The sequence below is a fragment of the Schistocerca gregaria genome, chromosome 3, assembly GCF_023897955.1.
Source record: "Schistocerca gregaria isolate iqSchGreg1 chromosome 3, iqSchGreg1.2, whole genome shotgun sequence".
NCBI classification, from domain to species: Eukaryota; Metazoa; Arthropoda; class Insecta; order Orthoptera; family Acrididae; genus Schistocerca; species Schistocerca gregaria.
The window spans coordinates 378,349,006-378,841,588 of record NC_064922.1 but is presented as its reverse complement, the minus strand read 5'-3'; the positions used below and the strand labels follow the sequence as shown (position 1 = coordinate 378,841,588).

Genomic DNA, 492,583 nt, shown 5'->3' with positions numbered 1-492,583 from the left:
CCAAGTCGTCGCTGGAACAAAGTATGGTCACTAGGATTAACTGTGGCTCGCTGACTGTCAAAGAGTGATCATTTACAGCCTCAATATGTTCCTGGAATTAGTTATCTGCTGCTACCTGAACTGTAATTTAAAAATATAGGAAAATTGAGTCATGACTGAACTGACTTTAAGTGTTAAACTCCAAATTAAATGTCAGTACAACACAAAACAAAATTCCAAAGCTGGTACTGGTGATTTCTTATCTGTGTTTACAGTGACTAATAATTACAAGCACTACTGCATTTCTGAAGGAACACTGCATCAAACTTCTTCTCAACAGAGGCACTGCAATTTCGTATTTATCTGCTAATATCAGGCCTGTAACTTACAAATAAAATATCTCCCCTAGATGGAAATAACGTTAATGGGATGTATGGGTACAGGTATGACACACAGAAGACGAAATATGGAATTTTGGGTCTGGCCATGAGTTGTGCTTGGATAGCCAAAGTGAGCAGTCAGTCTGTCTTTGGCGGCGAAGTGGTGCCGACAGAGTTGTTTACACCCTCACCATGGCATGTGCCTGCTGTTGTTTACATCCACAGTGGTATTCTCGAGCGTAATGATCAAAGATAGAATGACCACCTCCTGCCACAAAATCACATTGAATTTCCCTTTCTCCAACGGCTATGTGCGACCAAAAGCACTGACCGACTAACAATTCCTACGTGACAAAGTAAAGATTTTCTTTAAGGACGCGATCAGACTACACCTGAGCATTGTTAGTAGTGTGGCTTACGTCAAACTGAAAAATGGCGCAGCTTGCGACAAGATCTTAGCACAGATAAAAACGGCCTCAAATTCTAGCATTTTGACGGCCACATCAGCCCAGTAAATGTTGAAAATGCCAGCCTGGAATTATGCATGGCCTGTATCTTCGAACTTCCGTCAGAAACGCCAGTGGAAGATGTGATGGCCGCACTATGCCCTTGCGGAATAGTACACAAGCAAGTAGCAGAGAAATGGACACGCTTCACTACATGCCCACTTTTGAATGGTGTACAGCAAGTCCACATTGAGCTAAAGAGATGTGTCCCATCCTCCCTCTTCTTTGGTGATTGCAGAGCCATAGTTACATGAGATGGTCAGCCAAAGACCAATTGTGGATGCAGTAAAGAAAGAGATGTGCAAAACAAACGGCTCCGACAGAGAATTTCACATCTCGGGAATAACGACACTTCTCCCCTTCTGGCTATGGCATCTCTGCCACACTTACGCAGCAGCTCTGAAATCCAATGCCCTATAGATGCGTGCACAGCAACTTCCACAACATCTTTTACAACATGAAGGACTGGATGAGTAAGTCTGACTATTGCGACTATTACAACAGTAACTAGCCCCTTGCCCAGCGATCCCAGTGCCAGATGAAGACGTTGAAAGATATGAATATGATCTGAATCTCGATGCCATGCTTATACATACACACGCCTTTATTTCTGAGTGTCACGACTCCATCCCGTTGTCTAACTCAGAACCACATCTGAACAAACAAAAGTCACGAAAACGATGCAAGAAGAGGAGAATGACATTGATGGCAGAGTTGGAGTAATGTTTCCAGGATGTACCCGCCACACGCACACCAGATGATTCCCAGGAAGAGATCTCACATTCTTTTGCCAGGACACACCCCATCATCGACAGGACAATTTACTGAATGACTCTGAACTCAGCAACAGCCTGAAGACACCGCGAGCATCGAAAACTTGATGACAATGTATCTTCATGGATCAGCTCTGATCGGATATGACTGCCCCGTTTTGTGGGCAGGTGAGATAGTAACTGGCTGGTTCAAATGGCTCTGAGCACTATGGGACTCAACTGCTGTGGTCATTAGTCCCATAACCTAAGGACATCACACACATCCATGCCCGAGGCAGGATTCGAACCTGCGACCGTAGCAGTCGCACGGCTCCGGACTGCGCGCCTAGAACCGCGAGACCACCGCTGCCGGCAGATAGTAACTGAAACCACACCAGACGAAGAAATATCGCTGGTCGCACTGATGAACTGAGCATGATCAGGACACAGACAATACTTAAGGCCCTACAGCATTCGGTTTTACGAATATGAGTGCATACGACAATGTGCTACAGATGCAGACATACAGAATTTCGACAGTCAATGTAAATGTGATCGGCTCCTGTGTTAAACTTCAATTGTTTCAAGACACATTACCAGCAGTGGACTTTGACTTTGCCCTGTCTCAAGAGCTACGGACAGAGACTTGGCCCGATTTTATGGTTATAATGCACACTTTAGCCCAGCCGCCAATGGTGGAGTAGCGATTACTGTATTCCGTGACATTTCCGTAGAAGATGCCACTTGCGAAATAATCGCCCCACTTTTTCTGGGACGATATGAGCACGTCATTGTCGGTAGAGATATCAACTGTGTTCATGCAAGAAAGGACCAATATCCAAATTTTACCACTTGTTGCAAACTCTGTTACTCAGTATTTCGATTCAGTCTCGTACATGGGAAATGGTGCATGTTGATCGCCTGGGGTGTATATACATCACAAGCCACTCAGCCAGTCAATTAGCTCTTGTCTACATAGCTTTCCAATCGCTTCAGATGTCCTGCATGCGGAAAGGTGGCATTTGACCTTCTCAGACCCTAGCGTTTTTTGTGTGCACAATCAGCCGCCAATGTCAAACAATAGGGTGTAGTTGGGATCAGTGGAAACTCAATGTTGCCTGTTTACAGCAATCATGTGAAAGATGCATCATACAGTATTCGGCCACACTTCTCTGGTAGGTACAATGTATACAGCCAGTCCCACGCCTCACGCTGGTCCAGTATGGCAGCAACCTATGCAGATGCGCAAAACTATAGACCTATACCTCAGACATCGATCTGTTGTAGAATTTTAGAACATGTTTTTTGCTCGCGTATCATGTCGTTTCTGGAAACCCAGAATGTACTCTGTAGGAATCAACATGGATTCCGGAAACAGCGATCGTGTGAGACCCAACTCGCTTTATTTGTTCATGAGACCCAGAAAATATTAGATACAGGCTCCCAGGTAGACACCATTTTCCTTGACTTCCGGAAGGCGTTTGATACAGTTTGGCACTGTCGCCTGATAAACAAAGTAAGATCCTACGGAATATCAGACCAGATATGGCTGGATTGAAGAGTTTTTAGCACACAGAACACAGCATGTTGTTCTCAGTAGAGAGACGTCTACAACGTTAAAGTAACCTCTGGCGTGCCACAGGGGAGTGTTATGGGACCATTGCTTTTCACAATATATATAAATGACCTAGTAGATAGTGTCGGAAGTTCCATGCGGCTTTTCGCGGATGATGCTGTAGTATACAGAGAAGTTGCAGCATTAGAAAATTGCAGCGAAATGCAGGAAGATCTGCAGCGGATAGGCACTTGGTGCAGGGAGTAGCAACTGACCCTTAACATAGACAAATGTAATGTATTGCGAATACATAGAAAGAAGGATCCTTTATTGTATGATTATATGATAGCGGAACAAACACTGGTAGCAGTTACTTCTGTAAAATATCTGGGAGTATGCGTACGGAACGATCTGAAGTGGAATGATCATATTAAATTAATTGTTGGTAAGGCGGGCACCAGGATGAGATTCATTGAGAGAGTCCTTAGAAAATGTAGTCCATCAACAAAGGAGGTGACATACAAAACACTCGTTAGACCTGTACTTGAGTATTGCTCATCAGTGTGGGATCCGTACCAGGTCGGGTTGACGGAGGAGATAGAGAAGATCCAAAGAAGAGCGGCGCGTTTGTCACAGGGTTATTTGGTAAGCGTGACAGCGTTACGGAGATGTTTAGCAAACTCAAGTGGCAGACTGTGCAAGAGAGACGCTCTGCATCGCGGTGTAGCTTGCTGTCCAGGTTTCGAGAGGGTGCGTTTCTGGATGAAGTATCGAATATATTGCTTCCCCTTACTTATACCTCCCGAGGAGATCACGAATGTAAATTTAGAGAGATTCGAGCACTCACGGAGGCTTTCCGGCAGTCGTTCTTCCCGCGAACCACACGCGACTGGAACAGGAAGGGGAGGTAATGACAGTGGCACGTAAAGTGCCTTCCGCCATACACCGTTGTGTGGCTTGCGGAGTATAAATGTAGATGTAGATTTAGAATTATACTAACACACGATAAAATGTTACTATGTGATACTCCAGGATCTTATGGAGCACTCCCCATCCGTGGAACAACAGGTAGATGTTCAATGGATCAAGGATAATATTTTGGCCCTTTCTCGGCGCCGATTGGAAGGTGTATTTGTCTGAGCACGATGCCAAGTCAACATCAATGGAGAAATGCTCTCAAAACATCATGTTATTGCAGGTCTCAGATAACACTTACAAGTGCTGATCCAATCTTTAGATTTACCTGATGAGCAATGGCCGTTGTCACAATCGGACATAATAACAGCCTTCAAAGCTATCGGCACTTTTATTGTGAAGAAGACCCTAATGTCGTGTCGCTTGCTGACATACCACAGACGGTCCATGGTATCCTCGATGGCCAGGCATTGGACTCTCCGATAGCAAACACCTCCACTGAAGATATCACTGATGCGCTCGCCAAGGGGACTCTCAACATATCGCCACGACCATACGGATAGCTATTAGAATTTTATAGAACCTTTAAGGACTTGATGCTACCGTGATGGACGGAAATGTACCAGGAGCTACAACCCTTTATGATGGCGCCACCACCGGAATTTGTGGAAGGTCTAATTATTTCGATAACCAAATCCTCTGGAGGCACGTGATCGGACAGCTGTCAGCTGATAACTTCACCCGTCTCAAATTTTAAGATTTTTACGCCCTCTTCGTAATTGTTGCGTACATAGTTCCGCGTAGTCAGCGCGTACACAACTTTCCCACTAGAGCGCGCTCCGCTACGCACAACAGCGCAGGCGCAGCGCTCGTCCGTCTCCGCACTACGAGATGGCGCTATCTTAGAGACGGACCAAATTCTGATTCCGCCGATCCGCGTATTAATATGTAACGCAGCCAATGAGATTGCTGCTAACGTAGAACCTTTTCTCCTTGTGGATCACACTCGCACAGTGATACCTGAACGCGCGAGGTATTATAACGAGTGTACAGACCTCCGATTAGTCAGTCTGCATTTGTCTGCACCAGTCTGTACCAGTCTGCATTAGTCTGTGCCTAATAAGATTACCATATACCTGTACATAGCCATGAAGATAAATGTATAGATACTTTGTCAAGTATCAGAGATATGTGAGAATAAGATTAACGTACCAAGACCAAAGGAACTTCAGATTGTCAATTGTGAACAGCATCCATAATCAAGTTACGGAATGTCTATGATTTTTATTATTTTAGTAAATGTGCGTGAAAATTAATCAAGTTCTGTTTAAAGTTGGTCACCGTCAATCTGCTACTCTAAGCGTGCAAGTGGCATTTCTATCGTCTGACCTAATGGCACAAGATAAACACGCCACGATAAGACCACGAGACATACTGCTGACACTCGCCTACTTCGTTAGAGCGACGAGTGAAATAATCTGATGGTGTATGTACCGAAGGTCTTACAGTACGCACACCACAGTAATACAGCTCAGATGAGTATTGTATTAGGTTCTTTCGCCCTCGCAGACGTCCTTGGGCGGAGATACTAAAGTACAATTAATGCTATGTGATTACAGAGACGACATCACCACGCAACAGTTGTCGACTGCAGGTATCGCGTGAACCACATCTTCCACGTGAAGGTGATGGAACGTATGGCTTTTCCACTTGCCTCTCCTCGTAATCACGAACCTACTTCGTGATGCTTTATCAAGGGTAATAGTCAACACCAGTATCGATCACTTAGTCAGTCCGACAGGGTTGTCCTCTTTCAGTGATCATTTACACCATCCACTAGGACCACTTGTCCGCGGCATGCAACGTCGTTTATCAGGGATCACTTTGAGGGGACACACATTCAAATGCGTCTATACAAACGAACTCGTCTTCATCGTACGTGCAAAAAAGTAGGTTCAAGAGGTAACACAATGGATCGAGTAGTATGGTAGTGGAGTGGCGGCCATATGAACGTCAGCATATCCTGTACGATGACCACTGGAAGCGGACTTCTAGATGAAAGTATGGCTCCATTCAGGATGGTTGAGATTCTGTGCTGTCTAGGAGCAGTTTTCACTCGAGACATCCATTGCACCAGATCGATCAATTTTTGGAGACTTCTTCAGAACATCTGGACAGTCATCCGAAGTTAGTTGTTGCAAGCAATGCGGATGTTACAAACGGTTTGTTAAGATTTACATGGCATCCCACATAACATAAATCACATAAATTTTACCTCTCTGTACAGAGTTGGTGTGTGGGACCCAAGCGACCTTCGGTTATCTTTTCAAAACTGGTCACGTATTGGAGGGCAAGTATGACACCTTCATACTCCCTAAGACAAGAGGGGTCTACCCCTAGTCAATGTCCATGCACACACTACACATGAAAACTTGAAGTTATGGAACAACACCTTCAGTAGTATCACTGGGATTGCACCTAGCCCTGGCCCACAATGCACCAGTGCTACCGCAGATGAAACTTATTCTTTTTGAATACAGTTGTGTTCATGAAGACTTTCGTCGCACTAAGGATCCCACTACGTGAGACATTTGTCGCCTCTTACTGCGGGCTCACCCCCAGAATGCTGTCGAAGAACGTTACCCAGATGTTAGGTGGCTGGCGATCAACCAACTTCACCACGGAAAAAAGCACTATCTGGTAAATCTTCGTTACCAGTAAATACCTGACGCGACGTAAACTCCGTGCCATCACCCTTGTAGACACCCCCACACCCTGCCTGCGGTGTAATATGGATGACACGGACGAACAGCGTTTCTTCTGCGGCGCGGCAACGGAGATATGGTTTCTTTTCCAGTAGATATTGGCTCTTTATCTTCAAATGCCAATGCATATGACTGTTACCAATATGTTCCTCTATCTAGACGTCATAATTCCCACCATCAAAGACGCATGCGTTCCCCTGCATAAATGGTATGGCTGTCCTTTACCTTTTCAGAGATGGATACAAGAACGTGATCGATACTTGAAAGTTGTTCCTAACACGACACAACATAATGAGACAACACGTCAAATACTAGTCCACTTTTGCTAACTACTTAGGGAGCATTTTTTTAAAATCCGCCTCACAGTTGGAACCTTCCCAGTGAGCGGGGTTGCAATGTGCATCTCTGTTCTCACGACCATCGAAAGCTCAGGGTTGCATCGAGATGGCAAGTCCCCAACCGTCGTCTGGCGTCTTCAAAACGAGTGGTTACAGATTTGTTTTCGCACATAAGGAGCATATTGGAGTTATTTTTCCTGTTTTCTATGTTAATGAAGGCAGTTCTCTGTTATACTTTTACACTGTATAGTTTAAAAAAAGAACACAAAATTCAGTAGCTCATTTGGTAGAGCAATTGCCCGCGAAAGGCAAAGGTCCCGAGTTCGAGTCTCGGTCGGGCACACAGTTTTAATCTGCCAGGAAGTTTCGAGCACAAAATAGTTTTCTTAGTTACTAGTATTCTGTACTTTCCAGTAAAAAAAAAAAGAAGAAAAAAAAGCGGAAAGCGGTTAAGGCATGTTAGAGTCTCGGTGCGCCACAAATGTTCATTATAGTCATTGCATTATAGAGGTTTTTGCAAACTACGAATACATTTCATGTCGATAGTTAAAAATGTTGTTGTGTGGAATGATATCAGCGATATTCCCAATCATGGGTTAATATTTCAAGAGAAGTTAATGTTCAGTAAGACGAAGTTTTCTAATATGTTCAGCAGCACAACCGAGTTACTGAAATATTCTCAGTCTGTAGCTCCATACGATACAAAGTTTGGAACACTACGGCAAATGTTAAAGTCACACAGAAACCACGAGAAAAAATCAAAATTTATACACGTTAACCAACACAGCAGCAAATTTAAAGTTCACAAACTGTTAATAGCGATATATTCTGTCAGTCTTGAGGTTCCACAGTGAAATTTTCTAAGTATTGTTAAACAAAACAGTACCAATAATCGTTCTTATCATAATAAATATTACAATAAATTGTTGGCTATTTGTCATTTAGTAAAATTATTGTCAATTAAAAGAAACCTGTTAATATACAGGCTGTCCGAAAAGTCTTTCCCTGATTACATAAATTGATAACTCAGGCTAGAAGTAAGATACAAATATGAAACTGGTGTCAAATTGTTTACAAACTATCAAAGTTTTTTCACACATCAGTAAACTTCCACATGAGCACCCTTGGTAGCACGTAGCACATATAGGCGATATTCAGTTTCCGTCCACACATTAGCCAACATCACTGGAGGGATCGATTCAACGACTGTGGTTATCCGTCGCCGCAGGGTTTCAGATCTGGTACACGTGTTCGGTAGACCTAGTCCTTGACACAACCCCATGAAAAGAAGTCTAATGGGGTTGTGTCAGGAGAGCGCGGAGGCCAAACCGTTGGCCCATCACGACCAATCCATCGCACAGGAAAAGTCATATGGAGATAGGCACGAATGTCCAAACCCCAATGAGGGGGTGCACCGTCTTGCTGAAACAAGACACCGGGGTGATACTGAAGCAGCTGAGGAACAGCATACAGTTGCAACATGTCCAGATACACTGCAGATGTGATGGTTGCCACAACGAAGAAGAATGGCCCGATAATTCGATCGTGAAATAGCGCGCACCAAACATTCACCTTTGGACTGCCTCTGGTGCACTCCATGACCTCGCCAGGGGGTTGTGAACACCAAATGCGCACATTATGGCAATTCACTACTTCACTGACAAAAAAGGTCGCTTCGTCGGAAAAGGCAATTCGTCTGAGATAACCATCATCGTCTTCAATACGTGATAGCATTTCGACCGCAAAGTCATATCGACGTGTAGTCATTGGGCAGCAAGGCCTGAGCGATTTGCACTTTGTATGCATGAAACAATAAACGTTTGTGTAAAATGTCATGGAGAGAGCTTTTTGGCATATGTAATTCACGTGAGGCCCTGCGCACCGATTTCTTCGGACTTCGCAGAAAAGACTGCCTTACAGCTTCCACCCTTTCTGCTGAGGTTCTTGGTCGACCAGACCTCGGACGGTCAGCAATCGATCCTGTGTTCTTGAACTTCTCATACCAAGCTTTAATGCTCTTGACATCAGGTGGATTCCTTCCAAATGTTGTCTGGAAGTGTCTCTGCACTGTGGTTGGTGATCATGTCTCATGGTACCACAGGACACACTGTGCCTTCTCCTAATTGGTTAACGTGGCTTCTTGGGCACTGCACCTCATCCACTACTTACGTACTGCGAAGCTAAAACAGAAAAAAACTTTGATAATTGTAAACAATTCGACTCAAGTTTCATATTTGTATCTTACTTCTAGCCTGAGTTATCAATTTATGTAACCAGGGAAAGACTTTTTGGACACTTTGTACTATCTGTAGAATGGAATATGCTATGAGATTTTGAAAGGTTGTGAATTACTTTTTTCGAATTGTGCTCAGAAGTCTCCTAATTGGCAGTTTTTGCCCTCTACATTAATAACTGTCATAAAGCATCCAGAGTCACTAATTATGCTAAAAACATGCAAATTTATAAATCCAATGCTATGTTAATTTAAATACATACGAATCATATGGCATATGGTTGCGTGCTTGCGTTTCAATTCTTAGTTGCTTCGGAATTAGTGGCTAAAATTCATTAGAGGTGTTGTATCTGACTGCTAATTAAGATAGCTCTCTGCACACCATTAGACGGCGCTTGAGGAGCATTATCCATTGATATCTTGCTGGTCCGTGAATGAGTCTGGCGGATATTAATTTTTCCTGTTTTTTTTTTTTTTTCGTAGCCCAACTGGTATTGGTAAATATTATTGTTACAACTTCCTTATAGCGACAATTTTTCTCCAGTATTACTATTCAACACTAAACGCCGCTACTATGTCAGGCTATGAAATCCTCGTTCTCAACCACGCGACCACCTCTCTTTCCTGTTCAACCCTGCCGATCTCCTTGTCCCGGTAGATGACACCGTCCCCCATCTACCCTGCCATGCTCGACATTGTTTTGTCACGTCGTGAGCAGAATCAACTGATTACCCACACTATACCACTAATGAACTACACTTAATTCCAACTATCCTGCGTTGCAGACTACTGCGTCATTTGTCGCTTACACTGCAAGCATACTTCTTCTTCCATTGGTGTCTGTTTATATCTGCGTGAATAGTTTCTAGGGTCCTTTGTTTACGTTATAGTCACTACTTAAATCAGTTTATAAGATTTCTGTTTTTACCATGAGTGAGAAGTATGTGACATGCCATAGGATCGTTAGTTCCGGGGTGTGGTGTGATGGGTGCTGTAGTTTCTTTCATTGGGGCGAATGTAGTGGCGTGGGAAGTGGGGACCTAAATGAGGCTCACCAGTGGTATTGTAGGATCTGCAGTAGAGATAGGAAAATACTGGAACAGTTCATACATACAATACCAGGAACAAAAATGATCTGCACAAGGACTTAAAAGCACTTACTTTAGTTCAAAGAGGGGCACACTACTCAGGAACACTAATCTTCAATAATTTGCCAGCAAACATAGAAAATTTAGTTACAAATAAAGATCAGTTTAAAAGGAGCCTGAAAGACTTAATAGTGGCCAACTCCTTCTGCTCCACTGACGACTTTTTTAACAGAAACAAATGATGTGTTGTATATACTCATACTATTGGTATTGTTATATCAGCTTTAAAAAAAAGATGTATTGTATATACTCATACTATTAGTATTGTTATTTCAGCTTAAAAAAATTGACATGTTCCACATACTCGAGGAGCTCCTCAGCACGGATCTATGGAACGAAAAATTAATCTAATCTAATCTATTTTAATAATTTTTTTTATCACTTCTGCTATTACATTAGCAATAAAAGTTGCTTCTTGTCGTCTTTCATTGCTTCCTCTTCACGGCAAGAACCGAGAGATGTTGAGAAAGTAGAAGAACTTTTAGGCATTAAGTGCTCATTGGAATGTACGTATTTATCATACTGATAACATAATATAGGATGTACGAGAGGAAGGAAAATTAGGATGTAAACTTCCTGTTGACAAGGTCGTTGGGGACGGAGCACAAGCTTGAATCAGGCGAAGGATGGAGAAGGGAATTGATCGTGGACTTTTCGAAGGAACTATTCCGGCATTTGCCTTAAAATATTTAAGGAAACGGCGAAAACCTAAATATTGTTGGTCGGACTAGGATTTGGACTGGCGTCGTGTCGAATGTGAGCCCAGTGCCTTACCACTGTGGCACCACGCTCAGCCAGCAAACATAAAAAAATGTAGAGGATCCTCTTCCACATCAGAATCTTTATTTTATTGTCTTTTTTAAATTTTGTTTGGTGTATTCAGTGTTCTGATAGGTGTGATGAGGCTCGCCAAAATATCCAGTCCTGCACCAACCTGTTCATCTAAGAGCAGCACTTATACCGAACGTACTCAGTTATCTGTTGGACATATTCCTGTCTCTGCCTTCCCCTGCAGTTTTTCCCCTCTACAACTCTCTATGTGTTCCATCCAGATTTCCAGTTCTTTTTCTGTCACTTCATCAGACATTTCCTCCCCGTCGTAGAGTCCTTGAATGCACTCTTTCCACCTATCTACTTTTGTGTTTAGCAATGGAATTCCTCTTGCGCTCTTTACGCTGACACCTTTTAATTTCACCATTTTCACTTTTCCTTAGGCTAAGTTTGTCCTTCAGACGACGTTTCTTTGTCGATTTTTTCACATTTTTGCCGTAGCCTTTTCGTTTTAGCTCCCCTGCACTTCCTATCTATTTTACTGCTGAGTTATATTGCTGTATTCCTGTCTTACCCGAAACTTTCAGCACTGTCTACAACCCAACAAAAGGCATCAACGATGCTGAACACACCATCTAGGTTCTTCCATTATAAAGGCTGTTACTACCATGAAAGACATTAGCAGATGGTATCAGGGCACATGATAATACTTGCACGTTTCATGGTTCAACGACTGCTCTCTAGAATATCTCGGGCCTTACGCAATAGCAGATCAGATGCTGACACTCAAGTTTTGTGGCGCAATTATTCAGACCTTTCCACTACATACATTGAAGGTATGAAGAAGGTGTTGTACCTCTAGGAACTGCATTTACGAACGGCTGGTAACCCAGAAAGCTTATTTCATAAAGGATGTTTTGGATGACTTTCTGTCGAAAACATCCCACCTCGGAACACTCGCTCAATTTTTGACTTTACAGCAATACAATAGTTGCAAGGGCAACAGTCTGGATGATGGACTGATCTGGCCTTGTAACAATAACCAAAACGGCCTTGATGTGCTGGTACTGCGAACGGCTGAAAGCAAGGGGAAACTACAGCCGTAATTTTTCCCGAGGACATGCAGCTTTACTGTATGATTAAATGATGATGGCATCCTCTTGGGTAAAATATTCCGGAGGTAAAATAGTCCCCCATTCGGATCTCCGGGCGGGGACTACTCAGGAGGATGTCGTTATCAGGAGAAAGGAAACTGGCGCTCTACGGATCGGAGCGTGGAATGTCAGATCCCTTAATTGATATTGAAGAAACGTATGATGAAATAAAAGAAATTATCAGATAGTGAAGGGTGACGAAAATTTAATAGTCATGGGTGACTGGACTTCGGTAGTAGGAAAAGGGAGGGAAGGAAACGTAGTAGGTGAATATGGATTGGGGCTAAGAAATGAAAGAGGAAGCCGCCTGGTAGAATTTTGCACAGAGCACAACCTAATCATAGCTAACACTTGGTTCAAACATCATAAAAGAAAGTTGTATACATGGAAGAATCCTGGAGATACTACAAGGTATCAGATACAGGATGTTTCAAAAATGACCGGTATATTTGAAACGGCAATAAAAACTAAACGAGCACCGATATAAATACACCGTTTGTTGCAATATGCTTGGGACAACAGTACATTTTCAGGCGGACAAACTTTCGAAATTACAGTAGTTACAATTTTCAACAACAGATGGCGCTGCAAGTGATGTGAAAGATATAGAAGACAACGCAGTCTGTGGGTGCGCCATTTTGTACGTCGTCTTTCTGCTGTAAGCGTGTGCTGTTCACAACGTGCAAGTGTGCTGTGGACAACATGGTTTATTCCTTAGAACAGAGGATTTTTCTGGTGTTGGAATTCCACCGCCTAGAACACAGTGTTGTTGCAACAAGACGAAGTTTTCAACGGAAGTTTAATGTAACCAAAGGACCGAAAAGCGATACAATAAAGGATCTGTTTGAAAAATTTCAACGGACTGGGAACGTGACGGATGAACGTGCTGGAAAGGTAGGGCGACCGCGTACAGCAACCATAGAGGGCAACGCGCAGCTAGAGCAGCAGGTGATCCAACAGCGGCCTCGGGTTTCCATTCGCCGTGTTGCAGCTGCGGCCCAAATGACGCCAACGTCCACGTATCGTCTCATGCGCCAGAGTTTACACCTCTATCCAAACGAAATTCAAACGCGGCAACCCCTCAGCGCCGCTACCATTGCTGCACGAGAGACATTCGCTAACGATATAGTGCACAGGATTTATGACGGCGATATGCATGTGGGCAGCATTTTGTTTACTGACGAAGCTTATTTTTACCTGGACGGCTTCGTCAATAAACAGAACTGGCGCATATGGGGAACCGAAAAGCCCCATGTTGCAGTCCCATCGTCCCTGCATCCTCAAAAAGTACTGGTCTGGGCCGCCATTTCTTCCAAAGGAATCATTGGCCCATTTTTCAGATCCGAAACGATTACTGCATCACGCTATCTGGACATTCTTCGTGAATTTGTGGCGGTACAAACTGCCTTAGACGACACTGCGAACACCTCGTGGTTTATGCAAGATGGTGCCCGGCCACATCGCACGGCCGACGTCTTTAATTTCCTGAATGAATATTTCGATGATCGTGTGATTGCTTTGGGCTATCCGAAACATACAGGAGGCGGCGTGGATTGGCCTCCCTATTCGCCAGACATGAACCCCTGTGACTTCTTTCTGTGGGGACACTTGAAAGACCAGGTGTACCTCCAGAATCCAGAAACAATTGAACAGCTGAAGCAATACATCTCATCTGCATGTGAAGCCATTCCGCCAGACACGTTGTCAAAGGTTTCGGGTAATTTCATTCAGAGACTACGCCATATTATTGCTATGCATGGTGGATATGTGAAAAATATCGTACTATAGAGTTTCCCAGACCGCAGCGCCATCTGTTGTTGACAATTGTAACTACTGTAATTTCGAAAGTTTGTCTGCCTGAAAATGTACTGTTGTCCCAAGCATATTGCAAACAAACGGTGTATTTCTATCGCTGCTCGTTTAGTTTGTATTGCCATTTCAAATATACCGGTCATTTTTGAAGCACCCTGTAGATTATATAATGGTATGACAGAGATTTAGGAACCAGGTTTTACATTGTAAGACATTTCCAGGGGCAGATGTGGACTCTGACCACAATCTATTGGTTATGAACTGTAATTTAAAACTGAAGAAATTGCAAAAAAGGTGGGAATTTAAGGAGATGGGACCTGGATAAACTGAAAGAACTAGAGGTTGTACAGAGTTTCAGGGTTAGCATAAGGGAACAATTGACAGGAATGGAGGAAAGAAATACAGTAGAAGAAGAATGGGTAGCTCTGAGGGATGAAGTAGTGAAGGCAGCAGAGGATCAAGTAGGTACAAAGTCGAGGGCTAGTAGAAATCCTTGGGTAACAGAAGAAATATTGAATTTCATTGATGAAAGGAGAAAATATAAAAATGCAGTAAATGAAGCAGGCAAAAAGGAATACAAACGTCTCAAAAATGAGATTGACAGGAAGTGAAAAATGGCTAAGCAGGGATGGCTAGAGGACAAATGTAAGGATGTAGAGGCTTATCTCACTAGGGGTAAGATAGATACTGCCTACAGGAAAATTAAAGAGACCTTTGGAGGTAAGAGAACCACTTGTATGAACATCAAGAGCTCAGATGGAAACCTAGTTCTTAGCAAAGAAGGGAAAGCAGAAAGGTGGAAGGAGTATATAGAGGGTCTATACAAGGGCGATGTACTTGAGGACAATATTATGGAAATGGAAGAGGATGTATATGAAGATGAAATGGGAGATACGATACTGCTTGATGAGTTTGACAGAGCACTGAAAGACCTGAGTCGAAACAAGGCCCCCGGAGTACACAACATTCCATTGGAACTACTGACGGCCTTGGGAGAGCCAGTCCTGACAAAACTATACGATCTGGTGAGCGAGATGTATGAAACAGGCGAAATACCCTCAGACTTCAAGAAGAATATAATAATTCCAATTAAAAAAACAGGTGTTGACAGATGTGAAAATTATCGAACTATCAGTTTAATAAGTCACAGCTGCAAAATACTAACGCGAATTCTTTACAGACGAATGGAAAAACTAGTAGAAGTCGACCTCGGGGAAGATTAGTTTTGATGCCGTAGAAAAGTTGGAACACGTGAGTCAATACTGACCCTACGACTTATCTTAGAATCTAGAATAAGGAAGGGCAAACCTACGTTTCTAGCATTTGTAGACTTGGAGAAAGCTTTTGACAATGTTGACTGGAATACTCTCTTTCAAATTCTGAAGGTGGCAGGGGTAAAATACAGGGAGAGAAAGGCTATTTACAGTTTGTACAGAAGGCAGATGGTAGTTATAAGAGTCGAGGGACATGAAAGGGAAGCAGTGGTTGGGAAGGGAATGAGACAGGGTTGTAGTCTCTCCCCGATGTTATTCAATCTGTATATTGAGCAAGCAGTGAAGGAAACAAAAGAAAAATTCGGAGTAGGTATTAAAATCCATGGAGAAGAAATAAAAAGTTTGAGGCTCATCGATGACATCGTAATTCTGTCAGAGACAGCAAAGGACTTGGAAGGGAAATTTAACGGAATGGTTAGTGTCTTGAAAGGCGGATATAAGATGAACACCAACAAAAGCAAAACGAGGATAATGGAATGTAGTCGAATTAAGTCAGGTGATGCTGAGGGAATTAAGTTAGGAAATGAGACACTTAAAGTAGTAAAGGAGTTTGGCTATTTGGGGACCAAAATAACTGATGATGGTCGAAGTAGAGAGGATATAAAATGTAGATTGGCAATGGCAAGGAAAGCGTTTCTGAAGAAGAGAAATTTGTTAACATTGAGTATAGATTTAAGTGTCAGGAAGTCATTTCTGAAAGTATTTGTATGGAGTGTAGCCATGTATGGAAGTGAAACATGGACGATAAATAGTTTGAACAAGAAGAGAATAGAAGCTTTCGAAATGTGATGCTACAGAAGAAAGCTGAAGATTAGATGGGTAGATCACATAATTAATGAGGAGGTATTGAATAGGATTGGGGAGAAGAGAAGTTTGTGGCACAACTTGACCAGACGTAGGGATCCGTTGGTAGGACATGTTCTGATGCATCAAGGGATCACCAATTTAGTATTGGAGGGCAGCGTGGAGGTTAAAAATCGTGGAGGGAGACCAAGAGATGAATACACTAAGCAGATTCAGAAGGATGTAGGATGCAGTATGTACTGGGAGATGAAGAAGCTTGCACAGGATAGAGTAGCATAGGGAGCTGCATCAAACCAGTTTCAGGACTTAAGACCACAACAACAGCAACACAATACAAATACAACGTAGAGTAGATAAGAACTTTGTAGATGGATAATAATACTGAGAGTTTGGTCTTAATTGTAGCTAATCTTCCATAGTTTTTTTGCTCAAAAGGCTTTAGTTGAAGATGGTACTTCTTTTCCTAGATGTATATATTGAACTGGAGAAATCACACTTTTCTGAGATGAGACAAACTATGTTTCTCATCTGTTGAAAAGTGTTGTGTCCATCAAGTGTCCAAGTATTAACATCGTATTACCACAAAGCAACTGCCCATGAACTTTCAAAGACTGTCTCATGATGCCTGATGCTTCAACACGGATAGCCCTAATACAAATTGGGAGACATCCCAATCTGTGACGTAATGCTTACCGGGGCCATATTATTTGTAAATCTGGCTAGTTGTATACTTGAAAAAGAACTGGCCACAAAATCGTATCGGATTCCTGGCACAGGCAGAAATATTCTTCAGAGTAGGAGGTACGTCTTCGAACAGTTCAGACAGCAGGTGTAGTGACTGTCAAAGACAACTTCTGAAAGCCATACTATCTTTAAATAGGTAATGGGAAACCTACCTACAGTGGTGACAGAAATGAAATTGGCCTCATTTCACTCTTATTACTATGGGTACCAGCGGTGTGCTTTTTTCCGTTTGTAAAAATCATCACGTTATGCCTTCAGCACAACTGCAATGAAAGCACAATGAGTGCCAGGAACTGAAAACAGTCTGATGGTGAGTAATGTGTATGAATTAAACATCTGAAATCTTATGTGTCTGAAAATAATTTCAACTGCCTCTGAGCTGTTGAATGACGTCCCTCCTTCTATGAAGAATATTTCTCCTCGTACAAAGACTCAGACATGAATTTGTGACCCATTTTTAGCACATAAGTGTCCATTTTGTGTGGTTATATGGTTATCAGAGTGACGCTTCCAAACATTCTATGAAGTCTGAACTTTTTTCAGAACAAAAGACGCCTTCTGTCCAGCAATTCATCCCGCGAAAATTCACAATACTCATCGTTATTCCCAAAAGAAGAAAAATTGGCTGCAGACATTTTGAATTTAAAGCACATTTATCAAACACATATCGGAACTGATATGTCCTTCAATGAATTTGTAAAGATTTGTGGATATTCCTCGAATCACACACAGTACAGTTTTCTTGTTAATGAAATAACAAGAAAATTAAATGATGGTAGATATAGGCGCAACTTCCAGGAATTTCTACATATATAGCTATGAAAGATGTGGGCAGTTAGTGTACATCACACCATGGACAAGTTCACAAACATACCGGGCACTCCATCTAAGTGGCTAGATATACATAGACACAGAATACGTCTATACATAGATGAAGAATTTCAGCCTCTTGAACGTAATGTTAAGGACCTAGCGACATATATCCAGATCCTTCTGAGACTGATCAGCGAGTTAGATGCTAGGGTTACTCCACTTTAAAAGAATGTAAGCTACTTAACTGTAAGGTTTATGGGATTGAAAAGAAAGTACATGACTTTACTGTAAAGGCTGACGGAATCTGGTCAAATGTATATAAAGTGTAGCTTCTGAAGCAGCCCTATTAGTATATAGTAAGATGTCGACAAAGCATGAGGTGATCGCTGGACAGTAGGCAGTCCTAGATTAAGTTACAGCTGCTAAGGCCGGGCCATCTGGATCGAGAGCAGACACTGAGAGAATTCTGTACACGAATTACTGAATCTTTCGATGAACTCTCGGCGAAATTACACAACGACAACAGAGTTGTTGATTTCATTAACCGCCACAGCGACAGCAGGATAGACAAAATATTTGGTGTCAGTGGCGAAAAATCATACATTTGAGGCATGCAGCCTATACGTTTAAAAGAAAAACCAATTCTGATAGGCGATAGGGAATTTCAAAGAACAGCTAGTCTAATGAACAACATTTTTCTAAACCCCGCAACATTTGCAAATTAGCCTCCCAGTGATCTTGAGATGTATGGTGAAATACTGCAAAAGGCGGCTGTACATAGGAAAGCAGGAAACCGACTAAGTGCGAAATACAAAGCTACACTCCTGGAAATTGAAATAAGAACACCGTGAATTCTTTGTCCCAGGAAGGGGAAACTTTATTGACACATTCCTGGGGTCAGATACATCACATGATCACACTGACAGAACCACAGGCACATAGACACAGGCAACAGAGCATGCACAATGTCGGCACTAGTACAGTGTATATCCACATTTCGCAGCAATGCAGGCTGCTATTCTCCCATGGAGACGATCATAGAGATGCTGGATGTAGTCCTGTGGAACGGCTTGCCATGCCATTTCCACCTGGCGCCTCAGTTGGACCAGCGTTCGTGCTGGACGTGCAGACTGCGTGAGACGACGCTTCATCCAGTCCCAAACATGCTCAATGGGGGACAGATCCGGAGATCTTGCTGGCCAGGGTAGTTGACTTACACCTTCTAGAGCACGTTGGGTGGCACGGGATACAGGCGGACGTGCATTGTCCTGTTGAAACAGCAAGTTCCCTTGCCGGTCTAGGAATGGTAGAACGATGGGTTCGATGACGGTTTGGATGTACCGTGCACTATTCAGTGTCCCCTCGACGATCACCAGAGGTGTACGGCCAGTGTAGGAGATCGCTCCCCACACCATGATGCCGGGTGTTGGCCTTGTGTGCCTCGGTCGTATGCAGTCCTGATTGTGGCGCTCACCTGCACGGCGCCAAACACGCATACGACCATCATTGGCACCAAGGCAGAAACGACTCTCATCGCTGAAGACGACACGTCTCCATTCGTCCCTCCATTCACGCCTGTCGCGACACCACAGGAGGCGGGCTGCACGATGTTGGGGCGTGAGCGAAAGACGGCCTAATGGTGTGCGGGACCGTAGCCCAGCTTCATGGAGACGGTTGCGAATGGTCCTCGCCGATACCCCAGGAGCAACAGTGTCCCTAATTTGCTGGGAAGTGGCGGTGCGGTCCCCTACGGCACTGCGTAGGATCCTACGGTCTTGGCGTGCATCCATGCGTCGCTGCGGTCCGGTCCCAGGTCGACGGGCACGTGCACCTTCCGCCGACCACTGGCGACAACATCGATGTACTGTGGAGACCTCACGCCCCACGTGTTGAGCATTTCTGCGGTTCGTCCACCCGGCCTCCCACATGCCCACTATACGCCCTCGCTCAAAGTCCGTCAACTGCACAAACGGTTCACGTCCACGCTGTCGCGGCATGCTACCAGTGTTAAAGACTGCGATGGAGCTCTGTATGCCACGGCAAACTGGCTGACACTGACGGCGGTGGTGCACAAATGCTGCGCAGCTAGCGCCATTCGACGGCCAACACCGCGGTTCCTGGTGTGTCCGCTGTGCCGTGCGTGTGATCATTGCTTGTACAGCCCTCTCGCAGTGTCCGGAACAAGTATGGTGGGTCTGACACACCGGTGTCAATGTGTTCTTTTTTCCATTTCCAGGAGTGTATTATAAGACCAGTATTAGATGATTGATGTTCCACTGGTGATGGTATTGACACCCAGCGTAAGAGAGTCAACAAATGACCTCTGCAATATATTTTTTACGACGATCCCAGTGAGCTAATATATCGACTACGACTGCTCATGGCATCAGCTACTGGAGGCAATAGTACTCATTCGAACTCGGTTGTTTCAATAATTTCCGAGCTTACAGACAGAGGTATTATGGTATAAGAGTGGAGAACTTCACAGATCAGCACGTAAAACATGCCCTGACAGGCTGATTTGTAGATATGAGAGAAGATTCAGATGTAAATGATGGATTCAAATATATCTTAATGGTTATTGACTGGTAATATAAATTCACATGGGCGTTACGCGTTAAAACAAAAACAAGGAGGGATATTGCACAGGTGTTTGAGCGATTGTTGCAGACAGGAACGAATCGGCGGCTGGACAGCCTTCAAACTGATCATGGTGGACAGTTTCACAACAGGTATTTGAAGACCATGAGGCAGTAGTATGGAAACATCACTTCTCAACATTCACCCATCTGAAGGCGAGTATTGCAGAACATTTAAACAGAACAATAAATGGTCAAATGAGGGAGCATTTTAATCTTTGTGGTTCATACAAATGGACTAACATCCTCCTGGAAATAATTGCACAGTATAATCGAACCAAACATATCACAATAAAAATGAGACCGATAGATTCAAATGGTTCAAATAGTTCTGAGCACTATGGGACTTAACTGCTGTGCTCATCAGTCCCCTAGAACTTAGAACTACTTAAACCTACCTAACCTAAGGACATCACACACGTCCATACCCGAGGCAGGATTCGAACCTGCGACCGTAGCGGTCGTGTGGTTCCAGACTGGAGCGCCTAGAACCGCTCGGCCACCCCCGCCAGGAGAGGCCGATAGATATTTGTGATAATGGAAACATGGATCCTGTACAATATTGTATTAATTGTTGGATCCACTTAAACAGAAGTTTAATGTAGGTGATTTGGTACATATCTCAAAACACGAAACAGCATTTGAGAAGCCATACTTCCCAAACTGGTCGAGTGAGATATTCGCCGTTTTCAAAGTGCAAAGAACAAATCCCAGAACTCACATAACAGAGGCTAGCTGTGGCACTGAAATTTCAGGATGCTTCTACACCGAGGAATTGCAGAAGATCTCAGAACCACATGTGTTTCTCATAGAGCATGTCATAAGACGTCGACGGAATAGAGCACAAGTTAAATGGCTTGGTTTTCCTGCAACACAAAACAGCTGGATTGACACTGACGATTGGCTGTGTAATGGCGTGCACAAAGTACAATCAGCACACTAGCATAACATGCACAATATGAGACACATTGTAGGAGTTGGTGGTATTCTTAACAGAAGTTCCACTTGAATTGTACATTTCGGTGTATAGCTATCGTGGACCTGGCACAAAGCTTTAGAAACGTTTGACTCGTGCTTGACGAGGCTTCGCAACATGACATTGCATACACGGTGCGTACAGATCTCCCTTGACGTCACTCTTCAGATTGAATTTTAGCTACTGAAGCCAAGGCAATACGTGTGATTAAGGGTATTGATATAGGGCAGCGGGTTGCAGCATTTGTAGCTGATAGAACCATGCATGGTAAAATTAAGCTGGACTTGTGAGTGAATGGTTCAAATGGTTCAAATGGCTCTGAGCACTATGGGACTACACTGCTATGGTCATCAGTCCCCTAGAACTTAGAACTACTTAAACCTAACTAACCTAAGGACATCACACACATCCATTCCCGAGGCAGGATTCGGACCTGCGACCGTAGCAGTCGCGCGGTTCCGGACTGCGCGCCTAGAACCGCGAGACCACAGCGGCCGGCTTTGTGTGAATGTCAAGCGAATTATGAACACGCACGGCGGCCACTGAAGAAGAAGACAACGATGAAGAAGAAGTCAGGGCAGGGGTGTTTAAAAAAATGTATACTGACAACGATGTATGAAACTGAAAACGCTCAAAGGACCGCTTTGCCAATACGCAAGGCTTCAGCTGGTATTACCTCTCGTTCCTGCCCTCGCAGGTCTCTCGGCAATGGTTTCCCTGGCTGGTGGTGCTGCGGCAATTTGCCAGGACAGTCAAGAATGCACCGAAATCCTGGGAGCAGCTTGAGGAAGCAAGGATTGTCATGCAATACCAAGATACTTTAACCCTCCCATGTAAGAGTTCCATATATCTCGGTGGATCATGTACGAAAAGGGGTTGTAGTGCTACAGCGGCATCGACCCTTACATGCAATGCTTTAGCGTTCCTTTTCCGTGAGATACAATATGAACTTCACCGGTTCGTGATTGACTGTACACACGGCGTAGACACAACATCAATCTTAAAACATATGTCTCTACTTCTCCTTCGGATCTGAACGACTTAGAAAATAATAGACGAGCCACTGGGTAGGACAGTGAAAGAGAACAAGAATTTTACTTTTTATATAGTTCTACACTTGTTTAAGGAATAGTTTGAAGATATTCGACGACTTGTTTTGGATGCTTAACAGGAAGTTATTGTGGTAGAGAGTGCAACAGATAACAAATCATACATTCAAGGAGTACAAGAGGAGGACGAGATCACCATCAATAAAATAATATGGAAAATGCCACACATTACTGTACCGGATAAGCAGCGTTTGAACCTTTTAAAAGTACTGAATAGATCCACAACTGAATGCACTGTGTGATTCCAGAAATCTCCAGATACCTTTACAAATTCACTGAATGGGTAAATGTGCTTTAAATTCAAAATGTCTTGTTGGAGGGCTAAAATGAGGTTGGGATTATCCCTCATCAAGTGTTTTGGGATTCTGAATTTGCGATAATAATTTTATTGAACATCAGCAATGATATAAATCAATAAAAAATCACTGGTTCATTCTTCACAACAGCATAGTATTATGCAAACGAAGGTATCTTGTATGCAAATCATTCGACAGATATTTCTCGCAAACTGATGGGTGTTCCTTTAACTTCTTCTTTCACTCCATACTGTTGCAATGTTCCAAATTATCTGCATGCACACTTTACGTACAGAAATATTTCATAATGACTTTACACATAGTTTGTACATAAGTCAACCAATAGTTCAGTCTTTTCAATACAAGTGGTAGTACCACCCGTAAGTCGAACAAGTTTGTAATGTGGAGTGTTGCAGATTTATCACCCCTTTAAGCACATCATTTAAATCAGTCTTGGCTGGCAGAGCTTGCCGGTGAAGAAAGCAGTGTGTCCACCAAAAACTTCGCATTATTGATTTTAATTTCGCGAAGAGCCCACTTTTACTGCCAGTCATAGCTTTAGCAACATCACATTTTGTCCAGTCAACCTCCTAGTTGCGAGTGCTTTCTAAAACATCTCATACAAACACTGGCCAGTAGTGCTCGCAGGCAGTGCTTTTAAAAATAAAATGTCTTCCATGATACTTTCATCTGCTTCAAAGCGCACAAATACTATAAATTGAGTACAATCTGAAACCTCAGTAGATTCATCTAACTGCGAAGCAAAATGTGGGCTCTTCTTTAATTTTTCGGCCAACTGTTCTCGATTGTCACCAGGCGTATCGTTTATTCTGCGTTTGGTGGTATTATCAGAAAGTGGTATGCTTCTTAGATTGTTTGCCTCTTGCTTACCTAACGTAATATCAACCATATCCAGCGCCGCTGGCAAAATAAGATCCTCTGCGTCTGTATGCGGCTTCCCTGCTTTAGCGACTCGGAATGCGACTCGCTTATTCGTTGACACTGGATACCTAAAATCAGATATAAAAATTGTTAAATGAGAAAAACGAATAAAAAGTCAGAAACATTAATACTCTTTTAAATCAACAAATAGCATTACTTTTTTATTGCCTGCATTACTGCAGTTTGCTGCTGGTTAAGTGTTTTCAGTTTCCTTTAGAAGAAATTCAACGGTTTATCAGATTCCTTGGAACGTTTAGTTGAGGGATGATGCAGAAGCTTTGATTGTTTCATACTCTCACATGACAATACTTCGACGCAAATTACACATTGAGGTTTATTGTTCATGACAGTACAACCATACTGGTAACTGTCGTCACAAAGTCTATTTTTTTCGATTTTGAATCGCTTCCGCCACTGCCACTTGTACCAGACTTGGGAGGGCTGCACATGTCTTTTAAGAAACTTGTCCACTTTATGCTCACTCAGAGCGAAGCGCGAATACAATAATCACGTCCGTACTTGCTGGCGTACTCTGACAACTGATTGTTGTGATCGAAAACGCGCGACCATGCCCCTGCTGACCCCTTCTCACCCCCACGCCTCTACCGCGGCAAAGAATATAATTATAATACAGGGTGCGTCAAAAAAGTGTATACACACTTTGAACTGTCATAGACAATTTATTTCATGATCTACAAGGTTAAACATATGTGAGAAAGTAATGTTATGTTTCTTCAACAGGTGGCAGCAGTGGCAAGGAAGTAACTGCAACATAGGGGACGTGAGTCTGAGCTTTTAAGCGCGGAAGCAGATAATTAAGTGGTACTGGTAGTTTGGGAATGTAGCTGCGGTTCGCAGACAGTGGAGAAGTGAGTATGGTACAGAACCACCTTCAAGGGTAACAATTACACGGCTACGAGACAAATTCGAAATTCATGGAACAGTGTGTGATGTGCATAAAGGTCGATCAGGGCGACCTCGTACAGCTACAAGTGATGATTCCACAACTGCGGTCTTGGAACTGTTTCAGCGTTCGCCTCAAAAATCTTCAAGGCAAGCGGCACGTGAGAGTAATGTAAGTGCTAGCAGTGTGCTACGCATTCTGAAGAAAGGCAAGTTTCGTGTGTACACTCCAAGGCTCGTGCAGCAGCTGGGCACAATTGCGTGTACTGGGTTAGATAATCCTCACATTACAGTTGAAAAGGCTGTGAATTTGCCTGGTGTAAATGTGTGGTGTGGTTTGTCTGCAAGGGGACTCATTGGGCCTTTCCGCTTTCAAGGTACTGTTAGTGGAAAAACGTACCTAACAATGCTTGCTGACACCACATTCCCTGCCATGTGTGCGTTATACGGTAATGATGAGTTTTGTTTCCAACAAGATGGCGCCCCGCCGCACTATCATAGGGACGTACGAGCATACCTGGATCACAATGTGCCAGGCCAGTGGATAGGACGCAGGGACCAATCGAGTTTCCTGCACGCTCTCCAGACCTCACGCCGCTGGATTTCTTCTTATGGGGCACAGTAAAAGATGAAGTGTACAAACGTAAACCACGTAACCTGGACACTCTTTGGAATGAAATTCAGGTGGCGTGCGCAGAAATCTCATTGGACACTTTGCTATGGTGTATGGAATCAGTGGTGACTCGTACTCAGGAATGTATTGATGTTGAAGGCCACCAGTTTGATCATAATCACATTTGCAAAGTACATTTATTTTTCCAGTTTGACTTTAAGCTTTCCATTTCCAGAAATTTAACATTGTAGAACGGGAAATAAATTTTCTCCGACGCTTCAAAGTGTGTATACATTTTTTTGACGCGCCCTGTATATCTGTGCCCGCAGAGCACTGCGACCTCTTTTCACATTACACTTGATTTCTCGATCATTATATTATCAACAGAAAGAAAAGTAAATATGTTGCTTATAAGTCGCTGACATGCTTTTATTACAGTTCTGGGGGTCGCCTGAAAATTTTTACTTGGAAAGGGGTCGCGTATTCACTGGTGTAGAACATAGTTGGCCATCACCTTCAACTCATTTCGACGGACTCCGCTATATACACTCCTGGAAATGGAGAAAAGAACACATTGACACCGGTGTGTCAGACCCACCATACTTGTTCCGGACACTGCGAGAGGGCTGTACAAGCAATGATCACACGTTCGGCACAGCGGACACACCAGGAACCGCGGTGTTGGCCGTAGAATGGCGCTAGCTGCGCAGCATTTGTGCACCGCCGCCGTCAGTGTCAGCCAGTTTGCCGTGGCATACAGAGCTCCATCGCAGTCTTTAACACTGGTAGCATGCCGCGACAGCGTGGACGTGAACCGTATGTGCAGTTGACGGACTTTGAGCGAGGGCGTATAGACGGCATGCGGGAGGCCGGGTGGACGTACCGCCGAATTGCTCAACACGTGGGGCGTGAGGTCTCCACAGTACATCGATGTTGTCGCCAGTGGTCGGCGGAAGGTGCACGTGCCCGTCGACCTGGGACCGGACCGCAGCGACGCATGGATGCACGCCAAGACCGTAGGATCCTACGCAGTGCCGTAGGGGACCGCACCGCCACTTCCCAGCAAATTAGGGACACTGTTGTTCCTGGGGTATCGGCGAGGACCATTCGCAACCGTCTCCATGAAGCTGGGCTACGGTCCCACACACCGTTAGGCCGTCTTCCGCTCACGCCCCAACATCGTGCAGCCCGCCTCCAGTGGTGTCGCGACAGGCGTGAATGGAGGGACGAATGGGGACGTGTCGTCTTCAGCGATGAGAGTCGCTTCTGCCTTGGTGCCAATGATGGTCGTATGCGTGTTTGGCGCCGTGCAGGTGAGCGCCACAATCAGGACTGCATACGACCGAGGCACACAGGGCCAACACCCGGGATCATGGTGTGGGGAGCGATCTCCTACACTGGCCGTACACCTCTGGTGATCGTCGAGGGGACACTGAATAGTGCACGGTATATCCAAACCGTCATCGAACCCATCGTTCTACCATTCCTAGACCGGCAAGGGAACTTGCTGTTCCAACAGGACAATGCACGTCCGCATGTATCCCGTGCCACCCAACATGCTCTAGAAGGTGTAAGTCAACTACCCTGGCCAGCAAGATCTCCGGATCTGTCCCCCATTGAGCATGTTTGGGACTGGATGAAGCATCGTCTCACGCGGTCTGCATGTCCAGCACGAACGCTGTTCCAACTGAGGCGCCAGGTGGAAATGGCATGGCAAGCCGTTCCACAGGACTACATCCAGCATCTCTACGATCGTCTCCATGGGAGAATAGCAGCCTGCATTGCTGCGAAAGGTGGATATACACTGTACTAGTGCCGACATTGTGCATGCTCTGTTGCCTGTGTCTGTGTGCCTGTGGTTCTGTCAGTGTGATCATGTGATGTATCTGACCCCAGGAATGTGTCAATAACGTTTCCCCTTCCTGGGACAATGAATTCACGGCGTTCTTATTTCAATTTCCAGGAGTGTATTTCAGAATATCAGCAACCACGTCTTTCTTCTAACGAACTTCGACAAATGGCTCAATACAAGTGTGCTCTCCTAAATATAGACTCCACTGTTCTAACACATCACAGAAGTACAGATGAGGAGGTGGAGTAGTGACATACAAACACTTTGACATTTTACCGACCATGCTACTCACACTCAGTACTAATGAACACAAACAAGACAAATATATGTTCGTTAATATCAAATCCCTTAAAAAAAAGTTTCCTAATGGGCGTCTTCTACAAACCTCTGAAAGTAGGCGGAATAGCCTTTTTCAAAACTGACCTTTAAAATTCGATTCGACTTAGGATCATAAAACAATGATAGGAACACTAACATAAATATTCTGTCCTTCACTGTGAAATTCAAGTGTGTAGTTTCTTCTTCAAATGCAACATTTTTTTCAGCTTGCACCTACCCATAATTCAGCCTGTAGTCGGGGTCCCATACATACACTCCTGGAAATTGAAATAAGAACACCGTGAATTCATTGTCCTAGGAAGGGGAAACTTTATTGACACATTCCTGGGGTCAGATACATCACATGATCACACTGACAGAACCACAGGCACATAGACACAGGCAACAGAGCATGCACAATGTGGGCACTAGTACAGTGTATATCCACCTTTCGCAGCAATACAGGCAGCTATTCTCCCATGGAGACGATCGTAGAGATGCTGGATGTAGTCCTGTGGAACGGCTTGCCATGCCATTTCCACCTGGCGCCTCAGTTGGAACAGCGTTCGTGCTTGACATGCAGACCGCGTGAGACGACGCTTCATCCAGTCCCAAACATGCTCAATGGGGGACAGATCCGGAGATCTTGCTGGCCAGGGTAGTTGACTTACACCTTCTAGAGCACGTTGGGTGGCACGGGATACATGCGGACGTGCATTGTCCTGTTGGAACAGCAAGTTCCCTTGCCGGTCTAGGAATGGTAGAACGATGGGTTCGATGACGGTTTGGATGTACCGTGCACTATTCAGTGTCCCCTCGACGATCACCAGAGGTGTACGGCCAGTGTAGGAGATCGCTCCCCACACCATGATGCCGGGTGTTGGCCCTGTGTGCCTCAGTCGTATGCAGTCCTGATTGTGGCGCTCACCTGCACGGAGCCAAACACGCATACGACCATCATTGGCACCAAGGCAGAAGCGACTCTCATCGCTGAAGACGACACGTCTCCATTCGTCCCTCCATTCACGCCTGTCGCGACACCACTGGAGGCGGGCTGCACGATGTTGGGGCGAGAGCGGAAGACGGCCTAACGGTGTGTGGGACCGTAGCCCAGCTTCATGGAGACGGTTGCGAATGGTCCTCGCCGATACCCCAGGAGCAACAGTGTCCCTAATTTGCTGGGAAGTGGCGGTGCGGTCCCCTACGGCACTGCGTAGGATCCTACGGTCTTGGCGTGCATCCATGCGTCGCTGCAGTCCGGTCCCAGGTCGACGGGCACGTGCACCTTCCGCCGACCACTGGCGACAACATCGATGTACTGCGGAGACCTCACGCCCCACGTGTTGAGCAATTCGGCGGTACGTCCACCCGGCCTCCCGCATGCCCACTATACGCCCTCGCTCAAAGTCCGTCAACTGCACATACGGTTCACGTCCACGCTGTCGCGGCATGCTACCAGTGTTAAAGACTGCGATGGAGCTCCGTATGCCACGGCAAACTGGCTGACACTGACGGCGGGGGTGCACAAATGCTGCGCAGCTAGCGCCATTCGACGGCCAACACCGCGGTTCCTGGTGTGTCCGCTGTGCCGTGCGTGTGATCATTGCTTGTACAGCCCTCTCGCAGTGTCCGGAGCAAGTATGGTGGGTCTGACACACCGGTGTCAATGTGTTCTTTTTTCCATTTCCAGGAGTATATATATCCCACAAGCAAAGAATTTCGTACCTGGAATATCAGCTCACAAAATCATTACCAAGCTAACTCAGTTACAAAATAAATGTGCTCCCCCAAAGACTGGAAACATGAAGGAAAAACCTGCACCCTGGCTAACGGAAGAGCTAAAACAGTCCATGAATGCCGGACACACTGCACATTGGATTCACAAACGACCTCCTACCCTTGAAAATAAAACTGATTACATGCAGAAAGCGAACACAATCAGTCAAACTGAGAGAAACGATGTTAAGACATGCCAAAATATTAATCTCAAACATGAAGACCAAATGATCTATGGAAAAGCTTGTGTGGTCTAGGGAAGAGTAGGCAAAGTAGAAGCTGCAGCTGATCCCATTGTTCCAGCTAAGGAACTAAACCAGTACATGACTTTAGCGATAACCTTCATTGAGCCACAACAAAACATAGACTACTGAGTATTTCTCAGATATAAATGTTGCGAAAAATTCTTTCTTGAGCTGATAACGCAGTCGAAAAATCCTTCAGCTCAGCATTTACTGTACAGGACGGTGTTGCAATCCAAACACTAGAGCTTATTGTTGATCCACTACTGCTCATAATAACTATTGCTCCCTAGACCTTGAAGCTCTTTCCTGGACAACACAGTAGAAACACTCGTCCCATCAGAATACAAACACTAGCGATCCGATTGCTAAGAAGAGTAGCTGGGTAAGGTTTGTCTGTGGGGAGAGTGAATGTAGACATCAGAAAAGAGCGGAGAGTGCAAAATTTAAATGAGCAGATTAAAGAATGCAGAAACAACTGGAAGAATTATATCAAAAGAATGGAAGACAACAGATTAAAAAATTCGTGATAATTATTGCCTAGGGGCAGAAGATATTTAGGAAGCCAGAGGAAAATCAACGTTTCAGCCAAGAGGACGTAACAGGCAAATGCCTATTACATGCAGAGAGTAGAGGAAGAGATATCATATTAAAAATATTATGATTTTTTAAGTAACTGTGATTTTAATAAGTTTTGTAATTACATGTAAAATTGCACACAAAACTTTGGTCTGAAGTAAGAGGACTCCTGAGAACATTACCCTGTTCAGGTTAAATGAATAAATAAGAAATTAAGCATAATATACAGGTTGTCGGAGGATGAATGGTCAGTATTCATGTGTATGACAGTAACGCCAATTTGAAGCAAAAAGCTTCTTGTGGACATATGCACTCTCCTAAATGGTTTCTGAGATAAAACATATTTAATGTACACTGTTACTTATTTTCTTTATTATGCAGTACGTTTTCATTGCTTACAATGTACCATAGTAGTGTAGACGAATTTGAGATGAGTAATTTGGTATAGGACACGTGATCTATCAAGTCGAGAAACTACCTCAAACTGGCTTACCTACATCTCAATGCAAGTGCATTGCGCAAGAATTTCTGTATTCTCTTGCTCTCTTCACGCAACCTAAAAGTCCTTGAGAAAAAATGAATAAGTCCCTTTTAAAGAAAATTTAGTGTAGTCTAATTTTGCACTGCTACAAGTTTTCGCTAGAGACTGCGGATTTCGTGACATTCAAGAAAAACATACAAAAGTAACTGTAAATATGTTTCATCACAGAAACCATTTGGAATAGGTCGTATGTACATACTTAGTTTTTTGCTTCAAATGATGGTTCCTGTCATATCTCTGAATATTGACCATTCCTCCTGAGACAACCTGTATACACGGACTGTCATGTATGTTAAAATAGTGATGTGTTAAACATGCTGTTACATTTAGTACCCAATCCACTCAAAGTAATTAAAAGATGCATAAAGGCAACCGACATATTGAGCAAAAGCAACTATAAATGCAACAGATATAGTAGAAGACATATTGGTACACCTAACAAGACCACTCACACAACAAAAAAACTTAAGAGCAACAACTCAAGAAGATGACAAGTAGAACAGGTAAGACAAGGATGCAAAGAGTTAAGAGCTGAACTAAGATGGAGAGATGTTCAGTCAAGAAAGCGAGTCGCAAGCTGTTTCACTGTGCCAAGCACATAGAGAACAGTGTGATGCCTCAAGTCACCGAGTGGTCTGCTCCATGCAATTTCGTTCACGAGAACTAGTTGCCTTGGTGGGGAGCAGTAAGCTAGTTGTAATCCAAAAAATTGTTCAAATGGTTCTGAGCACTATGGGACATCTGAGGTCATCAGTCCCCTAGAACTTAGAAGTACTTAAACCTAACTAATCTAAGGACATCACACACATCCAGGCAAAAGGCAGGATTAGAGCCTGCGACCGTAGCGGTCTCGCGCGGTTCCAGACTGAAGCGCCTAGAGCTACTCGGCCACACCGGCCGACTTTGTAATCCAATCCTTAAGAATGGTGGAGAGCAGTGAGCTAGTGAGCTACCTTGCAATAAGATCCCTGAGAGTGCTGGGGAGCAGTGAGCAAGTCAGACAGCCTACGGTCCAATCGGTGAGAGTGGTGGGGAGCGCTAAGCTATTGGGAGGGGAGTGCTGCTTGGATCACTTTATGACATGCTCCGAGTGCTAGGTGACCGAAGACCACAGCTTCTATGATTCTTGACAACACATTACGAGCACACTGCTCAGTCAAAGGATAAGAAGTAACAACTCACTCAAAAGCATGTAAACGTTTATTGACCTTCTGAAATTTGAGATACTCTTTTGAAATCAAAGACCGAAACATGCTGGAAGTGTTTTCTGCATTAATGAATCGCTCTGAAAACCGTGATTTATGTCTGCCTCGGTAGCAGGATGGTCAGTGTAGTGTATTGCCAAGTGTAGAGACCCCAGTTCGGTTCCCAGTAAAATCGATTTTTTTTCAACTCACAGACCAGGTGTTGTGTTGTGCTTACTTTCATATCATCATAATTAGCATTGCTGTTGAAATGGCTGAATTTATGCTGCCCAACAGCCAACAAATTAAAAAAATGGAGCTTTCTTTATTTCTTGTTTTCATGGATGATAAAAGTTTTATGTACTAATAGGTTTTCAAATCCAAACGTGCACATGGTTTATAACACGTTATTTGCATCTTGGGAAACGTTTTCTTAAGGATGTGATATTGGGAGCCATTGCAGCAACCTAGAACAGAATTTTCTTCCTGCTCATTACAGCCACCAGAAATACAGTTTGAAATCAGATGAGCTACCATTCATTTATTTTTCATCCATTATCCACTCTGTAGAAAGATCTGGCTCTTTGAATCAATTCAGGAGCAGAGTGCCCATCTCTAGTCACGTGCACTATAGGACCCAATGGTGCTGCTGGTGATGACATGTTGAAGGTCGCTGCCAACCTGAACACACTCGAGGCTGTTGAACAAAGAAGAAAAATAATAAGAATCCCCAGACAAAGACGTGGAACTAAACAAAGGCATGGGACTAAATCACAGGTATTTATTTTTATGTTTAGTCTGTGGAGAGTAGGCCAATGAAGATCTTGGTTGTTGTTTTTGCTTCATATTATTCCATTGACTGATTGTGGTCGAGGCTGGTGGTCAGTCATGCTCGCTTTATATACCCAAAGGCATGATCTTGGCACTGGATGCTTTTTATCTATCAGCCCCCACCAATTTCAGGTGGGTGAGAGCAGAATGCTGCATTTATATTGCTTCCTGAGGGACGTGACGTGGAAAAAACCTTATTTCAAATGCTCTGTATGGCAGTCTTATGAACTAGATCATTTGAGAACTGTGTACAAAGATGATCACATCTGGTTCATTCTGTCTGGGATTGTGGAATAGGACAATGTTGTCTCCTGTGCTGCAAATTGACTGGGCATTTCAAAAAACACAAACAGTTCTAACACATGCAGTTATCTCTATGCGTTGCAAAATGCATCTTCAACCCATCCTGCTGCATCTCCATTATTTGCTGAAATGTATTCAACCCAAACTCGTCCATTATTATGTCCTTCCATTCCTAATGTAGGAGGCTATGGATTCGGTCCTCAATTGCATTGTTTACTGTTAATACACATCAAATTCCTCTCTGTCCAACACCAACATATCCTCAACTGAACACATTATGTCAGTACCTTCTCAGGAGGAAACTACATGCTGAGACACTGCAGTAACATAGTTCTGAAATGAGCTAAACTATCCAGCAAAATGCTTACTATACCACAACATCTCTCTTTTTTTCTTTGTCATCATAACACATTCACTTCATAGTGAGATCCTACCTGTCCAACAGCACAACATGGATGTGAGCAATTTAGGAGTGGGAGCCATTTGGAATGCTGCTGTTGCCTGACTGTGGTGTGTGTAACTAGAGCCTCAGTAGTGGTCTGACGTCCACAACATGTAGATGCATGCCCAGTGCCTGGCGGCACCTGCCTGGCAGATGCCATCCAACCCCTGCAGCATGCAGGTGCACGTGCTCTGTACTTCATGACCTGCCTGGCTGACATACACATGGGTGTCCCAAAATGGCGGTTAGTAAGCTATACTTCGTTCCATTCCTCTGTGCTTACAGCTATTATGTCATGGGAAGGAGGGGCATAAGGGTGCAGGCATGAGCCCCGTCCAAGTGAGGGACCCCTGTCCCCCATAAGAATAATCAAACTGAGTTTAGTGATGTATTATCGACATTGATTTGAACTTCTTGTCATGAGATCCTTCCTCTCCAGCACAGACTTAGTTTTTTTCTCTGCAATTCGCAAGTAAGGGAGGGAAGGGGATGTAGAGGGGACTTGGGGGGACTTGGGGGGGGGGGGGGGGGAGAGCTGGGGGATTTCGCAGGAGGGGGAAAAGTGGCTCAGAACCAAACTGGGGAGGGACTGACAAGAAAAAATACCGTTTCCCAGAGAGTTGGGGCCCAGAAGGGAGTGGGGGAGTGGTGGGAGGAGGTCACCACTTAGCAGAACAATATATTAAGGAAGTAAATAGATCATCTGTCACAGTTTAATTAATTCGGATATTAATTTGATGTCAAAAGTGGGCCCGAACCCCCTTTATTCTACTACTGTAGCTCAGTGCCCGATTCTGATGTCTTGCGACGTTTCTTGCAGTGTTCGGGCGACTTTTGCTTCCAGCAATGTGTGTCAGTGTCTGGGGTAGGAAGAGACTCACGTCATGCTGGTACAAAATCCATGAATGATATAATTTACTCATCGATCTCCATAACACTCTCGCAGGCATCCTTGTGAACTTCGAGCATAGGTGTGTCCAGGTGGAAACCACGTTTGGCGGTGGCACTACTGGCGGAAAGGTGCTGTGATAAGTCCAGTTGTGTCAGTTCTGGGATAGGGTTGTGAATGGCATATTGTTAGGGAAAGGCGATGGTGTCTATTGTTGTTTGTGTGTGATGCTGCATTGCACGCATTTACTAAAGACAAGGCCTTCTCTGCCACAAACGGTACATGTTGAAGGTTATCTGACATAAATCACGACTGCTCGGTATCTGCTAATAAAAATGTATGATGGGACATGGCGTCTGAGCTCTATTCGGTCCTCTCTCACATCACTGTAAATTATACTCATGCCTTGGCTACGTACCTGTGGCCTTTTCCATACAGGCTTAACACCGTAGTGACTTTGTCTTCCTATACCTCGAAAGGCAGATCAAAAACACAGATCGTTCGAAGGTCAAGTCCAATGTTACCCACGTCCACTGGCCTGATGTTGGCATTGGAGGGTCGCAATTTGAGTGTTTCTCGTTGCAGGTAGCAGCGGAAGCCACTTTAACGTACAGCGTGGAGGACAAAATGTATTACCATTTTGTTTTTGAATATAAACTTTATTGTCAATACAATCTGAAAGGAACATACACTGCAATGAAGAGCCGTCCATGGAGATTTGTTCTAACTCAACACATGCTCAATATGTCCACCATTTCGTTTCGTAACTTCCCTCAAACGACCACTGAAGTTAGTGATTGACCTACAGCACATGTCTTCCGTAATTTCACTGCAAGCTTGAAGAATAAGTCTTCTGAGCTCCATTAAATCACGTGGACGTTTCGGGAATTTTTTTACTTTAGGTACCCCCAAAGAAAAAAGTCACTTAGATTGAGCTCTGGACTATTGGGAGCCAATTTGGTCCATCACTGAAGCGACCTGGAAACCTGAGTGAAATGATCCGCATCTCGAAATGCTCGTATAAAAACTCCAACACAGTGTTTGCAGTATGTGGCCTTGCTCCATCTTGCATGAACCACTGTGTGTTGAAGGGCAAGGCAGTAACAAGAAGCTGTGGAATGAAGCTATTGCGATGCATGCTCAAATAACGCTCGCTGTTCACAGTTTCTTCAAAGAAAAAGGGTCCAATAAGTCCATGACTGGAAATTGCTGCCCACGATGTAATCCTCGGAGCATAATGTTGTCGTTCATGAAGCACTTGGGGGTTTTCAGTGGCCCAAAAACGTACATTTTGTTTGTTAACCACACTGTCTAAGTGAAAATGCGCCTCGTCTGAAAACCAAACGTTGTTGAGAGTTTCTTCCCTATCCTCCGCCCACTGAGCAAACAGTAGTCTCTGCTGCTTGTGTTCTTCAGTGAGCTTCTGTGCACAGGTCATCTTGTATGGGTACATATGGAGGTCACTATTAAGAATGCGTTGAACGGAGCGTTTGGATATTCCCAGTTGCACTGCTGCCTCTCCACACGATTTCCCGGGCCTTCTCTGTACAGCAACTCGTACCGCTTCAATATTCTCCGGCGAACAAACAGGCTTAGGCTGAGGTCGCTTCCCTTCCAGTACTGTTCCTTCCTGTACAAATTTATCGTACAACCTGTGGATGATCTTCTTGCAAGGAACCCATCCTGTGTTAAACTGTTGTCGAAAACGCCTCTGGGTCACAACAAGGCTTTTCGTTTCATGAAAAAGTAACACAATTGCCGATCGTTGCTGTGTCGTCACTCTTCCATTGTCAGCCATTGCTGCTTACTAGTCTCCTAGCGGTAGTATCATGAATTACGTGTCATTTCGTAACTCGTTTGTTTTTCCAAGCTCTGCTGGTACTGCTGTAGAGATCCCAGCGGGATATCTAATGTGCGTCGTAAATTGTGGAAGAAACAATTGGTAACACATTTCGTGCTCCACCCTGTAAACAATCAATAGGTGAATGCCAATGTCGTTGACATCATGACTTAAGAAATCCACGATAGCCAGTGCTTTGGGTCACACATATGCATTCAAAAGCTGAACTTAAGAGTGCTCTTCCCGTAAGAGTAGCCCATGATAGATTGTTCAGATTAGAAGTGGAGTGATGTGGAAATAAATAAACAATATGCATGCACAGCAGCGAGGATGGCTGAGCAAGTCTTACACCACTGAACTGCCAAAGGCAGACTGCAGCCTTGGCAAACTGATCACCCTTGTGGTCAGACCAAAATTCCCAAATTTCGACTCGCTGCACCGCAGCTTCTTCCGCCAATTAATTCCCTCACTCGCAGATATCTGATTCCCGTACAAGTTCGGACGCTGGTTGTGGATCCGTAATGAAACTTTTTCGTCGAACATCTGTAGCGCTCATAGAGTTATAGATGTGACTGGTGTCTGTCCTAGCAGACATGTCCGACAAAACAGTCATCACTTGCGATGAAGCAGATGGACTTTAATATGAAAAATTGGTGTGAATGGAATGGAAAGGAAACGGAATGGGAAAGAGATAGGAAGAAAATAATGACTACGAGCCACAGCGGGCTTGCGTCAATGCAACAGAGAGAGTTGAAAAATAATGGTAGACAAGAACTCGTATGCAGGTGCTCTGTTTCTCTAGCAAGGTTGCCTTAACAGCCTTGGACAACCAGAAAACCTTGCCATCAGACCCAAATTCCCAAATCCTTGCTTGCTGCACCATAACAACCCCCACCCATTAACTCCCTACTCACGGATTTCTGATTCCCATAGGAGTTTGGACATTGGTTGTGCATCACCTCTGAAACTTTTTCACCAAACTTCCATCACGCCCATAACATTATAGATATGAGAGATGTCTGCTCTATCGGAATGTGTAACAGAACAGATATGACGGGTAGAATGGAGACCACTCATATCTATAATTCTATGAGCATGATGGCTACCTGATTAAAAAGTTTCGATGTAGATGCACAATCAACGTTTTAGTGTGGTTAGGGGAAAGTTCGGAATTTGAGTCTGATGGAAAGTGTGTATGGATAGCGAAGATGGTTAAGGCAGCCATTCTATAGAGGTGGTACATCCAAGTTCGAGTCATGGTAGTGCATAAATAGAGGCGGAGAATCCTGGTTCAAGTTCTGGTCCGGTACAAGTTTTCAAATTTCGGCCCTGTGTCGCTGGAAGTCATTATTTCCTTCACAACTCTTGCCCATCCCGCGTCCATTCCATTCCTTTCATCTGAGCTATTCACATACATGTTCCAGCTGCTGCAGCTCAAGTGATGTCAGTTCCATTCGACATGTCCAGCAGAGCAGGCACCACCCGTATCTACATCTACAGCAACCCACAGTCAGTATGTAGGAAAGTAGCGTCTAACATACGTCGACATAAAGGTAATTAAAAACAATGCATTGACTGAATATGATGACAAGTTGGCAGGGAATCGCTTGTAGCCTTGATAGAGGATCCATCTGCTCTTTTCAGCTAGGAGCCAAGTGCCTTAATTGTTAGGCCTGCGCCACAAATATATTAGTGCTAGGAACCAATTTCAACAGAACTTTAAATAATGAGTAGTGACAAGTAACAAGAAACGATGTGAAGACGCGATGTAGCAGGAAACCTTATTTTTGCGTATTGGTTCTTGTAACTAAATTCGCATTTATGAAGGGGAGTGAATTGTGTCGGTTATACAGGGTGCGGCAGAACCGCCTAAGCAGTTTTAAGGAGCAATAAAATGTAAATCTGGGTGTATAGAGAAAAAACGTTTTTATATTCTAAGCTAGTACAATTCATTTAGTTATGAAAATAATGTCCGCAAGATGGCGGCCGTTAGGATCAATACTTTGTTGTAGACGATCCCTGAAGTTTCGAGCAGCTCTTGCACACACATCGCGGGGTATGACATTCACTTCGTCAATAATCCGCTCTTTTAACTCTGGTAGGATGTGAGGGCGGCTTTTGAAAACATTCTCCTTAAGATATCCCCAAAGAAACTAGTCACAAATGCTCAAATCTGGTAACCGCGCACGCCACCTGACATCACCGTTCAAAAAGAAGAGGCATCCCGGGAACATTTCTCTCAAAACATCAAGTGGAATTAAAGATATATGAGTAGTAGTGTTGGAACCACAAGTACCCCAGTCCATGTTCTTCAAAAATCTCGTTCATTCTGGGTTGCAGAAAATTTTGCAACATTGAAACATAACGTGTGGAATTCAGTGTCACGGTCACTCCTTCCTTTTCAAAAAAGTAATCGCCTACCACGCCAAACTGTGATATGACACACCACACTATCACTTTAGGAGAACGTTGCGGTCTTTTATAAATAATTCGGGGGTTATTTTCAGCTCAGTAGCGAAAGTTTTGCTTATTAAGGCACCCACTAAGACGAAAATGTGTCTCGTCACTACTGAAGAAAGCTGCATTCGGACGGATCTGAGCAAGCATTTGCTCAGACAGGTTTTTACAGTTGGCTGGGCGTAATTCTTGAGCAATCAATATTTTGAAAGGATGGAACTTGAAATCGCATTGCAGAATCCTTCTCAAACTGCGGTCTGAAATCCCCAATGCAACAGCATGTCGTCGAGCAGAACGTTGCGGCAATTGTTGAACTGTTCTCACCTGCTGCACATTTTCTGGCGTTCTGATGGATCTGCGTCGCCCATGTGTATTTGATCTTAGTGTGCTGCCAGTTTCCTCCAACTGCCGAACCCAGGACCGAATTTGTTTGCATTAGGAACGGCATTGTTGGGTGGAATGTTGAACTGTCGCCGAAAAGCTCGTTGTGTAGCCATCACAGATCTGTTGTTTTCATAACAAGCGCGAACGGCAAAACCACGATGTGCTCCAGTCCATACCATCTTGGCTTCTGAAATGGGGTCAATGACTGCACAAAGGCAGACCACATGCAATTGCTTACCCCCACCACAGCCCAGACACAGAATAATAAACCAGTTATCTAGATTTTAGCAACACCAGAATTTATATCATTATCTCAGGAGACAATCACTTAAACACATTCACTGTCATTATGAATTGCAGTGGGTACTGAATCTGATGCAATCGCGATCTCTAACTCCAAACACGAAAAGATCTTCCACTTTCAATCGTTGTACAAACAACTGTCTCAGACTGTCCTGGAAACTGAACTGCGGATGTTACGTTTGCGAAAAGTTGCAGAACATATTTGGAACTCTGGAATATTGAAGAGAGACTGATTTGTCTGTATTTAGCATGAGAACCTAGAGATGAAAACGAGACATACGGTAACGTATCGCCAAACGAGGTGATTCAGTGAAAATGACGCAGGATCACATTCGCATTGTTGCTGCTGCGTCACGTGTAAATGACATACTTTGTTAAATATCTCGATGGGCACCAAAACTGAGTCTTAAACTTAACCTTAAGAAACTAAACGTCATCCTCATATCAATCCGAATGTTGATCAGGGAATGAAATGAAACAATTAGTCCTATGTTCCTTTTACCCTGTCAAAAAACCGTGAAAGATTTCGAGATAATCTTGAATGATAATTCAAACTTGGAACAACAAACTATTATAGCGTATTGGATCTCCATCTTACGTACATACATTCTAAAAGCTTAAAAAAAAATATTTTCACTCAAAATAAATCAGTCCTTCGTACTTCCTAAATCTTTACAATTATTACGTGTTTCAACACGGCACAAACAATGAAAGCTTGATAAGGACGTGATTTTCACACACCGCGCCTCCCTAGATTTCGTAGTCACTGGTGTTCTCAGTACCCAGCGGTGTAACACTGGTTCCCATCAGATCGACGAAGTTAAGCGCTGGCGGGCTTGGCTGGATCGGCATGGGTGAGCGACCGTTCGCTGTTGGCAAGGAGGGGTCCACTCAGCCTGTGTGAGGCCAGCTATTGGTTGAGAAGAAGCGGCTCAGGTCACGAAAGCTGACAAAGGCCGGAAGAGCGGTGTACTGACCACATACCCTTCCATATCTGCATGCAGGAACGCCTGTCGGCTGTCAGTTACGAATGTCACTGAGGTCGGTCAGAACCGTAGGACTTTCCGAGACTTATTCAGAGGGAGTTTAGTAGTAGTAGTAGTAGTGTATCTCAGTAAGGAACTCTGAACATTTAGTTCAGGAGAGGAGAATGTAGAAGAGCTGTAGCTCAGGTTTAGCACAATAGTTGACGTACACTTAATGAATATGTACCTGGTAGCACAGTTCGTGTTGGAAAGGAGCTCCTACGGAATACAGTTGCGGCTGCGCGGTTTTTTCCGTCCCTTTTGCGACGAACCTGCACTTACCTGTGAATATTGTCTCAGCATATCATCAGTAGGGAAGCCGAGCGAAACCTACTGTACTTCGACGTGAACCAGGCTGCAATTAAAGTCACTAATCTACGTTTCGGGAGAAAGTTTTCACACGAAATAGAAGGTTGGAAATTTTGTCCTCAATTAATATATTCTGAAACTTAGGCGAAGAAGTATCACTGCCAAGCCCGTGCTAGTCTTAATTCAGTCACTCACTAACCCTTTCACTCACCTTAGCAAGTTTATGGTGTTGCATTTCCCGAAAACGTAATAGCTACAAAAATACGTATTGTTTTTGATTGAGAATGTTCGCCAAATATTAAGCCTGTCGGCACCTAATGCAGTCACAGATTTTAGCCACCGACCTGCTCAATATGCCACTCGGAATATATGTCTTTTATCGTCACAAAATTCACTTAAAAATTCCGAAATTTCTACACACCAATCGGAATAATTATGCAGTCACTTTACCACACTTTTGATGTATGAAACACTGCTAGATCCGGCAACTTATCATTTCCATCGGCACTATTACTACTACACACGTCTGAACTGTTTCATGGATAGGTTCCGACTCTTCTCTAGATTACTCTTAAGCCTTCTCTGCCAGCAGAGAAGGGCGCGCAAAGCATATTGCTTTACCATTGATCAGCCAATAGCAAAGTAACATTCTCCCGCGTCAGTCCGCGCTTTTCATCAATAACCAATCACAAAATAGTAAACCTAACGACTGCACTTTTTACCGACGTAATTATCTAATATGCTGAAGTTTTGTTTATGCACAAAGTTATTTACTATTGTTATTTATACCTGAATTAACTTTCCCTTTACCATAAACTTACTTTACAAATCTATTCTACTAAAATCCCCTTGTCCACATACATACTTCTTCGAAATGTTCCCACACTAAATCCCCCTACATAACTCGTTAAACAATTATCTTCATATTAACCTTAAACCACACTCACACATCATTCATACTGCTAAAACACATTTATAACATTTTACTTACACAAAAAGACATAATAACACTTTATGAAAATACTAGAAGAGTTTATGAAAAACATTCTATTACTTTAGTGCACTCTAGTGGGCACAATCGAAACTCAATTAGTCCCCTATCTACAGGGTGTTTCAAAGATGACCGGTATATTTGAGACGGCAATAAAAACTAAACGAGCAGCGATAGAAATACACCGTTTGTTGCAATATGCTTGGGACAACAGTACATTTCCAGGCGGACAAACTTTCGAAATTACAGTAGATACAATTTTCAACAACAGGTGGCGCTGCAAGTGATGTGGAAGATATAGAAGACAACGCAGTCTGTGGGTGCGCCATTCTGTACGTCATCTTTCTGCTGTAAGCGTGTGCTGTTCACAACGTGCAAGTGTGCTGTGGACAACATGGTTTATTCCTTAGAACAGAGGATTTTTCTGGTGTTGGAATTCCACCACCTAGAACACAGTGTTGTTGCAACAAGACGAAGTTTTCAACGGAGGTTTAATGTAACCAAAGGACCGAAAAGCGATACAATAAAGGATCTGTTTGAAAAATTTCAACGGACTGGGAACGTGACGGATGAACGTGCTGGAAAGGTAGGGCGACCGGGTACGGCAACCACAGAGGGCAACGCGCAGCTAGTGCAGCAGGTGATCCAACAGCGGCCTCGGGTTTCCATTCGCCGTGTTGCAGCTGCGGCCCAAATGACGCCAACGTCCACGTATCGTCTCATGCGCCAGAGTTTACACCTCTATCCATACGAAATTCAAACGCGGCAACCCCTCAGCGCCGCTACCATTGCTGCACGAGAGACATTCGCTAACGATATAGTGCACAGGATTGATGACGGCGATATGCATGTGGGCAGCATTTGGTTTACTGACGAAGCTTATTTTTACCTGGACGGCTTCGTCAATAAACAGAACTGGCGCATATGGGGAACCAAAAAGCCCCATGTTGCAGTCCCATCGTCCCTGCATCCTCAAAAAGTACTGGTCTGGGCCGCCATTTCTTCCAAAGGAATCATTGGCCCATTTTTCAGATCCGAAACGATTACTGCATCACGCCATCTGGACATTCTTCGTGAATTTGTGGCGGTACAAACTGCCTTAGACGACACTGCGAACACCTCGTGGTTTATGCAAGATGGTGCCCGGCCACATCGCACGGCCGACGTCTTTAATTTCCTGAATGAATATTTCGATGATCGTGTGATTGCTTTGGGCTATCCGAAACATACAGGAGGCGGCGTGGATTGGCCTCCCTATTCGCCAGACATGAACCCCTGTGACTTCTTTCTGTGGGGACACTTGAAAGACCAGGTGTACCGCCAGAATCCAGAAATAATTGAACAGCTGAAGCAGTACATCTCATGTGCATGTGAAGCCATTCCGCCAGACACGTTGTCAAAGGTTTCTGGTAATTTCATTCAGAGGCTACGCCATATTATTGCTACGCATGGTGGATATGTGGAAAATATCGTACTATAGAGTTTCCCACACCGTAGCGCCATCTGTTGTTGACAATTGTAACTACTGTAATTTCGAAAGTTTGTCTGTCTGAAAATGTACTGTTGTCCCAAGCATATTGCAAAAAACGGTGTATTTCTATCGCTGCTCGTTTAGTTTGTTTTGCCATTTCAAATATACCGGTCATTTTTGAAACACCCTGTAATATTGTCCTCTATCGGCTGATACATAAACTACGTGAGCGTCCAGTCTCGCGTCAGCATCTGTCACTATCCAGCTCTGAGACACATCTCCCACTTAACCGCCTCCAAGGCAGGATCAGTATACGGCGCTACGCCTCACAGTCATTATAAAGAAACTTCTAAAGAAACATACGCTGCTGTGTGGTAGGTGTAAAACAAAGCACAGTGCCAGAGACAGGGAGATACTGAATGAAACGCATTTGGCTGTCAATAGGGCAATATGTGAAGCTTTCAACGACTATTTTAGCAGATTATTGTCGAAAGATCTTTCACATAAACAAAATAAATTCTCGTAATTTCTAAAGATTGTTAGCAGTACAAAAGTTCGTGTCCTGACACTTATACACGAGGCAGAGGTTGAAACTGAAAGTAGCGAAGCAAAGGCGGAAATTTTAAATAGCATTTTCAAATATTCTTTTACAAATGAAAGTCGTCGCGTATTGCCCCAGTTTAATTCTTGCACCACTGTACAGACGAGTGATATAGGTATTAGTGCCACTGGCGTTGAGAATCATCTGAAATCGCTAAAATTGAATAAAACTCCAAGGCCAGATTATATAACAAATTTGCAGCTGAGTTAGCTCCTCTTTTGGTCATATTATACTGAACGATCCTAGAACAAAAAACTGTGGGCAATTGTTCGAAGAGAGCACAAGTCACACCCATCTACAAGAAGAGCAGCAAAAGTGATCACAAAATTACTATTTAGTATCCTTGATATCCATTTGTTTTAGAATCTTAGAACATATCGTGAACTCAAATATAGTGAGGTATATCGAACGGAATAATCTCCACCACACAACCAGCATGAATACCGAAAACATCGATCGCGTGAAACCCGACAAGCACTTTCCGCATATGACAGTCTGGAAGCCTTGGATCCAGGAAGTCAAGAACCAGTATATCAAGCGAAACTTCTGACTGGATTGAGGATTTATTCGTGGGGCCTCAGGGAAGTGTATTGGGACCAATGACCACACAGACAGTATTAATTGTAACTTAAAGACTTCTCATAGGTGATCTAGTTACCTACGAGGTGCATCCAGAAAGTAAAGCCTAGTTTACACGACGACATTGGGTTGCGCCACTCGTTGCGTGGAATGAGTTGCACGCAAGTGGTTTCATATGTGACTGTAGACACGCGACACCAGTATACACTTCAGTTTCGCTGTGTGGGTCCCTGAGTCGTGTCTGAAATGGAAGTTTTGGGAGCTGCACGTTGCACGAGTTGTGTTGGAGTTAAAGCTTGTTGCGTGGAATAGCTGCATAAGAAAAAAATCAGAAACTTATTTCGATTCGTGATTGGATGATGAAAAGACGTCAGCTCGGTTGCTCAACATCCTTGCTGAAATAATTTATAACGGAAGAGCCAAGAAGTTCTTTTACTTATCTTAGAATGTCACCAGAACTGTTCACAGTGCTTCTAAATAGAGTTAATTATGCGATAAGGAATAAAGGTAATGTAATGCATGAAGCACTGTCGCCAGAGCTGAAATTACATATCATACTACGTGCATTACAATCGAGAACACTCGCCATGCTATAAGTTTTAGTTGATGATGACACTATTCTATTAACACTAATAATTATTAACAGTAACAGTAATAATTATTAACATTAGGAACAATAATTATTCGAAGCAGGTCGGATTAAGAAGAGAATGGTTTGCAAACTACTCTCTTGAAGATAGATCTGAACAGTGGCAATATCTCGAAATTCTAACATATGTGAATGGGAAACACTTCAGTGACGTTTTAATTAGATGAATACTGAATAAAGAATGCAACTTCTTGAATTTGTATAGCCTTCCCTCCCATCAACAATATTCCTATATGGTTGGCTAACTCGAACGATGGGATTTCAGTCTTGTAGGCGAGAGCATTGCCACAGTTAGAATTAAACTTGCTTGTATTTTTCTTAATTCAGTTGTATATGTGTTCCTAACACAATAAATTTTGCCCTGCAGCTCAGATATAGTCAAACCATCTATGTTATGATCGCAAATGACGGTCTCAGCGGCAGCAATATGTTGCTTATTTTTGTAATCACGATCACTGAAATCCCACAAATACCTATGCAAAGAATAGACATCCAAAAAGTGAACATTATTCTCTGTCCCCCATTCATATTTCAGTTTGCCTACACTCTACGAACACACTTAACATCAAAACTCATGCAACTAGTGTCGTCAAAGATGGAACAAGCCGAAAGTGTTTAGTTTCACCAACGAAATGTGCAAACGCGCGGCGCGCATGCGCAGTGGCCGGTAGCGCAGTTGCCTGCTACCTAGTGCCTTCGTGTAGACTAGGCTTAACTGTGAAACCATGGGAAACTGCAACATGCCAATCAGAACAAGGAGCGTGGAATGCTTACTGCAGGTGTTGTGCTGCTCCATGACGATCCTCACCGCCATCCGGCTTGGCGCACAGCAGCTGTTCTGCAGAAGTTCGGCTGGGATCTGTTTGATCATACAACATACAGTTCTGATCTTGCTCCCAGTGATTTCCATTTCTTACTTGCACCTCAAGAAATTCCTGTCATCCAGCCAGTGTTGTGACAGTGTCCAAGAGCTGAAGACGACTGTCACACACTGGTTTCATTCTCAGGCAGCAGACTTCTGTGACCCAGGAATACAAAGCTTGATCACACTATGTAACAGGTGTCTCAATTCTGTTGGTGACTATGCCGAAAAATAGCTCAAACACTGCTGTACCTATTGTCAACAAAGTTTTTCATGTAACTGTGTTGTTATTTTAATAAAAAGAATAAGAAAACTTACTTTCTGGATGCACCTCGTGTAATGAAGTACTGTCTGAAAAAAAAAAAAAACCTGCACAAATATTCAGTCACACCGTCATAAGATTTCCGAAGAGTTACAACTTGCTTAAAATGTTAAAAAACGTAAAATAGTGTATTTTCAAAAACAGAAAAACGTAGTATCAAGCGACTACAACATCAACGAGCATTTGGAATCAGCTAACTCGTAGAAATACTTGGGTGTAACACTTTGTTAGGATACGAAATGGAACGATCACATAGGCTCAGTCGTTGGTAAAGCAAGTGGCAGACTGTGGTCTGTTGCCAAAATACTAAGGAAACGTAGCCTTAGAAGACTGCTTACAGATCTCTTATGCGACGCATCCTTGACTATTGCTCAAGTGTGTGGGACTAATAGTAGATGTTGAATGAATACAGAGATGGGCACTCGAATGGTAACTGCTTTGTTTGGCCGAGGAAACTGAACTGACAAGTGCCTGATGACAAATGCAAACTAATCCTTAGAGACAGTTAGGATTCAGATCCGGATCTAGGGGGGAGGGGGCCAAACTTGGGTATTTGCCCTGAGTGGCAATTTCAAGGAGTACCAAATTCATATTCTTGAAGTACAAAACCACATTTCACAAAGTGCCTAGCATCCAGCACACGTTGGTCTATCGATTATTCATACGATTTTGAAATGCATCCCTGTTGGTTTTTAAACATATTCTAAGTTGATTTCTCAACGAATGGTAAGTTGATTTTTGAATGCATGCATAGTGTACGTGAAGTCTGTGCCAGGGAAATCCTCGTCACATCAACAAACAAAAAACTTTCCCGCAGACAAAAAGGAACGGGGCTATACGAGATGAGCTGAATAAACCCAGGCAGGTGAACGCAAGTCGCTGTTCATGTGGATGATTAGGTGTGCAAATGATCAGCGTTGTTTTAAGTATTAGCGAAATCCATAGATTCACACTTCCAGAGTGGAAATAAACGACTAACGGGAATAACAGGTAAGAAAGATTACATGTTGTCTTCCTGGTGTATCCAAGAAAATGAAATTTTGACAGAAAATTTTTGCCAGATCGCCACACTACCAAGGGTCAGTTGTACAGTCCTGGTTTGCAGCCGTTTAAGTTCTATTCTCGGCACACAGTGCAGAAATCGCGTTGTATGAACACGTAATAAGGCCTAACAGGATAATAAAAGCGGGATAACTAAACCGGTGATTCAGGGAGGGTTAGTGAAGTTAACTGGAGAATAAGTTTTAACAAAGCCATGAATATTACAGAATTAGTGATGACAAGACTGTTTGTCAGAACAAGGAAGGAGAAGAAACAGGGACATCACGCAAATTATATAGACAAATATGACGATTCCAAATTTCTATTAAAATTTCGTATTACCACTTTCGATCTTATGCTTGAGAAACTTTTTGCTTGTAGTAGGTCTAAACAGGCATCTGTCATTGGTACTTAATGAATTATATTATGTCGTGCTATGTGTCTAAATGAGGTAGATAAAAATGACCATTTGTGCCAAAATAGACTCGCTTATTTGGGGTGTATTACAATTGCTGCAATATTAGAAAGGCCTATCTCGTTTTATCTAGTAGACAGTGACAAAATAGATGTAATCAAATTGAGAAACCACGCTAATCATGGCTGCTATTATCATTAACAGCTTTTTCAGTATTAGAGAAAGACATTTTGATTTTTCATGTAGCAAAACATTTGACGAACTTTGATGAGGTAATAGATTCTTATGCAGAAAGGAAAGAATGCCGTGTAAAGGTGCAGCAAGATGACAGAGAAAAAATTCTGGGATTAACGATTGAAGAAATCTGTACTGTCTTGCTTGTTCTTGTCTTTACTTATTTTATGTTTCCTATGCTTAACCTTACGACGCACAAAAGAGAAGATTATTAGTTAATAGGCAATAAAGAGCGCAAATTTTCTGAAAAGTTCTTATTCTCCTGGTTACAAATAATGTCAGACAGTATTAATTGTGATTTTTTAAGGGGGGGGGGGGGGTAGGATGTCATATCGGCCGACCAGGAGCAGGAGAGGCACCAGAGGACATTTTAATTCCCACTGTCATGGATGTATGTTTGATGACCTCCATTATAAAATATTCCACACAGCGAAATACAGAGCTTTGCGATACAAGAATGGTGTGTGAAGAGGAGTGGCATTGCACTTTGGCACACTTACGACCAAATAACAAGTCTTACATTTCTTCGAACATATATGTTTTGTGTATCAAACTCTTCAGAAAGATGTGCGACACAAAATGAATATATTGTTGAAAAATCGATTGTTTTAAATTTATGATGTCCTGTCTCAAACGCTCGATTGGTGGGCGGCGAGGAGGGAGGGTGCCACTATCAATTTTTGCACCGCTTCGGGAATTTTATAGATCCGGAGCTGGATTGATTACCACGTTCACAAAAGCATTTAAAGTTTAAATAGACATTGCTCCAGCAGTCCATAATTGTATGGAGTGAGAAGAAGCCCTAATAATTGTTATAATGAGAAATACCCTCTGCCATAAACTTCATGGGGGTTTGCAGTGAACTGTGTAAATTTACTAGCAATTTCGAACTCCAAAGTGAAACGTTAATATTGAGTGATGTCGGCAGCCGTCAATGTGCAGAGACATTTGCGCAGACGTCGGATGTGGACTGGCGTAGGCCTTTCAGAACATCGTCTGTGAATCTGCAAATTGATTTTTTTTTATCAGTCTATTTCACAACGTGTGTGAATTATAAGCTTGATAATTCCCAAGAAATCTTCGTCATCGAAGTCGTATCCTCAATGCGAGCTATATTTATCGAACATCCGACTGTGAGGCACACTGATTCAGTGAATCACTGCTTTTCTTTTAAATTAATTCATGGGAGAAGGTAGGTGGTTCATTTATAATAGAGTCGCACGTTCGATATATTAATCAATATGGGTCTACCTACGTTCTCCCATGATGTAATTGAAAAATAAGGACATTGATCCACATGCCTCACCCCTGATGTAATTAAAAACCGTGACTGTTAAGAATTTTATGCCATATTTTTCTCTGCCAATGCGATATATATCACGATATATATCACGATATATGTCACCCGCGGTGAGGGTGCGATTTCGATACCCAGGACTTCTTGGAAACTGCCATAAGCTCTGTATATACCTGAACGCTTTTATTCAATACTGTCAAACAAGCTTTTTTTGCCTGCGCCATTATAGAAGGTATAGGAAAGATTGTAATAGTCTCATCACTTTACAGCATTGCCAGTTGCAGAGCGTGCCACATGCGGCGCAACTATCGCCAATGTATGTAGCTTGTCTACAAATGATACCTCTGCTTTGTTTGTAAATATTGGAGGATGAAGAAAGCACATGTCAAGCGCGCGAAGCATGGAGATGTGGGGAAAGGTAAACATAATCGCAAGGTTAAATCGAGAGAACTTGCCAATACAGACGATTCAAGTGACGTCATCGTCTCGAAACTGAAATTAGAAGATACTTCTTCTGACAAAGGTATTATATGCTTGTTGCGAATTTTAAGTTATGCTGTCGCAAATTACTTTAGTTCCCGTCGCACCGTGTAAGTTTAAACATATGAGTAATCATTAGCGTTGCAGTAAACTCTTTTGAAGTGCAGGATCTTTAAAAAGAAGTCCACCTAGAAAACTATTAAAATAACGGAGATAGGTGTAGGGTAGTACCATACTTGTCATCCACAGACACGAGTGCATCTTCGGTAGAAATGCCTAAAATGAAACTTACGTTATCACAATAATGTTTCAGGTAGTAACACCTCAGAAGATGAATGTTCCGAAACTTACTTGTCAGAAGCACCCTTTCCGGTTGGTATGTGGGATATGGAACATTGTGATCCCAGAAAATGCAGTGGAAGAAAACTGTCTCGCCATGGATTGATCCAGACTCTACGCCTGGGACAGAGATTTAATGGCATTGTTCTCACTCCTGTAGCAGAAAAGGTGCATACTTACATCTACACATTAATTTTTGTTTGAATCATATGGCCGAGCGGTTCTAGGCGCTTCAGTCTGGAACCGCTACGGTCGCAGGTTCGAATCCTGCCTCGGGCATGGATATGTGTGATATCCTGAGGTTAGTTAGGTTTAAGTAGTTCTGAGTTCTAGGGGACTGATAACCTCAGATGTTAAGTCCCATTGTGCTCAGAGCCATTTGAATTATTTGTGATTGTTTGACATTACAGTCTGTTGCTCCTGATGATCGACATATTGTTGCTGAAAATGGTGTGGCTGTCGTTGACTGTTCCTGGGCAAGACTGGAAGAGACCCCTTTTTCTCGGATGAGAAGTGCCAATCCTAGGCTCCTGCCCTTTTTAGTTGCAGCAAACCCAATTAACTATGGCAGACCATGGCAGCTCTCCTGTGTGGAAGCCCTGGCAGCAACATTTTTTATCACAGGTGAGAAATGTACAAAAGCAAAAAGGTAAGAGAGAGAAATAGAAAGAAAAATACCAGAAATATTAATGGGAAAAGACTTTGCATGATAATTCATATTTTCTGTGTGTTAGAGATGTATGAAGGAAGGAACTGTTAGGTCTGAAAGCTAGGCTTACATTAGCAGTAGGTTTATCTGATTTGTTCGATTGTGTCAGTGGGTAGTACTAGAATTTTGCATGCTGAAGGTAACTAATGCTAATGGTCTCTCGTAAGTCTGTTATTCTCTAGAGTGTATTCTCTATTTGATGTGTATGATATGTTTAAACTAATGATATATGTTTAACAGTCAATATACCGTGATTAGCAACTTCAATGTACTGAGAATGTTGTCACTGCCTTATTGCCATTTCTTGATTGCATAGATAACATTATTGTGCATTGACCCATTGCAGTTATTAATATCTGTAATAATACAGCAACATACAGTAGGAAATGATGATCGCTATTCATGCTCACGTTATATTAAATTTGTAGTGATGGTTACTTTTTGTAGTATGTTATCAGCATTTAAAATTTAGAAAATTAAGGTTTTAATTTGTTTATTCATAGCCTGCTAATTGTATCATATTGCAGGGAAGCACATTGTCTCCTGTCATATTCTGGCAAAATGCCAGTGTTGCACACCTCTTATGGTAATTCAAGTGACTCATATGATCACATAGTATTGGACCAAATATTTCAACACTGAGTATGTCAGGAACTTGATCATGCTAAATACGGGTCATGATGATATATCCTGCTTGTGCCCTTTTTGAAACTATAAAATTTGCTGCATTTTTGTCTGCATAGGTCAAGTGTTTGATCGGAATGAAACATGGGACAAAATCCAGACTGATGCAGTGTTGAATGAAAGCCAGATGGCAGAGGAGTTTCGGCTTCATTTGTTGTAGTTTTTCAGTTTTACTTAGTACCAGTGCACTTGACACAAATATGGCTGATGTACATTGAGTGAAGTTGTGGACAGGATGCTGTTGCAATAAAATGTACTTTCTAGAATTATACATACATCCAGTTGACTGGCATGGACAGTTTTACAAAAAGATTTGACATTAGCACAACATGATTACCTTCTTATTGCCATGATGTAGAGTATCCATTCATTACAGTTCCTCAGAACTATCACATCCTTCTTGAGTAGTCACCAGTAGTTCACTTTATGCTTCTGCAGGTTTTGTTCTTTTACCCTGACACCATTGATATTCTATTTATCCTCTGGAGATAAATAAAAATACCTTTGTTGGAATTGAAATCACCCTTTAACAAGAGCATGTGAAATTAATTTTAGTGAAAGTGCTTTGTTATGGCTCATATCTGTATTTCAATGGAAGCAAATTGTCAAAATGGAAAAAAGCCCTCTCTCAGTGTCAATGTTTTTCAAGCCAAGTTGTGTAACTGTTCATGTAGGTACCGTCACTGTATGTTATTTGCCTTGACTGACATTTTAACATTTATTCTGGTCTGTTAGAAATTTCTCATCTCTTTTTTTGCATCTATTTCAGGTTATAAGGATGTAGCATTATTATACCTGAGTAAATTTAAGTGGGGTAAGCATTTCCTTGAATTAAACAGTGAATTGCTAGAAGCATATGCATCTTGCAAGTCCAGTGCAGAGGTAGTTGCAGTACAAAATAAACATCTTCAAGAAGTTGAGGAAGAAAGACAGCAAAGACAAAGTAATTATAAAATTCTCTCTCTCTCTCTCTCTCTCTCTCTCTCTCTCTCTCTCTCTCTCTCTCTCTCTCTCTCTCTCTCTCTCTCTAGAGGTCCGAATATGTGACTGTCATGTGTTAATCTCAAAATTCTTTCAGGGATATCTGATTATCCACCATCCACCAGCAGTGAAGATAGTGATGTGGAAAGCAAATGAACTGAGTTGTGATGGTATTGACACACATGCTTGTGGGTTTACAAAGTTTGTTGTAGTAAATAAATGTGCATATATAAATAATTTTCGATTAAAATATTTTATTTTATTATCTTTTCCTAAATTGCTTTGGTGATTCACATAAAATAAGTAAGTTACAATAACTGTTTTCATTTAACTAAGGGTCAATTGTATAGAGCATTTAACCATGGGTTAAGACTGAAAATGACCTTAGATCAAGCTTAACCTGGAAATCTATATCACATAAACATTAATCATAGATCATATTGCTGTGAAGTTGGAACTTATTTGACTGTCAAAAATTTTCGTTTCAAAGTCAGGTTCAGCTCTAATCGTCAGTTTGTAGTGTAATGGCACTATGGTTTGTTACTTTTGTTTTTGGCAGGTAGCAGTTGCAATAATAAAAAAGTTGTTATTAACAGAAAAAATGACAAGTAAATATATGACTACGTTATTCCCACACTGCTAGTGCTCGAAATACTTTTTTGGGATCTGGAAGGTTAGGTTAAGGAAATTACCAGCTACCATGTCTTTATGATCAATTTCATAACAGCTCTTGGGAGGTGACACATAATTCATGTGATTAGTTCAGAGGCATTTTATAGACACTTTACAGTGGAGTAAGGAAGAAAATTCAAAATATTTGCAGTGAACAATATGGGAATTGTGGCAGCAGCCAGTAACAATTCAACATCACTTATTTGTGTGCTCTTTCAGCCTGGGTGGCAGGAACAATGCAGTTTGTATTAAATTTTTAACTACTGAACATGTCCTTAAACTGCTGTGACAATTCCATGTGTTGTTGATAAACAGAACGTAAGTATGTATTTGGAAATACACTAGCCACATAATACTGTCATGTTCATTTTGGTGGCTCAGAGTTTGTGTTGTTAACTGCAGTGGAGATCATGATATGTTTGAAGCCACGTCAATTCTTGAATTTTTTTTTCCATTTGTGACTACTTTCTCAACTTTATTGGTTGTAAAGATAATCATAGCAACATTACCATGCCATTCCATACCATTGAAACCATACCATACTCTCAATTTTCTGAGTGTTCTGGACCACTGTTGGCAAACTTCTGTGTGCAATAACCATATGCGATGTGAATTACATTGTTTCCTTTCATTTACTTTACAAATATGGGAGCATTCATACATGTCCTCTGAGAACAAGGATGACAAGAGCCAATGAGCTCCTCGCACGTTCTGTGTAAGGGCGAACCCACTCTTGGAGTCAAATTAACAAGTCATTTAAGCTGAGGTTTCGTTTGGAGAACAGTACTGCAGAGAAGTTGGAACTAAGTAAGGCCCTGAGACTTTATGATGAAACCAACCAAAAGAAACTAACTGCTGGCTGCAATGTATGTGTTGCTGTTAACCTTAAGATTTTACGCCACAGAAACCTTTCAAATAGTGGTTGGGATCTTTTTAAAGAAGGCATAGCAATAGCTTGCAGAGCTGTCCATAAGGTGTCAGCCTTGCGAGAGAATTAAAGTAAACAACTACTTCTTTCCGTGCCTTTATCTTGTTGGCCACAATGATTTATCTCTTCCACATTCACAGGTTATTGCACTTACTAAAAAAAGCAACTGTATAAACAACACTGACTGGAGATCAAATTTGACATAAGATCAGAAAGTAAACTATCTTCAGGACTCAGCTCTATTGTATAATGCTAAACTGGGCTCCAGTGAAGCAGGTTCACATTTGATATTAGGTCGAATGTAACGTGCTTGGCAACACGGCTAAAAATGGTTATCAACACAATTATTGTGCTTCAGCCACTGATATTTATCGTACTTTGTAGATGTGCAGTATTTATTCTTGAATGTGTCCTACTACAAACATGAGAGCATGTTATATGTACGATAAATATCTGTGCATGTTATATGTAAGATAAATATCTGTGGTTGACTCACAATAATTGTGTTGATAGCCAATTTTAGCTGTGTTTACAGCACGCTACCTTAGTCAAAATCAAATGTGAACCTACTCCACTGGAGGCAAGTTTAGCATTATACAGTAGAAGTGAGTCCTGAATATAGTTCATTTTCTGATCTGATGTCGAATTTGATCTCCAGTGAGTGATGTTTATACAGTTAGCTGTAAGCCTTATTTTAGTAAGTGCAATAAGGTACGAATGTGCAGGAATTTGCATCTGATCGTCTCTCTAATATAATGTATGTATTTTGTGTTTGATATTAATGTGACTGAGAGAATAATTTCATATTTAAGTTTGAAAAATTGGTTGAATTGCAGTTGCTGTGTTCTCCCTTCCTCTGCATGCTGCTCTTGGTTGTTTGTTTCCATTGGTCATAGGCAGTCGGTTGATAGTGTACAGTAACCAGTGAAACTTGCTGAATATAAAGGCTTGTTGTGGTGGACGATACGAATTCATTCCTTTTGTTTTCAACTAATCTGGCTATTATGGATAATCAATTTGGCTACTGGTTTTTGTATTTATTTTTTGTTTTGCATGGTTTTTTTAATTATGACAGGATTTCTTCGGATATTGTCATATTCCAATGTTATGGTTTGTTTGTAAGTTGACAAAGTTAATGAATGTGAATGGAGGAAAACGGGCTGTGGTAACGGTCTTGTCTGTAAGGTAGATAGATGTCTAGGTTAGGGTGAAATGTTAGCTCTGTTGTGGGTTAGCAAAAGAGTGAAAGAGCAGTAAGAAAACTGGTTGTGGTATCAGGCTGCTCATTAGCATAGCTTGAGGTATAGGTTATGTTGAAATGTTGCAGTGTAGTTGTGAATTGGTTATGCCAATGAAAGTGGTTAGAGGAAAAGTGGGTGTGATGACGGTTTGATCCTTACCATAGCCCAGTGATCACTTCAAAAACTTTGCAGGGTATTTTCAAAATCTCCTGATTTCTGATGTTCTGGCTTTGCAGGAACCTAAGAGTCGAGGTTACATTTTATAGACTATTCTGTCTTATTTGACAGCATTCTGCACAGTGTATTCCATTATCCCACCATGTAACTTCACACGCTCCACATCATGATGATGATTATTGAACACCTTTTTCTCATTGGTTCTACTATCTTGTCCAGTCATCCAACTCATCATTTGTCACTGCTCAAACAGTTACCAACTGCAGTGTGAGCAGAAACGCCACTAAAACTGTATGTAGACTGTTACCAAGACAAATAATTGCTTTTTTTCCTACTAATTGTTTATTATGATCTTGTTTTGGTTTTTGGCTTATTATAAACTCCTGGAAATTGAAATAAGAACACCATGAATTCATTGTCCCAGGAAGGGGAAACTTTATTGACACATTCCTGGGGTCAGATACATCACATGATCACACTGACAGAACCACAGGCACACAGACACAGGCAACAGAGCATGCACAATGTCGGCACTAGTACAGTGTATATCCACCTTTTGCAGCAATGCAGGCTGCTATTCTCCCATGTAGACGATCGTAGAGATGCTGGATGTAGTCCTGTGGAACGGCTTGCCATGCCATTTCCACCTGGCGCCTCAGTTGGACCAGCGTTCGTGCTGGACGTGCAGACCGCGTGAGACGACGCTTCATCCAGTCCCAAACATGCTCATTGGGGGACAGATCTGGAGATCTTGCTGGCCAGAGTAGTTGACTTACACCTTCTAGAGCACGTTGGGTGGCACGGGATACATGAGGACGTGCATTGTCCTGTTGGAACAGCAAGTTCCCTTACCGGTCTAGGAATGGTAGAACGATGGGTTCGATGACGGTTTGGATGTACCGTGCACTATTCAGTGTCCCCTCGACGATCACCAGAGGTGTACGGCCAGTGTAGGAGATCGCTCCCCACACCATGATGCCAGGTGTTGGCCCTGTGTGCCTCGGTCGTATGCAGTCCTGATTGTGGCGCTCACCTGCACGGCGCCAAACACGCATACGACCATCATTGGCAGCAAGGCAGAAGCGACTCTCATCGCTGAAGACGACACGTCTCCATTCGTCCCTCCATTCACGCCTGTCGCGACACCACTGGAAGCGGGCTGCACGATGTTGGGGCGTGAGCGGAAGACGGCCTAACGGTGTGCGGGACCGTAGCCCAGCTTCATGGAGACGGTTGCGAATGGTCCTCGCCGATACCCCAGGAGCAACAGTGTCCCTAATTTGCTGGGAAGTGGCGGTGCGGTCCCCTACGGCACTGCGCAGGATCCTACGGTCTTGGCGTGCATCCGTGCGTCGCTGCGGTCCGGTCCCAGGTCGACGGGCACGTGCACCTTCCGCCGACCACTGGCGACAACATCGATGTACTGTGGAGACCTCACGCCCCACGTGTTGAGCAATTCGGCGGTGCGTCCACCCGGCCTCCTGCATGCCCACTATACGCCCTCGCTCAAAGTCCGTCAACTGCACATACGGTTCACGTCCACGCTGTCGCGGCATGCTACCAGTGTTAAAGACTGCGATGGAACTCCGTATGCCACGGCAAACTGGCTGACACTGACGGCGGCGGTGCACAAATGCTGCGCAGCTAGCGCCATTTGACGCCAACACCGCGGTTCCTGATGTGTCCGCTGTGCCGTGCGTGTGATCATTGCTTGTACAGCCATCTCGCAGTGTCCGGAGCAAGTATGGTGCGTCTGACACACCGGTGTCAATGTGTTCTTTTTTCCATTTCCAGGAGTGTATCATCAATAGGTGACATTCTGTCAAGTGTCTACTGAGAATACTAGGCAGTTGTCACATAATGATAGCCAAATAAACCAAAAACTAGTTTGTAATGAACAACTGTTAGTGGAACAAAATTCAGTTTGTTTGCTTTTCAGCCTGAAGTATTGTGTGTGTTGAGTTATTTGTAAGAATGATAAAGGTAAATTTTGTCAACAGTGCTAATAGGATTAGGCATATGTTCTGTATTTATCTATTAAACAATAGAACATCTAGGGTGATATATGAAAATGAAAAGACTGTTACACACTGAGCTTTCAGCCAAAGCCTTCTTCAGAATCTGTATTCTTACTAGTGGAGGTGCTACTTCCATGATTGGAAAGATTTCGTCAACTGGAGTTGGTCTTAGGCACCTTGTGACTATGCGGCCTGGTTCGTGAAGAGCCAAATCAACTTGATTAGCAAGTGCAGAGTTCCTCTAGACTGAAGCATTGTACTGTTAATTAAATGATGCACAAATATTATACGTAGATCAGAATCACATAGTCATTGACAGCTAGTTGTTTACAGGACAGCAACCATAGCAAAAACCAATACCAAGCAAGGTGATACAATGTTTAGCACACTGCACTTGCATTTGGGAGGATGACTGTTGAAATCTGCATCCAGCAATCCAGATTTAGGTTTTCCGTGACTTTTCTAAATTGTTCTAGGGAAATGCCAGGGTGGTGCCTTTCAAAGGCCACAGCAGGTTCCTTCCCCATCTGTGAAATATTCCAAATTTGTGCCCCATCTCTAAAGACCTCAGTGTTGGCAAGACATTAAACACTAATCTTCCTTCCATCCGATTTTTGCAACAGCCAATCAGAGAATTAGTTGGTTCATAACTTCTGTTACGTTCATCATTATTAGACTGCTCTGTTAACTCAGCTGCCAGTTGCCGCAGGCAGTTGCAGATGACAATTGTGGCTGGTAGTGTAACAGTTGTGATTCATTTGTATTGTTTTTGTTGTTCTTTGTATGGCATGTTTTGCTTATGCTGCAGAATGTCCTAAACTGAATATGAAAGTGAGCAGAAAAAATGATAATCCTTGCCACCCACGTAAGCAAAGGGGGCGCAGACAACTATAAATGACATCATAATTTGCTCAAAGTATGTTCAGGAGCTATATGGGAGACTAATCATTAGATTACCATACCTTTTTGCCCTCTTTAGGTAACAGATAAGACAACTTAATATTTGAATATGAAGAAAGTAACCTCAAGGTACTCTAATATTAGCGATGGTCTGTGGACCAAAATTCCAAACATAAGATTCTGCTAGATATTATAACTTATCAGACTAAGTTCTTTGTAAGATGTAGACAAAACACACACAAGAGCTCAGGTGCAGATGCAGTGAGACCTTAGTACCTGGACATGATAGTGGCCATGTGTGTGTGAATTTTGTATGTGTGAATGTGTGTGTGTTTTGTCTACATCTGACAGATTACTTAGTCCAATAGCCGATAATATGTAGCATCCTTTTTTTTTCAGTGTGCCTCTCTGCTACAGAACACCACCTTTATGCAGTGAGTCCCAACCTGTCCATTTCATGTTGTTGCAATTTCATCCCAGATTTCCCCTTGTTTGGGAAATAAAATTATCATTTCATAGCTTGGCAGCAGATGTCAAGAAAGTCAGCCACTTCTGAACACAGTATAAAAGACTGGAAGTGTTATGAGCCATATGGACCTTGATGTGTCAGAATGGGTAAATACCCTACACCCAGCTAACTCCACACATTAGTAGTATGATTAGCAGTAAATAAAATTGCTGGGTATTTTCTGCTAACTCTATTAGGAAATACAGGACCATCAGTAGCAATAACTTAACCTCATCACCAATTATTGGACAAATACTTCTATTTATTGTAGACTCAGCAACAGCTATAATTCAAGCTTAAGTTTCCTCAATCATAAGAACTTTATATTCTAGGAAAGTATACTAAACTTACATTAACAACTCACTCAAACTGCCCATTTCTCCTAGTAGTTTATAGATCTTGACCATTAACAGGAGCAATTGGAGCAATAGTATTAGTATCATGATTAGTAAAATGATTTCACCTATTTAATATTAATCTATTTATCATTGGTTCTGGAATCTAACAATAATGAGATGTAGTAAGTGGAGGAATATACCAAGGATTACACACAGAATTTGTCTCTGTTGGATTGTGATGAGGAATAATTTTATTTTTTCCATCAGAAGTCTTATTTTTAATGCCCTTCTTCTGAGGCTTTTTAGTAGAAGATTAGTCCCAACAATTGAACAAGGGATATTATGACCACCAATGGGAATTCAACCTTTCAATCCTGTACAAATTCTATTACTTAATACGGAAATTCTTCTTGGTTCAGGAGTAACAGTAACATGAGCACACCAGAGACCTATAGAATCTAACCAGACCCAAGCACTATAAGGATTATTCTTTATTTTACAGTTCTATTAGGATTATACTTCACTTTACTTCAAGATTATGGGTCCTGAGAAGCCCTTTTCATCATTGACAATGCAGTCTATGGATCAACATTCTTTGTTGCAAAGGGAGACCACGGGTTTCATGTAATTATTGGAACAATTTTCTTAACATGTTTACTTCAACATTCAATAAATCAGTTCTCATGAAGACATCACTTTGGTTTTGAAGCAGCAGCATGATACTGGCACTTTGTACATGTAATATGACTATCCTATATATCTCAATTTATTGATGAGGTAGATAACTGTTTTTCTAGTATAAGTAGTACATTTGACTTCCAGTCAAAAAGCTTGGTGTAAATCAAGAAAAACAATCATAGTATTATCTACAAGAATTTTCATTAGATTTATTATTACAATAATTGTTATTTCTATAAAAAAAAAAAAAAACCTAATTAATGGCCGAGGAAAAAGCTCACCACTTGAATACAGATTTGATCCAAAAAGATCAGTACAAATGCCTTCTCCTCTTCAATTATTCCTAATCACCATAATTTTTCTAGTCTTTGATATAGAAATCGCATTAATTCTCCCAATTGTAATTGTCATAAAAACATCAGACATAACCTGAACGGTATCAACAGTACTCTTCCTCCTAGTACTCTAACGCTGTCTTGGATGAGAAGAGACAGTGTGGTGTTGGGGGTGCATGACTTGCATGTCTCTTCCAGATGACTTACACATTGTGCGTACAGCCAATCCTTGTCTTTGGGTTATCAGCTACGTCGCTCTTGCTGTTTAATTCTTCTCCGAAAACTGTATCAGGTTAAGGGGAATATTATTAACCAGCTCTATATTCTTGCAATAAATTATGTACTTGTTGGCTCTTGTCAGTTAAACAACAATATATTTTCGACTCTTGTCCCAAAGTAACAATTATTATGTACAAACTCCAGCAAGCCAACTGGTTCCAAGATAAATGTTAGTATCTACTATACATTCATACAGTTACATATGTTCTGCCTCATGTTGAGCTAAGACATGAAGTAAGACTTTGTATATAATACACTCTTCATCTGTCTCTCTAACAATCCTCATGACACCACGCTCCATGGAACTTATCCAGATTCTCTTTGACTTTTTGATAAAACTTCTAGGGCACTGCTTGTAACCACTCATGTGACACTGCTCCTGGCTCCTCATGTCAGCTGCCCTTTCTGCACACACAGACATGTGTGCTGCAGTAAAAAGGCTCTTTCCACTTTTGTCATTAAAATATCGGATGTTCGAGATGGTGGAGAGCCAAGTGTTTCTAGAATTTACCCCGAAATTCTGAAAGCACTACAAGAGGAAGGGCTGAACCAAAAACTTCAAAAGCTCTGTGACAAGCTAGGCTGCATCTTCCTGGATTGAGAACTGTAGCGTCTTCCTAAAGGAGTCAGGTGTGCACTACACATAAAAGGCTGCTACCCAGGTAGCTGATAGTGTGTGGATTGCACATAAGAGCTTTTTCTTTTTTTAAATTGAGTGATTCCCCATCCATTACAGATAACAGCAGCTATAGGAAACCCAGAAGTTTCAGTGTAAGATGAAAGAAATGCACCCCACTAGTGAGAATATTAAAACCTTAGTGGTTAACTGCTGAAGCATTTATAACAAAGTGACAGAGTTCAAAGTGCTCCCAAAAATCAGTTAAGTTAACATAACACTAGATACAGAAAGCTGATTGAAACCTGGAGGTGATAGCAGTGAGATTTTTTTTTATTTTTTATTTATTTTTTTTTTTTGGGGGGGGGGGGGCGTCGTCTTTGAGTGTATATTGAAATGATAGGCTAATGGGAAATGGAAATGGTGTATTTGTTGCAGTAGACAAGAAACTTAAATCCAAATAGAAAGTGAAGTTGCATGTAAGATTGTCTAGGCAAGACTTAGTGTCAGAGGCAGGCATGAAATGGTAACTGGATCCTTCTATCACATGCCAGAGCACCCCCTGATGTAACTGAAAACTTTGAAGAAAACCTCAGTTCACTTGTATGTACATTTCCCAAGCATGCTGTAATCATTGGTGGAGACTTAAGTCATCCAAAAACCAGTTAGGAAAATTACAGTTTTGTTTGTGGTGGATGTGATATGACATCCTGTGAAACATTACTAAATGCCTTATCTGAAAACTAACCCCAGTGATCATTACATGGTTGTGGCAACAATGATTACCAATGTACAAAGGACAGCTAAAACAAGCAGAAAGGTATATAAGTTCAGTAAACCAGATAAAAAATCAGTAGTGTTATATCTAAATGAGGAATTTGAAACCTTCAGCACAGGGCAGGAGCATGTACGGGAGCTATGGTTCAAGTTTAAAAAAATAGTTGACAGTGCACTGCATAGATATGTACCCAGTAGAACAGCTCAAAACAGGAAGGACCCTTCTTGCTATATAGTCACTGTAAATAAACAGAGACTACTGCATAATGGGTGTAAAACAAAGATAGGTACATGCTTAATGAAATGCATTTGGCTGTCAAGAGAGCAATGAGTGAAGCCTTCAATGACTACCGTAGAAGAATATTATGAAATGATCTTCCACAAAACCCAATGAAATCCTAAAGGCTGTTAGTGGCACCAAATTTAGGCCTAGTCTCTAGGAAATGAGACAGGAACTGAAACTGAGGGGAGCCAAGCAAAAGCTGAACTGCTTAATTCTGTTTCCAGATGTTACTTTACAAAGGAAAACCCTGGAGCATTGCCCCAGTTTAAATCTAGGACCACTGCAAAGATGAATGAAATCGCTATTAGTGTATGTGTCGTTGAGAAACAGCTGAAATTATTAAAACTCAGTCAAGCTCAAGGGCCTAGTGGAATCCCTATCAGATTCTATTCTGAATTTGCAACTACGTAAGCCCCTCTTCTAAGTGTAATCTGTTGTAGATCTCTCAAAACGAAAAAATGTGCCAAGTAGTTGGAAGAAAGCACAAGTCACACCCATCTACAAAAAGGGTAGTAGAAGTGATCCAAAAACTACTGTCCAATATCCTCTACTTCTTGTTGTTGTGGAATCTTAGAACATATTATGAGCTCAAACATAATGAGGAACATTGAACAGAATGATCTCCTCCGTGCCATCTAGCATGGATTCCAAAAACATCAATCAAGTGAAAGCTAATTTGCTCTTTCCTCAAATGACATACTGAAAGCTTTGCATCAAGGCAATCTGAAAAGCATGTGACTCAGTACCACACCTATTCTTATTGTCAAAAGTTCAGTCATATGGTGCATCTAGTGACATTTGTGACTAGATTGAGGACTTTTTGATAGGAAGGACACAGCATGTTATCTTGGATGGAGAGTCATTAGAAGCAACTTCAGGTGTGCCCCAGGGCATCCATGGTGTGGATTAAGTGGCAGGTGCAGTTGCTGATAGCTGAGAGTCGCGAAGGGAGCCATCCGTGGTTTGGCGAGAGGGGGCAAGAGTGGTGGTGGTTACTGACCTTGGAGTGCCGGGATGGCATATACGAAGCGTCGTCAGTAGGAGATGGTTGGGCACGTGGTGCGGTAGATCCATTGTTTTCAAGACGGGGGATGAAAGCAAAAGTGAGGTAGAAATGAAAACTGCAGGAACCATCCAAGACATGTTTGAGTCAAGTGAAATCATAGGCAATAAAGAAACAGCAAAGACTGATATTTTGCAGTTAATTTTGGCAAAACTAGAGAAAATGGAGACAGATAACAATAGTAAATTTTGTGCAGTTAATGATCAGTTAACGGAAATAAGAACAGATAACAACAGCAAATTTGCTTCATTACAAGGACAACTAAATGACTTGAAAACTGAAAACAATAGTAAAATGGACGGGGTACAAGATCAGTTAGGTCAACTTAGTAATCAAGTTTCAGAGCTAAAAAATGGATTGTCAGGGGGTTAAAAAGTGTGAATGAAAAAGTTGATGTTTCAGGAAATAATAAATTCATTGTTTTATAAAATGAGTTTGTAGCCGAGTCAGCAAAGCAATCAAATAATGTTGATAACATCAGAGTTGAACAAAAGGCTGTAGTGGAAAAACTGTGCGAGTTAGGAGTTACCACCCTACAAAATGTCGCCAATTAAACCAAAGAATTTTAAATGTAGAAAACAATATGCAAACAGTTAAACTTGCTAAAACATTTCTTGAAGGTGAAGCTCTAACAAGTGTAAATTGAAATTTAAGTAAGTGGGAAACATATCAGAATTTCGAGAAAAGTTTTTAAATAAATTTTGGTCAGAATCAGAACAGGGGAGGATAAAAAGTGAATTTTTGAGTGGTCCTAATTATAGGAATAGGGACAGCATTTTGAAAGAGCTTTGTAAGAACCAACTTAAAAAATTGATGCATTTAAAAGGAGGTTACCGGAAAGTCTGAAGTGGGATTTGGTACATGAACCTGAGGATTCTCTTGAACGGTTTTTATATGTTGACAGGCTGGATAGTGCAGTAGAAAGAAGTATGTACCATAATAACAGGAATGACAGAATTCACTTGGCTCAAACATGTCATGACTGGAACCTGCAGCTTTCATTTCTACCTCACTTTTGCTTTCATCCCTATTCATTTTGTTAACAAGCACACAAGTCTACAAACAAATTAACTTCACAAATAATTGGAACTTAGCTTTCCTTTTTGATGTCCCTGGATTTAGTTGTAAAGTCCTCTTCACTTTCATTTGATCTGATCCATCATTATTGGTAGTACTTCATCACTGTAGGTATAAAGATCCTTTGTTGGACACCCTTCAGTTTTGCTCCATGTGATCAAAAATTTATTCATAGATAAATTTCAAAAATCAACTAAATAAAACAATTTCTGCAACAGATAAAACTTCATTATTGGTCAACTGATCACGCATGATGCCCAGCCTTATTATCTCCCCCCGATTTCCTACTTCAACGTATTGTCCACATTACAGTCTTTATGAAGATCTGAGAGGAGAGAAGATTACAACAAACTTTCATGTTTGTCTAGGAATCTGATTCGAAAGCTGAAAACCTCACATTTTAGTTCCTCACAGTTGCAATGAACTAAATAAATTTGGAGACTGTTGTTGCAGAATTTTTGTTTTTATGTAAATATGGAGGTAATCACTGAAACAAAGTGTCAGTAGAGAGAAATTAAGAACATCACCAGGATAGGAATAATGGGAATAACTATGCGCGTTTTAATGGAAAAAAGAATCACAGAAGTAACTATATGGGATATGGCAGTCTCCCTCAATGTGAAGGTCCGCAGTTTTGGGGCAAGGAAACATAACAAGCACAGAATGCCTAAGTTAAGCTTGCAATTAGAGTGTAATAACAGTGTTAATGATATGGCACATGTATCTGAAATTGGACAGATGGAATATCAGACTTCTCATTTATGTTTTGATCAAAAGTTCTGGGAAACCATGTTTAGTTATGGTGATGTAAGTGCTAACGACAAGCCGGAATGTGAAAGTAATGAGAATTTTGTTGTAGTATGCTCTAATGATTTCTTCTCTTGTCTGGAAAACTGTGTTGTTGATGTATGTAAATCAGGTGATGACTGTATTGGATCTGAACTAGGTGGTATTTTTGATGTAGATGTGAATGAGAGCTGTAAAGTAACTGAGGTTGGTAAGTCTGAGACTGGTGGCTTATTGCAAATGAATGTAGATGAGAAGTGACTTTGATGGAGATGATGATGATGATGAGTATCTGGTATTTGTGGGGTTTAAGAATAATGAAGTTTCAGAGTTATTTGTAAATTATGTTGGCAATACAGGTAAGGTAAGTGATGTAAGTGAGGGTCATGAAATACCAGTCCAGTGAAAACACTTTTTCATTAATGTTGTGCAGAGTAATGATCCAGCAGAAAGCCGAAAACTTTTTGAAGTCTGTTTGGGACCATATTTATGATAACTTAGATAAAGGTGCACTGTGGTATAAGTTACCTGTGGTTAGTCAGAATTTGTATCTCAATTGGTAGAATGAAGTGAAAGAGGATCCGAGCAGGAAGTGTAATTTTGACAGTAATGTGTTTTGTGTACCTTCTGTAACAAGTGTTGTTAGCTGTGCTACGGAATCTATTCACTGTGTTCAATCTTTACCTGTGTACATAAGTAATCAAAGTAATGTTATGACACATGTAAAGTTGATAAAACCTTGCGAGGACAGCGTGGGTATAGCATTTGATGAAACAAAGTCATCTTGAAGTGACAACAGTGAGGATGATTCAGATTTTAGATGTCCTTACATTAAAATTAAGATTGATCAGTGGGAAGGCAACTGTTTGATTGGTACAGATAATCCAATTTGTTGTATATCTGAACAATTTGGAGACAAGATCAAGTATAGTAAGAATTTTGTGTAAGTGCCCATCGGAGGTGTAAGGATAAGAGGAGCTACAGGTAAGCAGAGCAAATTGCTAAATTCTCGGATACTTTTAACTTTTAGTATAGAAAAGACCTCTGAACATGAATACTTAGTGATCCCTAGCCTGGAATATTCTCGGTATGGATTGGATAATGAAAGTCGACACTTATTTTGGATGGAGTGCTAAAGAGTTATTTATTTTGGAACCTAAGAGTAATACTTATGTGAAAACTAATTTCTGTACTTTAAACTATTTCTGTACTTTAAACTATGGGAAAAGTTGTAACTATTTGCAAACCATTATGAACTAAGGTGAGTACATTTATGAGAATTTAAATTTTGACAAGACTGAGGATCAGGATTTTGAAAGTGTTGTAGATTTTAAAGTGAGGAAAGCTAAAACTGTTAATGACCAACAACAGGAACAACTTAGGAATTTGTTATTGGAGTTTAGAAACGTGTTCAGTGAAAGACCAGGGAAAGTGAAAGACTGTCATGCGTGCTTTATCTTAGAGATCATCAACCTTTCTTTCTCAAGCCATATAGTATACCATTTTCAAAAAGGAAAGATGTAGGGAAAGAAATTCATAAAATGGAAACATGGGGAGTAACAGAGAATTAGGAGTGCTTACAATAATCCTTTAGTTGTGATCAGTTAGAGAAATGATGGAGGGAGAATTGTTTTGGACTCTAGACACTTTAATAAGTTTCTTCTAAAAGAGAATGACCATTCTGAGAACATGAACGAGCTGTTACATAAATTTGATTATGTAAAATTCAAGAGTAGTTTGGACTTGACCTCCGGACTTCACCAGATTCCACTTGAAATTAATTCTATAAAGTATACTGCATTTTTGTATGGAGATAAGTGTTTTCAATACTGTGTGGTGCCATTTGGGCTAAATGCATCAGTAGCTGAACTCATAACTGCTCTGGATTCTGTCTTGGGAAATGACATCAGTTCAAAATTAATTTGTATGTTGCTAAATTGAAAAGATTTGGGAACAACATTTGGATATGTTAAGAGATGTGTTTTCATAATTGTAATCAGGAGGTAGGACATTTAAAACAAGTAAGTGTAAATTTGGTATGGAAGAAGTAAAATGTTTAGGACCTATTATATCTGAGAAAGGAATTGCAACTGATAAAGAAAAACTTGATGCTATTGCTAATTTTCTTGCAGCTTAAATCATTTTTTGGTATAACTGGGTTCTATAGGAAATTTGTAGCAGAAAAGAAGAATACTCTTTGGGATTGGAATCAGAAATGTTGGGATTCTTTCAATGAGGCCAAAGGCCAGTTGTGTCAAAGTCAGGTATTGTTCAGACTGGATTTCTCTCTTCCTTTTTGTATTGTGACAGACAGTAGTGATGGTTTGGGTGCTCCTTTATTTCAGGACGTTGAAGTTGGAGGTGTTATTGAACACAGATCTCTTGCATGTAATTGAGAAAGAACGTTTGGCTGTACATTGGGCATTCAACAAGTTAAGAAATTATCTATTAGGCCACAAAGTCATCATCTATATTGACCACAAAGCATTTGTTATCTCCAGGAGTGTAAGTTGTACCATAACACAATTGCTTGTTGGGCCTTGTTTTCACAGTAGTTCAGTTATGAAAGCAGATACATTAAGGCACAGACAGTGTAGTTGCTGATGCTTTGTCTAGGCTACCTTTGGTGAGTGAATCATCTAACAGCTTTGAAGGAGGAGAGAAAGAGTTTAAAATTATGTACTTGAAAGGTGTGAAAGGGGGAAAAAGAGATCTTGAAAATTTGTGAAGACATCCATAGGTATCAAAATAATTATCGAAACTGGAAATTGGTTAAGAGCATGTTGGGTAAGAAAGGAGGAGAACAGACTGAACAATATTGTAAGATACACAAAGGTATTTTATTCAGGAGACATAAGACTGACTCAGATGTTGGCCGGAACAGTGTATTTATACTTAAATTACTTACACACATGAGAGTTTTGGTCATTTTGGATCAAACAGTGCACCCAAAAGATTCAGGACACCATCTATTTTTATATCATAAGAAGGAGAGTCAAGAAGAAGAATGCCAGTTGTGACAGATGTCAAAGAATGAAAGTAAGTAACCAAGCAAGTTTCTAACCGCTGCTTCCCTTTCATGTCCCTCGACTCTTATAACTGCTATCTGCTTTCTGTACAATAGCCTTACATTCCCTGTATTTTACCCCTGCCACCTTCAGAATTTGAAAGAGAGTATTCCAATCAACATTGTCAAATGCTTTCTCTAAGTCTACAAATGCTAAAAAGTAGAGGTCAAATGTAAACCACAGTGCCCAATAGTAACCTAGACCTCGTATCTCTGGATGTCTGTGGACCTTTACCTAAGTCTAAGAATGGATTTTGTTATGTTTTTGTGGTGGTTGATGTATTTTCGAAGCTAATAAGTGTTTCCTTTTAAGAAAGCTACCACTAAGCAAATTATTTCTAACAATATTAGAGAAGGAAATTTGCTACTCACCATATACTTGAGATGCTGAGTCACGATAGGCACAGCAAAATGATTCACACAATTACAGCTTTCGGCCATTAAGGCCATTGTCAGCAACACACACACACACACACACACACACACACACACACACACACACACACACACACACACACGTCTGCAGTCTCATATAACGGAAACAAGTATTAAAACACATATTTTCATCAGGTTGGTATTCCAAAAACAATTTTATCTTACAATGGTTCTCAGTTTACATCACAAGGTTGGAAAGATTTTGTTGATCATGATAAAATAAGGCACATTCTAAACTCTGTGTACCATTGTGACGAAGCAAGCTGAAATAGTTTCACTTCCCCTCTTGTTTTGCCATCTGCCTCCTTAGAATTCATTTGTTCACTTTTAACTAAGTACCATTAACGTACGTGAGCATAATCTGCATTTTCATAAAAGAGAAAGGTTGTCCCTCTGTTTTAAAGAACATAAAACGAGATCTGATTTTGTGCGTAATTTTATGTATGTAATTGATTTTTCTAATTTATTTCAACTATTCATAGTTAGTATCTTTCATTTTAGGGTGAAATCAGTACTTGTTTTGTAACTTAAATTCTATTGTTGATTTATAAACAAATATAAATTATATATGGAGGATGAAACCCTAGCATTCTTTAAGTATTTATTTGGCACTATTCGTAAACATGTTAGCGAAACCAGCCCTCATTAATTCCAAAGTAATTAACAGTTTTGTCAAAAGTATTGTTTACATAACTATATATGTTAATTTCATCATTTAAACAAATAATTTGGCTTAAAGCTTGTAGTAGAAGAAACTGTTAAAAGGAATTAATTTTTTATGTATTCAGTTAATTTAATGAGTTCAGTTGTAATTGTAATTTCTGTAAATTTAACTTTGGACAGTGTGTAGTTTCAGCACCTATTATTGTGCACTGGCCATATATTACTGTGTATTATTGGGGGGTTGTAAACAGTTAAAGTAAACTACTGTAAAAGGCAACTGTGCACCTGTCGGCTATATCGTTTACTGTAGACAGTAGACACCTCCTATTTTTTCAGCTAGTACGTCGACACCAAGGACAACAAACAAAGAGATAAACAAAGTAGGCGAGATTCATCACACCATCACCGAGTAATCCTACAGAAAGATATGAGATAAACTGGAACACTGTTTAGAACATATTGTAGAAAGAATCATACTAGTTGGTTAGATTATACCAGTGATTTTGAGGATATTATGAACAGCTTAAAACATTCTTCAAGAGGTTTTTCACCATATGGAACATGTTTAATTGCAGACGAGCTCTCTTTAGTTCTGAGAATGTTGAGTTTCCACCATGTAAAATTCTGTCACTGCAAGAGAGTGAAGAGTGTATCAGGGAGATGACGAAAAAGCAGGGCTTAGTAGGAAGCAGAGACATGGTGGTAAAGGCAGATTTTCTAACTTTGAGGTAGGAGATCTTGTTTTTGTGGAAGACAAAGAGAAATCTAAAGTGTTGACATCTGAGACAAGAAATTCTTCGATATTTATATAGGACATTCGAAATTCTTGAAAATCCGTATGCTAATGCATACAGACTTGTGTATCCTTAATCGAAGAAGGTGTCTGGATTACACAATATCACTGAACTGAAAGTTCTTATAGACATGATAACCTAATTTTTCTTTCTCCTTTGTCAGGAATGTAGTATGTAAGAGAATGTGATTCCTCAAGAGACTGTATTGCCTGTTGACTGAGTTTAACTCAATGCTGCATTATATTTGCAGATTCGTATAATTCTGTTACGCAATAGATTTGTGCTTTAGATTTTGATACATGTATGCCATGTGACTAAATGGGTAGATCCTTTTACAATTTTGAAATGTAACAATTCCATTAAATATATAATGATAGATTTCTAATTTTACAATGCTGTTAGTGTTAAATATCTTGTGTATTCTGCAGAAAGTGATTTAATTGTCATGTACTCTTTTGGGTAAAGTCATGGGTGTTGTGGTAAATTGGGTGTACTGTAAATATTAGGAATAAATAATTAATGGAAAATCTCATATAAAGATGTGAAACAAATACTAACAAAGAGATAGAGGGGCTGGCCAGTACTTACCTCAGCTCAGTACAGCCGATAGATACACAAAAAACAACCGAAAATTTACGTTCCTAGCTTTCGGAATAAATGTTTCTTCATCAGGGAGGAGAGAGGGGGAAAGAAGCTTCATAACCTGGGTTGTGAGTAACTAAATCCACTTTCCCTTCATCCCTTTCTTTCCCCTCTCTCCTCCCTGATGAAGGAACATTTATTCCGAAAGCTAGGAACGTAAATTTTCGGTTGTTTTTGTTTTTTGTGTATCTATCGGCTGTACTGAGCTGAGGCAAATATTAGGAATAGTAGCTTCAAATTTCACATGTGCAAACCAAATACATGTGTATGTTAAACATAGAATTCATACGTCAGTACATCATGGACTATGGTGCATACTTCATTTTGCAGGCATTTGTCAGATGCTGTGTCAGTGCTGTCCAACTTGTCTTGCTTGTGTACATAATTTCTCTTAATCTGCTAATTGCTAAGTAAATGTTACTTTGAGATATCTTTAGTGTATATTACCTTACTAGTTCACTTTTTTCATTGTATTTAGCTCTGTTTATTAATGTACTGTATCTGTGTACACTTTTTAATCCATTCTGACGCAAACACTATATATATATATATATATATATATATATATATATATATATATATATATATATATATATATATATATATATATATAGGCAAAAAATGTGCCATGTGATGTGAGGGAGCTATTGGACAGCATACTTAATACACACAACAATGTTTCAGGGTTTGATGTGGAAACTACACAGAAAGTTATTTCTCAGTTGGAGCATGTGATAAGAAACCTAGGGAGGAAACTGAAAGATGTGGGTAGATACACTCCCACACTCCTGTGTGGCTGCACCCTTGTTTGTACAGTCTACTTTCAATGTAATGTACTCGAGCATCTGTCAACTACATCAGTCTTGTGACTGAAACTTGTAAATTGTTAGCCAAGAAATTAACCTATACACAATATTCTTGTATTTACATAAGTTTCAAGGGACTAGTTGTTTAGAAAAAAATTCACTACTATGGACAGTGTTATTCCACATAAATGTATCTTTTTTCAAGTGGGAGGATTAACTTCCCAACACATTATGTAACTTTAAATCTTGTTTGTTTTGGTTTGATGTTCCATGACTGATGATTTGTTATGTGTAACAAAGAAATGTGAAACTTAAAGCCGGCCGCGGTGGTCTAGCAGTTCTAGGCGCGCAGTCCGGAACCGCGCAACTGCTACGATCACAGGTTCGAATCCTGCCTCGGGCATGGATGTGGGTGATGTCCTTAGGTTAGTTAGGTTTAAGTAGTTCTAAGTTCTAGGGGACTGATAACCACAGCCGTTGAGTCCCATAGTGCTCAGAGCCATTTGAACAATTTTTTTTTTGTTTTTTTTGTTTTTTTTTTTTTTTTTTAAACTTAAAAAGTTCAGGAGTATATTTTATGAACCATGTTGTACAAAATAATTATCAGAATCTGATAAAATTAAGGACTGTTAGGTTAGTAGTCATACATTTTGATGAATTTTGCAGGTTAGTTTGTATGAACAATTAGCAAATAGTGTGGAAGACATTTAATTTTGTAATCATAATTTGTGTATAGATTATACAACAAAAGTATACATTTCTGATTTCACTCACTGATTTTGCTCCTCGTGCTCCTAAATTGCCATCATTCCAGGCTATTAATGACTCTGATCTAGTATTTATCCTGAATAATGCATTATTGTATCTCATTGGAACTTGAGTTGTGTGCAAACTCATGCTTAACTCTGTTTTGGGTAACCCTGGTCATCATGACTGTAAGTGTGTACTCAAGGAGAGAGAGCAACTATTGATTGAGACTAGATACTTCCTCTAATCATTCTTTCCATATTATTGAACTTATTGATATATGGTTATGAACTTTATTCATTTTGCTGTGTCAAAACATTTCTGCTGGTTTGTACCCAGTGTGGTTGGGATTCATGGGTCAATCCCCACATCATAAGCGTAGGCCCTAATATTTTTTCATTATTGTTTCTTTTTGTGAGTCATCATATCCTTACAAGCTCTGGTTTATGTGACTGATTTTATGCTATATTCCTACTTTTAATCGAGTATATTCTTTTGGTCTCTACACTTCGGCTCTGAATTGTTTTTTTCTTCTCTTTTGATTTTGAAGGTGTGACTTTATAGCTGTAAACTTGCAATTTCTTATTCTAATATTGTACATTCCCTCTGCACTTATTTCTATAGTTTAGTGTTGTAATGTAGCTTTGACTTTTTATCATTTGGCTTGGGATGGAATGTTCAGCAGATCTGAACATTTGAATGCCATGCCATCAGATATGTATAGATTATGACTTCTATAGTAGACATTTTTCCTGTGTTTTCTATAGTATGCTACTTCTATAACGTTTGCAGTTTTTTTTTTGTAAGCTAACCCATACTTATATTCAAAGGGAAGTGATGATCATACAACCCAAAATTTTCATGCAATTTTGGAGTTTAACTTTGATAATCCATATTTTGTCTTTTGGTATCATTTTGTACACCATTTGGCAAACCTTATAGTAGGTCACAAAATACTGTAAACACATTGTTTCCATATTATGTGAGAGGGTGTTGTAATGGAACATACTCCTCTAGCATTACTTTTTCTCAACAGTAGTTGTCGATACCAGTATTATTTTTCGAATTTTGGACAGGTCAGTGTTATTTCAGTGCTTTTCTGGTAACTTTCAGAAAATTTTATGCTCAGTATGTTATATTTCAAAATTCATGGAAAGGATTCACTTTATAAAATATTTTAGTTTCTATGTTATAATCAGTAAGTACTAGTTCTGAATATGCAGATAAAATTATTTTTTTAGAGTCATTTGAAATTACAAATTATTGGCACTCTTAAAATTTCTATTATTAATTACGCAATCCTGTACTACTTACTATATTTATTTCTGGATTCATTTATGAAATAACAACCGAAATGAATAATGTAAAAGAGTCTAGAAGAAATTAATTTGTTAAGAAAAATTGTTAACCCTTTGGAATTTCGTTATTTCCCCAGAGTGAGAGATTCGTAAGCATGCCTCTGATGTGACTGGACATATTTTTGTGTGAACACTGTAATTTCGGCTTTGTTAATGTGAAAAATCAAAACACTGTACAATATATTAAAGTGTGAGAGAATATATTTAGGTGAAAACCTACATTCTGCAACAATCTTCAAATTTATTTATTTCATTCAAACCTTGAGGACCTAAAATGTGAGATTTTTGGCTTCAAAAACCAGACCCCTACACAAGAAGAACTGGAGCCATCTCTATGTGACAAGCTAAGTAAATGTGAAAGTTCATTGTGGTCTTTGCTCCTCTCAAATCTTCACTAAAGATTTTAATGTGAACAATAGATGGAAGCAGGAAGCAGGGGGGAGATTACAAGATTTTCATCTAGTTTTGACCAACACTAGCTCCTGTAGGAATACGTGACACTTTTTCAAACAACCTGCATGTGCATACGATTCACTTACCCACACTCCGTTTTTGCTGGATGACCACAATTCACAAAGACAGATTCACGACTACCTTATCATCTATAGGCCACATCAAGACAGGCCTGTTGTATTACAAGTTACAACATTACGAACTCCTGGATCACGAATCAGTTGAAGAACACCAAACAAAGAGTTTTCTGTTCTTCCAGTATATGTTTATCCACCTTGTTCAAATTAATATTATTAATTAATTAATTTTATTATTAATATTAATTCTTAAAGACAGCTCTTAATCCAACCTTTGGAAATGGGCCCCATTTCAACTCCAAAGCTGATAGTGTAAAATATGGCACAGGAAGAAGTTTTATTGTTTTTGTTTTTTAACTAGATTGTGAATATATTTTCAGGCTTTTATGTTGAAATTTTATTACTGAAATACTTGTAAATTTCAAAGGCTAATTATTCCTCCTCCAGTTCATGATCAACATTATTTCACGTAAATGATCAGTAACCAAACATAATGGAAATAAATCTATTTACATATTTTCTGTATTAAGCATAATCAACATAAATTGTTCAAACTGCAATTTTGCTCATGACTTAAGTAATTAGATTCACAGCAATTATAAAAGAATACATTGTACTGTATGATCTTCTCACAACATAAGTTTAGAACTACATTTAAAACAAAAATAGCAATTTTTAATTAAGTGAACTGTTAGAAGAAGCTCTATCATATAAATATCACTACATAATTTCACAGTATTTCTGTTACATTACAACAGTGAGTGACATAAGAACAGTAACAATAGTTTTTCTTACATTATCGAGTCAGTCCATTATAATGTCCTAAATGATAAACATGATATACCAATGGAGGAAAATATCTCAGAAGTGATACATGCATTATGCATGCCATTTGTATGTGCAAAGGAAAGGTTTTTCCTTGATGTACTTGCATGGTACTGTGTCACAGTAGATTCTCAGAATCATCCAGTAGCAGGGACTTGTGTTCTTGTAACCATTCATTTATATTACGGGCTATTGCTTTACATCTCTCTGGACCTTGCAAAAATGTTTTATGGTTGCCTTCCACATATTTTATATCAATAGGTCCAGCCGTTAGCTGTCATTAAAGAAAAACATATTAATTGTCTGACAATGGCTTAATATCTCTAAATTAAAATATTAGTTTTAAATATGAATATCAACTGAAACACAAATTACTGTAACCAGTCAAGATTTGTATTTTGAAGGATTTTATCTCAAACATCAGGTGGCTTTATTTCAATAATAAATGAAGATGAATTGTGTGATAGCAGAATACAAAACACTATATTAGTACAGACTTCACAGTTACGTTCATGTTTGATTGCATAGGTGAACAGCAATGCAAATGTAAATATCTACCACTACTAATTTCCCATTCGTGTTTGCATTATATCCACTCTTACAAACAGCTGCAGAAATAGCTGTCTACAAGAAACATGTCCAGTTTGATTTCAGACAGTGTACAGACACTACAAGAATGTTTTAAACTTCACTGGCCAACGAAGTATCTCCATAAATGATGTTTAGCTAAGAAGAGAAAAGGACAGCTTCATGGAACCATAAATGCTGACTCAGTAATGCTTTACTGGATGAACAATGGAAAGAAGTTTGCCAAGGACACATAGTATATGATAAACCAAGTTATTTCCAAAAAAATGTTCTTACAAAACTATGTTCCTCATTTATGGATACTAATATAGATAGCTGAAGCCCTGTTAAAAAGTTGTTTCTGTCTGTTTGGTAGTAAGGGCAGCTGGTTCATAGGGCATGAGTGGATATGACACATAAGATCTGTTTGCAGACTTGGTTTGGGGACAGTCTGTGTTTGAAGGCCTTAGTAAGACCTTCAGAATACTGAGCAAGAAAATGCTTGTCACTGTAGGTGTGACATCTACAAGGTTGTATGGAAGAAATTTTTTAACGTAGAAGAGAAGGCAGCTATCAGAATGGAGGTACTGTTGATGGTTAGTGGGATTCATATGGATGTAAGTTTTTAATGAGCCATTATCGAGGAGGAGGAGGAGGTCAACATTCACGAAGGTGGCACACTATATGTGGGAAGACCGTATTAAGCAGATAGGAGAGTAGGAATTGATGTAGTAGAGGATTCAGTTTACAGTGTCTTGACCCTGGATCCAGATGATAAAAATAGCATTAATGAACTGAACAAGACAAAGGATGTATGATCTCGGGTGGCTAGAAAAGGTTCATCTAGATGACTTATAGGCAAGTTTGCAGTATGCATCTATCAGCTGTAAAAATACACCATTATTGTCTAGTGGTTTCGATTACATCTAGTATGAATACAACAGTAACAGATGCACTTGTAGTAGCAAAATAGCACTACACAGTGTCACACAACATTAAAATCTTGTAAGCAACAATGGGTATATGAATAAAACAGAGAATTTACCTTATTTTTGGAATTTCAAGGAACAGTCTCATGTTTACATGAATGAAGAGGGTTGGAGAATATACTTCAACTTCTTAGCTTGAATAAAAAGGCAGAGGAAGTTGCTCAACACGAAGAACATTCTCCAGTCCAAGCTGTTGGAGAAGGTGGTCACACGTGTGTGAGGTGTGCTTCGTTGTGTGAGTGAATGTGTGTGTATTTACTTTTCTGATAAAGGCTTTGGCCAAAAGATAATGTGTAAGTGTCTCTTCATTGTGCTTGTCTGCAACTTAGTGTATCATCTTTATGGTAAGCTGCAATCTATCTTTTCTTTACATTGTTAATATTCTCCCATTTCATTTAAATAAAACTAGATTTGTTTCTCACAACCAGAGAATGTTTTCTGGACTTTGATGTGAGCTTTGTAGCATACTTCAAGCTGAATAAGTTCTGTTGATGTTAAGTTTTCCTGAGTTTGTTTTTGGTGAAAATGGCAGAATCTATGTTGCTCAGAAGGCAGAACATGATATACATATTCCAAAGAAACACTGAAGAGAGAAACTGTACTCATTTATACAGGTTTAACAATAAAAACATTTTTTGGCTGGGGAATTTCTTTCCTAAAAATCATGAAAGAAGAGGGAGTGACCTTTCAAATGAAGCAAAATTTAGAACATTTTTGTCCTATTTAGCACACTCATGTGTTCAGACAGGTGCAGGGAAGACCGAGGTATACACAAGGCAATTGTGTCACTGACATTTTCAGATGTTCCTTATCATGTTTTCTCGCAGCATAAATCTTATATTTTATTATGTTGGAAAAAGTAGACAATAATAATAACTGATTTATTACAAACCTAGCAATCTGTTTCTCACAATGAAATGACACGTAAGTGACACACCATATTCAACCAAAATTATTTTGTGTTAGAAAACCTTGACAGAGTTCTGGTTTGGAGTAGATAAAAATGTGATGTATTCTTAAGATTTCATTCACATGTGACCGCATAACTTAATAACAAAAAATATTTCCTAATGTCAAAAGTTCTCTAATGTCATCTACAATCATCTTAATAATTTGTTTCTGCACATAAAAGTAAAATAAAAACATAGTACAACTCTTCCAGAACACATTGGTGCCATTTCCATATTTGTACACTGAATAGTTTGCCTGTTTGAGTAAGCTCAATGAAATGTTAGATTATGCGTATGTTCTGTCCTGGGCGTGGAAAGATGACACACACACCATGAACATTCTCAAGAAGGATGGGCAAGTACAGAAAAGAACTCCCTCATTAGAGAATATGCTCTGAATTTTTCATTCATACGAAATTGAGAACTTTCCCACACAATGTTCTTTTGCTCTGATCATCTCCTCCAGAGAATATTCTCTTTTTTACGCATATGCATATGACCCAATGTCTCGTGGAGGAAAGTTTCCAAAGCAATAAATTCTGGCAGTGTTATTCTATCTACACACACAATGGCTACAGTAACCCAATTTTGGGCACTGTGAATATCATTATTCATCAACAAAGCACTTTTGCAATGTGCTGATTGTTTACCTTGTGCACTTGATTGGGATAGCTGTAGTTTGTGGTGGCTGAAATTATTCTAAGTACATTAGCAATGAAACACATAATTCAGATTGTTTGCTGTAATAAGTAACTACACAGTCACATAGTCAGTTATCCAGTCAGTGAGATGCCACCCTAAAATGTTCATTGTGTGTATAGGTGACATCCTACTAAATACAAACAGCTTTTTAATGTAGATACCAAGTATAAAATTGCCATCACTACCACTATGTATCAGAAACTGCCATGGTACTTCTGTAAGTCGTGGCGTAAAATTTTATTTTGTATTAATGAATACTGATGTTCATGGTGGCCAGAACTTGTTCACTGTAGCCTTTGTTTGTGCTGACAAGAATAACACTGCCAGAATTACTGCTTTGGAAAACAATATATTGCTTCCTCCTACATATATCCTGCAAAAAGACCATGAAGATAAAATTAGAGAGACTGAAGCCCACACAAAGGTTTACTGGAAATTGTTTTTCCCAAGGACTATTCGCAACTGGAACTGAGAAGGGGCAAGCAATGCTGGTACACAAAACTGTATTTGTAGTAGTAATACTTTAAACAAGCTCGTGTAAAGAATGAAACAACTTTATAATTGTCATGTGCCATATGTTACTAAGCCTACTTAACTAAAGTCCTGGTATTTAATAGTTTTAGTAAAATCAACCCAGGAGTTAAGCTAGCTTTTATTCTATCAATATGTAGATATATATTAAAAACAAAGATTCCAAGACTTACCAAGCGGGAAAGCGCCGGTAGATAGGCACAATGAATAAAACATACAAACACACACACAGAATTTCGAGCTTTCGCAACCGGCGGCTGCTTCGTCAGGATAGAGGGAAGGAAAAGGAAAGATGAAAGGATGTGGGTGCTTAAAACCCACATCCTTTCATCTTTCCTTTTCCTTCCCTCTATCCTGACGAAGCAGCCGCCGGTTGCGAAAGCTCGAAATTCTGTGTGTGTGTTTTATTCATTGTGCCTATCTACCAGCACTTTCCCGCTTGGTAAGTCTTGGAATCTTTGTTTTTAATATATTTTTCCCATGTGGTAGTTTCTTTCTATTTTATTTACATCATCAATATGTAGATATATAATTTTATAATATAATTAAGCAGAATAATGTTTTTGTTATAAAGATGTGTTGATACCAATGATAAAATTTTGTACATGCTGTAAATATGTAATTTTTTATACTGTTGTGCACTTTGATAAATCCAATATCATGAATGTGATAATACAGGTGCTAAATAAATAAATCTATGGTAAACAATGCAAGATAGTAATGAATGATCTCTGAGCAAGGTACTATATGTTTACATCAGTATAATCTTTGTTTGTTTTTGTTTTTTGTTCATGTTCTGTGAGAAAAATTAAGTTAAAAGGTATTTTTCTCATGAACTACAGGGTTCTGTGGACTGGAACAAATTGTATGTAACTCCATCACTGTTTAAAATTTTAACAAAGGAAAAAAACATTGGGTTATGGCATGGTAGTAAAGCCATTAGGCAAAATCAAACAATGGAAAATCCAAGATGGAATAATGACAATGTTATGAAAAGGATAGACTGCTACTCACCATATAAAGAAGATGTTGAGTTGCAAAAAGGCACAACAAAAATACTACTAAACACTTTTGGCCAGACGGCCTTCTTTGGAAAACAACACCACCAAACACACACATACACATGCGCAGAGGCCATTTGTTGTCTATTTCATGAGAAGGCCTTATTATGGCCAAAAACATATGTGTTTAGTAGTCTTTTTGTTGTGCCTGTCGGTGACTTAACTTCTCAATTGTTTAAACATTCTAAACTTAGTGCCATATTACACTGACAAATGCCTGTTATATGTTTATGTAGCAAAATGAAACTATAATAGGCAACTGGCTAGAGACAGCTAACAAATACGTAACACAATATCAATATTCCACTGAAGATGAGAGCATATACTCTTGAAATACATCATGAGATCAAATAAAAAGAATGATTGACACATATAATTGTTATACCTGAACTTTTATTGTCAGTCGAACTTCCTTACAACAGTCCAACATGGATGACACAAGGTTAGGTTTGGAGGGTTTGTAATGATATTTTGGTGATTACAAAATTGAGTCAAATTTACAAAGACCACTCTCTTGATGGTCAGTTCTTGATCATAAAATCTTGTATGCAGTTTCTAGAGTTGGGGATATTTAAATTTCTTGTCCAGTCCTTAAATGCACTAACTCAATGCTCCAGAAGCCTATTCTTATGGCTAAAACATGCATGCCATCTTATTATTAGCAAATGGATTTTTATGTAAAGAAATATAGTTTTTGATATGAATATAATAGAGGGAAACGTTCCATGTGGGGAAAATACATCTAAAAACAAAGATGATGTGACTTACCAAACAAAAGCGCTGGCAGGTCGATAGACACACAAACAAACACAAACATACACACAAAATTCAAGCTTTTGCAGCCAACGGTTGCTTTTTCAGGAAAGAGGGAAGGAGAGGGAAAGACGAAAGGATGTGGGTTTTAAGGGAGAGGGTAAGGAGTCATTCCAATCCCGGGAGCGGAAAGACTTACATTAGGGGGAAAAAAGGTAAGGTATACACTCGCGCACACACACACACATATCCATCCGCACATACACAGAGACGAGCAGGTCTGCTTGTGTCTGTGTATGTGCGCGAGTGTGTACCTGACCTTTTTTCCCCTAAGGTAAGTCTTTCCGCTCCCGGGATTGGAATGACTCCTAACTAAATCTGTCTATTAGGTAAGTGCTATCCGTACTTAGATTGACCTATTCATTAAATTTTCAGTATAAACAGATATGTGTTGATGCTTAGCAACTATTTCTTGTATTTTGTGTGGAAAATTAACCACAACCCAAACTTTCCTATTTGCAGTACGTAGAACTGATTAGGACAATATGATGTACTTTTTTTTTATCACAACAGTGCTACATTTGAGGTCAAATGAATTATGATACATTTTAAGACAATAGAGAAAACAGTTGTTAAAAACACACATTAAATTTTTAATAAACTCAAATCTTCGTTTTCTTCTTAATACTTTTAAAACAAATTGATTTATTTTTGTAGAATGTCATGAAAGTAAAAATAAATATGTATTAAGAATTTGTGTAACTGGTGTAAGCATTTCCATTTGGCACTACTACAGCAACTTGCAGAAAAACATAGAATATATGAGGTTTCACAGCAAGAGAAGCAATATAGGAATGTAGTCTCCAGTTTCAGTTCAAAATTAGTTACCAGCTGAGGACACTCTCATACAAGTTCATTTACTTAATTTTATTTAACAACCATTCTAATAAAAATTTGAGCCTACCTTTTGAAAATTATACCGTTTGTTTATTCTGTGCTTAATGATCCCATCAGTTGCTGCTATAAGCAGAAGAGGTGATCTCAGTACTTTGTCAGATGGAATACTGTATTCAATAATGGCTTTTAGAAGCCAGTGACAGTTCTCAAGAGCTGCTTGAAGGTCTTTGGGATGGTGTGGGCCAACAAGTTGAAGACAGTACTCAAGCCGTGCACACCAGTCAGGCAGAGCAAATAGTTTTGATTTGAGCTATAACAAAAAGTTAAGTCCTCATTAATTACAGGTGTTTTTATGACAAACAATAGAAAATCTGGGATGAAATAACAATCAGATGAAAAGGCTAGATCACTACTCACCACATACAGGCATTATTCATAGCTGGTCTTAGAGTCCAAAAAAGATGCGCTCATGTTTGTGTGTGTGTGTGTGTGTGTGTGTGTGTGTGTGTGTGTGTGTGTGTGTGTGTGTGCGTGTGTGTGTGAGAGAGAGAGAGAGCGCTATGCATATGTGACTATGCATATGTGACTATGTGTATGTTTTGTTTACATCTGATGAAGGCCTTAGTCAAACAGCCAATAACATCTGTTGTTGTTGTTGTTGTCTTCAGTCCTGAGACTGGTTTGATGCAGCTCTCCATGCTACTCTATCCTGTGCAAGCTGCTTCATCTCCCAGTACCTACTGCAACCTACATCCTTCTGAATCTGCTTAGTGTACTCATCTCTCGGTCTCCCTCTACGATTTTTACCCTCCACGCTGCCCTCCAATGCTAAATTTGTGATCCCTTGATGCCTCAAAACATGTCCTACCAACCGATCCCTTCTTCTAGTCAAGTTGTGCCACAAACTTCTCTTCTCCCCAATCCTATTCAATACCTCCTCATTAGTTACGTGATCTATCCACCTTATCTTCAGTATTCTTCTGTAGCACCACATTTCGAAAGCTTCTATTCTCTTCTTGTCCAAACTAGTAATTGTCCATGTTTCACTTCCATACATGGCTACACTCCAAACAAATACTTTCAGAAACGACTTCCTGATACATAAATCTATATTCGATGTTAACAAATTTCTCTTCTTCAGAAACGCTTTCCTTGCCATTGCCAGTCTACATTTTATATCCTCTCTACTTCGACCATCATCAGTTATTTTACTTCCTAAATAGCAAAACTCCTTTACTACTTTAAGTGTCTCATTTCCTAATCTAATTCCCTCAGCATCACCCGATTTAATTTGAGTACATTCCATTATCCTCGTTTTGCTTTTGTTAATGTTCATCTTATATCCTCCTTTCAAGACACTGTCCATTCCGTTCAACTGCTCTTCTAAGTCCTTTGCCGTCTCTGACAGAATTACAATGTCATCGGCGAACCTCAAAGTTTTTACTTCGTCTCCATGAATTTTAATACCTTCTCCAAATTTTTCTTTTGTTTCCTTTACTGCTTGCTCAATATACAGATTGAATAACATCGGGGAGAGGCTACAACCCTGTCTCACTCCTTTCCCAACCACTGCTTCCCTTTCATGCCCCTCGACTCTTATTACTGCCATCTGGTTTCTGTACAAATTATATATAGCCTTTCGCTCCCTGTATTTTACCCCTGTCACCTTTAGAATTTGAAAAAGAGTATTCCAGTCAACATTGTCAAAAGCTTTCTCTAAGTCTACAAATGCTAGAAACGTAGGTTTGCCTTTTCTTAATCTTTCTTCTAAGATAAGTCGTAAGGTCAGTATTGCCTCACGTGTTCCAACATTTTGACGGAATCCAAACTGATCCTCCCCGAGGTCTGCATCTACCAGTTTTTCCATTCGTCTGTAAAGAATTCGCGTTAGTATTTTGCAGCCGTGGCTTATTAAACTGATAGTTCGGTAATTTTCACATCTGTCAGCACCTGCTTTCTTTGGGATTGGAATTATTATATTCTTCTTGAAGTCTGAGGGTATTTCGCCTGTCTCATACATCTTGCTCACCAGCTGGTAGAGTTTTGTCAGGACTGGTTGTCCCAAGGCCGTCAGTAGTTCTAATGGAATGTTGTCTACTCCGGGGGCCTTGTTTCGACTTAGGTCTTTCAGTGCTCTGTCAAACTCTTCACGCAGTATCGTATCTCCCATTTCGTCTTCATCTACATCCTCTTCCATTTCCATAATATTGTCCTCAAGTACATCGCCCTTGTATAAACCTTCTATATACTCCTTCCACCTTTCTGCCTTCCCTTCTTTGCTTAGAACTGGGCTGCCATCTGAGCTCTTGATATTCATACACGTGGTTCTCTTCTCTCCAAAGGTCTCTTTAATTTTCCTGTAGGCAGTATCTATCTTACCCCTAGTGAGATAAGCTTCTACATCCTTACATTTGTCCTCTAGCCATCCCTGTTTAGCCATTTTGCACTTCCTGTCGATCTCATTTTTGAGACGTTTGTATTCCTTTTTGCCTGCTTCATTTACTGCATTTTTATATTTTCTCCTTTCATCAATTAAATTCAATATTTCTTCTGTTACCCAAGGATTTCTAGCAGCCCTCGTCTTTGTACCTACTTGATCCTCTGCTGCCTTCACTACTACATCCCTCTGAGCTACCCATTCTTCTTCTACTGTATTTCTTTCCCCTATTCCTGTCAATTGTTCCCTTATGCTCTCTCTGAAACTCTGTACAACCTCTGGTTCTTTCAGTTTATCCAGGTCCCATCTCCGTAATTTCTCACATTTTTGCAGTTTCTTCAGTTTTAATCTACAGGTCATAACCAATAGATTGTGGTCAGAGTCCACATCTGCCCCTGGAAATGTCTTACAACTTAAAACCTGGTTCCTAAATCTCTGTCTTACCATTATATAATCTATCTGATACCTTTTAGTATCTCCAGGGTTCTTCCACGTATACAACCTTCTTTCATGATTCTTAAACCAAGTGTTAGCTATGATTAAGTTGTGCTCTGTGCAAAATTCTACTAGGCGGCTTCCTCTTTCATTTCTTAGCCCCAATCCATATTCACCTACTATGTTTCCTTCTCTCCCTTTTCCTACACTCGAATTCCAGTCACCCATTACTATTAAATTTTCGTCTCCCTTCACTATCTGAATAATTTCTTTTATTTCATCGTACATTTCTTCAATTTCTTCATCATCTGCAGAGCTAGTTGGCATATAAACTTGTACTACTGTAGTAGGTGTGGGCTTCATATCTATCTTGGCCACAATAATGCGTTCACTATGCTGTTTGTAGTAGCTTACCCGCATTCCTATTTTCCTATTCATTATTAAACCTACTCCTGCATTACCCCTATTTGATTTTGTGTTTATAACCCTGTAGTCACCTGACCAGAAGTCTTGTTCCTCCTGCCACCGAACTTCACTAATTCCCACTATATCTAACTTTAACCTATCCATTTCCCTTTTTAAATTTTCTAACCTACCTGCCCGATTAAGGGATCTGACATTCCACGCTCCGATCCGTAGAACGCCAGTTTTCTTTCTCCTGATAACGACATCCTCCTGAGTAGTCCCCGCCCGGAGATCCGAATGGGGGACTATTTTACCTCCGGAATATTTTACCCAAGAGGATGCCATCATCATTTAATCATACAGTAAAGCTGCATGTCCTCGGGAAAAATTACGGCTGTAGTTTCCCGTTGCTTTCAGCCGTTCGCAGTACCAGCACAGCAAGGCCGTTTTGGTTAATGTTGCAAGGCCAGATCAGTCAATCATCCAGACTGTTGCCCCTGCAACTACTGAAAAGGCTGCTGCCCCTCTTCAGGAACCACATGTTTGTCTGGCCTCTCAACAGATACCCCTCCGTTGTGGTTGCACCTACGGTACGGCCATCTGTATCGCTGAGGCACGCAAGCCTCCCCACCAGCGGCAAGGTCCATGGTTCATGGGGGGAGGCAATAACATCTAACAGCCTTTATTCACTGTGCCTGTCTGTCACTCAACAGGTCCTCTATGTGGTGAGTAGCAATCTATCCTTTCCACAGAATTGTCATTAACAGTTATTCAAAATTTTGTCTTGTTGGTAGCTATAACAATTTCTTACTTATGAATGAAAACACAAATTGTGGATGTTTTACAAAGGAAATTTATTTAAAAATTAAGATTCATTTTCTCGTAAGAAGAAAAATACTGTAAATATCATTCAAATATATTTTTTCTATGTTCTACAGACTTATCTACATTTCTACATAATTCACTTTGTTATTCAAACATTTGTCATACTGCTCAACAAGGTTTTTAAATTCAATATCTGAGAAATCTGCCTTCTGTAAAGAAACACACTCCATGTCTGGAGTTTTCACTTTTTCATCATTTCTGAACCACTGACCACCAAGGAATTCCTTTAAGTACTGAAACAAGTTAAAATTACTAGGTTCAAAGGCCTGGATTGTAAGATGGATGATCCAATTTTTACTACCAAAAGACATGCTCAGGCCTTGTGTTTGTGCAGATGTGCAGAAAGGTGTGGCCTTGCTCTGTTATGCAGGAGCATCCTACCAGAAGACAGGAAGACATGTCACTTGGCTTGTTTTGTACGGCACAATGTAGTTTCTTGCACTCGATAATCAAATTGCAGAACATGTCTCACAATCAGCAGGCAACTCAGTTTCCTTCAACGTTATAAACTTCTACTGCTCAGCACATAGGCAGATGAAACAGCTAGCTGCATTTGGCATCTAAATGTTTGTAAAGCATGCTGGGTACAGACACATGCATACACTGTGGCGATCACATCATTCTCACTCTCAAATACAAATGGTTCTTACTTAACAAAATATCCCTCATACAATATTTATTTCCTGATGATGTTCTGAGGAGAGTTCACAGCTACAAAAGGTCACATATTTGACAAACAAAGAGCAAAGATCAATTTTTTGGAAGCACTTGAAAACAACAAACAGCTGGCACTTGGCCTTCAATTGCAAATGATTAAAATCAGCTTAGTGTAGCCCCCCCCTCCCCCCAATGAACCATGGACCTTGCCATTGGTGGGGATGCTTGCATGCCTCAGTGATACAGATAGCTGTACCGTAGGTGCAACCACAACGGAGGGGTATCTGTTGAGAGGCCAGACAAACGTGTGGTTCCTGAAGAGGGGTAGCAGCCTCTTCAGTAGTTGCAGGGGCAACAGTCTGGATGATTGACTGATCTGGTCTTGTAACACTAACAAAACCGCCTTGCTGTGCTGGTACTGCAAATGGCTGAAACCAAGGGGAAACTACAGCTGTAATTTTTCCCGAGGGCATGCAGCTTTACTGTATGGTTAAATGATGATTGCGTCCTCTTGGGTAAAATATTTCGGAGGTAAAATAATCCCCCATTTGGATCTCCGGACAGGGACTACTCAAGAGGACGTTGTTATCAGGAGAAAGAAAACTGGCGTTCTATGGATCGGAGCGTGGAATGACAGATCCCTTAATCAGGCAGGTAGGTTAGAAAATTTAAAAAGGGAAATGGACAGGTTAAAGTTAGATATAGTGGGAATTAGTGAAGTTCGGTGGCAGGAGGAACAAGACTTCTGGTGAGGTGACTGCAGGGCTATAAATACAAAACCAAATAGGGGTAATGCAGGAGTAGGTTTAATAATGAATAAAAAAATAGGAGTACGGGTAAGCTACTACAAACAGCACAGTGAACGTATTATAGTGGCCAAGATAGACACGAAGCCCACACCTACCACAGTAGTAAAAGTTTATATGCCAACTAGCTCACCAGATGATGAAGAGATTGATGAAATGTACGATGAGATAAAAGAAATTATTCAGAAAGTGAAGGTAGATGAAATTTTAATATTCATGGATGACTGGAACTTGATAGTAGGAAAAGGAAGAGAAGGAAACATATTAGGTGAATGAACCATGGACCTTGCCGTTGGTGGGGAGGCTTGCGTGCCTCAGCGATACAGATGGCCGTACCGTAGGTGCAACCACAACGGAGGGGTATCTGTTGAGAGGCCAGACAAACGTGTGGTTCCTGAAAAGGGGCAGCAGCCTTTTCAGTAGTTGCAGGGGCAACAGTCTGGATGATTGACTGATCTGGCCTTGCAGCATTAACCAAAACGGCCTTGCTGTGCTGGTACTGCGAACGGCTGAAAGCAAGGGGAAACTACAGCCGTAATTTTTCCCGAGGACATGCAGCTTTACTGTATGATTAAATGATGATGGCATCCTCTTGGGTAAAATATTCCGGAGGTAAAATAGTCCCCCATTCGGATCTCCGGGCGGGGACTACTCAGGAGGATGTCGTTATCAGGAGAAAGAAAACTGGCGTTCTACGGATCGGAGCGTGGAATGTCAGATCCCTTAATCGGGCAGGTAGGTTAGAAAATTTAAAAAGGGAAATGGATAGGTTAAAGTTGGATATAGTGGGAATTAATGAAGTTCGGTGGCAGGAGGAACAAGACTTCTGGTCAGGTGACTACAGGGTTATAAACACACAATCAAATATTGGTAATGCAGGAGTAGGTTTAATAATGAATAGGAAAATAGGAATGCGGGTAAGCTACTACAAACAGCATAGTGAACGCATTATTGTGGCCAAGATAGATACGAAGCCCACACCTACTACAGTAGTACAAGTTTATATGCCAACTAGCTCTGCAGATGATGAAGAAATTGAAGAAATGTACGATGAAATAAAAGAAATTATTCAGATAGTGAAGATAGACGAAAATTTAATAGTAATGGGTGACTGGAATTCGAGTGTAGGAAAAGGGAGAGAAGGAAACATAGTAGGTGACTATGGATTGGGGCTAAGAAATGAAAGAGGAAGCCGCCTAGTAGAATTTTGCACAGAGCACAGCTTAATCATAGCTAACACTTGGTTTAAGAATCATGAAAGAAGGTTGTATACGTGGAAGAACCCTGGAGATACTAAAAGGTATCAGATAGATTATATAATGGTAAGACAGAGATTTAGGAACCAGGTTTTAAGTTGTAAGACATTTCCAGGGGCAGATGTGGACTCTGACCACACTCTATTGGTTATGACCTGTAGATTAAAACTGAAGAAACTGCAAAAATGTGGGAAATTAAGGAGATGGGACCTGGATAAACTGAAAGAACCAGAGGTTGTACAGAGTTTCAGGGAGAGCATAAGGGAACAATTGACAGGAATAGGGGAAAGAAATACAGTAGAAGAAGAATGGGTAGCTCTGAGGGATGTAGTAGTGAAGGCAGCAGAGGATAAAGTAGGTACAAAGACGAGGGCTGCTAGAAATCCTTGGGTAACAGAAGAAATATTGAATTTAATTGATGAAAGGAGAAAATATAAAAATGCAGTAAATGAAGCAGGCAAAAAGGAATACAAACGTCTCAAAAATGAGATCGACAGGAAGTGCAAAAGGGCTAAACAGGGATGGCTAGAGGACAAATGTAAGGATGTAGAAGCTTATCTCACTAGGGGTAAGATAGATACTGCCTACAGGAAAATTAAAGAGACCTTTGGAGAGAAGAGAACCACGTGTATGAATATCAAGAGCTCAGATGGCAGCCCAGTTCTAAGCAAAGAAGGGAAGGCAGAAAGGTGGAAGGAGTATATAGAAGGTTTATACAAGGGCGATGTACTTGAGGACAATATTATGGAAATGGAAGAGGATGTAGATGAAGACGAAATGGGAGATACGATACTGCGTGAAGAGTTTGACAGAGCACTGAAAGACCTGAGTCGAAACAAGGTCCCCGGAGTAGACAACATTCCATTAGAACTACTGACGGCCTTGGGACAACCAGTCCTGAGAAAACTCTACCAGCTGGTGAGCAAGATGTATAAGACAGGTGAAATACCCTCAGACTTCAAGAAGAATATAATAATTCCAATCCCAAAGAAAGCAGGTGCTGACAGATGTGAAAATTACCGAACTATCAGTTTAATAAGCCACGACTGCAAAATACTAACGCGAATTCTTTACAGACGAATGGAAAAGCTGGTAGATGCAGACCTCGGGGAGGATCAGTTTGGATTCCGTCGAAATGTTGGAACACGTGAGGCAATACTGACCTTACGACTTATCTTAGAAGAAAGATTAAGAAAAGGCAAACCTACGTTTCTAGCATTTGTAGACTTAGAGAAAGCTTTTGACAATGTTGACTGGAATACTCTTTTTCAAATTCTAAAGGTGACAGGGGTAAAATACAGGGAGCGAAAGGCTATATATAATTTGTACAGAAACCAGATGGCAGTAATAAGAGTCGAGGGGCATGAAAGGGAAGCAGTGGTTGGGAAAGGAGTGAGACAGGGTTGTAGCCTCTCCCCGATGTTATTCAATCTGTATATTGAGCAAGCAGTAAAGGAAACAAAAGAAAAATTTGGAGAAGGTATTAAAATTCATGGAGACGAAGTAAAAACTTTGAGGTTCGCCGATGACATTGTAATTCTGTCAGAGACGGCAAAGGACTTAGAAGAGCAGTTGAACGGAATGGACAGTGTCTTGAAAGGAGGATATAAGATGAACATTAACAAAAGCAAAACGAGGATAATGGATTGTAGTCAAATTAAATCGGGTGATGCTGAGGGAATTAGATTAGGAAATGAGACACTTAAAGTAGTAAAGGAGTTTTGCTATTTAGGAAGTAAAATAACTGATGATGGCCGAAGTAGAGAGGATATAAAATGTAGACTGGCAATGGCAAGGAAAGCGTTTCTGAAGAAGAGAAATTTGTTAACATCGAATATAGATTTATGTATCAGGAAGTCGTTTCTGAAAGTATTTGTTTGGAGTGTAGCCATGTATGAAAGTGAAACATGGACGATAACTAGTTTGGACAAGAAGAGAATAGAATCTTTCGAAATGTGGTGCTACAGAAGAATACTGAAGATAAGGTGGATAGATCACGTAACTAATGAGGAGGTATTGAATAGGATTGGGGAGAAGAGAAGTTTGTGGCACAACTTGACTAGAAGAAGGGATCGGTTGGTAGGACATGTTTTGAGGCATCAAGGGATCACAAATTTAGCATTGGAGGGCAGCGTGGAGGGTAAAAATCGTAGAGGGAGACCGAGAGATGAGTACACTAAGCAGATTCAGAAGGATGTAGGTTGCAGTAGGTACTGGGAGATGAAGCAGCTTGCACAGGATAGAGTAGCATGGAGAGCTGCATCAAACCAGTCTCAGGACTGAAGACAACAACAACAACATGGAATGGGAGGAAGGAATGAAAGGGTAAGCCGCCTGGTAGAATTTTTGCACAGAGTGTAACTCAATCATAGCTAACACTTGGTTCAAGAATCAAGCCTGGGGATACTGGAAGGTCTCAAATAGATTACATAACAGTAAGACAGACATTCAGGAATCAGGTCTTATATTGTAAGACATTTCCAGAGGCTGATGTGGACTCTGGCCACAATCTATTGGTTATGAACTGTAGATTAAAGCTGAAGAAACTGCAAAAAGGTAGGAATCTGAGGAGATGGTACCTGGATAAACTGAAAGAACCAGAGGTTGTACAGAGTTTCAGGGAGAGCATTAGGGAACGATTTTCAAGAATGGGAGAAAGAAATACAGTAGAAGAAGAATGGGTAGCTTTGAGAGTTGAAATAGTGAAGGTAGTAGAGGATCAAGTAGGTAAAAAGATGAGGGCTAATAGAAATCCTTGGGTAACAGAAGAGATGTTGAATTTAATTGATGAAAGGAGAAAACACAAAAATTTAGTAAATGAAACAGGCAAAAAGGAATGCAAACGTCTCAAAAATGAGATTGACAGGAAGGGCAAAATGGCTAAGCAGGGATGGCTAGAGGACAAATGTAACGATGTAGAGGCACATATCACTAGGGGTAAAGTAGATACTGCCTACAGGAAAATTAAAGAGACGTTTGGAGAAAAAAGAACCACTTGCATGAATATCAAGAGCTCAGATGGCAACCCAGTTCTAAGCAAAGAAGGGAAAGCAGAGAGGTGGAAGGAGTATATAGAGGGTTTATACAAGGGCGATGTACTTGAGGACAATATTATTGAAAGGGAAGAGGATGTAGATGAAGATGAAATAGGAGATACGATACTGCGTGAAGAGTTTGACAGAGCACTGAAAGACTTAAGTCGAAATAAGGCCCAGGAGTAGACAACATTCCATTAGAACTACTGACAGCCTTGGGAGAGCCAAGCCTAACAAAACTCTACCATCTGGTGAGCAAGATGTATGAGACAGGAGAAATAAATATATTCAAGAAGAATATAATAATTCCAATCCCAAAGAAAGCAGGTGTTGACAGATGTGAAAATTACCGAACTATCAGTTTAATAAGCCACAGCTGCAAAATACTAACACAAATTCTTTACAGACGAATGGAAAACTGGTAGAAGCCAACCTTGAGGAAGATCAGTTTGGATTCCATAGAAATGGTGGAACATGTGAAGCAATACTGACCCTATGACTTATCTTAGAAAATAGATTAAGGCAAACCTCCATTTCTCACATTTGTAGACTTAGAGAAAGCTTTTGACAATGTTGACTGGAATACTCTCTTTCAAATTTTGAATGTGGCAGGGAGTAAAATACATGGGCTATTTACAATTTGTACAGAAACCAGATGGCAGTTATAAGAGTCGAGGGGCATGAAAGGGAAGCAGTGGTTGGGAAGGGAGTGAGACAGGGTTGTAGCCTATCCCTGATGTTATTCAATCTGTGTATTGAGCAAGCAGTAAAGGAAACAAAAGAAAAATTCAGAGTAGGAATTAAAATCCATGGAGAAGAAATAAAAACTTTGAGGTTTGCCGATGACATTGTAATTCTGTCAGACAGCAAAGGACCTGGAAGAGCAGCTGAACAGAATGGACAGTGTCTTGAAAGGATGATATGAGATGAACATCAACAAAAGCTAAACGAGTATAATGGAATGTAATCGAATTAAACCAGGTGATGCTGCAGGATTTAGATTAGGAAATGAGACGCTTAAAGTAGTAAATGATTTCTGCTATTTGGGGACCAAAATAACTGATGATGGTTGAAGTAGAGAGGATATAAAATGTAGACTGGCAATGGCAAGGAAAGTGTTTTTGAAGAAGAGAAATTTGTTAACATTGAGTATAGATTTAAGTGTCAGGAAATCATTTCTGAAAGTATTTGGATGGAGTGCAGGCATGTATGGAAGTGAAATGTGGATGATAAATAGTTTAGACAAGAAGAGAATAGAAGCTTTCAAAATGTGGTGCTACAGAAGAATGCTGAAGATTAGATGGGTAGATCACATAACTAATGAAGAGGTATTGAATAGAATTGGAGAGAAGAGAAATTTGTGGCGCATGTTGAATAGAAGAAGGTATCGGTTGCTAGGGCATATTCAGAGGCATCAAGGGATCACCAATTTAGTGTTGGAGGGCAGTTTGGAGTGTAAAAATTGTAGAGGGAGACCAAGAGATGAATACACTAATGCAGAAGGATGTAGGCTGCATTGAGTACTGGGAGATGAAGAAGCTTGCGCAAAATAGAGTAGCATGGAGAGCTGCATCAAACCAGTCTCTGGATTGAAGACCACAACAACATACTGTAGCCCATAACATTAATAAAGCATTCAATAGAACATAAATACATCTGAGCTTAGCAAAGTACACTTATAGTCAATAAAGAGCATCCAGAGATGTATGCTGACTTGCAGGTTCTAATAGAGTGAGTCCTTTATTGCTCTTCAGTACTTCCCCAGTCCACAACTTGAAGCTATCATATCAACCATTTATCAACAGGCCCCTTCCTGCCTTCTTGCGTTACTTTTCCACTTTTATTGCATTTGAAACTACTCCAAAAATAAATAAATAAATCATGAGATACCAATTTTGATTCAGATGTAACATTGTGTAACAAAATAAATGCCAGAGTGAACGTGAAATGGAAGGATATGGGAGTTCTGAAGATAATACATTGTGAAACCATCAATAGCAGTCACCACCTTCTAGTAATGACAGGTAGAGGGATTAAAGAGGAAAAGGCAGCATAAAGACAGGAAAGATTATAAATGTGGAATTTCAAAGAAAGGAAATGTAAGGAAGAATTTCAGAAGATAGTAAAGAGAAATGTAACAAGGGATGCAATACCATTAGTAGAGGAGGAATGGGGATAATGTAGTATAATGATGGTGAAAGAAACATGAAAAATATGCAGAAAAAACAGTGACAAAAAAGGCTAAATGTATGGGAGAAAAGTAGTGGGACAGTATTGTCTGAAATTCAGTGTAAAGAAGTGTGAAGTACTGGTAACAAAAAGGAGTAAGATGAGAGCAGCAATTGATATAAGCACCAGGGGGCAAGTACTAGAAGAAAGTGGAAAGTTTCAAGTACCTGGTGAGTTTAATAAAAGACAGTCCAAGGAATGATAAGAAAATTAATCAAAGGGGAAAGCAAGCACACGGATTCCTGTGGAGTGTAAGAAGCCTATTATGGAACAAAATGATATCACATAAAAACAATCAAATGCTCCAGTACACATGTGTGAATCAGAAACATGAGTAGTAAAGGTGATCCAGGTGAGGTGCAAATGGGATTGTGAAATGGATTTTAAAGAAAGCAGGGATAGTTCACTCCTTTGCTTCAGCTCGTTTTTCTGTTTCAAACTGTCTGTCTTCTCTCTTCCTCTTTTACACAGCTAAGTCTAACAAATGAGATTGTGAGAGAAATAGTGAAAGAGCAGCCCATGCCCCGCATAGAAAAGACAACATTAAGATGGTATGAGGATGTGAGAAGAATGGGAGTTGGCAGGATACTTGAGCAAGCTTATGAAATGACAATATGGGGCACGAGATCTAGAGGAAGACAGAGGGACAGATGGAGCACTGGACTGAAGGAAGGGAGAAGAGAAGATTGGGACAGAGTGGAGGGAGAAAAATGGTGGGAGAATAGGAAGAGGCAGAAAAGCTTGTGTTCTAAGCTATAGAAGCAGAAGAAGAAAAAGATGAAGATAATTGTGCATCTTTTTCTTCCTTTTTCTCTTTAGTCTAGTCTCTGCTTACATTGTGACAACAGCAAAATCAAAATGATGGTTTAGAGTCAAGCACTTTGTGATAAATGAGAAAAAAAGGTAAGGACAAGTTGCATAGATAACTGAACAAATATCTTACACAAAGTTTCTAGGTGTTCAGTTGGATAATCATTTAAGATGGGGAAAATATGATGAACTAATCAAAAACGATTCACTAAATACTGCCATACTTTAAGAATGATTAGGACAACAAAGAACTACTTGTTTACTATGCTTATGCATGGCCTGTCATGGTATAGTGTACTGTTATGGGGAAATGCAAATTTTGTAAAGCAATCAGTTAAAATTAAAATGCAAACAATAATGATAATGATAGAGGTTAACAGCAGCAAATCACACAGGAAAATTTTTAAAGAATTTAAAATTTTGAATCTTCGAAGCTTGAGAATTATGTGTAACTTAATCACACAGTGAATTCTCAACATTCAACATCCAAGTTCACAACATTGTGAACAGGAAACAATTTAGTTGAGAAGTACATTACAAGGAGCAGAGATCAGCAAAGTATGTTATATGAACCAAACATAACCTGCACTGCACTGCTTGCAGAAATAAAAAAATATAAAGGCATTACATGTATTTAATAAAGAGTTGGAAGTGTTGCTACATAAATAAATTATTGTCATTGATAGAGGTGTGCCATTTTCTTCACGAATGTGTGTGTTATGTTGTGCCATGCCTTTCAACAAAGAAAGTTTTTACTCCTGCTTCTTAGTTTTCACTGTTCCATGCAGCTGGATACCCAGAAAGCTGGGCTTCATGAAAATCAACAATAATTTTATAAATGAAATTACTTGCACACTTCGTGCATTTTCAATTTTAAGATTCAATTTTTTTTTCTATAGACCTATCACGGTCACACTAGCAATGCATTTTTATTACGTGTATTTTGTAGTAAATCTTTCACCTTTTCCAGAATTGTCTGCAGGATGATAATGTCTTTGATGATGAGGAGAGGCAGTTCTTGCCTGGTTATGTCCTTCTAAGTTATACAAAAGAAAAATTTGCTTGAAAAAACTATAAGATTATGAGATAATCAGCTGACCATAACTTATGATCAAGAAACAAATTTTTGAAACTACGACAGATGCACATGAAAGTACCTACAAATAAATGTAACTAATAGTTCCAACAGGTAAGGTAATTTTGTATATTTTCTTGTGTATACACTAACAGTACTAAAAATCTCACCTCATTAAGGTAAACAATGGACACTAATTGTGTCCCATAATGTTATAGTTTAAACTAATTAACAAGGTAGACAAAAATTGTAGAACATTCGCAGTTGGTTTCTGTTCTCATTCATAAACGTGTAGTCCTGTTTGTCATACATCTTTTCCTGTTGGCCAGCATAAAATTTCAGAGGTTACAAGTAAAAGAAACCCCTAGGATTGTATACTGCTAATTTTTTGATGTCTGTATGTTCCTAATACATAATAAAGAGAACTATTGAAAAAAGTTAAATTATGTTTTTTAGGCACAATAACATATTCAAAACAAACGTGATCCAAACAATTGAAAGTATTTTGATTAACCTGTAATGTCCTCAGAATAAAAGATTCCCTAGGCAAAAGTCAATCATGAAAGTAAGATACTAGGCTTTACATCATGTCTGAGGCAAGTTGGTATTAGGATCATCACATTAGAAGTCCATAGATATAACTCACATGGTGCACATGAGTCATTTCATCTAGACATCAATCTAATCACAACTAATGTAAGAGATAGCAAACTAAGGAGAACAATAAATCATGCACATGATATCATGAGAACATATGAAACATTATATACAGTGTTGTGCTCTGGTGTAGAAAGCAAGGCAAGGCAAGATTAATACAAAAGGAATTAGAGGCAGTTAAACCAGAGATTATTTTTATTTTATTTATGGAAATAAAATAGAAATAATCTCTGGTTTAACTGCCTCTAATTCACTTTAATGGCAACTGACAAAACATTTTCATAAGTGACTGTCATCCTTGACATTTCATTGCTAATATATTTGTCTTTGTTGTAATCTCATTTCCCAATATTCTAATTTTAAATGTGGTCTGTCAAGAGGCCCATGTATTTTCTAATCTTCTTGAAATCTCTTTTAATAATGATTGATTCATCAATGCTTAAGAATATAATTGTAGACTGTTTTGTTATTCAATCATATTATAATTTTATTTGTTCTCACATGCCTGAACTGCTGGACACACTCAGTAGTTATTAAATCCACATATCTGTACTTACTTTGTCTTCATCAAGATTGGAAACGAAGTGTGATACTGTTTGTGTTAGAAAACCAACTTCCAAAATCGAGAATGTTGTAAAACCATTTTCTAGTGGATTCAGTAAGAAATCTAGTGTAATCAGAAATACTGTTTCTTCAGATGCTTCCAACTGCCTGGTCATTTCAATACCAATGGCAACGCCCGCAGAGTAACCAAGAAGTATATAAGGACCAGTTGCTCGCACTGCACGCATTTGCTGCAAAAGGATAGACATTGGAACAGAGCTGTATTTATTCATATTTCATTTGTAAATATTATTTGTTTCAAGTAGAAAAGAAATAAACATTTGTCTGCAGAAGGCAAACTGCCATGTTCTTTAAGTCCAAAACTTTTGTCCTCTGTTTCAATCCTACATTCATGTTAGTGCTCTAAGACTGCAAGGCGCATCATAATTATACCATTTCTCTGACATCTTTCTTTTCAGCTTGTATAACTTGACTTACAAATTTAACCTAGAGTGAAGAGCCACATAGAATTAGTGATAAGCAATGTATTGGAAGGTAATTTAGCACCTGTGCACACATGGCACCATCCTAGCTTTTGAACTAACAGTTCCCTCCTCAGGGAGGAGAGAAGGATAGGTCGTAGAAGGTTAAAAATGAAGGGTCCAGGATGAGACGGACCCACCTATTGCAAGGATGAGGTAAAACTCAGATCTTTGTCTCCCTCATCCTCACAACAGATGTTAGTGCTGAGGACCCCTATCTTCTCCCTGGGAAAGGAACTACTAGTTTCAAATGCTAGGAAAAGTGTCATGTACTTATATACATAACTATTAGCAGCACTTGTATTGCACCTCCTGTAAGTAAGTGCTGGGCAACAATTATGTCATATACTTTTATAGATTTTTCAAATGATTTATTTTTTATTTTCAGTGCTATTAATGGCAACTACTCTGCTCCTTGTTCAGCTAAATACTTGTGTCTCACAAATGGTCTCACTGTTGTGAGGATGTAAAAGAAAGAGAGATGGGGAGTGGAAAGGGGGGGGGGGGGGGGAGAAGAGAGAAGGGGAGAGCGAGAGAGAAAGGGAAAGAAAAGGGGTGGGGGAGATTTTTGATTTGCCAGTCAAGTTGTATGGATCTTCTTCCCAGTACCAGCACATCAGAAACCAGCAAGTAATTGGTTCTCTCAGGCTCTTCTTCCCCCCAGCTTTTGCCTATTCTTGCTTTTCTTTTTTTTTCTGCCTCATTTCTTGTATTAACTCTTTGGATGCTGTGCTGTTCCCTCTTTCCAATCCAACATCAGACTTATGGCTCACTTTTATTAAATATGTGTTGTTTTAATATATTTGTTAAATTTGTCAGTCAAGTGGTTACATTATTTTGAAACTACACAGTAGGACAATCAGCAGCATTAAACATTTGAAATTCTGTACTTCTAGTTGCATAAAGCACTTAATCCTAATAAGATTTTTTACAAGTGTGCTATTTCTATCTTACTCACTCTGACATAAAATGTAGCAAGCTCTATAAGTGTTGTGCGTGGTGATCCATAAGAAAGCTGTAGTCCATAGACTGCTCTCTTCATGCTCTGTGCAGTTTCTTGTAAGAGCCTGCAAGTTCCATCTATTGGATGCACAAAGAACATGGGCACTGCCTGACAACAGGTTTCATTGGCAAGCGTCACCAGAGTCTCTTCCGGAACAAGCGGAGAAGCACTGAAGTCCAAAAGTACAAACTCCTTTTCAGCTGTATTCGAATGTTTCTCTTCTGTCTTTTCCATTTGGAAATGCTCAATTCTTTTTGGCGCATCAGCTTCACTAATGGGACTTGTTCTGCCACTGGGTTCTGATGGGTATGCTCTGTCAAAATCAAACAGATTCTGAACAGTGAGAGTACGAACTTCCTCTGCACTAAGGGATTTTCCATAATATTGCTCAATGCAGAGACGTATCTCTATTTGCATTAATGAGTCCATGCCAAGTGATTCTAACGTCATGTCTGGTGATAAGCTGCTACTGTCAGGTAGTCCTGGAATTGAAAACAGACTTATGAAAAGTTTTACCCAATCTTACATTTCACATTTATTTTCAGAACACTGAATGGAATAGGGTATTTGACCATTATCTGGAAATTGTCTTAAATGATTAACTATGTCATTTTATGCTCCTAATGTGCTCCCCCCCCCCCTTAAATTTCAGTATTATTTTATAAAAACATAAATGAAATTCAAATAATTTGAAAGCCCTTTAAAACACTCCATTCGAGTCATGTGATGCCTGTGACATCACTGACTAGCTCGCTGCTCCTACTGTCATAATTCTACCTTACAGTGATGCATTGTTTTGCAATCTACGTTTCAGAAAATGGGTTACAAATGGTGTGTAGTACCATACTGTACAAATACATCTATGAAAACTCCTGAAATGTATTTTTGAGTTTTGCAGAGAATGAGAAGATGTGTAAAATGTGGCTGCACTGTACCAGCAAATTGCTACCATGTTGATACACAAGTTCAGAAACTTAATTAAAAATTTGTAGTACTGTGAAGTTAATATTAACTTACCTCTGAGATATGTTCTCCCACTGTTACACCGAAAGATGGCATCATTCAACAAAACTATATGCCTAGTGAAAATTGTCATTTAACCCACCTGTACCTTAATTATTCGATAGGTTAGTTGTTAAGAGTGGTAAACCATCAAATTTTATGAGATGATGTCCATAAATCGCTGGTTTTAATCTAACCTAAAAGAACATTTTAACTTATTTGTAAAATGACTCAATAGTCCTCTCATATGAAAACCAAATCACTATTACAAAACTTCAAGTTACCGATCAGAAACAGAATATCATTGTGTTTCCCTTGCTTTTTCATGTGCTTACATTTGCAATCACTATCACAAACATCATGTCAAAAAAGATATTTCCCAGTTATTGCTTTTACCTTATTAGAAACAATGTTTTTATCTCCGTACTATACAGCTAGGATCCTTATTGTTTAAACTTTTGCGCTTTCATCATCTTACGTCTGCTTCAGACACTAACATTATTTTACACTCACAAACATCACAGGCCTTATGTTTGTGTCAACTGCATGTTGTACACACTTTATATCTCGCCATATAACCTCACCGTCCAACACCTCATGGTACTGTGAGCACATGGTGATGTCTTCACTATTGGCAATGCTTCCCAAAAATGTGAATTGCTTGTTCGCAAAGTAAATGTGCTTCTTCTCTGTTGTCTATTTCTCAGACTAAGACTAATGCGAAGCTATATGTAATATAAACCACAATCAAAACAACTGCTACAATCAGTTCTTGTTAATGCTATTTCAGTATTTTCTATAAAACTTTTAAAAACATATGACTCTTTCAGGACTTTCTTTACTTTTCTCATTTTTTAAATTTTTTTTAATGGAAAATGGATTAGGTCATGGGATGATGGAGGCAAGGTGGGCGGGGGTCGCAACCCAAGGCCTGGCCACAATATCCCCTCCCCTCACATTCCTGGGAATGTATTACAATGAATGCAACGGTTTTATCATTTTGGATGCTTATTTCCATTTATTTTTATTTTGTTAGCTGTTTTTTGTTATTTTATTTATTTAATTTTTTCTTTTTTTAAGCAGTAAGTAACTGAAACTATTAAGTACATTCATTGCGTTGAATTGGGGACACACGTAACTGAAAACATTATGAAGAGGAATCTTTCCCACTGGGGACAAAAAGACGAAAGGTGCCAAAGGCTACTACACAGTGTGAGGGGTCACGAGAAAACTCTCCATCTGCTTTGTCATCCAGGTTCACCATGGTGGATGTGAATATGTTCCCTGGTGTCCACCCTCTGCAGGTCTCGGATTAGTGTCTCGAGTTCTGGGAATGGCTTATGCCATGGGGGTTGGTCTTTGGTGCCCGTACACAATTGTAGTCTCTTCCAAACACCAGATGGTCGTGGCGGCCTTGGTATGGTGGGGCGATGTCTTCTGCAAAGTATTGTGAATGTTCGCGACATGTCTGTCCTGGAAGGTGTGTAGGTATTGATAAGGTGGACACCCAATACTGTGAGTGCCATTCTTCTCGCCCCAGGTAGAAAGTGGATATCGTCCGCCAAAGAAGTAAAGCGACGCTGCTGCCTGTGGGGGGAGGCTGGAGAGATGCAAGTGTCATAACCAGACATGCCTGGGACGTCGTCGATGTACATCTCCTGGAGAAGGGCTATATTGATGGAAGCAGAATTCAACATATCCTGAAGCAAGGATAACTTCGCGCATCCATATAGTGTTGATATTTATAGCAACAACATGATAAGTTTTAGGTATATCCGTAGCACCTGTGTTTGCCATCAACACTCTTGTAAGTGGTGTGTGCATGTGACGTCAAGCTGTCTCATAGATGACACTGCTGGTGGATAAGGATGATCTGTGGTGGGGCGAATTCCCTTGTGTGTTGACCAACATGATGGGCAAGGAGTTTTCCTCACCGTCATCCACCCAGTTGCCATGAGATATCATTGGCTGTTGGAGGCTGTTGGTGGGTGGTGGAGCACTCGGCACAGACTCCTTCAGTGCTACTAGCTGGTAATCGGCAGTGGTTGTCTGCATGTGGTCCTGCTGTTCTGTGGGGTGGGGGGGACTGACGCCATCACCATGGCGATCTGTTGGATGGGATGTTACTGTGGCCTCTGTACCACCGGTACCATCGTCGGATTGTACACAGTCCATGTCAGACGTTTGATGCAAGCATTCGTCTGTTGGAGCACGCCGCCGTCTCTTGTGTTTTTGCAGGGAACACTGTTTATGGATGTGTGTTTCAGTATCCGAATGTGGGTGGATCTCTTCAGCTGCTCCATTGCCTGGAAGAAAAGCCACTGTCAACACAACCCATGGGTCAATGTCCCTCCTGTCATCTGTGCTTTCTTGCAAGGTTGGTCAGTGATTGTCCTGAGGAGGGGGCGCCATTGTAGTGGCTGGATCCGGTATTGCAGAATCTATCATGGCCTTGTTATTGGGGGTGGCTATCAGATGAATGTGGTTGGTATGGGAAAGGGTGGCAGCCCGTGCAATCCTGGCATAATTGAGAGGATAGGTCTTCACTATAGAAGGAGTAATAGATTCACCTGTGGGGATCTGAGCAAGCCACCTTCAGAGACAATCCGGCCTGACGAGTCCTCCTTGGCCACCAACCAGAGCAAGTGCATGGCTGTCCATCATACATAATAATCGCCCTAAATCCGCTGATGACAAGATAGGATGGTACATGTTTTGACAGTTCAATTTTGATCTGTTGTACCCTGTTAAAAACCTGGCACATTGTATAGGTGGTCCATTTTTTGGCCATGTGGCTGACCACTCTGCCCTAAGTCTGGAAAGCTGTGGTGACTACATCTGGTGGAACTTCAAACGGGAGTTTGAAGACTTCTATCGTACAGAGGCCAAGCCCAGTGTGATCAATAGAGACTGCCTAATATGACCATCAGAATGTTTGAATTTAAGATCATTTGCATGTGTGCGCATGATTCTGTTGTACACCTTGTCACTTACTAACAAGACGTAGACAACACTGCTTGTGATACAGAGATGGATACCAATTATGCCCTGTCGTTCAATTTTAACATCATCACGTAGAAAACATTCCACTTCAAAAGCTCGTGGCTGTGAATGATCGGGTTGAAAACTGATCTTGATGGTGGTTTGTCTGTATGAATGTGCCATATTACATATTTAGTGATGGACTCTAAACTAATGACGACGAAGTAGTAAACAACTTCGGGCACTCACGACTGTGCGGATCGGATGTAAACAGGATGTCCTTGCTGCAGCACTGCGGAAAGCAGACTGGATTCGAACATGTGATCTCTGCATCTCCAGTCGGATGCACTATCCATTATGCCACCAAATACCTGTTCTGAGCAAAAGTGCATGTTCTGAGCAAAAGCTCTGCTGAGTGTCTTCTGCAGAGAAAAATCAGCACTAAATTTTACCAAGAATAATTTTATTATACTTTGGGTTGTAGATCATGACTGACAGTTGACAATCTAGTCATCATATATATTGACCCATTTGCAAAAGTTCTACAATTCCTTAGTTTTGAACAAGTTTAATGAAATTGCGGGGAGCAACGAAAAGAATGTCCGTCATGCTGCTCTAAATGGATGGAGCATAAACGTTTCAGCTTTTGTAGGGCTTCCACTATCAGTGACCACAAAATTCATTTCTATTGTTACTTAAAGGTTGTAATTGTGTCTTCCATAACTGTCTGCAGAAGAAGTATGTAATGCTCCTATAACACACATATAGCTTCAGCTTACTCCTACAGAGTGTATACGCAGACAAGGAAAAAAAAATGTCTGGATCGTCTGTACGCAAATAGAATTTTCTAATGTTAAGTGACTGTATACTTTCCCTTGGAACCATAAAACATATCAATCCTTTGAATGGTTAATCTTTTGCACACCGGTGTAGAATTCCCGGCACTTTAGAAAACAAAAAATGGCAAAAAATTAGTTTGGAAAGATCTCTGACGTGCAGCAACATGTACCCTGCATATTTTTGTATTATGATATGCTGCATATTTCATATTACGAAAGTATAAATTTAATTCCTCCAAAAACAGCACATCAGTTTTCGAAGCATTGAAATAAGCCAATCATAGCTCATGTTATATGATCTCAATAGGCGATGACAGTAGGTATTCATAGCATACAACACGTGATGTAGTCAGCCAGTAGCAACATCACTTTTAAGTAGTGTGAATGCACAAATAGGAAAAGTTAATGATTTAAATTAATATAAGTAGCACAGCTACAAGCAAAGCTAAACTTTCATATATAATATTCGCCTCAAAGATTAATAAGCTACAAGAGAAGCTAAGCTTTTGCATTTGATACTGGTCTTTCTTGCATGTGTTACAATTTAAGATACATCACACAAAATTTCCTAGGTAATATTTTGAATGACAACATAAATGTCTGGCCTTTTGGGCTCAAAATTCTTCTATGTGGCTGGTCTTCAAAGTATTAAATTTTAAATGAAAGGCAAACACTCTTTGATTTAAGAAATTCATCACACATGCTCACACATAACATAATTCATCTTGCATAAAAGTAAATCTTCTTTGAAAGAAAAGCTTTTCACAATATTTTCCCACAATGTGTTAGAAATAATTTTGTTTCAGTAGTTACTATTGCATGCCAGAAAACACATGTTCTGTGTGTGCACAGCTACATTGGCATCGGAAGCTTGTATGTTCAAGCATATGAAGCATTAATATCTTACATTACATCATAAAATAAACAGGGCATAAGAGGATACTGCAAGATCATCGAAAACCATACCTTAAATGCAAGAGCATCGAAAACCATACTTAAATGAATAATTTGGCTTAAAGTGTACATTCGTATGTCCAGATTCATGATCAAATAGGCCCCAACCTCATAGTAAGCTTTTCTGTGTGGTTTTCAGGAGGTAAATTTTCTTGGAGTACCAGTACTGCATTACCTCATGTTTGGTTCTTTAACATGGCATAATGCTATATGTGCCAGAGGATGAGAACGTGCAATTGAAATTCAGCAAACAGTTAAAACTAGCCAGTAGTGTGGAATTATACAATTCATTTCAAAGAAATTGACTGCCTCAGTGAAAAAGATTAACAAAAGCCAAATTTCTTTACCATCTCAGATCTTTAGGTCTGTGCCTCAGGACTGTAGTAGGGTTTCATACAGAGGACATGGTCATTGTCTTGTGTGTTTTGTATTTTTTACGAAGTGTCATAATCCTTGATTTAGTGTATGATGTCTGTCACAAAGGATATGAGTCAGGCCAGAGTAGTGTTTTATTAAATTTTCTGGTAATCTCTCTTTCTGCACAGATGTACAAATCCATAAACAAGCCTCCTGGGCTCTGTCTCACTAGCTTGTGCTTGGCATTATAGTGCTCTCAGTCCGTCTATGGACATCCCAAGAGTTAGCTGTTTTGCTTCCTTGTTCCTGATGATGAGCTGTTTCACACAGTCATCCTGAGTATGATCTGTTTAACATTTTGGCTTTGAGACTGTGAATCAGATAGAATAACATGAAGCCTACAGTGTCTTGCTTCTCAGTGTTATATGAAAAGGTCACAATGTGCAGTTTTGTGTCCCAATCTCTCTGTTTACCATCAGCATACATCAAGAGCACATCTGTCAAAATGCATTTAAAGCATTCTGTGACGCCGTTCATCTACAGGTAGTTGGCATTTGTCAGTCTGTGGATGATGTTGCAACATGAAATTCCCTCTGATACTAGTGTCACTTGTAAAACTTCTCCACTATCAGATGTCATCACACAAGCTGCTCCATGCTTCAAAATAATGTCTTTTACAAGAAACCTTTCAATTTCCAGAGCATCAGCTGTCAGGAAAGCTTTGGTAACAGAATAGCAAGTAAGATAGTCTGTGACAACTAAGATCTAATGATTTCCAGTTGTTGACTTAAGAAACCCCCCCCGAAAGTATGATTCCAATTTGGTGGAATGGTGCTGTTGCACACAGAATTGGTATTAAATGATTTAGAGATAATTGCAGCACATGCTACCATTACTGGTATTTCTTGCAGCAGCGCACATAACATTTAATGTATCAGCATAGACCTGTCCAGTGATCTGATCTGCATCTGATTCTGTCCAGAGTCTTCATGAATCCCAGGTGACCAGATATTGGAGCATCATGGAAATACTTCAAGATAGCTGACCATAGATGAGCTAGAAAGACTAGCAACCATTTCCGCCCTATCATATCATAGTTCCTCATATACACTGTTCCATTTATTAATTGAAATCCTCTTGTGGTTGTTTCTTCATTCTTCAAGGCTTCTGTGGTTTTTAGTAATGCTGGAACATTCCCCTGTTCAGCTGGAATGTCATATAATGCAGTAATGACTGAGATTTCATCCACGCTGTTGTGTTGTGCAAAAAGATTGCCTAAAAAGCAGTTGAATTCTTTGTGTTTGCATCTGCTTTTGTGTACCACTGTGACATCCTTCTGAACCCTCAGTGCCTATCTCACCAGATGACCTGACAGATCTTTCAGGGCAGTTCATCTTGAACGTGGAAGAGAACTTCAGAAGCATATGCAATCACTTTTACTGCACATGCCTGAATTTCCACTAGAACTGCACCTATTTAATAACCAGTAGTACTGATATGAAGTTCTGTCTCAGAATTCTCATTGTACAATGGTAGGACTGGGGAAGATGTTAGCCTCCACAAGGACAAAGAAAGGTCTTTCTGATATCTCTTTCCAGGAAAATTTCTCATCTGCCTGTAGTAGTTCTTGCAAGGAACATATCTTAGTACACAAGTCCTTCACACATTTGTGGTAGTACAAGCACATTCCAAGAAAAACTTTCACATCACAAATGTGCTGAGGAGATGGAAACACTACAACTGCTCTTATTTTCTCTGGATTGGGGTGGAGTCCATTGTCATTAACTAGGTGCCCAAAATTTTTATTTTTTGGTTGATGAAAAAGCACTTTTTCAAATTCAGGCCACTTGGTCTGTCCTTTCTCCACTCTGGTGTTGAAAGCATCCAAAATCTGGCACAGGAGGGTTAACACTCACTGATGTTTTACCTCAGTCAGGCTAGATCCTATTGAGAGTTTGAGAGTATCTTCTTCCATTACTTATGTCTGAGTGGTTATGGAGAATGATTCTTCATCAGTGGCACTAAGCTGGCCATCCTGGACTGGTTTTGCTGTTCCTGCACATATATCTCTACAGATGAGTGGTGACTCCTGGACCACCTGTATGCACAGATACCTAGATTTGTTTTGTGAGCCTGAGAAACTTTTTGCAATTGCCAAAACATTCATAGTTTAACTGAGCATCTAGGTTGATGATGGCAGAATAACAAGATCTTTAACAGCAAACTACTGCTCAGAGTGAACTTTGTTACGTACATATGTTGGAATATCTTTGTCAGTCTGGAGCTCTGATCTGAAACAGTCTAAGACTGCATGTGAGGACTGCAAGAAGTTCCATCTGAGGAAAACATTATGACTACATCTGTTAAAACCATGAATTTGAGGGTCAGTGTTCTGTAATTGATAGTTATTCTTCTAATACATGTTTGTGTCAGTTGGACATATTTCCCATTTGCAACATTCAGCATGATTGCTTTCATATTGCCGAACATAGTCTTCTTTAGCTAGTGATAACAAGTATTCAACATTACAGAACAAGATGCACCTGAGTCGACTCGTGCTTGGACTGGTTGGTTACCAGTGATGACTTCAATGAGGTTTCCTGACATCTTGTTAACTGTTGCCCATGGAGGATTTCAATCTGTGATGACCTCACCTCCATAGTTTTCCTGACATTAGCAGCTAGGCACGAGGCTGGTACCTCTGTACAGTGACTGGGAATGGCTACAGCTTGTTGAGGAGTGATCTTGTCCAGGGTATGGCAACAGGCTTTCATCCCATAGGTCAACCAGAATCATTTGCAGTTGACTGGCTTGCATAGGACTTTTGTGATGATTAACGTCTTGTGGTGTAATAGTGATTGAACACTCCATCTTTTTTCTCTGCAATAGCATACATCATGTCAAGGCTATTGACAGAGGAACATACCAGCATGTTATTCTCCATCCTCCAAATATCTGTTCTTTTGTGAAGTGTTATGCTTGATGGAGAAGGTGGATGTGCATGTTTGTTGGATTCTGGGTTGTCTGATGGCTGCCAGCATAAGTCTGAGTTCCAAATTCCATTCTCAATGGCTTGCATATCTTTTTACTCAGTCTGACATTTCTGGCTGCCATAAACTGCTGTATCTCTTATCTTAGTATGTGGCTTACAAGAGAGGCAAGGTCTTATTGTTCTTCCACAGCTGCTACAAGAAACACATTTGGGAGTTGCCCATACCTCTTTTTCCAGAAGAGACTGGTACATGTTGTTGTTGTTGTTGTGGTCTTCAGTCCTGAGACTGGTTTGATGCAGCTCTCCATGCTACTCTATTTTGCGAAAGCTTCTTCATCTCCCAGTACCTAGTGCAACCTACATCCTTCTGAATCTGCTTAGTGTATTCATCTCTTGGTCTCCCTCTACGATTTTTACCCTCCACGCTACCCTCCAATACTAAACTGGTGATCCCTTGATGCCTCAGAACATGTCCTACCAACTGATCCCTTCTTCTGGTCAAGTTGTGCCACAAACTTCTCTTCTCCCCAATCCTATTCAATACCTCCTCATTAGTTATGTGATCTACCCATCTAATCTTCAGCATTCTTCTGTAGCACCACATTTCGAAAGCTTCTATTCTCTTCTTGTCCAAACTATTTATCGTCCATGTTTCACTTCCATACATGGCTACACTCCATACAAATACTTTCAGAAATGACTTCCTGACCCTTAAATCTAGACTCGATGTTAACAAATTTCTCTTCTTCAGAAAAGCTTTCCTTGCCATTGCCAGTCTACATTTTATATCCTCTCTACTTCGACCATCATAAGTTATTTTGCTCCCCAAATAGCAAAACTCTTTTACTACTTTAAGTGTCTCATTTCCTAATCTAATTCCCTCAGCATCACCCGACTTCATTCGACTACATTCCATTATCCTCGTTTTGCTCTTGTTGATGTTCATCCTATATCCTACTTTCAAGACACTATCCATTCCGTTCAACTGCTCTTCCAAGTCCTTTGCTGTCTCTGACAGAATTACAATGTCATCGGCGAACCTCAAATTTTTATTTCTTCTCCATGGATTTTAATATCCACTCCAAACTTTTCTTTTGTTTCCTGTACTGCTTGCTCAATATACAGATTGAATAACATCGGGGAGAGGCTACAAGCCTGTCTTACTCCCTTCCCAACCACTGCTTCCCTTTCATTTCCCTCGATTCTTATAACTGCCATCTGGTTTCTGTACAAATTGTAAATAGCCATCCACTCCCTGTATTTTACCCCTGCCACCTTTAGAATTTGAAAGAGAGTATGCCAGTCAACATTGTCAAAAGCTTTCTCTAAGTCTACAAATGCTAGAAACGTAGGTTTGCCTTTCCTTAATCTTTCTTCTAAGATAAGTCGTAAGGTCAGTATTGCCTCACGTGTTCCAGTATTTCTACGGAATCCAAACTGATCTTCCCCGAGGTCGGCTTCTACTAGTTTTTTCATTCATCTGTAAAGAATTTGTGTTAGTATTTTGCAGCTGTGGCTTATTAAACTGATTGTTTGGTAATTTTCACATCTGTCAACACCTGCTTTCTTTGGGATTGGAATTATTATATTCTTCTCGAAGTCTGAGGGTATTTCGCCCGTTTCATACATCTTGCTCACCAGATGGTAGAATTTTGTCAGGACTGGCTCCCCCTAGGCCGTCAGTAGTTCCAATGGAATGTTGTCTACTCCGGGGGCCTTGTTTCGACTCAGGTCTTTCAGTGCTCTGTCAAACTCTTCATGCAATATCGTATCTCCATTTTCATCTTCATCTTCATCTACATCCTCTTCCATTTCCAAAATATTGTCCTCAAGTACATCGCCCTTGTATAGACCATCTATATACTCCTTCCACCTTTCCGCTTTCCCTTCTTTGCTTAGAACTGGGTTTCCATCTGAGCTCTTGATGTTCATACAAGTGGTTCTCTTATCTCCAAAGGTCTCTTTAATTTTCCTGTAGGCAGTATCTATCTTACCCCTAGTGAGATAAGCCTCTACAATCTTACATTTGTCCTCTAGCCATCCCTGCTTAGCCACTTTGCACTTCCTGTTGATCTCATTTTTGAGACGTTTGTATTCCTTTTTGCCTGCTTCATTTACTGCATTTTTATATTTTCTCCTTTCATCAATTAAATTCAATATTTCTTCTGTTACCCAAGTATTTCTACTAGCCCTCGTCTTTTTACCTATTTGATCCTCTGCTGCCTTCACTACTTCATCCCTCAAAGCTACCCATTCTTCTTCTACTGTATTTCTTTCCCCCATTCCTGTCAATTGTTCCCTTATGCTCTCCCTGAAACTCAGTACAACCTCTGGTTCTTTCAGTTTATCCAGGTCCCATCCCCTTAAATTCCCACATTTTTGCAGTTTCTTCAGTTTTAATCTACAGTTCATTACCAATAGATTGTAATCAGAGTCCACATCTCCTCCTGGAAATGTCTTACAATTTAAAACCTGGTTCCTAAATCTCTGGCTTACCATTATATAATCTATCTGATACCTTTTAGTATTTCCAGGGTTTTTCCATGTATACAACCTTCTTTCATGATTCTTAAACCAACTGTTAGCTATGATTATATTGTGCTTTGTGAAAAATTCTACTACGCGGCTTCCTCTTTCATTTCTTAGCCCCAATCCTAGTCACCTACTATGTTGCCTTGTCTCCCTTTTCCTACACTCGAATTCCAGTCACCCATGACTATTAAATTTTCGTCTCCCTTCACTGAATAATTTCTTTTATTTCATCATACATTTCTTCAATTTCTGCGGCATCTGCAGAGCTAGTTGGCATATAAACTTGTACTACTGTAGTATGTGTGGGCTTTGTATCTATCTTGGCCACAATAATGCGTTCACTATGCTGTTTGTAGTAGCTTACCTGCATTCCTATTTTCCTATTTATTATTGAACCTACTCCTGCATTATCCCTATTTGATTTTGTGTTTGGAACCCTGTAGTCACCTGACCAGAAGTCTTGTTCCTCCTGCCACCGAACTTCACTAATTCCCACTATATGTGACCTTAACCTATCCATTTCCCTTTTTAAATTTTCTAACCTACCTGCCTGATTAAGGGATCTGACATTCCACGCTCCGATCCTTAGAACGCCTGTTTTCTTTCTCCTGATAACGACATCCTCTTGAGTAGTCCCCACCCGGAGATCCAAATGGGGACTATTTTACCTCTGGAATATTTTACCCAAGAGGACGCCATCATAATTTAATCATACAGTAAAGCTGCATGCCCTCGGGAAAAATTACGGCCATAGTTTCCACTTGCTTTCAGCTGTTCGCAGTACCAACACAGCAAGGCCGTTTTGGATATTGTTACAAGGCCAGATCAGTCAATCATCCAGACTGTTGCCTTTGCAACTACTGAAAAGGCTGCTGCCCCTCTTCAGGAACCACACATTTGTCTGGCCTCTCTACAGATACCCCTCCATTGTGGTTGCACCTACGGTACGGCTATCTGTGTCGCTGAGGCACGCAAGCCTCCCCACCAACGACAAGGTGCAGTGTTCATGCGGGGGGAGACTGGTACATGTCTTCTGCAAATCCTTTCATCAAATCCTTTTGCCAGAAGAGACTGGTACATGTCTTCTGCACATCCTTTCATCAAATGTGAGATTTTGTTGGTTTCTGCCATATTTGGATTCACAATGTGGCATAGTGCCAAAACAAGAATTGTGTCATTTTCCCCATGATGAGCTCTAACATGGAAAGTAAGCGTTTCCGGACGAATGTCCACATAACATATTTTCTTTCTTTGTGTATGAGGAATGCTTGCTGAAAGTTTGGCTGTACCTTTTTGTAACACCCTGTATATATAAATGATTTAGGAGGCAAACTGAGTAGCAGTCTTACGTTGTTTGCAGATGATGCTGCCCTTTATTATCTCATGAAGTTATCTGAAGATCAAAACAAAGTGCAATTAGTAAAAGTGTGAGGTCATCTGTATGAGTGTTATAAGTAATCTGTTAAACTTTGGTTACACAAGAAATCAGTCAAATATAAAGGCTGTAATTTCAACTAAATACCTAGGAATTACTATTATGAACAACTTAAATTGGTGTGGGATCCTTCCTAGACATGATTAATGGGGTACATTGAAAAAGTTCAGAGAAGAGCAAAATGTTTTGTATTATTGAACAATTGGGGAGAGAGAGTCACTGACGTGATACGAGATTTGGGGTGGACATAATTAAAATCAAGGCATTTTTTCAATGCGGCAGAATCTTAAAATGAAATTTCGAACACCAACTTTCTTCTCTGAATTAAAAAATATTTTTTTGGCACCACCCTACATAGGGAGAATCTATTATCATAATAAAATAAGGGAAATCAGAGCTTGCATGGATTGATTAGATATTTGTTTCTTCTGCACACTGTCAAGATTGGAATAACAGAGAATTATTGTGAAGGTGGTTTGATGAACTCTCTGCCAGGCACTTAGGTGTGATTTGTAGAGTATCCATGTAGATCTAGATGTGGATGAACAAAAGCATTTTACTGTGTCAGTCACTAATGCCTTTAAACAAATCTCCATACTTAGGTATAAGTGGTGCATGAGGGAAGTAGCTTGATTTGTATCTTTCAAACAGAAAACAAAAGTTGTACTGATGAGTCAAGAAAGTGTCTCAACATCATCAGAATGGGGTACCATCAATTGCGGAGTGCCTTGAGGCTCAGTTATGGGTCTCTACTTTTTATTAATGATCTACCTCTTTGTACATAACATTGCAAATTCACCGTCTTTGCCAATGACACACTGCTACTTATTGATAATTCATTAGAAAAACTTGAGGTTTCAGCTAATAAGGTTTTCAGGGATATTGTGAACTGGTTTGACATAAATGGTCATTCCATTAATTACAGTAAAACAAACAATATTCAGTTTCATATAACCTCTAAAAATGAAGAACTTGGAGAAAACTTGCTGACCATCAGATGCCTAATAGTAGCAAAAAGAGTGCTAAGAGATCTACTGTGTCCAACAGAGGATCAAAAAGTTATTGTTGTAGGCATACCACACAGACATGACCTTATGAATCTTCTTGTAAGAACAGAGAAATCCAAAAAGCAAACAGGGTGTATAAAAAGAAAAGTGATCCTATTCCACTACCACTGGTAAAGGACACCTGCAAAGTATCTTCCCTGCCATGTACATCAGTTGCAGGTACCACTGATTACAAAAGAATATGTTGGGAGAGAAGAAGCTGTAACTACAGTTACAACAGGTAGAACACCCCATTGAGGAACTAAGATAATAGAAACAACAAAGCTGGCAGCATATTCAGCAACAAGTGTACCAACAGGTGATCCAGCTGTCCATTCTGCAGCAACATTTGAACTACCTACAGTGGGAACCCAGCCACTTAGATCATATCATGAACAAGAAGAAGAGAAGAGACCTCCAAGAGTAGAAGCAACATCAAGTGTAGCGGGCAAATGGAAAACAGTACCTCCTTTACGTCTAAATGATTTTTTAGTAGAAGGCAGCAAGGGGAAGAAGCCCATAAGATAAATAATGCTTGAGATTTAATAGCCTCTCCACAAAATAGTGCATCTGTAAAGAAAGACAGGTTTGATTTTATAATATGTTACCTTAATATTGAGGAGTATGGGATAAAGAATTTATTGTCAATGACTTTGGATTAGAAAATAAGTTCGATATCTTTTGTTTTAGTGAACACTGGGCTAGAGAGAGTGAACTTACATTTATTAAATTTGATAATTATAATCTAGCCAGTAGCTACTGCAGAAAATTGCATTTAAGAGGTGGTGTGGCAATCTATGTTAACAAGTATCTTAGTGGCACAGTCAATAGATTAGATCTATATTTTCTGTGTGATGAACACAACTTTGAAGCTGCTGGTATAGTAATAGACAGTTTTAAGTTAGTTGTAATTTCTCTGTACAGGTAACCTGAGGGTATAACCAATGTATTTTTAGAAAAACTGGACCTGCTGTTACATGTACTTACAGTTACTAGATGGATACATTATGATGTTGTGATAGGTGGAGATGTGAATGCTGATTTTGATGTTACAACACAAAAACATACCGTCACTGAACACCAAATCCTACTAAGACAGTGCAACTTACAGTGTTACAATAACAAGCCTACAAGAGAACATGCATGTCTTGACAATATTTTTGTAAATTTTAAAACAACAGAAGAATCATCTTGTGTGACAGTATTTCCATATTCTGATCATGATTCAGTATCTTTAAATTATACAAGCAGGTTCCCTCTTGATAAGAGTAACATAAATAAGCCTGTCCCAGAAGTTGTGGTCACTAGACCAGTCACAGATGAGAAAATTGACAGGTTTCATATGTCCCTTTCTAACAGAGATTGGTTTAGCCTGTGTTATGATGACATACATTATACTCTAAGCAATTATCTGCCAGCAAAGGTACTATTTGATAGGTTTCTTAAAGGATTTTTGGGACACTTTAATGACTGCATTCCAATAAAGAAATGCAAAGTAACTGACAGAGTCCTAAAAGCAAAAGTTCCAAATAGACAAAATACATGGTATACAAAACAGCTCTCTACTATGAAAAATCAAGTTATGTTGTTGTACAATATTTATAGAAATCTGAAAACCAACCATGCAAAATTAGCCTATGTTAGATCTAGGATTGAGTACAAAAAAGCAATTGTGGAAGCCAAACAAGCACACAATCTCAGAAGTATTGAAAAATCTACCAATACGTGCAAAGCAGCATGGACACTAATAAATACTGTTGCCAAAGATAAAAGAAGTGACAAAATTAGTATCTCTCCCCAGGAATTTAATGACTTTTTTATTAAATCAGTTGAGGAAGTAGGAAGTGTTATAATTAGACCTGAAATCTGCTCAACACCGTTACTGTCAAAACATGTTGCTAGGTCATCAACAAACACAAGTTCTTTCAATTTTTCTGAGGTCTCACTTGGTTTTGTGTTAAGAATAGTGAAGCAGTTAAAATCATCAGACAGTGTAGACATATATGACCCGTCTTGTAACATGCTGGAGAAAGTAACAGACTGTATAGTTTACCCCCTAACATATTGTAATAACAAGTGATACTGGAGGTTTTTTTTTCCCTGATGAGCTTAAACTGTCTAGGGTAGTTTCAGTACATAAAAAAGGAGATAAAAATTCTGTCTCAAGCTACAGGCCAATATCCATAGTCACAGTTTTTTCAAAAGTTCTAGAATGCATAATTTACCAACCATTATCCATTTACTTTGATAACATAGGATTAATAAGTGGATCACAGTACAGCTTTAGGAAAATCCTGTCAACCATTGTGCCATAGACAATGTTGTTAAATATATCCATCAAATATTTGAAGATAAATGCTTTGCTCAACTGACTTTTTGTGACCTAAGAAAAGCCTTTGACTGTGTAGAACATACACTACTACTAAAAAAATGGACTTTTATGGTGTTAAAGATTACAGCCTTAAGCTATTAAGATCATATTTACAAATCTGTAAGCAAGCCATCTGTGTTGGGAAAGAAATGTCCAGTATAGAACAAGTTAAGATAGGTGTTCCGCAGGGATCTGTGCTGGGTTCTTTCCTTTTCGTAATAATGATAGAATGACCTGCCATCATTTATTAAATCCATAACAGTACTCTATGCTGATGATACAACGTTTCTGAATAGCAGTAATGATCTTAATAGCCTTAAAACATGTGTTACAGAGGCAATTGAGCAAGCTTCACTCTGGTTTAAAGCAAATGGGTTCTTGCTTAATGAAAGCAAAACCCAGCAGTTGGTATTTAGTTTAAAAGACACGTTTCCATCAGATGATCCTAGTTGTGTTAAATTTTTTGGGGTATATTTGGATGATAAACTTTCTTTAAATTCACATATTAAGTATATTAGTGGTAAATTGTCTAGGGTAATATATTTGTTAAGGCGATTAATGCACTGTGTACCTAAAAATTATGTTAGAGTATCTTACTACACATTTTTCCAAAGCATCATATCCTATGGTATTATTTTATGGGGAAACTCCACTTGTGTGCATGATATACTATTGCTGCAAAAGAAAGCTATTAGGATAATTACAGGCTCACCATACAAGGCTCATTGTAAACCTTTGTTTACTCAACAAAAAATCATGACAGTAACCAACCTATATATTTACTATATTTTAATCTACACAAAAAATAACTTACCTAAAGTAAAACACAGGGCAAATATACATTGTTACAGCACTAGGACAAACAGCTGTATCTAGGTATACGTGCTGCCACAGACTGTCAAAATCAGTTAACAGTTATGAACTTATGGGCCACAAATTATTTAACAAACTTCCACAAGCTATACAAAATTTACCAGAGTAACAATACAAACAAACACTTCATGACTGGTTAGTTGTAAACCCATTCTACAATATAAAGGATTTCATGACCTGTGAAATTAAACTGTAACGTTAATAACAATTCTGTTCTTTTATAGCATGTACTGTATCGTATTATGTGTGTGACTTTGGCTATTGCTGTAATGGCTTAAAGGCAATAAAATTATTATTATTAGTATTACTTCAAAATAGCTGGTCTTACATAGAGGTAGCAAACTAAACTGATCAAGTCAAGTTCTGGATCTGTGCAAATGACTGAATTCTGCAACTCATGCTGAATGCATTATTATTAGAAATATAGAAACTATTCAATCTGCTTATTACAATTATTTTCTCCTCTCAAGAACACAAGACTGAGCATGGTACACAAGGGGGTCAATTTCAATGGGTGTAAGACTTTTAAAGCTTCCTTCACAAATTTAGTGTTTCTTACATTACATGTCTTCACAGCATAGATTACCAGAACACAAAATAAAATGTAACAATATTATTAAAAAGAATATTGCTACTCACCATATAGCAGACATGCTGAGTTGAAGATAGGCCTATCTGTGACTCAGCATCTCCGCTATATCGTGAGTAGCTACTTTTCTTTTCATAGTATTGTTATATTCCATCCTAGATTTTCCATTGTTTGAAATAAATAAAATGAACATTCTTCCAAATCTTCTTAGCTACAAGTTCCTCTACAGAGCTAAGTATTTCAAGTTTGTATTGAGGTATGACACCACTGCCTCTTTTTCTAATCCGTTAAACATACAAACTGTGCTGCTTGTTTTAGTTTCCCTTTGCATTTTGGAAATTGTTGTAGTTGCAATCACCTTGTGGTCACTCATACCAGTTTCAATGTAGACATCCTTGAAGAAGTGATGTCAATTTGTTGTTATATATCCAATAGATTTCCATCATGAGTGGGCTTCTGAACAATTTCCTTTTTTATTTAATGTTTTGATGTTAAGAGGTTTTTTACTACCACACCATTAATATCTAAGAAACTTGTATGTGACAAACACAGTAATAATATTGTGCTCTGAACCCACATGTTTGGTGGGATGACACAGAGAAAATACTATCCAATGTGTAACATGTGAAAGTAAATTTGTTAACTAACCAAGAACTTTAGTAATGTTGGTCAACAGGTCAGCACTTCTTTGATGTCCTCTGATGGAAGAACAAGTATTGATATCATTGCTGATCACCATGCATCTTGCTACACTCGCTTCAGGGTTCAGCATTAGCTTTTCAAGTTCCATCATGCAAGAGGCTATGGTTTGGTGTTTTACTCCATATAGAAATTCAATATCTGCTGCACGTCCAACATCAGCAACTGGTCCCCACTGAATAGATAAGCCAGGGAATCCACATTCTCTGCGGTATTCAACCTAAGTAATGAAACAGTTGTATGGAATAAAAAATTTGGTGATAACTGTTCACTGAGACATGAAATTGATACTGATTATATCTGATTAACATGTAAACGTAAATGCATTCAATTGGATGCCATAAACATGATCATAAGACACATGAGAGGAAAAGTTATTCAATAGTTTGTAGACTACCAGTCTGGCTCAATGTCAGTTGTATACAGAATAATTCACATCAGTTACACAAACCCCTTTTCAACACAGATGGCATTTTAACCCTTCAGGCAGGAACTCAACAGCATGTACAAGGTTCACACAGGTTCCAGATAACCTAAATACTCACTTTGCTTCATTTTCTCTTTCACTTCCACTTACAGTATTGAAGGGAAATTAATGGTTTCAAAATATTTTTTTTTTTTAATTTTCAGTTGCAAAGAGACTGCAAGAATGCATATCTAATGTTTTAAGAAATTTCACAAGGTGATTAAGAATGTAATATATTAAGCTTCAGCAGCAAAGAAGGTAGACAAATGTATGATTTTTTCCACATTACTTTTAAAAATTTGTGTAACACATATCATATATGGTTCAAACATTGCAAATATCAAATCAAGTATAATTTTAGAAAGAGTGTTTAATGAAATCATCTGGAACACTAATAAATGGTTCTGAGTCAATTCTTTTTATCTAAGCTCTGAAAAGATAAAAGGTGCATTCAAAAGGAAATGAGTCTGTATGTTAGAAATATTGACCCTGGCTGTTGAGACACTTGCCCAACTGTAACAGAAAGCAGTGAATGGCTGTCTCATAAAGTTCCTGGGGCTGTGATGTTAACCAGTTCCATACATGCAGCTGGACATCGTCATCCGAGTTGAATCATTTGCCCCTCAGAGCCTTTTTAAGGCGACATAAAATGGCATAATCACAGGGAGAGAGGTCCAGATCATATGGAGGGTGGCTGAGAACCTCCCATTTGTATTTCTGTAGGAGTGCTGCACTACTATACTGTATTGGCCATATGAGGCTTTGCATTGCCATGGAGTAAAATGGCTCCACAGGTGAGATTGCCTGGTCGTTTTGATTTGATCGGTTGGCAAAGGGGGTCAAGATTTGCACTGTTGTCCTGTGCTGCAGGAAGTGAATCAGAAGGGAGCCATCTTGGTCAAAGAAGAACATCAGCATAACCTTTCCTACACTCTTGTGGACGCCGACGTCCAGCTCTATGTGTGGAAATAGTTAACATTGCAGCCCCGGGAATTTTATGAGTCAGCCATTCGCTGCCTTGTGTCACAGTGGGACAAGTGTCTCAACAATACTTCTAACATACAGGTACTGGTTTCTGTAATTATGCTTCTGGCTCGTTTCTTTTTTAATCGCCTGTATACACCATATGCACTGAAAGTTTTAACTCTTTGTTATTATAATTAGACAATAAATTCAAATGAGAGGAGCATGATGCTCAAGCCCCTAAATAAATCAGATGTAATGCAGATGTCAAACATAGCTGACATAAAACTGAAAAAGCTAGCATTCTACACTTACTTTTGTTCTTTAATGACGTATGAGACCAACTCATCAAATCGAGCTAAAATTTGCCAAATCAAGCATTCTAAAATGGTCTTTTCAAGGAACTGAGGCTGCTAGTTATTGCTTGCCAATACATTTATACCTTAAAGAAGTTTGTCATACTTAGTACATCTAATTCTTCAAACAAATAGCTCAGTTTAGGGTACCAGCACTAGAATTAAGAATAATTTACATAAACATTTAAAGTCACTTTCATTGGTCCATAAAAGTATCCATTATTTAGAAGCACTTATTTTCAATAACTTTCCAGCAGCCATAAAAAGTTTAAACACCACTGAATATCCATTATCAACTACAATTCATTTGATAGATTTATTAGTAGAATTAATTGAAGTGTATATTACTAATAATAGCTAACAACTAACTACCACTATTATTAATAATATCAACTAAATAATATGAGTATTACATAAAATCTGACTTCTGCACATCTTGTTGCATTAATGTGATCAATGTAAATGAGTGTTGTAAACTGCTTTCTGTTTGATGCTGTATGACTTCTATAGCTTATGTATTATCTTATTTACTTCAGTGTTTATACATCTGTTAATTGCACATTTGGTGATATCTTTCAAATAAAAATATTTTTCAGATTTTTTACTTTTTCCACATCCATTAGGATCATGACACTTAGGATCTGTGGAAGGGACATTAGGATATATTAATGATAGGGAATGGAAACTCCATTTTGTTAAATTTTACAAGAGACACAAAAATCGTTTCTTAAACAATAAAGTGATACAGATAATGTTGCTACATCTGTAACTATACAGTAGAAGGCTACTTATTGAAAAATTAAAAAAAAAAATCATACACTTTCAACTGCAGATCTTATCACTATGGACCTATGAATTGAAAAGTATACCTGAACTAATCTCTATTTGATAATTGTTCCCATATTCAAATTTTCAATAAATTCCCCGCATTATATAGTGAGACAGAAATGAATGTCAGTAGTGTACCATATTATTGAAACCTTCAGCAGAAACTAACTAGAAAATGACTTAAGCTGTTGTTTTTCAGAGGTACATACAGCAGGTGGCTGCCAAATTGGTAGTACAGGCTCAATGATGACAAGAATACTTTTATTTTAGTCTCATGGTCTGCCTCATTTAATTCAGGGTTTTGAGTGACTAATAGTGATTTTGTCCTATTTGCTCCAACCTTTTGAGTTTTCATTGGATGGGGGCACTTTTGGCTTTTGTCTATATTGCTGCTGCCTGAGAGGTAAACCTTTTGTCTCTGAATTTGACTGTAGCTTAATTTCGGGCAGATTTATCACATAAGATTTTTGAAATTTTAGGCTTTTATGTGAATACAGTGTTTTATTCACTCATTCATTAATGCAATCATTCATGTTGTTCTATAGGTCCCATCATGAAAGAGAACTATCAAGAATGTAGATTAAATCAAAGTATGCATTAACAAACTGCAACAACAATGAAGAACTACTTGTTCTTCCTGAGGTAAAATTAACACCAAAGCTTCTGTTTCCTCAGTTACATTAAACAGATGCCGTTTATCTTCTATTGTTAATTTTTACATAAACATGCTGGTGCTTGTCACAAAACAACAGTGCCTCTGTGCCCTCAAGAATAGATGTCTGTGTGCAATGATCATTGTTATTTGACACACAGCTGAGGGAAAACTCCAGTTCTTTAACTTTGTTACTCGGATAATGTATGGAAGGAATGACATATATTGTCTGTTTTTAATTTTAATTTGCAGAGACTCTCAATTTATTTTTTGTACTGGGTGGAAGCATGTTGCAAATCTTTGCACCAGAAAACAACAGATTATTCTCAACCATAGAGTAAAAAGGTGAAGTCTGGATGAAGTATTTCTTCAGGCAGCTATTGTGACTAGGCAACCCATAATTAAATGAAACAGTATTAATGATTAGGAACAAATGTCATTCAGGAAATGTCCTGGAAAGTGGGTATAAGTATTTTGAAGAGGCCTCAACAAGATGTGTTATTATCCACTTTACACCGTATTCTTACAGCTCACTTTTTTTGAATGAACATCTGCTTTACTTTAGAGGTAGTCCAAGAAGATAATTCTGTATAACTTCGGGGGGTGAAAACATTATGAATAAATAAAACAATGGAAACTCCAGGTAGGAATAACAGCAATGTGGGAAAAGACTGATTTGCTACTTACCAATAAGTAGCAATCTATCCTTTCCTACATTATGAATAAATAAGCATCATATTATTACAGTTTGTGAGAGGTTCTTCTAACAGCAAAACTTCCTAAACTGTGCTTTTTGTTTAGAATATCTATCATTGGCATCACTAGAACAGTAACTCGGGATAAACTCTCTCTCTAGACTTTTCATAATAGTGCTCGTCAAATCTGTTCTTCCATGCTGCTCTTGCATATTTTATACTGTCATATAACTACCTTCCAGGTCATTGTCCCAGTATTTTCTTATACCTTGGACACCAAAAAGAACATTCTTGTTCTATCCTGGTACCCACATGTCCTGCTCGCCTCCACTTCATTTGCATATCGACATAATTTCGCCATCCGCTCTGCTTTGTTCCCTCATCCACTTCTTTGATTTCCTGTCTCTCCTATTACAGCATGCACCTCATCATTGGTCACCGAGCAATACTCATGTTTTGAGTGGTTTTGCATGAAAAATCCGTCTCACTGTAAGATGTGCAAGCTGGTAATACATATTGATTGCAGACTTATCTTTCCAGACTCATCAGAAGCTTGATGAAATAAGCAGTGCTATTGATATGCAAGCCAGAGACATAAAAAGCAATCCACCAGGCTGGTAGCCACATACCATTTACTTTTATGTAGTCTAGGTATGTATTTATACATTATATTAGTTGAGGTGTCAGTGGTGTGTGGAATGAAGTCAAGGTTGTGCATTTCATTCAAATTCAGTACAATGAACAGCTTAACATTATGACATATTGTTATATTACAATGGAAATTTATTATAATATAAACTAAAATATTATTTTTAAGAACTTTTGTGAAGTTACTCTTCAATGGAGGATGAGGAGTTGCCCAACTTAAATTTCTTCAACTCAGTCTTAAACTTCATCATGCTTCATTGTATATATATTCTGTCATGTTGTTGAATATCAGTGTACTCACACAGCTGACCCTTTTCTTTAATAATATGAGGCCTTTGAAGTCTTTGTAGAGTTTAGTTTTCATCCTAGGATTCTACATCTACATATATACTCTGCAAGCCACCATACAAAGCAAGGCGATGGTTACTTTAAACCACAACTAGTTATTCCCTCCTGTTCCACTCGCAGGTAGAGCAAGCAAAAACCAACTGTCTATATGTCTCCTTGACCAAATTTCTCATATCATATCAAAACTTCTAGGTCCCTACACCAAAAGAATGTTGGCAGCAGTGGCAGTTGGATCGTTCTGCAGTCATCTTCAAATGTCAGTTCTCCGAACTTTCTCAGTGTGTGCTTCAAAATGGGTGTTTTCTTCCTTCCAGGGATTCTCACTTGAGCTCCTGAATCATATCCATAACATCTGCAAGCTGACTGAACTTACTGGCAACAAATATAGCAGCTAATCTTTGTGAAATGCTTCAATGTCTTCTTTCAATCCCACCTGGTGCGGATCCCAAACATTTAAGCAGTACTCAAGAATAAGTTGCACCCGCACCCTACATGTGGTCTGCTTTATAGATGATCTACATTTTCCAAAAATTATCCCAATAATAAAATCATATTTCCCTGGGGCAAACACTTTTCATTATATTTTTTATGAAAGGAAATACTGGTCACAACTATGGCTCAAATGAGAAGATTTTAACATTAAAGAACCTACAAAGGACTAAATTACACTTAAAGGGCTAAATGGTACAAAAGAAGTAGGGACTAAAACTGACTTCTGCAGAAAAACATGGTTCTTAAATAGATTTTCCAAGGTAAATTGATAATGTGAATTTGCACACATTAAGGAAAAATATAGTAACCACATTTATACACTGTACTGAAATCAAGAATGTCTATAGCACAGTGTTGCTTGTCTTTATAACTCGATAATGAGACACTATTGGTGGCACTTGAGTTAACTTATTTTTGTAGTTCTGAAGGTATAAGAAATATAGCAAATGATCTCTGAGGTGCAGACGCATCTTGCGGAAATACCTTTTTCAGTGGGTACAACAAGCATTATTATTTTATAGAATAACAATATAAGGAAAAGGAAAATTGCCACTCACCATATGGCGGAGATGCTGAGTTGCAGGTAGGCATAACAAAAAGACTATCACAAATAAATAAAGCTTTTGACCAGTAAGGCCTTTGTGAAAAATAGACAGAAACCACACTACGAGCAGCAGCACCAGTGCGTGATGGGTGGCGACTGGGTTGGGATAAGGAGGAGGCTGGGGCGGGGAGGTCAGTCACTGTCCTCACCCATACAGCCCCTTCCTTGTTCCCATTCCAGCACTATACAGTTGTTGTTCCACCGTCACACCCAGTCTTTTTACTTCTCTCCTTTTCCGCTACTCCCTCGCCCCCCCTCTCCACACCTCTCCTGTGCCCACCAGCTAACCTGCAGCACTACAATGTCCGCCACCCCTGCCATACTATCCCTCCCCCTCTCCACCCCAGCCTGCTCCTTACCCCCAACCAGTCGCTACTCCCATCATGCACTGGTGCTGCTGTTCACAGTGTGGTTTCAGTTGCCTGAGTGTGTGTGTGTGTGTGTGTGTGTGTGTGTGTGTGTGTGTGTGTGTGTGTCCCTCTATGGTGAGTGGCAACTTCCTTTTTCATAATATTGTTACATTCCATCCTGGATTTTACATTGTTTTATTTTATAGAATATTCTTTTGAGGAATCCTAGATATGAAGATATGAAGAAAGTGTCGACTATTACCCTGGGGTGAGAAGTTCAAAGATGTATTGTACTGGGGAGAACTGACAAGTAACTGTGACAATGAAATATGCACCATTAACCACTTGTGCTGTAGAGAGATCATACTCAGGCTATAAAAATGTACTAACAGGCAATATAAAAAGTTTCACTACACAAAACCTATAATTGTGATTAATTATATACCAAACATAATATAAAACTTCTTGTTAGCTGTAGTTTTAGGCCACAAGTTCTGCCCATACATAGGTACACATCTTACTGTGTGTGTTTTCATGTGAGTGACACATGAAAAGACTTTTCACAGAAAAAGACTTCTCATTAAAATATTATAAAAAGAGAAAATAATTGTAGCATGAGTAAATATCTCAATTGTTTATGGTTTTTTTTTTGAGTGCTAATACAATGAAAAGTTAATTATTTATTTTCCATAAAGAACTAGAATCACTATGCCAAAATTATAATGAAATGTTCTATGTTAATATTAGTTTCTTCATATTTTATTTATTTTATTTTATACATGAAGTTCAGTAGGACCAAATTGGGAAGCAGATCTCCATGGCCATGGAATGTAGCGATATATATGAAATTACAACAGAAAAGTAGTAAGAGATAAAATAAAATGTTCATGAATCCTAAAAAGATGACAAGCTATACATTTATATAAATGCACTCAACAAAGTGACACAGGAATTAGCTTAATTTTTCAAGGTACTCCTTGACAGAATAGAAGGAGTGACCTATGAAGAAACTCTTCAGTTTGGATTTGAAAGTGTTTCAATTGCTGCTTAGTTTTTTGAATTCTTGTGGTAGCTTATTGAAAATGGATGCAGCAGAATACTGCATGCCTTTCTGTGCAACAGTTGAGATGCAATCCAAATGCAGATTGGATTTCTGCCTAGTATTAACTGAGTGAAAACTGCTAATTCTTGGGAATAAGCTGACACTGATAGCAGGAAATGACATTAAAGAATACATATATTGAGAAGCCAATGTCAGAATACCCAGCCTAATGAATAGCGGTCGACAAGAGGTTCTCAAACTTACACCACTTATTGCACGAACCAGCTGTTTTGGAGCCAAAAATACTTTTTGAGAATGGGAAGAGTTACCCTAAAATATAATACCAATATGTAAGTGAATGAAAATAAGAAAAATGGACTACTTTTCATACAAAGCTACCACTAACTTCTGAAAATGTTCCAACAGTAAACATGGCAGCATTAAGTCATTGAACAAGATCCTGAACATGGGATTTCCATGACAGTTTACTATATATCTGAACACATATAAATTTGAACTGTTGAGTCTCACTAATCATATGCCCCTTCTATGCAAGCAGAATATCAGGTTTTGTTGTGTTGTGTGTTAGAAACTGTAAAAACTGAGTCGTACTGTGATTCAGCTTCAACTTATTTTCTGCAAACCATGAACTTATGTCTTAAACTGCACTATTTGAAACAGTCCCAATGTTTCACACAACATCCTTTACTACCAAGCTAGTGTCATCAGCAAACAGAAATTTAGAAATATTTTAAAATCACCTGTAATACTAGAAGGCATATCATTTGTATAAATAAGGAAGGGGAGTAGTCCCAGGCATGATCCCTGGGCACTCCTCATTTGACCATGTCCCACTCAGACTTCACATCACAGCCATTCTCAATACTGTAGAGAACGACCAGCTGCTTGTTCTTAAAGTAAGAGGTGAACCAACTGTGAGCTACCATAATGGTACAACTTCTAGAACAATTTTAGTTATTAAATCAAAAAAGATGCCTAGTGTTTGAAACATTTTGTTTAATCCATCCAGTACCTCAAATAGAAAGGAAAATATAGCATTTTCTGTTGCCAAACCACTTCTAAAACCGACTCTACATTTGACAGCAACTTATGTGAAATGAAATGATCCATTATTCTTACCCACAGCCTTTTCAACAACCTTAGCAAGGACTGATGACATAGAAATAGGTCTAAAATAGTCTACATTATACCTTTTTATAAAGCAGCTTCACTAATAAGTACTGTAATCACTCAGGAAACTGATCATAAAATAAATAAATAAATAAAATAAAATACAAATATGGCTAAACACTGGTAATGTGTGCAACACAGTACTTCAGTATTCTCTTAGCTACTCCATCATTTTTTAGAGTCCTTAGTCTTCAGAGATTTAATTACTGACTCAGTTTCCCCCTTGTCAGTGTCACAGTGTCATGGAGGAGAATGTCAGATATGAATCTCAGGAAATCATTTTTGAATAGAGTTATATGACTCCCTTTAGTAACTAAGTTTTTATTTAATTCACCACTATGTTCAGAAAGTGATTGTTAACTTCTGTACCTATATCTGACTTATCATAACAGAAACATTTTTACTATGTACTGACGTTGTAGGGTAAGTGCCACTCTAAACTGAAGCCTATGTTTACATTTTTTGTAAATATTAAGTGGAGCCCCTTCACACTCCCAAGTGCATGGTGACCATTCAAAAAGATCTGTCATCTCTGCTTTGATTAGTATCTAACAAGAATTGTACTGAAAATGCAGTAATTTGTTTCCTCTTGGCTTGTTAACTATTTGTAACTTTCAGCAAAGCACCATGAGTGGCGAATTTTGAGTAAAACCTACACATTTTTCTTCTTTCCATATTAAAATCTGCTTCTTTTGTCAAAAAACAGCAGAGTTTACACAGTGTCATCTCTCTAACATGTTGTGCAGATGCAGTTGTGAGAGAATTCTGAAAGAGTGGTTTATTAAGTCATTAAGTGAGGAACTGAGGAAATGTAAGGTCACTAGCTCATTAAAAAAACACATCCTCATTACAAAACAAGCTTGTAATGTCTTCATTTGTATTGTTCCAAAACTCATACACTCCTGGAAATTGAAATAAGAACACCGTGAATTCATTGTCCGAGGAAGGGGAAACTTTATTGACACATTCCTGGGGTCAGAACATCACATGATCACACTGACAGAACCACAGGCACATAGACACAGGCAACAGAGCATGCACAATGTCGGCACTAGTACAGTGTATATCCACCTTTAGCAGCAATGCAGGCTGCTATTCTCCCATGGAGACGATCGGATGTAGTCCTGTGGAACGGCTTGCCATGCCATTTCCACCTGGCGCCTCAGTCGGACCAGCGTTCGTGCTGGACGTGCAGACCGCGTGAGACGATGCTTCATCCAGTCCCAAACATGCTCAGTGGGGGACAGATCCGGAGATCTTGCTGGCCAGGGTAGTTGACTTACACCTTCTAGAGCACGTTGGGTGGCACGGGATACATGCGGACGTGCATTGTCCTGTTGGAACAGCAAGTTCCCTTACCGGTCTAGGAATGGTAGAACGATGGGTTCGATGACGGTTTGGATGTACCGTGCACTATTCAGTGTCCCCTCGACGATCACCAGAGGTGTACAGCCAGTGTAGGAGATCGCTCCCCACACCATGATGCCGGGTGTTGGCCCTGTGTGCCTCGGTCGTATGCAGTCCTGATTGTGGCGCTCACCTGCACGGTGCCAAACACGCATACGACCATCATTGGCACCAAGGCAGAAGCGACTCTCATCGCTGAAGACGACACGTCTCCATTCGTCCCTCCATTCACGCCTGTCGCGACACCACTGGAGGCGGGCTGCACGATGTTGGGGCGTGAGCGAAGACGGCCTAACGGTGTGCGGGACCTTAGCCCAGCTTCATGGAGACGGTTGCGAATGGTTCTCCCCGATACCCCAGGAGCAACAGTGTCCCTAATTTGCTGGGAAGTGGCGGTGCGGTCCCCTACGGCACTGCGTAGGATCCTACGGTCTTGGCGTGCATCCGTGCGTCGCTGCAGTCCGGTCCCAGATTGACGGGCACGTGCACCTTCCGCCGACCACTGGCAACAACATCGATGTACTGTGGAGACCTCACACCCCACGTGTTGAGCAATTCGGCGGTACGTCCACCCGGCCTCCCGCATGCCCACTATACGCCCTCGCTCAAAGTCCGTCAACTGCACATACGGTTCACGTCCATGCTGTCGCGGCATGCTACCAGTGTTAAAGACTGCGATGGAGCTCCGTATGCCACGGCAAACTGGCTGACACTGACGGCGGCGGTGCACAAATGCTGCGCAGCTAGCGCCATTCGACGGCCAACACCGCGGTTCCTGGTGTGTCCGCTGTGCCGTGCGTGTGATCATTGCTTGTACAGCCCTCTCGCAGTGTCCGGAGCAAGTATGGTGCGTCTGACACACCGGTGTCAATGTGTTCTTTTTTCCATTTTCAGGAGTGTAGCATTTCTCATTTCACCAGCTACTGATGGTAGAAAATGAAGTTTTGCATAGCAACTGTATGGTAAAATACTCTCCTCTTTGTGTGCTATTATTTGGCAAAATATCATTTCAGTATCTCACACCATTTATTAAATATGTGGAATGTTATGGATATTTCACTCTGCTTTTATCACTGGTACTGCATGATACCAAATGAGTGTGCTACATCAGATCAAGATTGTGACCTCCACCCAAGTCTAAAGAAAAATTTGATATGTTATGTAAATTTCACATGCAGCAACAAATTATGTAATTTGCACCAAATGCAAAATCATAGTAATCACCATTTTCCATTGCAAACTTTTTCAAATTTCACACAGTGTGTTGCTTCCATGTAAATGTCACAATACTTATGACCATTAACGAAATGATGGGCACATCATCATGAACTTGAGATATTAAGCTATAAGTAAATTAGACAAAAATTTTCTTAAGATAGTTTCTGTAAAATCTTGAGACTGCAGGGCATGCACCTCAGTTCTATAATTGCCACCCAGCCAAAAGGTGGCAAACACTTATCGGCCTCCCCATCCAAACGAATGAATGAATTTGCTCAACACTTTTGATGAAAATTTGTCACTGCAAATCAGCCACCTTTTGCATAATACACTGTAGCTCAATTGCGACTACTTTTAACATTTTTTTTTTATAATTCCCACTTTGTTCTACATTATATTATTATCCACTAGTCAGCCACTCATGCTGTCTTTCACTGCTAGTACTCAGTTTTGAACATTCTAATGGAAAACAACTTTCAAAGAGCATGACAAATATGTTACTGAAAGCATTTCATTTATTATTTATTTTATTATAACTACAAACATCCTGCCACTCTAGTTTTTTAATTATGCTTAAAAACTCTCTGTTGCCAATGGATTAGCTTTTCCACATAGTTTGTAATTATATATAACATCTGTTTGAGTACAAAAACCTTTTCGTGATATAACTTGTGCATCATTGTCTGAAAGATCATTCACTCTTTTACTAATAGAATGTCCATGTGGCAAGGAAGTATGAATTAAAATGTTGTCTATCATTGTGCTACTGTTGCCTTGCACCCTGATTGGAAAAAATACAGTCCAAATCAGGTCATATGAACTAGGAGATCATGCAACATTCTTTTTCTTGCACTGTCACACACAAAATTAGTATTGAAGTCACCACATCCAACTAATTTTTGGCACTTCCTATAAAGTGAATCAAGAACCTTCTCTAGCTTGAACAAAAGTGCTCCAAAGTCAGAGGACCTATAAACAACTATAATTAAAAGTTTAATTTTACTAAATTCAACTGCCCCTGCACAGCATTCAAATCCCTGTTCAGTGCAGTGCTTTGATACATCTACAGACACAAAAGGATATGACCACTTCCCCACTTTGCAAAGAAATCCTTGAAGAACAGTCAGCTACTCTGTATTGTGGTAAAGGAAGCCTCTTAATTGTTTTATTATTTAAGTGGTGCTCTGGAAAATCCAGGATTCATGAGATTGCAGTCATGTCTATGAGTTGTGTTAGTGTGAGTGTGTATGTGCATGTCTGTTGTCTAATTTTGATGAAGGCCTTACTGGCCGAAAGTTTTATTTGTGACAGTCTTTTTGTTGTTCCTATCTGCAACTCAGCATCTTTGCTACGTAGTGAGTAGCAACTTTCCTTTTCACAATGTTGTTAAGTGTTGCTCTGACATAACAATAATGTCAGAGTCAACATCTATGAACAGTTCACTAACTTTATCTCCAATATCTCTTATATTTTGATGACATATGCTATTTTATGCACAACTTAGATACCTGACCTTCTTTGAAGGTGGCTCCTATGTTAAAGAGACTTCCTTTAAGTAGGAATACCTATCAGCTTACTTCAGTCTAAAAAAAGGTACAGATCTAACAGCAACTATTAAAGAAATGGGTGATTCCACCACTGCTCACTACACTGCCACCTATAAGCTTTGCCAACCTCCCCTTCCCATACTCATTGAGGTGCAAGCCATGGCTGGTGAAACCCAATCATTCATAGACTCAACTGGTACCACTGCAATGTGATCCATGCTCTCCATCATCAGTGCCTTCTGAGATCTGCTGTATGTTTCCTACACCCACAGCTACAAGAGGCTCCTCATCTCTAAACTCTCGCAGTTAGTAAAATCTACTGCTGCAAAATACAACTGACAGGATATCTTCTCCTCCTTGTAGCATTCTTACCAACTGCCATTTCCCATTCCCCATAACCCTTCTTCCTCCTCATCCTATCTAGTTACTCCATGTGGCTGTGTCTGTGTATGTGCGGATGGATATGTGTGTGTGTGCGAGTGTATACCTGTCCTTTTTTCCCCTTAAGGTAAATCTTTCCACTCCCGGGATGAGAATGACTCCTTACCCTCTCCCTTAAAACCCACATCCTTTCGTCTTTCCCTCTCCTTCCCTTTTTCCTGAAGAAGCAACCGTTGGTTGCGAAAGCTAGAATTTTGTGTGTATGTTTGTGTGTCTATCGACCTGCCAGCGCTTTTGTTTGGTAAGTCACATCATCTTCGTTGTTATATTAAAAACAAAGATTCCAAGACTTACCAAGCGGGAAAGCGCTGGCAGACAGGCACATGAACAAAACACACACACAGAATTACTAGCTTTCGCAACCGATGGTTGCTTCTTCAGGAAGGAGAGGGAAAGACGAAAGGATGTGAGTTTTAAGGGAGAGGGTAAGGAGTCATTCCAATCCCGGGAGCGGAAAGACTTCCCTTAGGGGAAAAAAAGGACAGGTGTACACTCGCACACACGCACACACACATATCCATCCGCACATACACAGACACAAGCAGACATATTTAAAGGCAAAGAGTAAGGGCAGAGATGTCAGTCGAGGCGGAAGTACAGAGGCAAAGAAGTTGTTGAAAGACAGGTGAGGTATGAGTGGTGGCAACTTGAAATTAGCGGAGGTTGAGGCCTGGCGGATATCGAGAAGAGAGGATATACTGAAGGGCGAGTTCCCATCTCCGGAGTTCGGATAGGTTGGTGTTGGTGGGAAGTATCCAGATAACTCGGACGGTGTAACACTGTGCCAAGATGTGCTGGCCGTGCATCAAGGCATGTTTAGCCACAGGGTGATCCTCATTACCAACAAACACTGTCTGCCTGTGTCCATTCATGCGAATGGACAGTTTGTTGCTGGTCATTCCCATATAGAAAGCGTCACAGTGCAGGCAGGTCAATTGGTAAATCACGTGGGTGCTTTCACACGTGGCTCTCCCTTTGATCGTGTACACCTTCCGGGTTACAGGACTGGAGTAGGTGGTGGTGGGAGGGTGCATAGGACAGGTTTTACACCGGGGGCGGTTGCAAGGGTAGGAGCCAGAGGGTAGGGGAGGTGGTTTGGGGATTTCATAGGGATGAACCAAGAGGTTACGAAGGTTAGGTGGACGGCGGAAAGACACTCTTGGTGGAGTGGGGAGGATTTCATGAAGGATGGATCTCATTTCGGGGCAGGATTTTAGGAAGTCGTATCCCTGCTGGAGAGCCACATTCAAGGTCTGATCCAGTCCCGGGAAGTATTCTGTCACAAGTGGGGCACTTTTGGGGTTCTTCTGTGAGAGGTTCTGGGTTTGAGGGGATGAGGAAGTGGCTCTGGTTATCTGCTTCTGTACCAGGTTGGGAGGGTAGTTGCGGGATGCGAAAGCTGTTTTCAGGTTGTTGGTGTAATGGTCGAGGGATTCAGGACTGGAGCAGATTCGTTTGCCACGAAGGCCTAGGCTGTAGGGAAGGGACCGTTTGAAATGGAATGGGTGGCAGCTGTCATAATGGAGGTACTGTTGCTTGTTGGTGGGTTTGATGTGGACGGATGTGTGCAGCTGGCCATTGGACAGATGGAGGTCAACGTCTACGAAAGTGGCATGGGATTTGGAGTAGGACCAGGTGAACCTGATGGAACCAAAGGAGTTGAGGTTGGAGAGGAAATTCTGGAGTTGTTCTTCACTGTGAGTCCAGATCATGAAGATGTCATCAATAAATCTGTACCAAACTTTGGGTTGGCAGGCTTGGGTAACCAAGAAGGCTTCCTCTAAGCGACCCATAAATAGGTTGGCATACGAGGGGGCCATCCTGGTACCCATGGCTGTTCCCTTTAATTGTTGGTATGTCTGGCCTTCAAAAGTGAAGAAGTTGTGGGTCAGGATGAAGCTGGCTAAGGTGACGAGGAAAGAGGTTTTAGGTAGGGTGGCAGGTGATCGGCGTGAAAGGAAGTGCTCCATTGCAGCGAGGCCCTGGACGTGCGGGATATTCGTGTATAGGGAAGTGGCATCAATGGTTACAAGGATGGTTTCCGGGGGTAACAGACTGGGTACGGATTCCAGGTGTTCGAGAAAGTGGTTGGTGTCTTTGATGAAGGATGGGAGACTGCATGTAATGGGTTGAAGGTGTTGATCTACGTAGGCAGAGATACGTTCTGTGGGGGCTTGGTAACCAGCTACAATGGGGCGGCCAGGATGTTTGGGGTTGTGAATGTTAGGAAGTAGGTAGAAGGTAGGAGTGCGAGGTGTCGGTGGGGTGAGGAGTTTGATGGAGTCAGGTGAAAGGTTTTGTAGGGGGCCTAAGGTTCTGAGGATTCCTTGAAGCTCCGCCTGGACATCAGGAATGGGATTACTTTGGCAAACTTTGTATGTAGAGTTGTCTGAAAGCTGACGCAGTCCCTCAGCCACATACTCCCGGCGATCAAGTACCACGGTTGTGGAACCCTTGTCAGCCGGAAGAATGATGATGGATCGGTCAGCTTTCAGATCACGGATAGCCTGGGCTTCGGCTGTGGTGATGTTGGGAGTAGGATTAAGGTTTTTCAAGAAAGATTGAGAGGCAAGGCTGGAAGTGAAGACACCAACCACTTTCTCGAACGCCTGGAATCCGTACCCAGTCTGTTACCCCCAGAAACCATCCTGGTAACCATTGATGCCACTTCCCTATACACAAATATCCCACACGTCCAGGGCCTCGCTGCAATGGAGCACTTCCTTTCACGCCGATCACCTGCCACCCTACCTAAAACCTCTTTCCTCGTCACCTTAGCCAGCTTCATCCTGACCCACAACTTCTTCACTTTTGAAGGCCAGACATACCAACAATTAAAGGGAACAGCCATGGGTACCAGGATGGCCCCCTCGTATGCCAACCTATTTATGGGTCGCTTAGAGGAAGCCTTCTTGGTTACCCAAGCCTGCCAACCCAAAGTTTGGTACAGATTTATTGATGACATCTTCATGATCTGGACTCACAGTGAAGAACAACTCCAGAATTTCCTCTCCAACCTCAACTCCTTTGGTTCCATCAGGTTCACCTGGTCCTACTCCAAATCCCATGCCACTTTCCTAGATGTTGACCTCCATCTGTCCAATGGCCAGCTGCACACATCCGTCCACATCAAACCCACCAACAAGCAACAGTACCTCCATTATGACAGCTGCCACCCATTCCATATCAAACGGTCCCTTCCCTACAGCCTAGGCCTTCGTGGCAAACGAATCTGCTCCAGTCCTGAATCCCTCGACCATTACACCAACAACCTGAAAACAGCTTTCGCATCCCGCAACTACCCTCCCAACCTGGTACAGAAGCAGATAACCAGAGCCACTTCCTCATCCCCTCAAACCCAGAACCTCTCACAGAAGAACCCCAAAAGTGCCCCACTTGTAACAGAATACTTCCCGGGACTGGATCAGACCTTGAATGTGGCTCTCCAGCAGGGATACGACTTCCTAAAATCCTGCCCCGAAATGAGATCCATCCTTCATGAAATCCTCCCCACTCCACCAAGAGTGTCTTTCCGCCATCCACCTAACCTTCGTAACCTCTTGGTTCATCCCTATGAAATCCCCAAACCACCTCCCCTACCCTCTGGCTCCTACCCTTGCAACCGCCCCCGGTGTAAAACCTGTCCTATGCACCCTCCCACCACCACCTACTCCAGTCCTGTAACCCGGAAGGTGTACACGATCAAAGGGAGAGCCACATGTGAAAGCACCCACGTGATTTACCAACTGACCTGCCTGCACTGTGATGCTTTCTATGTGGGAATGACCAGCAACAAACTGTCCATTCGCATGAATGGACACAGGCAGACAGTGTTTGTTGGTAATGAGGATCACCCTGTGGCTAAACATGCCTTGATGCACGGCCAGCACATCTTGGCACAGTGTTACACCGTCCGAGTTATCTGGATACTTCCCACCAACACCAACCTATCCGAACTCCGGAGATGGGAACTCGCCCTTCAGTATATCCTCTCTTCTCGATATCCGCCAGGCCTCAACCTCCGCTAATTTCAAGTTGCCGCCGCTCATACCTCACCTGTCTTTCAACAACTTCTTTGCCTCTGTACTTCCGCCTCGACTGACATCTCTGCCCTTAACTCTTTGCCTTTAAATATGTCTGCTTGTGTCTGTGTATGTGCGGATGGATATGTGTGTGTGTGTGCGAGTGTACACCTGTCCTTTTTTCCCCTAAGGGAAGTCTTTCCGCTCCCGGGATTGGAATGACTCCTTACCCTCTCCCTTAAAACCCACATCCTTTCATTTTTCCCTCTCCTTCCCTCTTTCCTGACGAAGCAACTGCCAGTTGCGAAAGCTCGTAATTCTGTGTGTGTGTTTGTGTGTTTTGTTCATGTGCCTGTCTGCCGGCGCTTTTCCGCTTGGTAAGTCTTGGAATCTTTGTTTTTAATATATTTTTCCCATGTGGAAGTTTCTTTATATCCACAATAGCAAATTTAAAAATAAAAAAATAGGAACATTTGTATGAAATATACTTACCAGATGCTCTACTGCGGAATTGGCAAATGCATAATTTGATTGCCCAGGAACACCACATGGTCCAGATCCACTTGAGAAAAATACAAAGTACTTAAGATCAGGGCATAGTGTTCTAGATTCCATATCTAACCAGTATGCTGCTGAATATTTGGGTTCCCATACTTCACGGAATGTTTCCGCTGATTGATTTTCTATGATGCCATCTCTTAGCACCTGTTAGCAAGCAATAGAGCAGATTTGTTAGCAACATGATCAATGTAAATTATATTCTGTGAATAGATATTGTGCAAATTAAGCCAATAAACATTGACCATCCTGGGAAGGTTTCGACGCCACACTTCACTTGCGAAATGATGGTCATGCAAGAAAAATTAATTTCAGAATACTTGAAATTGGAAACTCATCCTAAGTCAGTAAAGAAGTATGTTAATGCACTATTTTCTATGAATTAAATGAAGATGACACTTACTCTCATGCATGCCACAGTGTGTATTCATTTAGTCACTATGTTCAACAAATCCAATCCCATGAAAGAGGAGAATCTTCAGGGAAGTGGAGTGAGATAAGTTAAAACAAAGTGAAGAATTTCATTGATAATTAACAACTGTTAACTGACTATTGGCAGTTGTTACAAGGGAGGCATTGTGCATCATGGAGAGAATTACTATTGAAAGTTCAAGAGAGCACTTTCCAGGAAGAGTTGGACAACATATTACTTCCCCCTACATACATCTTGCATAATGATCACGAGGAGAAAATTTGAGAAATTAGAACCAATAGAGAGGATTACTGACAGTCATTCTTCCCACAAGCTATTCGTGAGTGGAACACAGTTGGAGGGCCCAGTTAGTAGTATGAAAAGTACCCTCCACCACACACCATTAAGGGTGGCTCTTGGAGAATGATGTAGCTGTAGATGTTGATAAACTGTGCTTATTCAAGCTATTTTTCATGCCTATTCAAGCTATGTTTCACATAGCAAAACTATCAGGAAAGGAGCAATTTTGAAGATTCTCATTGCTTAGAGGAGGGGCCTGTTTGCCTTGCATACTACCCTTTTCACATGCAGTAACCAAAGCAATATGCCATAAAATATCACTCCTAGGTACTAGAAATCAGTTTGCATTAAAGGAGATGATCTCTCCTCCTAGATGATACTCAGATATTCAAAAGTCATCTTAGTGTTTCTGGATCAGAAACTGACCAACTGCTTCTTGCTTACATTTATGCCTATTTCACTTATGTTTATCACTTCTCCATTGTTGCAAGATGACCTGAAGAATTGCACAATCTCATAACTGCTTAATTCTGCAAAATAGCTTTAGATTATATCCAACATTAGAATGAATTTCTGTCATATGTAATTTATATGTATTATAAACAACAGGGATCCCAGCACACTTCCGTTTGACACTTCTGACAATATGTCCATTTTCTCTGTGGTACCTTTTCTGACACTTACCCTCTGGTTCTGACCTGGAAAAATGTCCTTCCTTTAAGCTCATGCCAAATGGGAACCTATTGTAGACATTTCCAACAGATTTAAGAATGAGATTTTCACTCTGCAGCGGAGTGTGCGCTGATATGAAACTTCCTGGCAGATTAAAACTGTGTGCCCGACCAAGACTCGAACTCGGGACCTTTGCCTTTCGCGGGCAAGCACTTGCACGCGAAAGGCAAAGGTCCCGAGTTCGAGTCTCGGTCGGGCACACAGTTTTAATCTGCCAGGAAGTTTCAGATTTAAGAACCTTGCTCTGATCACTAGTCAGTATGGTAAAGTCTACATGGAAATTATTTTTTATCTTGTGCTGTGTTTGTCAAATACAATAAAACTAAACTGAATTTCTTATTTGCAACAAATACCATGTTTGGAGTAAATTTTTGGAATTTGGGTGTGGCAGTTCCAATATTTTTCAAGATATCTTACAAGATATTCAGTTATTTGCTTTACATTGCTCACTTTTGTTCAGATAACACAAAATGAGAGCTGCTCATAGAGCACATGTGATGCATACTAACTCATGAGACAGGAAGGTGGATTGAACCCATTTGATGGACTTGCAACAATTACCATTAAGCAGTAAATCTACTGGAAAGTAAGTGTGGCAGTTGCAATATTGTTGAAGAGATCTTACAAGCAGCTCAGTTATTTGATTTACATTTTATCTTTATTGCTCACTTTGTCGTGTTAACACAATACAAGCCTTGCTTGTATAGTTTACAGTGAACTAGGTTTTGAGACAGTAAGATGAGCTAGACCTGGATCGAATAAGCGTAGCGCATTAACAACCATGGCTGGATGCACTGGCCAGCCTGTGTGTGGTTTTTTGGCTGTTTCCAATGCTCCCTTAGTCAACTGACAGGTTGGACCCCAATTTCCAACTCATAAAAAATAATACACAAACAGCTAAAATATGAAAGAATGAGATTTTCACTCTGCAGCGGAGTGTGCGCTGATATGAAACTTCCTGGCAGATTAAAACTGTGTGCCCGACCGAGACTCGAACTCGGGACCTATGCCTTTCGCGGGCAAGTGCTCTACCATCTGACCTACCGAAGCACGACTCACGCCCGGTACTGACAGCTTTACTTCTGCCAGTATCCGTCTCCTACCTTCCAAACTTTACAGAAGCTCTCCTGCGAACCTTGCAGAACTAGCACTCCTGAAAGAAAGGATATTGCGGAGACATGGCTTAGCCACAGCCTGGGGGATGTTTCCAGAATGAGATTTTCACTCTGCAGCGGAGTATGCGCTGATATGAAACTTCCTGGCAGATTAAAACTGTGTGCCCGACCGAGACTCGAACTCGGGACCTTTGCCTTTCGCGGGCAAGTGCTCTACCATCTGAGCTACCGAAGCACGACTCACGCCCGGTACTGACAGCTTTACTTCTGCCAGTATCCGTCTCCTACCTTCCAAACTTTACAGAAGCTCTCCTGCGAACCTTGCAGAACTAGCACTCCTGAAAGAAAGGATATTGCGGAGACATGGCTTAGCCACAGCCTGGGGGATGTTTCCAGAATGAGATTTTCACTCTGCAGCGGAGTGTGCGCTGATATAAAACTTCCTGGCAGATTAAAACTGTGTGCCCGACCGAGACTTGAACTCGCCTTTCGCGGGCGAGCTTCTGTAAAGTTTGGAAGGTAGGAGACGGATACTGGCAGAAGTAAAGCTGTGAGTACCGGGCGTGAGTCGTGCTTCGGTAGCTCAGATGGTAGAGCACTTGCCCGCAAAAGGCAAAGGTCCCAAGTTCGAGTCTCGGTCGGGCACACAGTTTTAATCTGCCAGGAAGAAGCTAAAATATGATTACACACAGAACAAAGTTTACACAATTCACATACAACGGGCACAAATGATTTCCCTCCCTTAGTTAACTGTTGCCTGCAGCAACAGAAAGGGCATCCAGCTGCAAATTTAAATAAAATAAATTTGACAGACCTTGAGTACAGTGGACACTACACAATGCAAAATTAATGCTACGAAGAAGAAGAAGAAGAAGAAGAAGAAGAACAACAACAAAACAACAACAACAATGTTGCTTAAGCAAGATATGAGTACAGAATTTAGGTCTCCCCTTGTCTTCAAATTTGTTCCCTCACATCTTGGGGTCTGAATGACCTGCCATTCCTTTTTAACCTTCCCCAACCTATCCTCCTTTCCTTTATGGAGAAGGAACTAACAGTTCCAAAAGCAAGGGTGGTTTTGTGTTTTTCTGTCTTTTATCTTTGTCCACTAGCAGCACTAAAAAAGATTTCTGGTTAATTTTGCGTTAGAAGGATGAATGCTTTTGCTGGACCATTAGTTGTGGTTAAAAGTCTCTTCCCTCACCCCAATTTAATGTAGTGTTCACTCCACAGAATGTAGAGGACTACAGGCAACACATTTAACTATTTAAGTCTTGGACTGATAGCTGCTCAGGTTGAAGCTTGTTTCTTAAAAACATGTCTTGGATTAAAAATGTGTTTTTTTGTGTTGTGCCTCAGAAAGAAATGGTGTATAAAATGAATGTGCCAGGCTACAATAAATAGTTTTCAATGTATTTATGTCACATATCCTAAAAGATATTGTTCAGCTTCTATGGGAGTTTCTCTGTATGGAGAATAAAGGATTGCAATATTTATGACCGATGCTGCCATTTATCCAAAAATATTAAACTTTTTCATGTCTTGTATTCTGGAAACATCAGTATTCAATTCATGGTTATTTCAGAGATCTTTTAAAACTATTTTGACTCTTAGATTTTTCTAGTCATAAAAACATACAACTGTATATAAGCATTCTACTTTAAGAAAACCAGATGTGAATACAATAATTAAAATGACAACGGAAGTTTCCAGAATATTCTAAAGTGCACATTTAGATTACAGGTAGTAGTTGAAAACATGCCAGAATTTAGTTTTATGAAGATCATTTTAGAGTACAGTTCACAATTTGCATTCCCCAGAGACACATCATTTCTATGTTGATATTATCTTTGCAAACAATTCATGGTTCTTAAGTTCTCTGAAAATTCACATGAACTGAACTTATTTGTACAGGTGCTCTCACTTTGCATCACGTGTAGCATGTTGTGATTTCCTGATATGATTTGGTGGGAAAATGTGAAGTCACTGTTAATGTGATCTCCTGTTGTGACATTTTACTAATTTCTCATGTTATTAATGTGTAAAACACGAACTAATCTCTAAAAAGAAGTGATGGTAATAACTCCAATGTGCAAATCAACACACATCCTTTCTACAAATAAAACCTGTCATATTTCCTGGGCAATAAGCAACATTTCAATAGAGAACCACAAAAAACTGAGTATATTACATTTCAAATAACAACTCGTCAACTGCTAGAAGAATACACAGTAAGTAATACACAATTTCCAACTTTTACATCTCAGAAAAAGAATAAATTTGATATTTATGTGGACTAGGCAAGAGAATGGTTACACTATGCAGGCACAGATGCTTGGAACACATTCAGCAGAGGATGAAATTTTCATAATTCACTTCTATCTGTCTGGCACTACTGAAGCCGTTCAAGTTCAAGTTTGAAACTGTAAGAAATTGTATTAAACGGAAATTTCATGAGTTGTTTAACTGACATCGTTCTGTGATACTAGTGTATGAAAATTATCAATTTGACATTGATCTATCATTGAGCTATCACCATAGATGGTGCTCTGAGCAAGTAACAGATTTAGAGTGTAAGTGCATGCAAGCTGCACGTATGCAATGGACTATAACATGCCTGTGCTGTGGGGGGTGGGTCTTGTATAGAGGAACTCTGTTCACACCTGAAGTGGCCATAACACTCTGCATCAGAATATAGTGGCAGAAAGGTACCAACAAACAGCAGTTATCTTAAAATTTAATAGCAGCATCTATATGCCACCAAACTTACATGAGTCACATAAAAAAAAAAACATGAAAATGCATACATTGAAAGGCAACTGTCAAAACAGTTATTAGCTCAATTTTTGGAATAAAAGTGCACTATGGCTCACCACTAAAATGAAATAGAAAAGCAACTTCTGCTCTTCACTGTGCTAATCTCTTTCTTACAGTATTTAGTATAATATGCTCTGTTTTGAGTAAGTTATTTTTTCTGATTTATGTTAGACCAGCACAGCCTCTTCCCTTAAGGGAGTCTCCTTGAAAGAAACCAAAATAGTTCTTATTTAAGCTTCTGACTTTTCAGAGTTTCAATCCAATATGTTTCTGTATTGTCCTATGGAACCAGAATATCATTGTATACATAGTATAAAAATATGCTTATCATACCTGGTAACTATCTATCATGCTATTTCTGTAAGTAGTTTCACATAAAAGAAAAAGTGTGTTACTTACTACAGCGAGGTGAAATATTGCAATGACAGTGCCCATTTTATTTGCCTGGTTTATAATGCTTTTTGCTCCATCATTTGTGCACATATTATCCACAGCAACATGCACTGCCACACCCTTTTTCCTCAATCTTTCCAGACAAAGCTGCTGATATGCTGTGCATGCACCTCTTCTAGATGTAATGACCAACTGTCGTAGGCCACGCGAAACTAGCCAGTTTGATAGCTGGAGGCCAACTCCTCCAAGACCACCTGTGTATAGCAGTTTTGTAGATAATTTTGCTACAAATATGAAGTTACCACAAATGTGAATGTCTTTATTTTTGCTATATTTATATACCTGTAACAATACAGACTGCATTGTGAGTGAAGCTAATCCTAGGTTTTGCCTGTACCCTCAAGGGCTGGGATATCTTGGACTTATTGTGTTTTTCTTCTTCCCTGATGCAAAGCAGAACTTTTCCTATATGATGTCCACTAGCCATGTACCTGAAGAAAGATGGCAGTAAATGCATTAAGAATTATAACAAACAGCATTTATGAATACTGAGGTATTTGTTTGTTGTAGTGATTGGACTTGACACTGAACATTTTATCTGAGCATACAAAACTAGTCTACTATAACAAAGAAAGATAACAGGAAAGTATACAGGTTAAAATTATCAATTGAAGAAGGAGATGAACAAAATTAACATACTAATACAATGAATGCATTCAAACTAATCTTCCCTTCCTTAATTTCGTATAGGTTAAAACTGGTGTTAGTGGATGACAATGAATACAATTTTAATAAGTATCTACACGTCCCACAGTTTTTACCCTTCATTTGAGTTTCCTCCAAGCACTATTCCCATGTTCTTTCTGAATACCAATATTCCATGAAAATTGCACCACCAAGAAAGAATGGTTTGAATGAATCCAAACAACAGAGAGTGTGCAGAAAAGTGATGAAACTTGCATCAAATGGCATACATGAATGCCAATCAGCATCACCTCTTGTGTGACCAGAAACATCAGTGTTATGCCAAAGTCATTCATGAAGTAGCAGTACTGTTGATGTAATAATAGTATTGTACTAATTAATGGAAAATCTCATATAAAGATGTGAAACAATTACTAACAAAGAGATAGAGGGGCTGGCCAGTACTTACCTCAGCTCAGTACAGCCAATAGAAACACAAAAAACAACCGAAAATTTAAGTTCCTAGCTTTCAGAATAAATGTTCCTTCATCAGGGAGGAGAGAGGGGGAAGAAGGGAAAGTGGATTTAGTTACTCACAACCCAGGTTATGAAGCAACAGGGAAAGGAAAACAGGGAAGGTAGCAAGGATGGAGGCATGGTTGTCAGAGGGAAGCCAAAGATATTCTACTGCAGGTACAGTGCCAGCTTCAAACCAAAGAGGATGCATACAGAAGTAAAGAGGTGTATAGTATAAAGATGTAGGATGAAAAGATGCATGAATGGCTAAAGAGGAAAGAGAAAGAGGAGAAGACTGAAAAGTAAATGGGAGTGAGGTTGTTTAACGTAGGTTCAGTCCAGGGGGATGGTGGGATGAAAGGATGTGCTGGAGTGCAAGTTCCCATCTCCGCAGTTCAGAGGGACTGGTGTTGGGTGGGAGAAGCCAAATGGCACATACGTTGTAGCAGGTTCCTAGGTCCCTAGAATTATGCTGGAGGGCATGCTCCGCTACTGGGTATTGGACATCTCCTAGGCGGACAGTTCGTCTGTGTCCGTTCATGCACTCAGCCAGTTTAGTTGTTGTCATACCAATGTAAAAGGCTGTGCAGTGCAGGCATGTCAGCTGATAAATGACATGTGTAGTCTCACACGTGGCCCTGCCTTGAATTGTGTATGTTTCCCAGTAGCGGGGCTGGAGTAGGTGGTTGTGGGGGGATGCATGTGGCAGGTTTTGCAGCGGGGTCGGTTACAGGGGTAGGAACCGCTGGGTAGAGAAGGTAGTCTGGGAATATTGCAGGGTTTAACAAGGATGTTACGGAGGTTAGGGGGACGACGAAAGGCAACTCTGGGTGGTGTGGGGAGAATTTTGTCAAGGGATGATCTCATTTCAGGGGTTGACTTGAGAAAGTCATATCCCTGGTGGAGTAATTTATTGATGTATTCGAGGCCAGGATAATATTGGGTGACAAGGGGGATGCTTCTGTGTGGTCTGAGGGTAGGAATATTGTTGGACGGGGAGGAATGTATTGCTCGGGAGATCTGTTTGTGGACAAGGTCTGCAGGATAGTTGCGGAAGAGGAAGGCACTGGTCAGGTTATTGGTGTAATTGTTGAGGGATTCGTCACTGGAGCAGACACGTTTGCCATGAATACCTAGGCTGTAGGGAAGGGAGCGTTTGATGTGGAATGGATGGCAGCTATCAAAGTGAAGGTACTGTTGTTTGTTGGTGGGTTTGATATGGACAGAGGTGTGGATGTGAGCTTCAACAAGATGAAGGTCAACATCCAGGAAGGTGGCTTTGGTTTTGGAGAAGGACCAGGTGAAATTCAGATTCGAAAAGGAGTTGAGGTTATGGAGAAAATTAAGGAGTGTTTCTTCACCATGAGTCCAGACCACAAAGATGTCATCTATAAACCTATACCAGGCCAGGGGAAGCAGCTGTTGGGTCTTCAGGAAAGCTTCCTCCATGCGGCCCATGAAGAGGTTGGCATAGGATGGAGCCATCCTGGTTCCCATGGCAGTTCCCCTGATTAGTTTGTAGGTCTGGCCTTCAAAAGTGAAGTAATTATGGGTGAGGATGAAGTTGGTAAGTGTGATAAGGAACGAGGTTTTTGGAAGATCTTTGGGTGGGCGTTGGGAGAGGTAGTGCTCAAGGGCAGACAGACCATGGGTGTGTGGGATGTTTGTGTAAAGGGATGTAGCATCTATGGTGACAAGAAAGGTTTCAGGTGGGAGAGGAGTGGGAATGGATTTGAGGCGTTCTAGGAAGTGGTTTGTGTCCTTGATGTAGGATGGGAGTCTGCAGGTGATAGGTTGGAGGTGTTGGTCTACTAGAGCTGAGATACGGTCTGTTGGGGCTTTGAAGCCTGCTACAATGGGACGGCCAGGATGGTTCTCTTTGTGGATTTTGGGTAATAGGTAGAAGGTAGGAGTACGTGGCTCAGGTGGAGTGAGTAAGTCTATGGAAGCCATTGTGAGGCCTTGTGAGGGACCTTGGATTTTTAGGATTTTCTGCAGCTCAGTCTGAATGGAGGGAATGGGATCCTGGGTAACAGCTTTGTAGGTTGAGGTGTCGGAGAGTTGACGCAGTCCTTCTGCCACATACTCCACACGGTCAAGTACCACAGTTGTGGAGCCTTTATCTGCCGGAAGGATTACAATAGAGCGGTCTGTTTTCAGCTGCTTAATGGCACGGGATTCAGCTGGGGTGATGTTGGGGGTTGTCGGGATGTTCTTCAAGAAGGACTGGGAGACAACACTGGATGTGAGGAACTCCTGAGGAATTCCTGAATTCCTCCCCATCCCAGCACATACCCCACACAGACCAAATCTCAACTATAACCACAGTCAAATGCCACATATCACCAACCTCAATTCAGTTCTAAACCTCTCATACAGATCCCTCTCTCCTCAAGAGACATCTGTTCTATCAAAAGGCTTAACCTTTAGCCCCACACCTAAATTCAACCACACTGCCCTGGTTAAAGATCTCCTCTCTTTCACCCGGAACCTCAACTGGAAATATCACTTCACTACCCAAACACAGCCCCCAAATACTAGACCCAGTGTTGAACCTTGTTTAGAACAGTTCTGACCGCCTTCTCAAGGGGATCCTCCTCCCCTCCCCGAAAACCATCCCTTGCAGACATTTCAGGAATTCCTCACATCCAGTGTTGCCTCCCACTCCTTCTTGAAGAACATCCCGACAACCCCCAACATCACCCCAGCTGAATCCCATGCCATTAAGCAGCTGAAAACAGACCGCTCTATTGTAATCCTTCCGGCAGATAAAGGCTCCACAACTGTGGTACTTGACCGTGTGGAGTATGTGGCAGAAGGACTGCGTCAACTCTCCGACACCTCAACCTACAAAGCTGTTACCCAGGATCCCATTCCCTCCATTCAGACTGAGCTGCAGAAAATCCTAAAAATCCAAGGTCCCTCACAAGGCCTCACAATGGCTTCCATAGACTTACTCACTCCACCTGAGCCACGTACTCCTACCTTCTACCTATTACCCAAAATCCACAAAGAGAACCATCCTGGCTGTCCCATTGTAGCAGGCTTCAAAGCCCCAACAGAACGTATCTCAGCTCTAGTAGACCAACACCTCCAACCTATCACCTGCAGACTCCCATCCTACATCAAGGACACAAACCACTTCCTAGAACGCCTCAAATCCATTCCCACTCCTCTCCCACCTGAAACCTTTCTTGTCACCATAGATGCTACATCCCTTCACACAAACATCCCACACACCCATGGTCTGTCTGCCCTTGAGCACTACCTCTCCCAACGCCCACCCAAAGATCTTCCAAAAACCTCGTTCCTTATCACACTTACCAACTTCATCCTCACCCATAATTACTTCACTTTTGAAGGCCAGACCTACAAACAAATCAGGGGAACTGCCATGGGAACCAGGATGGCTCCATCCTATGCCAACCTCTTCATGGGCCGCAAGGAGGAGGCTTTCCTGAAGACCCAACAGCTGCTTCCCCTGGCCTGGTATAGGTTTATAGATGACATCTTTGTGGTCTGGACTCATGGTGAAGAAACACTCCTTAATTTCCTCCATAACCTCAACTCCTTTTCGAATCTGAATTTCACCTGGTCCTTCTCCAAAACCAAAGCCACCTTCCTGGATGTTGACCTTCATCTTGTTGAAGCTCACATCCACACCTCTGTCCATATCAAACCCACCAACAAACAACAGTACCTTCACTTTGATAGCTGCCATCCATTCCACATCAAACGCTCCCTTCCCTACAGCCTAGGTATTCGTGGCAAACGTATCTGCTCCAGTGACGAATCCCTCAACAATTACACCAATAACCTGACCAGTGCCTTCCTCTTCCGCAACTATCCTGCAGACCTTGTCCACAAACAGATCTCCTGAGCAATACATTCCTCCCCGTCCAACAACAATATTCCTACCCTCAGACCACACAGAAGCATCCCCCTTGTCACCCAATATTATCCTGGCCTCGAATACATCAATAAATTACTCCGCCAGGGATATGACTTTCTCAAGTCAACCCCTGAAATGAGATCATCCCTTGACAAAATTCTCCCCACACCACCCAGAGTTGCCTTTCGTCGTCCCCCTAACCTCCGTAACATCCTTGTTAAACCCTGCAATATTCCCAGACTACCTTCTCTACCCAGCGGTTCCTACCCCTGTAACCGACCCCGCTGCAAAACCTGCCCCATGCATCCCCCCACAACCACCTACTCCAGCCCCGCTACTGGGAAACATACACAATTCAAGGCAGGGCCACATGTGAGACTACACATGTCATTTATCAGCTGACATGCCTGCACTGCACAGCCTTTTACATTGGTATGACAACAACTAAACTGGCTGAGCGCATGAACAGACACAGACGAACTGTCCGCCTAGGAGATGTCCAATACCCAGTAGCGGAGCATGCCCTCCAGCATAATTCTAGGGACCTAGGAACCTGCTACACCGTATGTGCCATTTGGCTTCTCCCACCCAACACCAGTCCCTCAGAACTGCGGAGATGGGAACTTGCACTCCAGCACATCCTTTCATCCCGCCATCCCCCTGGACTGAACCTACGTTAAACAACCTCACTCCCATTTACTTTTCAGTCTTCTCCTCTTTCCCTTTCCTCTTTAGCCATTCATGCATCTTTTCATCCTACATCTTTATACTATACACCTCTTTACTTCTGTATGCATCCTCTTTGGTTTGAAGCTGGCACAGTACCTGCAGTAGAATATCTTTGGCTTCCCTCTGACAACCATGCCTCCATCCTTGCTACCTTCCCTGTTTTCCTTTCCCTGTTGCTTCATAACCTGGGTTGTGAGTAACTAAATCCACTTTCCCTTCTTCCCTTTCTTTCTCCTCTCTCCTCCCCGATGAAGGAACATTTATTCCGAAAGCTAGGAACTTAAATTTTCAGTTGTTTTTTGTGTTTCTATCGGCTGTACTGAGCTGAGGTAAGTACTGGCCAGCCCCTCTATCTCTTTGTTAGTAATAATAATAGTATTGAACCAAAATGCTGCTATAATTGATGCTGTTTTATTGCTGTAGATTATAAGTAGCAATAGGCCTATTTTAGCCCAATGACCATCTTTAGGCTACTGTATATCCATATTGCATTGTGACACAGTCACTGTCTTATAATCTTATTGCTGCAGAAAGAACTTCAGCTACAGATTCATTTTATTTGTTAGTCATTTAATGTAATTTTCACTTATGATTGTTGTAGATGGGAGATGTCAGCTTAAGTCTTCTGTTGGTGCTATATTGTAGTTTTGACAGCTAAGATTGACAGCTAATCTAGCATCACATTTTTACAATGTATAACCCAATCAGAATTTAGAGTTTCATTCTGTTAACATTTGGTTTCAGCCAGGTTCCTGTCCCTAGTATTATGTGGGTTTTATCACCATTTATAAGTAAGACTAGTTGTGGGTCCTTTCCATAAATGCACCTCCTGTTAATTAATACTATATTAACGTTTTCTTTCTCCACTCTGCCAAAACAAATGCTGATCTCTTTAATTAATGGGAATACTAATATTCCCTATATGACATCAGAATGTATCTTCACAAGGCCCAAAAAAACCCACATGTGCATGCCACACACACACCGCTACCCTAGTACTACTTCTTGCATGTAGTACATGCTTGAAGCCTGTCATCCGAGGCCAACAGAGCTTCCAGCAGTTTACAGGGAGTGGCCAATTCCTCGTGCATCCATAAAGAACAGGTGCACTCCCCAGCCATCTTTAATCAATATTTGTGTATGCCAAAAGGAATGTAACATTAATCCATGCAGTCACTGGATGCAATCTAAGTACTGCTGCTATGCTATTTCTGGTTTTTATACAACATTCCAAAGTCAGCTCACAGAACAAAAATTCGCTAAAATTGAAGCAAAAACTAAGAATAAGGTAGTACATGCTAGTCAACATAGTTAAAGATTCAAATACTATTCACTTCTTTGCAGAAGAATGGGGAGCAAAAATATAGCTAAATCATGTGTATAAATAGAAACTGCTGCTGCTCTTGGCACATATGTTCCACTCTGTGGCAACAACTGCACTGACAATGCAAGTACTGTACACAATGTTTGCAAGATTTGTAGAACTGGGACACAAAATAGTTTTTGATCAACATCATACACAAAAATTTAGACAGTGAGGAATATGCAAAAATTTTGCAGTGAATGAATGACTGGTTCTTTTTTGATCTACAAATTCACCAGATATATTGCTAGCTGAACATGTCTGCAATATGTTTGGCCAACAACTTGTTTGGCATGATCCTCTTGCAGTCCCTGTGTGTCATAAACTCTCACAGGTGAATTGTGTAGAGGGAGGTTCCTCAGGAACATATCTAAGTCCTCTTTGATTCTTTGTTACAATACTTGAAGATTCAGATTTCAACATGTGGAGACTTCACATAATACACAATTCTCAATACCTATTGTGATATATAGTTTGATCATATTAATTATGTTTGCACAGTAATGTATTTAATCTGTAGTATAAAGGTCATTTCAATCAATCCTTCTTGGTGTTGCAGTTTTGAGAAACATTAGTGTGCATGCAAGGAAACTGATGTCTGGCCATTAAGTGCGTAAGTAAACTAAAGCTGACATCAATCCAAAAGTTGGTTTGCATGCAGTTATTTCTTAGAAATGTTCCCATTGGATATGGTATAACTTTGCTTTCCTGGCTTTTCCATCCAGTTATTTGGAGACTTACAGTTAAAAGTGGACACTGAACCACAGTGTAGCTTGTCATAATTTGTCTTATTAACAAATTAGTGTTGGAAAAAAGATCTGAGACTGACTAAGGATCAAACTCTGAACTTTTGACTTGTAGCCTGGATCTTACCAACTGCGCCATGAAACTGTAATTCAGTGGGCACTCAAATGATGGAAATATGTTGGTGGCATGGTTATCCTTGTAATGCAAAAGATTAAGTATGAGGGTAGCCAAGACCTACATTTTAAATTTTTACAGTGTGTTCTTGTACATACTATGGCCTATTAAGCAACTGAATTGTTAGTTTAACTGAACATTTCAAGTTTAAATAAATGATCATTGTAGAATCATCATCATCATCTTCTAGAACAGTTTCCAGACTCAGGTGGGATCTGTTTGGAACATAAGCCTCAACATCTAGTCTTGTTTTACTACCATCTTTCTGTATTCACCCTGGTCCAGTCCTCACCTCTTTTCTCTACACTGTCTGTCCCTTGGCCCTCCTCTTAATTGTTTCCTCTGCATCTCTATTTCATGTATCTTCTAAGGAATATTCTCATTTTCCATTCTTTTTAAATGCCCCTACCAGCTTAGTCCTCATGTTTCTATTCTGCTCTGCAAGGGTTTCTATTGACTATTTCCCTTACCCTTTCAGTCCACATCCTATTTTTCATTGTTACTCCTAGCCTACTTCTGATGAACTTAATTTCACATCACTGTAGTCTGCTGACATTTCTTTCTTCATTACCCATGATTCTGATGCGTAGGGCAGTATTGGGTTGCAGTAACTTCTACATATTATTTCCTTGACTTTTTGTGGGATATCTTTGTTCCAAAATAGTCTCCTAACACTTCACAGGATTTCTTCTGCTGTCTGCCGAGTTCACTAATCTCTTCCTCACTTCTTCCATTTTCCTATGCATACTATGAGTACTTTGCAAGTACTAAACACATTCCACCCTCTTCAACTGGTCAGCTTCAATACTTATTCTGCTAGTTGGTCTATCTTTCTTTCTAGTTGCAACCAGAATCTCACATATGTTGACGCTAAAAGTCAAATCATACTGTCTCACATTTTCTTCTCAAGCATTCAGCAGTTCCAGAATCTCCTCCTCTTTGTTTCCCCAATCATCAAGCTATCAGAAAACACTGAAGCTTTCATCTTGTCTTTTCCAGTTTTCTCTGCCTCCTTAGTCAATATCTCATCCAGGACCACAGTGAAGAGGAGAGGTGGCAATGCACTGCCCTGTTTCATATCACTTGTCTGTTGGAACAGACCTGCCCTTTCGTTTCCCATTTTCACACAACTCAAACTTTCACAGCACATCTCCTCCACTCTGCTTGCTGTCTCCTTTTCCAAACCCTTGTTTTCTACTGCTTCCCAGACCTTTCTTCTACAGGCGCTATCAAGTGCCTCTTCTATAGCAAGAAAGGCTATCACAACATCTTGCCCAAATTTATAGTGATGCACCTGGAACTGTCTCACTGCAAATATGAGGTCAACAGTTGACCACCGAGATATGAAGCCATGCTGTTCCTCTCTGAATTTTGCCTTTACCTAGTGCCATTCCTCCTTTCATTTTATCCATTGCCATTTTCATTTCTTTCTGTCAAGTCTTCCCCCACCCCCCTCCCCAGGGTTTACTTCTACCTCCCATAGTCTATTATCTTCCTCTCCAAGTCCTTTTGGATTTAGAAAATGCTAAAAGTACTCCATCAACACTATCTTCAGTGTATCTCTGTTATTCACCTCTTTCTCATTTCTATCTAACATTGTTGCATCCTCTCTCAGACCTCTCCACTTAGTTTTGACCATTCCATATGGTACTTTCTTATTTGCTCTGCTATCTTCCTCATAAACTTTGTCCATTCTTTCATCCACTTTCTTCCCTCCCCACTCATTGTCTTATTTGCCACTTTCTTGTTTTTCTTACACTCTTCTCTTGCTAGCTAAAAAACATTCAACAGCCTAGATCACATAAAATATTTCTTTATTTAAGACAACTGGTTTCAACAGATTTTGCTGTTATCTTCAATTCTTAAAAATCTTTTTGTTGTGAAATGTGTTCATTTTACGTTGAATCTCATCCCAAGTCATCAAGTGAGTGCCTGTTACACATTATGACCCTCTTCAACTGTCAGGTTCAATATAAAATGAACACATTTTGCAACAAAAATATTTTTATGATTACAGCAAAATACACTATGTGCTCAAAAGTTGAAGGACACCTGGCTGTAAATGACTTACAAGTTCATGGCACCCTCCAGCTGATATTTAATATGGTGTTGGCCCACCCTTAGCCTTGATGACAGCTTCCAGTCTCACAGGGATATTTTCAATCTGGTGCTGGAAGGTTTCTATGGGGGTATTAGCCCATTCTTCACGGAGTACTGCACTGAGGAGAGGTGTTGTCGGTCGATGAGGCCTGGCACGAAGTTGGCATTCCAAAACATCCCAAACATGTTCTATAGGATTCAGGTCAGGAATCTATGCACACCAGTCCATTACAGGGATGTTATTGTCATGTAACCACTCCGCCTCAGGCCATGTATAATGAGCAGGTGCTCGTTCATGTTGAAAGATGCAATCATCATCCCCAAATTGCTCTTCAACAGTGGGAATCAAGAAGGTGCTTAAAACATCAGTGTAGGCCTGTGCTGTGATAGTTCCATGCAAAACAACAACAGGTGGAAGCCCCCTCCATGAAAAACATGACTACACCATAACACTACCATCTCCAAATTTTACTGTTGGCACTACACACTCTGGCAGATGATATTCACTGCGCATTCGCCATACCCACACCCTGCCATTGGATTGCCACATTGTGTGCTGTCATTTGTTTTCCACATAATGTTTTCACACTGTTGAATTGTCCAATGTTTATGCTCCTTACATCAGGCGAGGCATTGTTTGGCATTTACCAGCATGATGTGAGGCTTATGAGCGCCATGAAATCCAAGTTTTCTCACCTCCCACCTAACTGTCATAGCACTTGCAGTAGATCCTGATGCAGTTTGGAATTCCTGTATGACGATCTGGATAAATGTCTTCCTGTTACACATTATGACCCTCTTCAACTGTCAGCAGTCTTTGTCAGTCAACAGACGAGGTCGGCCTGTATGCTTTTGTGCAGTACCTGTCTCTTCACATTTCCACTTCACTATCACATCAGAGACAGTGAACCTAGGGATGTTTTAGGAGTGTGGAAATCTCTCATACAGACGGATGACACAGGTGACACCCAGTCACCTGACCACATTTGATGTCTGTGAGTTCCCCATTCGGATCTCTCATGATGTCTGCTTGTGTCTGTATATGTATGGAGTGTGTGTGTGTGTGTGTGTGTGTGTGTGTGTGTGTGTGTGTGTGTGTGTGTGTGCGTGCGCGTGCGAGTATATACCTATCCTTTTTTCCCCCTAAGATAAGTCTTTCCACTCCCGGGACTGGAATGACTCCTTACCCTCTCCCTTAAAACCCACATCCTTTCATCTTTCCTTTTCCTTTCCTCTTCCCTGACGAAGCAACTGCTGGTTGTGAAAGCTCGTAATTTTGTGTGTTATTTTATTGTGCCTGTCTACCGGCGCTTTCTTTTTGGTGGTGTCAGATACTTTTGATCACATAGCGTATGTCGAAACCAGTTGTCTTAAATGAAGAAATATTTTCTGAGGTCTACACTGTTGAATATTTTTCAGCTAGTAAAACAGATCACATCTCTCAAAATGAGAAAATTCACTCTTCCTCTTGCTAATTTGATCCTTTCTTGGAATAACAGTCTGAATGCCTTGTTCCTCCTTCTCACTATCTCCTTGACTGTTTCACCCCCACCACAGTGTCTCCTTCGGCCTTCCGAATACAGCTACTGCAGCTTCTGCCCCCATTCCTCTACTCCTGTTTTTGTTTCATCCCTAGGTAATATTTCCATTATAATCACCTGTTATTCTTCCTTGACATGCTTTCCCTGTAGTTTTTAGATTAGATTAGATCACATTTACTTTCATTCCAATTGATCCATAGTGAGGAGGTCCTCCAGGATGTAGAACATATAAGAAATTTTTTTATTTAACACTGTATGAAAGGATCCTTTTATAACACTCATTCAATAAGATCGCAGTAATGCACTGAATTTAAAATTTAAGAAAACTTTTTTTTTTAATTTGTAAGGTGATAAACATATAATAGATCTATTACAAAATTGGTTTACATAGAACACGTTACTGCACTGAAATGGTACAGGACTGTACTTTATAAACAAACAAACACACACACACACACACACACACACACACACACACACACACACACACACACACACAAATCAGTTGGTTCTACTGAGAAATTCATCAATAGAATGGAAGGAGTTGTCCACCAATAAATCCTCTAGGCTTCTATTAAACTGAATTTCATTGGTTGTTAAGCTTTATATGGCTGCTGACAAATTATTGAAAATGTGTGTTCCTGAATAATGCACACCTTTTTGTGCAAGAGTAAGTGACTTTAAATCCTTGGGAAGATTATTCTTATTTCCAGTACTGAATCCATGAACTGAGCCATTGGTTTGAAAATATGATATATTTTAAATGAAACATTTCATTAACGAATGAATATATTAGGAAGCAGTAGTTAGTATCCCTAGTTCCCTAAACAGGCCTCTGCAGGGTGTTCTCGAATTCACACCACATATAACTCATATTGCACGTTTTTGTGCCCAGGAAACATTAGCTTGGCTTGATGAATTACCCCAAAAAATAATTCCATATGACATTATGGAGTGAAAGTGAGCATAGTATGACAGTTTTTTTCATTTTTATATCCCCTATGTCTGACAGAATTCGCATTGTAAATAGAGATTTGTTTAGACACTTCAGGAGTTCTGTGGTGTGCTCCTCCCAGTTGAATTTATTATTAAGCTGTAATCTACAGAATTTAACACTGTCCACTTCCTCTATCTGCTTGTTATCATATGTTAGGCATATACTCGTGAAACACCGATTACAAGTTGTGACCTGCATGTAGTGTGTTTTTGCAAAGTTTAGTGACAAAGAATGACCAGGAACCAGCGATTAACGTCCGCAAAATATTTTATTAGCCAACCTTTCTAAGACTACACTTGGTTTGCTATTTATTGCAATGTTTGTATCATTGGCAAACAAAACAAACTTGGCATCTGGGTTGTTACTGATGAAATGTCATTGATATACACAAGAAAAAGTAAGGGTCTACCAGTTTCCTCCTCCTCTATATCCCATATTGTCTTTATTTTATTATCTGATATGAATATCTTTTCCTTGTAATACATTTGCTTTGATGTCTGTATTACAGCCTTTAATATTTTGCAGTATTTCTTGTAATGTGCTATAGCAGAGAAGTTGCAGCGTTAGAAAATTGCAGAAAATGCAGGAAGATCTGCAGCGGACAGGCACTTGGTGCAGGGAGTGGAAACTGACCCTTAACATAGACAAATGTAATGTATTGCGAATACATAGAAAGAAGGATCCTTTATTGTATGATTATATGATAGCGGAACAAACACTGGTAGCAGTTACTTCTGTAAAATATCTGGGAGTATGCATGCAGAGCGATTTGAAGTGGAATGATCATATAAAATTAATTGTTGGTAAGGTGGGTACCTGGTTGAGATTCATTGGGAGAGTCCTTAGAAAATGTAGTCCATCAACAAAGGAGGTGGCTTACAAAACACTCGTTCGACCTATACTTGAGTATTGCTCATCAGTGTGGGATCCATGCCAGATTGGGTTGATGGAGGAGATAGAGAAGATCCAAAGAAGAGTGGCGCGTTTCGTCACAGAGTTATTTGTAACCCTGATAGCATTATGGAGATGTCTAGGAAACTCAAGTGGCAGACTCTGCAAGAGAGGCGCTCTGCATCGCGGTGTAGCTTACTCGCCAGGTTTCGAGAGGGTGCGTTTCTGGATGAGGTATTGAATATATTGCTTCCCCCTACTTATACCTCCCGAGAAGATCACGAATGTAAAATTAGAGAGATTCGAGTGCGCACGGAGGCTTTCAGACAGTCGTTCTTCCCGTGAACCATACGTGACTGGAACAGAAAAGGGAGGTAATGACAGTGGTACATAAAGTGCCCTCTGCCACACACTGTTGGGTGGCTTGCAGAGTATAAATGTAGATGTAGATGTAGCATCAATGTCAGAACTGTTTCAGATTTACAGATACACTTTTCTTTTTGTTTTACAAGATGTCTCTATTCCTTGAGTAATCGAAGGCTTCTTTGTAGATTTTGCTCTAACCTTGGTTAATTTTGGGGGAAAACAGTGTTCAAATAAGGTAAGCACTTTATTAGCAAGAGTGTTATATTTTTCATTCATGTCATGAGCACAGTAAACATCACTTCAGTGAATGTCTCTGAGGAGTGTCCTAAAATAATCAATTTTTGGCTTATAGATTACCCACTTGAGTTCAGATTTAACAGATCTTATATCCTGTTCAGTATAAACAATTAACAGAAGGAACTGATGTCATGGTCTGAGAGGCCATTGACAATTGGTTTTGTAATATAATTTTGTTCATTGGACTTTTCTATAAAGATATTATCAATGTCTGTTTGGGAGTAATTTGCTAGCCTAGTTTGTAACTTTACAGTGGGAATTAAGTTGAATGATAGCATTACTAAGTCAAATGCATTCTTATTGGGAGAGTCTTTAAAACAATCTACATTGAAGTCACCAGTAACCACTATTTCTTTGTTTTTGGTTACGGGCCGCTACAGCTTCAATTTGATTTATGAACAGATTAAAGTTACCTGCAGGTGCTTGATATACACCTAATATTAGGAAGGATTATTTATGAAATTCTACTTCTGTTGCACATGCTTCCATATGCTGTTCTAGGCAAAATTTATGAATGTCTATGTTCTTAAATTTATGACAGTTCCTAATGAATATGCAACTCCTCCTTTCTTCATTTCTGCTCTAAAAATATGAGATGTTATCCTAAATCCTGTAACACTTAAAAGTTCTATACCAGTCGTCACACGATGTTCAGAGAAGCAGATTGTCAGCTGGGTTTGAGGACTCTTAATTCACCTATGCAGATAATTAATTCATTAATTTTATTTCTCAGTCCTCGAATATTCTGATGCAATAAAGGTAGGTGGTATTTCACAATGACCGAGTTAAAATTGGGTAGAGTTGAAATTTCTGCTGAAGTTGAAACTTCTTAACCAACAGCTGTGTTTGCTGATGTAATAATAAAGAATTATGTATTTTAGTTTATTTCTCAAACTGAAGGTTTATCTCAATCCTAACCTCTCTTAAAACTTGGTTTCTTTCTGTCCTCCGTACCCTAAAAAAAGAGCCTTTTCTGAACCCTATAACCACCGGTATTTTATCACCCATGACAGTGCCTCCCCCCTTTAACTTTCCTGCTATTTTCCCAGCCAGTTTGCCCTTCCCTTTCCTGTTGAGGTGGAGGCCATGCCTAGTATTCCCACTTATTGAGAGAATCAATAGGAACCACAACAAAATGTGACCCTGCACCCAATATAATGCAGCAGTTTTAGCTCAGAATTGTCCGCCCCCGGTAGCTGAGTAGTCAGCGCGACAGACTGTCAATCCAAAGGGCCCGGGTTCGATTCCCGGCTGGGTCAGGGATTTTCTCCGCTCAGGGACTGGGTGTTGTGTAGTCCTAATCATCATCATTTCATACCCATCGACGCGCAAGTCGCCGAAGTGGCGTCAACTCGAAAGACTTGCACCAGGCGAATGGTCTACCCGACGGGAGGCCCTCGTCACACGACATTTCATTTCAGCTCAGAATTAACTATCCTGATAAAAGAGTTCAAATGAGGTCAGTAATGGCACCCGAGAACAGGTACAAACTCAACACTAGTATGCTTCAATGCTGATGTAATCTTTGCCAGGTCACACTCTATACTGTACCCAGAACCTCTGTCAACACTATTACCTGGCCCACTCACTATAACCATGGTGTCTTCCTTCGTGAAATCTTTGCAAAGTGATCCTAAATCCTCTGTCACCAGCTCCAGACCAGCATTAGATTTTAAAAAAATTGGTGACCTGGTATTCTGATCCTAGTTCATCCTGCAAACGTTGGCTAACACCTCTTCCATGGCAACTACCTAACAACAACACTTTCTTTCTCTTTACTGATTTCCTTACATTCTTACTTTTCAATTTGCTGCTGAAAGTTTGTTGTGCCCTGTCTACACCTGCAACTGCTTGAGGCTCACCAGCTTCTAACTGGTCAAATCTATTTCCCATATTTCACCACGAAGCTGTCAGACAAAGTTCTAGGCCTGTTCCTCCTGTTGCCTGTTGCCACTTCCCACCTCTCATTGCCCTTCTACCTCCTTAACCTGTCAAGATCTCCCCTGGCCTTGTCTTCCGCAGCCTAAACGGCAGCAATTTTCCCTCCTGTTCTAGTATCTTCCTGTCTCTACTACATATTCAACAAAACCACTGATGAGTCTCATTTACTGCCCCTACTTCCATGCCACTACAGTCACCCACATGGAAAAAACTACAGCACCTGTCACACCAAAGCCCCATCCTAACAGTTCTATGGCAAGTCAAGTACTTTTCACTCATTATAAACGTAATAGTTTATTAAGAATAAGTGAGTTGAATTACAGATAAACACGAAAATATGATTCCACAAATTTGGTCTATATGCAACTGTATGTAAACAAAAACAACAGTGCAAAGTTTCTGTAACAACAACTTAAACTTTATGCTACTTTCCAGAAATGTGAGTTAAATAATGAAGAGGTATGCTACAGTTAAATTGATGGAGAGAGCAAAAAACAATTAAATGAAATTGTGTAGATTTGCTGTGACAAAATGTAAATGGAAAATATGACTATAACCCAACTGTACAATCTTTTCACGTTTTATGCTATTTTACGTAAAGAAAAATGAAACTCTAATTCTCCTTTCCTGGTTCTCTGTCTTCTTTCATTCCTTCATGATTCCTATACTCATCCCTAGTAGATGGCGGTTGCCATCTACTGCCCCAAGAGGTAGTATTGTTACATCCTTTACAGCCTATTTCTTTCATAATTATAGAGAATGTAATCCATCAAAGATTTGAACAATAGATTCCAGCTGTACCATGTTACTTTGTGGCTCTCTTTCTTCCAAAATCAGGAGTTATATTTCACTACACCATTTCTCTTACAGAATTCCAGCACTCTCTTTCCTTCTTCCTTTCTATCTCCATATCCTTGTTCCTTTCTACTTGCCGATCCTTCTGCTCCCAGGACATTTTCATACCCTGATCTTTCACTCCTTACATATGAATTCAAGTATCATTCGTCCATTCAACTGCTTTCATAGTTCTGCTTCAAAGCTTTCCTCCTCTTGGTAATTATAAAAGTTTTACTCAAATTGTAACTGAACTGTAGAATACAGTATGTAATTGTTACTGTATAATCAAAATGTCAAGGCCTGTATGTAATGATACAACATGTATGAATTAAAATATACCATATGTCTAAATAAATAAATTGCTTCAAACATTTATTAACTGCACTTAAGTGTTTTATCTGTTGGTGCTGTGGATAAATATCTACAGAAGAGAAATTGACAGTGCAAGTGAAGTGAGATTGTAGTAAGGAGGATGATCAAAAAGGTATATTTCTTGTCAGGAATATTTCAAGCAGTTTTTCATGTGACAACTGCTTCACTACTTTTAAAGACTTTCTAAATCTAACAAGTGACTATGAAATAAAATTACATTCTTCATCCTGAAACAGGGCTATGTATTCATCAGCAGAGAATTAAGGAAACTTTCTTTTTAATTAACTCTCATAGAAGCAACCACATGGATATGCCAGTGATTCAATGTGGCAAAAGACAAGTTTAAGATACAAGGGGAATGTTAAAAAAAGAATGGCAGTTGGCTGGGTACTGTGACATTCACACTAAATGACAATATGAGGCATGAGACCTAGAGGATGACTGACAGACAGGTGGATCATTGGAATAAAGGATAGTGTGAAGAAGAAAGAGGCTGCAGATGATGATGATGAGTGTGAGAAAATGACAGTTTAATTAAACACTTTCAGTACAAAACTGTGACAAAATTTAAGTAAGTAATCATAGGATTCACCTAAAAGCCTCTTCTGCTTGATTTCTTGAAAACACTTTCCTGGGCAAAGGCTTTACAACACCTTTTCTTAATCCTTCCTCCATTAACTCTTTCAGCTGATACAGTTCATCATCATGATGAGATCCAAAAAGTACATCCAGGCGGACTCCATGAAATGAAATATTTTTCAGAAACACACCAAGACCTACAAAAAGTCACTAACTTAAAAAATTAGCAAACAACTTAGAGTTTATTGTGAAAAAATATGCAATAAAACCACTTTTACATTGTAAACAGAATTCTCTGTGTCACTGAGATTAGCTGTTAGCACCTTTGACTTCTAATGTTTGATATTGTTATATTATCATCATAATAAATAAATACACATTGTGCTGGCTAATTGCATGTGATAAAAGTTAGAATGTGAAATATTCGAAGTGAGGGAGAATTTAAATGAAAAAGGGTTTGAATACTTATGTTCATATGATCGTAAGATAGTAGTCAATTAATTAGTGAATGCTGTAACAGATATTTGTATTATTACACACACAAAAGATGGTCACATATCAGGTTAATATAAACAGTGAAAAGTGATATAATTGTACCCATTTACACTGGAGAGAAATTGAAGTAGAGGTCACATGAAGAGAGAGCACTTTTGTAAAATCAGTGAATGCAAGGCAAATGGCTGTGATATTGTCAGTCAGGCTGGTCTCTGCAAGACATGTCACACATCAGATCTTCGACAATTTCATCACTGTCATATGATTGATGGCAGATGCAAGAACTGAGCTCTTCAAGAACTACTAGGCCAAGGATCTACCATTCCCCTATGACGTCACAATTTGAGTAAAACTTCTACTGTCAGGGTAAGTTGCTGCAGTCAACACAGTATGGTTGAAAGGGGGTATAATTCAATAGTTCAGTATGTAGCTGCATGCTGATAGGACTGCAGATCATTTACCAATTAAATGCTGCATGAGAAACTTATTGTTGTGTTATCACCATTTTTTGCCAATTCTGTGGAAATATGACAATCCAGCATTGCAGAAGCCGCAGGCAGCTGGTAAGTCAGTTACAGTAATGGGACTCTTTATACACTGCGAGGCACACAAGGGCCAGTGCTATGAACCTGCCAGCACAGCAATAAGACAGGGGTCTAACAGAAGCAGTTTCCCCAATGGTGGACAGAAATGTCTGAAATGCGACTGGAAGCAGCGCAGCAGCACAACAGATGAGCCACTGTCTCCTATAAATAGCTGTGACTTTTCAGCAGAGGTATCCACAGCCCAGCAGATTGACTATGCTGAGGGGGACCCACCAGGCATCTCCACACTAAGGGTTGGCAAGCAGCCCACGAGCCCAGCCAGCTGCCAGCTGCAGTACTAGAGCAAAGCTCACCTTCTGGAACTGTGTCCTTGTACACTGGTGGGCCACTCCAGGCTGCAGCTTGGGCATGTGATGATGTGATTGATGTGATGTCATGCAGAGAGGGAGAGACAGGTCTGGTGAGGCAGTATGCTGACAGAATTGTGGCATTGAGGCATAAGCCAATCTTTGCGATAAAACAAAGATTCCAAGACTTACCAAGCGGGAAAGTGCCAGCAGACAGGCACAATGAACAAAACACACAAACACACACACAGAATTACTAGATTTCGCAACCGGTGGGTGCTTCTTCAGGAAAGAGGGAAGGAGAGGGAAAGACGAAAGGATGTGGGTTTTAAGGGAGAGGGTAAGGAGTCATTCCAATCCCGGGAGCTGAAAGACTTCCCTTAGGGGGAAAAAAAAGACAGGTGTACACTCGACACACACACATATCCATCCGCACATACACAGACACAAGCAGACATATATTTTAATATAGTTTTCCCATGTGGAAGTTTCTTTCTATATTAAATAAATATATATATTAAAAACAAAGACAAAACAGACATATATGTCTGCTTGTGTCTGTGTATGTATGGAATGGATATGCGTGTATGTGTGTGTGCGCGAGTATATACCTATCCTTTTTTCCCCCTAAGATAAGTCTTTCCGCTCCCGGGATTGGAATGATTCCTTACCCTCTCCCTTAAAACCCACATCCTTTCATCTTTCCTTTTCCTTCCCTCTTTTCTCACGAAGCAGCCGCTGGTTGCGAAAGCTCGAAATTCTGTGTGTGTGTTTGTGTGTTTTATTCATTGTGCCTATCTACCGGCGCTTTCCCGCTTGGTAAGTCTTGAAATCTTTGTTTTTAATATATTTTTCCCATGTGGAAGTTTCTTTCTGGAAATTGAAATAAGAACACCGTGAATTCATTGTCCGAGGAAGGGAAACTTTATTGACACATTCCTGGGGTCAGATACATCACATGATCACACTGACAGAACCACAGGCACATAGACACAGGCAACAGAGCATGCACAATGTCGGCACTAGTACAGTGTATATCCACCTTTCACAGCAATGCAGGCTGCTATTCTCCCATGGAGACGGTCGTAGAGATGCTGGATGTAGTCCTGTGGAATGGCTTGCCATGCCATTTCCACCTGGCACCTCAGTTGGACCAGCGTTCGTGCTGGACGTGAGACGACGCTTCATCCAGTCCCAAATATGCTCAATGGGGGACAGATCCAGAGATCTTGCTGGCCAGGGTAGTTGACTTACACCTTCTAGAGCACGTTGGTTGGCACGGGATACATGCGGACGTGCATTGTCCTGTTGGAACAGCAAGTTCCCTTGCCGGTCCAGGAATGGTAGAACGATGGGTTAGATGACGGTTTGGATGTACCGTGCACTATTCAGTGTCCCCTCGACGATCACCAGAGGTGTACGGCCAGTGTAGGAGATCGCTCCCCACACCATGATGCCGGGTGTTGGCCCTGTGTGCCTCGGTTGTATGCAGTCCTGATTGTGGCGCTCACCTGCACGGCGCCAAACACGCATACGATCATCATTGGCACCAAGGCAGAAGCGGCTCTCATCGCTGAAGATGACACGTCTCCATTCGTCCCTCCATTCACGCCTGTTGCGACACCACTGGAGGCGGGCTGCACGATGTTGGGGCGTGAGCGGAAGACGGCCTAATGGTGTGCGTGACCGTAGCCCAGCTTCATGGAGACGGTTGCGAATGGTCCTCGCCGATACCCCAGGAGCAACAGTGTCCCTAATGTGCTGGGAAGTGGCGGTGCGGTCCCCTACGGCACTGCGTAGGATCCTACGGTCTTGGCGTGCATCCGTACGTCGCTGCGGTCCGGTCCCAGATTGACGGGCACGTGCACCTTCCACCGACCACTGGCGACAACTTCGATGTACTGTGGAGACCTCACGCCCCACGTGTTGAGCAATTCGGCGGTACGTCCACCCGGCCTCCCGCATGCCCACTATACGCCCTTGCTCAAAGTCCGTCAACTGCACATACGGTTCACGTCCATGCTGTCGCGGCATGCTACCAGTGTTAAAGACTGCGATGGAGCTCTGTATGCCACGGCAAACTGGCTGACACTGACGGTGGCGGTGCACAAATGCTGCGCAGCTAGCGCCATTCGACAGCCAACACCGCGGTTCCTGGTGTGTCCGCTGTGCCGTGCGTGTGATCATTGCTTGTACAGCCCTCTCGCAGTGTCTGGAGCAAGTATGGTGGGTCTGACACACCGGTGTCAATGTGTTCTTTTTTCCATTTGCAGAAGTGTATATATATTAAAAACAAAGATTCCAAGACTTACCAAGGGGGAAAGCGCCGGCAGACAGGCACAATGAACAAAACACACAAACACACACACAGAGTTACTAGCTTTTGCAACCAATGGTTGCTTCTTCAGGAAAGAGGGAAGGACAATCAACAGAGCCGTATTTGGAGGCAACCGGGTCAGGGTGAATGCCTTGTGCAGTGAGTGCAGCAAGGCGGAGTTTCCCTGATATTTTGGGGTGGCATTATGTGGGGCCGACGTATGCTGGTGGTCATGGAAGGCACTGTAATGGCTGTACAATATGTGAATGCCATCATCTGACCGACAGTGCAACCATATTGGCAGCATATTGGTGAGGCATTCATCTTTATGGATGACAATTCACACCCCCGTTGTGCATATCTTGTGAATGTCTTCTTCCAGGATAACGACACTGCTCAACTAGAGTGTCCAGCATGTTCTCCAGATATGAAACCTATCTAACATGCCTGGGATAGACGGAAAATGGCTGTTTATGGACAATGTGATCCACCAACCACTCTGAGGGATCTACACTGAATCACTGGGACAATCTGGAGCAAGAGTGCCTTGCTGAACTTGTGGATAGTGTGCCACAATGAATACATGCATGCATCAATGCAAGAGGACATGCTACTGGGTATCAGAGGTACCAGTGTGTACAGCAATCTGGACCACCACCTCTGAAGGTCTCGCTGTATGGAGGTAAACATACAATGTGTGGTTTCCATGAGCAATAAAAAGGACAGAAATGATGTTTATGTTGATCTCTATTCCAATTTTCTGTACAAGTTCCAGAGGTCTTGAAACTGAGGTGATGCATTTTTTTTTTAAATTGTGAGAATTTTTTTTGAAATCAGTACTGCAGTTTTTTAAGTCATTGACAGCTAGTGAAAAGAGTATTTGTAAGTATGAAAAACATAAAATTTCTTCTCTTATGTAACCACAAACCAACAAAATGAGGTTTTCCACAACCTATTGATCCCGCTGGTCATGAGTTGCTTGTTTAATAAGACAATCTGTTTCAGGATAATGTTGCAATAGCTACTGAAAGGTGATTTTGTGCAAATTGTACTGTGTTTTAACAAAATGGCAATATTAAACTTGTCAACAAGATAAATGTAACTTTTACTCATAACTCGTGATGCTTCTACAAATGAGAAAAGGCTAGTTTGAAGAAGTATCACCAGTTATGAGTAAAAGCTACATTTCTATTGTTGACAGCAGTGGCTATTGTGACAGAATCCTGAAACAGAATATCTTAGTAAACAAGCAATCAGTGACAAAAGAGGTCAACAGCTTATGAAAAACCTCATTGTGTTGGTTTGCAATATAACATAAGAGAAGAAATTTCATGATTTTCATACTAATAAATTCTCATTTCACTAGGTGTCGATCACTCAAAATATTACAGAATTGGTTTGAAAAAATAAAATAAAAACTATAGCATCTGCAATATCACCATAGATAAGAAACTTCTGTATTTTAAGTATATGGCAAAATACTGTCTTCTTTGTCTGCTATCATTTGCCACCATCTTCTTGTGGTATCTCGAACTGTTTGTGAGATATGAAGGATGCTATGAATATTACATTCTCATGCACATGCAATCAGAAGTGAATGTGCTACATAAACCCCTTTTATTGAGACAGTAGGCAGATCTTGATCCCCTCTCAAGTTTAAAGAAAAATTCAAAATAATAGCTACATTTCATACACAGCAATATCTGGTCTAATATGCACCAAATACAAATTCATAGCGAACCCTATTTTTCATTTCAACATTTTTTAATTTTTTTGCAGTATGTGACTTATATGTGAAATATCACAATAACTATGACCATTAATGAAATGAAGGGCAGTTCACCATGAAGTTGACATATAGAGATCCACATAACGTAAAAATTAATTTTTTTACTAATAGATTCTGTAAAATTGTTTGACACCTACAGGGTACGTGCCTCGATTCTGTCAGCGCAGTGCCTTTCCAGCCGATGACACTAACACAGTGTAGTATTACTAACTGGGATGCATGCCAGTAGCAGGCAAGATATCATCAATATTTTGGGGCACATACTTCTCGACCTGCCAGCTAGTTGCTGCATGCCCCTACCTCAGTGCATGACATAAGATGCATGGACATTACACAGAAGCATCTGAGAGTAGCTTCATGATTTGTAATAAAGTGACTGACTTGTTGGGACTGTTATAGTGAGCTACTACCGGTCTGCATCCTTGCCATAACCCCCAGCTGTTGCCTGTTGTTGCGTGGATGCAGCCGCCATTCCCTTGTTGACTTCGTAATGAACAGCCACACTAATTGTAACCAATCCATCACTAAAGGGTATAGAGGCTATTATTTCACACAAGTATGTTTGTTCACTACATGACACTAGCCACAGAATATGCACAGATGAAGGAACACTGCCATTGGAAGATTGACACATGACAACTGGATAATCTTGACTGGTTTATCACACTGGTAAACATGTAATATTATGTATGATAAATACCTGTTGTCAGAAAGGTACTTCATGTGGGAAATTTACAAGTAAAATGTATCTGTTATTGTCACTCACAGGTGAAACAATAGCTGGATCTGTTAGTAGTTTATATAAACTTGCTTCTTTGCCAAAAGCAGCCCACTGTATATCTGTCTCTTAAGCAAAACAGTACAACAGACTATTAACCCCAAATTTAATCAGGATGATGAAGAACAACCCACACACAGTAGTGCACTTGTTTGCAGCTCCACTGCCCACTCCTTCAAGATCATTTGCTCTCTCTTTTCTGCTGAGTGTATCTAGAATTCTGGTAAAGAGAGAATATGTCCTTCGGATCCCACGCATACAGTATCTCTGTTTCTTACTGTCCTTACATTGACAAGCCATCACTGTCAGAGTGGAGGGAATCCAATGCTCTAAGATCAGCCTAATTCAATACCATGTTCCAAAATATACTCTCAAAAGAAATTAGTAGTATTGAAATTGGGAGAACATGTGATCGAACAGAGGAATTAAAAGATGTGGCAGGGAGTAAAAATCTAATTATGGATTTAGTAACCACACATCTGGAAAAGGAAACAATTATTAGAGAATATATATAGACTGGGGTAGGGGAATGACAGATGCAAAAGATTTCTGAAATCTTCATTCAGTTTCACAATACAAAAATGAGGACAGGCAACAATTAATTTAAAGAGGAGTAGTCAGTAGCACACAGACACAATTAAGAATGAGGTAATCTTAGTGGTGTGTGAGACTTAGCCCTTCTTTCAGTTTTAGCACAAACTTATTTCAGTACATAAAAATGAGGACAGGCAACAACTGATTTAAAGAGGAGTAGCTGTTAGCACGCAGACAATTAAGAATGAGGTCATCTCACTGGTGTGTGACACTTAGCTCTTCCTTCAGTTTTATTTCAAACTTAACGGCATTCCCATTAAAAATACAGACACCCAAATTCTCATCTTAAATCCTGCAGCAACACTGATTGTAGGGATGTGGACAGCAAAATAGATTGGGTCCGGGGAGGAGTTAGGTACCATGGTTGGGGGAGGGGGGGAAATGGATTGTCAAAGACAATACCATAATTTAGAACAATAAACATGGAGTTGTACCATTAATACCAACAAAAAATTAAAATTAATAATGAAAACAAACTTCGAAATGATAATGACACTTTCCTTAGGAATAGTCCATTCTACTATTTTCATATGTGTAATTTTTATGTTAGTGTTGGTAGTATTTTGGTTTATAGGCACCTGCCTTTCAGAAAATTATAATATATGAAAGGTGATGAACCAGAAGAATCATTAGTTCAAAGCTTTCCACTGTGAAATTTGAAATCTGATGTTCTGTAAAGAATAATGTAACTTGATACCTCATCACATATTCTTACTTAGGAGATGTGCATGTACAAGTAAGGGATTCAAACAGGAAATTGCCACAATTAGAAGCTATGATAAGTCATCTGTTTTTATGAGGACTGCAACAAGTATCTGCTCTCCCAAATTATAATATTATGACATTTAACTATGTAAACAGAAATTACTTAAAAATCTGAACAAACTGATGAAGTTATAACTTAGGACTTGACACATGTTAAGAACATGGAAAGTGTTTAAAAAAGTAAGATTACTATTTTATCTTCTTCTGGCATTGAAATTACTACACCAAGCAGTAATTATCCACAGCGAAGAAGCATTATTTCATATATAAATCTGCCTCCTACAAAATCATTGGTTTATGAATAATTCTGTTGCTTTAATCATGAGATTGATAAAGTTCTGATCAACAGTTGCATCCTGCAGAACAGGTAAGTGTGAGCTCTTAGTGTGCATTTGTTTTAATGAACAGAAACAAATTTTACCTAGTTGTTTGTCTGTATACAGATCATATTGGCCAATTTCGATGAAGCGCCCATATTCAGCAACACATCGAACTGAGGCTTGTAGTTTATCTCCAGAAAGAGAATTGAGAACAAGATCCACCCCTCTTCCTTGAGTTTCCCTCAGAATATGTTGTTCAAAGCTTGTATCTCTTGAATTTGCAAAGTTGCATTCCCTCAGCTGCGATAAAAAAGAGAAAACAAAGTCAACAGAAGCACAAGCATCTCTTGAGAGTTACTTTTATATACTGCCAAACAATAATGCATTTATCATTACAATAATTTTATCACTCCAAGTCTTGTTTATCATGCATAAGCTGACTATAGCTCTTACCTGTGGGAATATTGAACAAAGTGTTTGTTTTTTATGATAGTTACTAACTGTAGTATACACAGTACAGTTCATGTGCAGTGCAATTGAGATAGCTGCCTGCCCCACACCACCACTACCTGCATGAATCAGAACAGTCTCTCCATGTTTCAGCCTTCCTCTTATGATGAGAGCATAATATGCCTGAAATAACAAAAGAAATGCTGGGCGAGTGTCCAAAAGCCATTCATACATTTATAAGCCAAGAGAAAATTACAAAGGAAGGTGCATATTGTACAGACAGTTTCATGAAAGTTATTGCCCTTTTATTTTTCTTGCTTTGCACATTGACCTTGCTGACTATCAGGAGAAAGGTAGATGTTCAATTAATTTATAAGCTATAAATGTAAATCTGGTAACTGAAAAATGAGTCCATACACATCTTACATTAAGCAAGAGTTGATAAATTAAAAGATATTTGCCAAATATGGACTGGCAGGATGTACACAGCATATCTGTACCATTGTCACAGGCTACTTTGAAAATTGTAGTACTAGAAAATATAACCCATGCTGGTAAATTAAATGCTTCTCAACTGTGGATTACTACATGTTCTTGAACCGCCACTTTATTTAATTGATTGCTAGGTTGTTCTTAATGATCATTCTTATGAACTCCTCATTATATTAATTCATTCAGTAAGTCATCACGTTTCATATAGTATATCCTAAAAGAGAGCTTTGAAATGGAACATAGTACCATGTACATAATTACTGTAATATCACAATCTAGTTTTAGTAGAACTTGGAATAATTTGTAAGGAGTCACAGTGTAACATTGCTTTAAGTTACCACTGGGAAGTAAGTATAGTGTGGCATCATATAGGTCATAGCAACATGTACACAAAGCATTTGCGAGATGGGCTAGCCATATTCAGCAGAAAACTGCACTGTGCCATGATAATGGCCAGAGTGGGCAGAATGGTATGACCACACCATGGTGAAACTCTTGTTATGAGCTACATGACTGAGTGCGGGGTTTTAATGTAACAAGTGTGCACCCAAGCCATATAAATAGCAATGAATTTCTAGGTAGATTAATTGGTAATCCAGCAGCACCACCATCACACCAGGGACATATCAGATGATGAGATGACTGGGTATCTGGGTAGTGCCAGCTCAAGCCATGGGTTCAAGACCAGGTTACACCAGGTGCCACCTGCAATGGGTATGCTTGTGGGACTTGCTCCCAAAATACGACTAATTGACCATCTGTGCCTATTGTGTCTGATTCCTGCCAGGGAACAGCAGGCTGTGTCCCACACGTGGCACTTATCCTATGCCTTCACAATGGGTGCAAGCTCAGCCTGAGTCATCTAAATGCGGGTGTCCACCACTGCAGAACACCATTGCAGCACAACACATAGTGCTGCTGACATCTAGACTGTGTCAAACTGTGGGGTCATCGGCAGTCATTCTATCTAACATCAGCATCATGAAGTGCTGATGCTCTTCCTACTTGCCAGGGTGGAAGCTGCTGCATGTGAGCCTCCACCAGCATGGGTCACTGCCAACCAGCCTGCAACAACACCATTCACACTGCAGAGTGCTGCAGGCACTTTTGATTATTTTGTCATCTGTCTGAAACTGAACTGATAATTAGTTAACATTACAGCTATAGTCTCTTTGTAATCATTCACACTATTTGAAAAAAAAAAAAAAAAATGAAATGACTACTGCTCCACCCCCTCCCCCCTTCCCCCATCACTTATCATTTCCTACACCTCTGGCAATAATTTTAAAATGTGAAAAATACCAAGTTACACCTTGGTTTGGAGGCAGTGTTAAACTGTAGTTCCCACAATAACTGGTAGAGTAAACTGGTTCAGAGGTTGGAGGAAGACAAGTATATACCACCTCCAACAAGACTAAATCAGTTAAGTATTGCTGTATGCATACCAACATTTATGCCAATGATACATTCACTTAATAATGTTTATACTTGGAAAGACCAACAGTTACCACCACACCATATTAATAGATGCTCATTACTAAGAAAAATTAAATGTGCTGTCCAGCTATCAGGCATCTCCATTACTGATTATACAGGATGTTCAGTTTAACTGAAGACATTGAAATATTTTGAAAACTACACATCAGATCAAAAAGAGTTATAATCTTATATTATTATTATCTTTCCTTTCTCAGACCTTAGGTCTGGTTAAAAATGGAAAGTGACGTGGACCTTGATCAAGCGTGACTTCCTTTTAACTGTATGGTATATGTTATATTGCATTTAGGAACTTTCGGGTAATTGAACATGTATCAATAATTACAGATTTCTGTAGTTGTATATATACGTTTGGATGTAGCTGTATTGCGTTGATGTACTGGTGTATATTGTGTGGTATGACTCCTGTAGTTGATATTATAATTGGTATAATGTCAACTTTATCCTGATGCCACATGTCCTTGACTTCCTCAGCCAGTTGGATGTGTTTTTCAATTTTTTCTCCTGCTTTCTCCTGTATATTTGTTGTATTGGGTATGGATATTTCAATTAGTTGTTTTAATTTCTTTTTTATTGGTGAGTATGATGTCAGGTTTGTTATGTGGTGTTGTTTTATCTGTTATAATGGTTCTGTTCCAGTATAATTTGTATTCATCATTCTCCAGTGCATTTTGTGGTGCGTACTTCTATGTGGGAACGTGTTGTTTTATTAGTTTATGTTGTATGGCAAGCTGTTGATGTATTATTTTTGCTACATTGTCATGTCTTCTGGGGTATTCTGTGTTTGCTAGTATTGTACTTCCACTTGTGATGTGATCCACTGTTTCTATTTGTTGTTTGCAAAGTCTGCATTTATCTGTTGTGGTATTGGGATCTGTAATTATATGCTTGCTGTAATATCTGGTTTGATCCTGTATTGCAATCATGAATCCTTCCGTCTCACTGTATATATTGCCTTTTCGTAGCCATGTGTTGGATGCGTCTTAATCGATGTGTGGCTGTGTTAGATGATACAGGTGCTTGCCATGTAGTGTTTTCTTTTTCCAATTTACTTTCTTTGTATGTGTAAGGGGTTGTAGAAGTGGTTATGAAATTGCAATGGTGTAGCCAATGTATTTATATGAGTGATTGCTTTGTGTATTTTGCTACTTTCTGCTCGTTCTAGAAAGAATTTTCTTAAATTGTCTACCTGTTCATAATGTAGGTTTTTTATGACGATAAATCCTCTTCCTCCTTCCTTTCTGCTTAATGTGAATCTTTCTGTTGCTGAATGTATGTGATTTATTCTATATTTGTGGCATTGTGATCGTGTAAGTGTATTGAGTGCTTGTAGATCTCTGTTACTCCATTTCACTACTCCAAATTATTATTATTATTATTATTATTATTATTATTATTATTATCTTGGAGAGAGGAGGGACATCCAATGATACCACACTCAACCTCCCACCCCACTCCATGGGTGGCGGGGGTCAACTTTGATATCTTTAATGGGAACCCCCATTTTTATTGCAGATTATGATTCTCCTGAAAAATCTATATATGTTTTGTCTGAAGCATTTTCTTTGTGGCCATGGCTAGAGGTAAACACTACTCTACTTTTCCATTTAGAGTAAGTGATCAAAAGTAGTACTGAAAAATTCAACACACTAAGTGATCTGCTTTTCAAATGAGCATACATAAGGCAGAAGCATACCTGTGGGAATGTCAGCACAAGCATTTCTGATGCAGTTGACCATGTCTTCATGGCCTGTTGGCACTTGTTGGTACACCTTAGCTTTTAAATATCCTCACAGAAAGAAATCTAGCAACATCAAATCTGGCTACCTAGCAGGCCAATCAACAGGACGTCCGATCTACCGACCAGTGTAAACACGGTCTAATACCTCCTGTGTTTCAAGAGCATAATGCGCTCAGTAACTGTCATGCTGAAACCAATTAAGTTGTCAAATGTCAAGGGAAACATCCTGCAGTAGTTCCAGTTGTTCTTGTTCCAAAAACCTATGATATTTGTGTCCATTCAATCTGCCATCAATAAAATATGGATCAATGAGTTTGTTCCCCATGATGTGACACTATACATTAACTCACTAAGGTAATTGATGATCAACTTGCCATAACCAATCAGGATTGTCTAGTCTCAAGTAATGCATATTATTTCAGTTAATGCTACCATGGTTTGTAAATGAACTCATTGGAAAATAGTACCTCGGCAGAGAATGTGGGACTCGGCTGCATTTGTTGCTGTGCCCACTCACAAAACACTACCCGCTTCCGGAAATCAGTGCCAAGAAATTCTCGATGCAGTGACACATCACTATTGTGACAATACTGCCTATGGACATACCAGATTTGTGGTGTAATTGCGAGTTGCTCATCCATGGGTTGTGGTGCACTGCTGTTTGTACAGCTATTTCATTAACTTCTCCTGTAACATGTTTCCTTCATTTCCTTTTGCCGGTCTGTATGCTGCCATCCAACATACAAGTGTTCACTACCTTGTAAAAGAAAGAATGAGAGTGAGCTTTCTCTGGAAAATTCTTAGCATATGAGACAACAGCATCCTCAACAATCCTCCTACATTTTCCGCAGATCACAAGCATTTCAATTTTTTCTTCTGCAGTTGCAACATTCATCATCCACTTGCACGTCTGTTCTCCAAATGATAAGAAGGTGTGCAGCCAACAAACAATGTGCAAGTACTGTAAAGTTTAGAACTGCTATCTGTTGTACATCTGAATGATACGTGAGCTCCATTCACAGTGTGCTGCCTCTTACGATGCCCTGTGCTTTGCTACATGGCCACAGTGGTGTGCTGAGTAGTCCCCTGTAAAGAAATATTGGAACACTACAACGTTGCGAATGGGGTTTCCAATTACAAGTTATGAAGTACTGACCTGTCCTACATTTGCATCATGGAGGTGGGGTTCCACGTGGCATTGGATATTCGGGACCATTGAGTAGCACGTCGTAAATTATGATTGTGTACCCATTCCTATTCCTCCAATTACAACACAGAATGAAGAAAATGGTTCAGACAAAACATATGTAGATTTTGCCATAGAATCATGATCTGCAATAAAGGAAGGGGGTTCCCATTGAAGATTTCCAAATTGTCCCCCACCAGCCATGCACTGGTTGGGATGGGGAGTCAAGTGCATTATCATTTGATGTCCCCGTCCAAGACAAACAAATTGGAATTATAACTTTTTTTGATCTGATGTGAAGTTTTTGTGATATTTCAAAGTCTTCAGTTAAAATGCAGGCCCTGTATACAAACAAACAATTTCTGAAAATGAGTGCCAATGGAAAACTTTTTGTGTAATTTTAGGTTTTCCTGTGTAGAAAAGCTTTGAACATTTCTCAATTATTTAGCCACGTTGTGTTGTCCAGAAGGCATGATATTTTGACAAGCTGACTTCTTGTCATTTTCAGGCAATCATGATGAATGATCGACTTCTGCTGGGTGCCGCCTTTATATTTTCTGCCCCCACCCCCTCCAACTGGCCACCTCTTGGTGTGGATCTGGTGCTGTGTTTGGGGAAGCAAGACCTCAGTAGTCGATCCAGGGTCCTCTGTAGCAACACAGCTGGTGTCAGACGTGGATTTCTGCTGGCGTGTCACCAGTGAATCCTCATCTCCTTCAGTTGTTATGATTGGAGTGGATTCCAGTGTAGATTGCAACTGTGCTCTGGTCCAGTTCAACGTTGGACACTAAGCCTTGCTTCATAAAAAGCCGTTGTCTTTATTTGTTAGTCCTTCATGTAGTCAGATGTCTACAGCCTCTTTTAGAATACAATCCCAGAATGTGTTGGACCGTTGCAACAACTTGGTACATCGTAATTCACAGCATGTCCATGGGAGATGGGTGACCTGCCACAGTAGACTTCATCAGCTGTTCATTTCCCGCATGATGTTTATGTTCAGTGCATCTCCCCTGTACCATCCAGATTGTCTGGCTACATACATTTTCCCACACTGGCAAGGGATGCAGTCGACTCCCAGTTTCCGGAGTCCTAAATCACTCTTGACTGTTCCCAATAAGGCTTTCATATTGGCTAGTGGGTGGAATATGAACTTTGAGCTGTGTTTCCGGGGCATTCTTAGGAATTTTGCTGATGTATCCCAGTGTACAGGATAAATGCCATCACGACAGGCATCTATTCATCCTCAGCAAGCTTCACCTCAAGTTCTTTGATCCTAAGGCTTGTTGTACCTTGTAGTGGCTGTAACTGTTCATATGGACTACAGACTTTAAGTGCAAGAAATCAGCTGTTAGACTGTCACTGTCTGAGAGTTCATGTGCTATGTGCCCTAATGTGCTAAGGACATGTTCTTGTTGTGAAGAAGCATGACAGATGGAGGCACACAAATATATGGTAGTATGTGCAAATTTATCATAAGACACTGTGTTCTAGTGTTCCATCTGGTCTTTGATCGTTGAGTACATCCTGAAGTGGAAGTTGTTTTTTTCTATCTCGACCATGAATTTTATGTTCTGTAGCAATGACATCAGGTGTTATAGGAAGTCTTATTGGTGATGTCATCCATGCAGCCACATTATGAATGTATCATCTACAAACCAGGAGAAACATGAGTGCTTGCAGACTGCTGACTTGAAGGCTTCATCTTCAGGTGCCTCCACAAACATTTTGGCCACTACTGGTCACAGTGGGCAGACCACTGGTACTCTATCTGTTTGTTCATAGTAATTTCCATCAAATAGAAAATAGGTTGACTTTAGGACTGGTTCAAACAGTTTCATTTGTGCTGGTCCACACTTTTCTCCTATGAAGCACAGGAAGTCTCCTATATGTGCCTTTACAAAGAGATCTATGTTGCCAAAGCTGACCATGAGGTCTTCTTGGCCCAGGTGTAAGTTCTGGAGATGCTTGATGAGCTATGGATTCCCAGTTTCTTACTTTATTCCTGATCAGAGCTGTTGAAGGTAGACTACTTCACAGTAGCTTACAAGACAATCCTTGTAACTGCAGAATGAGGCAAAATGTACATTTTTCTGTTGTGTATTGTGATTATATAAATCTCTGTTCAATTGAAACTGATTTTTTTAACAGCAACAAATAGCATTGAGGTGTAAACATTTTGAAAAGTGGGTGTAAGAAATCCCTGACATTTTAAGGAGCCTTTGTAGTCTTTATTTCACCGTATTATTACTACTGATTTTTCCTAAAGGAATACTTTCTTCACAGTAGGTGCTCATACCAGAAGATAATTCTGTAATACAACAGGGAGTACAAGTATTCCATGTAGGCTAGCTACAGAAAGTATATTTGTGTCATCATGTAGCATTACCGTTAAGATTATCCTCTTAATGACACTGAAAAGTAATTTATATAGATTAAGAAGAGGAATGTAGCTAGTTCCGTAACTTGTGGGATTCCACATGCTATGTTCTCCACTCAGTTCTTACCCATAAAAGACATTCTGAGTTTGGATTTATGCCTCTCACGCAACTTGTCAGTGTGACTCTCCACATCACATCATGAAGGTGATGTTTCATTCATGTAAGAGGACTGCATTGCACATCCTTACATTGTATTAGTTCACAAGAGATTTCCTTCTGGTGTGTGTATAAAATATGATGACATGGAAATAGGAGAAGTTGAGAGTGTAAAATTCTTGGGATTACAACTTGATAATAAATTCAGTTGGGAGCAACGTACTAACAAATTGCTAAAGCACCTAAACAAGTCTGTGTTTGCAATGCGAATGATGTCAGACATAGGAGATATAAATATAAAACAACTGGCATATTTTTATTATTTTCACTCCATTAGGCCACATGGTATCATATTTTGGGGTAACTCCACAAACAGAGAAAAAATGTTTAGAGTACAGAAGCGTATAATAAGAGTAATGAGTAGTGTAAATCCAAGAACATCATGTCGAAACCTATTCAAAGAACTGGGTGTATTAACCACAGCTTCTCAGTATATTTATTCCTTAATGAAGTTTGTTGAAAATAATACATCTCTTTTTCCAACTATCTGCTTAGTACACAGTATCAATACTAGGAATAAGAACAATATACATAAAGATTTAAAATCACTTACTCTTGCCCAGAAAGGAGTCCAGTATTCAGCAACGCATATTTTCAAGAAGTTACCAGCAACCATTAAGAGTTTAGTTTCAGGCAAGGCACAATTTAAACATAATTTAAAATAATTTTTGGTGCCCAACTCCTTCTATTCCATCCATGAGTTTCTCAACAAGTGCAGGAGACCATTTTAATGAAAATTTATTATACTTTAATTTTTGACAATACTTGGTTGTAACAGCCAAGTAATTACCTACTGCATGAATGATGGATATATGGAAAGCAGATGTGTAAGTCTTAAGTCTGTAAATAGTGATAGTTTAATTTTAAATCTTGTACATAATCTGACTGTTCTTAACTGAGGATCACTGAAATGAATAATTTACTATAATTTTTGACAATACTTGCTTGTAATAGCCAAGAAACTAGCAAATGTCTGTCTGAATGATGGATTTACTGAAAGCAGATGTAAGTATTACACCTGTAAATATTAGAAGTTTAAATTTAATTCATGTACGTAATTTTACTGTTTATTGACTGAGGATCATTAAAATTAATGAAACTCAAGTTTTTCTAATTACATTTTTGTAATGTGTTTATCTGACATGTTCCACACTCGGGAGGATTCCCTCTTTTATGGGTCTATGGAATGAATAATTAATCTAATCTGATCTAAACATATTTCTCATTATGGTCGGAGGAAGGCAATGGCAAACCACCTCCACTAGGACCTTGCCTAGTACAGCGGTGCGCGTCTCCCGCATCGTCCCCTACGCTCCTCGGTGTATGAGACCTCATCATCATCATCATGGTTAAAAGCTTTGTGAAGGCTCATAATATATCAAAATGGTAGATTTGTGCTGTTTGACATCCTCAGCAAATCTTATAAAAGAATTCTGCTTAGTATGATAAAAGCTACAGCATTTTTGTTGTTATTTAACTTTTACTTGAAGAATTTAGCTATCAGATTATAGTCATTTGAAATTTTTTTCTCCACTATTTATTTGTTGTTTGACAGGATAAATTACAGACCTTTCATAGGAAACATTCTCATGCATCAAAAAAATGTATTAACAATGAAAAGAAACTGATTATTTACCACCACAGTTTTCCTTTCCCATGGTGTAATTAAGTTATTCAATAACTAAGGCTCTGCAATACCTTTCCAATAAATCTTGCACTTTGCACTTAAAGTAACAATTTTTTATTACCACTATTTCTTGTTTAATATGCTACCACCACAGAGTCATTTGAGATGAAGCATTATTTCATTAGTTTGATAATGACAGAGGACAAAACTTGTGAAAGTAATGTTGGGTAAATGCACACATCTTTCATCCACAGAGTTTTATGAAAACTGTGGAAACTCTAGTCATGTTAATAGAACCTTTTCCTTGAATGTGATATAATTGCTTCTTAGTGTTATGATTTACATAGTGTTTCATGGAAATCTGCTGTTAAATTGCTGTTGGTGGAAATCTGAACTCTAACAAATGAGATATTGTGTGGATATGTACAATTAGTTTTTTTGTCATGAAATATTTCAGTACATACAAATAGTCATCTTCTTGCCTAAGTAGAACTCTTACTCTTGGAAGATACAGAGGACTCTTACCCTTGGAACATACAGAGGCATTTCAGCAGTATTTTTCCCATACTCAATATATGAATGAAAATGGAAAAAACCCTAGTATGTGGTACAATTGGAAGTACCCTCTGCCATGAACTTCATAGTGGTTTTCAGCTATAGACATACGTGAAGATGGAGTATGGATGTCAGATACATTTATGGTTAAGTCCCAAATTGTGAAAGAAACACTGAGAATGAATGAAATTTTGTAACTTTTCTTGAGTATTCAGTGGTATTTAAGCAAGCTGACTTGTTGCATGTTATGTATCTCTTCCCTCCTGCTGTCAAGCTTGATCTTGCAGTGCTTGGACAGAGCTCTACTAGGAATGTGGAAGGGAGGCACACCGCTAGGACACAAGCAATGAACTTCAACATTATGCCGCTACTGTTGGGCTAGGGAGTCTGCTAGACTCGAGAACATGCATGTACATGACATTTCAGTGACTGGTAGAGAAAGCTTAGAAGACCAGCCTTACCCATAGAGATTTCTGCCCTGAATACCTTGCTTGTGGTGTAGGCATCTGGCATTTGACTTTGTATTTCCAAAGTATTCTTCCAATGTTCACTGTTGTGTTACTGTTGCTGTCTATACACGTGAACTTAAATAAACTAATTAGTACACTTTGTAATGGCATTAGTTGACTAAATTAATGAAATCGATGTACCTGAAAGGAAATGACGAAGAAATATAGTAAAATATTAAATCTTTGTTTAATAAGTTGTTACCATTTATAACTCAAATACTCTTATGAAAAGTTATTTCATGTATTTGGTAATAATAACTGTAATATTTTGGCGTGATTATTATTGTGCAATGATTGCAATGAGTTATAAATGCAAATTCTGTACCACTCTGTTGAAATCTAATCAACTCTTAACTGTAAACTTCAAAATTACTGTTATAAACAATGAATGTATTCAAAGTCTGATTTTTTAAGGACCAGTGGCAGCACCCCTGTCATGGGTAGTGTTGTCTCTGATTTTGTAGAGTCAATGTTATGTCATCTTTGTAGTGCAAACAAACTTCGAATTCAATACATTTTCATTTCAACCACATTATTTAGTAGATTAAAAACAAAGATTCCAAGACTTACCAAGCGGGAAAGCGCCGGCAGACAGGCACATGAACAAAACACACAAACACACACACAGAATTACGAGCTTTCGCAACTGGCAGTTGCTTCGTGTGTGCGCGCGAGTGTACACCTGTCCTTTTTTTCCCCTAAGGGAAGTCTTTCCGCTCCCGGGATTGGAATGACTCCTTACCCTCTCCCTTAAAACCCACATCCTTTCATTTTTCCCTCTCCTTCCCTCTTTCCTGATGAAGCAACTGCCAGTTGCGAAAGCTCGTAATTCTGTGTGTGTGTTTGTGTGTTTTGTTCATGTGCCTGTCTGCCGGCGCTTTCCCGCTTGGTAAGTCTTGGAATCTTTGTTTTTAATATATTTTTCCCATGTGGAAGTTTCTTTCTGTTTTATTTACATTATTTAGTAGAACTGATTAATCAAGACAAGCAGGTCCTGACATTATGGAGACCCTAAGACTTTCTTGCAGGCAGATATAATTGCAGTAAAGACAAGTTACATACCCAGGCTTGACAGGAACATTTATTCTCCATAATTTTTGTTGAGTTCAGTGGGATAAACTGATACTACAGTCTTTGTCTTTGATACACTAGTGCAAAAGTCTAACAGATTCAGTTAAGTAAAACATCCATGCATTTTACACATTTATTTGAGTATATAAGCTGGTTTCCAATTTATCCTTTCTGTGCCAGATAGGTTCAAATTCAGATTAAAGATTCTAATATTTTACTATTCAAGTCATTTCCCACATTGATTGTGACAAGGCTTGTGTGTATCAAGATACATTGTGTATTCTGAAATGTCTGAGAGAGTGTGCAAAATGTACTATTTTATAGGTTGTAGACTTCATTAGAGATTTTCACAAATTTTGGCATAAGTATCCTCCTTCAATCACGTCCTAGTTTCAGTGTGTGTTTACTTGAGTAACTTATTTTATAGGAAATTGTGAGCTACAGTTGAGTAACTTATTTCATAGTAAATTGTGAGCTACAGTTGTTTAGTCTGCAAATTTTGGTAGCAATATCTTTTCAAGAATTTATTTCTCCATAAGCCGCTAAGCAATTAGAGCAAAATTTCCACTTTTCCCTGCTTATTGAGCTGTTTCTTCCAAGTCATGTTTGATATTTTGTGACTGCAATGTACACTTCTCTATTACAAAGCCATCTGCTATTGTGTAATAGTACGTTTTGTGCAGTTTATAAGTGCCTCATTGTGTTCCATTTAGTTTCTCCTTCAGCAATGCTCTGTATAGTCAACATCTGTTGCACATTTTATCCCTAGTCACAAACAATAATGGTTCATGCAGCTCGAGGTGCAAACTGGGGTTACAGTGTTCTCAGTGAAAAGCAACAGTTGAGGAATGAGTGTACATTTACTTTTGTGCTTCTCACAACAAAAGGGACAAAAATTCACTAAATAACTTGCTAAAATCATGTTTAAAGCTTGCATTGGCTACAAAATTCACAGCAGATTGCTCAGAATGCCACTGAACACTCACTGCCTGTCAGAGAATGTGTGACATAGGTGAGCAGAACCACCCTAAACTAGACCACTGTCATTCATGACTCCAACTGTAGCTCTGTTTTAGACATTGTTACATGGATCTGTTAGCAAGCATAACTTCAAAAAAAGGTTCAAGATATAATGTTATTTTAAGGAATCTGTAAATTTTATTCCAGGTTTTTCTCTTGTTATAATGCAAACCCCTTTCATTGAGCACTTCGAGTTTCGCATCTTAAAGGAAACTTGTATTCCTTGCAGCATAACACAGCCTTAAATCAAAACTGAATCAGCAGGGCTTATTCAGAGATACCTATTTAATGTTCATGTAAGCACTGCACCAGGTAGAATGCAACTCCACTGTGAACATTGTTAAAGGTATGAGATTAGTTGGTTGCTGTCTGCAGTCAGCTGGAAATCACTCTGACTGATGTCAAGTGAATGGAGGCTAGTTTGAACAGGTGTATCAGGTAAACTACTGAGAGTCATGTACCAGAGATATCAAAAGTATCTCAAGTTCTATCCTTTCCAATGAATATTGTCTCCTCTAGAGGAAGTATGGGATCTACTACCGCTTGTCCACTTGGTTGTGGGTGACATGGTAGTGATTGGTCTAGGGGGCATGTGCAAGGGAAGCTAACCAACAAGGTTGAGGTGTTGCCTTCCACTGAAATTGTAACTGATCCAATGGAAACACACTTCACCAGCTGGGAAGCCTGCAGTCTCCTGTGTCAGGGAAGCAAGTGCATAAGTTTGAGAGTCTGTTTATCATGTAATAACTACTGACAGTATCCATTATGAGGCAGGAAAAATGGAAAGGATTGTTTTGTGCACTCTCATTCAACATGCTGAAGAGAGTATTCCAGCAACCTTTCATAGAAGAGGGCGCAACAAGCTACAATTTGTGTTACACACTGGAATGAACGCTGCATGTTGTCTGGGGTCCAAACTCATAATTTCTTCATTTCAGGGAGTGGTAGAGAAAGCTTAGAAGACCAGCCTTACCCATAGAGATTTAATGAGCTCACTTTGCAGTACTGTTTCCCAAAGTGATCAGATCCTCTTATTTTAAAATGAGGAGAAGACTTGAAGGTTCTGTGACAAACTAGGTTGTCATGTTGGACCACATGTCATATGGTTGGAAACTGTAAGGTCTTCGTAAATTGATCAGAGATGGTTGACAGTGCATAGAGTGCAGACAAGGTTTGTTTCAGCTTAGGTGACTCTCCATGCATCACATCTCTGAAACTGAATCCATGGTTCTCCAGCACATGAAGGAGCATTCCAGGCATCACCTCCATAAATTATCCCATCTGCTGATATTCTACTGCTGCCTCAGGGCACCACTATCCAATCCCTATTAAATCCACAATGTTCCTCCTCATCCACCCCTCATTACAGCTAAACCCTGTCTTGCTCACCTTTTCACCTTGCCACATCCCCTAAAACTCCCTACCAATCCTCTACCAACCCTCCAACAAATCCAGAGCCTCCAATCACTGTTGCTAAGCTTTACACCAAAAGCCTCAGGTCCACAGAAGTTTCAGTCCTATCCAAAGACCTCACATTTAGCCCTACAACCAAATTTAACCATACTGGACTTGTCAAAGACCTGTCCTCCTTCTCCTGATCCCTGCAATGGAGGCACTTCTTTGCTGCCAATCCCTTCAACCAAAACCACCCTAATTCCAACATTGAACATTGCCTCCTCCAGTTCTTACCATCATCCAACCATGATCCCCCCCTTCCCACTTAACCACCTACTGGTCACCTTCCAGGAATTCCTTACCTCCAACTTAGCCTCATCATCGTTCTCCAGGCCCCTTCCTCAGAACAACAACCTCTGAGTTGAAGAAAGAACAGCCATGCACAACCTCAAAACAAATCCTGACCTAATCATCCTACATGCAGACAAAGGTTCCATCACTGTTGTCGTGAATCACAGTGACTACCTGCAGACAAAGGTTTCACCACTGTTGACATGAATCACAGTGACTACCTGGCACAAGACCTCCACCAATTGTCTGACTCTTCTACCTATAAAACTTGGTGGAGTAAACCCATCCCAGAAGTCCAATGCAAACACCAATCCCTACTTAAAGCCTCAGATCCTTCCCAGAACACTTCCCCTGAATCAATTTCCCTCCTTACCACTATTATGACAACTACACACACAGCTTGTACATGTTCCCCAAAATCTACAAACCCAACAATCCTGGTCGCCCCATTCTGGATGGTTATTGTGATCCCACTGGAAGAATTTCAGCACTCACTGACCAACAACTCCAACCAATTGCCCATAATCTAGCCTCTCGTGTCACTTGCTTCACCGGCTCTCCACCATCCCCACCCCTTTGATCCCTGGATCCCTACTCATCACTGCTGACACCACCTTCCTATACACCAACATCCCTCATGCTCATGGTCCTCCAGACTCCAAACCCACTACCTCATTCCTCATACATCTTGCTAACTTTATCCTGACCCACAATTACTTCTCATTTGAAGGGAAGACATATAAACTAATTCATGGCACAGCCAGGGGTTCCTGCATGTCATCCTCCTATGCCAGCCGTCTTATGGGCCACCTAGCGAAGACCTTCCTAGCCTCCCAAAACACAGAACCCTTGTTCTGGTTCAGGTTCATTGATGATATCTTCATGATTTCAAAACACTCTACCTACATTCCTTCATGACCTAACACCATCTCTCCCATTCGCTTCACGTGGTCCTCCTCAAACCAGCATATCACCTTCCTAGATGTTGACCTTTTCCTCTCTGATGGCTCCATGTGCACCTATGTCCACATTAAACCCACCAACTACCAACACCACCTGCATTTTGAGAGTTGTCATTCCTTTCACACCAAAAAATCCCTGCTGTGTAGTCTGGCTACCCATAGGCATATCTGCAGTCACAAAAACTCTATTGCTCAGTAAGCTGAGGGTCTCACCAAGGCCTTCACAGATGGGCACTACCCCCAGACCTGGACCGCAAACAGACCTCCCCTCACAACTTCAATCCTCCCACCATCCCCAGAAACCAGCCATAAAGGAGTGTCCCCTTCATCACCCATTACCACCCCAGACTGGAACAACTGAACTACATCCTTCACCAGGGCTCTGATTACCTTCATCATTCCCCGAAGTGAGGGAAATCTGACCTGAGATACTTCCCACCCCTCCTAAAGTGCTGTTCTATTCCCAACGCAACCTCTGCATCATCCTGGTCCATCTATATGCCATTCCTAATCTGAAACTCTTGCCACAAGGACCATACTCCTGTGGAAGACCCAGGTACAAAAAACCAGCCTAATCCACCAACCCAGCACTTCCCATTCCAGTTCTGTCACAGGTTTATCCTACCCCATCAGGGACCAGGTCACCTGGGAAAATAGCCATTCATTTACCAGCTCTGCTGAAATCATTGTACAGCTTTTTATACTGTTATGACAATCAACCAGTTGTCCACAAGGATGAATGGCCACTGCCACCCTGTGGCCAAGAACAAAGTAGACCACACTGTGCTGCAACATGCAGCTGAATATAACACACTTGATTTCAATGGATGCTTCACTACCCAATCTATCTGGATCCTTCATTCCACCACCAACTTTTCTGAACTGCACAGATGGGAGTTCTCCTTAAAACACATTCTCCCCTCCCGTAACTATCCCAGCCTCAACCTATGGTAACATACTGTCCTCACACCCTCCATCCAGCACTTTCCACCCCCTTTTCATATCATCTCCTCACCATTCCAGTCTCCCATGCTATTTATTTACAGCCCTCTGCCAACGCATCCACCTGTCTCTCCCTCCTCCTCTCCTTTTTTTGTTCCTTTTTTTCCCACCACCCTGCCCCACAACCTCCTGATGCTGTGCCTGTTGGCAGTCTTGTCCCTGTACAGTCCACCAGACAACATTGATCTTTCTCCCCGACTGTACACTACTATCCCTTCTCCTGCCCCTTCCCCACCCCCTCCAGGTTCTTGCTTGCATCTCACGTGATGATGTATTCCAACATGAGATGCTGGAGTTGGCAGTCATTTGTGTGTGTGTGAGGTGGGCTTGTTTGTGTGTGTGTTTCAATGTTGAGTGTGTGAGTCTCTCTTTACTGATGAAGACTGTGGCCGAAACCTATATGTGAGTGTCTCTTAATTGGGCCTGTCTGCAACTTGACATGTCTTCTTTATGGTAAGTAGCAATCTATCTTTTCCTACATTGCTGGAAATCAAAGATCGATCAGTTACATTATTCTCAAAGAATTTTCATTCTCACAGATAGGAAATCTAAAAGGTTAATGTCTTAGTAAACTACAGGAGGATCCATGGTAGTCCTCGTACTTTGTATCATTTATAAAAGGTAATAATGCAGAGATATGATAAGGAACAGTTGGTTGACAATGGCACTGTATAGCAACAAAATCTAAATACACATTGGAATTTAAATTGTAATGATAGATTAGAGACCAGCACTGGTGGTATATTAATTGCCGTACAGAATTCAATAATATCTAATTAAATTATTACGGATTCCAAATGTGAAAGTTAAGCATCAAAGGTGGGTCAAACATAGTGATAGGATGCTTTTATAAACTGATTGCTTCAGGAGCTGTAGTGGCAGAGTACTTAGATAACTTGTAGAATTCCATGAATAAGATTCCTGCCATGAATAAGATTCCTGATGATGCTACTGAAATAGGGGGGAGGCTTCAGTTTGCCACCTACAGAACAGGAGAGTCATGAAGTCAGAACTGGCACCAGAGACATGGATTTGCATGACATTATTTTGATTGTCTTGTTCCAAAAAAAAAGCTTTGAGCAGATAGTTTGAGAGCCAACTCATGTAGGTAATGTGTTAATACCACCTAGCAATCTGAACTTTTTGAATAAGTTAATACAGATGAGGCTTCAGCGGTCATAAGGCTGTGATAGCATCAGTGACTATGGGTGTTGCTACAAACTGTTAAGGGGACCACAACCTGCCTATCTAACCCATGTTAATTTAGGCAAGTATATAACCCATTTCTGAAAAAAAAAAAAAAAAAAAAACTATCTGAAGCAGGACCTCAATATTTTTACTGTATGTTACATGATGCTCACAGAGTCAACTGTACTAAAATCTACTTTATCCATTTTATAGTTTTTAAGAAACACTTTTTTTAAGTTCATTAACAAAAAATAATAAGTTTTTTCTGTAGAAAATAATTTTTTGTGCGCTTCTTAATGGGGGAATATTAATGAATGTAGTACAAGAGGTGGCTTTTTATGTTATGCACAGTCTCTGAAAATTTCATTCATTTATCTATGATAGTTTCTGATATAATGGGGCACATGTACTGAAAATTATAGTTTGTGGGAAACTGACTTTAAAGAAAAACTTTTGAAATTTTTTACATACAGTTAATTAAAACTGTCCTGCTGCATATGATGGCCCTTCTTTGGCCTCTAGCAGGTCTTCCAGCTTCTTTTTCACCTACCTGAATGTTTGTCTGGCTTTCTTGGCCATATTAGATGCAGACCTGTCTGTATTGGCTATCCTCATTTTATCGCAATGTTGCAGCCCAGTGATCATATTTTCACCAGGACTAATTCTCAGCTTTTTCAGTGCCCAACATTTCCAACATTACCACAATTGAATGTAATAACAGCATCATAACTCCTAGTTTCATTGTATGCATGCCTACATATACAGTTTTAGGAAGGCAGTTCCAAATTATGCTGTTGAAACATTTATTTGGGTTCTGTGTCTGCCCATGCAGACATTTCCCCAGAAGATCAGGATGAGCCAAGTCTCTGAAAATAGGTTTAATTGCTGTAATAACAGCAACAGGAAGAGAATGCTGGTGATAATAAGATTCTCCAGTTGCCTGAGCCCTATTGTATTTGCACCACCTCTTGTACAGAAAGCTTTCTAAACTTGTTTCCTCTAAATTGTCGTTTCTTGAAAATACCTTTACGTTTTGTCGTCTTCAATAAACACAACAAAACACAGGTAAACAAGCAGTGCAAATGTAAGTATAACAACTACTCGCAATTACACTTGAACAGAGCTAACCACATGTTTGAAAGCGTATTGTTTACAAACAGCAGAAAAAAAAGAATACCGACCGTTGCATTCCAAGCATAGACAACACACTCAAGAATAAAAAAAAATACTTAACTTGCAATTTAGGGGATATAAAGATGTAAAATATATGGGGAAAAGTGGGTGACAGAAAAGTGGGCGTGGCACATAAACACACGCGGTAGGAAAATGCTTGAGAAAATTTTTTTTCAGCAAAATCCTTTTCAGAGTACTTAAATAAAACATTAATCTGTTGAAATAGGTTGAAAACCTAAGATTGATTTTTTTTTTCGACCTGAACAATGGTGTGGTCCCCTTATTAAAGGTAGGAAAATAATTTTACTTAGCAAGAGTGATGGAATACAAACTGCAGAGAATATCTGGGTAGTCAACCTCAAATATTCGGTGCTGTGTACAAATATTTGGAGCACAAATGCATAAAATTGAAAAGCATCATTCAGCACATATGAGACAAGTATTATCTGAGCAAGGTTTTAAGGGATGGGAAAGACTCGCCATACTTTAATAGCCATGTTGGAAATTTTTTATCTAAACAAAGAAACATTCATCACAGATTTACGAGAAGTCAAAACATACTTCACACACAAAAATCAAACAAAGCAAAAATGAGCAAACTGAGAACAATGGGGGAAGTGGTCAGTAATTTTGAGAGTAATATTTTGCTAACTAATCTTATAATTCAGTAAGCAGAAAGTGGCTGAAATCATCTGCTCAGTCACCTCACCCAGTGACCATACTGGCATTAAAGTGGAGGCTGATAGGGAGAAGGCCAAAATACTGAATGTGGCCACCCGAAACTGTTTCACTGCTGAGGATGGTCCCTCCTTTGAGTCTTCACACGGACATCAAAATGGCAGATCCTAGGCTAAAAATAGAAAAGAAACTACAGTCACTTAGCAATGGAAAGGCACCTGGACCAGAGAGATACCCGTAAGATTCTACAGAGTTCATGTGAATGAACTTGTTTCCTTTCTAGCAGCAGTTTGTTGTAGATCACAGGAGCTATGAAAGCCACCTAGTGACTAGAAAAAAGTGTAAGTCCATTCCACATTCAAGAAGCATGCAGATAACTATGGGCCTATACTGAGAAGTCAATCAGATGTAGAATTATGGAACAAATTTTATGCTCACGTGTTATAATTCTGAAGAACAAAAATCTCTTCTAGAAAAATCAACACAGATTACACAAAGAGCAAAATGGATTCTGCAGGCAGAGATCTTGCAAAACTCAGCTGAGAGCTTGTTCAACATAGACATCAGCAATCAGCTTAATGCCAAGCTCCTGATTTCAGAAAGGCATTTGATACGGTTCCATACTGTCATTTAGTGGTCAAAAAACTTGTTTTGGCAGCAGCTGTGGATATGGCTGAAATTGTGTTAGTTAATCAGGAGCTAAACAACAAGTGAGAAAGTATATCCCTTCTTTTAATACCACTGAACAAAGAATAAATGATATGGCCAGTGACATTCAAGAACACTTAGTCAAAAAATTAAAGAAGAGCTCACACACTGCTTTGCAGTTTGATGAATCTGCTGATGATTCAGATTTTGCACAGTTTATGGTATCTGTGTATTACCGTTCTTAATATGGAACCCCTAGTATTCAGACATGCACTGGGCTGGTTGTTTCATTTACTTTCATCCAGTTTCAAAAGTAGACAACATTTCTTTTTAATTAATTGCAAGAATGTTTGGTGTATTTTATTATAAATTATTGTTCTACTTTTTTTTAAAAAAAAGATACTTTTCAACTAATTTACAAATTACTAAATCATATTATTCTCTTCACAGCAATCAAATGTAACAATATAAAATAAATGAGAAATGAACCAGGCAACAAGCAACAACAATTTTATGAGAATCCTGATCAAGCCAAACAGCTATGAAAATAGAAACATGTGTTACTTACAATCTGAAGTGAGTTCAAGCATTTTGGATCCACTCAGTCTGAACTGCTGTATAAAGTGCCTTCTCTCATTGCTGCCAATCCTAGCAATCTACTGTTTGATTTGATACACGGTTACTGAAATGCATTGTAACCATGGTGTGAAGTCTTGCACATGAGCTGTGTATATGTTGCTGCAGCAACTTTGCATCACATTTCAACAAGAGCATCTTTTAAATGTGCTTCCATGAACTGTTGTAGTTCCATGTGATATTTTTACCAAAGCAGATAATCAACACAAAAACTAAGTTATCAATAACTCCACAAGACGGTAGCCTCACACCAATGTTCCCACTCAGAAGTTAATGTAGTACTTCCCCTCTACCTGCAAGCCTCTCAGAGGTCAACTCATGAATACGGTCAGTACAGGACTTATTGTTAGTGACCTTTGCTGTCGTAGTTACATTCCACAGATGTCTGAAGAGTTCAGCAGACATTATGCCACTTCTCATCGCCGCAAGTCTTTAGTGTATTTGAAGTGTCTGACAGGTCTAAATTAAATTCAGTACCAAATCTGGACATAAATAATTTTGCAATATGCTTTCACAAAATCTCATCACTTCCATGTGATATTTCTACCATAGTTGATGATCATTACAAAATACATTTTGTTGAATATGCTGCTAATTCTGGTTGCAACATTCAAAGTTATTACATTGGAGTCATACCTGTAACTGTGTCCCACAAGGAAGACTTTTCAACCCCCTGGGGGTCATGATCCACAGGTTGAAAGTCACTGATCTAGTGGATAATGTTGGAAACTCCATAAGGGTGTCTGGATATATTATGGTTGTTTGTAAGAAGGTAGAAATGTTAAAAGTCTATAGTGAACTGCAGGAAGTCCTAAAGAGGATTGAAGAATAGTCCAAGGACAGGTGGGTTACACTGAATAAATGAATGTAACACACTGCATACTCATAGGAGAAGAAATCTGCTACTGTACGATTACAATAAAATTGCTAGAAACAATAACTGCTGTAAAATATCTTTGAGGAACCATCTGAAGCGACCTGAAGTGAAAGGACCACATCAAATAAATAATAGGAAAAGCAGATGCTCAGCTGAGATTCATAGCAAGAACCTTAAGGAAATATAACTCATCCATTAAAGAAGTGGCTTACAAAACTCTTTATTTGACTGATTCTTGAGCAATGCTCATTAATATGGGACCCTCACTAGGTCTGGGAATCCTTAACAGGTCAGATTAATACAAGAAGTAGACAAGATCTACACAATAATGGCATCATGAGATTGTTTGTTCAGCACAAGAGCATTACGGAGATGCTCAACAAATGCCAGTGGCAGATGCTGAAAGAGAAGTGTCATGCAATACATAGAGATTTAACACTGAAATTCTGAATATGTACACTCTGCAAAGAGTTTGACAACATATTACTTCCTTCAACATGTGTCTCATGAAAGGACTATATAATGGTCTGGTCAATAGTCCTATCTCTGCTGTGTAATGTAGAATTTGATACTTGCATTGAATTCATGACACATTCTAATGAAATTAAAAATTAAAACTTTGTATTAATTGTGCATCTAATAACATAATACAATCTTATATCTTTTATAAACAGAAATGAAAAGTGGTGTTGCCATGGGATTTGATTTCTGGAAAACAATGATATTTTTTAGTTTTAAATTTAATTTGAAATAAATATTACATTAGAAATTATAATTATTGTTATATTTGTAAGTTAATTCTCAAAACCACTGCAAAAAGAAATGTCAAATAGTGGATACTAACTCCCTGACCAGAATATCAATTGTCTTTATACTACTGGTGTATTGCAAGTGTTTCTTTGTATCCTTTGCTCTTGTCCAAATACAGTGTGTATTATGTTTTGGTGCAAAGTAGTGATGGTAGTAGCAGTAGTAGCCAGTGGGAAGGACTGTGTTATGTTGGAAGTGCATTTTATCAATAAAAGTGTTTGAAAAAATATAATCCTGCAACAAGTTATTATTTATAATGTATGGAATTTAAAAACCTGAGAAACTTTATTGAAACCATTGCAGAAAGGAATTGTCAGCTTAGATACTATTCCACAAATGTTGATTAGAGGAATTTACAATAATTGTTGGAAATGAGCTAAGATGACCAAATGTTTATTAAAATTACAGAAGACAATTAACTGATCTTTTCTTTCTTGTGTTCATGCTTTACATAACTGATATATTTTTTTGTATTTCTGAGAAAATGCAGTTTATGCGTAATTCAGATAAATAGTCATCAAATATAAAATTTTGAAAATTTTTTTTATCAGTTTATTGAGAGAAGTCATAATTACAATGAAAAATTCAAGAAATTACAGCTAATATGGAGATTTACTGATGATCATTCTTCTCATGGACATTTATTAACGAAACAGGGAAGGGGGTATCAGACATTAGTAAAAGAAGTACCTCTACCACATACCATCGGATGGCATGCGGAGTATAGATGTAAAAGTAGATGTAGATGCAGATCACTGTTTGTTCAATTGCATAGATTTTTAATGAAGGAGGAATTAAGATAATTTTAAACAAATTCAAAACAATTTGATCAGCATGCACAAAATACCCAACAAATGGGTAGTGTACATTCTTCATCAACTAAACCAACTAAACAACACACAAACAGACAATAGCTATCAGGTTACATCACACAGTAAATAATATTCATTATATGGGTATGCAGACTAGTATTTGAATCATCTCAACACAAAAAGTAAGATCAGTTTGGCCTAGTAAGGTACCAATTTCATCACAAAATACAATGCCTTTTATGCCACACAAAATCCACACTGATACTTACTGTAGTGTAGACAACAGGTACTGTAGCTGCATCCTCTAAACTCCATGACTGTGGAACATCATAAACTTGTTCAGCAATAACATTAGTTGCAAAGCCTTGGCCAGGAAGAATGCCCATCACTCGTCTACCATTTCTGTTTTTCCCAGAGAATTCCAGACCAAGTATGCTGCTCTGAAAAAGTATTTGAATGATAATTTATTGAAAAAGAAAACATAGCTGTTACATATTATTATTATTATTATATTATTATTATTATTATTATTATTATTATTATTATTATTATTATTATTACAGAATTAATTAATACAGAGATCAGTTAATAACAATATATTTCTATGTTCCTGTTATCTTCTACCAAGTCTCACTTTCCACAGTTATCCTCTTTGTGTGTACTGAGATGCACAGTTATTTCACTGATGTGGTCACTCCAGGAATGTTGTGGTCTTCCACATACACATTTAGCCACTGTCTAAAATCAGTGTTTGGGACTGGTGGAATAAGAGAACACTGGTAGAGAGTCTAGTGGTGCTTGGTAGTTACTGAGGACCAGAGGAGCATCAGAATGTAGTGACACAGGGCCTAAACTGTATCACCAAGGAATTTTCTGCGTTCATATAGAAAGTGTTTGCATTGTTTCTTTTACGTATGAGGAGAGCAGACAGCTAAGCTTCATGCAGCTTGAGCATCATGCATCACTGGACACAAATCATACCTTTTTGACAGCCATCAATCACAAGAAGCTGAAGGACACCAAATGTCCTATAGTCAATTTGGTTTGTCAATGTGAAAAATGAATTACTGTTGAACTAAAATTGTATTCAGTCCCATTTTCAGTCTTGTATTGTACAGATATTTCTTATATGAACTCTGCTCTTGGCCATTTTAATAGTCCATGGTTCATTTATTATGTGGTTAAGTCCATGTAGAAAGTACAGTGAATAAATAATGGTCATGTGTTTTATTGAAAACTGATTACCTGGTTTATGAAAGTAATTCCATTCCCATACCTGAAAACAGACAAGCTGTGTTTGCTGTGATTACTAGATGAATGATATTTGCTTGAATATAATGATCAGAAGGTAATTTAACTGAAAGTTACTAAAAATGCAACATATATCCCTGGTCAAAAAACATTTGACAACTTAAATTAATTAAGAATAATGTGTGTTTATCACATGAATAGATATTACCACATAGTCTAAACTGATGAAAAATGTATATTACAGTTAGGCCAAAACTACCTTGACTAAATATTTGACAAGATAATTTTATTTCAAGTGAAGTTATGATAACAGAAATGAATGCATCATTGATACTCCTGAATGTCAGGCTCAAACGTTACTGATTCTTGTCAGGATAGTACTGATAAACACCTGGGATTATAATGATTGCTGGAAGTTATGTTCAAGAGTTTCTTCCTTTCTACAGTTTTATGTAAGCTTTAATTGACCAGATTGCTGCTCCCATCAGGTGCAGTTGCTGTCTGCAGTCCAGCCATAATGGCCAGAGACAGTGGTCATGTGTGTGTTAGTTGTGCCTGTATATGTGTTTTCTGCTTCAGAAGGAGGAATTTTGGCTGAAAGCTTAAATGTATAGCAGTCTTTTCATTGCACTCATCTGCAGCTCAATATCTTCTCTCCTATCCTTTTCAAAATACTATTGATATGAATGAAATTAGCATCAAAAGTAATGAGCAGAGCACCAGATGCTAAAGATATAGATGGGCTGGCCAGTACTTACCTCAGCTCAGTACAGCCGATAGAAACACAAAAAAACAACCGAAAATTTAAGTTCCTAGCTTTCGGAATAAATGTTCCTTCATCAGGGAGGAGAGAGGGGAAAGAAAGGGAAGAAGGGAAAGTGGATTTAGTTACTCACAACCCAGGTTATGAAGCAACAGGGAAAGGAAAACAGGGAGGGTAGCAAGGATGGAGGCATGGTTGTCAGAGGGAAGCCAAAGATATTCTACTGTAGGTACTGTGCCAGTTTCAAACCAAAGAGGATGCATACAGAAGTAAAGAGGTATATAGTATAAAGATGTAGGATAAAAAGATGCATGAATGGCTAAAGAGGAAAGGGAAAGAGGAGAAGACTGAAGAGTACTTGATACATAAACAGATTAGTGTCCTTGATATTATATTGTAGGTTGTAGGAAATAGTTTGGAGGTATTGCTTCACAAGAGCAAAGGTTCATTTAGTGAGGCTGCTGTAACAATAGGATGACCTCATGGATGGATGATAGTGTATGGGTTTAGGGAAGTACACAGAAATTGGCTGCTTGATATGGCAAAAGTGATGAGAGAAACACATTCTGGAGAGAGCTTTTTGAAGATCAAGAGATTGGAGGCCAGTTGGACTTCTGGGATGAGGTCACTGCAACCTGCCTGGCAGATGGGAGTACCAGACAAATTAGTAGTGTTATTTTCCATATAATAATCAAGGTTCATAATGAAAGTGGTGGAGTTTTTAATGCAGATAGGATGGTTAAGACAGTGAATAGCTGTTCTTTCAGATTTTGTGAGATTGGTCTTATTGTAGAAGCATCCACAGAAATAAAGTGAGTGAGACTGGAGGCCAAAAATCCATACAGGATTCTGATGGATGGTTAGGAGGAAGTATGAATGGATCACAGTCGAATGGAGGTAAAACTGAGATACCCAGTCTTCAAAGTCAACACTGGGCTGATTCTAGTCTCTCATACATGTGGAAAAGAAATGTTTCCATTGTAGTGAATGGGGAAAGGAAAGTGTATTTTTGATAAACCCACCATCATTACATTTGGAAATGGGGCTACTGCTAAAGGCTTTGTAAAGAAATCTTACTTCTTTATCACTAGCAGTTTGGAGGCCATTTTGAGATTTGTCTTTGAGGTCTGTTTGGGTTCTGGTTTACACTGGATAAAAAGAGGAACTCTTGGGATTTGGTTCTATGTGTAATAGATTAGCAAACAAGAGAGGATTAATTGGTTATAAGAGGGTAAATGGAATGTCTGATGGACACAGATGAGCAAAATGATAGTGCATAGTGTTATTCCAGGGTGTGAGAAGTGGTTAGTAGGGTAGATACTTTTTAATGTTGTTTTGTATTGGTTGATGTAATAGTTCAGAAGTAAGTATATTTAAGGGGGTCTAGTAATTAGGAATTGCAAAGCAGAAGAATCTTATGGAGAGACTAAAATTAGATCATGAATGTAAATTTCAAGGTGCTATGATTTTGAAGTAGTAAACTGGTGAGAGCTAAGGGTTCATGAAGTTTGAGCAGATGGAGACCATTGTGAAAGGAAGATTCACATCCAGACAGGGAAATTAAATGATCAGGCCACTGGACTATGGAGATGGGGTGGGGAGGTTTACATGATTTAATAACAATCCAGTAACATTACATGAGACCGATTTTTTGCTAGATACAGGGAAATTTTCCTGTGTTAAAGAAAGTAAATGGAAGGACAGTTAAGGTTTAATATTATATCAACAATGAGTCCATCAGAGATGGTGCACAACCTGGGATATGACAAAGATAAGCAAAAAAATCTGTCATATCCTTTTCAGAGGAACCCACCTTGTATTTAAGTAATGGAAGAAGGAAAATCATGGAAAACATAAATCTGCAGAGCCAGATTGGGGGACTGGAACCACATTTCTCCTGAATGTGACTCCACAACTTTAACCAGAACATCACCTCATTTTGTCCATAGGTAGGAGCAAGGATCCATGGTATGTGCCATACAAAAGAAAGTATAACTGCAAAGCTAATCAAATAAATGAATGCGATGTAAATATGAATAATATGTGAAAAATGTGTGTGTTTTCATACATAAAGGAAAAACGAAGAAAAAACAAACAAATCAGGCACAGTAACTTGGAAAGGATGCTGGCAGCTGACATTATACAACAAAGTGTTGAAAGACAGTGTGTGTGTGTGTGTGTGTGTGTGTGTGTGTGTGTGTGTGTGTGTGTGTGTGTGTGTGTGTGTGTGACTTGTCTGCTCTCTCTCTCTCTTATTTTAAAGTTTTGTTTTAGCTCCCTTGAGTTGCTTTGGGTACACTGACATCATTACACAGGAGGTAAAATGTTTTGTAGTTAATCTACTTCTTCAGGTTGCTGTATAGGTGATTTTATTATTTTTATATAAAACTAAATAAATTATTCTTAAAAATGCTATTTCATGAAAAGCTCACCTGTTCTGATAATTTTCCTGGGAGAACATTAATTGGGAGTTTTCCAGTTGCCACCATAAGGTCCTTGAAATTCAAAGCAGAAAAATACACAGAGAAAGAATTTTCTGGAGTGTCCCTGTTGAACAAAATACCTTTTGTAACTTCTCAATGGACAATATTTTCTGTATAATAACACACACACACACAAATACAAACACACACACACACATACTTCTTAAAGATACAAATTAATGATACATTAATTAAATGTGGATATGTTGCTGCTTTTGGAAATTTTTGTTTATGTAAGAATAAGTTGTGAGTCAACCTCTGTAGCTGAACAATAATGTGTCTGACTGCTATACGGAGAATTATTCAATTACTGAAGCTGCCAGGGAAATTTCCTTTGTAAGTGTTACTTGAATGAGATATAATGGGTCCAAGATATGGAAAGTTCACATCTTGTTCGAGAGTGGTGTGCTGATCACATGTGCCTCCAGATCTCATCTAAATGATGCCTTAAGACCCAATGACACAGTGGCAGGTCAGTATTTGGTTGCCCTTTTGGTCAAGTCACAGAGTTACATTAAGAGTAAGGGAAGGTCTTTGTTGATAAACAAGAATGTCACTGCTTTTATTATTAAATCATTTGGACTACTATGGTCTTCAAGGCTACATTAACAAGGAAGCTTACATTACCAGCAATACATAAGAAATGAGAGTGTCTGTGCTACCCACTATTTAATGGAGGCTGTCGACATGTTTCTGCTTGATAAAATTCCAAGATTTTAGACACCTTGTATGAGTAGTACTACTATCATACACAAAACCAAAGTTAATATGATTGGATAGACAAAAACAATCCATTCACCAATGGCACCAGGAGGACTAGTGACTCTTTCTCCTGGTAGAAGGGTTAAAGCGGAAGGAAGACAGATGAAGGAAAATGACTAGGGAGATTTAAGAAATGGGAAGAATGATTAAAAGTCACCCAGATGGGTAAGTTTATCCAATTATACAACATTTTAAAAAACTGATTACTTTCATTGACATAAAAAAATGAAAGTTGTTACAAACATATGTATTAAATGTTGTTCCTCATAACGATAACCAATATGCACTATTTTACGGCATATCACAATAGATGTGACTGTAGAGGTAGCTGCAAAGAAAGACAGTGAATCAGGAAACAGATGTATTTCTTTTTAACTCACACTTTATTGCTGCTGAGTGGTGGCTCTGCCTGCAACCAACACAGACTAGACAAATTTCCAGGGTTTTGTATGTCAATGTAAGCATACTCTGTCATTACTGATTTTGGTTCTGGTGGTTGCAAAGTGTATCTATAGCTTCCCCAGCATTGATCTTTATATACATTCATTGCCAATCCTAATGCAAGTTGGTCATTATAGAATGGAAGATTAGGATCAAACTTGGGAACATTAGGATCAAGCAGCACCAGACATCTGCAACAGACAAAATAATTCATTAAAATAAATAAATATGAAGCTTTGTAAATACTTCAGCAGAAAAGGAGATGACTCATCAGAAAGCAGAAACAATGAGTTGTTGAGAGGCGCAAAAAGTAAAGAAAACTTACTGGTTTTTCCTTGGGTTAGAGTGAGAAGGGATTATTTCAAAATCTAGCAACTTTTCTTTCCTTTTTGTGTCTCAGGGATTATTCCAAAATCTAACAACTTTTCTTTCCTTTTTGTGTCTGACTGCTTTTCAATGAGTGGTGTCCTTTACTCTTGAAGTATTTACATTCTAACAGGACAATCTACTATACTCAAGAGGCTTTCAAGTGTTAAGATATAATATGATGACAGAAATGACAACACTGAATTCCACATGTTCACTGGATTCAGTTATCTGATCCTTATTTTTCAGTTGAATTAGAGCTGTGTGTTGTTTACTTTAATTTGACGGTCACAGCGTGAACAACTTCAGTATAACACTTATTTTTACCTCAGACTGATTTGTGTAGATTAAATATGCACCCGCTTTGCGTAAGCATGATTAAACCCATTATATTTTCATGTTAGTGCTATGATCATTATAGGCAGTTATTGATAGACTCTGGAAGTACTGAAATAAGCCAAGCAAAATAAAAATAAACTTGATTAAATGCAGATGGCTGATCAAGTTATATCTGCTCATTTTCATAACTGTATTTACTTTATGATCAGCCATACTACCACCAGCTGTTCGGTTCTACTGGACCACATTATGAACTGTACCTTGACAATACAATCTCTGTCAAAAAATTATACACAGGTAAGAATTTCTTCACTTTCTTCTTTGCTGCATTTCCCTATCAAAACCTGATGTCTTTAGCATTCCTGAACTTGTTGACAAAAACATTTTTCTGCACAATTTCACTAAATGGCTGACAAAACTGTACAGGAGAAAAGGCCAATTAGTAGTTCTCTACCCCTCTCTCTCTCTTTTTGCTTTTCATAATTTCTCAGGAGAGCAGTGTACCAACCACATCCCTCTCCATATCCGCATCTCAGTGACGTCTATGGGCGGAGGCTGATAAGGTAGCCAGTCAGTACTGTTGGGCCTGCATGGCCCGTTTGGGCAGAGATTAGTTTAGTTCAGTGTCCAGTGGCTGGTAGTCTGAGAGGTCCTGATTGTTTCACTTGTCTTTGTGCGCAAAAGCTGCCATACAGTGATAATTGGTGTCCACTCAGTGCGGAATAATGCAGTGCTTTAAACTGTGAAAACAAACTTCTGCACAGCTGAAGCCCAATTTTGTAAACCATTACCTCTTTAACAGAACTGCTTGTAAGCACATTTAAATATATACACAAAAAAGCAACAATTAGTGTTTGTTTGAGTTAGTTTTAAGATCACCAATGTGAATTTGCTGGGTACCTTCAGTAACACTGAAAGCATATAAGAAAAGTAGTAGGGCGCATCTATTGTAATTGCAACCAAGTTGATTCACAGAATGCATTCAAGGGATTCTGATAGAGAAAACATAATTACACCAGGCTTCCAAAATACGAAGTGCCATCAAAAATATTAGAGAATTTCACTGTAAAAATCAGAATATTAATGTCCTCCATTACCTTCAAAGTAGTCATCTCAGGCATTCATGCAGTCATCAGAGTGTTGTTCCTATTTCTGGAAGCACCCCTGAAAGTCTGCAGGATGAAGGTTGTTCGGGCCCCATTGTGATTCCATTTGGATGTCTTCAATCGAGTCAAAATATCCTCCTTTCAACATGATTTTCATTTTCAGAAATATGCAGAAGTCACATGTGGGTACATCTGGTGAGTAGGGAGGATGGGAGACAATAACAGTGTTGTTTTGGACACACATTCTGTCAAAACAAGTGATACATGCATGGTTGTGTTGCCATGGTGCACCAATCAGTCTTTCTGTTTCCACAACTGTGACAGTTTGTGGGGAACATTTTTCCTCAGTCACCTCAAAACCTCACAGTAAAACTGCCCATTGATAGGATGACCAGGTGGAACAAACACCTTATGGTCTATTCCCTGAACATTGAAAAAAAAAAAAGATCAGTATTGACGTCACGTTGCTGCAAATTTGTTGAGCTTTTTATTGGCCTAGGAGAAGATGGTGTTGTTCATTCTGAAGACTGCTGCTTCATTTCAGTATCATAACCATAAAAACAAAATTCATCACCTGATATATTGGATAGCAAACTAAGAAGTTTAACCAACAAACAATCACTGTTGGTATTGCATAAACTAAATATTGCATTTTTGGTTTTATTTTTATTTACAGTTAATTTACTGTCTTTAAACTGGTATTAGAAATTGTTAGGTTGGCTTTGCTTTGTTCCATTGATCCTCTATGTAATTTCCAGTTGCAATGAAAGTGACATCATCAGCATACAGAAAAGCTTTAGAGGGCACGATGCTAGATACGTCACTAATATGGATTATAAACAATAAGCAGAACCCTGAGGCAAGCACCTTCTGCTTTCTACTGTTAAGATACTTTTCTATAAGGGCGAGTCCTGCATCTCGAATACCACAGCACCTCAGTTTATCTTTTAGAATTTAGTGACTCACAAAGTCAAATGCCTTCCTTAGGTCGATTAGCAGGGCATCAACATATGATTTTAATTCAAAGGCACTAAGTATTGTCAAAAAAAGATTTCAACAGCTTTCAATGTAGATGAACTTTGCCTGAATCCCAACTGACAAGGGGACCATAAGAAGTGTAAATAAAGGATTTTGATGAGCCTCGGATATGTTGTAGAGGGACATGCCCTGAGTATGAGGCTATCCGCTTTTTTAGCGATGGGCCTGGTTTTCAAGAAAATTGATTTTGAAGTTGGCTGCACACCATAATGCGCCTAACGTTAGCCATGTTTCAACCAAGTGACTGTGGCGCAGCGATTAAGGTCTACAGCTACTACACTAGAGTTACCGTGTATGGGTCCTTTCCATGTTTTGCAAATCGCAGTGGTGTGGAATGTTGAAAACTAGGACATTGGTATATGTCACCAGGCTCAAACATTTCTTCAATTCCCATATGACTACAGGTGTTTTGTTCTTATAAATATCATTTGAACCTTTGATGAGTACAACAAAATCACTGGAAGACAGATCGCCTATTTTTGAGTTTCTTAAGTTTATTAATTTCTGTAAATGATGCACCAAACTTAATGAACACCGCTGCACACATATTTTAAGTTTTAGTTATGAGGGAAGAAATGCTATGACCATGACTGTCACTAAGGATGATTACTTTCCTTTGTATGTCTGGATTTAGGTTAGACTGTGATTCAGTACATTAGCACATTTTTGCTGACCACATTCACATTTGTTTACTTATCTGTCTGTTATTTGGAACAAGTCGAACTATCACATGGAAATTTTAGTGTGTTCAGTTCTTTTTTTACTTCATAGCAGTTGCCCACTAAATTTTTACTAGTCTCACACTTTTTGTGGTTTTTCACTTTCTTGAAGTTTGCATTACTTACCATATTTTACAGACTATAAGATGCTATGGGCTATAAGAGGCAGCATTTTTTAAAAAAATAATATTTTTTACCATTTTTCTTAATATATTAAAAAGCCAGGTTCAAAAAAATCTTAGTTCATAAAACTGAACTGATCTTTAAAATTACTGTAAATCGTCATCTGAACTTATTTCTTTCTCTTCTTTTTCTTCCTCTTCCTCTTCATTGTCGTTGTGTCCTCTTCATATATAAGATGGTCTTCACTGCCATCAAGAGCATTACTTATGCCACACTTATTGAAAGATTTAACAAAAATGTATTCTCTCACTCTAGATCATGTCTGTTTTATCTTCTGACACACTTGTATGATTGTAGATCATTTTAAAGCTCCCTTTGGAGTAAATTCATGTCTGGTTTCATCCATCATCCATTTGTTCCTTTCGACTCTCACATACATTTTAAATGATTTATTTACCGGGGCATCAAGAGGTTGCAATTGTGAGGTAAGTACTGCCAGAATAACAGCAAGCCCTGCATTTCCCTGCCTCAATGTCTTTCACAGAATTTTTCAAATGACTACTAAACTGATCCATCACAAGAAGAGAACTCTTCTTCACTAAAGCACCTTTCCTTCTCTTCCACACTCTGTTAACCCATAATGTCATACCATCCTCATCCATCCAACCCTTGTCATGCATGTGAACAACACCACCTGGCAGTATTTCAGAATGTTTTGGCATTGTTTCACATTTGAAAGTGATCACTGGATTAAGTTAGCACAACATAAAAGGACAACAGTGTAGTGCATTTTTTCATGTCAACTTGTTTTTATAGTTAACAGTTTTAGCACCTTTCATGGCAACAGCTCTGTTGCTTAGCACATCAAATTTCAAGAGGAATTTCATCATATTCGCTCTTTGGCTTAGTTCCACACTGGTTTTCCTTAGATGTTGAATAATAAAGTGATAGATAATATTTTCTCTTTATACTCTTGTGATATTTTCTGAGATATTATGGTTTTGGTTTGCATGCCAAGTGCATGATGCATTTTTATTATTAGATTACAAAACCAGGCTTAAAAAATCTTAGTTCATAAAATTGAACTGATCTTTAAAATCCCTGTTTATGAAACCTGTAGCACAAACCAACTCCACCCTTGATTACCACAAGATACCCCAAGTGAAATTCCTTGACATTTCCCTGGTTTCCAGACAAGTTTTAGCATTTTTCCCTGACAAATTTTGAGATATCAAGGGTAAGTAAAGACATTAAATGACAAAAAATGTAAGGACTTCTGTTTTTCTAAAGATGTGAGCAAAAATCCTAAGTACTTATACCAACGTCTTTTATAATGAACTGTTTTTCGATGGAGAAAGCACTCCAAATCGTATATATGTTTCATTAATACCACTGATGTTTCACTTCAACAAAACAAAACACAGCTGGCTGTGGTGACCAAGCGGTTCTAGGCGCTCAGTCCGGCACCGCAGGACTGCTACGGTCGCAGGTTTGAATCCTGCCTCAGGCATGGATGTGTGTGATGTCCTTAGGTTAGTTAGGTTTAAGTAGTTCTAAGTTCTAGGGGACTGATGACCACAGATGTTAAGTCCCATAGTGCTCAGAGCCATTTGAACCACTTTTGAAAACAAAACACAAAACTTCCTGGCAAATTAAAACTGTGTGCTGGACCAAGACACGCACTTGGGACCTTTGCCTTTCGCGGGCAAGTGCTCTACCATCTGAGCTACCCAAGCATGACTCACATCCTGTGTAGCTCAGTTGGTAGAGCAAGATCCATACATTGGTATCTATTTGAAGCCCATAAACATGTCGAGTTTTGTGCCTATGAACTACGATTTGTGTACAGCATTGGTTTTCTGTTATCATTTGAAGAAAACTGCTGCATAATTTCATCAGATGCTTGTTGAAGCTTTTGGCAAACATTCTCTTGGAAAAACACAGGGTTTCAAGTGGTTCAAAAAATTTGAAAGTGGTAATTTCAATGTGAAAAGTGACAAGTGTGGGAAACCACCAAAAAAGTTCATAGACAACGAGTTGCAGGCCTTATTGGATGAAGATGTTGCTCAAACCCAACACAAACTCATGGAATAATTGAATGTGATGCAGAAAGCTGTTTCTCTTCAGTAGAAAGCTATGGGAAAGATGCAGAAATTGGGAGAATGGGTTCCACATGAACTGAATGAAAGACAGCAAACAAATTGAAAGACCACTTGTGAAACAATGCTTGCCAGATACAAAAGCAAGTTGTTTCTGCATTGAATACTGACAGGTGATGAAACATGGATATATTTTGAGAATCCTAAGTGTCGTAAATCATGGGTGAATCAACGCAAACCATCGACATCCACTGCTAAGCAAATCGGTTTGGAAAAAAGACAATGCTCTGTGTTTGGTGGGATCAGAAGGGTGTCATCTATTATGAGCTGCTAAAACCTGATGAAACCATTAACACTGAATGCTACCAACAGCAAATGATCAATTTAAATAGAGTATTATGTGAAAAATGACCGGAATATGGAAACAGGCAGGACAAAGTCATAATGCTACATGATAATGCCCCATTACACACAGCAAAATGGGTCAGGGAAACAATCAAGGCCTACAGTTTGGAAATGATAGGGCATGCAGCTTATTCTCCAGACTTGGCTCCATCCAGTTATTATCTATTTGCATCACCGGAAACAATGCTTGCCAGATACAAAAGCAAGTTGTTTCTGCATTGAATACTGACATGTGATGAAACATGGATATATTTTGAGAATCCTAAGTGTCGTAAATCATGGGTGAATCAACGCAAACCATCGACATCCACTGCTAAACAAATCGCTATGCTGAACAATGCAGCAATTCATATGAAAATGTGCAAAAATGGCGCACTGAATGGTTCACTTCAAAAGAAGAACATTTTTTTCCTCATAATATTATGAGAAGGGAGATTGCTACTTACCATATAGCTATATGGTAAGAAGCAACTTTCCTTCCCATGATATTATTAAATTCCATCCTAGATTTTCCATTGTTTTTTGTGGCACAGCATTCATAGCCTGCTGGAGGGATGGGAGAAATGTATAAGTAGCAAGTCATCGGCACATAGTGTGCATCACTAAAATGCATTTATATTTGTTATTACTGCTTACCTGATTTTCTCCCCTCCAGGTTCATTTCTAAGGCATTTAACTGAACCCACTAAACCATTTGATATCTTGTCTTCTGAAATCAGAAGTATATCATGTTCTTCACTTGCAATATACTGCTTTAGGGGATCCACCCACAAAAACTGGTCTTCACCTGCAATGGTTAGTGTCTTCAATTTTGGTCTTGTGGTTTCCTAAAAAAAGAAAAAAAAGACAAGCTGCTAGTATATCCATGTACTTTAATCATGTACTTGTTAGTCATTCAAACAAATAAAGCAAGTGCACATGAAATAAGAAAATACTGGAATAGTAACTGAACAACTGCATTGCCATATTATATATATTTATCTCCTGTACCAATGATATAAGTACATTGCTAATTTTAAGAAAACAATTCTAAACTAATTATTGGAAGATGAAATACTTTACACACATCTTATTATTGCACATTCATTTGGTGAACACTTATCTGAACCACTACCACAGAACTTAGTGTACTGAGTAAAAAGGTCTCAAAGCTTAGTGAACTACAAACAACTTTTACGGTCTGCTGAACTAGTGTAACTGATTTCCTGGTCGTTGCAAAGTGGAGTGATGGTGGGTGGTGGAGGGGGGTGGTGGTGGTGGGGGGGTGTCTTTATGAATAGGATAATGGTGAGGAATATCACATAGGTGTCTATGTGGCTCTGTACAAGCCCTAATTTCTATATTCTTATCTTCATGTACCTTATGCAAAGTGTACTCTGGCTGCAGCAGAATCATTCTGTAGGCAACTTCAAATGCCGGTGTGCTAAATTTTCTTAAAAGTGTTTCTCAAGAAGAACATCATTTCTCTTCCAGAGACGCTATCTGAGTTCATGAAGCATCTCCGCAACACTCACCTAATGATCAAACCTTTTGTTGTTGTTGTTGTTGTTGTGGTCTTCAGTCTTGAGACTGGTTTGATGCAACTCTCCATGCTACTCTATCCAGTGCAAGCTTCTTGTAAATAGCCTTTCGCTCCCTGTATTTTACCCCTGCCACCTTCAGAATTTGAAAGAGAGTATTCCAGTCAACATTGTCAAAAGCTTTCTCTAAGTCTACAAATGCTAGAAATGTAGGTTTGCCTTTCCTTAATCTTTCTTCTAAGATAAGCTGTAGGCTCAGTATTGCCTCACATGTTCCAACATTTCTATGGAATCCAGGGAATCCAAACTGATCTTCCCCGAGGTTGGCTTTTACCATTTTTCCCATTTGTCTGCAAAGAATTAGCTATAGTATTTTGCAGCGGTGACTTATTAAACTGCTTGTTCGGTAATTTTCACATCTGTCAACACCTGCTTTCTTTGGGATTGGAATTATTATATTTTCTTGAAGTCTGAGGGTATTTCACCTGTCTCATACATCTTGCTCACGAGATGGTAGGGTTTTGTCAGGACTGGCTCTTCCAAAGCCGTGAATAGTTCCAATGGAATGTTGTCTACTCACGGGGCCTTGTTTCAACTCAGGACTTTCAGTGCTCTGTCAAACTCTTCACACAGTATCATATCTCCCATTTCATCTTCATCTACATCCTCTTCCATTTCCATAATATTGTCCTCAAGTACATCACCCTTGTATAGACCCTCAATATACTCCTTCCACCTTTCTGCTTTCCCTTCTTTGCTCAGAACTGGGTTTCCATCTAAGCTCTTGATATTCATACAAGTGGCTCTCTTTTCTCCAAAGGTCTCTTTAATTTTCCTGAAGGCAGTATCTATCTTACCCCTAGTGAGATAAGCCTCTACGTCCTTACATTTGTCCTCTAGCCATCCCTGCTTAGCCACTTTGCACTTCCAGTCAATCTCATTTTTGAGACTTTGTTTTCCTTTTGACCTGCTTCATTTACTGCATTTTTATATTTTCTCCTTTCATCGACTAAATTCAATATTTCTTCTGTTACCCAAGAATTTCTACTAGCCCTCGTCTTTTTACCTACTTGATCCTCTGGTGCCTTCACTACTTCATGCCCTCAGAGCTACCCATTCGTCTTCTACTGTATTTCTTTCCCCCATTCCTGTCAATTGTTCCCTTATGCTGTCCCTGAAACTCTGTACAACCTCTAGTTTAGTCAGTTTATCCAGGTCCCATCTCCTTAAATTCCCACATTTTTGCAACTTCTTCAGTTTTAATCTACAGTACATAACCAATAGATTGTGGTCAGAGTCCACGTCTGCCCCTGGAAATGTCTTACAATTTAATACTTGGCTCCTAAATCTCTGTCTTACCATTGTATAATCTATCTGATACCTTCTAGTATCTTCAGGCTTCTTCCATGTATACAGCCTTCTTTTATGTTTTTTGAACCAAGTGTTGGTTATGATTAAGTTATGCTCTGTGGAAAATTCTACCAGACAGCTACCTCTTTCATTTCTTTCCCGCAATCCATATTCACCTACTATGTTTCCTTCTCTCCCTTTTCCTACTCTTGAATTCCAGTCACCCATGACTATTAAATTTTTGTCTCCCTTCACTACCTGAATAATTTCTTTTATCTCATCATACATTTCTTCAATTTCTTCGTCATGTGCAAAATTATAGCTGTAGTTTCCCCTTACTTTCAGCCATCTGCAGTACCGGCACAGTGAGGCCGTTTTGGTTAGTGTTGCAAGTCCAAATCAGTCAATCATCCAGACTGTTGCTCCTGCAACTAATGAAAAGGCTGCTGCCCCTCTCCAGCGCTGAGGCACGCAAGCCTCCCCACCAATGGCAAGGTCCATGGTTAAGGGGGTAAATGGTGACTACCTCTGAATTTCTCCACAATCTTTCTTTTTCCTTACAGTTTTCCCAATAAACCAAATCTACCACTTACCTACTTATTACCATCCTTTGTGCATGTTTCATTTCATATCACTTTGCAATGTCACACCTAGATTTTTAATTGATGTAACTGTATCAAACAACACACTACTAATGCTGTATTCAAACTTTATGGAATTTAAGCCATCTTGTATCCTCCTACAGTCACTCATCAATAACACCTTCCCACAGTGTCATCAGGAAACACCCTGTTCAACCTGCCCATTATAGCATTTATGTACATAGAGAATAAGAACAGTCCTATAACACTTCCATATGGCACCTCTGACAATACCCTTGTCTCTGATGAACAATCACCACTAAAGGCAACATACTGGATTCTACTATTTTAAAAGTCTTCAAGCCACCTGGAAACCTATTCCACATGCTTGGACCTCCATCAATAGTCTGAAGTGGGACAACACATCAAATTTTATAGAAACCTTGAAATATGGAATTTGCCCATTGCACTTTTCCATGGTTCATGTGAGAAAAGAGCAAGCTGAATGTCGCATGAGCAATGCTTTCTAACTCTGTGCTTGTTTGTCCACAAAAGCTTTTCCATCACAAAGAAGTTTATAACATTTGACCTGAGAATATCTTCAAGGATGTCACAGTAAACCAATTTTACAATATTAGTTTGCAATTTTGTGGGGCCATTCTTTTACGCTTCTCATACGAGGGCTATCCACAAAGTACATTGCATTTTGGAATTAAAAATAAATAAAGTATTGGAATTTTTTTTATTATATACAGATGAAAGCCACACTTAAATACTACTTTTCTACATAGTTGCCATTTAAATTAAGGCACTTATCGTAGCGATGGACGAGCTTGAAAATTCCTTCGTCGTAAAATTCGGCCGCCTGCGCCTTCAACCACGTGGTTACCTCTTCTTGAAGCTGTGCGTCGTCATCAGAATGATGTATAGCCAACCGCTTCTTCATTGTTGGGAATAAGTGGAAGTCGCTCAGTGCCAGGTCGGGACTGTATGGCGGATGAGGAAACAACTCCCACTTAAAAGATTCGAGAACTTCATGAGTGGCATTTGCGTTGCCGTGAATCAGCAAGATCTTTGAGCCCAACTTTCCCCTGTGCTTGTTTTTTATTGCTCTTCTGAGGTTGTGCAGAGTTTGGCAATACCTTTGAGAGTTTATTGTAGTGTCTCTTTCCAGGAAATCCACTAAAATCACACCTTTTCTGTCCCAAAAGACAGTCGCCATCACCTTCCTTGCTGACATTGTCTGCATGCATTTCTTGGGTTTTTGGGGGAATTTGTGTGCCCTCACTGCACTGACTGCAATTTTGTCTTGCAGTTCAGATGCTTAACCCATGTTTCATCACCAGTAATGATGCGATCGAGTAATGAGTCGCCATATTTCTCGTAAGCATCCAAAAACATTAAAGCTGCAGCCATTCGCTGATTTTTGTGACTCTCTGTCAAGATTTTTAGTATCCATCTTGCACAAAACTTGTGATAACCAAGCTTTTCGGTAATGATTCCGTGCAACAAACTTCATGAAATTTGTGGAAAACTCATAGAGAGTTCCGTTATTGTGAAATTACGGTTTTCACGGACCGCGGCATCAACTTTTTCGACAAGTTTGGCAGCCACTATGCTCGGTCTTCCACTTCGCTCTTCATTGTGAACGTTAGTTTGGCCATTTTTAAATTTTATGACCCATTGACGCACTCCACCTTCAGTGATTATGTTGTCCCCATACACTTCACAAAGCCGCTGATATATTTCTATCGGTGTACAGTTTTTTGCAGTCAAAAACCTTATTACAGCACGCACTTCACACTTCGCAGCATTTTCAATTAACACTGACATTTCAAACTGTCATTATGACTCAACAGAGTACAGCACAAACCTCTCACTAGCATGGCAGGATGCCGACTGAGCAGCGGAATACCATGACACCAAGATGGTTGCACTAGCCCCGCCCCTAAAGGACACAAACGAAAACGTAATGTACTTTGTGGATAGCCCTTGTATTCAGGAGTTCCCTGCACTTTTGCCAGCCGCTTGGGACTTTGCACTGGGTAAGACATTCGTGATAAATGCAAGCTAAGTAAGGGTCCAGCACCATAGAGTAGTCTCTGTAAAATCAAATTGGGATTCCATCCATCATATGGTCAGTGCACTGCTCTTTTTACAGATGTAGGATCTTCTAGTGACTTTTGGCCATCATCATTTGTGTTCAGTTTTGAGCCAAGAGTGCAATGATTTCTGCTTCCTCAGCTTTTTCAGAATTTTGTTACTAAACCACAGTGGGTCTTTTCGGTCACTAATCCACTTACTCAGCGCTTACTTGTCCAGAGTGCAATCTACAATCTGTTCATACTTTGCCGATAATTCCTCAAGGTTCATCATGTTTGAACTAAATGATGTCCATTCATTGGATGGGATGCAAACATTTGCTTATCTGCTCTTTCTAGCAAAAACATTCCCATAACTTCATGATGGACTTATCAACTTAAGTACCCTCTGCCACTATGATGACTTGATGATCACTAACCCCTCTCTCTAGACTGAAACCATCAATAAAGTCAGGCCTATCTGTAGCTATAAAATCTAAAATATTTCCATTGCATGTTGGCTGCTGAACTAGTTGCTCAAGACAATTTTCAGAGACCATGTTAAAAAGTTCTTCACAAAACTGCCTGTCTGAGCTACCTGCAATGAATCCACAGGCATCCCCATCTAAACTATGTAGGTTTAAGTCCCCTCCAACTAATACTTCATGATCTGATTTCCACATTAATGAGCATAGACATTCTTTGTATGATTCTAAAACCATCATAGCACAACTATGTGGCATCTGGTAATTAACTTGAATTCACCTTGACCTGTTACACATGTCCAGATAACTCCACAGTCAGACTCAATTTTGAGATCGACAGACTCAATATTTTTGTCAACTGCAGTGAAAAATCGCTGTCCTATGACATCTAATTTGTCTATTCTATATACATTCCATGCCTCACTAATATGTGAGAGCCTTCTACTTCAGCTGTTGAATCTGAGAATAATTTGAGAGTAACAACTTTCATGGAAGTCAGTAATTCAGGATATCTGTTACAAATACTTTGACAATTTACTGTTAAAATCAATTACTCTTCTGCCCAAGTAGCTGCTTCCTTTGTGTAGTGCACCCCTGACCTATCAATGGTGGTCCTACAATTCTCCACCCCATAATGAGGGTCCATAAAGCTGCAGCCAAGACTATCACAGAATCACAGGAGCCTTTGGTCGAGATCTTCCACTTGGCTCCAAACTGAAGGATCCCAATTAATTTTGCTAATGATACTGTGAACTGTTGCACTGTGAACTGTACACTGCTTGTACATCATGAGTGAGGCCAGCAGTCTTCACCACATCCAATGATGGGGATGGCCTCAGAACGTAATTGAAAGGTGTCATTGGTGCTGATGTTAACTGCACCCTGCACTCTCAACAGCCACAAACAGGGCCTCCTCCACATCTTGGATGAGGCTCCCTGACAGACATATCCTGTGCCTACTCAGATCCTGCTGAAGGAGTGAGCACCTGGTCACTCACAGAGTGAATGGGCGAGGCCAGCAGGCAAGCCTCCACATTGACTCTATGCCTAGAGTGAACACATCAGGTACACTGTAAGATGCCTTGGGATCAGAGCTCTTGTGCATAATAATGACACATGAGTTGTCCCAGATGATGCACTAGGTTCTCCGCACTGCTGCATCTCAAGGTAGCAGCCTAAAAATTGCTGCCCATGGCCAAAAGTATCTTCAGCTGTTCGCAAACTGTAAGAAGCTCCACCAGCAACATAGCTTGCACAAATCCTATCCATCTTAGTTATGCTAACTTGAGAATTAACTATACAAGCATACAGAGAAAGCTAAATACATAACTCATTACCCTCCTGATGTGTCATGATGGACACTGATGCCTCACTGAGCTGTGTAGCTGGCCATTCAAAAGAAATGACAACTGTGCTACACACTTTGAGAGTCTGCACTTCATAATTACTGAAACTCAAGATTACAGCTCTTAAACACAAAAGTTTTAAGAATTAAACTAAGAAAAAACACAGAAAAGATCAATAAGTAACTTGCTGCTCTGCTGGTATGTGAAAAAATTTGCTATGTAGATAAAATGTTGAAAAACTCTATCAGCAAACTTTGGATTAAACTGAACAGACCTGCTGTGGGAATTGGCTAGTAGTTATCACAGACAAATAAGCTGACTTCTTTTATGTATGTAACTATTCTCTGGAAAGGGGCCAGTAAATATTAGTAATAGAACATACAGTGACTCCTCAATGTGTAATCAGGTAAACATTTTTAGAGATAAAAATGATCCAAATTAATGGTAGCCTGATGCTATGGCTTAATAAGTTCCACAAGGATGGTAATGATATAATCAATATTATGTATCTTGAATGGCTTTACAAATTACTGATTGTTACATACTTCATTTCTCTGTGTCATACCATATATCAATTGAGTGGCTCTTCTTTTTAATCACATATTTATGTCCTTGTCCATTTAGATTAGCAGTATAACATAACCTCACAGGACAGTCAGAAAGAGCAAAAATTATCAATTTCAAATAATATATCAAAACTACTCATGGAAGTACACATTGGGATTATTCTCATGAGAAACGAAGTAAAATTGTTACTTATTATCAAGTTATAATTTATTCAGATATGTTTTGTAGACTAAATTAATTATAAATTGTTCCAAAAATTATCTCACAATGAATGTGAAAATAGAGATTTCTTTCCAAGTTTTGTTAGATTTTTCTTAAAGATTGATTCAACTGTTTTTAAATATGTTAGTAAAGGACTAAATACTGTGTTTTTAAAGCCATGCATCCTTATGTAAGAAACATGGCATTTTATACAATGTTCATTTCATATTCATACTTGTATATTCAACATATAAGACCACTTTACTTACTTCCTTTTGGAGCAAGAATATGTATGTTCCATCACTTGAAGAAATTTTTGATAGTACTTTCATATCTGTATGAAGACTATCAGTGTTTGAAAGTAGAATCATGAAACCACCATGTTTCATTGTCACACTTCGTTTCTGATCTAAACTATCAGTTAGCACTAGATCATAATCATTTATTGTTGGTTTACTGCAGACTGTTATTTCTGTACCAAGTTTTGTGGCTTCTTCTGTAGAATTTGTCTCACAAATCAGATATAGTTTCGCCTAAAACATATTGACATATGTTATTATTCATAAAACTTATAAACTTCCACACATACACACAGTTTATTTAGATAAGATGGTGTATTTAAATGACATGATAATTAAATAGTTCCACAGGCTTCTGCCTTCACATAAATATGTGCAAAATTAAGGGACACAATTACTGGCTAATATTTATGTTCAGGAACTGAAATATTTACTATTGCTGACACAAACATAACAGTACCATAGCTTTTGTAACTGTTAGTACTTTCTTCCTTGGGAAAGAGAGGGCAAGGTTGGAGAAGGTTGAAAAGGAGGGGCAGATATCTCAGATGCCAGGATGAGAGGGACACAAATGTTGTGGTGACAAGGGGAGGCAAAGATCTTCATCTCTCTTTGTCCTCAAAACAGGTGGTATGCTCTCATTCCAGGATCTGAGTCAATTGATCTTCCTGCTCAACCTTCCCCAATACATCCCTCCCTCCTCCCCAAGGAAATTGTGTTAGCAAAACTGTGAGTGGAGATGACGTAGGGATGGATCAGGATATCACATAGGCAGAATGGGGATGTTGTTGTTGTTGTTGTTGTGGTCTTCAGTACTGCGACTGGTTTGATGCAGCTCTCCATGCTACTCTATCCTGTGCAAGCTTCTTCATCTCACAGTACCTACTGCAACCTACATCTTCCTGAATCTTCTTAGCGTATTCATCTCTTGCTCTCTCTCTACGATTTTTACCCTCCATGCTGCCCTCCAATACTAAATTGGTGATCCCTTGATGCCTCAGAACATGTCCTACCAATCGATCCCTTCTTCTAGTCAAGTTGTGCCACAAAATTCTCTTCTCCCCAATCCTATTCAATACCTCCTCATTAGTTATGTGACCTATCCATCTAATCTTCAGCATTCTTCTGTAGCACCACATTTCGAAAGCCTCTATTCTCTTCTTATCCAAACTATTTATTGTCCATGTTTCACTTCCATACATGGCTACACTCCATACAAATACTTTCAGAAACGACTTCCTGACACTTAAATATTTACTTGATGATAACAAATTTCTCTTATTCAGAAATGCTTTCCTTGACATTGCCAGTCTACATTTTATATCCTCTCTATTTCAACCATCATCAGTTATTTTGCTCCCCAAACAGCAAAACTCCTTTACTACTTTAAGTGTCTCATTTCCTAATCTAATTCCCTCAGCATCATCCGACTTAATTTGACTATATTCCATTATCCCCATTTTGTTTTTGTTGAGGTTCATCTTATATCCTCCTTTCAAGACACTATCCATTCCGTTCAACTGCTCTTCCAGGTCCTTTGCTGTCTCTGACAGAATTACAAAGTCATCGGTAAACCTCAAAGCTTTTATTTCTTCTCCATGGATTTTCATACCTACTCCAAATTTTACTTTTGTTTCCTTTACTGCTTGCTCAATATACAGATTGAATAACATCGAGGATAGACTGCAACCCTGTCTCAATCCCTTCCCAACCACTGCTTCCCTTTCATGACCCTCGACTCTTATAACTGCCATCTGGTTTCTGTACAAATTGTAAATAGCCTTTTGCTCCCTGTATTTTACTCCTGCCACCTTCAGAATTTGAAAGCGAGTATTCCATTCAACATTGTCAAAAGCTTTCTCTAAGTCTACAAATGTTAGAAACGTAGGTTTGCCTTTTCTTAATCTACCTTCTAAGGTAAGTCATAAGGTCAGTATTGCCTCACATGTTCCAACATTTCTAGGGAATACAAACTGATCTTCCGTGAGTGTTGGCTTTTACCAGTTTTTCCATTCGTTTGTAAATAATTCGCATTAGTATTTTGCAGTGCGACCTATTAAACTTATAGTTCGGTAATTTTCACATCTGTCAACACCTGCTTTCTTTGGGATTGGAATTATTATATTCTTCTTGAAGTCTGAGGGTATTTCGCCTGTCTCATACATCTTGCTCACTAGATGATAGAGTTTTGTCAGGACTGGCTCTCCCAAGACTGGCAGTAGTTCTAATGGAATGTTGTCTACTCCCAGGGCCTTGTTTCATCTCACGTCTTTAAGTGGTTTGTCAAACTCTTCATGCAGTATTGTATCTCCCATTTCATCTTCATCTACATCCTCTTCCATTTCCATTATATTGTCCTCAAGTACATCACCCTTATATAGACCCTCTATATACTCCTTCCAACCTTTCTGCTTTCCCTTCTTTGCTTAGAACTTGGTTTCCATCTGAGCTCTTGATATTCATACAAGTGGCTCTCTTTTCTCTAAAGATCTCTTTAATTTTCCTGAGATAAGCCTCTACGTCCTTACATTTGTCCTCTACGTATTCCTACTTAGCCATTTTGCTCTTTGTGTTGATCTCATTTTTGAGAGATTTGTATTCCTGTTTGCCTGCTTCATTTACTGCATTTTTATATTTTCTCCTTTCATCAATTAAATTCAATATTTCTTCTGTTGCCCATGGAATTCTACTAGCCCTCATTTTTTTACCTACATGATCCTATGCTGCCTTCACTACTTCATCCCTCAAAACAAACCTTTCTTCTTCTACTGTATTTCTTTCCCCCATTCCTGTCAATTGTTCCCTTATGCTCTCCCTGAAACTCTGTACAACCTCTGGTTTAGTCAGATCATCCAGGTCCCATCTCCTTAAATTTCCACCTTTTTGCAGTTTCTTCAGTTTTAATCGACAGTTCATAACCAATAGATTGTGGTCAGAGTCCACATCTGCCCCTGGAAATGTCTTACAATTTAGAACCTGGTTCCTAAATCTCTGTCTTACCATTATATAATCTATCTGAAATCTGTCAGTACCTCCAGGATTCTTGCATGTATACAGCCTTCTTTCATGATTCTTGTACCAAGTGTTAGTTATGATTAAGATGAGTTCTATGCAAAATTCTAGCAAGCAGCTTCCTCTTTCATTTCTTAGCCCCAATCCATATTCACTACTATTTTTTACTTCTCTCCCCTTTCCTACTACCAAATTCCAGTCACCCATGACTATTAAATTTTCATCTCCCTTTAATATCTGAATAATTTCTTTGATTTCATCATACATTTCTTCAATTTCTTTGTCATCTGCAGAGCTAGTTGGCATATAAACTTGTACTACTGTAGTAGGCGTGGGCTTCGTGTCTATCTTGGCCACAATAATGTTTTCGCTATGGGGAATGGAATACTAATTCTGGTGATAAGTGTAATATTTTGAGTAGGAGACCCTTTGTCTCAGGGCCCAAAAGAAACACTCAAGCCTTCATGAAGAAAGTCGTTGACTGTTTCAGGGATAACACACTTTTGGGTAATTGCATTCCCCAGGTCAACTATTACATTATTCTGGTAAAATTACTTTCTTTTGAGTTAGTACTACATCATCTGCAAATTAACATGGGGTTTCTCAATATATACCCATATACATGTATGGGAAGACTATGATTTAATATGACAAAGTGATAATTACAACACAAACTAGCTGTTACCTGCAGCTTTGCCAACGTGCATGTAGGGCAAACATATTACACATATGTCCACCCTTTGTTCTCTCAGCCCATTTCCTCCACCTTTCTCACTTTCTTCCCCCCCCCCCCCCCCCCCCCCCCCCATCTCCATGTCCATTTTACCCTCTCCCCTTTCTCTTTTAATCTACTCCATCCCATTCTTACTGGCCATTGCTTTCTCCCTTTTAATAACCCCCCCCCCCTCCCTATCCATAAACAGACCTATCTCTCTGCTTATCTCCTCATCTGCCCTTTCTTTTCAATCTGTTCACTACCTCTCTCTATATTCCAGCTGCCTGCTATATCTCCCACTCCTCCCCTTCACTTCTCTCTGTTGATTCCTCCTTCCCCTCTCTCTAAACATCTCCTCCTCCCTCTTTCTCTGCCCATCTCCTGCTCCCCCCCACCCCCCCTCTCTGCCCATCTCCTGCTCCAACTCCCACTGTACATCTCCTCCTCCTTCCTCTTTGCCCTTCCCCTTCTCTTTCTCTATCTGACTGTCTCACCCTCCCCTCTCCTTGTACATTTCCTTCTCCATCACTGTCTCTCCATCCCCTCCTTCTCCCCTTTCTCTGGCTACTCCAGTTCCCCTTTATCCTCTGCCCCCTCTCAGTGCAAATCTCATTCTTCCCCTCCCTATATCTATCCCCTCTGACCCCTCTATCTGGTGTTCTCCTACTACTGCTACCTCTGCCCATGTCTTTCTCCTCACATATCTGTCCACCTCATCCTCCCCTTCTCTCTATACATCTCCTCCTTCCCCTCTCTCTAAGCCTCTCCTCCTCCCCTCTCTATCCATTTCCTCCTGCCCACCTGTTTTTCTGTCCATCCTCTGCCCTATCCATCTCAACTTTTCCCCAACCATACCCATCTGTCCATGTAGACCCTGCAAAATGAGCCAATACAGCAGACTGATATTAAACAAACACAACATGGTTATTGCACAGAGTAGCCTACAGGTCTTGAGAACTGTTTTTTTGCCCCTGATGTATAAGCTGCCATGCAAAACAGGTCAATGAAGTAGGCCAATACTACTCCAACACAACACGCCTGTTGTCCAGGCTAGCCTCAATGCAGCAGCTGGAAAACTGTTTCTTCCCACAGAGGTGTAGGCTGCTGTGGATATCAGGTCAATAGACAGGCTGATACTATTCTCACATTACTGTCAAGCAGGGTAACCTATGTGGCAGGGCGAGTAAAAACATTTTTACCCATATCTCTACTCTTGATGGAGCTAGGAGGCTGTAAACCACACAGAGATGATACTCATGAAGTTTGATGGAAGGAGATCCTGGACTATCATACACACACACACACACACACACACACACACACACACACACACACACACACACACACACACACAGTCTGTTTTATATACACGGAAGTGCCAAAGAAACTGGTATAGGCATGTATATTCAAATAAACAGATATGCAAACACTCAGAATATGGCACTGCAGTCAGCAATGCCTATATAAGACAACAAGTGTCTGGTACAGTTGTTTATAGTGAGAAAGTGAACAAAAGTTACAGTTGTGTGGTGAAAAACGGAACATACGTACATTATAACAGTGAAATAGTGAAGCTAAATGAATGTGTATCAGGCCTGCAATTAATTGTAGATGTACTAAGGTGGGACACTGCACATTTAGAAAATGAAAATGCCAAACTGAAAAAGGCGTGTAATATCCCGATCATCAAAACAAGTAAAACAAGGAACTGGGAGCACAGGACTAGCATGATCGTGGAAAAAAGAAACAAAAAGGTGATAAATACAACAAATGGAATGAACCACGGCAGTAAAAGCAGTTTCAGTATCCTACCTACCATAAACGAGTGCTCTGAAGTGGATATAGGCCTAAAGGCAGAAACAACAAGGCGACATATGCTTACTAGGCCAGAAAGGATTGGTCGTGTGAAACCCAGGGACTGTAGAATTCCTGTGGTAATAAAAAACTTTTCATGCACTAGATTCAGATATGAATATGGAATCCATGGAAAACTGTGACGACAACAACACGCTGAATCTATATAGTGACAAGCATATCAAGCACATGAGCAGAAAGTTCCACAATAAACGTGAAGACAAACTCAAAGTGAAAATATTCTCTGATATCCATGGACATGAAATTGCAAAAATACTACATTACAGTCATTGTATACAACCAACTAGTATTGTCGAACCAGATGCACCCTTCCAAGAACTCAATACAAACATAGAAACTGAAAATGATCGTCATATTTTCGTCATAGCTGGAGCCAATAATGTATATAAAAACGACCTCCACAGTGCAACATGAAACCTTAAGGCAATACCAAATTCAACAGAAGAGAAATCAGTTTTTGTAGTCGGAATTCCACATAGGCATGACCTTTCGGAATGGTCATGTGTGAACGTGGAAATCATAAAAGCAAACAGGCAATACTCAAAGATTTGCAGGGCTTACCAAAATGCATATTTTATAAGTATGGACTTCTTGCAAAGAGACTGTTACACGAAACATGGCATGCACTTTAATTACAGAAGCAAGAAGATTCTGTGCCAAAACATCAGCATGATACTGAAAGCATCTGACAACCAAGAAGTAATTGCTGCTCTACCAGTTCCTTGCTTGATGCAAGCAGAGCCTGAAGAAATGGTTGCTTCTATTGCAGCACTAGAGGTGGAAGCAGCAATTGTACCTACATGCATAACAAATTCTGCACCAGCAGTACCTACCAGACTTCATCTACAGCATTCAACAGCAGCAGAAGATGAAGCAACATCCAAATCTCCACTGCCACAACAATGCCTACAGCAACAGCAGCAGCAGCAGCAGCAGTACCTATCACACTTCATCAGCAAGATTCAACAGCAGCAGTAGTAGAAGCAACAACCTTATCTCCTCAGTCACCAGATGCCACAACAGTGCCTCCACACACCATAATAGCAGTTCCATCAATTCCTGTAGTAGCAGCCTCATATACAACATCATCACAAGGAGGGAAGAATAGGCATACAACAGTAGATGTGCTACCAATCCAAGTGAACAATTTTTTTTAGTACAAGGGAACAAGAGGCAGAAATCCAAAAGATAAGTCTTGTAAAAGGTTTGAAAACCAATCACCATAGTGTTCAGTGTGTAAGCAATAAGAGCATGGATCTTAAAATATGTTACCTTAACGTTCAAGGACTGAAAGATAAAGAACTTATCATAAATGAGTTTGGTCTTGATAACCAGTCTGATATTTTTTGTCTGAGTGAACACTGGGCTAATGAGAATGAACTTGCAGTTACCAAATTTGACAATTTTAGTATAGTAAATAGCTACTGTAGAAAGAGCACATTAGAGGTGGTGTGGAAATTTATTCCAACCAGTCACTCAATTGTACAATAACCAAACTAGACCTAAATTCCTTGTGTGATGAGCAGCACTTTGAAGTTACGGGTATAATCATTAATAGTCATAAGCTAATAGTAGTATCCATGAGCAGATCACCAAAGGGAAGCAATAACATATTTTTAGAAAAAATGGACATGCTATTGAGTAAATTAAGTAATATTAAATGGCTACACTATGATATTGCAATAGGAGGTGATTTGAATGCTGATTTTGATGTTACTAAATGTAAGGGTAGTGTTGCAGATCTGGAAAACTTTGGATAACATCTTTGTAAACTTCAAGACCACTGAAAACACATGCGAAATTGTAGTGTCCCCTTTCTCTGAGCATGACTCCATATCTCTAAATTATGCAAGTAAAATTCCTCTCAATAGGAGCAAAGCAAACAGACACAGACATGTCCCAACAGCTGTGATTACCAGACCTGTAACTGAGGATAAAATTAACACATTTCATAATTCCCTTGCTGACAAAGACTGGTTTGGCCATTGTAGTGTCAATGGACATTACACATTATTACACATCACACCTGCCATACAAAATAATATTTGATAGATTTTTAATGCATTCTTGACCTTATTTAACCATAATATTCCCATAAAGAAAATCAAAATAATGGACAGCAGCCACAAATCGAGATCTCAAAACAGACAAAATATATGGTACACTAAACAGCTGATAGATATAAAGAAACAAGTTTTGTTACTGTACAACATATACAATAGTATGAAGTCTGACTATGGCAAATCAGCCTATGTGGAATGCAGGACTGAATACAAAAAAGACATCCTGCAAGCCAAAAAAATTTTCTATGCCAACAGCATACATAATTCCACCAATAAAAGCAAAACCGCTCGGAAAGTAATTAACAGTGCTGCCACAGATACTAAAAAAGACAAGATTAATATCCCACCTCAAACATTCAATGAGTTTTTTATTAATTCATTGAAAGAAATAGGAGACGCAATTATCAAACCAGACATTAGTCCATCAGAGTTACTCTCCCAAAATTGGGGCAGACAGTCACTAAATACAAGCATGCTAACCTTCTCCCAAGTATCGCCTAGATTTGTACAAGGGGTCATAATACAACTGAAATCATCTGATAGCTTAGATATATATGGCATATCATGCAACCTGCCAAAAAAGTGTGTGATTGCATTCTGTGCCCTTTAACCCATTGCATAAACAAGTGCTTACTTGAAGGATATTTTCCTGATGAGTTAAAACTGTGTAGGATCATCCCTGTATACAAAAAGGGACATAAAGGCTCTCTATCTAGTTACAGGCCTGTTTCAATAGTACCCGCATTCTCCAAGGTAATACAATGCATCATGTACCAACAATTATCATCTCATTTTGAGAATCTAGGAATAATCGATGCTACACGATACAGGTTTAGGAAGAATTTGTCGACCATGGATGCAATCAACATGGTAGTCAGTTACATCCTCAAAGTTTTTGAGAACAAAGGCTTTGCTCAGGTCTCATTCTGTGACATAAGCAAGTCCTTCAACTGTATTGAGCACACACCACTACTGGAGAAACTAGAATTCTACGGCATCAAAGGAAACAGTCTCAGACTATTAAAAGCTTATATCAACAACCGTAAACACGTAGTTTGTGTTGGTAAGGAAATGTCAAACATAGAAAATGTTAAAGTAGGTGTGCCTCAGGGATCTGTACTGGCCCCCTTCCTGTTTCTGATAATGATCAATGACCTCACCTCATTTATTAGATACACCACTGTACTGTATGCAGATGATACGACTTTTCTTCATAGCAGTAACAATCTTAATGATCTTAAAACCTGTGCTGAAAATACACTCAATCACACAGCATATTGGTTCAGAGCAAATGGTTTCCTGCTAAATGAAAATAAAACTCAGCAGATAATCTTCACTCTAAGAGACAAGCCACTATCTGATGACCCCAGTTATGTTAAATTCCTGGGAGTTTATTTAGAAGAAAAGTTATCCTGGGGCCAACATGCAAACTATATTACTTGTAAGCTATCTAGTGTAATTTATTTATTAAGACAACTCAGAAATTGTGTACCTCAAACACACATCAGATCATCTTATTTTGCATTTTTCCAAAGTATAATATCCTTTGGCATTATCTTGTGGGGGTAACTGTAGTCATATACATGACATACTATTATTGCAGAAGAAAGCCATTAGGATAATTACAAATTCTTCACATAAGGGTCACTGAAAACCCTTATTTACTAAACAAAACATTATGACAGTAATAAACCTCTGTATATACAATATCTTAATCTTTACGAAGAAGAACCTACAAGATGTGAAACGTAGAGAAAATGTACATTCTTACAACACAAGAAGCATCAAACACATATACACACCTTACCACAGATTATCAAAATCAATAAACAGCTATGAAGTCACAAGGCACAAACTATTTAATAAGCTGCTACATGCTATACAGGATTTTCCTGAATATACATTCAAAGAAAGACTGCATGAATGGTTTATTGCCCACCCATTTTATGATATCAATGAATTCTTCAACTGTAAAATGCAGAGATCCAACAGATGACCCAATGTACATTTATTGTAATATAAGCTAAAATATTTCAGTAGTCAATACCTTATCACACTTTATTATAAATTGTAACTTCATTTGAGGTTGTCAATTGCTGTAATGGCCTAAAGACAATAAAATCTTTATTATTATTATTATTATTATGTTAGATTGGTTACTGATGATACAATGGCTGGTCATCAAGATTTAAGTGAGCTTGAATGTGGTGTTATAGTCAGCGCATGAGGGGTAGCGATGAAGTGAGGATTTTCCTGTATGACCATTTCATGAGTGTACCTAGAATATCATGAATCTGGTAAAACATCAAATCTCTGACATCACTGCAGCCAGAAAAAGATTCTGTGAGAATGGGACCAATGCCAACTGAAGAGAATCATTCAACATGACAGAACTGCACTCCTTCAGCAAACTGCGGCAAATTTCAGTGCTGGGCCATCAAGAAGTGTCAGCATGTGAACCATTCAGTGGAACTTCATTGATATGGGCTTTCAAAGCCAAATGTCCACTTGTGTACCCTTGATGACTGCATGAGACAAAGTTTTACACATCACCTGCGCCCCGCAACACCAACATTGGACTGCCGATGACAGGAAACATGTTACCTGGTTGGATGAGTCTCATTTCAAATTGTATCGAGCAGATGGACCTGTATCTGTATGGAGACAACCTCATGAATCCATGGACCCTGCGTGTCAGCAGGAGACTGTGCAGGCTTGTGGAGGCTCTGTAATGGTATGGGGCGTGTGGAGTTGGAGTGATATGGGGCCCCTGATGTGTCTAGATATGAGTCTGCCAGGTGACACATACGTAAGCATCCTATCTGATCACCTGCACTCATTCATGTCCATTGTGCATTCTGATGGACTTGGGCAATTCCAGCAGAACAATGCTCCACCCCACATTCCCAGAATTGTTACAAAGTGGCTTCAGGAACACTCTTCTGGGTTTAAACACTTCCGCTGGCCACCAAACTCCCCGGAAAATGAACATTATTCAGCATATCTGGGATGCCTTACAATGTGCTGTTCAGAAGAGATCTCCAGATCCCTCGTACTCTTAGGGATTTATGGAGAGGCCGGCAGGTTTCATGGTGTCATTTCCCTTCAGCACTACTTCAGTACCAATTTCTTTGGCCCTTCAGTGTGTGTGTATGTATCTGTGTGTGTGTGTGTGTGTGTGTGTGTGTGTGTGTGTGTGTGTGTGTGTGAGAGAGAGAGAGAGAGAGAGAGAGAGAGAGAGAGAGAGAGAGAGAGTGTGAGTGAGTATGTGAGTGAGTGTGTCTATACATCAGCATGTAAGATTTAACAGTGTAAACAATAACAGTCATGAAAGACATTGAACACAGAAATACTAAATCCATTCTGTTATGAAAAAGGTGACTGCTTACCCTAATCCATGTAGTTTCAGAAAACCATTTTGAAACTGCTGAACTATATTTAGCTTTATTGCTCTCTGAGAAAACAGCAATTTTAAAGTTAGCCTGTTTAACACAATTTTCAATAAAAATTTGCAGACAAATGCCAAGAGCTGTAACTGTATCTGTAAGAAAATTGTGATATGGTACGAAATTTTGGTAATTGCACAATGGCTCTTCATTTGGTGACTGGCGTGGTACTGCTGCTGTTTCTGCACCAGAGAACTGCATCCCCTCACAGCCAACAGTTTTTAATGTTTCATCAACAATGACATATAGGACTTCACCTGAAATAAAGGAATATTTCTGTACATTGCACTTGGTATCAAATGATTACAATTTATTGTACATAAATCATATAACATCATTGTTTAATTTCCCCTTAAACTGAAAGACGAAGTACACAGAAGAAATATTATCTTACTGTATTATTAACAAATTAGGTCGATGCAGAGTCAGTAAAGCTATAGAACAACCATAGAGAGGTGAAGATGCCACCCATGAGCCTGTTTGAGGACACAGTGGGGAGGGGGTCAATATTCCTGGGGCCCACCCACATGGGGTCCAAGTCCTCAAGGGTTTGGACCCTCAGGGTGCTCAGTTGGCAAATATCAGACTAACATTGTAACATAAATTTTGCATCATATTTTATTTTAATATGTTTCCCAAGATGGAAAACATGCATCAGTCAACAATTCATAATTGTCAAGTCAGCAAAATTTACGTACACCTCCACCTACATAAGGTTACATGTGGCAGTTCACTATTATGTCAGCTGTTTTATGAATGAATAAAAGAATACATGCACTGTGCACTTTCTAATAGAAGAGTGTAAGTACATGGATGTCACATGTTGAGAGCTACATTATTAGCAATAATGGTGCAGTGTTTCTAGTGTCGTGTGATTATTGGTTGGTACTGTTACTGGTGAGCACTGCATGCTTTAAGTTGCTTTTAACAAGCCAGTATTTGAAGTCAATAAAAATTTACCAATAAAAATATTTTATTTGTTGTTGTTGTTGTTGTGGTCTTCATCCTGAGACTGGTTTGATGCAGCTCTCCATGTTAATCTATCCTTCATCTCCCAATACCTACTGCAACCTACATCTTCCTGAATCTGCTTAGTGTATTCATCTCTTGGTATCCCTCTACGGTTTTTACCCTCTACGCTGCCCTCCAATGCTAAATTTGTGATCCCTTGATGCCTCAGGACATGTCCTACCAACCGATCCCTTCTTCTAGTCAAGTTGTGCCACAAACTTCTCTTCTCCCCAATCCTATTCAGTACCTCCTCATTAATTATGTGATCTAACCACCTAATCTTCAACATTCTTCTGTAGCACCACATTTCCAAAGCTTCTATTCTCTTCTTGTCCAAACTATTTATTGTCCATGTTTCATTTCCATACATGGGTACAATCCATACAAATACTTTCAGAAACGACTTCCTGACACTTAGATTTATACTAGATGTAAACAAATTTCTCTTCTTCAGAAACGCTTTCCTTGCCATTGTCAGTCTACATTTTATATCTTCTTTATTTCGACCATCATCAGTTATTTTGCTCCCCAAATAGCTAAACTCCTTTGCTACTTTAAGTGTCTCATTTCCTAATCTAATTCCCTCAGCATCACCCGACTTAATTCGACTACATTCCATTATCCTCGTTTTGCTTTTGTTAATGTTCATTTTATATCCTCCTTTCAAGGCACTGTCCATTCCGTTCAACTGCTCTTCCAAGTCCTTTGCTGTCTCTGACAGAATTACAATGTCATTGGTAAACCTCAAAGTTTTTATATCTTCTCCATGGATTTTAATACCTACTGCGAATTTTTCTTTTGTTTCCTTTACTGTTTGCTCAATATACAGATTGAATAACATCGGGGATAGACTACAACCCTGTCTCACTCCCTTCACAACCACTGCTTCCCTTTCATGCCCTTTGACTCTTATAACTGCCATCTGGTTTCTGTACAAATTGTAAATAGCCTTTCGCTCCCTGTATTTTACCCCTACCACCTTCAGAATTTGAAAGCGAGTATTCCATTCAACATTGTCAAAAGCTTTCTCTAAGTCTACAAATGTTAGAAATATAGGTTTGCCTTTCCTTAATCTTTCTTCTAAGATAAGTCGTAAGGTCAGTATTGCCTCACGTGTTCCAACATTTCTAGGGAATACAAACTGATCTTCCCCGAGGTTGGCATCTACCAGTTTTTCCATTCGTCTGTAAATAATTCGCGTTAGTATTTTGCAGCTGCGACCTATTAAACTTATAGTTCGGTAATTTTCACATCTGTCAACACCTGCTTTCTTTGGGATTGGAATTATTATATTCTTCTTGAAGTCTGAGGGTATTTTGCCTGTCTCATACATCTTGCTCACCAGATGGTAGAGTTTTGTCAGGACTGGCTCTCCCAAGACTGTCAGTAGTTCTAATGGAATGTTGACTACTCCCAGGACCTTGTTTCGACTCAGGTCTTTAAATGCTCTGTCAAATTCTTCACGCAGTATCCTATCTCCCATTTCATCTTCATCTACATCCTTTTCCATTTCCACAATATTGTCCTCAAGTACATCACCCTTGTATAGACCCTCTATATACTCCTTCCAACCTTTCTGCTTTCCCCTCCTTGCTTAGAACTGGGTTTCCATCGGAGCTCTTGATATTCATACAAGTGGCTCTCTTTTCTCCAAAGGTCTCTTTAATTTTCCTGTAGGCTGTATCTACCTTACCCCTAGTGAGATACATCCTTACATTTGTCCTCTAGCCATGCCTGCTTAGCCATTTTGCACTTCCGGTCGATCTAATTTATGAGACGTTTGTATTCCTTTTTGGCTGCTTCATTTACTGCATTTTTATATTTTCTCCTTTCATCGATTAAATTCAATATTTCTTCTGTTACCCAAGGATTTCTACTAGCCCTCGTCTTTTTACCTACTTGATCCTCTGCTGCCTTCACTACTTCATCCCTCAGAGCTACCCATTCGTCTTCTACTGTATTTCTTTCCCCCATTCCTGTCAATTGTTCCCTTATGCTCTCCCTGAAACTCTGTACAACCTCTGGTTTAGTCAGTTTATCCAGGTCCCATCTCCTTAAATTCCCACATTTTTGCAACTTCTTCAGTTTTAATCTACAGTTCATAACCAATAGATTGTGGTCAGAGTCCACATCTGCCCCTGGAAATGTCCTACAATTTAAAACCTGGTTCCTAAATATCTGTCTTACCATTATATAATCTATCTGATACCTTTTAGTACCTCCAGGATTCTTCCATTTATACAACCTTCTTTTATGTTTCTTGAACCAAGTGTTAGGTATGAGTAAGTTATGCTCTGTGCAAAATTCTACCAGACGGCTTCCTCTTTCATTTCTTACCCTCAATCCATATTCAGCCACTATGTTTCCTTCTCTCCCTTTTCATGCTCTTGAATTCCAGTCACCCATGACTATTAAATTTTTGTCTCCCTTCACTACCTGAATAATTTCATTTATCTCATCATACATTTCTTCAATTTCTTCGTCATCTGCAGAGCTATTTGGCATATAAACTTGTACTACTGTAGCAGGCATTGGCTTCGTGTCTATCTTGGCCACTATAATATGTTCACTGTGCTGTTTGTAGTAGCTTACCTGCACTCCTATTTTTTTTATTCATTATTAAACCTACTCCTGCATTACTCCTATTTGATTTTGTATTTATAACCCTGTATTAACCTGACCAGAAGTCTTGTTCCTCCTGCCACCGAACTTCAGTAATTCCCACTATATCTAACTTTAACCTATCCATTTCCCTTTTTAAATTTTCTAACCTACCTGCCCGATTAAGGGATCTGACATTCCACGCTCCGATCCATAAAAAGCTAGTTTTCTTTCTCCTGATGATGATGTCCTCTTGAGTAGTCCCCACCCGGAGATCTGAATGGGGGACTATTTTACCTCCAGAAGATTTTACCCAAGAGGACGCCATCATCATTTAACCATACAGTAAAGCTGCATGCCCTTGGGAAAAATTACGGCAGTAGTTTCCCGTTGCTTTCAGCCGTTCGCAGTACCACAACAGCAAGGCCGTTTTGGTTAATGTTACAAGGCCAAATCAGTCAATCATCCAGACTGTTGCCCCTGCAACTACTGAAAAGGCTGCTGCCCCTTTTCAGGAACCACACGTTTGTCTGGCCTCTCAACAGATACCCCTCCGATGTGGTTGCACCCATGGTACGGCTATCTGTATCGTTGAGGCACGCAAGCCTCCCCACCAATGGCAAGGTCCATAGTTCATGGTGGGAGGATATTTTACTTAGAAACTCCAAATTTTTGCACCCCTGACAAAGTAAGGTGATTTTTGCTGGGTTTCTTTTGCCAGTTACCAGTTCAGTTTTTAAAAAGTGATTGTAACTGAGACTACAAAAAACTGAAGAAAACTAGTTAATAGTACTGAAAAGCTGGTAGGTTTTTTCCATCCCTACTTTTGAGTTGTCTTCATGTCAGTGGCAGATAGGATCTGTCCAATACCAAAGTAAAGAATTACTGTAATTATGCTGACCCTGGAATTCCTCTTGTTATTCCTCAAAAATATCTTGTTATTCCTCAAAAATATCTTGCTGTTCCTCAAAAGATCACCATCCTTCCACACACCTGATATCTATCAGCTGCACGCAGACTGAGGGTACTACTGGAGAGTAGTAACATTGCAACAGCTATTGTTCTGAACATAGCCATACCAAGAGCTGACTGCAGTGTGCCTCCATCCCTTCTCAAGACCTTTGAATTTTTAACATGAACGGCAATTTGTTTCACAAACTTTTGACAGTTATGAGATTGGTGTGGAAGAGTCGAAGCTTGGTTTAAGCGGTATTAACATTATGGAATTGAAACAAAAGTCTGGGGAATGAAGAGCAGGAAAGGAGAAAGAGGAACAATAGAAAACAGTGAAACAAGTTTATTCAGCCTGGTATTTGTTTCTAACTCAATGTACAGTGCTAAAGAAAACAATAAAAACTAGTCACCTGATGTTCAACCTGAAGGAGTGGAAAATAGTTCAAGCTTCCTTTGAAAATTACACTGAAGTTCAACCGGTAAATCTGTCTTGCAGCAACAGTTTGGTCTCTGCCTGAGATCAGTATTTGTTGGTATGTTTCAAAAGTCATCATTACTGGAAATACTGCCAACATATATGAACTAACAGTGGATAGCACTCTGTTATTTCCTGTGTGTTGATTCATTATATTGGGATTGATGGTGAGTGACCAAGAGCTACAATGCACTTTCATGAAACCTTGTTACTTCCATGTGACTTTTCTACCACAGCAGATGATTGCCATGGGGCAGTTGTTGTTAAAACTGTACAAAATGACCAAAACTTCTTTCCCCAACACCACCCTTTCCTTGCACAAATGTATGTCCTTCTTTCCCTTTACTCACAAATCATTAAGAAGCTGAGCTCACTGAAACCTTATCAGATTAAATAACATGCCCCACTTTCCTTTATCTCCATGACATTCCTGCTCAGAACTAATCAATAGAATTCAAAAGTCTTTGTGTCATCTGTAACTGCTGCCACCCTAGGTGATCTACCACCATGTTGAACTAAACTAGCTATTATGAAGTGAATAGTTTATTGTGAATTATGTCTCTTTAAAAATATTTTGATGAAATCTTGCTACTTCTGTGTGTCTTCTCCACCACAGCAAATGATTAGTATGAAGTATAAACTGAGTGAGTTGCCAACACTGCAGGAAATGTTCCCATTGCACTGTTCCTCACACAGGGCATCCAACTTATTCCTTCCTCTACTCACTGTGCACACCTCATCTCAGGAATCAAAATAAATTGGAAAAGCTACTCACTGCTGGCCGGTGTGGCCAAGGGGTTCTAGGCGCTTCAGTCTGGAACCGTGTGACCACTACGGTCATAGATTCGAATCCTGCCTCGTGCATGGATGTGTGTGATTTCCTTAGGTTAGTTAGGTTTAAGTAGTTCTGAGTTCTGGGGGCTGATGACCACAGATGTTAAGTCCCACAGTGCTCAGAGCCATTTGAACCAATTTTTTAGCTACTCATTAGTGCAATCAGTTATTGAATAATTTCCATGAATGATGAAACATGATTTATATTTATAAGAGTGGCCTAAATGTTGATGATAAGTCATTTTTTTCTGAGTGGTGTTGTGCCACATAAACTCTGTCCAGGGCACCATATTTTCAAATATGTCCTTTGTAGTGATTGTCTTGCATTTTCATGTTTTTCATACTTTCAAATGCTTTTTCTAAAGAGCGATTCTTTCAGCCATTTTTAGTAAAATTTGAATTTTTAGGTCATTTTTGCCAGTTGATTCACATTATCATAAAATTTATTGTAATTAAGTCTCATTTCTAAAAGCTTGTTAATAATATTTATTTAAAACATACTGAAATAAAACACTGAACTACATTTATTGTGAAACTGCTACAGCTATTGCATCTAAACTGAAAAAGTGCTGGACAAAAATGCCAACATCTTCCGAGAAACCTCATACTCTGAGGTTCAAACTATTCCATAAATACAAATGAGTGGGATTTAACTGTCAAATCTTCCTCACTTCAAGTGTGCTCCTGTCACATTAACTGATCTTGAATGCAGAATTTCGATGTATAAAATCTTGTTGGCTAATAAAAGATCATTCTTCACATTTAACTGCTTGAGAATAACATAACAATTCAACTCAGACTAAGGTAAATTAAAAACATTACTTATAGTGCTGTAGGCCCTTATCTGCATTTAAGTTTATGCTTTACGCCAGACTGGATTCTGTGTGTGTGTGTGTGTGTGTGTGTGTGTGTGTGTGTGTGTGTGTGTGTGTGTGTGTGTGCATTGTCTTCTTTTGACAAACACATTGTTGGCCAAAAGCTTATTTTGCGACAATCTTTTTATTGTGCCTATGTGCAATTCAGTACCTCTGCTATACAGTGAGTAGCAACTATCCTTTTCATAGCAACTGGTCACAGTGATGTGAAATACAAAATGAGTAAAAACAACTTAACAAAGTTCCACCATATGTATAGGAAAGAGAGAATCTTATTACTGTTGATGCTGGAATGCTGTGGTAGCAGACATGCAAGAAGCTGAAGTGACAGGAAGGCATAGATTAGTAAACACAAATCAAATAGGAAAAAGACCTTTCAATTTCTGCATGGAAAATGAACTGATGATCACAAATACATTATTTCAGAACCACCCACAAATATGTTATACATGGATAAAACTGTTGGGCACAGGATGCTACCAAATTGATTACATAATGGTCAGAATCAAAGAAACCAAATCAAAGTGCATAAATCTGGTATATGTAGTGATTAGAACGTAGTTGCAATGAAATACAAAATACAAGTGAAAAGACAGTGCAAATTCAAACCCTCACTTAGTTCCAGTAAGGCAGACATAGAGGAACTAAGTGAAAAGTTTAAGCAGACAGTAAATCATTGTCTGGAGAGCTATGTGCCTAATAAGTAGATAAAAGATGGAAGAGACCAACCATGGTTTTAATAATGAAATTTGGAAAATGCTGAGGAAGCAGAGGCTGTTGCACTCTTGGTTCAATAGAGAATACACAAGTGATGACCAGCAAAGATTGGTAGAAATTCATGCTTCTGTGAAAAGATCTGTATGCAAAGCATACATCAAACACTGTCACTCCTTAGCAAAAGATCTGCCAGAGAATCATAGAAAATTCTAGTCCTATGTAAAATTGCTACAATGGTCTAAGGCTTCCATTTAGTCCCTTGTTGACCAGTTTGGTATGGCAGTTGGAGATAGCAAAAGTTTTAAATTTTAGGTTTAAAAACACACTGCTGTTCACGGTATGTTGTCTGACATAATAGTATTTGCCTATTGATATTACAATAACCTCATTGCAGAGTAGCTTGCTGCCATGTCTTTGGAATGGCATCTATACTTACTATGGCAACCAGTAGCTTCTAAATGGTTCTCCGACAGCCCAGAGAGGGCAATCTCTGTACTGTCGAAACAATTTTTATTTATATCACATGTTTAATATTTCTACATATTTTATCTGACAATAGCTGTTCAACCAGCTAAGTTCCATGTATTTTTATTTTTCATTCTTGTCACTGTTCTTTTAATTACAGAGTTTTTCATTGTTATTTAACTCTTAACCCATTGGTTAGCGCTGACATCATTCTGTAAAAGTGGGCGGAGCCTCCAGTACATAAGTAAGATGGGCACTGCACTATGTAGAAGTGATTTACCACCGGCTCCTGCTCATACAGCACTTTGGTAATTCATTGATTTTTAACTTTGTAATTTTATATAATTTTCTTTAATGTATGTAGCCCTGTGATCAGACTTTGTATTTGACTTGTAGGTCTGAAGATTACCACGGGTGTGGTCAATACTGGTTACCAGAATAAATAAATTTGTGGTCAAGACTGATTTTAATAGTAACTATTAATAATGAAATTGATCAGTGTCTGCTCCCACGATGTATTCAAAAGTGATTAACATTTTTTTCTGTTACTGTGGTAGGATTCAGTGAGGGAGACTTAAGGTGGCATAACACCACAGTTTTCCAGGAATATTTTTTGGTTTTTCTGAATCATATGTCTTACTCAGATCAATTAGAGTGGCTTCTTCAGATACGTTTGATTCAAAACAGGTTCACTCAAAAGAAATAATGTTTCCATCAGCTTTGATTGCTGACAGTTGGGACCTGAAATCGTACTGAGACTCGATTGAGATATTATCATCTGACATATGCAGACATGTTAGCTATTGTATGCAACATTCAATTATTTTAGAAAATACTGTAACCAAAGGAATTGTACAATAGTTATTAGTGAAAGACTTGTCCTCCTTTTTGTGTATTGGAATGACCATTGTCTTTCTAGACATTTTGGAAAATTAGAATAACTAAGGTACAACTGTACAATGTACTAAGAGAAAGTGTCCGCAGCTCGTGGTCTTGTTGTACCATCCTTGCTTCCTGAGCACGGGGGATTTTCACCTGCCCCGAGATAACTGGGTGGCGTTGTGTCGTCTTCATCATCATCATTCATCCCCATTGCAGTCGGAGGAAGGCAACAGCAAACCACCTCCATTAGGACCTTGCCTGGTACGGCAGTGCAGGTCTTCCGCATTGTTCCTCTACACTCTGTCAAGAAGCATGGAACTTCATTTCCATTCCCATTAAGAGGATGTGCTCTGACCTTCTTTATGTTTTTAATTACAAAGTTTGATTGACCAGAAATGTCTTCAGCCTTCAAACAGCTCAGTTTCGGCAATGATTTAATGAATAATGTACTCATACTGCTTTTTAGCTACAAATTTTTGTAGAAACAGATAAAAATAAGTAGAGTTAGCATCTGGTATTACCAGGAGGCAGTAAAATGGCCTTTGCATCATTAGCAGAAGACAGGTTAATAGTAGACGTAATATTAACTTCATTTGTAGCTTTTTCACACTTTCTTCTTCTACTTAATTTTTCATTAATGGTACTACAAGGAAATTTACATTTATTATAAGATTTTTAGATGTAGTCATCAATTGCCCTGCATTTTGCAAATCCAATTACTGTTTTGTTTTGTCTTTTGAGGAATGTAAGCTTCTTCACCTAACACTACCGCTCTTATGTGTGGTTTGGGCCTCGACCTCCTTACTTTAGTTTTGTTACATTAAGAAAAAAGCTGGTCAGTGTTCGTTATTCTATGAGAGAGAAGAAAAGTAGGCTTTTCAGAAATGAAATGTGTTCCTGTAACAAGCATATATATTTCAGAGGCTGCCTCATATCCTGTAGCCTGTCTTAGAATGTCTTAGACCAGTTACAAACAATGGATCACTAAACCACAGATAGCTTGTTATACAATTATATAGAAAGCACTTGATCTATATCTAACTGACTGCTTCAAACTGAAAGTTCTTTGCTTTTCGTAACCCAAATATTTGTGCAACAGAAGTTGTTCCTGATGTAACATAACATATACTTCACTCTTGCTTGAAATAATCTTTCCCTTTTACATCACTTGTTTTACTTATATGAGCATCATTCAATAAGCAATGCCCCACATTTAAAAAAAAGCCATTAATATACACTCCTGGAAATGGAAAAAAGAACACATTGACACCGGTGTGTCAGACCCACCATACTTGCTCTGGACACTGCGAGAGGGCTGTACAAGCAATGATCACACGCATGGCACAGCGGACACACCAGGAACCACGGTGTTGGCCGTCGAATGGTGCTAGCTGCGCAGCATTTGTGCACCGCCGCCGTCAGTGTCAGCCAGTTTGTGTGGCATACGGAGCTCCATCGCAGTCTTTAACACTGGTAGCATGCCGCGACAGCGTGGACGTGAACCATATGTGCAGTTGACGGACTTTGAGCGAGGGCGTATAGTGGGCATGCGGGAGGCCGGGTGGACGTACCGCCGAATTGCTCAACACGTGGGGCGTGAGGTCTCCACAGTACATCGATGTTGTCGCCAGTGGTCAGCGGAAGGTGCACGTGCCCGTCGACCTGGGACAGGACCGCAGCGACGCACGGATGCACGCCAAGACCGTAGGATCCTACGCAGTGCCGTAGGGGACCGCACCGCCACTTCCCAGCAAATTAGGGACACTGTTGCTCCTGGGGTATCGGCGAGGACCATTCGCAACCATCTCCATGAAGCTGGGCTACGGTCCCGCACACCGTTAGGCCGTCTTCCGCTCACGCCCCAACATCGTGCAGCCCGCCTCCAGTGGTGTCGCGACAAGCGTGAATGGAGGGACGAATGGAGACATGTCGTCTTCAGCGATGAGAGTCGCTTCTGCCTTGGTGCCAATGATGGTCGTACGCATGTTTGGCGCCGTGCAGGTGAGCGCCACAATCAGGACTGCACACGACCGAGGCACACAGGGCCAACACCCAGCATCATGGTGTGGGGAGCAATCTCCTACACTGGCCGTACACCTCTGGTGATCGTCGAGGGGACACTGAATAGTGCACGGTACATCCAAACCGTCATCGAACCCATCGTTCTACCATTCCTAGACCGGCAAGAGAACTTGCTGTTCCAACAGGACAATGCACGTCCGCATGTATCCCGTGCCACCCAACGTGCTCTAGAAGGTGTAAGTCAACTACCCTGGCCAGCAAGATCTCCGGATCTGTCCCCCATTGAGCATGTTTGGGACTGGATGAAGCGTCGTCTCACGCGGTCTGCACGTCCAGCACGAACGCTGGTCCAACTGAGGTGCCAGGTGGAAATGGCATGGCAAGCCGTTCCACAGGACTACATCCAGCATCTCTACGATCATCTCCATGGGAGAATGGCAGCCTGCATTGCTGCGAAAGGTGGATATACACTGTACTAGTGCCGACATTGTGGATGCTCTGTTGTCTGTGTCTATGTGCCTGTGGTTCTGTCAGTGTGATCATGTGATGTATCTGACCCCAGGAATGTGTCAATAAAGTTTCCCCTTCCTGGGACAATGAATTCACGGTGTTCTTATTTCAATTTCCAGGAGTGTACATAGACAAACGTCCTTATTGGTGCTTCACATTTGTTATTTGTACTGTGCGCCAGTGAAGTTTTGAACTGTTCTGGCAGATGGCAGAGCCCAGTACAGCATCAAAATGGCATCTGCATCTACATATGACTCACATTACAAGCAGTGTGCTGTTATTGAATTCTTGTGTGCAGAAAAAGAAACCGTGGTGAACATCCATAACTGTTTGTGTGCAGTGCTGAATCATGTGGATGCCATTATCTGTGCCGACCAGCACATCACAACAAAACAATTGGCTCTATGGTTGTCAGTCAGCATTGGAAGTGCATCTGCAATGATCAAGACTCTCGAATATTCAAAGAGGTGCTCATGATGGGTTCCACAAATGCTCACAGCGGACCACAAGATTCAAAGAAAGATCATTTCATCTGAATTGTTTGAGCATTTTGAGACTGATGGAGAGGCCTCTCTGTCACAGATCATTATGGAGGATGACTTGGTGCACCATATAGTACCAGAAATAAAAAGCAGTCCACAGGGTGGCACCATTCTCATTCACCACAAAAGAAGAAATTCAAGACAATCTCTTCTGCTGGAAAAGTCAAGGTGACAGCCTTCAGGGATTATGATGGTGTCATTCTCATGGATGTGATGCCAAGAGGGTCAACCATCAATTCAGAGGCGTTTGTGAAGACTCTGAATAAACTCAAGAACCGCTTCCAATATGTTTGACTGGACAAGAATTCAGCAAAAATCTTGCTCCAACATGATAATGCACGCCCACACACAAGTCTGAGAACCCAGAAACACATTGCCAAATTGGGCTGGACATCATTGCCTCATCCACCCTACAGTCCAGACCCTGCACCCTAAGACTTCCATCTCTTTGGGCTGCTTAAAAGCTTCTCTGTGGGGAACACACTTTGAAGATGACGAGATTGTCAGTCATGCAATGAAAACATGGCTATGCCTACAGGGCAACAGCTTTTACCAGCAGGGAATACATGCTCTTCCACAATGTTGGCATACAGCTGTAGAACATGATGGAGACTACATAGAAAAATAGGGCATGGACAAGACATGCTGATGTATATTGTCACTAAATTCTGACTCTTAACAGTACATATGTTCTGAGAAAAAAAATTTGGGGCATTACTTATTGAATGACCCTCATATTTAATTTATCAGTTTCCATCATGTCATTTAAGATTTTACTTTTTGTTCATGTTTTGAAATCATCCACAACATTACTAACATTTCTTGGAAGTCAGAACCACCTGTTATTCTTGGTGATGTAATAAGTTTCTCATGAAGCTTGGTATAAGATATCAATATATTATAAGCATGATTTATGTCTGAAGAGAATGTGCAACCTGTGGCAGTGTCGAAATTCTATTCTGAGCCATTGAATCATTCTTAAAATTTGACTTCAGTATCATTTGAAACTGCTTGACCTTGTTTAAAAGCAAATCTGAGTAATATTGTCTGTTCAGTGTAAGCTGCTCTTGAAGATAATCGCAAAAAACTAGACCTTCAGCATCCGAAAACACCATCAACACGACTTTTCCTGCTGATGGTTGGCTTTTGAGTTTTTTCTTGACAGGTAAGTTGGTGTGCTTCCACTACATGCTTTGTTTTTTATTGTGGCTCATATCAGTGAACCCATGTTTCATCACAAGTTAAAATTTTGCTGAGATAGTGATCACCTTCTCTTTCGTAATGTTCCTTTAGCTCTGTGCACACTTTCAACCTTGTTTCCTTGCACAGCCACATCCATCTTGCACATGTTTTGTGGGACTTCAGCTTATTACAGATAATGTTATGAACTGTACCAGTACTAACTTCAACCTTATCAACCATCATTTCCACAGTCACACTGCGGTCAGCATGAATAATGTCAAAAACTTCCTGGCAGATTAAAACTGTGTGCCGGACCGAGACTCGAACATGGGACCTTTGCCTTTTGCGGACAAGTGCTCTACCAACTGATCTACCCAAGCATGACTCACGCCCCATCCTCACAGCCTTACTTCTGCCAGTATCTCGTCTTCTACCTTCCAAACTTTACAGAAGCTCTTCTGCGAACCCTCCAGAACTAGCACTCCTGAAAGAAAGGATATTGTGGAGACATGGCTTAGCCACAGCCTGGGTTATGTTTCCAGAATGAGGTTTTCACTCTGCAGTGGAGTGTGCACTGATATGAAACTTCCTGGCAGATTAAATCTATGTGCCGGGCCGAGACTCGAACTCGGGACCTTTGCATTTCACAGACAAGTGCTCTACCAACTGAGCTACCCTAGCACAACTCACACCCCGTCACGCCCCTCTGGTGGACAGGACTTTACTTGCGGCCAGGATGAATGTACTGTACCCCTTTCCACCAAACTTCCTAGTTTAAACCAAATGTTAATGCTCCTGGGTGCATGTTGATACTGACCGTCTGGTTTTCAAATGCAGACTTCTCCACACACTGACCAAAGCATCAGTTTTATCCAGTGATAGTTATTTTACAATATGATGTGGCACTATACTAACTGACTCTGGCGATGGAAGCCTATGCCACTACAATATGTACTTTGATTTGTTCCACATTTCAGAATGTTTTCTTTCTTGATGGATTACTGGAACATGAATGAATAAATGAATGAGAAATGTAGTTCTGCTTCTCTTGGAAATAACCCACATGAAGAAAGTCCTAAAACAGAAGATGAAAACATCACTCAAGTGCACAATACGGTAGCGTGCTGAGTGATTTAAATGTCTTGAATAGCTCATACCATACATTTAACGGAACAAATAATATTGTATAATGTAATTCAACAGATAAAAATTTTTTTATCTATAAAATTACATTACATTTTCAAAAACTGATAATTTTCATTGATAGATAATTCAATGATTTACATGATTAATTTATTATGAGAAAGCTTTGTGGAAGGCTATTATAAAAACAAATTTCTCAGCAACATAGGAGTGGCATTTAAAGTTATTTGATAAGTTGACTTGTTATTGTGTATGACATGAGGCTCAATTACTTTACACAAAAAATGAAATGACAATCAAGCAGGTCAGTAGAGGCCCCTGACCCTGAACCAAAACTTGCAAAGTCCATTTCATCTGCGAGGAAGATTATTACCAGTGTTTCCTCTTAAGAAAAGAGAATTATTCTTGTAAAGGACAAAATTAGGAAATGCTATGTAAGTCTTCTGGATGACATAATTCAAAAGCTTAAAGAAATAAAAGCAAAAGAAAAGAGACTAAATATTAACAGTCTTTCAATACCAACCTGTCTGACAAACTTTCTGCGGATCAATAATCACCTTCTGCAGTTTTGTTGGAAAACAGATATGTGAGAAATAACTGAAAGCACTCTTCATTAAGGCTACCTGCAGAACAGAGTCCATCAGAGCAACCCAGTTATTGGTAAAATGAACTTTGGCTCCACTATCTGCAAAAAATTTGTTTAGTTATCTGCCAAGTATCAACTATGATTTAAAATAAGAGAGAAAAATTATTGCGGAAGAGAAAAAAAAGTGTAAGATAACATTTCTCATCAAAATGCTTATACATATGTAGTTAAAGAAATTGCTTATATGCTGTTTATGACAAACACACATCAAATATTTCAGATCAGTTTTCATACCATCTATTTCCAACATTCCCTTAAAGACTCCTGTGTATTGATACCCATGTAAACGCAAATCCAAATACGCTTCCTTGCTCTTGAGTAATGGCATAGTACTTTGTTCACCAGTCTGGGAAGCTTTATTCAAGCAAATAAATTCCTTATCTGGTTCCTGGCAGACAAATATCTGACCAGTCACAACTATTTGGTCACTTTCACAAATAATGAATTGTCCTTCTGCAAAGATCATCTCAACAAAGAAAGTGAGTTTCCCTGGAACAAAATATGCATTGTTTTAGTTTTTTATATTATTTCCAGATAGCGTTACTGAAAAGGTTATCTGTGTACCTCATTGTTTGGTTTTAAAAACGTTACCATAAAATTCAAATATGAAATTCACATACAGTCAATCCACAGTTCTGCTATCAACATTTGCTTCAAGTTAGTGAACATCCTTATGAAACCATGAAAAGTCAGGAAAGAATAACATATCAATATGGAAATGATAGATTGCTACTCAGCAGATAGTGAAGGCATCAAATCACAGACAGGCACAAAGAAAGAGAATGCTAGAAATATTTCATCTTTCAGACAAAGTACTTTCTCAGAAGTTGGAAACACACACATTCACACAAGAATAACTCATGTACACGGTCACTGTCACCGGGCACTAAAGCCCGACTGTGTCTGATGCAAGCAGCAACCCAGCTGGGGTGGGTAGTGAGGTTAAGGACGAGGTGTGGGGAGGAGAGGGCGAGGGACCACAGTGGAAGAGGCTAATGCTGCCTGTGGGGACAGGGTACCTCTCGTTGTAACCTGAGATGAGCAATACCCTCCCCATTATCCCCTCAACCCCTCTGACAGTGGTATTCAACCGTCCACCCAACCCACACAAGATCCTTGTCTGTCCCTATTCTAACCCTGCTCTCAACCTCTTGCTCCATGGCTCGTATCTCTGCACCAGATCTACATGCAAAACCTGTCCCGTACAACCTCGCTAGAACCTACTCCAGCCCTGTCACTGACATTTCCCTGTGAAAGCAGCAATGTGATCTACCAATTTAGCTGCAACCACATTGATATATTCTACATGACAATCACAATAAATAAGCTATCTGTCTGTGTGAATGGCCACCACCAAACTGTGATCAAGAGATACATGGACCAGCCAGTTGTTGAATGTGCCACCTAAGATGATGTGCTTCACATTGTTTGCTTTATAGCCTCTGCATTCTGAATTCTCCCAATGAATGCCAGCATTCCTTAAATGTGCAAGTGGGAACTCTCCTAACAACTTATGCTTCATTTGCATAACCGTCCTGACTCAACTAACATTCAATAGTATCTTTCTCTTCCACTTCCTGTCTGCCTCCCTTCTTCCACTCCAGATCCAGGCACATGTTCTATGCTGGAAATGCACTTTTCGTCTTCTCTACATCCCCACCCCCAGCACAGCCACATTATCTTGGACCTAGAAGCCCTATTCTCTCTTCACCATGTCCTTGCATGCTCCTACAGGCAGCATTAGCCTCTTCACCAGCTATCTCTCACACTCCCCACCCGCACCCCTTCCTTAGCCCCCCTACCCACCTCAGGCACATTGCTGCTTGCATCAGACACAACTGCCTTTGAATTTTAGTGCTCAGTGGCAATATGTGAATGTGAGTTGTTCTTGCATGAATTTGTGTGAGTTTTTTACTTCTGAAGAAGGACTTGGGCTGAAAACTGAAATATTTCCAACATTCTTTTTCACTGTGCCTGTCGGTGACCCAACCGCTCTGTGTGGTGAACTAAATCCATAATACATAAATAATTCATAAACAATACTAAACACATTTAAAAAGCTGGTGTCTGTCGAAAATGAGAGCCACGAGATGATCAAGAGACACATTATATTAAATTGTGAATGAAGGTTTTCATCACAGAAACACTGTTTTTTGTAACTGAAGTGATACTATAATACATGAAAAGTTGGACAAAAGATATAAATAAAAAGATTATGTGTGCCATAACTAAATGTCAACCAACTATGTGACCACAGGACAATATATATACACTGAGGTGGAAAAAGTCAAGGGATAGCAATATGCACATCCACAAATGGCAGTAGTATTCCATACACAAGTTATAAAAAGGGCAGTGCTAAGCTGTCATTTGTGCTCAGTTGAGTCATGTAAAAAGTATTCTGATGTGATTATAGTCACACGATCAGAGTTAACATACTTTGGATGTGGAATGGAGTTGGAGCTAGACACATGTGATACTCCAAAAGGGAATTCAACATCCTGAGATCCACAGCATCAAGAGTGTGCCGAAAATACCAAATTTCAGGCATTACCTCTCACTCCATGGACAATGCCTTCACTTTAAAAAAGTGAAATTTGTTGTCAATAAGCTATTGCAGAAAGATTATCAACACAAGTGTCTTTGCTAGCAGCATGACATGACCTGCAGCATCTCTCCTGGACTTGTGCCTTATTGATTGAACCCTAGATTACTAGAGAACCAAGGTCTGGTCAGGTGAGTCCCGAGTCCAGTTGGTAAGAGCTGATGGTAGAGTTCAGTTGTGGCTTAGACCTCGTGAAGCCACGGATCAGAGTTGTCAACAAGGCACTGTGCAAACTAGTGGTGGCTCCAAAAGGTTAGGGTTTGTTTGCATGGAATGAACTCAGTCCTCTTGTGCAACTGAACAGATCACAGACAAGAAACGCTTATGTTCAGCTACTTGAAGGCCTACTGCAGACATTCATAGACTTCATGCTCCCAAACAATGATGTCATGTAATCAGGCCACAATTGTCCACAATTGGTTTTAAGACTATTTTGGACAATTTGAACAAACAATTTGGCCACCCAGATTGACTGACCTGAGTCCTATAGAACATTTATGGGGCATAACTGTGAGGTCTGCTTGTGCACAACATCCTGCATAGCAACACTTTCTCAACTCTGGATGGCTACAGAGGCAGCATGGTTCAATATTTCTGCAGGGGACGTCCAATCACTTGTCGAGTCCATGCTATATCGAGTTGCACTGCGTCGGGCAAAAGGAGGTCTGACATAAAACTAGGAGGTATCCCAGACTTTTGACACCACAGTGCAGAAATAACACACACACACACACACACACACACACACAGAAAGTAAAAAATAATAACACTCCATGAAGCAGTTATCCTAAGAGGACCTACATCAGTAGATATGATGTGTATGTGCAGGCAAACAAAGGATTACAATTTCAGAAAAATTAGATGGTTTATTCCAGAGAAAGAGCATCACTAATTGAGCAAGTGAATAAAATGTTGGTACACATGTAATCCTTATGCAAGCAGTTATTCCACTTGGCATTGATCGACAGAGTTGTTGGATGTCCTTCTGGGGGATATTGTGCCGAACTCTGTCCAGTTGGCATTTTACATCATCAAAATTCCAAACAGTCTTAACAGGGAAGATGTCCAGTGATCTTTCTGGCAAAAGTAGGGTTTAGCAAGAAAGAAGACAAGCAGTAAATACTCTTGCCATTTGCAAGTGGACATCAGTTTACTGTAATGTAAGCTAAGGATGGCTTGCCATGAAGGGCAACAAAATGGGGCATAGAACATCACTGATGTACTGCTGTACTGTAAGGGTTCCACAAATGACAACCAAAGGGGTCCTGCTATGATATGAAATGGCATGTCAGACCATCACTCCTGACTGTCGGACAGAAAGGCAAGTGACAATGTGGTTGGTACCCAACTGCAGTCTGATGCTTCTACAGCCACATCTTTACTGGCCATTGGGGCTCTGTTCAAAGTGGGACTCATCACTGAAGACAATTCTACTCCATTCAGTGATATACAGGCCAAAGACATGTCTGCAGATGCCCCAGACAGCGGTGGGAACCAACTTGACTGTCACCTGCCATACTGCCTAACAACCAGAAGTGATACTTGGGGTGCCATTTCTTTTCATAGCTGAATCCCTTTGGTTGTGATCTGCGGTGCCCTTACAGCACAGCTATATGTCAATAATATTCTATGTCCCAGCCCCATTTTGTTGCCCTCCATGACAAGCCGTCCTGGGCTTACCTTTCAACAAGATAATGCCTGCCCACATATGGCGAGTTTCTACTGCTTGTCTTCCATATTTGTAAAACCATACTTTGGATAGCAAGCTTGCCAGATCTCTCCCCAACTGAGAACTGAAAATGACTGGAGCATTATCGGCAGGGTCTGTAACCATCTTGAGATTCTGACGATCTACCACGTCAACTGGACGGAGTATGGCTTGATATCCCTCAGGAGAACACCTGCAAAGTCTGTCAACCAATATCAAGCTTTATAACTGCTTGCATAAGGACCAGAGATGGACCAACATGTTACTGACTTATCCAATTTGTGAAGCTCTTGAATAAATCATCTAATTTTCCTGAAATTTTAATCATTTGTTTGACTTTACATGCATATCACATCTGCTGATTTAGGTCCTATTTGGATAATTCTCCCATCATGGTGTGTGTGTGTGTGTGTGTGTGTAAACAGAAACTTGCAACTTCTAGAGCCTTCAATACAAAAATTTAAAATTAATGTAAGTAACAAATACTATCCTTTTGTAACACTAAAATAATGAGTTCCAAAAATGAATACTTTTGTTGAAATCTATGTTTCAATCAGAAAGATGATGTAATTAAAATGTTATTCTTCAAGATGGTTCTTATACAAACAGCTTTGTTATAAGTAGAGGTAAAGTGTGCCAACTACATTCTGAAGTTCACATGTTCTTCACCAGTTGAGTTGTTTATTAAGACGAGCTTTGTTAACTGTTACTCTGATGCATAGTTTTATTATGTTGGTTTTGAAGAGAAGTATGGATGGATATTAATGTCAAGAATTAAAATGATGAAGGGTGTTTCATTCAGAACATGAACAAACATGCTCCTATGGAGAATGAGATGGATATGAACTGCAGACAATGTACTACAGAGCCAGAAAACATATGTAAAAAGATTCTAGTTTTTGTAATTATTTCTTCTCAGTAATACTGATTTAATACAATACTGGTTTCTTAAGATGTACTAAAAACACCCTTATAATAACTGATTTTCAATCTTGTGATTATCATTATTTTTTAAGGGATAGTCCTTGTCCAGGATGAATTATTATGATATTTATAGCTTACTGTAAAGGAACATCACACATTCATTTTGTGTTTATAGTTTAATGTATAGTATTACACATTGTATTGAATACAAAATGTCAAAAGTACCAGTGGAAGGAAACACAGTTGTCCTCTGAAAGCGCACATTGTGAAAAATGACTGGCAGAGTTTCATACTTGAAGCCTTTATGTGCTGCCAATGTCTTCCAAGCGAGAACCTGGGAAAATATGGAAAATATTACTGTATTGTAAATATAGGTATAGTAAGTACTAAGTGGAATATAAATAATAGAAGGTGTAAAAGTAAAAACACAAAGTGTCTCTTTGCATCAGAAGGCACATATTCCTGGAGGTGCAGTTTTTATTTTTTTCTGCCAGACCATATTTCCTGCCTTCCTTCCAACCAGTCCGAAACAACTGTGTGCATTCAGTACCACAGATATTTGTCACTTTTGCTGCCACTTGGAGCCAATACATTGTGACACAAATAAGTGAGTTTTCTACAAAGGCACCATGTTGTCACCAGGTCAGCAGCTTGTAATGACATTACACTGGGTCATTTCAGTGATCTTCTGTGTACAGTTGTTTGAAAACAAATTTATAATGTCGTACTATGATCAATTACACTGGGGAACAGCAATTTTGTTGTCCTAGATCTGTGACTTTTATTAACTAACTTTTGGCCTCTGAATTCAAAACTGTTAGCAGTTTTTCTCTATCACATCAAGTTTTTAAACTACAGGATGCTCTCTCTTTACCCTAAAAGTCATTAAAATTGGGCATACAAAGGAAAATAAAGTGGGTACTAACCAAACGTTGTAGAATATTAGAATATATTATTCATTCAGAGATTATTATAATATTTAAAGTTACATTGTGTTTATACAAATAATAAAAACAGATATTAGGGTACAAATTTTCACTTATAACTTGTCCTACAATGTTCCATCTGGGGACATTCTTGTTTGATGCTTCAACAGTAGTCAGCCATCATACTGACATCCCATCTACCTTGATAACTTGCCTCCATGATCCTCAAATCTTGGTGGAATTGCTCACACTGTTCATCACTAACAGCACCAAGATTTTCTGGAAAGTTAGCAAGATGGCTATGTAAGAAATGCAGTTTGATACTCATGTTACAGCCAAGCTTTTTAAAGTACCCTAAGAGTTGTTGAACAATTTTGACACCATTCTGGGCTCGTGTATTTCCCAGAAAGTCCTTGATGATACTTTTGAATGCCAAACAAACATCATCTTCTCATATGACCAGCTAGGAAATGCCGAAATGATATACTTAAAACAGCCCCCTTCAGTTTTCTTAAAGAAGTATTCAGATAGCAAAGGGATAAAGTTAAGCCGTTGTCACCAATAGGTTCATAAAAAAGACTCAGAACATTGCTGAGTTTTCAGATCTAACAGAATATCCATATAATGGAAAGAAGTCCAGGATGGAATAACATATTGTTATAATACCCATAAACACAAATAAATCTGCACAGGTGCATTGCCCTGGCTTACAATAATGGGGTGGGACTGCTACTTGGCTGGGAAGGGGGAGGGGGGGGGGGGGGGAGAGGTAGCCGAGGCTGAGGCCATAAAGATTATTGGATTAAAGGTAGCAATGACAATTCTGATCCATTTTATTAAAAAAAGCTAGAGTTGGGAGGACAACTCCCAGCTGTAGCCACTCATTTAGGTGGACAGCTGGTTAGTGGTCATGTCCAAATAAAATGCTATATACAAGTTATAGCCAAGCTGATACATAACATGGCTGCTTGGACAGGTGGCCCTGCCTCTGATAGGATAGGTTATGCCTGTGACAGGACTGGAGTTAAAATGTACTGGATGTGTAGATAGTAAAGCCACAGGAATTAGACTTGGGAAGGTGGTTAGTAGGCTATTCCTCATTTTCACAATATGTAGTTGAAGGCCTTGTAAAGAATATGATTTATGTGCGCTAGTCCATGGAGATATTGGGTAATGGAAGGAGTGTTGCTTTATGCACCTCATTCATTAGAAACAATGGAGGATTAGGGGCTTATGTGGCTATGGCATGGGTAATCTGTTTGTGGACTAGGTTTTTGGGGTAACGCCTCTCTGTGAAGGCCTTAGTAATTACCTTGAGCTTACTGAGTGATAATTGCCCATCATTGCAGATGTCCTATCAGTGGGTGACCGTCAGAGAGACATTTTGGCATGGAAGGGATGACACCATTTAAAATTAATGTAGTGTTGATGGTTAGTAGATTTGATATGGACAGAAGTGTTTATGTTTCCATTGGAAAGGTGGAGGTCAACATCTGAGAACTTAGCAGGCTAGGTTTAGGAGGACCAGTGAAGCAGATGGTAAATGAGATGATATTGAGGCTCTGTGGGAATAAGGATAAAACGTCTTCACCTTGTATCGAAATCATGAAGATATCATCAATGAACCTATGGCAGACAAGTGGTTTGAGATTTTGGGTGACCCTGCAGGTTTCCTTCAAACAGACCATAAACATGACACCATAGGACGGCATTAGGTGGATGCTCATGGCTGTACCATGGCTTTGTTAGTATGTCATCCCTACACTCAAGAAGTAGTTATGGATATGAATGTAGTTGGTCTTAAGTGATGATTTTAGTCAGTAGGCTGTTGCAGGAGTTAGTGTTCGAGGGTGCCAAGGTCATTAGTGTGCGATATGTCACCGTATACTGAGGAGGTGTCAACAATGACAAGTACAGATCCAGATAGATAGAAGATGATGATGAAAGTGATTAGTATCTTTGATATGATAAGGTAGGCTGCAGGCAATGGGATGGAGACACTGGTCAATAAGAGCTGAGATTATTTCAGTGGGAGCCCAGCAGCCAGTTAAAATGGGCATCCACAATTGTTAGGTCTATGAGTTTTGGGAAGCATGAAAAGGTAGGTGTTCTTGTGGGATCTGGGAGATATTCTGGGATGGACCTACGAGTTTGTGTAGGGGTTGGAGGTTATGCTGGACTTCTGGGATGTCACAATGTAGCAGGAAGAGTCAGACAGCTGACAGATACCTTCTGTCAAATAATCTCTGCAGTTAATCACAGCTGTGGGGGATCTTTTGTCTGGAGTGAGGACGATTAAATCAGAGTCTGATGTAAGGTTATAGCTGGGTATAATTTAGTCCATCAAGGGGTTTATGCTATTTGGAAGGGATCTAGGAAAAGAGAATGAGTTCATGGAATTACTTGAAGATGATAGGGGGGATCTTGTTAGGAGGGAGTGGGTGATGGTCATGGCCGGACAGAGGTAAAAACTGGAAGAGGCAAGATATCTCAATTAGCGATAAATAATGTGCTACAGATGAAGATAGTCTATTTCCTTGAGAGAAATTCTTTGTTAAAAATAACCTATTATTAAGTACTCCTTCAAAGAGGATTCCATTTAAACTTTTTATGTACTTTCGAAGCTGGTTAAACAGGTTGATACCCATATGATAGGGTCTGTTGTCTGAACCTTTTGGTTATGCCTTGCTAAGTGTTAGTTACAGTCTCTCCATGTGTTAGAAATAAGTTTATCTTTCTTTAAACTATTGTACTGCTCATGTTTTAAAATTAGTAGCATACGTTTAGAAGTATATATAGATCGTAATGTAAGTAATTTCTTACTCTAGAACATCTTCTTACATGGCCCATTACATCTGAGATTGCACAGAATTCTAACTGCCTTCTTCTGAAGGACAAATACTCTATTTATTGGCTGCAGCACACCGTCATACTTCAATTTCATATGTGACATATAATAGATACTTAAATGTGCTTCCTATAAATGGATCAATAAGCATGTACATCTACTTTTAAGCAACTAACAATTATGTGCTTATTATATGCTGGGTGCCAGACACCTTAAATGACCATCATTTCCTGGTATGGGCATACATGTGTTCAAACAAAAATTTGTGATGTATTGTGATGGGGTGGAAACATGCATATTATGAATGGAAAAAAATGGCAGGTCAGATCTGTGAGTTTTCTGTAACTACCTGAAAGAGTTTATTCACACAGATCACATATAAAAAATATGACATAATTACAAATGCAATTGCTCATTAAGTTAAATAACTTAATGGCCAACATGACTTCTACAGTGAAGGTGTTTCACAGGTTACAAAGCTGAGGGCCACATTATTCTAATCATGGGACAGAACTACCTGGTCTACTGTTGCCAGGCCTGCTTACTGAATCCTTTACTCCACCTACTGCATTTGTATCTATCTCACCAACTCAGATGCATTCTGTTCAATCGTTCAGCACTGTCGATTGCCCATAATAAGGTTTTGGCTGCGTTTAAACTTGGAGTGAAGCTCTCTTTGCTTTTGCAGTAGTTTCCTAACTTTGTTGTTGTACCACGGTGGTTTTTCTCGTCCCTCACAGTTTTACTCAGCACGTACCTGTCTAAAACACATTTTACGATTGCCTTGAACTTTTTCCATAAACACTCAACATTGTCAGTGTTGGAACAGAAATTTTTGTTTTGATCTGTTAGGTAGTCTGAAATCTGCCTTCTATTACTCTTGCTAAACAGATAAACCTTCCTCCCTTTTTTTTGTATTCCTATTAACTTCCATATTCAGGGATGCTGAAACGGCCTTATGATCACTGATTCCCTGTTCTGCACATACAGAGTCAAAAAGTTCACGTCTCTTTGTTATCAGTAGGTCCAAGATGTTATCTCTATGAGTTCGTTCTCTGTTTAATTGCTCGAGGTAATTTTCGCATAGTGCACTCAGTATAATGTCACTCGATGCTCTGTCCCTACCACCCATCCTAAACATCTGAGTGTCCCAGTCTATATCTGGTAAATTGAAATCTCCACCTAAGACTATAACATGCTGAGAAAATTTATGTGAAATGTATTCCAAATTTTCTCTCAGTTGTTCTGCCACTAATGCTCCTCAGTCGGGAGGTTGGTAAAAGGAGCCAGTTATTAACCTAGCTCGGTTGTTGAGTGTAACCTCCACCCATAATAATTCACAGAAACTATCCACTTCTACTTCTCTACAGGATAAACTACTACTAACAGTGATGAACACTCCACCACCAGTTGCATGCAATCTATCCTTTCTATACACCGTCTGTACCTTTGTAAAAATTTCGGCATCCGGAAGAACCCTATCCACATATGGAATGACACCCCCCCTGGTATGCACACGGAGTGCACATTGGTTTTTTTCCCCCTCTCTTGCTGCTATATCCCTAAGGTGCCCCATTATGCGCTGACGTTGGAGCTCCCAACTACCAGTAAGCCCACCCTCTGCGACCGCCCGGATCTTGCAGAGTGAGGGGCAACCTCTGGAACAGGACAAGCAGCCATGTCAGGCCGAAGATCAGTATCAGCCTGAGACAGATCCTGAAACCGGTTCGTCAGACAAACTGGAGAGGCCTTCTGTTCAGCCCTCTGGAATGTCTTTTGCCCCCTGCCACACCTTGAAACAACCTCCCACCCTACCACAGGTGAAGGATCAGCCTCAATGCGGGCAGTATCCCAGGCAACCACAGTCGTAGTCCGATCGGGGGATGCGTGGGACGAGCTGGCCGTCCCCGACAAACCCCCATCCGGACCCCCACAGTGATGCTCATTGGCAACAGCCTCAAGCTGTGTGACCGAAGCCAACACTGCCTGAAGCTGGGAGTGAAGGGATGCCAACTCAGCCTGTATCCGAACACAGCAGTTGCAGTCCCTAACCATGCTAAAAACTGTTGTGCAAAGAACATCTGAACTAATCTACAGAGAGCGCAAACAAATTGACACAAAATTTAAACGGTTATTAAAATACAAGACTGCCTAGCAAATGCAGTAATGCTGCTACTTGCGCATTGCTGACTCACTGCTCGGCGGCGGAAGGAGACTACGTGATTTTACACTATTCGGGTACTAAAACGCGATGCTACAACTCTCAAATACTATAATACGCCTGAAATTTATGAATTAAACAATGCAAGTACCAAAAACACGCAAAGAAATTAAGAATTAAACTATGTAACAAATGAGTGAGCTAGGAGTATACGACTTGCTGCTGCAGCTGCTTATCCAATGGCGGCAGGGAGCACACTGACATCTAGTCAGTAGTGGGTCAATAATAAGCTTAATCATTTGGACTGTGATGCTATTGTGTCCAGCAGATGTTGATCTGATACACATGATGTTTTTTTAATTATATTACAAACAACATGCTTCAGACAGAACCTTTCATGAATACAATCGTTTAAGCCCATAAAGCAATCAAACTTGTAAAAAGGTTTGAAATTGCATAGCTACTTTGTAGAATGAGATCAAATAAGGGTTTTATATCTGTAAATGTAATGTGATTATCATATATATTTATTAAAAATTAAAATGTTTTAATTGTGGTACTATGCTTTGAACATTAAGTTGACCTCTGATTAAAATAAAATTACATCTTAATGCTGAAGGTACTGAACTAGGCAGAAGCTCACTTAAAACATGATTACTAGAAAATAATTGAAGTCTTGAAGGCAGTATCAAAATAAAAAGAGAATAAAAAACAATAATATACTTTTATACATATAGCTCTTTGTCTGACAGCACAGAGAGGTGGGCCATTTTCAAGTATGAGAAAACATGCTATACAAATGGAAACAGTATTTCATCACTATATGTTTTAAGTTAAGCAAACATAGAAAATATAGGTAACAATATGCCAAAAGAAAAACCAGAAATGTACCTGAATAGCTACAAAACATCAACTATCATGAAATAACTAATGTTAAAATGAAAATGACAGAGATGAAGAGAGAAAACCAACACCATGTAAAGAAGATACTTAAAAATGAAATTGTAATGCTAGTAAATCTGAATAAACCAGTGTTATTAATAATGAAATATGAAATGAAATTTGTTCCCTTGCACCAAGGTGATAAGAAGGAAAACAGAAAAATTATAACAGTGATATGAGCGAGGCATACACTACTTGTTCCTTTAAATGTCCTTTAATTTTTATGAGTATATTACCAGATATCCTGTTGCTGGGAATAATATTCTTCCATCAATTGTATGACCCTTGTACCACTCATCTTCATGCTTGTTCAGATCAATCTCATACTTGTTGCACTGTTTATTTAGAAAATCCTACAGGAACATAAAGATACGTCATATGCATGAATTGCACTTCAGTTTTTAATTATGGTTTTTTTGTGTCACAATCTTACCTTGTCAGAGAAAATTGGTACAAACCACTCTTGATCATGGTTCCATACTGTTAGAGGTGAAATATGTGGTGTTCCAGCAGGGACTGGGTATTCAATATGAGGGTAGATTTTTGTAAGACATATTTGTGACCCAGACAAATACAATCTGGAATAGATTTCATAAAATTGTAAAGCAAGTTGTATTGTTGTTTTGGGAAATGTAGATAAAACAAAAAGTGCTTCCATTAGTCTAAGCAGTTACTGAAACTTGTTTTGTGATTTGATGAAATAATAAATAGCTCAAAAAAGATTATGCACCACCTTCTGCATTGCATAGGACTTTTAATTTTGATCAGAAACTTCTTCACCATGCTCTTCTGACCACAGGGAATTACTACATTAAGCCACCCCTGTACCGTAGATGAAGTTAGCATGAATTCAAAATGCAGTTCAGTAGAGAATCTCCAACTGTGAATAGTCTGTCAACATATCTTAAAGAATCATTTCAAACTTAGACCATAAATGCATTGTCATTTTATGGTAAGATGGGTTGTCAGCATGGAAAGCTGCCTATGGTTTTCCACAATCATCAAAACCAGTTAATAACTGCTACCTGAAAATGATAGTATAGATATGCTAAGGAGAAAGTAACAGAAATGTGTGATGCATTTTTGGAGACAATTGTGAAGGCAGTGTCAAACTAGACAGTATACATACAGCTTATTAAAACTAATGCATTTTGATGTGATTAGCCATCACCAGATTTTCTAAAAGTAAAACATATGCTAATTAAATAACTACCCTATAAATGTTATAAGGCTTGGTTCCAAGCTGCACTAATCATTTAATTAAAATAGTAAACAACACTTACGTAAAACTGTCAAATAAAGTTAATTTCACTGGCTACCAAAGCTCTGTGTCATTCACACACACATGTTGTTGTTGTCTTCAGTCCTGAGACTGGTTTGATGCAGCTCTAAATGCTACTCTATCCTGTGCAAGCTTCTTCATCTCCCAGTACCTACTGCAACCTATTTCCTCCTGAATCTGCTTAGTGTATTCATCTCTTGGTCTCCCTCTACGATTTTCCCACTCCACGCTGTCCTCCAATACTAAATTGGTGATCCCTTGATGCCTCAGAACATGTCCTACCAACCAATCCCTTCTTCTGGTCAAGTTGTGCCACAAACTTCTCTTCTCCCCAGTCCTATTCAATACTTCCTCATTAGTTATGTCATCTACTCATCTTATCTTCAGCATTCTTCTGTAGCACCACATTTCGAAAGCTTCTTTTCTCTTCTTGTCCAAATTATTTATCGGCCACGTTTCACTTCCATACATGGCTACACTGCATACAAATACTTTCAGAAATGACTTCCTGACACTTAAATCTATACTAGATGTTAACAAATTTCTCTTCTTCAGAAACGCTTTCCTTGCCATTGCCAGTCTACATTTTATATCCTCTCTACTTCAACCATCATTAGTTATTTTGCTCCCCAAATAGCAACACTCCTTTACTACTTTAAGTGTCTCATTTCCTAATCTAATTCCCTCAGCATCACCCGACTTAATTCGACTACATTCCATTATCCTCGTTTTGCTTTTGTTGATGTTCATCTTATATCTTCCTTTCAAGACACTGTCCATTCCATTCAACTGCTCTTCCAAGTCCTTTGCTGTCTCTGACAGAATTACAATGTCATCGGCGAACCTCAAAGTTTTTATTTCTTCTCCATGGATTTTAATACCTACTCCGAATTTTTCTTTTGTTTCCTTTACTGCTTGCTCAATATACAGATTGAATAACCTCGGGGACAGGCTACAACCCTGTCTCACTCCCTTCCCAACTGCTGCTTCCCTTTCATGCCCCTCGACCCTTATAACTGCCATCTGGTTTCTGTACAAATTGTAAATAGCCTTTCACTCCCTGTATTTTACCCCTGCCACATTTAGAATTTGAAATAGAGTATTCCAGTCAACATTGTCAAAAGCTTTCTCTAAGTCAACAAATGCTTGAAGCGTAGGTTTTCCCTTCCTTATCTTTCTTCTAAGATAAGTCATGAGGTCAGTATTGCCTCACGTGTTCCAGTATTTCTACGAAATCCAAACTGATCTTCCCCAAGGTCAGCTTCTACTAGTTTTTCCAGTCGTCTGTAAAGAATTCGTATTAGTATTTTGCAGCTATGGCTTTTTAAACTGATTGATTGGTAATTTTCACATCTGTCAACACTTGCTTTCTTTGGGATTGGAATTATTATATTCTTCTTGAAGTCTGAGGGTATTTCGCCTGTTTCTTACATCTTGCTCACCAGATGGTAGAGTTTTGTCAGGACTGGCTCTCCCAAGGCTGTCAGTAGTTCCAATTGAATGTTGTCTACTCCAGGGGCCTTGTTTCGACTCAGGTCTTTCAGTGCTCTGTCAAACTCTTCATGCAGTATCGTATCTCCCATTTCATCTTCATCTACATCCTCTTCCATTTCCATAATATTGTCCTGAAGTACATCGCCCTTGTATAGACCCTCTATATACTCCTTCCACATACACATAAAACAGTCTAAATGAAAATTCTGCTCTCAGAATAACTAAAAGAAACTGTTGGAACTTCACAAAAAAAAAAAAAAAAAAAAAAAAAAATCAGAAATCAAACCACAGCCACAAAGGAAATGACTGAATACTGGTAAGGGAAACCAATGAAGAATTACAAATACCTTTGAACTATTATAGTGGCAAGTAAAGCATAGCATAAACCCATCCATACATCATATTGGCCTGGATGCCAAAGAGCTGGACAGTCTAACCAGCAGTGGCACTAGAATTTCAAGCTTTCACAACACAAGGTTTTTTCTTCAGGAAAGAAGGAAGGAGAGGGAAAGACGAAAGGATGTGAGTTTTAAGGGAAAGGGTAAGGAGTCATTCCAATCCCGGGAGCGGAAAGACTTACCTTAGGGGGAAAAACAACAGGTATACACTCGCACACACACACACACACACTCACACACACACACACACACACACACACACACACACACACACATATCCATCTTCACATACACACACACAGGCAGACATATGTAAATGCAAAGAGGTTGGGCAGAAATGTCAGTCGAGGCGGAAGTACAGAGGCAAAGATGATGTTGAATGACAGATGAGGTACAAGCGGCGGCAACTTGAAATTAGTGGAGGTTGAGGCCTGGTGGGTAATGGGAAGAGAGAATATAATGAAGGACAAGTTCCCATCTCCGGAGTTCTGATAGGTTGGTGTCAGTGGGATATATTCAGATAACCCTGACGGTGTAACACTGTGCGAAGATGTGCTGGTCATGCACCAAGACATGTTTGGCCACAGGGTGATCCTCATTACCAACAAACACTGTCTGCCTGTGACCATTCATGTGAATGGACAGTTTGTTGCTGGTCATTCCCACATAGAAGGCTTCACGGTGCAGGCATGTCAGTTGGTAAATCACGTGGGTGCTTGCACATGTGGCTCTGCCTTTGATCGTGTACATGTTCTGGGTTACAGGACTGGAGTAGGTGGTGGTGGGAGGGTGCATGGGACAGGTCTTACACCGGGGGTGGTTACAAGGGTAGGAGCCAGAGGGTAGGGAAGGTGGTTTGGGGATTTCATGGGGATGAACCAAGAGGTAACAAAGGTTAGGTGGATGGCAGAAAGACACTCTTGGTGGGATGGGGAGGATTTCATGAATGATGGATCTCATTTTGGGGCAGGATTTGAGGAAGTCGTGTCCCTGCTGGACAGTGACATTCAGAGTCTGATCCAGTCCCAGAAAGTATCCTGTCACAAGTGGGGCACTTTTGGGGTTCTTCTGTAGGAGGTTCTGGGTTTGAGGGGATGAGGAAGTGGCTCTAACTATTTACTTCTGTACCAGGTCGGGAGGGTAGTTGCGGGATGTGAAAGCTGGTTTCAGGTTATTGGTGTAATGGTTCATGGATTGAGGACTGGAGCAGATTCGTTTGCCACGAAGACCTAAGCTGCAGGGAAGCGACCGTTTGATATGGAATGGGTGGCAGCTGTCAAAATGGGGGAACTGCTGCTTGTTGGTGGGTTTGATGTGGATGGATGTGTGAAGCTGGCCATTGGGCAGATGGAGGTCAACGTCAAGGAAACTAGCATGGGATTTGGAGTAGGACCAGATGTATCTGATGGAACCAAAGGAGTTGAGGTTGGAGATGAAATTCTCGAGTCCTTCACTATGAGTCCAGATCATGAAAATGTAATCAATAAATCTGTACCAAACTTTGGGTTGGCAGGCTTGGGTAACCAAGAAGGCTTGCTCTAAGCAACCCATAAATCTGACGCAAGCAACAAACTGCTGCATTGGGTGGTGAGGTTAAGGAGGAAGCATGGAGGGGGGGGGGGGGGGGGGAGGGGGGGACTTGGGACTGGGATAGTGGGGTAGGAGGGTAAGTGCAGGGGAAAATGCTGTCCTGCCAGGTATGGTGTCTGGAGGATGTGTTGAGGGGTGGGGACAGTGCGAGGTAAGTAGGTGCACTGCTGACATAGAAAGCTTGTGTAGGTTAGAGCGAGAGCAGGGAGGGAACAGGTAGGTGGAGAGAGCAGTGATTAACAAAGTCTGATGTTGGAGGGGTAGGAAGGGTGGGGGGTGAGGTGTTACAGGAATGAAGTGTATGTTGTAGGGAGAGTTCCCACTTGTGCAATTCAGAAAAACTGGAGTTGATATGAAAAATCCATGTGGTACAGACTATGAAGCAGTCATGTTGGGTAGTATATTCAGCAACTTGGTGATCCAATTGTCTCTTGGCCACAGTGGCAATTGTCTTTCATACAGACATACTGCTTTTTAGTTGTCATGCTCACATAGAAAGCAGCACACTGGCTGCTTTCACAGATAGCTGTGTCTTCGATGAGGTAGGAGATGGCTGTGACAGGACCGTAGGTGGTATTGGGAGGATGTATAAAGTAGATATTGCATCTACATACATCTGTTGCAGGGATATGAGCCATAACACAAGAGGTTGGGAGCAAGTGTGGAGTATGGACGGACAAGTAGATTCGGTGGTCACCAGAATACTACTGTGGGAGTAATGTGGAGGATAGTGGGGAGGGCATTCCTCATTACAGGGCACTCCTGGATGGTACTGGATCATGAGAGACATGCTCCTCTGTGGTCAGACAATGAGTATGTGGGAGGTAGGAGATGACTAGAGAGACAAGGCATGGGATATCTGTTTCTGGACAGGGTTGGGGAATGTTTGTGGGGCAAGTCTTGAGGTTAGGAAATTCTGGGAAGTCAATTGGGGGGAGGGGGATTTGGGGGCAGTAGGGATGAACCACAGTTGGATGGACAAGTGAACTGAGTCAGGTAGTTTCAGTATTGATTTGGGATTGAGTCTGATTGGCGGGATTGGTGGGGAAAATGTGTTTCCATTCTAGAGACATGGCAAAGGAGAGAAAGTCTTTAACAAGTCAAGCTTGATTGAATTTGGAAGTGGGGCAAGAGGTAAGGCATTTATAAAGGACTGATTATTCTGAGAGACTCAGGCTTTTAAAGGATAGGTTTCTTACTGTGTTTTGGGTATCTTGTGTTCTAGATTCTGTAAAGTGGTGGTGGGGGTTTTGGATGGTTTTTGGATTGTGTGGTACAAGTAGAAGGTTTGTGAGGCAAAGTTTGGCAGCTATGAGGTCCAAAGTTTTATGGAGGCTCTAGTAGATTTAGTAGCCAGTTATAGCCCAACATGGAAGTAGGAAGCAAACAGGTTTGGGAGTTTTTTGAAGTGATGTTGTGGACAGCAATTTGAGGTTGCAGAGTAGGAGAATTTTATGTATGGAGAGGTGGTATTGCAAGAAAGTTTGGTCTGTTTTGTATGGTTCTGCAGGACTAGGTTGGACTGATAGAATTTGTACAGATAGTGGTCATTGTGGTAGGAGTAAATACAGACAGAGATTGATAATTTGACAGTCAGGACATTTAGGGTGATTTCACAAGCCATCACAAGGTAGACAACAATGCAGGAACAGTACGTGGAACTGGGTTCTGGCTAGGGATGGGCAAACATTCCTGTATAGGTGCAGATGGATGGAGCAAGGATCCATAATGGACAATAAAAAATGCATAAAATATGTGGGAAAACCACAAAAGGAGTGAAATGGATTAAGTAGAGAAAAAGGTGAAACCTGAGGAAGAAGAGCCTACTGTGAATGACAAAATCAACTAAAATTGACATGAAAACACAATGAGATCAAACAGAAAAATAAATACAAATATGGTAATAGTGGGATGTGTATTTGTGGATGGATAAGAGTGAAGAGTGATGGCAGCAAATATAACTGGATTAGGTGAGGTCAAAGTTTGCATGTTACAAAGAGGAAAAGAGAGAGGGCAGGATTGTCTTTAGGTCCATCCAACAACATCATCTCTGTATGTCTCCTAACCACTGCCACTCCCTGCATTCCTACATTCTACATGCTCTGTGAACTCCATAAACCCAATCTCCCAGGACATGCTATTGTGACTGGTTAGTGTGTCCCTGAAGAGAGATTCTCTGCTCTCATGGACCAACACCTTCAGCCTATTACCACTAACCTAACCTGCTATATAAAAGATACCAGCCATTTTCTCCATTGACTCCCAACATTTCCTGTCCCTTTATCACCCAGCACTCTGCTCATGACTGTAAATGCCACTTTCTTCTGCACTAACATCCCTAATGCCCATGGTCTTGCCACCATAAAGATTACGTTTCCCAAATCCCAACAGATTCCAAACCTCCAAACTCCATTCTGATCACCATGATCACCTGTATCTTCATCTACTATTACTTCTCCTTTGAAGGCATCCCCTACAAACAATTCCATATTACAGCAATGATACCCACATGGCACAATCTTATGCCAGCCTGCTCATCGGCCATCTAGGGGAATCCTTACTAAAACTCAGAATCCCAAACCCATCACACAGTTCTGATTTGCTGATGACATCTTTATGATCTGAACCGGCTGTGAGGACACTCTGTACAAATTTCTCTGGATTCTTAACACCACCTCCATTTGCTTCATTAGGTCCTCTTCAACCCAACACACCACATTCCTTGAACTGAACCTGCACCTCCAGGGTGGCTACAACAGCACCTTCCACACACATCAAACCTACCAACCATCAACAATACCTCAACTTTGTCAGCTGCCACCCAATCCATACAAAGAAGTCCCTTTCACACAATCTAGCCATCAGTAGTCATCAAATTTGTTGTGATGAGCATTTGCCCTTGAAATATGCCAAGGGTCTCACTGAGGCCTCCACAGACAGAAATAACTCTGCCAACTTTGACCAGGAACACATCTCCTTTGCCTTAAATCTCCTGTCACTGACCACTTTCCACATACCCAATGGCTGGCAACAAAGGAGCATACCTCTTGTGACTCAGCGTCACCCAGGACGGGAGCAACTGAATTACACTCTCTGCCAGAATTTTGACTAAAGCCCATCATGCCCAGAAATGAGGAATATCCCACCCTCTATTCTCCACATCCTCCAACAGCGATATTCTGCTGACCACCAAACTTATGCAGTATCCTTTTTCATCCCTACTCCACACCTGCTTCCAACTCATTGCTCAAGGCCTGTATTCCAGAAATAGACTGAAATGCAAGATTTGTCCTACTCATCCTACCATTCCACCTACTCCAGTCCAGTCACAGGCATCTCCTATTTCATCAAAGGCATGACAGTGGCCATATGATCTGCAGGTTAAGCTTGAGATAGTGTGCTGCTTTCTATGTGGGAATAACACCTAAGAAGCAGTCTCTCCGTTTGAAAGGCCATTAACCAAACTGTGGCCAAGGCACCTGGGTCACCCAGTAACTGACTATGGCATCCAAGACGGTTTGCTTTCCTTTAATTATTGCTTCACAGTCTGCTGCACCATGTAGATTCTTCTTACGAACAACAGTTTTTCGGAAATGCACATATGGCATATCTCCCTATGACATATCCTACGTTCCTGTAATGCCCTTGTCTCAACCTTCGCTAGACCCTCTTCTTCATTTATCTATCCACTTCTCTACTCTCACTCCAGCAGTACATATGCTTCCTATCCCAGAAATGCACTTTCTATTCTTTTCTCCTTCTCTGTTACTCTTCCCTTCCCTTTCCCCCAACCCTCCACTCAACACCACCACACCTTCCCAACTCCACATCTGGCAACCATATCCTGTCCACACCAAGCCCCTACATGGTGTCACATACAAGACAGCATCTTCTCTCACCTCTTTGCTCTACCTTATTATTTAACTCTCTGCCCCCCTCCATGCCGCCTCCTTATCCCCACCAATCCCCAACACCCACCACAACAGTTTGTCACTCATGTCACACGCAGCCATACCCCCGCAAATGGAGACAGTGGTTACTTGTGTGTGTGTGTGTGTGTGTGTGTGTGTGTATGTGTGCATGCACATTTTCTACCTCGTCAAAAAGCTTAAACATTTTAGCAGTATTTTTCACTGTGGCTGTCTGCGACACAATGCCTCCTCTAAATGGTGAGTAGCAAGCTATCTTTTTCATTTTCTCATTATTCCATCCTGGACTTTCCACTGTTTGATAATCTAGTAGAAAGTGACACATTTTTAATTTGCCTAGTACTTTCTGATGCTGGCCACATAAGTGATTAGACTGGGTTTTGATCACCTGAACAATTCTGAACAGCAAGAAGAAAGAGAACGAGAAGGAAGAATAAAAAAAAAAAAAAAAAGGAATAAAAGGATGAGGAGAAGCATTAAATAATGTTTTATTAACAGTTTGGTCTTTAGAAAAGGGGCACAAGCTCAAACAGGGCAAGTATGGGAAAGGAAATCAGCATGTCCTAATTAAAGGAGCATTCACTTCAGTTAATTCAGGGAAACAACAGGACACTTAAATCTGGATCGCCACAAAGGATTTGAACACAGATCCACCTGAATCTGAGCCTTAACCAGTGTGCCACCTCACTACTTCATATCAAATTTGTGTCTCTGAGACATGATTCAAACATTGTGGTCCTTAAGTGCCACCTCAAAGGGGATGCGGGGGGAGGGGGGGGGGGGGGGGCAAAAGCAGTCACTACATCAACATTTGTACAGTACACCAAAAATAACTTACATTTTCTGTTCATCTGCTTTGAGTAATAATTAGAATTCCACTACTAGTAGACACATATAAAAGTATAAATAAACTAGTCTATCTTTCAGAGTTAGAAGCTACTCCCCAGCAATAATGGAAACATACGTGAACTGCAATTCATGAGGTGCAGGAAATGGAAAAGCAAGCATTAAGAAACTAAAGAAACTAACTTTACTCTAAAAAACAAAAAACAATAACTATAATAAAGACACAGTGTGAAACTAATAGGATAACTTTACTCTAAAATGAAAACAAAACAAAATGGTACCTAAAAACAGCTGTCTGTCTGAAAATGAACCTCTCTGTATACTGTTGAAGTTGAAAACCTACAGCTGTGTAAAATTCAATACAGTACTGCCCCATCCTATGTATTCTACCATGTTTGGATCCACCTTGTCTTGCTGTCCACGATGTGGTTGAGATATTGCTACTCAAACCTATGCCACCCTTTGTGTTGACCATTCTGAGATACCCAGTATGTGACGAGTGGGCTTGTGACAACTTACTGGTGCCAAGCAAGCTCAAATTAATACGTGTCAGCAGGTTCCATAGGCTATCTCATTCCGTCAACTCCAGCCACCTAGAGAGAGCTGTTTACACAGAGGGTGCAGTATGCTGGTGAATGGACCCCTTGGAAGACAGACCTATTGCTGAAATGTGGACTTTAAGGCTGAGGAATATATTATAAGATCCTGATGACTATAACAGCCCAAAAGAAGAGACAATTGCATACCTGCAATGCACACCAGTAACTTATCACCTCCTAACTAATCTACAATGACCATTAGGCATTAAACATATTATCGACTTATGAATGAAGAAAACCCGATGTCCTTGGCAAAGGTTATATTCCAGGTGCTCCCTTGGCTACTTATTCCACAGTGATGGCGGGTTTACACTATTGTTCGTAATGAATATCTAGGGGCAAATTTAATTATGTAACACTAAAATGCATAGTAAAGAAATACATACTGTAATGCAACAACAAATATTAAAAAGAAAGTGGTTTCAATGAAGTAACTAATACATGAATGAAATCAAGTGAATTATCAGTAGACTTACTGGTCCCTGACTTCTAAAGTCGCATTCCCAACCTCAAGATCTTATGCTGAACATTTACAGTTTCTTGTTTAACTTTACCACCAGTTTACACAACCATAAGCCTTGAACATAAACTTAGATTATTAGTGGGTATTTGGTGTTTCAGTATGCTTAGTCTCTTGAAAAAAAAATTGGCTGCTGATGTGATACCACTCACCTTCCCAGAACAAGAGAAAACTGCAACAAAGAATTGTCATAACGTGACATTGCACTTGCTATTGTCACAGAACCAGGTAGTCCCCCACGCATTACGCTTTGTAGTATTCCTCGTGGAGCTATTTCTATTACAAATGCATTGTGTGGTACCATAGACAGTGCATCTGCAAATAATACTGGTGACATCATATTATGTGTTAGGTATTCCGCAGAACATTCTTTAACAGATTTAGAATCCCATTCATTCTTAGGTACACTGGAACAAATCCATTTCTCTGAACATTTTCTTGGTTTGGGTATCACCTGTTCAGATGAAAGACAATTATAACATTGAATTACTAAAAATATGCTAGAATTTGTTAAAGATGTCAGTGATCTTTTATAACAAAATTAGTTGACAGAAGAACATCCAAGCCTACAGTTTATTTGGCTCTATTAATAAATAAGATTTATCTCTACCAATAATCATTTCAGTCTACTTCAACGCAAACAGATGTCACTAGACGTGATACTGTATTCAGGATCAAACAGTAGTGACATGACAGAATTTTGAATATATAAAAGAAATCATGGACTCATCTTCATGTATAAACAGTGCAAGACAGACACAGTCTACACAAGTTTAATTCATAACATTCAGAACAATTTATTTTTCATCTGGAACTGAAATATATAAAAACTGTTTTACTGAGTGACAGAAACTGTCAAACACATTTACCACATTCTGAAAACTTGTGGCAACCTTTGATAATGAGATCCATAACATGTTAAATGAAAGTTAAAAAATTATTCAAACAACAGGAAGTGGTCACCACCGCAGACAAAACTGAAATATTTAGTAGCAGAGGACTTGTGGTCAGATATGTTCTGTTGGTGAATGAAAATAATCATATGTATTAGATGAGATTATCTGTGTAAAATTCATAAGAACACAATACAAATTTATTTCTTTGGTTCGTGAATCAAGTAATTGTTGTAGCCACTTACCTTTCTCATATTCTGCAAGAGCATATTCTCAGCAGACTTTATGTATCTGCTATGAAATGCAATTCCACCTGCTTCAATCTCTTTCACAATCACATCCTGTCTGCTGAGCTGTTTCTTCAACATTGCAATTTCTGAACTTGGGCCTGATAATGCAATATGACTAGAACTATTGTAGCATGCAATATCAACACAGGGAGGGATGATATCTTTTGCTTGCTCTGCAGAAATTCCTGTTAAATAAAGTTGCATCAGTTATTGTAACGTGCAACAATAAGAAAAAAATAATTATCAATTTTTGCAGTATATAAAATACATAAGACACAAGCTGAAAATCACCTCTGATACATTAATAGTGTGGAATTTAATGAGACACATTACTAGCATGTAGTTTAATGAGACAGAGAGGGAATATCTGATGCAAGCTGAGATTATCGGATATTGCATATTGATGCCATTTCAAAATTTTTATAGGAGTATGTCAGGAAGTTTCCACTTTCCTGTATGAACACATTCCAAATATAATCGTGATTCTTTCAGTCATAAGTGGGCTGCAAGACTCTGTTGGCAAAGTGTTACTCACTTATTCACTCACAATATATGTTTTTTGAATACAAATATACATAATTAAAACACATGTATATAAATAGATTTAAATTAAGTTATGGAGATCATGAAATAGCCAGATGTATATTTTATAACAAACTTCCACATAATATAAAGAACTTTAAAAAATTGCCTTCATTTAAATGAAAACAAACATTTCATCTGATCTCAGGCTGCTGTTATAGTGTAAGGAATTCATTAGATGCAAGAATACAAGTGGCTGTATAGTTTCAATGTTCATAAAGACATGGACAAAGTGGAAATAGTTCAGTTCCATTCTTTTATGTCACATGGTTGTCAGCCAAGAATGCATCCCCCTTGAATTAATTTCTGATTGTCTGGAAGTTTAGTTATGAGAATTCATAACTTTGTTCCTTAATGAATGGCACATTCTCCAAAAAAAAAAAAAAAAAAAAAAAAAAAAAAAATCACATGTTTAATTAAGGCGTGCTTTATGGAATGGGAATATGATGAAACTGTGTCCTCTGGTGAATATGAAAGTAGTCTTACAATAACTTGGATGATTGTATCAAGGAGTGTATAATCTCTAAAGTTTGTCAGTTTTTAATTTATCTCTAAATTTTGCAGTGGACTTCGCTTTGAAGAAATTGTATTATGTACTAGTTGGAAAGAGTGAAGTGTCTATGAAAAGATGTTGGTGTTGTGATTTTCTGTATTGTTTTCATTATGTTTTGTGTAATTATATGAATTTTAATAAAAGTGCCTGATCATAATAAGTTGGAGTTTCCTGTGTGCAGTCAGTTGCTATAGCCAGAAAACCCACATTGGTGACCCTGAGTAGTGAAAATACATTGCATTTGCTTGCTGTGTATCACCAGTTTTGTACCGATAGACAATGTCACAACCTCCAGTTTTTCCAGCACTGCAGGATGCTGTGACCACAGAATGGACCTTCGGCTGTGTCAGTGCAACAATTTACCCCGTGTGCTATTAATGCATTGGGAATGTTCATGTCTCCGGTGTTCGCTTTGACTGGCCAGACGACCCTAACCTCCACCAGCACACCACACTGGGCACCAAACATATCGGTGTGGATGCCTTCTATGGCATTCTACACTTGACAGGATGCTCCTCCAACACAAGACTCCAGAAAACTGCTGACTGAATTTCTTCCGCACCCCAACATGGACCATGCAGCTGTCCTGTTTCGGGGTCCACACACATGGCCGCCCTCTCCTCAGAGCAGTCTGTTGTTTAATGTGTGCCCCTCCACACCAGTCGAAGGGTCACTCATGCCAACAGCACCGGGCCATGCATAGGGCTATCTATCCTGCAGCCCCATGCATACCTCGGGCAATGTGCCTGCCATGGTTCTCCCTTGTCATTCAGTGCTCAATTACAATTTCACACCTCTTCTCAAGATTTTGTCTGCATCGGCCATTGATCCTTCCGCACCTGGCACACCATGCTCATTTTGTGGCCGTACAGATTTCCTGCCTACAAGGACTGGACATCACATATCACCTGCACAGCTACCGGATGTTCAATGCACCACATGACCCATCACTGAGGCACAGTTCACATCAGTGAACACTGTGCAGAATCCCCATATGATTTGTGCCTTTCCTACATCCCAGCAAGTACTGGCCCCTGGTCGTTTTCCTAAGCTGCTGCCATTACAATCGGACAACAGCACTCATTTTGTGTGTTTAGTGAACCACCTGCCACACCATCCTGATCTCATCAGTGGCTTGCTACTGAACCCATCCAAGAGCAACAAACATGCTTCTGCACGTGCACTACTTGTCAGACACCTTTCTCTTCTGCCAGGTAATACTATTCACAACATTATTTATGATGAGGTGTTAGGTGACAGGACCTCCTCACATCTGTGGCGAAACTTACGTGCGCAGTTCAGTACCGAGATCTTGACAAACTTAGTGCTCTACGCACTGCGGTTGGTGAAGCTGCGGCAAGAACTACAATTACATTTGCTTCCACATACTGCAGCACCACTCGAGAATAAACTATGGCTGGCAGACCAGCCATATGCCATTATTCAGCACCACCACCTCCCTTCATGCAGCAAGTGCCTAATACTGCCAAGGCTGGCAGTTCTGTGACTATAGTTCCACCGTCGAGCAGTAGAGGCTGGGCACATGTGTACAGCAGACAGAACAGGAGCCATCCAGTGGCCATGACCAAGAATCGTCGGCCTCTCCCTGCTCCAACTGGAATAGCCCCTGCCCACCCTGTCTTCCCCTCGCCTGATGCTTCGGCTGGCGGGATGAATACAGTTGACTCTCGCATGTGCTGAATCCACTCCGCTTCCAGGGATGCCACTTACAATTGCTGCCCACCCTGCGCAGTCAGACCCCCACCTCAGGAGAACATCTGTATGCCTTGGATTTAGGTTAGAGCCAGTATTTTCTCATTGACACAACAGCAGACGTTAGTGCCATACCTCCCTCATTTACTGTAAAGGACACAACACCAGCCAAATTGTTTCTTCAAACGGCAAATAAATCACAACTTTGTGTTGACAGTTTTGCCAAGTTACCTATTGAACTCCTACCTGGGAAACAGTTCAATTGGTCCTTCTACATGGCTGACATAGAAGACCTAGTATTAGCCATTCCTCTTTCACTTCGGATTGTCTCCACACCTGCAGTCAACTGCATTATTGCACCATGCTTTGTCTACTCGTATTGTGTGTTTAGTCACCTCCTTGGCTCTCCCTCCCCATCAGCTTCCCGATGATTTTGACATGGCTCTCATTGAGTGCTCTTCACTGATGGACAGCCTTGCAACTTCTATCACCCAGCTTCAGTCTGAGCACTCTGCAGTCGACAATCTCCATGCTCGCAACGTCAAACTGTTCTGTGCCCTATCACCCCCCCATACACCAGAGACGCACCTTGTGGAACTTTGTCACTGCCGACATGGACATCTTCCCCGGCACATGAGGTTAGTTGCTCTTGTGTGCTAACAATTCCCATTTAAAATGGACCCCAAGCAAGTTCACCAGCCTGCTATCATGAATGGAATGACACACAAAATTGTCACAACAGATGGGCCACCAGTGTGTCATAAAGTGTGCCGACTGCTGCCACATAAAGTATGCCTTGCTAAGCCTGCAGTGGAGGAACTTCTGCAGGCAGGTATTGTTCATCCGTCTGACAATAACCAGTCTTCGCCCATACATTTAGTTCCCAAAAAGGATGGCACAGTGCACCTCTGTGGCAGCTATCGCAGCCTCAATGTGTGGACTGTATTAGACAATTATCCAATATGTTATATACAACACTTCGCGCAAGTACATGGCAGGGCACACATCTTCAGTGTCTTGGATTGCTGCAAGGCATATTTACAGATACCCATGGAACAGAGAGACATACCAAAGACAGCGCTGATCACACCTTTCAGCCTCTACGAATTTTGTTACATGTGTTATGATCTCAAAAATGTGGCAAAAACTTGGCAATGTTTTATAGACTCACTTCTGTTTAACTGCACATAATGTTAACGCAAATATCGATGACATACTCGTTTTTTTTTCCCTGTGACAGAGATCATGAACTCCATCTGGCCATAATACAAGACTTATTGACATGTAACGGAGTCGTGATCAATCACAACAAGTCACAACTTCGATGCACCACTGTCACTTTTCTGGGATACACTGTATCCTCCGCAAGTATACGCCCTCCTCAGGAACAAGTTCACTGCATTTGCGATCTACCTCTCCCAGTGTCATTTGCAAATTACACCAGTTGTTAGGAACTATCAAATTCTACTGATGTAACCTGCTGATGGTGGCAGCAGTTCAAGCCCTTCTGACTGATGCACCATCTAGGAGACAAACCTTGGGCAATTGCCCAGTACAGTGGTCTGACAACATGGTGAGAGCTTCTGAAGACCTTATATCAGTGTAAGCATGTGGCATCACTCTCGCCCACCATTTGACAAACACCTGCATCTCTATTATAGCGGATGCAAGCGATTTTACAATCAGTGCATTCCTCCAACAGTATGTCAGTGATATGGCTCAGCCACTTTATTTTTTCTCCCAAAAAGCTATGTACGGCTCACCGTAAATGGTCAGCTTTTGACAGAGAACTGATTGCGGTTTATGAAGCTGTAAAATATTTCTACACAGACATCGAAGGAAGGAACATCACAATTTCACAGATAATCTCCCGTTAGCAGAGACTATCCCTAACTCCCCTGTTGACCTTCCCTCACGTAGGTTTAAGCAGATGGACTCAATTTGCTAATACACAAGAGACATCCATTACATCCATGGTTTAGAAAATTTGGTGGCTTTCTACCTATACGTACCAATGCAATTTTGACCCCATTAATTTTGACAAATTGGCCCCTTTACAGGACTATGATACCAAATTGCACAACCTCCAACAGGACCGAGATACTTCCCTCCAGGTCATTTCCTGCAACCAGCCAGGCTCAGTCAGGCCACTGTTGACAATATGTCCATGGGCACTACCTGGCCTATTGTGCCCCCTGCACTGCACTGAGTATCCACTGCATTACATAACCTTTCACATCCTGGAGCTAAGGCTACTATGCGCTTTGTTACAGGATGCTTTGTGTGGCCAGGTGTGAAAAGGAATTGTTGTACTTGGGCTCATGTCTGACGGTTTCAGGTATATCCTGTCTGTCATAGACTGCATTACACATTGGGTGGAGGCAATACCCCTGCAGGACATTACAGTGGATTCCGTAGCACACGCATTTGTATCCTCCTGGAGAGCTCAATTTGGCTCTTTTTCTTCCATCCAGGGAAGGCAGTTTGAATCCCTCCCGTTTAACAAACTCTGCCTGCTCTACAGCGTGGATAAGTTCCGCACTATGGCTTACCACCCACAAGCAATGGACTGGTCGAGAAGTGGCACAGGTCTCTGAAAGCGACGCTCATGTGCCACGGTGGTGAGTGGTTCGACGCCCTTCCCTGGGTTATGTTAGAAATATGCATGACTTACAAGACAGACCTCCAGGGTTCACTTTCAGAGCTCCTGTACGGTGAGACCCTAATTTTCCCCACAGAGTTCATCAACAATTAAGCAGTTATTGACATATCTGACCTCCTCGCTCTATCTGAGCATGTCTGGATGCACATAACTGCAATCTGCATGCCCCCTCCACGACCACACACCTGTCCTCAGGTCTTTCTGCACTCCGAGCTGGACTCTTGTGAGTTCGTTATGTTACGGGATGACACAGTCAAACTGGCATTACAGATGCCTTACTCGGACATTATCATCAATGGCTGCCAGCAGACAGTTTCCATTCAATGAGTGAAACCACCCTGAATGATTGAGGAATTTGTACCATACTCTCTAGAGTCGAGTGTTCCTCCGTCATGTGATGACCCCGATCTCATAGAGAACGTCCACTCCTCTGCGCCTCACCATGATCATATGTTCACCAAGCCTACACTTGTGGGTAGTTCAGTTAATGCATATGATGATACTCTACCCTCATTTCACTCAGGCACTGTGTTTGACAATCCACAACCTCAGGCCCAAACACATGTTATATGTGACATTACCCTGTCACAAGTGTTGGCACCCAATGCCCCGACAACGAGCAAGCATTAAAGGAAGACACCCACATCCTTCCCCCAGCACTCCGCTCTCCCAAAAGGGGGGGGGGGGGGGGGGGGTCGGCGGCTCTGTGGCGCTAATCGACTGCCAATAACTGCCACCTGCGAAGTGCAGAGTAAATGATCTTTGGGACTCGTTGTTCTTTGATGTGGTCTTGGTGACTCAGGTTTTCTGTACTGTTTTCCTTGTATTTTGTGTAATTATACAAACCTTAATGAAAGTGCGTAATCATAATAAGTTGGAGTTTTCTGAGAACAGTCAGTTTCTACAGCCAGAAAACCCACAGTGTCATATTCTGAAGTATCTCTGTGCATTCACAAACAACATTCTTAGCCAAGAAAAGGGCAGTTGGAATTATCTCTGGTGTCAATTTACAAATTTCATATAATCTTTCATTCTCACAAACTCTGTTATCATTGTACCTATTACACAGATACAAAAATTTGTGGTGTACCATCAAGAACTTTGTGGCCTTCATGTTGTATGGTAAGTTGTGATACATGGTACGTTCTGGAAAAAAATCCATCATTTTATCGTAATAATATTTGTTTACTGAAAAACTACAAAGTATTCATTTCTCTCCACCTTTTGTTGTATGCACATCACAGAAATTTGGTGAGAGCAAACGGCTGCTCTTCATGTAGGAAAGGACTATCACATGGCCAAATTCACTAGCCACCTGGTGATGACCATCAACCACAAGAAGAATGTCATTGTACCACATCTCCTGCAGTGATTATGATAGTGTAATGAAAATAAATGCATGTTATATGACTTTACTGAATGAAATTATTGTTTTAAACAGTCTATTTATGGTCACAGTCAAACCAAATTTTATTTTATTGCAGTTTTTAACATCCATTACAGGAATCAAGAATCTCAACCACTTTTGCCTATGCTCAATATTGATACTGGAAGATTTTCAAGAATGTTTTACCTAATTTCAGTAATATAAATGTGACATAAAGCCATGCAGGAGAGAGGTGACCAGTATTATAATAATCAGTAGTAATCCATTTAGACTGACTGGATCACAAAGGCAAAAGTCAAACATCAAGCAAGGAATGACTTTATTGCTCATATGATGCAGTGTGCAATATTTCCTTTGTCAGGTACCCAGGAGTGATTACTGCAAGTAGATATGGCATTTCAAGCTTTATGTGAAACAAACATTTGCAGACTAGTCTGCTCCAGCAGTTGAGGTTTGTAACTTAATATCTCATTTCACAACTGTAAATAAGTACTTGCTTAATAAACTGACAATAACTACATTATACACACATCAAAAAAAGTTTTGTATCACCTCAGTTCTGAGATTTCTGGAACCTGCACATACAATTGGAATAGAGATCAACATAAACATCATTTCTGCCCTTTTTATTGCTCATGAAAACCACACATTGCATGTTGTACCACCACACAGTGAGACCTTCAGAGGTGGTGGTCCAGATTGCAGTACACACTGGTACCTCTAATACCCAGTAGCATGTCCTCTTGCATTGATGCATGCCTGTATTCATCATGGCATACTATCCAAAAGCTCATCAAGGCACTGTAGGTCCACATTGTCCATAAACAGCCCTTTTTGGTCTATTCCAGGCATGTTCGGAGAAATGCTGACCACTCTAGTTGAGTGATGTCGTTATCCTGAAGGAAATCATTCAGATGTGCATGATGGAGCTGTGAATAGTCTTCCATGAAGATGAATGCCTCGCCAATATGCTACCGATATGGTTGTACTATCAATCAGAGGACGGCACTCACGTATCAGCTGTTATGGCACCTTCTGTGACACACACACACACACACACACACACACACACACACACACACACACACACACACACACACACACACTTGACCACCACAGTCTCTGGCAGCTGAAGTCACAGTTCTTCATTGGTTGAGGTGGAAATAGGTCCATAGATGCAAACAATTTGAAGAATAGCCTCACCATTAATCTCAGTGATCACGTAATTCACTCTATCTGAAGTGGACATGGTCTTGGTAATAAGGTGTACCCTCCTGTTATGAATTAGCGGAGCTGTGTCAGCAATACACAAATTACACAAATTTGTGTCCAAATTACTCTGTAATAGGAAGCATTCAGACTTAAGGACAGTAGTTGCTTCACCTAGGAGCCTCATTTGATTCCCGGTATCTCCCATTTGACATTCTACATTTCATGTTCCAAACAGCTGAGATGTATGTCCTTTGTGTTTGTTTTGTTGTTTAATTTTATTAGCTGATTTTTTTTTACTACCCCCCCCCCCCCTCCCCCAGAATCCATAGGACTTACTGATGTTTCAGTGCGAGATGCTGAGACTCTGGTTCTTCTTGCCTGGGTGAGATTCCTATGAAATTAAGACATTTTTGTTCAGGGAAAGTTTGGATCATATCTTCTCCTGCTGGTCCATTATGGATTGAGAAGAGGTGGAGGGTTTTATAAGAATTAAGAGAGATTTGGATGAATAAGAGTTTATACGTATTCGCCTCAGGAGACGCAGATGAGGAAGAACAAGTACTCATATAGGGCAAGGTTCTTACCGGAGCGTGAAAGGGAACTACCTACTGTCACAGCCATCACATTATATTGTTAGCTGTGTGGTCTCAGACAGCTGGCCATGGTTAGCGCCCCCCCCCCCCCTCCCCCCTGTAAGTTAGTTTAAGTTAGATTAAGTAGTGTGTAAGGCTAGGGACAGATGACCTCAGTAGTTTGGTCCCATAGGAACTTACCACAAATTTCCAATTTTTCCAGAGTATTGTAGTAGCTGACAGACATCTTTGTATGACCTTATAAGGGACTAAATTAATACCACTCTGCACTGACTGAAGTGCTGCACAGAAAATCAGCATCATACTCAGCTGCTACTCTAAGCATTCTGAGCAGATGATTTTTGTCATGTTCTTGGTATTTATAGTCTGAAGGGCAGTTTTGCTTTAGAATGAGTTATTCTGCACAATACTGGCAGCATTCTGTGGTCTTTGTTCCCCTTTATAGTGACAAATTCTTCTCCTTTCATATTAGCTGGACTGACGTTCTCCATTTCTATTTGAGCCTGCATATTTCATCATGGTGTATGGTTTCCATGGACATTAACTTTTTTTATTTGGAACTTTTATGTTATTCATAGCTTATAGTGTCTTTCTGTGGATGTTCACATTTTCAATCAACAACACCATGTCACTATATTTTTGGGATAGTGCCAATAATAGCATTCTTTAAAAAAAATATTTTCAATGTCTGTAGTGATAGAAAGACATGTGGCCCATTCACAATGTCTACAGTATAACCAGTAGGAAGCTCTAAAAATATGACTCCCACCTGGTGACTGAGCTATTTAGGTTTCAGTACATTTAAACATAAAAATACAAATAGCTGTGACAGTTATTGATTTATTATGTTTATTTTGCAGGAGGTGCATCTAAGTATTATTACCAACTATGCTCTAGTCCTAAACCTAATTAATGAAATGTGAGTAAGACTCATTGGTGTATACTTTGGGCATTCTGGACCTCAATAGATACTCATTAAGACACTAGCTGTAGTTACTTGCTATCCTGCTCTAGGAACTCACTGGCATGTATTTTTCCTGCTAGTAATATAACTGAATCTTGGTAACAGCACATAATATTTTACCAACTGTTTGACAGATGAATTACTTCCTGACTAGTACAGAAGTGTCCTGTTAAATCCACTTAATTTTTGTGACTTTCCATTGAATGACAGAGATAATTTTCATTTAATGTGTAAAGTGATGTTATCAGTTTATGGTTTGGATGTCAGAAAAGTCACTCCATGTGAAACCGGCAACTAATCTTGTCTTTTACATTCTGATTTATCTGTACTGGCCACCACTGGAATAATAAGGGAGACACACAGGTTGCTTTCCTTCACTATCTCTGAGGTATAGTGGTCACCTGTAAAATGAAGGCTGCTATGGCTCATGGTTCCAGCCTCACTGAAGGTCAACTTGTTAGCCTTTCTGTGACAAAGCTACAAACTGCCAGCTCGAAAATCAATAAGGAAATCTTTAGGAGTACTTCTCCACTGAATGTTGTTTTGCTACTGCCAGAGCCCCACAGTGTAAAGGCCAAAGAGTTATGATACTGCACATATGATAATGTCTCTTTCCAATACTACTGACATAATTTTTGCCAATTGTGAATACACATTTATTTATAAATGCCACATTTCCATTCTACTTGTTTGTGACAATGACAGCAAGTAATCATAGACTGTTTTGAAGTCCAAAGTGAGTAACATCTTAATAATTGTTGCTGATATAGTCTCACTCATGCTATAGAGACTTTATGTTTTATTGAAATGAGCTTTCATTGTATGGTTATCATGGTAAATTGCATTGCATATGTACTAGTACAGTGTGCTTTTAACATTATTTTCCATTGGTTTATTGAACACAACAGTAATATCAGAGAGAAATTAATTTATCAACAACACAGAGTTTCCCTGTGGGAATTGATAATATTCTGGAATATGAGAAGGAATGGTCATCTGAAGCACAAAAGTTTAGCAAACGTGCAATGGTCATCTGAAGCAGAAAATTTTGTAAACATGGGCTCTAAAATGTGTACCTTAAGAGTTATGAGAAATTCTTCACCTTCAATACTCTTCCATTTTCTGGTATTTGATAATATGGACCAAAAAACAAAAGAAATATCCCATAAATATTGACTCTTAAGTGCATACCTTAAGAGCTATGAGCACTTGTTCACCTTCACTATATCTCATTCTGAATTTAGGTTAAAACCAACAGTTGAGATCGCAATTATATTTGTTTATTTAGCCTCTTCTGCTTATGTTAAAGCCATCTACAGAAATTTTGGCCCCCTGTGTGAGGGGCTCCCCGGTTTTATCATGATACCACAATCATACACAGGACAGTGCATTAGTGTGGTATCATGAGAAAACTGAGGAACCACCAGCAACAGGACAGTGTACAATTTTGGTATCACAAGAAAACTGAGGAGCCGCCAGCACCAGCCACGGGGGGGTCAGAAATTCTGAAGATGGCTTTAACATAAGCCGAAATTGGTAATTAAAAATTTATTTCAGTCTTGACTGTTGGTTTCGACCTTTATATAGCACCAGGTCACTGTACTCCACCAACAATGTTGTCTAAATTTATATCTTGTACTGAACAAGTGCTCGCAACACTTAACTTATGCATTTGAGAACCCATATTTGCTAGACTTTTTTGTTCATGTGAATGTCTCCGTCACTTTGCTGAATACTGACCATTTCTCCTGGGATACCATGTATGCTCCTCCACATTATCAGTCCAAGAATGCTTAGGTAGTTTACTGGTTCCATGCCTGTTCATATGTTTCAATAATGCAAAATCCAATACAGAACTGCAAGATAAATACTAGAACTTCAAGCCAAAAAATGACAATAAATACTCTCATGTGCCACAGTGTGGTCTCCAGATAAGATGGCATTTGACATGGGGTAGCAGGCACTGTGTGGCTGGCAGCCGGTGGGTGGCTGCAGTAAGGCTAGGAAACTCTTGAGTGTAAACTGTTCTGATTTTGAAGCAGCTAAGAGTTGTTTTGTGGAATTATTTCTGGACGTTTTTGCTATTACTGGTGAGTTAGGAAGTGAAGCAGACTATCTTTGAGATACCATCAGACTGATAATTTAGCAGACAGCTGAAATGTGGTTTCAAAAGTGGGAATGAGGAGACTTGAACTCATGACTTTGTGTTTACATTTCACGAATTTTCATGTTAGACCATGAGCTGATACAGCACTGTGACAGCTCAAGATGGAGACAACACTTCCTCCAAACAGATCTGCATCCTACATTGCTACAAATCGTGTATATGGCCAGACTTAGAATTCTGAAGCGCTGCTCGTATTTATGGGCTGCCTGAAGTGAACAACTTGTACTTAGGCTCTGCAGTGGCCAGGTTTTATGTATAAGACTAGACATCAACATGACAATTAAAGAGACTCATTCAACAATTTCCAAATGACCCACAATTGCAGAAGTTACAGCAGGAAATAACAACAATCTTCAGGCACTGCAGAGGGCAACATTTATCTTGAAGTTACCTGTAATGACAAGAACAAGTAAATAACTGTTAATGATGTTGCCTATGTTCCAGGCCTTGTAATATAACTTGCTGTTGGTTAGTCAAATTATGAGATATGGATTGAAAGTGTTGTTCAATTATGTGCAGTGTGGTGTACATAATAAAAATCATGTAACTCTCTCTGGAAGACCAATCACAACTGGAACTCAGGTAAGTGGCATGCACTGATTAGATGAAGTTTGTTATATTCAAAGTGCATCTGTGAAAACAGCATCACAAACAGTAACCTGACAGAGTTATGGCATGCGCAACACTCAGTGGGTGGGAGTACATGACATTGAAGAGGCAACACAGCTGACACAAGCTGTTGATAGAGATGCTGTTTCTCTTGAATTGGAGCAAAGTACAACTGAGCAGGTAGAGAATGGAAATGTATGCACAGTCAGAAATTGGAAAACCATCATGTGAAAGGAAACAAAATTCCACATATTTTAATGATGATTTTGCTTCATTTGTTAGTATTTCTGAGCCAAATTTGTATAAAGAAGTAGTGAGTCATGGTAATTATGAAAATGGAAGAAAGCCTTAAATGATGACTGTAAGTAATTAATTGAAAATGAGACACTGAATTTGACTGATTTATGACCAGACAGAATGGCAATCAATTCAAAATGGATATTCAAAGACAAAGAAACATCAAATAGTGAAAGTGAATGTTTTAAGACTCATTCTGTTACAAAATTTTATACCAGATACCATGAATGGACTCTGATAAAACCTTCTCACCTTAAGCTAACAGCTGAATTTGATCTTGAAACTGACCAGGCCAATGTTTCAACTACATTTGTATAAAGTGATCTTGATGAAGAAGTTTACTTTTGCCAGTTTGAATGCTACATGAAAAAGAGGAAGGAGATGTAGGTTTATAAGTGGAAGAAGGATATTCCTGGTCTAAATTTGGCATCACATGTTTGGTATCTGAATACTGATGTAACATTATCTAAAATGAATCTAAATAAGTTAATATATGGCTATCCTGCCACTTCTAGTTCCAGCGCACTCAGTCAGGAACCACTGATTCCTCTTTCCCCACCCTTAACCTGCTGTTTCTCCCACTTTCCCACCTCATACCAGATTGCTGCTCCCATCTGACGCATTTCAGTTTCATTCTGGCCAGAGCGTCCAGAGCTAGTGGTCATGTGTGTGAGAAGTATGCTTGCTTGTGTGAATGTGTGTGCGTTCTTCTTTCTAGAAGAAGGCTTTCACTGAAATCTTACTTGTAACAGTCATTTCAGCATGCCTTTCTGCAATTCAACATGTTATATTCATGGTGAGTAGCAATCTATCCTTTTCACAATGTCTTAACTATTTCTCTTAATTACTTTAAAATTGCAGAATAACTGTTATTCCTAACACAAATCTTGTGTCTTTTCAGTGGCCTCTGCCATCATCACTTTTACTCTTTTAGATAAAGATTCCACAAACGATATGTCAGGCTTATACTTATGTTACATCTGACATATTGTTGATTTCTAGTATGATATATCCATAGATATATTAGACCTATTTAATATTATCTTACATTGGCTAGTTTTCATTAATACAACAGGCTAGCAATGTTACAATTATACATTCTGTACTCATATGTGTAAAGCTGGTTAAGCATCAGCAGTGCTACCAAGCTATGGGAGTTTCAGAGTTCGCGAAATAACATCTCAAGAACTTGTGGGGTTTCATGAACATCTGAATTTTTAATCTTTGGTCTGTTTTGTAAATATATCATTGAATAAATAACATTTGATAATCTGGCAATGTGATGAATGTGAATTTCATTTGTCAAAGTCAACTTTATAACCTGCTTTGATAGCACAGATGGCAGAGCACCTGCCTGTGAAAGGCGAAGATCCCGAGTTCAATTCTCGGCTTGGAAAACAGTTTTAATCAGCCAGGAGGTTTCATATCAGCTCTCACTCTGCTTCAGAGTAAAACTTTCATTCAGAACTCTATAATCTCTCAAAAGACCAATTAGAGTAAAATCCAACATGAATATTCCTCATTACTTTTCCAAGAAGTAATTTTTTATGTTCTTGTACCTTATAATTTAGGCCTTCTGATTATTTGTAACTGAATGAACACAAAAATGGAGAATAAAAAAGTGGACAAGATTAGAACTGAATGTGCACCTGCTGAAAGCATTGCTCCACCACTGAATTCCTTATTTCTCATAGCTTCTCCCCTGTAGTAAGCACTAAGCACTGCCTGTTGAGCTGTTAAGCAACCATCTGCATAACCCGCTGCAATTTCGCCAAGTGAATGCCCTATGAAGCCGTCTGCCTCCACTCCAGCTGCTCTCAGTAGAGTGACTAAGCATATCTGGAAAACATAAAAAGATTGTTCCTTAGTGTTGGTAACTATGATTAGCCTGTTCTATCAGATGAGCACAAATAATGTTAAATTACTTTCTAAATGCAATAGTCATGTATTAATAATGGACTCAACAATCTCATTTTTTGTGACCATATGTGTTTGTAATACACAGTGGCACTGTGGTGTGTACAAACAAATGACAAATCAGGAGTATATAGAACTAAATAGTTTATACACAAAATGATTACATGATAAGCATCATATAGAGTTGTGCCAATAAAATGACGAATCTGGCCAAAAAATCTACAGGAAGTATCAATTGTGGGTGAGCTGAAAGTGTCACACTGTGGAAACATGAGACATATGTTTGTGTGATACGCAATGTTGCTTGATTATTGATGTCAAATCCTTCTACAACTGCAATTTTGTGCAAATAAGTCAATAAGAAGAGAATAGGACAGTACAACAAACTTCAATGCTCTGTTGAATGCAATACAGACCTGTTATTCAGACACTCTTGAAGACTATAAAAATATATTTCCAAGTGCGGGAAAATTTAATGATACTGACAGGTACTTAAAGGAGATCACATCTTTCCACTATGTAGCAACAAAAAACACCAGGAACAAGGTAATCTCAGGAAAGAATACAAAATACTATGTGTGGCAGAAGATGAGCCTATAACAAATATTCAAGTCATGTCTTTTTCTTTGTCTTTTTTAGTGCATAAAGTCAAATAAAATATTATTAGAGAAAAAATTGATTACTGATTTTTGGTAACTATCTTTGCTTGATACCGGTACTTCAATGATCTTTGCTGACTTTTTATTCAAGAATTTTCTGCTATGAGTAGAGAAATTACAAATCTGCAACAAGTGCCCCAACTGTGTCTGGGCAATTTCATCTGTAATCATACAGGTCAAGAGTGAATGTGTCACATCACTATTTCAAATTTTGTTTAAAAAAAATAGATGGTGAAGTTCCACATGATACCTCTCCAAAACTACAATACCTTGATTTTCTGATGACTTATTCAAACGCTACAGACCTCTAAATGGGAGTATTTGTGAAAATGTCAAAATGAAGGTTAAAATTGAAAAACTGTAATAAAGAAACCAAAAGCAATAGACATCTGAATTTATTTTCAATAAATACTGTATTCCCAATACTATGAGACATAATTAATACATACACACTTCTGAGCCTCTGATTTCAAAGTTATGTTCGAGAATATGAATAGCCACAGGATGTTAACTGCCTTGAGAAATGAAAAAGTGAAAGGACTGTTAATTGTCAGCTATGACGCTAATGCTTGAAATTCTTAAACTATTGAAAAACATTTGTACATAAAGATTCAACAATTTGGTTATTTAGAAACTATTTTCTTCAAAACCCCATCCTAAATTGTATGTTATTTAGTCATCATATTCAGGAAATGTACAATCAGGCAGGGCAATATTTGTCTGTAAAAAATGTGATAAATTTTTTAGGTAGGCCTGTCTCTACTCTCAAGGTTAAAAACCATGGACACTTAAATATTTAAACTGATCTCTGATTTTAAGTAAATGTCATTCAAAACTGATATTTATGAATCAAAATAATTACTTTACAACATTATAAGTGAGTGGGGAAAAAATCATAATTTTGTTCGAAAGCATTTTATAACAAAAATGAGATACTGAAATTTACACACATTTTTCTTTTTATGATATAATTCACAAATTATTATTGTCTTCTGTCATGATTTTACTTCTTCATGACTTTCCATGAATTAATATTGCCTACAATGTAGCAATCAACACTGCACTGTTGAAAAGAGTTCATTTGCTTTTTCATGTGCTTCCATTGAACTTGTACAGCCAGGCTGAATTTGCATACAGACAAGGAAGATCCAACAAGATCAGTACTTGGGAAATGGAAAATGCACACTGATCTTTTGATGATGGCCATGTGAAAGCATTAGCAGGATCACAAAGTGTCATAAAGGAGATGGTTATATCTTGCAGCTCATGAGAGACACTTATTATCTGTCCACCCACCACTAATTATCATACACGCAATAAATGAAGTGGCTCACTACAAAGTCTTCTAATGTGTATTGGAAAAAACCAAATTCCCTTAATATACTTTCATTTATAATTAAGAGTTTCATATTTGTTACTAATGTTGATATGGTGTGTATAAATCCAGTAGCATCTCTTATAGCATCAACGGCTTCATGCTGGAGATCAAATCTTGTTGCAATGTGTTTACAGAGTCCTACTACCCCATCACATGCACTTTTTCGATGACTTTTTGCTAAAAATATCCATTTTCTGTCTAAAGTATTGTACTACAGTGTTGATCAAGCTCATAAAGCTGAAAGCAGTTTTTATAATGAGATGCTGCGCCATCAGTCACATACACATGTTTAGGAAATGGATGGCCCCTAGGAGCTATGTCATCAATTATCTTGCTGACAGTGTAGCATGCATTTCCACTATCATGAATGAGATCACCACTGACAGTAGCAAAACAGTGTGATGTTACAAGGAAGTGAGCAACACATGTGAATGTTGATACCTGTGATGTGTGCCAGTGGTAACTTTGAATTTCAATTTGCAAAGCAATAGACCATTTCCCAGCAAAGTTGAAATGAAGAACTAATGTGTCAGTATTCTGAGATGTAGCTGATTTTACTTCTGCTATAGCCTGTCTCTGAGTCCTCCAGATATGATACTGAACTACAGCTTTTATGACCCAATGACTAACCTCTGTAACCAACTTCTCTGGCTCTACTGTCTTCTTTGACAACTCTCTTCCTTCTCACAATGAAGAGGTTACATCATTGTCAGTATCCTGAAGATGTAATGCTTCGGCAGTCATCACGTCAGTGCCAGGGTGCATTGCACACTCCTGCAACCAACATTTATCTTGAAGCTCTTGACATATACATGAAAGCAACAGGTCCAACTCTGTCTACTTCTCTCCCGTGACACTGCTTATGGCAAAACAAACAAGTTTCAAATTAGTGCAGTAAATGCCTGTGCATACTCCCTTCACTGGCTGGCATTTTACCCATTTTGGTCATAAAGAGTAGAGTTTTGTGAGACCAATTTTTAAATTCGGAGATATGCTTCTCTTCTTGATCTTGTGATATATCTTTTTCACCTTTTTAACTTTTTCACCATTTTCACTAACAGGGATAACATCAGCCTGGTTAGGACTTTGCCTGCTGCAATCTTTTTCATCACTTACGTAATATTCCAGAGCAACAGTAAGCATATCATCTTGCAGTGGATGACCTCAGTAAGAATCTGGGCATGCCCAAATACCTTTCTCATTCTTTATTTAAAGAGCTCTTAAAATCAAATAATGTGAGGAAGTGAGTATGTACTTCTGTATCTGTTGCTTAGAGTAGCTACCTGGTATCAGTATCGGTAATTGTACCTTCTCAGTATAGATGGCTGCAGAGATAGCAGTACTTAGGTTTCGAAACCACACACATCACATTTCATGCACATATTATTATCTTCATTTTCTACACCAAGTGCATCTACATTATACACCTCACAAAGTTTTGAAGATGTTGCTTGTGTGAAACTTGTTTCAATTTCTTCCATTTGTCTTTTACATACTGTTTTCTTCTTGTGCATCTCTCCTATCCTGGAGATTTAAGAGTGGGGGGGGGGGGGGGGGAGAGCGGGGGAGAGACGGGGTACAGTATGGGCTACAGCGGAAATCAGCAACTTCACACCCAGGAATATGAACATCTGGACTCTCTTCTTCACTTTCATGTTTGGGTGATGATGGCTGTTCAGGTGGGTTGTCACTAAATTTCTTCTTATAGTGAGTGTAGCAATTTCTGCACAATGGATATGATGCTAATGCTATTACTTGAGAACCAAGATATTTCTGCAGTACCTCTGACAGATTACCAATAACTGTGAAGAGTTTTTCAAATTTCTTAAACACCACTTTCTTGTGTCTTTTTTCACTGTCCACACACTCTTTCACTACTGCATTTCCTCACTGACATTGTATCTAACAAAACGTTCAAACCAAACACAAAACTCAATGCAGAATGGTTTATGTTATAACCACAAGAGCACTGCAAACAATGTTGCCAACATGCATATTTTACATTAGAAATTCAGTGATGTGAAATACGCAGAATGTTGAAAAATTTGTATTTCATTACACAGAAAATATTGCTCACTGTGTTTGCACTGACTACAAACATATTAACCAAGCAATATTTTGTGAAATTCTCAAAAGTTTTTGGATGGTGATTTTCGAGTAAATAACTCATAAAACTGCAATTTTTTATATTTTTAGTTATAAATATTTACATAATACATATAGCTGGAGCAGAGAAGATACTGTTTATAATTACCTCAGTAGCATCTGGTAATATGATAGAAAAGAGAGTGTTCTATGACTTTCCAAACCAGAAAAAAATTTAAGTTGAAAAATTAAGTTAGATATCGTATTTTCAAATTAAATTTGTAAGTTAAAGGAAGCCCATAAGTCAATGGGTGTCAACTACATTTCAACACATCTGCCAGTTATCCAGCACTTTAAGTTTTATAATATATATATATTTATCTACTGTTTTAAGAGCTATTTACAAAATATACATTTTTCAAAGAGTGGTAACATTTACAAAAATTAAGATAAAATGAAAATACTTTATTTCTTAATACTTATGACACAGAGGTCTCATATATATTTTTCCCAGAGAAATTTATTACCACAAGTTGACAAGACTGGCCTGATTTGAAATTAAATCACCCGCCTTAGTTGTTAATGTGATTACCAAGGAGTCATTGACATGTTAGTTCTATTCAATCACTGGGTATACCTTGTAAGGATCAAATGTCAATATTGCAATGGAAGTGAGTTTGAAAAATTTTCTGAAAATGTCAAGCAGAAATATGGAATAGAATACACAATGAGAAAAGTACCTTCAATATGTTTCACTGAAGTAAACAGAAATACATCAAACGTACTGGACAATGATACTTATTTTTTACTGCTGTCTAAAAGAAAAGATGAGTATTAAAAATTAATTCTCTTATATACTTCACTTCCCTGCTGGAGTTAATAACTGCCAAAATAGTAATGTGCTTTGTAGAAGAGCGATTTCATTTAGGCCTATCGAAACTTATGTAACCTGTAAAGCTAATGGTATAATTTATGGGAGTCACCATATACCATCATGAATTTTGTTGCATGTTTGAAAATTTTTAAATAGTACTATTTATCGAGCAGAGAGTGTTAACAAGATATTGTTGCATGTGTGGTTAAATATCCTTTAAACATATCATATGCTAATTAAAGCATGTTGATACAACTTGGTGCATCTTACATTATTAACACATGCTATATGGTGTATCTCAAATGATTACCAAACATCTTAAATAATTTGATTCTGATCCAGTCAGAACTGTGCAAACTTCCACAAATGGATATATTATTGTACATGATGATAAATTGGTCCTGTAAAATATTCTATTTCATGCTGGACCAAACTGATTTTGGAATGGGCACCACATTCAAACTTAACAAACAGAATTTAAGTTCATATGACAAACCCATGAGGTCTGATTTTGGATAGGTCTATCTCATAAGACAGAAAATTAATTTGAAAATAATCAGTTCTCTGGTGCTGTGAGAAATACTGGACTTACACAGTATCATGTACACCACATTTTACTGTTCACCTAGACCAAATTTGTTATTCAAATGACCAGCTCTGGTTTCACATGAACCATTGTAAGATTAGTAGATAAGAATGAGACAACTAGGCAACATGCAATCTATGACTATAGCCTTTTGGTTAATTACACAATCAAAATTGTGTAAGGAATAACTCAGTAACTGGAGATATTAAAAAACTGACCAACTACAAAGTTAATGGAAGTGAAAATTAAAGTATTAGTCATTTGTCGTTGTAACAGTTCCAATTTTGTTATTTTGTACTGTTACACTGATTGTGATGTGATCATAGTAATGATGGATAGGAGAATATTTTTCCTAGAAATACCAAATAAGCAGTTGTTAGCGTCCCATTTCAATGAGAGAACAAGCATCCCACTTCAATGAAAGAACATCAATATGATAGGTGCAGAGGAATTATGGGCACAGTTTAAACTAACTATAAATTGCACTCTTGAAAAGTGTGCTGAGTAAGTTGATAAAGGACAGAAAAGACCGACAGTGGTTTAATAACAAAATTCAGTGAAGGTTGAAAAAGATGAGACGGCTGCATCTTCAGTTCAAAAAAGAACATGCAAATGATAACAGGCAAAAGTTAATAGAAATTTGTTAAAAGAAATAGAAAGAATGATGCATGAAGCGCACGCCCTCTACCACCACTCATCAGCAAAAGATCTTGCTGAGAACTCATGAAAATTTTGGTTATACGTAAACTTGTGAAATGGACAAAGGATTCCATCAAATAGCCTATAAAGACTCTAGCAGAAACTCTGGCCAAGAGTGTGTGACAGCGATTGCAGCATACCCTGGTGGTTGAAAATGATTACTAACATATTGGTATATGTAAACAAACGTAGGAGAGTTTACTTGAAAGATAGTTTCCATTTGTTCATGAGCTGAAAATGGCTGGCAGAGGTGTTATTTGTGCCATGTATGGTTGCAATAATTCTGGGCAACAAAGTGATCAAAAGTCTTTCTACAGATTCCCAAGGAGTAAAGATATGTGAGTATTAATGTAAATCTGTGGTTAGTGTCTTCCAGTGAGTTAGTTGTACTTCTAATTATTGAGAAAGTTATTATTTCTAACTTGGCTTTTATTATTTTTACATGTAAACAGTGGGTTATTCATAGTAGGAGGGCAGAACTTGACAAAATATTTAGAAAAGAAGACCCAGAGCATTTAAATAGGAGTCATGTAGTAGGCTCTGATCATTTCATAGAGAAGGACATCAGAAACAAGAATTTACTAAGTCAAGGGTAAGAATTGTCTGTAAAGCAATAAAATGACTATTTTTAATGACTGTCCAATGATTTGTTACATTACTGCTGCTACGTATAACATTTTTTTCCACGCTCCAGTATTTGGCCTGGCTCTGTTCCTTCAGTTTTGCCTCACAGTTACGAAAGTAATTTCAAACCAAGCTCAAAGAAGAGAAAGGAAGAAGAGAAAGTATATATGATTCATTAAATGCCATCTTGTGTCCATTGCTTTACATATGAGACCTAAATCCAAGACATCTCATACTTCATTTCATGCGTGTATTACACGCTAGTTGTTGTTGTTGTTGTGGTCTTCAGCCCTGAGACTGGTTTGATGCAGCTCTCCATGCTACTCTATCCTGTGCAAGCTTCTTCATCTGCGAGTAGTTACTGCAACCTACATCCTTCTGAATCTGCTTAGTGTATTCATCTCTTGGTCTCCCTCTATGATTTTTACCCTCCACGCTGCCCTCCAATGATAAATATGTGATCCGTTGATACCTCAGAACATGTCCTAGCAACCAGTCCCTTCTTCTTGTCAAGTTGTGCCACAAACTCCTCTTCTCCCCAATTCTATTCAATACCTCATCATTAGTTATGTGATCTACCCATCTAATATTCAGCATTCTTCTGTAGCACCACATTTCAAAAGCTTCTATTCTCTTCTTGTCCACACTAGTTATCGTCCATGTTTCACTTCCATACATGGCTACACTCCATACAAATACTTTCAGAAACAACTTCCTGACACTTAAATCTATTCTCGATGTTAACAAATTTCTCCTCTTCAGAAACATTTTCCTTGCCATTGCCAGTCTACATTTTATATCCTCTCTACTTTGACCATCATCAGTTATTTTGCTTCCCAAATAGCAAAACTCCTTTACTACTTTAAGTGTCTCATTTCCTAATCTAGTTCCCTCAGCATCACTCGATTTAATTCGACTACATTCCATTATCCTCATTTTGCTTTTGTTGATGTTCATCTTATATCCTCCTTTCAAGACACCGTCCATTCCGTTCAACTGCTCTTCCAAGTCCTTTGCTGTCTCTGACAGAATTACAATGTCATCGGCAAACCTAAAAGTTTTTATTTCTTCTCCATGGATTTTAATTCCTACTCCAAATTTTTCTTTTGTTTGCTTTACTGCTTGCTCAATATACAGATTGAATAACATCGGGGAGAGGCTACAGCCCTGTCTCACTCCCTTCCCAACCACTGCTTCCCTTTCATGCTCCTTGACTCTTATAACTGTCATCTGGTTTCTGTAAAAATTGTAAGTAGTCTTTTGTTCCTGTATTTTACCCCTGCCTCCTTTAGAATTTGAAAGAGAGTATTCCAGTCAACATTGTCAAAAGCTTTTTCTAAGTCTACAAATGCTGGAAATGTAGGTTTGCCTTTCTTTAATCTTTCTTCTAAGCTAAGTCGTAAGGTTAGTATTGCCTCACATGTTCCAACATTTCTAGTTGCTAGTAGGTGATCAAAATATAATTATCTTTTTGAGCCACTAGATGTCGCTGCTGTGTGCTGTCTAGTGCAGAACCAATCCGTTCTTGCATAAGTTTCTACTATTATATTTATAGTCTATTTGCTTCCATTCAGTCACTCATTGATCAGTCTGGTGTGACAATAGAGAAGAGATAAAGGAAAGTTGAAGTATTAAATTTTACATTTAAGAAATCATTCATGTAGGATGGTCATACAAACATACTGTTCTTTGACTGTCACATGGATTCCCATACAGAGGACATAGTAATAGATCTTCCTGGCATAGAGAACCTACTGAAAGAATTGGAAACAAATAAGTCACCACTTGCAGGTGGAATCCCTGCTCTGTTTTACAAAGAGTACTCTATTGCATTGGTTCTTTATTTAGCTTGCTTTTATTGTGAATCTTTCATCCTGCTCAAAGTACCAAATGGCTGGAGAAAAGTGCAGCTGACTCCTGTGTATGAGAAGGTTAAAAGAACGCACCTGCAAAAGTCGCAACCAATATCGTTAACAACTGTTTTCTATAGAATTATATAAGATATTCTGAATTTGAACACAAAAATAAATCCTTGAGACAGAAAAGCTTCTGTCCACAAATCAGCTTGGATTTGTAAAGCACTGTTTACTCCCTTCCCAACAACTGCTTCCCTTTCATGTCCCTCGACTCTTATAACTGTCATCTGGTTTCTGTACAAATTGTAAATAGCCTTTCGCTCCCTGTATTTTACCCCTGCCACCTTTAGAATTTGAAAGAGAGTATTCCAGTCAACATTGTCAAAAGCTTTCTCTAAGTCTACAAATGCTAGAAACGTAGGTTTGCCTTTCCTTAATCTTTCTTCTAAGATAAGTCGTAAGGTCAGTATTGCCTCACCTGTTCCAGTATTTCTACGGAATCCAAACTATGCATAATGTCGCAAAATGATACAAAATGTAATGAGGATGTAAGGACAGTAGGAGGTAAAGTGAATGGTTGACTGCAGTTTATTGGGAAAATTTTAGAAAATTGTAGCTCATCTACACAGAAGAACACATATAGAACACTAGTGCAGCCCATTCTTGAGTAGTGTTTGGGTGCTTGGGATCCCTTGGAGGTCAGATTAAAGGAATACACTGAAGCACTTCAGAGACATGCTGCAAGATTTGTTACCATTAGGTCTGATCCACATGCAAGTATTATGGAGATGCTTTGTAAACTCAGATGGGGATCTGTGAATGGAAGATAACATTATTTTTGTGAAAAAAACTATTGAAAAAACTTAGAGAACTGGTGTTTGAAGCTGAAAGCAGAAGGTTTCTATTATTGCCAGCATACATTTGGTAGTATGACTACAAGGAATAGATAAGAAATTAGAACTTGTAAAGAGGCATGTACGCAATTCTTTATCCCTCATTTTATTTGTGAGTGAAACAGGAAAAGAAGTGTTTATTAGTGGTGCAAGGTCTCTCTGCCATGCAACATATGTTGGCTTGAGAGGTATGTATAAGTTTGTTATTAACTAATAACTGTGTAAAATCATGGTAAACAATTAAGAAAGGTTCAGTAAAGATTTAATGATACATGAACAGCATCATTTAAACCATGATTAAATAGTTAAGGTGATTTGGCTATTAAAAATGATAGCATAGAAGCCACTGCAGTAAGGATTCTAAATAAGGCAAGATGTGTGATTTCCAGAATATTTACAATCCACAAGAAAGGAACCACAGAAAACCAAGGGTTATCACTGCAGGAAGAGGCAGTTTTTTGTGCCTTAAAGCCCTGTGAGAAAGAATTTCAAATGCCAGAATGTTATGAACTGTCTTGCAAAATATAAGTAACATAATTGTTTCATCTCAAACTATCATAAATAGACTGAATAAAAGAGGCCTTCATGCTGGCTGAACTTTAAGGCTCCCAGCTATTAAGCATGAAAACCATGCATGATATGTTTTGTGGTGCCAACAAGATCAAAATTGGACAGTGGATCAATGAGAGCAAATCCTCTTTACACAAACACACACACAGAATTACTAGCTTTCGCAACCGATGGTTGCTTCTTCAGGAAGGAGAGGGAAAGACGAAAGGATGTGGGTTTTAAGGGAGAGGGTAAGGAGTCATTCCAATCCCGGGAGCAGAAAGACTTCCCTTAGGGGAAAAAAAGGACAGGTGTACACTCGCGCACACACACACACACACACACACACACACACACACACACACATATGTGTGCTATAATGGAGATCTATTCAAATGAGATTAAAGAGATTTAATGGATGACATACAGCTTATATAAGAAAAAAAGGGATGCAGAGAAAGCCCTTGATTGTAGTTTGTGTCACAGACTGGATATCATTACACCTCTTTAACAACAATATTTCCATCTGGCTCAATGGCCCAGTGCAAGTATTTCCATTGGACAACACTTTGGCAAATTACACGTCCTTAGCCTAACCCAGTAATGCTATTGTGGACATGGGACTGATATTAAAGTTGAATCCAAACCATATGATGTTCCTGGTAAATCTTCAGATTGCTGAGAGGTGAAGGCCAGCTCAGCAGCAGTGCAAAGGGCTGTTGTACCAAGGATGGAGAAAGGGAAGATGCTAGCATCTACTGAAGGTCACAAGAATCCATTATATAATGTAATTGCTTTGCTAGCCTTGTTTGAAGTCTTCTTTCAACCTCCTGATATAGTACACAGTGACAGAAATTTTCCTTGAATTGGGAAAAACTGTAGATATTTGGAACATTTCTCAATAGTCAACTGTTTTAACAACCACACTGAAGTGGGGATCAGCTTGCAGTGTAAAATTAACCAGAATTTGTTAAATTATAGTAGGTAGTACCACACATTCACTCAACTGAAACTATTATATTTGTACATGTGATGAAATTAACACAGGCTCTTCATATTTACATTCTTAATTCAGACTTAATATTTAGTACTAATTAAATGCACCTATATGAGACAATGTTTATCACTGACAGACTGTTTAGTGGTGACTACTTGTAACATACACTTTAGACAACAGTGATTAAGACGGACTGACTGTAATATTGTCCACTATTCATAATTTTTTGTAGGACAATTTCTACAAATTATTTATTAAATGATAAAATTTGGTCAATATGTTCTTTTCAGTCAAACCTGCAGCATAGAATACTTCATGATATGACATTTTGTAATGAATAATTGCAGGTAATCTGCTAATGGTTTTATTAGTAATACTTACTACAAGCTTGTTTTGGCTATAGTGCCAGTCTCAAGTAAACATCTACTTGGAATAGATGACCATATTGCATCAGTAAATAAACTGTTGACTTCTATTTATTGTTAGATCTCTATAATTATGTAATTTTTGTTTGTATAGAATATTTTTGCTAAGTCCTTCTGACAGCTGTCATTCCAACTTTGTCCATAATACCTTACATTTTTAAGGATTGTGTTTTCAAACTGTACACTCTCATGTTCCCTGTGATTACAACAGTTTTAAATAACAATGTTTACTAAACTTCAACATTTTGAAAGAAGATGAGGGTCTCTTTTTATTTAGGAAAAATAATGCTTTAAAATGAGGTCACTCCTACTGCTCAAAATTATTAGAGAGGTTGGAATTTCAAGTGTACAAGGACTCCCTGGCTCTTATAGTTTGCACACTTCCTTAAATAAAATATATCTTTGAGAACGTCTTGATAATATAGTGTAAATTGATAGATAAAAGATCTACTCAACAAGTGGCAGTAGGGGAACACACACACAAAAGGTTTAACTTTTACAAGCTTTTGGAGCCAGTGGCTCCTTCTTCTGGCAGAAGAGTTGAAGGGGAAGGAATAGGGGTGAAGGAAAAGGACTGAAGAGGTTTAGGGAAAGGATTACAGTTCAGAAAAGTCACACAGAACAATGGGTCAGGGGAGACTTACCAGACAGTATGAGAAGGAAAGACTGGTTGTTGGGGACTGCACCACACAAGTTTTTGAAAACTTATTGTATCGTAAGAAACTAAATGTAAATTACTTAATTAAATACAATAAGAACTGGAAAAATACAACTCTACACTATTTTCAAAGGTCCATAGTTCAGTGTAAATTCTATGTGTGGATTTGACATGAAAAATTAGTTCATTATTCACATTAGAAGTAAAATCACAGCAAGTGAAGCTATCCCTGCTTGCTAAATTTTCATCATGAGTGATGACTAGACCACAGTAGAATTAAAAGGTACTTGCATCTTGTTGGACTGTTATATTCATTTTTTATAATGACTTGTAACGGAAAAGAAAAAAGAAATCACCATAAAGCATATGTTTTGTGTCAACAGAAAATTCAATTTTGTTATAGTATAGATTCACTCCTGTCTCCTTACTGCCTTATAGGTTCTGGGTAATAATGTAGTTCAGCTGTTTAGGAACATGATTTTCATATGTACAAGTTAAATAGCAAATGCAGTCACAAGAATAAATACCACTAATCTATGAATTTTACTCCAAAATGCACAATAAACAGCTTGAAAACTGAAAGAAATAAAGTACTAATTGCTTCTGAGTCACCATAAATTTTTTTAAATGAGTGAAAATGAACTCAAAGAAAATAAAAATTTACAACGTTACTGGTTACAAAAGAAGTACATTTTAGCAGAGATGGATATAAAGAAAGTGGAGTTACTATCTACGTGTAAAATGAGGTAAAGGATACCATTTCTTGGATAGTAAGAAACAACAGAGAAATAATCTTTGAAGCAGCAGATATAGTGACAAAACTAAAAGGGGAAAAGAGCCTAATATTAGGGCTATACAGATCTCCAAGCTGTCAAGTAAGGAAATGGAAGAACTATGAGAAACATCTAGCAGCAAATTCATGTATATACTACACTGAAATGTCAAAGAAACTGGTATATTCATGTGTATTCAAATACAGAGATATGTAAACAGGCATAATATGGCACTGCGGTCGGCAATGCCTATATAAGACCAGTGTCTGGCACAGTTGTTAGATCGGTTACTGCTGCTACAATGGCAGGTTATAAGGATTCAAGTGAGTCTGAACATGGTGTTATAATGGGCGATTGGCAATGGGACACAGAATCTCTGAGGTAGCAATGAAGTGGGGATTTTCCTGTACAACCATTTCATGAGTGTACCATGAATATCACGAATCTGGTAAAACATCAAATCTCCAACATTGCTGTGGTCGGAAAGAGATCGTGCAAGAATGGGACCAACGACGACTGGAGAGAATCATTCAATGTGGCACAAGGGCAACCTTTCCACAAGCTGCTGCAGATTTCAATGCCAGGCCATCAACAAGTGTCTGTGTGTGAATCATTCAACACAAAATCATCAATATGGGCTTTCGGAACTGAAGGCTGACATGTGTACCATTGATGACTGCATGACACAAAGTTTTACACCTCACCTGGGTGAATGGACATGGGTATGGAGACAACAGTATGCATCCATGGATCCCGCATGACAGAAATGGATTGTTGAAGCTGATGGAGCCTCTGTAATGGTGTGAGACGAGTGCAGGTGGAGTGACATGGGACCGGACCCATGATATGTCTAGATACAACACTGGCAAGTGACATGTACGTAAGCATCCTGTTTGATCACCTGCATCCATTCATGTCCACTCTGACAGACTTGGGCAGTTCCAGCACGGCAGTGCTCTACCCCACACATCCAGAATTGCTATAGAGTGGCTCCAAGAACACTCTTCTGAGTTTAAACACTTGTGATGCCCACGAAACTCTCCAGGCATGGACATTATCGAGTGTATCAGGGATGCCTTGCTTCCACCTCTTTGTATGTTATGGATTTATGGACAGCACTGCAGGATTCATGGTGTCATTCCCCCCCCCCCCCCCCCCCCCCCCCCAGCACAACTTCAGACATTAATTGAATCCATACAACAACTTGTTGTATAAGTTTATTTGGTTCTTCAGTAATATCAATATGCTAGAAGACAATCCAGTGAGGAAAGAGATCACACATCTAGGAACAGGATTTACCAACAACAGATAGATGGTGAACTCTATTACATATTTTAAGCAGCAATTGAGTGCCTTTCAATTCCAACCCTTTGATGCATGAATGATACATATGCTTCAATAAATAGCTGCACCAGAATTAATGAAGGTAATAAAAGAAATAATGAAAAAGTGGAACACTTCTGGGAATTTCTGGAGGATGAAATGCTAATGTTGCAAGGAACAATATAAAGTACCACTGGGCAACTTCAATCTGCAAACAGTAAGTGAGAAAAAACTGTAGAAAAATGGTTGGAGAATATCCAGCTCATGAAAGAGGAATGGTGAAAGACCCATAGGACTGTGCAAAGCATTTAACCTCAAGTTCCTGTCCACAACCTTTAAAATGTCACAAGTCTAGTGAATGGCTGTTCATTGGCCACTCTTGTTTCCAACATAATGTCCATGAACAGCTGGGTAGTGTGCTCCAAGTTCAGAGGTGCTCCTCCTTCAGAGATTGTTTATGCGTCTTGATAGTACATCTTATCTTGTGGACACCCTACTGATCACAAACAATCTGTTGACAGACTAAAAGCTGACAGGTAACAGCAAGGGCACAGTAATCACTGATAGGCAGCGATGACACTTCACATTAAGCAGCCAGCAACCTTCGTTGGTGCCTTCCAAATCCTCCAACCATGGCTCTCCCAGGACTCCATGCATGCAGCAGCAATAGTGGTGTTGCAATCGAGGGAACTAACTTGCATTCATGCACCCTGTGTCTATCAAGCACTCATGGATATTCCTCCATCTACTGTGTATTTAAGTCATGGCTCAACCTCCAGCAGGCAGCTGTTCTCTCAGGTCCAGTCAAGCACCAGCCATCTTCAGTGGACCGGCTGTAGGAGCTATTCACTGAGTTTATGCGGCACCATGACACAGCTCCAGCAGCCGCAAGTGATGACACTTAACAGTGAACAGCCAGCAACCTCGGTTGGTGCCTTCCAAATTCTCTGACCATGGCTTTCCCAGGACTCCATGCTACTGTACCAGTAGTGGTACTATAAAATGTCAAATGTGTACTTGTGCTGGTGTGATCAATGAACTGACGCCACTACAGACTTTGATTATGTTACTCATTTCTGATCAAAGACAATCATTTCCACTGTTACTCACATGTCTTATTTGGAAATTAACATCTTTTTTGATGCTGCAATAAAAGTGTACATAAATGTAGCCTGGAGTCATCACTGATCGGCTGTTTGCATGCAATATTTCCAAAGAAATGATGCAAAAGTTTGTGACAAGGTAAAAACATCATTTCACAGTGTAGTCATTTGGTCTTACATCAATCAGACTCAGCTCTCACCATGTACCACCTGGTTGCTGCCTTCTGTCTGAGCCCAATGCTGCCGCACCCACTACAAGAAGATGCATCCATGGTTGGCCATCCCTACCAAGTGTGAAGAAATACTTTGAGTCTCTTCTTCTGGATAACTCATGACAATGTGTTGTTTTTCTCATGCTTTGTCATTCTTCTTTTCATTCCTGTGATGTACACCTTTCTCGGGCTCTTGCACATGCTTCTTTTGTTGCATTTCATTCATGTGGTGTGGCTCCTTCTTGTGCCCCTTTGCATATAATCTTTTCTGTTTCTTCAGGACAATGGTAGTGGTTTGATTCTTCTCTATGGCCCTATATCAGTTTCTGTTACATGGCATGTTTGACATACCCTGAGGTTGTTTTTCTCTACTGATCTTTTCTGTTTGCTTGCTCCTACACTCATTGTATGATCCACCCTTCAGGCATCATGCATGCTCAGCCCACCCACACTCATTGTTTCTGTGCTGTGTATCACATTTTTGGACCTTATGGTTATTCTTGATTTGAGCATCCATAATGCTTCCATCACTTTGCTCCAGCTCTGCCCCCAAAGCCTATTCTTTCCCCTTTTGTTTGCTGTTTTCAGGCTTTTATTTTCTGACGATCCCCGCTCCACAAGCTTTGTGGTTTGTGGTTTGTGATGACATGATCTATCAGTTTCTGAAATACAAATTCATGTGACTGTATTCTTCAATTTTTCTACATACTCAACATTTCAAACCTCTGCTAGACTCCTCTTCAGCCTCATGTGGTGTTCACAGTTAACTGAATACTCAGCTAACAGAGGACACTGCAAGACCCCGAAGAAGATTGCAGCATAGAGGTTGAAATACTGATCACGTAAAATAAATTGAAGACTAATGTGATATGTTCTAACAAACTAAAAAGATTTACCTGCAATGGAAACACAATACTTAAAAAGGAATAAAAGAATTTTTCAGATACACATTAAGTCAGTCCCATTTCCTACTAGCACTATGCCACTGTAGTAAAACTCGTGGAACAAAATGCCACAAAACAAAAAAATAATAGAAAAGAAAGTAAATGTAGCACTATGTTTATTCCTTTATCCTACTGAAAAGAGGGAAGTATCAAAAATAATGAGCAGAACGGAAAAAATATAGAAGGCTTGGATTGTATATCTAGCACAGTATTTAAGGACTGCCTGTAGTATTTATTACAGCCACTGACCTCTTTTTAATAAACTAGTTAAGGAAAGAGCCAGAAAAGTGACCCAGCAAATTACAGACCCATCAGTTATAACCCCAGTATTTTCAAAAGTAATAGAGACAATATCAAAGACAGATGGTCCACAACATGGACAGGTATGACATCCTAATAAATGCTCGTAACAGTTTCCATAAATATGAGACCAAAAGGAAGTTTGTTGTTTGTTCCTAGATCTATTCAAACCTTCCAATTATTTATATCATGACATGCTGTTGCAGAAACTTCATCAATATCATTTGAGAGAAAAAAAATACAAGTCATATATGGTTTGCCTGAAAGGTCAATAATGAGTTCACTACTTTCCATTCTTTACACAAATTATAGGAGTATGACAGAGAGCGGAGATTTCATTGTATATGCTGATGCTAGCTTTCTTACAGCGAGTAGTACCACTGAAAATGAACTGGAGAAAAGGATTTCTCTGAATATAGAAAATGCCACCCAGTATTTGAGTAATAAAAATTTGTTCATAAATGGAAAGAACTGAGGCTCATGTAGGTCCATGCTGACAGAAATGGCTACACTGAAAATATCAGCCTTTAAGTTTGGTACACAGACCTACATAGGCAAGCAGTTGAAAATTCTTGGGAGAGGTGTTTGGCAAGTACTTGTCTTGGGAAAAATACACAAACAAAGTAGTGGCACTACTATTTTTTTGGCATTCCTGAAGAAACATCTCTACCATAGCTAATTCAAGAGCCATGGAAGCGGGTCAGATCAGAGCCTGACAAACACAGTTACAACCTAATCTACTTGCTCACATGGCAAGCAATGGCTCCAATGTATCAGGGTGATTAGTAAACACTGCAAATGAGTGGAGGAACCCAAGGCTTAATCATCATCATCATCATCATCATCATGTTCTCCTTGCCGTGTCTGGCAACAGCAACTCCATCAGTTGTTTAGTCCATATTGTGGCAGGCTCAGATGTGGCTTGCAAAACTGAAGTTTGCTTTTAAGATCTGGTCACACGGAGTGCAATACAGTTGCCCAGTGGAGTTATGCGTACAGATGTAATTAGGCTTGGGCATAGATTTGCAGAGCTTTCATTTATCGTCCAGGTTCTTTAGGCAGATATGCTCAAATTGTTCCACACTCTTGTGTACAGTTGAGCACCACTCTGATCAGTGCAACGCAAGCTCCTCCCAACGTTTGCTCAGAATGCCACATGCTGTGAGGTGGTGTTTGATGTTGTCTTTATATTGCCGGTGTTGGCAACCTTGCTACTGCTTTCCACACAAGAGCACTGAGCAGAACACTGCTTTGGGAAGTCTATTGTTGTCCATGTGTATGATATTGCCACTCCATCTCAATTGGTGTCTCATTAAGAGAGCTTCAATGCCAGGCCATTTCACGCTGCGCAAAATCTTTGGAACACGGGCTTCACATTTCATGTGGAGAATTGATCTCAGACAGCGAAGATGAAAGGTGCCTAGCCTCCTAATGTCAGCTTTATAACAGCATTTGGTTTCTGAGGTGTAGAGTAAAATTGGTAATATTATTGCTTTGTAGATCGCAGTTTTAGTTTGTAGTCTGAGATCATGTGATTTCCATACTCGGTGATTCAGTTTCCCAAAAACTGAGGCTGCGTTATCTATACAAGCTGCAATTTCTGTTGTCACTTCTAGTTTGGCTACCTAGATATTTAAAGTGTGACACATTTTTGAAATTTTTCATCTGCATTGGTTGTTGAAGGACTTGCGTCTTGGTGATGCTTATGACTAAACCAAATCTTCTTCAAGGGTCATTTAGGAGGTTCATGTATGTTTGGAGAGGTTCAGGAGAATTAGCCATTATGGATACTTCATCTGCGTAAAGAATTTCTAAGATAGATACAATATTTATGCGAATTTTTGTTCTGAGGCGAGACATGTTGAAGACACTTTTGTCTGTTCTCGAGTCAGGACCTAGTTGCCTACTGCAGGCTTTGATCATGTATTTCATGACAGCTGTGAAATAAAGTGAGAAGAGTGTGGGAGCCAGTACACAGCCTTGTTTTAGACCGCGTGTCACAGAAAACTGGTCTGAAAGCTCATTTTCATGGCGGATTTTTGCCATCTTGTTGTCATGAAACTGTTTAATCAAATTAATAATTTTGTCAGAGCAGCCGGTTTTCTTTAGTATAGTCCAGAGAGCTTCCCGTGGGACTTGGTCAAATTATTTTTCGAGGTCTACAAAGCACATGAACAGAGGCTGATGCTGCTCTAAGCTTTTCTCTTGCATTTGTTTGACAACAAACATGGCATCCACTGTGCCTCTGTTCAGTTGAAAGCCACATTGGGTCTCTGGTAGCACTTTTTCTGCAGGGTGCATTAGCCGGTTGTTGAATATATGAACCAGGACTTTCCCTGCTGCTGATAGAAGAGAGATTCCCCTGTGAGAACTGCAGTCAGAAATGTCACCTTTGCCTTTGTAAATCTTGCAAATGCAAGCATCTTTCCAATCTTGTGGAATTATTTCGCACTCCCAAATCTTTGAAACTAGAACAAACAGTGGGTTCATAATGTTTGGTCCACCATATTTAAAGAGTTCTGATGGTAAGTTGTCTAATCCTGCTGATTTGTTATTTTTCAGCTTAGCCAATGCTGAAATGAATTCACTGAATGAAAGGGCATCAGCAAGTTGTTCATCGACTGGAAGGCCTTCAGGTAATTCTATGTATGGAATATCAGTTGTCTGATGGTTGGGATTAAGAATGTCATCAAAATGTTCTGCCCACAGAGCAAGAATATCACTCTGTTGCGTCAGCTGACAGGTGTAATTTTTGTCACTAATATGTGCTATCTTCCTTGATTTTGGACCAAAGATAGTTTTCAGGCAATCGAAGAATCTGCCTGTTTGGTTTGTGTCAGCATATGATTGCGTTTCATTGGCTTTATTCAGCCACCATTTGTCTTTGAGGGAGTGCACCTTCACTTTCAGGTTGTATGTGCTACTTTTCAGTTGGCAAGATCATGACTGTGAAGAGATGCTCTGAAACCATTAACAAGCTCTGCATCTGAACGTCAAACCAAGCTTGGTTCTTTTTCTAAGGTTTTCCCAAGACTTCTGTGGCACATCTGCACAGTTTGGTAGCATATACATTCCAGTGCTCATCTACAGAGGCAGACTTGAATATCAAAAGCCCATCAGAACCAAATGCATCATCCAGTTTTGCTCTCATAGTCTGATCGCAGACCAAGATTTTGCTGGATAATTTTGATGGTATTTTGTGTAACACTTAGGTATGGTGCTTTCATAGTTATGTTTAATTTGGACCTCACAAGTAGACAGTCTGTCCAACCCTTAGTGCCTCTCATAGCACATGAGATCAGTACTTCACCAAGATCTTTTTTCCATACGATCACATAATTTAAAAGGTGCCAGTGCTTAGATCTTGGGTGCATCCACGTTGTTTTATATTTATCAGGCATCTGAAAATGTGTATTTGTCAAAAGAGTTCAAATTCAGCACATAAAGTTAAAAAATCGAGACAATTTGAGTTGCATTCTCCAATTCCGTGGTGACCAATGACTCTATTCCGGGCATTGAAATCACTGCTAACCTGAGCATTGAAATCTCCAAGCAACAGGACTTTATCTGTGGAATGCCCTGAAGTATGTATCAGAGATCTTGGTAGAACTTGTATTCCTCTTCATCAGGAGATGGCATACCCATCGCAGTCCTGAGAGAGTACCTACAATGGCATATCAGTCTTACGAGTCTACAAGGATATTCATCATAAATAATCCATCACAATTTGAGAAGAAGAGTCATGTACAGACCTAAAACACTACAGGCAAAAATAACCTTTACTGCCCATTGTTAAAACTGCCAGGGGCTCAAAGAGCAGTTTGATAAACAGCAATACAATTTTTTGATAATTTGCCCAATAACATAAAATGTCTGACAGGTAGTGAAGTGAGTCTGAAATTTAATTTAAGATCATATCTTCTGGAATACTCCTTGTATTCCAGTGACAAATTTCTACTTAATATCTGGTAGCCAGAAAAAAAAAGGTGCAGCTGCACGAGTAGAAAGAAATGATAATGTGTTAATTAATGCTAACACTAATCATGTATACATATCCTGACCTATTCTACATCATTTTGGTAAATGAATTGTTCAGATGATCTATAGAACATGTAGCTAATAACTAACATGTATCAAGAAGTCACCACCTCTGGACCCTGTCACTGCTAGCTGCATCCATGCTGCTTGCACCAAGTCTGATGATGTGGTTTTAGCACCCTCCAACCAGCAGTCTACCTGGGGTCTTACTTCATCTGCCACCAGCTTGCTGCCTTATGACTTGACCATTCAAGCCCAGGAATGGGCAGCCACTCAGCCATCATCACTTGTACAGGTAAACTCCTTGCTACCTGCCTCTGTTCATGTGGGTGGATGCTGATGCTGCTGTGAGTCATCTCCTCCACAGTGGGATCACAGAGTGATGTGGTATGCCTCAGCACAACTCAGCAAGTACACACAACTCAGCCTTTAGTCTGCTGTGTGGATAAATTGCTTACCACCAGCAGCTGCAATTAGTGTTTGTGGGGTCATTGCCATCATCACTTTACCAGATTCATGATGTCGCTGACAGTTGCAGGCCTTCATAGGCTGCCTACAACTTATGACCTGGAGATGGTGTATTCTCCAAGCATCAATGCAACTACTGTAGTATATTGAGCAGTAAATTATTATATTAACACTGATGTTTTAATGCTGACATGATGAATGACTACCAGGCATTAACACACCACTTCACTGCTATTCCACCCAGGATGGTGTACTACAAGCTTCCTGACACTAAAAACTCAGTACCACCACTCCCAGCCATTGCAATAATACATATCCAAAAGCCAGCTCAAACTTATTCCTAATGAGGAAGATTTCTAGCGCAGTAAATGTAGACACATTACTAGCGATTAATTATAATCTCATATATCCATATTTCTCATGCTGTGTACTCATTTGGGAATGGTCCTGTCAATACTCAAGAATGGTTACGCTCCAAAAGCAAGCCGTACGGTGTATTGCACAGTCACTCTCTCTCTCTCTCTCTCTCTCTCTCTCTCTCTCTCTCTCTCTCTCTCTCTCTCTCTCTCTTTCTCACACACACACACACAAACACACACAATGTACTTGAAGGAACACTGAATAAAGGTCTGCACTTATTTAATATTAAAAACTGGAATGATCACCATATGACATGTAAAGACTGATACTAACTATTAACATATAAGGACCTTACAGAAGCAGTGTGTATTTTGTACAATTATCTCCTAAATGATATAATGAGTATAAAAATATTTTCATAATTTAAACAAAAACTTAATTCTACATACTATGACCTGTCCCTACAGCATATAGAATACCTGCACAAACATCGTAGCTACTAAACACAAACCCTATGTGCTTAGGAGTAAATTTGTGTGTGACTAAAGCAATGAATTAGCAAAAGAGTGAAAACTTTTCTCACACAGTTGTATTATCACATCTGTCATGTGTTTTCTATTTTTGTGTATTTAAATATTCTCATTATCAAACACAAAACAGTACTATACATTCTCTGAAATAAACTGAGGCAACACGAACAATACAAAGGAAAAAAATCCCCAAGAAGATGAACTGTATATGTATACTTAACTATTTATGGGGTGCAACTGCATGTATGAACTTTTTGTTTTTGTAATTAACATGAACATTTTATGTAGTCTATGTTGTGAATATATGTATAACCATAACCAGTCCAGTAACACGAAACACAGCAGCTTCTTGCTTCTTCTTAGACTATCATATCTGATTTAAAGTAAAATGATTTAAGGACAAATAAATACATAAAATAAAAATAAAGAGCAAGAATTTTGAAGAAATAAATAAACTTACTAATTGGAAGCAGATTTAAGTATAGTGCTGATGTAAGACCATTTGCGAGAACTGAAAATGAGAAAGAGGCTGACATTTCACTAGGTTGCAGCCACAGATACAGTTTTTGGGAGATGGCCATTTTGAGAGTTGCAAAAACAGTTGAAAATGACAGAGAAAAACTACTTAAACTGTTACAAATCTAGATTTCTGTAATATAGTTTTTCAACAATTTGAGTGTCACCTTTGCTCCAGTTTTTCTTGTTTCATTTGGTAAAAAGATAAGTTCTTTTTGCTTGGCATATATTCACTTTGACATAATTTTATTTCTCCTAATTTACTACAAAACCCAATTGCAACTCAAAACTCACCTGTATTGTAACAATGGAAATGAATGCTTTAGTATGATCTGTGTATGTATCATCTTCATCTTCGAGAAGTTCAAAAAGATCAATTTTGAATGGGTAAAGTGACTCAGCACACTGTCCTAAGACATCTTTTAAGATTGACAACTGCAGAAACACACGCCCTGCAGCTGGCCATTGGCTACCGAGTCCAGAAAAAACAAACCACACCGGTTTTCTCTGTTTGTTGCAGATCTGTTAAGGAATGTGAAATGAAAATTAATTGGTGGGAGACCTGCCACATAATATAAGTTCATAGTGTTATATATTCCATTATGTCTTTTCTAATTTAGTTACAAATGTCAGTACAGGAGATATGTGGTAACATTTTTTATCCATGAAGTAGTAGTATTAACACACTAACTGGGAACACTGACTTACTGATGTAGGATCTGAATACAAGACTGTTTGTGAAAAATTGGTATTTTCTTCATAGTGAAATTAAGTTTTGTTTCTTCGTAAACAATATTCCACTATTTGAATGGGTTTTTATATTCTGTTTTCGATGTTGATGCAATTCATACCATAAAGTTTATAGTGACTACAATCTACAGAACAAGTAACAAACTAACTGACAATGAAGAATTTCATTTACCTGTATGTCTTGTAGGTTGTTACCATTGGGATTCATTACTATGTAGCCTCTCCAGTCATGTCCTATGGTATTCATTGAGTGTATTTCTTGTATAAGTGCTTGGAATGCATGATTTTTATCCTCATCTTGAAGCTGCTCATGTAAAACAGAACGGTAAATACCCGGCTTGAAAGCTATCCTGGTTAAGATATTTTACTCTTATGGTTTTATTAAAAGATGTTTAGCTGTAACTTTACTTACATTAAACAACATAATATATATGGTCATTAGCTATGAGCATCATTAAATGTTAATTATAATAGTTTTTATGTATATGAGCAATTTTGACAGAATGAATTAAATGAAATTAAAATAATTTCATTGTATGCTTGTACTAAAAGATCATTTTTCAAATTTCATGTTCTTAGTATAAGTGTCAACCCATTATAAAGAGATTTTAGAGGAATTTGGATTGTGCATGAGCTTTCTGTGCCTTGTTAATTGGTGAATCCAAGTAAGAACAATACATGTGAAGATTCCCAGTAGATTCATTACGTAGTAGTAATGTATTCGGCAAGCTTAACAATCGCATCTCATTCGTGTCCAGTGGGTACATCTTATTTGACAGTGTTTCAGTAGAATATAAATGAAACATCATTTCACTGAAAGAAATAGAAGGGATTAAAGCAAAGTGATTGCATTATGTAAAGATTATGCTTAACAACAAACACTGTTTCCTGCAAAAACTTTTTTAGTAAGCATTTGAATTTCCTATAGAGTAGTACCTTATTGGTCATTTTCTAACTTTTTCTATACATTGTAATAGCACTTGTTTGGGAGGTACACATTAAGAACTATTTTTCCAATATGATCATTTGATTTACTTTGATTTGCAGTGATTCAGTGTTTACACTTTCCTGTGTGAAAGTCCTGTATGTAGTTTCACCTTTAACATGATGATATAATTTTTATGTAAATATCAAATATATGCTATTCTCTGTTCTCTAAAACTTCTTCACAAATGATGAGACCTACCAGATATGTAATCAAGGCAGCATAATGAGTTGTAATTTTTGAAACAGTAGCTTACGTGTGTTTCTGGAAGGTTATTTTCAATGGTCTTAATAATCTTTTGTATTATGAAGCTTCTTATTACTGTCAGAAAAGATTCCCAAGAAACACCTTCATTACAGCATGCTTCTGAGTATTCTTCCGAATTGTTTCCATTTTATGCACAATATTTCAATGGGTAGCCCAGCTGTCTTCTTCAAATGCTGAGAATTTTGCTGTTAAGCATACTCGCCAACTGGACTTCAAACACAATCCTGCCCTCCAACACCTATAAGAGCATTCCAGATACCAGTTCCAAAATTTGTCCAACCTGTTGACATCTTACTCCTGCCTTGGAGCATCACTAGCCATCAACATCCAAACCATTCACAGTGACTACCCTTATCAGCTCCTCATTGTATCCAAGCCCTGCCTCACTGATTTTCCCTTATCAACTCCTCATAGTATCCACACCCTGCCTAGCTAATGTTTTCAATGTGCCATATCCTCCCAGATGCTCCAAACACTTTACTAAACTCAGGAACCAAACTAACACAAAACACTGTTGTTAAATTTCCACCAAAAACCTCAATCCCACAGTAGTTGCAATCCTATTCAAAGGCCTCACTAGATGGAGGTTTAATCATGCTAGACTTATTAAAGACCTACTCTCCTTCCCTCATCCCTGAAGTGGAAACACTTCTTTGCCACCAATCCCTCGAACCAAAGCCAACATAATCCCAACATAGAAGCTTGCCTCTTCCAGTTCATACCACCCTCCAGCTGAGGACCAATCTCCCCCCCCCCCCCCCCCGCCAACCAAGCAACCAAGCCCTGCTCAGCTTCTGAGAATTCCTTAGCACTGCCTTGGTGTCACCATCCTTCCCCAGAGCTCTTCCAAAGAAAACTAAACTGTCAGTAAAAGAAACGACAGCCATACTCACCTCAAAACAGATCCTAATGTAACTATCATCCCTGAAGAAAAAAGCTCCACCATTGTCATGATGTATTACAGGTGCTATCTCACAGAAGGTTTCCACCAACTGTCTGACATCTCCAACTAAATGCTCTGACACAGTGATCCCATCCCAGATGTCCAATATAATCTTCAGTCTCTACTGAAAGTCTTAAGCCCATCCCAGAACCTCTCTCCAGAATCTATCTACCTCTTCACCATGACACTATGCACATCCATCCTCCACATACACCCCCCACCCCCCCCCCCCCCCCCCATAATCCACAACTCCAACAATCCTGGATGTCTCACTGTAGCAGATTATTGTGCTCCTGCTGAAAGAATTTCCTCATGTGTTGACCAACACCTCCAATCAACTGCACAAAACAAGGCCTCTCTCATCAAAGACACCAACCACTTCCTCCACCAATGCTCCGTCATTCCCAGCCCTTTATCTCCTGGTTCCAAACTCATCACTTTTGCTGACACCTCCATATGCTAAGTCATCTCACACATCCATTATCTTCCCACTATCAAAAACTACCTCTCCCAACACCCTTCAACCTCCAAAGCCACTACCTCATTCTTCTTACACCTTATCTAATATATCTTCATACGCACCAGCACTTCTCCTTCGAGGGGACGGTATATAAATACATCCACAAAACAGTCATGGGCACCCCTTGGTACCCTCCTATGTTACATTTATATGGACCATTTAGAGGTACATGGGTAGCCTCCCAAAACAGCAAACCTTTGTCTGGTTCAGGTTCACTGATGATATTTATATGATTTGGGCTCAGAGCCAAGACAGACTATCTCAGTCCTTCACAATCTCAATACTTTCTTTCCCATCTGCTTCATGTGTTCCTCCTCAACCCAACATGTCATTCTCCTGGACATTGATCTCCACCTCTCTGGTGGCTCCATTCACATGTCTGTCTATATTAAACCAGCCAGCCACACCAAGAAATAACTGGCCACCCATGGATGGTGTACCTGTAAGGACAAGAACTAACTTGCTCAGTATGCTGAAGGTCTCACAAAGACCTTCACAAGCAGGCACTACCTCTCCAAACCCAGTCCGCGAACAGGTTTCCTGTGCCATATCCTCACCCACCTCTAATCCTCTCACCACCCGCAAGAATCAGCCATAAAGAGCTTCTCCCTCATCACTTAGTATCACCAAGGACTGGAATAACTGAACCACATCTTTAGGCATGGCTTTCATTATTTATCATCGTGCCCTGAACTGTGGCACATCCTAACCAATATCCTTCTCACCATTCCTAAAGTGATGTTCCATCACCCATCCAGGTTACACAACATCACAGCCCATCCCTATGCCACTTCCAATCCCAACTCCTTGCCACAGTTGTTGTATCTCTGTGGTACACCCTGGTGCAACACCTATCAAATCCACCCACCCAACATTTCCTACTCCATTTCTGTCACAGGCCTACCTTAAGCCCTTAAGAGGCAAGACCATCTGTGAAAGCAGCCATGTTGTACACCAACTCTGCTGCAATCACTGCAGAACTTAAATTGTTGACGTAACACCCAACCAATTGCCCATCTTAATAAATGGTCACCAACACAAATTTTGTAAAACAAACTGCAATCCTAGCATAATTGTAAGCTTTACAGATATTGTAGGATTTTACCAAGTCATCAGAGGCTGATAGTGTTTCTTTTTGTGGAACCATTACAATATAATGCTTATATGCCGACCATATACTGGCCTTTGATCAATAGTTACTGCATATCAGAACTCTGAGAAAAGGTTTGAAATGGCACTTAATAATACATTCACTGTTACTCTGAGTGGTCTGCAACAGTGTATCTGTGGATTCACCCCTACAAAATAGGAGGCAAGTGGGGTCCTCGTGGCACTGCATTGTAAACATCACCAGGAGATTACCTTCTGTTCGCAACAAAAATGTACACATTATTGAGACACTGTGTAACTAAAATACATGTTTTAATTAATTTTGAATCATTCCTCAAAATATGGCAAAATTTTGTTTTATGAGGTTGTCTTCACTTCGATTTACACTGATTGTTCACTTTTTACACCTTCACTTTTCTAAATTATATTAAGGTTTTGGACTCCAATATAGCTAAAATCATACACAGAATACCATAATATGGTTACAGGCAAACAAAAGTAATTAGGCAACTGTACTTTTGTCAGCAGGGTTTTCACAGCCACTTGATTGCGTCCAGATACACAGATTACTTTAGTTAGGGGATATATGAAAGAATCTTTTCTCTGGGTTGATTGTGGTCTTCTCAGAATTATATGTGAATTTGATCCACCAAATCCAAAGGAATTAACAGCAATTAAGTTACCATTCCATTTAAGTCGCTCAGTGACCACCTAAAACAGAAACCAACTATCAATAAACCAATTACTGTGCAAATAAAGACACTACATATACAAATATTACAATAAAATAGCAAAATTTTTAACTTTTATTTAGCTGGGAGCTAGCTGTATAAAGGTGATGGCACTGTCTTCTCAAGCATTGTAAATCAGCAAACACTTCCTCACTAGCTACACAAATGAAAGAATAGAACTAAAGGAGAACAATATTGCAAAAGGAACAATATATCACCACAAAATTAAGAAAGCATCAGGCATATAATGTAATGAGACTCCACATTCTAAGTTTCTGATATCAATACAAAAATAAAGAAATCATGCAGCTACAAATAGAGAGATGTTGAATTGGCTGCCAATGAAACTGAACCTGTCCCATTCTGGATCTGGGAAAAAGACTTAATTCAGCAACTTTGCCTTAAAAATCCCATTTCTCCCACAATTTGCTCTGTTCCCTGATCATGAGATGTGAGTAAGTTGCACTGCTCTTAACAGCCTTTGACACTTGTTTACACCTATTCCTCATTTTACGTACTTCCAGCTCTCAAGATAAGAGTTCTGCTTCCACATCTTGAGATTGAGAGCCATCTCATGCAGGCTGATGCATAATAGACTTTTAAACTTTTGCTAATATGCTCAATATAACTTATCAACTACATAACAGTCATTATTATGTTGATCCTACGACATGAGATTCAACAAAATTGACTCACCTTCAGTCTCCCATCTAAAAGAGCTGACACTTTAGAGTTTGGATTTTTGTAATGCAGGTTGGGAGGAATTTCATTATTTTCTAGAACTAATAGTGATTTGATTACAGAACATATTCCTGAAGCTGCTTCTGTATGGCCCATATTTGATTTGATTGAACCTATCAACAAAGGAGATGATCTTTTCTTCAAAAATAAATCTGCTATTGCACCCAATTCTTCAGGATCCCCCGCCTGCAAGTATAAAAGGTACTTTACTTTTAACACATTTGTTAATCTTCTCATTTTAAAAGAATTACAGATATAAAGCTACATAATGATTTTACAGTAATATGTGTCATGCATTTACATTATAAGCTACATAAATTATAACCAAGAGGAAAAATATGTAAGTCCCCTAGAGTAGATGACATTTTCTTAGAATTATTAACAAGGAACCTCTTGAGTGAGAAGTCAGAAGTTCAATATTTAGTAAGACTCATTAGAAAGTGTTGTGTTAACAATTATGACAGGAAAAATATCAGCTGCTAATGACTTATCAGCCTATGAGAAGGGCGGCAGAAAATGAGTATCCAGAAGATGCAGAGATCAATCTTGTACAGGATTTATGTACTAAATTTCACAAAATGGACATCATCAACATTCAAGAAATATTCAAAACGAACCATTGACTTGCACCATGAATACTGCAAAATGGCACCCACAGTGATCACAAAGGTTCATACCATCAAGACTGGAGACAAGCTCCTTAGGACTTACAAATCATGCAGGACATTCAGCTAGGTATGCACTCTTAAAGAAAGCATATAGAATCATGAAACAATCTGTCATGGAGCTTATTGTGAAACTAGCTATCCTTTAGGTTAGCAGCATATAGTGCAATAATCTGTTTTATACACACACACACACACACACACACACACACACACACACACACACACACACACACACACACACAAAAAAAAAAAAAAAAAAAAAAAAAAAATCCAGAGACTGAATTTAGCCAGTGGTTCCAGGTGGTATGAACTGCAAAGTAACAGACTTTTCAGGAGGGATACTTTCCTTTAAAGGAGTATGATTTTTATATGCAGACCAGGAATCAAGCAGAAGCAAGTTATTTTGACCAGGTGTTGGCCAAAGCAGTGCTCACACCATAGTTGTAGTTATCTTATGACCATTTTCCCATTCTTGCTTACTGCTCTTGCAATATCACATACATGAGAAAGAATTGTAGAGGGCAGATCACATCCAACTTTTTGAAGCATAATAAATAACTTCCCAGCCAATTTACCATCAAGATTAGAATACAGCATAATTGTACAAGGATGCGTTAAGGTATTGATGTTAGTTGATCTTTACAAGATGGCTGCAAGTGTAAAAGTTAAACTTGTCTTCCCAAAAAAAGCCAATTTTTCTGTGAAAACTGTGGGGATTACATTAGCAAACTGAATGAATGCTTAACTAGTTTACAGTTTATTATCATCACTTTAAAAACAGATATTGTGAGATTACAGCTCAAAAAAGTGAACTGAACATACTGAAACTTCCACATGAAAGTACGACAGTTACAGGAAAGTGGACAAATGTGATGTGCAATAGCAGCAAGAAAAAAGTGCTAAATCAAAAAACTGTGAAAGTAACATAAGGTTAGTATCTGAAAACTCAATTCAAGTTCTTTCTACCAATGATTGTGAAAGTGCAGGCCTATGCAGTTCTCGTCAACAAGTTGTAGAGGAAAAGGACAATGTGAATAAAGCAGAAGAAAATTTACTGATGCTGACAGATAAGAAACCAAGCATAAATGTGGACAACCCAAAGTTGTGCTGAAGCGGTTAGTGAAATGACACAAAATTACTTCCAGATTGTAAACTATAACAACGAACTGTTCGTGCTTTCAAGCAGCCATTGTCATGGTCTTGCAAATAAATTAAAAGAAAAATCTAATATATATTCTTGTGGTATAGTGTATCCAGGAGTCTCATTTGGGGAAGTTAAAAAAATGATTGCATCTACAGTAGTAAAAAATCTACATGATAAATACTTTGTCGTACTTTTGGGAGGTTCTAGAAACTTGTACAAAATGAAGTGGTGATTGCTACATGCAATCTTAAACAATGTCTGAAAAATCTCACACATACAGTTGTCGTAATTATGAATATTCCACACCGCCATGATATTGTGAGGAAGACGTATGTCAAAGTGCCAATAATCAGTTTGCTAATATCTACACATATTTTAGAAACGTGTTGATGTGAGTAATCTAGGATGCAGATTCCACACACAACATGGATGCACATGAATGACTTGGGTAAAGATATCTGGTGAACCTGATAACCAAAGAATTAAAAAAAAATACAACAAACTAACTTCAAAACCAAACCCATAGTCACAATGCCATCATCAGACATCCCAGGAATGACGAAAACACCTCAAAAAATGTAGAAGCAATAGACCCAGCAGTAGGAGCAAAACATGCAAGAAATGCAAGGTGTCAGCAGAAACAACAGCGGATAAAGTGAAGTTTGTTAGTTACATGTTCCATTAATCAATCTCACAGAAACTGTTGTGCTGTGGAATGCGTCAAGTGCATAAGAAATGACATATGAATTGAGATTTTTCTTTTTCTTTTTTTTTTATAAAAAAAGCTTAAAATTTTTATTACCTACCCCATTCCCTTAAATGGCACAAAGTTCATATATTATACTTATATATTTATTTTTTCCTATTCCAGAATCGATCTATGGTATAGAAGGAGTTGTCAAGAGGATATCATTTCCATTTATTTTTGGAAGTATTACTGCCGTATGTCAGACTTTTATTTCATCTGATAATTTATCAAAACGTTTTACAGCAGCATATTTTACCCCTTTCTGTGTCAAAGATAGATTACATAGATTACATAAGGGATAGTGTAAGTCTTTCTTTCTTCTGGTATTATAATCATGAATGTCACTGTTGTTTTTAAACTGGTCCATGTTGTTAAGAACAAATTTCATTGCTGACTAAATGTACTGTGAGGCTGTTGTAAGAATTCCTAACCATATAAACATATACCTACAAGATGTGCGACTATGAGCCTCACACATTATTCTAACCACTTTCTGTTGAGCAGTGTATACTTTTTGTCCGAAGTGTTGAGTTAGCCCAAAATATTATTCCGTATGACATCAGTGAGTGAAAGTATGAAAAGTAAATCAGCTTGCTGATGTCCATATCCTAAAAATTAGCAATTATTCTGATTGCAATAGTTACTGAACCTAGTTGCTTTAGACGATCCAAAATATGAATTTTCCACTTAAGATTCTCATCTGTATGTACACCCAAAAACTTAGTATGCTCTACCCTGGCTACTAACTTCTGTTGGTGTGTTATATTTATTGGAGGAACTGTACTCCTTGCAGTATAAAATTGGATGTACTGTGCTTTTTTTCCAAAGTTCAGAACAGGCCCATTTGCAGAAAACCAATCAATAACTTTTTCAAAGGGAGTTATCACCCCACTTCCATACTAACATATTTTCCAAAATATTTGAAAAAGTACTCAAGAGCAGTGTCACACTTATGTGGAAATAATTAACTTCGCATGTCACAGTATGGATTCCAGAAGGGTTGCTCAACTGGGAGTGCTATTTATAACTCACTCATCAAATAGTAAAAGCCTTAAATAACACAATATCACCAGCTGCTTTTTTCCCCAATGCATTTATCATGTTACTTTCTTAGAAAAATTCAGGTTTCACATATGGCTTTACAAACACATGGTTTGAATCATACTTAACAAACAGAATGCAAAAGATTGTGCTGAATAATTAAAACAAAGTGGGAAGGTTAGAAAATTTTAAAAACTGAGGAGAAAATGCAAAGGAAGTTCCTCTGGGTTCTATTTTGGGTCCACTCTTATTTCTTATATGTATCAATGACCCTCCACTTAACATTCAACAAGCAGAATTGGTACTTTTTGCGGGCAATACTAGAATTACAATAAATCCCATTAGAAAGAAAGCAACAGAAGGGATGGTAAATGATATTTTCCAAAGAATTAAACAAGGTTTTCAGAAAGTGGACTCTCCCTAAATTTTGAAAAAACACACTATATTAGTTCTGTACCACAAACAGTCATACCTACAATTGATGTAGTACATGAACAGGGGTCAGTAAACAGAGTAGAATGATCCAAATTTTTGGGCATACATATTCATGAAAACATAGACCAGAGGAATCTATTGAGATTCTCAAAAAATTAAGTTTAGCTACTTTTCCTTTTTGTATAATTGCTAATTGGAAACAAATGAATCAACCTCTTGACGTATTTTATTTCCACTCAGTAATGTCTTTTGGAATCATTTCCTGTGGTAATTCATCACTTAGAATCAAAGTATTGATTGTACAAAAACAAGCAGTAAAATAATACATAGTGCTCACCCACAGATGTCATGTAGGTACTTTTTTTAAGGAGCTAGACATTTTAACTACACTGTCACAGTACTTATATTCAGCAATGAACTTCATCACAAATAATCCATCATATTTGTTGTCCATATCTACAGCACTAGATGGAAAATGACTTTTCGCACCTCTTTTTTCAAAGATGTCACTGTCTCAGAAAGAAGTTCCATATGCAGCAACAAAAATCTTTAATCGTTTGCCACATAATATAAAATCTCAGACAGGTAGCAATGCACATTTTTATCTAACTTAAAATCATTTCTTCTGGACAACTCCTCCTGTTCCAGTGACTAATTTCTACTTAAAAAGTAGTAGTCAGTAAAAATGGAAAAAACTTGTTTTTAAATGTAGCTGCATGATTAGGACCAAAATAATAATGTGTTTATTATCGTTAATGCCAATCAGTCATACATATCCTATAAACTGCCTCATTACACATCAGTTTGATAAAAGAATTGTTTATATGATCTATGGCATACCTAACTAAATACCTAAGAAATGCAGTGATATCTTTAGAAAAAACATCGTAAGGAAAAAACCATGATAACATACAAGCTGTTGGTGCTGCAGCTTGTGGCATTGATTTAAGAGTTATTCAGCACATGTGTCATGAAGGAAAATCCCAAATGTTTGATTCTCCCAGTAAATACGAAAAAACACAGCTCTTTAGCAAATTAAACAACTTTGATAAAGACATTGTCAGATGGATAGTCTATGAATTTTACAATAATGACAAGTATCTAATATCAGAAAAATTGAGACAAAAGTTAATTGAAAAAAATATATTTTACTGGATCTGAAAGATATATGAGACTGTTGTGTACATAGTTCCGTGTAGTCAACTTGTACACAACTTTCCCACTAGAGCGCGCCCCGATAAGCACAACAGCGCAGGCACAGTGCTCGTCCGTCTCCACACTACGAGATGGCGCTGCCATAAAGACGGACCAAATTCTGCTTCGGCTGATCCATGTATTAATAGGTAATGCAGCCAATGAGATTGCTGCTAATGTAGAACCTTTCCTCCTTGCGGATCACACTTGTGCAGTGATACCTGAACGCGTGAGGTATTATAACGAGTGTACAGACCTCCGATTGTCAGTATGCATTGGTCTGCACCAGTCTGCATTAGTCTGCATTTGTCTGTACCAGTCTATAGTCAAGTTTCAGTCTGCACCTAATAAGATTATCATATTCCTGTATATAGCCATGAAGAGAAATGTATAGACACTTTGTGAAGTATCAGAGATATGTGAGAATAAGATTAATGTACCAAGACCAAGGAACTTCAGATTGTCAACTGTAAACAGCATCCAGAATCAAGTTACTTAATGTCTATGCTTTTTATTATTTTAATAAATGTGTGTGAAAATTAATCAAGTTCTGTTTAAAGTTGGTCACCATCAACCTGCTACTCTAAGGGTGCAAGTGGCATTTCTATCGTCTGACCTAACGGCAGAAGATAAACACGCTACGATAAGACCACGAGACATATTACTGACACTCACCTACTTCGTTAGAGCGACAAGTCAAATAATCTGATGGTGTATGTACCGAAGGTCTTACAGTACGCACACCACATTGGAGATGAGGTACTAAGGAAACAGATGATTTCAGCACAATTATAGAAAACCACGTCTGAGTCTGAAATGAAATAGATTACAGTGAACTTGTGCAAGATACATACTTGACTACTAACCCGCTCTCTTGCAGCTAAAATATCATTATTGCAGTAATCTAGTCGTACTTGGAATTTTCAGATAACCATGGACCTCACGGCGCAGATCGTATCTCATGGCACAAATACAACAGACACAACAGGCGTTGCTTACAAGAGTGGAACGTTTGGAGTCGCAGCCTGCCGTAGCGTCTCCGCTACAAATTAAATTTCTGCCACCACCTTTCGCAGTTTACAACATCAAGGAAGAAGCATGGCTGGACTATGCAGCATCTACATCTACATCTACATCTACATCCGTACTCCGCAAGCCACCTGACGGTGTGTGGCGGAGGGTACCCTGAGTACCTCTATCGGTTCTCCCTTCTATTCCAGTCTTGTATTGTACGTGGAAAGAAGGATTGTCCGTATGCTTCTGTGTGGGCTCTAATCTCTCTGATTTTATCCTCATGGTCTCTTCGCGAGATATACGTAGGAGGGAGCAATATACTGCTTGACTCTTCGGTGAAGGTATGTTCTCGAAACTTTAACAAAAGCCCGTACCGAGCTACTGAGCGTCTCTCCTGCAGAGTCTTCTACTGGAGTTTATCTATCATCTCCGTAACGCTTTCGCAATTACTAAATGATCCTGTAATGAAGCGCACTGCTCTCCGTTGGATCTTCTCTATCTCTTCTATCAACCTTACCTGGTGCGGATCCCACACTGCTGAGCAGTATTCAAGCATTGGGCGAACAAGCGTACTGTAACCTACTTCCTTTGTTGTCGGATTGCATTTCCTTAGGATTCTTCCAATGAATCTCAGTCTGGCATCTGCTTTACCGATGATCAACTTTATATGATCATTCCATTTTAAATCACTCCTAATGCGTACTCCCAGATAATTTATGGAATTAACTGCTCCCAGTTGCTGACCTGCTATTTTGTAGCTAAATGATAAGGGACCTATCTTTCTATGTATTCACATCACATTACAGGATCGTCGATCTCTAACATAAATCTGCACATGCATAAACAACTAGGTTCTCCTAAATTGCAGCATTTTGAAAGCTCGCTGTACAGCTACAGTAATGAACAAATTCCAGTCAAAGCTGCACTGACGACGGATGTAACTTGCAAACAGTTTACCAAGTCAGCTACTTTAGCAGTAGTTAACACCCATAAGGCATCAAACTTTTTGGGTCTGGATCTCTTTAACGAATTAGGCTTCACAATCCATGAAGCAAAACAGGTCACACATGAAGTTCCGAAAGGAAAATTACAAACAGTGTTGCAGAAGTACAACGATATTTTTTCCTGCGTGACAGGCAATGTAATGGCTTACCAGGCACACATTATGCTGACACTGAATGTCGTGCCGAAGTTTTGCAAAGCTAGAACTGTCCCTTACACAATGAAAGAACGCGTAAAACAATAATTTGACCATTTAGAAGGCAATGGTATTATCAAACCAGTCACATGTAGCGCCTGGGGAACAACAATCACTGTCATAGAAAAGCCAAATGGATCATTACGTATCTGTGGAGATTTCAAGAATACTGTCAATTTACAGTGCATTATAGATACATACCCGATTCTGAAACCAAAAGAACTGATGTATAAATTATCAGTGGGTGTGTATTTCGCCAAACTGGATTTAAAGGAAGCATATCTGCAGATCCCTTTAGACAAAGATACACAAAAGTTTATGGTCATAAATACTACATTTGGATTGTACAGATACAAGTGCTTACCATTTGGTATCACTAGCGCACCAAGCCTCTTTCAACGTTACTTGGAACAATTAATTAGAAACTGTCCTAACTCAATTAACCATCTCAATGACATAATCGTCTCGGGAAAATTTACACGAGATTTACTAGATAACCTAGAAGAACTATTCAAGGTTGTCAGAAATGCCAATCTCAGGTGCAACAAGGACAAATGTATATTTTTTGTCAAGAAAATTCAGTATTTAGGACATATATTATCAAAGAACGGAATCAGTCTGACACCACAGCATATAGAAGCAATACAGAAATTGCCAGCTCCGAAAGACTTCAAGCAACTAAGAGCTTTATTAGGCCAAATTAATTATTACTGGAAATTCATACCAAAAGCAGCTGAAATTTCCGAACAGTTGCACAGATTGCTTCGCAAAGGAGTCACGTGGAATTGGTCCAAAGAATGCCAGCACGCATTCGACAAACTGAAACAAAGTTTAGTAGACGCAAAATGTCTTACGACATATGAACCGCAAAAGTTGATCACTATTGAAGTGGACTCATCAGATTACGGGATCGGTGCAGTCATGTTCCATAAACATCAAGGAATTGAATGACCGATTGCATATGCGTCGAAAACATTAAACTCAAGCCAAAGAAACTATAGCCAAGTAGAAAAAGAGGAACTCGCAATTATCTTTGCAGTGAAGAAGTTTCATGGCTACATATACAGACAAAACTTTATTCTGCTCACAGACCATAAGCCATTGGTGACAATATTCGGACCACATAATAGTGTATACACTAAGACAGCACAGCGTTTACAATGTTGGGCATTGCTACTGTCTACTTACAACTATGAGGTCTTATATAGATCGACGGCAAAACATGCCAATGCCAATCTACTTTCACATCTACCAGAGGGTCAGGCTGAACATTTTGACAAATCAGAGGATGTATGTTTTCATATAGATGTAATCAGTGAGGATGTCATGAAAAATTTCCCTGTCAATGCCACCTTAATAGCTAAGTTAGTGTTCAAAGATCCAGTGTTATCAAAGATAAAGCAGTATATTCTTACAGAATGGCCAACCAATAAGAACATGTTCGCTCAGCTAGAAGTGAAATCTTATTGGAACATGAGACATGCTCTCACATGCACAAAGGCATCATATTAGTTCACAGTGAAACAGGAAAAACAAGAGTAGCTATACCCAAAGCTCTCAGGACTAAAGTGCTAACAATGTTACACCAATGTCATTGGGGCATAGTACGCACAAAATGCATCGCCAGAGAACATTGCTACTGGAAGAACATTGATAAAGATATTGAAATAATACTTTCTAACTGTCAATCATGTCAGACGCATCAATCAGCTCCACCAAGACAATATTTTCGTGGCCACAGGCAACAGAACCTTGGTCAAGATTGCATATTGACTATGCAGGTCCTTTTCTTGGAACTTCTTGGTTAATTGTCATTGATGCATTTTCCAAATTCCCTTTTGTACTACAAATGCATACAACTTCTTCAGCGAAAACAATTCAAGTGTTGTCAAAGATCTTTTCAATTGAAGGATTGCCTCAAACCATAGTGACCGATAACGGCACACAATTTACGTTCAAGAATTCCAGTCATTCTGTCAGATGAATGGAATTGCACATTACAGGACAGCACCATTTCACCCTGAGGCTAATGGACTTGCCAAATGATTTGTATGAATGTTCAAGGCAAAGTTGGTGAAACAGTACAACAAAGAGACTTCCTTATTAATTTTTCTGTCACAATACAGAGCTACTCCACACGAGGCACAGTAACCAGCATAAGAACTGCATGGGCGACAACACAGGACTTTAATGTCTCTCCTAAATCCCACAATGCATCCAGAAAATGATCAACGAACATCAAAAGGATGACGATTCCATGTAAACGACAAAGTCCTTGTAACTGTCTACAGTTGAGGAATGCGTACTTGTACACAAGGAATCACTGTAGAATGCATTGGCATTGTCATGTATAGAATAAGAACGCAAAGCAGCATAGTTATTCACCATACTAATCAATTACGGGAGCAAAGACAGCAGTCACATATAGGCGGAACTCCTAAGCTGTTTTATTTTGCAGGCTCAGAAGCCGATGTCAACCCCCAGCAGCTCGCAGGGTTCCAGACACCGCTGTCGCCGCCGCCGCCGCCAACGCAGCACCTTCATGGGCAGCCGACTACACCAGCGGTCCACAGCCGTCATCCCCAGAGAAGATGGACGTCGAAGAAGAATTAGATTTAAGCTATGACCAATGTACCAATGTTGAAATGCAATTATGTAACAAAATTTTTGCTTCTCCGGTTCCCTGTTCTGTAGGTTTCAAGTGGGTTTTCCTTGTTGACCGCGGGTAAATACAACGGGGAGCAACATGTGTGCACCCACAGACATACGCACGCCGGAAAGCAAGGAAGCAGAAAAAATAGGCTTTTCAAGCAAACTTCAAAAGCTTTTTTTCTTCCCCCGGAAGGGAGGGATGTTGTGTACATAGTTCTGCATAATCAGCGCGTACAGAACTTTCCCACTAGAGTGCACACCCCTACTATGCACAACAGCGTAGGTGCAGCACTCGTCCATCCCCGCACTACGAGATGCCACTGCCATAAAGACGGACCAAATTCTGCTTCCGCTGATGCACGTATTAATATGTAATGCAGCCAATGAGATTCTGCATTTGTCTGTACCACTCTATAGTCAAGTTTGAGTCTGTGCCTAATAAGATTATCATATGCCTGTACATAACCATGAAGAGAAATGTATAGACACTTTGTCAAATATCAGAGATATGTGAGAATAAGATTAACGTACCAAGACCAAGGAACTTCAGATTGTCAATTGTAAACAGCATCCAGAGTCAAGTTACATAATGTCTATGCTTTTTACTGTTTTAATAAATGTGTATGAAAATTAATCAAGTTCTGTTTAAAGTTGGTCACCGTCAATCTGCTACTCTAAGCGTGCAAGTGGCATTTCTATTGTCTGACCTAACGGCAGAAGAATAACACGCCACGATAAGACCACGAGACATTTTGCTGACACTCGCCTACTTTGTTAGAGTGACAAGTCAAATAATCTGATGGTGTGTGTACCGAAGGTCTTACAATATGCACACCACAGAGACACATATTGAATGATACAGACTGCAATTACATGTTGGCCTCCAATTAAATATTTGTGGACAGTCATTCAGTAGTAATGAACTGAGTTCCTGCAAAAAACACAGATGGCTGACAGGTGCTTTGCTAACTGCAAAAAATATTGCTTTCTCACCTACAGACACAAGAGGTGAGATGTTGGATAACATTTGTTTAAACAAATAAGTACCTATTTATGAGCTAAATGCACTGACACACATTATCACCCCTAGTACAACCCAACTAAGTCCATTTGGATCCAAGTCAAGAGAGAAGTAGCCATGAGAAACAACATGTTTAAACTATGCATGACGGTAGTATCTGTTTCTGAAAGAACAGTTACCGTAGATGACCATGCAGCTTTGCTAGAAATGAAATGATAAGTAAATGGACACCCTAGCTGCAAACAGGCATTGATGTACTTCATTAGGGAACAGATACTATCGTCATGTATAGTTAAAATATGGCTTCCCGACCATTGACCTTCTTGTGCGAACGCACACACTATGCCCGAACTCGTACAGGACTTGGTAGATTAATCTGCCACGAGTAATGAGTAGGATGGGCAAACAACTCTTAGGCGCACTACAAATGTAGTGGTGTGGACATGTTGGGAATGTGGGTCTCACAGGGAACGTGCAAGGGATAAGTCCCTGCAGTCGCACTATCCTCTGTGCCCTCGGTGGCTCAGATGGGTAGAGCGTCTGCCATGTAAGCAGGAGATCTCGGGTTCGAGTCCCGGTCAGGGCACACATTTTCAACATGTCCCTAATGAAGTACATCAACGCCTGTTTGCAGCTAGGGTGTCCATTTAATTAACATGTTTAAAATCGCAGTTACTGGAGATCAAAGCAGGTAAACTAATGCCACTGATGTGAAGGAAATATTTGTGGAAAGGCCCAGAAGTCAACACCAAAAATCAAAATTACTGGCCTTCAAAGCAGGCTACTACTGCCACAGCTGTGTACGAAATATTTATGGAATTTCATGTACAGACAAGGAACACTGTAATTTCCTTGGACTATACTCGGAAGCCAATCTTTGATGGGAAAACCATGTTAAATTTGTATTTAGGAAAATAAGCAGTGTGCTGTCCTTCCTTTGCCAACTGTCGAAAACAGTGTGTAACAAAACTGTGAAAACAGGATACTTTGGTGTAATTTTCCTACTTATAAGCTATGGGGTAGAGCTATGGAGGTGTGCCACTGATGTGCACTCGAACAGAATGCCGGTGCTATGAATAAGAGCTGTTAGGGTGATACATAGTCTCTATGTATAGAAAGGCTATCGTCATACTCTCATCAAAATTAATATGCTTATCACATTTTTGTAAGCCATCAGGGTGACAAATGCTGATGGTATGACATACACCCAAGAAATAAGCATTGTTATCACAGACAAAAATTAAATTTAATAGACCACTGTCCATACATCAGAGCCTCAATGTAGTACAACAGATTGCCAGAATCCATAACATCACATGTTGAAGAACCATTTAGAACCAAATTACATTTTCTTGTAAATGCCTGTATACACTGAAAGAATCCTAAACTATGTATGTTATGTATAAACCTTTGTAGATAAATATGTTATGTTTAAACACATGTATACCTATATAATATGTACTGTACCTTTGTAAACAATATCAAACAATGTAAAATGCAGGATGGGTTGTAACAATATTGTAAAAAGGAAAGTTGCCACTCACTGTATAGTGATGCTGAGTCGCAAGTAGGCACAACAGAAAGACAGTCACAAATAAAGCTTTTGGCCAGTAAGGCCTTCATCAAAGATAGATGACACACACACAAACACACACACACAAACACACACACACACTCACACAAATGCAATTCACAAACACATGACTGCGGTCTCAGTCAACTGAAACAACCAGTGACAGTCGTTCTGTTGTGCCCATCTGTGACTCAGCATCTCTGCTACATGGTGAGTGGCAACTTTCCTTTTCATAATTTTGTAAACAATATGATGTTTGCAAAAGTCATCCTGTAATGACTACATGCATAAAGAAATGTAAATAAGAAATAAAAAATGATGAAGTTGAAAAACATTATTAAATGATACTCTGCTGTTTTCTATGTTGTGCCATTAACTTCTCAGAGAACCCTTACACTTTTAAATGGTAAGAGGTATTTCACATTTTAAAAGTCCCATATTTTACCATAAACATCACTGAATTTCCACGAAATTTAACAGGACAAACTGACAAACTACATACAGCTTTACACATTAAAATTGTCTGTCAAAGCAAAAATGTAACACAGAGATTGGTATTTCATGGTCAATGTTCTACCAACTGATATTACTTGGTACAGCAATTGTTCATGAAAGGTAAAATATTTTGTTTGACTCCTGGTGAGGCACACAGTTTTAACTCCCAGTTTAGTAAATGTCCCTTTTATGAGTTAAAGTTTAATGCCACAAATAAATGCAGCTATTGTTAGTTAAAGCCCAGTTTAAAGTGGGTAGTATGCTAACTTTACCAACAGTTGCAAAATGATTACTCTACACTCTAAGACAGAAAAAATCTTGCACCATGAAGGAATTATCCAAATGGGATGGAAATCAGTAAATGTGATGTACATGTACAGACAAACAAATAATTACAGTTTCAGAAAAATCATATGATTTACTCAAGAGAAAGAGCTTCACAAATTGAACAAGTTAATAGCATGTTGGTCCACCTCTGGCCCTTATGCAAGCAATTATTCAGCTATGCATTGATTCACAGAGTTGTTGGATGTCCTTCCGACTGATATCATGCCAATTCCATCCAAGGAGCATGTTAGATTATCAAAATCCTGAGGTGGTAGGGGGCCACTGCGCATAATACCTCAAAGATACCCAACTGGGGAGCACAAAGACAAGCCTTAGAAACCATTGACACATGCAGGTGGGCATTATTTGCCGAAATGTAAACCCAGGATGCCTTGTCGTGAATGGCAACAAAATGGGGTGTAGAATATTGATGAACTACTGCTGTGCTGTAAGGGTGCCATAAATTACAACCAAAGGGTTCTGCCATGAAATGAGATGGCATCCCAGACCATCATTCCTGGCTGTTGGGCCACATGGAGAGAGACAGGAAGGACTCCACCCCTGCCTGGGGCATCTCTAGACAGTTCCTTGCTGGTCATCAGGGGTAAGTTCAATCTGGGACTCATCACTGAAGACACTTCTACTCCTGTCATTGAGATTTCAGGCTGTTGACACATCTGGAGAGGTCCTGGACAGTCTGCCATACAGCCCAACAACCAGGAGTGATGGCCTGAGCTGCCATTTCTTTCCATAGCAGGACTCCTTTTATTGTCACTGTTGTACTCTCAAAGCACAACAGTATGTTGATGATACGGTATGGCCTGTTTTGTTACCTTTCATTGCAAGCCATCCTGGGCTTACATTTCAGCAATATAATGGATGCCCAGACTAAGTGAGAGTTTCTATTGCTTTTCTTTGTGCTTGCTGCACCCTCCTTTGGCCAGAAAGGTCACTGGACCTCTTCCCAATTATGAAAGTTTGGAGCAGTATGGCCCTCCAACCAGCTTGGGACTTTAAAGATATGACACACCAATTGGACAGAATATGGCATGATGTCCCTCAGGACATCCAACAACTCTATCAATCAATGTGAAGCTGAATAACTTCTTACGTATGGGCCAGAGACGGACAATGCATTAATGACTTGCTCAATCTGTGAATCTCTTTCTCTTGACTACATCATCCAATTTTTCTGAAATGGTAATCATTTGTTTGTCTGTATATGTAAATCACATCTGCTTGTTTCTGTCCCACTTGGATAATGCCTGTGTGGTGCACCATTTTTTTCATTTTTTATTTCATTTTTATTTTATTTGTTTATTTCTTTATTTTGAACAGTGTATATCATCACTTGCACCTTACAACTCAGGTAAGAGTACTTAAATGAAACTAATGTAAAATCGAGTAAACACACATAAGATATCTGGGAGTCAAGAAAGCAATAAACAAAAGAAGTAAAGAATAGTGTGTCACAGAATACAGATCAGAAGAAGACAGACATCAAAATACACTATGAAAAAGGAAAAAAAAAGACTCTTAAGGCATGAAAACAGAGTAAATACAAGATAAAAACTGACTGAAATACAACTGAAGGAAAGATACAGTTATACATAAATCAAGACAGAATGAGAATTGCAGAACAAGGAAGGTCACTCAGTCTATGAACTAGTCTTAGAGACATTTCTACATTTTTCCCTTCTTCCATGTTCTCTCTGCTGTACAATAAGGAACATCTGGGCTGAACTACTTTTTTCTACTTGTGGAGATACCTATGCAATTATGTCAGAGAATACATCTTTGATATGACTTTTCCCAGCCTGTAACTTGACTATTTGAATGGAATACTGATATATCATCTTAAGTTTAAAGAGTGGCACCTTACATACTCTAAATATAATTACAAATACTTTACAGAATTGATACCTTTGTGCCTGTCCCATGGGCTTCAATATAATCCACACTTGCTGGGTCAATAGAAGCTGATCTGTAGGTCTCTTCCAACAAACGTAACTGCATTTCTCTTGATGGATAAGATATGCTTGTGGTTTTATGGCCATCAGTGTTTGTGCCAATAGCCACAATTTCAGCATAATGACGATAAGCAACATCTGATTTTTGAAGAAATATTGCTGCTACTGCTTCACTTCTTACATATCCATCAGCTTTAATCAAAACAGAGATTAAATATTAGCATCAAGTATAATTACATGAAACTGTATATTCCTTCCAACAATTTCCACAGCATCAAAACTGCTAAAACTATAAAATTTGAAGAGTATAGGTACTAATATTTTTCTGTGCATGAAAAGTGAGATGTTTCATCCAACAATAATTACTCCAACAGGTTAAGACATATTACTCATTTTGCTTAATTTAGGAAATACATAGACCATATGTCTACTGACACTGTTCCAAACATGTACATACATCCTTCATTTCACAACCATTGGCCAAATTTATCTCATTCAGTTTGTATTTACTGGCATATTTCCTTCTAAACTTCCCAAATTTCCAACTTACCTCAACTGCCTCCTCATGGCCGTCTCTGAAGATATCAATCTAGTAATGATCAAAACAATTGTCACTCAAAGTCTCAAAGTAGATACTCAAGTAACCATTCTCTCTAGAAATGAAGAGTCATACAGCATTGTTGGCAGGTAGAAACTGAGGAGTAGGTTCAAATACTTTATTTCAAGCAGTTTGTATGCCTATGTATATGCAATTTGTATGCATTTAATGGCCTAACTCCTTTCAGTTTTCCAAAGTTTTCTAACTTATCCCAGCTGTCTTCTCATGACCATCTCCAAAGACATCAGTCTTGAAACAATTGTCATTCAAAGTATCAAAACATATCCTGAAATAACCATTATCTCCAGAATGGAGTACACTGTTAAAAAAATGGAAAATCAAATATGGAATGTAAAAATATTAGAGGAAGAAAGTTGCTACTCACCATATGGCAGAGATGCTGAGTCGTGATAGGCACAACAAAAAGATGCACACAATTATAGCTTTCAGCCATTAAGGCCTTTGTCATCAATAGACACACATAAGCGCGTGCGCGCACACACACACACACACACACACACACACACACACACACACACACACACACACAAACGCAACTTGCACACACATCTGCAGTCTCAGACAACTGAAAACACACTGGTAGCAGCTGCACCAGTGCATGACGGGAGTGGCGACTGGATGGGGTTAAGGAGGAGGCTGGGGTGGGAAGGGGGAAGGTGGTATGGTGTTGATGGCAGACATTGAAGTACTGCAGTTTAGATGGAGTGCAGGAGAGAAGGTGAGGAGGGGGAGGGGGGGGGGGGGGGGTAGGAAGTGGAAAGGAGAGAAATAAAAAGGAATTAAAAACTGGGTGTGGTGGTGAAATTATGACTGTGTAGTGCTGGAATGGGAACAGGGAAGGGACTGGATGGATGAGGACAGTGGCTAACAGAGGTTGAGGAGGGTTATGGGAACGTAGGATGTACTGCAGGGAAAGTTCCCACCTGGGCAATTAAAAAAAGCTGGTGTTGGTGGGAATGACACAGGCTGTGAAGCAGTCATTGAGATGAGGGATATCATGTTTGGCAGTACATTCAGCAACAATGTGGTCCACTTGCTTTTTGACCACAGTTTGTCGGTGGCCATTCATGCAGATAGACAGCTTGTTGGTTGTCATGCCTACATAGAATGCAGCACAGTGGTTGCAGCTTAGCTTGTAAATCACATGGCTGGTTCCACAGGTGTCCCTGCCTTTGATGGGATAGGTGATGTTAGTGAACAGACTGGAGTAGGTGATGGTAGGAGGATGTATGGGGCAGGTCTTGCATCTAGGTCTATTACAGGAGTATGAGCCATGAGGTAATGGATTGGAGCAAGGGTTGTGTAATGATGAACAGTATATTGTGTAGGTTTGGTGGACGGCAGAATACCACTGTAGGAGGTGTGGGAAGGATAGCGGGCAGGACATTTCTCATTTCAGAGTCCATCTCTCTACTTACCTCTACCACTCCCTGCACTCACACCTTCTACATGCTTCCAAAAATCCATAAACCCAACCACCCAGGACGCCCCATTGTGGCTGGTTACTGTGCCCCCACTGAGAGAATCTCTGCTCTCATAGACAAGCACTTTCAACCTATTACCTGGAACCTATCCTCCTATATAAAAGATACCAACCATTTCCTCCACCGACTCTCTACAGTTCCTGTCCCTTTACCACATGGAGCCCTGTTCGTCACTATTGATGCCACCTCCCTGTATGCTAACACCCCTAATGCCCATGGCCTTACTGCTATCAAATACTATCTTCCTAGGCACCATATTAATTCCAAAGAAACAAACTGATTCCTAGTCACTACGAGCAACTATATCCACACCCACAATTACTTCTTTTCAAGGCATTACCTACTAACAAATCCAGGATATGGATATGGGCACCCACATGGCACCATCCTATGCCAACCTATTCATGGCCATCTAGAGAAATCCTTCCTAAAAACCCAGAATCCTAAACCCCTCACCTGGTTCAGATTCATTGATGACATCTTTGCTATCTGGATTGAAGCTGAGGGCACCCTTCCCCAGAACCTTCTCAGCCATTTTCTGCACCTGGTCCTACTCAATCCAACAAGCTACCTTTCTAGATTTTGACCTCCACTTCAGAGATGGCTACAACAGTACCTTCATCCATACCAAACCTACTAACTACCAGTAATACCTCCACTTTGACAGCTGCCACCCATTCCATACCAAGAAGTCCCTTCCATACAGCCTAGCCACCCGTGGTCATCACATTTGCTGTGATGAACAGTCCCTCTCAAAATATACCGAGGATCTCACTGAAGCCTTCACTGATGACAATTGTCCTCCCATCCTTGTACAAAAACAAATCTCCTGTGCCTTATCTTTCCAGTCTCCCACCACCTCCGAAAGTCCCACAGTCCGGCCACAGAGCAGCATTCCCCTCATAACTCAGTACCAACCAGGACTGGAGCAACTGAATTACATTCTCCGGCGGGGTTTCGATTATCTCTTATCATGCCCTGAAATGAGAAATGTCCTGCCCACTATCATTCCCACCCCTCCTACCATGGTATTCTGCCGTACACCGAACCTACACGAGATACTCGTCCATCCTCACACAACCCCTGCTCCCAATCCCTTACTTCATGGCTCATACCCCTGTAATAGACCTAGATGAAAGACCTGTCCCATACATCCTCCTACCACCACCTACTGCAATCTGGTCACTAACATCACCTATCCCATCAAAGGCAGGGTTACCTGTGAAACCAGTCATGTGATTTACAAGCTAAGCTGCAACCACTGTGCTGCATTCTATGTAGGCATGACAACCAACAAGCTGTCTATCTGCATGAATGGCCACCGACAAACTGTGGCCAAAAAGCAAGTGGACCACATTGTTGCTGAATGTACTGCCAAACATGATATCTCTCATCCCAATGACTGCGTCACAGCCTGTGTCATTCCCACCAACACCAGCTTTTTTTAATTGCCCAGGTGGGAACTTTCCCTGCAGTACATCCTACGTTCCCGTAACCCTCCTCAACCTCTGTTAGCCACTGTCCTCATCCATCCAGTCCCTTCCCTGTTCCCATTCCAGCACTACACAGTCATAATTTCACCACCACACCCAGTTTTTAATTCCTTTTTATTTCTCTCCTTTCCACTTCTTACCCCCCCCCCCCTCCCCCTCCTCACCTTCTCTCCTGCACTCCATCTAAACTGCAGTACTTCAATGTCTGCCATCAACATCATACCACCTTCCCCTTTCCCACCCCAGCCTCCTCCTTACCCCCACCCAGTCGCCATTCCCATCATGCACTGGTGCTGCTGCTCACAGTGTGTTTTCAGTTGTCTGAGACTGTAGGCATGTGTGCAAGTTGTGTGTGTGTGTGTATTGCTGAGAAAGGCCTTAATGCCCGATAGCTATAATAGTGTGAATCTTTTTGTTGTGCCTATCGTGACTCAGCATCTCCGCTGTATGGTGAGTAGCTTCAAAAATGGTTCAAATGGCTCTGAGAACTCTGGGACTTAACTTCTGAGGTCATCAGTCCCCTAGAACTTAGAACTACTTAAACCTATCTAACCTAAGAACATCACACACATCCATGCCCGAGGCAGGATTCGAACCTCGCAGCCACTCCGGCTGAATGTATGGTGAGTAGCAACTTTCCTTCTCTAATATTAGTAGAATGTTAACGTTGTTTTAATGTTTATGTTAATTTTGTTTTCAGACAGGTTTCTTTTTTAGTGTCTGTGTGCATCATTGTCATCTGCAATTGAGTTGTATACTATTCTAAATTTAATTCTGCTGTTGTCCTTGGATCAATATGACATGACAATAAATTCATCTTTCTATTACTGATTTAAATGTAATGTTTGCTGCTTTTAAATTAATGTATTTAATTTTGTTCATGACTACTCCCTATAAAACTCAGAGCTGTTGGAAAAACATTACTCCACTTTTTTATAGTTGAAATAGTTACATTTATGTTTCTTGGCTCATAACAACCCAATTGTTTTTACTACTCATTTCTACATTTCTTTCATTGAGTTTCATATCCTACTATATCCATCTGCATGTCAATATACACAACAATGTAGGTCCCTGGTTGCTTTTGCAACAATAGACATTATATTGCAGTAAATATTGGTGTTTCATTATCACAGTGAAGTACAGCCTAACTGGCAGTGAATTAGAAACAGCAGGTAATGCATTTGGTAGTTGGGAAAATGTTTCAGAAGAAGAAAACTGTACTAAAGAAGAGAGTATTCACATAACATCATAATCAGAAGATGCTTCAGGCAATGAGGTTAGCAATGATAATTTGCAAACTGTAGAAGTAGTTAAATTTAAAGACAAGAGCATATGCATCATTTTGCCAGCTATTTCACCCACAACTGTGCCTATGGTATCATTCCATTTCATATCCCTAAGAAGTGTTACATCAAGGTATTTGTAAGAGTTGGCTGAATCTAATATAGTCACTTGCCAATATCATACTCATAGGACACTACTTTTTTTTTCATTTTGTGAAGTGGACAGTTTTGCATTCCTGAACATTTAAAGCATGTCACCAATCTTTGCACCATTTTGAAATCTTATCAAGATCTGACTGAATATTTATGTAATTTCTTTCAAACAGAATTACATCATAGATAACTGCATCATCTGCAAAAAGTCTCAAGGTACCATTAATATTTTCTGCAAGGTCATTGACATACAACATCAACAGCAAGGGTCCCAACATACTTCCCTATGGCACACCTGAAATTACTTCTACATCTGATGTTGACTCTCCATCCAAAATAACATCCTGTGTCCTCCTTACCAAAAAGTCCTCAATCCAGTCATAAATTTCACTTAATACCCTGGGATTTCCTTTGTAAAGAAGAATTTGAAAATGGAATTAAGCATTTCAACTTTTGCTTTGATACCCACAATTTCAGTGCCTGTCTCATTTCCTAGGGACTGGACCCAACTCTGGTGACACTAACAGCCTTTACATATACCAGAACTACTTTGGATTTTGGGAAATATCATTTAACAATATTCTGCTACAAGTAGTCACTGAATACATCATGGATTGCTCTCTTGACAGTCAAACATGTTTCATCCAGCATCTCTCTATTAATTGCCCTACAATTTGTTTTATACCTATTATGCAGTAATTGATATCTGTTTCTTTAGTAGTTTCTTTACAATGACTGTACACCATGGAGGGTCCCTCGCATTATGAACTGTTATACTGGGTACATATCTATCTAGTGCATGGTGAACCACTATTTAAACTTGGACCATAGTTCCTCTACACACTGCTGCCCTGTGCTGAAAGTTTCAATTTCCTCATTGAGGTATGACACTACCGACTTTTATGTAGTTTATTGAATATATATAGCTTTCTGATTGTTTTAGTTGACCTTTTTGCTTTGGTAATCATTGTTGCCACAAGCATGATATGGTCACTGAATCCAGTTTTGATGTGGACATTATGAAAGAGGTCATGTCTATTTGTTGTTAGGTAGTCTTGAGAGAAGGCATTTAGTAATGTTTCACATGATGTCTTAGCACAATCACCACTAAAAAACTGAAAATTTTTGAATGGATTGTAGAATGGCTAAAGTCTGCATTGATGGTTACAGTACGATTTTGGACTTGCCTACAAGTAAACTGAGGTTTTCTCTAAGGTTTTCAGTTACACGAGGAGATGAGATTGGTAGGTGATAGAAGGATCCAGTTATCATTTTATGCCCATCCCTGATGCTGAACGATCTCACATGCAGCTTCAATATGTATCTTGATGGATTTGAGTTTCCTGCCTGCTGTGACATATATACCACTTCCATTTACCTACCATTTTGATATACACTTAAATTTTCCCCCACAACTCACTGCTATCAATTTCAGATTTCAACTAGCTTTCTGTACCTAGGACTATGTGAGCTACCCTGCTCTTCAGGAGCACTTTGCTCTCTCACTTAGTTGTGAATGCTTTGGAAGTTAACCAATAGGATTTTAATACTCACCCTACTGGGAGGCATTTCTTTTGATCTTACCCTGATACATCTACATTTCCTACAGCCATCATTTGGATGGAGAATTACCTAATCCAAAAAACCCTTGTGTGCATCCCACAAACAGTCAGCTACCCGAGGAGCAGCCTCTCACATGTAGTGCACCCCTTACTCAACCCTATGGCACAGATCCAGGAAGTCGCAGCCTTCTAGCTTGTCACAGAAGCTTTGATGACTTTCCATTTTACTCAGAACCAATGTGTCACAATCAGTTAGGGAAACCGTCAATTGCTGAATGTCCCAAGTATGACCTCAGAGCCCCGACAAAATATATCATTTGTTCCAACACGCTGCCAGTCACTGGAATGACCAAAGTATGACCTCAGAGCCCGGACAAAATGTATCATTTGTTCCAACAAACTTGCTGGAATAGCTCCTTCAATCTGTTGAACTCATTCAGTGTGTATGCCAATAGGCACACACACTGAGTGCATCTGCTGTCCTTCCCTGTCCCTTGCTGCCATTTCCCTAAGGGTACCATCATTTGCATATGTTTGAAATACCAACACTTAACAGACCCCTACCCTTTTGCATTTTCACATCTTGACATTGAAAAAACAGGTTTCCCCAAAACAAGTGAAATGAGTCCCACTGGCTCATTTTTAGTTTAATTGTAAGACAGCACTTGCAACGTGTTGGTCAGGAAGGCCAGCACAACATTCTGAGTCCTACCTGGTTCCCATCCCTCCTGTACAGGATGCCTAGATCTACAATTGACATGCCACTCACAGTAAAGTGGACAAGTAATGACAGATCCTAGACTTTTTGCAGATGAGATAGGGTCTACAGGAAAGAAGAATACTTGAGGTACCTCTGGTATTGGTATCACAGACACATGTCTATTGGGAGCTCTTCCAACACATCAATTCGCAGCAGCTGCCAATAATTTGACAGTAGTCAGGGTGATTTCCAGCTGCTTACAAATGTCAACCACCTCATCCCATGTTCAGGGACAATATTCACAGTGGGGCTGCATTTAGCTAGTGCAATGTACTATGGGGCAGTGAACAAATAACTTTAAATTAACCCCACTGATTGTCATTCAATCTCTTGAGCTAAAAAGTTGGTGATCCCCTATAAGAATTGAAACATATACAAAAAATTAGATTTCTTTTCAGGCAACACAAAAAAACTGGGTAAAAAATTGCTAGTTCCCTCAAATGTTTTGGAGTTAATTATAGTTGTTAGAAAACTTGAAAACAGAGTTAATTTATGATAAATGTAGTTAATATATATGGCTACTCCTCTTTAAGGGAAAACTAGATGTAATACAATATGTTAGTTAGAATATCTGCAACAGTAACTTATTTATAAACACAGTTTTACAATAAATTACTCATAGATTATGCAAAGGACTATGGTAGTTTCCAAAAATTCTCAAAAATGCACATTTATTTGCATTGATATACAATGAAATTCCGGGTTGATGTATTCCTTGACAGTAATTGTGAATAACAAATGCTGATTTGATACAAAATAAGTTTCTTATTCAAAACATTCATACTGGTAAGTTTTGTAAGCGTTTGAAAATTCTCAAAAATAACCTAATTCTCACAAGCTTATACAATGAAAATAGAGAACAGTTGTTTTGAATAATGACAGGCCTACTGTTCTCCAAAATTTTAAAAGATCACAATTACGTTTAAGCGTACAATTGACAATAACAGTAAGAGTTTATCGCAGCACTCATGAATGTTCGAAATTTTGCAATATATCACAATACAAATGGGTATTGAGCCAATCAGTGAAAAATTATGCAGAAGCGATGCACATAGCAAAATATGTAAAATCTAGGACTTCAAATACAATACAAATATCGATCTCACACAAAGGAAAAATCCGAAGTCAACTTTTATACATAAATAAACAAATGTATCACAAAGATTTTTCACTTAGCTGTTTCTATGCACCCTTGTTCAATGGCTTGCCAAAGAAGAATACTGCAGCATGAGTTTATCTCGACCAAAATCACTAAAATGTGCAGCATCAACAAAGCATGTCTTCTGTTTGTTACAGCTAACAATGCCACACTCATCCCACATCAAGGAAAGACATAATGAAAGAAACACCTGTCCAGAGTAAATGATATGAAATCTGCTTTTCACATGATAATGAACAAAACTCTCTGCAGCACTGTGTTGCAAATGACCAATATTAAGGCCAGAAGAAAGTGCAGTGACAAATGCGAAAATTTAGGTGGAACTGCAGTATAAGACTATATTAGTGTATTATTGCTTCCTATCATTTTTATGAATTGTATGGTGAATCAACAAGCAGCATAATCAGGTAGAGCAATTTTTCTGCCCCATTGTCATTAAACATGTTTTTGCATCCCTTGAGTTTATGTCTTGATCACAAGTCTTATTGATGGGTGTAAAGAGCAAATGACAATCTAGTACCTGTAAGGTGTTTATGGGAGCAGTGGTGGAAATAATAACAAAATTATATAATTCTGGATCTGATGTGATTGTCCATTCAAACAACATATTTCATGCAAACCAGCCAAGTATGGGATCCCACAAGATATTTAAAACAAACCAGGCAAGTATGGGGTATGGGATAAAGATATGGACACTGTGTGACCATTCTAGTTTGTATGCTCTAAAATCACAAACCTACACAGTAAAACCACCTGGCACAGTACTTAAGAAAAACTGAGGTTAGCATGATGTCATGGATCTGACATATGGCTCAGAGGAAAGAATGTTACATGTGAAAATCCTGTATGCTGGATCAAGCACTTCACAAAAGAAAGATTATAATGTTGGGTAGAGTTACAAAAAAGGCCAGAACTGCCTAAGTTACCATGCACAGATGTTCACAGTTCAAAACTCTGTATCACTGAGATACCACAGTAGTATCCTACAATCCAAAGAAAAATAAGAACATTGTACTGATGAGACCAACACATGACAATAAGGAATTAACCAGCAGAAAATTTAAAAAGCCAAAAATAGTATTAGACTACGCACCATGAAAGGTGCAGCTCACATGCTTGACCAGCTTATTGCTTGATACACATGAAAGAGAAAACTCAATCATTGGCCTGTAATTGTATTTTGCAATATGCTTGACTCTGCTGCCTACAATGCATTTGTACTGTGGAAAGAAATCAGTCCACAGTGGAAAAGAACTACCCTTAACAAAAGAATATTCCTCGAGGACCTAGGAACAGTTCTTGTTATTCTGTACACTGAAGTGAGGAAATGATTGTGATGAAATGCAACACACATTATTATTGTGAGAAGGATACAAACATAGGACCAGTTTACAAAGGATGTTCAAAAAGTTTTGCACAGTCATCTCCAATTTTTTTATTTTTTGCAGGAGGAGAATGAAATTTTTTGTGAAGATACTTGGAACCTTTAGCTATAAGTTTTTTATTTTATTTACAGGTGAGCCACAATGAATTGTGAAGTAGATGTCAGGTTGTGACAATGGTTGGTGATGGAGTTCCTCTTCAAGACCGGCGATGACACTGTCACATCGATTCACAGGAAGTTGATCCCTGTTTATGGGGAGGACATAGTGGATCGCAGCAGTATTCAGTGGTGGTTGCAGAGATTTAAAGAAGGTTATTTTTATCTACTGGACAATCCATGATGCAGTAGACCATCAACAGCAGTGAGTGATGTGAATAAGGAGACCATTGATCAAATCATCCAAAATGTGTGACAACACAACAGCTTGCTGAAATGCCTCATTTGTCATTGGGTAGTGTGTTATCACTGGTACAGTCACTAGGGTACAGAAAAATCTGTGCATGTTACGTGCCTAGATTATTGACAAGAGAAATGAAAACAATGAGGAAGAATGTGTACAAAGGTCTCATGAAGACCTTTACTGAAGACTGGAAACAGTGTTTTGATGACATCATTACCCACGATGAAACATAGTTGTTTTTGTCTGAACCTGAGAGCAAAATCCAATCCATGGAGGGGAGTCATCTGGGTTCCCCTCAGCAGAAGAAACCAAGACTAACAGCAGGCCAAAAGGTGATGGCCTCCTTCTGGGACCAGTGTGGTGTCATTTTTATTGACTTTTTGGAATCTGGCTGCACAATTAACTGGGACCATTACTGTTTGTCATTGGACAAGCTGTGACATTCGATCAAGACCCACAGACCACAGCTTCAGGGTCAGCTCATCAGACTACACCATGACAACGCCAAATCTCATACAGCCCTTATGATGCAGGAGAAAATCAGGAAAATGGGTTGGAAAATGTTCCACATCCTCCCTACAGTCCAGATTTGGCTCTGTCTGATTTTTACCTCCTCGGTCACCTGAAGGCCCACCTGCGAGGTAAAATACTTGATACTGAGAAGACCTTATTTCCTGTGTTAGGCGATGGGGCAATCCCCAGAATTTTACCAAAGTGCATTTACATCATGGAAAGAACATTGGGCCAGATGCATCACAGATGATGGAGGCTACATTGAGAAGGCTCAATGTATAGCTAAATGTTCCAAATACACTCCTGGAAATGGAAAAAAGAACACATTGACAGCGGTGTGTCAGATCCAACATACTTGCTCCGGACACTGCGAGAGGGCTGTACAAGCAATGATCACACGCATGGCACAGCGGACACACCAGGAACCGCGGTGTTGGCCGTCGAATGGCACTAGCTGCGCAGCATTTGTGCACTGCTGCCGTCAGTGTCAGCCAGTTTGCCGTGGCATACGGAGCTCCATCGCAGTCTTTATCACTGGTAGCATGCCGCGACAGCGTGGACGTGAACCGTATGTGCAGTTGACGGACTTTGAGCGAGGGCATATAGTGGGCATGCGGGAGGCCGGGCGGACGTACCGCCGAATTGCTCAACATGTGGGGCGTGAGGTCTCCTCAATACATTGATGTTGTCGCCAGTGGTCGGCGGAGGGTGCACGTGTCCGTCGACCTGGGACCGGACCGCAGTCACGTACAGATGCACGCCAAGACCGTAGGATCCTATGCAGTGCCGTAGGGGACCGCACCACCACTTCCCAGAAAATTAGGGACACTGTTGCTCCTGGGGTATCGGCGAGGACCATTCGCAACCATCTCCATGAAGCTGGGCTACGGTCCCTCACACTGTTAGGCCGTCTTCCTCTCATGCCCCAACATCGTGCAGCCTGCCTCCAGTGGTGTCGCGACAGGCGTGAATGGAGGGACGAATGGAGACGTGTCGTCTTCAGCGATGAGAGTCGCTTCTGCCTTGGTGCCAATGATGGTCATATGCGTGTTTGGCGCCGTGCCGTTGAGCGCCACAATCAGGACTGCATATGACCGAGGCACACAGGGCCAACACCCGGCATCATGGTGTGGGGAGCGATCTCCTACACTGGCTGTACACCTCTGGTGATCGTCGAGGGGACACTGAATAGTGCACGGTACATCCAAACCATCATCAAATCCATCGTTCTACCATTCCTAGACCGGCAAGGGAACTTGCTGTTCCAACAGGACAATGCACGTCCACATGTATCCCGTGCCACCCAACGTGCTCTAGAAGGTGTAAGTCAACTACCCTGGCCAGCAAGATCTCCGGATCTGTCCCCCATTGAGCATGTTTGGGACTGGATGAAGCGTCGTCTCACGCAGTCTGCACGTCCAGCACTAATACTGGTCCAACTGAGGCGCCAGGTGGAAATGGCATGGCAAGCCGTTCAACAGGACTACATCCAGCATCTCTACGATCGTCTCCATGGGAGAATAGCAGCCTGCATTGCTGCGAAAGGTGGATATACACTGTACTAGTGCCGACATTGTGCATGCTCTGTTGCCTGTGTCTATGTGCCTGTGGTTCTGTCAGTGTGATCATGTGATGTATCTGACCCCAGGAATGTGTCAATAAAGTTTCCCCTTCCTGGGACAATGAATTCACGGTGTTCTTATTTCAATTTCCAGGAGTGTATGTTCACAAAAAATGTCATTCTCCTTCTGAAAAACGTAGGAAGGTGTTCAGTGTCAAAGAAAGAACAGTATAAATTCTTCAACACTGAAGGTGGTGTTGCTGCATGATCAAAACATGTACATAAAATGTGTTGCAGCGATGTCAGTTATTAAACAATCATAATAATTGTGAATTTCCTCCAATAATTATGACTTTACTAACAACATGGCAAAAATTATGATTTCTTTTTCCAATTTTTTGTTGATTTATAAGTCTAAGTGCATTAACTACTCAAAAGGACATACAAGAGAAAATTTCTTTACAATCTGAATTCTCAACAACATTTCTTTTCACATTTTTCGTAAACCGTTGGTACACTAGTTCTTTTCTGTCTTTATAGAATTCTGATGACACCAAGTACCGTATATGGTATATGGTTTCACTCATCGCCATTTACTAGTCACATGATGACTCTTCCTGGTGACCTCCCATGCAGGTGTCTTTGTTTTGTTGTGATGAAAAATTGAAGTCAAGCTCTGTTTAGTGAATAATGTGTATGTGTGTGACATATTAACAAGCATTTGTTGTTCAATGTAAACAAATTAACATGGGATGCTTTTCTAGTGCTTACGAATCATGTGTTGAGGAAATATATTCAAAACAGTTTGAAATAAACAATGAAGCAATTTCTGGTGCAGCAAAATGTGTGTGGTGAAGATACCAGGACTTGTGATACTGTTGAGAAACCAAGAATTGTTCAAAAATTTAGGGAGGAATTTTCGAAAGCACGGCCCTGTTTACTGCACTCCTTCAAATCTGATTCACACATTCTCTGTAGTGTGTGTGGCTGGGATTTTTCAGTTGCACATGGTGGAAGAGACAATTGCTACAAACATGTGGCCAGCAAAATTCATTCATTTAGATACAGTGAAGCTGATGGATATGAGAAAGTATTTAACAATTTTTACTTAATCCTTGGAAAATGAAAGTTTGGTAACAAATGCAGAGTTGTTACTTACAACATTCCTTGTTGAGCACAATGTGCCTTTGGCATGCAGTCACCATGCATGAAGTTTGTTTGATAAAATACAAAAATAGCCCCCAAGTACAATTGTGTGAGAACAAAAACTGAAAAGCTACTTAAAAGTGTGGCTTCCACATTTGAGGGAAAGGTAATGAAATTAATGAGACCCCAGCCCCTTGCCCTGGCAACAGACAGCAGTAACAATATGAATGACAAAAAGCTCTATCCAGTATTTGTGTCACTTTTTGATGCTGAAACTACACAGATTTCAGCTGTAATTCTCTCAATCTGTGAATCCAACAATAATACAGGCAGCAGTGGCTACTATGTAAGTGTGCGAGAGCACATTAGCACCCTAACTGTTGACACCTTGCAGATTTATTAGTTTTTTTTAATGCTGTTAAATGTTATGTGGATGCAATAATCTGAAACACATGGAAATAAATCTACTGTGCAATGTTACATTGCTACTCCATGAAACTTGGCATCAGGAACGTGAGCACACCTTCAGTTGTACAGGTTTTAAGGAGCATATATGCAACAGCCATAATGTAATTGCCTTATGGGCCGAATACATACGGATCTGATTAACAATGAGCACTGCCCACAGTGTGCACAGTTACCACTTACCACTCAACTACAAGTTTATGTTAATGCCACCAGATGGTAGCACACTGCAGGAGACTTTACCCCATTCGCTTGGCACAAATCCCTCTAGATAGTAGCATACACCTCAGATATGCCAATTCACTCACTATATAGTAAACATAGATCAGATATCAGTATACATTATAGTTACACTGATATGAAACCCATATTTTTGGAAATCTGAATGAGATGTATTATATTTAGTTTTGGACTTTATCTTACTGCAATCTATTTGAGCACTGTGAACCATAAAGCACATCATTGTAGACTGTCAGGCTGTAGCATTTATTTATGCTTCTGACTTCTGTTTGTCTTATGGTGGGTCAGGTTTACCTGTGCAGTAAGATCACACTGTACATATGAACTTTCGAAAAAAAATTCTCACTGGTTTCTCTGACATTCACTTAAATTTGGGATCAATGATGGTGTGCTTTTGGCCCTCAGCATCTCATTTGTATTCTAGTCAAGTGACCATCTTGGCAGACAGTACTACTTGAATTTAATCATTTCCATAAATGGCAGTACGTGTTTGGAGTTGACTGTTTACTATGCAGCAACCAGCTTTAGTGTGCAGTGTCAAAATGAACTCTGTTGAATATGTTTTAAGTGCTAAAAGAAGAGAAAATTACCAGGAAAAGTTAGTCACAAAGGAAATTACCATACCAGGCATATTGACTGGGAAAGTGATGAAATCAAATAAGTATGACTACCAGCAAACATTTAGCAATGAACTGTATAATAAGCACAAGCCTTTGCGTGGGTGCAATGTAAGAATGTCTCATTTTCAGCCCGGAAGTTACTTCATTAACTAGTACTTGTGTTAAGGATCTCACACAATTGTTCAAAAGTAAGAATTTCAACCTAATGATCCTCTAGTGCCATTTAAAAACTTTTTTCCATCTGCACACATAAAAATGAAGTCATAACTATAAAATATGTGATACATTTTATGGAATGAATGAAATTATCGTGGAGTGTTAACTCATTTTAAACAGGTTTAATTTACTGTAGTACATGTATATTTTAAAAATTAAAATTGTAGAGCCACCAATGTGCATCTTTGGAAATTATATGAGCAAGGGTCACTCATTACAAATATTGAGCTGTGTATAGCACTGCCACTATACAGCGGCACTATACAGCAGCATTATAGACATCCCAGTATTTGCAGCAAGCTGCCCTCGGTCATGTAATTTCTGAAGAGGCTCACATTGGTCAGGAGAAACTTGTCAAATAAAGAAAAAGTTATTTCCAACTTGTGACAGTTCTACAATTTTAATTTCTTTAAGTCACTGTTTTTCTGCATGAAAATGCCTGTGCACACAGCCCAGTATTTGGCCATGTAATTTCTGAAGAGGCTCGCATTGGTCAAGAGAAACTTGTAAAATAAAGAAAAAGTTATGTGCAACTTGTGACATTTCTACAATTTTAATTTCTAAAAGTCACTGTTTTCCTGCATGCAAATAAATGCCTGCACACACAGCCCAGTATTTGCAGCAAGCTGCCCTTGGCCATGTAATTTCTGAAGAGGCTCCCATTAGTCAAGAGAAACTTGTAAAATAAAGAAAAAGTTATGTGCAACTTGTGACATTTCTACAATTTTAATTTCTAAAAGTCACTGTTTTCCTGCATGCAAATGCCTGCACTCGCTATGTATGCATAGATTGTTACATAGTATATTTGTTACACCTACCTGCATGATTCACCAGCTGTTTTATCTGGTGCTTCGTTTCCTTTATGACTGACTTGACAATGTCCTTTATGTCTAGCAAATTTAATAATATGGTTCCTGTAACACTCATTATTATAGTTTTCTTCCTTGATTTATTGCTTTTGCGTTTCTTGATTTGTTGATCTGACACATTTTGTAATTTTTTTAATCAAATTAAAAAAAGGAATAGACTGCTACTTAATGTAAAGAAGATGCTTAGTTTTCAGTCACAGCCTTCGTCAGAAAAAGAAAGAGAAACACACACACATTTATTCAGAGAAGCAAGGACACTTGATGCACACATGAGCACCATCTCTGGCAGCTCAGACCAGAATGCAACTGTCATGTGGAATGGAAGTTGCAACGTGGAGGGGATGAGGAAGGGCAAGGGATAACATGGTAAAGGTTGGAGGGAGAGGAGAACTGTCTTGCGGAGTGTGCGGGGACCGGACTGCCAACAGGCACAATGTCAGGAGGCTGTGGAGCAGGGAGGTAGAGAGGGTGTGAAACAGAGTGAAACAGGAGAGGAGCTTTACCTCTGACAAGATTAGGATCAGTTTGATTTAGTACATAAGCTGCCATATTAATTGCTTCAGCCAGAAATTTTTGGGCATTTCTGAAATCATTGAATAAGCAGCTTCAACCAAGGTGTGCATTTCACTTTTAGCTCTTCCATTTTGATGTGGTGTCCATATGTGTCATGTCATTTCCACTCAAATATGTATCTAAATCAGTATTCATAATTTCTTGTTCATTTTCACTTCAAAGAACATTAAATTTTAGACCAATTTCTCTCTGCTTTTGCTAACCTGTTCAGTCACCCTTCAAAATCAAATAATATCTTGCACCTCAATGCCAATGCCTCCCCATAGGCCAACAGACGTCTATATGAACCAATTCAAGAGTATCATTAGCTTTTCATGAACTGATGGGGAAAGGCAAGTGATGTTGTGTACCCACCAAACATTCTTCCCAAGTAACGAAGTTGTCAATGAAGTTCACTCCTTTATGTGACAATAACCCTCTCACATGCATGATGCTCTAATGGCACAATTTATTATGCTGTACACTCAAATTTTCAGCATGTTTAGACAAATTTGCCAGAATTAGCTCACATGCACCATCAATACTAAATGATAAAAAGTCACTAGTGTCATTGCTGTCAGTCACAGAGTTGTTTGATCTGTGCATATCAGAGTAACCATTGACAGTTCTGATAGTGTTCCGATAAAAGAAAACTGCACACAGAGATGTCAAGTTTAGTGCAGGTGGTGGTGAGGGCGGAGGAGGATACATGGACAGTAGTGGCAGGACATTGTAATGCATTGCCAAATCAGTTATTACTGGAAAAATAAACGCACACTTTGAACAAATGTGGTATATTCGAAGACTGATATGTACGGAGCCTGTTTGTTTTACCTGCTAGAGTTTGACATCATATCAGACCTGCACTACATATCTGAAGTAGAAGTAGAAGGATCATTTTTTGAATGGAATGCTCTAGTTGCTAGCAGCTCCTGTTTGTTAAAAGTACACTGGTGACATGATTTTTATTTTGAAATCATATACATCTTCTACACTAATGGAGCACTTAACAGTTATATGTTTATATTAGCATGAAATTCTGTGCTGTCCTACCTCACCAAACTAAAAACTTTTTCCACTGGGTAGTTACTTTGTGGTACCAGAAAAATGGCCATTTAAACTTATTCAGTGAAGGGTACTTTATTATTCCTAAAGCATCAATGAGTTTAATAATCTCATACAATAGTGTGTCAGTCCTCTCATCCTTTTCAAAAGAGAATGCATCAAATTGGTAATGACTAAACTCTGTTTCCAAAAATTCAATTTCTTCTGAAAGCATGGTAGAAAACTTGTCAATTATGTATTCTATAGATGAAAAACTCTTCAATTTTCTTTGAAAATTATCAGCAACATCAGCATGCCATAAAAAAACTTATCTTTAGCTGGCCATTTGTTGACAACATGCTCAAACATTTACATATAGAACTGTCTGGCTTTGGAATAAAAATGTTTCATCATAGTTTCATCTAGAGAAACTTCTGTAATCCTTCATGTTTGCCCTAATGACCATCTCACTGTCACTTTTCTATACCTTAACAGACCCAAATTTCACATGAAACAAAGTGCTGTTGGACTCTGAAACTGAGGATGCTTTCCCAAAGTGAACAATAAGGTCACTGAAAAAATTGTTTAATTTTGAATGAAGTTTATGAATAAGTGGAGCCTCTTGTTGGAGGAATACATTTAAGGAGTTGAGAAATGTAAGAACAATGTTGAGATGGCCTTACCGGGATATGATTCACAGAAGAAAATTTTTAAAGAATTCCCAAGTTCTTAGACCCTTAATACACACTGTAGCAAAGAAAACCACCTAGTAGAAACATATTTCAATATTTTGTGTGGCATTTCACCAAAGACTTACTGATATAGCTTTAAAGGATTTTGTCTCTTTGAACTCTAATAAGGAATGTTAATTAAAAACTGTTAAATATTAATATTTACAAGACCATTACAGACCCTTTGAGCAGCTAAGTGTACCAGATGATAAGCACAACCTTGCATGTGCATATTAGTATTTCCTTTGCAGATAAAGGAACTTACACCTTTGTAAACACCAGTCATAGTACTTGATTCATCACATAGATCTCCCTCTCCTTTAGTTCATTATCCAAAACCCTGGATACTCCTTTGCTTGTTTCCAGAGGTGCCTTGCGAGTATACAATCTGGGTTTTCATAAATTTTTAGATTCAGGTAAATATGAGAGTGTGACATTAATAGCATCTGCTGTATAACAGTTATGCTTATCAAGATATTTATACAACTACAGCCACTGTCAATAATAATAACAGTTATAAAACTACTACTAACTACTACTACTACTACTACTACTACTACTAATCATAATCATAATAATATACATAACATGTCTGAAAAAAGAGTGAATTGTTTTTGTGGAATTTCGATGTTTTATACATATTTAAGTACAATTTAGGGCAAGAACAAAGTAATGTTTAACCCTTTCCACTCCAATGTCGAGTGCCACTCAACAACGTGAAATTTGTTTTCCGCTCCGATGTCGAGCCTCATTCGACACGACTTTTCGAAGCTCTCAGACGTATTTTGAGTCTACTAGACATTATTGATGCAGTGTGCTGCCATCTGGGAGAGCTAGTGTTAACTCAGTGTCTAACAGTAGCAGCTGTGTTAAGTCAAAGATTGTAATTATTATGTTCAAGTCCACGTGCTCGAAATGGCTAGTTCTTCACGTACAGTCTCTTCTGAGGAAGAGATTTTAGATCTTTTAGAGCAATCTCTAAGTGAAAACGAGAGTGAAAATGATTTGGATTATGATAGTGATTCATTTCAAAACAATATGAGTGACAATGATGAAGAAAACAGTGACAGTGTGCATGTTTCTAGTGATTCTGCAGAGGATTTGTGGCGAATGTGGAGCGACACTGACACTGACTTCACAGATTTTCCTTTTGACGAATCAAAGTGTGGTTTTATAACAGAAAGTAGTTCTGTTCCATCATTGTCTGTCAGATTCTTTCAATTAATTTTTACAGCTAACCAATTTCAACAAATAGCAGATGAAACGAATAGGTATGCTACATCAAAAATATGTAAAGTGACACCACTTCCACAACATTCTGCATTGTGGGACTGGAGAATGTTACCATGGAAGAAATGAAATGCTTCCATGGTGTGCTACTGAATATGGCATTACGAAAGAGTAAGAACTTGCAGGACTTTTTTTCAAGAGAATGGTTACAATCATCCAACTTCTTTCTGGACTGTTTATGCAAATTTTCTGGGCACTTCATGTTTCTAATCTGATGGCTGCGCATGTCAACAGTCAGGATCAGTCACGTTTGAGTAAAGTGACAAATGTACTGAATTACTTGTCTGGCACGTTTCTCGAAATTTATCGACCATATCAGTATTTAGCTGCTGATGAATCTACAGTATTGTTCAAGGGTCGTGTATTATTGAAAATGTACAATCCTCAAAAACCAACTAAATGGGGACTCAGAGTTTATGTAATTTCGGATTCATCAAATGGTTATATCTGCTGTTTGATACCCTATTTTGGTGCTGTAACAACTGAGTCATTGATTTGTCCACACTTGAAATTTTCTGAGAGAATAGTTCTTCAGCTGCTAGCTAACATCAGAAATGCAACAGGGAAATCAGGGTATCATTTGTACACTGACCGTTTTTATACAAGTGTTGCATTAGTTGATGAGCTGTTGCACAGAACATGCATCTCACAGGAAAGATTCAGCCCAATCGCAAAAACCTTCCAGCTGCAATCAAGAAAGGAGCTCTGCGTCTAAGGAAGCACAAAATAAAATGGCTCTGCAACAACAAAATGATGGTTCTGGCATGGCAAGATAAATGAACAGTTCTCTTGCTTTCTACAGAAGCCAATAACTCAGTGTCAATTATAGAAAGAAGAAACAGAGAGGAAAGGGAAGAAATAAAGAAACCAAATGTGATTATTGATTATACTTCAAAGATGGGTGGAGTTGATCGATCTGACCATTTTATTTCCAGTTAAGGTTTTCTAATGAAAAGTCTCAAGTGGTGGTAAAACTATACTTCTGGCTGTTGGAGGTAGGACTTGTAAACAGCTATTTACTATACAAGACCCACTGTGAGAAAAACAACTTGACAATACCGTCTCACAAAGCATTCTGTAAAAGTGTTATAAGAGGATTAGTTGCCAAAGAAAGTACTCAAGGACAGAAACGAGGACGCCATTCAACTTCTGATGATGAGGAATGCTTGAATGGAAAGTTGCACATTATCAACAAGGATTGTGCAGTGTGCTCAGACAGAAAAAAGAAAGGTGGCAGGCGTGAAACTGTGTATTACTGAAAAACATGCTCATGAAACCCAGCTCTACACCCTGAAGAGTGTTTAAAAAAATACCACACAATGGAAAGTTTTGTTCTGTAACACATTTTGTTTTAATGTATACCCCAATTGTTGGCCAGTGGCCACATTGTTTCCACAAAGAGATCCGAGCAAATCTCTGTGGTGCACTGCCGCCCATGCGGCGGCGATTTAAATAAGAGAGCGCGGAGCCGTCCTGTGTCTGCCTTATGGAGTGCAAAGGGTTAAGCTTTTGCTACTCTCTGTTTTGCATTTTTGAGTAAGTGGGAGTTTCTGTGGGTTTTTTTTTTCCGCTCACACACACACACACACACACACACACACACACACACACACACACACACACACACAGATATCCATCCATACATACACAGACACAAGCAGACAATGAAATATGTCTCCTTGTGTCTGTGTATGTATGGATGAATATGTGTGTGCTTGTGTGTGTGTGTGTGTGTGTGTGTGTGTGTGTGCGTGAGTATATACCTATCCTTTTTTCCCCCAAGGTAAGTCTTTCCGCTCCCGGGATTGGAATGACTCCTTACCCTCTCCCTTAAAAACCCACATCCTTTCGTCTTTCCTTTTCCTTCCCTCTTTCCTGACGAAGCAGCCACCGGTTGCGAAAGCTCGAAATTCTGTTTGTGTGTTTTATTTATTGTGCCTATCTACCGGCACTTTCCCACTTGGTAAGTCTTGGAATCTTTGTTTTCAACTAGTATTATGTTTTGATACACGAAAATCAGCTGTAGAATGTGTTTGAAAGTATTTTTGTCAATACTGTCTGTATCTGAAAAAGTGTAAGAAAATCAGACAGTTGAGCATTGCAGATGAAACTTCTCGAGTCATGAAGAGTAAACATGTAATCCCAGAAAGGCTCAGAGATGAAGCAAGAACCTCAGTACATCAGCTAATTCCCAACAAAATGCACTGACTACAGCAGTTGCCCTGTTAAGCATCTCGATGCCAACATAAATATAAAATTTATATATCAATCAAACAATGGAAACTCCAGGCATGCGTATCAACAATAAAGGAAAAGACAGGTTGCTACTTACTGTAAAGAAGACACATCAACTTGCAGACAGGCGCAATTAAAGAACACTCGCATGAAGCTTTTGGCCACAACCTTCATCAGTAAAAAAGAGACACACATAGCTTTCATCAGTAAAAGACACACACACATAGGGGAAGGGATAGTAGAATATGGGTGGGAAGAGAGACGAATGTTATCAGGTGGAGTGTGCAGGGACTAGACTGCCAACAGGCACAGCGTTAGGACATTGTGAGGCATGGAGGTGGGCAAAAAGGAGCAGAAAAGGAGAGGAGCGGGGAAAGGCAGGCCAACACATTGGTAGAGGGCTGCAAATAAACAGGGTGGGAGATGAGAATGTTGAGAAGATGATAGGAGAGAGGGGTTGGTAACTGTTGGGTGGAGAGTGTGGGGACAGTATGTTACCATAGACTGAGGCCAGGGTAATTGTGGCAGTGGAGAGTGTGTGGTAAGGATAACTCCCATCTGCATGCTTCAGAAAAGCTAGTGGTGGAAGGAAGGATCCAAATGGCTCGGGTAGTGAAGCAGGCATTGAAATCAAGCATGTTATGTTCAGCTGCATATTGTGCCACAGGGTGGTCTACTTTGCTCCTGTAATCATCCCAGCCTGTCCCCACACCCTCCACTCAACTGTTTCCACCTCCTCTGCCCTAGCATCTCCTCCCCATTCTTACCTCCCACTTTATTTATTTACAGCTCTCTGCCAATGCATCTGCTTATCTTTCCCCACTGCTCTCCTTTTTTTTCTCACCTCCTGCCCCACAACCTCCTGACACTGCACCTGTTGGCAGTCTAGGCCCTGCACTCTCCACCACAAAGCATTCATCTCTCCCCCACCCATACGCTACTATCCCTTCCCCTTTTCCACCCCCTTCAGATTGCTGCTTCCATCCCATGTGATGTTGCATTCCAGCTTGAGATGCTGGAGTTGGTAGTCATGTGAGCATGAGGTGAGTTTGATTATGTGTGTCTAAATGGTGTGTGTGTGTGTGTGTGTGTGTGTGTGTGTGTGTGTGTGTGTGTGTGTGTCTTTCACTGATGAAGGCTGTGGCCAAAAGCTCTATGTGAGTGCTATTTAATTGTGCCTGTCTGCAACTTGATATGTGTTCTTTACAGTAAGTTGAAACTTATATATGAGTTGTTCCAGCAAAAGCTTCTAAATGAGAATGTTTGTTACTAGTTTTAAGATCAACGAGTTGTTCCAGCAAAAGCTTCTAAATGTGAGTGTTTGTTACCAGTTTTATTATCAACTTTTGAATCATTTGAGCAGGCCACAAGCAGATCTCATTGTGCATGTGAACAACTGAAACAGTAATGGAGAAACCTCCATCTCAGTGAATGCAAACAAAAGGTCTGCAATTGCACAACACGTTTTTCACTTATGAAGATGTTATCAGTTCTATGCTGCTATGAAAAGGGAAAATGAGGAAGGATGTAAATCTCCCAATCATTTATCAAATGCAATAGCTTAAATTCAGACACTCACCTGCCTGTTTCCCCAGTTCAAAATTGGTTTTATGGGAATTAACAGTGCATCTATTTTGTATTATGATGTCAAGAAAAACAGTGCTGTCGTGAATCATATCATGAGGGCATTGCCAGGAAAAGCCCTAATGAAATTTGTTCTTTCTGATTTGATTTCCTGTAAGATGTTCTGTGTAAGGTACAAAAGCTATACATATTTTAGATAACAGTAGTATCAGAACAAAATCCATATTTTTATTAGGTTCTTATTAGCATTAACAGATGCAGGGCAATTTAAGAAAACTGAACATTTCTTTCCAATATGTGGTAATTGTTGTACGTACTGTGATGGGGACTTTAGTGTGATTAAGAGAGTCTTGCAAAAAATGGTTGTTTACTATTTATAAAATAACAGATATTATTAGCAGACAAAAAACAAATTCGCCACACAGAAATATATGATTCAACAGAAGTTACAGATTACAAAACTTGATGGTTGTGCTATTGGAAGAAAATTACAATTTTGAAGCAACACAAAAGCCTTGAGAGAGTGAGATTAAGTTTCTCATCCAATCACTTCACCATTTCATTTATAGGTTAAATGTATGGTTCTGTGTGATAGCTCTGCATTTTTTGCAGCATATATTCAGATTGACTCATTGTCAACATGATATGTGATATGTGGTTTATTCATCTCATTACATACAATTTCCAAATCATTTGATTTGATGTACAGGAGACATGTCAAGGTTTACAAAAGAAACTTTTTTCACTTTTTTAAGAGAAAATACAAAAGTTTACATTATATTTTACGTTTGCTGTACGGCTAAAAGCACCTGCCTATCTTCTTGAGAACATCCACGTCAAATAGGCTAAGATCGAAAATACTGAAAAATACTTTCATTTCTGTAGAAAAACAAGCTTTCTAAAAAATTATTGTCTTGACTTTGCCTATACGTGTGCAAACAGGTAGTGACAGCAAGGGTGATAAGTGCAATAGACATATTAAAAAGTAGCCCAGAGACATAAAAGAAATGAATTAATGATTAAATTAATGTTATATTTTTGTTTAAAATATTTTTCTTTTGTTTTAACAAAAGTATGTAAAACAGTGAGCTTTTTTCAAAAGAACACAAGTCTTTGAATTTAAGCATCAACAATCTTTTTTTTTTATAAAATAATTTTGGTTCACATATACATACTTTATGTGCATAATAAGATTACATCTTCAAAAAAAATACTGTAACTGAGGTTTGGTGGTACAGAACAGTTTTCAAGTTTTCTCAAAACTGTGTTTATTGGACTAGGCCCTTTTTGAAAAAGAATGATACAAATTCTCACTCAGTTATACCATGCAGGGAAAACTTACACAATGAAACATGGAAAGAGGTTTACCAAGGACATACAGTAGATGAGAAAATAGAAGCTTACCCAAAAATTATTCTTAAAACATCATGAAACCAGTTTTCCTTCAAAACTTAAGGTGGACGTCAAGAGAAAGGTATTTGATGTATTTAATCAAATCATCTTGTGATACAAAAGAGAAGGACTATCTCTAACCAAAACTTAAAAGTGCACTATATTAAGTATTGCAATTCTTCAGTGTTTCATTAAAAAGGCAAAAACTGTTCACTATGCACAAAAAATTAAAAATTCCAAGACTAAGGCAAGGATGTTTGTAAGATTATTGGCACTAAACAAATAAACACAGCAAGGCAAATTATATTCAACTACCAGATGACAGTAGAGATGACTGATAGGAAAATCTCATCACTGACTACTAAATGTGACAGATTTGTGGACAGTGATGTGAACAGGTAATCTTCTGCTAAATAGTTCATGTGTGAAGGATAAACTCTTTGAGTCTCTGTGTGGCCTCTGAGCTAATGCACAACTAGCTGTTTATTTGCATGAAGTAGTGAGTGCTATCAATCTCTCTTTCATTCCAAATGTCTCAATTTTTGGAAGGCCTTTGACATAGTTCTTCACAAGAGACTTTTAATCCATTTATATGCCAATGGAGCATCATTTCAGTTGTGTGATTGGATTCATGAGTTCCTGTTAGAAAGGTCACAGTATGTAGTAATTGATGGAAAATCATCATGTAAAACAGAATTGATATCTGGCATTCCCAAATATAGTGTTACAGACCTTCTACTGTTTCTGATCCACATAAAGTATTTAGAAGACAATGTGAGCAGCTGTCTTAGACTGCAAATAATGCTGTCATTCACCACATACTAGAGTCATCATAAGATCAAAACCAATTGCAAAATGACTTAAACATATTATCCATATGATGAGAAATGTGGCAAGGAAAAGTGTGAGGTCAGCCACATGAGTATGAAAAGAAACCTGTTAAAGTTTGGCTACACAATAAATCACAAAAATTTAAAGGCTGTCAATGTGACTAAACATCTAGAAATTACAATTCAATTAAATTACATTGGAACAATAACATAGTGTTGCATGGAAGGCAAACCAAAGACTGCCTTTTATTGGCAAAACACTTAAAGGTTGCTACAGGTCTACTAAAGAGACTGCCTGCACTACACTTGTTTGTCCACTTGTAGGCTTAGCTGTATGTCCTTACCAGACAGGATTGATGGAGAACATCAAAAAAGTTCAAAGGGCAAATCATTTTCTGATACTACAAAACAGAGGAGAGAGTGTCCCAGATATGATAAACAAGCTGGAATGGCAGTCATTAAAATAAACACATCTTTCATTCAAACAACATATTTTCATGAAATTTCAATCACCAACTTTCTCCTCAGAATGTGAAAATATTTTACTGCCACCAGCCTACATAGGGAGCAATGTTCATCATAATAAAATAAGAGAAATCGGAGCTCATAAAGGAAAATTTAATTGTTTGCTTCTCCCATGCAATGCTAGAGAGTGGAATGGTAGTGAAATAGATTGAAGGTGGTTTGAAGAACCTTTTGCCAGACACTTAATAGAAATGCAGAGTAGTCACATAGAGGTAAATGTAGATGTAAAAACAAAGTATTGATGTAGACATTCTTAGCAGTCTTTCTATTATGATTACTCATTCTAAGTAACCATTATGTTATGTGCTTGAATAAATTGTATTTTCATAATACATTGGGTGACTCTTGAGTTCCCGAATTGTATTGGAATAATTGCATCACACACCAGAAAAACTGAGTAGTGCCAAAATCATAAGATGCATCATGTGTAAGTTCCTGCATCAACAGAACCGCACAGAATCTCTCATGTACAAATGCATCACATAATCTGTGCCTACCATGACAAGCACTGACTTTAGAGTGACAAAAATGATTCTTTGTCCAACTGCAATGAAACACATGCCCTTCTGGACAGATAATCCAGTACTGTGGTTCACCCAACTTGGGGGCCAATTTGTCTTGGCCCACATCACCTTGTATGAAACTAAACACTGTTACCTGAAGGCTACACTTAATGAGCAAATGGCTACAGAAGTACCAGACATCCTAGCTTCCCCACCAAGCACTGAAAAATAGGGCTCTATCAAGCATGCATTTGTAATATGTATCAGACACTTCATGGCTTCGCACGCTGGCAGGTAATGCAACTAACGACAATATTCCATGGAATATTTGGCTGTCGCAATTACATCAGGACGCACAGAAAATAATCACAGTTAGTGCTGATGACCTCAACACTCTCACTCAGACCACTGACAGAATAATCGAGATCCATCCATTGACGGGCATCACAAATGTCTTCACCAAAATAGAGACCTCTCTGGCAGCACTGGAAGCACAAGGGGCTGCACCAACTAAGCAAGTTGTAGTCTTACAAATACTTTGTTTCACACTTATGTCTTGATGGCGGTGGTCTTTCAGTAGAAAGAAGCAATCATCTACAAAGGAAAATGTCACCTAATATCGTAAAAAATTTGTAACTGAAGCTCAGTAGTGGCGATCTGCCTGTGCTGAGGGAAACACTGCCTGAAATCAGTAGTGATGGTGACTGATTTCAGATCAGACAGCCATCAACTGCTTATAATAGAGCACTGTACTGAGCTGCAATTTCTCATTGACACAGGAGCTAATCTTTCAGTTTAACCTTCTTCAAGTTTTACACAGCAGAATACTGATCACAATCACCTGTATACAGTGAATTTACCTTCCATTAAGAGTTATAGTTATATCAATTCACCTCTAAAGCTCCATCTTTGACAAAAATTCATATGGGGATTCATTGTTGCCAACATGCTGTTCCAAATTGTTGGAGCATACTTCTTATTTTTTTACAGTCTCCTCCAAGACCATCGCAATCAATGCTTGCTTGAGTCTACAGCACAGTTGTCTAGTCATGAGAACCTACACCATACCAACCGTGTTGGCATCAAAATGATTGCAGATGATTTGTCATACAATGGCCTTCTTTGTCAATTCCCTGCAATCGCCTGCCAATTGCCTAATCCAGCACCAGTAGGACACTCGATGGTAGATTACATTGCCGCTACACCACAACCATCAGTTCACATGTGGTTTCACTGCAACCAAAAAAACAGGCTGTGAAGCAAGAGTTCTGTTTTATTTAAGCACAAGGGATCTGTTGCTCTTCAAATTGCAGCTGGGCCGCTCCATTCCATATACTACACAACAGAATTAAAGGATAATTTTTTGAAACATGGTTCCTGTCTCCCATAGCATGTTGTATGTTTAAAATTTGGCTCAAAGGTGCTTACAGTCTTCCTCTTAGTTTAGATTAGATTCAGTTGCCGTTCCATAGACTCAAAAAGTGAGATAGTTCCTGTGGGTGTGGAACATGTCAGAAAGTGTATCATAAAAACTTAAAACATTTGAATATAATACTTATTACCCTGATCATTTGTCAAGAGATTGTCAAAATAGGTGAATACAATGCAGTAAACTGGAGCAGCTAATATTTACAGAATTAACATGCTCTCAGAATGAAACATTGTTATGCACTATTAATAAATTTATCATACACTAAATACCTAAGCTTGATGGTTGTGACAAAGTGTTGTCAAAACTGAAATCTAACAGGCATTTTTACTTAAGCTGGCTTAACAGTCTCTGTTAAGATATTCATCTATAGAGTAGAAGGAGCTGCCTATCAAAAAGTCTTTCAAACCCGTTTAAACCGTGCTTATATTATCAAAAGAAGGGGTGAAATGTGGATAAGAGGGGCTGTGATGACCTTCCCATCATGTGACATGTCCACAGTGGTGTTGAGTAGAATTTGTGATGTAATTTGGTCCAAATGTGGCATCATTAACACATCTTATATGCCACATAAACTTCTGGGTGGCCTTTTCTTCATATGTGTCAACACCTCGCTGCTTGAACTGTCGTTGACCCAAAGGGTGACGTTGTAGGACAGTTCACTTTTGCACCAATGGGAGGAAATTATGGAATTTTGAAACAGTGATCGTTTAATTATGTTATGCATTGTAGTTCCAAAGAAGAATAATGGGTGGCGCTAATGTGGTGACTATCGTCAGCCAATGCCAGAATGACATCTAATCCTTATCCTGTGTCACATATTGAAGACTTTGCTATGCACATTCAAAGTAAGACTGTTTTCTCCACAATTCATCCCTGTTTTTTATGATATACCAACTGCACCATAAGATATATTTAAAACTGCTATTTGCGCTTCATTCTGATGAATTTGTGCAAATGTCATTGAGACTGTGCAGTGCTGCCTAGACTTTCCTGCTCTTCAAAGAGGAAATAACTAGAGATTTAGTGTTCTGTTATTTTTACACTGCTATCCATTTGTAATGTTGGTAGTGAAGCAGATCATGTAGCACATCTACAACACCTATTCACTAGACTACAAGAACATGGCTTAGTGATTAACCCACAAAAAAGGTGTCTTCAGATTGATAAAAGCGATACTATTAGGATATTTATCAATGCAGGAGGAATCCTGCCAGCTCAAGATGGAGTGGAAGCTTTTTCTCAGTATCTCCATCACACTATGTTATGAGAATTGTGTTGTTTCTTGGACTTAACTAACTTTTACAGGTGTTTTGTGTGTAAACATGCATTGTTAGTAGCACCTGTCAATGAGATACTAAAACGTTTCATCTAAATATGGAGAGACACTGCAGTGGACTGGTGAAATGAAAGCATACTTGGTCAAAGTAAAAACTACTATTGCAGAGGCTGCATTGTTAGCTCATTCTCTTCCTGATGCATGCTCTCAGTTAAGGTAGATGCATAATCAACTGCAACTGGAGCCATGCTACAACAGTGTGTGCAAAATGACCGGCAACCTCTAGCTTTCTTCAGCAAAAATTATCACATTCACAAGAAAACTAGCCAATGTATGATCTATGCAGTATATGGCCAAACTATAGCATTTAGGTACATACTTGATGATAGGCATTTTACACTTCTCGCAGACCACAAGCCACACATATTTATTTTCTGTCAGAAGACAGACAAGGCCTCACACTTGGACATCATTGTGTAATTTACTACAGAAATTAAGCATGTTGATAATGAGTGGAATCGACCAGGAATGCACTATCTTGCATTGACTCCACCACGAAGGAACTTGAATTGCAGAACTTGTCATTGTTCAGAAAGGAGACAACAAGCTGAAGGCTTGCCTTGAAGCATTGTCAGGCTTACAATTCTGATACATCTGAATAAAATGTACAAATGTAGTCCTTCAATGTGATGCATCAACACCACAAACATGACAAACCATTATGGCTGATTTTTGCAACCAAGTAATTTCTTCTCTTTGCAGCTTTCACATCCAGGAGTAAAGACTACTGTGTGACTGGCAAAGAAGACATTTATTTGGTCAAACATTGAACAAGATTGTAAGGTACTTGTTCACTAGTGCAATAAATGTAAGCGCAACAAAGTAACTTGGGACATACTGGCTAAGCTTGGTACCATCACCCCACATTGACATTACTGGACCATTGCCACCATCAGAGGCAACCAATATGCCTGACAGCAAATTATCATTCTCTCGTTGGCATCAAGTCGATCATATGAAAGACACAATAGTGGCAACTGTAGCCATGACCTTCCCTCAGTGAACTGATCCTGCACTTGTGCAAATGTGTGTCACTACTCACCAGGCCAAGTAGTTCCAGTCTTTTCTCTTTGAAACACTCTCATCATTGCTCAGCACAAACCATATTCAAACCTGCTGCTAATGGTCTTGTGGAATGGCTTCATTGGCAATTAAAGTCCTCCGTCTAAGGCCATGTCACAGAGCACTGGACAGGCAGCTTACTTATTCTTCTACTAGGCCTCTGGACAGCATTCAGAGAAGATCTTGATGCAACAATGGCTCAATTACTGTATGGGCAGACTCTTCAACTATTGGGAGATTTCTTTACTGACACTTCAAACAGTATTATTGAAGGCAAAGATTTTGCGCAAAAACATTCTATCCAGCAGTCACCTGCATTCTGTGACTTAAAAGTCATGCAAATAGGTTTCTATGGAGCATCATGCTATTCAAAAATCTCTCCAACCACCATACAATGGTCCATGAATGGTATTAGCACAGCATCAAAACATTCGATGTCAATATCAATGTCTCTTTCCTCATCACAATGTCCTTTGAAAGACCAAAAACTCCTCCATTACTGTCCTTGCCTCCAAGTAAACCATAAGTCACAACTAGTTTTAAGAAATGTGTAGTTTCAATCACACATACTGTTGGTACTTGGGGAGGAGTGATGTCAACAGTGATGTGAACAGTGAATATTCTGCTACGTAGTTCATGTGTGCAATGTAAACTCTTTGATTCTCTGAACTAAAAACAAAGTATTGATATAGATGTCCTTGGTAGTCTTACAATTATGACCACTCATTGTAATTTACAATTATGTTGTGTGCTTAAATAAATTGTGTTTTCATGTAACAGATTATTCCTAGCCGTAGTTGTAAACAAAAGGAAAGAAAAGGTCTATCATAGGTACATAGATTAAATTTACTTATACAGACATTGCATTTTCTACCATCAGATTTTAGGTTTTCCAGACCACCTGTTAGAGAGATTGCACAAATAATTAGGTCATTATAGGGAGTAACTCTTTTGGGTATAGTGGTATCTCAGCTCAAGTACTAAAATCTTGTGATGACTTAGTAGCACCACCCTTGGGTTACCTTTAAAAATGGTTGATGTGTCAATGTCTATTTCCTGAAAGGCTGAACTATGTAGTGATAACACTCATATGTACTTGTGAAAGTGTATTATAAGTAACTGAGGTCTAATTGTGAAGCCATCTCTTTCCTTCCTATGTTCTCAAAAGAGTTGAAGGTGGCTTACAACAGAATGTTGAACAATCTATCTAAGACTAACTTTTTAATGGCTTCTTTAAATACTTCCATTCTGAGAAATCAAAATATGATTTCTGAACTCAGTTCTAGCAGAACTAAACAAGGTAGAGCTTAAAATTCTACTAGCAAAACTGAAATTGTATGGTATTAAATGTCTTCCATTGCATGAATAGCTGTTATCTCAACAACAGAAAACAGAGGGTCACATCAGAAAGTTATATGATGGGTATAAGATTAAATTCAGAGTGGGGAAAAAATTAAATACGGTGTGCAGCAAAGTTCCTGACACACATAAATGATTTAGCCAGAACATTTGAGAACTCTTCAAAAACTGTAATGTTTGCTAATGAAAAGTGTATTTAAAAAGGGCCTGAACACATCAAAACCAGACTTAGACAGGAGAATACTAGAACATGCTCACAACAGGTTCACAGCAAATAGCTTATTACTTACCCTTACAAAAACTCATACTACACAACACCAAACAAACAATAATGGCTTACAGTAAAAGTAGGAGAGATTAGTCGGCATACTCTAGATGAGTGAAATTCTTGGCATCCAGATGGATAGTAATCATGCTGGAAGCAGAATCAAGATGTTCATTTCCGTCTCCATTGTGCTTAGAAGTCTCTCTCACTCACTGTGTGGGCCTGCAGGCAGGACTGATAGCATACTTTTACTCATTATTCTCCTTATACATAATATTCAGGAGCAATGCAGCTAAGATGTAAAAAGTATTTGTTCTACAGAGGCATGAAATAACAATACTGAGTGAAGTTGATAACTGAACATCTAGAAATTTCTTCAGGGACCTAGGGATTGTTACATTTAAATTCCAATACATATACTCCTTAACTGAATTTGTCCTTAATAACAAGAGTGAATTAGGATGTAATTCTGTAATACATATTGTGCATCATCAGAGTTTAGAATCGTCTTTTATTCTCTGATTAAAAGTCTTTAACAGTTTGCTCAAGACATGAAGTAGGGCATACAAAATCCTCAAATATTAAAAAATAAAGTAAAAGGACAAACACTTCATCAGCCACTTGTAATGCTGGAAATGCATATCCTCCTATTTCCATCTATTGTACTATAATTTTTTTCCTTGTTTTGTTACCTCAAGATGTGACATTTCTGTGTCTTTATATATTGTAATTGTTATATATATATATATATATATGCATTTATGTCGCTGTATAATTGGTTGTTTTGTAAATATTATTTGTATTTTTACGCTGAGTCTTGCCTAGGGAAAATTATGCTATCGAACGAATACATCAATAGGTTGTGTGGAGAACCAAAGTGTTTAGGATCTTTGGTAGTGTTAACTCTGCTGCATGAAGCGTGGGCAGAGCAGAGAGGGAGTCTGGTTGGAGGAGGGCAGTGGAGCAGGTGTGTTGTGTGACGCTTCCGCGAGTTGCCGCGCTTTTGGAGTTTGGCAGCATGTAATTGCACTCGACTTGTGATGATAGTTTCTGACATGGTGTCGTTGACAGGAAGCATTAGCTGGTGCACATCAAGAGCCCATTTTGCCTGGTGACAGTGTCGAGAAGATGGTGCCCCAACATCCAGCTTCTGCAACAGCGGCAGCCGACAATGAGTAACTGTCGCCACCTCCCCAACCGAAGACTTCAAAACTTCAATCAACCAACAAGGAAGACTGGAAGCACGTAAAGGTTTAGAATTGTATGGCAGATCTCAGCTTTTAAAATTGTTCCATTTTCCTCACAAAATTACAGCAACTTAGCATGAACCTTTGTTGCTCATTGTCCTAATTGCATTAGCAAGCAGGGTCCCTTTCTTTTCCGGGATGAACCCGAGTGTCGTTGAAATTCAAACGCCAGCATTAAAGTAATATCATTCCATTTCACTGTTTTAATTTCAAAGTTCTGTTAAAGTATTCATAGCTGGCTACAATATTTAGATTACACAAGCACAAATTAAGAGTGCAAGTTTTGTTAGCATATTTTAGCTTATCTGTGACTCCAGCTCAGCTTGGTAATTACTAAATGTTACTATTGTTAATTGTCCAGAATCATTTTATTCAAGTTCAAAGTTAAATCTCTTATTTCTAAATTGCGTAGATTCAAGTAGCTTTTGAAATGATTGTTGAGGTAGCCCAAGACTAACCGTATTTTACTGAATTTCAATGTGCTTCAGAAACAAAGCTCACTATTAATTTCAGTCACTAAATTAACTTTCAATTTTCCTGTTTTATTAATTCTTTTGCTACATTAAGTCAGAGTGTAGCGAAATTTATTACTTCTGACAAACTTTCAGTTTTCACACTACACGTGTCAACCTTCAGTTGCCATGCTTCGAGTGCTAATTATATGTGTAATAACCTTTCTATTTCAGTTACTATAGTAATTGTCCATAGAACTGGCGACCATAATTTCCCCCAAATCTCAAATATCTAATTACCGTTAGTTAATTGTTAACGTAATGGCCGCACATTTACTTTCTTTATTAACTTTATCCCTTTTCAAAATTAATTTCCACTAGTTTCATTTGCATTTTTCCTTTCATTTAGATGTAACCCTTTGCCCCCTCTTTATCGACAGATTAACTTCGGTGACGATTGCTTTTCCCAAATTTCCATTAGGTACACGCAGTTTAATTTTTCACTGTCATTAAGGTCAGTAAGTGAGGGGGAGGTTACACACTCCTACAATTTACCAGAAATATCACTCAGACCCTAGGATAAGATGAGAAGGAAGTGCCTGTTGTAAGTAGGTGTGTGTGTGTGAGTGTGTGTGTGTGTGTGTGTGTGTGTGTGGAGGGGGGGGGGGGGGGTAATTTATCAGCAAGTTGGTCAAGTTGCAAATGATTCAAGCCATTCTCTGTACCACACAATATTCCACTACTGTACACAGTATTGGCTGCACTGATATTACTGTAGAAAGAACCTTATGGTAAAAACAAAGATTCCAAGACTTACCAAGCGGGAAAGCGCCGGCAGACAGGCACATGAACAAAACACACAAACACACACACAGAATTACGAGCTTTCGCAACTGGCAGTTGCTTCGTCAGGAAAGAGGGAAGGAGAGGGAAAAATGAAAGGATGTGGGTTTTAAGGGAGAGGGTAAGGAGTCATTCCAATCCCGGGAGCGGAAAGACTTCCCTTAGGGGAAAAAAAGGACAGGTGTACACTAGCACACACACACACATATCCATCCGCACATACACAGACACAAGCAGACATATTTCAAAGGTCTGTCTGCTTGTGTCTGTGTATGTGCGGATGGATATGTGTGTGTGTGCGAGTGTACACCTGTCCTTCTTTTCCTCCTTTTTTTCCCCTAAGGGAAGTCTTTCCGCTCCCAGGATTGGAATGACTCCTTACCCTCTCCCTTAAAACCCACATCCTTTCATTTTTCCCTCTCCTTCCCTCTTTCCTGACGAAGCAACTGCTAGTTGTGAAAGCTCGTAATTCTGTGTGTGTGTTTGTGTGTTTTGTTCATGTGCCTGTCTGCCGGCGCTTTCCCGCTTGGTAAGTCTTGGAATCTTTGTTTTTAATATATTTTTCCCATGTGGAAGTTTCTTTCTGTTTTATGAACCTTATGGTAATAAATATAGTGACAAAAGGCTGGTGAGAGTCACCAGCATTCAGCTTATGGCTATAGAAATCAAACCCAATCACTTATAGCTTATACCAGTCTAAGAGCATTTTGAATGGATGTAGAAAGCATTTCCTTCATTCCTGCTATTGCTTTGAAGAGCGAGCTTTACAACAGGGCTTGGGTATTGTCAGCATGAGGTCAAGGAGAAATATCTCCTTCAGGCAGTGCAACATTGTGTGTTTTAAGTAAAAAATCCACTCAATTTATAATATAATCCCCATTTAAGGTCAATATAATTTCTCATAAGTAGATTCCAACTCCAAAGTGCAATTCAGAATGTCTTCAAAATACTCACTACAATGAGGCAACAATCATTAGTGGTTCTAAACTATGTAGTGAAATGCCTCAATCCACTATACAGGTCAATACAATGTTTACAAACTTTTAGTTGGCCTGGTTTTCATTTGCAAGTATAGTTTGAGTTATTAGATCCACTTATGTTACAACTATGTCTGCCTAATTGCCTCTATTGAGGTGCAATGACACACAAATAAGAAAGCGAATTAGTTATATATAAATGAAATAATCCACAGATACGTAGAACAGATTTAGTTGCTCTGAGTTATTAAGTACCGAATGTTTAGTTTTTATGATTCATTTCAATAAAGTTATTTGCAAATTTTCTATGTGAATCCACTGAATACTCTCATAATTGTATGTTTTACCAAAATGTAGTTCTCAACAGAATGGGATCACCTGATACGGCCTCTTAACAATGTAGTTATTACAGAACCAACAAAATTGTTATTGTTGTGGTCTTCAATCAAAAGACTGGTTTGATGCAGCACTCCAAGCTCATCTATCCTGCTCAAGTATCTTCATCCCTGGAAACTATTGCATCATATATACATCTGAACCTGGTTACTGTATTCATTCCTGGGCCTTCCCCTACAATTCTTCCCCCCCCCCCCCCCCCCGCCCCCCCCCCCCCACCCGAACAAAAAAGATTCTTTCCATTGCCAATCTGACAATTCCTTAAGAGTCAAAATGTACCCTACAACCAATCTCTTCTGATATTTGGTTTCTTCTGTGCCACTATATTTCAAAAGCATCTACTCTAATATTGTCTGAACTGCTTTTTATCAATGTTTCACTTCTTCTCAGATTTATGCTCCACACAAATATCACCAGAAAATACTTTCTAATGCTTAAATGTATACAAAATGTTAACAGATTACTCTTTTTCAGAACTGTTCTTCTTCCTATAACCTGCCTACATTTTATATCATTTCTACTCAAGCCATCATCAGTTATTTTGCGGCTAAAATAGAACCTCACTTAACGAGCTCCTCCCATAATGTGTAATTCGCATAATGAACAAAATAAGTTGTAAAAAAAATGACTTGCTTAATGAGCAACGTTTTTCCTTATGAGTGATTATGATTTAGTGTGGCATCACTACCTGTTCATGCCCGGCAGGGGAAATGTTAAATAATATGAACACCTTTCATTGATGGCAGCAGCATATGAACAATGTTTTTAGTATGTGCTGCAGTCTGAGTTTAGCATCGTGTCTGCTACTATCTTAGTGCAGCTAGTGATCAAATATTTTTCTAAACTTGTGTTCACACAGTGTTTCTTTCTGTGCATATTTTAATAACCTTCATAGAAGTGCCCCCAAAGATAAAGCCACAAGACGACAAGCATAAGAGAAAGAATATGACCTTAGAAATAAAATCACTGAAAAACGTGATTGTGGTGTGAGTGTTGCTGATTTAGCACAGCGTACAATCAGTCTAAATCAGCTAAGGACAAGGACTAGATTAAGGAGACAGGTGCTTCAAATGAAGTGATGTCAAAAGGTGCCTCTTTATATGGATAAGCGAAAAGCAATTGCAAGGTGACACTATTAATGAAAACATCATTTGTGTGAAGGTGAGAATGACTTTTGCTGACCTTGTTAAGAAGACACCAGGATGATCAGCAGCCAAAGAAGCATTTAAGGGAAGCTATGGGTGGTTCAAGAAGTTTAAGAGGAGAATTGGCATCCACATTGTTGTGAGGCATGGCAAAGCAGCCAACTCTGACACAAAGGCAGCAAAGAACTTCATCAGCAACTTCAAGATGCTTGTAGATTCTGAGGGTTATCTACCACAACAAGTTTTTAATTGTGATGAGACAGGTCTATTCAGGAAAAAGATGCTGAAGTGTACCTTTATAACAGCAGAAGAGAAAGCATTGCCCAGTCACAAGCCAATAAAAGACTGTCTCACACTGCTGTTCTGTGCCAATCCAAGTGGCGATTTGGAAATTAAATACTTGTTGACCATTCAGAAACTCTATGAATCTTCAAGAGGTGTAAAGTCTAGAAGAGCAAGTTTAATGTGATACCGAGGTCCAACTACAAGACTTGGGTGACACATGATCTTTTTAGTTATCACATCAATGAACTGTTTGATCCTTCAATAAAAAAATATTTGCTTCACATGTATGTGCCACTCCACGTCTTGCTTGTTATGGATGAGGCTCCTGCCCATTACCCAGGCCTACAAGATCACCTCCTTAAGGAATTTCAATCAATCAAGATCCAATTTCTGCTGCCCAACACCACTCCTTTACTCCAGCCTACGGACCAGCAGATTATTTCTAACTTAAAGAAGCTCTACACTAAAGCACTCTTTGAGCATTGCTTTGGGTTGATTGAAGCTACCAATATCACTCCCAGAGAGTTCTAGAAATATCACTTCACTTCAAAACTGTCGCCTGCGTCAGGATGATCAAAAACGTATGAGAAGGGGTTACCAAGAGAACTCTCACTTCTGCTTGAAAGAAGCTTTGGCCAGAGTGTGTTGATGCTGAGTCATTTGAGTCAGTACCTGTGGAGCCTGTAGTCAATGAGATTGTGTCTTTGGCCAAGAGCATGGAACTAGAAGTGGATAACAATCATATCGATGAGCTTGTGGAAGATCACAGCCAAGAAATGATGACCAAAGAGCTTATGGAGTTACAGTGTGTTTCACAGCAGGAAGTTATGGAGAGGAGTTCCTCAGAGGAGGAGGTGGAGGAGCCAGTAACAGCTAAGCATCAGTCTCCTGGCACAATAAGAGAAATGCTGAAAGCATGCGAATTGGTTGCACTGTACACTGAACATCATTACGTCAATAAAGCAGTGGTTACATGCACTACAAATTTATATGACAATAATGATGTGTCACATTTTTGCCAAGTGTTCAAGCATTGGAAGAAACAAATGACTATAGATAGCTTCCTAGTAAAAAAGAAATAGTTATGTATCATGAATAATAAAGTACATAATATATTAAGTTTCTTTCTGTTTTATTAAAGTACATAATATTGTATGTATAATTTTCCTTGAATAAAAGCCATGAATAAGATAAAATTTTTAGTACTTTTTCTGCATGGAATGCGTTATCGTATTTTGTATTACATAATTTATATGAGATAAACTGTTTCAGTTAATGAGTTTTCACACTATGAGTAAGATTCTGGAATAAATTATGCTTGCTACACAAAGTTCCACTGCATTAATTTTAGTGTCTCATTTCCTTATCCAATTTGCTCAGCATCACCAGATTTGATTTGACTACATCCTATTACTTTTAGTTTATTTGTGTCACAACATACTTGTGCACTTACAGTATGCAGCTGGACCCAATGCAGACCACCAGATGAACTGAAATCCTGGCACTGTGTGTCCAGTTTGCACAATGTAGAATTACAGTGCCATTGGCATCCCTCATAGTTTTGTTTCTTTCCCCTAAACTTTCATTTCCTTTCTATATTTCTTCGTGGTTTCATTTGTTCATTGCTTAATATACAGATTAAATAGTATGGGGGATGGGTTACAAATCTGTCTCACTTCTTTCTCATACACTACCTCCCTTTCAAGTCATTGTGTGTTATAACTTCTGTATGGTATCTGCACAATTTTTAAATAATCTTTCACTCCCAATACTTTATTCCTATTACCTTCAGAATTTCAGAGTGCATTCCAGCAATGTTGTCTAATGCTTTATCTAGACCTATAAATATAGGTTTTCCTTTATTTAATCTAACTTCTAAGACAAGTCATAGGGTCAATATGGTCTCACTTGTTCCTACGTATCTCTGTCACTCAAACTGATCTTTAAATGAGATTGACCTCTATCAGTTTTTCCATTCTTCAACCATATCTTATTAAGTTGATGGTTCATTAGTATTCATACTTGTCAGAATCTGCCTTCTTTGAAATTGGAATTATTCCGTTCTTCTTGAAATATATACCTGTGTGTCATTATAATGCTCCACTAACTTAGGATGAACTTTCATAATACAAAACAAAGGATTTTATGATAGCATGATATTACAATGCATCTATTTGAACAAAACACACAGAAAATTACTTTCAAAAGCTTAATAAACAATAGTATTCTGTAGACAAAACTGACAACTGATATACACTGAAGAGCCAAAGAAACCGGCATACCTGCCTAATATTATATAGGGCCCCCATGAGCATGTAAAAGTTCTGCAACATGATGTGACACCATGAATCCTGCAGGGCTGTCCATACGTCCGTAAGAGTATGAGAGACTGGAGATCTCTTCTGAACAGCACATTGCAAGGCATCCCACATATGCTCAATAATGTTCATACCTGGGGAGTTTGGTGGCCAGTGGAAGTGTTTAAACTCAGAAGAGTTTTCCTGGAGCCACTCTGTAGCAATTCTGCAAGTGTGAGGTGGTGCATTGGAATTGCCCAAGTCCATCGGAATGCACAATGGACATAACTGGATGCAGGTGATCAAACATGATGCTTATGTACATGCCACCTGTCAGAGTCAAATCTAGACATATCAGGGATCCCATATCATCCAACTGTACACGCCCCACACCATTATAGAGCCTCAACCAGGTTGAATAGTCCCCTGCTGACATGCAGGGTCTGTGGATTCATGATGCTGTGTCCGTACCCATACATATCCATCCCCTTGATAAAATCTGAAACAAGATTTGTCTGACCAGGCAACATGTTTCCAGTCATCAACAGTCCAATGTTAGTGTTGACAGGCCCAGGTGAGGCATAAAGTGGGTCCCGAAAGCCCATATCAACAATGTTTCATTGAATGGTTCACATGCTGACACTTGTTGATGGCCCAGCATTGAAATCTGCAACAATTTGCAGAAGTGTTGAACTTCCGTCCCATTGTACAATTCTCTTCAGTTGGTCCTGTTCTTGCAGAATCTTTTTGTGGCCACAGCAATTTCAGAGATTTGATGTTTTACTGATTTCTGATATTCATGGCACACTTGTGAAATGGTCATATGGGAAAATCCCCATTTCATCGTTACTTTAGAGATGCTGTGTCCCATTGCTCGTGCACTGACATAACATTATGTTGAAACTCACTTAAATCTTGATAACATGCCATTGTAGCAGCAGTAATTGATCTAACAACTGCACCACACTCTCTCTCTATTGGTCCATCATGGCAAGGAGACATCAGCTGGTAAGTAATTTTCAGTCTCAATAAACTTCACCAACAGCTGTACACTTTAAAATACTTTATTTTATTCTGAGAGCAGCCCTCTTCAGGCCCTCTTCAGGCCCCACATACTTTTACACAAATAACAAAACTGGTTGTATAGTGCCATGTCTTCATATGAAGCAATTGTAAAATGACTGGAATTCACAATATCCAGTGATTTATGGCACTATACGACAAGTTCATTTATTTGGTTAAAAGCATATGGGGCCTGAAGATGACAAAATGAAATGTTTGTTTTTAGAATAAAATAAAATATCTTAAAAGTATGCAGCTGTTGGTGAAGTTTATTGAAAAAAAAGTGTCAGACACTTGTTGTCTTTTATACGCATTGCTGAACACAGCACCTTATTCTGCCTGTTTACTTATCTCTGTATTTGACTATGCATGCCTGTACCAGTTTCTCTGGAATTTCTGTGTGTATTACAGTAGAACTTTTATGATTGCAACATAAAGAGAATTTCACTGATATACATGCCATTCCTATAGAAAACAGAGAAATTTTATCCTTGCCCTCCACTAAACTTTGTATGGAACTGACAGAGTAGCAGCCATTATGAACACAGAAGACCTAAGAACTAATTTAACAGTGATGGCAACAGATGATTGAATAGAGATACAGGGTTAGGATGGTCACATTGATATAGAAAGAATGATAAGGTAATGGGTTGAGCAGGAATCTGCATACAGTAAGTGAGTAATGAAAAACTGTGCTGCATTAACTATGTACAGACAATAAATTCTGCATTTTAAAAATGTGGAAATGGAAAGAAATTTATGAAGTAACCATTTGGTATGAAAATGGACACTTAGTAGATTGGTACTAATGAATCATTCTCTTATAAATAGAAACTATCAGTCACCCTTTGGGAAATAAATTTTATCGCATTTTGAAATTAGTCAACTGCATAAAAATGGATGAGCTCCTACATAATCTGACTACAGACTGAGAACTGAGGTACCCATGACAAAAGTATAACTTGTCTAAACATTAGTGTGGAATGAACAGGAAAGGGAAATTAAATAGCAAGTTAGAGAATTAGTTTCCTTAAAAAATCAATTTTTATGAAGCACACATTTAACATGGATTAATAACTTTGGAATGCAATTCTCCTCCCTTTGTATCAGTTATACAGTGAATTTTCTCATAACAACAACAATACACACCTGCTTCATCAAAACTGCTGCAACTGCCTCGTTGACTTATTGCATTGACGAGCTGTAGCATTGATGAATAAAGAGGATTTAGTAGCAGGCTAGAGCCCACAACCACTGCTGCATCACATGATCCATTGTATATGCTGGAGGTAGCTTTTTCTAGTGCATAGATACTGGATGAGCAGGCAGTATCAAGTATTATGGATGGACCTGTACGAGAGAACATAAAAGAATTGTGACTATTTTGAACCATAATATGAACTTTTGGACATTTTAAAATTGAATTAATGAAGAATGGTGAGGACAGACATAATATTATTTCCGTAAGGACTGAGTTAGTCTAATATACTCAAAATGCTAGTTACACTATTAAAAAAGCCACTGCACTGAGAAAAGAAGCATCACTTTATAAACTTGCATTGAAGTTTGAATATTTCTTGCCTTTTCAATTTGTCACACATTCACATCTCAAAGCAAAGTTATAGAATCAGAACACAGAGTTAGTAAGATCCAGGATCAGTATTTGAAAGACGCAAATACAAATGCCTGTCAAGCTATTCTGGTACCAGTTGTTCACAATTTCCTTAAATTACTTCAGGTGAAAGACACAGCTGATTATTTATATTGTCTTTATCTTAATAAACTAGCTAAATAAAAGTAATGTTAATAATAGAAATATAATAATGAATTACAAAAATATCAGCTCACAGCTGAGCTCTGAAACATCACTTCATTGTTCATAACATTACAAACATTAAACTCAAAATACACTACAAAATGACAAGTGGTGAATGCTTTTGTACCAAGCAATATTAACATATCATAGAATATTTTTGAAAGTTTTCAAGGTGGCACCACACCATGTTATACCATTAGCAACAGTTAATGACATTCCAATAGTACTACTTTATGATTCACAGTCCTTGGTCTCAATTATTAATCAGCCTACGTATCTCTGACTGGGATCTCCACTAAGCTGGGGACCTACATTCAGTATGAAATTTCAGTACTAGGCCATTAGTTCTGGAATTAATGTGTAGGGAAGTAACCAGAACCCTTACTTTCTAGTAGAGGCCGTACCCTGAGTGGAAAATACTTTTGGATTTTTGGATTTGAAGCTCATACAGCATTTGGGTTTTCTGCCCAACACTCTGTTCAAGCAATTCACAATGCCATCCTTTGAGCAGAGATGAAGTCTTCGTTTCTGTATGGTGCTCTCATATTTACTCTAGACCTGTTTACGCCACATCAATAGAGTTGTCAGAAATTCTTCAAAGGCCACCTGACACCTTTAGCACTGAAGAATGAAGTTAAAGAAGAACTTGTTTATTTAGAGGGATTACAAGTGCTGTCCCAGGAGCCTTATAGCAGATGAACATCATTTCTAGTCATCATTTTCAAACCAGGTAATGATTTCTGCCTTTGTAGGGATTTCAAAAGCAGTAAATGCTTGGTCAACTATGGACTCATACTCCCTTCGTGTCCTGATTAATTATTTTCAAAATCAGTAAGAGGTAACTATTTCTGAAGGATTATTTTTTGGAGCCTTATTTTCAGCCCCCTTCAGATGAGGCTTCTAAAGTCATTCTGAAATTAAATCTTACAAATAATTCTACAGCAAACTATTGCCAAGATTCAACAATGCAACAATTAATTATCTGGATGATCTAGTAGAGGCAGGAGCATATATCGAAGCTTGACAAAGTATTTTCAGTTATTTTGTAATCCAGGTTAAAGCATGACTTGTCAAAATGCTCCTTCTTTCAGTCTTCTATTAGATGTAAAAGAAAGTGGCAACCATTTCTCATATTCCAGTACCCAAGAATGTAAAGGATCTAAAGGTTCTTTTGGACAAGTTTACATGCTATGCCTGATTTATTCCCCAAATTGTGGTTACAGCCCATCCATTGAATCAACCATGGAGAATGGGAATCCCTTCCTTGTGGTCCACAGATTTTCAACAAAGAATTTTGTAAGCTGAAGTGAAGTCTCCTAACTGCACCATACCTAACAATGTTTTAGCCATGGATGCCTCGCCATACAGTATCAAGACCATTCTACTGCATAATTACCCAGATGGTCAGGAAAGGCCTATCATGTTTGCCTCTAAGATGCCAACCACAGCATACAAAGCTCATTCACAGAAAGAGCAGTGGCAATTAGACAAGGAGCAATGAAATGAAACTGAACACCCGCCACAACAGGAACACAGAATGGCTCCATTCAAAAGTAATCATCATATGCGTTAAGACATTTATCACACTGGTAGATGAGACCATCAGTTCCTGTTTCATATAATGCTGTCAACTGCTGGCAGACTCTCAAATGCATCTACTCTTCCACTTCCTCATCTAACTAAAACCAACATTCACACATCTTTCTTCATGTCACCAGTGATTCAAAAATGACAGAGTGAAAGATCTGGGCTGTATGGAGGATATTGATGTTGTTTCCAACCAAATCCCTGATGCATTAGCCTTCATCTGATTGGCAGTGTAGGAATCAGCATTATCATGCAACAGGATGATTCCATCGAACAGTATTCTGACAGCCCAAGGGCAAACACCAAAGCCAACAGTGGAAACATCCCATATTTCCCCTGCCAAAGAAATCCAAAGCTGTAACTCTTCAGGCTTTCCCGGTGAGATCTTGACATGTGTAATAATCGGGCCTACTGCTGGATGTTTGTGTCACTCTGGCACAATATTTCGGCCACATAACTCATTGCCTTCTTCAGGTGCTACTTGAGACTGCCGTATTGGGGGATCTTATCCAGTATTTATGCTCAGAGGGCGGTGGGTGCTCTCTTTGCCGTCCACGCCTGCCTGGCAATGCTTGAAATGTGTTGTCTCTTCCCTGGTGCCCCCTCAGACATCCGCGCCTAACTTGGTCGCCATCTGTGGCAGCTCTCTGAGGCCTGTCCTGTGTCGGGTGTTCCATTCATGGTCTGGGCCTACTCCTGAGGTTTTGGTCACTCCCTGTTGCTCCCACTGACGTCCGCACCTGGCTCGTCCACTATCTGTGGTCGTGGCAGCTGTCTGGTCCTGGACCCGCGTTTGGCATTCCGTTCATGGTCTGCACCTGCTTGGCACTGCTCCTGAGGTGTTGGCACTTCCGTGGCGCCACGATGGATGTCCAAGTCCACCTCGTCCACCATCTGCAGTTGTGGCAGTAGTCTGAGGCCTATCTCGCATCGGGGGCTCTGTTTGCGGTCGGCGCCTGCCTGGGCAAGATCCTCCAATACAGCAGTTTCAGGTAGCTCCTGAAGGAGGCAATGAGTTACGTGGCCAAAATATTGTGCCAAAGTGACACAAACATCCGGCAGTAGACCCGATTATTCCACATGTCAAATCCAAAGCTGTTCACACCATTTCCGATAATGTCAGAATGACCTCCTTCTTTCATTTCAGGGGACCTCTGCTGGTTGACTCTCTTGAACATAGAACCATAATCAATGTGCAGATTATGAAAACACTTTGTCAGGGTCTATATGCAGGGGTGGGGGGTGGGGGGTGGGGGAACAACAACCTGGATTTCCTGGTTAAAAACCCACTTTTTCCCATATGAAAATACACTCCTTCCAAGGTGAAAAATACATTTATTCTATGATACGTGACAGTATATTTTCCCATGGACTATAAAAATATCAATTCTTTGAATGATAAAGGTTTTCTGCACCAGCTTGGAACGTTATACACCAGCGCTGAACTTCATAGAATGAAAAAACTTGGCAAAATAAAGCTTTGGGAAGATCTGTGATATGCAGAAACATTTACGCTGTGTGTTTTCATATTATGAAGCATGTTAGTTTCTGAAGCATTGAAATCAAGATTGAAATGGGCTTTTGTAAGCCAGTCATAGCTAATGTCACATCATCTCACCAGCCAATGACAGCAGATATTCAGAGCATAGGACACGTGACGTTGTAAGCCAGCAGCAACATCACTGTCAAGTAGTGTGAACACACAAATAGGAATAGTTAATGGTTGAAATTAATGTATATAGTATAGCTACAAGAAAAGTTAAGCCTTCACATATAATATTGGTCTTAAAGATTAAAAAGCTACAAGAAAAGCTATGATTTCACAAATAATATTGGTCTCTTTTTTATGTGTGTTACACTTTAAGATACATCACACAAATGTGCCAGTAAAATTTTAAATAATGATATTAATATCTGGTCTTCTGAGCTCGAAAATCTTCTGAGTGGCTAGTTGTCAATGTGTTAAGTTATTACCGAGAGTCAAACACTCTGTGATTTAAGAAATTCGTTGAACATTTACACACATATTATAATTCATCTTGTGTAAAAGAAAATTTACTTTGAAACTAACACTTTTCAAAGCACCATTCACAATATGTTCCTGCAACCTATTAGAAATTGCTTCATTTCAGCAGTTGCCAGAGGTGCCAGAAAACAGGTGTTACTGCACGTGGGCAGCTATGATGACATAGGAAGCCCATATGTTTATACAACCTAGTATTAAGAGATCTTACATGACATCATAAAAGAAGTAGGACACTACAAGAGCAGTGGAAATTTGTCCACCATACAAAAATGCACAATTTGGCTTAAAGTGCTCATTCATATGTCCAGATTCACAATGAAGTAGGTCCAATCTGATATTAAGATTTCACTCATGGTTGGTCCTTTATTATGGCAGAAGATGAAAATGTGCTCCTAAAATTCAGTGAACAGTTGAAACTAGCCAATAGTGCAGAATGAAACACTTTTTTTCTAATACATTGACTGCCTCTAGGGAAAACTGACAAAGATAACTTAATTGTTCTGCAAGGCAACTGACTGCCAAAAATGTGGAAATAAAATTAAATCAGAAAACTGAAACTAATGACATATGTTAGCCTTCCACAATTATGCCAATGTATTTTAATTCACTTGATAGCTCCCAACCAAAGAAATCTGTTTTGTTTTCATTTCATGTGAGAAGTGTAAATGGTGTAAATGAAGAGGAATCAGCAAAATCATTAAATGTAAACATGACTTACATGGAAATTAACCTTCTTCCCACTACAAGCTCTGGTTGCTTGTTGCTAATGCTGATACAGCTAACAGCCAAACTTCAAGTAGCCAGAAGCAGGAGAAGCTACTGCCCATATGCAACTCAACTGCACATGCACATGAGCACACGGGCAACTGCTCAAACAAACAAGGTAAACAGTTGTGATGTCACATTTGTCAGCAGCAGTTTATTGTTATGAAGTATTCTGTAGTCTTTGTTCTAAGGCCTTTGACACATTTTGCTATTTATCAGTTCTTACCAGTCAACAATACAAAAATTTTACTGATGTCTGAAACAATTAAAAATTGCTGGAGTTCTAAAAAATTCCCAGGTTTCTCCTGTTTTTTTCCCAGATGTCCCAGAGCGTATACACACTTTTTGTGGAATCTGTGACATGCTATAAAGTCAAAACACTCAGGGATGTTGTCAGGTGGAATAATTTTGTTTGACTGGAAAATAATACAATGTCCTCCTTATAGCCTAGATCTTCCACTGTGTGATTTTCACATCTTTGGTGACCTGAAGGAGACATGTATGGACGTCCCCTATACACCAGGATCTTTCACTACATGATTTCCATACTTTGGTGACATGAAGAAAGACGTGTGGATAAAGGTTTCACTCAGATTAGAAAGAGTAAGAGTGGGTGCAGTTGTGGGTCTTTCAGTGAAACAGGAATTGATCATCTCATCTCCTAGTGGGATAAATGTCTGAATGCGTGTGGTGATTACTTTTGAATGGAAATATTCCATGATGCAGTTGTGGCAGGTGTGCAGTTTTCATTTTACTGCCTTTTATATTTGGTATCCAGAAATTCTGCATTTTCTTGTATGGCAATAAATTTCATATGGTAACTGATCATAAACAGTTTTGTCCATAGTTGACCCTAAGTCAAAGCTGTCTGAACAAACATCTCAGAGAAGACAACACTGGGTTCTTTTCTTATCAAATTACTAATATTCCATTTACCATTGTACATCAGCTCAGCATGTGTATGCCCAAGCTACCCCCAAGTTACCTGTGAAGACCACATGAAAATTCGTTTAGTAATTTTGGAGAAGCATGTTAGAAGAAACAGACAGACCTGACAGTTTTATGGATTTATTTTTGTAAACATTAGCACAATCAGTGGAAGAGTTTCATATCACTTCCAGAGATGTCACAGCAGCCACTCATAAGGATCCACTCTTGAGACAAGTTAGCCAGTTTGCACAAACCAGCCGGTCACATGCCCTTCCTTAGGCAACGACCATGGAAATTTGTTGATTCTTTTTTCTCAATGCCATGACCTCCATCTATTCAAAGATGTCCTACTGTTGAATCAGGTTGGCCACCAGTGTCAAGAAGTAATTTCTGAGGTCCTCACTTCCATACACTGCAACTCCTTCATCAATCACATTGGGGCATTTCCAGAATGAAGAATCTTGGCCAACGATATGTGTATTGGCCACTTACAGATGAGTATATTGCATGAGTGGCTCAAAAACATCAGGGCTATCAGTCCCAGCAACTGGCGCCACCACAAACCTACCAGCTGTGGCCTACACACCCAGCCAGTTGTAGGAATGGGTGTACGCACATTCTATGGAGCTGTTCTGTGGGGCCACATGGTCGATTTCATCAGATGGGTATTCTCATTTCCCATGTGAAAGTCAATACCACTAAGCCCCTCACAACTATTTTTTCTATAGGGGAGCCCCACGAACTATTGTTACAGATAATGGTTTATATCTGTGAGTTATTAATGTTTTTTTACCATGAATAGAATTAAGCATGTTATCACACTTATGTTTCATCCTGCTCTAATGGCATGCTAGAAAGTTTCATGGAAATGTTTAAGATGTGGATGGAAAATATCTTGACGTCCACTACTATTGATTGCGCACTGGTCTCCTTTTTACCTTGCACTGGGCAACTCCAATGCAAGATCAAAGCCCACAAGAGCTTTTCTATTGATGCCCTCATTGTTTCTTGTTAGATTTGCTGCAGCGTCCATCAGTGCAAGAAGAGGAAGGAACAAATTTTAAAATGGGTGTCCCCATCTGGGCAAGCACATTCAGACATACACCCAGCTGGATATGTCGCCCTATCTTCACCGTTGGACTGTCAGCCAGTCTTGGTGTTTTTAGGAAATTTGTGGTAAGGTTTTATGGGACCAGACCATTTAGGTCATTGGTCCCTAAGACTACATACTCTACTTACACTATGGACAACACACACATCCATGCTTGAGGGAGGAATCAAACACCTCCGAAAGGGGGGGGGGGGGGGGGGGAGCCGCATGGACCGTGACAAGATGCCTCAGACTGCATGGGACCCTGCATGGCAGTCTTGGTGTCCAAATCTCGATGTATCCTTCACAAGCACCAGAACCAGCTCCACCTTCAAGCCAGCCACATCAGAGAGGCAGCCTACATCACCCACTCCAAGAACTGACAAAAGCACACACAGTGTCTAGTTCTGAGGTGACATCCCACACAATGGACACTTGGCATTCCCACTTAATCCAGTTGTAGTACGTTACCTCTGGTAATCTGGACCCAGATGGCATACAGGAGGATCTCTAGTTTGCACAGGGTCTGATGTCAGACTCACAGCCCAGTCATGAACCAGAAGCAAAATGCAAGTCTGAGCCACCACTGCTGCTTGCACACCTGGTACTGGACTGCTCATCCACCTCCTGCAACATCAGGGGCCACACCCACACTAGCCAGGGAGAGGGTGGAATCTTGTAATACTGGTGGACATATCAATGGATCAGTTGATATAACTATGCATACAGCCAGCAAGATCACTAGCTGTGATGTGGAGTTATATGTCCACCATCATCAGGTCACATTGTTACACAACAGCCGTGGCAATGGATCATCAAGGTCTCACTTGCCACAGGCCACTGATGTGTACTATCTGCTCTCTGGTGGATTTATTTAATATGACCTTGAAATAATTGGCTATTTTCTTGATATTTTGCTGCACTGTCATAACGGATATGTGTTTGTCATTCATCTTGCATTAATTTCTGTGGCTATTTTACAAGTTCCTTATTTTTTAGGACTGACAACTCTGTGAAAACATCACTGCTCTGTCATTAAGTGAAGGCCATTGACCACTGTGTCGTTCGTGGTGAGAGGTAATGCTTGACATGTGGTATTCTCAGCACAATCTTGACACTGTGGACCTTGGAATACTGAATTCTCTAATGGTTTGTGAAATGGAATGTCCCATGCATCTAGCTCCAACTACCAACCCGTGTTCAAAGTCCATTAATTCCCACTGTGTGCCCATAATCACATCGGAAACCTTTTCACATGAATCACCTGAGTACAAAGAATGGTTCTGTCAATGCATTGCCCTGTTATAGCTTGCATACATGATGACTACCACAGGTGCATATTCATATCCCAGGACTTTTGTAAGCTCAGTGTAGATAGTAATCTCAAATACTGGTAATGTTACATGAAATATGACTTCTGTGTACCTTCAGTATGGATCTATGAAATGAAAAGCAAATATAATGTAATATCATAGGTGATTATTGTTCAACAAACAATATTAGATGAATTATCATATCAAGAAATCCATTGCTAATAATTTGAGTGGAAGCTGCTACCAAGCTAAAGGGCTAAAAACACAATAAACTGCTGCACATTTTTGGATAGAAGTATTTCAGCTGTTTCCAAAGTGAGAGTTCTTTCCCAGTTCACCTGATAAATTATTAAATTGGCTTGTAACACAAGAAATGCTGGATATAATTACAGTACTACAACATTAAACAAATTTTCCCCTTTCATAGCAAGTGCTCATTGACATCTGTAACAGTCCATTGGCAGCAGGTGTATTTCATGAAATTAGAAATGACAAAACTAAAGCCCCTGTTCAAAAATTGGATAAAGCATACATGAACCATTACAGGTGAATATTATCAGAGATCAGTAAAATTCATAGACAAAAATAATTAATTCCCTGCACATAATACAGAAGTCATAAATCTAACTCAGCAAAGACTGCCTAATTTGCTATCATACCTGAAGTTTTAGCTGCAACAGGCACCAAAGAGTACATTTTGGAAATATTATTAGAAAGCATTAAATGGCATCATCCACTGGAATATGTAGGTATTAGTGGCAGAGGGTGTGATATATAAAATCATACCTAGAGAATTGATAGCAATAGTTGAGCTTGTTCCAGGAACCAAATAATGTAATGTCCTACCACTTGTAAAAGCAGAATATTAAATATGCCGTTCCTCAAGGCTCCATGCTAGGAACAATACTATATTCACATTTTGTATATGACCTAGAATCAACCAACCCATTACATTTGCAGATAATACGCAAGCGTTAATGAATGGAAGGACCAAAGAAAAGCTGAAATATGAAATTAAAAATTGTGCTACACATCATATTGCATGAGTGTCAAAACTGCACCTCATGAGGATACATACATCTGGTGATGAATGCGTTTCCAGTTCAGGCATGTGATCACTAAACAATGTGTTTTTGTATATGCACAGATCTTAAAATATAAAGCAGAACTTAACCTTCAGTATTTATTGTTTAATGAGTGAATGAATTCTGCACTTTTCTAACTAATTGATGCTGAAAGTGTAGAAGTAAAAGGATTATTACAACTACTGTATCTCTTTGAAGTTAACTGTTTAGTGTCGACAGTCCATTCTTTGAATTGAATTAATAGGAAACATTCCATTTGTGGTTGTTGTTGTTGTTGTGGTCTTCAGTCCTGAGACTGGTTTGATGCAGCTCTCCATGCTACTCTATCCTGTGCAAGCTTCTTCATCTCCCAGTACCTACTGCAGCCTACATCCTTCTGAATCTGCTTAGTGTATTCATCTCTTGATCTCCCTCTATGATTTTTACTCTCCACGCTGCCCTCCAATGCTAAATTTGTGATCCCTTGATGCCTTAGAACATGTCCTACCAACCGATCCCTTCTTCTAGTCAAGTTGTGCCACAAACACCTCTTCTCCCCAATCCTATTCAGTACCTCCTCATTAGTTATGTGATCTACCCATCTAATCTTCAGAATTCTTCTATAGCACCACATTTCAAAAGCTTCTATTCTCTTCTTGTCCAAACTAGTTATCGTCCATGTTTTCCCTCCATACATGGCTTCACTCCATACGTATACTTTCAGAAACGACTTCCTGACACTTAAATTTATACTCGATGTTAACAAATTTCTCCTCTTCAGAAACACTTTCCTTGCCATTGCCAGTCTACATTTTATATCCTTTCTACTTCAACCATCAACAGTTATTTTGCTCCCCAAATAGCAAAACTCCTTTACTACTGTAATTGTCTCATTTCCTAATCTAATTCCCGCAGCATCACCCAACTTAATTTGACTACATTCCATTATCCTCGTCCATTTTTGATGAACAAATAAAAACAATTTTACATGTGTTATGCCTATTAATTTGCAAAAGTATTTAGTATATGGTAAGTTACTGCTGAAGAAAAAAAAATTACATTTCATTAGAATATTCTACTGTGTTAGGTTAGGTAACAAATATTAACTTTTCAACTCTTTGCATGCATCATGTGTGTACTGAGTCTGAGTAACAGAAGTAAATACAAAATTGCTGTCAAACATCAATATTTCCAAGGAAAGTGGGAATTGGTGACTGCTATGGGCTTTGAAATAATATAATTAATTCAGTATGTAGTAATGTTGTTAGTGTGCCAAAGTTATACAGCACCATCATTGTGAACAATACAGTCAAAATATGAAAACTATGAGCAACTGATTACACAAGAAATTTTGAAAAAAACTAAAGTTGGGACTAGAAATGAAACAGTCGTTCAGGCTATCTGTGTTGTCAGAGTTGATAGCTAAATATCCAAAACCTTTTACTCAAGGCAATTTCATTAAAGAACAGCTAATTAGTCAGAATGTGCGAAATCAAGGCTGTATGGCAGGTGATCGAACTGCTCCCAAACATATTGTTGAATAAGGTTTTGTGTGACACCAGGAGAATAGGGACATGTATTGTCAAGAAGCAATACAGTGCTTCGACTGAGCATTCCACACCTTTTGTTTTGAATTGTGCACCAAAGTTTTCTCAGTGTTTCACAGCATTGTACTGTGTTGATGGCTTCAACTCTCAAAAGGAAGCAAAATACCACCTCTGTCCCAGAACATAGCGCACTTGATTTTTTGTGCCAGCAATGGTGGATTGAATTTTTATTTTTTGGGGGACTGTGAGTGCCACCTCTCCACTGGCTATTGTTGTGATTCTGGAGTGACATGACATACCAAAGTTTCATCATCAAGCAAATTTCTGTTTAAGAATTCATCACTTTTATCACTGTACTGGGTAAGAAATAACAAAACATTTCCAAGAGAATTCATTTTGTGAATTCCTGCAAGAATTTGTGGAACCAGACAGGAACATTTATGAAATTTGTGGAAACTCATAATAAAGCATTCTTATTGTTAACCACTTGTTTTCATAAATTTTATCATTCACTTTCTCAACCAGATCATCATTAACAACAGAAGGCCACCCACTCGATGCTTTGTCATGAACACTGATTTGTTCATCACTGAACTATTTCACCCACGTTCTCATAATTCCATTAGTCATTACATTTTCACCATCAATCTCTACAAGATGACAATAAATTTCAGCTGTATTCGCGTACTTTGCATTCAAAAACCATGTTACACAATGCACTTCACGGTTAGTGGGCTCAGACACATCACAATCTGGCTGTAATGGTATCAGTGAACAAACAATGAACCAGAGAGACAAGTGCAAAAGTGTGGAGCTGTGCCACTAGTGCTGCTGTGGTGGTAGAACAAATGCTATGAACTTTCTAGACACACTTTGTATTTGCTGGAAAAATCTGAAATCTTTTCAAATTTCCATTGTCTTGAAATACAGTTACAAGAAAACATTTCTGATCCAACTGACAATTTAAGAATTCAAATCATGGCAAACTCATCTAATTGGAAAATTTTTTTACTTGGATCTAATGAGAGTATGCATGTTGTTGTTGTTGTTGTCTTCAGTCCTGAGACTGGTTTGATGCAGCTCTCCATGCTACTCTATCCTGTGCAAGCTTCTTCATCTCCCAGTACCTACTGCAACCTACATCCTTCTGAATCTGCTTAGTGTATTCATCTCTTGGTCTCCCTCCAAGATTTTTACCTGCCACGCTGCCCTCCAATGCTAAATTTGTGATCCCTTGATGCCTCAAAACATGTCCTACCAACCGATCCCTTCTTCTAGTCAAGTTGTGCCACAAACTTCTCTTCTCCCCAATCCTATTCAATACCTCCTCATTAGTTACGTGATCTATCCACCTTATCTTCAGCATTCTTCTGTAGCACCACATTTCGAAAGCTTCTATTCTCTTCTTGTCCACACTAGTTATCGTCCATGTTTCACTTCCATACATGGCTACACTCCATACAAATACTTTCAGAAACGACTTCCTGATACATAAATCTATATTCGATCTTAACAAATTTCTCTTCTTCAGAAACGCTTTCCTTGCCATTGCCAGTCTACATTTTATATCCTCTCTACTTTGACCATCATCAGTTATTTTACTTCCTAAATAGCAAAACTCTTTTACTACTTTAAGTGTCTCATTTCCTAATCTAATTCCCTCAGCATCACCCGATTTAATTTGACTACATTCCATTATCCTCCTTTTGCTTTTGTTGATGCCCATCTTATATCCTCCTTCGAGACACTGTCCATTCCATTAAACTGCTCTTCCAAGTCCTTTGCCGTCTCTGACAGAATTACAATGTCATCGGCGAACCTCAAAGTTTTTACTTCTTCTCCTTGAATTTTAATACCTACTCAAAATTTTTCTTTTGTTTCCTTTACTGCTTGCTCAATATACAGATTGAATAACATCGGGGAGAGGCTACAACCCTCTCTCACTCCTTTCCCAACCACTGCTTCCCTTTCATGCCCCTCGTCTCTTATGACTGCCATCTGGTTTCTGTACAAATTGTAAATAGCCTTTCGCTCCCTGTATTTTACCCCTGCCACCTTCAGAATTTAAAAGAGAGTATTCCAGTCAACATTGTTAAAAGCTTTCTCTAAGTCTACAAATGCTAGAAACGTAGGTTTGCCTTTTCTTAATCTTTCTTCTAAGATAAGTCGTCAGGTCAGTATTGCCTCACGTGTTCCAACATTTTGACGGAATCCAAACTGATCCTACCCTAGGTCTGCATCTACCAGTTTTTCCATTCGTCTGTAAAGAATTCGCATTAGTATTTTGCAGCTGTGACTTACTAAACTGATAGTTCGATAATTTTCACATCTGTCAACACCTGCTTTCTTTGGGATTGGAATTATTATATTCTTCTTGAAGTCTGAGGGCATTTCGCCTGTCTCATACATCTTGCTCACCAGATGGTAAAGTTTTGTCATGGCTGGCTCTCCCAAGGCCGTCAGTAGTTCTAATGGAATGTTGTCTACTCCGGGAGCCTTGTTTCGACTCAGGTCTTTCAGTGTTCTGTCAAACTCTTCACGCAGTATCGTATCTCCCATTTCGTCTTCATCTACATCCTCTTCCATTTCCATAATATTGTCCTCATGTACATCGCCCTTGTATAAACCTTCCATATACTCCTTCCACCTTTCTGCCTTCCCTTCTTTGCTTAGAACTGGGTTGCATCTGAGGTCTTGATATTCATACACGTGGTTCTCTTCTCTCCAAAGGTCTCTTTAATTTTCCTGTAGGCAGTATCTATCTTACCCCTAGTGAGATAAGCTTCTACATCCGTACATTTGTCCTCTAGCCATCCCTGTTTAGCCATTTTGCACTTCCTGTCGATCTTATTTTTGAGACGTTTGTAATCCTTTTTGCCTGCTTCATTTACAGCATTTTTATATTTTCTCATTTCATCAATTAAATTCAATATTTCTTCTACTACCCAAGGATTTCTAGCAGCCCTAGTCTTTTTACCTACTTTATCCTCTGCTGCCTTCACTACTTCATCCCTCAGAGCTACCCATTCTTCTTCTACTGTGTTTCTTTCCCCCATTCCTGTCAATTGTTCCCTTATATTCTCCTTGAAACTCTGTACAACCTCTGGTTCTTTCAGCTTATCCAGATCCCATGTCCTTAAATTCCCACCTTTTTTCAGTTTCTTCAGTTTTAACCTACAGGTCATAACCAATAGATTGAGGTCAGAATCCACATCTTCCCCTGGAAATGTCCTACAATTTAAAACCTCATTCCTAAATCTCTGTCTTACCATTATATAATCTATCTGATACCTTTTAGTATCTCCAGGATTCTTCCATGTATACAACCTTCTTTTATGATTCTTGAACCAAGTGGTAGCTATGATTAAGTTATGCTCTGTGCAAAATTCTACCAAACGGCTTCCTCTTTCATTTCTTAGCCCCAATCCATAATCACCTATTATGTTTCCTTCTCTCCGTTTTCCTACTGACAAATTCCAGTCACCCATGACTATTAAATTTTCGTTTCCCTTCACTACTTGAATAATTTCTTTTATCTCATCATACATTTCATCAATTTCTTCACCATCTGCAGAGCTAGTTGGCATATAAGCTTGTACTACTGTAGTAGGCATGGGCTTTGTGTCTATCTTGGCCACAATAATGCGTTCACTATGCTGTTTGTAGTAGCTTACCTGCACTCCTATTTTTTTATTCACTATTAAACCTACTCCTGCATTACCCCTATTTGATTTTTTATTTATAACCCTGTATTCACCTGACCAAAAGTCTTGTTCCTCCTGCCACCGAACTTCACTAATTCCCACTATATCTAACTTTAACCTATCCATTTCCCTTTTTAAATTTTCTAACCTACCTGCCCGATTAAGGGACCTGACATTCCACGCTCCGATCCGTAGAACTCCAGTTTTCTTTCTCCTGCTAACGACGTCCTCCTGAGTAGTCCCCGCCTGGAGATCCAAATGGGGGACTATTTTACCTCCAGAATATTTTACCCAAGAGGATGCCATCATCATTCAATCGTACAGTAAAGCTGCATGTCCTCGGGAAAAATTACGGCTGTAGTTTCCCCTTGCTTTCAGCCATTCGCAGTACCAGCACAGCAAGGCCGTTTTGGTTAATGTTGCAAGGCCAGATCAGTCAATCATCCAGACTGTTGCCCCTGCAACTACTGAAAAGGCTGCTGCCCCTCTTCAGGAACCACATGTTTGTCTGGCCTCTCAACAGATACCCCTCCATTGTGGTTGCACCTACGGTACGGCCATCTGTATCGCTGAGGCACGCAAGCCTCCCCACCAACGGCAACGTCCATAGTTCATGGGGGTATGCATACTGGGTATGCATACTGGGGACATTAATTCAGTCAGTTGTATTTCTTTATCCTTGTAAGATGAATTTCAGCGTTTTCAAAGACTTATGGTAACCAATCTAAATGTATAAAACTAACACAGAACAAGATATATTTAACTGTGTTTCCAAAATTCTACAAAAATACAACTTTTCTCTGGCAAAATTAGAGTTGTAACTACAGATGAAGATACTTCTATAATCAGAAGGAATAACAGTTTTTTTTTCACATTGCTGCAAAAGGGACAAAGACAGATGCAAGATTCATCATAGTACATTACACACAGAAAAGTATGAGCATGGAAAATGTGTTGACATGTGCAAAAAAAAAAAAATAAATAAATAAATAAATAAATAAACTGGATTAAATTTTGAGGAAAAAATGAGTGGCAGTTCTCTACTTTCTGAAGTGGAATAGTAAACAAACATTCTTGTGTGCCCTACCAATGTGCAGCCAACCAGCCTGTACAGTATTCCAAACAATCATGGGACTTGACAGAAGAAATAGGTTTAATAATTATAAATAAAGGCACAAGCCTTTTTTTTATGCTGTATGATTGCAGGTTTCTCCTTGATGAGCAAAATAACAAAATAAGTACACGATTTATATTTAAATCTACATGGAAAATATCAGATTATTATATAAACACGTGTAAGTAAATTAAAAACAAAGATTCCAAGACCCACCAAGCGGGAAAGCGCCGGCAGACAGGCACATGAACAAAACACACAAACACACACACAGAATTACGAGCTTTCGCAACTGGCAGTTGCTTCGTCAGGAAAGAGGGAAGGAGAGGGAAAAATGAAAGGATGTGGGTTTTAAGGGAGAGGGTAAGGAGTCATTCCAATCCCGGGAGCGGAAAGACTTCCCTTAGGGGAAAAAAAGGACAGGTGTACACTCGCACACACACACACACACACACACACACACACACACATATCAATGACTCCTTACCCTCTCCCTTAAAACCCACATCCTTTCATTTTTCCCTCTCCTTCCCTCTTTCCTGACGAAGCAACTGCCAGTTGCGAAAGCTCGTAATTCTGTGTGTGTGTTTGTGTGTTTTGTTCATGTGCCTGTCTGCCGGCGCTTTCCCGCTTGGTGGGTCTTGGAATCTTTGTTTTTAATATATTTTTCCCATGTGGAAGTTTCTTTCTATTTTATTTGTAAGTAAATTAAGGCATTCAAACACTAAGTAGGGTAATTATTTAGAAAACCAGTTGAAGACTGAAGATTTGACACAGTTTCTAACATGCAACATGTAGAAATCCAATTGATGTAAGATTGTAATGTACCAGAAATAAGTGGAAAATGGTGAATCTAATAATTCCATTTGAAAGAAAGTTTTGCAGACTTGAATTAGTGCATAATTACATGTAACTGTGATCCAGTGTGATTCACATTTAAAGGCAACTTAAATGAAATGGCGTTTTACCTATGTTCACCTGAACCCGATTGGAAAATACCAGAAAATTCACATATGACATTGTATCTATGTTTGGAATTACTTATCAGTATGCATATGGTATTTAAAATCACATAGGGAAGTTACTCTCTGTCAGATCTAGAATTACTGCAATATAACTCAGGTCAGTTTTCAACTAATCATTGCATGTAAAATTTCTCATCAAGTATAAAATATAGCACCACCAGTGTCAAGTGGCAGGAAATAGTCTTATTGTTTTAGCGGACAGCCTTGTAGGTAGGGCAAAGACAGCTATGAGTGATCATCTGAGGTATTAATGAACGGCTTCAGTTGTATTTAGTACTTCATTTTTAGATTACCACCAGTTTTGTGGGACTAAAGCCACATCTTCAGGTAAACAAATAACTAAAATATCAAAGATAAAAAAACTCAAGATTTTGTAAACAACATTCGTTGCCTATCAGAATGAAATACCACTAGAAAGCAATATGTCGTGGAATAGCTCTCCAATACGGTGGATTGGTTCTAGACCAAATGCGTCATGTAAAAATGATGGGTTTGGTCTAGGGCCAATCCATGATATTGGAATCTGGCTGTTTTATTCAATGACACACTGCCTTTTAGCGGTGTTTTGTTCTGACAGATGATGAATTCAGGGTGCAAAGTTCTGAGCTTTTCAGCAATAATGTTCACATGAAGACGTGGCTTTTAGTCCCATGAAACTGGTAGTGATCTGAAAATAAAGGACTAAATATGGCTGAAGCAGTTTATTAATGCCCCAAAACTTAATGTTTTTGCTGTTGTTCCCTTTTTTTCTACTGTACACTGAAAATAAATTAACAGTCCTATGCAAATGAAAGAGATGGCTTTAGGGTATATTTTGTGGCAGGAAGAAAATATAAATCTTATTGTTATTATTGCTGCTTACGTATTGCAGTCTGGCTTCATGTTTGACATGCGTGCCTTACAGACTGGTTGGCTAGGAGCAGGTTATTAATGAGCACCCAACAACATCACATGTCTCAATATCAGCGGCATAGCGTGAGGAGAGACTTTGAGACTTAGTCTCCCCTGTTTTCATGCTAAAAAAAGATGCAGTAGTAATTCACAACAAAAATATAAAAAACTTTCTGCTAAGAACTATAAATGCGCGAAGACATCGGTTTTGTAGGCCACGCTGCACCCTGAGTATTGGTGTATTTGCGTGCTTGAGACTTGACTGCTCTTAGTCTCTGCCTCCCTTCCCTTACCTGGCTGTGTTAGTGGCATTCTCGGCTCCCCTCCACTTTCCTTCTTCCACGAAGGCCGGTACACTGCAGTTGCTAGCAGGTTTTGAGTCTAGTCTCTGCCGCTTCTATGCTGGCTTGTAACATGGACGTGAACAGTCACGCGGTTTGTGTTCGTAGTCACTCTTGTGTGATTTTAGTGCATATTTTTGTTGTGCCGCCACCATGAGTGAGCCAGCAACTGAACATCTTATATAATTTTTATTAAAGATGCCTTTTTCTACATTAACATACTGTACAAAAAAAAGTGTGAACTGAAGGACAAATAACCTACTCCTATACTAAGTGTAGTTTTAAGTGAAGCTACACAAAAACGCACTTTTCAGACAGCCTGGTACGAAAAGTATACTTGGCTGACTGCGAATGCAGTTAATAACAGTTATATTGTTATACATGCCTTCTGTTTGGTGGTGAAAAGGAATGGTGCAATGAGGGCATTTTTACAATAAAAAACTTTGACAGGAAAACACCAAAGCATCAGATATCAAAATGTCACCCGCAGAGCAACGAATCATTTCAGTTATTGGGCAAAATTAGAATTGAGCACACCCTTTCTGAAGCTGCTCGTCTGACAGCAACAAAATACAACGAACAAGTTGCATCCAACAGGACAGTATTGGCTCGTCTTACTCAGGCAATTGTATTTCTTTGTAAACAAGAACTAGCCTTTCGCGGACATCAAGATGACAAATCCTCCAGCTTGAAAGGTAACTATCTGGCATTGTTAGATTTACTAGCTCAAGGAGAGCAGTTAATCTGAGACCATCTGTCATCATCACCAACCTTTAAAGGAACTTCTCCAGATATACATAATGATGTAATAGAAATGATAACACTGGCAGTTAACGAGAAAATAAAATCTGAAATTCAGAACTGCAATTTCATTTCCATTCAGGCTGATGAAACACTAGACGTGTCATGCAAGAGTCAAATGAGTATAGTATTCAGATACTGTATTGCAGACAAAACTGCTGCAGGTTTGTCAAACATTATTCATGCAGTATTGAAGGAATGGAACGTGGCAACAAAAGTGGTTAGTCAAACATATGATGGTGCTTCAGTAATGGTGGGCAGAGAAAGAGGACTACAACAATTGGTGAAGCAGTTCTCTCTCTATGCGGTGTTTATGCATTGTTACGCACACCAGCTGAATTTGTTACTGTTACATGCTTCCAAAATCATATGACAAATATACATGTTTGTAAGTGATCTTACTGCATTTCATTCATTTTTCAGCAAATCATCAAAACAAACTGTATTGCTAACTGAGAAAGGATTTAAACTGCCACATGCAAGCAACACTCGCTGAAACTTTCATTCCAGGGCAGTTTCAACAATATCTAGTCATTTCTCAGAGCTATATAGTGTTTTAAATTATATAATTGATGATTCAGACTCTCAATGGGACCAGAATCTTTGAGCTGTGTTGTGGGAATGAAACGACGGACGGATGATCCTACGTTTGTCTACTTGCTTCGTTTCTACCAAGGGTACTTTGTTTATGTTGATCATTTCCTTAATGTTCTTCACTCCAAATCTGTCAGTATAACTGCTTGCCACGATGAAATAGAACTGTTTTGAGAAACTTACGACAGTTAAGGACGGAAACATTCGTTAATGAATGCATTAAATGGAGCTTGTGTTTGAATGGCAACTTATGATACTATAACAGTCAAAAGACATCTCTCAGGATACTAACTTAAGAGATACTGGATTTGCAAATTGTTCAGATGGAAAGAAGGTTTCAAGACTTTCACCAAATTCATTTTGTTGAACTTTTGAACGAAAAGTGTTTTCTGAACTATTAAAAAGAATTCTCAAAGTTGAAACTGCATCAGTTATTAGAACAGTACCCTTTTTTATTAAAACAAGAACAACTTGAAAATGAACTGTGTAACATGTATGCTGATGAGGAAAAAAAAAAAAAACTTATCTCCAAGAATCCTCTTAAATTACATTGGCAACAATGATTTTGACTTTGTTTATGAAGAAACAACGAAGTTCCTGCTTTTGGTTTTGGTCCTACCTGCAACTACAGCAAGCACTGAACAAAGCATGAGTACTCTTAAGCAAGTGAAGAATTATTTAAGGAATTCCGTGTCCAACAACTGGCTGCCGTGTTTGAGCACATTATCAATAGAAAAAACACTACATGGAGAGCTATCCAGTGATCAGATCTCTGTAGACCGAGTTATAGACTTCTCCGTGAAAAGAAAAGACAGGTGCAGTGCACTTGTGTACAATGAAATATAAGGGCTTCTTCTCTTGCTGCTGTAGTTCTACAAATTTGTCATCGTTTCTTGAACAAATTAGTTATTATTATTATTATTATTATTATTATTAGTGATAGTAGTAGTAGTAGTAGTAGTAGTTGTTGTTGTTGATGATGAATTTTGTTTCATTTTTTTAAATTATTGTTTATTGTACTATTTTATCCCCCTATAATAAATGTAGAGTCTCCCCAACTTTTAAAACCACACTACGTCACTGCTCAATATGAAGATGTGATTTTCATAGAAATCTTTCCTCAGATATTCTTGCTAACAACTCTTCAGCTGATGTCTTAAAGATCTATATCATGCACCAAGATGCTCTTCCCTCAATCATCAACAACACCAGCATCTGCTTCCCAGTTTGTTTCATTTGGTCCTCTTCAGCTTTGTGGATTATCGTCCTTAACAACAATATCCATTTCAGCAAGAAATAACCTACATCACCAGACACTGCAGTGATGAGTAATATTTCTTCCAAACTGCTGAAGGTCGTCTTCATTACTACCATTATCTTACCAATACCAGTATTAAACAATGGAAAATCCAGCATGGAAAGTAACAATACCATAGAAGGAAAGTTGCTACTCACTATATAGCAGAGAAGCTGAGCTGTGATAGGCACAACAGAAATATTCATACAATTAAAGCTTTCGGCCATTAAGGCCTTTGTCAGCAGTAGACACACTTGCACACACTCACATACACACTTGTGTAAACACAACTTGCACACACCTCTGCAGTCTCAGATAGCTCAAACCACACTGCGAACAGCAGCACCAGTGCATGATGGGAGTTATGACTGGGTGGGGGTAAGTAGGGGCCTGGGGCGAGGAGGGGGAGGGATAGTAAGGTGGGAGTGATGGATAGTGAAGTGTTGCAGTTTAGGCAGAGGGCAGGAGAGAAGGTGCGGAGGGGCCAGAGGGTAAGGAGCAGAAAGGAAAGAAATAAAAATAAATAAAAAGGTATTAAAAGACTGGGAGTGGCGGTGAAATATGGCGGTGTAGTGCTGAAATGAGAACAGGGAGGGGGCTGGATGGGTGAGGACAGTGACTAGCAAAGGTTGAGGTCAGGAGGGTTATGGGAATGTAGGATGTACTGCAGGGAAAGTTCCCAACTGCGCAATTCAGAAAAGCTGGTGTTGGTGGGAAGGATCCATATGGCACAGGCTGTGAAGCAGTCATTGAGATGAGGGATATCATGTTTGTCAGCATGTTCAGCAACAGGGTGGTGCACTTATTTTTTGGACACAGTTTGTCGGTGGCCGTTCATGCAGACAGACAGCTTGTTGGTTGTCATGCCTACGTAGAATGCAGCACAGAGGTTGCAGCTTAGCTTGTAATTCACATGACTGGTTTCACAGGTAGCCCTGCCTTTGATGGGATAGGTGATGTTAGTGATCGGACTGGAGTAGATGGTGGTAGGAGGATGTATGGGACAGGTCTTTCATCTAGGTCTATTACAGGGGTATGAGCCATGAAGTAAGGGATTGGGAGCAGGGGTTGTGTGAGGATGGACGAGTATATTGTGTTGGTTCAGTAGATGGCAGAATACCATGGTAGGAGGGGTGGGAAGGATAGTGGGCAGGACATTTCTCATTTCAGGACACGATGAGAGGTAATCGAAACCGTGGCGGAGAATGTAATTCAGTTGCTCCAGTTCTGGATGGTACTGCATTACCAGGGGAATGCTGCTCTGTGGCCAGATTGTGGGACTTTTGGAGGTGGTGGGAGACTGGGAAGATCAGGCATGGGAGATTTGTTTTTGCTCAAGGATGGGACGATAATTACAGTCAGTGAAGGCTTCAGTGAGACCCTCGGTATATTCTGAGAGGGCTGCTAGTCACTGGAAATGCGATGACCACGGGTGGCTAGGCTGTATGGAAGGGACTTCTTGGTATGGAATGGGTGGCAGCTGTCAAAGAAGATGTACTGAAGGTGGTTAGTAGGTTTGATATGGACAGAGGTACTGACATAGCCTTCTCTGGGGTGAAGGTCAACATCTAGGAAGGTGGCTTGTTGGGTTGAGTAGGACCAGGTGAAACAAATGGGGGAGAAGTTGTTGAGGTTATGGAAGAATGTGAATAAGGTCTCCTCACCTTCAATCCAGATAGCAAAGATGTCATCAATGAATCTGAACCGTGTGAGGGGTTTAGGATTTTTGGTTTTTAGGAAGGATTCCTCTAGATGGCCCATGAATAGGTTAGCATAGGATGGTGCCATGTGGGTGCCCATAGGCAGAAGTACTTGTGGGTGAGGATATAGTTGGTTGTGGAGATTAGGAAGGAGGTTGTTGGTTTGGAATCCATAGGGTGTCTGGAAAAGTAGTGCTTGATAGTAGTAATACCATGGGCATTAGGAACGTTAGTGTACAGGGAGGTGGCATCAATAGTGATGAGCAGAGCTCCATGTGGTAAAGGGACAGGAACTGTGGAGAGTCAGTGGAGGAAATGGTTGGTATCTTTTATATAGGAGGATAGGTTCCGGGTAATAGGTTGAAGGTGTTGTTGTATGAGAACAGAGGTTCTCTCAGTGGAGGCACAGTAACTGGCCACAATGGGGCATCCTGGGTAGTTGGGTTTATGGACTTTAGGAAGTATGTAGAAGGGAGAGTGCGAGGAGTGGTAGGGATGAGTAGAGAGATGGACTCTAGGGAGAGGTTCTGGGATGGGCCCTTACTGCTATCAAACACTACTTTTCCAGACACCCTATGGATTCCAAAACAACAACATCCTTCCTAGTCTCCATGACCAACTATATCCTCACCCACAATTACTTCTCCTTTGAAGGCATCACCTGCAAAAAAATCCACAGTACACCTATGGGCACCCGCATGGCACAATCCTATGCTAACCTATTCATGGACCATCTAGAGGTATCCTTCCTAAAAACCCAGAATACTAACCCCTCACATGGTTCAGATTCATTGATGACATCTTTGCTATCTGGATTGAAGGTGAGGACACCTTATTCACATTCCTCCAGAACCTTAACAACTTCTCCCCCATTTGCTTCACCTGGTCGTACTCAACTCAACAAGCCACCTTCCTAGGTGCTGATCTTCACCTCAGAGATGGCTATGTCAGTACCTCCATCCATATCAAACCTACTAACAACCAACAGTACCTCCTCTTCGACAGCTGCCACCCATTCCATACCAAGAAGTCCCTTCCGTACAGCCTAGCTACTCGTGGTCATCGCATTTGCTGTGACAAACAGTCCCGCTCAAAATATACCGAGGATATCACTGAAGCCTTCACTGATGACAATTGTCCTCCCATCCTTGTACAAAAACAAATCTCCCGTGCCTTATCTTTCCAGTCTCCCACCACCTCCGAAAGTCCCACAGTCCGGCCACAGAGCAGCATTCCCCTCATAACTCAATACCAACCAGGACTGGAGCAACTGAATTACATTCTCTGGCGGGGTTTCGATTATCTGTCATCATGCCTTGAAATGAGAAATGTCCTGCCCACTATCATTCCCACCCCTCCTACCATGGTATTCTGCCATCCACCGAACCTACACAATATACTCGTCCATCCTCACACAACCCCTGCTCCCAATACCTTACTTCATGGCTCATACCCCTGTAAAAGACCTAGATGAAAGACCTGTCCCATACATCCTCCTACCACCACCTACTCCAGTCCGGTCACTAACATCACCTATCCCATCAAAGGCAGGGCTACCTGTGAAACCAGTCATGTGAATTACAAGCTAAGCTGCAACCTCTGTGCTGCATTCTACGTAGGCATGACAACCAACAAGCTGTCTGTCTGCATGAACAGCCACCGACAAACTGTGGCCAAAAATTAAGTGGACCACCCTGTTGCTGAACATGCTGACAAACATGATATCCCTCAACTCAATGACTGCTTCACAACCTGTGCCATATGGATCCTTCCGACCAACACCAGCTTTTCTGAATTGCGCAGTTGGGAACTTTCCCTGCAATACATCCTGCGTGTCCGTAACCCTCCTGGCATCAACCTTCATTAGTCACTGTCCTCAGCCATCCAGCCCCTTCCCTGTTCCCATTCCAGCACTACACAGCCACCATTTCGCCTCCACACCCAGTCTTTTAATTTCTTTTTATTTCTCACCTTTCCGCTCCTTACCCCCTCCCCCTCCACACCTTCTCTCCTGCACTCCGTCTAAACTGCAACACTTCACTGTTCGCTACTCCCACCACACTATCCCTCCCCCTCCCCGCCTCAGTCTCCTCCTTACCCGCACCCAGTTGTCACTCCCATCATGCACTGGTGCTGCTGTTCGCAGTGTGGTTTGAGCTATCTGAGACTGCAGACACTTGTGCAAGTTGCTTTTACATATGTGTGTGTGTGTGTGTGTGTGTGTGTGTGTGTGTGTGTGTGTGTGTGTGTGTATGTTTGTGTGTGTGTGTGTGTGTGTGTGCGTGTGCGTGTGCATGTGAGTATGTGTATGTGTGTCTACTGCTGACAAAGGCGTTAATGGCTGAAAGCTTTAATTGTGTGTATCTTTTTGTTGTGCCTATCATGACTCAGCATCTCTGCCTAATGGTGAGTAGCAACTTTCCTTCTCTGGCATTGATACCTCTATTACTATCATTAAAAATAACATGTAGTCAGGAGTCATATTTTCCATATAAATGGAGTCTTCCTTCATAATTAAAATCTCATTTTAAAACTTCCAGGCGGATTAAAACTGCATAATAGCTTGAGGCTCCAACCTGAAACCTTTCCTTTTCACAGACTAATGCTCAACCGACTGAATTATCCGAGTCTGACCCACAACACACCCTCAAAACTTCACTTCTACCAGTACCTTTCTCTTACTTCTCAAACTTTGTAAGTCTCCTACATACCTTGCAAGACTATCATAGCTAGAAGGAAGGGTACTGCAAAGCAATGGCTTAGCTGCAACCTAATGGGTTGTTTCCAGAATCAATTTTCACTTTGCAGTGGAGTTTGTGTTGACTTGAAGCTCATCTTTACTGCAATCAGTAGATCTCTCCTCAAATCAGTGTACAGTCCTGTGCAGAGTGAAAAGGTCATTCTGGACAACTTAGGTTATTTGAAACATGCAACACATGTTTCTTGCTTGTTTGCTTACTGGTTTTCTAAAGATAAGTTATGCTAATGTGAAGCCCTGGTTGACTGTAAATAATGTTGGAGCATAGGTAACAACTCACCTAACAGTAGAGGTATAAAATCAAGTTTGCTTCAGCTGGTTCTCTTCAGCCTAATGTACTGGGCACTGACCTACATATTTCTGATGCTCCAGCCATACTACTGTCTATATCAAGCCCACTAACCATTAACTACACCTGCATTTTGATAGCTACAACCTCTTACACATTAAAAAATCACTCCCTTATAGGCTGGTCACTAATGAATATCTCTTCTACAGTGACAAGAATTCCCTTACACAGTATGATGAAGATAACACTAAGATCTTCACCAACAGACACCATCTCCCTAACCAAGTCTGAAGACAGATTTCCCTTACCAGATCCTCACACACACAAAATCCTCCCATCACCTGCAAGATCCAGCACCACCTCCATCACCCGTTATCATCTTAGATTGAAACAACTGAACCTTATACTTGCAAGAAGTTCAACTATTTATCATTGTGCCTGGAACTGAGGAACTTCCTAGCCACAGGCAGCACTCACTCCCAGCCCCCTGACACATGGGCCATATCCATGTGGAAGACCCAGCTGCATGTCCTGTCTCATATACTCTTCCTGCAGATCTTATTCCTGTCCCATCACTGGCTTATCCTATTCCATCAGGGGCAGGGCCACCTGTGAAGTAGCCATATCATATACTAGCTTTTCTGCAATTTCTGCATACTATTTTATGTGGGTATGGCCACCAACCAGTTGTCTACCCAATTGGATGACCAACTCCAAACTGTGGAAAAGATATGAGTTGACCACTCAGTGGCACAACACTTTGCTGTGGACAACATGCTCAGTTTTCAGTGGTTGCTTCACAACCCATGCCACCTTGATCCTTCCCACTCAGTGTCAGCTTTTCTAAACTGCAAACATGGGAGCTGTCCTTGCAACACATTCTTCATTCCTACAATCCTTCTGTCTTCACTCTTTACTAGCCCCCACCCCTTCCCCCACTCCACACCCACCTCCTACCTGCTCCAGTTCACTAACTTTGTTCATCCACCCACACTCTGTTTTCTGCAGTCTCTGCTCCCTCTATTCCATCACCCACTCCAACCCTCCATATCACCATCATCGTGCACTGCACTAATTCAGCAGTGTCACAGCCCATGTTGCATTGCTATCCTATGTACCTGGTGCCTCCCTCCGAGCAGTCAACCACAATTCCCCACGCCTCCCTTCTGCTTCCTTTCTCTCATCTGATGCAACTGCTGTACAGGTGTGTGTGTGTGTGTGTGTGTGTGTGTGTGTGTGTGTGTGTGTGTGTGTGTTTGAAAAAAGGATTGGTCTGAAAGACAGCACGTTTTCAGTAGTCTTACTATTCAATGAGCTGTTACCTTTGATCCTTAATTATTTATGCGGAAGTTATCTATTTTCAATTTTTACCAATGGATAGTAAGTAAACATACATACCTATGAAATATTTTCAATATTTATTGATGGATAGTAAGTACAAATACGTACCTTTGAAATCAAAGCTGTATGATATTCTGTTTGCAATAAGACTTCTGAAAGAATGTAATGCCTCTGTTTTGTTGAATGAGTGCATACCAGAAAACCAGTAAAACTCAGCATCACAAGAGCACATTGCCACAAAAACTCCAGTACGAGAGCCTCGGAGTGTTAAAGGATTCACACCTACAATAGAAGGATAACAGATCTGAAATAAATCTTATTGAAGAAAAGCTTAAACAGCACGTTTGCCTGTCAATGTGACATGTACAGAATTAAATTATTTTGATAGAAAGATATGTGAACAAGATTATTTTGTTACTTCTTATACTGTAGTTAGTTACATACCAGCATCAATTATAGCTTCATAAACAACCTCAGTCATGATTCGAGCTTGTGGATCCAATTTATCGACTATTGCAGGGGGAAGATTAAAAAATTCTGCATCAAACTTTGCAATACTGTTTAGCTTGCCTGTACTACGTTCCTCACCACACAGTCCTGTGAAATAATTGAAAACATGGTTATAGAATGGCAAATGTTTTCACATGCTCTCTGTAAGATAATATAAATTGCAAAAGTTTTCTCATGTTATTTCTATTCGAGATACACTGCGTATTATATAGATGTACCCCAGTTGTCTGTTACTTTAATTTTTACTTTTATGCTTTACTTCAAACAAGAATGCCATTATTTGCCACACATAGAAGAGTGGGCACTTAACAGGCCCCCATCCCTTTTGCTCTTGCTTCCTTCTGAGAAAGTGTTATTGTAAGTGTGACAAAATTTTAAATAAGCAAATTGTAACCTTGACATGTCTCCTGTACGTCAGACATATGTTCTGAAATTGTGTATGTTATGACATGAATAAAACACATTTCACATGACGCAGCTGGCTTTTGTTGCTTATGGGGATGGGAGTATTGCACTCAGTTCTCTCTGGTCCAAGTCTCCTCTGCACAGCTCCCCTTAACCTATCACTGGGACACAACTTACAGTCATGTCCACCAATGATGATAGATCCTGTACTTCCTAGAGAGGAGCCAGTATCCATTTGGAAAGAATGGTACTTGAGGCTGATATGCATCTCTTGGTAGCCTACACCAAGATAACCACTTGCAGCAGCTTTCAATACTTTAATAGATGTCAGGGCAATTCCCATAAGTTTATAAACAACAACTAAGTCATTCAGTGCTCAGTACTAGCATTCCCAGTCCGACTGCATTATCACTGATGCAATGTTGTAGAAAACAATAAACAAATAACTTCAAGTAAACTTGCTGACATTCTAATAATTTTGAGTTTGTCACACTATAAGGATTGCAATAACCCTTCAAGAACACAACCAGTTAACACCAAAGAAGGTGATTTCTGCTTAATAAGAAAAAAAACTTGGGGTAAAATTTGCTGATTCTCTGGAGCTACATGGGATTATGGTTCTTGAACTTCTGTTTTGTCGATATGATTCTCTCTAACAAACATACCTAACAAACTGACAATAAACACTGATTTTGAAGGAATAAACTAAATGTAACACAATATTACTGTTACATGAGAGCATTCTGAAAAGGAATGCCTCTGAATTTTTTATTCTGTTCTTGATATTGGTTGAGATGTTACATTTCATGCATATTACTCGTAAACTTTCCTGCTTCACTGACACAAGTTGCAACCCCCCACCATTATAGGGCGTTGAATTTCAGTATGTAACACAGTGGTGTGTAAAATGACTAAGTCAGTGAATGAGGAATAGCATGTTGTAATTGAGTTTCTAACTGGAGAAAATGTTCGCCCACACGTGGAATACCCTCTCCTTCATCATGACACTGCCAGACAAGACACAAATACTGCAACATCTGCAACAGTCCAACGCCTTGGGTTTACTGTCATTGATCGTCTTCCATACACTTCTGACTTGATCCATTTGATTTTCATCTGCTTCCAAAATTTTAAGAAGGACTTCACTTTGATAGCAATGAAGGGTACAAGTGGAGGTGATGGTGCAGCTTCATGACCAAAGCAAACATTTTAAAGTGATGCTATCAACAAACTGGTCTCCTGGGAGACATGTGTTTGTCCCAAGGGTGACTATGTTGAGAAATGAATATGTAGACATGAAAAATAAAGATGTAGAATTTTAGTAAAGTTTGTGTTATTTAAAATGTTTTAAGAGTTAAAAATCCAGAGGAATTACTTTTCAGCATGCTCTTGCAGTATGTGCAAAATACACTACTAATAGACAGAGTAGAGCAAAAGAGCTATGTTTACATAATGGAGACAGTACATACAATATTGGATTCTAAATGTTTTAACCAAATTGATATGACAAATGTGATCTTTCTTGTACACAAAGGAAAAACTGAGTCACCTTACATTTGTAAACAACAGTGTAAAATGCACAGATGTTGCATTAGCTTGTTTTGCAACACCGCCCACACTATGGTGACAAAGACAAACAGTCTAGTGTCCGTTTAATGCACTAAAACAGAATATTTTGGAACACAGCAAAGCACATCTTTTGCAATTAGTTTCAAGAAGATTAGCAAAAGAACCAGATGTAACTACCATACAGTATCACTGACGTGCATTTGCAGCAGAATTTTAAAAACATATTCTGAGTTCACATTTATGTACACATTCTTCCTGTACACAATATGGGAATAACAGGGGAAGAAATCATAATATGCCACTGTGTGAAGTACCCTCTTCCATGCTCTTCACAACTGTCTAAAAACTGTGGGTGCAGATGTAGTTTCTCTTTTTTCTCATCATTACTGAAGATAAATATAAGATAGTAAAATTAATAACCACACCATCTTCCATTCTAATGATTTTGAGCTCATCGTTAGCATACATTACTATCTCGGGAATATTTAAAACGTTGTGCTACACTTTTACTTTATTCCAAAAACTGTTTCACCAACTGAAACAAAAATAGTTATCACAATGTCTCACTGCTAGCCACAAAGTAAAATACATACACTGTATTATTAAATATCTAGTACGTATTGACCACTCATGAGCAGCTTCATATTACCACTGCACTGCCAGTATGATCTCCTGTTGCAATTTTGTGCTGCAAAGCTGGGCGACTACAGTTTTTGCCAATGTGGTCTGCAGAGAACGTCGATCTGGCCTCACCTCAGTCTGGCCCCAAGTGGCCATCTGATGGCAGCATGCGAGTCATACCCAGGAGCTGTTTCATGAGGAAGACTGTATGTGTATGATGACCAAAAGACAACCCACATACTTTGATGGAGATATTGCCTGCTGCTGATAATGAAAGAGAGCAAGCAGATCTCACTTCTCCTGCTCGTGCAGTAGTCTCTCCTCTGTCAGGGTCAGGGCACCCAAAAAAGGGGAAAGAAGGAGCTATTAGTGATAGTCAATTCCAATGTTAGGTGCACCAAGGCTTCTGTTAGGGAAATAGTGTTCTGGGAGGGAAACAAAACAAATAAGTACTTGCTGTGTATCCCAGGAGGAATTGTCAGTCAAGTGAAAGAGATCATACTAAGAGTATTTGAAATCACAGGTTGCAGTCAGATGCAGACTTTCTCACATAGGGACTAATGACATCTTTTTGGAGACTGGTGGAGGTGGCAAATGCAGCTAGCCATACCTGGTGAGACCTGCATACAGCATTGAACAGAGGTAACAAAACACTAGGCAGGGCAGTCAAGTTGTGTCCCACTTTAGTGTCTCTGCTACCATACAACTACAAACACACTTTTGGATAGAGTTGCTTTCATTATATTAGGAGAGTGCCATGGGACACGAGCACAGCAAATACATCGGTGGAAATCTACCATATTTAAGTGCCATTCCAATGTGGCAGCAGTGGTGCCACGAGCCACATACTAGTGGTCATGCATCTCTTGAATGGCACGCCTTTAATGTAAGTGATGCAGCCCTTGTCAATAACATGTCTGTAGTGACACAATAGCAGGGACACAAAAGGACTCGGTGTAGCAGTCAAGTCATGCACCACTTTGGTTTCTCTATTGATGCACGTCTGCAATGAACCTTTGACAAGGATTGCATTCATTAAATTAAAGTTGTGCCTTGGAGAGGTGCATGGACAATGAGTCAGTGCAATTATGCCATCTAAGGTGCAGTTCCAACATGACAGCTCTGTCAACACAGGCTGCAGAGTAGTAGCCATGTGTCTCTCCAGTTGCACTCCTTTAATGTAACTGAATGCAAACCTTGTCAAAGTAGAGTCTGTAGTTTTTTTTAACAACTAATTTCTACAGTATGAAGGTAGTTTGGATACTCATCACAATCCTAAATATTTAGAGCATGACTACTGACGATGTACATATAAGCAAGTGGTCTACCCTGACATATGAATCGTAACATACTGCTTTTACATGCAGAATGCCATAAAGATTAATAGTTCTCCAACTAGTCTACTATGTTCATCCTGTTTTATTTGACAGTAAACTTGTCTAGAATTCTTAAAGTCAGTATTCATCATCAATTGGCCACTGCAATGAAAGTACTGTACAAATCTTTAAATGTGTGGAAAGTGGCAGAAGCGAAATGTTAACAAAATTTTGCATTTTACTGATGTAACGAGCCATTCACAAACAAATAGACATTTTTGCAAAATATATGTTCATGTTGTTCATAAGGTCACTGTAATATCTATACTAAGATCCATCTCAATTTATTTCCAGTTTTGTAGAAAAACAGTCATACTGTGACACTGTGTTACTGTCTGGTGTAAGACAAGCCAGGATATGCTACACTAGTGCACATACTTGCTACATAGTCTTTTATTTGTAGTTTGTCTGAGTCAAGTTTAATATGGACTCCATATCACACTGCTGCTTGGCAGCACTTCAGCATTCTTTGCAGATGGAAAAAAATCAGGTTGTGAGCAGGTTTGAACACAATACCTCTGTGATAATTCAACAGCCTTCCTATGTTTAAGTTCTCTCATCATATTTCATCACAAGTTCTGTGCAAATGTTGCATGACACCTCTTAGACACCATCAATAAAACATTTACTCAGTTCTTTGATTACAGATGTTGACCAATCCTTTGACGAACACAGAGACCTACCATGCCAATTATGAACGGAACCAGGTTGACAGATTTGCTACTGTCACTTTACCCTTTACAAAACACATTGCCAGGTCTTTGTATAAAGTTGACATAGGTTCACACTTTCAAAGAAAGAAAAGACACCAGTAGCTTCCAAAAGTGCTTTGGATATACCAACTGAAGATATAATGAGATGTTCCCTTAATTTGTCTGCACGAATGGCTTCTGCAGTTTAGTGTCTCTAATGATCACAAAAGCCAATACACTAGCCATAACATCTTCAATACAGTATGTATATGTTTTGTTAATAATCATACATTTGTAACAAGGACCAGTGTGGCAAAAGCTTCCATTCAAAATCTCATCAATTTTCTTCATGTCATATCGAAGACAAAAGACAGAAAGCAAAAATTTTATATTATGCACTTAAAAATTTATCTACACAATAGGATACAACTGTTAACAGTGGTTCACCTTCACACAGACTCACACATGACCTGTATAGATATTAGCACCCTTGTTATTGAAAAACAATTATGACTACAAAAAGTGAACAAGCTACCAGGCCTCAATGGAAATCCAGTTAGATTTTACATTGAATATGCCAGAGAATCAGTTCCTTTCCTCGGCCATTTTTATTGAGAACTAGCTGTTACTTGTAGCTACCCTCTCATATGAGTAGTTTTGTTATGATGAGTGACAGTGAGTATGTAAGATATTTTATGCACAATTACATCAGCTGCCCTCATGTGTGATGTGCAACCACTTCCCACCTATCAGCTGCCACAAACCATGATGATGCAGCACAACCAGTGTCATTGACAAGCAGTGCCACGTGCACATCCATGTATGGTGCTAGTGAAGTAGCTATGATTATATGCAACATGTATATTATGCAACACAGTTAAAGATATTAACAGGATTTATGTTCATTGATGTCAAAAAAGATGCTCCATTCCCTACTTCACCATCTTTGGAGGTCTACATTTTTTCTTTTTTTCCCTTCCCCCTAATAACAGCCTATGTCCTTGTTCAGGGTCCAAGTCATCTCCATACTAAATTTCATTCCAATCAGTTCAGCTGTTTAGTCGTGAAAGCATAACAGTGTTGATTTCGCATTTAGTAATGCAAGTATGGATTTAAAATGTTTTGGATTATGTAAACATTGTCTTGATTACACTGAATCATATTATGTAGAACATATCTGTCAATAAAAGCATTTTCACAAATATAATATGGTTCAAAAGTCAGAGAGTAAATAGCTTTTTTCAAAGTGTATATGTTTTCCCCTAATTTCCATAATATTCTTGAAAACAATAAACATCTCCTACTAGACACTTTCTAACATAACCTATGATCTTCCTCAGGGTTCAGGCTACCTCCATACTAAATTTCATTAATTTGTTTCATCAGTTTATTTATGAAAATGTAACAGGCGGAGTTACTTTCACAATTATAATATCAGTATGGATAGTAAGGATTCCTTGTACAGGAATATCCCCAAGCACTGCGAAAGAGCACATGTTACTCCTGTTTACAAAAAGTACAATACAGTAAATAGTATGTAGAGAGTTACAGACAAGTATTGTGATGTTTGTCTGCTGCAGGATCCTAAAGATTGGTAGGGGTGTGGGTATTCTGATCTACTTTGTTTAAATTTTTGATACCTCATGAAATAGGTCACTGACCTAGTGCCATCATCATCCTTATCAGTAAAATCACTGCTGTCAGTGATGTCGTCATCCTTACCAATGCGAAACCATGCCCACCCTCTGCCTCCTCCCCACCTCATCCTTATCTGCAGCCAGTCATAATGCAATATTAAAAATTTCCAAGATGGTGGAAACAGTCCAATTGCATTAGTGGGAAAAATTGCACTCCATCCCCCTTATCTCCAACCAATCACACAGTAGAATATTCTTTTATTCTTCATCTCCAGCCAATCATAGTGCTGAAAAAAACCAAGATGGCAGAAAGAGCCCAATACCTCTGATCAATCACAACACTATGTTAAAAATCCGAAACCATGCAAACAGATGTTTTGTTTGCTTTACATTCACTCTTTTTTCTAACCAGTCAGCATGTACTACTTAAATGATGTATATAAATGACCTCAGGAATGAAGTAAAAAACAATGTGTTTTATACATTATGCCCCCTTCTGGTAATCACTGAAAGATAAACACCAAACACAAATAGTAAGCTCTAAATGGTAAACACTAACCTATAAATGCTAAGCAATAAATGCTAAATGCTTAACAGGAAATGCTAAATGGTAAATATTAAATATTAAATTCTGAACAGTAAACACTGAACTCTTAATGCAGAATGATAAACAGTAAACTGGAAACACTAAGTGCTGAATGCTAAACGGTAAATGCCAAATGTTAAATGTAAACATTTAACACTACAATAATAATAATAATAATAATAATTTTATTGTCATTTGGCCATTACAGCAATAGACAATGTCATATACATACTAAAATACAATTAATAGTTTGAAAGAAACAACAGGTGTGTTGTTAACATTATCTAAACATGTAATGGCAAATTCTAAATAGTAATTGCTTAACTGTAAACACTGAACAGTAAATGCTATAAGGTAAATGCTAAATGATAAACACCCAATGCTTGATGCACAATGTCTATTGATTACTGACCATCGCTGATCGCTGATCATTGACCATCATTGATCACTGACCATGAACAATCACAGTCCATCAGTGATCACTGCCATCAGATTGTATCAACTTATCCCAAAGTGTATCAACCTGTATGAAAAGTGTATCAAATTACACCTCAAACTGATCAACATGCCCCAAAAGTGCATCACATTGACACTCAGACTGTATCAGCTTGCCCCAAAAGTGTATCAACTTGACCCAAACGTGTATCAAATTACCCCTCAAACTACATCAACTTACCTAAAATGATATCAATTTACTCCTCACACTGTATCAACTTGTCCCCCCCCCCCCTCCCAAAAAAAAGAAGTGTATCAACTTGTCTCTAAGAGTGTATCAAATTACCCCTCAAAGTGTGTCAACTAACTCCAAAAGTGTATCTAAATACCCCTCAAACTGTATCAACTTGCTCCAAAAACGGTATCAACTTGCCACTTAAACTATATCAACTTGTTCCAATAGCGTGTCACCTTGTTCCCTAACAGTGTATCAATTACCCCTAAAACTTTATGAACTATCCCCAAAAGCATATCAGATTACCCATCAAACAGCATCAACTTGCCGTCCCCCCCAAAAGTGTATCAATTTGTCTCTAACAGTGTGTCAAACTACCCCTAGAACTATGTCAACTTATCTCAAAAGTGTATCGCCTAGCCCAAAATGTATCAAATAACCCCAACTTTATCAATTATCCTTCAAATTGTATCAACTTGCACCAGTAGCTGGGTGAATAGAAGACCGAACACAGCGTTACAATGCCTACACCTAAGTCCTAATTCATAGTGCATAACCCACCCAGGCAACAAAATTATAATATGTTACAGAAGGACAATGGTTTTCCTCCCTCTAGTAACTGGCAGTAGAACACTGTGTAAAAACCCAGTAACACCTAATTCTTAATGGCTAACATCATAATATATTACTCAGGGACTACAGTTTCCACTGCTAACATCTCCTGTCATGGTGGTACTAGAACAATTGTGCAGTTGTGCAGTGTTTCTACAGGAAAAAAGAGTTCACTCTCCTTTCAAAAAATCTCAGGAAATCATACCTTCACAATCTCTTATTAAAGAAATCAGTATAACTTTTTTAGAAAAATCTAGGAACTCAGAATCTACCCTGTTTTGTGAGATACCATAACTGAAAAAGCACACTAGAGCTCTTAGACTAATTGCATTCATCGCTAATATGTTAGACAGCCTATGTACTTTAAGCCTGACCCCCCCCCCCCCCCCCCTCATAGAGAGGTATTATTATTATTTCTTTCTTATCTCAGACGTTATGTCTGGTCTAAAGTAGAAAGTGACGCGGACCTTGATCAAGTGTGACTTCCTTTTAACTGTATGGTATATGTTATATTGCACTTAGGAACTTTCGCGTAATTGAACATGTATCAATAATTACGGATTTCTGTAGTTGTATATATAAGTTTGGATGTAGCTGTATTGCATTGATGTACTGGTGGATATTGTGTGGTATGACTCCTGTAGTTGATAGTATAATTGGTATAATGTCAACTTTATCCTGATGCCACATATCCTTGACTTCCTCAGCCAGTTGGATGTATTTTTCAATTTTTTCTCCTGTTTTCTTTTGTATATTTGTTGTATTGGGTATGAATATTTCGATTAGTTGTGTTAATTTCTTCTTTTTATTGGTGAATATGATGTCAGGTTTGTTATGTGATGTTGTTTTATCTGTTATAATGGTTCTGTTCCAGTATAATTTGTATTCATCATTCTCCAGTATATTTTGTGGTGCATACTTGTATGTGGGAATGTGTTGTTTTATAAGTTTATGTTGTAAGGCAAGCTGTTGATGTATTATTTTTGCTACATTGTCATGTCTTCTGGTGTATTCTGTATTTGCTAGTATTGTACATCCGCTTGTGATGTGATCTACTGTTTCTATTTGTTGTTTGCAAAGTCAGCATTTATCTGTTGTGGTATTGAGATCTTTAATAATGTGCTTGCTGTAATATCTGGTGTTTATTGTTTGATCCTGTATTGCAATCATGAATCCTTCCGTCTCACTGTATATATTTCCTTTTCTTAGCCATGTGTTGGATGCGTCTTGATCGCTGTGTGGCTGTGTTAGATGATACAGGTGCTTGCCATGTAGTGTTTTCTTTTTCCAATTTACTTTCTTCGTATCTGTTGATGTTATGTGATCTAAAGGGTTGTAGAAGTGGTTATGAAATTGCAGTGGTGTAGTCGATGTGTTTATATGAGTGATTGCTTTGTGTATTTTGCTAGTTTCTGCTCGTTCTATAAAGAATTTTCTTAAATTGTCTACCTGTCCATAATGTAGGTTTTTTATGTCGATAAATCCCCTTCCTCCTTCCTTTCTGCTTAATGTGAATCTTTCTGTTGCTGAATGTATGTGATGTATTCTATATTTGTGGCATTGTGATCGTGTAAGTGTATTGAGTGCTTCTAGGTCTGTGTTACTCCATTTCACTACTCCAAATGAGTAGGTCAATATTGGTATAGCATAAGTATTTATAGCTTTTGTTTTGTTTCTTGCTGTCAATTCTGTTTTCAGTATTTTTGTTAGTATTTGTCTATATTTTTCTTTTAGTTCTTCTTTAATATTTGTATTATCTATTCTTATTTTTTGTCTGTATCATAGATATTTATAGGCATCTGTTTTTTCCATTGCTTCTATGCAGTTGCTGGGGTTATCCAATATGTAATCTTCTTGTTTAGTGTGTTTTCCCTTGACTATGCTATTTTTCTTACATTTGTCTGTTCCAAAAGCCATATTTATATCATTGCTGAATACTTGTGTTATCTTTAGTAATTGGTTGAGCTGTTGATTTGTTGCTGCCAGTAGTTTTAGATCATCCATGTATAGCAAATGTGTGATTTTGTGTGGTTATGTTCCAGTAATATTGTATCCATAATTTGTATTATTTAGCATGTTGGATAGTGGGTTCAGAGCAAGGCAGAACCAGAAAGGACTTAACGAGTCTCCTTGGTATATTCCACGCTTAATCTGTATTGGCTGTGATGTGATACTATTTGAATTTGTTTGGTTATTAAGTGCGGTTTTCCAATTTTTCATTACTATGTTTAGGAACTGTATCAATTTAGGATCTACTTTGTATATTTCCAATATTTGTAGTAACCATGAGTAGGGTACACTATCAAAAGCCTTTCGGTAATCAATGTATGAGTAGTGTAGCGACCTTTGTTTAGTTTTAGCTTGATATGTTACCTCTGCATCTATTATCAGTTGCTCTTTACATCCTCATGCTCCTTTGCAACAGCCTTTTTGTTCTTCATTTATAATTTTGTTCTGTGTTGTATGTGTCATTAATTTCTGTGTAATGACTGAAGTTAATATTTTGTATATTGTTGGTAGGCATTTTATGGGGCAGTATTTAGCTGGGTTTGCTGTGTCTGCTTGATCTTTAGATTTCATATAAGTTATTCCATGTGTAAGTGTATCAGGGAATGTGTATGGGTCTGCAATGTAACTGTTAAATAATTTACTTAGATGTGAATGCGCTGAGGTGAACTTCTTTAGCCAGAAATTTGCTATTTTATCTTTTCCAGGGGCTTTCCAATTGTGAGTAGAATTAATTGTTCAAGTGACTTCATGTTGCAAAATTATCACTTCCGACATTTGTGGTATCATCTTGTATGTGTCTGTTTCTGCTTCTATCCACCGTGCATGCCTGTTATGTTGTACCGGGTTTGACCATATGCTGCTCCAGAAGTGTTCCATGTCTGTTATGTTTGGTGGATTGTCTATTTTAATGTGTGTGTTATCTATTGTCTGGTAAAATTTCTTTTGGTTTTTGTTGAATGTTTGGTTTTGTTTCCTTCTATTTTCACTATTTTTGTATCTTCTAAGTCGTTTGGCCAATGCTTGTAATTTCTACTTCTTTTCATCTAATTGCTCTATCGCTTCTTGTTGTGAGATTTTACCTAACCTTTTTCGTTTTTTTTCTGACATTTGATGTCTTATAAATTGTGTTAGCTGCCCAATGTCTTTTCTCAGTTTTTCTATTCTGATCTGTAGCCTGTGTTGCCATGCTGGTTTTGTAGGTTTCTTCTGTGTGTTCGTTGGTTCTCATCTCTGCCTAGTATATATATTTAGTGTAGTGAGTGCTCCTATATAAACCAGTAGTAGTAACTCTTCCATAGTTGTGTTTTCATTTATTTTGTTGTGTATGATTGTGTTGATAGTTTTTATTGTTGTTTCGACTTGTGGGTTATTTGGCGGTCCATGCAAGAATGGTATAATGTCTGTATTTGTGTCTTTGTATTCTATATATGTCAGCTGAAATTTTTCTTCTATATCTAACACATGTGTCACTTCGTGTTCTATTTGTACTTGTTCTGGTGGCAGTCTTAAGCTTTCGTTTTCCTCTGATTGTTTAATTGATGTGTGTTGTTCTTTGTTTGTTTGCTCTGGGATGTTTGAGTCCATTACTGTATTTTCTTCTTCTTCTGATTGCACACTATTTTGTTCCAGTATTTGTTGTACTTGTTGTTTGATGTTTTCTAATTCTGACTGGGGTATCCTGTTATTTTTGATTATTACATGGATCTGATCAGCTAGTCGTTGTCCTGTTAAAAATTTTAATTCTTGGTATCTGGTAATAAATGTTGTGTATACTTGTGATCTGTATCCAATTGTGTTGGTTCCTAGGTTTGTTGCTTGGTAATAACAGAACATGAGGTGTCGATTAACTTCATCTGACCATCTCATCCTCTGTCTTTGTTTTCCTTCTAGGATGGTTGCAGGAAGCATATCCTGCAAAACACCTCTATTTGGATTTAAATCATTTTCCAGTTGGCTAGCAGTGTCGTTACCATTGTGGGCGGGCATAGGGTTCAAGCGTCGTCCCCGACCATGACGGCGCTTGTCCGAGTCTTCTTTAGTTGTGTCCTGAACCAACTAATCACACTAAAAGGGGGGTTAGCCCTATTAGTGGTTTGTTCTTTTCGTCGCCTTTTACGACTGGCAGAACATACCGGAGGCCTATTCTTTTGCCGGGCCTCCACGGGGATTATTATTCTTTGAGTGTAATGTACTATCTAAAGTGCATCAAGAATTATTATCAGTGTCACTGTTACACAGTGGAAAAAAGCTGTAATCTTGTTCCCTCATTGTACTCTTTCATCCATATTACAACGTTATTGCATGATAACAGTATGCATTACACACGCAGAAAGAGGGTTTACCTCTCTTGAAATTATCCAGTATCGCCATTTCAACTGCAATTTCGTTTGTGGAAGAAGACATTCAGTCTGCAAAGTTCAATGGCAACAAGACTCATGTTAAAAAGAAGTGATGCTTCTTTGAAAATTTTGCAATGAATGTAGCTGTTGCAAACTGACCTTCCAACAAGGTTCTTTTACAGCACTTGGGCTGAAAGAGAAATGCATTTTCTGTGAGATGAAGAAGCTCTGCATTTTTTATACCTGTAAATTTTGGAGCAGAAATGTCCATGAATATTAATTTTACAATATTGCTATAGCATGAACCAGTCAAAAACAATAGACATTAATACCTATTGACTACAAAGTTCTAAAAAAAAAAAAAACATTGGTGTGCATACAACACCTTCAATTGTCTTCAGAGGCAGACGCAATGAAATTTCATGAGTCATAATATCACCCACAACACATGTGGTACATCATCTTGATACAGTCAATGTTTTTCCCTAGAATTCTTTGTGTGGGTATTGGATTTCATTGCGTTTTGTGTATACAAGTAAAGGATGACATAATAAAAAAAAGCTGGTCAGCACCATTCTTTTAAATGTAATGAAGTATACCTCCTCTGTGTCAAGTTGCCACAGGTTTCTACAGTCAACAGATAAGCCATACCAAAAAACATGTGTGGATGCTGCCTGTTTGATCTCTCAGAGAAAAAAACTTGCTCATGTTGCTTAGGTTTATCGGTTTCCTCACACTTAGGTTTTTGTAGGAAACTAGAATTTCCTGGGAACATGCTCATGCAAGTCCTGATTCAGCACATGAGATAAGAAATCTCTACTGGCTCAGCAGAGAGGTGTAGGTACAAAAGCAGGAAGATTTGCACAGAAAGCTTTCAGCTGATACTGAACCATTGGGAGGAACAGTCAACAACATCCTGGCATGGGGGAGAAGGGGGGGGGGGGGGGGTGAGGGAGGAATTCAGTTGGGAACTGAGAGAGCGGAGTCAGAAGTACAACATGAAAAATGTAATTATCCTACTGGATTATCCAGTTCATTATTCAAACCTTTTTATCCTCAAATCCATCAATAAGTGTTTTTCTTCTCATCCACCGAGCAGAGTGGCCGAGCGTTTAGAGGCGATATGTCATGGTTTGTGCGGCCCCTCTCACTGGAAGTTTGAGTCCTCCCTTGGGCATGGGCATGTGTGTTGTTCTTAGCATAAGTTAGTTTAAGTAGGGTGCAAGTCTAGGAACCAAAGACGCCGCCAGTTTGGTCCCTTAGGAATTCACACACACACACACACACACACACACACACACACACAAACACACAAACACACACTCTCTCTCTCTTCTCATGTAATATTACAGATTCTGTGGTCCTCCTGATTGAGCACACATAAGATCCAGAGATCCCGTTTGGAGAAGTCATTCCTGCTTTATACTCAGAGCTGGGAACATCTGATTTGAGATCTTCAGAAACATCTGGAAAAGAAAGAAGCAGCAATGCTTTTTCTGCACTAAAAAAGGAAATGGGAGTGTGAAATTTGAGAAAAAAAGAAGCAGCAGCAGCAGCAGAGAATCTCCAGAAGATGAAGACAATGACCATGGTAGACTAAATTTCCACCAACTAACATAATAATACTATTATTATAAATGCTGAATCAGCAGCAAAATGTGTTAAATTAGGTGATGCAGAAACCGAATTTGGAAGAGAATGCGTACTGGTGCATATTTCTTGGATGCTTACATTCCCATGCTCGTGAGATGAGTTCATAAAATTAAGCAACCTTTTAAGATTAAGGGGGGACATAGGCGAAATTGGCCAAAATTGATACAAAAAAATTGCCACCAGATAGCTCTGGAGCATGTTAGAAATACTCTCTCCAACTTTCACAGATTAATTCAAACCACAAATGATAAAAAAAGCTGTTTTGTTTCAATCACTGCACAGCTCCACACCCACTCTTCTTGTTAGCAATGTTTTATTACTTCCTGCTGCCATAAAAGTATCAGAAGAGTATTGAACACTGTGCACCCATTTACGTCATGTTATCTTTGCCTTCCGCTAGCTATCTTTGGCAGCTATTATTGTCTGTGGCGCAGAAACAAAAACATTTCAGTTCTGCTGTTAGAGTGAGAATTATGACTGTGTTCAAGCATTTTTTTGTATGATTTAGCATTTAAAATGCCAAGATATAGCGGTATAGTGTTTAAGAAAGTGACAGAAGCTCACCATATATATGTGAATAAACAGTTTCTACAAGCGAGTCAACATAATTCAGCAGAAGATAATTGTGAAGCTAAGACAACGAACAGTTCACAGAGGGAACTTGGCACTGGTGTAGAGTTTCAGTCCACTAAAGACGAAGTGAATAGTGGTTTAAGAATAATTGATTTAGAAATTATGTTGTTCCATTATTAGAAATTCGTGTGCATGGTAACTGTGGCAATAAATTTTTAAAATTATATGACAGCAATGACAGAGATGGTATTGTGTGTAATATGCACTTGTTTTGTGACAGCTGTCAAACTGACATTCAATTAAAAACATCAGCTGCTAAGAATTGGGTGTATGAAGCCAATATAAGATTTTCCTATGGGATGAGATGTGGCGGTGTCAGAAGGGAAGGTAGCAATTTGTTTTGTGCAATAATGAATATGCCATCTCTGTCTGCCTCATACTCAAAACTAAACAGTTATCTTTTGAATTCTTTGGAAACGGGATGGTTGTTCATGGTGTGGGTGGTTCATGGTGTGGGTGGTTCATGGTATAGGTTCCTGTAGTCATGTCCTAGTTCATGAACCACAGGAAACGTATGAGTGGCCAAGTAAGTGGTCCCGACAGTCGGGATACCAGTTACTTTGGAATAAGGTTGGGCATCCCGGACATATTCTAAGTCGTGGTCACCTTTGTGCTCATACGGCAAAGACTACCAAATCCACCGGTTAGTCCCTCAACCGTTAGGAGTAAAACACAATGGGACTCGGGGCAAGTAGGGCTAGCAACCTGCTTCCACGATACTTTAAATATGATGCTGGCAACAATCAGCAAAATGCCTCGGACCTTTAAAGGTGACGGAGTCACACCTCTAACTGACAAACCGAGGAACTCCTTGGCAAACAAATTGTAATGAGATGGGGAGCTATTAATATTCTACTACTACTCTGGGAAGAAGGTAGAGCTGGCAGAGGCTGCAAGTAAGATGGGGCTGGACGTTTTAGCTGTTAGTGACATTCGGGTAAGGGGTGAGAAAGAAGAGGAAGAGGGAGAATACAAGGTCTACCTGTCAGGAGTCAAAGCAGGAATAGCACAATGGCGTGTAGGGCTTTACATCAGGAAAGAAATGGAACCCAGCGTAGTTGCCATAAGGTATGTAAACGAACGACCGATGTGGATAGATTTGAGAGTGTCTAGCAAGAAAATTATGATTGTGTCAGTATATTCGCATTGTGAAGGGACAGATCAAGATAAGATGGATAGTTTTTATGATGCACTCAGTGATGTAGTTGCTAGACTAAAGGACAAGGACAGTGTTCTGCTCATGGGTGATTTTAATGCCAGGATTGGAAATCGAACAGAAGGGCATGAAAAGGTTATGGGTAAATTTGGAGAAGATATGGAGGCCAACAGGAACGGGAAACAACTCTTGGATTTCTGTGCCAGTATGGGCTTAGTAATCACAAACTCCTTTTTTAAACATAAGAACATTCACCGGTATACTTGGGAAGGCAGGGGAACCAGATCTGTCACTGACTATATAATAACAGATCAGGAATTCAGGAGGGCTGTGAGGGACACAAGTGTATTCAGGGGATTCTTTGATGACACTGATCATTATTTAATCTGCAGTGAAATAGGGATTGTGAGGCCGACAGTGAAGGAGGTCAGGTCCATATGTAGGAGGATAAGAGTGGAGAAACTTCAGGATAAGGAAATCAGGCACAAGTACATAACAGCGATCTCAGAAAGGTATCAGTTAGTTGAATGTAGTCAATTACAGTCATTGGAAAAGGAATGGACAAGGTACAGGGACACAGTACTAGAAGTGGCTAAAGAATGTCTTGGAACAGTAGTGTGTAAAAGTAGTATGAAGCAAACAGCTTGGTGGAATGACACAGTCAAGGCAGCCTGTAAAAGGAGAAAGAAGGCGTATCAAAAATGGGTACATACTAGAACTCAGGTAGACAGAGAAAGTTATGTTGAAGAAAGAAACAAAGCCAAACAGATAATTGCAGCATCCAAGAAGAAATCTTGGGAAGACTTTGGAAACAGGTTGGAGACTATGGGTCAAGTTGCTGGAAAACCATTCTGGGGTGTAATTAGCAGTTTTCGAAAGGGAGGTAAGAAGGAAATGACAAGTATTTTGAACAGGTCAGGAAAACTGCTGGTGAATCCTGTTGATGCCTTGGGCAGATGGAGGGAATATTTTGAAGAGTTGCTCTATGTAGGTGAAAATACGAACAGTAATGTTTCAGATTTCGAGGTAGAATGGGATAGGAATGATGATGGAAATAGGATCACATTTGAGAAAGTGGAGAAAATGGTCAGTAGACTGCAGTGCAATAAAGCAGCTTGGGTGGATGAAATTAAGTTGGAAATCATCAAATACAGTGGAATATCAGGTCTTAAATGGCTACACAAGGTAACTGAAATCGCCTGGGAGTCGGGACAGGTTCCATCAGACTGAACAAAAGCAGTAATCACACCAATTTTTAAACATGGAAACAGAACAGATTGTAACAACTACAGAGGTATCTCTTTAATCAGCGTTGTGGGTAAAATCTTCTCAGGTATTGTTGAAAGGAAAGTGCAAGTATTAGTTGAGGACCAATTGGATGAAAATCAGTGTGGTTTTAGGCCTCTTAGAGGTTGTCAGGACCAGATCTTTAGCTTACGGCAAATAATGGAGAATTATTATGAGTGGAACAGGGAATTGTATCTATGCTTTATAGATCTAGAAAAGGCATATGACCGGGTTCCTAGGAGGAAGTTATTGTCTGTTCTGTGAGATTATTGACTAGGAGGCAAACTTTTGCAAGCAATTAAAGGTCTTTACATGGATAGTCAGGTAGCAGTTAGAGTTGATGGTAAATTGAGTTCATGGTTCAGAGTAGTTTCAGGGGTAAGACAAGGCTGCAACCTGTCGCCACTGTTGTTCATATTATTTATGGATCATATGTTGAAAACTATAGACTGGCTGGTTGAGATTAAGATATGTGAACACAAAATAAGCACTCTTGCATATGCTGATGACTTAGTTCTGATGGCAGATTCAATTGAAAGTTTGCAAAATAATATTTCAGAGCTAGATCAGAAATGTAAGGAATATGGTATGAAGATTAGCATCTCCAAAACGAAAGTAATGTCAGTGGGAAAGAAATATAAACGGATTGAGTGCCAAATAGGAGGAACAAAGTTAGAACAGGTGGACGGTTTCAAGTACTTAGGATGCATATTCTCACAGGATGGCAACGTAGTGAAAGAAGTGGAAGCGAGGTGTAGCAAAGCTAATGCAGTGAGTGCTCAACTACAATCTACTCTCTTCTGCAAGAAGGAAGTCAGTACCAAGACTAAGTTATTTGTGCACCATTCAATCTTTCGACCAACTTTGTTGTATGGGAGCGAAAGCTGGGTGGATTCAGGTTACCTTATCAATAAGGTTGAGGTTATGGATATGAAAGTAGCTAGGATGATTGCAGGTACTAGTAGATGGGAACAATGGCAGGAGAGTGTCCACAATGAGAAAATCAAAGAAAAACTTTGAATGAACTGTATAGATGTAGCAGTCAGGGCGAACAGGCTTAGATGGTGGGGTCATGTTACACATATGGGAGAAGCAAGATTACCCAAGAGACTCATGGGTTCAGAAGTAGAGGGTAGGAGGAGTCGGGGCAGACCAAGGAGAAGGTACCTGGATTCGGTTAAGAATGATTTTGAAGTAATAGGTTTAACATCAGAAGAGGCACCAATGTTAGCACTGAATAGGGGATCATGGAGGAATTTTGTAAGGGGGCTATGCTCCAGACTGAACGCTGAAAGGCATAATCAGTCTTAAATGATGATGATGATGAGAGAATGCAATAGCAGATTGTCAGCAGCAATGAAAGAGGCAGTTTTATTTAACAGACATTCAGACAGAAGTAAATTACCCTTTGCCTTCTACAGATCTATGTGTTTCATGTGATAGCACATGGACGAGAAGGGGCCACGTCTCCCTACATGGCGATTCATCAGTTCTAAGTGTTGACAGGAAAACTTTTGGATTTGCAGGTGATGTCCAAATATTGCGCTATTTGTGCACAGAGGAAGTCGTTAGACAATAAGGAAGAAGAGAGACAATGGCAAAAAAAATACAAAATAATTTGCAGCAAGAATTATGATGGTTCTAGTGGTGGCATGGTGCCAACAGGAATGAAATTAATATTTCATCAGAGCAAAATGAGGCATGGAGTTAGATATATGAAGTATCTTGGCTATGGAGGTTCTAGTGCTTTCAGATCTGTTATAGAAAGCAAGCTATAAGGAAATCAATGCAGCACTGAAAAGTTAGAGAGTGTAGGGCACTTTCTGAAGAGGATTAAAGGAGACTTTTGAAACTGAAACGAGAACAAAAATGTGTGAATATATATATATATTTCAGCTAATGATATGCCAGTACATGAATTGTGTGATGTATCCTGGTGCAAATATAAGCAGGCAAAAGCAGAAAACAAAAACTATTCACACAAACACAGTCTTCCTGAAGCAGTCTTAAACAGCATAAAGCAAACATTCCAGTTTCTAGCTCATCCAAGTTTGGTAAAGAAATATACCCATGCTGGAACACAAAACCTGAATAAGAGCTTTAACAGTCTCATTTGGAAGAGGTGGCGAAAAAAAACCATTTAGCTCATTTTGTTAAAATTGCCACATATGATGCTTGTCTGGTGTTTAATGATGGTAACATTGGAAGAATAAAGGCCGTTATTGGACTGGCTGCTTCACTGAGAAGCTATTGAAGAAGACAGATACTGCACGTGTTACATATTCTGAAATGTCTGTGAAGGATATAGCCAAAGGGGCACGCCAAAAACAACAGATAAAAAGGAAACAGGTACACGAAGAGCAAGGAGACCAAATGTATGGTTATGGGCAACATTAAGGTACTAGTTCATGGTGCAAATCCTTATAAAATCTTTCATACGCATATTCCCGGAACTTTCATTTTTCAGTGCATAAGGAACATTTTCCCCTTCACCACTGGAGATAGAGAAAATTTGTACCACAGGAAGTTGTGTTATACTATGAACAAAGTATGCAGAAAATTTCACTTTTCTAAGTGTATTTCTGTCACAATCATTTACTTTTCTGTGAAACTGAAATTGCTTTGTTTCATATGCATAATTTTTTAAAAATAATTTGTAAGAGCTCTAAAACTGATATTAAAAATCTGTTCCACACTTTTACTTATCTGATTACTAAGAATAACCTACCACAATACGAAACTTGCAAGCAAAGTAATTTTTGTGGAAACGTTCCTTATGGGATAGCATGTGGTACGAAAATTTCCAACAATGCCATGATTCAACTTTTTGAGAAAAAAAATTTGTAAAAATTCCAGAATGTAGCCCATAACATAATTACCTCATGTGCAAAATTTTGTTCTATTATCTTTCAAACTCCAAAAACTGTTTGGGATTATGTAAACACGTCCATTTTCTCCTTGTCCCCCCTTAATTGTTCACTAGCCTGCAGCTTTCTTTCGCTTACGACATGTCAGTACAAACGAATGTACCTTAGTACAAAGAATGTGACTCTGTTGATGTTTGCTACTGGCATCGGTGAATGGTACTCGACCAATATCAAAGAACACCTTTTGAGAAACACTGGAAACTTCTCAAGTTCACTATTCTTTTTGGGCACTGTCGCACATTAACGTTAGTGAAAATAAGAGTTTTTATACAGGAGTGTACACAAAACTTCGTAAGGTAATAGCAAATTAAGTCGAGTGCGGAAGAACAATATCAACAGCCATTTTAAATAATGTGACAGGGAAGGAAAGTTTCACTCAACTCGCTGAACTTCGCAAAAGAAACACAGTTTTCCTTCTGGTAGACGAGTCTACTGACAATGATTCTATAAAACATTTATGTATGGTAGTTCGTGTAATGACAAAAGGTTAAGTCAGAGATGAGTTCCTTGGTCTTATTCTTCTGAATGATGTTACTAGCAAGACTCTGCACGAACGTATTGGTACATTTCTTAATAGCATAACATACAATTCAAAAGAAACATGACAGGTTTTGCTGCAGACGGCGCAAATATAATGATGGGGGGGGGGGGGGGCACTTTTAATTCCATATACGAGGGTTGTCCAGAAAGTAAGTTTCGTTTGGTCGCTAAATGGAAACCAAAGTGAAAATCATAAACATTTTATTTGCAAGAGTTAAATACACTTTCCAACTACTTCTCTACATAGTCGCCAATCCGACTTAGACATTTGTCGGAGCGTTATACCAAACTTCCAACACCATCGTCGTAGAAGGCAGCCGCCTCTGCTTTCCGGTTTACACAGGTCTATAGCGCGTAGCCTGCGCCCAAGTGTTTTCTCCATATACAGCGTTTCATGTGAACAGAGATTATACTCAGGATGAGCCAATAAGGGCTGTGTTGTGGGTGATCGAACACTTCCCATCGAAAAAGGCTGCAGGAGCGTCTTCACTGCCCCTGCAGAGTGCTTCTGAGAAATTGCCATGAAGAAGGAAGTGCTGGGCAGTTGCGTCAGGTGGGCAACATTCATTAAGGCGAAGCCTCTCAGTGGGCCATCCTTGGCGGGAGACATTATTGTTCTAGGCAGCTTTACTCGTTCACAGTGGGCTCACAACTGCAAAGAGCGTCTTAATGCGATCGACAGTCATACTAGAGACACTACCCAGCACATCTGCGCAAAGCTCCATCAGGTTTTCACTATGTTGTCCATTTCGCGACCGATTGGAACTTACTTTCTGGACAGCGCTCGTATTGCTGAAGAAGGACATACGTCTTTCCGTAATGAAATGCGAATGCCATTGATACGCACTTTGTGCTTTCATGCGTGCCTCAAATTGCCAAGAGGAATAGACTTCGCAAGAAATGTTTACAGCTATTTCCATTGAAGTTCTAAGCATGTAATTAAGCTGAGGGGATTTCAAGATCTCGTACATATAACCACACACAAGGCCCAGGAATAGACAACATTCCATCAGAACTACTTACGGCCTTGGGAGAAATTCCTGACAAAACTCTACCATCTGGTGAGCAAGATGTATGAGACAGGCGAAATGCCCTCAGACTTCAAGAAGAATATAATAATTCCAATCCCAAAGAAAGCAGGTGTTGACAGATGTGAAAATTATCGAACTATCAGTTTAGTAAGTCACAGCTGCAAAATACTAACGCGAATTCTTTACAGACGAATGGAAAAACTGGTACAAGTCGACCTCGGGGAAGATCAGTTTGGATTCCTTAGAAATGTTGGAACACGTGAGGCCATACTGACCCTACGACTTATCTTAGAAGAAAGATTAAGGAAAGGCAAACCTACGTTTCCAGCATTTGTAGACTTAGAGAAAGCTTTTGACAATGTTGACTGGAATACTCTCTTTCAAATTCTAAAGGTGCCAGGGGTAAAATACAGGAAGGGAAAGGCTATTTACAATTTGTACAGAAACCAGATTTGTAGCCTCTCCCCGATGTTATTCAGTCTGTACATTGAGTAAAGGAAACAAAAGAAAAATTTGGTGTAGGTATTAAAATCCATGGAGAAGAAATAAAAACTTTGAGGTTCGCCGATGGAATGGATATGGTCTTGAAAGGAGGATATAAGATGAACATCAACAAAAGCAAAACGAGGATAATGGAATGTAGTCGAATGAAATCGGGTGATGCTGAGGGAATTAGATTAGGAAATGATACACTTAAAGTAGTAAAGGAGTTTTGCTATTTGGGAAGCAAAATAACTGATGATGGTCGAAGTAGAGAGGATATAAAATGTAGACTGGCAATGGCAAGGAAAGCCTTTCTGAAGAAGAGAAATTTGTTAACATCGAGTATTGATTTAAGAGTCAGGCAGTCGTTTGTGAAAGTATTTGTATGGAGTGTAACCATGTATGGGAGTGAAACATGGACGATAAATAGTTTAGACAAGAAGAGAATAAAAGATTTCGAAATGTGGTGCTAGAAAAGAATGCTGAAGATTAGATGGGTAGATCAAATAACTAATGAGGAGGTATTGAATAGGATTGGGGAGAAGAGGAGTTTGTAGCACAACTTGAAGAAGGGACCGGTTGGTAGGACATGTTCTGAGGCATCAAGAGATCACCAATTTAGTACTGGAGGGCAGCGTGGAAGGAAAAAATCGTAGAGGGAGACCAAGAGATGAATACACTAAGCAGATTCAGAAGGATGTAGGCTGCAGTAGGTACTGGGAAATGTAGAATCTTGCACAGGATAGAGTAGCATGGAGAGCTGCATCAAACCAGTCTCCGGGCTGAAGACCACAACAACAACAAACCTCACACGGTACCACATCCGTGTCAAAAAGGCTTTCTTTCTTTAAAGGTGGTTGTCACTCGACTTCTGGAGCAATATGATGCCTTAAAGCTGTATTTTACCAATGCCATATCGAGTAAACGATTTCTTTCCTGTAAAACTAAATTGAAGATATTGAACAGTCAAACTATAAAACTGTTTCTTTCATTTCTGGATTTCATACTACCCTTATTAAACGATTTGAATTTGAAAATACAGAGTGAATAATCACAAATTCACGTTATTTATCGCGATGCAGACTGCGCCCAAGTGTTGTCTCCGTATACAGCGTTTCACGTGAACAGAGATGATACTCAGGACGAGCCAATTAAGGCTGTGTTGTGGGTGATCGAACACTTCCCATCGAATAAGGCTGCAGGAGCGTCTTCACTGCCCCTGCAGAGTACAAATCTGGACTGCTTCATAAAAGAAAATTTTGGAGAACGTGCAGTATAAAAATCCCAGTAATTTTAAACTATTAGATGATATTTATTTTAGTGCTAAAATTCCTTTTGCAGTAGCCAAAAGTCAAAACCTAGGCCGCCAGGAACTTGCAGTGCCTCGAGAATTTCGGGGTAAAGTCTAGAGACCCTCGTATTTCCACCGTCTCGAACACGCGTTATTTTACAGATAGGTGTGGTGACGTAGAACTGTGCCTACTGCACCACAATTATGTGTGTGCAGGATGAACCTGTATCGGACGGATGATTGGTGAGGACAGGTAGTCGCCGAGCCCGCCTAAGAAGTTACATGTGCAGAAGGAATAAACGCGCCGTACTCCGTGCGACGTCAAACGTTATTGTATGAGCCAGCCAGTGTGGCCGAGCGGTTCTAGGCGCTACAGTCTGGTACCGCGCGACCGCTGCCTCGGGCATGGATGTGTGTGATGTCCTTAGGTTAGTTAGGTTTAAGTAGTTCTAAGTTCTACGGGACTGATGACCTCAGAAGGTAAGTCCCATAGTGCTCAGAGCCATTATTGTGTGAACATTTGAATGTTGAAAGAAGAGAAGAGACAATTACTTATTCGTTCTTTCTTTTACTTTTGTAAGGTTCGACCAGTTGTCTTGTTAAACTTGGAGAGATATGTAGACTGTAATTATTAAAAAATGAATGTGATAGTTTCTGACGCACCGGAAGGTGTCGAGCTTACAGAAAATGTTTTAGTTGTGTGAAAATTGTTATGTGTGATGAAAATACAGCGAGATTGAGTTCAAAGTATTCTCGAGTGTACAGAGATATTTTAAAAGTATAAAAAAATTCCTCCAAAGTAGCATCTGATCTTCGGAGAAGAAGCTGTGCAGGACATCGCGGCCGGCTATCCTGAAAATAAGATCGGCGAAGCAGCTCCAAGTTAAGTTCGATAGCCAAGGGAGTGTGTGAGTCTTGCACACCAGTACCACACTGCCATCCTTAATCACCGGAATCCCCAGAAACAAAGATTTCAAGCTTCGATTCTCAGACTTCTGCATCGAAGGTGTTGAGTAAACATACAATAGACTTCATTTTCATGACAATCTGTTTAAGGACTTACAAGCTCTTAATTCTAAAATATAAAAAATAAATCTACTTCTTTCTTTGACAGTGTGATGATGCCTTACCGCTGTATTTTACCGATGCCGTCTTGAGTAAACGTCTTCTTTCCTGTAAAACTAAACTGAAGATACTGAACAGTCAAACTATAAAACTATTTCTTTTATTTCTGATTTCATACTACCCTTATTAAACGATCTGAATAGGAAACTACGGAGTGAATCACTGCAAATTCACGTTATTTACTGCGATGTAGCTAACACACTGAGTATAATTGGACTGCTTCATAAAAGAAAACGTTGGGGAACGTGCAGTATAAAAATCTCAGTAATTTTAAACTATTAGATGATATTTATTTTAGTGTTAAAATTCCTCTCACAGTAGCCAAAAGTCAAAATCTAGGCCGCTAGGAACTGAAAGATTTCAAGCTTCGATTCTCAGACTTCTACATCGAAGGTGTTGAGCAAATATACAAGAGATTTCAATTTGACGACAATCTGTTTAAGGATTTAGACGTTCTTGATCCTAAAACATGAAGAATAAATCTACTTCGTTCTTTGGACTTGCATCGCAGTTTCCGAATTTAATTGGAGACGACAAACGGTACAGATTAGGCTCCAGAGAAAGCTGCGAAATACTGATATTGTCACAGCAGTTCCAACAGCGTTCCAGATTGTGGTTAGAGGTCTAAAGACAGGGGACGGAACGAATGTTTCCAGAATTATCTCAATTGTTGATCTTACTTTTGCGATTACCTCATTCATCAGGTAGCATTGAAAGGGTGTTTTCTAAACTGAATAGAATGAAAACCAACACAAGTAATCGACTGACCAGTGGAACAATTTCAGGGCTAAATCATTTCAAAAGGTTAAAAAAACTGATACCGGTTAGACTCCAGTGTAGGAGCCAAATTTATCAAACTAGTGAACAGTGAAATGTACGAGAAGAGGACAATAAATAAGCTCAACACGGTATAGAAAAATCAAGTAGGGCAAAGTTATGTTTTCAAAGAGTTTTATTTATAAAATATAGATAAAATATTTTTGTAATAGTGTGAAATGTCCTGAAGAATATGGTGTTTAATAGAGGCTGGCTACTGGCTTCTGATGAACGAGCGCTTCAGAGATATTAAGTAAGATTAGTACCTACAGAAATTTCACAAATTTTGATTGTGTTCTGTTATATATGTTATAGCGTTACTGAAACATGTTACATCACATTTATAAAATTGTATTTTTCCTGCTACTTTCCGACTTTTTATTATTAAATTTCCGATATAATTTTTGTTGCATCTGCAACATTACTCCCAGCGTATACATGGTTCAAATAACTTACGGGAACACAGCCAATTGCCACTGTTGATAACCGCCGACATTTCGATAGGATATCATCCTGTCATTTCAAAGCATGGCTGCAGGAGGAACGTACCATGCAAGGAAATTTAAAACCTCGACTTTCAGAGCAATTTCGGAAAGATAAAACACGCTGTAAACACTTGCGCCTCCATACGAACGAAAGATGACCGATACCTGAAGTTATCGAGACTGAAAATAGCTGAACAACGGAGGAGGTAGCGTTAACTCTGTCCCTCCGTTTTTTTGCCAATGGAGAGAGCAGGATTACACACAGAACTGAAACAGAAACCTCCATCTCTATTTGATGACTTAATTTTCACAGGTTCCTTAATCAACACTATCCCTGTAGCTGGAAGTGCATGCCAGAATCTTCATGTCGATATATTCCATAGGGTGATCAGTGTCAAGATAAGGAACCTATTTCGACTTCCACATACTCGTTATTCAGTGACTAGAACTATGGACAGACTGATGGAGTTGTGATACAAAGCCAGTTGTCACCTTAACTTCGGTTGGCGAACGCAGTAAAAACACCAGATTATCTGCATATGCTTGGCAGACAAAGCTATGGTCTCTCAGCAAAACTGCCTGCAGCTGGCATCGTTATGTAACAGTGGCTCCATGGCAATGGCATACATAACCACTGACTGGGAGCAACCTTGGCTCACGGATCAGGCGATAGTTATCTTGCCCGCTATACATCCATTGATTGTAACCTGTGAAGGCATGCTGTGCAGAAGGTACATGACAGTGTGACAGTGTTTATGGAGGACTGGGGGAAGGCCAGCTATCACAGCACCTTCTCCAGACAATCGTGGCATCCCATCGAAAGCGTGGTCAAAGTTCACTGACACTAAGGCTCCATGCACGTGACGTGCCTCCACCAGTGCGATGACATTGCAATAATCACTGAGCACTGTCTGGACGTTGCCATTACCGCCAACACACGTCTGGCCGGTAGAGAGGACTTGGTACAGGACACTCCGGATTTGGGCAGACAGAATTCTCGTAAAAATCTTGAAATCGCTGTTATGCATCGTAAAAATCCAGTAATGGTTAATTTTCTGTCTGGCAGATGGCTTTGGGAACCTATATAAGGATGCCATCGACAAGGGTTAGTGGCATCTGCACTGCAGGGTCCATCCGTAACAGGGACAGATACTGAATCCATCTGCTGCCCTTCATACAAATCCGAATCCTGCCAGGGAAACCGATAACCATATCTTCCTGCTGGGGATGGTAGTCTCCGTCGAGGTCTTCGTCTTCTGTTGGCTTTGTCCTGCAGTTATCGACGTTTCTTCCGTCGCTTTGGAGGCCATTGGTTTTGGACATAAGTTTCGGCATCCCACAACGATTGGGGTCGTTTCCATCGGCGCCAAAAGCGTCGGTTCTCAGAACCGAATCTGCGGCAGCCAACCTCTTCTGCATGGCCGTTCCCTCCTCGCTTTGCAAAGCTGATACCAGGACTAGCTCTGGCAGTGCAGAATGTTCGTCAGTACGGCCCTGCCGCCGCATCGGAGGCTGCTCAGTGTCGACTGAAGGCGACGCTTCTGTCGACGGCCAATTATCAGATGGAACAGTTTGAGAGGACCCCATGCATGTCAATGGGAGCACCGTTAGATCGGGTGACATCTTCTCCGCTTCCCGAACCGTCTGTCGGCAGTTGCGTGATATGTTATTACGTACAGCTTGATCTGGAGTTTCCTCTTGCCCGCATCCCGAGCAGGCTGTCATAAATAACATTGGCACGATGTTCAAATAGGACGAGACATTTTTCTTCTTTAGGGTCAGCAGCATAATATATGTCTGATAACGACATGATTATTAAAGTAGATGAACCAAATAGCGATAGTAAACGAACAACTGTATTTAGACACAATACTACTTCAAAAACTTAACTGAACTTTTAGAACACGAAGATAGATAAATCGGAAGGAACATACACAACAACCAAAGACCCTCGTAACAAATTTTAGTTAATAAAATAATACCCTTGTTCATGTGCACAATCTTTGTAAACATAACTTTGTAAGAAGTGTTAGATTACTGTCATATCGTAATTAACATTTTATTTTCAACATATTGACATCATGTACATCTACATCGTACTCCGCAAGCCACCTAATGGCGTGTGGCGGAGGGTAATTTCGAAACCACTATCTGATCCCTCCAACCCTGTTCCACTCGCTAATAGTGCGAGTGGGGAGGGGAAGAATGATTGTAGGTAAGCCTCTGTCTTGGCTCTAACTTCTCGAATCTTCTCCTTGTGGTCAATACGCGAGATGTATGTGGGAGGAAGTAATATGTTGTCCGACTCCTCCTGAAAACTGCTGTCCCGAAATTTCAATAGTAAATCCCTCCGTGATCCACAACGCCTCTCTTGTAGCGTCTGCCAGTGGAGTTTGTTTAGCATCTCCGTAAAGCTCTCTCGCCAGCTAAACGATCCCCTGACGAAACGCACCGCTCATCGTTGGATCTTCTCTATCTCCTCTATCAGTCCTACCTGGTAGGGATCTCAGACAGATGAACGATACTCAAGAATCGGGCGAACAAGCTCCTTATAAGCCACTTCTTTCGTGGATGCGTTACATTTCCTTAAGATTCTTCCGATGACTCTAAGTCTGGTGTCTGCTCTTACCACTATCTGTTTTATGTGGTCATTCCACTTAAGGTCGCTCTGGATAGTTACGCCTGGATATTTTACGGCAAACGCTGCCTCCAGCCGTTTGTTCAAATGGTTCAAATGGCTCTGAGCACTATGCGACGTAACTTCTGAGGTCATCAGTCGCCTAGAACTTAGAACTAATTAAACCTAACTAACCTAAGGACATCACACAGATCCATGCTGCCAGAGCCTGCACCATTCATCAGTTCTGTGCAGGTCGTTCTGCAAATTCTTAATATCTTACGGCGTTGCTACATTGGTATAGACAACTGCATCATCTGTGAATAGCCTTAAAGAGCATAGGACGCTTTCTACTAGATCCTTTACATATATTGTAAACATAAACGGTCTATCACACTTCCCTGTGCTACTCCAGATATTACCTTTGCGTCTGTCGGTTTAGTTCCGTTAAGAGCGACGTATTGAGTTCTATTTGCTACAAAGTCTTGAATCCAATCGCAAGTCTGCCCCGATACTCCGTAAGCTCGTATTTTTTTCATTAAACGGCAGTGCGGGACGGTGTCAAATGCCTTACTGAAATCGAGGAACACGGCATCAACCTGAGCGCCGTTGTCCACTGCGCTGTGGATCTCATGGAGGAACAGCGAGCTGAGTTTCGCAGGACTTCTGTTTGTGGAGTCCATGTGAATTTTTATAGAGATGTTAATTTCCCAAAAACATCATAATCTTGAGCATAAAACATGTTCCATAATTCTACAACAGACTGACGTCAACAATATAGGTCTATAATTGTGTGGATCTGCTTTGCGGCCTTTCTTAAAAACGAGAATGACCTGCGCTTTTTTCCAGTCGTTAGATACCTTTCGTCACTCAAGCGGTCTATGATAAATTACTGTTAGAAGGGGAGCAAGTTCTTTCGCATAATCTTTATAGAATCTTATAAGTATCTCATCTGGTCCTGAAGCTTTTCCGCTACTAGGCGATTGTAGCTGCTTTCCAATTCCGCAATCGGTTATTTCAATATATGCCATTTCGATGTTCGTACGACGACGGACAGGAGGGACACTGTTACGATCTTCCGCAGTGAAAAAAAGTCGGAAGACCGAAGTTAGTATTTTGGCCTTCTCTTCTGTTATCTTCCATTTCGGTGCCGATGTAGTCGCTGAGAGATTGAATACATGATTTTGACCCACGTACTTATTTTACATACGATAAAATCTCTAAGAGCTTTTACTCAGATCGGTTGTCAACGTCTTACTTTCAAAATCATTGAACGCTTCTCTTATTGCTTTCCTTACGCTCATTTTCGCTTCGTTTAATTTAAGTTAGACAACTTTTTTTACTATTACTTAAATTCTCATTGTTGATTTTATTGCACTATATAAAGACTTCAGTAAATTACTTTTGTATGACACAAAATCACCTACTATTGTGCGTTTTGCTTAAAATGGTAGTCATAAAGGGAGTGTTATAGAACTGAATGTAGGTTTCTGAAATATTATAGTTTCTATCTAACAAGTAAATTTTCGCATAAGACTGTAAACACGCACATAAGAATTGCAATCGATAGGGCCAAAAAGAAAGTGTGCAGAATAGACATTCAATACTGGAATATACATTTTTCTTTATTACCAATCAGAATACTTTTGATCTTAAATACCATTTTAAGTATATTTTTGAAACACTGAAGTAATGCGTATTTTGAAAATTTTACTGTATACTGAAGGAACTGTTGTTTTACAGCTGAAGTTCTGAAACACATTTTACACACGCTTTTTTGAAGTACTCAAGACAAATAGGAATCTTGCACATTTTGCACAGAAACGCAGTTTACCTTCTTTTCTTTGGACCACAAAGCTTACAAGTTTTCTTCTTGTCAAGACGGTCAACTGCTGCATCCACTGATACAGTTTCCGTACTAACTCACAGAACTCTCCCAATACAAGCCCTCAGTGCACGTGAGAGGTGTATGTTTTCAATTCTTCTTTCCATTTGAGGAGTAACAAGCTGCTTTGCAAGTTTCTTCATAAAGTTCAGCCGGTTTACAATTTCACTGCCTTCGTAGCTGTTATACTATACACTGCCTTCGTAGCTGTTATACTATACATATGCATTGACACAGCTAATATCTACGATTCTCTAAAATACTGCAATGGGCAATCAAGGAGTTCTTAGTGAACTGTAGACGGAACACTTTTCATTAAGGCTGTCTAGACCACTTTTAGTTTCATTGTCAAACTGAATAATTTCTGGCTTCTGTTTTTCCTAATATGTGTCTGTCGCATGATGCCTATTGAACAGCAGCCAGCTCTGTTCTTCTCTGGAACATACGAAAGTAGTGTCATTCTTTTTGTGAACTCATACTGACTGGAGCCTGTTCCAACCAGCGTCAATCCATTTTTTTCCATCACTTGGGCAAGTTCCACAGAAGTATACCAATTGTCGGTCGTCACATTTCGATGGGTTCTTTTGATTGGTGTAAGAAGTCGGATGAATGCTTGGGTAGGGAGTGAATGGTTTTTATCCTCTGCTGCGACAGTCCTTCCATCAGAATTCTTGCCTGTGTAAATATAGCCATTGAGAAAATAATGTGTTTTAGAGTCAATTAGGCTCTGAATTTTTATTCTATATCTACAAGGTTTCTTGGGCATATAGACCTTGAATCTACCCTTCCCTCTGAAGGGCACCAACATTTCAGCGATTGTAGCACACGCACCTATAGTGTAAGCCGCCTGGCAATTTTCTACAAATTTTGCAAAAATGTCAGATATTGCTGCTGCTGTTTCAATCGGCTTTCTTTCAGGTCAATCTTGACGGTCCTCAAAAAGAAGGTAAATGTAAATGTCGTGTTACTAGGGCCTCCCGTCGGGTAGACCATTCGCCGGGTGCAAGTGTTTCGATTTGACGCCACTTCGGCGATTTGCACGTCGATGGAGATGCAATGATGATGATTAGAACAACACACAGTCCCTGAGCGGAGAAAATCTTCGGCCCAGCCTGGGATCGAACCCAGGACCTTAGGATTAACAGTCTATCGCACTGACCACTTTTTTATTTTTTAATCTCATTTTGTTCTACGTTGTTCGTTGAGTTTTTTCGTGGCGAACGTCCGATGACACTCGTTAAGGTTGTTCGTTGATCCGTTTACTCAGTTTTTTATTACAGAGGGTAGTTAAACCCTCTGACCGAACACGCTGAGCTATCGTGCCGGCAAATCCACTCAGCTACCGGGGGCAGACACAAAACGGCGGATGGAAAGGAGGATATTGAATCTAGAGGATATCGAATCTGTTTCGGCTCTTGATGCAACGGAAAATGTCCCTTCCTGTTCCATCTGTTGTCCAAATAGCAGAACTGTCTTCATAGTTAGATTTAAGTACAGATGTATGGACGAGAAGGCCAAAGAATTCTTTCAGTTCAGTCATTTCCACATCTCTGATATCTGCAGCATTTGCACTTTTCCACGTAACTCGTTCAAATTCAAGTTTGATGTTTGTGAGTCGTAGTATTCTCTCCAACATTTTGTCGTCAATTAGTACCATATTTTTGGCCTCTACTTGGTACCCGACAGCTCTGGGGGCAGGAAGCTGCAAGACAATATTGTGCTTCAGTGTTCTTGAAAATCGATTTTGCAAAGGATCTCTTGATCATATGAAACCATTCCTGCCGTAGTAATATTCCCCCTGTGTAACTGATACCTTCTCAAATAAGTGAGAAGAAACAGAAAGATTCCCATCACCATTCTCCTGAAGTTCTTCCTCTGAACCATATGCGTGTTTACTAGCAGAATTGTGATCAATGTCGCCTGCAAAATCATCGTCTACGCCTTCATCTATATCACTCACGTCTTCCCCTATCCATTGACTAACAGTTTTATTGAATTTAGGATCGTTAAAATTGGCACGCTCCTGCGAACACATTTTGTGGTGCACTGCACAAAACAGGTACGTAGACCACGAAGCGACAATACAACCGAATGCAGAACATTGTTGGGCTCGAGATTTAAGGAGGTTAGAGGGGGCAAAACTAACCTTGCGGAGCGAGTTAATTCTCGCGCGGTCTGAGAGACCACGCCTCGTGAGTTAATGGTTAACTATCAAAACGCGTTTACAACTTTTAAATAACAATGAAAAGGAATGTTGTGAAGCCTGATAGTGGAAATCTTCTAAAATTTCATGCATTTACTGTTAATGCCCGCATCGTTCGGCAACGATATCAACTTGCGTCCCTCTCCATTCAGATGAACAGGAATAGAATACCCATTGCGTAACAGTTGTTGACGGGTTATACCCGGCCCCGTGCAGCTTACTTTCTTCGACGCACCTTGACATATTCAAAACGAAAATCGAGATTGAAGTTTAGTTTTACGAACGAGTACGCACGGCCGAAAGCATTAGAAATTGAACACGCCGATTACCAAGACCTAATAGGGATTCATCTCTCATCGGGAGCAGCGTGGTCTACGTCAAACTAGTGGACGACGAGACGTGTGAAAAGATTCTCAAAAGGACGAGCCACCTTTAGTTCAGGCTTTCGGATGAACACATTGGCCCTGTGAAAGTGGAACATGCAGATCTCGGCCAGAGAACGGTCCTTGCGCTCGAGTTGCCGTTTGAGGTGCCAGCAGAGACGGTGACCGCAGCTTTGATAACCCATACGATGAAAAAATAGGCACACTTTACCATGTACCCCTTTCTGAATGGGGTGCGCCAGGTGTGCATTGAACTTACTAAACAGGCCCCATCCTTATTATTAGAGTAGATGGACCAAAAAACATCTTATAATAAGTAATCTTTATTCAAGACTACTCAATATTTCCAAAATAACAGAGTCTAGCTGTAAACAAATTACACTGAGCAAAAGAGTGCCCACACCAAAACTTAACCACCTCTCGGCACAGTTGTCGGGAAATCGGCGGGCGGTCCGATTGGTAACAGGTCTCAGTCGCTTACATAATAGCAATTTTTGCTAATGAAACGAAAATGATGTCACTCCCGAGGCTAATCTACCGCACTGATCGGTATGGACTGAACAGAATAGGACTCCAAGGAGCCACACAACAGCAGGCTTGCTCGCTTGACAGCAGGGACGGCAAACGCACAAGCCGACCGATCTGCAATCTTTCTCAAACGACTTCAAAGAAACTACTCGTTAAAAAACTTGGTTCTCGCGCATATCACGGCTTTACACGCCAGCCTCATGATGAACTGCTTATCATTTCGTTAATCGTCATAGTTATTGTGGTATTTCAAAATTAAGCAAGCTACTGCAAAAAAACCGAATAATTTGCAATGAAAAGCAGAGATCGCTATGAAATTGCGTTTGGTGTAGGTTAGATTATACCTAGCTGCGTACCAAATTTAGTTAACATACTGAACTATTTTTTAAACTTGGGATGTTGTTGTTGTTGTGGTCTTCAGTCCTGAGACTGGTTTGATGCAGCTCTCCATGCTACTCTATCCTGTGCAAGCTTCTTCATCTCCCAGTACCTAGTGCAACCTACATCCTTCTGAATCTGCTTAGTGTATTCATCTCTTGGTCTCCTTCTACGATTTTTACCCTCCCCACTGCCCTCCAATACTAAATTGGTGATCCCTTGATGCCTCAGAACATGTCCTACCAACCGATCCCTTCTTCTGGTCAAGTTGTGCCACAAACTTCTCTTCTCCCCAATCCTATTCAATACTTCCTCATTAGTTATGTGATCCACCCATCTAATCTTCAGCATTCTTCTGTAGCACCACATTTCGAAAGCTTCTATTCTCTTCTTGTCCAAACTATTTATCGTCCATGTTTCACTTCCATACATGGCTACACTCCATACAAATACTTTCAGAAATGACTTCCTGACACTTAAATCTATACTCGATGTTAACAAATTTCTCTTCTTCAGAAACGCTTTCCTTCCCATTGCCAGTCTACATTTTATATCCTCTCTATTTCGACCATCATCAGTTATTTTGCTCCCCAAATAGCAAAACTCCTTTACTACTTAAAGTGTCTCATTTCCTAATCTATTTCCCTCAGCATCACCCGACTTAATTCGACTACATTCCATTATCCTCGTTTTGCTTTTGTTGATGTTCATCTTATATTCACCTTTCAAGACATTATCCATTCCATTCAACTGCTCTTCCAAGTCCTTTGCTGTCTCTGATAGAATTACAATCTCATCGGCGAACCTCAAAGTTTTTACTTCTTGTCCATGGATTTTTAATACCTACTCCGAATTTTTCTTTTATTTTCTTTACTGCTTGCTCTATATAGAGATTGAATAACATCGGGGAGAGGCTACAACCATGTCTTACTCCCTCCCCAACAACTGCTTCCCTTTCATGTCCCTCGACTCTTATAACTGCCATCTGGTTTCTGTACAAATTGTAAATAGCCTTTCGCTCCCTGTATTTTACCCCTGCCACCTTTAGAATTTGAAAGAGAGTATTCCAGTCAACATTGTCAAAAGCTTTCTCTAAGTCTACGAATGCTAGAAACGTAGGTTTGCCTTTCCTTAATCTTTCTTATAAGATAAGTCGTAAGGTCAGTATTGCCTCACGTGTTCCAACATTTCTACGGAATCCAAACTGATCTTCCCCGAGGTCGGCTTCTACTAGTTTTTCCATTCGTCTGTAAAGAATTCGTGTTAGTATTTTGCAGCTGTGGCTTATTAAACTGATTGTTCGGTAATTTTCACATCTGTCAACACCTGCCTTCTTTGGGATTGGAATTATTATATTCTTCTTGAAGTCTGAGGGTATTTCTTCTGTTTCATACATCTTGTTCACCAGATGGTAGAGTTTTGTCAGGACTGGCTCTCCCAAGGCCGTCAGTAGTTCCAATGGAATGTTGTCTACTCCGGGGGCCTTGTTTCGGCTCAGGTCTTTCAGTGCTCTGTCAAACTCTTCACGCAGTATCGTATCTCCCATTTCATCTTCATCCACATCCTCTTCCATTTCTATAATATTGTCCTCAAGTACATCGCCCTTCTATAGACCCTCTATATACTCCTTCCACCTTTCTGCTTTCCCTTCTTTGCTTAGAACTGGGTTTCCATCTGAACTCTTGATGTTCATGCAAGTGGTTCTCTTTTCTCCAAAGGTCTCTTTAATTTTCCTGTAGGCAGTATCTATCTTACCCCTAGTGAGATAAGCCTCTACATCCTTACATTTGTCCTCTAGCCATCCCTGTTTAGCCATTTTGCACTTCCTGTCGATCTCATTTTTGAGACGTTTGTATTCCTTTTTGCCTGCTTCATTTACTGCATTTTTATATTTTCTCCATTCATGAATTAAATTCAATATTTCTTCTGTTACCCAAGGATTTCTACTAGCCCTCGTCTTTTTACCTACTTGATTATCTGCTGCCTTCACTACTTCATCCCTCAAAGCTACCCATTCTTCTTCTACTGTATTTGTTTCCCCCATTCCTGTCAATTGTTCCCTTACGCTCTCCCTGAAACTCTGTACAACCTCTGGTTCTTTCAGTTTATCCAGGTCATATCTCCTTAAGTTCCCTCCTTTTTTGCAGTTTCTTCAGTTTTAATCCACAGGTCATAACCAATAGATTGTGGTCAGAGTCCACATCTGCCCCTAGAAATGTCTTACAATTTAAAACCTGGTTCCTAAATCTCTGTCTTACCATTATATAATCTATCTGATACTTTTTAGTATCTCCAGGGTTCTTCCATGTATACAACCTTCTTTCATGATTCTTAAACCAAGTATTAGCTATGATTAAGTTGTGCTCTGTGCAAAATTCTACCAGGCGGGTTCCTCTTTCATTTCTCTCCCCCAATCCATATTCACCTACTACGTTTCCTTCTCTCCCTTTTCGTACTGCCGAATTCCAGTCACCCATGAGCATTAAATTTACATCACCCTTTACTATCCGAACAATTTCTTTTATTTCATCATACATTTCTTCAATTTCTTCGTCATCTGCAGAGCTAGTTGGCATATAAACTTGTACTACTGTAGTAGGCATGGGCTTCGTGTCTATCTTGGCCACAATAATGCGTTCACTATGCTGTTTGTGGTAGCTTACCCCAATTCCTATTTTCCTATTCATTATTAAACCTACTCCTGCATTACCCCTATTTGATTTTGTGTTTATAACCCTGTAGTCACCTGACCAGAAGTCTTGTTGCTCCTGCCACCGAACTTCACTAATTCCCACTATATCTAACTTCAACCTATCCATTTCCCTTTTTAAATTTTCTAAACTACCTGCCCGTTTAAGGGATCTGACATTCCACGCTCCGATCCGTAGAACGCCAGTTTTCTTTCTGCTGATAACGACATCCTCTTGAGTAGTCCCCTACCGGAGTTCCGAATGGGGGACTATTTTACCTCCGGAATATTTTACCCAAGAGGACGCCATCATCATTTAATCATACAGTAAAGCTGCATGCCCTCGGGAAAAATTACGGCCGTAGTTTCCCCTTGCTTTCAGCCTTCGCAGTACCAGCACAGCAAGGCCGTTTTGGTAAATGTTACAAGGCCAGATCAGTCAATCATCCAGACTGTTGCCCTTGCAACTACTGAGAAGGCTGCTGCCCCTCTTCAGGAACCACACGTTTGTCTGGCCTCTCAACAGATACCCCTCCGTTGTGGTTGCACCTACGGTTCGGCTATCTGTATCGCTGAGGCACGCAAGCCTCCCCACCAACGGCAAGGTCCATGGTTCATGGGGGGGGGGGGGAGGGGGTAACTTGGGATGGAATCTATAATTCACTCCATTCTCGAGCAAATGTATCATATATAGCGCATTCCGTTCCGCTCGCGTGCGCAGACGATAAAGTGAGAATAAAATATTCATAACACCCTTGTATCTCAGATAGGGTTTTAGATATCGAAAGAGATTTTGGCAAATGATAGCAGGCAATGAAGAAGAGTAGGTTGCCATTCATAACACCCATGTATCTCACAAACAGTTTGAGATATCGAAATGAGATTTTGGCAGTCAATAATAGCATGAAAAGAGAAGCGTAGGTTGCCATATCGTTATTGTGCCTAACTTCCTCATCAAACGTGAGTTACAATACTACGATATTTACAATACTATAAATATTTTTCAATGGGATAATACACACATAAAAAAAGTTTTGCATCACCTCGGTTCCGAGAGATTCGGAAACTGTACAGAAAACTGCAATAGAGATCAACATAAACATCATTTCCGCACTTTGTATTGCACATGAAAAAACACATTGCATGTTGTAGGGCTACCACCATACAGCAAGACGTTCAGAGTAGGTGGTTCAGATTGCTGTACACACCGACACCTCTGATACCCAGTAGCACGTCCTCTTACATTGATGCATGCCAATATTCGTCATGGCATACTATCCAAAAGTTCATCAAGGCACTGGGGTCCAGATCGTCCCACTCCTCAACGGCGATTCGGCGTAGAACCCTCAGAGTGGTTGGTGGATCACGTCGTCTACAAACAGCCCTTTTCAACTTATCCCAGGCATGTTCGACAGGGTTCGTGTCTGAAGAACATACTGGCCACTCTAGTCGAGCGATGTCGGTATCCTGAAGGGAGTCCTTCACAAGCTCTGCGCGATGGGGGCGCGAATTGTCGTCCATGAAGATGAAGGCCTCGTCAATATGCTGCCATATGGTTGCATTATCGGTCGGAGGAAGGCATTCACGGCACCTCCTATGACCACCGGTGGCATACGTCGGCCCCACATGATGTCACCCCAAAACAACAGGGAACCTCCAACTTGCTGCACTCGCTGGGCAGGCGTTCAGCCTAACCAGGCTGCCTCTAAACACGTCACCGACGATTGTCGTGTTGAAGACATATGCGACAATTATCGGGGAGGAGAACTTGATGCCAAACTTCAGTGGTACATTCGGCATGTCGTTGGGTCCAACTATAACGCGCTGCATGGTGGCGAGTTTGCAAAGATGGACCTCGCCATGGACGCCGGGAGTGGAGCTGCGCATTATGCAGACTATTGCGCACAGTTGATTCGTAAACCGACGTCCTGTGGCTGCACGAAAACTATTATTCAACATGGTGGCGAGCCATAATTCGTAGGTAGTGGTCATCCACTGCAGTAGCAGTTCCGGGCGGCCTGAGCAAAGCATATCATCAACAGTTCCTGTCTCTCTGTATCTCCTATGTCCGAACAACATCGCTTTGGCTCACTCCGAGACGCCTGGACACTTCCCTTGTTGAGAGCCCTTCCTGGCACAAAGTAGCAATGCGGTCGCGATCGAACCGCGTTATTGACCGTCTAGGCGTGGTTCAACTACAGACAACACGAGTGTGTACCTCCCTCCTGGTGGAATGACTGGAACTAATCGGCTGTCGGACCCTCTCCGTCTAATAGGAGCTGCTCGTGCATGGTTGTTCTCATCTTTTGGAGAGTTTAGTGACATCTCTGGACAGTCAAAGGGACTGTGTCAGTGATACAATCCACAGTCAACGACTATCTTCAGGAATTCTGGGAACTGGGGTGAGCCAAACCTTTTTTTTTTTTAATGTGTCTATAATTTTTAAGGGTCATTGACAGCTGGTGAAACGAAAATTGTTACAGGTTCTTAAAAAGCTGAGGAAGTTTTCGAGACATGGCTCAGACGTTCGCAAGAGGATTGATAAGCACTGTTAAATAGGATTCATAACCATTTTGGTGTCAACTACCAAAGTGTTGTGGGGCTGCATTGCATTCATCTCGACACATGAGCACGTTTTGAAGATGATTTTCTATATACTGTGAATGATTTAGACTACATACAAAACTTGACAGAGCCAGTCGGTGAAGCTGACAGAAAACACATTCATCTAAAATGCTCAGAAAATTCTGGTACAATGTTTATAGCTATAAACCATTTTCATTCAGTCATCCTACAAGCAGTTTGAAATCCTAACAGGAAATTCATTTTAATCGATGTTGGGTGATATGGCAAGGAAAAAGATGGTAGATTTCAATCTTCTATTGTGTTTCACTTGATGAAAGAACGGGTGTTTAATGCACCGCCAGTCTCCCCCCTACCAAAGACATCAGGTATGTTGCCTCTTGTGTTCATTGAAAATAAGGCATATCCATTGTTGGGACATTTTACCAACTCTTACAGTCGATGGGTCTTAGATTCAGGGAAAGAATATTTCGACAAATGCTTTTCCAAACAATGACGATAAAATAAATGTGCTTTAGGAATAACGAGCGCAAATGGAGCAGATTTTGGAAGCCAATACAGACTCACCAGAATTTTCTGACATTATTGTGGAATTTATATGTTCTCCAAAACATTGTCACTGACCTAGAAGAATTCCTGAGAGTCGATGAGCAACATACAGTAAAAATCGAGCATTCTATAGAAGGCACTTATCAGACAGGACAAAACTTTAATAGAGCTTCAAATAAAGCTGTCCAAACGAAACGGTTATGAAAACGTATTTTTCACGAAAAAAATAGATTTTATTTTTCAGCTGTGCTACTTCAACTTTATTATCGTCTATTGTTTTACGATAATGAAAGAAACAGAAGATTATGGAAATATATACTGTACTCGTAGTTTGTAGGCTAAATGTGCTGCAATCTCAACAGACAACTTGTCCGAAATGAATCAGTTGTGACGTTACTTGTTTCATGGTTGCATGAAGGACTCCGAGTAAAAACAACTGGTATCAAGGCTTCCGATGATTCCATTTGCTCAATAGCACAACAAAAGAAACACACCAGCTACAGTAGTGACTCTGCTACCAGCAGCAACAGCCGCCGGATGCTGTCGGCTTTTACCGAATGCAGGCGAAGTCACTCGAACGTTCCGGCCATCTCGATGTCACGACCAAACCATGGTTTATTCGCTCAGCGGCGCTCTGCTCAATGGCTCACTGCTTGCAGCGCCACTACATCGAAGCGCCAAGGAAAGTGGCAAAGGCATGCGTATACAGAAGCGTAAACAGGCAGAATACGGCTCTGCGGTCAGCAATGCCTATTTAAGACAACAAATGTCTGGCGCAGTTGTTACATCGGTTACTGCTTCTACAATGGCAGGTTATCAAGAGTTTGAACGTGGGGTTATAGTCGGCGCACGAGCAATGGGGCACAGCATCTCCAAGGTAGCGATGAAGTGGGGATTTTCCTGTACGACCACTTCACAAGTGTACCGTGAATATCAGGAATCATGTAAAACATCAAATTCCCGTCATCGTTGGGGCCGGAAAAAGATCCTGCATGAAAGACGACTGAAGTGAGTCCTTCAGCGTGACGGAAGTGCAACCTTCCTCAAATTGCTGCAGATTTTAATGCTGGACCATCAGGAACTATCAGCGCGTGAGCCATTCAACGAAACATCATCGACAAGGGTTTTCGGAGGCAAAGGCCCACTCGTGTACTCTTGATGACTGCACAACACAAAGCTTTACGCCTCGTCCGGGCCCATCAACACCGATCTTTGACTGTTGATGACTGGAAATAAGTTACCTGCTCGGCCGAGTCTCCTTTCAAATTGCACCGAGCGGATGGACGTGTACAGGTATGGACACAACCTCATGAATCCATAGACCCTGCATGTCAGCAGGGGACTGATCCAGCTGGTGGAGGCTCTGTAAAGGTGTTGGGCGTGTGCAGGTGGTGTGACATGGGACCCCTGATATATCTATATACGACTCTGACAGGTGACACGTACATAAGCATCACTCGCATCCATTCATGTCCATTGTGCATTCCGACAGACTTGGGAAGTTCCAGCAGGACAATGCGACACCCCACACGTCTTACATTGCTACAGAGTGGCTCCAGGAATACTCTTATGAGTTTAAACACGTCCACTGGCCAACAAACTCCCAAGACGTGAACTATATTGAGCATATCTGGGATGCCTTACTACGTTCTGTTCAGATGAGATCTCCATCTCATCGTATTCTTACGGATATATGGACAGCCCTGCAGGAATCATTCCTTGAGCACTAGTTCAGACATTAGCCGAGTCCATGCCACGTCGTGTTGCGCACTTCCATGTGCTCACGGGGGCCCTACACGATATTAGGCAGCAGGTGTACCAGTTTCTTTGGGCCTTCAGTGTACAATCACGCGCACCGAGCAGGACTGGTTTGTTTCGCAATCGCTCCTCTGCTCGCCGTGTCGCCCTGCTCTGATGCTGCCGCGCCGCTCTTCTACAATCGTAGCCTCAGGGTGCCTGTTGTATTTGTTGTTGTATTCAGTGTTCAGTCTGGTTTGATGCAACTATCCACAGTAGCCTACCCTGTGCAATTTTCTTCGTTTTTGCATAAACCAGAAAACCTCCACACTCGATTCTTTAAAGAATCGAACCATGTGTCGTACAATGATATAATTTTGCATGCACCAAGTGGTTATACTTTAAGTGCAGATAGTCACAGTGGTCCAGTGTGAGCTATACTTATCGTATGACAGCAAAACTTGGAAGGTAGACTAATGCATTAATGCAGAACCGATTAATGTAAAATATGAGTTCCAGGTTTGGTGACCAGTTGAAAATCTTGCGCTGTACAGTGTTTGTATGATAGTATGACAACCATGCTGTTATTTGATATACCATAACATGAGTGAACTGTATGGCTATCGAGGAGAGAGACTGTGCATTCTAGTGATACTGTTTTATGTGAACGGCAGAAATATGGTGTTACACTGAGAGAGTAATGCTGATTGAAATGTCTGAGGAGAGGCCTGATATCATTTAAAGGTTTAAAGAAGATCATGATGAAATTGGAAAACACGGTTAAGCTTGGTGTGGGACCTGGGAGAGGAAGGCGTCCTATCCCAGGGGAAATTATTGACGAGGTTGCAATTGCTGTAACTGATCATGCAGCTTGTGCCCCAGGTAGTGTTAGCGCTCCTGCAGTGAAAGTCGAGAATTATCCACCCCATGGTCAACAATACAGGAATTTTTGCACTGGTATCCATACGAGATTCAGACGGTGAGCCAACTGAAAACTAACGATCCGCAGGAACATTCTGAATTTGCTCTTTGGTTTCTTGCACGGATCGAATTAATGATATGTGACTAGACAATATTTTGTGGAGCGACAAGGCATGTTTTAGACTGAAGGGTGCAGTGAACACACATTACGGCCCGAATTACGGATATTGTTAAACTGCACATTATGCACAAAGAGCCACTGCACTCGCCATTTGTGACTGTGTGGTATGGATTCACAAGCACCATTATTCTCGCTCCATTCTTCATCGAAGAGAATACACCCACAGCACCTGTCACGTGTGTCGTGATGTTTGCACATTATTGGGACGTCCTTGTACAGCACGTGATTCCTGCTTTGGAAGAGCGCAATAGTGTGGGACCCATTATTATAATGCAAGATGGGGTAATGTCTCATGTCATTGACCTAGAGAAAAATCTGCTTAATGCCACCTTCCACGAACTTGATGTTTCCACATCACTGATCTGAATCCATGTGGATTTTGGCTCTGGGAATATTCAAAAGAATATGTTTATAAGGGATACAATTGGTCCCTGTCTGATCTGAAGGCCCGTATACAGAATCACATTGCTCAGATTTCACCAAAATGTTGTGAACAACTGTTGAACATGTCGTTTTACAAACACAGCACCTTGTGGACTACTTTGTTGCTCATTTGGAACAAATTATGTAAGCATCAGTTAATAATAAAATCAACATTATGCCGTTTTCATTTGTTTGATCCTTCCCACCCACGTTCCATTCCTAATCCATTACGTATGGAAACATTTCTATACGTCTTTCTTACATTCACAGCTCCAGATTTGCACATGGTGGCGAAAATTGGAACTAATCTTTTTCAAGCAAAAATGAGTTACACATTAATGCATTAGAATTTCTATCAAGTTTTATTGCCATATGATGATAACAGCCCACACTGGACCTTTGTGAGTAGCTGCAATTTATTAGCATCCAGTACAATCAGTGCTTTATGTTACAGTACAAATCGTGCTGTGAAAAAAATTAGCAATAACGAAGTAATAACTTTAGTCGTCATGCTTAAGCTGCAATTTTACTAAACAAGCAGGAAAATGTGGTAAATAATAAAATTTGTTCCCTTGAGTGTGAGGGGAGGGTGAGGTGCCAGAGATACAAAGTTTGCTAAAGGTTTGAAATTATGCGTAAAGTTTAACCGGTAAATCTCCAAGTGCTGTTATTCTCAACCATTGGATGAATATAGTCTGTGTAATTAGTGCAATGTGAGTTACGCTCCTCAAACATACACAGCTTCTATGTTTTAATACTTGATTTATTTTGTTAAAGCTTTCATGCTATATTGTAGCTCTAAATGAGGAGATTATGAGACAATTTTAAATTTTTAAATTCGATAAATAATTATATGAAATATAGAAAATCAAATTTATGTTTACCCTGAAGGCTATTAGATGTGGCTGTGCTCTGGGTTGACTGCTTCGTAATGTACACGGTGTCCCAGAAATGTTGCTACAAACTACAAGGGGTTGTTGAGGGTGTTTTGAGACACAAATTGATGATTGGAACTCATGTTCAGAAACATCGTTAAACGATGCTCAGACCGTCAAAGCTACAGGTGCCAGCGCCTGCCACCTATGATGAAGTGCTCCATATTCTCATGCAGGAGCAAATCAATTTCGTTGGAATAAAAACTGATCCATTCACTGTGGCGAGATGTCTCTGGGGGTGTACATACACTGGCAATACAGACTGCCCCAACATAATGGCCAGGCCTCGTGCAAATGGCAGATACCTGACATCTGATGCCTCAGTGCTGTCACACAAGAGGATGGCAGTCCCACTGATAAATGGAATGCTGTAGGTTGTGTACCCATAAATGCCCAATCGCACCTCTGGGTGGAATTCTTCAAGAAGGGTGATCTCCAGGTCTGTTGCCCGGAGCATGTCATAGAACATGTGCATTTTGATCACAGAGTGTACACTGTTGTCATTGACCGAACCCACCAGTAAGATTGGGACATCTTATGGTAGATTATGTAGGTGCAAGTGGCGGCCCCACGGTGGTAATGGAGCCACTTGGTTACCCAGCCTCGTGGCAGCCATGTTTAACGTAGCACTTTGCGAGTATGAGTCTCCCACAGGTGGAGCTCCAGACCCGTATGATGGAGGAGCGTCAATGGTGTCTGGTGCGTCTTCTGCCTCCATTTCAGCAGCCCAGTCATCCAAGGGGGGAAGGGCTTGGTGACTGGATACTGTGGGCAAATAGCTCCCTTGCCTGGTGTTCATCCTGAGGAGCATTGGTCATAGGATCCTCTGGGCTGGATGAGCCCACTGTCCTGTCTGCGGCGTTGGATGCCGGCCTAGGTAAAGCCCGTTAGCAATGACAAGTCAGAGGCAGTGTAAGCAGCTTGCTTCCTTTCCCCACCACACAGTCATCATCCATTGAGAGGCAGCGTATTTTATGATGCTTCAGCACCATTGTTTCTAAGACGATGTGTCAACTCTGGTCAAAGGACTGGTGTCAGCCCATTTGGCTGTGAGGCTGACGTCCAGAACTGGGGCTCCTGGTATGACGACATTTGTATACTTATATGGATATGGTGTCTGTTCTTACGGACCATATCCATATAAGTATAGAGTTCTGGCCACACTGGCCATGACCTTCTTCTTCTGTGCGGATGCACACATATTCCCCGAACTCTTATGGGACTTGGCAAGAATGTCTTCCACGTGTAATGAGTGTGTTAGGGTGGGACACTACGAATGTAGTGTGTGGACATATAAGGTGAGAATGTGGGTCTCGCGGGAGGCGTGCACGAGATAGTCCCTGCAGTGGTGCTACCGTCTGTGCCCTCAGTGGCTCAGATGGATAGAGCGAAAGCAGGAGATCCCGGGTTCGAGTCCCTGTCCGGACACACGTTTTCACCTGTCCCCGTTGATATATGTCAACGCCCGTTAGCAGTTGAAGATATTAATTTAATTCTAATTTCGTTCCAGACAGCTGCAGGTTATCAATGATGCCTGTTCTTTTGGACATGTCCGAAAGAATAGACACCATATCCATATAAGTATATAGTTCTGGCAACACCGGCCATGACCTTCTTCTTCTGTGAGGATGCACACATATTCACCGAACTCTAACGGGACTCGGTAAGAATGACTTCCACGAGTAATGAGTGTGTTGGGAAGGGACACTACGAATGTAGTGTGTGGACATACAAGGTGAGAAGGTGGCTCTCACGGGAGGCGTGCACGAGATAGTCCCTGCAGTCGCGCTACCATCTGTGCCCTCAGTGGCTCAGATGGATAGAGCGTCTGCCATGTAAGCAGGAGATCCTGGGTTCGAGTCCCGTTCAGCGCACACATTTTCACCTGTCCCCGTTTAATAAATTAACGCCCGTTAGCATTTGAAAGTATTAATTTAATTCTAAAAAAATGGTTCAGATGGCTCTGAGCACTATGGACTTAACATCTGTGGTCATCAGTCCCCTAGAACTTAGAAGTACTTAAACCTAACTAACCTAAGGACATCACACAACACCCAGCCATCACGAGGCAGAGAATATCCCTGACCCCGCTGGGAATCGAACCCGGGAACCCGGGCGTGGGAAGCGAGAAAGCTACCGCACGACCACGAGATGCGGGCTAATTTAATTCTAATTTCGAGGACATTTGTGGTGGGCTGCTGTCATGGCTGAGCTCATGTTTGCGTGAGGTTGTCATGAGCATGGCATCTGTGCACACCAGCCACACCACTTCCACATAAGAGGTAACACGTTCGGCACCACTGTTTGTATCGGTTCTACACGTGGCACCTGGACGAGGTGGAGCTGTAGGCAGTCTCATCGGACGTTGCCCTCGGGTCCACAGTTGAACATGTCCGCGGTTGCCAATCATAACATTGGTTCGGCAACTGCCGATATACACGTAAGACAGTAGATGCTGCAGAGTTCGAAGTGTGCCTTTTGGACGCCATTGAGAATGTATCATGTTTCAAGGATGTTCCACTTTTCTTCCATGAAGCTTAAGACCATGCCACATGGCCATAACGCGCCAGTGACGAGCGCAGCTGGGCGTTCGAACCGCAGTTCGAATATGCGCACTGTATGAAACGCTATACACACGTGGTCCACGGTAACCATGCTGATGTTACCGTCAGTCGTCTCGCAAAAACTGTTCGATTTCATAAGCCTTCTGACGCACGTTGTATTCCTCGAACGTGAGTTTCACCGTCGCCTGGAGGTAAGAGAACGCCTTATCTAGCAAAGCTCGAAATCACAACAACGATTGCGGTACCTTGAGCAAGCGAGTAAACAAACACACGTGCGGAGCGCTGCGCGACGCGCCATACATCCGACCCGTGTCGCAGCTGAAGCCCGACTGTTCACTTCAGCAGTCCAGACATGTTGCCGGCCGGTGGGGCCGAGCAGTTCTAGGCGCTACAGTCTGGAACCGCGCGACCGCTACGGTCGCAGGTTCGAATTCTGCCTCGGGCATGGGTGTGTGTGATGTCCTTAGGTTAGTTAGGTTTAAGCAATTCTAAGTTCTAGGGGACTGATGACCTCAGAAGTTAAGTCCCATAGTGCTCAGAGCCATTTGAACCAGAAATGTTCCCGTCCGACCCAAATTCTCAACTTGTCATACATTAGTAGCATACACCAGTCTATTGCTCACCGCTGTCCTGTAGCAAGAGGTTCGGACCCTGTTGCGCATCCCTACTGAACTTAACAAAGCAGTCATATATATATGTGTGTGTGTGTGTGTGTGTGTGTGTGTGTGTGTGTGTGTGTGTGTGTGTGGTGCCAGTGCTGTCGTACATGTCTGACAGAACAGACACCACACATAGATATAGATTCAACAGTGTTCTCGGTCACAACTGAATATTTTTGAATGTCTTTAGAATTGCTTTGAAATTGTAGGTTTACATTTACCGCTAGGTGTACATAATGATTTTCTACTCTCAAAAGAATATTGACGTTTCTGGTAAAAGACAAGACACATTATGCAAGTTCTAAGGATGTTCCAAACCGTTTCTTGAGCAATTTTGTAGATCAAGTGAACAAATCTTGTCTTTCTAGATTTCCGAAAGGCGTTCGTCACTGAAACACATCGTCAAACAGCAATGGAGATACCATGGTATGGAGTATCATCACTAAAACGTTTTTGATCTTTTTGACTAATACACCCCAGTACGTCACTATAAGAGAGTCAACGTTCAACAGATACGGAAATAATGTAGGATGTGCTCCAAGGAAGTGTAGTAGGACAGCTACTAATTTTCTCAGCAGCCATAAAACATTTATCACACAGTGCAAGAAGCACTATTGCGATTGCAGCTGTGTGCTGTTTGTGGCGAAATAACGATTTAATAATCTTCGCTCGTGTTTCTTGGAGTTTTCTGTGCGTTGAAGTCGTTTAATAAGTTTCGTGCTTCAGTTTTCAGCTGACGTTTCTTATTGTTTCTATTGAAACATTTTAGTAATATTTTCATTCACTGTTTTAACTTCATTGAGTGTCCCAGAGGCCGTCTGAATTTTTGGTTTTAGCTAATAAATATTGTGAAGTTTTGTTGGTATAGGTATGAGTTGTGCTTTAGTAGTGTTAACAAAACTTGTTGCTTTATTAGTAGAGAGAGAATTTAGAGACCGCTATTGTTAGTTCTATAAATAGTTCTACTGGTGTAACTGAACTTACGCAACGTAGACGTTTAGTTTTTTTCAGTAACTGTAAAATTGTACAATGAGTGAGAACTGTGGGCTCTGTCATAGGTTTGTGAGTAGTGGGTTACGGTGTCGGATTTGTTCAAAGTATTTTCATTGTAGGGAATGCAGTGGGGAGCCTAGTGGGCATTCTGGCGAGATCCTCTCCTGGGAATGCAGAATCTGTAGTAGAAAGAAGTTTATAGAGGAGCAGGTGCGTAAGATCTGTGGCCTTCAGGTGCAGTTACAATACGCAGAGAGGAACTAGATAGGCTGAGGAGGCTGAAGGGTGGTGGGGAATGGGGACTGGCAATTGGCAAGAAGGCAGCAAGGAGGAGGAGGTATTCAGACAGTTGTACTTGGTGTATATGCAATAAATTTGACCAATTCCCAGAGTTGAGTGGAGAGGAACCTCTTCTAGCTGGAGGTGTAGGAAACATGCAGCAGTCCTCAGGAGTTAGGAGGCCCAAGTCAGTTGCAAAGTATAACAGAAAGAATAAGGTTTTGCTGCCAGGTAGTTCACATGGTAGAGGTGTAGGCCAGCAGTTGCAGGAAGTGTTGGGGAGTGAGTACCAGTTCACCAGCATTGTGAAGCCTAGTCCAGGGTTGGCTCAGGTGACTGAAAGCATAGGGGAGTGATGTAGGAATTTTATGAAGGAGGCTCAGGTAGTAATAGTGAGTGGAGCAAGGAATTGTCTTGATAGGGACGAGGTAATATGATGTAGGTGGTGACCTGGTAAAGATACCTACTCAAATTGCTGGCACTAATGAGCATTTCATGCAACTGGTTCAGCATCGTGATCGGCCTTATCTTAATGCGGCTGTTAGGTGTGTTAACATGGGGCTGGAGAAGGCACTGATGGTAGAGGGCGTGGATCACATTGCAGTGATGCCAGCTGAGTCTGTCAGTAGATCAGGTTTCACTAAGCATGGTCTGCACCTCAATACGTATGGGAAGGAGAGGCTGGCAAAGCTTATAGGTGTAGCAGGTAGTGTTGGGATCACTCATGGAAAAATGCCTATAGTAGTTGGTGTTAGAGCGGCACCTGTTTTTAGTTCGAAGTCAGCTGATAGGTATACCTGCTTAAAGGAAGCCCCTCTAACTAAGGAATCACCTTCAGTCGCCTTCAGAGGACATCATGTTTTCAACTAGAGAAGCAATTAGCATATTTCATCAAAATATAAGCGGTATTAGAGATAAAGTTAGTGAACTGTTTATAGATGTTCACTCTGAAATTATTGGTGTATCGGAGCATCACTTAAATAATTTGAGAATCGAGAGACTTCGTTAACCAGGATACAGATTATTTGGGTGTTTTTCAAGGAGTTCCTTGCGGAGTGGGTGAGTGGCCATGTACGCAGAAAACAGTATTCCATTTGAGTCCAAAGACGTATCACGGCACTTCACTGACAAATATTTGGATGTTGTGAAAGGGCAGTTGAATTTAGTGAAACTAAACGTCTAATTTTTGTTGTTTATAGGTTCCCTAACTCTGACTTCAGAGCATTTCTGCTCAAGCTAGACAGGGTTCTTGATTCACTTTGTAGGAAGTACCAGAAATTAATTATATGTGGTGACTTCACTATTAATTTTGTATATGATGGCGCAAGAAAAATGATGTTCGTAGATCTCGTAAACTCATATGGTCTGATGCAGACTGTGTTTATTCCAACTACGGTGCAGGGGAACAGTAGCACAGCCAGAGAGAATATTTTTATTCTTTACTAGGGGGCATTCTGTTAGTAAAGCGTGAATGGCCTTTCAGATCATGATACACAAATTTTAACACTAAAAGGCTTTTGTACTCAAACAAATGTCACATAAAATTACAAACTATGTAGGAAAGTTAATCCAATGGCAATGGAGAGTTTTTTAAACCTCGTCAAGTAACAAGAGTGGCGGGATGTTTATAGTGCCGATAACATAGATGACAAATATAATGCTCTTTGAGAGTTGCTTTCCATTAGAATGTTCTAAACGGAGTACTAGCTGTAAAAGTGTCTGGTTGGCTGACTACTGGGATAAGAATATCATGTAGAATAAAGCGGGAATTATATCACATTGTAAGTAGTCACAAACAAGCTACAGAAGTCCATTACAAACAGTATTGTTAGGTGTTTAAAAATGTTAATAGGAAGGCAAAGAGTATGTGGTACGCAAATAGAATAGCTAATTCACAGGATAAAATTAAAACCATGTGGTTAGTTGTGAAGGAAGTGTCTTGTCAGCAGCATAAGGTCAACAATATAAAGTCAGTCTGTAGTAAAAATATTTCTGTTACTAATAAATCAGATATATGTACAGTATTAACAATCTCTTTCTGAGAATTGCTGGTGAATTAAATAAAAATTTAGTTTCTACAGGGAATCATATAACTCTCTGTGCAAAGGCCTTTCCGAGATTGATGTCTGAAATACTCCTCTGTGATACAGACAAGGGGGAGATTGAGCCAATAATTAAATCATTGACAACTAAGGGCTCATGGAGCGCCTAGTAGAATATTAAGGTACTGTTCTGCACATGTTATCCCTGTATTGAGCTATATTTGTAATTCTTCCTTTAGGAACAGTCAGTTTCCTGAACCATTAAAGTACTCAGTACTAAAGCCATTTTATAAAAAGGGAGAAAAGAATAATGTAGACAATTATAGACCTATTTCTATGCCATCAGTGTTTGAAAAGGTTATTGAAAAGGCCGTGTATATAAGGATAATTGATCATTTTATATCACATACTTTGCTATCAAATGTTCAGTTCAGCTGCAGAAGTCGTCTAACAGCTGAAAATGCTATATTCTCTTTTCTCTGAGAGGTACTGGATGGGTTAAACAAAAGGTTTCGAGCGCTAGGCAGATTTTTTTATTTAACTAAGGCATTTGATTATGTTGACCACAAAATATTGCTCCAGAAGCTGGGCCATAACAGAATACAGGGAGTAGCTCACACCTCTTACTTTAACAACAGACAGTAAAAGGTCATTATTCATAGTGTTGAGAATGGCTGTGATTGATGTGGGGTCTGAGTGGGCTTATGGTCAAATTGGGGGGGGGGGGGGAGGGGGTGCCTCAGGGATCAGTGTTGAGACCACTTCTGTTCCTTATTTATATAAATGATATGCCCTTTACAGGTAACTCTAAAATATTTCTGTTTGCTGATGGCACTAGCCTGGTTGTAAAGGATGTTGCTGCAACATTGACTCAGTTTGAAATAGTACAGTTCATGACGTAAGTTCATGGCTTGTAGAAAATAAACGAATACTAAAGCACAGTAAGACTCAGTTTTTAAAGTTTCTAACAAACAATTCAACAAAATGCGAAGTTTTAATTTCAATGAATGGGCAAATGGTTAGTGAAACTGAACAGTACAAATTTCTAGGTGTTCAGATATACAGTAAACGGTCGCGGAAGGCCCATTTTCAGGATCATGTTCAAATAGTTAATGCTGCCATATTTGCTATTCGAATAGTATCTTAAGTAAGTGATAGTTCGACACGAAAATTAGTCTACTTCACTTATTTTCATTCCCTTACGTCGTAAGGTATTATATTTTGGGGTAACTCTTCCCATTCTAAAAGGACATTTTTGGCTCAGAAACGGGCTGTTTGGGCACTAAGTGGTGTCAGTTTACGAACCTCTTGTCGACCACTGTTCACTAGTCTGTGTATTCTTACATTGGCCTCTTAATATATATATATATATATTCGTTACTGTCTTTTCTTGTTAATAATATCAGCTTATTCCCAAGAATAAGCATCTTTCACTCAGTCAATACTCGGTAGAAATCCAACCTGCATTTGGATCGGACTCACTTAACTTTTTTGTGCAGAAAGATGTGTAGTACACTGGTGCATTCATTTTCAAAAAGCTTCCACACGAACTCAAAATCCTTAGCACTAATCCATGCGCTTTAAAATCGAAACTGAAGAGTTTCCTCGTGGGTCAGTCCTTCTACTCTATTGAGGACTTCCTTGAAAAGTTAAGCTGATTCTTATGTAATATTGTTGACTGTCTTTACTTAAATTTATGGCTTGACTTTTTTGGGTTTATAAACATTTTATTTTTAACTGTTATTATTTTTATGTTATTACTAACAAGTTCCATCAGCTTGGAGATTTGCTCCTCAATTTGATCCTACGGAACTGCACGTGTAAATAAATAAAAAAATAACTGTTCGATTTCGATTTCTTCAGGAAAGTGTAGTCGATGCATACAAGGAAAACAAGAAAAACTTGGTCAGAAAGTCTTCTTGGCATAATGACTGTCAGTTCTCTTTAAATACGAATAATTTTTTAGGCGCCTGACAAGTGATAGAGGACGCATTTGGATTTTTTCAAATCCCAAACCACAGTAAAATACAGTATATGTTATCGTGTTGGAGGTATGGAAACTGAAACAGTATGCCGTTCTCCGAAAACGACCTGGTAGGGATACTATATCCTCACCATGCCTATGTGGCTTGCTGCCGGTCAGTGGATAGCAATAACAGAAACCGACGGATGGTAAATATACACCACTGGCCATTAAAATTGCTGCACCACCATGATGACGTACTTCAGAATCGAAATTTAACCGACAGGAAGAATGAGCCGTGGCGCGACTCTCGAGCGCAAGACGCTATCGATTACTCCTCTGGTTGAGGTTGGCACTATGTGCGATCGCGATCGCGAGGGCCTCCTGTCGGAGCGGGTCCTAACGAGGGGGTGAGTGCGAGTACGGGAGTCGGGGGCGGACAGCAGGGGAGAACGGACATTGCGGCTAACCTCTGAGGCGACAAGAGAAGAGTAGTTGTGCACGGCCGTGAAGGGAGCGTTGAGCGAGGCGGCAGTCAGCATCGCTTTCCGGGGGACAAAGAGTTGCGGCAGTCCAGCGAGCAGACACTAGCTCCGGGAGCAGTGCTCCGGTTTGTGGACGTGACGTGGGTCGTATTTTGGCGCAGTATAGTTTGCTTGGTACGCATCCGCTGCTCCCTTTATGCCCATGTGTGTTGTTCTGTCCGTATGTACACTGAAAAGGTTACGCTCCGGCTGGAACAGTGACTTGTGCTTTACGCTCATGCACCCTGACTCGTTTGTTTTGCTGCAGGCAGCTGTAATTTCAGAGATTTTTTTTTCGTCGCGATTGTCTTAGCCCGGTGGTGCCTAGTATCCGAGAACAAGACAGCTAACGTGGACCTGTTGTTTTGGAGTCCTGTTTGGGCAACCTACTTATCACGCACACAAATGTATTGCTGCCGAATGAGGTTAGTCCTAATCTTGTGGAACTGAGCTTTCAGTGACTGGCTCGTCTGCAAATTAATTAATTTAACCTTGTTGTGTGTTGTTTTTTGCTTTCAACGGTGAATTTCTTGTCATTCATTTGTGTCTGTTTCGCCGTTAATAACTGTGAGGGAGATAGCAAGGTCTTGAAGGGCTTGCGTATCGTGACTGTATTTTTGGCAACTGTTTAATTTGATTTCTTGTTTATCGGTTTGATGAAAACTTATGCCAAGTTTACTTATTTCCGCCTATTTGTCCGGAAGCTGGTTTGAAGGTAAATCCGTTGGTAAATCTTTACTGGACCTAACTGTTAACTGATCTCGCGTTGAACTAATGCCATTATTAAATCGTTTCTTGTGTGCTATAAATTGTATTACTATAGACAAGGAGGCAGGGCACATTCTGTGGTCGAGGGGTAGGCACGGTTGCTGCTTTGCGCGTGGCGTCCTGTCGCTCGCTATCATTTCCCGCGTTAGTATGAGCGGCGTGCGGTTGTGTGGCCGCTTGTCAGCTGTGCCTGCTCCCGCTTCAGGGTGTGCCGTGTTTCGTGAGGCGTACGCCGACTTTGTCACTGTTACTCCTGTGTTGCTGTCGGTCGCTCACCGAAACGTCAGTCTGTTTTAGCACGGTGGCCACTGGGCCGTGACGATGTCAGCTGATGACCAGCGTTGGGGCGGTCGTCCGCTCTGAGTGGCTTCGGCCGCTTGGACTTGGAAGTTACCATATGGTAAACCAGATCAAACTTGTTTATGTGCTGTAAATTCCTAAGTAGTTTGTGAGAAAAGTTGTAACTCAGCTTTTCATGATTTTACACAATTCAAGCATTTTGGTAAGGCATTTTCCTATCTATGTTTTATTTAAATGAGAATTCTTTATTGGGGTTATTCGCCTGTTGAAGCTTAACACAAAATTTGTAACTTAGCTTTCATGATTTTACTTAATTTAAGCATTCTTGTAAAGCAGTCCTTTATCTACGTTTTATTGATTGGTAATTCCTTATTGAGATTGTTCACTGGTTGAAGGTTAACATATGTTTGTAACCAAGTTTATGTCCTTGCTTAATTGAGATTTGTTAAGAGCCTTTATTGCTAGAAGATCATTAAAGCTTGGGTGCTTGTAACTGTGAATACTGTTGTCTATGTTGTGGGCTAACCTTCCACTTCCACAGCCAAGCTGTCCTATCTACCAGTACAAAGATGCTGTGATACGCAAATGATTAGCATTCCAGAACATTCACACAAGGTTGGCGACGGTGGCGGCACCTACAACGTGCTGATATGAGGAAAGTTTCCAACCGATTTCACATACATAGACAGCAGTTGGCCGGCGTTGGCTCGTGAAACGTTGTTGTGATGCCTCGTTTAAGGAGGAGAAATGCGTACCATCACGTTTCCGACTTTGATAAAGGTCGGATTGTAACCTACCGCGATTGCGGTTTATCGTATCGCGACGTTGGTCTAGATCCAGTGACTGTTAGCAGAATATGGAATCGGTGGGTTCAGGAGGGTAATACGGAACGCCGTGCTGGATCCCAACGGCCTCGTATCACTAGGAGTCAAGATGACAGGCATCTTATCCGCATGGCTCTAACAGATCGTGCAGCAACGTCTCGATCCCTGAGTCAACCGATGGGGACGTTTGCAAGACAACAACCACCTGCACGGACAGTTCGACGGCGTTTGCAGCAGCATGGACTATCAGCTCGGAGACCATGGCTGCGGTTACCCTTGACGCTGCATCACACAGGAGCGCCTGCGATGGTGTACTCAACGACAAACCTGGGTGCACGAATGGCAAAACATTTTTTTTTGGTTGAATCTAGGTTCTGTTCACAGCATAATGATGGTCGCTTCCGTGTTTGGTGACATCGCGGTGAACGCACATTGGAAGCGTGTATTCGTCATCGCCATACCGGCGTATCACCCGGCGTGATGGTATGGGGTGCCATTGGTTACACGTCTCGGTCACCTCTTATTCTCACTGACGGCACTTTGAACAGCGGACGTTACATTTCAGATGTGTTACGACCCGTGGCTCTATCTTTCATGCGATCCCTGTGAAACCCTACATTTCAGCAGGATAATGCAAGACCGCATGTTGTAGGTCCTGTACGGGCCTTTCTGGACACAGAAAATGTTCGACTGCTGCCCTGGCCAGCACATTCTCCAGATCTCTCACCAATTGAAAACGTCTCGTCACTGGTGGCCCACCAACTGGCTCGTCCCAATACGCCAGTCACTACTCTTGATGAACTGTGGTATCGTGTTCATGCTGCTTGGGTAGCTGTACCTGTACACGCCATCCAAGCTCTGTTTGACTCAATGCCCAGGCGTATCAAGGCCGTTATTACGGCCAGAGGTGGTTGTTCTGGGTACTGATTTCTCAGCATCTATGCACTCAAATTGCGTGAATATGTAATCGCATGTAAGTTCTAGTATAATATATTTGTCCAATGAATACCCGTTTATCATCTGCATTTCTTCTTGGTGTAGCAATTTTAATGGTCAATAGTGTATGTTCGCCTCTATGTTGCCCGACTTCTCACCTCTTACACTACTTTGTCCGTGTTGCAATACTGTTTATACTTTGTGTTTTTCTGTCCGTATTAAAACATGTTGTTAAACCGTATACCGCGGTACACCAATTTGAAGGCGCTCTGTCGAATGAACACATTAAATTCCACTGTCAAAAAAATTTCATTTGTAACTTAAAAAAAATGGTTCAAATGGCTCTAAGCACTATGGGACTTTACATGTGAGGTCATCAGTCCTCTAGACCTAGAACTACTTAAACCTAACTAACCTAAGGACATCACACACATCCATGCCCGAGGCAGGATTCGAACCTGCGACCGTAGCAGCAGCGCGGTTCCGGACTGAAGCGACTAGAACCGCTCGCCCACAGCGGCCAGCTTTTGTAACTCAAAAGTAACAGATGCAAGAAACACGCCAAGAACACTATTTGTTTGGGCTAACTTCATGTACAGCACATACCATAAAGCAAACAGTAAATATGTGCCGAAACACCTGCGAATATATGCTTTTTCATTCTTAGAAGAGACACTTGGTATATGCGGATATAGACGTAAACTGTGGAATACTGCAGGTTCATTGTAGTTTTACATATCTATTGATCCGACATTAGGCGACAACTTCATAATTTTTTGTTGTAAGAACATGTGGAACGGTGCATATTGAGCTTCGAGAGTTGGAATATGCTGCTTGAGTAAAAGAGGCGGCCAAGTTCACATATAACACGCCAATGTTCCATCAGTCCCTGTTTGTATATTTACCGAACAACGGGCATACTGTAGATATCCTGCAGCACAAGATTAAAATATAAACATTGCACACTTCCCCGAGCCCAGGCAAATTGGGCAAATCGGTTGTTTATTTTGCATTAAGTGTGGTCTAGGGTGGGTGAGCGGTTCCTGAGAAAATCCCGATAAACGATGATCTTTGGCTGCCAGAAATACCAACTACGGATATGCCCTCTTTCATAATTTCTATTCATGGCAAATTGTCGAAGTACTTAACACATATTCTAAAGATGATGTTCTTGGGGAACTTCGAAACTTCTTCCGATATTCTTATCAGTTACCGACATCCAGAGGTTCATATTTACTGTAATTACGCGGAAGACCGTAGCAGAAACCAGATTTTTGCCGTTTTTCTACCGTGGCTCGCAATTATTTAAATAAATAACCATAGCAAATGGTTCAAATTTTAACTGTGATTCCTTAGGTATTTATCAAGAAACATAATTTTTCCGTTTTCAAAAAACTTTATCCGGTATCAAGATAGACCCGAAAAAACGTGATTTTTGAATACCAAAAGTACCAGTTGTGGGGAATGGCCACTCATTTATACTCATGGCGAGTCGTCAAAATTTTTCCTATATGTTCCTTAGATGATATTCTCAACGAACTGTGAAAGCTTTGTTCGATGTCATCATCCAATCGAGATGCAGATGCTGAACCTTACCATACTTATTCATACAAAATATGAACATAATATCTGGTCTGAGACGTAAATATAGTTTCACCTAGCAAGCTGAACACATAGTCAGGGTTCTGGGATCATAGCAAGAGTTCTGCGGTCACCAAAGTTTGTTTTTAGTTCCCATTTTGTCACCACTAAAATTTTATAAAGTGCTGTCTCTGTATAATGGGCACTTCACGACCTTACAAGCTTTCATGACCTGGAAATTATTTGATAGTGCCACCAGATAGCGTAAGCACCTCTCAAAAATTATTTTATCATACGAAATTCTTTGTACTTTCAAACCAAGCGCCACATTTTGGATGTACTGTATGTGTGGGATAAAAATGTTGCACGTTTTAACGGAAAACAGTGTAACGTGAACTTGGGTAGGATGTGAGATGAATTTGTGTTAACCTTATTATGATGCACACTTATTTGTTGTTTGTATGTATCAAAGTATGTAAATGTGTCGAAGTATATAAATATAATGACACAACTTCGCAAAACTACAGAATTAGTTTGAAAAAGATCTGAACCAGCTGAAAAATGCTCTCACTGGAGCACACAAAAAAGACGAATATGCTCCTTTTTAAAAGACTCAGAGAAAAAAGTGGGGCAGAAAAGTGGAACAGAAAAATGGGGCAGAAAAGTGGGGAAACAGCTGTCTCAATCCTTATTTCTGTTTCCTCACCAAAAATTTTGGTGTGCGACCATATTGACACTTCTTTGTGCTGAAAGTAGCAGAAAGGCAGTGACAGTGTAAGAGAGGGGAGACAGTGCAGTGCCAGAGAAAGAGGGTGGAGACTGGGATGGTGGGAGAAGAAAGTGGCAGTGAAATAGAAAACAGAAAGAGAGAAATGAAGAACAGCAGTTGGAGCGAAAGACACAGGAGAAAGTGGTGGTCAGTGCGAAATAGTGGCAGTAAAAGAGAAACAAAGATGGATGGAGATAGTCATAGTGGCAGTAAAAGAGAAAAGAGACAGTAGAATTGAAAAGCAGAAGAGATAAGTGGAGACCTTGGGGCAGGGGGGTGGGATGAGGGTGGTACAGGAGGGGGGGGGGGGCGGTCTGGAACCCCAAGCAAACCATCCCCAAGGACATGTGTGGGGAGGAGAAATGGTGGTTGCAGAGAAAGACAGCATACCATAAGCAAGAAAGGATGAGATGGTGGCAATGGGAGAGAAAAAGAGTGAGACAAAGACAATGGCAATAGGATAGAGACAGTGAAAGCGACAGACAAGGAGACAGTGGTATAGAAGAGAAAGGGAATGGGATGTACAAAGACAAAGACAGGAGAAAGTACCAATGGGAGAAAAAGGAAACAGTGGTAGAGAGACATGTATGGACAGTGGGGTATTTTGAGTATGATTTAGAACGTTCGGTGTTAAAAGAGTGCAAATAACTTCGCACGCCAAAATTTTTGGTGAGGAAGGTGGAATGAAGATTGAGACAGCTGGCCCTCACTTCTTTGAAGTAGTCTTTTCAAGAGGAGCACATTTGCCTTTTTTGTGCTCCAACAGGAGCATTTTTCAGCTGTATACAGTATTATTTCACAGATATGAACTAAACAGGTAAGTATTCTATTGGAGTGGCACTGCATCTCGACACATTCACACCCTCCGATGACTGAAGAAGAAGACATTATTTTATGAAACACAAAAAGCTCGGTCATAGAGAAAATCTACTGCAGATGAAAGGCTTACCAGTCCCCCAGCGGCACCCTTTGGAAGTCACCATGTTCTCGCCACTGTACAGCTTCTCCTTCAACTCCTCTATTGAGTCACATTCCGGGAAACGTCCGGACATGCCAGAGATGACGAGTGTTGGCCTCTGAGGAGTATCCATCTGCAAAAGACCAAAGAGAAAATGATTGTTACAAATCGCTGTTCTGTTAGAACGCCTATGTCATTTTCTTCACAACTGATCACATTAACAGATGCATAGCATTATTTCTTTTTATTCCTTTTCAAATATGAGCTATATAATTGTACATTATCTGATCAGCAGCATCTTGATAATCATTGGAGGTCACCTGAGTAACAAATCAATCAGGGACATTTCAATCCTTCTAAAATTGCCCGAGTCGACCTAGGCGAAGGGTGGTTGTAAATAATCGCCTGAAATCAGCAGAAGTAATCATTTGTGAGTTCCAAACTGCTACCAGCAGTCCAGCTAGTACAATGATTGTCTTGGGTAGTTAAAAAGAATGGGATGCAGTGATAAGAGCTGCACATTAGCCAAACATTTCTATAGTCACTAATAGGCGACGCTTGAGGTTGTGTAGAGATTGGCATCACTGGACAATGTTTGGAAACGAGAGATTTATGCAATGGAATGGTATTGATTTGACGAAAGCCTGGGGAACGTTACCTGTCATCATCTGTGGTACTAGCAGTGAAGCGCGGATGAGGTGGTATTATGGCATGGGGCTGCTCTTTCTGATTAGGATGTGGCCGTCTTTTTGCATTTACAAAACCGTTAAATTCGGAAGGATACGAACACGTTTCCCAGCATTGTGCGCTGTGGACAGTAGTAGAATAGTTAGGAGACGATTACTGTTTGTATCAGCATGACAATGCACCCTGTCATAAAGCAGCATCTGTGAAGCAAAGGTTTGAGGACAACCATGTTACTGGAATGGACTGGCCTGCCCAGCGTCCCGACCTGAAACCAATGGAACACCCTTGGCATCAGCTAGAACATCGATTTCGCTATAGACACCAGCGTCCTTTGGTTTCGGCTCTTGAGGAAGAATGGGTTGCCATCGCTCCAGATATATCCACACATTTTCTTCAAAGAGCCCCAGCAGACTGCAAGCAGTCATAAAGGCGAAGGGTGGACTCATTCATACTGATATCTACTAAGTGTCTGGATACTTTTGGTCACATAGTGTAGATGAGAAATACTCTTTAGAAGCTTCACGATCTGGCTAGACAGTGGGAAGTAACTGTCCCGTCAATCACAATTACAATGTGTCACCAGTATGTACGATTTTAATAATAATAACAATAAAATACATACATAAAAAAGTTTTGCATCACCTCAGTTCCCAGTGTTCCGGAACCTGTACAGAAAATTGGAATACAGATCAACATAAACATCATTTCCGCCCTTTTTATTGCTCATGAAAACTACATATTGCATGTTGTACCACCATACAGCGAGATCTTTAGAGGTGGTGGTCCAGATTGCTGTACACACCAGTACCTGTAATATCCAGCAGCACGTTCTCTTGCATTGATGCATGCCTGTATTCGTTGTGGCATACTATCCACAAGTTCATCCACGCACTATTGGTCCAGATTGTCCCACTCCTCAACGGCGATTCGGCGTAGATCCTTCAGAGTGGTTGGTGAATCACGTCGTCCATAAACAGCCCTTTTCATTGTACCTCAGACATGTTCAATAGGTTTCATCTCTGGAGAACATCCTGGCCACTCTAGTCGAGCGATGTTGTTATCCTAAGGGAAGTCACTCACAAGATGTTCACGAGGGGGCGCGAATTGTTGTCTATGAAGATGAATGCCTCGCTAATATGCTGGTGATTGGTTGCACTATCGTTTGGAGGATGGCATTCACATATTGTATAGCAGTTACAGCGCCTTCCATGACCACCAGCGGCGTACGAAGGCCCCACATAATGCCACCCCAAAAGAGCAGGGAACCTCCACCTTGCTGCACTCACTGGGGAGTGTGTGTAAGGCGTTCAGCTTGAGCACGTTGCACGTCTCTGACAATTGTTTGGCTGAAGGCATATGCGACACTCATCGGTGAAGAGAACGTGATGCCAATCCTGAGCGGTCCATTCAGTGTGTTGTTGCGCCCATCCGTACCGCTCTGCATGATGTCATGCTTGCAAAGACTGACCTCGCCAATGACGCCAGGAGTGAAGCTGCACATCAAGCAGTCTATTTCGCAGTTTGAGTCATAACACGACGTCTTGTGGGTGCACGAAAAGCATTATTAAACATGTTGGCGTTGCTGTCAGGGTTCCTCCGAGCCATAATCCGTAGGTAGCGGTCATCCACTGCAGTAGTATCCCTTGGACAGCCTGATCGATTCAAGTCATCGACAGTTTCTGTATCTCTGCATCTCCTCCATGTCCGAACAACATCGCTTTGGTCCACTTCGAGGCGCCTGGACACTTCCCTTGTTGAGAGCCCTTCCTGGCACAAAGTAACAATGCGGACGCGATCGAACCGCGGTATTGACCGTCTATGCGTGGTTGAACTACAGACAACAAGTGCCATGTACCTCCTACCTGATGGAATGACTGGAACTGATCAGCTGTCAGACCCCCTCTGTGTAATAGGTGCTGCACATGCATGGTTGTTTACATCTTTGGGCGAGTTTAGTGTCATCTCTGAACAGTCAAAGGGACAGTGTCTGTGATACAACATCCACAGTCAACGTCTATCTTCAGGAGTTCTGGGGACAGGAGTGATGCAAAACTTTTCTTGGTGTGTGTATATAAAATATTTTAATACAATAATAATAAAACTCTTAGTTACCGTGAAATACACAACCTCACAAAAAAGTGTAGCATCCAGAAGACATGGTCGGTTGTCAAAGTGAATTCGTACACATATAAACCAGCGGCAGGGATGTACGAGAAGCTTTCACTAAGTCATGTAATTTTTTTCCGATTTTATTCGGGATCTCGATACACCATATTATTACCCACTGTTTCGGCTTGAAAACCCCATTTTTCAACACAGTCTCCATTCAATGCAACGGTCTTATTCCACCTTAGTGAGAGGGTTTGTATGCCTGCACGGTACCACTCTACTGGTCGACATCAGAGCCAATGTCTTGCTGTATCAATAACTTCTCCGTCATCCAAATATTGCTTCCTGTGGAGTGTACCCTTCATTGGGCCAGACAGATGGAACTCGGAAGATGGGAGATCGAGGGTGAAGGGTAGATGAGGGAGAACATACCAACGAAGTTTTGTGAGCCCCTCTTAAGTGCGCTGACTTTTTGAGGCCTTGCATTATCATGGAGAAGGAGAAGTTAGTTTGCATTTTTGTGGCAGCGAACACGCTAATGTTGTTTCTTCAATTTCCTGAGATCAGCACAATACATTTCAGAGTTGATCGTTGCACCTTGACAGAGGACACAAAACAGAATAACCTCTTCAGAGTCCCACAAGCCGGCCGAAGTGGCCATGCTGTTCTAGGCGCTGCAGTTTGGAACCACGAGACCGCTGCGGTCGCAGGTTCGAATCCTTCCTGGGCATGGATGTGTGTGATGTCCTTAGGTTAGTTAGGTTTAACTTGTTCTAAGTTCTAGGGGACTAATGACCTCAGAAGTTGAGTCCCATAGTGCTCAGAGCCATTTAGTCCCACAAGACAGTCGCCAAAACTTTACTGGCTGAGGGTACGGCTTTGAACTTCTTCTTTGGAGAAGATGTGATGTGGCACCACCCCATGGATTCCGTTTTGTTTGCGTTTCGAAATAATGAACCCTTGTTTCATTACGTGTGACGATGATCGACAAAAAATTATCACGATCAGAGTGGTAACACGCAAGAAGACCGCTCTTGCTCTTTAAAGTCTTCTGTTTGGCGCCGTGGAACCCAGCGACGACACACCATTGGGTACTCCAACTGGTGGACGAACACTACCAACAGAGAAAGCGGCTAAGTTAGTGCGACCTTGTTGCGATGATGATAGACCTTTAACCAATGACTCGCCATGGCTTTGTTCGCTGTCAGGCATTCTGGAAACACCTATGAATATCAGTGATCCTCTGGTTTTCCGCCAAAAGAAACTCAATGGCAGCTCCCTGCTTGGAATGCACCTCCGTTACGGACGCCATTTTGAAGGCTGTGTACAGCGCCGTCACCTATCGGAACTACGTTGAACTATAGGATCTGAAGCGAGAATATTCCACTATGTCCCACTACAAATTCTGCGTTTTTTTCAACCGAAACTGGCTAAGAAAAATATGTGTTGCATTACTTATTTGTCTCTTCTCGTAAATGAGTAATACTATCGGCAGGTATGTAAATGAACATAGTTGCTATTCTCTGTGAGAGCTAGCATGGCCATCAGAATTCATTAGTGTTGTTCGTATTTAGCACTGTTATTAGGCCTGATAGGCTACATAAGGTGTGTGATCAATATCAGATTTTTTCCCCTTCCCAACCTTCGCGTTTTCCTTGAACACATCCGTACCCTATATATTGCCCTCCGTCTCGATCACTCTCCCCCCCTGGTGTCTCTCTTCCTCTCATCCCCCAACCCGTTGCTGTGCCTTTAGCGTTGTGTCCCAGCCTCTCTCCATCTCCACCTCATTTCCCAGCGCAACTTCTAGCATGTCCCCCACCCGGATGATGACCTTCACTCTGACATCTACCCTTCCTACCAACTCTAACCACACCTTCGGCCTTCCTCCTCCTCCTCAGGGCTCCCTCTCCTTCCACTCCCATATCCTGAGTGGCTTTCCCCTCGTATGCCCCCTCCCTCTCCTGTGCTCCTCTTCAGTGCCACTGCATTCCGCCCTACCTTGTCTTCCCTCTTCATCTCCTGCCCCACCTGTCTCCTGCCTCTTGGTGCACCCGCTGACGTCCCTAATCTTTTCATCCCGCCCCCTCCCATACTACACCTTGCTCTCCCCTCCTCTTCCGTCCTCTCCACCCTCACCCTCGGCAGGATCCACCTGGCAGTTTTATTCTTCATCATTGTGCTCCAAGTGGGTTTAAAGTGTGTTGTTCTGGAGTGTTTTTAATACTGTGGCCAACTTTTAACCTGTGCGTGTGACTTCAGTGTCTTTTTTTTTTTTTTGTTCTACAAATCACCAACTGTGTTTTTTAACTTTATGTCGACTTTTTTAATTGTCACCACATGAACGACTCCATGTCAGTATATTTTTACCTCCATTATTTCCCCTTACTCTGTTTTATGTCCCCCCTTTTTATCGCCTTATATGTAACATTTTCTTCTTGTATTAGCTGTCATGTCGCTAGGCTGAAGAGCGCCGGATTGTGCCGCTGACAGCCCTCCTCTGTCCATATGGGGCAGAGGAATGAAATCACAATAAAGAAAAAAAAATTAGGTATTGAGTGATCATTGTGAAGGACTTGGAGATGCTACATACTGATATGAGACTGCATTATAGGTACCCGAGGAAGTATGAAAGGGGCCTCATCACCAGCAAGGGTATCAAAAACCCTTTACACCTGGGTCTACCATCTGAGAACAGTTATCAGACGCTCTGCAACATTATTTCGTCCCATACCACTGATACGAGACAAGCAGCAGCCAGACTAGAGAATTACTGTCCCTGACACAGCCTGGTATTAACACTGCAACAAAAATAGCTGCATTTCGGGTAGCGTTGAGACGGAAAGCATTGACTGCTAATGAATGGCGTCACCTTGCGTTCAGTGATGAATTGTTGTTCTGCACTAACTCGCATGTTAGTCGTCAGCAAGTATGTTGGCAACTTGGGGAGATGTCACATTCTTCCAAAGTTTAGGAGAAGTATAGTTATGTTACACTTGGTATCATGGTGTAGGGAGCTGTTGGGTATGACTCCAGGTCACACCTGGTACTAATTGAGGGAACTCTGAGGATAGAATGTTGAGTCACAGATATCCTGAATTCTAGTGTGTTCCCTCTCATGCAATAGTATCATGGTACAATTTTCAGTTTTTGATCAGGACAACGCTCATCCAAACGTGGCACATTTCTCAATGAAATGTTTATTTCATGTTGAGGTACACCTGTGGCTAGCAAGATCTCACGGTCTGTTCCTGACAGTACATGTGTGGCATCAGCTCAATGTCAGATCTGTCCTATAGCAACCCTCATACCCATGGGCACTTCAAGGTCATTTCACTGTCCTACACCATTGCCGGTTAGTAATAATTTCAAATATTAGAAAAAATTCCGATAAAATATTATACCTCAAGTTTTGGTCTAAAATATGGTGGAGTACTTTCCAAGAGAAAATTCTTGCCAGCTGTTAGGAAAAAAATAAAAACTAACGTTACAAGAAATTTTGAAGAAAAATTTTTGTTTACTTCAACCTGTGGGGAAAAAAGTACTGACATATTTGGGCTGAAAATCGTATATGAACATTCTCAGAGTTTTTAGATGCGTGTGATACATATTATGTAGTGAAAACATAAAAGTACTCCGTGAGGAAAAAAATAAAATGCCGTAATAGGTGTGAAACGGTTCCACCTGTGAACCGGAAAATGTTATCAGTGATGAACTTAAGTTCTGTTGGACATTGTAGAAACTACCGGCGATAAATTTGTTAAGAAAACTATTAAATTAGCTTTGGTAATATCTGAGACATCATTGTTGCATCGTGTCACGTAAGATCGCATTTTATTTGCGAGAGACTCTGTAGGCGACAGTGCGCAAGTACTTGTTTGCCGCCACCAGGATTTCAGTTCCGGCGGCGCGCCTTAATACGACCGAGAATATTTCCTACCACCCAAATTATTTATTTGCAACTGTTACTGACCTTTCGTCACTGCAACCATCACTCAAACGTCGATATACGCTATACAAAAGTTAACTGTAGATACATTCAGGTCAACATTTCCTTTGAAGTCGAGGAAAATATATTTTTATACATGGTTTTGTGAAACAGAAGTGTTGTCGAAGTATACTACAACACTAGTGTCCTCAGCATGAAGTGAGTGCATTTTACACAAAACTTCTGTATTTTTCTATCTGTTGGATACTCTCCTCCTTCGTAGTACAGTTCTATGCACTAGTTTTTCATCACAATCGTCAAATTTCGTAATTTACGTTTTTAATTTACTGAATAAAAGCACATACTCTCATCTAGAAATTTTGCCAGTGTTACTGCAGTGTTAATACGGAATACATGCGATTTGGATAAACCACAAGGTTTCGTTGTCATTTTATGAACTTGCACAAAATTTATATCATTTCTGGCTGCCTCACTATTGGCCAGCTCAGTAAAAAAATCATCAGTACGTTCGATATGACAATTTTATGTTGTTTTTACGCTCAGTGACTGGAACAGCACTAGATATGGAGCCCTTGCTTCTGCATTTCACTCACTACCAAATACGCGTCAATGCACCGTAAAACAACAAGTGAACACACGATATCGCACAGAAACACGGAACATTCATCTGACGCTGACCTTCTGTACTGCTAACAGTGTACATGAAGCAACAGGAACTACGAGACTGGCGAATCACAAGGCTTAGCGCTGGCGGACTCTAGGAAAACGGCGTGATATTAAGGTGTCTAATTTCGTGACGGCTACTCTAGTGCCTGTATCCAGCGTATCAATGACCAGTTGAAAGAGTTGTGGCCCAGTTTGCCTCAGAAGAGGGTGTAACGGCTTAAGACTCATTCGCAACCACAACAGTGCTTGCGTTGGGTCAAAGGGGGTTCCAGTATCAATCTTATAAGTGGGTTCGCCGGCCGCTGTGACTGAGCGGTTCTAAGCGCTTCAGTCCGGAACCGCGCTGGTGCTATGTTCACAGGTTCGAGTCCTGCCTCAGGCATGGATGTGTGTGGTGTCTTTAGGTTAGTTAGGTTTAAGTAGTTCTAAGTCTAGGGGACTGATGATCTCAGATGTTAAGTCCCATAGTGCTTAGAGCCATTTGAGCCATTTGAACCATAAGTGGGTTCATACTGCCAACTTCTTTGGAAATTTTACTTGATTTTGTAATCACCGAAATAACATCATTTATGCTCTCTACCGAAGAAGTTTTTGGTGTTTCACTTTTTCTGTCTGATAGTGCATCTAAAGCGTTTAAAGTAATAATAACAGTTTGTTTACGTTAACGAATAGTATATTGTTTTGGCGTAACGTCCTAGAAATTGCAGTTTAGAAAGATGCAGAAGATTGGCCGAGGGGTCTGGGGCGCTGCAGTCATGGGCTGTGCGGCTGGTCCCGGCGGCGGTTGGAGTCCTCCCTCGGGCATGGATGTGTGTGTTTGTCCTTAGGATAATTTAGGTTAAGCAGTGTGTAAGATTAGGGATTGATGACCTTAGCAGTTAAGTCCCACTTGAACATTTTTGAAAGATGCAGCCTTTGGAATGGATACGTCCGAAAATTTGAGAGATATAAGGGGCGATCAAAGCACCATCATGTGAGTAATGGATTAGTGTAGCATTCTTTTCTTTTGGACATCGACAGAAGTAGATGACGCCGGGGGTTATTTTGAAAATTCTGACAACATACAGGGTGTTTCATAAAAATTACCGGTATATTTGAAACGGCAATAAAAACTAAACGAGCAGCGATAGAAATACACTGTTTGTTGCAATATGCTTGGGACAACAGTACATTTTCAGGCGGACAAACTTTCGAAATTACAGTAGATACAATTTTCAACAACAGATGGCGCTGCAAGTGATGTGAAAGGTATAGAAGACAACGCAGTCTGTGGGTGTGCCATTCTGTACGTCGTCTGTCTGCTGTAACCGTGTGCTTTCCACAACGTGCAAGTGTGCTGTGGACAACATGGTTTATTCATTAGAACAGAGGATTTTTCTGGTGTTGGAATTCCACCGCCTAGAACACAGTGTTGTTGCAACAAGACGAAGTTTTCAACGGAGGTTTAATGTAACCAAAGGACCGAAAAGCGATACAATAAAAGATCTGTTTGAAAAATTTCAACGGACTGGGAACGTGACGGATGAACGTGCTGGAAAGGTAGGGCGACCGCGTACGGCAACCACAGAGGGCAACACGCAGCTAGTGCAGCAGGTGATCCAACAGCGGCCTCGGGTTTCCGTTCGCTGTGTTGCAGCTGCGGTCCAAATGACGCCAACGTCCACGTATCGTCTCATGCGCCAGAGTTTACACCTCTATCCATACAAAATTCAAACGCGGCAACCCCTCAGCGCCGCTACCATTGCTGCACGAGAGACATTCGCTAACGATATAGTGCACAGGATTGATGACGGCGATATGCATGTGGGCAGCATTTGGTTTACTGACGAAGCTTATTTTTACCTGGACGGCTTCGTCAATAAACAGAACTGGCGCATATGGGGAACCGAAAAGCCCCATGTTGCAGTCCCATCGTCCCTGCATCCTCAAAAAGTACTGGTCTGGGCCGCCATTTCTTCCAAAGGAATCATTGGCCCATTTTTCAGATCCGAAACGATTACTGCATCACGCTATCTGGACATTCTTCGTTAATTTGTGGCGGTACAAACTGCCTTAGACGACACTGCGAACACCTCGTGGTTTATGCAAGATGGTGCCCGGCCACATCGCACGGCCGACGTCTTTAATTTCCTGAATGAATATTTCGATGATCGTGTGATTGCTTTGGGCTATCCGAAACATACAGGAGGCGGCGTGGATTGACCTCCCTATTCGCCAGACATGAACCCCTGTGACTTCTTTCTGTGGGGACACTTGAAAGACCAGGTGTACCGCCAGAATCCAGAAACAATTGAACAGTTGAAGCAGTACATCTCATCTGCATGTGAAGCCATTCCATCAGACACGTTGTCAAAGGTTTCAGGTAATTTCATTCAGAGACTACGCCATATTATTGCTTCGCATCGTGGATATGTGGAAAATATCGTACTATAGAGTTTCCCAGACCGCAGCGCCATCTGTTGTTGACAATTGTAACTACTGTAACTACTGTAATTTCGAAAGTTTGTCTGCCTGAAAATGTACTGTTGTCCCAAACATATTGCAACAAACGGTGTATTTCTATCGCTGCTCGTTTAGTTTGTATTGCCGTTTCAAATATATCGGTCATTTTTGAAATACCCTGTAGGAGGAAGTGCTGCGGAATCTGAAAGGATTCGAGAAGGTGAATTTGTGGAGAAATGTTTTGGCTTCTCACAAGTAGATAGATTAATTAAAGCTGCCACAATTAAAGAGAAAGAAGACCTCACAAATATAAGTGTTATTTCCGCAGAAGGTATAGCATTAGACAGACTTGAGGTAGTGTGGGATTATTGGAAGAACCAGATCCTGAAACTGTAGAAGAATCTTAAGGACAACCTATAATAGATGTTGCAGTTTTTGGTGAAAAAGTTCCTTGTTTCCTTGATAGGGGTTCAAATGTATGTGTGGTGTTTAAAATATTTTATAGATGCTAGTCCCATTCAGAAACAAATAGTGATTATACCCGTCTCTAGGATAAACACTGCATTAGCCACAGGTAAAAGAAATAAAGCAGTAACTCAGGAGGTCATGTTACCAGTAAGGATTCAGGGTGAGCAACTGTGCCAGAATATCCTGATATTTTTGGGTTAAATGTGGAGATGTTTGTTGGGGCAGATTTTTTCCAAAAATACAAAGGGAAGGTCTTTTTTAGGGTATAACGAGTCTGTCATTATCGTAGATGGAAAGCGTTTGACAGAGCTATTTGCAGGAAAAATCGACATCCGGGAGGTGAGCAACGTGATGTACCTATATATTGCTACAGGAAAAAAGAAGATATTGTGGGGTACAATGCATGTGGAGCAAGGAAGAAAATAGTCCCCGATGAAATAGAAAACATCAGGGTCAGAATTGAAGAAAAGTAGAGGAGTTGGTGGATTTGACAGAAATGCAGAAAGATGATGGAGACAGAAGTAACTAACTGGCCTTAGGGGACGAGCATTCTTTTCAACGTCAGGTGTCTGACGAACACCAGGCAAGTAGTCGTGGGTCAGTGACTGTTTAGAATATTCAAAATATTGGGTCAGACTAAATATCTTCTGGCAGCTTTCGGGTGTAAATCTGTAACAGAGACAGTCGCCAAAATTGCCATCACTGACGTCGGGATATTAAATGTTGACTTGATAGCCATTTTGTGTGTTCTAAAGACAATAAACCAGCTTACAGAAAATTGTAAACTTTTTCAAATAAGTCATACAAGAATCCCGAACACCCGGCAGTTTAACTAACTTTCAGCTGCTGCCCATGGATTGGAGTTATGCGGTCTTTGCGTGGTGGGTATTTAGTCGAATTTTCGTCAACGCTGCTTTTGTCGGCTAAACCAATATCTACCACTGCAGAGTGAAGGGGCAGACAATTTGAAGCCTACCCAGGTGGGTGAACTCATTGTTTAAAGGACAGCGAGAGACCAATCAGTTCCGCAGCAGACTGTTTGCTGTTAGATCCTAGGCGTTTTATAAGTTCAAACATCACAATGTTCGTGGGAAACAGAGCTGTTCTATTCACAAACGATATCTTGAAAACAATAGATGCAAATAAACAAGTATGTTCTATCTTCCTAGATCCGCCTGGATAGCCACGCTTGTTAGCAAGCTACTTCAGGGATTCGAGCAAACAGATTTCAAGATCACACGCACTGTGGCGCTAATATCTAGAAGAATTCAGTTCAGGGATTAAACTCTATGGCACTACAGTAGATTCACTTGTCAAGAGTAGTCGATTGAGGTAAGGGAGTCGTTATTGTGAAGGTGCTTTGCGCCACTCTCCACTGCCGCAGTCGGTCCTTCGTGGGGACTTACGACTGAAGAGGAGTGCTAGGGAGGGAAAGGGGAGGGGGATTGCAGCGACAATCTCACGAGTATCCCTCTTCCGCTCTGTATACAGCCTGTACGAAGGAGAAACGTGGTAAATAGTAAGGAATTGTGTAAGGTGACTGATATATTGGTTCCTGTCTAGGAGCTGTCTTGCTGAGCTACTTGATATCTAGCGCTGTAGATCTCGCTCACCTCTCGGAAGCTTTCAAAACCTAAACCGCGTGTGGCCGTGCGGTTCTAGGCGCTTCAGTCTGGAACTGCGTGATCGCTACGGTCGCAGGTTAGAATCGTGCCTAGGGCATGGATGTGTGTGATGTCCTTAGGTTAGTTAGGTTTAAGTAGTTCTACGTTCTAGGTGACTGATGACCACAGATGTTACGTCCCATAGTGCTCAGAGCCATTTGAACCATTTGAACCTAAACCGCTGAATGTTGCGCCAATAACTCACACTCAAGATGGGAAGGAGAAAATGTCGATATACTAGTGTAAAATGAGATACACTACACTCATGCTAATAAATTAAGGATAATGCTGATACATGGTGAAACAACGCTCTGGTGGGCGGTTTGCGAGTTTAAATCACTTCGGGGTATGACAATGCGGTGCATTTGACGTGCGGTCGTAGCACGGTAGCGCTGGCAACAGTCCACATACGCAGAGGTGTGTTGGTGCATGTCAGAGAACGGTGCAGCGAGTAAGTGTGCAGACATTTTCAGACGTGCTAATGGTGATTGTCTGTTGAAAATGGCTCAAAGAACGCATGTTGATGACCTTATGAGGGGTAGAATACTAGGGCGACTGGAGGCTGGTCAAACACAGCAGGTCGTAGCACGGGCCCTCCTTGTGCCAAAAGTGTGATCTTAGAATGGTGGCAATGATTCCAGCGTCCAGGTGCTACAGTACGGGACGTCCACGGTGTACAACACCACAAGAAGACCGATATCTCACTATCAGTGCCCGCAGACGGCCACGGAGTACTACTGGTAGCCTTGCTCGGGACCTTACCGCAGCCACTGGAACAGTTGTCTCCAGACATACAGTCTACAGACGACTGAACAGACAGGGTTTATTCGCCCGGAGACTTGCAAGGTGTATTCCACCGACCTCTGCTCACAGGAGAGCCCGTAAAGCCTGATGTCAAGAACACAGAACATGTTATTGGAACAGTGGTCCCAGGTTATGTTCACGGTCGAGTCCAGGTATAGTCTGAACAGTGATTCTCGCCGAGTTTTCATCCGGCGTGAACCAGGAACCAGATACCAACCCCTTAATGTCCTTGAAAGGGACCTGTATGGAGGTCATGGTTTGATGGTGTGGGGTAGGATTATGACTGGTGCACGTACACCCCTGCATGTATTTGACAGAGGAACTGTAACAGGTCAGGTGTATGGGGATGTTATTTTGCACCAGTATGTCCGCCTTTACAGGGGTGCAGTGAGTCCCACCTTCCTCCTCATGGATGATAACGCATGACCCAACCGAGGAGCCATGGTGGAGGAGTACCTTGAAACAGAAGATATCAGGCGAATGGAGTGGCCTCCCTGTTCTTCAGACCTAAACCCCCTCGAGCACGTCTGGAATGCTCTCGATCGACGTATCTCTGCACGTCTTCAAACCCCTACGACACTTCAGGGGCTCCGACAGGCACTGGTGCAAGAATGGGAGGCTATACCCCAGCAGCTGCTCGACCACCTGATCCAGAGTATGCCAACCCGTTGTGCGGCCTGTGTACGTGTGTATGGTGAACATATCCCATATTAATGACGGGGTACCAAACAGCGGCGTTTTGTAACACATGTGGTTCAGGATGGTTTTCTCAACTTACCACCAATACCGTGGAATTAAAGACCTGTGTCGTGTGTGTTCTCTATGTTTCTTTGCCATTAGCGCCAGTTTTGTGTAGTACCACGTTGTGTGGCACACTCCTAACCATCCCTAGCACCTAGCGAGGTGGCGCAGTGGTTAGACACTGGACTCGCATTCGGGAGGACGTCGGTTCAATCCCGCGTCCGGACATCCTGATTTAGGTTTCCCGTGATTTCCCTAAATCACTCCAGGCAAATGCCGGGATGGTTCCTCTGAAAGGGCACGGCCGACTTCCTTCCCTAATCCGATGAGACTGATGACCACGCTGTCTGGTCTCCTTCCCCAAAACAACCAACCAACCATCCCTAGCTCCACTGTTTCCGTTGTGATAGTGGAGCAGAAACGTGAAAGGACACCCACAGCAGAAAAGTGAACTGGCCGTCCTCATCTGTTGACTGACAGAGACCGCTGATTGTTGAAGAGGGTCGTAATGTGTAATAGGCAGACATCTACCCACACTATCATCAAGTGCCAGGAATTCCAAATTGCATTCGGATCCACTGCAAGTACTATGACAATTAGGCGGGAGGTAAGAAGACTTGGATTTCATGGTCGAGCGGCTGCTTAGAAGCCACACATCACACCAGTAAATGCCAAACGGCGCCATGCTTGGTGTAAGAAGCGTAAACATTGGACGATTGAACAGTGAAAAAACGTTGTGCGGAGTGACGGATCATGTTAGACAATGTGGCGATCCGATGGTATGATGTGTGTATGGCGAATGCCAGGTGAACGTCATCTGCGAGCGTGTGTAGTGCCGCCGCGCGGAATTAGCCGAGCGGTCCAGGGCGCTGCAGTCATGGACTGTGCAGCTGGTCCTGGAGGAGGTTCAGGTCCTCCCTCGGGCATAGGTGTGTGTGTGTGTGTTTGTCCTTTTCGAATAATTACTGCACGTAGGCCCCAGCCCTCTCTCCTGCATCCCCGCCCTCCCTCACCCCCAACCTACTCTATTGTCAGGAATTTCGAATTTTGGTGGGATTTCTAACTTTGGCGGGAATTTCGAATTTCGGTGGAATTTCTTTGCCCCAGGGCTGTGCTGACATCTCACCCCACCCCCACCCTGGAATTGGCGGAAAATTATAATTGGTCGTGTCCTTTCTGGGAATCAAACCCTGGTCCTCTTGGAAGGAAAGACCAAGTGCAGCCCCTTAACACTATTATACCACTAGAGGCACTTAGAATTGACAGGAAATTAAAAATGGCAGTGTCCTTTACGGGACTCGGACTCTCATTTTTCGGGAAGGAAAGCCCAAGTACACCCCCCAATACATGGAAACTGTCCAGATGCAGGAGAGGAAGGTTAGGTCAGTGTACTTTACTTATTTTGGTCAGGAAAATGAAGTAAAGATAGGTCCCAATTACGTAATTAATCATAAAGATTGGGCCAAATTACACAAATATATGTGTTGCGCTACAGAAGGACAGCCTAAAATCGCAATACAACTCAAAAACTGACGATACCATACAACTGGTGTTATCCTGCTTGGAAAAAATTTCGCAATACCGCTCGAAACTAGAGACAGACACACTCAAACTCTACCCTTCACCTACAAGCTGAGGGGAAAAAAGGGCTGAGATGTAAGGTAGTATCTTTATTCTTTTTGGCTGGAAATACGTTGAACTATTGAGATGCTGGTGTTGGATAGAGAGGAGTTCAAAAAGTGTTTTAGCTGTAAGCATACAGCTGAGGACAGTATCTACACTCATGGAAATTGAATTAAGAACACCGTGAATTCATTGTCCCAGGAAGGGGAAACTTTATTGACACATTCCTGGGGTCAGATACATCACATGATCACACTGACAGAAACACAGGCACATAGACACAGGCAACAGAGCATGCACAATGTCGGCACTAGTACAGTGTATATCCATCTTTCGCAGCAATGCAGGCTGCTATTCTCCCATGGAGACGATCGTAGAGATGCTGGATGTAGTCCTGTGGAACGGCTTGCCATGCCATTTCCACCTGGCGCCTCAGTTGGACCAGCGTTCGAGCTGGACGTGCAGACCGCGTGAGACGACGCTTCAACCAGTCCCAAACATGCTCAATGGGGGACAGATCCGGAGATCTTGCTGGCCAGGGTAGTTGACTTACACCTTCTAGAGCACGTTGGGTGGCACGGGATACATGCGGACGAGCATTGTCCTGTTGGAACAGAAAGTTCCCTTGCCGGTCTAGGAATGGTAGAACGATGGGTTCGATGACGGTTTGGATGTACCGTGCACTATTCAGTGTCCCCTCGACGATCACCAGAGGTGTACGGCCAGTGTAGGAGATCGCTCCCCACACCATGATGCCGGGTGTTGGCCCTGTGTGCCTCGGTCGTATGCAGTCCTGATTGTGGCGCTCACCTGCACGGCGACAAACACGCATACGACCATCATTGGCACCAAGGCAGAAGCGACTCTCATCGCTGAAGACGACACGTCTCCATTCGTCCCTCCATTCACGCCTGTCGCGACACCACTGGAGGCGGGCTGCACGATGTTGGGGCGTGAGCGGAAGACGGCCTAACGGTGTGCGGGACCGTAGCCCAGCTTTATGGAGACGGTTGCGAATGGTCCTCGCCGATACCCCAGGAGCAACAGTGTCCCTAATTTGCAGGGAAGTGGCGGTGGGTTCCCCTACGGCACTGCGTAGGATCCTACGGTCTTGGCGTGCATCCGTGCGTCGCTGCGGTCCGGTCCCAGGTCGACGGGCACGTGCACCTTCCACCGACCACTGGCGACAACATCGATGTACTGTGGAGACCTCACGCCCCACGTGTTGAGCAATTCGGTGGTACGTCCACCCGGCCTCCCGCATGCCCACTTTACGCCCTCGCTCAAAGTCCGTCAACTACACATACGGTTCACGTCCACGCTGTCGCGGCATGCTACCAGTGTTAAAGACTGCGATGGAGCTCCGTATGCCACGGCAAACTGGCTGACACTGATGGCGGCGGTGCACAAATGCTGCGCAGCTAGCGCCATTCGACAGCCAACACCGCGGTTCCTGGTGTGTCCGCTGTGCCGTGCGTGTGATCATTGCTTGTACAGCCCTCTCGCAGTGTCCGGAGCAAGTATGGTGGGTCTGACACACCGGTGTCAATGTGTTCTTTTTTCCATTTCCAGGAGTGTATTATTGTTTGGCGTCTGAGTTCGCTACATATGCATGCTGAACAACCACCCTTAAGCCCAGGTAACCGAAGCCCGTACACGATACCACAATTGATGGAAGAAATGCGTGACAGTTCTAATAACACTTCTAAACTGTCGTGAAGAAACCAGCACTCGTAATGAATGGATCATAATGCAACACATGTACTGGCGAAAATCGTCATCCTAAAACACTGCAGAGGGGCAGTAGTGAATGTGCATTCCCCTTGATGTACAATCACAAACTGCCTAAAATCGATACCCCTCATCCCTCTCCTCTCTCCCTCCTCTCCCCCTCCATCCATCCACCTGTGGGGAGGACGCAGGCTTTTTCAAAGCGAGCGTCCTTCAGTTTTTCTCTGGCCAACAGCCGTCCCCTCATGGTCGCTGGTCACACCAAGCCCTCCGCTGCCTTCTGCGGTCACTTGCGGCGCACGGCCGGCCTTCAAGCGACGGTCCTACACAACACAAAAGGGAAATTTAACAGCACGACCACGCCCCTCCGGAGAACGCTCCACATGGCTTTTATAAAGACTGATGCTTGCGAAGAACGAAGTCTTCCACCTAAAGCAGCCACAGCCTCACACTGCAGTGTGTTCAGTACAATAGCTCTGGCGAGCACGCCACTGGGTGGTCAGCGATATCGACGCTGACAAAAACTACACATACACTAGAGCATGACACTGGCATACCTCAGAAGAAAAACTGTCATAAATGAGGGCTATACTGAACGCGTGCTGTTTATCTATAGGGACAGCCGAGACCTCTTCAGGAACTCAGCCAAGCCATTCCCAGAAATGGACTGTAACATTTGTATTTAAAATCAACGCAACTCCTATAATGAAGCAACAATTAAAAAGGAAAGCGCAAACGTGGCGAAAATAAATGTCCTCTTTCTACGAAAATAGGCACAGTGCATTTTCTTTTAGTTTTATGAGCTAAATAGGTGTAGTATTTATGTTAACTGCAGGTTACAATTCGCATCTCATTATTTTGTGACATCCAACGAAGTGCGCCGCCACCGATCACAAATGATCAGGAGAGACATGTCCACACTGCATAAAATCAAGAAAAAATAACTTCGACTATTTTACTGCGTAAATTACCAATCACTGCAGAATGTCCTCATTATCTCAAAACTGTCATCAGAGCGAAGAAAAAGGGAGATTTCAAACTCCAAAGCAAAAAAAAAAAAACATCTATATTAAGCAATTTCTTTCAGCTTGATGAACAAATTATACGACCTGAGAGTGTCTCCCGCATTCAGTGTCAGTAAATAAACTGTCATGCACGTGTGTATTGCAAAAATTTCAGACAATTCTTCACGCCATTGGCTCACGTGTCGGAAAAGAAACACATGTATTTTACATTTGACAACATGTAGCTATAATTCAAGAGGACATAGCTGTTTTGTTAACTGTGACAGGTCCCGTTTTACCAGTGCGATACTATATTACACTAGCATTTACAATGCTATATCATACTTGCATTTATGAAACAAATCGTGAGAGGCTGTCTCGCCCTGTGTAGGTGGGAGATTAAAATTACGTTCAAAATGCAACGAAAAAAAAGCCTGTCAAGAATCATTCCGTGGTGCCCTAGCCATCTCCTGAACCCACCAGACAACACGTCATTGATAACAATTTGATATGCTAAATAATTAAATTGGTCATGAGACTCACTTTGCATGACGAGTAATATTTTCAGTAGTCAGATTACACTCACTAGGTATGTCAAATGGGTATCTGTAGAGGGAGGATGACGTTCTTTTCGTGGAACACCAACATTTGACTGCAGAGGGATTCTACATCCTACATTTTGCTTAACGAGCGCTCTATTAAAAACACAATCGTAGTGACTATGTTACCATCACCCTGGATAAAAAGCGGTCTTGAGGCTATAGGCACACACATGAGTCGCTGATAGCGTTACGCTTTCTGGTAGAAAGGCTGTCTGCGATTTGGAATCAAGTATATCCATTTGACCACATACTTGCGTTGGATCCTGTAGAGACGTCTCTTAATGACTACAGCTACTGGTAAATCATATTTGTCTCACTCTCGTATCTCGTTTGCAGCTTTGTCCATGTCTAAGACCTGCATCTCGTGGAGAAACAGGACGGGTTGATTTAATGTGACAGGACCGCGTTTTGACCACTCGGTGAGAATGGGAACATGTCGTAGCTTCGCCAACTATGTACAATGTGTAAGGCCAGCGCCAAAAGATGATTTCCCCTGCAACACGAGGTAATAGAACAGATAGTATGAACATTCATGGTGGTATCTCTTCCTAATGGAAGACTCCACATCATACAGAGCATTGGGGAAGGACGAGGATTTTGCTACAACCGTTCGCTCGACGAAAGATCCATACCCAAAACTGGAATGTTGCACAGGTCACACCAATATTCAAGAAAGGTAGTAGGAGTAAACCACTAAATTACAGACCCATATCGTTAACGTCGATAAGCAGCAGGATTGTGGACCATATATTGTGTTCGAACATTCTGAATTACCTCGAAGAAAACGGTCTATTGACACACAGTGAACATGGGTTTAGAAAACATCGTTCCTGTAAAACACAACTAGCTCTTTATTCACATGAAGTGTTGACTACTATTGACAAGGGATTTCAGATCGATTCCGTATTTCTGTATTTCCACAAGGCTTTTGAGACTGTACCACACAAGCGGCTTCTAGTGAAATTGCATGCTTATGGAATATCATCTCAGTTGCGTGACTGATTTTGTTATTTTCTGTCAGAGATGTCACAGTTCGTAGTAATTGACGGGAAGTCATCGAGTAAAACAGAAGTGATTTCTGGCATTCCCCAAGGTAGTATTATAGGCCCTTTGCTGTTCCTTATCTGTATAAACGATTTGGGAGACAATCTGAGCAGTCCAGTTTGTGGATAACGCTGTCGTTTATCGACTAATAAAGTCATCAGAAGATCAAAACAAACTGCAAAACGATTTAGAAAATATGTCTGAATGGTGCGAAAAGTGGCAGTTGACCGTAAATAAAGAAAAGGAACTCGTTAAACTTCGGTTACACGATAAATCAGTCTAATATAAAAGCCATAAATTCAACTAAATACTTAGATATTACAATTACTATCAAATTAAATTAGAATGAATATATAGAAAATGTTGTGGGGAAGGCTAACCAAAGACTGCGTTTCATTGGCAGGACACTTAGAAAATGTAACAGACCTACTAAGAATGCTTACACTACACTTGTCCGTCCTCTTTTAGAATATTGCTGTGCGGTGTGGGATCCTTACCAGATAGGACTGACGGGAGTACATCGAAAAAGTTCAATGAAATGCAGCACGTTTTTAATTATCGCGAAATATGGGAAGAGTGTCACAGAAATGATACAGGATTTGGGCTGAACATCATTAAAAGAAAGGCGGTTTTCGTTGCGACGGAATCTTCTCACGAAATTCCAATCACCAACTTTCTCCTCCGAAAGCAGAAATATTTTTTTGAGACCAACCTACATAGGGAGAAACGATCACTACGATAAAATAGGGCAAATCTGAGCTCATACGGAAAGATATAGATGTTCATTCTTTCCGCGTGCTATACAAAATTGAAATAATAGAGAATTGTGAAGGTGGTTCGATAGCCCTCTGCCAGGCACTTAAATGTGATTTGCAGAGTGTCCATGTAAATGTAGATGTAGTACATCTCCAAATTATATACAGGTACTCCAGTCCGAAGAAGATACGCGTCTCTCAGGGGCCACTCATGTTTATCACCCAAACATTCTCTCCCACATCGGTATTTTGTACCATCCAACAGAGAAAACCTGTGAACTATAAAAACTCCGCTAACATCATCCATTAGAGAACTTGATAAGATATTATATTGTCCCTATTTTCTGATATATCTGAAACAAATACAGTCCGCCCTCCGGCACTGATGATATTTGGCGATCCTATTAAATAAACAGGTATGGGTTCATTGGAGCAGGTGGCTTCTTGATCGAAGTGGCTTCCACAGACCAGTGTAAAGTTACATCACCTGTACTGTATCCAGCAGACTATCAGTCACACGAGAGAGCTCCTGTATTGCTCCTTCATAAGCAGTTTAATACATTGTTTTTTCGTTTGTAACACATCCAATCAGTGTACACTGCCACACACTATGTTTTTTTACCATGATTTAGAGGTCCTTGTCAGCTGCTGCTAAACCACTATTAACATGATTCGATCCTTTGAGTCTCACAGAAAGTTGAACACGACATGGAGTAAACTATACAGCTACCACAACACAGACTGGTAGAAATAAAACACAGATGCGATGTTTCTCATTGACAAAAATGTGGAAGACATCGAACATATGGAAACTGGAAGAGTTTGCAGTATTGCAGGGTGCTTCCAATAGCTATTAAAAGGTGATGACATGTACAGTTAATCTTATCTTCCCCACTGACAGGGTAGCGGAGGTCTCAGTGTTCCACTTCGAAAAGCATTGTTCCTTCATTTTGCAGTCATGTACATGATTACTGTTCCAGTGTTGACCATCGCCATAAGGTACTATTCACAAAACGTGCGAGGCAGTACAAATAAAAAAGGTACTGCTGTCTTATTGGGAGAAAAAATTTAAAAAATAAAAACATGTGAAGGGTATCACAGCATATGGAAATAGGACGAATCTGCCGCATTGAGGATCACTTCCAAACAACTGTATGAAGGTGATGACCTCTACATTTAATCCCATGCTCCACAGCAACAAGCTAGTGAAGGAGAGGAAGCATCAAGCAAACATTCTTTAAGCACACATTCTGAACCATATTGTCCATAGACAGGGCGTAGCTTAATACAAGTATATAGTGAATACACACAAGTGGATGCTGAGACAAAAATTACGGAATGGGCAGAAGTACAAAGCAGGAAAAAAGTCATTGTGCCTCGAAGATTCACAAACTCTTTCACAATAACATTAGAACCGAGGTAACTACGCAGTCTTATATTTTGACTTTTGATGGATAGACACTCTAATAGTAGATAATAGTATCGAACAAGGGGTGAGATATTCTGAGAGGACGAAAGTTATTGGATACCTCCTAATATCGTATCGAAACTCCTCTTGCCTAGCGTAGTGCAGCAGTTCGACGTAGCATGGACTCCACAAGTCGCTGGAAGTCCCCTACAGAAAAATTGAACCTTACTGCCTCTATTGCTGTCCATAATAGCGAAAGAGTTGCTGGTGCAGCATTTTGTGCTCGAACTGACGTCTCAATTACGTCTCGTTACAGGTGATCTGTGTGGCCAATTAACTCGTTCGATTTGTCCAGAATGTTCTTCAAACCAACCACAAACAATGGTGGACCGGTGTCATGGCGCATTGTCATCCACAAAAATTCCATCGTTGTTTGTGAACATGAAGTCCATAAATGGCTGTAAATGGTTTCCAAATAGCGGAACGTAACCATTTCCAATCAATGATCGCTTCAGTTGGATCAGAGGATTTAGTCAATTATATGTAAACACAGCCAACACCTATATGGAGCCATCACCAGCTTGCTCAGTGCCTCATTGACAACTTTGGCCCATGACTTCATGGGGTCTGCATCACACTCGAACCCTATCACCATCTCTTACCAGCTGAAATCGGGACTCATCTGACGAGGCCACGGTTTTCCAGTCGTCTATGGTACAATAGATATCGCCACGAGTCCGGGAGAGGCACTGCAGGCGATGTCATGCTGTTAGCACAGGCATTCGTGTCGGTTGTCTGCTGCCGTGGCCCATAATCGCCATATTTTTCCGCACTGTCATAACGGATATGTTCGTCATACGTTCCACAACGATTTCTGCAGTCATATCACGCAGTGCTGATTGTCTGTTAACAATGACAACTCTACGCAGACGCTGCTGCTCTCGATCGTTAAGTGAAAGCCACCGGCCACTACGTTGTCGTGGTGAGATGTAATGACTGAAATTTGGTATTCTCGACACACGCTTGACACTGTAGATCTCGGAATATTGGATTCCCTAACGATTTGTATTTGTCCAATGCATCTAGCTCCACCTACCACTCTGCAATCAAAGTCTGTTTATTCTCAGCGTGCGGCCATAGTCACGTCGGAAACCTTTCCATATGAATCACCCACCGACCTGTGTGGCCGAGCGGTTCTAGGCGCTTTAGTCTGGAACTGGGCGACCGCTACGGTCGCAGGTTCGAATCCTGCCTCGGGCAGTGTCGCCCTAACCGCCGTCTGCTTCACGTCTGCTGTGCAGCGAGCTACCTTAATTTAAGTATTAACTGTATTTTTCTTACTTGTCACTTCTTCTTCGGTGTGTTTTTGCTTTTAGGAAGCTTTAATTGCCGAGTGCTAGTAATAGTGTTCCATAGATTTCGTTTTTGTTTTGAATACAGTCAGAGAGAGTCCCTTTAGTCAGCCATAGTGCCAGTGTTTGTTTTGAATACAGTCCAGAGACAGGTAGTGCTATTTTCATTATTTTCTACAAGAAGTGGTTAGCAATCACAGTTTAGTCAATAATCAGAAGCCTTTAGTGAATTAGCAGTATAGTTAAAAGTTGATTAAGTCTCTTCAGTAAATTGATTCCTTAGGAGGGATAGGATGTGTGACTGCTGTGTACGGACGCAGGAGGAGCTGACCACTCTTCGCGAACAGCTGAGCGTGTTGATGGCCGCGGTCAGCCGTCTTCGGGATGCTGCCTCGGAGTGTAGCGGCAGTCTGGTGCGTCGCAAGGTACACCCCAGGTGTTACATGCTTCACCCACTGTCCCTGCTGTCGAGACATCTTCGCGGGTACCGGGCGCGGCTGGGCCACCCGCTCCCCAAGGGGAGTGGCGGGTTCAGCGGCGTTCGCGGCGCAGGAGGCGGAGGGTAAATGTAGAGGCTGGCCGTGTGGCATCGCCCGCTCTGCCTGTGAGTGGACATTGTGCTGCTCCTTCAGCAACGTCCGAGCATGCACTCGGGGGGAGGGGTTTATTAGTTATTGGGAGTTCCAACGTTAGGCGGGTGATGGAGCCCCTTATGGAAATAGCGGAAAGGTCGGGGAAGAGGGCCAGTGTTCACTCTGTCTGCTTCCCGGGGGTTCTCATCCGAGATGTGGAGGAGGCCCTACCGGCGGCGATAGAGAGCACTGGGTGCAGCCGACTGCAAATTGTTGCTCATGTCGGCACAAATGACTCCTGCCGTCTGGGTTCAGAGGTCATCCTCAGTTCGTACAGGCGGTTGGCGGAGTTGGTGAAGGCGGAAAGCCTCGCTCGCGGGGCGGAATCGGAGCTAACTATTTGTAGTATCGTTCCCAGAACCGATCGCGGTCCTCTGGTTTGGAGCCGAGTGGAAGGCTTAAACCAGAGGCTCAGACGATTCTGCGGAGAGCTGGGGTGCAAATTTCTCGACCTCCGCTATCAGGTGGAGAAATGTAGGGTCCCCCTGAATAGGTCAGGCGTGCACTACACGCCGGAAGCGGCTACGAGGGTAGCGGAGTACGTGTGGAGTGCACGTGGGGTCTTTTTAGGTTAGAGAATTCCCTCCCTAGGCCCGACAAGACGCCTCCTGAGACGCGGCAAGGCAGGAGTAGGCAAAATGCAACAGGGAATAACAATATTAATGTGCTAATAGTAAACTGCAGGAGCGTCTATAGAAAGGTCCCAGAACTGCGCTCATTAATAAACGGTCACAACGCGCATATAGTATTAGGGACAGAAAGTTGGCTGAAACCACATGTAAACAGTAATGAAATCCTAAACTCAGATTGGAATGTATACCGCACAGACAGGCTGGACAGTGAAGGGGGAGGCGTGTTTATAGCGATAAGAAGTGCAATAGTATCGAAGGAAATCGACGGAGATTCGAATTGTGAAATGATTTGGGTGAAGGTCACGGTTAAAGCAGGCTCAGACATGGTAATTGGATGTCTCTATAGGCCCCCGGGCTCAGCAGCTGTTGTGGCTCAGCACCTGAAGAATAATTTGGAAAATATTTCGAGTAGATTTCCCCACCATGTTATAGTTCTGGGTGGAGATTTTAATTTGCCGGATATAGACTGGGAGACTCAAACGTTCATAACGGGTGGCAGGGACAAAGAATCCAGTGAAATATTTTTAAGTGCTTTATCTGAAAACTACCTTGAGCAGTTAAACAGAGAACCGACTCGTGGCGATAACATATTAGACCTTCTGGTGACAAACAGACCCGAACTATTTGAATCAGTTAAAGCAGAACAGGGAATCAGCGATCATAAAGCGGTTACTGCATCGATGATTTCAGCCGTAAATAGAAATATTAAAAAAGGTAGGAAGATTTTTCTGTTTAGCAAAAGTGACAAAAAGCAGATTACAAAGTACCTGACGGCTCAACACAAAAGTTTTGTCTCAAGAACAGATAGTGTTGAGGATCAGTGGACAAAGTTCAAAACCATCGTACAATATGCGTTAGATGAGTATGTGCCAAGCAAGATCGTAAGAGATGGGAAAGAGCCACCGTGGTACAACAACCGAGTTAGAAAACTGCTGCGGAAGCAAAGGGAACTTCACAGCAAACATAAACATAGCCAAAGCCTTGCAGACAAACAAAAATTACGCGAAGCGAAATGTAGTGTGAGGAGGGCTATGCGAGAGGCTTTCAATCAATTCGAAAGTAAAGTTCTATGTACTGACTTGGCAGAAAATCCTAAGAAATTTTGGTCCTATGTCAAAGCGGTAGGTGGATCAAAACAAAATGTCCAGACACTCTGTGACCAAAATGGTACTGAAACAGAGGATGACAGACTAAAGGCCGAAATACTAAATGTCTTCTTCCAAAGCTGTTTCACAGAGGAAGACTGCACTGTGCTTCCTTTTCTAGACTGTCGCACAGTTGACAAAATGGTAGATATCGAAATAGAGGGATAGAGAAACAATTAAAATCGCTCAAAAGAGGAAAGGCCGCTGGTCCTGATGGGATACTCGTACCAGTTCGATTTTACACAGAGTACACGAAGGAACTTGCCCCCCTCCTTGCAGCGGTGTGCCGTAGGTCTCTAGAAGAGCGAAGCGTTCCAAAGGATTGGAAAAGGGCACAGGTCATCCGCGTTTTCAAGAAGAGACGTCGAACAGATGTGCAGAACTATAGACCTATATCTCTAACGTCGATCAGTTGTAGAATTTTGGAACACGTATTATGTTCGATTATAATGTCTTTTCTGGAGACTAGAAATCTACTCTGTAGGAATCAGCATGGGTTTCGAAAAAGACGGTCGTGTGAAACCCAGCTCGCGCTATTCGTCCACGAGACTCAGAGGGCCTTAGACACGGGATCACAGGTAGATGCCATGTTTCTTGACTTCCGCAAGGCGTTTGACACAGTTCCCCACAGTCGTTTAATGAACAAAGTAAGAGCATACGGACTATCAGATCAATTGTGTGATTGGATTGAGGAGTTCCTAGATAACAGAACGCAGCGTGTCATTCTCAATGGAGAGAAGTCTTCCGAAGTAAGAGTGATTTCAGGTGTGCCGCAGGGGAGTGTCATAGGACCGTTGCTATTCACAATATACATAAATGACCAGGTGGATGACATCGGAAGTTCACTGAGGCTTTTTGCAGATGATGCTGTGGTGTATCGAGAGGTTGCAACAATGGAAAATTGTACTGAAATGCAGGAGGATCTGCAGCGAATTGACGCATGGTGCACGGAACGGCAATTGAATCTCAATATAGACAAGCGTAATGTGATGCGAATACATAGAAAGATAGGTCCCTTATCATTTAGCTATAAAATAGCACGTCAGCAACTGGAAGCAGTTAATTCCATAAATTATCTGGGAGTACGCATTAGGAGTGATTTAAAATGGAATGATCATATAAAGTTGATCGTCGGTAAAGCAGATGCCAGACTGAGATTCATTGGAAGAATCCTAAGGAAATGCAGTCCGAAAACAAAGGAAGTAGGTTACAGTACGCTTGTTCGCCCACTGCTTGAATACTGCTCAGTAGTGTGGGATCCGTACGAGATAGGGTTGATAGAAGAGATAGAGAAGATCCAACGGAGAGCAGCGCGCTTCGTTACAGGATCATTTAGTAATCGCGAAAGCGTTACGGAGATTATAGATAAACTCCAGTGGAAGACTCTGCAGGAGAGACGCTCAGTAGCTCGGTACGGGCTTTTGTTAAAGTTTCGAGAACATACCTTCACTGAAGAGTCAAGCAGTATATTGCTCCGTCCAAAGTATATCTCGCGAAGAGACCATGAGGATAAAATCAGAGAGATTAGAGCCCACACAGAAGCATACGGACAATCCTTCTTTCCACGTGCAATACGAGACTGGAATAGAAGGGAGAACCGATAGAGGTACTCAGGGTATCCTCCGCCACATACCGTCAGGTGGCTTGCGGAGTGTAGATGTAGATGTAGATGGATGTGTGTGGTGTCCTTAGGTTACTTAGGTTTAAGTAGTTCTAAGTTCTAGGGGACTGGTGACCTCAGATGTTGAGTCCCATAGAGCTCAGAGCCATTTGAACCATTTTTGAACCATGAATCACCCTACTACAAATGACAGCTCCTCAAATGCACTGACCTTTTATACTTTATGTACATTATACTACCGCCTACTGTACGTGTGCATACTGCAATCCAATGACTGTCACCTCAGTGTAAGACCACGGCGCAGTGTGTCATAATCAGTACTCTTTCTCACTTTCGTCCTGACGACGATGACAAAGACGAGCAATTTGAGGCTTCCAGACAGTATACTTCACGCACAGAGACAGCAAGGTCTCATCCCTTATGTATGAGCTTAACGTTTCGGAAACGAGGTTTTACAATTCATTATGAGAACCGTTTTTTTCCAACCCCCATGAACATGGACCTTGTCGATGTTGGGGTGGTTGCGTGCCTCAGCGATAAAGATAGACGTACTGCAGCTGCAACCACAAAAGTGAGATATCTGCTGAGAGGCCAGACAAACATGTGGCTCCTGAAGAGGGGCAGCAGCCTCTGCAGTAGACGCAGGGGCATCAGTCTGGATGATTGACTGATCTAGCCTTTTAACAGCAACCAAAACGGGCTTGTTGTTCTAGTACAGCGAACGGCTGAAAGCAAGGGGAAACTAAAGCCGTAATTTTTCCCGGAGGCATGCAACTCTACTGTATGGTCAAATGATAATGACATCCTCTCGTATAAAATATTTCGGAGGTAAAATAGTTCCCCATTTGTATTTCCGGGAGAGGGCTGCTCAGGAGGATGTCGTCATTAGGAGAAAACATAACAGGCGTTGTACGGATCCGAGCGTGAAATGTTAGATCCCTTAATCGCGCAAGTAGGTTAGAAAATTTTAGAAAGGGAAGTGGATATATTGAAGTCAGAGATAGTGGGAATTTGTGAAATTCAGTGGCAGGATGAACAGCAATTTTGATCAGGTGAATACAGGGCTACAAATACAAAACCAGACAGGGGTAATACAAGAGTAGGTTCAGTATTAATGAAATAGGAAATCAGGTAAGCTAATAAAAAATAGCATAGTGAACGCATTATCGTGGCCAAGACAGACACAAAGCCAACACCTATGATAGTTGTAGAAGTTTATATGTCAACTAACTCCGCAGATGATGAAGAGATTGAAGAAATGTATATGAGATAAAAGAAATTGTTCAGATACTTGCGGCAGACGAGAATGTAATTATGATAGGGGACTGGAATTGGATACCAGGAAAAGAAAGAGAAGGAAAAATTGTACGTCAATATGGACTGGCGGAAAGAAATGAAGGAGGGAGCCGCTCGATAGAATTCTGCACAGAGCGTATCTACCCATCGCTAACACTTGGTTTAAATGTAATGAAAAAAGGTCATATACGTGGAAGGAAGCTGGAGACACGGGGAGGTTTCATATTGTTTATATAATAGTAAGACAGAGATAGAAGCTGAAATCGTTATAGGTACGGAAAGCTGGCTGAAGCCAGAGATAAATTCTGCCGAAATTTTTACAAAGGCACAGACGGTGATTAGAAAGGACAGATTGCATGCAACCGGTGGTGGTGTGTTTGTCGCTGTTAGTAGTAGCTTATCCTGTAGTGAAGTAGAAGTGGATAATTCCTGTGAATTATTATGGGTGGAGGTTACACTCAACAACTGAGGTAGGTTAATAATTGGCTCCTTTTACCGACCTCCCGACTCAGCAGCATTAGTGGCAGAACAACTGAGAGAAAATCTGGAATACATTTCACATAAATTTTCTCAGCATGTTATAGTCTTATGTGGAAATTTGAATTTACCAGATATAGACTGGGACACTCAGATGTTCAGGACGGGTGGTAGGAACAGAGCATCGAGTGACATTATACTGACTGCAGTATCCGAAAATTACCTCGAGCAATTAAACAGAGAACCGACTCGTGGAGATAGCATCCTGGATCTACTGATAACAAACAGACCCGAACTTTTCGACTCTTAAGCGCAGAACAGTGAATAAGTGATCATAAGGCCGTTTCAGCGTCCCTGAATATGGAAGTAAATAGGAATATAAAAAAAAGGAGGAAGGTTTATCTGTTTAGCAAGAGTAATAGAAGGCAGATTTCAGACTACCTAAGAGTTCAAAACTAAAATTTCTGTTCCAACACTGACAATGTTGAGTTTTTATGGAAAAAGTTCAAGGCAATCGTAATATGACCTTTTTTGACAGGTACGTGCGCGGGTAAAACTGTGAGGGACGGGAAAAACCCACCGTGGTTCAACAACAAAGTTAGGAAACTACTGTGAAAGCAAAGAGCGCTTCACTCCCAGATCAAACGCAGCCAGAACTTCTCAGACAAACAGAAGCTAAACGATGTCAAAGTTAGCGTAAGGAGGGCTATGCGTGAAGCGTTCAGTGAATTCGAAAGTAAAATTCTATGCACCGACTTGACAGAAAATCCTAGAAAGTTCTGGTTATACGTTAAATCAGTAAGTGGATCGAAACAGCATATCCAGACACTCCGGGATGATGATGGCATTGAAACAGAGGATGACACGCGTAAAGCTGAAATACTAAACACCTTTTTCCAAAGCTGTTTCACAGAGGAAGACCGCACTGCAGTTCCTTCTCTAAATCCTCGCACAAACGAAAAAATGTCTGACATCGAAATAAGTGTCCAAGGAATAGAAAAGCAACTGGAATCACTCAACAGAGGAAAGTCCACTGGACGTGACGGGATACCAATTCTACACAGAGTACGCGAAAGAAATTGCCCCCCTTCTAACAGCCGTGTACCGCCAAGTCTCAGGGTACGGAAGGTTCTAAATGATTGGAAAAGAGCACAGGTAATCCCAGTCCTCAAGATGGGTCGTCGAGCAGATGCGCAAAACTATAGACCTATATCTCTGACGTCGATCTGTTGTAGAATTTTAAAACTATTTTTTTCCTCGCGTATCATGTCATTTCTGGAAACCCAGAATCTACTCTGTAGGAGTCTACATGGATTCCGGAAACAGCGATCGTGTGAGACCCAACTCGATTTATTTGTTCATGAGACCCAGAAAATATTAGATACAGGCTCCCAGGTAGATGCTATTTTCCTTGACTTCCGGAAGGCGTTCGATACAATTCCGCTCTGTCGCATGATAAACAAAGTAAGAGCCTACGGAATATCAGACCAGCTGTGTGGCTGGATTGAAGAATTTTTAGCAAACAGAACACAGCATGTTGCTCTCAGTGGAGAGACGTCTACAGATGTTAAAGTATCCTCTGGCGTGCCACAGGGGAGTTTTATGGGACCATTGCTTTTCACAATACATATAAATGACCTAGTAGATAGTGTCGTAAGTTCCATGCTGCTTTTCACGGATGATGCTGTAGTATACAGAGAAGTTGCTGCATTAGAAAATTGCAGCGATACGCAGGAAGAATTGCAGCGGATAGGCACTTGGTGCAGGGAGTGGCAACTGACCCTTAATATAGACAAATGTTATGTACTGCGAATACATAGAAAGAAGGATCCTTTATTGTATGATTGTATGATAGCGGAACAAACACTGGTAGCAGTTACTTCTGTAAAATATCTGGGAGTCTGCGTGCGGACGCGATTTGAAGTGGAATGATCACATAATATTAATTGCTGCTAAGGCGGGTACCAGGTTGAGATTCATTCGGAGAGTCGTTAGAAAATGTAGTCCATCAACAAAGGAGGTAGCTTACAAAACACTCGTTCGACCTATACTTGAGTATTGCTCATCAGTGTGGGATCCGTACTAGATCCGGTTGACGGAGGAAATAGAGATGATCCAAAGAAGAGCGGCGCGTTTCGTCACAGGGTTATTTGGTAAGCGTGATAGCGTTACGGAAATGTTTAGCAAACTCAAGTGGCAGACTCTGCAAGAGAGGCGCTCTGCATCGCGGTATAGCTTGCTGTCCATGTTTCTAGAGGGTGCGTTTCTGGATGAGGTATCGAATATATTGCTTCCCCCTACTTATACCTCCCGAGGAGATCACGAATGTAAAATTAGAGAGATTCGAGCGCGCACGAAGGATTTCCGGCAGTCGTTCTTCCCGCGAACCATACGCGACTGGAACAGGAAAGGGAGGTAATGACAGTGGCACGTAAAGTGCCCTCCGCCACACACCGTTGGGTGGCTTGCGGAGTATAAATGTAGATGTAGATGTATATTTTAAATTGTAAGTCATTTCAATAGGCAGGTGGGCTTTCTTACACAATTTATTGGTTACGAACTGCAGATTAAATCTAAAGTAATTCCTAAAAGGTAGGAAATTAAGGAGGTGAAACCTGGACAATTTGAAAGAACCAGAGGTGATTGAGAGTTCCCAAGGGAGCATTAGGGAACAATTACCTAGAACAGGGGAGAGGAATGCAGTCGTAGAAGAATGCGTAGCTGTGAGAGATGAAATGGTGAAGGCAGCAGAGCATGAAATAGGTAATAAGAAGAAGTATTGTAGAAATCATTGAATAACAAAGGAGATATTGAATGTAATTGATGAAAGGAGAAAATATCAAAATGCAGCAAATGAAAGAGACGAAAGTGAATACAAACTTCTAAGAAATTCGATTAACAAGAAGTGAAAAATGGCTAAGCAAGCATGGCTAAAGGACAAGCGTACGGATTTAGAAGCACACGCCGCCTACAGGCAAATTAAAGAGACCTCTGGAGATAAGAGAAGCAGCTATTTGAAAATCAAGAGACCAGATGGAAAACCAGTTCCAAGTAAAGAAGGTAGAGCTGAAAGGTGGAGGGAGTATATAGAGCGTCTATACAAGGGAAATGAATTGAAAGCAATGTTATAGAAAGGCAAGAGGACGTAGATGGAGATGATATGGAAGATATGATGCTGCGAGAAGAGTTTGACAGAGCACTGAAAGATCTAATTCGAAACAAGGCCCCGGAAGCAGACGATATTCCGTTGGGACTACTAATACCTTTGGGAAAGCACACACAGGGAGAAGAAATTAAAACTTTTAAGGTTTGCCAAGATACTGTAATTCCGCCACAGACAGCAAAAGACTTGGAAGAGTAGTTGAACGGAATGGACACTGTCTTGAAAGGAGAATATAAGATAAGCATCGAAAAAAGCAAACCAAGGATAATGGAGTGTAGTCGAATTAAATCAGGTGATGCTGAGGGTATTAGATTAGGATACGAGATAAAGTAGTGGTTGAGGTTTGATAATTGAGCAGGAAAATAACTGATGCTGGCCAAGGTGGAGAGTATATAAAATGTACTCTAAAAAATGGTTCAAATGGCTCTGAGCACTATGGGACTTAACATCTATGGTCATCAGTCCCCTAGAACTTAGAACTACTTAAACCTAACTAACCTAAGGACATCACACAACACCCAGTCATCAGGAGGCAGAGAAAAAAATGTACTCTGATAGTGGGAAAAAAGCGTTTCTGAAGAAGAGGAATTTGCTAATATCGAATGTAGATTTAAGTGTTAGGAAGTCTTTTCTGAAAGTATTAGTATGGAGCGTAGCCAACAACGAAAATGAAACATGGACGATAAATAGTTTTGAGAAGAAGAGAGTAGAAGATTTTGGAATGTAGTGCTACAGAAGAATACTGAAGATTAGATGGGTAGATCACGTACTAATAATGAGGTACTGAACAAATGGGAGAGAAAAGACATTTGTGTCACAACCTGACTAGAAGAAGAGATCGGTTGGTAGTACACATTCTGAGATATCAAATGAGTCACCAATTTAGTACTAGAGGGAAGTGTATGTGTGTGTGGGGGGGGGGAGGGGGGGGGTGGGGGCGTAAAAACCGCAGGAGGAGACCAAGAGAAGAATACAGTAAGCAGATTCAGTAGTAAGTTGCAGTAGTTATACGGAAATGAAGACACTTGCATAGGATAGAGTAGAGAGCTGTATCAAATCAGTCTTCGGACTGATAACAACAACAGCATTGGTCTTTTTTTTTGAGTTGGTGAGGGATTGTTAGGAATTTAGAAATTAAACTGACGCTAAAGATGCATCCCAAAGAATTTATTTCTATGGAATGGGTAAATTGATGTGCTGAAGATTCTATTTTTGTGTAGAATTTTTGTGATTTTTTACTGTATTGTAACATGAATTTTTGTGTTTTGGAGGTCTGTGGGAATGATTGTATTTGGTGGGTAATGGGGTACAACTACTACTAGTCGAATAAATTTGTTTTGTATATCTTAGATCTTCTAGACGTTGGAATTGGTTGCCAATGAACAGATTTTAGAGCCATAAGTGAGCATACGTAAACAAAAACTTAAAAGATTTTTAGTTTAGTTTTCATGATGATGAATTTCCTTTGATTAACAAGTACGTTTGATATATGAATTGATTTCCTTTGTTTCAAAGACTTTTGTTGTGGTTTTGGAACGTCAGTTAAGAATCCAAGATGAAGCCAAGATACTTGACATTGTTCTTCTGTAGTAGATGGTTACATTCATAATAATTACAACATCCTGGATTACTCTTTCTTGGTAATCATAATAAGTTGACTATTGTTGATGTTAATGGTAACTTTCCAAAGATGAAGCCAGTTCTGGAGCCGGCTGATGGTGGCCGAACGGTTCTAGGCGCTTCAGTCTGGAACCGCGTGACCGCTACGGTCGCAGGTTCGAATCCTGCCTCGGGCATGGTTGTGTGTGATGCCCTTAGGTTACTTAGGTTTAAGTAGTTCTAAGTTCTAGGGGACTGATGACCTCAGATTTTAAGTCCCATAGTGCTCAGAGCCATCTGAACCAGTTCTGGATTTCTTTAAGGTGTTGTTGTAAATTGCAGGTGATGAATTTGAGATCTGAGCTGCTTCTGTAAGCACATGTGTCGTCTGCAAATAACGAGAGTTGCTCGCGCGGTTGGTACGGAATGTCGTTCGTATAAATAAAATAGAGGGTTGGACCAGAAACGGATCCCTGAGGCATTCAGGCTTCTGTTTCCCTCAGCTGGCTATTTTTAAATCATGACAGAAATTTTACTAAACGCTGTGTCCTGAGCCGGACGCTCTGATATATACAGGGCAGTGCGAAATAGTCTAAAAAGCTTGTAAGGATGTTGCAGGGTAGGCTGTGCTTGTTAACAAAAACATCGATATGTTGGGCCGTTTCCGAGTTAATTAGAATTGAAACTAGTTAACCAGATCGTTGAGCGCACAAATTCAAGCGGCCTGCCAGAGACAAAATCGCCAAAAGTGTTCTTCGTTTGTGTTCTTAAAACCGAACAACAGAGGGATAAAAAAATTGGACATGGCCGGTAGTAAGGGTCGAACCTGGGCCAAACCTGTTAGTAATGTCCAGTGGAACATAATAAACCGCAATGTGATCATTGTTTCTTAATAAAAGTGTTATTTCTGTTCTTCTCTTTGCATATTTCTTTCAGTTATCTTCTGTTCTATGGTGCAGCAGTTCTTTCTACATATGGTCCAGGTTTCTTCGAGCTCTGCCACTTTGCAGTGGCAAATCACACGAAAGTAACTTTCGTCCTTAAGTTTTGCACACCAGTGTACTTGATGTCTACTATGAAAATAAATTGTCTTTCTGAATACGCAATAAAAAAGGTAGGAAAAGCTACGAATATACTCTGACGGGAGAAAATACCAACACCAAAAATAATTAATCTAGAGTAATGAAATTTCGGGAATACGTTTGTCTACGTAACATATTTAAACGATTAACACTCTAAGGTCACAGGTTAATGTAAGCGCGGTATGCCATTGCAAATGTGAAATGCTGGTTTATTAATAACCAGTATCCTCCTGAATGTTGAATGCAAGGTTGCAAGCGTGCATGCTTTGCGTTGTACAGACACCGGATGTCCATTTGTGGGATGGAGTTCCATGCCTGTTACACTTGGTCGATTTAATGTTGTTTGTTGACAAGGGCCTTGCCGCAGTGGGCACACCGGTTCCCGTCAGATCACCGAAGTTAAGCGCTGTCGGGCGTGGCCGGCACTTGGATGGGTGACCATCCGCGCCGCCATACGCTGTTGCCATTTTTCGGGGTGCATTCAGCCTCGTGATGCCAATTGAGGAGCTACTCGACCGAATAGTAGCGGCTCCAGTCAAAGAAAACCATCGTAACGGCCGGGAGAGCGGTGTGCTGACTACACGCCCCTCCTATCCGCCTCCTTATTGAGGATAACGCGGCGGTCGGATGGTCCCAATGGGCCAGTTGTGGCCTGAAGACGGAGTGCTAATGTTGTTTGTGGATGACACTGGAGCTGTCGAATGGCGTCCCATGTGTGCTCGATTGGAGACAGAGCTAATGATCGAGCAGGCGAAGCCTATATGTCCACACTCTGCAGAGCATGTTGGGTTACAATATCGGTATGTGGGCGAGCGTTATCGTGTTGGAAAACACCGCCTGGAATACTGTTACGGTGCTGCGCTGGATTAGCCGAGCGGTGAAGGGCGCTGCAGTCATCGACTGTGCGGCTGGTCCCGGCGGTGGTTCGAGTCCTCCCTCGGCCATGGGTGTGTGTGTTTGTCCCTAGGATAATTTAGGTTAAGTAGTGTGTAAGCTTAGGGACTGATGACCTTAGCAGTTAAGTCCCATAAGATTTCACACACATTTAAAAAAAAAATGCTGTGCTGTCCAGTAAAAATGTGCAGTTTCGTTTTCTTTCTCGCAGTCAATTTAACTGCGATATCAGTGCATTTTTTTTTTACCATGGTTTGCCGTTACATAAATACACGTCCGGGACTTGAAGACGGGTCTCCTGCTTCAGCTTTATCCATTTTGAAGATAAAGTTGAGACTCATATGTCTCCAGAAAAATGTAATTCTATCAGATGACATAAATTGCTTCTCCCATATTGTAAACAAAAATTGTGCAAACAACAATGTGCCTTTTTGTTTTCTCCCCCGCAAATGCTTAACAGAGAAAAGGAAAACTGTATTTTTGCCTTATTGGATTATGAATAGAATACTAATACCAACACTTCATAATCCTATCCGTGGCCGGATTAAAACTATGCGAAATAGTGTCACTGAAGCTCATATCCTCACAGATCCAGGAGCAGGAGAGATCTTGGGTGATGGTTTTCCATGTCCAGTTCAGGCAAGTGCCGGGTTGGTCCCATACTATAGGCCACAGTCAATTCCTTACGAATTCCTTTCTTTCCTGAAAGATACCAATTCCCTTAAAGATGCTTAAATAAAAAAAAGCTACATCAAGGGCGAGCCAAACAATTTCTTGGAAGGATGTACTGATACAACATGTCTTCAAGTTTTACTACGAGAATGATGTTCTACAGCGAAATGTCTTATTTGTAATGTCCCTGGAACAGCGAGACCAACCACCATAGGTCTAACATATTTGTAAATAAAAGTTACACAAAGACAATGTATGTTGTACATCGCAAGGTTGTATAACCATATTACTATGAATACATACAAACTGATTTGTGAAGTCGCATACGTTATAAGTCTAATCAGTTTTGAGATCCCGAAACTGTAGGTCATAGTATTTGTGCATTCTGTTTTGTTTAATATATAAATCTGGTTGCTATAGTTTCAAGTTGACTGTTGAGATCATAAAATTGTTCTCGATAACATAAGGAAATTGAAGAATTTTAATGAACTGAAAGATTATTTAATAAAATATGAGATAGATTTGAGGAACCTGGGTTGCTTTGCTGTGCTGAAGGAATTCTGACTTGGTTTCAGATAAGCCATAAATACAAGACTGTTGTAGGGAAAAGACTGCTATTGTTACAAATGATTTGAAACGCTAATTCGTTTGGCAATGGAATGAAGTTATTCTACTGCCAAATAATGTGGATGAGTATCTCTCAGTTGCATATAGAGTGTGTGTTACACTTTTTTCAGAAAAACTTTTCTTGATTAAATTTATTGACCAAATACTAAAGCAAATTATGTGTATAAAATTGAAAAATAAATAAATATGTTCCCAGAATAAATGAAAAACATGAGCATTTCTAACGTCCTCGTTAATAAATCGGAACTGCCCCTTGACAAAATCCTGGCCACGTCCTTGCCCAGACAAATGCACAATTTATCGATATTTTCGGAACTGGAAAACCCATCATACTATGAAGAGTTAGAAATAATCCCGCACGTTTTATGATGCCTTATAGGGCCGTATTTCTTTGACGGTGCAGTGTATCAACATTCTTGCTTGCAAACGTTGCGTGAATGGTTCATTCCTCAGCTCCAGAGACTGAACAATCTTGGTGAGAATTGGCTTCAACAAGATGGAGCTCCTGCCCTCTACGCCTTCCGTCTTTGAGAATTGGATGCAGTGTTACCACATAGGTGGACAGGGACACGATCGATGCATCTGCCAGCCTCCATCGATTATTCTCACAGGAGTCCAGATCTGACCTCATGCACCAATTCAATGTGGGTAATGGGGAATAATTAAGTAGCTTGTTGTGAAAGAACGATACCAGGCAATTGACGAGTTGAAGCAAGCTGTTCCAGGACATCACGCTGCCTATGCTTCGGAAAATTTGACACAGGACCTGGCGCCGCATCGTTTTGTGACACGACAATTATAGTGCTCATCGTAATGTTTTGGATCGCTAAACGAGCTGGAACGTAAAGTATCAACGTTTGTCACACTTTGCTATGACATGTACAAAATAATAAAAAAAAAAATACACACCACGACGATGCCGGTGAGAGGGGGGGGGGAACAGGTAACAAGTCGTTCGGGCAATACTGTAGACTTGTGAGTAAAGTAATAATCTTCTTAGTATATTGCACTATCCAAAATCCTAAGCTCATCCTGTCAGTACACATTAACTCAAACTTTTCTGTTAATTCTGTACAACCTGTAACTATTGCTGGTTGTGTGGTCAGTGTTGTCTAAGGTCTAAATAAATAAATATATTTAAGTTGTTCCAATTGCGAGCTTTAGGTGAAACACTGTACAATCGAAAACGGTTATAACTACATCGAACGGACTGACGATTTGCGGTCGTAATAGCCGATGCTCGCGCGTACTGCGTTTTTGCTGTGTTTTTTCGATAAAAATTTCGTATACTTGTATTTTAGGCTGCCGTAGTACTAACACTACAAAAATTAGCAGAAGTACAGTACAACTACTGTTTGGGTTGCCATATCTAGCTGGGACCTCGTCGGGACACTTTGGAATGGGGGTGTAGAAATGAAGTAAAAAATTTATTTAATATAATTATTTTTATTTAGAACACAACTACATGGAATTTATGGCGGCAGAAGTAGTTGGTACACCATATTTTTCGGAAGATTCCAGCTTTTCAACAAGTCTTTTTTCCCTTTTACGTATTTATAAACTCAATGCAAGTCAGTCTGCAGTTAAACTGGCACGGTAAGAATGGATTCCACAGTCCTTGGCAACAGTCGATTTCTTTCATCAGTCCGCTGAGCCGACATAAGCGAAAGTACTCTTTCCACAATGGCGTTGTGTGCGGAAATAGAAAACAAGTACTCCCAGAATTTTAGCAGTTGACATTTACGTTCAAGGTTTTCAGTTTCCTTAAGAAAGTAAATCCACCTTTCTACCACCGAGAGTTTACACTTCCAAACTTCCAAGTCACGTTTTGTTTCTAAAAAGCTCTTCAGGTACATATATTACTGCAAACAATTATCGCCTGAAATCTTCACACCATTTTTAGTAAGGTATATAACAGTGTTTTCAATCAACACCCAATGTGGGGTTTCAGATAGCATCACACCCAATCTGGCGTTTCAGATAGCATCTTCCAGTCAAATACTCGATATTCATCAAAAGTAATACACCATTTCTCTAAGTAATCAAATGCTATGGGTTACAGAGCCGTTGTCTCTTCCTCAAATTTCGACATCAAATTAATTATTTTTTGGTTAGGATTCTCATTCTTTAATTTGTTCAAATTCATCTTTGCCTTTCACTCAGACATCTTTAAGCGGCGATTAATATATTGCATATTTCAGTTATCGAGACTTTATTCTTCTCCATGCTTTTTATATATTTTCTTTCGAACAGAGCCAAGTTTGACTACAGAAACATGAAGTACATTTCACTGACTGGACTACTGAAAATCTGAAATTATTTTAGGTGGCCTGTCTTCAGGATCAAAAATTGTTTTAAGGGAATCCAGAGCTTAACAATCCTTTCAACTGCGGGCATTAACGACAGCCATCTTATTTTTGAGTGTGACAGAAGTGTGATACAAGAGTCTTCTAGAGGTCAAATGTAGGGATGTAGAGGCTTATCTCACTAGGGGTAAGATAGATACTGCCTACAGGAAAATTAAAGAGACCTCCGGAGAAAAGAGAGCCGCTTGTATGAATATCAAGAGCTCAGAGGGAAACCCAGTTTTAAGCAAATAAGGGAAGGCAGAAAGGTGGGCGGAGTATATAGAGGGTTTATACAAGGGCGATGTACTTGAGGACAATATTATGGAAATGGAAGAGGATGTAGATGAAGATGAAATGGGTGATGTGATACTGCGTGAAGAGTTTGACAGAGAACTGAATGACCTGAGTCGAAACAAGGCCCCGAGAGTAGACAACATTCCATTAGAACTACTGACAGCCTTGGGAGAGCCAGTCCTGACAAAACTCTACCATCTGGTGAGCAAGATGAATGAGACAGGCGAAATACCCTCAGACTTCAAGAAGAATATAATAATTCCAATCCCAAAGAAAGCAGGTGTTGACAGATGTGAAAATTACCGAACAATCAGTTTAATAAGTCACAGCTGCAAAATACTAACGCGAATTCTTTACAGACGAATGGAAAAACTAGTAGAAGCCAACCTCGGGGAAGATCAGTTTGGATTCCGTAGAAATATCGGAACACGTGAGGCAATACTGACCCTACGACTTATCTTAGAAGAACGATAGAGGAAAGGCAAACCTACGTTTCTAGCATTTGTAGACTTGGAGAAAGCTTTTGACAATGTTGACTGGAATACTCTCTTTCAAATTCTGAAGGTGGCAGGGGTAAACTACAGGGAGCGAAATGTTTTTTACAATTTGTACAAAAACCAGATGGCAGTTATATGAGTCGAGGGACATCAAAGGTAAGCAGTGGTTGGGAAGGGAGTGAGACAGGATTGTAGCCTCTCCCCGATGTTATTCAATCCCTATATTGAGCAAGCAGTGAAGGAAATAAAAGAAAAATTCGGAGTAGGTATTAAAATCCATGGAGAAGAAATAAAAACTTTGAGGTTCGCCGATGACATTGTAATTCTGTCACAGACAGCAAAGGACTTGGAAGAACAGTTAAACGGAATGGATAGTGTCTTGAAAGGAGGATAAAAGATGAACATCAACAAAGGCAAAAGGAGGATAATGGAATGTAGTCGAATTAAGTCGTGTGATGCTGAGCGAAATAGATTAGGAGTTTTGCTATTTGGGCAGTAAAATAACTGATGATGGTCGAAGGATATAAAATATAGACAGGCAATGGCAAGGAAAGCATTTCTGAAGAAGAGAAATTTGTTGACATCGAGTATAGATTTAAGTGTCAGGAAGTCGTTTCTGAAAGTATTTGTATGGAGTGTAGCCATGTATGGAAGTGAAACATGGACGATAAATAGTTTAGACAAAAAGAGAATAGAAGCTTTCGAAATGTGGTGCTACAGAAGAATGCTGAAGATAAGGTGGATAGATCACGTAACTAATGAGGAGGTATTGAATAAGATTGGGGAGAAGAGAAGTTCGTGGCACAACTTGACTAGAAGAAGGACTCGGTTGGTAGGACATATTCTGAGGCATCAAGAGATCGCCAATTTAGTATTGGAGGGCAGCGTGGAGGGTAAAAATCGTAGAGGAAGACCAAGAGATGAATACACCAAGCAGATTAAGAAGGATGTAGGTTGCAGTAGATACTGTGAGATGAAGAAGCTTGCACAGGATAGAGTAGCATCATACCAGTCTCAGAACTGAAGAACACAACAACAAACAACAACAGAAGAGTCTGATGGTTGACATCAGCTACAAGCAGATCTCTTCGAGCTCCTCTGTCCTCACCATGTATATTGGAAAATAATTAAATATTTTTATGACGATTATTTCAATGTCGACCGTTAAGACTCCAGCAGCGCTTGATATAGTACTGTGAAGAATATGGGCAGGGCATCCAATTCTTTCAACATTTTTGTTAGTTCTTCTTCAATATCTTGAAATGCATTTTGCTGGCCGCGTTGATGTAGCCTTCCGAAGTTGGTATTGGCACTGTCTCCACAAAAAGCGATTACTTTATCTTATGGAATTTGCAGTTCTCTAGACAAAACTTTGCAATTGTCTCCGATGTTTCGTTAATTAGACAACCAAACTTCAACAGTTTTTGATGGATTCCGTCAGCTTCACTTCGATGCATAAGTGCCCATGCCGCAAAATGCAACTTCTTGCAACTGTTTTATGCATTCAGACAAGGGGTGGCGTGCGAGAATATTTTTAACAATGCCTATAGCTTCAGTACTGGCTGTAGACAGCTTTGCGACTACTTTGGAGTCAACATACATAGCGGTATTAAGTTTTACAGTACAGCAAGAGAACTGAAGGATTAATTATGCTTGACAATAAGCTGTTGTTAGTTCTGCAGCAGCAACGGGCAATTCTTCCTGGGTTTCTTCTTTAATCATGAACGTAGAAATAGGCTTTCATGTCGATGCTGTCGCGAATCTGTTTGTATGTTTCTCCGTCGAAACACTTCCATGTGTTACTGAGGTGAAGGAGCAACAAATCTCACACAACGCTTTTTGATCCACACGTCATTTCTTGACAAAAGACCACTCTTCAGTGTAATCATCCGAAAAGTGACAGTTTCTCTTTCCACCCTTAGGGATTTTCGTGAACAAAGGTGTAGCAACAATGTAAACTGTTCAATAATGTCGAGCACATTCTTCAATAATGAATGAGATAAGATATTGAGTATGTTTAATACTTACTGTAAATGCTGTTTAGTACAACAGTGATGAATCACACAACTTCATTCCATTTAGTCTATTGCAAGAATTAATCAAAAGTAGCAAAATGAAAAGGCGATCCTCTATACACAAATTACACAACGACCTGAACTTTCTGCTATGTTTCTCTTTAAAATGCTGTACGAATGTCATTAATGGTGCCTAACACACTGAAAATATTTAACACACATAACTACCCAACATCAACAACGAATACACTAACAATTCATTTTTGTACTTAGAAAAAATAATGCATACTAGAATTTAATTTTCTAGTTTTCTACAACCACAGCAAGGGAAGTATTGTTTAGTTTTTTAACCAGCTTTTACCCCAAATTCAATACACTAACGCATACTGCAGTATACTGCCCCACTTAAGGCAATCAGTTATCTTTGTTTATTACATTTAAGATGTGCGTATGCGTTTTTTATTTGACAATGCATTCGTTTTCACGCAGAAAACAAGCCAGAAAATAAGCGTTACATTGTTGATAATAATCGCCAATACGTTACAAGCAAAAATGAACGTTGGGGGTTACAGCCGATGTATTTCTCCGCATATGTATTAAGAAATACGTCGTTTTATACGATAAATCGCAAAACACTGTGTCGTACTAAGCGATTTTTTTTTAAAAAAAATATAGAGTTTATATAGGAGTTAGACGGAACCGTTAGATTGCGTTGTTAGAGCTAGTACGTCACTACGTCTACAAAATCCATGTCGCTATAAACGGTATTCAATGTAAATTGTATCAATTGAAATATAAACTTTTTTTGTTTGTTTCGCAAAACTTTATTTTTGATTCCAAAGATGTCAACTAAACAAAGATAGACACATTTCAGTATCTTACATGGAGGTAAAAAAACGTCCATCGTGTCTTAGCCTATCAATTCTCGACTAAAACTGTAAATGTTATCTCTGTCGACTATTTTGACACAGCTATACCTGTATTGCACAATCTTTTGACATTCATTTGAATAGAATTAACTCTTAACTATGAATTAACTGAAACTGGGATAGAGTTGTGTACAAATGAATGGGCATTTGTGTGATTACGTGTTTATAAAACTAGGCACCAAGGTTCCATTCCTACGTAGGAACTGCAGTACTATCTAAAAGGGAAGAATAATTGAACTGAGTCGCCTCATTCAATGTGTGTCCCCACATTTACTACTGAAACGACAGACTGAAATAAATTATTCACTCTTTTTACATAATGCTACAGATTCGAAAGTAGAGATGAATGTTTGTGCCTTCATTCATAAACAGGTAATCACGCTCCAGTGTATGTAGATCCATAGTTAGAGAAGTGCTGTCCTAATGAACGGCCAGCCAGTGTGGCCGAGCGGTTTCAGGCGCTTCAGTCTGGATCCGCGCGGCCGCTACGGTCGCAGGTTCGAATCCTGCCTCGGGCATGGATGTTTGTGATGTCCTTAGGTTAGTTAGATTTAAGTAGTTCTAAGTTCTAGGGGACTGATGACCTCAGATGTTAATTCCCATAGTGCTCAGAGACATTTGAACGTAATGAACATCATAGGGGTGCACGGTAAAAATGTAACTATGTAAAAAAAAGGTCAACAGAGATAACTTTTATAGTTTCCATCGAGAACTGGAAAACTGCTTAGTTAAGAAGTGTTTATCTTTCCTCGGTTGTCATCTTTGGAATTAATAGCGTACTGGAAAAGAAGCGTACAATCCGAAACCTAGGTGGTACAAAAATAATGAAGTTTTATGAACTAAGGCAAGTAAGTGTTCCGTTCCGTTAGTACGAAAAAATAAATAAAAACAAGAGTGGTATAGCACTTGACATACCTCTGTGACAAATCGTAGTCCTCTCGCGCAGTGTACCCAGTCGCGCTCGCAGGGCGCTCTTCCTCCAATGGGTGGAGGGGCGGCATCTGCCTCTGACTTTATAACCTCTTGAAAATCACCTGCGCTGCCTTCACAATAACAACTGCTCTGTAGTCACCGAGGTTCCCACACACCGAAACATCTCAAACTGACACATGTGTTCGTACACTGTTTAGCCTCAGTTCCTAATGCTTTTAAAAGTAAAATAAAGGTTATTTGTCCAGTTCTCACTTTTTTTTTCACATTGTCGATCCAGTGCACCTGAGCTAGAACCCGCCCGTTGTTGTTTAAACCTTTTGAAGGTATCGAATAGGAATAATCCCTTCCACGACAGAAAAAACTGGTCACAATCTGTCGGTCAGATGTAGAAGGCTTGATTGCCCCACCACCCCAGACATCCACCTACTGCTTCCATTACTGATTCGTCCCTTACGTGAGGTGGTCGGCCAGCATTGCATCCACGGCAGCCACCCGCAACACAATATTGCCAGGATAATTTTTACAACTGTTAAATTTTTCGTGAACATCTTTTTCATTTTAGCTTAGGTCTGCATTCAATAAGTTCAGTAATATTTTACCAAAGGTTTTTCTAGTTAAGTCTTCTCCCTTTCTTCTCATGTGTCTGAGGCGATAGCTGTTTCACAGATCTTTAATTACCAATTGTTTAGTGCCACTATGAGCAATTTATCTTTTTTTTCTCTTAAGACATTCTGCATATGGATCAACTTCAAGGGACTAGATGTCCTTAATTCCAATAATAATGGTCTATTTTGAATTCAATCACCAGCTGCTGAAAGGAGAAGTCTCTTTACAGTCCCTTATCAACATTGCAAGAAATTCGTAAACCGTTCAAAACAAAGACTTTTATTAAGGCGAGGTATTCCAGTTTTTCCGTTTACTACTACATGGCTAATTTGAAAAGAGGTTTAAGGAAAATGATTAAGGAGCTGAAATTTTGAGCAAATCTTAATAAGGAAAAAATCGAAATGAATCTGTACTTTACAAATCACTGTGAAGTACACGACAGAGGGCACTTCCCAGTGTATCAGTTATAAGGTTTTCTTTCCGTACCATTTACGCACGGAGCGCGGGAAGAATGTTACCTTAGGCCGCGTTTACACCGAAATAGAAACATGTTCTGCATCAATGTTCACAAAATTGTTCGCTGTTAGTATTGGACTACCTATGTTCGCAACATGTTGCAATGACAAACAGTGTTCCACGGCTCTATAGGCACGGACGTAAGAACACTGTTTCTGTTCTGTTAACACTAAATGCCGCTATGCAGCGCTAGTGTTTGTTTATGCTCTGATCTACTTCACAAACTGCACAACTATTAAATGA

The 492,583-nt window shown here is 40.1% G+C and overlaps 2 protein-coding genes and 1 non-coding gene across 3 annotated transcripts; 2 read left to right on the top strand and 1 right to left on the bottom strand.

Annotated features, from left to right (window-relative positions):
- The first annotated feature begins 49,443 nt into the window (after nt 1-49,443).
- LOC126353901 (18S rRNA aminocarboxypropyltransferase) lies at nt 49,444-52,628 on the top strand. The gene is made up of 5 exons (XM_050003125.1): nt 49,444-49,681; nt 49,952-50,145; nt 50,388-50,601; nt 52,140-52,313; nt 52,449-52,628. Exons 1-5 carry the CDS (start codon nt 49,528-49,530, stop codon nt 52,505-52,507), a joined length of 795 nt encoding a protein of 264 aa, XP_049859082.1. The 5' UTR covers nt 49,444-49,527; the 3' UTR covers nt 52,508-52,628.
- Nucleotides 52,629-74,438: 21,810 nt separating this feature from the next.
- Nucleotides 74,439-491,267, bottom strand: LOC126353899 (fatty acid synthase-like). Its single transcript, XM_050003123.1, has 35 exons — nt 491,201-491,267; nt 447,305-447,446; nt 388,132-388,284; nt 387,796-387,969; nt 360,844-361,044; nt 318,874-319,112; nt 303,396-303,626; nt 302,485-302,679; nt 298,316-298,447; nt 297,688-297,915; nt 274,276-274,465; nt 259,843-260,072; nt 258,857-259,158; nt 248,480-248,624; nt 248,283-248,399; nt 241,395-241,503; nt 236,167-236,421; nt 235,810-235,971; nt 221,017-221,330; nt 209,933-210,196; nt 202,169-202,359; nt 195,277-195,528; nt 194,084-194,198; nt 189,907-190,077; nt 166,817-166,996; nt 166,465-166,663; nt 158,427-158,610; nt 140,730-140,878; nt 140,394-140,641; nt 134,553-134,765; nt 116,740-117,010; nt 98,075-98,601; nt 96,589-96,825; nt 81,412-81,654; nt 74,439-75,168 (listed from the first exon to the last, which is right to left on the bottom strand). Exons 2-35 carry the CDS (start codon nt 447,444-447,446, stop codon nt 75,013-75,015), a joined length of 7,119 nt encoding a protein of 2,372 aa, XP_049859080.1. The 5' UTR covers nt 491,201-491,267; the 3' UTR covers nt 74,439-75,012.
- On the top strand, nt 315,067-315,141 carry Trnat-ugu (transfer RNA threonine (anticodon UGU)). Its single transcript has one exon. It is a non-coding gene; the product is annotated as a tRNA-Thr (tRNA).
- Nucleotides 491,268-492,583: the final 1,316 nt, after the last annotated feature.

Excerpts from the sequence above, each read along its gene's own strand:
- LOC126353901 (XM_050003125.1), top strand. The coding sequence starts at position 49,528 with ATGAAGAAAGCACATGTCAAGCGCGCGAAGCATGGAGATGTGGGGAAA. Across the intron at positions 50,146-50,387 it reads TCACTCCTGTAGCAGAAAAG|TCTGTTGCTCCTGATGATCG; the intron begins GTGCATACTTAC and ends TTGACATTACAG. Across the intron at positions 52,314-52,448 it reads AGAAAGACAGCAAAGACAAA|GGATATCTGATTATCCACCA; the intron begins GTAATTATAAAA and ends AAATTCTTTCAG.
- LOC126353899 (XM_050003123.1), bottom strand. The coding sequence starts at position 447,446 with ATGGATACTCCTCAGAGGCCAACACTCGTCATCTCTGGCATGTCCGGA. Across the intron at positions 361,045-387,795 it reads ATACAGCTTTGATTTCAAAG|GTCCATCCATAATACTTGAT; the intron begins GTACGTATTTGT and ends TCTCTCGTACAG. Across the intron at positions 235,972-236,166 it reads GGGAATGTTGGAAATAGATG|ATAGTGGAGCCAAAGTTCAT; the intron begins GTATGAAAACTG and ends AATTTTTTGCAG.